This window comes from Schistocerca piceifrons, chromosome 2 (assembly GCF_021461385.2).
Source record: "Schistocerca piceifrons isolate TAMUIC-IGC-003096 chromosome 2, iqSchPice1.1, whole genome shotgun sequence".
Classification (NCBI taxonomy): domain Eukaryota; kingdom Metazoa; phylum Arthropoda; class Insecta; order Orthoptera; family Acrididae; genus Schistocerca; species Schistocerca piceifrons.
This window is the reverse complement of record NC_060139.1, coordinates 118,151,548-118,728,263: the sequence shown is the minus strand read 5'-3', so window position 1 is coordinate 118,728,263 and position 576,716 is coordinate 118,151,548. Positions and strand designations below refer to the sequence as shown.

Below are 576,716 nucleotides of genomic sequence, written 5' to 3'. Positions count from 1 at the left end.
TTTGGGTGCATAGATCCTAAGAAATCAGTACCCAGAACAACCACCTCTGGCCGTAATAACGGCGTTGATATGCCTGGGCATTGAGTCAAACAGAGCTTGGAAGGCGTGTACAGGCACGGCTGCCCATGCAGCTTCAACACGATATCACAGTTCATCAAGAGTAGTGACTGGCGTATTGTGACGAGCCAGTTGCTCGGTCATCATTGACCAGATGTTTCCAATTGGTGAGAGATCTGGAGAACGTGCTGGCCAGGGCAGCAGTCGAACATTTTCTGTATCCAGAAACGCCTGTACAGGACCTGCAACATGCGGTCGTGCATTATCCTGCTGAAATGTAGGGTTTCGCAGGGATTGAATGAAGGGTAGAGTCACGGGTCGTAACACATATGAAATGTAACGTCCACTGTTCAAAGTGTCGTCAATGCGAACAAGAGGTAACTGAGGCGTGTAACCAATGGCACCCCATCATCACGCTGGGTGATACGCCAGTACAGTGATGACGAATACACGCTTCCAATGTGCGTTCACCGCGATGCCGCCAAACACAGATTCGACCATCATGATGCTGTAAACAGAACCTGGATTCATACGAAAAAAATAACGTTTTGCCATTCGTGTACCCAGGTTCGTCGTTGAGTACACCATCGCAGGCGCTCCTGTCCGTGATGCAGCGTCAAGGGTAACCGGAGCCATGGTCTCCGAGCTGATAGTTATGCTGCTGCAAACGTCATCGAATAGTTCGCGCAGATGGTTGTCGTCTTGCAAACGTCCGCATCTGTTGACTGAGGGATCGAGACGTGGCTGCGCGATCCGTTACAGCCATGTGGATAAGATGCCTGTCATCTAGACCACTAGTGATACGAGGCCGTTAGGATCCAGCACGGCGTTCCGTATGACCCTCCAGAACCCACCGATTCCATATTCTGCTAACAGTCATTGGATCTCGACCAACGCGAGCAGCAATGTCGCGATACGATAAACCGCAATCGCGATAGGCCATAATCCGACCTTTATCAAAGTCGGAAACATGATGGTGCGCATTTCTCCTCCTTACACGAGGCATCACAACAACGTTTCAAAAATGGTTCAAATGGCTCTGAGCACTATGGGACTTAACTTCCGTGGTCATCAGTCCCCTAGAACTTAGAACTACTTAAACCTAACTAACCTAAGGACATCACACACATCCATGCCCGAGGCTGGATTCGAACCTGCGACCGTAGCGGTCACGCGGTTCCAGACTGAAGCGCCTTTAACCGCACGGCCACACCGGCCGGCCAAACAACGTTTCACCAGGGAACGCCGGTCAACTGCTGTTTGAGTATGAGAAATCGGTTGGAAACTTTCCTCATGTTAGCACGTTCTGGGTGTCGCCACCGGCGCATCCTTGTGTGAATGCTCTGAAAAGCTAATCATTTGCATATCACAGCATCTTCTTCCTGTCGGTTAAATTTCGCTTCTGTAGCACGTCATCTTCGTGGTGTAGCAATTTTAATGGCCAGTAGCATACTCACTTCAGTGTTGGCTGGTCTAAGACTTAAAAGGATCGAACATACGAGTACAACAACGTTACATGTACCAGTGTGTACCAACGTCTGTTGGAAACTTAGTTGGGCTATCTTGACCCACTCGAGTAATAAAAGTGGTGTTACGTCTTACGTGATTCCCCTGTATATGTAAATATCACATGTCTACCACACCCACTGTGCTAACCACAAGACCTCAGTCACAACCTCAAACTTAGCTTTTCGTTGGAAGTGTTTGTGCATTGTTCTAAATTAAGACCACATATATATATACAACAGCGTCATCAGTCTGATTGCTTTACTAATGAGATAATGTGATAAATATTTCACGTTAAGTATCATACATTTTTGCAAGTATTTTCAGTGGTATATTTGGACATTGTCTGCGAAATGCTCTGCGAATAGAGGTTGAAATATAGCACCCTACAAACTAGTTTCCTTTCGTTGTTTTGTGGGCGGTGTTATGGGCAAAAAGTTCGATAAACGTTGCAGCTATGTGCAAAATCTACTGCAAGGCAGTATTATTCTCGAAGTCTGGAAATTTTTACATGCGGTTGATTGCGCTGCCTCAAGACGTACTGGTGGTTCCAAGAGCAATGATCAATACTCAAGGATATCACAGGAACGATCGTTTGAAGTAAAAAGCTTCATATGGGCAGTTTCCCTACTCAGAATGGCTTCCGACATAGAACACATTTAACATACATTTTCATTTACTTTCTGTATTATTCAATACATTGTGAGTCCTACAATGTATGACAGCAAACACAACAATATGCGTTTTACACAGTACCTATTAAAAAATACCTCTTTTAGTACACTCATCTTTAAACATTTTTGCACACGTCACATTTCAACTTCCTTACAGTTCACAATAAGCATTTGTGTATCACAATATCAACATCAATGCATTTTTGCACTCGTGAGTTGGAATGAATTAAGGATGACTCATACTTTATAAAAGTATATAATTTTTTATAACACCCAAACATGTTTCACCGCAGTTGTGCATCCTGTGCGGGCTTTTTTCATTTATTTTTCTGAAAAGAAGAAAAAGAAGAAACTAGAAAACAAAAATAGCACATTGAGATGGCCACATTTGTGGTAAAACGACTATGGTGGCGATCTAGGGTATTAAAGAAAATAAGAATTGTGTACTTGCTAGAACGTGATCCATATTAATTCATTATAATTCTTTGCGAGGGCGGGAACTGGGCTCAAAGTTCCACCTGATACATGTGGTGTTGAACGCCTGAGTGCCTCTGTACGTCCCCTAATGAGGCAGTAGCATCCATGCTGAGACCAAGCAGTTCATCTCGCCTTTCTCACTTCGGGATTCTGCACATCAGACTTAATCTAACCCTACAAAAAAAACCTGATGGCTAAGGTTTGGCGATCTTGGTGACCTATTCATTGCACTAGCAGTGGTTAGAGTATCCGGTTCAGGTGTTCCCTCAATATAATGTCGAGGGGCTCCATCATGCTGCAAGTACGTTGCGTTCCACGTCTTCAAGGTGTTCAACAAACGAATTTTTCAAAAAATGGAAATCATTCTGTCACATCATTCGCTTTTCTCAAATGACTGGACTTATTAACACGTTACTGGTGATGCAGCACCAAACATTGATCGAAGAAACAAACTTGGAAATTGGTTTCCACTATAGCGTGTACATTTTCCTGCCGAATAAACAAATCGAATGTCTGTTCATCCGCCGACTCGATCCACTCCACCCTCAGGTGTCCACCTTCCTTTCCACGCCCAGCCTATTGCCGCACCTTTACCGTTGTGTCCCGCCCTCTCTCCATCTCCACATCCTCCGACTCCTTTCCCAATGCAACTCCCAGCAGCTACCCCTCCCAGATGATGAGCTTCACTCTGACATCTACCCCTCCTACCAATTCTAATCCCACCTCCACCCCTACTCCTCAAGGCTCCCTCTCCCCTCCCCTTTCCCTGAGTGGTTTCCTCCCCCCTACATGCCCCCTCCCTTTCACATTTCCCCCTTCTGTGTGTCTGTGCTCCCACCTGCCTTGTCTTCCTTCTTCATCTCCCACCTCACCAATGTCTTGCCTCTTGGTGCGCCCCCTGCCCCCTTTCTTCCTCTTCCTCTCATCCCCCTCTCCAGCCCCCCACCAAACCATCCACCCCTCTTTTTCCCTCAGTGGGTGCCAATCAGCGGTTTTTATTCTTCGTGTGTGCTCTGTTGTTTACAGTTGTTTTTGAAGTGCCTCTCATTCTGTGTGTTTTCTTATATGGTGGCCGACTTTTAACTTGTTTGACTCCAGTGTTGTAAGTGCCCCACGAATTGTCAGCTGTTTTCTTTTAACTCTATGTCGAGTTTTTAACTGTCCCCCAATGAATGTCTGCGTGTTGGTGTATATTTTAACTTCCTTTACTGTGTTTTTATATTCCCCTTTCTCGCCCTTTTTCTGTATGAGTTCCCTTTTTATATGTTTTGTAAAGCCACTTGGCTGAAGAGCGACGGACTGTGCTGCTGCCAGCCCTCCCCTGCCCATATGGGGCAGGGGCACGAAATTACAACAAATGTAAAAATTAACCTTATTGTCACTCTAAGGATGGCCTGACGATACGCGGCCGAAATATCACAGGAGCAAATTGTATTTGCGCAGTTGAATGCCTGAAATTTAATAGACAGTTCATTACACCACGAGAAGTTGAAATGAACATTACAGTACCAGTTCTGGCCTGGAAAACACCTTCCACATACAGAGTCTTAAACATCCACTGGCCTTCAAATACTCCTGATGGCTTGCATTGTTTGAAAAGAGGAGAAAACTTTAGGCACTCGAACCAGAGTGTACTCCTCCATTCAGCCATTGTTCTACTTGCTCGCTGTTTGGCACACTGAAGATGTACAGCTTCATGTGAAACTGCAAGCAACAGCCTTCTGCAAGACTCCAGACTCCTAACGTCTAGCGCTTCTGGTGATCACTGGAAAGACGTTGATACAGACCTGCATTCATTGCAACAGCCATTTCAGTCCAGTTGCAAACCAGTGGTCATTGGGAATGCGTGACACATTCTTCCCCATCCCCTGCAGGAACGGATCATCTTACGCCCATTGTTCGTACGCCATTCGTCACACGTTTCCCCATGTCAGTCCATTCCTTGTAGACGCATTGGGCATTTGGCACTGATACACCTACACCCACATGAATATTCCATGAACCAACTGGCGGTGTTTGGCGGAGGGCACATCTGGTACCACTACCTTACAACCTCATTCCCTTTCCAGTTGTGAATGGCTTGAGAGAAAAATTATTGTCCATGAGCCTCTATATTAGCTCTAATTTGTCACTGCACGATACATCTGAGGTAGGAAGCAAAAGGTCATCCGACTTCACCTGGAACTTACTCTCTCGCTATTTCAACAGCAAACTGCTACATGATGCTCAATGCCTCTTTTGTAGCGTCTGCCAAAGCCCTCCAGCCGACTAAATGACTCAGTGGCGAAATACGCAGCTCTTTGTTGGATGTTTTCTTATTATTTCTATCATTCCTAGCTAATGAGGGTCTTAGGATGATGAACAGCACTCTAGGATCGGTGGAACAAGTGTGCTGCAAGCCACTTGTTTCATGGATGACATACATTTCCTTCAGATTATTCCTGCCTTTCTGAGCCTGCAATCTGCTTTTCCTAAAAAATTTTTTATATGGTCATTCCACCTGAGGTCGCTCTGGATGGTTTTACAGTGAGTGTGGTACCCAGCAATATGTCATAAATGGGTTAGTTGTATACCATTCGATTTCTTGTTGCACGTATGCTGCAAGCATGACATTTATTTACGTTCAGGGACAACTGCTAGAGCCTGCGCCATTCATTAACCGTCTGCTGGTCCTTCTGCAAATCGGTACTCTTTTACAACGTTGCTACCTTCCTGTAGAGAACCGCATCATCTACGAATAGCCTTATGTAATTTCCGGCAAGAGCTCCTTTTACATCTGTCGATTTCGCTCCGTTAAGAGTGTCATGTTCAGCTCTCTCTGCTAGGAAGTCTTGAATACAGTCCCAAATCTAGTCCGATACTTGGTAAGCTCGTATTTTTTCCGATATACAGCAGAACGGGACCGTGTGAAGTGCTTTCCTGAAGACATCATGCTGAATCCACACCACTGTGGATCTCATGGAGGAAAAGAACGACCTTACTTTTGCAGGAGCTCTGTTTGCATAATCCATTTTAATTATTATAGAGGATAGTTTTGCTCTCTAAAATGTCATACTAAGTGATCATAAGATATGTTCCATCATTCTGCAACAGACTGAGGTCAGCAATATACATACATGTTATAAAACTGGATGTACCTGTGAATCTATTTATGTACATATGTAAGTATGTATGTATGTTCCACATGTCCTCCTAATTCATTGAACCGATTTCAGCCATACTTGGTACACAAATAACTTGCTGTATGGAAAGAATGGCTGTGGGGACAAGAATAATATACCTATGAAAGGGAAAGAGCAGGGGTGAGAGTGAAAAAGTTGTGTAGCTCGCGACACGAGTGACAGACTTGATTCATTCAGTGTTTGAGAATGAGAGAACTTACTGACTTCCAACAAACTTTATACATAAATTCAAGCTCTTACGAAACTTCTTCTCGGTGACGACCCTCATAAATAGACAACAGGAAAAAAAGGTTATCGCTTACTTATTTTCGCTGATCATACAGGAAAAACTATCGCCTACTACATTTTCGCTGATAATACAGTAAAACTGCAGCATCATTTGTGACTTCTAAATGTATTTTAGCTGCTACTATCTCTATTTGCCACAAATTTCGCAGACATTATCCGCATACGCCGATCAATGTACCTATAATATTACACCATTGAACAACACACAGGTCAGGATATATAACGTAATAAACACCTATATGCGTGAAACCTGCTGCGACATGATTGAAGTTTTAATTTATTACTATTTAACTACTTACAGTATTCACGACAAATTTTGTGGACAATATTCACCTATATTACTGAATGTACTTACAAAATTAGATCACTGTACAAGACATAGTTCTGGAGATGGAAGCAGGAGACAGGCAGAAAGTGCTTGGTGGAGAAGGTGGCAGAAGTGGCGAGGGGTGGTGGGAGGAGAATGATACGGACAGAGAGGAGTTTGGAGGAGATGGACAAAGAGAGGGGGATCGAGATGATGGGTTAATAAAAAGAAATGGAATAATTACACACTAGGGAAAAGTAGGGTACTCCGCTACCAGGTCAATAATTGTGCGATGTTTTTCTACAACCCTTCCTGCAAACGGAAATGACCGGCACTTTTCTCCAGTAACTAGATGCAATTCATTGCTTCAGAAACGTACGATAAACTGCTGCTAGAAGAGGAGCAAGTTTTTTCCGCATCGACTCTGTACGTTCTTGCAGGTATCTGATTTGGTGCTGATGCCTTTCCACTACTGCGCGATTGCAGTTGCTTTACAATTCCGCGATCACTTATATCAAAATCTTCCGTTTAGTTGCCGTAGGATGACTGAAAGGACGTGATGCATGACGATCTATCGCCCTGAAACAATTTCGGAAAGCTGAAGTCATTATTTCGGCCTTCTCCCTGTCGAATTCAGATTCTGCTCCAGTATGGTACCTGAGTGACTCAGCAAGTGACTTGGATCAGCTTACTGATTTTACGTAAGGCTAAAACGACTTAGGGGTTTTACTCTGATAGTCTGGGAAAATTTTGCATCCAAAGGCATTATGAAACCCTTCCCTCATTGCTCCCATTGCTACATAGCCAGATACTTAATTGGACGTTTTGCCTATGGGCCGGTCGAAACACGATAGCTTTTTGTGAGCCTGTGTCTCGCGTTCCATATCGACCCATCTCTGTGCACCGACTCCAGGCTGCAGCCCTCCAAGGCGACCGACCGCTGCCAGCCGAATACTTGTGCACTTAGCTAAGACACTCGCGCAGAAGCAACTTTGAAATAATGTACTGTTTTCCTGACCTGGAAGTGTGCTTATTGACGTTGCTAACTTTATTCGCTGGCGTTCTACGGAATAATTGCGGATATTGCACCTTAACTGAAACTCAAGTCATTTTTAAATTTGATAATCTTATGTTGGTTAGGTGCATAAATTCGTAGCGTTTTCTGTAAGTTCAGTTAGCACGACAGATATGCATAACAGAGACCTTAGTCAATAGGTTCAAATGGCTCTGAGCACCTTGGGACTTAACATAGACCTTAGTCATCAATAATATATTCTCCTTCATCATTTACAACAGTCTGCCAACGCTGGAGCAATTTGTCAATTTTGCTACTGCAGAAATCACGTGTTTTTGAGGTGAAGAACTCTTCGAGCGATTTTCGGAGAGCACTTTCAAAAAATGTTCAAATGTGTTAATTCCTAAAGAACCAAACTGCTTAGGTCATCGGTCTCTAGACTTATACACTAGTTAAACTAACTTAAAGTAACTTATGCTAAGAACTACACACACACCTATGCCAGAGGGGGACTCGAACTTCCGGCAGGAGGAGCCGCCAAGTCCGTGACGTGACGCCTCAAACCGAACGGCAAGCGCACTTTCATCCGGAAAGGAAGTTCCTCGTAGGCTGTTCGACAGATGGCAGAAGAGGTGAAAAATCCCAGGGCGCAAGATCGGGTGAATAGGTTGCGTGCGTGACGACTTCCCAGACCAACTTCTGCATAGTGTTTTTCGTCGGTCCAGCAGGATGCTGGCGTGCGTTACCGAGGAGTAGCAAAACTTCATAAAGTCGTGCTGGTCGTTGTACCCGAAATGCGTCTGCAAGACAATAAATGTCAACAATGATGATTACATCTGCGGGAAGCAATTCATAGTACACCACATCGTCACTGTTGCAGAAGATGAATAACATTACCTTTCGTGAATGCTCGCAGTCATTCTAGAAGAAGTTGCTCATTTCTTTCGCTCAGTCATTCCTTTCTTTCTGTTACGTAAGCAGTTAGTCATTATCAGTAACGATATAGGATATGAATATTCGGTATTGTTCACAAGCTCGTTGATGACGAGGAAGCAGAGATGTAGTTATGGCCATCCGCTGATTTTTGTGCTTTTGGCCTAAAGCATGCACACCCACACACCGGATTATTGAATCTTCAACACAGCATGCAAATGACGCACGAAGGTGGAATATCCGCAGTTCATTCAATTTCCCAATTCTCGAGTAACCTGATGTGGTTATTGAGGATTAATGCGTTTAAACGATCTTCATCAAACCCTTCCTGAACGTGGAGTGTCACTAATGTCATACCTATCATCCTAAAACGTCACCATACACGACGCAAATCTTTCTGGCTGCCTACATTGCTGTCACATCTCTGCTGAACTGGAACAGCAGAATATGTGAGAAATATTTCGATTTCTTCACTTGGCACTCCGCTTAATGGCGTCCACAACTCCTCTCCCTACCTCCTGGTGACAAAATCACAATGCGTAACCTCAGTACAGTCAGGTACAAATAAGAAATGACAATTGATGAATAAACCCATAGCAACCAAAGCCCAACACACAAAACAAAAACGTTCCGAAATTATGCACCAATCTGAGTTATAAAGCAAACCGTGCCCGAAAATCAGCAACCACTTGTAATTATTGCTGCATAAGCACTATATTTTCAAGGAAGTGGAATTAGCAACTACTTATTTCAGTGTGTCCCTAAACGGAAATATAACACTACAGTGTAACAATACATGTTACAGAAGTAGTTGCTGATAGGTGAGTCTCTTCCTCATTGTGTACAGTGGTGTACAGCAAATATCCTATGATTCTCTCTGACGACAGGTTATGCTCAATGCGACGAATCAACGAATTAATAAGTCATTTAATGTCCACAGGATGTGAGACCAGCCCCAGTACAGATACAGTAGGAACAATGCACAAGATGTAGATCATGGGGCCCTGCTATTGAGTTGATCACGGTTATTGGAAGTTGAGTAGTTATTCACTTCAGGTAAATGCTGCAACCAATCTCCACAGTTCGGGCCAATGTCGAAGAGAAACGTAATAAAAGAAATGACGTCATAACTCATAACATTCATCACACAAATCGTAACACAGTTGGGGTTGGGGCAGTATTGTGTTAAGAGATTAGACATAACTAAGAAATTACACAAAAATCCGCTTACAGTAGAAAAATATATGGAAAAATAGTCTCAGAACCATATAATAAAGCAACGCAAAATAGTATTGAGGAATAATCGACTAACGCTACACAAACTCTCATTTTTCCATGCAGAGCCTTATACTTTGTTTTTTCTCCCAACAGAGGTGCGGGGAAGACCGGACCGCAGCAGTAACATCTTGCAGCGAAAACAACGGGGCCCCAGTGCTGAACATCGTGAACATAAGTGTATCATCCCACGTTAGGGACGGAAAACACTGTAGAGAGCCAACAGCCATGAGCAATGATGAGAAACCTAAGGCATTACACGTTCAAATATTAGATCTCAAAAAACTATCAGCGAAAGTAAGTGAGTTCAGATCTATTGGTGATGAGCCTAAACTCAAGCACTTAAATACAGTTGCCGAGCAGATGAAGGGGCTCGAAACATACGATGTAAACTATCCAATCCCCGATTCAGATGACGAAAAATATAAAATAAATCCGACAACCACCCTCAAATTAACTGCTAAGCACTCAGAAAGATTGGTTGGACATGAATTTGCGCACAATAGTGCGCTCATAGGTGTGGGCGATGAACCTCAAAGAGTACACTTCAATGAAGAGCCCCAGCTGATGAAGGAGCTTGAATCAAAAAGTGGAACGATTGCAAGCCCCGATTTAACTGAGGAAGGCTATAAAATCAGTGAGATAAACAGCCTCCATGCTATTCAGAAACACGATGAAGAGTTCGATAGAAATCAACAAAGTGTGTGCCATAGTGCGCTCTTAGCTGTGGGTGATGTGCCTCCAAGCGTGCACTTGAATGATGTGCCCCAGCTGATGAAGGAGCTTGAATCAAAAAGTGGAACGATTGCAAGCCCCGATTTAACTGAGGAAGGCTATAAAATCAGTGAGATAAACAGCCTCCATGCTATTCAGAAACACGATGAAGAGTTCGATAGAAATCAACAAAGTGTGTGCCATAGTGCGCTCTTAGCTGTGGGTGATGTGCCTCCAAGCGTGCACTTGAATGATGTGCCCCAGCTGATGAAGGAGCTTGAATCAAAAAGTGGAACGATTGCAAGCCCCGATTTAACTGAGGAAGGCTATAAAATCAGTGAGATAAACAGCCTCCATGCTATTCAGAAACACGATGAAGAGTTCGATAGAAATCAACAAAGTGTGTGCCATAGTGCGCTCTTAGCTGTGGGTGATGTGCCTCCAAGCGTGCACTTGAATGATGTGCCCCAGCTGATGAAGGAGCTTGAATCAAAAAGTGGAACGATTGCAAGCCCCGATTTAACTGAGGAAGGCTATAAAATCAGTGAGATAAACAGCCTCCATGCTATTCAGAAACACGATGAAGAGTTCGATAGAAATCAACAAAGTGTGTGCCATAGTGCGCTCTTAGCTGTGGGTGATGTGCCTCCAAGCGTGCACTTGAATGATGTGCCCCAGCTGATGAAGGAGCTTGAATCAAAAAGTGGAACGATTGCAAGCCCCGATTTAACTGAGGAAGGCTATAAAATCAGTGAGATAAACAGCCTCCATGCTATTCAGAAACACGATGAAGAGTTCGATAGAAATCAACAAAGTGTGTGCCATAGTGCGCTCTTAGCTGTGGGTGATGTGCCTCCAAGCGTGCACTTGAATGATGTGCCCCAGCTGATGAAGGAGCTTGAATCAAAAAGTGGAACGATTGCAAGCCCCGATTTAACTGAGGAAGGCTATAAAATCAGTGAGATAAACAGCCTCCATGCTATTCAGAAACACGATGAAGAGTTCGATAGAAATCAACAAAGTGTGTGCCATAGTGCGCTCTTAGCTGTGGGTGATGTGCCTCCAAGCGTGCACTTGAATGATGTGCCCCAGCTGATGAAGGAGCTTGAATCAAAAAGTGGAACGATTGCAAGCCCCGATTTAACTGAGGAAGGCTATAAAATCAGTGAGATAAACAGCCTCCATGCTATTCAGAAACACGATGAAGAGTTCGATAGAAATCAACAAAGTGTGTGCCATAGTGCGCTCTTAGCTGTGGGTGATGTGCCTCCAAGCGTGCACTTGAATGATGTGCCCCAGCTGATGAAGGAGCTTGAATCAAAAAGTGGAACGATTGCAAGCCCCGATTTAACTGAGGAAGGCTATAAAATCAGTGAGATAAACAGCCTCCATGCTATTCAGAAACACGATGAAGAGTTCGATAGAAATCAACAAAGTGTGTGCCATAGTGCGCTCTTAGCTGTGGGTGATGTGCCTCCAAGCGTGCACTTGAATGATGTGCCCCAGCTGATGAAGGAGCTTGAATCAAAAAGTGGAACGATTGCAAGCCCCGATTTAACTGAGGAAGGCTATAAAATCAGTGAGATAAACAGCCTCCATGCTATTCAGAAACACGATGAAGAGTTCGATAGAAATCAACAAAGTGTGTGCCATAGTGCGCTCTTAGCTGTGGGTGATGTGCCTCCAAGCGTGCACTTGAATGATGTGCCCCAGCTGATGAAGGAGCTTGAATCAAAAAGTGGAACGATTGCAAGCCCCGATTTAACTGAGGAAGGCTATAAAATCAGTGAGATAAACAGCCTCCATGCTATTCAGAAACACGATGAAGAGTTCGATAGAAATCAACAAAGTGTGTGCCATAGTGCGCTCTTAGCTGTGGGTGATGTGCCTCCAAGCGTGCACTTGAATGATGTGCCCCAGCTGATGAAGGAGCTTGAATCAAAAAGTGGAACGATTGCAAGCCCCGATTTAACTGAGGAAGGCTATAAAATCAGTGAGATAAACAGCCTCCATGCTATTCAGAAACACGATGAAGAGTTCGATAGAAATCAACAAAGTGTGTGCCATAGTGCGCTCTTAGCTGTGGGTGATGTGCCTCCAAGCGTGCACTTGAATGATGTGCCCCAGCTGATGAAGGAGCTTGAATCAAAAAGTGGAACGATTGCAAGCCCCGATTTAACTGAGGAAGGCTATAAAATCAGTGAGATAAACAGCCTCCATGCTATTCAGAAACACGATGAAGAGTTCGATAGAAATCAAGAATTTTCGGATCACAGTGCACTCATAGCTGTGGGCGATGTGCCTCCAATCGTGCACTTGAATGAAGAGCCCCAGCTGATGAAGGAGCTTGAAATAAATGATGGGAAGTTTGCAAGACCCGATTCAGATGAGGAGAAGGAACAGATCACTGTGAGTCGATCCCTTGGTGATAATGTTGAGAGCCAATATTCAGAGGTCGAAACTGATCGAATAAGTAAGCTCCAAGCAAACAGTGAGAATCACATGTTGCATTCAAACCTGGTTGATGAACCAGTGGACAAGGTATCAGAATCTAGTGATGATCTTCAGAGTCTTATGTATCTGTGGGGTCGTGACCTGACTGGGCCCCCACCGTATCCTGCATTTCCAAGTAAGGCTGCCTGGACCATACCAGAAGCCGTTCAGAGGGAGGCAACTTTAAGGGGCTTTTGCATTACTGGGCCACCACCATTCGGCGCCTTCAGGTCACAAGTCCCTGGGGATGCCAGGTACATATCAAATGTCTCACAGAGTGATGCAATGTTGAGGGGCTGTCTTGTCACTGGACCCCCTCCCTTTCCGGCGTTTAGGACACGGGCTCCCAGGGACGTGCAACACTCCATACCTACTGAAGCTTCACTAAGAGGCTGTCTCATTACTGGACCTCCCCCGTTCCGAGCTTTTGGGTCCCGGTCCCCCACGACTTCACTACAGTCTTCGCAGCGAGAAGTGAAGCCAAGGGGACGTCGTGTTATTGGACCACCTCCGTTTCCGGGTTTCAAAGCACAGGCTGGCAAGGAGGTGCTCAATCCCATTAAATGCATAAAATCTGATAGGCTCTCATCTGCCTGGGCCGCAGACCGTTCCTGCTATTCGACATCCAGCAGTCAGGGGTGCCTCAGAGATGACCGCGACTCTGGCTAGTGTTCTACCAGCATGCTCCTCATCAATCTCAGTGTTCTCCAAATTATTGTATTACTCGCTGGCCATATGGCATTTATATTATTCAAAATTAAGGAGTTGATAATAAATTGAACTTTATATAAAATCCTCATGTTTATCTCCTTCATTTTGATATTTTTCTACTTTTTTATTCACTGGATATACGAGGTGCTCTACCCTGCTTAAATATTTATTTGTGTAGCTCACATATTGTCTTAGTATTTTACATTCACAAGTCACATTATCTTCGTTAAGTCCCCATAAAACACATTTTACATCAGGTTTCTATGTAATACGCAGCTTTAAAATGGAACAGATGCTGTAGATTTTCTAGAAATGATACCATGACTTAATATATTTTAAGTTCATTCATATGAGGGTGTTCTAAAAAGTAATCTCTTCGAATTTTTTCTGTAAAAGCTCCTAAAGCTCATAATACAGAAATGAAAAACCTTTCGTTTATTAATTAATTTTTCTCTTTGTTTTGGATTTTTTCTTTTTGGGTTTCTTGTTTTAATCAAGGTTCAGTCAGAGTTTGAGTTTTACATTCTTGGACATTATATTTTACCTACACATTATTTAAAACACATTGCTATTGTTAGTTAACGACATTATCTACATTCATTCAGTGACCCATTACGTTTTCTGGAGTCCGAATTACAGCTCTCCACGGAATCTTGTAATTTGCTCGGCAATAATGCTGCAAGCGATCATAGCTGGAATTTAAAAGGAAATACTACAATATCAATGGACCGAACGGAACCTGTTGGTGTTCAAATAGAGAATGCTCGATGAAAAGTGATTGTAAATAAAGCAGGACTTATTGTCATTCTACATCTTTATTCTTCATGTCTACATATTTGCAGCCCTCTGCCTGTAGAGGGCTCTGACTTGTAACGTGGCGAAGTGTAAAGTACCTACGTGATTGCGTGAATAAGCGTGTGCCTCAACCGCGTTTCGAATTCTAGTAATTCGCTCACACATGGAGCCTCCTCTCCTGAATGACAATGCCAAACCACACACGACGCTGTGATATCTCTCACAGTTCAGTGTTATCGATAATCCTCCATTCAGTCCCGACTTGGGCGCTTCCGATTTTCATATGTTTCCAAAACTTAAAAGTCCACCTTTCAAGACTTCACTCTGACAGTGGTGAAGCCGTGGGAGCAGAGATGATGTTGTGCTGCAAGAGGAGATGACGTTGTGACTCCGTCAGCAAAGTCAAACCTTCTACAGTGACGAAATCAAGAGCTTCTCACTGGAAGAAATCTGTTCTTCGCCCAGGTGACTGTATTTAAAAGTAAATACAGCGCTTAGATATGAAGAATAAATGTGCAGAATGTTGATAAAGTTTGTCTTCCACCTGTGGAAGGGAGCACTATCGTTCTTTCCTATGAGCTACAGGCTATCACCGTTTCAGCCACAGCTTAGTGTTACGCAGTTGATCTGTTTCGTTTTGCGATGGGGAGGGGAGATTTGACAGTTGTGTTCTTCTCTGATAATTCCGAATCAAAAAGAGAGGACAAAACGAAAAGGGAAGACAGGGACTGTACCTCTGGAACCCTGAGAATGCTAACTAGTACCGTTAAACGATCATTTTCGATAGGAAATCCATGACTATAGTTTCATACCTTTGGTCAACGTGTGTTGTCAAAGCTAAAGAATGGATAAGATATGGTGACAGGTCAGGATTCCACTAGAATTTGCAGTCACGTGCAAAGACGGTATCGATTGACCAGAAGTGACGATGAGGCGCCTCTTCAAGGTGACGCCAAAATCCCTTGACACTTGAAAATGTACTATTCACATACTAATGTAGGTAGAGGTTTGAAAATTGACAAAAGTGCCCGAAATGAAACAGGGATTCACTGAAAGCAGAAACAAGTGTATAAAATGGTCTACAGATGGCATTGGGCAGCAATATGTTAGTCGCGCCACGTGAGAATCGTGTATAAAATGAGGTGCAATGGAAAAGGGACACATGCGCACCAGCAAATGCTGTACAGTGCTGTTCGATTACAGGGATTGTCATGAATGACGGACGACGTGTTGCGCATATGTTATAAATAACATCGTCTTTGCTAAAAGTCAGTAGTTATGCTATTATTTTTGTACCATATGGTGCCCAAGCTGTTGGTCATTTTGTACACTTTTATATTTGTTTCAGTAAAACCCTGAAACATTTCAAGCATGTGAATCAATTTTTACCTCTCTGGCTACACTGTTCCGTGAAGTGTTGAATTTTCAAATGTTAACGTACTTTCGAGTCATGCTGTAAATATCTACTAATTAGTTCCCCCCCCCCCCCCCCCCCCGCCCCCTCACCCCTTTACACAGGAGTCACTGTGTATCTACGACCGGACGATTCGTCTGGCATGGCAGTAATTACGTTTAAAGCTCGTTATACGGAATTACGATTTAAATTTGGAGAAGAAAGTTATCAAATGGTTCAAATGGCTCTGAGCACTATGGGACTCAACATCTGTGGTCATCAGTCCCCTAGGAATTAGAACTACTTAGACCGAACTAACCTAAGAACATCACACACATCCATGCCCGAGGCAGGATTCGAACATGCGACCGTAGCAGTCACGCGGTTCAAGAAAGTTATCTAATTGAATACCTGCACTTTCATGTAACTTAACAATTCGAACAGCACATGCCAAGAAGTACTTCACGAAGCAGGAAAGTTATCTGCCCCATGTTTAACTGTCGTTTAGAGTTACATCTCGTGCCAATGAAGGCAATTACGAATCTGTCAGCTACAGCACAGCCTAGATCGCCTGACTCTAGCGCCAGTTCGACGCCAGCTGTGGACACTTGCTTGCCCCCAGCCTGCAGAACCAGTGCAACGTGGCCAGCCCGAGTGCAGTGGAGGTTTCCTCAATATACGACGATTAGCTGTCAGTATTTGAGTCCAGAGGCAGCCCAGCAAGAGCTACATTTTCTCTGTGATATTTTCGCACATTTCCGCATATAAAAATCTACAAAACATCCTATTCTCTGAAACATCAATACAGAAAGCCAGTATCAACAAAAATTAGTGTGCTGCATCCTCAGCCAAACAATCACGTTATGTTGCATTTTCTGCCACGTAACATCGTTATGAAACATGATTTGCGAAGCAACGCTGTTTTGTAGAAAACTTTGACTGGTAACGTCATTATGGAAGCAGCCACTGCGATACAAATTCGTCACGCACCATATATCTTCACTCTCTGCCATAAAATACCGTTACAAAGCACCCTTTGCCATGTAAGGAAGGTACAAAGTACCTTCTGTCACACAGCATTGGTAGGGAACACTCACTGACACGGAATATTATCACAAACCACCCTCCACGCGCAAAATCGTTAAGAATGAACCTCTACCACGCTACATGGCCACGAAGAACCGTCCACCACAAAAAGTCACGATGCACTCTGTGTCATGTAACATCGGTACAAAGCACTGTCTGCCATGCAGCATTTACACGAAGCACACTCTGCAACGCAAAGTGTTAGGAAGCAATCTCTTCCAAGTAACACTGGTACTGAGCTTCTACTATCACCTAACATCTTTACGAATTACCCATTGTCACATAACATCGTTACAATACATCTGGTACGCGACGTTGTCACGACGCACTCTCTGCCATTCAGTACTGCAATTTGATAATGAGGCCGGTATTACACTATCAAATTTCTTTGTCCAATATCTTTGTCAAAGATATTTGATAGTGTAATAGGGATCTTTGACAAATGTCGTCCAATATTTGATCAAATCTAGGCCGAGGCCGTATATTTGATCAAAGAAATCGCTTGTCTTCTGTTCACTGCAATGCGATATGTTACCACGCGGAGCGCTAGCATCGCTGCAGCGTTCTGTCGTCTGTAGTGTTTTTATAACCATTGCCGGTAAATACAATTGTTGTGTGCCGACAACTACAGAATTAATAGAGATGTCTGAAGCTTATGAGGCGCTTTACAACGTGAGGCACCCTGAATAAAAAATAGATTAAGAAGATTGAGACCTAACCTGACCTAACCTAACCTAACCTAACATAACATAACCCTCTCCTGTAGCAAGGAATCGGAGTGTTATAGTGAGCCTGTCTTCTGAAGATGTAGCAGTTCTTAAGTGAAAATTGTGCTTTGTGATATGAGGATACACTTCATTGAGCACATACAGAAATGTATGCTCATCCATTCTGAAGTAATTGATGTACGACTTGACGTCTTCCACTGTAAGCTCACGTAACAAGTTTTGTCGAATGCTTTTATCGTGTCGTCGTAAAACCCACGGCTTCACCCAGATTAGATTAGTTTTTCGTTCCATAGATCCGTGCTGAGGAGATCCTCGTGGATGTGGAACATGTCGATTTTTTTGAGCTGAAATAAAAATACTAATAGTATGAATAAATACATCATTTGTTTCTATTAAAAATTTCGCCAATGGAGTAGAAGGAGTTGGCAAGTAGTAAGTCTTTCAGGCTCCTTTTAAACTGATCTTTATTTCTAACTAAATTTTTTTATGTTTCCTGGCAAATTATTGAAGATGAGTGTTCCTGAGTAGTGGACCCCTTTTCGAACTAAAGTGTTTTTAAGTCCTTGTGCAGATCATTTTTGTTCCTGGTATTGTATGTATGAACTGAGTTGTTTGTTGGAAAAAGAGATATATTATTTACGACAAATTTTATTAAGAAGTAAATATACTGAGAGGCAGTAGTTAATCTGCGAGCCGGAAGTATAGTGAGACTCTGTCATTTGGGCCTACGAGAGTTATAGTTTTTTTTTTTTGTTTGTTTCTCATGCCTAGATAACTGTACAAACATATCGTTGCATGTATTGTAATAATCATTACATATAATGATCCACATGCAACAATATCTCTACGGAAGTATCTAGGCATGAAATACAAAACAAAAAAAGCTAACCTGCAAATCTCGTACGTCCAAACGACAGTCTCACTGTACTTCTGGCCCGCCAACAGTTTCATTTTCTTTCTTATTTTCCCCCAGTACCAATGCAAGAATCTGAAGTACCCAGTTCTTTGAAGAGGTATCTGCAGGAGGTCCGTGAATTTACTCCACAAATAATACGTATTGCACGCTTTTGGACCTTGAAAACTTTTGTTTGACTTCAAGATTTACCCCAAAATATTATCCCATATGACATTATGGAATGAAAGTATGCAAGCTTTTTCATTTTTATGTTGCCTATGTCTGCTAACACTCGAATTGCAAATACAGATTTGTTAAGGCGTTTCTGCAGTTCTGTGGTGTGCTCCTCCCAACTGAATTTATCATCAAGTTGTAATCCCAGGACTTTTAAGACTGTCAACCTCGTATGTATGGTTCCATTTTCTCCCCCCACTTCTTTTCCGCATGTGCACACAATGCAATTGGAGTACGTAGAACTGCTGCGGTTAATAACAAGTTGTTGTCAGCCATCTTGAACTTTGACGAAAAATTTGATGACAGTGAATACCCCTTGTAGCGCTACGTCAAAGATCTTTGTCAAATATATTGGACGGAATATTGGATCACATCTTTGATCAAATCTTTGACAAAGAAATTTGATAGTGTAATACCGGCCTTTTAAGGCAGAGATTTGCACGAATTTGTAGTGTAAACAAAAGTCACAAATCTAACATTAATCTAGGAACTTGCACGCTAGGCCTAGATTATAAAATGTCTACAATAATGCGAGAGGCAAAGTTTTGTAAAGTCGAGCCTGGCTCTGGAGAGCAAGTACGCAATGAGTGGGCAGACATGACATGGGGACTTACCTCAGATGAGACGGAAATACAATTGTATAGTCAAAAAATCTGAAGGCAAGTACGACTCTAAGTGGAAAAGGAAAAGAGACAAGTAGTGCGAGAGACTGGTAAAATCCAGCACAAGCCAAAATCCAGTTCAGACTGAATGAAATACATTAGTGTTTGTGAACTAATCGAAACAGTTACTTTAAACAGTGTGAAAAACTGTGAAGGTAAAACTGTGATATGGATAGTGAAGTGCTAGTATTGAACGTTCAACAGCGGTGAGGACGCCAAACGCCAATATTACGCACGAAAAACTGTGAATTTGCTTATAAATGTGAACTGTTAACGTGAAGTGAACCCACAGTCAATATTTTTGGGACAGACTGTAATTTCAGTAAGTACAACAATGCGAGATTGGAATGCGATGCGTGGACTGTTGCAAAGCAGCGACCGCAGAAACGGCGAATGTTTGTGCTAAGCTCGTATTGGGACACTCACCAGTGCCTGCGAGTGCGGCTAAAACATAAATAATTTTATCAAGACAAAAACTGACGTGTAATGGAAACAGTGGCGCATCAAAACTTCATTCACGGGAGAAGATCCATGTCATGTATTCTGCAAGACAGTGCTAGCTTGACACTCGGAAACTGGCGAAAACTTAACAACAACTGCCGCGCTAATAAATTCTTCTTTCCCACTAGCGTAACCATCTGCGGCGGGAAACAAATATTACGTTGGATGTGTGTATGTTTCATGTACTACGTCGGAGATGCGTAGCAGGGCTGACTCCTGCCAACAAGAGCGGGGGGCGGATATCATCCCACTCCGCCACGCCCGGCCCAGACAGAAGCGCATCGCCAACGGTGCAGCCGATCAGCTGATTCTGACGTTCCGCGACGGCGAGACACACGCTGGCGTCGAGCGGGCGTTGACCTCTCCGCAGCCGCCGCGAACGCCGAGCACCGAACACACCAACCGACGCCGTCGCGAGCCAAACGTCGCGGCGTAGATCATCAACGACACCGCAATCAATTGTTTTAATGACCTCATTTTTTGCATAGTGCAACAAAAATATTTGTATGCACATCCTGTACTCCAATTACATTCCAGAAACAATTAAGTGAAAGTGACCAAAGCAGTTAGTCTGTCGCGTCCGCCGAGGTTTTCCCCAGGTTTCCCTACGGCCGCGCCAAATGGGGAGCGAACAGTTGACACCCCTGGGACTTCAAATATTCCGGACTAACTCGTGGTTGTATACCTTGAACCTCATCTGTATTACACTTTGTGTGCAACGCACCTCAGTAATTACAACATACGATGTGACATATGTAAACTGTGAAAGAAAAATCTGCGTGTGGACACAGTGGACATGAAAGTGGAAATATTTATGTCAAAAAACACGAACATTTTTTATGACATAAACATTTCGGGGGGCAATATAGCGTCCCCAGTGCCATATTACGAAAAGACTTTAAATTATTTATAAAGAAGACATTCATAATTTGTAAGAGATTTTTTTTATCATGTAGCCGTAAAATAATAATTTCCCTGTGTAGGTTTAGATTGCAAAGAAATAATTTATGACAGAATGATCTAAAGAGACGACAAGATACGCTCTTTTGTTAATTTTTTAGTCGACTTCACTTCTTCGCTTGTCTTGAATGTTTCTAGAGGGACATCTTGCGAGTGCTGACAAATGTAAGCATATTTGTATGAGTTAAACATATAATATAACTATTTAATATTATTGTGCACTTTTAATTTGTAAGAGGTGATCCCGATTTCATGTCCGCCTTCCTTGAATTAACCTGCATTCAAGTAATTTACAGCTCAACAATCGCAGCGGCCGATGCAGCCAACGACGCCATTACGTGGCGATATTAACTTATGAAAAATTAGCGGAAGCGGAAAACTCGCCCGCTATTAGCATAATATTAATTTTTCTCCACAGCCGCACGAAGTTGCAGAAATACTTAGCTTTAAGATTCTTATTTTCAGTAGCATAGCCGAGACCCAGAGCCAGGACTCTTGACTACAATACAATGGTTAACGGAGGTAAGAAAATACTCTCGCGCGTGTGTGGGCCGCAATTGTAATTAATAACTAAAGATCTTTTGCTTTAACGTCAACTGACTAGCCGAGGAAATTTATATGAAAAGTTTATTACATTGTTCAACTTAAATATCATTTTTATGAAGGCCCACCACGTAAGTCGGCAACAATCAAAAAATAATAATAACAATAATTTCAAGATTTTAAACATGGCTGCAGCAGCAACTGTTAAAATTCTTCACAATAAAGGATGGCAGCCAAAAACAGTTGCAGCCTCAAACGTAGAGTAATTCATAATATTGGAGCACGAGAAGAACTCAGCACTAAGTCCGGTGTATACAAAATTACTTGTAACGACTGCCCAAACTATTACATAGGGCAGACAGGTAGACCCATTAAAGTTAGGTATAAAGAACACAGGTTAGGTAAAAATGGGGAAAACGTATATAATTCCACCTTTGCTGAACATCTATGGCTTTTACAGCACACGCCAAGTGAACTGGACGACGTAGAGCTGCTTCATGAAGCTGATAAAGGTGACAAACTAGACTTGCTCGAAGAATTAGAGATTTTCAAGCATCTGTCTCTAAAAGATGGTTTTGTTCTTAATGAACAGGTGCAGCTTCGAAACAAAAATTTTTTAGACAGTTTCAAACCCCTCATTGCCTTAATGTAATATAGTCTGGCTGACTAGGAGTTATTTTCTTGCTTGTTGATGCCGGTATAAAATGGAAATGTCGTGTGGCTAGGGCCTCCCGTCGGGTAGACCGTTCGCCTGGTGCAGGTCTTTCGATTTGACGCCACTTCGGCGACCTGCGCGTCGATGGGGATGAAATGATGATGATTAGGACAACACAACACCCAGTCCCTGAGCGGAGAAAATCTCCGACCCAGCCGGGAATCGAACCCGGGCCCTTAGGATTGACAGTCTGTCACGCTGACCACTCAGCTACCGGGGTGGACGTTGATGCCGGTGAAATGCGCTTTTCCTGTCTTGTTGGGATCTACATATTGTGATGTTTGTTAATTATGAATTTCAATGTGTATGTGTGGTTAAATGACTACTATGTTTTATTCATACAGACAGATGGTTTCGTTTTATTATAACATTTTGGTTGTTTCGCTAGTATGTATTTCACTGCCTACGTTACGCGAGACTCTCGCGCATTACAGTAGTGCCCTCTCTCGTTAGATGTTCCAAGCGCAAGCTTTATCCGTTTGACACTAGGACACAGGTAAATTTGGTTCTATATTTCTAGTTTACATAAATGTCTTTAATTGGCGTGATACGCTTTATTTATTAAGACAAAGTTTGAATTAACACAACCTTTAATAATTTTTGATGCGCTTATGTATGTATTTATGGATTGTAATATGCGCGAGTCTGGCACATGCAAGTGCCCTCTCTCGGCGAAACAATCTACCTTAGTGCCTTCACACTCGTGTCTCAACAGTTCATAGGCGAAGTAACATTGTTAAACTGTTCGCTTTGATCCTGTGCCCATTACATATGTTGTACAAATGGAGATGATATTTTAATTACTGACGACGCCTTTTGGCATAATTGTTTTATTATTCTCCAGTGCATGATGTAATTTTAGTAAGTACTAAAGATTGTGTGCCTGTATTACTTTAGCAATTTCACCGTTATTTAAGCTTCTGTTTCTCACTTTCGTTGATATGGCTTTTCTAATGAATGTGTCTTTCTATTCAGGAAGTTTTACTTCTGATGAAGGTATATTTATATGTAGCGAAACCTTGGTCAAGAATTTTAATAAAAAAAATTCTATCCTGCAACTGTTTTTGGCTGCCATCCTTTATTGTGAATAACAATAATAGTATATACATTAAATTACGACGACCGACGGACGCGAGATAATGTAAGTTGACTTATTGTTGTGGTCTAAATACATTATAATTTATCAAAAGTGTGTACTAGTGATGGGCTAAACTGCGATTTTCCGATATCAGTGATTTCTGTGAATGCTACTTTTCAGTATCTGTTATTCTTAACTGTGATTTGTCGCAGTTAAGGAACCTAAGTCGCGTATCCCTCCGCCACTGCTATCTCTGCTACTTCCGCGATTTCTGCGACTTCTGCGATTTCTGTGACTTCTGCTACTTCTGCGATTTCTGTGACTCCTGCGATTTCTGCGACGTACCACCGTATGAAAAAGTTACATCTGTCCACACAGAAAATTGGGGACTAGTGCAGCAGGGGATACAACACGTCGGCTTTGAACAATGACGTCACAAGTCGCCAGAGAGCATGTATTACAGAGATGAAAGAGCTGAGGAGAATGTTGAGAAACAAAGGAATGCGAGAGAGATAAACATTGATTTTGTCAAAAGCATAAGTGTTTTTTGACTTTAAAAAAAAAAAAATCTCACGAGATAGAATAAACTGATCCTACTTTATTAATCAATATCTTGTCAAAAGCCGAGAAGCGATTGTTCTTTATGTTCTAGCTCCCTTCAGTACGTAATAAGTGTTTTTTGATTTAAAAAAAAAAATCTTACGAGATAGAATAAGCTGATCCTACTTTATTAAGCAGCTCCCTTCAGTACCTAATAAGTGTTTTTTGGCTTTTAAAAAAAAATCTCACGAGATACAATAAACTGATCCTACTTTATTAAGCAATAGTGTTTTTTTGACTTTTTTTAAAAAAAAATCTCACGAGATGGAATAAACTGATCCTACTTTATTAAGCAATATCTTGTCAAAAGCGGAGAAGCGATTCTTCTTAGTGTTCTAGCTCCCTTCAGTACGTAATACGAGTTTTTTGGCTTTAAAAAAAAAAAAATTTCACGAGGTAGAATAAACTGATCCTACTTTATTAAGCAGCTCCCTTCAGTACCTAATAAGTGTTTCTTGGCTTTTTTAAAAAAAAAATTTCACCAGATAGAATAAACTGATCCTACTTTATTAAGCAATAGTGTTTTCTTGACTTTTTTTTAAAAAAATCTCACGAGATGGAATAAACTGATCCTACTTTATTAAGCAATATCTTGTCAAAAGCCGAGAAGCGATTCTTCTTAGTGTTCTAGCTCCCTTCAGTACGTAATACGAGTTTTTTGGCTTTTTAAAAAAAAAATTTCACGAGGTAGAATAAACTGATCCTACTTTATTAAGCAGCTCCCTTCAGTACCTAATAAGTGTTTTTTGGCTTTTAAAAAAAAAAATCTCACGAGATACAATAAACTGATCCTACTTTATTAAGCAATAGTGTTTTTTTGACTTTTTTTAAAAAAAATCTCACGAGATAGAATAAACTGATCCTACTTTATTAAGCAATATCTTGTCAAAAGCCGAGAAGCGATTCTTCTTAGTGTTCTAGCTCCCTTCAGTACGTAATAAGAGTTTTTTGGCTTTTTAAAAAAAAATCTCACGAGGTAGAATAAACTGATCCTACTTTGTTAAGCAGCTCCCTTCAGTACCTAATAAATGTTTTTTGGCTGTTTTAAAAAAAAAATCTCACGAGATAAAATAAACTGATCCTACTTTATTAAGCAATATCTTGAAACAAATAATTAGGTTAATTAAGTCACACGTTTAATGATGCACCCAATATCAAGCGATCGCTTTTAGATTTACATTCAATTATTTTATTCAATTATTTTAATGATAGTGCTTATTAGAACACAGAACTGCTTTATTATCTATGCCTCGAAGTGAACACATTACGATCTATGACTAAGGAATGACGTCATTGTTCAAAGCCGACGGGTTGTATCCCCTGCTGCACTAGACCCGAAAATTGCATCTCAACAAACCTGTCATTGGTAAGTATGTTTTACGTTTATTCTTCCGCTGGCTTTAATTTTGTATTAAAGAAACAACTGTGAAAATATTAATAGTGTAATTAATATGTAAGTAGCCGCACAGTACCGTAATAGTTCGTGTTTAGAAAATGAATTCTAACATATTGTTATGTTCATAGGTACCTGAACTACATTTCAATCACTCAGTAAAGTGATAATTAAAAATATCATTGTCAACAGATCTGAAGAAATTGCCAGTCTTTAGACCGTTTTCGTCAGACGAGAGGTTAGTTTCTAAGCGTTTTGATTGACTTAATTACGTCAGTGAGATCGTTCTTGCGAATGTGATATAGCAAATATTAGCAATCTACTCTGTCAATTATATTGCTAGTAATTAGTGACAGCAAAAATTGTTTAATAATCCTTGTGTTTTTGCAGACGCAGTTCTGACTGATTATTGGTTGCTGTACATGTCTATCCACATCAAGGCTGTTGAGAGAGACTCGTGAAGATTCAAGACAGCTCTTAGAGGACTTGCAGTTTAAAAGTGAAATAATTATGAAATAAGTGTGTGACTGATTAAAGTGTTTTATTGAAGTTGTTGTGCGATTTTAAAGGAATAATAAATGTTAAATACATTGAGTGAATAATAAAAATCTCATTTTCCACATGTTAAGCCGTCCTATACCCGTAATTTTCCGCCACTTATTTATTGGTAAACACTTGGAGAGTGACATGCCGCCCCCACCCCCTTACTCCACAATCTTGGTGTGACACTGACCTGTAACATATCCCGAAGTCTACAATATGCATTTTGAGGTTGTTGATATGAAAGTGGGAAGTACAGATCTTCCAGTTAAATCAGGAATAGCTTAAGTGCATTACTTGAAAGTCACACAGGAAAAGCTTACTTATGTAGGTGGTAGTAGTGTCGGCAAAAAGTTCTTGTGTGTGAAGTTGCCATGTAGAACACCAGGTGTAAAACTTTTCTCCCGAGTCTTGAACTGTGTCGGAACAAAAGTGAGGCATTCATATGACTGTTTTCATTTCTCTACACTTATACAGATGTCTGAGTTCTGCTGTGTTAACATTGCAAAGTCCTGTAGGCATGTGGAGTATTAACCAAAACTGTCATATTGGAAGCAGAATCAAACACATTTGTTACGTTACTTGATATTTTCAGGAGAAAAAGGCAATGTTGCTTCTTATTAATATAATACATTCAGAGTCACAGCAGTATTTGACCAACCATGCTGAATGTGCATGTCGTCATATAATATGAAGGGCTTATTTCAATAGTGGTACAAGTCCATTACCTACACTTTTCTGTCTATAATGCTTCTGAAATTAGTGATCCAAACAAACGTAAATAAAGGTTCATCTCTAGCAAGAAGCCATATGCTTGAATATTTCTGGTGTCTCAACTGCAGATTTTTCAGCACTCATTTAACTTTACGACTCTATATCTCAAAATTAACAAAAATGGACTTGTACCACTATTGAAATAAGCCCTTCATATGCACACACAGCGCATCGATCTCGTGAGACACAAGGCTCTCATAACGAAGTACGTACGTCGGTCAACAGATGACACTAGGCAAAGTATGTTAACTGCGCTTTTTAGTTGCTACTTGCGACTCTTAGTTGCGATTTGTCACAGAAATCGCAGTTTGACTCGGTAGCGAATAGCGTAGTATGAACTTTGCTCAACAGATGGCAGTGCTAACTGCGCTTTTTAGTTGCTACTTGCGACTCGTAGTTGCGACTTGTCACGGAAATCGCAGTTATACTCCATAGCGTACCGCAGAGATGGGCGTAGTACGAACTTTGACCCACAGATGGCACTGTTAACCGCGCTTTCTAGTTGCTACTTGCGACTCTTAGTTGCGACTTGTCACGGAAATCGCAGTTAGACTCCATAGCGTACCGCAGAGGTGGACGTAGTACGAACTTTGGCCAACAGATGCTACTGTTAACCGCGCTTTTTAGTTGCTACTTGCGACTCTTAGTTGCGACTTGTCACGGAAATCGCAGTTAGACTCCATTGCGTACCGCAGAGATGGACGTAGTACGAACTTCGGCCAACAGATGCCACTTTTAACCGCGCTTTTTAGTTGCTACTTGCGACTCTTAGTTGCGACTTGTCACTGAAATCGCAGAAAGCAGTGCTAAATTCGACCAATAGATGGCTCACGTCTTTGAATGTGAAATACTACTTGCGACTGCTAACTGTGACTGAAATCGCAGTTAGATTCTGTAAAGTTGCTACTGTGATATCTGTGACTTATCAGTCACTGCGATTTCTAACAGATACGCGATTTCCTGCCCACCACTAGTGTGTACTATTAACGTAAATTAGCTTGCCCATGTCATCTATAATATTTCTTTAAAGAAATTTCAGCGTTTTTAGCGGTGTTGCTGGGCTGTGCCGCGACCGAACGATTTGCAGCGGCGGCACATTTAAAAAAATTGTTCGGCTAAGAAAAATTAACCAAACCCGTAAATCGGGAGCAGATAAAAATTAGCAGTGAATTAAGAAAATGTTTTTTCTTTTACAGCGATCCTGAGACTGACGGAGTTATCTACTAGTTTCACATTTGTGCATTCATAGGCGGATAGTTAACGTTGGAATTTAACAATTTTGGTTCTTTCAAATAACTTAAATGTATAGTGAAGTGTGTTTTATCGATGATAATTAAACGTCGGCTTGACAATATTTAACCATTTTCTGCTAATAGAGACAGTCTTGTGTTCCATAGCTAACGCCGGGGAAGAATTCAGTAAATATTTAAAAAAAAAAAAAACCACTGCATTTAGAAAATGTGTGCCGAGGCCGAGTTATATAAAGGATTTAATTCTCAACTAAATATTCTTAATCAGTTAATATGAATTCACATAATTTTAAACGTACTTAATTCTGTGTAAATGAATTTTTATTACCACACGTAAATAAGAGGTCCTACAACAAAGTTCGTACGTACAGAAGGAAAGAAACATAAAATCAAAAATGCTATATTTTTTTTAAAAAAAAGGTAACTATTAATTAATTTTTTTTTAATTTCATTAAATTGGCGCCCAACGTGGGGCTCGAATATGCAGTGGCCTCAAAATACCCATGAGATAACTAGGGAATTATTGTAGTCGAACTTTGTTGGAGAACAACTAATATTTTTTCATGTATTGTATGTATTGCCTAACCAATATTGTGTGGTAATACCTGTATATGATTTTTTGCATGAGAACACTATATACCCAGAGGCAAGCTGAAGATGAGAGCTCATTATATCGAAAAATTAATTACCTACCACAATACCAGGGGGCAGCTGCAGCCAAGATAGATCACCAAAAGGTAAAGCTACAGTGTAGTTGTCCTGTGGGTAGTAAAGTAGCCTCAGTGCAGTGTTCTCGGATCATTAGTGGTGTGCTTAGTGTTAGTGTTTTTTTTAAATAACAGGACATTTGAGTAGTTAGTCATTGTAGTATATAATAAGTGTGTTTCAATAAATGACCATTTCTTGTGTGATTATGTCAGTGAAACCTGAGTGTTAGGATATTTAGTCCAGATTTTGTTTCTTTTGTTGACTATGGTTAGATTGCGTAGTCAGAAAGATATAAACATGGATAAAGAACAACAGTTAGGAAGCAGTGATATTGAGTTAGAAAGTGGGGCACAAAGTAATGTTAGTGGCGTAGTTCAGGAAGTACAATGTGAGAATCTGGGGGCAGAAGGGCAAGAAATGTTGCCACTGCCAGCCAGTGATTCAGTTGATAGTAGAAATACCGTGCAACCCACAAGCACTAGACATGGACCAGAGAGTGGTGAGGTGTCAGAAGTGTAGTCATTAAGGGTTATGTTTGAGCGCATGCTCAATTTCCAAGCTGAATTTGCACGTATGCAAGCAGAACATGATAGAGAATGTGATGCTAAACAAGCAGAGAGTGATCGACGCCAGCATGAGAGAGAGACTTGCAGTTAATGCAATCTTTGGAAGCTATGCAAAGTGAGATTGTTAGTTTGAGACAAAACTATGAAACCATACCCAAAGCGGTGCAAGAACTGAGCGAAAGAGTAGATAATATCCAAGTGGCTAACGCCAGTATCGTAGATGAAATTAGTGTACTGGCTAACAGGATGGAACAATTAGAAATTGACACAAATCAAGTAATTGAGCAGAAAATGTCAGAACAAGTGCACAAAATTGAAAACCAATTTATAAAAAAAAATAGACGAGAAGGTGCACGCCGCGATTGAAGCCAAAGACGTGGGCTCCAATGCGGAAGTGCAGGACCTAAAAAAGGCGGTGCACACTGACATTCCGCTGTGGCAGCGGAATGTCAACCGTCGTCTTGTGGAGCTGGCAAACAGCTTGCTGCATGGCGACGCGCAGGCGTGTGTCACGCCAGCCAGGTCCAACAATGATAGGCATATAAATACAGCAGTGAAAAATTGCGACTGCGAGACAGAACACACAACCAATGTTAGCGAAACAAACAAATGTCACTCCAAAATAGTGATTGAAGAAAGCCTGATTAAAAACCGACAGTTTCAGATCTTTACAACGGAGAAGAAATCTGTTCACCCTGTAGTATTTATTAACGGATTTAGAAACATTTTGCCTAGCATGGAGTCATACACAGAAAATACAGTTCGTTATGTCTTACATACAAGGAGATGCTGCATTATGGGCAACCGAAGCAGCTGACAGTTGTGACACATATGAGCAATTTGAAAAGGCATTCTTGGCCAAATATTGGTCAACATGTATTCAGGAGAGATTACGGAAAGAGGTATATAATCCAGAGCCGTATTCTCCACGATTAGGCAATTTGCGAAAATATTTTGAGAAATACATTAATAAGACCCGTTACTGGGATGAGCAGATTTCATCCCGGGATTTGATCAGACTTTTGAAATCCCACTTGCCAATACACGTAAAGGAAAAACTTATACACGTACCGGAGAACGACATGGAACATTTCTTGTCTGTTCTGGACTCAACTGACCTGATGCAGGAGGATGTTAAAGCAGCCTCTGAACAGGCTAGAAGTAACGGAAATGGTTACAGAAATGGTCGAAATAACACGCCTCCACCAAATAATGGAAACGGCGGAGGTAACAATAGGAGACAAGATTATGTACGAAACAGGAATAGAGGTAGAGACCGGAATGGCAATAGTCCACCGGTGAATAATGACCAGAAAAGGAGGTCTGATGACCGATATGAAACAGGCCCACCAAGCAATAGTAGATGGAAAAATGCCAGGAGGCCGTGGAACACTAATACCTATAACGATGCAAACCGAACTTGGCCACAGAACCAGAGGCCCAGTCCGGACCGGCAAAACAGTGAAAGATATGACAATAACCAATCGCCACCACAAAATGCGCCAATTGCGCAACCGTGGCGGCCGACGCAACATAACTTACACATAGTGGAGGTCAGCGACACAGAGCAGCCACACCCATCCACCAGTAATAATCCAACAAACTAGATTAAGCCGAGGTACGCTCTCCATTGTCGGCTGAGGTTTGGAGTGAGAGCAGCCCGACACAGAACAAAACATCGAGAATCTGTATCCTCAGGTATAATGATGGGGTACAGATGGGACATGAATTAATAACTGAACCACCCACTTGCATAAAGGAGCACAAAGACAAAATACAAGCGATAATTGAGATCAAAATTAACAATATTGATGTGCATGCAATCGTAGATACAGGTGCTACTGTCAGTGTCATGAGTATGGACTTATTCAGAGTACTGGGGAAAGAAAAGCGTATGCTGACTTTTCCTGTGAACAATTGCAGTTACTGGAGCCATCAGTGCACAGCGACAAATAATTAAAAATAAATAAATAATAATTAAACTCCAAGTGCGGGTAGAGATGTATATACGGGGAGAAGTCATAGCGTGCTCATTCCTGGTAGTAAGGGGTTTAAAGGTAGTCTGCATTTTGGGGGTAGATTTTTAGAGAGAAAGGGACGAAGTAATCGACCTTTCTTGGGGAAAATTAAGTTTGATGAACGCGGGTAGGAGTATAGAATTGTCCATGCTCAGATCTGAAGAGGTACCTGTGCCTAATTGTAATGCTATTAATATAAAATGTAGGAATCAGTGGATACTACATTTAGACAATCATTCTCTAGGCAAAATCTCTATTATCCAGACGTACAAGGTGATCAATTAAAAGCAAATGTGGACACACTTGTGAACAAAGTATCACAGTCCGAAAATCTGAACTCCATGCGACAGCAGGATTTGGTACAGTTATTATCTAACTATGCAGATGTATTTTCAGAACAAACAGGAATCGTTAAGGGGTATCAATACAATATCGAGGCGAAGTCTCACAAAACCTACTGTCGAGCCTCATTCTCCATTTCTTAGTCCAAGAAGGAAATAGTAGCTATCTCTTAGCAGATCCCCACTCAGGAAGAGTACGAGGACTGTATCCGCTTAAGGATGTGAAAATATTCCTACAGTAAATGACTAATAGTCCTATGTGTTATGTGTAAAAAAGGTACACCATTCTTTTGAAAATGAATGAACATTAATGATGTGTGATCTGTAGAGATAATGTACTAGTGTAGAAGTATTTAGTTATAAGAATATGATTGACTTTCTCTTTTGTTTATGAATATTTGTGTTGTGTCTTCTTTTAATTAGTGTTAGCTTAAACATGCTCTAAATGTCTGCACAGATAACCTGATTAATGCAATTATTTATAGTGTTAAATTGTGGCAGAGATCAGTCAGGAGGAATATTTTAGTAGTGATTAGTTTGTGTACTACATAATATTCTATATGTGTGTCAAACTTGAAATATTTCTTGGTTTTTATTTATATATATATATATATATATATATATATATATATATATATATATATATATATAATAGTGGGAAACATTCCACGTGGGAAAAATATATCTAAAAAGAAAGATGATGAAACTTACCAAACAAAAGCGCTGGCAGGTCGATAGACACACAAACAAACACAAACATACACACAAAATTCTAGCTTTCGCAACCAATGGTTGCCTCGTCAGGAAAGAGGGAAGGAGAAGGAAAGACAAAAGGATATGGGTTTTAAGGGAGAGGGTAAGGAGTCATTCCAATCCCGGGAGCGGAAAGACTTACCTTAGGGGGAAAAAAGGACAGGTATACACTCGCACACACACACATATCCATCCACACATACACAGACACAAGCAGACATTTGTAAAGGCCTTTACAAATGTCTGCTTGTGTCTGTGTATGTGTGGATGGATATGTGTGTGTGTGCGAGTGTATACCTGTCCTTTTTTCCCCCTAAGGTAAGTCTTTCCGCTCCCGGGATTGGAATGACTCCTTACCCTCTCCCTTAAAACCCATATCCTTTTGTCTTTCCTTCTCCTTCCCTCTTTCCTGACGAGGCAACCATTGGTTGCGAAAGCTAGAATTTTGTGTGTATGTTTGTGTTTGTTTGTGTGTCTATCGACCTGCCAGCGCTTTTGTTTGGTAAGTTTCATCATCTTTCTTTTTATATATATATATATATATATATATATATATATATATATATATATATATATATATATATATATATATATATATATATATATAAAAACAAAGATGAGGTGACTTACCGAACGAAAGCGCTGGCAGGTCGATAGACACACAAACAAACATAAACATACACACAAAATTCAAGCTTTCGCAACAAACTGTTGCCTCATCAGGAAAGAGAGAAGGAGAGGGAAAGACAAAAGGATGTGGGTTTTAAGGGAGAGGGTAAGGAGTCATTCCAATCCCGGGAGCGGAAAGACTTACCTTAGGGGGAAAAAAGGACGGGTATACACTCGCACACACACACATATCCATCCACACATATACAGACACAAGCAGACATATTGGAATATGAAAAGGAATATTTATTTTCACGGTTATAAGTTCAACTCCTATCTGTTCATCATTTCACTCGCTGCCGAGATCCTAGATCAAGAGGTTCAGTGCAGACCAGAATAATTAACGCCCTATCTGGAAGAGTGTCCCTGCATCAACATTGTGACACTCCAGACTAAACACAATGGAATTAATGTGAAGGTAATGACCCAGACTTGATAGGCACCTAGTGAACTTGATTTACTCATACAAAAAATATTGTGCATCATGTGTTTAAGAATTTATAGACAAATCAACAATTTGAATGTTTGTGGTGATTATTTGGTACCACATACTACTGCAACCAGCAGTACATAATGGAAATTATGTTTATTGACCTTTCGTGTAATGATACTCAAGATCTGCTGATACCGGTATCACTTAAAGTTAACCTATGGTTGTGCACACATTCATAAATTACCTTCAAAATTTTCTCAACTATTCTTTCCAATCAATTTTTCCAATTATTCAGGCACTTCTTAATCCATTTGCACATCCCTATTCAGTTCTCATACTGGTATTTTGTGAAACACAAATTTTCTCATCATTTTACAACTCTGGTGGACATGATGGCTTATGGGAGTTTAATAATTTGAGTACTGGACGCCAAACATCATTCAAATTGAAACCATCATACTAATTTATTAGGTTTTCTGACATCTTTATTTTGGCAGACCCCTTAATTGTGCTGCTCCTCAAACTAGGCATTTGCACCACAATACTGGTCACATTGTATTTCATTTCATGATTATCTTCAAGTCACTGCTCAGTAATGGTTGATTTGCTTGGTTGTTTAAGTACGGTATGTCATAGGGTTCTTTGCATCTCTCCTCGACTATTCTGGTAGTCTCTCCCAAGTAAGACAAATCACATTTGAATGGAATGCAGTACAAAACCCAGCAATCTCTCATAGAACAACACTTTATGAGAAAAGCCCTCACTATGCAGGCATAAAACTACTGAATTGCTTCCATCCTAATATCTCCAAATTGCCCATTACAAAACTAAAAATGAAATTAAAATTATGGTTCCTAAACAATCCTGTATATTCAATAGATGGGTTTCTAGATTTAGTACATTCGTATGATGGAAGACCATCTATCTAAAAATATATGTAATCTCAGATCTTTGACTGTGTCACAAACTGTCAATATTTGAATTTCAGATATGAATACTGTGTCACAAACAGTAGATTCCATAATCTAAGTATGTCAATAATAAATTTTTTTGTGTATAGTCCATTTATGTAACTCTGTCCTCTCAACTAAATTTAGAAAAAGTTGTGTAGATAAAAGTGCCAGCCAATAATATGTAACCCTAGTAAGTAAGGCTCTGACTTATCCTAATTGAGGGTGTGAAATATACTGGATGCCATGTTTCCATGGTCTACCAATCTTTCTGGACATTGGGCCAGTATAAGGTAAGTATGTGCTGTTTGGCTTCTCTTCATCAGTCTCAGTCTCAACCTCTTTCTCAGGCATACTGGATATTGCCTGCATCACTCATTCAATTTGATGATCTGTGGACCCATTCTTTTGGAAAATTATTTATAGGTACTCTAATTGTTTGGTGAGGCTCTCCTTGTCTGAATGTGGTCGACCAAGATCTGTAGCACCAAATTTCTTTGTGAAGGATGGTGGTGGCTCAAGGCATGGAGACAAGAGTTGGAAAATGATGAGAGAATCTGCATTTCACAGAATACCAGTGAGACCACTGAAAAACAAAAGAGTATCAAAAGGAACACTGGGCATCAGGAATCAAAATCAGCTATAAACAGCAGTGTGAGACCAACAATAGCTCACAGTCAGGTTGACCTCCAGGCAGTAAATAGATGGCACCTGAAGAAGACAGTGGGTTGGTCATCAAAATATTTTGAACAAAATGGAGGGAACAACTCAGGAGAACACCCGGAAGCTCATTACTGATGTATCAGTATGTTGCCTGACGTTTACATGAGGAAGTCCATTTCAAGCGATTCCTATTGAGTCAGTTTACTAAGACTGAAAAAGAACATTGCCTCACTTATTCTGTGATATTATTTGACAATTACACACACCCTGTTGTTTTATTATACATAGTGAACAGCTAGTTTCTACAAAGCACAGTTGACCCCCAGGAATGAAAGCCAAGCTGGAGAAATGTCCTTCATATACAGCATGAAAACTCAATTGTATTGTTGTCACATTCAAGACCACTGAAACTTATCATTTAGGGACATCTTCTCATATTATTTATAGCAGTATGATTCTGTCCTGAATCACTTAATGAGAGGGGAAAAAATCATATATTTTGCTGAAGAATGGCAGTGGAGCCAATTCTCTAGGCTATCAGTACAATTTTATATACAATATCAAAATTGTAAATTCTTTATTGGAATGTCTTGTATATGACAGTACTACCACAGTGACAGGGGCAACTAAAATTGTACTGGTGAAACATTTTTCAGATTTTGCAAAGATATATGCATTAAAAACTTAAAAAATAGTAAAAGCAGTCTCCTACCTCCAGGGAATAACTCTGTTATCTTTTTGTTTGTCTTGTTCTCTACCCACTTGTTGATTTTTACTCTAGATTTCTCTGTTTCATTGATAAAATCAACTTCTTCTGCTTCAGCAAAAAATTTTGCAGCAGATGCTCTGAACTCTTCTTTAATTGGAAAACTTGCTTGTGCATAAACCTTGTTGGCTACTTCAAGCACTATGTCATCAGAGCCCTATAAAGAACATCAATTGTCTATACAGCCACAATGAACTAACAAACAGATGAATAAAAAGAAATGAAGTAACTATATTGATTTTAACAAGTTTGAAATGTATCAAGGGCAGTGCTGTTTTAATTTAACTACAAATCGGCAGTAACTACATATAATAAATAAAAGGTATTTCACAGGAGAAGGAGTTTAAAGGAAATAAATGCAGGGAAGACAGGCAAAGATTTGTTTGAAATAATGGGCAACTTCATGACATAAAATCAAATTAACTGGGATCACTGTGTTGGTGTGTGTACTGCTGGTGTGCAATCTAGTTGAGGCATTACAGTGGTCTGTAAGCACTTATCTGTGGCAAAGCTCTTGATATTATGTGGGTCCATTGCATTATCCATAGAGAAGCACTTGCTTTGCAACATCTGAATGTTAATCTGAATCAAATACTACTAACTGTAAAAGGTGGTGAGCTTTACCAAAACTTGTATCCAGAAGCCTAGATTTTTTAGAACAAATGTGTCATGCAGGGGTGGCTTCTGAGGTAGTGCCACTGTGCCATGGCACAACTTGTATAAAAAAGAAACAAAGAGAAATCTATACAAACTGTACATAAAACATTGTTTCAGAGTATGTATTTTCTGATTTTATGTGGAACATTTTGCCACACGCTCTTTTGCGGTAGGTTTTTGAAGCTTGGAGCCAACTGCAGATTGGCACCATCTGTCCTCATAAGGGCTGTGTGAGAGGCTCAACCATTGGTTTCTACATGCTTCTTATGACAGAGGTAGTGCCACAGCTAGTCTGGCTTAAAGCTTCACGTTCTTTCTGCCAGAGAGCAGTAAAGTCCAGGACCGATCACGTTAGCATACATCAGGGCACAGATTTCTTGTAATCCAGTTTTACAGTCTTTATGCAAGATAATTATAATGCATTAATAAATGCTAATTAATGCTTAACTAAATTGAATACAGAAATAATGTAATTAAATATTGTTATAAATAGCTATATGTAATTTGAATATAATTATGCCCTTAGATTTTGAAACTAAGAGCCATTATTTCAATATTGGTTATATTTCACAACAGCAGGGCTATTGCTACAGAACAAAACAAACTAATGTATTCACCACCAATTGTGCATCTGTTTTCCAAACAAAGATGTAGTATTTCTGTTTATACGAATTAAGTTCATGTATTACAGTTCTGTACAAACACATTGTAGTTATTGTGAGGTCAGGTAACTGACCGTATACAGCTGTCTGCACAGTGTTATGTGTAAGGGAAAATTCAGCTGACTGTGAAAATAGCAAACATGAACAAAGTAAATGAGTTATTAAAAATGCCATTTACGGACAAGACTCACAGATAAAAAACACTTGGTAGGCCATTCCCGCATCTGAATCCGTAGGAGCAAACAAAAAATCGATGGATTTGTGGTTGTGAAGAAAGCAACACTCTTTTTTGTTTTCCTTGTGTGTTATTTGGAGGGATATGTTAATTGGTATAAGACCGGAATAACTGATATTGGCTTATATGGTCTAACATGAAAGTTCATGAAATGGCAAAGTGACACATGAATAATGTGCTTAGTCTTTCATTTCTAGACAAAACCAACATTCAGCAGAAATTAGATTCACAATATAGACAAACAATTGACAGCCACAACAAATGTGTAGAAAACAATAGATACATACTGAATTTAATTATAAACTGTACTCAGTTCTGTGGTGCTTTGGAACTGGCTCTCGGGGGCCATGATGAATCTGATGCCTCTCAAAATAAGGTGGTTTTTCGTGAGCTAATTCAGTTCAGTGCAGAACTGGATAAACATTTTCAAGTTCACCTCATTCAAGCATCAGTGTTCAAAGACATTTCTAAGTCTGTTCAGAAGGAACTACTGCAATGTACGTTGGAAAAGTATCATGATGAAGTTCATAAAGAAATAAAAGGTGCCGATTATGTTGCTATAATCACGGATGAAAGCACAGATGTGTCTTGAGAATTTCAATTGGTTATTGTTTTGCGTTATGTTGATGAGGGAAAACCTATTGCAAGATTTTTGAACTTTGTCAATCCAGAAAGTCAGCATGCTCATTCTATAGCTGAGAGTATTATGAAAGATATTGAACGATTAATTGGCGATGATCGAGCATAACTAATAGCTCAGAGTGACGATGGTGCAAATGATGTGAGAGGCAAGTCGAACAGGGTTCAGAAATTAAAGACAAATATCCAAATGCAAACTACATCCATTGTTATGCACTAGAGTTCAACCTTATGTCTACGGCAGCCTCTGTCAATCGCAAAGCCCACATAAGTTTTGTATGCCTTTCAGGTAATTCTTCTTTCTTTTCTAACTCACCACAGATATCAAAAGTGTCGCATAGCATTATTCTAAAAAGCTTGCCCCATGTTTGTGACGAGATGGAATTACCACTCGCAAGTATTAATATATGTTTTTGAAAACAGGGAAAAACCTTATTACTGTTATGGAATTCACTGAAACAAGCAAAACTAAAACAGAACTATCTTTTACTATTGTAAAAGCTGGTTCATACAAACAAAGACTGAAAGATAATGAATTCATTTTCTGGCTTTCATTTTTCTGTGATATAATGCCTCATGCAGATACACTTTTTAATCAGCTTCAGAAGAAGATAACTGAACCCACCACAGCAATGCAAGAGAACCAGAACATTGAAGTGGTAATGCTGCAAAATGTCAGAGATGACACTGACTTCATTGTTAATGAGATTAGTTTCAAAAATGATGAAACAATGTCTGCCAAGAAGCCATGGATTCTTCATGGGCATAAAAAAGAGATGCTTTGGAAGTGTGTGATGTCGTTCTTTCTTAAATAAAATTACATTTCCAATTCACTGGACACTTCATTGCAGCCAACTTATTTGATGTAAATCAGTTTGACAAATACATCACAGATTTTCCTGACAAATACCTTGAAATTAGAGACACATACATTTCTGGGAAAAAGAAAGTTGTAGGGTGAGCTTCAAGTCTTCTGCGCTAGGCCTGAGTTGAAAACAGTTGCATTTCTTTAGGTGATTCTAGAGAATGAACTTTGTGACACATTCGACGAGACAGTTAAAGCTTTGAAACTGCTAATCATGATGCCAATCTTGACATCAGAAACTGAGCGGTGCTTTTCAATGCTCAAGAGAATTAAAATGTCCCTACGAAACACCATGAATGAAGAATGACTGAGTGCTTTAGGGCTACTATCCTGTGAAAAGTCACTCGTGTGTAAAATTGAACATTTCAGTCTGAGATGACAGATTTATTTGCCAATGAGAAGGAGCAACAAATCAGTTTACAATATCATTCCTACTAATTATTTTGAAGCTGTCTTCCCGAACATGGAGTTGCTGCTTTTGGTGAGTACAATGCTTTTAGTTTTAAATGTTGGTAATTTGATTAAATTTTTTTCACAAAGTCCAGATTACAAATTCGACTAATTTATACATGCTCTATTATTTCTTGTACTGGCATTCATGTTGTAGCAGACACTTTTCTGGCAGTCAGCCACAAACATAAAACAAACATGGAGTTCTGGCTGTCGAGGACAGTGGAGTGGGGGACAAGCCACACCGCCCTCTCACAGGGCTGGCAGCCTACATCCGTTTTCTGCACTCCTGGGAACACAGAACCGATGTAATAATGTACATATGGATCACTAATTCCATCTGGTTTTGTGAATGTTTCATTCGAACCCTGTGACAGAGCAAGATTGGACTTCATTTCAAAATAAGGAAAGGAAATAGCAACCAAGCACAACTCAAAGCAAAGCAGAGAACATAAACCATTTGGAAACATCTAGAGCACAATTGTTAGCTTAAACAATTATACATTTAAAAAAAAACTGCTTATGACTGCCATGTTACAGTGGCTGAACACACCCAGTGAGGAGTGAAGAATTGTGCTGTTGATGTTGTTGTTGTGGTCTTCAGTCCTGAGACTGGTTTGCTGCAGCTCTCCATGCTACTCTATCCTGTGCAAGCTTCTTCATCTCTCAGTACCTATAGCAACCTACATGCTTCTGAATCTGCTTAATGTATTCATCTCTTGGTCTCCCTCTACAATTTTTACCCTACATGCTGCCCCCCAATACTAAATTGGTGATCCCTTGATGCCTCAGAACATGTCCTACCAACTGATCCCTTCTTCTAGTCAAGTTGTGCCACAAACTCCTCTTCTCCCCAATTCTATTCAATACATCCTCATTAGTTATGTGATCTACCCATCTAATCTTCAGCTTTCTTCTGTAGTGCTACATTTTGAAAGCTTCTATTCTCTTCCTGGCCAAACTATTTATCATCCATGTTTCACTTCCATACACGGCTACAATCCATACAAATACTTTCAGAAACGACTTCCTGACACTTAAATCTATACTTGATGTTAACAAATTTCTCTTCTTCAGAAATGCTTTCCTTGCCATTGCCAGTCTACATTTTATATCCTCTCTACTTCGACCATCATCAGTTATTTTGCTCCCCAAATAGCAAAACTCCTTTACTACTTTAAGTATCTCATTTCCTAATCTAATTCCCTCAGCATCACCCGACTTAATTCAATTACATTACATTGTCCTTGCTTTGCTTTTGTTGATGTTCATCTTATATCCTCTTCTTGAAGTCTACAATTGCTAGAAACGTAGGTTTGCCTTTTGTTAATCTTTCTTCTAAGATAAGTCATAGGGCCAGTATTGCCTCATGTGTTCCAATATTTCTATGGAATCCGAACTGGTCTTCTCTGAGGTTGGCTTCTACCAGTTTTTCCATTCGTCTGTAAGGAATTCACATTAGTATATTACAGCTGTGACTTATTAAACTGAGGGGACTGATGACAATAGATGTTAAGTCCCATAGTGCTCAGAGCCATTTGAACTTATTAAACTGATAGTTCATAATTTTCACATCTGTCAACACTTGCTTTCTTTGGGATTGGAATTATTATATTCTTTTTGAAGTCTGAGGGTATTTCGCCTGTCTCATACATCTTGCTCAACAGACAGTAGAGTTTTGTCATTGTCAGGACTAGCGCTCCCAAGGCTGTCAGTAGTTCTAATGGAATGTTGTCTACTCCCGGGGCATTGTTTTGACTCAGGTCTTTCAGTGCTCTGTCAAACTCTTCACACAGTATCATATCTCCCATTTCATCTTCATCTACATCCTCTTCCATTTCCATAATATTGTCCTCAAGTACATCACCCTTGTATAGACCATCTATATACTCCTTCCACCTTTCTGCTTTCCCTTCTTCGCTTAGGAATGGGTTTCCATCGGAGCTCTTGATATTCGTACAAGTGGTTCTCTTTTTTCCAAAGGTCTCTTTAATTTTCCTGTAGGCAGTATCTATCTTACCCGTAGTGAGATAAGCTTCTACATTCTTACATTTGTCCTCTAGCCATCCCTGCTTAGCTATTTTGCACTTCCTGTCGATCTCATTTTTGAGATGTTTGTATTCCTCTTGGCCTGCGTCACTTACTGCATTTTTATATTTTCTCCTTTCATCAATTAAATTCAATATTTCTTCTGTTACCCAATGGTTTCCATTAGCCCTCATCTTTTTGCCTACTTGATCCTCTGCTGCCTTCACTACATCATCCCTCAAAGCTACACTTTCTTCTTCTACTGTATTTCTTTCCCCCATTCCTGTCAATTGTTCCATTATGCTCACCCTGAAACTCTGTACTACCCCTGGTTTAGTCAGTTTATCCAAGTCCCATCACCTTAAATTCCCACCTTTTTGCAGTTTCTTAAGTTTTAATCTACAGTTCATAACCAATATATTGTGGTTAGAGTCCACATCTGCCCCTGGAAATGTCTTACAATTTAAAACCTGCTGTTGATATGTGTGCGCATGTGTGCATTTGTGGGTTGCAAGAGAGATTTTCGGAGTTAGTGGTATGTTTTATATTCCATGCAGACATGTGAAAAAGACAGCTAAAGCAACTTCTCTCCCTGTCTCTCTCTCTCTCTCTCTCTCTCTCTCTCTCTCTCTCTCTCTCTCTCTCCCGTATACAAACACTTGCTATCATGTTCTACAGGAATATATTGATTATACTGTGCATAAGAAGTGTGCTGTTGTAATAAGTGTTTATTTCTGTTTCTCTAAATGTTTTGTTTGATATAATACCTTGTGAAATATATGAATTATCAACAAAATTCTGTAATTTCTGTCATTTCATTCAGCTTATTGACAAAATTATGGCCTCCAAAAAGAAGCTTCTTCTTTGGTAGAGAAACATAACTGGCCGAGGAGAAGTGGACTACTTCCCATGTTTGTAGCATTTTATAAACAACAATTAGATAGGCTTTACTGTGGATATTTTTTTCTATAACTGAAGGACAACTATCTGAACTTCATGTTCATTTTGAAAAATAATTTCCTCATAATTGTGGTCGGTGTAGAAGCAGGTATGATGGCTTAAATAAATATGCTGAGGTTACACATATAGTGATAAGTACTTTAATAATCGGCTTGATACCGCTATACATCAACACACAATCAGTACAACTTAAATCTTTGCAATGAACTGAAGGTCAGTGCGCTATCGGCCACAAACCCAAAGAAGGCAGTTCAAATATAGGTCACTCGACCAATTGCATACCGCCACAGAGCTCCCACCCCCCACCCCAGAAGTGCAGAGTGCTTGTGGCATTATGCAGGGGAGAAGGCATGAGGGACACTGCACACAAGCGAAGATCTGGGAGCAGCAGGAGGTACATCTGGGTTTTTAGGCAGGGCCTGTGTGAGTCACTGCTGATGGGAAAGGGAAGGGGGAAGGAATGATGTAGTCCTTATGCCACACAGGTGGACATAATAACCAAACCGCTTGTCAGTGGGGTCGACCGTCACAATTGGTTGGAGGGAGGAGTGAGTGGGATGGTGACAGTTAGGAGGCCTTTACATTAATGAAAGAAGAGAGCACATTGATATCTGAACATGGAGGGAGTTGGAGATGTCTGATGATAGAAGTGGAAGAGGTGGTAGGGTCATCAGCTGAGCAGGGAGGAATGTGAAGGATGAAAATGAAATTGTCGCATACCTGTAGAGAGATGTCATCCAGGGCAAAATGGGACACATCTGTTTGGAGGGTAAAAGAGTAGGAGGGGAAGAGAGAAAGTGGGTGAGGGGTGAGGAAGGGGAACCCTCATCATCAGAGCTCAGGCTTGGGCAGGCTGGAGTTGGAGCCAGTGCCGAGCAGCCATTGGGTGGCAAGACATTGGTGTCGGCAGAGACTTCATGCAGTGATGTAGGCAGCTTGACAGGAGCAGGCTCATCCACAGTGCCATCTACAATGGCCCATGCTGGCTTAAGTCGGTGGACTGAAATGGTGAGAGGTCGGTTGTGTAGGAGGATGTCAAATGTGTTCATTGCATGCAATAACACTTTATGAGGGCCGGAATATGGGCACTGTAAAGCTGCACGCACTGAGTTGTTGCATAACATCACATAATCACACTTGTTTAGCTCCTTGTGAATAAACACATTGGAGCGGAGTGAAAACCGGGAAGCGGCACATGCTGTCAAGAAATATTGGAGCATACCTGCTCTACTAGGGAAAGGAGTTCAGTGTCTGCAAGTGGAGGTGAGTCCTTAATGAACTAAGCCAGAAGGACCAATGGTTTGCCACACAATATTTCAGCCAGGGAGGCCTTGAGGTCCTGCTTGAAGGACGTGCATGTACCCAGGAGAACCCAGGGTAATGCATCAGACCACAAGGAGTTGTGGCACATGAGAGGGCGGTTTTTAAGGCTCAACGCCACCACTCCATGAAGCCATTACTTTGAGGGTGGTATGCAGTATTCCAGAGTTGCACCACCCCTAAGAGTTTTCATAATTTGGAAAAAAGTATAGATTCAAACTGTCGGCCTTGATCTGTTGCAACATAGGATGGACAGCAGAAGTGAGAAATCCATGTGGCTATGAAGGAATGAGCAACAGAGTCTGGAGAAACGTCCACCATAGGGGTGGCCTCTACCCAATGGGTTGCCCTATCAATAATTGACAGGATGTATCCATAGTTTTGTGAGTGGGGCAGTGGACCAATCAAATCGAGGTGTACATCTCCTGGTACAAATCGAGGTGTACCTGGTGGTACATCAAACCTGCCAGTCAGGGGTTGCGTGTGCATACCAACTTGGATCATTGGCATGCAATACATGCTCATGTCCAGTCACGTCACTGAGCTTTAATTCCAGGCCACATGAAGCATTCAGTGATAAGCCTGGTAATGGCGTTGATGCCTGGGTGGGTGAGGTTGTGTATGGCATTGAAAATCTGTCATCTCGCAGATGATGGGGTGAGGGGCAGGGTGAACCAGTTGAGACATCACTCTTGTGGGATGCTTGCCATGGAGCATGCGAGGCTCGATCTTAAGAGTTGTGGAAATGTCCGTGAGTAATTTCACAATTCCTACATCATGATGCTGCACTAAAGTGAGTGCATCACAGTCAGTGACGCTATATATGGCAGAGATGCGGGAGAGACAATTGGCCACAATGTTGTCAGCTCCCCATACTTAGTGAAGGTTGTTTGTGTGTTGGGCAATAACATCCATGTGGCAAGACTGGTGGTGAGAGAGGGTCTGCAGGTGGGTTGCATAAAGTGTCTGCGAGGGGCAGTAGTCAGTGAGGACCATAATGTCTCTACCCTCAATGTCTTCACAGAAATAACACATAGCCTCCTACGCAGCAAGCAGCTCCCAGTTGAATGCTAAACATTTCTTCTGGGAGGGTGATAACTTTTTTGAGAAGAAACATAGGGGTTGTACTTCATCTCCTATGTGCTATTGCATGACAGCCCCAATCACAGAATCGCTGGGGTCTGTGGAGATGGAGATTTTGGCATTCATGACTGGATGAGCTAAAGTGACAGCTCGTGAGAGAGCCTGTTTCAAATATGCAAATGTGCACTTCATTTCCTCCGTCCACAGTACTTTGCGTGTGCCTGTTGGAGGTGGGCTTGACAGAGCATCTGTCAATGGTGTTCGTAGTGATGTACTGTTAAGAATGTGGCCTTGCTGTGCTGGTACTGCAAATGGCTGAAAGCAAGGGGAAACTACGGCCGTAATTTTTCCTGAGGGCATGCAGCTTTACTACATGGTTAAATGATGATGGCGTCCTCTTGGGTAAAATATTCCGGAGGTAAAATAGTCCCCCATTCGGATCTCTGGGTGGGGACTACTCAAGAGGATGTCATTATCAGGAGAAAGAAAACTGGTGTTCTACGGATCGGAGTGTGGAATGTCAGATCCCTTAATCGGACAGGTAGGTTAGAAAATTTAAAAAGGGAAATGGATAGGTAAAGGTTAGATATAGTGGGAATTAGTGAAGTTCGGTGGAAGGAAGAAAAAGACTTCTGGTCATGTGACTACAGGGTTATAAACACAAAATCAAATAGGGGTAACTCAAGAGTCAGTTTAATAATGAACAGGAAAATAGGAATGCGGGTAAGCTGCTACAAACAGCATAGTGAATGCACTATTGCGGCCAAGATAGATACAAAGCCCACGCCTACTACAGTAGTACAAGTTTATATGCCAACTAGCTCTGCAGATAACGAAGAAATTGAAGAAATGTATGATGAAATAAAAGAAATTATTCAGATTGTGAAGGGAGACGAAAATTTAATAGTCATGGGTGACTGGAATTTGGCAGTAGGAAAAGGGAGAGAAGGAAACGTAGTAGGTGAATATGGATTGGTGGTAAGAAATGAAAGAGGAAGCTGCATGGTAGAATTTTACACAGAGCACAACTTAATCATAGCTAACACTTGGTTCAAGAATCATGAAAGAAGGTTGTATACATGGAAGAAGCCTGGAGATAGTGACAGGTATCAGGTGGGAATTTAAGGAGATGGGACCTGGATAACCTGACTAAAACAGAGGTTGTACAGAGTTTCAGGGAGAGCATAAGGGAACAATTGACAGGAATTAGGGAAAGAAATACAGTAGAAGAAGAATGGGTAGCTTTGAGGGATGAAGTAGTGAAGGCAGCAGAGGATCAAGTGGGTAAAAAGACGAGGGCTAGTAGAATTCCTTGGGTGACAGAAGAAATACTGAATTCAACTGATGAAAGGATAAAATATAAAAATGCAGTAAATGAAGCAGGCAAAAAGGAATACAAATATCTCAAAAATGAGATTGACAAGAAGTTTAAAATGGCTAAGCAGGGAAAGGTAGAGGACAAAGTAACGATGCAGAGGCTTATCTCACTAGGGGTAAGATAGATACTGCCTACAGGAAAATTAAAGAGACCTTCAGAGAAAAGAGAACCACTTGTATGAATATCAAAAGCTCAGATGGAAATCCAGTTCTAAGCAAAGAAGGGAAAGCAGAAAGGTGGAAGGAGTATATAGAGCGTCTATACAAGGGTGATGTACTTGTGGACAATATTATGGAAATGGAAGAGGATGTAGATGAAGATGAAATGGCAGATATAATACTGTGTGAAGAGTTTGACAGAGCACTGAAAGACCTGAGTCAAAACAATGCCCCGGGAGTAGACAACATTCCATTAGAACTACTGAATAATTCCAATCCTAAAGAAAGCAGGTGTTGACAAATATGAAAATTACCAAACTATCAGTTTAATAAGTCACGGCTGCAAAATACTAATGTGGATTCTTTACAGACGAATGGAAAAACTAATAGAAGCCGACCTCGGGGAAGATCAGTTTGGATTCCATAGAAATGTTGGAACACGTGAGGCAATACTGATCCTACAACTTATCTTAGAAGCTAGATTAAGGAAAGGCAAACCTACTTTTATAGCATTTGTAGACTTAGAGAAGGCTTTTGACAATGTTGACTGGAATATGCTCTTTCAAATTCTGAAGGTGGCAGGGATAAAATACAGGGAGCGAAAGGCTATTTACAATTTGTACAGAAAACAGATGGCAGTTATAAGAGTCAAGGGGCATGAAAGGGAAGCAGTGGTTGGGAAGGGAGTGAGACAGGGTTGTAGTCTCTCTGTATATTGAGCAAGCAGTAAAGGAAACAAAACAAAAATTCGGAGTAGGTATTAAAATCCATGGAGAAGAAATAAAAACTTTGAGGTTCACCGATGACATTGTAATTCTGTCAGAGACAGCAAAGGACTTGGAAGAGCTCTTGAAAGGAGGGTATACAATGAGCATCAACAAAAGCAAAACGAGGATAATGGAATGTTGTCGAATTAAGTCGGGTGATGCTGAGGGAATTAGAGTAGGAAAGGAGACACGTAAAGTAGTAAAGGAATTTTGCTATTTGGGGGGCATAATAACTGATGATGGTCAAAGTAAAGAGGATATAAAATGTAGACTGGCAATGGCAAGGAAAGCGTTTCTGAAGAAGAGAAATTTGTTAACATCGATTATTGATTTAAGTGTCAGGAAGTCATTTCTGAAAGTATTTGTATGGAGTGTAGCCATGTATGGAAGTGATACATGGACGATAAATAGTTTAGACAAGAAGAGAATAGAAGCATTTGAAATGTGGTGTTACAGAAGAATGCTGAAGATTAGATGGGTTGATCACATAATTAATGAGGAAGTATTGAATAGGATTGGGGAGAAGAGAAGTTTGTGGCACAACTTGACTAGAAGAAGGGATCGGTTGGTAAGACATGTTCTGAGGCATCAAAGGATCACCAGTTTAGTATTGGAGGGCAGCGTGGAGGATAAAAATCATAGGGAGAGACCAAGAGATGAATACACTAAGCAGATTCAGAAGGATGTAGGTTGCAGTAGGTACTGGGAGATGAAGAAGCTTGAACACGATAGAGTAGCATGGAGAGCTGCATCAAACCAGTCTCAGGACTGAAGACCACAACAACGACAACAACAACATGCACAGCAAAATCGGAGGGCAAGAAGGAGGGAGTCCTAGAAGCATTGCCATGTCTGTGCTCCTTTCTGTAAGCCATATTGTATGTAGCGATACTTGGAAAGGCTAAAGGGTGTTGAGAATATTTGGTTTGTGGGGTGCTCAATTGCATGGTCATCAGTGCCTGTACAAAGTCCCAATTTTTTCAAAATCAAATTTTTGTTTGGAGGTCAATCTAACCACTGTCCTGAATGATGAGAATGATGAAGAAATGGTGAGGACAACACAAACACCCAGTCCTGGGCAGAGAAAATCCCCAACTCGGCCAGGAATTGAACCTAGGACCCTGTGATCCTGAGGTAGGAACGCTAGCCACTAGACCATGAGCTGTGGACACCGAAGGGCGTGATGATAGCATTTTTATGTATGTCATCAGGTTGCATCTGGATTTGATGATATGCTTTCTTGCAGTCTACCACACTGAAGGTCTTAGAATCACTCAGGTGTTGTGCAAAGTCCTGCATATGGGTAACTGCTTAATTATCCAAAATGGTTCTATTGTTTAGTCTATGGTAATTCCCCACAGAGCCTGAATGAATTGTCTTTTTTACGAGTGAGTCAAATTGGTGACAGCCAATCGCTGGATGAGGGGTGTACAATCCCTACCTCTCTACAGTTTCCAGGGACATTTCACGTACCCAGTGATAGGCATCGATTTCCTGCACCACCACTCGTTTTCTATCAATATGTCAGACAATACCCTTTGTCATCTACCTACTGACTGTAGTGATATGACTATCCCTCTCATATCTGCCTCTCGACTTGAACCCCCACCCTCTCGTGACAGTTCTCTTAGCTCTTTGACAGCCGAGTGTGTTCTGCTTACAGCTAAACTCACGAGTAAAACCTGTGACATAGTGGTTCAATGTCAACAGATTACCGACCTCCAAACTAATCAAGCCACGTTACAATGATTGATCGAGGGTACTACTCATGCCCTCGAACTCGCCAGATGTGAGATCTCCAGGATTTGCAGCACCAGCTTTTCAGCTTAACCAACTGCTGCCAACATTGACCACTGTGTGAGGGATGATATTAAGGTCAGTGTTCCTGCCTAACCTGGTGCACAGTGTGATCACCACTCCCAGTTGTGAAGTGTTTTGTCTGCCACCAATAGTGCATGTCATAAACTGAACATTACCAAAGGCCCCCCTGTTAGATATAAAGCTCGGAGACTGAACCCTCATATACTCAAGATCGCTAAGTCTATTACTCAGCCAGCACATATTGCCTCACCCATCGGCAGATACCTCTCTCTGCATGATGCTACTACTAACCAAAAGTTTTTGATTGAGAGCAGAACTGACACAAGCATCATTCCCCCATCCCTCGCACCTCTGAATCTGCAAATCTCACCAACATTACTACAGGCCGCAAATGTTTCAAACATCAATATGGTCTTTACTGCTCCACTCACATTAAAATTATTCACCTCTCTACAGTTTCCAGTGTCATTTCACGTACTCAGTGATAGGCATTGATTTCCTGCACCACCATGCATTTTCAATGAGTGAGGCTATATGTGCTGGCTGCTCATACTGTGGCGCCATGTATTTTTTGCGAGAGACGAGGCAGCAAATGCATCTTGTGTTGTGTGGCATCGCCGAACATGGTGTGAAACCACCATAATGGATAATGTGGATGTGGCTGGGAGGCCATAGTAGTAATGGAGGTTGCTGCTACGCTGTGCTGTGTGTCACTGAAGGCCGCCGGGGTGGGGGTGGGGGGCAGGCTCCAGCGCATGAGGTTCACGGTTTAGGTCACCAAATGGAAGCACTTTCACTGGCTGCTGGCTGCCGTGGATGAGTGAGTCCGATGCTGGGTGGTGGAGGGGGCGGTACTGCACTGACGTCACTCAACTGAGTGGGGGAAGCTGGAATATGAAATCAGGGTATCTTGAAAGCATGATCTGCCACCAAAAGTTTCTCGTTGAGTGAGATTGATGTGAGTGGCGGGAATTGTAGTTGTAATATTTCTGGGAGTTTCATTAACCAAATCAACCAAAGTGCTGTGTCTGGCATAAAGTCACATGTTGCAAGGGCACGTAGTTGATGCCACAGTGTGGAGGGAGTGAGGTCACCTAATTGTTCCTTGTGAATAATGTGGTGAATGATCTCGCCAGAAGATAATGACAAATGTTCACAGATATTCGTTTAGCATTTTTGTATTGAGGAGGGGGGTCAGGTGCACCAGAATGTCACTGGTTAAATCCAAATGGTCTTTTAAATGGCTGGTGAGGCACATGAATTTCGATTCCTCAGAGTGGACACTGGTAGCACGAGAAGTAGAGTCCACAAGTGCAAACCAGGTGTTTGGCTGGTCCTTCACAAAAGTAGGCAATTTTGGAAATTTGGTGTGGGACATCCAATAACACAGTGTCACTTAGGGGCTGACTGCATGTAACTATTTCTTTGGTAGTGGTAACACAGGGGAGAGGGGGGCATGGGGTCTCAGAAACTTGACCAAGCAGGCTAGGTTCCTGTTGCAGCCAGGGCATCGGGAAATGTTGCGGTGAGGTAGTAGCGTCTTCTATATCAATAATGCACTGCTCGGAATGGACGGTAGGCATGAGAGAGAGTTGCAATTTGGTTGGAAATGTGGCTGGTACACACTGCGCAGACTTGACCTCGGCCGAGGCAAGACGGCACGGGTCGGCGAACCCGTGTTGTACAAAATTGGAAACGTCCACACATGTACAAAGGCACAGTCTGACATAATATGGCGGTGGCCATGTAGGCCCTGTTAACCTGAGTCAAACCACTCACAGGCACAGTAGAAATGTGATGAAAGTTCAGGTTTGAAAGTTCTGGTTGCATAGCTGGAAGCTACGATGGCATCTGGTTCACTGCTAAGTAAGGTGCTTGAGTTGCAGTAGGCAAAGGTAGCTGCTGTTGGGTGTTGAAAGGCCACATGGCATAGCAACAAAAGATGACACAAAAATCATGAGAACAGTTCAGAACACTTGTCATCAGGGTCACTATTGTGGAAGTAGGTACAATGGCTTAAATGAATATGCTAAGATTCCACGTACAGAGATAAGTACTTTAATAATTGGCTTGATACCACTATACATCAACACATAATCAGTACAATTCAAATATTCACAATGAACTGAAAGTCCACATGCTATTGACCACAAACCCAAAGAAGGCAGTCCAAAGATAGGTCACTCAACCACCTTCATACCGTCACAGAGGTTTTGGTGAGTTCAAAATCTCTTTAGTAATTGCTCTCCTTCTGAGTTCAGTACAGTGGAAGAGGAAGACTTGATAGAACTTTCATCAGATTCTTCAGTAAGATGAAGTTTTCACCAGTTACATTGCCAACATTTTAGTATTCAGTAAGGAGTTTCTGGGCTTGAGCAAAAAAAGCATTGAAAGTATTAATTTCTTTTGCAAACTCCTATCTTTGTGACAGTAGATTCTCAGTGGTGGCTGCCATTAAAACAAAATACAGATCAAGACTCTGTGTGGAGAAGGAAATGAGAGTAGGTGTATCTCAAGATTTGACAAGTTGTGTGACAAAAGAAGAAAGCTCAAGTGCCGCATTGAGGTAAGCAGTATTTTATTTGTAAGTTATTTTCATTAATTATTTCAGTTTTTACAAGGTATCCTACAGGATAGCCATAGAATCAACAAAGTTGATCAGGGAAGTCACAACTTCAAAACCATGTGCACAGTGGATACTTTAAGACGCAGGTGACCAGGGAAGTCGGCAATACTTCAATAGAATCAACACTTACTCTCAGTTAGCACACAAGAACGTTCCTTTCCAAAGGAAAACACTGGCATATGATCTCAGTTTGATTCTTGTACTGGAAAGAAGGATGAAACAGATATTAGTGTCAGTGGTGTTGAGAAATAGTTGAAATCACTAAAACTGAACAAATCTCCAGGGCTCAATGGAATCCCTATAAGATATCATAATGAAATTGTGCCTGAGTTTGCCTTCCTTTCTCTTGTAAGCGCCTTGAACTAAAAACTGTGCCAAATAGTTGGAAGAAAGCACAGGTCACACTCTTCTACACAAAGGGTAGTACAAGTGCTCCACAAAACTTCCACGCAATATCCTCAATATCTATTTGTTGTAGACTATTAGAACATACACTCAGCTTCAACATAGTGAGGCATCTTGAACAGATTAACCTGATCAATACCAATCAGCATAGGTTCTGAAAACATTAAATATGATGTGAAACCCAACTTGCACTTTACTCACAAGAGATACTAAGAGCCATGGCCTAAGGCAGGCAGATAGATGTAGTATTTCTCAATTTCAGAAAATCATTTGACTCAGTACCGCAACTATGCTTATTATATGAGGTGTTGTTGTTGTTGTTGTTGATTTGGTCTTCAGTCCAGAGATTGATTTGATGTAGCTCTCCATGCTACTCTATTCTGTTCAAACCCCTTCATTTCTGAGTAGCTAGTGCAACCTACTTACTTCTGAATCTGCTTACTGTATTCATTTGTTGGTCTCCATGTATGAGTTTTGTCCTCCACGCATCCTTCTAATACTAAATTGGTGATCCCTTGGTGTCCCAGAACATGTCCTATTAACCAACCCTTCTTCTAGTCAAATTGTGCCACAAACTCCTCTTCTTGCCAATTCTGTTCAGTACCTCCTCATTAGTTACATGATCTACCCAGCTAATCTTCAGCATTTTTCTGCAGCACCACATTTCAAAGGCTTCTATGCTCTTCTTGTCTAAACTGTTTATTGTCCATGTTTCACTTCCATGCATGGCTTCATTCCATACAAATACTTTCAGAAAAGACTTCCTGACACTTAAATCTATACCCAATGCTAAAAATTTCTCTTCTTCAGGAATGCTTTCTTTGTCATTGGCAGTCTACATTTTATACACTCTCTACTTCAACCACCATCAGTTATTTTGCTGCCTAAATAGCAAAACTCATCTACTACTTTAATTGTCTCACTTCCTAATTTAATTCCCCCAGCAAGATGTCGTTTAATTCAACTACATTCCATTAGCCTCGTTTTGCTTTTGTGAATGTTCATCTTATATCATCATTTCAAGACACTGTCCATTCTGTTTAAATGCTCTTCCAAGTCCTTTGCTGTCTCTGACAGAATTATAACGCAATCAACAAACCTCAAGGTTTTTATTTCTTCTCCTTGGATTTTAATTCCTACTCCAAATTTTTCTTTTGTTTCCTTTACTGCTTGATCAGTATACAGATTGAATAATGTTGGGGATAGGCTACAATACTGTCTCACCCCCTTCTCAACCACTACTTCCATTTTGGGTCCCTCAACTCTTATAACTGCCATCTGGTTTCTATACAAATTGTAAATAGCCTTTCACTCCCTGTATTTAACCATCGTCACCTGCAGAATTTGAAAGAGAGTTTCCAGTCAACATTGTCAAAAGATTTCTCTAAGTCTACAAATGCTAGAAACATCGGTTTGCCTTTCCTTAACCTATCTTCTAAGATAAGTATTACATTTCTACAGAATCCAAAATGATCTTCCCCAAGGTCAGCTTCTATCAGTTTTTCCATTCGTCTGTAAAGAATTTGTGTTAGTATTTTGCAGTCGTGACTTATTAAACTTATAGTTCGGTTACTTTCAACCTGTCAGAACCTGCTTTCTTTGGAACTGGAATTATTATATTCTTCTTCTTGCCTGAGGATATTTCGCTTGTGTCATACATCTTGATCATCAGATGGAAGAGTTTTGTCATGGATAGCTCACCCTAGACTGTCAGTAGTTCCAACAGTATGTTGTCTACTCCCAGGGCCTTGTTTCAACTTAGGTCTTTCAGTGCTCTGTCAAATTCTACACACAGTATCATATCTTCCATATCAAATTCATCTACATTGTCTTCTATTTCCATAATATTGCCCTCAAGTACATTGCCCTTGTATAGACCCTTTATATACTTCTTCCACCTTTCTGCTTTCTCTTTTTTTGCTTAGGACTGGTTTTCCATCAGAGCGCTTGATTTTAATACAGGCAGTTCTCTTCTCTCCAAAGCTCTCTTTAATTTTCCTGTAGGCAGCATCTATCTTACCCCTAGTGATACATGCTTCCACATCCTTACATTTGTCCACTAGCCATTCCTGCTTAGCCATTTTGCGCTTCCTATCGATCTCATTTTTTAGACATTTTTATTCCCTATTGCCTACTTCGCTTACTGCATATTTATATTTTCTCCTTTGATCAATTAAGTTTAATATCTCATGTTTTAGCCAAGGATTTCTACTAGCTCTCGTCTTTTTACCTACTTGATCCTCTGCTGACTTCACTTTGTTCTTGTCAATAATACCCTAATGCTCCCTCTAAAACTCTCTGCAACCTCTGGTTCTTTCAGTTTATTCAGGTCCCATCTCCTTAAATGTGAGGTATTAACAAAAACTTTTGACTGGACTGAGGAATTCTTGGTACGGAGAATGCTGGAAGTAATTTCAGATGGCCCCAGGGAAGTGTTTGGGAGCCCTTCTGTTCATATTATATATTAATTACCTTGCAGACAATATTAATAGCAGCAACAGATTTTTTTTTGCAGATGTTTAGTTATTTATAATGAAGTATTATCTGAAAAAGCTTGTCTAATATTGTGTCAGATCTTATAAATATTTCAAAGAAGTGCAAAAATTGTCAACTTGCCTCAAATGTTCATACATGTAAAACTGTGCACTTCACAAATTGAAAAACATAGTATCCTATGACTATAATATTAATGAGTCACAGTTGGAATTCATTAACTTATACATATACCTGTGACAATTTATAGGGATATGAAATGGAACAATCACATAATCTCAGATGTAGACAAAGCAGATGGAAGACTTCAGTTCTTTGGTGCAATACTAGGGACATGCAATCATTCTACAAAGGAGACTGCATACAAAACACTCGTGCAACCTGTCCTTGAATATTACTCAACCTTGTGGAATCCTTTACAAAATAGGACACTGAAATAAAGAAGGGCAGCATGAATGGTCACAAGTTTGTCTGAGCTATGGGAGAGTGTTATAAAGATGTTAAAAAACTAAACTGGCATATGCTTGAAGATTTACACAAACTATTCCATGAAAACCTACTTGGAAAGTTTTAGAACCAACTTTAAGTGATGAATTTAAGAACACATCACAACCCCTTATATATCACTCCCACTGGGATCTCGAAGACGAGTTTAGACTGGTTACAGTTTGCACAGAGTCATTTAAGCATTTGTTCTTCATACGTTCCTTATGGGGAAAGAATGAAAAGAAGTCCTAGTAACTGGTACAATGGAATGTATCCTCTTATACTGCACTTCACTCTAGTTGGCATAGTACAGATGTTGATGTAGACATAGACCCACAAAGTGTCCCCATATCCACAGCGTTGCCCCAGTCTGTATGCAGTCTTTTGGTAGGCACCCAGGATGGACATCCACAGTGATAGAGGCCATGCATGTTGCAGTCATGTGCAAAGTAACCACCTAATATGCAACTTACTGCACCAATGCATTTAGCTATATCCAGAATGGCTGGCTGCGCCAACCAATGCCGCCATCTACATCACTGCCTCTGTCACATCCAGACACTGCACCAATGGTAGATATATCACTCTCCACCCATTTAGACATAGGTCAGATGCTGCCATCATACCCACACACACCAAGTGCCCTCATAACACCAGCGAAATCACAACTGGCCGCTTTGACCCTTGTGCGATTTGACCATGCTGGTAGAGATGTCACAGATGATGGCATTTACTCATTGCCAATAATCCACCAAGGCTGTCAGTGCAGACTCAGATGCCCTTGAACAGGTGAGCTGGATAGTACCATCAGGGAGTGCTGCATAGCTTCTCTTGTCGCCTAGACTGTGGTAGCGGCCCCTTATTAGTTAGAGGACCCGCATAACTGACACGCAAGATGGGCCGCCGACCTCCTTTCAGGAGTATGGAGAGAAAAATCACCAGCGGATATAAACACTAAGAGTCTTTCCAAATAAACTCAGAACTACTTTGCCAGACAGTATGTGACAGTGTTCCACCAGTTGGAACTCATATGATTCACATAGCACTCCGCTGTCTTGGCTTTATAAGCACGCAAGGACAGTCAGACCGGCAGTGTTTACGTGCTGTTGGGCAACAGCTCCGGCCAGTACTTACACCGGCCCTAGTATTGTATACACTCGCCATAGCATTGTAGTAGCACGTCATATTTTGTAATTGGTACAGTAGATTTTGTTGCATTGTCTTGTTTCCTTATCTGGTTTGCCACCCCAAGAGTTGTGGGGTTTTCTTGTTGCTCTTGAATTTAAAACTTAGTGTATGCCAAGAAGGCATTTTTCTTTAATTATAATAACCGCCAACCGCAGGACACTACAGTTACTGGCGATGAGGATAAAACTTTCATTTTCAGACATAATGGCCTCCTCCAAGGAACTTCTTCAGTCCTGGGTGAAAACTCTACAGCAGATTCAGGCAGCACTCACGTGTTCTGAACTTCGCCCTCACTCACCAGTGTTGCAAGATGTAACTCATACAGTTGATTCCATTGCAGGAGAATTGAATACTTTGCACGTGGCTCCAGCGATGTTTCCGGCTTTCGATAGGTCTGTTGAACCATGGTCAAATTATGTCAAATGGTTGGAACAACATTTACTGGCATATGGGATCCATGAGGAAAATCGAATTTGGGCTTTTTTTTTATCAACAGTTTGTCCACAGATGTATCGTTTCATTCAAAAACTGAGCCTTGGGCAGTCCCCTTGTGATCTCTCATTTACCCATATTAAGGGTTGCCTTTTTGAGTACTTTGATGCACAAATACATGTGACTTTTGTCCCTCAGACTTTCTGTTCTCGTCGGAGATCCCAAGGTCAGACATATCGGGAATGGATTATGACACTCCAGGGTCTCTACCGCGATTGTAAATTCTGGTGCGATAACGTTGCTTGTAAGCATTCTTATGCCTCTTTGTTGATTCCCACCTATGGTGATGTTTCACGCATCAGACGGGGGTCTTTGGGCTGATATTTCGAAGTTACAGGACCCATTCCTTGACACCAGTCTGCTGATCATTCATGCATTTGAACAGCCTCACCAGCTACAACCACCACGTCTTGATCCACCTGTTTTTGAGGCCCTCCAGTTGCCTAGTGCCAAGTGGGAGTCTCGTCAATATGCTGGCCTTTTCTGTGACAGGAAGTCTTTCACCCAGCTTCCAACCTGCCCGGACTGTTTCCGGACTCACCAACGGTCAGAGTGCCCCCATCAGCGAGCAGGTTGCACACCTCAGGGCCTGGAAGCCTCACATTCCATTGACAGCCAAGGATTCTCCATTATTACCCAGTCAGATGCCTGTTTTCTCCTTACGCTGGAGGTCTTGCATATTCTGGTGGTCTTCCAAATTGACACGGCATCATCCGTTTCTACTGTGGATGGTGCCACTTACCAACACATGGGCTTGCTGGCTTTATCCTCGTACACTCGCACCTTGTGCAGTTTCCATAATCGCTCTATATCAATCGATGGCGTTTCTCTCCACTCAAATCTCTTACAAGGGTCGTTCCTCCACCGCTCAGTTTTTGGTGGTCAGATCCCTTGGCGTTACTAACCTTCGGGACGTGGACATTTTTGGTTGTCTGGGTTTATCAGCGCAGGATGTGGTACAGGCGGTGTCGATTTCCTCATCGTATACCCTCCTTGCCCTGTTGCTCAGCAAATACGAAACTTTGGCCTCATCCTCCACATCAGGGGTGAAGGGTTTCACCGCACATGTTCAGTTTCTTCCCTCTGCTGTTCTTTGTTGTTTTTAAGGCCCGCCTGGTCTCCTTTCCTCTCCAACAGAGGCTCCAGGTGGAACTTCGCGGCTTACAGGACGAAGGCGTCCTTTCTCCCATAGTGCACAGTTGCTGGGCGACACCTATCGTGATAGTTGAGAAGCTGAACGGAGCTTTACGCATCTGTGGCGATTTTAAGGTCATGGTCAAGTCTCAGCCCATCATCGGTGCATATCCTGTCCCATCGGTGGATGACATACTCACACATCTTGCAGGCTCGACCGTTTCTGCCAAAAATTGATTTGCGCAATGCTTATTTGCAGTTGCTGTGGGATGAGGAATCACAGCAGATCCTAGTGATCAATACCCCCTGTGGCCCTTTCCAGTACAACCGCCTCCCGTTTGGCATTGCCAGTGCTCCTGCCATTTTCCAATGTTATTTGGAATGGGTCACAAGCCATGTGCCTGTGCGACCAATTATCTGGATGATGTCATTGTTGGTGGCTCGTCTGCACTAGACACCACGGAAAAGCTGGATTGGCTGTTTCAGGTTTTTTCTGAGGCTAACCTGCATTGCTGAAAGGAAAAGTGTGACTTTTCACGAGAGAGATCACTTAACTTGGGTTCACGATTGATTCCCATGGCTTACACACCTCTAAGGAATATGTCGAGGTGATTTAAAATCTCCCTCCTCCCACCAATGTGAAGCAACAGCATACCATACTTGGTCAAATCAACTATTATCACTGGTTTATACCCCACGCCGCCTAGATTTCGGCACCCCTGACAGGGTTATTGTGCAAGGGTGCACGTTGGGTTTGGGACAGGGTGTGTGAGCAGGCTTTCACATGTCTCAAGTCAGCTCTCCCTCGCCCTCCTTGTCTGGCCACTTACGATCCTTCCCTGCCCTTCATTATCTCCACTGATGCCTTGGACTACGGCCTGGGTGCGGTCCTCTTGCAAGTGGTCGACGGCGTTGAGAGGCTGGTGGCTTTTGCATCCAAAAAATTGACTGACACTCAAACTAAATACAGTCAAATTGAAAAGGAAGCTTTGGCACTGGTTTTCGCCCTGACAAAATTCTACAATTTCATGGATAGTCATCATTTCACTCTGCAGACCGACCACAAACCTTTTGTTTCTTTGTTTCACCTGGGAGCTGCAGTGTCCACTCAGACGGCGTGCCACCTTCAGCATTGAGTGCTCTTCCTGGTTACGTTCAACTTTGATATTATCTATCGCACCTCTGAATGGCATGCAAACACCGATTTTCTGCCTTGCCTGCCTGCTGGAGCAGACTGTGAGTTTGACGCCTCCCCCTTGGTTTGTTTCCATGTGTAACTGGATGTGGACGCAGCTCGGGATGCACTTCCATTGGATGGCGATGCGGTCTGGTGGGCCACCGCTCAGGATCGGACACCGAAAGCTCCCTGCTGCCAAATTTCTGCGGGTTTGCTGACCAGCAGTTGCAGCGTCCATGATGCAGAGGTCCAGCATTTTTGGGATCATTGGCACAGTCTCTTTTTCCGCAGTGGCGTCATCCTTTTGGATTATGACTCCGACATTCCATGGTTGGTCATAACGCATGTTTTGTGCCATTGTGTCTTAACCTCCTCCACGCTGGCCATTGGGGCATCATCTTCACTGAACAGCTGTCACTCCGACATCTTTATTGGTGCAGTTGGGATAAAGACATTGCCTCCCTCGTGTCATCCTTCACTATGTGCCAAACATCTCAGGCAGCACCCCTGCACCAGTGTTTTTCGTGGCTGGATGGAGCTGCTCCGTGAGAATGTCTCCATTTGGATTTCACAGGTCTGTTTCATGGTTCCCAGTGGTTCATACTGATCGACTGGGTCGAGATAGCCTTATGTCTCCCGCATGATGAGCAATACTTCTGCTGAGACTATCAAAATGCCTCTTTGCTGTCAAGGGTTCCCCAAAATGGTCCACAGTTTACTTCAAATGAGTTTAAGCAATTCTGTACTGCCAATGGAATTTCCCTCATCCAGCTGCCCTTTTTCACCCTATGTTAAATGGTCAGGCAGAACGTTTTGTGAGGATGATCAAGACCTGGCTCAATAAGCTGCTGAGATATCACTCACTGGAGGAGGCTGTGCTTCTCTTTTTGGCTACATATCGCACTGGCCTCCATGCCGGTAAAAGTCCAGTGAAGATATTTCATGGTCGACCTTTCCACTTTCCCTTATCTGTTCTGATTTCTGAGGCTTCTCAACCTCCCGCCCACACACCGGTGCACTCCTTTCGCATCAGGCAGGAGGTCTGGGTTCAAATCAACCACGGGCATGCTGGGCACCTGTGGTCATCACCTAGTTCTGAAGCCAGGTGATGGCATCTCTCCGGTGGACCAATGGTTTCGCCGCCAGCAGGCACATCAAACACCTCTGTCCACTTCCGTTGGACCACAACGCCCCGGGGGAGCTGCCAGTTCCTATCGCCACCTGCCCTGTGGCAGAATCTCCACCTCAGCCTCCACCTCAGACGCTGTCTCTGCCACCAGCCACCAGTGCTGCATCACGGCCTCCCACCCCTGCCAGCCACGAACCCATGGATGTTGATCAGGGCGCTCCTATTCGTACGGACATTTGTGGTGCTGTGAATTTTTTTTTTGTTTTTTCCAAGGGAAGAAATGTTGTAGTGGACCCTTATTAATTAGAGGGCCCGCATAACCAACATGCAAGATGGGCTGCCAACCTTCTTTCAGGAGTGTGGAGAGAAACATTGCCAGTGGGTATAACCAAAACACACTTTCCAAATAAACATGGAACTACTTCTCCACACAACATGTGACAGTGTTCCACCTATCAGAACTCATATGACTCATGTAGTATTCCGCTGACCCGGCTTTATAAGCATGCCAGGACAGTCAGACCGGCAATGTTTTACCTACTGTTGGCCAACAACTCCAGCCAGTACTTACACCAGCCCTAGCATTGTATACACTCTCCATAGCACTGTAGTAGCATGTTGTATTTTGTAATTGGTTGAGGAGATTTTGGTCAGTATTTCCTTCCATTGTCTTATTTCCTTATCTGGTATACCACCCCAAGAGTTGTGGGGTTTTCTTGGTGTGCTTGTGTTTAAAACTTAGTGTATGCCAAGAAGACGTTTTTCTTTAATTATAATAAAGTGTGTTCAAATTGACTGTTAGTTCTTTCCTGTCGACTGCAGAACACTACATAGACTTCAGAATGGACCCAGTAGACAGGTCACTGATCCTGATCACCACCCCCCATCACCTCAAATAAGGCATAAATGGAACACTTCTGTCCCTGCAGAGCTATTTCAATCATAAAGGGTGTAATATTGTAGGATATCAATACTGACAATCCATCAGAGCTCATGGAAGCAGCGTAACTATGTTGTGTGCCATTACATTAGACAATCTGCAGCCACCAGTCTCAAGGTAGGAACAAGGGCAACCATGGTATACATGAGCAAGTTTTTGTTATGATATAACATATTGCCAACACACTTCTGGTTGGATCTTCTCACTGCTATAGTCATTATATTTAGACACTGGGTATTAACTCTGTTTAATGGACTTATGTATGTGCTGCTTTTGGGACTTTGGCTTTGTATCAGACATTTCTCAGATGTGTACCAGATAGTGCCCACTGGCACCATATTAATCAATTCTCACGGTTGTAGCTTTACCTCCGTGTCTAATGCTGTACTCACAGTTCTTTATTAAATGTGAACTGTAGTTTATTCATCTCATACAGGGGCAGTGGTAAGGGGGGGGGGGGGGAGGGGGGCTACAGGCACCCCCCCCCCCTCTCCCAAGGAAGTATCATATTACACTGGATAAAATGACTTCAGAAATCAGCAAATACATTACTTCAACAGATTCAATATTTTTTTGTAATTATATAGCAATATAGGTTGCACAGTATTTCAAACACATTTTAACAAAATAATAAAAGGTAAATATCATTTAACTTAAAATAGGCATCTTATTATTTATTAATATACATTGGATGTAATGTCATCGACATATTAAAAAAAAAAAAAAAAAAAAAAAAAAAAAACAGAGACGAATGAGCATGATGAATTGGGCAGAAGACAGAAATAGCCAGCGAATTTTGTTACAGAATTTTTTTTTATATTCATGTCAAGTTCAAGATTTTACATTCATGTCAACTTCTGTATCCAGAAAATTAATGAAAACTTATTTGTTGTAAGTCGACCTTTTTATGATTTATTCAATTCATAAAATCCTCCATGTTTAAATAAGTTTTTTTTACCCTGAACTCCAAAACAGTTACCAAAAACTACTTTAAGTAACGCCAAATTTTACCAATTTGTTGGAGAGGAAACCAACTCTCCTTTTGTTAAGCGATATTCCATTTCCCAAACTACACACCCCCTCTATAATCTGCCACCCTCTTCACCGATTTCTAGAATTGCCCCAGATCTCATGCCATCCATTTGGTTTACATACTGAAGATTTGTCAGAAATTTACATTACAGTTAAAAATACTTTTGCACTAATACATAATAATAAAGCACTGAAATGATTTTTCTATGAACGATTATATATACTAATGAGGATATGTTACAAGCTGTATCTATCTCATATTACCAGTTAGTCCTGCACAAATTCATCCATTGAGTAATGGCATTTCCGTACCAATGTCTCATATAGCCTTCTTTTCAGTAGACCTAATTTTGTCATCGTTAACATGTTCCCTTTTAATTTATTATAGATTTTCATTCCTCTTTATTGAGGAGCATACAACTAGAGGTGGTGGGTAGTAAGCATAAAGATTTGTTTGTTCCTTGTGTCATATGTGTGAACAAAATGGTTTCACTCAAACAATTGCTGTCTGGTATACAAGAAGATTGTTATAACATATATTGGGATAGGTCCACACCATTGGGATAGGTCCACACCATGATAGCCAAGTTTCTCCAAAAAACACTACTATATCTGATAATAGATTCATAGGAACTTTTATTTGCTACTTGTTGTGATTCCATGTCAGCTACAGTTGATAATATTTGCAATGCAAATATAAACATCTGTATATCAGTTACCAATATAATGGAAGGAAACATTCCACGTGGGAAAAATTATATATAAAAACAAAGATGAGGTGACTTACCGAACAAAAGCGCTGGCAGGTCGATAGACACACAAACAAACACAAACATACACACAAAATTCAAGCTTTCGCAACAGACTGTTGCCTCATCAGGAAAGAGGGAAGGAGAGGGGAAGACGAAAGGAAGTGGGTTTTAAGGGAGAGGGTAAGGAGTCATTCCAATCCCGGGAGCGGAAAGACTTACCTTAGGGGGAAAAAAGGACAGGTATACACTCGCACACACGCACATATCCATCCACACATACAGACACAAGCTGCAATAACTTAAAATCATTACAACTGAACATCTTGCATCTCAAGAGAGCTGTTGTGTGCCACTTATACCATTTAGCCTTACACCAATGCTGGTGATTTACCAATTCCAGTTTAAACTTTTAATTCCACTTCATTTTCTGATGCATAAAAAAATAAAAAATCCTCCCAACAGAGAAAAAATGGCACCTCATTCTTGGAAAGCCAATCTTTACCGTTTTGTATGTGCTTTGTGGTGCTGCCATTGTCATTTCTGTTTATATATATATATATGTATATATATTAAGCCACTCTTCAACCAGTTTTCTATCTTCAATGTATTTACTTACATGGGAATGAGTCTTTCTATATGAGTAATTTAAAAACACAACAGATGATTCATACAAACCTGCAAACGATTTGTTAATTCTCTAAATCCATTCTCAATAGTCTCCTTATCAGATGGAAGACATAAGCTATCTGCAATCTCCTGAGCAGTGTTACCCTTTGCACCAAGATGTACAAGAGCTAAAATTACCTGCATGCTTTTTGGGGAGAAAAACAGGTTACCTCCGACTTCTGAGAGAATCTGTAACAAAAGTAGTAACATTGAAAGGATACTAAGCAGAAGTTACTTCAGTGTGTCAACAACATTTATCTACCACGAAGATAGATGTTCACAAAAATACAGTAGTAGTTTGATGGAAAGAAATTTGAAGTAGGCATCTAAGAATCCAGGACAATAGTCCTTTGGTGATACATCATTCAGCAAGGTTAAAGAACAAGTATTTGAGAATGACTGTAGGACAACTCTGTCTCCATTGTATACACATCAAGTAAGAAAGACTACAATATATTCAGAGGTGTCTGACAGTCAGTTCTATGCTACATTTATGTGTGGAATGTAAGGGGGAAGGTTGTATTACTCAAGAAATGTATCTTCTCCCACACAGATATGCCCATCAAACCAGATAATTAATATCTTGTTGTATTGGTTTTACTCAATACTTAGTTGTGATTTATCATTAAATTAGTAGTTGCCTCTTTTTTGAAGAGATGCAGTTATCAGAAAGTGAAATAGGAAAATATCAGTAATATAAACATTACTATGAATGATTCAATGGAATAACTTATGGCATCTACAGGAAACTGCAAATAAAGGTGAGTTTTTATCAATGTTGGACCTATATTTGTCTTTAAAACTCCATATAGCTGAAATGTTGGCTATCTTGGTGGATACTATATTGTAATTTTTGTCTTCTTCAGTGATGACAGGAATGATTTTACTAATTAATTTCATTTTAGTTCAATTGAGAAAGATGGAAAATGAATCATTAACCCTTACAGTACCAACGTACTTTTCACAATGAGTAGCAGCGAGGCAGCCAGGGAGGGTTGGGGCCAAAGGCTGGGTTCGTTGTTGCCATCACAAAAAGAACTTTAATTCAAATTTCTAATTTTTATTGACCATTATTAACAAAATATTGTATAAAGAGCTATTGATGTGTAATAAAGGTCAAGAAACTGTAAATTTCTTTTAGCACTCTCTAAAAAAATGTATTTAGTATTTTTCAAACAATGGAAACCACACAGCCTTCATCAGTAAAAAAGAGACACACACCACTCACCCACACGAGCAAGCACACCTCACCCACACGTGATCACCAACTCTAGCATCTCAGGCTGGAATGCAACTCCATGTGGGGGACGAAAGCAGCAATATGGATAGGACGGGGAAGGGGAAGGGATGGGGAGAGAAATGAACACTGTTTGGTGAAGTGTGCAACAGGTCAACAGGTGCAGCACCAGGAGGTTGTGGCACAGGGAGGTGGGGAAAAAAGGAGCAAAAAAGGAAAGTAGTGGGGAAAGACAGGCAGATATTAGCAGAAGACTGCAAATAAATAACATGGGAGATGAGAATGAGAAAAGAGGGGGTGGAAACTGTTGTGTGGAGGGTGTGGGGACAGTACGTTACTGTAGGCTGAGGCCAGGATAATTACGGGAGTGGAAAATGTGTTGTAAGAACAACTGCCATCTGCACAGTTCAGAAAACCTGGTGGTGGAGGGAAGGTTCGGAATGGCTCGGGTAATGAAGCAGCCATTGAAATGAAGTGTGTTTTGTTCAGCTGCATGTTGTGACACAGGGTAGTCTACTTTGCTCTTGGCCACAGTTTGGTGGTGGCTGTTCACCCTGGTAGACAGCTGGTTGGTAGTCATACCAATATAAAAAGCTGTGCAATGATTGCAGCAGAGCTGTTAAATGACATGGCTGCTTTTGCAGGTGGCCCGGCCCCTGATGGGCCTGGAATAGGAAATGCTGGATGAGTGGATTGGGCAGATTTTGCACCTGGGTCTTCCACAAGAATATGATCCTTGTGGCAAGGGGATTGTATCGGGAGTGGCATGGGGATGGACTAGGATGTTGTATAGGATGGGTGGACTATGGAACACGACTTTAGAAGGGGTGCGAAGTATCTCGGGTAGGATGCCCTCATTTAAGGGCATGATGATACGCAATCACAGCCCTGACAAGGGATGTGGCTCAGTTTTTCCAATCCAGGGTGGCACTGGGTGATGAATGGGACACTGCTTTGGGACTAGTCCTTGTAGATGGTGGGAGTGTTTGAGGGTGTGAGGGGAAATGGCATGGGATATCTGTTTATGGACTAGGTATGGGGAATAGGGTCTGTCTGCGAAAGCCTTGGTGAGATCATCAGCATACTGAGAAGGGAGTTTTTGACACTGCAGATACACCATCCCTGGATGTTCAGGCTCTGTAGGAGAGATTATTTTCTGTGAAAGGGATGACAGATGTCAAAATGCTAGTACTGTTGGTAGTTGGTGGGTTTCATGTGGACAGAAGTGCAGATGGAGCCATCAGCGAGGAGGTCAACATCTAGAAAGGCATCATGCTGGGTTGAGGAGGACCACGTGAAGTGGATGGCGGAGTTGGTGTTGAGGTTGTGAAGGAACGAAGATTGGGTGTCTTGGCACTGAGTCCAGATCAGGAATATATCATCAATGAACCTGAAACAAACTGGAAGTTTGGTGTTTTTGGAGGCTAGAAAGCTATCCTCTAGATGGCCCATAAAAAGGTTGACTTAGGAGGGTGCCATGTGGGTGCACATGACTGTGCCATGGATTTATTTATATACCTTCCCTTCAAATGAGAAGTAGTTATGGGTTATGGTAAAGTTAGTAAGATCTATGAGAAACGAAGTAGTGGGTTTGGAGTCTCAAGTATGTTGAGAAAGGTAGTGTTCAATAGTGGTAAGAGCATGGGCATTATGGATGCTGGTGTGTAGGAAGTTGGTGTCAACATTAAGGTAAAGGGATGTGGAGAATCATGAAGGAAGCGGTTGATGTTTGATGTGGAAGGCTAGATTACAGGTAATTGGTTGGAGGTGTTGGTCAATGAGGACCAAAATTCTTTGAGTGGGGGACACAATAACCAGCCACAATGGGGTGTCTAGTATTGTTGGGCTTGTGGATTTTGGGGAGCATGAAGAAGGCAGGTGCGCGATGTGTCATAGGGATGAGGATGGAAATTGATTCAGGGGAGATGTTCTGGGAAGGGACAGTGATTGGTGTTTGTATTGGACTTGTGGGATGGGTTCACTCTAGCAGAGCTTATAGTTGGAGGAGTCAGATAACTGGCAGAGGCCTTCTGCCAGGTTGTCACTATGATTCATATGATTCATAACAATAGTGGTGGAACCTTAGTCTGCAGGCAGGATGATAAGGTCAGGATTTGTTTTGAGTTTATGTATGGCTATTCTTTCTTCTGACGAAGGGACCTTCAGAAGGATGGTGACACTAAGTTGGAGGTAAGGAATTCCTGGAAGGTGACCAGCAGATGGTTAGGTAGGAGGGAGGGGGGGGGGGGGTAGAATCATGGTTGACAGTGATATGAACTGGAAGATGTAGGTTTCAAATACTGGGATTAGGGTGGTATTTGTTTGGAGGGATTGGTGGTAAAGAAGTGCTTCCACTACAGGGGTCAGGAAAAGGAGAGCAGGTCTTTGACAAGTCCAGCATAGTTAAATTTGGGTGTAGGACTAAAGGTGAGGCCTTTAGATAGGACTGAAACTTCTGTGCAGCTGAGGGTTTTGGTGGAAAGGTTAGCACCAGTGTTACAGGAATGTTTTGGCTCTGGATTTCTTGAAGAGTTGGTAGGGGGTTTGGGGGGCTGTGACAAGTTGAAAAGGTCAGCTAGGCAGGGTTTAGCTGCTGTGAGGGGTGGATGAGGAAAAATACTGTGGGTATGAAAACAGTTGGATAGTGGAGCCCCGAGATGTCAGTAGGATGTCATCAGGTTAGGTAACTTATGGAGGCAGTGTCTGGAATGCTCCTTCAGGTGCTGGAGAGCAAAGGATTCAATTTCAGAGATCTGATCTATGGAGTAGGGATTGCAGAGTAGTAGTATCTCATGGAGGGAGAAGAGGTCTATGGCATGGAGATGTGTTTTTGTAATACCATGTTTGCGAGGGCCAGGGATTGTCAGAATCTGAAAATTTGTAGGTAGTTGTGAAATTAACTGGTGCAGAAAGATGGAGTAAGGATCCATTGTGACATGAATGGTGTAAAGAAAATGGGAATGATGCAGAAATGGGCAAAATAGGTGTTGATGGTTGTGAGAGGAGCTGTATAACCAAAAAGACATGTAAAAATGAGTGAAAAATAATTAAAGACAAGCAGCAACATGAACAGATACGCAAAGATACACTAGACTCTCGCTAATCCAGCCCTCACTTGTCCAGCCTCTCAGTAATCCAGCGTACATCCAAAAACATACGCACAACGAATTATCATGTGCAACAATGATTAGCTAAACAATGTTTTATATACTGTATTTGAAATTGTAGCTTTCTTTACAGATCGGGATCATGTCTTCTAAAAGGAAACACGTTATGTTAGACCTCAAGCAGTAACTTGAAATTTTAGATAAATTGAATCGAGGTTTTTCGTAGAAAGCCATTGCTGCTGAGTTCATTGTTGGACGAGCAACTATTTATGACATCAAAAAGAAATAAGATGTTATTCGACATTACTCAACACAAATGGATAGTGAGTTGGGAAAACAGAAGATTATGCAAAAGAGTGAGAATGAAGAACTGGACATAGCTGTTTATGAAGAAGAGGACACAGGAGGAGAGAGCATGAAGATTTCTCACACTGCTGATGCTGAAGCGCTGAGGTCTTGCTGGAGTACATTATGCAACAACCAGATAAATGCAGTACCGATGTAATGCTTGTAAAGCGGTTGCATGAAATGCATGGCACCGTCGCATATCATCATTGCGACAGTTAAAAATTGAGGACATGTTTCATAGTAAGTGACACGACTGTATAATTATGTACAGTATACACTCTAGGACTAAGGTTTCTTTGAAAATTAAGGTATTTTTGGATTTAATAAAATATATCCATTATGTTTTAAAATTTTATCCTTCAGCTTAATAAAGTACAGTACACTATATCCCCTATGTTTCCAAAAATTAAATAAAAAATGAAATAAATGAATAAAATAAATTTCAGACACAATAATCCAGCACTTCCACTAATCCAGCACCCATGTGTGCCAGGAATGTCTGCATTAGCGAGAGTCTAGCATAGAAATACGTTAAAATGCATTAACCCATGTAAAAATACTCATAAATACCTTAAAAATGTACAGAAACGTGATGAGAAAGGATGATGACGTATGGGAGTGCGTGTGTGTTATGATAAATGAAGAGAAAGGGAGGGGATGGGTTAGATTGCGGTTCAGAAGTTCTTGTGGCATGGGCAGGTGCAGAAAATGGCCAGGTGCAGAAAACAAAACGCTAAAGTGCGTCAGGATGAGTGATGTAGTGGATCGATAGGAATGAAAACAATTATGACTGTTGGAGGAAAGAACCTGGGGCATTAGATGTGCATCAACAATGTGCGTGGTCACAAAATCTGTGTTTTGCACCAATGATCATTGATACAGTTTTGCTCAGAAGTAGATACCGTTTGGAAGGTGGTGAATAAACACAGAAAGAAGAGTCCTTCATTGCTTTTGACTGGTTTTCATGACAATACAACAAACATCTTCCCCTTCCTTCTTCAGCTTCCTTTTCAGCAAACTTCTGCTTGACATGCCATCCAAGAATACTTCCCATGGTTGAAACCATACATTTCTGGAGTTCTCTAATATTCATATTCATATATTCATGGTCATTTCTTCAATGTAAGGTTTCACGAGCTGTAGTTCCAATTCTGGAAGAAAAAGCCATTGCTTATTAGATTTTGTCTTATTCGTGTCTAGGAAGTTAAGTAGACACAATGGATAACCATTTAACACTGCTATGTCCACAAGAGTACAGAAAATTGATGGTGGCCACCTTCTTGTAGCCTCCTCAGTTGAAAATTTACTCGCCACTTGATTGATTATGCCAACACTGTCTTTCATCTCATTATAATATCAATTTATGACTGTTTTATTCTTAGTGTCAGTTGGTGAACCAATTGCAGTGCCATAATGTTGAGTCAGCAGCATCAGAAGATTTTTTTTTCATGGGGGAACAGTTGTGATTGGGGTATTTCCAGTACTAGAATCACTGAAAGCACATTTACTGGAATATAATTCTCATCTTGATGTGTTTCAGTTCTTGGGCTATGTGCTTCCTATTTGCTTGTAATGATTCCATGAGAGTTAGCTGGGGATTCCTCCACAAATCTTTGGCCAAATCAACTGAAGTGTAATATAATCTGTGGTGACACTGCACACTGTATTATATATAGGAACAACCAGGCATTTCACAACAGCTGCTCCTTAATTTGATTGTTGTGGCCTATCACTTATCTTCCCTGCATATGGCTCCAAGCTGAGAACATACGTCGTTTTAGAGTCTTTGAGCATTTGTATAAGTATACCATAAAGGTCTGTTCAAAAAATTCCAGAACATTTGTGACTTCATGCCAATGGTGTGTTGGAGCAAAATGTGGTTGGGATCCCTGCACACTCATATGTTTAATGCATAACTGCCAGAAGTTTCATTGTTGTATGCAGTTTAGTTATGGTTCATTTCTGTATTGAGCAGAACATTGTGTCACACAGTTCGTGAATTTCAAGATTGCAGTGTTTAAGAAACAATGCATCTGCATTAAATTTTGCATGAAACTGAAGAAAACCTTTACAGACACACACCAAATGATGCAGGAAGCCTATGGTGATGAGTGCTTAAGCCACACTTGTTGTTACAAATGATTCACACAGTTCAAAAATGGTCAGATAGAAGTTAAAGGTGACCCCCATTCAGGATGCCCTTCAATGTCTACTGATGACGCTCTTGTAAGAAATGTCAACAAAATTGTTTGTGCCAATCAAAGACTGATTTCCCAAGAGATTGCTGATGAATGTAACATTTTAGTTGGATCATGTCATGAAATCCTGATACACAGGTTTCAGGCGTTATCTGTTGCTGACAATGTCTCTGAGCCAGATGCAGTTGTCCACCCTGTTCCAGAGGAAGCTTCTTGGCCCACAAGGTCTCATTCACAGGGGGTGGGTTTGCTGGTAGTTGGGAGCTCCAACGTTAGGTGCGTAATGGGGCCCCTTAGGAACCTGGCTGCCAAGTAGGGGATGGAAGCCAGTGTGCACTCTGTGTGCGTTCCGGGGGGAGTCATTCTGGATGTGGAAAGGGTCCTTCCGGATGCCATGAAGAGTACAGGGTGCAGCCAACTGCAGGTGGTGGCTCATGTCGGTACCAATGACGTGTGTCACTTTGGACTGGAGCAGATTCTGTCTGGTTTCGGGTGGCTAACGGAAATAGTAAAGACTGCCAGTCTTGCTTCCGAGATTAAGGTGGAGCTCACCATCTGCAGCATCGTCGATAGAACTGACTGTGATCCTTTGGTGCAGAGCCGAATGGTGGGTCCAAATCAGAGGCTCAGGTGGTTCTGTGATGATGTAAGCTGCAGATTCCTTGACTTGCACCATTGGGTGGTGGGTTTCTGGGTCCTGCTTAATAGGTCAGGAGTCCACTACACACAGGTGGTGGCTACGCGGGTAGTGGGGGCTGTGTGGAAGGGACTGGGCGGTTTTTTAGGTTAGAGGGTCTCAGGGAACCACAGAAGGGGCATCCGTCAGAAAGTGGGCAGGTAAAACACAGTAAGGTAGTTGTAGAAACGATTGGTACTGTAGTTGTAAATTGTCATAGCTGTGTTGGGAAAGAACCAGAGCTCCAAGCCCCAATAGAAAGCACTGAAGCTCAAATAGTTGTAGGTATAGAGAGCTGGCTAAAGCCGGGAATAAGTTCAGCCGAAATTTTTTTCAAATGATCTAACAGTGTTCAGAAAGGGTAGATTAAATACAGTTGGTGGTGGAGTATCGAGGCCAACGAGACTTTCTCGTTGGCCTCGTGGAGTATTTATTGCTGTCAGAGGTAGTTTGCTTGTAGCAAAAATGAAGTAGAAAGTTCATGTGAAATAGTATGGGTAGAAGTTATAATTGACAATCGGACTAAACTATTAAACTGATCATTTTAACAACTCCCCGACTCTGAAGACATAGTAGCTGAACAGTTCAAAGAAAACTTGAGTCTCATTTCAGAAAAGTACCCCGCTCATACAATTATAGTCGATGGTGACTTCAATCTACACTCGATATGCTGGAAAAATTATACATTTAAAGTCAGTGGCAGGCATAAAACATCATCTGAAATTGTACCGAATGCTTTCTCAGAAAATTATTTTGAACAATTAGTTCATGAGCCCACTTGAAGCATAAATGGTTGCGAGAGCATACTTGACGTTTTAGCAACAAATAATCCTGGACAAATAGTGAGTGTTGTCACAAATATGGGGATTAGCGACCAGAAGGCAGTTGCTGCTAGGCTGAATACCGTAACACCTACAACCATCAAAAAGAAATGCAAAGTATATCTATTTAAAAAAGCTGATAAAAATGCTCTTAACACCTTTTTAAGAGACAGTCTTCACTCCTTCCGATCTGATCATGTAAGTGTAGAAAAGTTGTGGAATGTTTTCAAAGAGATAGTATCAACAGCAATTGAGAGATATATACCACTTAAATTAATAAGTGATGGTACTGATCCCCCGTGGTACACAAAATGGGTCAGATTGTTGTTGCAGAAGCAACAAAAAAAGCATGCAAAATTTAAAAAAACGCAAAATCTCCAAGATTGGCAAAGTTTTACAGAAGTTCAAAATATGTCGTGTACTTCAAGGTGAGATGCTTTTAATAATTTCCACAATGAAATTCTGTCTCAAAATCTGACAGAAAACCCAAAGAGATTCTGGTCATACATAAAGCACACCACTGGCAACCTTCACTGCATGATAACAACGGTGAAGTCACTGATGACAGTGCCACTACAGCAGATTTATTAAACACGATTTTCTGAAACTCCTTCACCAAAGAAGATGAAGTAAATATTCCTGAATTCCAATCAAGAACAACTGCCAAGATGAGAAACGTAGAAGTAGATATCCTCGTGTAATAAAGCAGCTAAAATCACTTAATAAAGGCAAGGCCTCTGGTCCAGATTGTATACCAGTCAGGTTCCTCTCAGAGTATGCTGATAAAATAGCTCCATATTTAGCAATTATATGCAACCACTCGCTCACAGAAAGATACGTACCTAAAGACTGGAAAATTGCTCAAGTCACACCAATACCCAAAAAGGGAAGTACGAGTAATCCGCTGAATTACAGGCCTATATCACTAACGTTGATTTGCCGTAGGGTTTTAGAACATATTTTGTATTCGAACATTATGAACTACCTCGAAGAAAATGATTTACTGACATATAGTCAGCACGGATTCAGAAAATATCGTTCTTGTGAAACACAACTAGCTCTTCATACTCATGAAGTAATAAGTTCTATCGACAGGGGATGTCAAATTGATTCCATATTTTTAGATTTCCAGAAGGCTTTCGACACCATTCCTCACAAGCGTCCTCTAATCAAACTGCGTGCCTATGGAGTATCGCCTCAGTTGTGCGACTGGATTCATGATTTCTTGTCAGAAAGTTCACAGTTCGTAGTAATAGATGGAAAGTCATTGAGTAAAACAAAGTAATGTCTGGCGTTCCCCAAGGAAGTGTTATAGGCTCTCTATTGTTCCTGATCTATATTAACGACATAGGAGACAATCTGAGTAGCCGTCTTAGATTGTTTCCAGATGATGCTAACATTTACCATCTTGTAAATTCATCAGATGATCAAAACGACTTGCAAAATAAGATATCCGTATGGTGCGAAAAGTGGCAATTGACCCCGAAATTCACATGAGTACTAAAAGAAATCAGCTAAATTTCGATTACGTGATAAATCACACAAATCTGATGGCTGTAAATTCAACTAAATACTTAGGGATTACAATTACAAATAACCTAAACTGGAATGATCACATAGATAATACTGTGGGTAGAACAAACCAAAGACTGCGATTCATTGGCAGAACACTTAGAAGGTGCAACAGGTCTACCAAAGAGACTGCTTACACTACACTTGTCCACCCTATTTTGGAGTACTGCTGTGCGGTGTGGGATCTGCATCAGGTGGGACTGACAGATGACATTGAAAAAGTACAATGAAGGGCATCTCGTTTTGTACTATCATGAAATAGAGGAGATAGTGACATAGACATGATACGTGGATTGGAGTGGTAATAATTAAAACAAAGGCATTTTCCTTTGCGAAGGGATCTTCTCATGAAATTTCAATCACCAATTTTCTCCTCCAAAACGAAATCATTCTGTTGGCACCCAACTACATAGGGAGAAATGATCATCACGATAAATTAAGACAAATCAGGGGTCACACAGAAAAATTTAAGTGTTCGTTTTTCCCGCGTGCCGCTTGAGAGTGGAACGGTAGAGAGACAGCACAAAGGTGGTTCACTGAACACTCTGTCAGGCACTTTATTGTGAATAGCAGAGTAATCAGGTAGATGTAGATGTTCGCTGTGCTCATTTTGCATCTCTTCATCATTACATCTTACTATTGTAGTAATCTGTTCCATTCATATAAACACTATAAACAAAATTGTTGGATCATAAACCAAGACTTACTGTGACTTACTGTCACCCTCCTTCCCCATAATTATAAGTAGCCCTATGTATGCCATGAATTAAAGTCTGTCTGTTTTGGGTAAATTCTGTCTCAATGCTTCTTCACTGGTATGCTTTAATATGATGTTAACAATTCCTGGAGAAAAAATCTTTTCAAATTATTCCCTTGTTGTTCTACTTTACCTACATTTCTCAGGTCTTCTCGCTCTTTCTCTATGTTTTGTGCTAATTGCTTTGTGATACAAGGAGGGTTGGACATAAAAGCTTTTCAGTGATTGTAAAATACTTATCACTGACATCACCAGCTGTGTCTTCATCTGCTGCAGGCCAGAGTTGTCTTCAGAGTCTGTTTGTACACCATCACTGTCCACATCCCCGTGCACAACACATTCCTCTTCAGTTTCTGTCACCACTTCATCTCTATCACCAAATTCAATTTCAGAATCTGTAGATTCTTCTAAAATGTCTGATACTTCTCTCACAGTAAAAGAACGATAGTACATTTTCAATCACAGTAGCCACATAGAAAAATTCAATGTTCAGAGGGTCTACATCACTGAAATGTTGTAATTTATGGAATAAGACATTCGTTGTCATGTCACATCTACCACTAAGGAGGTAGACTTTATGACAACTGTCATTAGACTTAAAATAACAGATTAAGTTTAGCTGACAAAATTTATATATTTTTTGGTACAGGAAATAATAAAAAACCATATATATTTTTGTCAGAATTTTAGAATATGAAATACCAATATAAATCACAATATTTACAAAAGGTGGGCACACAGTACACCCCCTTGGTACTGCAAGGGTTAACATACATAAGAGTAGGTATGCAAATAGGGAATTGAGCACAATAATGCTTGTTTTATTTTCTCCTTTCTGCACAAGTTTAAGATTTTTTAGATTTCAGTGCCAGTCATGTTTTGTCTTCATAGAGAGGCCTTGGTGGATAGGAATTATTTAATACTTACAAGATAAATTTTTGTCAATGAAGCACATTAAAAGGAAAAGCTATATCTTGATATCAGTGTTAATATTTCTAGGTTTCAGGGGTATTTCATGCACTAGTACCTGGGAAAGACATAACTCAGAATTCAGACTACTCTATCCTGGGTGATGCAATCCCACAAATTACCTACAACCAAGCAATGTGAACACATGTAAGATAAATGGCAGAGTCTTTTGAACAAATTAAGAACAGGAAGGGACCTCTTTCATTTTCTGACCATGCAAAGTCCAGATACTTACAGGATGACAATTACTGAACTATACAGAAAAACTATGGCATGCACACACTTTATTCAACATGTAAATCTCACTACATATATTCAGATTTAGGTTACGACATGTTCAACATGCTTGCCATTACTGACGATGATGTGGTGCAGACAAATAGTGAAATTCTACATGACCCACTGAAGTGTCAGAACATTGATGCTGTTGATGCCCTCCTGAATGGCTGTTTTCAGTTCAGAAATGATTTTTGGGATTATTGCTGTACACCTTGTCTTTAATATAGCCTCACAAACGGGAATCATATTTGTTCAGATCCAGAAAATATGATGGCAAATCGAAGCCCATGCCATTGGCCTGTGGGTACCTCAGAGCCAGAATGCGGTCCCCAAAGTGCTTCTCCAGTGCATCACTCTCCTACTTCAATGGGATCGAGCCCCATTTTGGATGAGCCACATCTTGTCAAAATCAGGGTGACTTTGGATAATGGCGATGAAATCATCTTCCAAAACCTTCACATACCATTCGGTAGTCACCTTGCCATCAAGTAATATTGCATCAATTATTCTGTGACTGGTCATTTCATAACACACAGTCACCCATTAAGGGTGAAGAGACTTCTTGATTGTGGAATGCGGATTCTCAGTCCCTCAAATTCGCCAAATTTTGCTTATTGATGAACCCACACAAATGAAACTTGGCTTCACTGCTAAACCAAATCATATTCATGCACTGATTCTCATCATTCCCTACAGACAATCATGCAGTTTAAATGTCTTAACGCAAACTGTTCAGAAGTTATGATGATTTTATTTTATATAGCTCAATGATTGTGACCCTGTTCATGGTATTATTTGCTTCATTTTTTAACTATACGTTATTGTGCTATATCCTCTCTTCCCATCTAAAACATACGAAACCATATCAAGTGAGCATCCGGCAATATTAAGCAAGAACAATTTGTGCTGCACTGGTTTAGCAAACCAATAAATATGCTGTGTCTTCCATTTCCATCCTCTTTTTAACCAACCAGGAAGACTGTTACATCAAAAACAAAGATAAATCTACTGGCAGTGCCTGTAAAGACTGGTAAACTGATTATGAAAATGAGACACAGCACAGAGCTTAATGAAGAAGTGTCCATCCAATACTTCTGTGCTCAACACTGATTAAGCTGACCTTCCATCTACATCTTGATTAATCTGTAACTCTGTTCTTCACATAATGCATAAAAGAGTACTGCCCTTATGAGAATTTTGTTCCCAGATTTTTGTAAGGAAAGTACAGTAAGTACAATGTTATTTTAAAAATGTTTCACTATTTCACAATAGCATATTTTAGTATTTCCAGGAAAATAGCTCAGTGTCAGTAGCTCATAAATTTGATGTCACCAAAATTTACACCTACATCTATATTTTGCAAGTCACTCCATGGTGTGTGGCAGAGGGTGCTTCAAATACCACTAACCATTACAATCCCTCCTACCTTAAACAAGTATCTTTCACTGTTCCATTTATGAATGGTGTGAGAGAAGAATAATTGTTAGTAGGTTTCTATATGAGCTCTAATTTCTCTGGTTTTTTGTGAAACATACACTGATAAGCCAAAACATTGTGACTGGTGCCCACTGTGACACTGGAAGTGGCTTGGTGGCTTTGCAGGCTTTTGAATCAGTAACAAAAGTATGTTAAGTGGAGTAGACACAGACAGGGGATTGCCCTAGGAAAGATACGGACCCCAAATGGGGAAATCCATTGAGATAAACAGCTCTGACAAGGGCAGGATATTATTATGTACAGCCTGTAAATGAGTATCTCAAAAACAGCAAAGCTTGTTGAATGTTAACATGCTGCTGTCGTGAGCCATCTACAGAAAGAGGTAGAAGGATAGTGAAATTACCACTAGGCACTAAATGGCTGGACATTCACGACTCTTCACAGAACATGGGGTTTGGAGTCTTGTCTGCTCTGTAGGGTAGGTACATGATGATCTGTGGCATCTGTGCCAAAAGATCACAATGACAATGCACGTACAAGTGTTTTGGAGCACACCGTTCATTGTACATTGTTGAACGTGGAGCTCTACAGCAGACCACCCCTACATGTTCACATTTTGACCCAACAACATTGTCAATTACAATTGAAGTTCAAATGGGACATCTGAATATGACTGCTGATCAATGGAAAAATGTCAGCTCTTCAGGTGAATCACATTTTTGCTGCACTAGGTTGAAGGTCATTTCACCATATGCCATCATCGAGACGAACAGTGGCTCGGAACACGCAGCGTACCACAGATGCTGGCTGGTGTGAGCAATATTATGCTGTGGGAGACATTCCCACATGCTTGCATGGGATCTGTGGTAGTAATTGAAGACATGCTGACATCTACGAACCACCTGTATCTCCTCATGCTTGTTGTCTTCCCTGACAGTGATATCATCTTTCAGCAGTCCATGTCTCGAAGCCAGAACCATGCTTCAAAGGTTTGAGGAGCATTACAGTGAACTCACGTCGATGTCTCAGCTACTAAACTCACCTGATGTAAAACTTATGGAATTCATATGGGTCACTATCTGGCACCATCTCTGCATACGCAAATCAGCAGCCCATTATTTATATGAATTACGTGACCTGTATGTAGACATCTAATGCCACATACCTCTACAAACCTACCAACAAACTGTTGGATCTCTGATACACAGAATCAGTGATTTATTTTGCTTCAATGATGGACAAACAAGCCATTAAGCATGGGGTCATAGTGTTTTGGCTCATCATTGTATATGGGAGGAAGTAATATGTTGCCCAACTCTTCTTGGTATTTCGACTCATGCAATTTCAACAGTAATCCTCTCCACGATGCAGATCACAGACTCTCAGTATCTACCTTTGGAATTTGTTGCGTTACTGCATTATGCTTTTTCATTTAGTAGATGATCGATTGGTGAAATGTGTTGCTCTCCACTGTGTCTTGTCAATATCTTCCATTAATCCAACCTGGTAAGTGTACCATAAGATGAGTAATACTCCAGAACTGGTACAGTGAGTGATTTGTAAGCTACTCCTTCTGAGGATGAGTTCTTTTCCTATAAGATTCTTCCAAAGAATCTCAGCATGGTAGCTTCTTTTCCTATGCTGCAGAATACATTTACAAGTGTTTTGGCATTATGCACATAGTAATCTTACATGTCTTTCACAGAAATTCCTTTTTTTATCATTTTCCAAACTTGTTTTCGTTTTCTTTTTTTTTCACTGTCTATTAGAGGGTTAATGATCTTGCTTTGGACTGTTGAAGGACTGTTTCAAGAAAATTTATGATGTAGTATGCAGTGTTTCCTTCCCTCAGTTTTATTGGATAAATTTTGTGGTGTGTGCAAAATTCTCTTTGTCCTTCATAATATTCTGATTCTACAACACAACAGTTAATCCCAATCTATTTTGTGGTTTTCTTGAGAAATGCTGAGTTCAGCAAGAATATTATTTATGAGCAAAGGAAAGTCAGAGTTCAGTGTTAGGTATTTCATCCATCAACATTGAACTTATCATTGATGGGACACTATCTTGGTTAAATATAGGACCTTTCCTCTTCCACCCCCCCCCCTTCCAATTCAATATACCTAGAGGTATTATATGAATTAAATATGTGTATCAAGGAACAGGAAGTATGGAGATGCAGTAGCCACCAGAAAGATTGCGTGAGGCGCACATCGGCACGGCGCGTCATGGACGGTAGTTGCCGCAAGTAGAGTCCCGTCCACCAGAGGGCACGCAAGAATTTGGCCGCGACCTCTGCCAGCGGAACAACAACAACAACAACAACTTGGGCAGCACGGGCCATCAGTTCACATCGGGCATGCCTATGAGACAGTTCCCGGTCTACTGTGAAGTGCGACGGAAAACGTGAACCGTGTTACTACACAATTGGTGACAAGTAGGGTCGTTCTTTCGCGTGTTGCGTCGTTCTTCCAGTTTCGCAGCTTATCCACGGCATGGAGGATTTAGTGCGGGTTTTGGTTGAGTAGCAGACGGAGCTCATGGCAACGCTGAAACAAGTGCTTCCCGCATTGCTCTCCACACCGTCTGCTCCAGTGCCATTCCCTCCTCCCTTTCTCCCGTATGACGAGACGGTGGAGGATTGGGACGCGTATGAACATCGCCTTCGGCAGCATTTCCAGGCGTTTCTTGTTGCCGATGTGGATGTCTGTCATGCTCTTTTCTTGCCTTGGATATCTTCCTCCCTGTATCAAGTTTTGCGGCAGCTAGCGCCATTGCAGGAACCCTTGTCCTTGTCTTTTGATGCATTGTCTTCATTACTGTCTTCATATTATTGCCGCTGCACGCATGTTGTAGCGGCTAGGGTCGAGTTCTATCAATGCAAGAAGCAGCCCCATCAGTCTTACTGGGCGTGGGCCACTACCCAGCACGGTCTTAGTCGCAAGTGTCATTTTGTCAAGGAGCAGTCGCGAGAGTCGTATGCCCACGTTATGGTACGCGACGTCATTGTTCGTTCGGCCCCTGATAGGGAGGTCCGGCAATGGGCCCTACAGTTGGAAGACCTTTCCCTTGAGGAAGTCCTGTCCATTGCTCAATCGTATGAAGTCTCTCATGCTGCAGGTCAACAATTGGAAGCGTGGTGCGACGTCGCGGCGGTTTAGGGCAGCGCGGCCGCGCCAACTGTGTCCCGGGTGGACGGTGTGTGAGCGGTACAATCCGGCCATTACGGCCACTCCTGCACGGCACATAAACAGAATTCCGGCCGCCAGCCCCTGTTACCGTCCTGTACGTCGTGCTATATACATCACGATTGGTCAGAGTGCCCCCAGCGTTGGGCCGTTTGTCAGAAATGTAATAAAAAAGGACACATTGCTAAAGTTTGCCGCTCGGCCTCAAAAGAATCGAAGGAAGCAGTTATAGAGGACATGGACATTGACATTCAGAAAGTTTCATCAGGCCAGGCTCTCGACACATCGGCACACGAACTCTTTATTGAGGTGTCGGTTTGGTCGCACCGATTACAACTGCAAGTAGATACGGGCGCGGCAGTTTCTTTGTTGAATGCAAAAACTTACTCCGACCTTGGGTCGCCTCTGTTGGTGCCAGTTTACTGGCGTCTACGCGGTTATGGTAAACAGTTCATTTCCCTACTGGGTCAATTCACGACCGACGTGACATACAAATCGGTCACTCGGCCTATTACTTTTATTGTTGTCAGTGATGCGAGCTCCGCTAACCTTTTTGACTTGGATGCCTTTCAAGCTTTCGGTTTTTCTATCACTGACACCATACAGTTGGTCTCCGAAGACGTTCCCTATCAATCATTAGAATCTTTGATCTCTGACTTTCTGGATATCTTTGAGGAGGGCCTGGGGCATGTTTCAGACTTTGAAGCTCCCTTAACGTTGAAGGCGTCAGCTCACCCGCATTTTCTACGTGTGAGGCAGATCCCCTTGGCTCTCCGCCCTCAGGTAAAAGAAGAGCTAGACTGGCTGACAGCCCTAGGGGTTGTTCTTCCCATTTTTTCTAGTGAGTGGGCTTCGCCCCTCATTATTGTCAGGAAGCCCTCGGGAAAATTATGTCTTTATGGCGATTTCAAGGCCACCATTAATTCCCAATTGGTGGTGGACACCTATCCTTTGCCTCATGCTGATGAATTGTTCTCCGCCATGGCGAGAGGCCAATATTTTTCGAAAATCGATCTGTTGGACGCTTATCATCAGATACCTCTTGATGAGGACTCCAAATGGCTGGCAGTTGTCAACATCCCATTTAAGCCAGATGGAAGTTGCAACAGTTCATAGGTATGATAAGCAAGCAGTGGTTAGGAATGGAGTGAGAGACTGTGTAGCCTATCTCTGGTATTATTCAATCTGTATTCTGAGCAAGCAGTTATAAAAAATTGGAAGAAGAATTAAAGTTCAGGGAGGTGAAATAAAAATTTTTATGTTTACCAACAACATAGTAAACCTTGAAGAGACAACAAAGACTTGGAACATCAGTTGAATGGAATGGGCAGTGTCCTGAATGGAGGATGTAAGATGAACATCACCAAACACAAAACAGTGGTAATGGAACGTAATCACATTAAATCAGGCAATGCCCAGGGAATTAGATTAGGAAATGAGACACTAAACGTAGTAAATGAGTTTTTCTATCTGAGTAGTAAACTAACTGACAGTGATCCATGTAGGGAAGATATAAAATGTAGAATGGCAACAGTAACGTAGGAATTGGTTCCTCATTGAATATAGTGGGTGGATACCATGGGTTTACTAGGCATGGAGGGTAAAAGAGATGGTTAAAGTACAGGAACAACATAAAGAAAAGACACCCAAATATAAAACAGTTCCTTTGTTGAAACATTAGCATGAACAATTATTGTAGAACTCACTTACAATGGTAAGCTGCCATGAAACCGTCTATGGACAAAAACTCTCAATTGAATCAGTCCAGTAATCCCTACCACTCATGAAGGTGTTATGAATACATATAAGGGGTTCCCACCATCCATGTGTGGTGGAATCAGGTTAAACAGCTTCTTAAGACAACATGAGAAACATCATTAATGATCCTGAATTACAGTAAACAAAGCTAACCTAACACAGTGATCAAGGAAATGTGCAAATACATATAAATGAACCTGGAGCTACTGTGAGTATTTCTGACCTAACATTGTGATCAAATCAAAATACAAAGTACAGACTTGAGGTACCACAAATGAAGCAAATCTAGTGACTAAAGCAAATAAAAAATACAAAAAAACAAACATGAAGTACTGAATGTGAAGCTAATCTAACACAGTTGGGGATTTCTGCAGTCTCTAATGGCAGCATTCATGGTACTGCACTGGTTTGTCTATAGTTCACAGAAAAGAGGTTGGATCTTGCTGCACTCACTAAAATTTAATAGGGTCCATAAAGCATATACGTATACTCAACACTCAGGACATGAGACCATAAGGTGGGTTCTAAAGAGTGGTATCAATCTTGCCTGATAATTCTCCATAGGCATTGCATGAGCCTGCAATTCTGTTCACCTCATAGGCACACAAAGCTGACTCACCATAGATGATTTCATGGGCCATATGCCTATCTTGTAGCGCTACAGCAAGTGATTAAGTTCTGATAATGAAATAACGAACATAAAATTAATACCAAAAGAACATTAAATCACTGCACTTGTGCACTCATCGTGTGGATAGCTGGTCGTCAACGCAGGATAAGATGTACAGTGACCTTGTGTCCACTGTGGTGTTGCAGGGATGCTGGGCGCAAGTGTGCTATGCAGTCGTGAAGCTGTTGTACGAAGGTTGGGGTGCAGGTGGTGGCCGACATTGGCTGCAGCTTGATGAAGTTACCTGGGATAGTCAGGAGCTGCCTATAGATGTCTTCAATGGTGGACAAGTTGGTTTTGTGAGCCACTCGCAAGTCCAGGGGATCTAGCAGGGTGGCATACCCAGTTACAGATTAAAAGGTAAGGGTAGCTTTTTGGGTCCTGTAGAATGTCTCCATCATGTGGTTAGTGGCTGTGTGGTAACTAGTTGTAAAATGGATGAGCGTACCACCAGTTCCTGTGAGTGTTTAAACAGGCAAGATGTGAATTGTCATCCTCAGTCTGTTGCCACATGGCAGGGGTATCCAAGCTGTGAGACCCAGGCCTTCAAGAAAGCCTTTGCCACTATTGTGTAAATTCAGTGTAAATTCTAGAAACACTCGGCCTTCAACCATCTTGAACACCCAATATTTTAGGTACAAGTGCAGGAAAGTGAGAATGTTTTTACCAATCCACCTTCTTCTATGTGCAGGTCAGAAGTTTGTTATTAGAAGACTGGAAGAAGGGCAAGTCACAGACAATGACGGGTGTTTGCTGCCAGCACCACAGAAGACGTGATGAAAACTCAGGGAATAATTATGTAGTATTCTTTGATGTGTTAGTGTCTGTGGTGATTGTAAAAAAGACTAATGAACAATTGAATATAGATTTCTATGCACATTCATGTATTGGACTCGCTTGAGACTAGAGACTTTTATTTTATTTTTTTCATGTCTTAGCTCTGCATGAGGCAGGATGCAGGTAATGTCCATAAATTATTGGATTTTCACTATGATATTGAACTTGTGGTTTATTGAGTCTGACATTTAAAGACATCAGTTGGCTTGTCAGAGTTTACTTACTTATCTGAAAAAGAGTAAATGTTGCTTTGTGTTGAGTGATGAAAATACACCAAGAATGAACTGAAATTGTTCCACGAGTACACAAATTATTTCAAGAATAGAGAAGTAGCTTAATAAATTCCTGTAATCCACTACAGTCTTTGGAGCAGAAGCATTTGGGAGATCGACGTAGCTGATTACCCAGAGAAGAGAATCGGCTGTACACAATATGTAAGTCAACTGCGAGAGACATGTGAGTCTTACACCTCAGTTCCACACTATCTCGTGTCATCTGAAAAATGTTAGACTGTGTCTGCCATGATGTCACACAATGGCGTGGCTCCAGCCACCAAGTCAACCTGTTGATGATGGTGAGTATGTATTGAAGGTCATTTGATGATGGAAAGGGGCCTGCAATGTCAACACAGTGGAACCTTGCATAGCAAACATAATTTGTTTCAGAAACTTACTCGTAGTGTGAAACACTCTTTAAGCAAAACAATTTATACCACATAAATTACTGTAAAATATGATAGTGTGATCCATGCAGAAAAATTACTAAAAGTTTTATCTTATTCGTGCCATTTATTCAAAGAAAATTATATATACAGCATTATGTACTTAATTATTCATGATACGTAACTAATTCTTTTTTACTAGAAAGATGTCTCTAGTCATTTGTTTCTGCTGATGCTTCAACACTTGGTGAAAATATGACACAGTGTTACCATCAAATAAATTTGTGGTGCCTGTAGCCACTGCTTTATTGGGGTGATGATTTTCAGTGTACAATGCATGTGATTCCCACACTTTCAGAATTTCTCTTATTGCACCAGAAGATTGCTGCTTTGCTGTTACCACCACCTCCTCCTCCTCCTCCTCCTCCTTCTCCTCTGAAGAACTCCTCTCCACAACTTCCTGCTGTGAAACACACTGCAACTCCATAAGCTCTTTGGTGGGCATTTCTGGGCTGTGATTTTCCACAAGCTCATTGATATCATAGATATCCATTTCTAGCATTTCTAGTCCCATGCTCTTGGCCAAAGATATAATCTCGTTGACTACAGGCCCCACAGTTACTGACTCAAATGCCTCAGAGTCACTTTCGACAATGCTCTCTGGCCAAAGCTTCTTTCAAGCAGAGGTGAGAGTTCTCTTGGTAACCCTTCCCCATGCCTTTTCAATCATCCTTAGGTAGGCAATTATGCTGATATGATATTTCCAAAACTGTCTGAGAGTGAGACTGGTAGCTTTAGTCAACTCAAAGCAATGCTGGAAGAGTGCTACAGTGTAGGGTGTCTTAAAGTTGGAAGTAATCTGCTGGTCCATAGGCTGGAGTACTGGAGTAATGGGGTGGTGTGGGGAGGCAGAATTTGGATCTCAATGAATTGAAATTATTCAAGGGGGTGGTCTTTTAGGCCTGGAGAATGGGCAGGAGCGTTGTCCATAACAAGCAAGACATGGACTGGCAGATTCATCTCAAGCAAATATGTTTTCACTGGAGGACTAAACACTTCATTTATCCAATCACAAAAAAGAACACGTGTCACCCAAGCCTTGTTGTTGGACCTCCACATCATATTTAACCTGCTCTTCTGGAGTTGACACTCCTTGAGGGCTCTTAGAGTTTCTGAATGGTAAACAAGCAGTGGTTTAATTTTCAAATCACCACTTGCACTGGGACTGAATAGGAATGTGAGATAGTCTGTCATTGGCTTGTGACTGGGCAATGCATTCTCCTCTGCTGTTAGAAAGATAAACTTTGGCGTTTTCTTCCAGAATAGACCTGTCTCGTCTCAATTAAAAACCTGTTATGGCAGGTAATGCTCAGAAATTACAAGCATCTTGAAGTTGCTGATGAAGTTCTCTGCTACCTTTGTGTCAGAGCTGGCTGCTTCACCATGCCTCACTATGCTGTGGATGCCAGTTCTTTTCTCAAACTTCTTGAGCCATCCACATCTTCCCTTAAACACTTCTTTCGCTGCTGATGATCCTAGTGTCTTCTTAACTAGGTCGGCAAAAATCATTCTTACCTTCTCACAAATGATGTTATCATTAATAGTGTCACCTTGTAATTGCTTTTTACTTATCCATATAAGGAGCAATATTTCCAGAAAACAAAACCATTGTTTAGAAACACTTGTACCGAGCGAGGTGGCGCAGTGGTTAGCACACTGGACTCGCATTCGGGAGGACGACAGTTCAATCCCGCGTCCGGCCATCCTGATTTAGGTTTTCCGTGATTTCCCTAAATCGCTCCAGGCAAATGCCGAGATGGTTCCGTTGAAAGGGCACAGCCGACTTCCTTCCCCGTCCTTCCCTAAACCGATGAGACTGATGACCTCGCAGTTTGGTCTCTTCCCTCAAAACAGCCCAGCCCAGAAACACTTGTAACTCCCTTTGAAGCATCTATCTTCTTAATCTTGTCCTTATGCTTGAGGATAGTGCAAGTAGTTGATGCAGACTGAGTATGTGTGCTAAATCAGCAACACTTGCACCATGTTCATGTTTTTCAGTGATTTTACATTTCATTTCTAAGGTCATTTTCTTGCAGCTTTATCTTTGGGCACATGTCTATGAAGGTTATTAAAATTTGCACACAAAAAAACACTGTGTGAACAAAAGCTTAGAAAAATGTATGATCACAAGCTGCACTAAGATGGTAGCAAAAAGATCACTAAACCCGGACTGCAGTACATACTAAAGACATTGTACATTACCACTGCCAACAATGAAAAGTGTTCATATTGTTGACTGTTTCCCCATCCACACAAGAACGTCTGGTAATATCAGACTAAATTGTCACCACTCGTTATGCGAAACATCACTCAGTAAGTGAGTCATTTTTTTACAATGTGTTTTGCTTGTTATGCAAATTGCACATTATCGGAGGTGCTCATTAAGTGAGGTTCCACCATATGCACATGGGAGAACTGACTGAAGTAGGAGGGAGAGGGGGTTGGGAGGAAAAAGTGATAGGGTTTGCAGGTGATGGCCTACCTTCAAGCACTGGTTCGGGAGGCACATGCCAGCACAGTTGGTGTAGTTCCATTGGATGCCACATCCAATGAAATGCTCCTGCATGGGCACCACAGATGCATGGATGCTGGGTTGTGACAGGTCATAGAGGTGTTAGAATGCTGTCTTGCTGGAGAATCACGGGGAAAGGGGGGGGGAGGGGGAGCAGCACAGAGGCACCCTACATGGATTTGCTTGGTTGGCCAGAAATCACGATAGCCATGCCAAACATCTAACTCCATACCGGGAATCGTGTGCAGCTGGAAGTTGAGGCTGGTGTTTGGGTTGCTGCACAGTGTTAGCAGTTCAGGATCCAGCTACCTGTGTGGTGTAAGGGGAAATGTGATTGAGGAGGGTAGCAACGGACATGAGCAGCTGAGGCTGTCTTTGATGATATTGTTGACATATGCCATGGGCAATATGTCAGTTGTGAACTGGTATATATGTTAATAGAACAGCCTAGGCGAAATCTGTGTGCCTTAATTTTGTCAACAAAGTATTATAATGGGATAGTGGTCAATGAACGCTGTGAATGAGTGTCCTTTTACTGAGAGGTGGAAGTACTTAATTGCCTTGTATACAGTGAAGAACTCAAAGTTATAAGTGGCCAATTTTGTTGTGGCTCAGAGAACTTCATGGAAAAGAATGCTAACAGCTGCCAGGAACCTTCAATGTGTTGTTGAAGGACGATGCCTAGGCAAACTGGCTGGTGCCAGTAATGACTGTGAGTGGGGCAGTCAAAAGCGAATGGGCCATGAAGGCAAAGTGCAAGAGGTCATGTACTGTTTGTTCAAAACTTTCTGTCATTGGCACAATCCAGGGAACGGGCCTGCTACCTATAGTGTGGTTGCCCTGGAATGCGACAGTGAGTGGTCCTTGCATGCTTGCAGCTTTCTTCAGGTGGTGCAGGAAAAATTTGCCATCCTGAGGAATCTGAAAAGTTCTTCAAAAGTTGCAGGACACAGGCTTGGACTTTCTTGTCCAGTGGGTAGGAACCCACAGATGATATCCTGAGTCCACGGAAGGCAATCTCCAGAACACCGAAGACATCCTTCTCCAGACTGGTGATGATTCCCACTTCTTGGGGGTGGACTAATACCTCCTGGTAGTTTTCGTGTCGCTCCACAGGACTGCATGAGTAGATGAGGATATCATCCACGTAGGCAAAATAGCTGAGGTACCATACATAACACTGTTGAAAAAGCGTTGTCAGGTCTGGGTGGTGTTATGGAGCCTGAAGGGCATAAACACATTTTCAAAAAGACTGAAGGGGTTGATTATTGGCGTCTTCTCCATATCTTTTGGGTAGACCATAATCTACTTAAATGCTTTTTCTCAGTCTACCTTGCTGAAGACAGTTGTGCCAGACAAAGGGCACTGGGTAGTGGTCAGGGACCATTCTGGCATTAAGTGCCTGAAAGAATTGCATGGGCACCAAGTGCCTTCTTTTCCTCAGATGAGGTGCAGAGTGGAGGACCTTGGGCTCTTCAAGGTGCAGAACACATAACAATGATTGCTGCCTTGATTTCAGTATGCAAAGCTCTTTGCTACTCCACAGGAAGTGACACGAGGTGGCAGAAAACCATGGGGGTAGGGACTGGCATCATTGAGATGTACGTGTTTCTCCTAAGGGACACTGCAAGTATGGGTGAAAGGAAATTCACCAAGGAGGTCAGCAAAGGGGCCAGAATATGACAGTTGCTTGATGGTGGTTTAGGTGACAGTTCAGGATCTACAGGGAATGGGCATAACGGGCAATGATGTTGGCACCAGGGATAGGATCCATAACATCATCCATGGTAAAGGTATCTGTGAAATCTCTTTCAAGGCCAAGGTCAACGGACCATGTTTGGGAGCAGTAGGTTGTGACTAGAGAACCTTTCATCACAGTGAGGAAGAGGGGGGAGAGGGCCAGCAGAGGGTAACAGTTTGCAAGAACGGATGTGGAGATCGAGGCTAGTGTGAAGCAGGTAGGCTGTTGGGGAGGAGGCGTTCCAATGATCATGCATGAGCAGGCAGGGAGAAATAGCAGAGCAATCAGGTTCACCTACAGCTGTCTGCTGTCAGTGTTGAGGACCACGTGCACAGTGCCTCACAGTTTGTAGTGTTGCTGTCAAAGCACTCATGATACTAGCAAAGATAACTGGTGCCCTGAACATTCTGATCACCACTAGCTGGTAGAGAGTTTGTGTGAAACGTGTCTGTGTATGCAGGAAGTCATAGGCACTGAAAGGCAGAGTCAGGCATGGGCACAGTGCTGGGTAGGAGGGAGCTTGATCATCATGCTAATCACGTGGGGCATGAGCTACACCTTGACTATAGATAGTTTGTGGGACATGGAGTGTGTGGTTGCTGATGTGGCTTGTATGTGTGGGAGACTGTGCAAAGGTACATCATGATTTTGCGTGGTGGTGGTGAGGGGGTTGAGGGAATCGAAGAACCTGTCTGCCACGATGACTACCACATCAACATTCATACATTCATGTGTAACTAATGCTGTGCAGTCTTCGACAGGCAGACGTCCAAGTCAATTCACAAGTAGCAGCATTTTGGGAATGATCATAGGCCCAGCAGGTGTACAGAAGAGGCGGAAGTGTTGTGAGAGCTGGATCTCAGCGCATTTACCTTGTTGATTGGAGTGTAAATTAACTAATCTTCTTCAACTTTTACAAGAGCTTGAAAACTATTTCTGCCGTCAGCCAGAAAGCAATGGAGAATGTACTGACCATAATTTCCAGACTGCAAGTCCACATTACTCAACATACTCACTGAAAGAAAATGTTTCTATTTGCTATTTAATCAGTGGGATCAGGAACTATGACTACAAATAAGAGTTTTGATTGTAACTGATTAATATATTCAGTAAAAGTTCATATGCACAAAATATAGTAATATTTATTCTGATAATGATAGCAATAATAATAATAATAAGAATAATAAGAATAATAATGTCCCTATCAGAAACAGCACTATTAACAGTTCAGAGGAGGCCTCTATAGGAAGTTCCAAGAAGTATTGTCTATCACCCTGACTTCTAATCATCAATTGCCTTAAAACTGGAAAATAATCTTGCCACTTGCCACACAGTTATGTCAACATTACAGGCAGCACACAAAAAGTTACTTCCATGAAATCTAAGCAATCCTCGTGAGTTCACTTCCTACTTCTACCAAAAACGCATATGCTAGCTGCCTGGCTATGATGTCATATGAGGTACAACACACACAGGCATTTGACTGACACAGGCAGATTGATATCCCCGAACAAAGTGTTTCTTCTTACTGCCTCTGTGGCTGTATTTACGAAGTGCATTCAAGTTCTAAGGCCTCCGATTTTTTTTCTCCGGACCGGAAATAGATAGAAACATGCGCATTGTTTTAAAATGAGGCTGCGTTCATTGTCAATACGTCCCAGAGATGGCAGCATCGTACGGCAGATGGAATTTTACCGCCAGCGGCGAGAATGAGAACTGTTTTAAATACTTAAAATGGCGAAGTTTTCCTTACTTGAACAGCGTGCAATCATTCATTTTCTGAATTTGCTTGGTGTGAAACCAATTGAAACTCATCGACAGTTGAAGGAGACATGTGGTGATGGAGTTATGGATGTGTCAAAAATGTGTTCGAAGGTGCGACAGTTTAATGAAGGCAGAACATCGTGTGACAACAAACCGAAACAACCTCGGGCTCGCACAAGCCGGTCTGACGACATGATCGAGAAAGTGGAGAGAATTGTTTTGGGGGATCGCTGAATGACTGTTGAATAGATCGCCTCCAGAGTTGGCATTTCTGTGGGTTCTGTGCACACAATCCTGCATGATGACCTGAAAATGCAAAAAGTGTCATCCAGGTGGGTGCCACGAATGCTGACGGACGACCACATGGCTGCCCATGTGGCATGTTGCCAAGCAATGTTGATGCGCAACGACAGCATGAATGGGACTTTCTTTTCATCAGTTGTGACAATGGATGAGACGTGGATGCCATTTTTCAATCGAGAAACAAAGCGCCAGTCAGCTCAATGGACACACACAGATTCACCGCCACCAAAAAACTTTCGGGTAACCGCCAGTGCTGAAAAAATGATGCTGTCCATGTTCTGGGACAGCGAGGGCATAATCCTTACCCATTGCATTCCAAAGGGCACTACGGTAACAGGTGCATCCTACGAAAATGTTTTGAAGAACAAATTCCTTCCTGCACTGCAACAAAAACGTCTGGGAACGGCTGCGCGTGTGCTGTTTCATCAAGACAACGCACCCGCACATCGAGCTAACGTTACGCAACAGTTTCTTCGTGATAACAACTTTGAAGTGATTCCTCATGCTCCCTACTAACCTGACCTGGCTCCTAGTGACTTTTGGCTTTTTCCAACAATGAAAGACACTCTCCGTGGCCACACATTCACGAGCCGTGCTGCTATTGCCTCAGCGATTTTCCAGTGGTCAAAACAGACTCCTAAAGAAGCCTTCGCCGCTGCCATGGAATCATGGCATCAGCATTGTGAAAGATGTGTACGTCTGCAGGGCGATTGCGTCGAGAAGTAACGCCAGTTTCATCGATTTTGGGTGAGTAGTTAATTAGAAAAAAAATCGGAGGCCTTAGATTGAATGCACCTCGAATATACGGGCACAGCGGACTGCCAAACATCTGCTATCAACCACTCTAGGCACAGGTAGCAGAATCTAAATGGCCCTTTTCTCAGACACATATTAATTAATAACTCTGTTGTTTAACAATTTACAATCTTCTTAGTTTTTATATTTTAAGTTAAGTTTGCCTTAGTTACTGAAAAAGTTTTAGCTTCCTGCATTCAAATTTTGCCGGCTAGAATTTTTAGAATGGAACTGGTAGTAGAACTTGAACTCTTAACTGCCACTTTTAGATTCCAAGTAATGATTGTTATTTACACTAAAGTCTTGAAACTTGATACAGCTGTATTATTCCATCAATGTAATTGAGTGCTATAATTAATACTTTCTGTGACAGATACAAATGATATTTTATCTATTATGAATAGCGACATTTTTGTTCCAGATTTGTTTTTTTTTTTTTTTTTGTAAAGACTTGAAAACTAATACAGATTGCTTCTTGGTGTCACCTAGTTAATGTTTTTATGTCAAACTGCAGCTACATATGAATTTTCATCTTTCTGAGTCTAAAGTTTAGTGCCACCAAATTTTCATAAAAACACCAATTTTGAACAAAATAGTGCTCAGATCAAGTTGAGACTAGTAACTTTTGATTGTGACATACATTTGCACATTACAAATAATTTTTAGCTTTCTAGCTTCATTATTTAACACCACTCATTTTTTTCCTAAAATAATATATTTAGTAAAACATATTCATTTGATCATTCTGAGACTTCACAATGTTAACATTAATATACTGCAGCATACACTGACAAAGTTTGAAAAAATTATTTCAATTTTTTAATTACACTCTTAGGTTATGGAGCAATCCTTTGTATGCTATGTACAGGCATTTAATGACGACATGGCACTGGTAGTAATGAACTGGGGTAAGTACTGGCTCACTCACTTTCCTCTGTATCTCTCACAATGATACAGCACTTGTTTCGCCACACCTTGATGAAAATAGTTCATGTGGGCACTGCATTTTATATGGGATCAACCAGCTATCAGCTGCTCTTTCAGGGTACCAAATCTGCTGGATGCCATGATGGTTTCACATGCCTCTGTGGTGACCAAAGGTTCAAACTGCACAGCTGGTTTGGCAAATGGTGTTGGGTTAATGATGATTAAGGAGCCTGCAAATATTGCCTCTATGGAACCCAACCACTGCCAGATGGTCATGGGAGTCTAAAAACATCAGGTGAAATGTGGCATGGGCTGTCTGCAGAGATGGGGGTGCACTGGAGCAGTGGCAGTCCCTATGAACTGCACCCAGTGGCTGAGGAATGTGTGAAACCTGACCATATGCATCTGTTAATCAGGGGAAGGTGGGTTTGGTTGATGCCTGGGACCGAAGCTGAAGGTAGTGGTAAGCCGGGAATGGACTTGCCCTGCAATATGATGTTTCATACACTCTGTTAACATTGGAATGATGGAGTAGTGTTCTGCACTGTGCATCGGACCCAGTGTGTCGAGTGCTAGCTGGATGGTGGGGGAACTTGACACAAGCAGCCTGCCATAGTGTGGAGCTTGGTCGAGGGAGAGAGTGGTTCATTTGGGGGTCAGCAGTGTTGGAATTGGTTTCTCATTGAACAAGACAGGTGGATACCATCAGTGTGCTAGGCTGGAGGATAAAACAGACAGGTAAAGCATGAGAAGAATATAACAAAAAAGATGTGAATTCAAAACAGTTCGTTTATTGGGATGTCAACATGCACAATTAATTGCAGAATGCATTGCAACAAAAATGTCTATGAACAAAAATTCTCAGTTGAGTCTATCTGGTAATCCTCACCGCTCCTGCAGGCGTTATGAATGCACACAAGGGGTGCCCACCATCCATGCACAGTGCAATCAGTTTACACAGTTCCTTAAGACAACATGAGAAACATTGTTAATGATCTTCAGGTATAGTGAAGAGAGCTAATCTGACACAGTGATGAAAAAAGTATGTAAATACAAATAAATGAATCTGGGGGTACTGTGAGTATTTCTAATCTAACATCATGATCAAAGCAAAATACAGAATAAAAATACACAAATTTGAGGTACCACAAGTAAAGCTAATAATCTAACACAGTGAGTAAAATACAAATAAATGAACTTGAGTTACCGCACATAAAGTCAATCTAACACAGTTGGGGATTTCAGTCTCTGAGGGCTATACTCATGGTACCACAATGGCTTGCATATAGTTCACAAAGATAGGTAAGATCTTACTGCATTCTCTATAATTTAATGGGCTCCACGAAGCAGATGATCCACACTCAATCACCCACTGCTGTTCAAAGTTATTTTCAAAGTGAATTTCAAAGGGACCCACCAGACACTAAAACAATTAATGCTTGGTATGACAAGTAATTAGCTGCTGAACTGTAAACAGATGGCCATTTCTGACAGAAAATGCACATTTGGTAAGATGATAGAGGAGATCAGAGAGACCAACTAATGAAACCCATCAAAGTCAGTTCACTGACCATCACAGGAACTAAGCATCCAATGCTCAACAATTCACTATGTATTGCATAAATGACTTTGTTTGCATGCTTACAATGTTCAAACTGTGCAACCAGTGAAGCAAAATCTCTTGCAACATTGCCATGAATTTGCTTTGGAGATGTTGGACCTGACTGTGCAAAACCCAGGTATCTACAGAATCTCATTTTCTCTGATGAAGCTATCTTTGACACATGTGGGAAGGTTTAATCAACCCAACATTTGCATCCAGTCCACTGTTTTCGGGAACTTGCCAGAGACAGCAGAAAGGTGAAACTGTCTTATGTGCTGATTGAAGACAATACAACTGGACTAGCCTTTTTCATCAAGCAACCAGTAAACCTTCAACAATTTACTGTCTGGCAGCTTTTCCCCTTCAGCCAAATGTGATTGTACACCAACGCACTGGAGTGTACATGTTTGTGGGTGTCTGGACTAACAATTTCCACAGAGATGGATACGATGGGATGGACCATCCAAGGGGCTACAACAGTCTCCAGACATAGTCCCTGTGAACTTCTTCTTGTGGGGTTTCAGGAAAGGCTTTGCATATGTATTGTCTGTGTGTGTTCTTGGTGATATCAACAGAAGAACTGTGGATCCAATAGCCTCTATCACCCCAGACATGCTTGTGCACACTTAGGTTGAGACAGAATATCATCTAGACATTTTACAAGTTATGAAAGGAGGCCGTGCAGAAGTGGATTAATTTTTTTGTACAAAACTTTTTGAGTTACTTTACATGATGTCACAAACTGTAGACCTAAATGTCTACATCTCATGGTTCCTTTTTTAAATAGGATCTGGAACTCAGGGTGGCTTCATGTGGAACCCCTGTACGTTTATTGATGACATAGAGATGTTTCTTAGCATTGAAATATATTGTATGGAGTAAGTGAATGGCAAACCATCAACAATACTAGTTAGAAAAACAAATGAAGGAAAGTATATTAATGACAATGGAGTTATTGGCCATAATTTTAGCAAGGATGTTGGATGGACTTGTCTGTTTCTTTATTAAGGAAAGAACATCAGGATTCATCAGAAGTTATTTTGAGAAATTGCTCAAAACAAAATAATGATGACCTGTTGGGATCAAAGTCCTATTGCAATGAATCATGCTGAATGTTGTGTTCTTGATGTTCTGCACATACTGTACAACACTAACAGCAGCAAGAAAGTCATTATAAAAACATGTAATCCTGTAAGGCAACATGTTTCCATCCAGCAAGTTTAAATGGATAACTAAAGCAGTGTTTTTACATTTTTAGCTGCTGTCTACATTATTTAATCTGATGAAAATTAGTCTCATACCAATAGGAAATAAGTCTTACTTAACAACATTAGGACTTTCTTTACACAGATATTAATGCCACAACTAAAATCATTCAAGTCTATAGTCACTTACTGACCTTATAAATACTGAAGGTAAACTTTTGGCTTCCTTGACATATTGTCCGGAGAGCATTTTCTATGCATTCAGTTGCCATGTTTGAGCACCTGCAACAGAAAAGATGGCTGATAAAAAAAACAGTTCTACAAATGACAAAGAGCTGGGAAACATTGCTTTGTGGTTTATTGTTTGGTGGAAGATGTACGCATGTAGTATCAGGGCACTCAATATTTTGAGCAGTAGTGTAGATATTTTCATTGCACTCAAAATGTGAAGAAGAAATGCTGATATTTTCCTTTCTGTAGTTAATGAAAAAGAGAGTATTATTGGCACCTTCTGTACCATGTACAGTCTGTGCTATCAATGAAAACTTCCAAAACTAGTACCATAGCATTTTTGTTAATTTTCCATCCCTCCTGAATTTAAATTGACCAAAAATGACAGGTGCTCTATGCCCATCATCTAAAAGTGTAACAAAAAGGTGCTTTTTTCCCTATGGAGATACTGTGTTTCTAAACAACAAAGGCACAAAATTTTTTATCGTAATGCAAACTGAAAGATTATGGGATTTTAATACACCAGAAACAGACAACTTTGGAGTTGATTCCACACAATTGTCTGACTCAACCAATATATGTTTTATGTTTTTCTCGTCAACAAGATTTTTCTATGTTTTTGAATTGAATGGATTCCCATTATTAGAAAGAATTGTCAGCTAAGCTTTTGAAATAGCTCGGAATGATCTTTCATATGATTTTCTTATTTGTTGCTTTCTTTAAAGGATGTCTTTAAAGGATGTAATAAACTTAGAAAATAAATCCACCATACCAAATATATATAGCTGTATGCCCCTTTTGCTTTGGGTAGTTGCCCAAACAAGTTAGTTCCTAGTAAATTCATCAGCTTTTTTGGGGTAACACCCTGTAAATATCCCTTACATGTTTGATTGAAGACTTTTACAAGCTAGCAGCTGTCACAAGTAGCTAAACACTTTCTGAATCTATTAGCAATGTTGTATGCATTTTCTTGTAACATTTGAATGTGCTTCAATGATGCGCAATGTCCAAAACTTTCATGTGTGTATTTTGTTAGAGTTTCAGTATGTTGTTCTGGCCAATGAACTTCCTCACCATTACCATCTGGACTATGTCTTCAAAACAAAATTGCCTTATATATTTAATAAAACTGCTGGCTTTTTCATATCCCTTCCTTCCTAAATAGCTTCTTACCAGGTTCCGGTTTTCATTATGATTCTAATTTCTTCAAAATTGGTTATAAATTTTTCTAATATCCTTTTCATCCTTTACACCATTTTTGTACATTATTTTGTAACTTCTCTCTACTTCTTCAATACCATTCTGATCTTCATACCCCCACTGGTAACCTAATTAAACATCTACAGTGACATTCTATTTTCCTTTCATGTGTTTCACAGTACAATAAAACTATCGCAAACAGGCCGCATACCTTGTAATTCTACTGTGGTATAATTTGCACTCTTGGATATAACATAGAGTTTTGTGATCAGTATAGACTATGATTTTGTTTCCAAGTAAATAACTGAAGGGTCCAGGATAAGAATGAGCTAAGTACAGTTTTATAAATTTTACGGGACATTAATATTCCTGTTCAAATCTTTTCTTGATCTTATAGCAACGTAACAATATACATTTATTTTACAAACTTACAAACCTTGAGTAATATTCTGTAAATATACACTGAAGCACCAAAGGAACTGTGTATTAAAATACAGAGGTATGTTAACAGGCAGAATACGGCGCTGTGGTCCGCAGTGCCTATGTAAAACACCAAGTGTCGGGTGCAGTTGTAAGATCAGTCACTGCTGTTACAATGGCAGGTTATCAAGATTTAAGTGAGTCTGAACATGGTGTTATAGTTGGTGCACGAGTGATGTGACACAGCATCTCTGAGGTACCAATGAAGTGCGGATTTTCCCATACATCCATTTCATGAGTGTACTATAAACATCAGGAAACAATGACATTGGGCTCTTGATGAATGGAAATATGTTGCCTGGTTGGGTGAGTCTCATTTCAAATTGTATTGAGTGGATGGACGTGTACATGTATGGAGATAATCTCATGAATCCATTGGCCCTGCATGTCAGCAGGGGACTGTTCAAGGTGGTGGAGGCTCTGTAATGGCGTGGGGTGTGTGTAGTTGGAGTGTTATGGGACTCCTAATATGTCTAGATACAACATATACAGAAACACCCTGTCTGATCACATGCATCCATTTATGTCCACTGTGAATTCTGATGGAATTGGACAATTCCAGCATGCCGATGTGACACCCCACATGCCATGTTGTGTTGTGGTACTTCTGCGTGCTCGTGGGTGCTGTATTCTCACTTAAGAGACTATATATTGATGTGTTCAATAGATATGGAACTTCGTACTGTTTTATATTTCATTTAGTACCTATCTGTAATCTATATAGAATGATATGTGGTACAAATTTGTTTAGCGTCCATGGCAATAGGTAGTGGGCTTACAGAGAACATCTTGTGTTAGATGTTAGGCACACTTAATGACTCATTGTAATTGCAAAGTGTGCAAAATCTTACATATAATACAACTTATATAAAAATACAGACAATTTAGATATAGCAATTTTTAATTCTTTTGAGCTTTATTGTGCTAGCTAAGTGGGAGCTGTCTCACAATAAATGGTAAGTCATATTATTTTATTTCTGAGATATTGACTTTGATGCTGCCTTTGGAAATGTCACGTCTCTAACTGCTACCATCTCTGGTTCTCTTCCTCATAGTGTGTGTTTTAAATAGCTCATGCCATTCTGCATTTTACGTATTATAGTGTAACAAAGCAATTTATTTTGTCAATTGTGTGTGTGTGTGATGGTACTTTAGGCATGATGGTACTTTACTGGGATGTTGATGCAGCTGACTACAGTTTTCATCATTTCTGAGAGCCACAGTTTCCCAAAATGTAGCTGCCCAGATAGAATAGACACTTCCTGTATTTAGACACTGCTACAACATAAACATTACATTTTCCAATGCATTTTAAAATATTTTGACATCATATATTTGATAAAGTAATTGATTTCAGTCTAACAGTATTTTTTCTTGTATCTAACCTCTGCTAGGTCCTAGATAATTGATGTAAATGGAAGCCAACAACAACAGATACAGCACTTTGGCAGCAGTGCAGGGCAGACAGAACACTCTACTGTAATGAGGTCAAAATCTAGTAGCTTTACCAAGAGATGTCATAAGATGACTTTCAGGATGCCTTTGATCAAGTGTGGTAGCGCAGTGGTTAGCACACTGGACTCACATTCAAGAGGACAATGATTCAAACCTGTGTCCAGCCATCCTGATTTAGGTTTTCCGTAATTTCCCTATGCTGCTTAAGGCAAATGCTGGGATGGTTCCTTCAAAAGTGCACAGCTGCTTTCCTTCCCCATCCTTCCCTAATCTTGAGTTTGTGCACCATCTCTAATGACCTCATTGTCAATGAGATGTTGAACACTAACTTCCACCTCCTCCAGGATGTCTTTGCACAAAGGAATGTTTTGTAAACCTGAAGTTGAACACTAGAGGAGCTGAGAGTGCTGATAGGCTCAGAAAACAACACCACATTTAGACACCAGTGTATCTGTGGTGGTGGATGGGAGGGGGAAATCATGTCATCCCCTGCTATAAAACCTCTGCATTCCTCAGGTTCATTCTCAAAGTAAGGCATACTTTATGCATCATGGATACCAGTAAAAGACCAGCTCTATTAGGTTGTAGGATGCTCTGATGAATCCAGCAAGTGTCTACAAGTTGCAGATATCTTGGAGTCCACTGCTACAAGTCCACAGCTGTCTTCCTGTGGAGAGAACTTCTGATTTTCCAAGCCACAATCCTTCTGATCACAACAATGAGGATGGTGGCCAGGCTGATTTTCTATGGATGAAGAAATGACCTGCCCACCTGCAAGCTGTTGAACTTGGGTGCTGAGTGCCTGTCTTGCCACTTTGGGCAATACAAGTACCACCTTAATGGGTGTATACTGGTACCATGTGTTACTGATAACTGCTCTACTTACATGCCATTTCGAAAATGTACTACAAGGGTATGCAGTATTCTGGAAGCAAGCTTAGGCCCAGTTTCCCTGATTGACAGCACCCAACAGACACCCACAGCTACACTGAGCTGTACAGATGCAAGACTGCCACACCTTCCTAAGGGGTATGGCACTGACCTCAGGTAATATCAGAGCCTGCACTTAGCACATTCCTTGCCGGGCACTGACATACCACCTCAAACTTTCAAGCAACATGGTCTCAGCATGGTTGCTATTAGGTGGCACTGAGAAGATGGTATGATCATATAAATTTTGCCAATTAATGATTGTTAACTGAATGATGTTTCATTGGCTCTTCAGCACTCTACAGCATCACTCACTCCCGCTCTTCACTCCACCTCAGCTCAGACAGTAACACTTGAGTCTTGGTGTCAAGAAGGTGTTATCCAGGTCCCATCTCCTTAAATTCCCACCTTTCTGCAGTTTCTTCAGTTTTAATCTACAGTTCATAACCAACAGATTGTGGTCAGAGCCCACATCTGCCCCTGGAAATGTCTTACAATTTAAAACCTGGTTCCTAAATCTCTGTCTTATCATTATGTAATCTATCTGCAGCCTTTCAGTATCTCCAGACTTCTTCCATGTACACAACCTTCTTTTATAATTCTTGAACCAAGTGTTAGCTAAAGTTATGCTCTGTGCAAAATTCTACCAGGCGGCTTCCTGTTTCATTCCTTACTCCCATTCCATATTCACCTACTACATTTCCTTCTCTTCCTTTTCCTACTATCGAATTCCAGTCACCCATGACTATTAAATTTTCATCTCCCTTCACTATCTGAATAATTTCTTTTATCTCATCATACATTTTATCAACCTCTTAGTCATCTGCGGAGCTAGTCGGCATATAAACTTGTACTACTGTGGTAGGCATGGGGCTTCGTATCTATCTTGGCCACAATAATGCATTCACTATGCTGCTTGTAGTAGCTTACCCACATTCCATTTTCCTGTTCATTATTAAACCTACTCCTGCATTACCCCTATTTGATTTTGTGTTTATAACCCTGTAGTCAGCTGACCAGAAGTCTTGTTCCTCCTGCAACTGAACTTCACTAATTCCCACTATATCTAACTTTAACCTACCCATTTCCCTTTTTAAATTTTCTAACCTACCTGCCCGATGAAGGGATCTGACATTCCACGCTCCGATCTGTAGAACACCAGTTTTCTTTCTCCTGATAACGACCCGGAGATCCGAATGGGGGACTGTTCTACCTCTGGAATGTTTTACCCAAGAGGACACCATCATCATTTAACCATACAGTAAATCTGCATGCCCTCGGGAAAAATTACGGCTGTAGTTTCCCCTTGCTTTCAGCCGCTCAGAGTACCAGCACAGCAAGGCCGTTTTGGTTAGTGTTACAAGGCCAGATCAGTCAATCATCCAGACTGTTGCCCCTGCAACTACTGAAAAGGCTGCTGCCCCTCTTCAGGAACCACACATTTGTCTGGCCTCTCAACAAATACCCCTCCATTGTGGTTGCACCTACGGTACGGCTATCTGAATCGCTGAAGCACGCAAGCCTCCCCACCAATGGCAAGGTCCATGGTTCATGGGGGTAGGGAAAAAAAGATTAATATCATTAACTATAACTAACTATAATTAACTATACAAAAAAATTAATATAGTTATTTTTGCTTATTGGTATTATTTTGGTATAAAGGGATACCACTTGTTGTCAAGTGTAGTTCAAAAAGGAGGTTATGGAATGATCAGAAACGCATTCACTAACTTCAAGTGAAGCCAATTAAGTTTTGAAAAATCAGGTAGCTGAGTTACTTCAGGATGAAACACAATGGAGCCAAGGTAGCAGAGAAATGAAAAGGGAACTAGAAGCATTACATGCAGCAACTGGGCTGATGCTAGCACAAGGAGGGTATAGCAAGACCCTAGTTAGCATACGTAGTCCATCTATTGATCCTATGGCAGCCACTCTCATTACATGTTTCTTTGGGAAAACATCCAAGGAGGCTTGTGGGCCTCAGCGATACAGATAGCTGTACTGTAGGTGCAACCACAACGGAGGGGTATCTGTTGAGAGGTCAGACAAATGTGTGGTTCCTGAAGAGAAACAGCAGACTTTTCAGTAGTTGCAGGGGAAATAGTCTGGATGACTGACTGATCTAGCCTTGTAACACTAACCAAAACGGCCTTGCTGTGCTGGTACTGCGAACGGCTGAAAGCAAGGGAAAACTGCAGCCGTAATTTTTTCTGAGGGCGTACAGCTTTACTGTATGGTTAAATGATGATGGCGTCCTCTTGGGTAAAATATTCCAGAGGTAAAATAGTCCCCCACTTGGATCTCTGGGTGGGGACTACTCAAGAGAATGTCGTTATCAGAAGAAAGAAAACTGGCGTTCTACGGATCGGAGTGTGGAATGTCAGATCCCTTAATTGGGCAGGTAGGTTAGAAAATTTAAAAAGGGAAATGGATAGGTTAAAGTTAGGTACAGTGGGAATTAATGAAGTTCGGTGGCAGGAGGAACAAGACTCCTGGTCAGGTGAATACAGCGTTATAAATACGAAATCAAATAGGGGTAATGCAGGAGTAGCTTTAATAATGAATAAAAAAATAGGAATGCAGGTAAGCTACTACAAACAGCATAGTGGATGCATTATTGTGGCCAAGATAGATACCAAGCCAATGCCTACTGCAGCAGTACAAGTTTATATGCTGACTAGCTCAGCAGATGACTAAGAGGTTGATAAAATGTATGATGAGACAAAAGAAATTATTCAGATAGTGAAGGGAGACGAAAATTTAATAGTCATGGGTGACTGGAATTCGATAGTAGAATTTTGCACAGAGCATAACTTTAGCTAACACTTGGTTATAGAATTATAAAAGAAGGTTGTATACATGGAAGACGCCTGGAGATACTGAAAGGTTTCAGATAGATTGTATAATGATAAGACAGAGATTTAGGAACCAGGTTTTAAATTGTAAGACATTTCCAGGGGCAGATGTGGGCTTTGACCACAGTCTATTGATTATGAACTGTAGACTAAAACTGAAGAAACCTGCAAAAAGGTGGGAATTTAAGGAGATGGGACCTGAATAAACTGACAGAACCCGAGGTTGTGGAGAGTTTCAGGGAAATAAGTACAGTAGAAGAAGAATGGGTAGCTTTGAGAGATGAAATAGTGAAGGCAGCGGAGGATCAAGTAGGTACAAAGACAAGGGCTAATAGAAATCCTTGAGTAACAGAAGAGATACTGAATTTAATTGATGAAAGGAGAAAAAACAAAAATGCAGTAAAGCAGGCAAAAGGGAATACAAACGTCTCAAAAATGAGATTGACAAGAAGTGCAAAATGGGTAAGCAGGGATGGCTAGAGCACAAATGTAAGGATCTAGAAGCGTATATCACTAGGGGTAAGATAGATACTGCCTACAGGAAAATTAAAGCGACCTTTGGAGAAAAGAGAGCCACTTGCATGAATATCAAGAGCTCAGATGGAAACCCAGCTCTAAGCAAAGAACAGAAAGCACAAAGGCGGAAGGAGTGCGTAGAAGGTCTATACAAGGGTGATGTGCTTGAGGACAATATCATGGAAATGGAAGAGGATGTAGATGAAGATGAAATGGGAGATATGATACTGAGCGAAGAGTTGACAGAGCACTGAAAGACCTAAGTCGAAACAAGGCCCCAGGAGTAGACAACATTCCATTAGAACTACTGACAACCTTGGGAGAGCCAGCTCTGACAAAACTCTACCATCTGGTGAGACCGGCGAAATACCCTCAGACTTCAAGAAGAATATTAACAATTTCAATCACAAAGAAAGCAGGTGTTGACAGATGTTAAAATTACCAAAATAGCGGTTTAATAAGCAATGGCTGCAAAATAATAACACAAATTCTTTACAGATGCATGGAAAAACTGGTAGAAGCTAACCTCGGGAAAGATCAGTTTGGATTCCGTAGAAATGTAGGAACACGTGAGGCAATACTGACCCTATTGCTTAGCTTAGAAAATAGATTAAGGAAAGGCAAACCTATGTTTCTAGCACTTGTAGACTTAGAGATAGCTTTTGACAATGCTGACTGGAATACTCTCTTTCAAATTCTGAAGGTGGCAGGGGTTAAATACTGGGAGCAAAAGGTTATTTACAATTTGTACAGAAATCAGATGGCAGTTATAAGAGTTAAGGGGCATGAAATAGAAGCAGTAGGTGGGAAGGGAGTGAGACAGGGTTGTAGCCTATCCCCAATGTTAATCAATCTGTATACGGAGCAAGCAGTAAAGGAAACAAAAGAAAAATTCGGAGTAGGAATTAAAATCCATGGAGGAGGAATAAAAGCTTTGAGGTTTGCTGATGACATTGTAATTCTCTCAGAGACAGTAAAGGACATGGAAGAGCAGCTGAATGGAATGGACAGTGTCTTGAAAGGAGGATATAAGACGAACATCAACAAAAGCAAAACGAGGATAATGGAATGTAGTCGAATTAAGTTGGGTGATGCTGAGGGAATTAGATTAGGAAATGAGACACTTAAAGTAGTAAAGGAGTTTTGTTATTTCGGGAGCAAAATAACTGATGATGGTCGAAGTAGAGAGGATATAAAATGTAGACTGGCAATGGCAAGGAAAGCGTTCTGGAAGAAGAGAAATTTGTTAACATTGAGTATAGATTTAAGTGTCAGGAAGTCTTTTCTGAAAGCATTTGTATGGAGTGTAGCCATGTAAGGAAATGAAATGTGGATGATAAATAGTTTAGACAAAAAGAGAATAGAAGCTTTATAAATGTGGTGCTACAGAAGAATGCTGAAGATTAGATGGGTAGATCACATAACTAATGAGGAAGTATTGAATAGGACTGGGGAGAAGAGAAGTTTGTGGCACATCTTGACTAGAAGAAGGGATCGGTTGGTAGGACATGTTCTGAGGCATCAAGGGATCACCAGTTTAGTATTGGAGGGCAGCATGGAGTGTAAAAATCGTAGAGGGAGACCAAGAGATGAATACACTAAGCAGATTCAGAAGGATGTAGGTTGTAGTAGGTACTGGGAGATGAAGAAGCTTGCACAGCGTAGAGTAGCATGGAGAGCTGCATCAAACCAGTCTCTGGACTGAAGACCACAACAACAACATCCAATTATGTGTAACCTTTTCTGGATGATGTTAATATAGCAGCTTGGTTAGTGAACTGGTCTAATGCAGTATGTCTTTCTATAGTTATGGTGAACAGGTGACGCTTATATGTATGTCACATACTGTGAAACCCTTACTGAAACACAAATATTTAGACAGCTGTCTGAAGTACTAACTCAATGCTTTCATAAGAAAAATAGTGCTAGAGTTTTCATAGAAAGGCACATAGGGTTAATGCAGAAACATAATAAGATCACAGAAGCATTCTCTGACAGGATACTCACACTGAACTCATAGCCTTACAAATTAACGCGCATGGCAGAGGTGGACATATTCCTCAGACAGGAAACAGAAAGTTGAGTGTTAGATGTATTTTTTGATGGGTATTTCAGTGGATATGTCATGAAGGATAAGAATGGAGATGAAGGTCTCTGCTATCAGAATTGCCATGCGTTTAGGAGAATAGATTTTGTGGCTTGGAAATGGAATAACTTGGGTGTTCTCTGTCATCAAATGCCACAGATGTGGACAAAGAGGCCACATGAAGAGACAATGTCTCCATCCACAGTGCTTTGAATGTGATGAGATTGGCCATAAGGTGCATGAGTGCATAAATAGTAAGCAGGAGAAGCGCAATAAGAAGCATTCATTATACGCAAATCGGAGCGCCTTGACCATCGGAGGTCATTCCCAGTATAGTGGTACACTGCAAGGATAAGTTCAGAGACAAATTGTTTCTTGATTGGTGTAGGAGGGAATAAGGAGCATAATTTCTTGGTGAACACGGGTGCACATCGGTCAGTTGTTAGTTCGGACCTCTTAGGTAGGAAGAGACTTCAGTCCTCACTATCTAGGTTACACGGAGTGGGCAACAATAAGTTAGACTCATTGAGGAGCAACGTTGCTCATCTTTAGCATTGGGACTCAAAGGTTTAAGGAGCCTAAGGATGTGCTGGCACACATCGGTGAGTGTGCAATTCTCAGACTCAGTTAATCATCACTTAATGATTGACCATTTGTGGCATACGACTGAACTTGATGGAACTTTGTTTTCATTAGAGGAGAAACCTGCTCCTGAAACAATGTCCCAAGATGTGCCTGTCACGAAGGAAGTACCAACTAGACTATGTACATGTACACTGAAAGTTAATTTGTGGGATAACATACCAGCAGGTACAAGAAAATTGTATGTACAGAGTTGCCAAGGAAATTATTGTGTATTATAGGACCATTGGCATGCAGAAAAAAATTAAATTAGTCACACTGTATGGTGCGCAGGAGCATAGTATGTGTTGCAGATATAGGTGGAGAATCTATATCTAAATTTAGACAATTTTGGCATGGATGAGGTGAGTCTGCTAAAGGGCCTAATATTCCCAGTTTGAATGTGTTGGAAGAAGATGATACAACAGGTCAGGTGATGACTGCAGCCACAAGCTTAACAGTTAACAGTTCTGCACCACATCAATCACAAAGAAAAAATAGAGAAGACTTGGAAGCTTTACTGCTTGGACTCACAGAGTTGTTCAATTCCAAGGATCTTTTACCAGTGACATCAATTACACACATAGGATACCAACAGGAAGCAATGCTCCAGTATATAAAAAACCATACTGATTTCCAAAGCAATTACAGCTGCTTGTGGAGAAATTCACTGACCAGCAGTTGACTGGCAGAATCACTAAGAATAGTGATACTCCATGGGGTGCAAATGTCATTGTGCCCAAAAATGCATCAGATGGTACCAGAAAATACAGGTTCTGTTGCAATTATCACTTCTTAAATGCAAAAACTGTCACCTATAGGGAAATATTGAAACAGGTAATCGATCAGGTGCCAAGAACGTTGATAGGGGATGGAGAGGTTGAATAAACAATGATGGAAAACTTCTGAAGATAGTGTTTGGAAGAGAAGATGAGAAAGATATTCGATATTCAAATAGCACACTTGGCCAGGTACAAGCAGTAGCAGACGTTACAAGGAGTAAGGTGGAATGGCAAACCACCCAACTGATGAAAGTGGAACTAACTACACTAAATAACACAAGAGTGGTACAGGACTTGTCAACAGATTTAATTTAAGGCAGTACGATAGAAGCACTAAGTATATTATAAATAAAGAACTTAAAAGGATACAGAAACAACAACAATAAATATATGGGTAGACAGTTGTAGCCAGAATGCTATGGATTTTGGCAGACTATACCCAAGATGCAAGACTGAAGGTAGTAACATTGCAGGAATCTGTTTTCCAAGCCATACATGGACAACTAAGTGCTACACTATTGCCACCACAGGAGTTCTTAGCAGAACTAAGAGAAGTGCAAAAGGATTTTACAACTGGGCTACAGTATATAGTGAACCCAACTGAGAACATCTTAGCATTATTTTTGCACATCTCAGTAGTTGGAGTGAGAACAGATGGAGTGTGAGTAGATGCGTCAATATGTTTTCCGGTAGTTGGCTAAAATGCTCTGTCAATGTTTTATTATGCACCCTCACACTGTAAAATGGAACATGGTAGGAAAATGGTAAAGATACACAAGTGAAGTGCTGACAATTTCAGAGAACAGAGAAAGATATGTGCTGATGCCCACAGATGAGTTACAGGATTACCAACAGGACAGTATTATGGTCTATTCAAATGGCATTGTCCAGAGTGACACTCACATATATGAGGTATGACTGGTCCTTGGAAAATCTGATGATACTGAATGTCAGATGGAAGTATGACCCCTTATCCACATTGGATATATTTGTTATACACTGCATAGATCATGATTTTGAGTTGCTGTAAGAAAGGAAAGTCACAGGGTATATCCAAAATGGAGTTAAAAATAGTAAAATATTAATAAATGAACAGTTTAAGTTATCACTAGAGCAATGTTTCACTTACCAGCAACAGTTACAGATACAATAGTAATCGAGTTGACACACTATTTTCTGCCTAGGCCAGGAAAGCCATTACAGATTCTGCCAGTCCAAAACCTAACATTCTTAAATGACACCCTAAACCCAGATATCCTTTGCTCTCTAGATAAACTAATAGCATCACACAAGGGGCAGAATTCCACAAAACACATGTTACAACACATGTTACAACACATCAAACAGTATTGTGAGAAGTGTTGTAATCAGATCACAAATACAAGTGTTTCAGCTACAAGTACTATATGGGTTCTGTTCACCATTAGTGTAATCTACGTTTGCTGTAAGAAATCTACATTCGCTATAAGAAACAAATTTATTTATTTATTATCATCCCAATGATCACTTTTGTGATATAGAATTTGTCAGGATACATTTTAATAACTACATAATATCTTTACAAAAAAATTTTCTATGCTGAATTCATATGAATCTGTCTTACATTTAGTGCAATATACAACTAATAAGTGTTTTTATATCATAACTTCTTTAAGCATGTGGTTCTTAATCTTCTTATGTGCTTGAAAGACATATGAATTGATGTAATTTCATTTGCCACATTAACTTTAACAAATATTCCTACACAGTTGCACATAGATATTCACTTATGCTGTAAAAACATTTGTCAAACATGTGGTTCTTTATTTCTAATACAGTTGAGCATAGAAATTCACTTACACTGTAATAACATTTGCCAACCATGTGATTCTTTACACCAGTTTTAAATTTATCCTCATTTTCCAGCTCTTTGATATGTTTTGGTAGCGCATTAAGAAGTTTTATGCCTTGATTACATACATGTTTCTGACTTCGGGTCATTGTTACAGCTTGTAAGTGGACATCTTTACATTGCCATGTATCGTAATATGGTAGTCTGTATTGGTTTTCATTTTGTCCTGATTTCTTTAGATCACAAACAGACCTTTCAGAATGTATAATGATGGAACTGTTAAAATTTTCAATGCTTTAAAAAGCCTACAATGTGTTTGAGGTGGGCACTGGCTCATTATCTGAACAGCACATTTTTGTAATTTGAAAATCTCATTTCGACACAATTTGTTTTTCCCATAGGACGCAATGGACTGAAAATAGCCAAAATATACTAATCTGGTACAGTCATTACTACAAACTCTTGAAATTATTCTAAGTACAAAACATGCTGAATTTAGTTTTAGTGTTATGCTCACCACATGGTCCTTCCAGTTTATCTTCTCATCAACGTGCATAGCCAGGAATTTTGCACACTGTACTTTTTCAAATTGCTTGCCCTCCATGGTGGGATTTAGGTCGTCATGTTCACTTATTTTTCCATATTGCACATAATTAGTTTTTTTTTTTTTTTTTTTTTTTTTTTTTTTGTGCATTCAGCGTTAGGTTGTTTACACTAAACCATTGTTGTATATCTTGTAGGACATGTTCCACAGTACTGTGCAATGACAGCTTCATGTCACAACACCCAAAATTATCTGTGCATGAGTATATTGCCAGGAAGTACTATGGAGTAGTTAGAGTGAATCATAGATATAAACATTAGGAAGTGGGAGTAACGAACTGATTAGGAATTAGTACAATATTAAAAGGGGTTTGAGATTTGTGAGATTGATTTTTATAACAATGATATTCCATGAAGGATGGATTAACAACTCCTCAAACTCATTCTCAGAGTGAGGACATTCCATCTGCATCAGAGATACCGATGGAAGATCGGCTCTATTACATTTCAGGATGCTCTGGTGACTTCAGTAAGTGCCTACTAGCTTCTGGCAACTTGGAGTCCACTGCTGCAAGTCCACAGCCTGATGGCATAGAGGGAAGTTCTGATCTGCAAGCTGCAGTCCAGTCGGTCGTATTGGTGACTGACTGAGTATGAGGGCTGGGCCAACCTTCTGTGGATGAAGAACTGACCTACTCTTCTGCAAGCTGTTCAGTTTGGGTGCTGGATGCCTATGTCGCTACTATTGGACAGTACAAGCATCACCTTACTGGCTGTATGTTGGGACCGCCACTCAGACTGTCCTTTGTGTTGCTGTTATGTCTTCCACCATCATGCCATCTCGACAACCGACTACAGCGTATGCAATATTTTGAGAATGAGCCTAAGCACAGTTTCGTTCATCGAGAGCAGGGGGGATTCCAATAGGTGTTCACAGCCACACTGGGCTGTGGAGATGCAAGATCACTGCACCCTCCTAAGGGATCTGGCACTGACCACACGCAATGCCAGAGCTCGCATTCAGCAAGTTCCTTGCCCAGCACTGATGTGTCATCTTGCACTTTCTAGCAGTGCGGATTCAGCACAGTTAGCGCTAGGCGGTTCGGGGAAGAAGAGAGACTGGTTGTGCTACTCTTATCAGTAAATGATTTTTAATTCAAACAGGTCGCCCAATGTGGCATTGAATGTAATAAGACCTGCACCAAGGCGGACGGTTCTGCCTCGTAAGGGGCCTCCCGGCCAATGGTGCCGAATGCTCATTTCCATTTTCAACTGAGTGTTATGTCATTACAGCTCTGGAACTCCACAGGATCACACAACCTGTTCTTCACTAGACCTACTGATAACAATATGACCCTGGCTCTGGCCATAAAAATAGATTTGGATAATCGTATACAAAACACATTCTATAAAGCTTTTTGAGCATTGTGCTACCAGAGTTCTGATTGAAAATTTCGTTGATATCCTCCAACTAACCCGTGTCATTTGTAATAATAGCAATAACTGGCAATCAGTACCTTCAATTATATTTTATCTAGTGAATAAAATTATGCATTATCTATGACCCTCCTCAAATGGTGCCTGAGAACAATTTAAATTCGGAAATATTTCATTCAAGGGTGTATGGTGTCTTGCATCAAGAGCAGGCATAATCTTTACATTCAGACTATCAATGTGCTTGCCTGCTTAGCGTAGTATTTAAGCTAACACGTTTTTTTTTCTGCAGTTATAAGCCTGGCCAGGTTAATTTTATGAAATCAAGACTCCTTAGGCCCACCCTTAAAAATATCAACTGTTATTAGGCATGGATAGTTAACATTGGAGTACATACTTTGGAAATTTGGGGACTATTTTGGTAACTATGTGTATAAGTGAAAACTGACATTACAACACGTGCACTTTCTTTACATTGCAGACGCCCTTTTGCAACATTTCAGAATATTGTGACAAGCATCACTGATGGGAGAATGGTTGGAAAGAATATTGTAGTTTTTGAGGAGCATCACGGATCTGAAAAATAATTAATTTAAGGCTCTGTTGCGTTTTAAACCAAAGGTCGTTCTTAGAAACGAACAATTATCGTTTTTACTGGTGCAGGCATCGTATTCCTCAGTGTAGCCATCTGTTGGCAACAATATGAACTCAAGGTACAACAAACAAACAATCCACTTTTTCTACAGCGCAGACCATCTCTTGGTGACAGTAAGAAGTCGTGATATAAAGACTGACCTAGCTGCAGTTTATACAGTGCAGCCATTTCCTGGTGACAGGAGTAACTGAGAAGTGAAAAAGGACTTGATTTTACACCATGTGATCAAAAATATACAGACACCCCCAAAAACTTACATCTTTCATATTAGGTGCATTGTGCTGCCACCTAATGCCAGGTACTCTATATCAGCGACCTCAGTAGTCATTAGACATCCTGAGAGCGCAGAATGGGGTGCTCCGCAGAACTCACGGATTTTGAACATGGTCAGGTGATTGGGTGTCACTTGTGACAGACGTCTGTACGCAAAATTCCAACATACCTAAACATCCCTAGGTCCACTGCTTCCGATGTGATGGTGAAGTGGAAACAGGAAGGGGACACGTACAGCTCAAGAGCGTACAGACTGACCTCGTCTGTTGACTAACAGTGACCACCGACAGTTGCAGAGGGTCGTAATGTGTAACAGGCAGACATCTATCCAGACCATCATGCATGAATTCCATACTGCATCAGGATCCAAAAAAATGGTTCAAATGGCTCTGAGCACTATGGGACTTAACATCTGAGGTCATCAATCCCCTAGAACTTAGAACTACTGAAACCTAACTAACCTAAAGATATCACACACATCCATGCCCGAGGCAGGATTCGAACCTGCGACCGTAGTGGTCGCTCGGTTCCAGACTGAAGCACCTAGAAGCGTGGTTCCAGACTGAAGCACCTAGAAGCACACGGCCACACCGGCCGGCCATCAGGATCCACTGCAAGTACTATTACAGTAAGGTAGGAGGTGAGAAAACTTGGATTTCATGGTCGAGTGGCTGCTCATAAGCCACACATCACGCCAGTAAATGCCAAACGAAGCCTCGGTTGGTATTATAGTGTAAACATTGGACAACTGAACAGTGGATAAATGGTGTGTTGAGTGACGAATCATAGTACACAACGTGGCGATCTGATGGCAGTGTGTGGGTATGGCAAGTGCCCATTGAATGTTATCTGCCAGCATGTGCAGTGCCAACAGTAAAATTCAGAGTGTTATGATGTGGTTGGATTTTCCTTGGAGGGGGCTTGCACCCCTTGTTGTTTTGCGTAGCACCATCACAGCACAGGCCTACACAGATGTTTTAAGCACCTTCTCGCTTCCCACTGTTGGTGATGGCGACTGCATCTTTCAACACGATCGAGCATCTGTTCATAATTCAAAGCCTGTGGCAGAGTGGTTACAAGACAATAAGATCCCTGTAATGGACTGGCCTGCACAGAGTCCTGATCTGAATCCTACAGAACACCTTTGGGATGTTTTGGAACCCCGACTTCGTGCCAGGCCTCACCGTCTGACATTGATCCCTCTCCACAGTGCTGCACTCTGTGAAGAATGGGCTACCATTCCACAAGAAACCTTCCAGCACCTGATTGAACATATGCCTGCAAGAGTGGAAGCTGTCAACAAGGCTAAGGGTAGGCCAACACCATATTAAATTCCAGCATTACCGATGGAGGGCGCCTCAAACTTGTAGTCATTTTCAGCCAAGTATCAGGGTACTTTTGATCATATAGAGTATTTCGCGTTTTTAGGGTTTGTGTGATATTATTTAGGTAAAACTCAAGTTCGACTGTTATGTATTCCTAATTCGTTATTTATATTTTATAAGCAACTGTTGGTTTTTAATTATTTGTAGTAAAATATGCTGCATGCTCATTCCAATATTCATTCGCCAATGATATGTAGCTTCAAATGAATGTTACCAATCTGACTGGTGAGCCAGTCCTTAAACGAATGTTTGGAAGTCAGTAATGCAAACATAGTTGCCAAAATTTTCAGTATGTGAAGCAATACATCCTTGTTATATGTATATTAAGCTGATGCATAAATTAGTAGTGTTTTTGTTCTGCATGTTGTCACTACAGTTTGTACGGGTTTATTTACCGTCGATAATTTTTAATTGTAGTTTACTGTTGCTATTTGCATTTACATTTTGTCATTTGGAGATAATGAGTGGAGCTTTGGACACTAGAAAATGAAGAGCTAAGTGGAGAAATCGGAACATTTCTGACTTTATTTGGTTTCAGTTCAATGGAGGCTTGACAGCAACAGAGGTAGCCAGAAACATTTGAGCCATGTGAGGGAATAACGCCATGGGACAGAACACGACAGGTAAATGGCTTTGATTTTCAAGAGGATCGTTTTGAAATTAGCAACTCACCACATTAAGGAAGATCATCAGGTTTGATGAAGATCGTTTAAATGCATTAATCCACAATGATCCGTGTCAGCAACTAGCAATTGTGATGAACTGTGATCATTCCACCACCATGCAACATTTGCGTGCAATGGGGAGGATTCAGATATGAAATACTCTCCTCCTTGTGTGCTATAATTTTCCACAATCTCAATTTCGGTATCTCAAACCATTTGTGAAATATGGCGAACATTGTGGATATTTCACTCTGGCTGTATCACTGGTGTGGCACGAACCCAAATGAGTGTGCTACATCAGATCAATTTTCTCCAGACTGGTGACAGATAGAGACCTCCAGCCAAGTCTAAAGAAAAATTCGATATATTAGCTAAATTTCATACTCTGCAACATATAATCTGCACCAAACACAAAACCGTAGTGACCCCCATTTTTCATTGCAAACTTTTTTGAATTTTGCGCAGTGTGCTATTTCCATGTAAATATCACAATAACTGTGGCCATTAACGAAATGATGGGCACATCACTATGAACCTGATGTATAAAGCTATAAGTAATGCAACAAGTAACACAAGGCATGTTCGGCAGAAGTCAAAGCCACTTGGCTCCCAGGATGCCTCGCCATCAGCTGTGTGCAACAGACAGTCCACGGATGACGTTACTCTTGAGTTCCAGTAACAGCCGACAGAGCACTTGTTTGTGTTGGTTTCATTTGCAGTTCAGAGCAGTTGCTCATAAATACACCACACCATGCTTGCAGCCAAATGCCGATCACAATCTTCAGTAGGCATCACATGTAATGCATATAAGCAAGTACACTTAAACCTTATGCACATGAGCCAAATCAACTTGCCTCACAGGTCTCAGCATAGTGGCCTTTTATATAAGCTTGATAGAAACACAAGTCAGTATCTTCTCATCAACTTGTGCTCTGAAACAAGCACAATGCCGAAAACAGCTGCCAGGCCACCAACTTCAGTATCTCTTCTACAGCTCCAGATGGCGATTCATACTCCTGTTAAGATGTATGGTACCATGACTTGCACTGTTAACTGAAGTCAGGGCACACCATTTATATGGACATTCATGGCAGCTGAAATCAACAAGCCACTGCTGAGTACCGATTTTCTTCGTCGCTTCCACCCTTATACCGAATTAATGGAGGGAATATTTCAAAACAGAGAAACTGCTAATTCCATTTATGGTGTTATACACAAACTATCAATTCCTGCTTTGACAATGTTGACAGATTCTCCTGCATCATGAACCACAGAACTTTAAGACTCATAGCGTTTGCTAACTAAGCAGCTGGCTACAATGGAGCAGATGTACATAGACATCAAAATGTGAAAAATTAGCAGATGAAAATTTGGTGTTACACAAACGTTTGCATGGCAAACTTAATGAAAGAGAATTTAAAGATTATTATAAGCAACTTTACTGGGTCCTCTGAACAAGATAAATAATATAAATATCTGGATAAAAAACTCACTCAGACCTTGTTGGAGTTGGATGCTGTGAACAATGGAGATAAGGAGGAAATAAAATGGTTACATGATGTGGCATTCTGTAAGATTCACAAATGTATTGCCCAGTTGGAATCATCAGTGAGTACACCTGCTCCCCCCAACCATGGGCTTAATGCAATGGGCAAGGAGTATGTACAAGTAAGTGACTATGACATCAGTGAATCTTTTTGCCCTTCCAGTGTTACTCGTATTTTGTCTAGTAATGTGGCATTAGGGACAGAATAAAAACTTCTGAATGGCCTCCAGTCTTCCAGAAAGAATGACGTCTAACTCCAGCTAAGTTACATGTTGTGTAAGCATCTGTTAAAAACTAAGAGTATCATGCGACCATCAGATAGAGCATGGAGATCACCCATCCACTTTGTGCTAAGAACGGCACATACACAATGTGCAGTGACTGTAAGGTACTGAATGCCGGAACGATACCAGACAGATATACAACCCCTAATATACAGGGATTTTGCTCACTCATTGGCTGGCTCTTCAATATTTAGTGTTATCAGCTGTGAAAAGTCATACTTCCAGATTCAAATGGCAATGAAAGACATTTCCAGAACTGACATCATCACTCCTTTCAGGTTATTTGAATTGTTATACACGCTGTGTGAATTAAAAAATGTTTCCCAAACTTGGTAGTGTTTTATCAAAAGGGCCTCTTAGTCACTTCCATTCTGTTTCCCATACTTAGGCAACATACTGTTTTTTTTTTTTTTCTTCATCCAACTGGATAAATTTGAAATAGTGACAAACAAGTACAAGTGTCAGCTCTGCAAGAAAGAGATTACATTCTTGGAATACATGGTGATGTGAGACAATCCCAAACTGACAAAAGAACACAGAATTCATCCAACAGTCACAATGCCGTACCACAATCCATGAACTCTGGATATTTATGGGAATGTAGGAAACACATTACTCATGCTGCATAAATTCAGGTAAAAATACTTGGAGTAAACAGTACCTGCTATGGACCTCCAAGATGCAGTTTGCACTTGACACTAACAACTACTGCCTTCAAACTGCCATCACTTTGGCACACCCAGTACTTTCAGCGCAATTCTTCATAATTGCGGATGCCAGTGAAATGGCAGTGGGTGCAGTTTTGCAAGAGACGGTAACAACACTAAATTTTGTTTCACGAAAACTGACTGAATCACAGCAACAGTAGTTAGCTTAAGACCAAAAAATTTGTCATTGTATGAATCTATTAAGTGTTTCTGGGAGTATTTTGAAGGACGTTGACTTATCGTATACTATGATCACCAACTTCTAGTACAAGCACTGTGCAACCCCAACAGGAACTGCACCCCTCACCACTTGCATTATCTAGATTACATCGGGCAGTTCAGTACTGACATTTACCACATCAACAGGGCAGACCATGTGGTCGGCGGCTATCTGTTGCACATTAGCACACTTTGTGTCTTGATAGATTTCACTGGACTGGTAAAGGAACAAAGGACAGATCGACAGAGATGGCACTCTTACATTGCATCTGTGGTGCAATACATCACAAGGCAAATTATGTCCACTGGTATCAGTAAAGTTTCACAGAGCTATTTTCCACAACCTACTTAACCCATCACACGCTGCTGCCTGCCCTACCGCAAAGTTGGTGTCAGAGGATTTTGTGCAATCTATTATGAAGGTCATTTGCAGAAAATGGACCTGGCTTGCCTCAACTTCCCACCACATGGAAAATTTGACCATCTGAAATGGAGACTACAAAACGTCCACTTGGATCCAGTGGGCCCACTGCCAGAGTTGCATGGTTTCTGCTACATACCACCAGCAACGGTAAAGTGGCTTACTGAGTGGAAGCAGTTCCACTGATGTACATGACAGCCAAATTGACTGCACTTGCCTTGCACACAACTCTGCGCCGGTATGTGTGTGAGGCTAATACCTCACAGATGACAGATGTTGAAACTAAAAAGCTTGGAAGAAAACCAGCTCAACCAGCAGACCTAGAAAGTGAACTAGTGGATTAGTTACAGTATATGGAGGCCAAATTCTATGGTTTTACTCACATGGATGTTCAAAAAATGGCCTACCATCTTGCAGTGAGGAATGGAATTGCAACAGACTTTAGAAATGAAATTGCTGGAAGGGCTTGGCTTGACCATTTTCTTCTACGTCAATTAGAAAGCCAACCGGAATGTAGTATGCTCGAGCAAATAGCTTTACCCATGAGAGAGTTAAGTCATTCTACAATTTGCTACAAGCCGAATACCAGAAACATAAATATCCAGAAGATTGTGTATGGAACGTCGACGAAACAGGCCTTAGTGTAGTTCAGACTAAGATACCGCAAGTAATTGCAAGCAGAGGTAAATGCTAAATTTGTTCTCTGACTGCTGCAGAGCTTGGGTCTCTAGTAAAGGTCATCTGTTCGATGAGTGCTGGAGGTTCTTATGTTTCCCCGATGTTCATATTCCCGAGAACGAATATGGCAGACATTCTTATGAAAGGTGCTCCTCCTGGGTCAATTGGAAGAGCCCACCCATCTGGTGGAAACATTTTGTTGAAAAAACAAAGCCAACAGGGACTTCATCTATTCTACACATCCTTGATGGTCACTTCTCCCATGTAAGGAATATCGATGTGATTGATGTGGCAAGTAAAAACTTCACCACCATTTTGTCACTGTCTTCACACACAACATGCAAACTGCAACCCCTGGATCATACTTTTATGGGTGCACTTAAGACTCACTACAGCGACAATACTCATCAGTGGATGCTCCATGAAAGCAAACCTGTTGGACCCTATGATATAGCGTCTCTCTTTGCAAAGGCCTACCTTCGGTGTACAACCAATATTAACATTAATGCAGTAAATAGGTTTAGGGTAACAGAAATTTATCCCTTGGAAAGAAATATATTTCAAGATGATGAATTCATCCCTTGAGAAGAAGTCCCAATTCCTGTGCCTGCTGACCAACCGAAATAACAGGAACACAAAAAGAGAGTTCAGACTGAAGAGGACCTTGATGCTATTGAAACTGATGTCCATGAGCCTATAAAAATTTCATTTAGTGTGTCTCCAAGGGATGTTTATCACATACCTTAGAAGATGAAAACATCGTCTTGTGGGCGAAAACTGTGTGTTGCTAGTCTTGTGACAGGATCTCCACATAAAAACAAATTAGAAGCTTACATAGAAGAGAAAAAAGCTGCAGCTAATATTTGTGGCCGTGGATGCAGACGAGGGAAATTAACAGCTATCGAAAGGAGCTTGACTTGTGATATATCACAGCCATATTGTTCTGGAACCCAAACCCAAACTCATAGTAGTGGGTGTGGTGCATCTGTTCGTGGAGGAGGCATTAGTAAGAATAGTCGACAGCTAAAGAAAATTTTGATTAACCAAGAAGGAATGGACAGTGATGACTCAGATTGTGTTGACGATGATGTCATGGGGCTCTCAACTGGTTCTGGGGATTCGCTATGTGACCTACCGGTTGGTGAATTCAAGCCAGATAAAGACAATGCTGTTTGCCTATTCTGTGATGGGAAGTTTCCAAATGATGGTCATGGTGAATTATGGGTGCAATGCCTAATGTGCTCTTTATGAGCTCACAACGAATGTGCGGGTGTGGGGAAAGAGGACTATGTTTGTGGCTTCTGTCGCTAGTACTGTGCTACTTTGTACTTCTATGGTTTTATATTTTGTAATAAATATGTATTTTAATTAAACAGCAAATCTTCATTTTTCTTGCAGAAAAAAATCCTTAAAATATACTGGGGGACCATATTACAAACACCATGGGGGCCATATTAACTGCACATCTCGTTCGCAGTCAAATTTATCATCTTTGGGAAACAAAATAGTAATAATAAATATATTCTGAAATTTTAAGGAATTTAATCAATATAAAGTCTTAGTTAACTGTCAGTAGAGTATAACTATATCAATTGTTGTTGTTGTTGTGGTCTTCAGTCCTGAGACTGGTTTGATGCAGCTCTCCATGCTACTCTATCCTGTGCAAGCTTCTTCATCTCCCAGTACTTACTGCAACCTACATCCTTCTGAATCTGCTTAGTGTATTGATCTCTTGGTCTCCCTCTATGATTTTTACCCTCCACGCTGCCCTCCAATGCTAAATTGGTGATCCCTTGATGCCTCAGAACATGTCCTACAAACCGATCCCTTCTCCTAGTCAAGTTGTGCCACAAACTTCTCATCTCCCCAATCCTATTCAGTACCTCCTCATTAGTTACATGATCTACCCACCTTATCTTCAGCATTCTTCTGTAGCACCACATTTCGAAAGCTTCTATTCTCTTCTTGTCCAAACTGGTTATTGTCCATGTTTCACTTCCATACATGGCTACACTCCATACAAATACCTTCAGAAACGACTTCCTGACACTTAAATCTACACTCGATGTTAACAAATTTCTCTTCTTCAGAAACGCTTTCCTTGCCATTGCCAGTCTACATTTTATATCCTCTCTACTTCGACCATCATCAGTTATTTTACTCCCTAAATAGCAAAACTCCTTTACTACTTTAAGTGTCTCATTTCCTAATCTAATCCCCTCAGCATCACCAGATTTAATTTGACTACATTCCATTATCCTCGTTTTGCTTTTGTTGATGTTCATCTTATATCCTCCTTTCAAGACACTGTCCATTCCGTTCAACTGCTCTTCCAAGTCCTTTGCTGTCTCTGACAGAATTACAATGTCATCAGCAAACCTCAAAGTTTTTACTTCTTCTCCATGAATTTTAATACCTACTCCGAATTTTTCTTTTGTTTCCTTTACTGCTTGCTCAATATACAGATTGAATAACATCGGGGAGAGGCTACAACCCTGTCTCACTCCTTTCCCAACCACTGCTTCCCTTTCATGCCCCTCGACTCTTATAACTGCCATCTGGTTTCTGTACAAATTGTAAATAGCCTTTCGCTCCCTGTATTTTACTCCTGCCACCTTCAGAATTTGAAAGAGAGTATTCCAGTTAACGTTGTCAAAAGCTTTCTCTAAGTCTACAAATGCTAGAAACGTAGGTTTGCCTTTTCTTAATCTTTCTTCTAAGATAAGTCGTAAGGTTAGTATTGCCTCACGTGTTCCAACATTTCTACGGAATCCAAACTGATCCTCCCCGAGGACCGCTTCTACCAGTTTTTCCATTTGTCTGTAAAGAATTCGCGTTAGTATTTTGCAGCTGTGACTTATTAAACTGATAGTTCTGTAATTTTCACATCTGTCAACACCTGCTTTCTTTGGGATTGGAATTATTCTTCTTGAAGTCTGTGGGTATTTCGCCTGTCTCATACATCTTGCTCACCAGATGGTAGAGTTTTGTCATGACTGGCTCTCCCAAGGCCATCAGTAGTTCTAATGGAATGTTGTCTACTCCCGGGGCCTTGTTTCGACTCAGGTCTTTCAGTGCTCTGTCAAACTCTTAACGCAGTATCATATCTCCCATTTCATCTTCATCTACATCCTCTTCCATTTCCATAATATTGTCCTCAAGTACATCGCCCTTGTATAGACCCTCGATATACTCCTTCCACCTTTCTGCCTTCCTTTCTTTGCTTAGAACTGGGTTGCCATCTGAGCTCTTGATATTCATACAAGTGGTTCTCTTCCCTCCAAAGGCCTCTTTAATTTTCCTGTAGGCAGTATCTATCTTAACCCTAGTGAGACAAGCCTTTACATCCTTACATTTGTACTCTAGCCATCCCTGCTTAGCCATTTTCCACTTCCTGTCAATCTCATTTTTGAGACGTTTGTATTCCTTTTTGCCTGCTTCATTTACTGCATTTTTATATTTTCTCCTTTCATCAATTAAATTCAATATTTCTTCTGTTACCCAAGGATTTCTACTAGCCCTCGGCTTTTTACCTACTTGATCCTCTGCTGCCTTCACTACTTCATCCCTCAGAGCTACCCATTCTTCTTCTACTGTATTTCTTTCCCCCATTCCTGTCAATTGTTCCCTCATGCTCTCCCTGAAACTCTCTACAACCTCTGGTTCTTTCAGTTTATCCAAGTCCCATCTCCTTAAATTCCCGCCTTTTTGCAGTTTCTTCAGTTTCAATCTGCAGTTCATAACCAATAGATTGTGGTCAGAATCTACATCTGCCCCTGGAAATGTCTTACAATTTAAAACCTGGTTCCTAAATCTCTGTCTTACCATTATGTAATCTATCTGATACCTTTTAGTATCTCCAGGATTCTTCCAGGTATACAACCTTCTTTCATGATTCTTGAACCAAGTGTTAGCTATGATTAAGTTATGCTCTGTGCAAAATTCTACAAGGCGGCTTCCTCTTTCATTTCTTCCCCCCAATCCATATTCACCTACTATGTTTCCTTCTCTCCCTTTTCCTACTGACGAACTCCAGTCACCCATGACTATTAAATTTTCGTCTCCCTTCACAATCTGAATAATTTCTTTTATCTCATCATACATTTCATCAATTTCCTCATCATCTGCAGAGCTAGTTGGCATATAAACTTGTACTACTGTAGTAGGCATGGGCTTTGTGTCTATCTTGGCCACAATAATGCGTTCACTATGCTGTTTGTAGTAGCTAACCCGCACTCCTTTTTTTTATTCATTATTAAACCTACTTCTGCATTACCCTTATTTGATTTTGTATTTATAACCCTGTAATCACCTGACCAAAAGTCTTGTTCCTCCTGCCACCGAACTTCACTAATTCCCACTATATCTAACTTTAACCTATCCATTTCCCTTTTGAAATTTTCTAACCTACCTGCCCGATTACGGGATCTGACATTCCACGCTCCGATCCGTAGAATGCCAGTTTTCTTTCTCCTGATAACGACGTCCTCTTGAGTAGTCCCCGCCCGAAGATCCGAATGGGGGACTATTTTACCTCCGGAATATTTTACCCAGGAGGACGCCATCATCACTTAATCATACAGTAAAGCTGTATGTCCTCGGGAAAAATTACAGCTGTAGTTTCCCCTTGCTTTCAGCCGTTCGCAGTACCAGCACAGCAAGGCCGTTTTGGTTATTGTTACAAGGCCAGGTCAGTCAATCATCCAGACTGTTGCCTCTGCAACTACTGAAAAGGCTGCTGCCCCTCTTCAGGAACCACATGTTTGTCTGGCCTCTCAACAGATACCCCTCCGTTGTGGTTGCACCTACGGTACGGCCATCTGTATCGCTGAGGCACGCAAGCCTCCCCACCCACGAATTAAGGTACTATTATTGTATTAGTGTGCAATATTTTATTGAAAAACAAACTAGGGGTCCATATTACCACCACTTCCTCTAATAAATCGGAGTTCGTGATTTAGTTACTGTAGCAGAAGTTCCGACTAACGTATTTTGTTACACCTAGTTTTCCCATAAAAAGGAGTAGCCCCTATACATTACCCACATTTATCATAACTTAACTCTGTTTTCAAGTTTGCCAACAACTATAATTAACCTCAAAACGTTTCAGGAAACTAGTAATTTTTACCACAAGTTTTCGTGTTGCCTTAATAGAAGTCTCGTATTTGCTTCAATTCATGTAGGGAATTAGCAAAGTTTTAGCTGGACAGATTGTAGTTGTTGTTGTTGTTGTGGTCTTCAGTCCTGAGACTGGTTTGATGCAGCTCTCCATGCTACTCTATCCTGTGCAAGCTTCTTCATCTCCCAGTGCTTACTGCAGCCTACATCCTTCTGAGTCTGCTTAGTGTATTCATCTCTTGGTCTCCCTCTACGATTTTTATCCTCCACGCTGCCCTCCAATGCTAAATTTGTGATCCCCTCATGCCTCAGAACATGTCCTACCAACTGGTCCCTTCTTCTTGTCAAGTTGTGCCACAAACTCCTCTTCTCCCCAGTTCTATTCAATACCTCTTCATTAGTTATGTGATCTACCCTTCTAATCTTCAGCATTCTTCTGTAGCACCACATTTCGAAAGCTTCTATTCTCTTCTTGTCCAAACTATTTATCGTCCATGTTTCACTTCCGTACATGGCTACACTCCATGCAAATACTTTCAGAAATGATGTCCTGACACTTAAATCTATACTCGATGTTAACAAATTTCTCTTCTTCAGAAACGCTTTCCTTGCCATTGCCAGTCTACATTTTATATCCTCTCTACTTTGACCAGCATCAGTTATTTTGCTCCCTAAATAGCAAAACTCATTTACTACTTTGAGTGTCTCATTTCCTAATCTAATTCCCTCAGCATCACCCGAGTTAATATTTGTTCACTGTCCTATAATACACTGCACCAACCAAAATGCTGCCCCACTGTGAATGCTGTTCTCAAACACGGGACGAGTTGGTTGTAAGCAGCCAGAAATCTCCCTGACTACGTCAAACGCTTGGTAGCTGCTGCGAACTGGTGTATCAGAAGAGCTCCCGAGTATCGTGAACCTGTGATACCACTACCAGAGGTATCTCAGTTACTATCCTCTCCTGTGGATCCTTTCTCCTTTGCAGAAACTATAGGATCTGTCATTACTCATCCACTTGACTGCAAGTGGTGGGTCAATGGTCAATCTAGGCGTCTAGTACAGGGTGGATGGGGACTAGAATGGGCTCAGTGTGTTGTACCGATAACTAAGAAGTTTGAGACGCTGTCTTTTATTGAAACAAACTGAGCCAGTAGGACTGACTTCACCTGTTTTTGGGAAACCTGCTTTGCCCAGTGTCAAGAGGAGGCAAACACAAAAGTGTAGGGGTCTATTAATCATTGGCGATTGAAACATATGGCGAATGATGGTACCCTCTAGCGAAATGGCAGCAAGGGACAGGAAAGGACACTAGGTGCATTCAGTGTGTATGTCTGGAGGCCTCATTCAGCACACTGAAGAGGCTATTCCAGAATTCACTGAGGGAACAGGGTGCAACCAACTGCAGATTGTTCCAGACGTTGGAACAATTGATGCTGAGGTCACACTTGGCCCATTTCAGCGTCTGGCAGAGACGGTTGAGAAGACCAGTCTTCTGCATGGAGTTTCAACGAAGCTAACAATATGCAGCATTGTACCCAAAACTGATCATGGCGATTTGGTTGTGAGTTGAGTGGAAGGAGTGGAGCAGAAGCTTCGAAGGTTTTGTGACAATCTAGACGGTGACTTCCTGAACTTGCACCATAGAGTTGAGAACTTTAGGGTTCTCCTAAATGAGTCAGGTGTACACTACACGTCAGAAGCCGCTACTCAGGTAGCTGACTGTGTGGGATTCACACAAGTGTATGTTTTTAGAATAGGGGACTCTCCATGCAATCCAGACTATTGCAGCTGTAGGAAACTCGGAAGTATCAGTGCTAGATCTACGGTAATGCCTCCCACAGATGAGAGACAATGGCAGCTGTAGGAAACCCGAAAGTGTCAGTGCTAGATCTATGGTAATGCCTCCCACAGGTGAGAGTATTCAAATCCTAATGGTTAACTGCTGAAGCATTCATAAAAAAGTGCCAGAATTTGAAGCACTCCTGAAAATCAGTGAAGCTCACATAATACTAGATACACAGTGAGATTTGTTGGGAAAATCTGTGTGTATATCAACAGGACAGGCAAATGGGAAATGGTGTGTTTTTCACAGCAGACAAGAAATGCAAACCCATTGAGGCAGAAATTGAAGCTGTGTGTGAGACTGTTTGGGCAAGACTCAGTAGCAGTGGTGGGCATAAAATGGTACTTGGCTCCTTGTATAGCCCACTGACTCATATCCTGATGTAACCAAAAGCTTAATGGAGAACCTCATTTTGCTTAACGTGAGTTCCTCTGTCATACTGTGATTATCAGTTGAGACTTCAAGTGTCCAACAAACAATTGAAAAAATTACAGTTTTGTTGATGGTGAATGTGACAAGTCATTCTGAAAAACTTTACTAAATGTCACATCTGAAAACTATCTAGAACAGATACTTAGGAAACTCATTCATGTGCAGAATATATTGGATCTAATGGCAACAAATAGACCTGATCTCTTTGACGATGTGCACATCGAAACTGGTATCAGTGACTAAGACCCAGTTGTGGCAACAATGATTACCAAAAACACAAAGGACAATCAAATCAAGCAGAAACATATACACATCCAGTAAACTTGATTAAAAACCAGCAGTGTCATATCTCAATGAGCAACTTGAAACTTTCAGCACAAGGCAGGAGCATATAGTGGAACTGTGGCTCAAGTTTAAAAAAGTTGTTGACCATGCACTGGAATGATATGTACCCACTAGAACAGTTCATAATGGAAGAAACGCTCCATAGTATACGGTCACTGTAAACAATCTTCTAAGGGAACAGAGATTACTGCATAATAGGTGCAAAACAAATCATAGGACTATAGATAGAGAAGAGCTGAATGAAACGTATTTAGCAATCAAGAGTGATGCCTTCAATGACTACCATAGCAGAATACTGTCAAATCATATTAGACAATCCCAAAGAAATCCTCGTCGTGTCTAAAGGCTGTTAGTGGCACCAAAGTCCCTAATGAATGAGACAGGAACTGAAACCGAGGGTAGCAAAGCAAAAGCTGAAACGTTTTTGACTCCATTTTCAAATGCTCCTTTACAAAGGAATACCCAAGACAATTGCCCGAATTTAATCCTCGTACCACGGAAAAGATAAATGAAATAAGTATTCAAATGGTTCAAATGGCTCTGAGCACTATGGGACTTAACATCTGTGGTCATCAGTCCCCTAGAACTTAGAACTACTTAAACCTAACTAACCTAAGGACATCACACACATCCATGCCCGAGGCAGGATTCGAACCTGCGACCGTAGCAGTCGCGCGGTTCTGGACTGAGCGCCTTAACCGCAAGACCACCGCAGCCGGCGAAATAAGTATTACTGTCAGTGGTGTTGAGAAATTGTTCAATTCAATTCAGTTCAATTTATTAGCGTCCTTGTACGAGGGCAGTTCAATAAGTAATGCAACACATTTTTTTTCTCGGCCAATTTTGGTTGAAAAAACCGGAAATTTCTTGTGGAATATTTTCAAACATTCCCGCTTCGTCTCGTATAGTTTCATTGACTTCCGACAGGTGGCAGCGCTGTACTTAGCTGTTAAAATGGCGTCTGTAATGGATGTGTGTTGCAAACAACGGGCAGTGATCGAGTTTCTTTTGGCGGAAAACCAGGGCATCTCAGACATTCATAGGCGCTTGCAGAATGTCTACGGTGATCTGGCAGTGGACAAAAGCATTGTTAGTCATTGGGCAAAGCGTGTGTCATCATCGCCGCAAGGTCAAGCAAGACTGTCTGATCTCCCGCGTGCGGGCCGGCCGTGCACAGCTGTGACTCCTGCAATGGCGGAGCGTGCGAACACACTCGTTCGAGATGATCGACGGATCACCATCAAACAACTCAGTGCTCAACTTGACATCTCTGTTGGTAGTGCTGTCACAATTGTTCACCAGTTGGGATATTCAAAGGTTTGTTCCCGCTGGGTCCCTCGTTGTCTAACCGAACACCATAAAGAGCAAAGGAGAACCATCTGTGCGGAATTGCTTGCTCGTCATGTGGTTGAGGGTGACAATTTCTTGTCAAAGATTGTTACAGGCGATGAAACATGGGTTCATCACTTCGAACCTGAAACAAAACGGCAATCAATGGAGTGGCGCCACACCCACTCCCCTACCAAGAAAAAGTTTAAAGCCATACCCTCAGCCGGTAAAGTCATGGTTACAGTCTTCTGGGATGCTGAAGGGGTTATTCTGTTCGATGTCCTTCCCCATGGTCAAACGATCAACTCTGAAGTGTATTGTGCTACTCTTCAGAAATTGAAGAAACGACTTCAGCGTGTTCGTAGGCACAAAAATCTGAACGAACTTCTCCTTCTTCATGACAACGCAAGACCTCACACAAGTCTTCGCACCCGAGAGGAGCTCACAAAACTTCAGTGGACTGTTCTTCCTCATGCACCCTACAGCCCCGATCTCGCACTGTCGGATTTCCATATGTTTGGCCCAATGAAGGACGCAATCTGTGGGAGGCACTACGCGGATGATGAAGAAGTTATTGATGCAGTACGACGTTGGCTCCGACATCGACCAGTGGAATGGTAACGTGCAGGCATACAGGCCCTCATTTCAAGGTGGCATAAGGCCGTAGCATTGAATGGAGATTATGTTGAAAAATAGTGTTGTGTAGCTAAAAGATTGGGGAATAACCTGGTGTATTTCAATGCTGAATAAAACAACCCCTGTTTCAGAAAAAAAATGTGTTGCATTACTTATTGAACTGCCCTCGTAGTACATCATCAAAATGACACAGGACTTGTCAATAAACATTACAATTTAAAATACATGTACATGAAAATTTATAATTGAATTTACTTGTCACTTAGACATTACAATTTTAATAGAACTATAAGAACATTAACATGAAAATATAACGTACAAGAAAAAACTAGTGATTCTCACATCAAATATTATTTCCATTCTTACGTTAACACTGTTTCACTCTTTCATAGAAACAGCAAGTATTTAAATGTGAGCAATTACACATATTTATTATGTCAGAGAAATATTAACTGTGCTTTTATTGTCAATGATTCATAAACTCTTCAATACTGTAAAAACTATTGCTCAATAACATGTTTTTTAATTATCTTTTAAATAGGTGCAGTTTTGGTATTATTTTCAGTTATTTGGGGAGAGCACTGTAGAGGATTTTGGGTTGGTATAGTACACTTTTGTGATGTTGTTGTTGTGGTCTTCAGTCCTGAGACTGGTTTGATGCAGCTCTCCATGCTACTCTATCTTGTATAAGCTTTTTCATCTCCCAGTACCTACTGCAACCTTCTTCTGAGTCTGCTTAGTGTATTCATCTCTTGGTCTCCCTCTACGATTTTTACCCTCCACGCTGCCCTCCAATACTAAATTGGTGATCCCTTGATGCCTCAGAACATGTCCTACCAACCGATCCCTTCTTCTGGTCAAGTTGTGCCACAAACTTCTCTTCTCCCCAATCCTATTCAATACTTCCTCATTAGTTATGTGATCTACCCATCTAATCTTCAGGATTCTTCTGTAGCACCACATTTCGAAAGCTTCTATTCTCTTTTTGTCCAAACTATTTATTGTCCATATTTCACTTCCATACATGGCTACACTCCATACGAATACTTTCAGAAACGACTTCCTGACACTTAAATCAATACTGGATGTTAACAAATTTCTCTTCTTCAGAAACGCTTTCCTTGCCATTGCCAGTCTACATTTTATATCCTCTCTACTTCGACCATCATCAGTTATTTTGCTCCCCAAATAGCAAAACTCCTTTACTACTTTAAGTGCCTCATTTCCTAATCTAATTCCCTCAGCATCACCCCACTTAATTAGACTACATTCCATTATCCTTGTTTTGCTTTTGTTGATGTTCATCTTATATCCTCCTTTCAAGACACTGTCCATTCCGTTCAACTGCTCTTCCAAGTCCTTTGCTGTCTCTGACAGAATTACAATGTCATCAGCGAACCTCAAAGTTTTTATTTCTTCTCCATGAATTTTAATACCTACTCCGAATTTTTCTTTTGTTTCCTTTACTGCTTGTTCAATTTACAGATTGAACAACATCGGGGAGAGGCTACAACCCTGTCTTACTCCCTTCCCAACCACTGCTTCCCTTTCATGTCCCTCGACTCTTATAACTGCCATCTGGTTTATGTACAAATTGTAAATAGCCTTTCACTCCCTGTATTTTACCCCTGCCACATTTAGAATTTGAAAGAGAGTATTCCAGTCAACATTGTCAAAAGCTTTCTCTAAGTCTACAAATGCTAGAAACGTAGGTTTCCCTTTCCTTAATCTTTCTTCTAAGATAAGGCATAAGGTCAGTATTGCCTCACGCGTTCCAGTGTTTCTACGGAATCCAAACTGATCTTCCCCGAGGTTGGCTTCTACTAGTTTTTCCATTCGTCTGTAAAGAATTCGTGTTAGTACTTTGCAGCTGTGACTTATTAAACTGATAGTTCGGTAATTATCACATCTGTCAACACCTGCTTTCTTTGGGATTGGAATTATTATATTCTTCTTGAAGTCTGAGGGTATTTCGCCTGTTTCATACATCTTGCTCACCAGATGGTAGAGTTTTGTCAGGACTGGCTCTCCCAAGGCCGTCAGTAGTTCCAATGGAATGTTATCTACTCCGGGGGCCTTGTTTCGACTCAGGTCTTTCAGTGCTCTGTCAAACTCTTCACGCAGTATCATATCTCCCATATCATCTTCATCTACATCCTCTTCCATTTCCAGAATATTGTCCTCAAGTACATCGCCCTTGTATAGACCCTCTATATACTCCTTCCACCTTTCTGCTTTCCCTTCTTTGCTTAGAACTGGGTTTCCATCTGAGCTCTTGATATTCATACAAGTCGTTCTCTTATCTCCAAAGGTGTCTTTAATTTTCCTGTAGGCAGTATCTATCTTACTCCTAGTGAGATAGGCCTCTACATCCTTACATTTGTCCTCTAGCCATCCCTGCTTAGCCATTTTGCACTTCCTGTCAATCTCATTTTTGAGACGTTTGTATTCCTTTTTGCCTGCTACATTTACTGCATTTTTATATTTTCTCCTTTCATCAATTAAATTCAATATTTCTTCTGTTACCCAAGGATTTCTACTAGCCCTTGTCTTTTTACCTACTTGATCCTCTGCTGCCTTCGCTACTTCATCCGTCAAAGCTACCCATTCTTCTTCTACTGTATTTCTTTCCCCCATTCCTGTCAATTGTTCCCTTATGCTCTCCGTGAAACTCTGTACAACCTCTGGTTCCTTCAGTTTATCCAGGTCCCATCTCCTTAAATTCCCACCTTTTTGCAGTGTCTTCAGTTTTAATCTACAGGTCATAACCAATAGATTGTGGTCAGAGTCCACATCTGCCCCTGGAAATGTCTTACAATTTAAAACCTGGTTCCTAAATCTCTGTCTTACCATTATATAATCTATCTGATACCTTTTAGTATCTCCAGGGTTCTTCCATGTATACAACCTTCTTTCATGACTCTTAAACCAAGCGTTAGTTATGATTATGTTGTGCTCTGTGCAAAATTCTACCAGGCGGCTTCCTCTTTCATTTCTTAGCCCCAATCCATATTCACCGACTATGTTTCCTTCTCTCCCTTTTCCTACACTCGAATACCAGTCACCCATGACTATTAAATTTTCGTCTCCCTTCACAATCTGAATAATTTCTTTTATTTCATCATACATTTCTTCAATTTCTTCGTCATCTGCAGAGCCAGTTGGCATATAAACTTGTACTACTGTAGTAGGTGTGGGCTTCGTATCTATCTTGGCCACAATAATGCGTTCACTATGCTGTTTGTAGTAGCTTACCCGCATTCCTATTTTCCTATTCATTATTAAACCTACTCCTGCATTACCCCTATTTGATTTTGTGTTTATAACCCTGTAGTCACCTGACCAGAAGTCTTGTTCCTCCTGCCACCGAACTTCACTAATTCCCACTATATCTAACTTCAACCTATCCACTTCCCTTTTTAAATTTTCTACCCTACCTGCCCGATGAAGGGATCTGACATTCCACACTCCGATCCGTAGAACGCCAGTTTTCTTTCTCCTGATAACGACATTCTCTTGAGTAGTCCCCGCCCGGGGATCCGAATGGGGGACTATTTTACCTCCGGAATATTTTACCCAAGAGGACGCCATCATCACTTAATCATACAGTAAAGCTGTATGTCCTCGGGAAAAATTACAGCTGTAGTTTCCCCTTGCTTTCAGCCGTTCGCAGTACCAGCACAGCAAGGCCGTTTTGGTTATTGTTACAAGGCCAGATCAGTCAATCATCCAGACTGTGGCCCTTGCAACTACTGTAAAGGCTGCTGCCCCTCTTCAGGAACCACACGTTTGTCTGGGCTCTCAACAGATACCCCTCCGTTGTGGTTGCACCTACGGTATGGCTATCTGTATCGCTGAGGCACGCAAGCCTCCCCACCAACGGCAACGTCCATGGTTCATGGGGGGGACTTTTGTGATACATATCTGTTTTATGAATTTCTCTGTGGAAATCATTCCTATTCCTTGTTTTGTAGTTGTGAAATTCTCTGTTTAATGTAGGAAATTCCTCATGTTCTTTTAAGAAACATATGCTTTCATATATGTATAAGGATGGTAGTGTCATGATTTTTAATTCTTTGAAAGCATGCCTACAAGAGTCTCTATATCCTATACCTGCCTTCTTGTAGTCTAAATGAATGTTTTGTTAGACTGTTGTTCCCCCAAAACTGTACACCGTATCTTAATAAACTGTGCATGAATGAGAAATAAACACATAACACTGTTTTAATATTACATGTGCTTTTATGCATTCTAAGTGTATAACATGTTTGACTTAATTTTTTGTTCAATGATATTACATGCTTTTTCCATCTTAAGTGTTCATCAAACCATACTCCCAAGAATTTAGTGTATGATGCTTGTTCAATCTTACACTTACCCAGTTCTACTATAAGGTTAGTTTTTATTTTATTTGTAATATGTCTGAAGTTGATCCACATTGTTTTTTGGCATTCACAATGAGTCTGTTTTCATTAAACCATCTGTCTGCTTCATCTGTTGCTAAGGTGACTTTTTCCTGTAAGTCAGCTTCACTAATTGCTTTAACAAACAAACTTGTACCGTCAGCAAAAAGTACTGCCTCTGCTTCAGATAGTTGACTTGGTAGGTCATTGATAAGTATTAAAAACAGTAATGGCCCTAATACAGATCCCTGGGGTACTTCGTACAAAACTCTCTCGAATCTTGATGAATATGTCCTATCTGCATGGCTTATCTCCAACTTCTGATACCTGTCCGACAGATATGATTCATACCATTTGTGGGCACCTCCACATATCCCATAGGCATATAACTTACGGTTGATGACATTAAAGGCCTTTGATAAGTCTTGTGGCGTAGAGCGCCATAAATATCGATATTTGTTCTGTGCGTAAGTGTGCTATCTTTGAGGAGAGGGCTTTGGGCAGGATGTTGGACGCTAACGGCAGTTAGCCTCCGGACTTGTATCTGTGTAGAAGCTAAGTGTGAACAAATCTGTATCTCAGTGAATTCTAGTTGTTTACCTACAACTATTCCCATATTCCCTCACTGGTGACCCCGTTTTTTGTGTAATACGTGTCCGAGTTACCGCCCGAAGGTTATTTACGCACCTACCGCATCGGGTTTCTCCGCGATCGCGAGGGCCTTTGTTCAGCTACAGACAATGGCCTTTCAGCACTCACCGCCGCCCAGATTTCAGCAACATCTCTCCAGCACTCCTGCCGTCGTGGTGGACATGCCTCAAGAATCTTCAGAATCCTTCAGCCAGAACATGCATTGGAATTCATCGAGTGCTGCCAGTTTCTTCCAACCGCCAACGGTCGTGGACTCTGGCTTTGTTAGCCTAGACCTTCCCACGTGTTCTCCACAGAGTGTTGGTCGGAACATTCCTACTCCTGTGTTGAACGCACAATTCAATACAGTTCATGGCGTCGAGCGAGGTTTTGCTACTTTGGAAAATCCGGTAGTAAATTCAAACTCGAATCAGTTCCTGCCACGCGTGTATCCTTCCGCGCCGGCTAGTCAACAGGTGTTCAGTGCTCGCCAAACAGCAAATATCACACCAAGTGTGCATCTTAGTGGACGTGTGTGGGATCTTTGTGTTGCTTCTAATCAAGTCAACAATTCTGTGCTGGACAGTAATTACTCCGACATCTACAACCAGCCCCACCACTCACGGTCGAGTGAATACTGTGTGCATAACGGACATTCACCGGCGTACTTAAGCGCTTGTGGCTTCTCTCTGAGCTACCGCGTCAATGAGAATGCACATTTTGACTACGATCCTCACACCGTTCGAGCGTCCGTCGCTTCTCAGCCCCCCCCCCCCCCCCTCCCTGGCGTCAAGTGAATTTCGGGATTACCGCATTACGGGACGCCAATAATTCGGACTCGCTATCTTCTGCATGCTCTACTTCCGTCCGAAGTAATAGGCGCACCTCCGCAGTGACTGCAGTGCTGAATCTGCCGAAATTACCAGACTTCAAACCCGCTCACCCGGAGTTCTGGTTTAACCTGGTTGAGCAAACATTCAATGTCTGTGCTTTGGACGATGACGCACGCTTCGCCTGCCTCATGAACCATCTTCACGACGGCGTCGATTTAATTTACGATTTCTTTGGTTCCATGCAGCTAGAACCCATAAAAATAAAATATACAGGCAATAAAATTAGCAGGCGTAACAACACTGTACGATGCAGTGTTATAAAAGATGGCAGAAGCACTGATATCTGTAAAAAAAATTTTTTAAGCATCCATGGTTTGCAGCAGAACAGAGGCACAGTAGAAAACACACAGTCCAAAATACGAACAGGGGCTATTATTCCACCAGAAGATAGAAGAGGCAAACACAAGAATAGACCACATGCTGACTCAGAGGAAGACGTGCAACTGGTCAAAAAACATATAGAAGGTATTCCAAAATACAAAAGTCACTACAGTAGAAAAGATATTGGTGAAAAATTCTATGTGTCGATGGAATATTCCATTCAAAGTTGCTACAACCATTATAAAGATGAATACCGGTACTGTCTTGATATCAAAGGAAAGCCTGTATCTTTTGATAAGTATCATCGCATTTTCATTCAAGATTTCAATATTTCATTCATACTGTCAAAATCAGATACTTGCCCAACATGTGATTCAAATGAAATTCAACTGTTGGAAGCAAAAAACGACCTGGAAAAATTAAGAGAAATTAATATACAGAAGGAGTAACATCTCAGAATAGCCCAGGCAGGTCAAGATAATATAAAAGTGGAAACAGAGAAGGAAGTTTTTGATAAAGACTTTCATTTTATAACTTTCGATCTACAACAGTCATTTTCCACTCCTAAACTCTCTACAGGTCCAGTGTTCTATAACAGGAAACTGTGGACATATAATTTCAGCATTCATCCCTGTAATTCATCACTAGGTCATTTCTTTGTTTGGGATGAAATGGTAGCATCAAGGGTTTCAGAGGAAATAGGCAGCTGCTTACTGAAGTATTTTGAAGATCAAAATAGACAAGGGAATAAGTTGATTACAATTTCAGACAACTGCCCTGGGCAAAACGAAATCTGGAACATTGTGTTTGTTTGGATGCTGCTTATAGCAAAAGGAAGATTTTCCACCATTGAGCACCACTTCCCACTTCCTGACAAGCGATCGAGATTTTCCTGTTGTGGAGCAATATGTTCGCTGATATGTGCAGTTTGTATATGTCTCTCAAGACTGAGTGGACATGTTGAAGAAGTGTGGCCAAAAGCGACCATTTTGAATTCATGTTATGTGATCAGAAGATTCTGTTTGCATCAGTGACATGAGATCTACATATAGTCATAAGGATGTCTCAGTACAAGGGCACAAGGTGTTATGCAAGATGCTGTACGGCTCGTCCTCGATGCAGATGACCCAGGACTCTTGTTCGTATCCAATACATTTCATGGGAAAGACTGGCAGAAAGTCATTTTGCACAAAGGAGGTCACCCTACCACCTTAGAAGGAACCAGTCTTCAAAAGAAGTATTCTGGGTCAGTTCCAATTGAAGAAACAAGACCTCATATCTGCACTGAACTGGATACCACCGATGTATAACAAATTCTACAAAGCAATAACAACTATGAAGACATCTACAAATGAGGATGAGTATGTAGATGCATCTACAGACGAAGGATGAGAGTTTTCAGCTGTCCTGTGTTTGTTGCAGGGAAACAATGGTATGCTACATAATATATTCGCCACAGCTAGGAAAAGGTAGACTTTTGTACATTATTAACACAAAGTATGTATTTTTTTTTCATTGATTTGTGTGCTTAAGATGTTGTACAGTGACTACCAGTTGCATAAATAATAAAATATTAATAACTTATGTATGAAATATTTTTTAAAAATTTTCCAGTTGACTATTTCCATTCATAGCTAATGTGGATTACCATTATATTTCCCCGTACCCTTCATTTGCGGAATCTGGAACAGTTTCCAAAGTTGCTTGCGACTGAGTACCACTAGTCGCTGCGGCTGCGTTATCGGTATCTGCAATGTGTTCTACTTCTGTGTTAGGCACAAGCTGAGCGACTGATTCCTTATCAGATGAATTATACATCGTTTTGGTACCATAGCTATATATATATCTGTACTGCAGCTCGTACTACATGTAAACAAATCACAGATGAAGTTGCGATCGTTCGTGAAATTCGATGTAGTAAAATATACTCTGAGGAAACAGAAGACTGATACGTGACTTTTTCAAGCGCAGTCAACGAAAATGTTCTGCTATCTTGTGATACATTCAAGTATGATATATTTACAAAAAAATCTACAAAACTAACTGAAAAATAAATTCTGAAAAAATGCATGCTACCTAGTGGGTGTCGCAAAAATGCAATTCTATCCAATATTTACGATCAACCAAAAGCGTAGTAGTGCTGTTGCTCTTTAAACCTTCCGTACTTTCTTTTGCTGGTCAATTTTCTTGGTAATCAGTTTAACGTTCCAAAAGTTCCTTTTTTTCAAAATTTTTAGGATAAATATTTGTGAATTTTGTGTACTGGTTTCGGTAATAATTTTCTTGTTTGTTACGTAACTGGTGTAACATGTAACAAACAATTGGTTATAGTCACAATAATGGATGGAAAAAACTACTTAAATATTTCAACCTAAGATTTGTACTAATTTTTTTTTTTGAAACAAAGGCCATGGCACTCGGTCGCCATTGTAACCGCCCTGTTAAAATTGTTGAAAGTCAGCTGCTGTCGTAATTTTGAAGTGAGAGTTAATATGATTGTCGCATAATAAATATTACGCGTGAAGCGCGTTGCCATACAGGCAAAGGTCAATTGTGGAATGAATATTAAAAGTAATGTTATTAAGAAATGCACCCGACTGACTACACAAAATAAGAGGGCATGGACATTCGCAGATGAATGATTCAAAATAAGAATTAATACTGTAAAGGAAATGGGCCATCATAAGTATAGTTACATTGATACACACTCAACTGTATGTGAATGTATGATCGAGATAGAGGCACGTACATTCTAAGTACTATCATTCCCTGTGGCCTGGGTAAATAGAATTGTGGTTAAAATGCATTTGGTCATCTGAGAAATAAAATAATCAGACTTTGTACTTCAATGAAAAGAAAGATTGCAGGCTCTGAATGTCGCGGCCAATTTGACCTAATTATTGAAACTGATCTTGGCAGCTATGAAGGGAAAGAGATGAACACACACACACACACACACACCTCTATTGTTGAGCAGCGCAGTCGTGAAGATCGCCACCTCCATCCAATTCTCCATATGAAATTAAAATAATAGTAATTGTGCAGCAATCACTGACATACTGTAACTGAGGCAGAATAAGGGGAACCAGTCTGCATTCACTGAGGCAGATGGGAAACCGTCATAAAAACCATCCACATACTGGCCAGCACACCGAACCTGAACACTAATCTGCCGGGCAGATTTGTGCAGGGGACCAGCACGCCTTACCACCCGGAAAGCAGTGCATTAGACCGCACAGCTAACCGGGCAGGCGACTGTAAATATTACATCAATTTAAGGAGGAATAACTTCACCCATAGAAATTTTAAGTAATGACCAAGCACATGTCTATATAAGGATGAAACATGCACAATTCTGTTCTTATGCTTGTAGTTTTTCTTAGAATTAAAACTTGGCCAGTACGTAATTTGCTCTGGGATTTCAGTATTCTCCACCGTGTGAGCACTAGTTTTGTTGTTTGAAATAGCCTTGGGATTATTTGATGATATGAATAGTAACTATTAGAATCAGTGATAGACTTAACAAGTGACATTCGTGAACATGCCACTGTAACTTGACAAAGTATTATCATCATTCTGTACGCCTTGTAGACAATTTGTTGAACTGCTGTAGGATAAATTACTTTGCATGCCAATTAATTCATGATTCTCATCCTTTTCATGGAATATGATTTAAAGTTATCCATCAAATGTGAGTACAAGGTGACCAGCATAAATATTTTTTCAATCTGTAATTACGCCTGGTCTTTAGTGACAGGAATCAAACGCTGTGAATAAATATGTGAAGTGATTCTGTGTAAACTTTCGGAAAGAGCCACTGGATGTAACTTTTTATTTATTAAGAGATACAGTCCTATCATGAACATTTTCAGCTAAAGGACCAGTGTTGCAGCTACCAAGAGGCAGCATTAATCTAAATAAATCTAGGTCCCCCTTGTATCTTATATCTGGTGCCCCATTTGAGAAACAATATCAGACTTGGTTCAGTGTTTGTTTGCGGACTCGTGAGTACTAACAAGGGAACCTCCCCATCGCACCCCCCTCAGATTTAGTTATAAGTTGGCGCAGTGGATAGGCCTTGAAAAACTGAACACGGATCAATCGAAAAAACAGGAAGAAGTTGTGTGGAACTATGAAAAAAAAGCAAAATATACAAACTGAGTAGTCCATGTGAAAGATAAGCAACATCACGGACAGTATGAGCTCAGGAGCACCGTGGTCCCGTGGTTAGCGTTAGCAGCTGTGGAACGACGGGTCCTTGGTTCAAGTCTTCCCTCCAGTGAATCTTTTATTTTCAGACAATCATCACCACACGTACTGTTTATCAACAAATGTAGGAAATAATCATACAAATGTTCGACAATCGTTCGATCCCTTAAGGAACTTTCCGATTCCTTAGAGTTCGGAAAATATTCATTGACCTTGTTATTGAAGTCGCGAGCTATATTTGCTGGATTCATATTGCCAACGGAATACATCTCACGTATTTAATGCACTCTCGCCCAAAGTAGCGAACAGTCAACTGCTATCCAGGGAGCCTCGTTAGCAGGAATACTCTCTCTTCCGTGCGCTGTAGTCGACTGACGTTGTGTGTTTCGATGTTTGTTTAGGTGTAGCGTCCCCATACAACGGCGCAGTTACCTCACATCGGACGGACAGACGGACGGACAGATAATAATTGTCTGAAAATAAAAAATTAAACCTTTCACACGAGGGAAGACTGGAACCAAGGACCTCTCGTTCCGCAGCTGCTCACGCTAACCACGGGATCACGGCGCTCCTGAGCTCACACCGTCCTTGATGTTGCCTATCTTGCGCATGGACTACTCAGTTTGTATATTTTGTTTATTTTTTCATAGTTCCACACAACTTCTTCCTGTTTTCTTGATTGATCTGTGTTCAGTTTTTCAAGGCATATCCACTGTGCCAACATATAACTAAATCTGAGGGGGTGCGATGGGGAGTTTCCCTTGTAAGATCAGCATGTAGAAGTGACTTTTAATGGGATGTGGAGCCAGTGGTGTTTACACATGATTCTTCAGACAAGTAAGGTGAAATGCCAAAACTGATATAACATTTATGAATAATCAGCTGCTGAGAACATAATGTAATGAAGTGACTTTTAGTGCAATGTTAGTGAAGTTTACGTTAATGACATATCATGTAAGGAACACTGTGCTAAGGTACTTTAGATGGAAATTTATAAAACATTCAAGTGACTGTTAGTGGAGCGTACATTTATGCATAGAAGAAGAACATAACTGACAAGGAAAACTCCTCATCGCGCCCCCCTCAGATTTTGTTGTAAGAGAGCCCAGTGGACAGCCCATCAAAAACTGAACACAAAACAAGCATGAAAACAGGAAGAAGTTGTACTGGACTGCGTGGAAGAAAAAAAAAAAAAAAAGCAAACAGTGAGCATTCCAAGACCAAAAAGCGCAATTTAGAGCAGACGTGAAGCGAATGGTGTCATGATTAAGAGGTTACTGTGTCAGACTGCAACTCAGGCAAGCTGTGTTCAAACCTCACTCATCAAATTCTTCCTTTTTGCCTGCTGTTTGCTTAGTTTATTCTGACCAGCTTTCTATTAGCAGCCAAAAGAAAGTGGCTTTCAAATGAAAACCACAAACGTTTGATGACAAAGTGACAAGTCAACCAAATCTTCCACTGGAAAGCATTTCTGGTGTGTCATACATGGCATTAGTGACATTGTGTCATATGGTGGGAATCTCTAATCGATGCACCTAATTTGTACAACTGGTAAGTGAGTGAGATATGCCTCTTTGACTGATGTAGGTGTTCGTATGAATGTGAATGTCATCACTGTCAAGGAAATGATTTATTTGTTGTTTTCATTTTTGTGGGACATCTATGTGTCATCTCAAGTGCTCTTACTATTTTTACCACATGACTCATATTCTGTAACCAATATTTAGCATCACAACTGCCAAGACTACAGATAAAGAGCAAACATTTCAATGACCGGATGGACAGTTCTTAACGTTGTGGGGAAAAAAAAGAGATTATTAGCTTGAGGGAGTTTTGAACACGGCTCACCGGCTTGGCAGTCCTGAGCCATGCCAATTTTTGAACAATACAGTTGCTGTTTCAGGTTGCTCCTCATTGCACTTCTTGTTTTTGGACCATTCACTGTTTGTGTTTCACTCTCTTTTTGCAGTTCAGTACACCTTCTTCCTGTTTCCATGCCTGACCTGTGTTCAGTTTTTGATGGACTACCCACTGGGCCATCTTTCCACAAAATCTGAAGGGGGTGGGATGTGGAGTTTCCCTTGTGAGAAAGACTGTTTACTTTCAACAAGAATTCATGCCTTAATTCCAGTATTGCAAGTAGTAATTATCTCTCATTACGAAAATTTCATGCCGATTCATACTCTTTGTGTTAGCTGTTGGGCTGCCTCCCAGCACGGTTATTCCAAAATCAACCAACAGAACTAAAACAACAGATACATTTGCCTTGAATGCCAAGGCTGGATAGAAGGGAATGTTTGACATGGAAAGGATACCTAATGTCATTGTTGTTTCTTAGTAGGCTGAATGTGGACGGAAGTGTGCAGCTGGCCTTTGGTGGGGATGAGGTCAACATCAAGGACAGTGGCATGGGATTCAGAATACGAAGATGTGAAATTTAATTGGGAGAATGTATTTAGAGATTCCAGGAATTTTAACAGGTCAGCCTCACAATGAGTCTATATAGCAAAGATGTCATCAATGGATCTAAACCAAACCAGGTGCTGAATGCCCCCTCCAAGTGACCCATGAAAAGGATGGCATAGGAAGGAACCATCCTGGTCCTCATTGCCATACCCCTGATCTGTTTGTATGTCTGCCTCTCAAAGGCGAAGTAGTTGTTGGTAAGTATAAAGTTGATTAGATCAGGAAGGATGTCATAGGTTTGGAATCAGGTGGGTGCTGACTGAGGAAACATTTAGCAGCAGACAGGCCACGTATGTGGGGGATGTTTGTATAGAGGGAGGTAGCATCAATGGTGAGAAGCAAGGTGTGTGGTGGGAGTGGGACTGGCATGGATTTCAGACAATCTGGGAAATGGTTGGTGTCTGATATAGGAGGAAAGTCTTTGTACTCTGTGTTTCAGTGTTGCCCAACAAAGGCAGATATACATTCAGTGGGTGCTTTGAAGCCAGCAACTATAGGCCAGCCAGGATGATTTAGTTTGTGCATCTTAGGAATAAGGTAAGTGGTGGGGGTGCGTGGTTTGTGTGGGGTAAGAAGTTCTATGGATGGAGGAGTTAGTCCTTGTGAGGGGTCTGGGTTTAAGGAGGGACTACAGTTCAGTCTGGATAACAGGGATGGGATCTCGATAGTAGATGCTGTATGTAGAGGTGTCAGACTGCTGGCGCAAACCTTCACAAACATATTCATGGTGGTCAAGTACCATAGTGTTATATCCTTTGTCTGCTAGGAGAATAATGCTAAAATAATCAAGATCTGTTCATGGTCAGAACTCTTTAAGGCACTACTCAATGTGAGCTTTGCTGTTGGAAATTGTGGTGTCACCGCCAGACACCACACTTGCTAGGTGGTAGCCTTTAAATCGGCCGCGGTCCATTAGTATTCGTCGGACCCATGTGTCGCCACTATCAGTGATTGCAGACCGAGTGCCGCCACACGGCAGGTCTAGTGAAGAGAGACTCCCTAGCACTTGCCCCAGTTGTACAGCCGACTTTGCTAGCGATGGTTCACTGTCTACATACACTCTCATTTGCAGAGGCGACAGTTTAGCATAGCCTTCAGCTACATCATTTGCTATGACCTAGCAAGGCGCCATATTCAGTTACTTCGAGTGTATTCAGAACAGATAATATTGTGAATCATGTAACATCAAGAGTGATGTTCATCATTAATGGATTAAAGTTAAGTATCAAACTAATTACGTCCGCTTTCTGAATTCTAATTCCTTGTCATGTTCCAGACCTCACTTCAGTATAGTTCTTCCCTCCTCACGCCAGCCTGCGTGAGCTAAAACGCGTGCCTTTCGGCCTCCACTAGTAACACGGTGTTGGCTCTTCTGCCAACACAACATTGGCAATGAGTGCGAAATGGTATACCTCCTTTCGTACAAAACGTACGGCAGGTCAGACTAATTGGGAGTGGGTTGCAACCTTGCAAGGCCTTACTAGGGATTGTGCTTTTGAGACTCAATAAGGACTCCTGTATTCAGATACTGTGGTACATTATGCAATTGCACAGAACGTTTCTGATGTTCATATTAAGGAACGGATTTTGAAACTGGGCAATCCCTCCCTTCAACAAGTGATGGACATATTGGATCGGCAGGACACACTTGACTTTGCTCAGGAATCATTTGAAACTTCGCCAGCCGTGTGTCAGGTTAACCGGCCCACCTGGCGAGCTGCACGGAGCAGTAAACAGCCCTCGTGCCCGTCCGCGCTGCTGCCGCCAGGCTTTTAGCCACGTGTGCCACGCAGGCAAGCAAATGCAGTGCTCAAATCATGCCCGCGGTGCACTACTAAACATTCGCGTGAGAACTGACTGTCACGCCAAGCTATTTGCTTTCACTGTACTAAAAAAGGACATGTTCTGAGCGTTTGCCAGAAAAAGCTCAGATCGGAAACTCCAAACCATTACAGGCTCTTTGCTTCGCGCTGGAATCGGAATCGAACCAAAGATACTCAGGCTCACGAAACTTCGCCCATGAAAATTCATGTCGTTCATTCCACTCTGCCCAGTGCCACTCTCTCTATCAGTGACTGTGTTCGTCCCACAAATAGTGTGCGCTGACATCGCCGGAAGTCCTGTCAAGTCGCAAGTGATTTTGTACCAGTGTCAGTTCACATTGCACGAGACAGTCGCTCTTGTCGTCAGCAGGACAATAAACTTTTTGTAGACTTGGACATTAACGGCAAACTGATACCAATCCAGCTCGATACCGGAGCTGCAGTTTCAGTGATCAATCAAGACACTTACAAACTGCTGGTACACTTCCATTTCGTGCCGCAAATGTTAACTTGAATAGCTATTCCGGTCAAGAGATCCCTGTGTTAGGACAGTGCAGCCTTCTTGCAACATACAAAGGACAAACAAAATTTGTGTCATTTTACGTCCTTCGTTCTTCTTCTGCAGTGAACTTGTTTGGTTTCTATTTATTTCAGTTGTTTAACTTGTCTATAGTAAATCAGGTCCTATCAGTGAACCAGACTGTGCCTTCAGACAGTGTTTCTCGTCTATGTGAAGAATTTGCAGGTATTTTTGCACCAGGCCTTGTTTGTGCTAAGAACTATAAAGCACATTTGGAACTGAAAGTAAATGCACAATCGAAATTTTTCAGAGCGCGCAGTGTTCCCCACACATTGTGTGATGAGGTTGCAAAAACATTACACGATTTGGAATCACAAGGTGTAATTGAACGTGTGCAGGCTTCTCTCTGGGCATCACCTTAGTAATTTTGCCAAAACCTTTGGGAAAATTGAAACTTTGTGTGGACTTCAAGGCAACAGTGGATCCACAACTAGTGATTGTAACTTTTCTTTTACCCCGCCCAGAAGATCTTTTCGACAAACTGTGCCCGGGCAAATATTTTTCGAAGTAGCAGATGCGTACTTGCAAATACCGGTGGACGAAGAATCCCAGCGCGTTTTGATGGTTAACACGCATCTTGGTTTGTATCAATTCAAACGACTGCCATTGGGGTGTGCATCCGCCCCTGCATTGTTTCAGCAATATCTTCAAACTGTTGTGCGTCGTTTCCTACTGCAGCAAACTATCTGGACGAAATTTTGATCTTCGGAAAGACGGAAGAAGAACATTTAGCCTATCTCAGAACATTATTTCAGGTCTTGTGACAAAATGGTCTTCGCTTACGGAAGGACAAATGTGTGATTTTTGCTCGTAACTTGCCATACCTGGGCCATGTACTCAATGCCCAAGGCATACATCCTAGTCCCACGCACCTCCGTGCCATACAAGACTCGACTTTGCTGCAGAATTTGAAGCAGCTACAGAGTGTGCTGGGAAAAATCAACTATTATCACAGATATGTGCCGCATGCCTCTTCCATTTCAGCTCCGCTTCATCGCTTACGCCGTAAAGGCGTTCCGTTCGTCTGGACGACGGAATGCAAACACGCCTTTTTCCGGTTGAAAATCGGCGTTGCTTTCCAATACTTGCCATACACCATTCGATTCCCGGAAGCCCCTTTCGATGATGGTGGATGCATTGGATTTCAGGATTGGTGCTGTGCTTGCGCACAAAGATGGTTCGCACGATCGCCCTATTGCCTTTGCGTCCAAATTGCTCTCATCTGCGCAAACAAATTATTCACAGATCGAGAAAGAAGCATTGGCTCTCGTATTTGGTGTTACAAAGTTTCATGGCGTCTTGTATGGTCGTCACTTTACCATAATCACAGACCACAAACCTTTGACACCGTTTTTCATCCGAAGAAGCCTGTACCTCCACGTACAGCACAGAAATTCATTCGCTGGTCTATTTTCCTCTCGCAGTACTGCTACGATATCTTGTGTTGGTCCACTGCTTAGCACAGAAACGCCGATGCGTTGTCCCGTTTGCTTGTTGCTGAGGATAGGGCATTTGATTCCTCCGAACTTGCTTGCATGTTCATTGATTCGGAAACCGATTACGTGCTCGAATCGTTTCCGATTGATTTTCGTCATGTAGCTACAGCCACAACTGCCAACCCTGTCCTTGCTACCGTTCTGCGTTTTGTTGCTACGCAATGGCCCTTGTCAAAGTCACAGAACAAGGACCCGTTGGTTCGCCGATTTTTTGCTCACAAAGAGAGACTTTTTGTTCGACGTTGTGTTTTGCTGTTGCGTTCTGATAATGATCAGTGCAGGGTTGTGGTCCCACGTTCGTTACACTACTCTGTCTTAAAGCTTCTCCACCAAGGACGTTGGGGTATAGTGAGAACGAAACAACTTGCTTGTCAGCACTGTACTTGGTTCGGAATCGATGCCGCGATTACGACTATGTGCTCTTCTTGCATGGTGTGTGCCAAACAACAATCAGCACCACTGTGGAAATTCTTTGCATGGCCAAAAGCCACTTTCCCTTGGCAATGCTTACACATTGATTTTGCTGGTCCATTCTGGGATGCTCGATGGTTGGTTGTGATAGATTCATTCAGTAATTTTCCTTTTGTTGTCCGGATGTCTTCCACGACATCATCTGCCACCATCCAAGCGTTATCTGCTATCTTTTGCGGTGAAGGTCTTCCACAGGCAATTGTTTCCGACAGTTGCCCGCAATTCATGTCAGCAGAATTTCAGTCATTCTGCAAGGTTAATGGTATTCAACATATGACGACCCTGTTGTTTTCGCCACAGTCAAATGGTGCCGTGGAACGATTGGTCAGGACTTTCAAGTTGAAAGAGTCGCATTCTCGTGAGGACGCGTTATTGCTCTTTTTGTCCTCATATCGCTCTCAGCCCCGAGATGGTCGCTAGCCGGCTGAGTTGCTCCATGGTCACCATCATCGAACCTTGATGTCTTTGCTACATCAGCCGCATACAGTTCCTGTGCAGCAGCAGACACCTGTTTTTGCCCCAGGCGACGTTGTCTACTACCGCCACTATCGAGGTTCACCGCATTGGCTCGAAAGGCTCATTCCTCGCTGCCTCGGATGTGCTCTGTATCTGGTTTTGGGGGCCTCTGGTGAAATGCGCCGGCATCTCAATCAGCTGCGTCTCTGTCATCGCACGGGATCTGCCGTTCGCCGTCTGCTTTCAGCAATGGTGCCGTCCGGTCAGCACTCCGGGGACCCATCTACTGGATCGCCTTAGCCCCAGGTGTTACCGACGCTGCCTTCCATTTTGCCCCATGGCGGCGTGCCGCTGCCGCCTGTTCTCCTGCTAGCGACGCCCGCAGTGGACGCGTCGCTGCAGCCGCCGGGTGCCTCCCTGGGTCATGCACCGCCGATCGCCTTCCATGACCAGTTGTCCTCCGACATGGAACTCTTGCCCGCTCCGAACCATATGTTGTCTTCGCCCGGCGGGTGCCCCGGCCCGATGGAGGTCAACCCTTTGGCCCCTCCTGTCTCTCTACGGGCGCATACACCGCAAGTTGGCGTGCACCCTGGAGTAGGTTTCAGGTGTTTCCTAGCTCCCCGCGGTCCAAATGGCAGGGTGCGGGTGGCACAGCCTCGCCTGTTGTTAGGCTCCCCACCTTGTCGCATACGTCAACATGGGGTCCTCCCGACGGCGGGTGGAGGCCTTATACCACAACCGTCCACTGATTTGTGGGGGTCTATCTAGCACTCGCCCCAGTTGTACAGCCAACTTTGCTAGTGATAGTTCACTGTCTACATACGCTCTCATTTGCAGAGACGACAGTATAGCATAGCCTTCAGCTACGTCATTTGCTACGACCTAGCAAGGCACCATATTCAGTTACTACAAATGTATTCTGAACAGATAATATTGTGAATCATGTACCGTCAAGAGCGATGTTCATAATTAATGGATTAAAGTTAAGTATCAAACTAATTATGTCCGCTTTCTGAATTCTAATTCCTTGTCGTGTTCCAGACCTCACGTCAGTATAGTTCTTCCCTCCTCACGCCAGCCTGCGTGAGCTAAAACGCGTGCCTTTCGGCCTCCACTAGTAACACGGTGTTGGCTCTTCTGCCAACACAACAGAAATGTTTTGAGATTGGGTTGCAAAGTGATATTTCCAGCTGATATTACAAGTGAAGGAAAATGGATCTTTCAGCAAAGCAGCATGATTAACTGTAGGTTTAGGGCTGGAAGTGAGACCCTTTGATAATATATATAATTCAGGAGGGGAGGGTGTTTTAGATGAGAGGTTGAGAGCACTGTACTGTTGTGACTGATTCGTGTGATTATGGTCTGGGAGGCATTGGCGAAGGTGGGGGAATGTTAAGAAGGTTGGCCAGATTCAGTTTGTAGCAGGGGAGTGGTGGCTGATGGGGTGGATACTTAGGGAGCTGCAGAGGGCCAGGAAGGGAAACATCACTGTTGAGGTAGTTTAGGAGAAGGTGGGATAGCTTTTTGAGGTGAAGTCTGGCATGTTCTTATAGTTTGAAGTTGACTTGACAGACAACAGCATCCGAGGAAACGTGAGGGGCTGATATAATTGCAGGATTTTGGAGAGAGGTCTGGTAGGGTAGAAATTGGCAGATGAAGCATATAGGTCACAGTTTAGCTGGGTAAGTGCAAGAGATTTCTGTACTTGAAATTGTAAAAGAGCCTGGTATAGAGTAGGATTACATCTAGAAATAGGGACTTTCAATGTTATGCCTCTGGGAGTAGCTCCAAGGGACAACCAGGTTTCAAGATACAGACATTGGACCCTGCCTTGAATAGTTTTGACCATGATCCCAACTTGATCCACCACCACTACCTCAAAATCTTGCTTACAGTCATTCCAAGAATTCCTCACATCCAGCACTGCTACGTAACCCTTCCTCAGATCCCTATAACACAACCCTAACATTTCCTCTGCAGGACTCTAGGCTCTGCATTCCTTAAAAGGTGATGACTCTATCATTATCCTCCCAGCAGATAAAGGATCTACCACTGTGATACTTGGCCAACAGGAGAATGTTTGTGAAGGTTTATGCCAGCAGTCTGACACCTCTACATTCAGCATCTGCCATCAAGATCCCGTCCCTGTGATTCAAACTGATCTGCAGTCCTCCCTTAAAACCTCAGACCCCTCATAAGGACTAACACCTCAGTCCATAGAAGTTCTTACCCTATCCAAACCATGCACCCCCACCTCTTACCTTCTTCCTAAAATGCACAAACTAAATCATCCTGACTGTCCTATACTTGCTGGCTTGAAAGCACCCACCAAACATATACTTGTATCTGTCTTAGCTGATCAACATCTGCAACCCAAGGTAGAAAGACATTGCTCCTATATTAAAAACACCAACCATTTCCTAGATCGTCTGGAATCTGTGCCCGCTCCACCCCCACCAAACACCCTGCTTGTCATCATTGATGCTGCCTGCCTTAATCAACTTTGTACTTACCACTAACTACTTCACCTCTAAGGGGCAGACATACAAACAGATCAGGGGTGTGGCAATGAGGACTAGGCTGGCTCCTTCCTATGCCAACCTTTTTGTGGGTCACTTGGAGAAGGCTTTCTTAGGATCCGTAAGCCTTCAGCCCCTGGTTACATTGATAACATCTTTGCCATATGGACTCATGGTGATTCTGACCTTTAAATCTGGAATCTCTAAATACATTCTACAAATTAAATTTCACATCGTTGTTTTGTCGACTCTATGCTGCTTTCTTTCATGTTGATCTCATCATCACCAAAGGCCAGCTGCACACTTCTGTCCATATGAAATCTACTAACCAACAGAAATACTTACATTCTGACATCCTTTCCATGTCAAACTTTCCCTCCCATACAGGCTTGGCATTCAAGGCAAACTTATTTGTTCACATGCAGACTCTTTATGGCAAGATACCACCATTCTCACTTCAGCCTTTACTGGACATAATTACAACCAGCCTAGTCCAAAAGCACACTTCCAGGGGAATCACTTCCAATCCTAGTACTGCTGATCCTTCCAAAAAACAGCTGTGCTCCTTTCAGATAACAGACCTCAGTTTACTTCAGAATGATTTTTGCAGTCCATAGGCCTTTACAAAATTAAACATATGAAATTATCTGTATGCTTTCATCAGAGCAATCTGAGCAAGACAGTCATGAAGGAAATCAACTGGCTGTGTCATAGCGATTTCAGTAAGAAACACACTGCTTGGGCTGATTTCATATGACAAATTCAGAACATCATTAATAATTTTAGTATTAATCTGCTGGTTGTACTCCATGTGAATTAATGTTTGTGAGAAAAGCTTCTAATGTAAATGGGGAGGAAATGGTTTTTCAGTGTAAAGTGAAATAGCACATGATCAAATTTAGGTTAGCCAAATAAATGATGCAAAGGAAACCAGAAGAAATAAAAAAGAGACATGACAACTATGTAAAACCTGTTAGTTACAAATCTGGTGATTTAGTACTGATAAAAACAAAGGAAAAATCCAGCAAAGTGAATGACAAAATTAATAAATTCTTACATGTATACCATAGTCATTTTAAAGTCATTAGAGTAGCTCATAATAGTGCCTGTGAATTGTTTATGTGAAATTGGGTTAGTTCTTTGGATTGAAAATGTAATTGATTGAAAACCTTATGTGATTCCTGTAAGACCTGTGACACTAAAGAAACTAACCAAAAATGAACTGAATAAGATTGGGTACATTAATTTTACTGATAGAACAAAAGAATTACTCAAGATTCATAATGTCATTTAGGTGAGGATTCACTACACTTTAGTGAACACACCAACTGGTGATTGATGCCTCATTAGCTGGTTGAGACCATTTTTCATTTTCTGATCCACTCATCTATATCTGTCCTTTAAAACTATTTGGAGTTACACCTTTCTTCATACACATGTGCTTCCTGACTGGATCCCACGTAATGCCTGACAAAGATCAGGTGGATGCTTGGGTCAAGTGCACCAAACAACACCTTATAATCAGGAGTTCACTTATTCACCTCTTTACACAAGTAAGGCCTAGAAAGAACTGGATGGCAGAACTGCACAAAGATAACGTTTAGCTTAGTTCAAAGATGATACTCAGATCAATACTGGTGTTGATCTCATCAGCACCACATAGCCCCCCCCCCACCCCCCCAGTACGGAGTACTCTTGAGAGCCTGGGGGGTGGGGGTGACTTTGGCATCGGCAGGGTGGACCACAGTCAGCTCGACAGCGTCATCGGCGAGCTGTGTCGATAGATGTCGTGAAGGAGGGTTCGGCCACCGACCCTGGAAGTTGTTGAAGTGCGCCAGGCGTCGTACTGGGCATGCTGGTTGTGTGGCGACAGGGAGGCTGGCAGTTTGTGGGTGGAATGGAGCGACGACGACAATGTCTCCGGTGGGCGTGGCGAACACACGAAGCATGTCCAGGTCGACATAGGGCGAGAGGGGAACACATTTCACCAGGTGGCAGGGAATGGCGGAGGTTGTGTCATGAGCACCGGATGAAAGGAAGCACATGATCAACAGTGTGTCATCGTGTAGTATTATGGAGATGTCGTGAATTATGTCTGGGGGAACAGGCACAAACACCTTGAGCGAGGGCACGTTCAAGATGTGGGAAACCTTGACAAGGCAAGACAGGCAAAGGGGGAGAGGTCGAAGGAACCGGCGAAGGTCCCGGCGGCAAGGGCGTGATCGTAGGTAAGCTCGACGTGGGGAGTATGGGGTCACTCGATGGAGTGTGTGAGACCGGAGTAGAGAGCGAGGTCGGAGGAGAGCTCAATGAATGGAGCTGCAGGTTACTCGATTGAGTGTGGAAGTCCGACCTGAAGGGAGTGGTCAGAGCATTGTGAGACATGACAGTGAGTGGTGTGGTCATGACCTGAAGGGGGGTGGAAGCAGGCTCGACATGAGCAGGCTTAAGTCTGTTGAGGGAGACTGTAACAGCTGAATCTTTTATCTGGATGTCATAGGTGTTGGCTGAGCGCCGGTATATGGCCGGTATATGGAGGTTGGAGGGGAGCACAGACAGTGTCATCTTGGAGCATGACATACTCGCAATTGTCCAAAGATTTCGGGATGTGAACCTTAGGGCGGGAATTGCTGGTGGGCGGAGGGATGTGGACGTTGATGAAGTGACGTCTGACACAGTCCACGAAGGAAGGTAAGTCAGACTGAGGGAGAGAAGTGGAAGGCCTCACAAGTTCGCTTGGGAGAACAATGTTCTGGCCGTATATGAACGTGGCTATTGTGCCTTTGAGGTCTTCCTAATAGATCACGTGAATCCCGAGTAGCACAAGGGGGAGGGCCTCCATCCAAAGAGAGTCATGGCATCGAAGAACTGCCTTGAAAGTGCGGTGCCAGCGATCAACTAGCTCATTACTTTGCGAGTGATATGCTGTGGGATGGTTGCGCCAGATGCCGCAAATGTTACAAATCTCGTTGAACAGGGCTGACTCAAATTGTCTTCCCTGGTCAATCGTGATGATAGCTGGACATCCGAAACGCGATACCCATGACTTGAAGAAAGCTTGAGCAACAGTTTCTGCTGTGATATTGGGGAGGGGGAGAGCCTCAAGTTGTTCAGTCGATAGGCGAGAGAACATATCGAAAGCCATTAGAGGGGGGGAGAGGGCTGACAATGTCAATATGAATATGCTGGAAACACCCAGGAGGGATCGTAAAGTTGCCGAGGGGGGGGGGGGGGGGGGGTGAAGTGTGCTTGTGTACTTTGCAGCATTGGCACATGACACAGGAGCGTGCCCATTGCTGGCAGTCCTTGTTGACATTTCTCCACACAAAGCGCTCCGCTATGAGGCGCGCGGACACACGAACACTGGGGTGGGCTAAATTATGCAGTGCGTTGAAGACAGCTCAATGGAGTGTGGTTGGGATGAGGGGGCGTAACGTGCCCATACTGTCATCACACCAGATCTCACCAGAAATGCCAGGGAAGGTGCTGCGGATGAAGTGTAGTGAAGAGGTAGAGTCTGAAATCAGGTTTTGTGTGTCCTCGTCGGCGGGTTGGAGGTTAGGCAGTTCAGAGAGGTCTAAGAGCAAATGAACGGCGTTGACTCATGAAAGGAAATCAGCAACTATATTGTCAGCACCCTTTATGTGTCTGACATCGGTGGTGAATGGAGATATGAAGTCCTTGTATCTGAAGCTGCGAGGAGGCAGGTCAGCTGGCGGGTTTGTAATGGTCACAGCCAGGAGTTTGTGGTCTGTTAAAACATAAAAAGGGCGTCCCTCAACGTCAGTCTTAAAATGCTTGATCGCTTCATAGAACATGAGCAACTCCCTGTCAAAGGCTGAATATTTCCGTTGTGCATTGGTGAGCTTGCGCGAGAAGAGCTGCAAAGGTGAAGTTTGACTGTCGACTGTCTGGCTAAGGACAGTGCCGATGGCAGTATCGCTAGCGTCTGTGGTGATGAAAAGCTGTGCATTGGGATGAGGATGCGCGATGGTGCAGGCCTCACCAAGAAGCTTTTTGAGGGCAGTGAAAGAGGCAGTCATAGGAGGGGTCCATGGAACGGGCCAAGATCCAGAAGTCTTGGTGCCTGCCAAGGTGTCCATCAGTGGAGCCTGAATCTTGGCAGCTTGAGGTAGATGTTTGCGATAATAATTAACCGTCCCCATAAAGCGCTGGAGCTCTTTGAATGACAAAGGTCTGGTTAGGTTTAGTATTGTATGTACTTTCTCAGGGGGTGGTGAAATGCCGTCGGCAGAGACCCAAAACCAAGAAAAGTGACAGCGAGTTGATGTACCCGCAATTTATCCTGGTTGGTCTCGATGCCTGCTGCCACGAGAGTATTCATAACACTTTGCACATGTCGAATGTTGTCCTCGACGGAGGAGCTGAAAACAAGACTGTCATCAAGATATGCAGAGCAGAATTTTAGTTCGAATAGCACTTTGTTGGTCTGGGTTGCATTTTTCAGACCGAAGGGCATATATCGAAACTGAAATAACCTGATTGGGGTGGTGATTGCTGTCTTCTCGATGTCTTCAGGTGCCATGGGGATCTGGTGGTAGGCCTGTTTGCAATCAATGACAGAGAACGTGGTCGCACCTGCGAGGGAGCTGGTAAAGTCGGCAATGTTGGGTATGGGGTTGTTGTTGTTGTGGTCTTCAGTTCTGAGACTGGTTTGATGCAGCTCTCCATGCTACTCTATCATGTGCAAGCTTCTTCATCTCCCAGTACCTACTGCAACCTACATCCTTCTGAATCTGTTTAGCTTAGTGTATTCATCTCTTGGTCTCCCTCTACGATTTTTACCCTCCACGCTGCCCTCCAATACTAAATTTGTGATCCCTTGATGCCTCAAAACATGTCCTACCAACCGATCCCTTCTTCTAGTCAAGTTGTGCCACAAACTTCTCTTCTCCCCAATCCTATTCAGTACCTCCTCATTAGTTACGTGATCTACCCACCTTATCTTCAGCATTCTTCTGTAGCACCACATTTCGAAAGCTTCTATTCTCTTCTTGTCCAAACTAGTTATCGTCCATGTTTCACTTCCATACATGGCTACACTCCATACAAATACTTTCAGAAATGACTTCCTGACACTTAAATCTATACTGGATGTTAACAAATTTCTCTTCTTCAGAAATGATTTCCTTGCCATTGCCAGTCTACATTTTATATCCTCTCTACTTCGACCATCATCAGTTATTTTACTCCCTAAATAGCAAAACTCCTTTACTACTTTAAGTGTCTCATTTCCTAATCTAATTCCCTCAGCATCACCCGATTTAATTTGACTACATTCCATTATCCTCGTTTTGCTTTTGTTGATGTTCATCTTATATCCTCCTTTCAAGACACTGTCCATTCCGTTCAACTGCTCTTCCAAGTCCTTTCCTGTCTCTGATAGAATTACAATGTCATCGGCAAACCTCAAAGTTTTTACTTCTTCTCCATGAATTTTAATACCTACTCCGAATTTTTCTTTTGTTTCCTTTACTGCTTGCTCAATATACAGATTGAATAACATCGGGGAGAGGCTACAACCCTGTCTCACTCCTTTCCCAACCACTGCTTCCCTTTCATGCCCCTCGACTCTTATAACTGCCATCTGGTTTCTGTACAAATTGTAAATAGCCTTCCGCTCCCTGTATTTTACCCCTGCCACCTTCAGAATTTGAAAGAGAGTATTCCAGTTAACATTGTCAAAAGCTTTCTCTAAGTCTACAAATACTAGAAACGTAGGTTTGCCTTTTCTTAATCTTTCTTCTAAGATAAGTCGTAGGGTCAGTATTGCCTCATGTGTATGGGGTAGGTGTCCATAATTTACTGGAGATCAGGGGGCCTGGCATGAGGCGAAGCTTGTGAACCATGCCGTTGGTGACGACCGAAATGTTTCTGGCGACACGGGCGGTTTGTTTACAATGTGAGGTGGGCGGGGCAGGCGGGGCATGGTCGTGGTGTTCGCAGACACTCGGCGGATCCGATGGAAGCCAAGGCGGTGAAGCGTCCCAGGAGTCAATGTGACAAAATGGCCGCTGACCCGAAGCAGTGGCATCGTGGTCGGGTGAGCTCAGTATAGCTCGTGAAGCGTTGGTGAGTCCATTGTCCGAGGGCACGGCCTGTAGCAGCACGGTCGCAGGCGAAACGCTTGGCACCAGTGCACTGTTTGTGTTGTCAGTGGCGGCGCACAGCAGTGCACAGGAGCCGAAGTAGCATTGTTTGAGGTGCTGTCCAAAAGGGGTGGGGTAGGAGCTGTCAGTTCGGAAACACGTGGCACTTATACAGGAAAAGTCACATGTCCAGTAAAACACAACTCATATTAGTAACAATTCAAATATTAGTTAACAATATTACTGTCAAGGATAATTTGCCAAGGATTATTTGTACAGTTTGTAATATTATTACCTGAAGAAACTATTTATACAATTTTGCAATTTATGCCACACAAAACTGACAAGAAAACATATAAAGTTTAACTGTAATTTGAGGAAAAAGATGTTTTGTAATAATGGTATATTATGTAAATCATTACTGGTATTGTATTCAAGTGACAAGGCAAAAGCCTCTTGGCTCTCAGTTTGCTCTCAGTCTTGCATGTGTTTTTGTAGTGCAGTCTTATACCACTATTTGTAATACACACTCTGTATCAGTTTAATTTGTGAAGTTCATCATTACATTCAAAAGACTGTCTTGACTTCTTCTTCCAGTATTCGTAACTGCCAATCACCATCTGAGATACATGGCCAGTTGAACCATAGCAACAGGTCTTGAAAATTGACAGTTATTATAAAAATGCAGATTTACACCCATTGTCAAAGCAGCATTATAGCAGTTAAGTGAGCTGCAGCAGTCGGTTTACAAACTCAACCGCAAGAGGTTTTCTTGTGCTTAACCAAAAGTCTCTTGGTGAGGACTATTGCTGCAATAAAAAGTATTTCAGTTAAACACTGGGAAATTTCTTAAAAAGCATATTTACTATAGTGTCATGGAAATTGAGGAGTGTTGTAACACAATACAGTGGTGGGATCCAAATTCAAAACCTTAACTTGAATAGTATGAAAACATTCAAAACATTCAATACTAGAGTTCTTTCACTGTGGTCTATATAGGACACAACATGACATGGAATAGTTGAGAGTACATGGGTTAGCGATATTGGAGCCCTGAACTGAGCCTGACATTAATTCCACTTACTGGTGTCAAATTCTCTCTATTTCCTTTCCTGTCAGCCTCTATTGGATAACTCTTGTTATTTCAACCCCAACAGTATTAGGTTTTGACACCTGAGGGAGTCTTTTGTTTTCCATCCTAAACTCAGCTCTTCAATGCTGCTGCATTACAGAACAGCGTTTTGAATCACCAAAGGATAAGGGAAGAAAACCATGAAGAAAACATAAGTGCATTCTGATGCCCTGCAGGATTAATGGTGCAGGAGTACCAAAGGCTAGGAGATATCAGAACTCCATAACTTGTGAGACAGGATGGGCTCCTGAGCTGTAGTGAAAGAAGCCAGCCAAGGGAAATGAAAATCTCAAAAACAAACCCACTGACAGCCAGGTCAGTGAGCTAGTAGAGAAGTTATTTCACTGCTCAGAGTATCAGTATTGCGCCTCAGAAAGGACTGACTATAAATATGACAACCAATGCTAGGAACAGGTTTAAGAGATGGAAAAAAACATATTCTGTAAATTGTAGTATGGGACATAAAATCCTTTAATAACAAAGATTACGAGCTTACTGAAGAACTAAAATATTATGGAATCTCAATATGTGTTCTCCAAGAGACAAAAAAGACAGGCAAAAGGTAGAAGGAATATGACCAGCACCTACTCATTTATAGCAGTGCTGAGAAGGAGACAAGAGGTACAGCAGGAGTAGGGATACTTATCCACAAAAAACACAAAGATCTTATTGAGAATTGCAAATAAGTCTTTGAGAGAATAGTTTTACTAAAACTGAAATGTGCTCATCACAAACTGAACATTATCTCCCTGTACAGCCCAGTGCATTGTAAACCTAGAACAGAAAGAGAGACTTTCTATCAGCAGTTACAAGAAGTTATCAATCTGATATCTTTAAATAAACTTCCAGTCATAATGGGGGATTTTAATGCTCCTATTGGAAATAGTGACATCCCTGGAGTTAAACAATGATTTAATGAAGACTATCTAAATGATAATGGTGAGATTATGATCAATGTATGCTCAAGTCATGAACTGAGAATAAATAATACTTGCTGTGAACTCACAGAGAAGTACAAACACACTTTTCAGAACACAAGAGGTCATAAATCTACAACAGATTACATTGTTACAAACAGAACATCCATCCTCAGTCAGAGCTAGATGTCAGGACTTTAAACTCTGCCAAAACAGAACACAACCCACTCATGGGAAAAGTGAGATTGCATATAGGAAGGAGCAAAACTGCTAAATAACCAACTTTAAAAGAAGAAAAAACTAATACAGAGTCACTACGGACTGAATCTACAAAAATTTTATATCAGAGACAATTAGCATAAAAAATAAAAGAGAAACCCATTAATGCAGTGGATAATGTAGATCAAGCTTGGGAAAAAATAAAGAAAGTATTGAAGCGGCAGCTCAAGAAACACCAGGTACAAGTGTTTTAGAGCAAGAGAGGAAAACAAACAGATTACCATGGTTTTGCAAAGAGGTTAAAGAAATGTGTAGAAACAAAGATGTAGCTATTTGAAATGTAAAACACTCAAAACACAAGGATCTTATGAAGATTACAAAAGAACTCATAAAGAGACAAAATCACTAGTGAATTGTTTTAAACAGAAACACCAGGGAACTTTTTCTAAAAGTTTTGAACATGACTTCTATTGGTTGCAGAAACAAATTTGGAGAATGATACAAAAGCAGAGGAAAGAATTAAATCAGATTTTGAAAATGAACAACATAAATGATAAATGATGGGTCAAATATTTAACAGATATGCATAAAGGTAAAAAAATCAACAGAACATGAAGAGATATCAGAGATCAGTATACAAGTAAATGGCGATGTGACCATTTCACATGCAGAGGTAGAAGAAGCCGTGAATTTATTAAAAAATGAGAAGTCTCCAGAGAAATACAGAATCCCCAATTAATTACTGAAGTATGGACGATATCCAGTAATTGAAAAATTAAACAAGTTTGTTAAAAATTGATTTGACTTAATCTGATTTGGTCCTGTTCATCACATATTGTACAAAGAGTGTACTAGTAATGTAGACAATAATACAAAATAACGTTAGAATTTTATATATCATACAAATACTTATTTCCTATTAACAATTTGTTGGGGACAATATTGCCATCTGCATTTTACTGGTATTACTTTAAGTGAATGCTTAAAATAGCAGATTGAATGGAAGTACTCATTTTTATCCCAATGCCACAAATAAATTAATAAATTTACATTTTGTCATTATGATTTAAATTAAAATACAACGTTTTTATATTCATTACATAAGTAAGTTCAAGTGCATACCTAATAGTGTAGAATAAACTGTAGCACACATTTTAACCTATGACATAAATAAAGTTACATTTTATCATTATAATTTATGTTAGGAATGCACAATTTCATCTTCATAACGTAAGTAAAGATTTCATTTTAAGGTTGGTTTTCTTCCTAAGTGGTTTCCTTTATTTTTACTCAACAGGGTGCCTTATTACTCTAGAAATTCATTCATTTTATAAAAAGTTTGTTCTCTTGGAAATGTTTTTAGTTTCCTTTTGAATACCTATATGTTATTAATTTCCTTTTATATTGATGGAAAGCTTGTTGTATACTTTTATTCCTGATTCAGTTACTCTCTAAGGACTTCTGTGAGACTTGCAGAGTCTCACTGGAATTTTTCCCCTGTCCTGTCTTATGCTTGTGAATGTCACAGTTTTTATGGAATAATTCCTTATTGCTGGCTACAATCATCATTAGTGAGTATATATATATTGATTTGTAACATGAATGTCCTGAGAGGCTTAAAGAGACCTCTGCAGGATGTTGTGTTAGAGACGCCGCATATTAACCTCACACCACATTGTTGTAATTTGGAGACTTTTCCAACTCCCATAGCATTTTTCCAGAATATAATACCATTGGAGACTGTAGACTGGAAATATGCAAGATATGACAAAAGTAATATTTCTCTGTCAACAAGGTGAGAAATAGTTCTTAGGGATGCTCTGCTAAGTTTTTTTGACCAGTTACTCAATTTATTCCCTCCATTTTAGCTGGCTGTCTATCTCGATCTGGATGCCTAGGAATTTTGCATGTGTGGTTTCATAAAGTCTTTGGTTGTTGGTCTCCTTTTCAGAAACATGAAGTTATTTACTGTCTGAAACTATATAATGTTAGTTTTCGAAAAACTTAGGGTTATGGTATTTGCTGTAAACCATTTGTGTACTTGGTTTATGACTGTCAGCTCTGTATCATACATTGAACAGTTGGGACCCTTGATCAGAATACTTGTATCATCTGCAAACATAACTATTTTTGCTCTATCATTCATTGTAATTTGTAGGTCATAAATATAGATCAGGAAAATCAGTCGTCCAAGGATCAAGCCCTGGACACCATATTTTACATTTCCCCAAGTAATACCACAACCCTTTTGGGATCCTGTATCCTCTTCCACTGTTATCCCTACTCCCCCGAAGAGAGCATATGAGTAATATCAATAATTTACACCAATTTAAACTGCTGCTTTGGTTTTGTCTTTTCTGGTTATCTGGATCCAAATACACTGAAGATTTTTGTTTTTTGCAGCAAATCAGTGATTTGCACTAAGTTAAGCTATAGTTTTGACATTGTTTACATTGGGCTTCACCAGTATGCAGAATAAAGGAAACATGTTGGATTAAAAGCTAACGTACCATCACAATTTGTACATTGTACAAACTTCAGGCACATGGTAGGAATAATTTTGGTATTGTAATTTTGGAGTAATTAACAATTAAAATTCTGATATTTCTAGTCATCACAAAACAGCTGTTTTTATGTTTTCAAGCTATAAAATTGCTTGTATCCCTAATAGAAATATGACATGATAATTTTTCAGTCAAAGCCAAATATGCTCATGTTCTAATTTTTGATATGAAAGACCCTTCCAACTACAGAGGGATAAAACTATTGAGTTCAGTTCTTAATCACCTAATAAAAATGATAGGAAATAAAGTAAAAAGTATTATAACCCTTGCAGAGGAGCAGTGTGGTTTTAAATGTGGTAGGTCAAGCACAGAGGCAGTTTACATTCTTAGACAAGTTGTAGAGAAGTCCACTGAATACAACAGCCCAGCTTATCTTTGTCTGATTGATTTACAGAAAGCTTTAGATGGGATTCGGTTAACAGATGTGGTTAATTCGCTCTACAATCAGTAGATTCCTTCCAACTCAATAAAAACAAATGAAGATATTTATACCCACAACCACATCCAGGAGAAATTGGTTCCAGGTTAGCTACTTGCTTAGCAGTTAGTAGTGGTACTAGCCAAGGTGGCTCTTTGAGCCCACTGCTTTTTAACACAGTCATGACGTGCTGATAAAGAAGGTATTGGCTGGTAGTGGTTATAAAATTGAGGCAAAGAAATAAAAATCATTTGGTATGCCGATGATGCAGTTTGCTGGCAAACAGTGAAGATGTTGTTGTTGTTGTGGTCTTCAGTCCTGAGACTGGTTTGATGCAGCTCTCCATGCTACTCTATCCTGTGCAAGCTATTTCATCTCCCAGTACCTACTGCAACCTACATCCTTCTGAATCTGCTTAGTGTATTCATCTCTTGGTCTCCCCCTACGATTTTTACCCTCCACGCTGCCCTCCAATACTAAATTGGTGATCCCTTGATGCCTCAAAACATGTCCTACCAACCGATCCCTTCTTCTGGTCAAGTTGTGCCACAAACTTCTCTTCTCCCCAATCCTATTCAATACTTCCTCATTAGTTATGTGATCTACCCATCTAATCTTCAGCATTCTTCTGTAGCACCACATTTCGAAAGCTTCTATTCTCTTCTTGTCCAAACTAGTTATCGTCCATGTTTCACTTCCATACATGGCTACACTCCATACGAATACTTTCAGAAATGACTTCCTGACACTTAAATCAATACTGGATGTTAACAAATTTCTCTTCTTCAGAAACGCTTTCCTTGCCATTGCCAGCCTACATTTAATATCCTCTCTACTTCGACCATCATCAGTTATTTTGCTCCCCAAATAGCAAAACTCCTTTACTACTTTAAGTGTCTCATTTCCTAATCTAATCCCCTCAGCATCACCAGATTTAATTTGACTACATTCCATTATCCTCGTTTTGCTTTTGTTGATGTTCATCTTATATCCTCCTTTCAAGACACTATCCATTCCATTCAACTGCTCTTCCAAGTCCTTTCCTGTCTCTGACAGAATTACAATGTCATCGGCGAACCTCAAAGTTTTTATTTCTTCTCCATGAATTTTAATACCTACTCCGAATTTTTCTTTTGCTTCCTTTACTGCTTGCTCAATATACAGATTGAACAACATCGGGGAGAGGCTACAACCCTGTCTTACTCCCTTCCCAACCACTGCTTCCCTTTCATGTCCCTCGACTCTTATAACTGCCATCTGGTTTCTGTACAAATTGTAAATAGCCTTTCGCTCCCTGTATTTTACCCCTGCCACCTTTAGAATTTCAAAGAGAGTATTCCAGTCAACATTGTCAAAAGCTTTCTCTAAGTCTACAAATGCTAGAAACGTAGGTTTGACTTTCCTTAATCTTTCTTCTAAGATAAGTCGTAAGGTCAGTATTGCCTCACGTGTTCCAGTGTTTCTACAGAATCCAAACTGATCTTCCCCGAGGTTAGCTTCTACTAGTTTTTCCATTCGTCTGTAAAGAATTTGTGTTAGTATTTTGCAGCTGTGACTTATTAAGCTGATAGTTTTGTAATTTTCACATCTGTCAACACCTGCTTTCTTTGGGATTGGAATTATTATATTCTTCTTGAAGTTTGAGGGTATATCGCCTGTTTCATACATCTTGCTCACCAGATGGTAGAGTTTTGTCAGGACTGGCTCTCCGACGGCCGTCAGTAGTTCCAATGGAATATTGTCTACTCCGGGGGCCTTGTTTCGACTCAGGTCTTTCAGTGCTCTGTCAAACTCTTCACGCAGTATCGTATCTCCCATTTCATCTTCATCTACATCCTCTTCCATTTCCATAATATTGTCCTCAAGAACATCGCCCTTGTATAGACCCTCTATATACTCCTTCCACCTTTCTGCTTTCCCTTCTTTACTTAGAACTGGGTTTCCATCTGAGCTCTTGATATTCATACAAGTCGTTCTCTTATCTCCAAAGGTCTCTTTAATTTTCCTGTAGGCGGTATCTATCTTACTCCTAGTGAGATAGGCCTCTACATCCTTACATTTGTCCTCTAGCCATCCCTGCTTAGCCATTTTGCACTTCCTGTCGATCTCATTTTTGAGACGTTTGAATTCCTTTTTGCCTGTTTCACTTACTGCATTTTTATATTTTCTCCTTTCATCAATTAAATTCAATATTTCTTCTGTTACCCAAGGATTTCTACTAGCCCTCGTCTTTTTACCTACTTGATCCTCTGCTGCCTTCAGTACTTCATCCCTCAAAGCTACCCATTCTTCTTCTACTGTATTTATTTCCCCCATTCCTGTCAATTGCTCCCTTATGCTCTCCCTGAATCTCTGTACAACCTCTGGTTCTTTTAGTTTATCCAGGTCCCATCTCCTTAAATTCCCACCTTTTTGCAGTTTCTTCAGTTTTAATCTACAGGTCATAACCAATAGATTGTGGTCAGAGTCCTCATCTGCCCCCGGAAATGTCTTACAATTTAAAACCTGGTTCCTAAATCTCTGTCTTACCATTATATAACCTATCTGATACCTTTTAGTATCTCCAGGGTTCTTCCATGTATACAACCTTCTTTCATGATTCTTAAATCAAGTGTTAGTTATGATTATGTCGTGCTCTTGGCAAAATTCTACCAGGCGGCTTCCTCTTTCATTTCTGTCCCCCAATTCATATTCACCTACTATGTTTCCTTCTCTCCCTTTTCCTACACTCGAATTCCAGTCACCCATGACTAATAAATTTTCGTCTCCCTTCACAATCTGAATAATTTCTTTTATTTCGTCATACATTTCTTCAATTTCTTCATCATCTGCAGAGCTAGTTGGCATATAAACTTGTACTACTGTAGTAGGTGTGGGCTTCGTATCTATCTTGGCCACAATAATGCGTTCACTATGCTGTTTGTAGTAGCTTACCCGCATTCCTATTTTCCTATTCATTATTAAACCTACTCCTGCATTACCCCTATTTGATTTTGTGTTTATAACCCTGTAGTCACCTGACCAGAAGTCTTGTTCCTCCTGCCACCGAACTTCACTAATTCCCATTATATCTAACTTCAACCTATCCATTTCCCTTTTTAAATTTTCTAACCTACCTGCCCGATTAAGGGATCTGACATTCCACGCTCCGATCCGTAGAACGCCAGTTTTCTTTCTCCTGATAACGACATCCTCTTGAGTAGTCCCCGCCCGGAGATCCGAATGGGGGACTATTTTACCTCCGGAATATTTTACCCAAGAGGACGCCATCATCATGTAATCATACAGTAAAGCTGCATGCCCTCGGGAAAAATTACGGCTGTAGTTTCCCCTTGCTTTCAGCTGTTCGCAGTACCAGCACAGCAAGGCCGTTTTGGTTAGTGTTACAAGACCAGATCAGTCAATCATCCAAACTGTTGCCCCTGCAACTACTGAAATGGCTGCTGCCCCTCTACAGGAACCACACGTTTGTCTGGCCTCTCAACAGATACCCCTCCGTTCTCCGTTGTGGTTGCACCTACGGTACGGCTATCTGTATCGCTGAGGCATGCAAGCTTCTCCACCAACGGCAAGGTCCATGGTTCATGGGGAGGGGGGGGGGCGGGGGGAGGGGGGGGGACAGTGAAGATAACCTGCAGAAACTTTTACATGTACAGGGATATTCAAAAGTAAGGAACAGATTTCAAACTTTTATTGCTACAAAAGACAGTAACACAATTCCAATGTCCCTGGAAAGACAACATTTCAAATTTTTATGCATTCAATGTGAGCAGCATGTGCTACACAACAATATCAAAATGGTGGCTCATTTCCTGCCGCACATGAAGCAGCTGGTCTCTCATTACCAAATTCACATCTTCAACAATGCGATGTCGCAGTCTTTCAAGGGTGTCAGGATAGGGGTGTTAAAAATGCGGTCTTCTACATAATTTCACAAATAAAAGTCACATGGTGTGCTCTGGAGACCTAGGAGGCCACTGGTGATGAAGTTTATCCCCTGCTCCTCCTCTTCCAATCCAACGTCCTGGAATGGTGTCATTCAGTAACGCAGGGCTGGCTCAGAAAAATTTCCTAAGCACAACTGCTCCTACCTGGTTGACACCATTCCAGGATGCTGGATTGGAAGAGGAGAAGCAGAAGATGAACTCATTCCCGGTGGCCTGCCAGGTCTTCAGACCTCACTCCTTGTGACTTTTATCTGTGGGGTTACATAAAAGACCATGTTTTTATCCTCCCTATGCCTGACACACTTAAAAGTCTGTGACACCACAAGCTGTGATTTGGATAATGAGAGACCAGCTGCTTCATGTGTGGCAGGAAATGTGCCATCATTTTGATATTTGTCATGTAACACATGGTGCTTACATTGAATGCATAAAAATTTCGTGTCCGGCCACCCTGATTTAGGTTTTCCGTGATTTCCCTGAATCGCTCCATGCAAATGCCGGGATGGTTCCTTTGAAAGGGCACAGCCGACTTCCTTTGCCATCCTTCCATACTCCGATGAGACCAATGACCTCACTGTTTGGTCTCTTCCCCCAAACAACCCTACCCAACCCAAAAAAATTTGAACTTGTCTCTTTCCAGGAATGTTGGCATTGTGTTTCTATCTTTTGTAGTTTGGAAGTAATAAAAGTCTGAAATCTTTCCCTACTTTTTGAATAGCCCTTTGTATTTAACATGGCAGCCAAGAACCTAAATATAGTCATATCCACTCAAAAAATCAAATGTATGACGACATCTGTGTAACCAATTACATGAAAATTGGAATTGGATGGAAAATATATTCAACAGGTAATGACATCGAAGTATCTTGGTATTGAGTTATCCAGCAGTGGAATTATCACAAAGGAAATTAGAGAACAAGTAATAAAAGCAAATAAAGTGTCAGGCTGTTTAAATGATACTGTTTGGAAAAACAAGCACACAGGAAAAGAGGCAAAAAAGCAAGAATATACGAAACAATAGCGAGACCAATTACTATGACGTACACAGCTGACACAAGGCCAGAAACATCATAAACATGAAGGTGTTTGGGAACCATGGAAATGAAAATTCTGCAAAGGATTATATGGTAGACACTGAAAGATAGAGAGAGAAGCAAAGGCGTTGGAAAAGGATGTAAAGTGGACTCCATTAATGAATGGGTACATAAGAGAAAGCATGAATGAAATGAACACATAGACAGGATGTACGGACAGAAGTTTGTGAAAATCATAAGAAGTAAATTACCAACTGGTAAAAGAAATATTGGGTGTCTAAAGCAAAATATGGTGTGACAACCTCAGGGTAGGCTATGGGATACTGAAAGAAATGGCCTTTAGCCTAGGAAGAAAGAGGGAAGAAGAAGTAGAAAAAGATACAAAACTGATTTTGTCACTGAATTTTCTGAATAAAATTTTCTGGAGTAAATCCTTCTCATATCTTTCCTGTTATTGAAATATTTTTCCATAACTAATGAATGGAATATTGAGCAGAACAAATATTTATCAGTGTAAGTAATAACACTTTTACATACACTGCATTTGTAAACACATTCATGAACTTGAAAAACCATTTTCTGCAGAAAACAACTTTCAGCTTACATGAAATTTACAAGAAAACTCTGTGAATCTTTTCCTTCTATGTGATGCAAGACATTGACTGTGGCAAAGACTGACTATGCCAAGTGCTCTTCACCGCTGGCAATATTTCATGGTCAACAGGTGTATGTCCCACCAAAAGCAATCACATCTTGCAGGCTGGTAGCATCATAATTTATCTGCAGTGCCATTACAAAAATTGTCTGCAGTTGCCTTACACATGACAACTATGTCAAGATAATTATGTTGGGACTAGTAATTTACTGTGCCATTCAAACTACAACTGTCTTAAATGACTTCATACTGTACTTTAACTTTCCAGCAAACAGAAACCTGTTTTTTAAATCAGTTATTCAGATTGTATTCATTGTCTTCCTTCAGTTTATACTTTTAGATTATCCATAGACTATCATAATCTTTCCTATAATGAATAAAATATCACTATCCAGTCTCAAATTGTCACTCTTAGTACACAGAGTTTACAAAAAATTGATGATGATCATTTTGAACATAAAACTATTGTTATTTTTGTCTAACTGAAATTTACATGGAAGAGCTATACCAACCTGTGTCAATTACAACCCCAGTAAGAATTTGAGGTGTTACAGAGACAGACTGTGTACTAACGTCTGCAGTTTTAAAAAAACTTGTTGCACATCTTGTATTGTAACTCATGCTATTATCCCCAATCCCATTCATCTCTCATTTCATTTCCAGCATCTGATAATGGTTGAATCAGTACTCCAAATGCTTACCTCATGATCTTACAGGGACCCATGTCACAGATACTGACAGCTACTGGTAGGGCCCAGAACTTCTGGATTGCTGCAAAAGCAAAAGTTGGAGTCTGTCAACATTAAAGAATTCATGGATAAGTTACGTCAGTACTATAAATGGCAAGTGCTTGAGCACCCTAGAGCTTTTGTATCTTTAATTGTATTCTAGGATTACATCAATCATATTTAAAGCAAGCAGCCATATTGTAAGGAATTATACCTTCTAATAATTCCACAAAGACCATACGGTCAGGCATAAAGAAAAAGAGGGAAGGTGTAGACATGAAAAACAGTGGGGACATAACTATCAAGAAAAATTGGAAGAAAATCAGGGATGTTAAAGAGGTCAGTAATATTGTCACAAAAGAAGCTGAGTAGCACCATGGTGTAGTGGTTACGATGCTAAACTGTTGCATGGAGGGTTGTGGGTTCAAAACTTACGCAGACTGCAAAATTTTAATTTCTATATTTGGTTCCAGTACATTCTAGAAGTATCCACAAAAGCCAAGAATCATTGTACTGGAATGTTCTGTAGCTGTATATGTACTGTACGTTTTCTGGCCAGAGGCAGTTTGCTCCACGCTCTTGTATGTGTGAATGCTGAATAAACCTTCGTTAAGTGAAGTTAGTGCTCATCATTCATCTAATTACACTTTCTTCTATGTGACATTACTCTGGTGGAAATGCTGGGTATCAGACATTATCGACAACACAGTGGCTCCCATCAGGCCACAACAGAGCCGCCGTTTATGTGGTGAGAAACCCAAGTTCCAGCCATATTCAACAGATCACAATCTATCAGATACACAAGAAGAAGAGGATGTTACGATGACAGCAACTGTGTGCCACCACACAAGACATACTTCCAGGTTCTCTGGTGATGATGGCCAAGATCCAAACAATTGGCTGAAGGTATATGAGTGTATAGCCAAATTTAACCAATGGGATGACACCGTGTGTTTGGCTAACATATTTTTCTACTTGGAGGCCACTGCCAAGCAATGGTATGAGAACAATGAGGAGAAGTTCACAAGCTGGGAAGTATTCCAGGCAGAAAAGCGTAAGTATTTCAGCAACACACAATGACAGAAGTGCAAAGCTGAAGATAAATTAAAGTGCAGGACACAGCATCCAGGAGAAACTACAGCATCATATATTCAAGACGTCTTGGAGCTGTGTAAAATAGTGGATCCTAGAATGAAGGAGGAAGATGAGATTGGACATATACCATACTAACCTGGATGCAAGTGAGTTTGTGATGGGCATATGTCTTGATTTATCCAAAGCTTTTGACGTCATTGACCATAATGCCCTACTGCAGAAGCTTGACCTATTAGGAATTAGAGGTATATCCAATGAGTGGCTCAGGACATACCTATGTGGTCGCAAAACGTAGTTGAAGTGCAATATATTAACCATAACAAAATCAGCTACTACTATTCAGGATGTGAAAATGTGAAATATGGTGTCCCTCAAGGATCAGTAAAAGGACCCATTCTGTTTCTCCTCTATGTCAGTGATATAATGTACAACAAGTAGTGCCAAACTACCCTCCAATTTGCAGACGATACAAGCTTCCTTATTAGTGGTAAAACAGAAGAAAAACTAAAAGACCCCACTATCCAAATAATGAACAGTGTAGAACAGTGTTTCAGCTATAACAAGTTAATTATAAACAAAGAAAAGACAGAAGCACTGAGCTCCTATAATCTAAATGGAAGACACCACCCAAACATGCAAATAGAACTAAGGGACAGAGTTCTTGAAAGTGTTGACAGCACAAACTTTCTGGGACTCTGGCTCCAGAACAACACAAAATGGGAGGTACACATTGAATATCTGCAAAGAAAACTAAGCAAAACCTGCTACATGATAAGGATCTTAAAAACTTGTTGCAGCAAAGCCAGCCTGTTGAATGTATACTAATCCTATGTGCATTCTGTAATTAAAAATGGCATAATCCTCTGGGGCAATGCAACAACAAATATTAAACTTTTCAGGATGCAAAAGAGGATATGAAGAATTATTGAAGGGGTGAACAATACGAAATCATGCAGACCCATATTCAAAAAACTGTCAGTTCTTCCTCTTCCTTGCATTTTTATCTATGAAACATCAGCTTTCATCAAACAATATATTGATAGACACCCATATGTCTTCTTAAAAAATGAAGATATACATGCATACAATTCCAGGCAAATATCTCACCTTCACATGAAACAGAGGAGAACATCATTGCACCAAAAAGGCACTCTACGTATTGAGATAAAAATTTACAATAATCTTCCTAACCATATTAAATCAGAAAGTAATTTCAGTAGTTTTAAGGCTGAACTAAAGGCATATCTAACTGAACATTGCTTTTACAGTCTGACAGAGTATCTAGAAAACATACAGCAAAAATAAAGATGCATTATGAATATTCTACTTTGTATGTTGCCTCTAATGTTTGTTGTATATGAGATTATTTGCTAAATTACTTCAATATCTAGTCCTTAGGAATGCAATACAAACCGTATTTTATCTTGTAAAGACCTAACCATGTCCAATATCCTTGTATACATTCTATACATGTAGGATTTGAAGGACTAAATAAATAAATAAATAAATGAAGGGTGTTGCTGAGGACATGTATCAAGCCCTTCTCCTGAAGGAGGTTTCTACAGCAGATGACTTCATAAAATGGTGCCAGTATATCGAGACAATGTATCAAAAGAGAATTAGATGGAAGAACTTTGAATGGCTTCCAAACATAGTATCGATGTCTGTGATGGAGGAAGCAACTGATTTCACAAGTGTTCTTCGTCAGATAGTGAGAGAGGAAGTTCAGAAGGCACTTGGTTTGCAGAGCGAGCAAAAAACCAAGACGCTTCAAGAGGTCATAAGGGAGGAAGTGGAACAGACATTGAACCCAATCTCTTGTCCTTCATTCCCTTTAAAATGGTGAAAAAGTTGAGACCCTGGCGGAGTTAGATTCCTACAATGCCGCATGAGGTACCTGTTTGGGCACCCAATAAGGCTGACATCTGGAAGGACCCAGGATAACCAACCAGTATGTTTCCACTGTGGATGACCGGGACAAGTGGTGCACTATTGTCGAGAAAGGTGGCGGATATGTGACGACATTCATGCTATAAGACAGCAGACCAATCTTAACCAATGCCAACTCCGTGACGACAAAGACGAACGAGAAGGTGTGGGTGCAGGACAATGTAGGTCACCATCATCACAAGCTGTCCACTGGAGAGGACGCTCCCCAACACACTGATCAAGGTCTCCATCACCATTTAGAAGCTGCAGCCAATCACCTAGCTGCCACAACCTGGAAAACTAAAGGTCGCAAACTTCCTTGGAGGTGAAGCCACTGATGAGAAATATTCTCTGTCATCAGTCACTACAAAAATGATGGAAACTACATTGATATCCTCATGGATGGCCAACCAGCCCAAGCTCTTGTGCACTCTGGAGCATCATATCCAGTCATTTAAGAGAAGTACTGTCATCAGTTGCAGAAAACCGTATTTGTCGACAACAAAACTTCTCTGATGAAGGTGGCAAACGGGAAGTATGTAAAACCTACAGGAAGGTGTACCATTCATGTGGGTATATGTGGCCATACACAGCCCTTAGAATTCCTTGTCTTACAAGAGTTAAGTGTGATAAAGTATGATAAAGTGGATGAAGCTCTTTTACTTTTGTTTATGCAGGAAAGAGAAAGGGGAACTCCTTTGCCTGGAGCACTGGTTCAGGAGAAGGTTGTTTACCTGAACAAGTTAATGAATGGTGATCAGTCTTTTAGTACGAGTATGGGTTGGATGGACAGATTCAAAAAATGTCATGGAATCTGGCAGATAACAATTACTGGAGAGCTTTCTTCTGACTGTGATGCAGTGAAGAAATACTTGGGTGAGTTTGAAAAAATGGTAAGAGAGAGAAAGTATTCTCCCCAACAAATTTATAACACTGATGAGACTGGCCTTAATTTTAGGGCATTGTGAACAAAAAGCCCGGCATCAAGAGCAGAAGACCGTGCTCCTGGTTTTAAAATGTGCAAAGATCGTGACTTTATTAGTGTACAGCAAGGCTGCTGGTAATCACAAGCAGCCTTTAATGCTGATGGGCAAATCTGCTAGGCCCAGAGCTTTTAAAAACTGCAACATGAAGTCCCTACCTGTATATTATCGCAACCAGGAAAAAGCATGGATGGATGGTAAGCTGTTCAAGGAATGGTTTCATGGCCAGCTTGCTCCCTCTGTTCAATGGTTTTCTTAAAATAAGTTGTCTCCCCATGCAATCCTTTTGATTGGTAATGCACCATCTCACCCCAGCACTGAGCAATTATGTGATAGAGAAATTGTGGCGAAGTTTTTGCTGCTGAATGTTATACCACTTCTACAGCTGATGGACCAGGATATACTGCAAACATTGAAAATGATTTACAGAAAACAATTTTTAACAATGCTAATCCAAGATGATAGCATTCCTTTAGTGGACAAAATAGACTAATGTGAGGAATGTTGTTTATTGGGCTGCTGAAGCATGGCAGAATATTTCAGAAAATACTCTGAGAAAATCGTGGAGAAAACTGTGGACCTCTCTTGAATTTCAGGGCAACCTAGTTGAAAATGAAGAGGAAAATCAACTACAAATGATACAGACAATCACTGTATGTGAAAAAGCTAGTGAAGGAGACGTAGATGAGTGGATGGCAGCGGTTGGGGTATGTGTGGAGAACCTTACTGCTGGTGCCACTCAGTGATGCAGCAGAAGCCCTTGACCTCTCACTACGTTATTTGGAGCAACAGTCAACTGCTACACCTGCTGATTTGACATTTATGAGACGATGGTGCAACTATGCATCTTATCACAGACTGTCTTCATTACGTTAAAAAACAATGACTGGCTTTTTGTCATCTAAAAAGTAGGGATAAAATGTCCATTGTATTTTAGTAAGTTTGACAGCTTTTCTTTCATTGTTATGCATTGTTTAAATCTAATGTTTTCTTGCCAATTTTTCTAATACAGGTTTACTGTACTGCGCAAATTAAAATAGTGTGTATGTACAGCAGTGAACTGCACAGTTTTCCATACTTAATCTAACATTTTTCATTTTCAGATTAACCGAACATTCGGAGAAGAGACTCTTGGTTTGAAAGGACAAGGCTGAATTTGGAGGTCATCATCATACTGACTTATCATTTTTGTTGCAAATCATCTGAATGTTTTGCCATGCATGAACCTGTGCATTTTGTGGTGCTATTGTGGACCATTTGATTTTTGTCAGACGTTTTATGAGGAGTTTATTAAGTATATGGGTTCATTGGGAGGGGGGTTAGAGTTCAAGTTGAAGAGTGGAAGAGAGCATGATGTTGTTCAGCTCTCAGTTTTTGAGGGCAGTAAGTTCTGGGGGGGATGGGAGGGGGGTAGATAGTGCAGATGTCAGTTTTAGGCAGTGCCAAACTGTACTAAATTGGTTCTAATTTCTTTGACAAGAGAGTATGTCTAAGAGGATTCTGACAGTTTTTTTTGTTGAAAGTGGCTGGGCTGTAGGCGGGACAAACATTTGCTAATTAACCACAATATTCAGATTATGTGGAGGGCTTTACTAATACTTCTCAGGGGCTGTAAAATCTGTTATTGGGAGGGGTAATATGAGATACTCTATTCTTTTGTTGGTTTAGTGCAGTATTTTATTTGCAATTTTTTTAACCTTTCAGTCTATTGGAATCGCATGCTTGGTTAGATCCATTGTTGTAATGGCTCTACTTTTCTTATGTTTTTAGTTGTTGTTTAGCATATGTAATATAATCAAAAATTTTTGATGCTGTGTTTTCTTAGTTTCCATTATTTTAATTTTGGTGTGCAAGAGACTTTTTTAAAGAAACCAACAAGAATTTCGAGATGCTATGCAATAGCGCTCATAATAAGAAGGAGACGACAGAGAAGTGGGAAGTCAAAACAATGACGACCAGTAGCAATGCTGTGTCACAGGTCATGGTAAACAGCCATGAGGAAACACCTGCGGATGATGCAGAGAAATAGGAATGAACTGCTGAGAAAAAGTGATGAGATGTCACCCAGTTCCCAAGCACGCATTACCAAAAGACCAACACACCTTTGATCTTGTTATCCATGATAATGAAAATGTGCAATGAGGGAGGAAATTGCCCAGAACTCCACACATGGGTACAAGGTGCACATCAGCACTTGTGGGAGTATGCTGATGAACTCATCTATAAATTATGACTGGAAAAGAAAAAAATCGATTGGGAGCGTCATGAAAACAGACAAAATTTTAAAAACTGGGCAAATGGAAAGAGGAAGTCAATAGAGAGACTGTAATAAAGTAATGCAGAAGATGGCAGTAAAAGTTGATCAGAGCAGTTTGGTGAAAAATGAAAGCACAAAAAGCGAAATAAATACATATAAGAAATGTAAGTGAAGGTTGGAAAGAAAATAGCTGTCAAATTTGCAAATAAATCCATGAAAGACTATTGGGAGAAGGTCCTGCAGTGTGGTGAAGTGTTAACAAATTCCTATATGCAAATTCATAAATAATAATGGACTGATCTACATGCATGTAAATCAGTACTAGAAAAGATGTAGAGGCAAGATGTTTGTTAATACAGGTGGTACAGATAAATAAACAAGAGGACTAGCACAAAAGATTGAAAACAGATTCCTTCTCTTCACATATGGTAAGTGCCTCCTACCCTGGGTTTCTGTGCAACTTTTCCAAACTATACCCTGTTTCCTAAATCTCACCAGTCCTTTTCCTTCATCCCTCTTCCTTACCTTTCAACAGTTCTGTCAGAAGAAGGAGCCACTCACACTGAAACCTTGAAAACTTAATACTTTTTATATGTGTGTTCTCATACTGCTGCTTGGTGAGTAACTTTTTATCTATCCAATTACTTTACTGTATGCATGGTTTTTCCATTGTTGTGTTAGATTTTAGTTTGCCCTTGCCCAAAACCCCCACTTTTCCAAGGTAGTCCCATTAGATTAAATATTTATTATTACGAATAATAGCCAGCCGGTGTGGCCGTGCGGTTCTAGCCGCTTCAGTCTGGAACCATGTGACTGCTGCGGTCGTAGGTTCGAATCCTGCCTTGGGCATGGATGTGTGTGGTGTCCTTAGGTTAGTTAGGTTTAAGTAGTTCTAAGTTCTAGGGGACTGATGACCACAGATGTTAAATCTCATAGTGCTCAGAGCCGATTTGAACCCTTTGCATTACGAATAATGTCGTGAGATTACAATGCGGAATACTGGGATTACAGTAGATGTCAGAGGCTGTCTGTGGCTGTTTTAGTTACTTGTGTAAGCTATGATTTTAATTTATTTCATGTATGGTATTTCCATTTCTTTTATGAAAATCGTATCTAGTTTGTGATATAATTCATGGTTCAGTAATTACTCACACAAACTATTGTAATTTGTAGTATGTATGTGTGTTAGCTTTTATTTCTATAGTATATTCATTTGTTTGTGAATAATTACTGTTGTTTTGAAAAAACTCAGTGTAACATTGTGTTGAAATTTTGTCTGTGTGTAGCATTTTTGGGTCAATTATGACATCACTGGTCAAACCTGACAAGTAGAATCATTTGCTGCAATTTATTAGATGCTCTGAATAACTGAATGTCATTAATATACGTTAATGATTTACTGCTCTATATTCATGAAGATGCAAAGCTAGTTCTATTTGCTGATGATACAAGTATATTAATCACACTCAACAAACAAGAATTAGCTGGGGAAATTGTGAATAATGTCTTTCAGAAAATTATTAAGTGAGTCTCTGCACATGGATTGTCATTCAATTTGGATAAAACTGTATATGCACTTCTGCACAAGAAATGGCACAACACCATTAATAAGCATGGACTCTGTAGCTAAGGCACAACATTCCAAATTTTTGGCTGTTACACCAATGAGAGACTGAATTGGAGAAACACATTGGTGATCTGCTGAAATGTCTGAGTCCAACTATGTATGCTATTAGCATTACTGCAAATTTTGGCAATAACCTTATAAATATATTAGCTTACTATGCCTATTTTAATTCACTGTTTTCAGTTAATTCATCATTAAGGAAACAAGTATTCATGGCACGTAATCAGAATAATAGCTGGAGGCCTGCCACGGTCATTTTGCAGGCAAGGAACTAGGGATATTCACAGTAACTTCACAATGTATATATTCACTTATTAAATTTGTTATTAATAACCCATCTCAATTCAAAAGCAATATCAATGTGCATAGCTGCAATACACTTGGAGAAAGGCTAATCTTAACTATTTTGGGTTAAATCTAACATTGGCACAGAAAGGGCTGAATTATGCTGCCACTAAAATCTTTCATCACTTATCAAATAGCATCAAAAGTCAGACAGACAGCCAACCAGCACTGAAAAACAAATTAAAAGAATTTCTGAATGACAACTCCTTCTGCTCAGTAGATGAATTTTGAGATATAAATTAGTAATCTTTTTATTAAACTGATAGTTTCCACTTCATTGTGAAGTGCTGTTTTCATGATATATGCAACAAGTATTAATCTAATCTAATTCATGACTTTCTTTAAACATTCCTGAAATTAAATAACAAAATTCACCTGGAAAAAAACAAAAAAAAACAAAAAAAAAAAAAACAGTATTGCTCACAGATGCATATGGTAGACTCTCAGATTATGCAACTGTAAACATACAAGTTACTTCCAGTGCAAATAGATTAATTAAGATTAAGTTACATTCATTTAATGAGTTCAACAATTAGTGAACACTTTACAAACTGTGTTTTAGCCAAAAAGAAAAACGATCATCACATAAAAGCTGGTAACAGAGCAGCATAGATTTTTTATCTGGATCTACCTTAGCCAAAACTTGCGTATTGTTTATTCACAGGGAAAACCACATTTGTGCCAGGGAAGGTCTGTAATTAATATTTTGCTGCTGATCATTATGGAAAGTTTATTTTATATGTTGTCAAATGAATTATTGTTTTATCATGCACCTATAATCAAGTGGGTGTAAGACATTTCCTGAGTGTTGCAGTGGGCTGGCTACAGCAACTCCGCACACCTACACCTGTCTCAACCAGTCACATGAAATGACTTTGTAAACATCTCTCAGCAATGCCTCAGTGTTGTCACAGCTCTACAGACGGCTATTATTTCCATCTACAGTCATATGCCCTTAGCAGTGCTGCTAGTTGTCAGGGATCTTCTTATGCTGACTTGACTATAGTGGAGCACTTATAATTAATACTAGATACCAGTAATAAGAAAGACACAATTTGTGCTGTACTGGAAAAGAGATTGAATTTCAGCATGATGACAAATCCTGGCTGAATAAAGACCATAAATAGGGGCAGTCATTTTTCAATCAGGAGTCAGTCTGATACTAGGAATCAGTGTACTGGGTCAAAAGCACTTCTATGTGTGATTCTGTGAATAAGTGGCCCCTGTCATCGTTTCCTGCATGACTATCTACTGTACAGTGCTCTTCTATTAAAAAAATGGTAATCTATTCTTGCATGCACAACTATATGGAAAATAGTGTATTTTAATGTGAGCAAGAAAATATAAATGTGAATATTATGTTAAAGCAAAGGAAACAGCAGAAAATACCTTACCTTGATTCTACATCCTGAACTCTTCCAATAAAAAGGATAGCTTTGTTAACAATACTTATGAGCAGAAACAGGAATGGATGATCAGCTTTGAACACAACAGGGCGAGGTATAGTTGTTCGCAGAGACGTTGCAACCATGTCAGCACCTAAAAAGGATGGTTTCTCATACATTTCTGATATCACTCTGTTTAAATCATCAAAATTTTGAAAAGAACTTCAGATAAGATTTATCTTTTATCACTAAACAATACAAAGTAAATATTAGAAGCCAAGAAATATAGTGTGGTATATAAGACATTGAAGTTATATTTGGCAGGAGGAGAGTTGAAATCACCATATTCCTACCCAATGTCGCACCCAGGAATTCTCATATGGGCGGTAAGGAGGAGGGGGGATCAAGTCATGAATGCTGCAAAAGAAGTAGGAGTCAAGACACAAAGCACAATTTCTTACAAAATATAACTTAAAACTACTGGAAAATTGAGTTTATTAATAATCAATACTATTAGTACTACAAATTTATAGTATGTTTCTTCTCTACAGTCTCTCAGCCACTATTGGAATCACTTCTTGTAAGTTGAAAAGCAATTCTGACAAATGAGGTCCTTAATGGATGAGTCAACTTTTTGAAAGCTTTTATTCAGTTATGAAGGTCAAGATTCCAAAAATTGCTCCCTGCAGCCATTCACCCTAGTAGGCCCTCATTTGTGTGTAATTGACCAAAATAAATAAATAAAATAAAAACAAATAAATAAATGATAAATGGAATTATACATGGTGTCCTGAGGTCCGAACTTCAGGTTCTGAAGTTTCTGGGTTGAGTTTCATCAGGTGTTTTAACGGTTTTTTTTTTTTTTTTTTTAAATTCTATATAATTTTTTATGTCTATTCCTTTGTAATATCATTTTAATTATCATATGAACTTTTTCATTTGTTCTCACTTTTTTCACTCAGAATTTAATTATACTTACCTATTACAGTATTTAAATATTTGAAATTCTGATTTATCATATAAAAAACAAAGACGGAATAATCTATTTGTATTGGAAATGCAAAGGTGTCAAAAAAACATTTTTCGTTGCAAGATGTGCATTCTTTGTGATGGTAATTGTCATACAAATGTTTAAAACATATCCTAAATTCCTGTTCCACTCCTGAAAAAATGATGCAGATGAAGATTTAAACAAAAGGAGGGATCATAAGTAAAATGAAATTCAGGAAAAATGAGGAACGGATGTAATGAACAAATGGATGAAAAAATAGCATGATAAAATGAAAAACATTAAATTGAAGTTAATACATAAAATTAATTAAAAATCACATGAACAAAGATTTGAAGGGGAAAAAGAAGGACAGGAAGAAAAAGGAGAGCAAATGAAGAAGGTCATATGACAAGTAAAATGATATGACAAAGGAATAGAAATAAAAATAATGATCAAAGTCATTTTGATTAAAATTTAAAAATAGAAAGAAATTTAAAACACCTCATCAGATTTGAACTCACCACCTTCTATACATGAAAGTCTACCCTATCATTTACGCCAGACAACCACTCTGCAAAATATGAATTATTTAGTGTTACTGAGCATCACACTAAATTCGGATGTTTTTTAGATGGTTTCACAAAGTCAACCCCACCACTGGAGACCACTCCTTGTGAGCATCAGAATCAAAACTAAAATGATGGCTGTTTGCTTTCCAGTATCTCACTAATCTTTTCCAAATTATCAAAACAAGCAAAAGTGTAATATTCATTGAGCTTCGTTTTCACTTTATATTTTTTATTTATCTGTTTGTTACAGCTTCACTTTCCAAGCTTTAAATTGTAAAATTCACATTAATAGTGATTTAGTTTTCCTTATTTTTCTGACTTCCATTGAATGAAAAAAGTCTTCTGTTTCTGAATATCAATGAACTTTTATTACAGATATGTGAGTCCAAGCATCCTGCTTGAGTAATAACTATCCTCATATTAACTAACAGCCTGTAGTGCCTTGCTTTGCTGTGTTGTATGTGACTGTTACAACGAGCAGTATAGTATCCCAGCCTCTCTATTTGATGTCAACATATAATGAAAGCATGTCTGCCAATGTTTTATTAACAAATTTTGTGAGGCCATTTGACTGTGGATGGTAGGCAACTGTCTTTTTGTGGATGATGTCGCAGCATGAAATTACATCAGATACTAGGCTTGACTGGACAATCTTTCCATGATCAGAGATTATCACACAGGGTGCTTCATTCCTTAAAATGATGTCTTTTACTATGAACTTTCCTTTTTCCTGAGATTCAGCAGTCATCACAGCTTTGGTGATAGTGTAGTGGGAGAGGTAGTCAGCGAGAACTATCATCTCAATTCTCCTTTGTCAGCTTTGCAATCCTCCCCAAGAGGTTGGTTCCAATTTGGTGGAATGGCACTTCTGCATGCAGATTCGGTACGAAATGCCCCAAGGGCAAATGTATCATGTTCTTCCATCATTGGCATTCCTTACTGTGGCTCACAGTGCCTAACAGATTGGTGGAGACCTAGCCACTGATACATAGTTGTTTCTACCTGGACTCTTCATGAATCTCAGGTGACTATATGTAGGGGCATTGTGAAATACTCCAGAATAACTGACGCTAAATAAGCTGGGATTGCAAGTAAACATTTCTATCCAATTGGATGGTAGTTCCTCATATACAATTCCAGTTTGGTCAGTTTTTCAAGGCACAGTGCTGGATGTCCCTCTGTTCAGCAGCAAAGTCATTTAGTGCATCAGTGACAGATCTCATCCACACTGCTTTGTTGCACCAAACTACTTCTTGAAAGATCCTTGTTTTTTTCATTCAATTTTGTATACAACTTTGACAGTGTACTCTTGAAGCCACAGTGCCCATTTTGCCAGTAATCCCAATGGGTCCTTCAGGCTAGTTGGCCAGCACAGACAAATGTGGTCTGTCACATCAGTGAATGATTTGTCAAATAAATTTGGTTAGAATTTTTGATAGACCAAATAACTGCAAAGCACTCATTCTCTATTGTAGAGTAGTACATCACAGACTTGGACAGTACTGTGGAAGCATATGTCATCACCTTTTCAGCAACTTCCTGAATTTGTACTATAACTGTGCCCCATAATTGCTAGTATCAGTATGAAATGCTATCTTGGCACTTTTCCATGCAGTGCTATAATTGGAGAAAATGTTATTGCCTCCTTAGGGACTGGGAAAGATTTTTCTTGCACATCATTCCAGGAATATTTGGGATCTCCTTGCAGTAGTTTCTGTAAGGAGCATTCCATGGTACAAAAATCTTTTATGAATTTCTGGTAGTGAGTGCACTTTCCAAGAAATCTTCTCACATCATGAGTGTGTCAAGATGTCAGAAAATCTGTGAGTGCTCTTATTTTCTTGAGATCAGAACAGACTCCATTGCCATTCATTAGGTGCCCATTAATTTTCTCCCTTTAGCAGTAAAGAGGCTCTTTTTCAAATTCAGGCAGAGGCCTGCTGTCTAAAAATGCTTCATCACTATTTTGAACCAAGCTTAGATTTTCATCAAAGCCCTTAGAAAAAGTGACAATGCCATCCAGATAGCAAATCACATCATTCATTTCAGGTGTCAAAGCAGGTGTTCCACCATACTTTCAAAGGTGGCTGGGACATTACATGCTGCAAACAACATAACTTTTAACTCACATAGGCAATAAGGCGTTATAAAGGCAATCTTTTCCCTATCAGCCCTGTCAGCCTCTATTTGCCAGAAGCTCACCTACATATCCATAGTTGAGAGATACTTTTCTCCTTTCAGGCAGTCTAGGGTATCATCAATGTATGGCAATTTTTTGTGACTTTGTTCAGGTGTTGGTAGTCAGCACAGAAACACTTGATAAGGACACAGGAGAAGAACAAGGTCTCTCTGGAGCTCAATGATGTCATCTTGCAGCATCTTCTCTGCTTCTTCTTGGAGTAGCCATTTTTCAGCAGGCAAAACCCTACAGGAGTGCTGGCCAACTGGTGGATGATCCACAGTGTTATATCATGTTTACCATGGGCCTCTAGGTCTGTCTTTTCCTCACTCTAGATTTATAAGTATCCAAATATTGTCACAGAAAGTTTAATGGTAACTGACTTTTTCCTTGGGTAGGACAGGTCCTCCTGACAATAGTAGCTTCCTCCCCTGCATTATCTGTAGTGGTAGAGGAACACAATTCTTCACTTATGGCACTATGCTTGTAATGGAACTCATCAAAGGCTCATTTTCCCTTAATATTGTCCTTCTCAATACACTCAAGTAAATGTACTACTCAATACATGGACTTCCTTCAGAGATCATAAAAATGTGCACTTGTTATTTATGATTAAATGAGTTGTAGAGTATTGTTTTACTTATGTACAAAAATAAAAACTTGTAAATTATTTCAAAATAAGAATCAAACCTCAAAATGCTGTGTTGAGTATGTTCTCTTCTAATTTTAAGGATGACTTCTTAAGTTGTAAAAATTACCATTATTATTATTATTATTATTTACATAATTTTTTATTTTAATTTGAGAAGCATCTGCAATGTAATTTTTATAAAATATTAACAACATATAACTTTTACCTTTGAATGTACAGATCAATACATAAATTTAAATATTATTGTGTTGCAAGCTGAACAACGCTGGTCACTTTTAGTCTATCTGTTCGTGGTTCAGAAGGTGGTAGTTGTCACTGACGGAAGTGTGAAAATGGATACTCATTCTTTTTTGTACTGCATAAATAGTGTTGTTAAATGTGCCTTGTCTGCTTGCATGAATTAAAAAGTGAACACAAACTTTTCCACTTTTTATTAGTAATGTTAATGCGTAACATGAAATGAATACAAAAACCTTCTGCACCATCTAGTAAAAGTTCATACCTCAAGATGACAGTGCCAATAATAATAATAATAAAGTACAGAAGCCACTGTAAATCGAGATAAGTTTAAATAATTATTTACAACTTTCTGATTGACAATCAGATTTACATTCTAAGCCATCACCTTTCATCTTCAGCTCTTTAAGCATTGAAGGACAGTGAGCCAACCCAATTCACAGGTAAATTGAGGTTTCAGACACTAAAAGACTGTGATTTTCGGTTGCCCTGAAAGGTGAATAGTGATTAAAATATGTGGGCATCAGTCAGGATGTTAATACTATGTGTATTAATACAATAAAATGTCACAAGAGCAAGAATATAATATTATTGGAATTGAAAGATGTATGAGTACATGAACAAAGGACATGTATCCTGCCAGATAACCAATTCACTGTTGAACTGAGGTTTTCAACAAACATTGTAATTTTATGATGTCATGGAAGGTGAACAGGGATTACATTGTGTGGGGACCAGCCAGGATGTTAATACTTTATGTGTTAATGTGATAAAATGTTGCAAGAGCAAAAATATAAATATTGTTGGAACTGAAAGAGGTACGAGTATATAAAAGAAGGACATATATCCTTTTGGCGGCACTGATGATGGCAGGATATGGATATGTGAAGTTAAGTACAAATTTTATATTATGCAGTGCTCTATTGCATTTTATTGTCACATGTGGCAGTAAAAGCTTAGGAAACTTGACAATAACTGAGCCCAAAATAGAAACAGTACTAGATAGACGGGGGTGATGTATGCTGCCCCTATGCGGACTGTTGCTTTTGTTCAAGGCAGCTGCATAATGGCTGGAACAGCTAGAGATAGCAGGCATGTGTGATTGAGGTATGTTTGCTTGTGTGGATGTGTGTGTGTGTGTGTGTGTGTGTGTTCCCTCTCCGAAGAAGGTGTTGGCTGAAAGTCCCAAAGCATAATTGTCTTCTTGTTGTGCCTGTCTGCATCTCAATGTGGCATCTTTAAGGTATGCACCAATCTATCTTTTTCATGATACTGTTGATAGTCCAACCTGGAATTGCCATTGTTTGAAGGAGCATGGCGATTTGGATCACATATTGTAAGAGAAATTTTGAGAAACTGTGAACATGCACTGGATACACCAAAGTTTGGGTGTTCAGAGTACTTCTCAATATTAATATGACATGTTAAGAACTATGTGTTGAAGTGTGCTACATGTTTACAGGGTCTTTGTGAGATTTAGGGGTAGTGCTGATATCAGGGGTAATATCATTAAAGATGGTACCTTGTATGACAAGATAACAATGATGGTGTTTTTGATGTTGACTCAGTTGACAATGGTTTAGAAGGTGAAAATGGTCAAGTTAGGGAACTTTATTCCGAACTGTGTAAGTCAAAACTATGTGCTTCTATTAGGAAATATGCTGAAAGTTCATAATAGATTTACTATGGATTTAATGCAATGAGAAAAATGCTAAGTACATCATATAGTTTTGAAGATAAAAATTCAGAGTGAAACTCATTCCCCCCCCCCCCCCCCCCCCCCCCTTAAAAAGGGATTTTTTGACGCAGTACATAGTCATAATGACTCATATATCAAGCATGTTTAGATGATACAAGTGCTGCTTAGTTACAAAATTACTGATGTCCTATGCTACAAATTTAAATTTAGTAAATACGTATTATTACATTTTTCATAGGGCACATTAGACTCAAACCACTAAAAGTTGTATTGAATTTATTGTCCTTTAATTTTATGGAAACCCTTTCAAGTTACCAAAATTACTATTATTATTATTGTTATTATTATTTATGTAATTTTTGAATTATAATTTGAAAATCATGTGCAGTGTAAATTTTATAAAATATTAATAACTTATAACTTTCATCTTTGAATGTAAAGGTCAATGCATAAATAGCTTTGTATGGCAAGTAGAGTGTCACTGGTCACTTTTATTCTAACTTCTTGGAAGTTAGGAAAGTAGCAGTTGTTGCTGATGAGGTGTTAAAGACAGATGCCACTTCTTCTTTGTACTGAATGTGCTGCATTGTTAATTGTAACTTTTTTGTGAATTAAAAGGTGAATATAAAGTTATGAAGCTTTTATTACTAATGTTAATAAACGAAATGAAACAATTTTAAAAAAATTCAGCAACATGTAGGAACAATTCATACCTCGAGATGGCTGTGGCAGTACTAAAAATGGGCATTGTAGATCTAAATAAGATTAAGTAATTATTTGAAAATTTATGATTGACATTCAGATTTGTGTTCTTGTGGTGATGCATTACTATGCATTTGTACCAACTACACACCCGCTCTAGCACACAATCTCGTGCTGTGACGTGTCACCCGGCAAGAATTGTGTCCTTCCAAGGATAAGAGATTTATCTGCTATGTGCCTTTTTGCTGCAACATGTTCAGTTTCCCTAAAGCATGCTACAGGAAGCATTCCCAACTCCTGGCACTTCCTGCACCAACACTGAGCTTTCCACATGATAAGTGCAGCGATTTAACATTCCTTTGGTGTTACGTTTATGTTCAAGTTATTTCATTATCAGAACATAATGGCTTTCCATAGTGCTTCCAGAGAGGTGCATAACCCGTGAAGACATCAGTGGTGAGTCAGTTTCATGTATCTATAAAGTGAACAGCATTACAGGCTCCTATGGAGGACTAGTAAGTGAGACTGATACCATATTTCACAGTAGCATTATTCAGCATCCACCTAGTGGTCTCATGTCCTGAACATGGAGTATCCACTTCATGAAGCCTATTTAAGTACAATGAGTGCAGCATGATCAGACATTCTTTTGTAAACTATACGCAAATCACTGCAGCGCCAGCCCTTTGGCTGTTAGGGACTAAAATCTCACTGTGTTAGCTTAGCTTCAGCTATGGTCTTCAAGTTCATTTATTTTTGTATTGTATTTTGTGATTTTATCACTGTGTTAGATTAATTCCACCCACAGTACCCCAAATTCCTTTTTGTATTTTCTATTTTGCTTTGACAACTGTATTAGATTAGATATGCTCACAATATCTCCAATTTCATTTATTTGTATCTGCATATTTCCTTGATCACTGTGTTAGATTAGCTCTATTTCTCATGCTCTCTTAAATAACTGTGTGAACTGATTCCTCCAAACACAGACAATGGACATCCCTAATGTGCATGTGTAATGCCTTCATGAGTTGTGGGGATTACTGGACTGACTGAATTGAGAATTTATTTCATAGACATTTTTGTGGCAACTTACATTGTAAATGGGTTTCACAATTAATTGTGTCTGTTAATGTTTGAATAAAGGAACTGCTTTGTATTCAGATGTCTTCTTACTGCATTGTTCCCATGCTTTACACATCCATTTACCCTCCATGCCTGGCAAACCCACGGTATCCGCTTCTCATGCTTAATGAGAAATGCGATTCCACATTGGTGACCCTAATCAAACAACTCCCTCCCCCCCCCTCCCCCTTCCTCCATAGGTCAAGCTCCATACCATTACTAGTGACCAGCCACACTGAGTGACTGTTGACGTCATGTACCCCACAATCTCACTATCGCTCACCGTACAGAGCCATGTGCATAGTGCAGCACACTACTCCACTGTTCCAGTGCTAACGCAGTGAGCAAAGTGTCATGTCACAGGATGAGCCTGGTCCTAACTTACCACTACCTATGGGTTTGGCCCATGCTAGTACCAAACACTCCTCACACACACAATCAGCAAGTGCATATGGTCAGGTTTCATGCCTTCCTCAGTCACTGTGCGCACCTCACATCATCCTGGAACATCCTGCTCCTCCCAACCCCCAGCCAGCCCATGCTGCCATCCACATGCCACCTTTTCACAACTGCTACTCTTGGTTGTGGTTTCCTTATGCAGAATCAATATCCACTGGTTGCTCAATCTCCAGTCACTACATGAAATTTGCACTAACAATTGCACAACACAAGCCTTTCACTGCCGCTGAGATGTGTGACATTATAACAAGCCCACCACAGTCTGGCAGGTTTGGTGCCCAAAAAGATGGGTTGATAGCATGACTGGCCAGCTCAGAAATGCACAAGAAGTGTGTTCTACCATTTTCATACCTTATCAAAAGATCTGTTCAATAACCCAAGTAAATTCTAGCCCTTAGTAAACCTTTTAAGTGGGTCTAGGGCTTCTATCTAGTCCATCATTGACTAGTCTGGTGTGACAGCTGAAGATAGCAAAACGAACACAGAAGTTTTAAATTCAGAGTTGAAGAAATTCATCATGCAGGAGACTCATGCAAACATACTGTCATTTGGCCACTGAACAGACACCCTTATGGATGACATAGTAATAAACATCCCTGGTGTAGAGAAACAACTGAAAGAGTTGAAAACAAATAAGTCAACAGATCTGGATGGAAACTCAATTCAGTTTTACAAAGAGTATTCTATGGCATTTGTCCCTTACGTATCTTGCATTTATCATGAATCTCTCACCAAACGTGAAGCCCCAAATGACTGGAAAAAGCTCAGGTGACTCCTGTATATAAGAAGGTAAAAGAGTGGAGCTGCAACATTACAGACCAATATCCCTAAAATCAGTTTGCAAGACAATCCTTAAACATATTGTCAGTTCGAATTTAATAAATTTTCTTGATGCTGAGAAGCCTATGCCCACAAACTAGTGTATTTTAGAAAGCATCACTCAGGCGAAACTCAGCTCACCATTTTCTCACATCATATACTGCAAACCATGGATGAAGGACAACAGGCAGATTCCACATTTCTAGATTTCTGGAAAGCTTTTGACATAATGCTCCCTTGCAGACTGTTAATGAAAGTATGAGCATATAGAATATGAGTCACCTAAGACTTATTAGCAATAGAATGCAAAATATTGTCCTTGACAGCGAGTGTTCGTCAGAGACAAGAGTATTGTCTGGAGCAACCCACAGACATTTGACAGAACTGCTGTTATTTTCTGTATACATAAATGATCTGGTAGACAGGGTGGGCAGCAATCTGTGGTTGTTTGCTGACAATACTGTGGTGTATGGGAAGGTATCAAAGTTGAGTAACTGTATAAGGATACAAGATGACAGACAAAATATCTAATTGATTTGTGAGCAGTAGCTAGCTCAAAAGATAAAAAAAAAATGTAAGTTAACACAGAAGAGCAGGAAAAACAAGCCTATAATGTTAATATACAGCATTAGTAGTGTCCTGATTGACACAATTACATCATTTAAATATCTAGGTGTAACACTGAAAAGTGATACGAAATGGAATGGGCTTTTGAGGATTGTTGTATGGAAGACAAATGGACGACTTCAATCTATTGGGAGAATTTTGGGAAAGTGTGATTTATCTGTACATATGACCGCATATAGGACAGTAGTGTGACCTATACATTAGTACTGATTGAGGGTTTGGTATCTGTACTAAGTTGGATTAAAGGAAGGTATTGAAGAAATTCAAATACAAGTGGCTAGATTTGTTAGCAGTAGGTTCAAATAAAACATAAGTGTTATGGGATGCTTCGTGAACTCAAATGGGAACCCCTGGTAGGAAGGCAACCTTCTTTTCAAGGAACACTATTAAGAAAATTTAGAGAAGTGACATTTGAAGCTGACTGTAGAACAATTCTATAAATTGGAATGGGAATCCCTGGAAGGAAGGCAGCATTCTTCTCAAGGAACACTATTAAGAAAATTTAGAGAACCGACATTTGAAGCTAACTGCAGAACAATTCTACTGCTGCCAACATATGTTTTGCATAAGGATCATGAAGATACCATACAACAAATTATGGCTCTTACAGATGTATGTAGACAGTCACTTGTCTCTCACACTTTTTGCAAGTGGAACAAATGAATAAATGAGTAGTAGTGGTACAAGATACACTCCCCCACACAAATTACAGTGGCTTGCAAAGTATTTATGTAGAAATAGATGTAGATGTGAGCACTATTTTCAGCAGAGGATTGCACTGAAATGTGGCCCTCGCTACTCCTGCATTTCCATGCATATGTTCAGCCTACAATCATTTCCAAAATGCTGATACAAACTGGCTCGCTCATCTGCCAGCTGTAGTTCACATGGCATTAGCCAAGCATGACTATAGGGACACTGATGCAGCAATCATTATTGAGGATAGTGTATTCAAGCACATAGACCTCCACACCATCACCGCCGTCACATAGCATCATGATGTCCCTTCACAGCCTCCCACACAAACAGCCCCCATTAGCACCCATGTCTGCCACATCCCAAGAACCCTCCACAGACACAGCGCAACTCATAATCCAAATGATTGATAATACGAACAAGCTCATCCTGACCATGGAGCATGTGCAACCCCTGTCCCTTTGCCATAACCATCCCTACCTTTTGATGCCAATAATGACTGGTGCATACTCCTGAGCAGGTGCATACCCCCTGACCAGCAGCTACTGGTGGCAGCAACCAGGACGTTCAGTGTACAGGTGACCTTTGCTGGCATCATCAGCTTTTTGGCAGTGACAGACAAACTATCAGGCACTGCGTGCATGGTTCCCGAACACCAGTGAAAATGGGAAGTAGACACACACAGGCATTGTGCCATTTCTCAGTGCCTGTTCATGCACAGTCTTCAGAATCCCTCCTTCCCAACAGCCCACCTGCTTGGCACCAGCTATGATCTGTTCATTTATTCCTCAAAATTTTACCCTCCTCTGAGCCCATTCACCCCTTCCCCCTCCTCCTCCTCCTCAACACTACCTACTGCTTTCAAACCCAGATCATCTATCTTGGCCTTCAGAAAGATTTTGCGTGGACCTTTACCATCGCTGGCATTATGGATCCCGTGCTTGGCTCTGACTTCATTGCGCACTATGGCCCCCCTGGCAAATTGTTTTATTGTCAATGGTGAGTCCCACCAGTCCATTTCTTGCGGGTCCTGCACTGCTACTCATATTACCGTCAAGCCACTGTCATATTTCCATCCCTCTGCTGCCTCCTCAATGAATTTCTTCTGCTCATCCACCCTTCCACCACACCCTCGGAGGTACAACCAACAATGACCATAATGACACCAGGAACCCCAGTTATCTGTCACCTCCTCTGGTTAAAAAACAAGGCATGCACACCAAAATCAAGGCAATGATCACTGCTGTTGTGCTCTGCCCATCAAAGAGCTCATGAGCCTCTGTCCTACACCTTGTCCCAAGAAAAGATAGCACTTGCTGCCCCAGTGATCAATGCCAGGGCGCTCCCTGACCACTGTCCAGTGCCCCTCTTGTGGAACTATCTTCAGCATTTGGTCTTTTTGGGAGTTATTATCAAGCTGGAGAAGTATGTCTTGGGTGTTCCAGAGTTCAACTTCCTTGGACTGAGAATATCATAGATGGGTTCCCCTCCACTGGATGAGAGGTCCTGACCATTGTCAAATTCCCATACCCCACAACTTTTCCTCAGGATGGAAATTTTTTCATGCATTACCTGAAGAGTGCTGTAAGCGTGCAAGCACCACTGTCTGCTACACACCAGGGCAATTGCACTAAAGGTAGCAGCCCTTTACCTGAATCACAAAAATGAGGTGAGTTTGTAACAAATGAAATGTGACATCTCACTTGCTGCCCTCCTAACCCACCCCCATTTGACTTCCCCACTCACAATCATTACCGATGCCAGCCAGTTTGCCCCAGGTCTCATCCTTCAACAACATGTTGAAGGCTCTTTGCAGCCACTGGCTAATTTTTCCACGAAGCTCTCTGTGCTGTAGTAGAGTTGAGCTGTGTATGACCATGAGCTGCTTGCTGTATACAAGATGGTGAAGTACTTCCACCACTCGGTGAATGGATGGCCCCTCCATGGACTTCACCAACCGTTACCTCCATATAACAGAGTTTTGTCGAAAGGAAGATACACAAATTTCCCCTAAGCAGTTCTGTCAGCAGGAATACATACATGTAGCACATTTCACAACTGACATAACGCAAATGGCTGGCTTTGGGAATATCACCACCAACTACCGCAGTGGTTCCTGTACCCTCATTGTCCTCCTAGACTTCACTGTCCTGGCCACTGCCCATGCAGCCACTCCCAAGCTGCTAAGACTATGCAATGATTCAAACACTGGCCTCAACCTCAAATTGCAAATCTCTCCTGGTACAGACTTACCCATCTGGTGTGACGTTTATGTGGGTTCCATCCACTCGGGTGACTCACTGGAGCACATCTACTGCTACTTTTCCCTCTGATTTCCACAAGGCAGCCCCTCATGCAGGAGCATTTTGTCTGGCCCAATATCCAGCAGGACTGCACCAACTAGGTGCACACCTGCCCCCTGTGCCAACACTCCAAGGTAGTCTGTCATGTGGATGCCCCTACAACTTTTTCCCCCCAGTGGATCATCATTTATCCCATATCTGTACTGACACTGGAGGTTCCTTTCCATTATCAAATGGCCACCAGTACATCCTCACCATCACTGACAGGGTTGAGAAGCTGTGCTGCTGGCAGACATAGAGTGACCAAGACTTTCAATGAAACCTGGGCCTCGTTTGCATTTTGAGAACCCTGTCATTTGATAATGGACTGTGGACAACAAGACACATCTTTTTTTTGTATCCTGCTGACTCATCTAATATAGGGTGCCTAGGAAGCTGTCTTCTTGGATCACTAGACAACAATTCAAGCAAATTGTATTAATGGAGTTTATTACAGTAAATTATATTGATGATACTTAACTTTATGTATTCACAAACATGTGTCGCTAGCAACTGACAACATGCAAATAATCAATGGCCTTCGGTATGTACAATTTCACTGTAAGCAAAACAGTACAGTTCATAAGTCACTGCTGTAGCATTTGTATGATGCCTGGTCTTCCAATCTGCCTGCAGATAGGCGGCAAGGTGGTTCTGTTCTCTTTGCATAGAGGACGCTCCTGTCTTGGTGTCATCCTAGAGAGCATGCTAATGGCTGATGTCATCTCACAGCCCTCTCTGCTCTTCTGTTCTTGATCATCATGCTTGCGGTTGTCATTACGCCAGAACACATCTTGCCTGTTTAAAACAATCACTGAAACTTGCTATACACATGTCCATTTCATGACTAATTACTGCCCTGACACTAACAGAATGCTGGAGAGATTCCACAGGAACCTAAAAGCTGCCCTTATATGTCCATCTGTAGCTTAGTCTGCTGCCTAGCCACTAGTTCTCCTAGGCTTGTGGACGGTCCACAAAACTCATTTGGGTGCATCTGCCACCATACTTGTGTGTGGACAGCCGCTCACTGTTCCAGGTGACTTCATTGAGCCGCAACCCCTGCAGCCTACCACCTGCATCCAAACCATCTGCATGACTGTATGGCATGCCTGCCCCTAGGGCCCCCACAATGCCATGGTGAATACAAGTACTTCATGCACTGAGAGCTCCACATGTGCATGCATGTCTAGCTCTGGGTGGATGCCAGTCAATCTTTTCTCTGCCCACAGTACTAAGGCCACACCTCATGCTTAAGCATGGGAAGAAGACCTTTCTTGTTTGTCTCTGCAATGCTGCAGCCACAGCATACATTGAGTGACTGAAGCTGGAGTAAATGCTCAAATGCCACAGCCCTTGCACACCAACAATAATAGAAATTGAGGTGACACCATGTGACAAAAAATGTTACACTGGCCGACATCACTGACATGATGGGAACCACTTGGGGCCCAACATGATAGGGTGCCCTGCCATTTACATGACTGCCTGCTCCGGCCACCCATGAAACCTGCCATCATGCCTCCACCACTGAACATTAATGATGTTTTTCCTGTTGTCTTAAATAGCTTGTAAACCGATTACACCACACAAGGAGAGTGGGCACCCATTACGTGTATTTGTAATGCCTTCATGAGTAATGGAAGTTACTGGACTGACTCAATTGAGAGTTTTTGTGTGTAGACTTTTTTGTGGCACACTTACCTTGTAAATGTATTCTGCAATTAATTGTGCCTGTTAACATTCCAGTAAACGAACTGCTTTGTATTCAGACTTCTTTTTGTTACATTGTTATGAGATGCCCACACCATGTGTTCTACACCAAGGCACCTGTTACCACACCTATGATATCAGCAAATGCCTCCGTCACAATGTGGGACTCAGTCTACCAGCAGGAGGCTGCAGCAGTTGGTACCTATGGCACTGGCAGAAGACAGCATGCGTGGGGTGCACTGTGCAGTGCCCTCTGTGCTTCATCTGTCTGAGCAACAGAAATTCACAATACTCTCCACCAGGCCCCTACACTACACCACACCATGTCTGAGTATGCCTGCCACCAATGGTGCATTACCCCCCCCCCCCCCCCAGGAGGTGGTGCAATACAGTGTTACCCCCATGCCTGGCTCACAACATGACAGCCAGAGGACACCACATTATCACATCTCCACTGTGGTCAGTTGACCTGGGATCACCGACACCGTGGCACTGCCTGTGGCAGTCTGCTGCCCTTTCTGTCTCGCATTGGTGTGTGTGGGGTTAACTGTGTGACTGTGTGGTAATGCAGTACTGCACATTTGTGCCCTCCACCCATATGGTCTAGCAGACAATCTAGCGCTATAGCAGACAATTCATTGCCCAGCAAAAGAATCTGGTCATAAACTGTATGCATCTCAGGACAGGAGTATTCTCTGGAATGTGCCTCTTTGCCACAGCACATGGGGTTTCCATAAAGCAGGCCACAGGAAGGTTCCCCACTTCCCATGTCGATGCTGATCTGTTCACACAATGAGTGCAGCCATTTAATGTTCCTTTGGTGTTATGTTTATTTTCAGTTACTTTATTATCAGAATTTAATGGCTTACTGTGGGGCTATCAGATAGGCACACAACCCATGAAGACATCAATGATGAGTCAGTTTGTAGCAGTTTGCCTACTTCTTTGTTTGTTGTCCTCGGTGTCGATGTACTGGCTACAAGAATAGTGAGTCAACGTGCAGTACTGTCTGCTGTAAATGATGTAGCCAACAGATGCACAGTTGCGTTTCACAGTCTTTTACTTTCACTTTTCACAACCCCTTAATATTATAAAGTTACACATGACCAGTGCACTATTGTTCTAACTTCCCATAAGCCTCATTTATAGTTAGCAGATGAACATCCACATATTGCCACAATAGGTTATGATTTACTTATAAACTATACAAAGGATAGGAGAAGAGTTTGGCTGCCCCAGGAAAGATGAAAAATGAGACAGACAGATGGGGTAAGCATTGTCGCCACATAATGAGTCCAACACAGAATGCTGAACCCTCTACTTGCTGTTTGCACAAGAAATTAGTCCCAAATATTACATCAATGCTGAGATTTTGAATCACCAACAAATTGTACTCCAACAGCTGTCCTGCCAATTCCACAGTTAATAGTACCTCTTGTTTCACGCTCTTTGATAGGTTACCAGTAGCACCAATAATTTTTATTCCAGAAACATGAATCACTACTACACCCTCAGTGTTCTTAATAGATACAAAAGATGCCTGTGACATGCCATTCAAATCACTACCACAGTTCAGTAAATACTTAATATGTATACCTTGTACACTTTCAGTTATTACAGGGTGCCACACTTCATTTTCACTTACCACATTGCCATCATTATCAATAAGAAATTCAAATACACCATTCTCATCACTACTGGATTCATCATTGCTGTCATCATTACACCCACAGTCAGAATCAGATCCACTTTCACTTTCTCTGTGCTTTAGATTTTGCACCTCTTCCACCTTTTTCTCCATTTCAGACAATTTTGAATCTACATTTTCAATTACTTTTTCCAGTTTTTCGTCTACCACTACTGCACACTTGGTTTTTACCTCAGTTTCTGAATCATTTTTAATGTGATCAACTTGGTTCTCAAGTCTAATTTTGTCTTCAGCACAAAATTTCCTGAGAGCTTTGACTTCATCTTTACACTGTTTTTCAGAAGCCACCACCCTCCTACTATAGTCATCACAAAACTTCTTTCTCTCTTCTACACATTTACTACTCATTAATTTCTCATTAGTATTCTGCTCTACTTTCTTTATCTTTTCAGGCTATCAATGTCAGTTTATATACTACTAATATCTACTTTCATACTACTGATGTTATTTTCCACCCTACTAATGCCTTCTTTTGTACTCAAATTACCCAGACTACTCATAATTTGCCTTAACATTGCTTCCACTTTTCCATTTGCCATAAACTTTCGCCCCGCTGATTCCCGCTACTAGATTCCTCCTCCTTAACCTTAACGATCTCACACACTTCAGTACTGTTTTTGTCCATTTCGCTCACATCACCACACAATGTATATGATGCTTTTATCATTCCATCTACAACAGGACTTTCGTTCCCATCATTCAAAGTTACATTCATGTCTGATTTATAACTACTATTGTGTACATAACCAGTCCCACTTAGGTCTTTCTGTTCATTTAACACCTTAACCTCTACAGCTTTGTCCTCAGTCACACTGTCTTGTTATTTAATACAAAACAGCTTTTGCTATGAGATTACTTTATTCTCATTTACTCTTATTCTGCTGCTCTGCTGCTGTGGTTGTCATCTGAGTCATCACCTGTACCGCTGCGGCAAGTTGTAAGTCTCTCAGCGAGGCATCTTGTTTATCTCCGGTCAGCTGTCTCCACCTGTGTGCTGACTGACTGCTCTGTACTCAGTGGCTGCTTCCATAGAACCCATTCACTGATTGGTTGCTGTTATACTGTGGCCATGAAACTCATGCGCTGATTGGCTGTAGCCCCACTGCACTGTAAACCGCTATCGGGTTCACTATTCAAAGTTTGCGAGTTCTAGTTTAATGTGGCTATGTAAAATATTCCTCACCTGGGGCACCACATGTAGCAGTTCACCTACTTCATTGTTTCTTTGTTAGTTGTCCTCGGTGTCAACGCACTGTCTAAAAAAATAGGGGGTGGATGTGCAGTACTGTCTACTATAAATGATGTAGCCGACAGATGGACAGTTGCGTTTCACAGTCTTTTACTTTCACTTTTCACAACCCCCCAATAATACACAGCTATATGCGGCCAGTGCACTATTGTTCTAACTTCACATAAGCCTCATCAATAGTTAGCAGGTGAACATCCACATACTGCTACAATTGTTTGCTATTGAACATCTACGAGCAGTAAAAACCTAATCACAAAGTTCACAGTTCTTGAAGAATAGAAAGGTACATATGGAGCAGACATGGTCATTGTTTTTACACATGGCCTAATTGATTAACACTTATTCCACAATTAATTTGAAACATTGCTGTTGCTCTAACCAATACAGGTTTCTTGTCTGAAACTCGACCGTGGACTGACTGTCTCATGACCAAAAATCGGGCCCTACAATAGTAGGTGCTGAAACTACAAATTGTTCAAAGTTTAATTTACAAAAATTACAATTAAAACTTAACACATTAAATTAACTGAATACACTCCTGGAAATGGAAAAAAGAACACATTGACACCGGTGTGTCAGACCCACCATACTTGCTCCGGACACTGCGAGAGGGCTGTACAAGCAATGATCACACGCACGGCACAGCGGACACACCAGGAACCGCGGTGTTGGCCGTCGAATGGCGCTAGCTGCGCAGCATTTGTGCACCGCCGCCGTCAGTGTCAGCCAGTTTGCCGTGGCATACGGAGCTCCATCGCCGTCTTTAACACTGGTAGCATGCCGCGACAGCGTGGACGTGAACCGTATGTGCAGTTGACGGACTTTGAGCGAGGGCGTATAGTGGGCATACGGGAGGCCGGGTGGACGTACCGCCGAATTGCTCAACACGTGGGGCGTGAGGTCTCCACAGTACATCGATGTTGTCGCCAGTGGTCGGCGGAAGGTGCACGTGCCCGTCGACCTGGGACCGGATCGCAGCGACGCACGGATGCACGCCAAGACCGTAGGATCCTACGCAGTGCCGTAGGGGACCGCACCGCCACTTCCCAGCAAATTAGGGACACTGTTGCTCCTGGGGTATCGTCGAGGACCATTCGCAACCGTCTCCATGAAGCTGGGCTACGGTCCCGCACACCGTTAGGCCGTCTTCCGCTCACGCCCCAACATCGTGCAGCCCGCCTCCAGTGGTGTCGCGACAGGCGTGAATGGAGGGACGAATGGAGACGTGTCGTCTTCAGCGATGTGAGTCGCTTCTGCCTTGGCGCCAATGATGGTCGTATGCGTGTTTGGTGCCGTGCAGGTGAGCGCCACAATCAGGACTGCATACGACCGAGGCACACAGGGCCAACACCTGGCATCATGGTGTGGGGAGCGATCTCCTACACTGGCCGTACACCACTGGTGATCGTCGAGGGGACGCTGAATAGTGCACGGTACATCCAAACCGTCATCGAACCCATCGTTCTACCATTCCTAGACCGGCAAGGGAACTTGCTGTTCCAACAGGAAAATGCACGTCCGCATGTATCCCGTGCCACCCAACGTGCTCTAGAAGGTGTAAGTCAACTACCCTGCCCAGCAAGATCTCCGGATCTGTCCCCCATTGAGCATGTTTGGGACTGGATGAAGCGTCGTCTCACGCGATCTGCACGTCCAGCACGAACGCTGGTCCAACTGAGACGCCAGGTGGAAATGGCATGGCAAGCCGTTCCACAGGACTACATCCAGCATCTCTACGATGTCTCCATGGGAGAATAGCAGCCTGCATTGCTGCGAAAGGTGGATATACACTGCACTAGTGCCGACATTGTGCATGCTCTGTTGCCTGTGTCTATGTGCCTGTGGTTCTATCAGTGCGATCATGTGATGTATCTGACCCCCGGAATGTGTCAATAAAGTTTCCCCTTCCTGGGACAATGAATTCACGGTGTTCTTATTTCAATTTCCAGGAGTGTACATTGAAAAATTGGTTCTTTTTAGCAGTTTCTTCTACCACAAGAGTTAGGCCGAATTATTCGTTTAAATGATGAAATTAACATACATCAATAGGCAAACAATACTTTTTACAAAACTGTTAATTACTTTGGAATTAATTAAGGACTGGCTTTGCTAACATGTTTCCGAATAGAGTCAAATAGATCCTTTAGTTATACTATTAGTTGTTCCTCCAAATGTTTATAATTAATAGAGAATTTATTGTTGTTTATACGTCAATAATAGAATTTAAGTTACATAAAAATAACTGATTTCATCCTATAATGAAAGTACTAATGAGGAATAGTCAAAATAAATTAGGAAATTAATTAAATACCTAAAACTAAGCACAAAATTAGATCTGGTGTTATATTCTTAAAAACTTAGGGCCAACCTTACTCTTTTATGAAAATGCAGGTTTATGCTAATGGTAATTAGTTAAAACTGAAAAAACAAATTTAAGCTCAGTACAGCTGATAGATTCACAAAACAGAACATAAAATTTACATTCCTAGCTTTCGGAACTTTGTTCCTTCATCAGGGAGGAGAGAGGGGAAAAAAGGGAAGAAGGGAAAGTGGATTCAGTTACTCACAACCCAGGTTATGAAGCGACAGGGAAAGGTAAACAGAGAGGGTAGCAAGGATGGAGGCATGGTTGTCAGAGGGAAGCCAAATATATTCTACTTTTAAGTAGTGTGCCAGCTTCAAACCAAAGAGGATACATACAGAAGTAAAGAGGTATATAGTATAAAGATAAACACAACTATGTAGGTTGAAAAGATGTGTGAATGGCTAAAGAGGAGAGGGGAAAAGGAGAAGACTGAAGAATAAATGGGAGTGAGGTTGGTTAACGTAGGTTCAGTCCAGGGGGATGGTGGGATGAAAGGATGTGTTGGAGAGTAAGTTCCCATCTCCGCAGTTCCGAGGGACTGGTGTTGGGTGGGAGAAGCCAAATGGCATGTACATTGTAGCAGGTTCCTAGGTCCCTAGAATTATGCTGGATGGCATGCTCTGCTACTGGGTATTGGACATCTCCTAGGCGGTCAGTTCGTCTGTGCCCGTTCATGCGCTCAGCCAGTTTAGTTGTCATCATACCGATGTAAAAGGCTGCGCAGTGCAGGCATGTCAGCTGATAAATGACATGTGTTGTTTCACATGTGGCCCTGCCCTGAATTGTGTATGTTTTACCAGTAGCGGGACTGGAGTAGGTGGTTGTGTGGGGATGCATGGGGCAGGTTTTGCAGCAGGGTCGGTTACAGGGATAGGAACCACTGGGTAGAGAAGGTGGTCTGGGAATATTGTAGGGTTTGACAAGGATGTTATGGAGGTTAGGGGGGTGACGAAAGGCAATCCTGGGTGATGTGGGGAGAATATTGTCAAGGGATGATCTCACTTCAGGGCTTGACTTGAGAAAGTCATATCCCTGGCGGAGTAATTTGTTGATGTATTCGAGGCCAGGATAATATTGGGTGACAAGGGGAATGCTTCTGTGTGGTCTGGGGGTAGGAACATTGTTGTTGGATGGGAAGGAATGTATTGCTTGGGAGATCTGTTTGTGGACGAGGTCTGCAGGATAGTTGCGGGAGAGGAAAGCACTGGTCAGGTTATTGGTGTAATTGTTGAGGGATTCATCACTGGAGCAGATACATTTGCCACGCATACCTAGGCTGTAGGGAAGGGAGCATTTGATGTGATGTGGAATGCTAGTTCTGCAAGGTTTGCAGGAGAACTTCTGCAAAGTTTGGAAGGTAGGATACGAGGTACTGGCAAAAGTAAAGCTGTAAAGACAGGGCGTGAGTTGTGCTTGGGTAGCTCAGTTGGTAGAGCACTTGCCCGCGAAAGGCAAAGGTCCCGAGTTCGAGTCTCAGTCCGGCACACAGTTTTAATCTGCCAGGAAGTTTCATATCAGCGCACACATGCTGCAGAGTGAAAATCTCATTCTGCAGTATCCATTGTTTGATACCATCTTTATACCTCATGCTGTCACTGACTCTCCTCAACCGAATGGTCACAACACACAGAAGTACACTACTGGCCATTAAAATTGCTACACCAAGAAGAAATGCAGATGATAAACAGGTATTCATTGGACAAATATATTACACTAGAACTGACATGTGATTACATTTTCAGAACAACCACCTCTGGCCATAATAACGGCCTTGATACACCTAGGCATTGAGTCAAACACAGCTTGGATGGTGTGTACAGGTACAGCTGCCCATGCAGCTTCAACACAATACCACAGTTCATCAAGAGTAGTGACTGGCGTATTGTGATGAGCCAGTTGCTCGGCCACAATTGACCAGATATTTTCAATTGGTGAGAGATCTGGAGAATGTTCTGGCCAGGGCAGCAGTCAAACATTTTCTGTATCCAGAAAGGCCCATACAGCACCTGCAACATCTGGTCGTCCATTATCCTGCTGAAATGTAGGGTTTCGTAGGGATCAAATGAAGGGTAGAGCCACGGGTCGTAACACATCTGAAATGTAATGTCCACTGTTCAAAGTGCCGTCAATGTGAACAAGAGGTGACCGAGACGTGTAATCAATGGCACCCCATACCATCACGCCGGGTGATACGCCAGTATGGCGATGATAAATACACGCTTCCAATGTGCGTTCACTGCGATGTCACCAAACATGGATACAACCATCATGATGTTGTAAACAGAACCTGGATTCAACCAAAAAAATGACGTATTGCCATTCGTACATCCAGGTTTGTCATTGAGTAAACCATAGCAGGTGCTCCTGTCTGTGATGAGCATCAAGGATAACCACAACCACAGTCTCCGAGCTGATGGTCCACACTGCTGCAAACGTCGTCGAACTGTTCGTGCAGATGGTTGTTGTCTTGCAAATGTCCCCATTTGTTGACCCAGGGATTGAGACGTGGCTGCATGATCCGTTACAGCCATTCGGATAAGATGCCTGTCATCTCAACTGCTAGTGATACGGTGCCGTTGGGATCCAGCACGGCGTTCCATGTTACCCTTCTGAACCCACCTATTCCATATTCTGCCAACAGTCACTGGATCTCGACCAACACAAGCAGCAATTTCACAATACTATAAACCACAATCACTATAGGCTACAATCGAACTTTTATCAAAGTTGGAAACGTGATGGTAAGCATTTCTCCTCCTTACACGAGGCATCACAACAACATTTCACCAGGCAACGCTGGTCAATTGCTGTTTGTGTATAAGAAACAGGGTTGGAAACTTTCCTCATGTCAGCACATTGTAGGTGTTGCCACCGGCGACAACCTTTTGTGAACGCTCTGAAAAGCTAATCATTTGCATACCACAGCATCTTCTTTCTGTCGGTTAAATTTTGTGTCTGTAGCACATCATCTTCATGGTGTAGCAATTTTAATGGCCAGTAGTGTATATGTAGAGATCCACATACCAGTTGCTGCTGCAGCTTCAGTGCCTTCCTCATTTACTTCTATGAAAGCTTTGTGCAAGATGTGGCTAACAACAAGGCCAGGTTGTGAGTCACTTATACCCGTGAGATCTGCTTTACATGGATCAAACATAGTCTTCATACCAAGCTGTAAGTTCAGAGCAAGAGCAACATTGTTAAAGCTAGGAAGCTGTAGTTTTCTATAACATTTCTAAAAAAACAGAAAAAAAGAAAATGATGGGCACAGAAACTAAATCAGTATTACTGTACTAGAATGACTGACATCCTTCATTAGAATTTATTTCATATTATGAACTAATTAATTAGTTAATAAACTCAACAAAAAGTTTGGGTAACATGGTGTGAAAGAACATAGTCTCATTGTAGTAATGATTACTGGAACTTAATTGATTAATTGACTAATTTTTATTTGATCCTAATTGATTAAATGTACAGAGTGTGCAATTATAACATAGGACAAGCCAATTTAATCTAATATTCTAAAATACTCTACATATTTTAGTTTAAAATATGGAACTGGTAATAATGATAGTAATGGTGCATACATTTTTCCCTCTATATTTAAGTTTTCAATTTGTTTACACACTCTTTCACTATGAAATACACATACTGATGATACATACAATATATTCAAGTTATTGCCTTACATAAATGCATGTAATAATGACATTCCTTATTCTTTACATAAATACTCCTCTACATTATAAAATTCTTTTTCCCATTTAATAATCCTTCAGCAGTTGACTCATACTGTCCTTTAGACCTGTAGGATGATGCTTTAGCAGTTGTACACTTGACTATTGAGGACCTTTCCCAGCAGCTCTCGGTCTGTGTGGTATACTTCTCAGCTGGCCTTTATTTCTCATCTTATATGAATTTATACAGTGCCGCACAGTTATGAAATATTATTCAGTATTTGTAAAAAGATGGAAATGTCAATACTTTTAGATTATGAAAGACAGTTCTGATGTTCAGTTTGTTTTTTATTCTAGATGGTCCCAAGAGACTTTTTCAGCAATTAGCCTATAACAATTATTTTTTAATGTTGCTTCTGGAATTTCTCCAAACATTAATTCAGTACTGTAAGTATGGGTCTAAAAGACCATGGATATTGTAGATAGAAGTTATTTGTTAGCATAATATGCAATTTACAGCAGACATTGTCTATAATTTGCCTCCACTGGAGATTATCATCAAATGTAATTCCAAAAAAATTTATAGAACTTACCTCTTCCCATCTTGTTTCATCTATGAATATATCGGTGTAATTTTCTCTGTTTGTGAACACCACGAACATCATTGTTTTAGATAGATAATTACATCATTATATATGAGCCACTGTGCTGTGTTATATGTCAACATAAATGTGCTTATTTTGGCCTATAAATTCCTTGTTTGACAGTCTTTTTGTTGTACCTATCTGTGACAGAGGATCTCCGCTATATGGTGAGTAGCAATGTATTCTTTTTGTAGTATTTCCATCAACTATAAGATATTTTGCTATGCTTAAGATAGTGGCTTTGGTAGATTTACTGTTTTGGAACCATGATGTGCCTTTTATGTGTTTGGTCTTTTATGTGTTTGGCAATGGCTATTAGACAATAGGAAACAATATGTAAATAGCAATCACATAACGAAAGAGTTCATGGGTGAACAGACAGGTTACCATGGAACTTGAACATTTGAGGTTGGTTTTCTAGAAAAACAGCTACACAGGGAAGCAAATCCAGAGTGCTCTGCATCCCACACTGACTGTACAACTGGAGGAAACAGGAAACCCGGCACGATGGGGGTATAGCATTTATTCCATTCAGTGGCACTTTATCTGGTAAGATAGGTCGAGTTCTTCTAAAACATCAAGCGAAGACTGTCTTCTGCTCACCAATTAAGACACAGGCACTGCTTGGTAATGTCAAGGATGATCCCAGACTATGGAAATCCAGAGTCTACCAGATCCCCTGCAAATGTGGCTTGACTTAAATAGGTCAAACAGTGCTTACTATTGATGATCATTGCCAACAACATCAATGGCACACCAGACTCCAGCAGCCTAACAAGTTGGCAGTTGCTGAACATTGGTTACATCCTTAGTAAGGGCTGCGAACTCAATTTGAATCTGATTAAAAGGAGAAAGAAGACATACCACCACGAACTGGCTTCGAGAACAGGCAGAGATACTATGAAGACAGTGTCGGCACATGCCCCTGGGTGCGAACCGTGAATGGAATGGATGATGGATGCTGCGCACCGGGGCACAGACTGCTGCAAATACCTGGAGGGGGGGGGGGGGGGGGGGTCGAGGAGATAAAAGCCCACAGCCGGCACCTCGGCAGTCAGTTCGTCAGCTCACCTGATGATGGCAACGTGGTCGCTTGCCGAAATATTGTGCCCATTGGACACTAACACCCAGATGTTTACCTGTGAACTCTTTCATCATGAAGTACGCTGGGAAAAATTGAATAATCACAGCAAACATCTAAATTACTGGAGATATTGGCATAATTGCTAACATGAGCTTGTTGGGAAGGATTTAGTAGTTCTTTCAAAATACTGAATTTAAGAATAAACATGTTGCCAGTATTCAAATACAGTTTATTGTGTGAAGTATTGTATTGTATTGTATTGGGATACATTGTTGCTAGAGGCCACTATTTTTGAGTTATTCAAGAAAAACATACAAAAGCGACCTTCAGACACACCAGGGACTTCCACACTCAGCCCCCACCAGTCAGGATTCTTGGTATGCTGTTCATGGCACAAATACACAAAAATTTCCAACTGCATGAATTATTTTCTGAATTCAGCCTTTCTTGGTCTTAATTGTCTGATTGTATTACACCACGGGCATAGTCAGCAACCTACAAATTTTAAAACAGACATTTGTGTAAATTTTACCACACAATTTTGTGAATTTTAACAGCAAATATAAAAAGTTATGTTGTTGTATTTGTCTGGCCTTCTGGTTCCAAAGTACTGTGTTGTAAGGATTAAGTTTGGATTGAACTGTCAACATAATTAGCTTTAGCAAAAGGTTTACAAAAGTCGGTTTTCTTCCATTATCCTCACGTTCATGCTAAATTAATAATACTAATGAAACAATCAACTATGCTTGTAGCACAATGGCAACATCAATTGAGACCAAAAATTGGTGAATATTAGAAAAATCTATAGAGACGAAAAATTGTCAGATATCAGAAATAGTTCACGCACTCGGAAATTTTTGAACAGTGGTAGGAGAGAGTGCCACAAACAATGTAATAGAAATCCTAACTCATGAGGGATGAGTGTGGGGATGGAGGTGTGTTTGAAGGTCACATTAGTATGTTTCTTTCTTTTCTTTTTTTCTTTTTTTTTTTTTTAATTATAGTCTCCAGGGAGAACGTCCAACTAATTTTTTATGTAGGACTAATAGTTTTCACAGAGCAAGGGAGAGAACATGAAAATCTTGTGCATGATGTCTGAAGGACAGATGTAACATTAGGGCTGTGTAAGATGACACTGCTAGGAGCAGCTCAGTCACCCTGTATAAAAGTGATTGAAAGCAAAATATAAAACAAATATTTTTATTTATAATGCTTATCCCAGATATAATTAGTTTACCAATCTGCACCTTTACATGCCCAACATAATCTTTGAGAATGTGCACAGACAGTGTTCCACATGGGAATAAGGGAACAATGGGTTCTTCTATACACATTCTGGAAAATCTGCTTCAGTCAAGAAAGTTATGTCAGAGAATCTGAAAACAGAATTTAGGGGGATTTTCATAAGATTTTAATTGCCACCTAGAAATGAAAGTCACATAATTAATTTTTTGTTAGTATGCATATACGTGTTTGCAGTCCTGGTGCAAACTGAATCTGCAACATGCCATTAGAGAAGCCAAAACAAAAAAAATAAATAAATAAATAAAAATATTGATGCAGTCCATTGATAAAGTGGAGTGTCATCTGATAATTTGTTTTCTGCATTTGACGGGGAATTCTGCAAGAATCCATGCAGAATTGTCGGAAATGTAAGGCAAAAATGCATCATGTCAAACAAATTAGAATGGCTACAAACCAAGTGGTAGAACATCTCTTTGTGAAAACCAAGTACTGCAAGAGAATTAGAGGCCCTGGTGCTCAAGAACAACATGTCACAATCAAGGTGACAGTGAAAAAAGTGAAAATGTCTTTGATCTATTTTCAACATCTTACACAATATTTTGAACATTACAAAGCTTGCTGTCCACTGGGTTTCACAACTGTTGACACATGTTCAGAGAGCCTGCTGGGCTGAGGAAGCAGTTGAAATATTGCATCTGTTTTAAGCCAATACAGCCTTCTTTAGCTGTGTGCATCACTATGACCCTGGAACAAAAGAGCAAAGCAACCAGTGGAAACACGTGGATTAACCTCCACCAAATAAGGTGAGGACTCAACTGTCATTGGACAAGGAACTTCCATAGTGTTGTGCTAACAGATTATGCTCACAAGAGACAAACTATCAAAGGAGCATGCAAATCTCCTGACAAGTTGAAGGGAGGATGTCAAGATGAACCATTGCTGGGAAGTGTCCAAGGTAGTGTTTTCACTCCACAACATCAGCCTAGGTCAGCCTAGGTCATTCTGCACAGTGCACAGGTACACATGCTGCTTCTTTAAGCTATCAAATCTTGGTTCATCTCTCATATTCACCTGATAAGGCACCAAGTCACTTTGCCTTTACCACTGAATAGCAAACATTTCCTGAATGACAGTGAGGTGATTTTTGAGGTGGAATTTTTACTGAATACCCGAAATACAAACATTAACAATCAAGGATCCCCCAGTCATCCAGGATTTGGAAAAAATGTGTTGCACTTAAGGGGAATATGCAGAGAAGGATTAAAACCCATAGCATATTGATTTTTCTGAAGGGATAATCAAAACTTTATGACCACTCCTTGTATGTATGCCATCCTAGTCAGCTTTGGTTCCATGCTAAGTCTAAGAATATTGGTAACAAAGCAGGAATCATTTGGAAAAGTCACTGAGGAAGTGGTTTCTGTTGCCTTCCTCTGACCTGGTATGAAGTAATAAGTGCATGCAAGTAATACCTAGATGATTGTAATCAGTGCTTGTGGAGTTTAGTGTTGTGTTTGCATTGCTATGAAAAAATAACAGTGTAGTATGGTTTATGAAGAGTTCGTTTTCAAGTAATCCAAGTTGTGTAAATAATCTTACAGAATGAAGTACACTGTCAGTTTAATGAGAGACAAGAAAATTACTGGATTCTCGCTCAAATAGATCTGATATAGTGAAATACATCTTGATGTAGTATACACTGTCTAGTTTAAATTCAGGTGAAGCAAAAGTTTAGCTGGCCAAGCTTGTTAGTAATGTTAACTATTACTTCCTTGACTGCATGATTTTTAAATGCATGATTGTCTCATGTCAGTGTCATCATCACAGACTATGGTTTCTATTTATCTGGACATAATCATAAGTATGTGAAACTGTGTTGCTGTGGACTAAGAGCAACATTAAGTATCTGTGTTGCTGCTGCTGTGGTCTGCAGTCCAAACACTGATTTGATGCAGCTCTCCATGCTACTGTATCCTGTGTGAGCCTCTTCATCTCCAAATAACTAATGCAAACTACATCCTTCTGAGTCTGCGTACTGTATTCATCTCTTGGTCTCCTTCTATGAGTTTTTGCCCCCCCCACCCCCCCCCCCCCACAGTTCCTTCCAAAACTAAATTGGTGATCCCTTGATGTCTCAGAATGTGTCCCTACCAACTGATCCATTCTTTTGATCAAGCTGTGCCCTAAATTTGTTATCTCCTGAATTCTATTCAGTGCCTCTTCATTAGTTACATGATCAACCAATTTAATCTCCAGCATTCTTCTGTAGCACCACATTTTGAAAGCTTCTATTCTCTTTTTGTCTAAACTTTATACTGTATATGTTTCACTTCCATACATGGCAACACTCCATACAAATACCTTCAGAAAAGACTTCTTAACATTTAAATCTATATGCAATGTTAACAAATCGTTCTTTTTCAGGAATGGTTTTCTTGCCATTGAAAGTCTACATTTTAGACCCTCTCTACCTCTGCCAACATCAGTTATTTTGCTGAGCAAACAGCAAAATTTATCTAACTACTTTAAGTGTCTCATTTCCTAATCTCATAGCATCCCCTCATTTAATTCAACTACATTAGATAATACTTGCTCTGCTTTTGTTAATGTTCATCTTATATTTTCCTTTCAAGACCGGTCCATTCTGCTGAACTGCCCTGCAATGTCCCTTTGCTGTCTCTGACAGAATTACTATGTCATCGGAAGACCTTAAAGTTTTTATTTCTTCTCCCTGAATTTTAATAACTACCCTAAATTTTTCTTTTGTTTCCCTTTACTGCTTCTTCAGTGTACAAATTGAACAACATCAGAGATATGCTACAATACTGTCTCTCTCCCTTCTCAACCACTGCTTCCTTTCCATACCCCTCGACTCTTATAACTACAATTTGGTTTCTGTATAAGTGGTAAGTAGCCTTTTACTCCGTCTGTTATACACCTGTTACCTTCAGAATTTTAGAGAGAGTATTCCAGTCCACATTGTCAAAAGTGTTCTCAAAGTCTACAAATGCTGAAAACATAGATTTGTCTTGCCTTAACCTATTTTCTAACATAGGTTGCAGGGTCAGTATTGCCTTGCACGTTTCTATGCATTTCTGGAATCCAAACTGGTCTTCCCTGAGGATGGCATACACCAGTTTTCCCATATTTCTGTAAAGAATTCATGTTAGGTATTTTGCAATGATGACTTATTAAGCTGACAATTCAATAATTTTCACACCTTTCAGCAACTGCTTTCTTTGAAATTGGAATTACTACATTCTTCTTGAAATATGAGGGTATTTCACCTGTCTCATTCATCTTGCACGCCAGAGGGAAGGAGTTTTGTCATAACTGGCTCTCCCAAAGCTGTCAGTAGTTCTGATGGAATATCGTCTACCCTTGTGCTTTGTTTTGACTCAGATACTTCAGAACTCTGTCAAATTCTTCTCACAGTATCATATCTCCCACCTCATTTCATCTATGTTCACTTCCGTTTCTATAATATTGCCTTCAAGTTCATCTCCCTTGTATAAATCCTCTATATACTGCTTCCACTATTGACCTTTTCATTCATTGTTTAGGACTGGTTTACCATCTAAGTTCTTGATATTCACACAGCTACTTCTCTTTTCCCCAAAGGTCTCTTTATTTTCCTGTAGGTGGTCTCTATCTTCCCCCTAGTGAAATGTGCCTCTAAAACCATACGTTTGTCAAGAAACTTCCTGACAGATTAAAACTGTGTGCCCGACGAAGACTCGAACTTGGGACCTTTGCCTTTCGCAGGCAAGTGCTCTACCATCTGAGCTAGAAAAGCATGACTCATGCCTGGTCCTCACAGCTTTACTTCTGCCAGTATCTCGTCTCCTATCTTCCAAACTTTACAGAAGCTCTCCTGCAAACCTTGCAGAACCAGCACTCCTTTCCTTCAGGAGTGCTAGTTCTGCAAGTGCCAGTCTGATGTATGGCTTCACCGTCAGTGGTTCAGTGTGAATGGTGTTGTTGATTTATTTATGCCATTTTCTACTATATCTTCAAATTTCACAACGTGTGTTTTGAAGGAACAAACTACCTGTATTAAGTTTTGCTTCAAGTTCCACAAAACTGCAGCTGAAACCCACCTAAAGCTAAGGGAGGTTTGGTGAGCAAAGTTTGAGCCAGCCAAGAACATTTGTGTAGATTAAGTGATTTAAAGATGGCTGAGAGTCTGTGGAGGATGACAAGTATTTGTACAAGCTGTCATCATGTACAGCTCTGGAAATGATTGTTAAAGTGTATGAAGTGTTCCAGAAGGACAGAAGACAGGAAATCCATGATGTTTGTGAAACCATTGGACTTTCATCTAGGGGATGTCAATGGATTATGGCTGATGAATTGTATGTGAGATGAAATGCAACTTTCAGATGTGCACTGAATTGTAAACAACAGTTGAAGGTAGCCCAGATGTTCTGTCCATAGTTATCCAGTCCATGGACTTTGGGCATATAGTTATTAACCTGCAACAAAACAACAAATTTCACAATGGGAGACTTCACTCTTTCCACAGCACCAGAAAAGCATGCCAAGTTTGCAGAAACAGCAAGTCTATGGTAGCTTTTTTATTTTAATTCATGGAATTATCCACAATGAATTTATTCCATGTGGTCAGAGAAATACATGGGAGTTCTACTGTAATGTTCTGAAGAGACTGCCGAATGTTAGATACAAACAGTCTGAGAGATGGGAGAACAAAGACTGGTTCTCTTCTTTTCTGCTACCCGCCCTCTCTCCCTTGCCCTCTGTCTAACCTCCTGACTGCACCTAGCTGTGTTACCCTCTCTCCACTTTGTTCCTGCATGCTCCCACTACCAGCACTCACCGTCCCCCATCCCATTCTGCCATCCCTCCCCCTCCACATCCCAGCGTCCTCCTAAGCCCACTTGGCTGCCTCTCTCATCATGTGCTGCTGCTCATAGTCTGGCTTCATCTGCCAGAGACTATGGTCATGTGTGTGTGTGTGTGTGTGTGTGTGTGTGTGTGTGTGTGTGTGTGTGTGTCTGTTGTCTATTTCTGGCAAAGGCCTTGTTGTCAGGAAGCTCTTTTTGTGACAGTCTTTTTCTGTGCCTATCTATGACTCAGCATCTCTGCTATATGGTGAGAAGCAACTATTCTTTACTAATATTGTTCCAAGATCTGACTAAAAAATTTATGCAGCTTCTTTCAGATAGTGCTTCCTTACACTTAAGTGCATCAACTTCAAAAAGTCTGAGGTTGCTATTAATGTTGTTCACAAGGTCATTAATATACAACATGAACAACAAGGGTTCCAACATAGATCCCTTGGACATCTGAAATTAATCCTACAGCTGATGATGACCCTCCATCCAAAATAACCTGCTGCATCCTCCCCACCATAAAATCCTCAATTCAGTCACAAATTTCACTTGGCACACAATATGGTCGTACTTTGCACAATAAGTGTAGATTTCACAGTGAGTTAAATACTGGAAATCAAGAAATACTACATCTACCTGACTGCCTTGATCCAAAGCCTTCATTATGTCATGTGACAAAAATTTTAGTTGGGTTCTGCATGACCTATATTTCCAGAATCCTAGGAGCCATAAGTTACCATTGATGAACTGGATATTGCCAGATTTACAATAATGTTGGTTTCAGCTGGTGTTCACTCTTAACAATTTATTACCAAAGTAGAGTAACAATGCCAAGTACTGTAGCTTGCTTTCTGTAAATCAAAGAACACAGTGATTAAGTGATGATAAACCACAAAATCATTTGAGTTTGCAGATTCCATGGACACCAGATGAACAGTGGTGTGAATGTGGTGGTATGGGAAAATGATAAATTATTTTTTCAAATATTGTATCCCCCGCATTTGGAGTCATTGGCTCATTCACGACAATCCCAATGATATTTAACCACTACTGTTGAACTAGTGATATGAAGGGAGTAACATGCAAAAATAATCAAACTGACTGAAATTAGTGCCAGATTCCAAATTTGTTAGTTTGCTAGGCCTTCTAGTCCTGATCATATTTCTCCTATAGAAATGAGGTTGTTTGGAAAATGGTGGCATTTTGTCTTAAGGGAAGTGTGTGTGTGTGTGTGTGTGTGTGTGTGTGTGTGTGTGTGTGTGAGAGAGAGAGAGAGAGAGAGAGAGAGAGAGAGAGAGAGAGAAGCAATACTGAAGTCAAATCCCTAGTTTCCAGACTTGCTAACCAATTCATGATGGTCACAATGACTTTCATATCACAGTTCAATGGAAAAAAATTCTGCTATATTCAAATTCAGACAACTGGGCAATTTCATTGAAGCAACAATCATAATACAGAAGGGAGATATTGAAACAGACTTTATAGTATGGATAGTACTCATTGTAATGAGTTACAGTTTTAGCTTTAAGAAATAATTATATTGATTATTGTGTGCTCTGCATCGCATGCAACAGATTATGAGGGCAGTCTATTAAGTACTGTGAGCTGATTCAAGATCACCATGTTCTCTACTAGGCAAGTTTACGTTGCTTACTCAAGAATGGATTCATCCAATAATTTATGTAGTCTTACAACTGGAGCAGAAACTAAAAATATTGTACATAATCAAGTTTTATGTTAAATTTAAGTTGCAATGAATTTGTAAAAGATTTTAACTATTTTAAAAACATGCAAATGAAGTAAGACAGATGTCATTCATTTTCCTATATAATATAATACTGGAATGAACAAATAACCATACAAATTTTGGTAATCACATCAGAGATGAATAAAACACTAAAGAAAAAAATGAAGAAGACTGATCACTGTGCAATGTAAAACTATTCAGATGGTGACAGTCTTGCTACAGAGCTCCTGAAGGTGTTCACTTTACAAAAGGTAATATTTTATTGCAGTGCAGTAACATTAAATGTTTATAACTGTAAACACAAAATTACTTTTCCTCCACAAGTAATATTTTTTAAATACCGGTAAATGGAAAATTTAATATGCAAATATTAAATCTTTATGTGAATGACTTTCACTTAGGAAAACAGAAAAACTAAAAGAAAAAAAATGCATTTTTACTCACTTTCTCCAAAGTATCTCTCAGGTCTATTTTCTGTTCCAGTTTGAATTTTGGTAAGTAGACCTCCACTTTAACTTCATACATTTTGTCCAGAATATCAGCTAGATTCAAAGATGCAAGCTTTGCTTCTAATTTCTTAAGACCATTATTCTTCTTTGGCAGGAGTATCACCATGCTCAACTGCCCCCCCTATAATAACAACAATAACAATAATAATAATGATAACAATAATAAGAATATTTATTATTGTAAATTCAATAGGAATTTTCAAAATAATTATGTAGAATAATCAGTTTTCCCATTTTTTGTTTTTGTCTCACAAATGGTCATCAAATCTAATGATTAGTAAGTCATGTCCATAGTAGTGAATATGTGCCTATGTAATTGAAGGAGAAGACTGCATAATCTATATAAAATCCTCCAGAAAATTTATTATTAAATAGAATCCATCACCGTTTAATTTTGTTCAATATTACTCTTATGACACTGTTATAAACAAAAGCAATGGAAAGGTTCTGTAGATTACAATTATTTGGTAATTATGTCCCTAAGTGGTCACTGTAACCAGTTTATCAGAAATTAAGATAAGTTTTTCAGTGTCCTAAAACAACAAAACTTGGTCTCAGTAACCTCATAGTAAATTTCCACACTATGCTAAAACCTCATTTATGTAGCCCTCATTAATATGAATTTTCAGTTTTCCTGGATTCACTTTTTGTTTCCTTTCTTTAACATATGTGTGGTATACATTTGGTAAGGTATGGTACATGTCCAGCTGTCTATTGACACCACATGTCAATAGAGATTGCCAGTGCCAAGCTTCCAGCCACCATTACTTCAGTGTGTGTGTTTACCACTGTAATATGCTGTTTCATTTATAATGAATCTGTTATATGGGGACTCCTGTTCAATAGTAAACTATGATACATATTCTGATTAACAAAAGCTATGATTAATTCCAACTGTGAATTCCAGAAACTTGAAAATCTGATGTTCAAAAAGGAAGCCTTTGGGATCAATATATTGCGTTTGTTTGAAATTGACACTTTTTCTTATTTTCTGCAATATTTTAGTGATCTGTTTTCATTTTTCACTTTTAAGATCATTCATTATTGCATAAATTTCATTTACTTCATTTGACTACAATTGACAGCTAATTCAGCATTTCACTTCTTTTGCTTCCAAAATTTTCATTCCAAGATTATGTCCAAAAATACATAATTATTCTGTATCTACAAATATCCTTTATATCTTACACATTTTCTTGATAAATTTTGACTCAGGCTTGCAGCAAAAATGTATCATTGGTTTTCAGCACTAAGGAGTCAAGATATCTTTGTTTAATTTAATAAATAGTAATCATGAAGGAGTAATGGAGGGAAAACTGTTGTAAGAAGTAAAGTGTTGAACTAATTTTTATGTAAAATAGATTGAAGTTTTACTTTGTTAACTGATAACTGTGATACTATAATCAAGTAGAATGTCAATTTTTATAAATTTGCATCATTGAAAAGGAATACAATATTATGAGTTATGAAACCAGTAATAATTGGAAACTGACTGCCTGTAAAACAACAGTTAATTGTTGGATATATTGAACTTGTAAATAAATGATGTTAATTTATTATCTACAAATCAATATCTTCTCTAAAACATCTACAAGTTGGGCCACTTGAAGAATTATATCCCAAAATATACCGAACAATGAGCTGAGCCACAAAGTTCATCAAATAATCCAGATGAGTGTTGGTACTAACTTCTAATTTACTGTACAACCAACACTGGAAATTTATTCTACAGTGTCATTTCCTAACATATACAGATAAACATATATATATCTGGTAGTTCATACAAAGAAAAAGTTACTGTTAAAATGAAACCATTCAATTAATTTTTCATTTATGGGAGAGTGGCAATGGAGTGTTGGGCAGTATTTTTTCTCTCCTCAAAATGATGTCTACAGATGATTTGCAGAACTGCAGTAGAGAAAAGAAAGCAAGAAATGAAATACACAAGGAAGCATTACTCGTTTGATATTCAGTCCAGTTCTGCAGGGAAAGGAGCTGAACTTAAACAGCAAGCTAACTGTTGTGGTTTCTAACTCTGCAGCCAGCCAAGGTTAGTTGGAAATATGGAAAGCTCACCAAGACATACACCAGGTTTCAATGATGGGTGAAAGTGTTTTGGGGGGATACACTGGTTGCAGAAAACTTAAAAAAAGAATTCTAACAAGTTATTTTCTCTAAAAACTTAACCCCATACTGTATTTATAATGCAGACAAATCTGAAGGTTTACTGGATACCGCCCTGTAAGGTGCTGGTGATTGTGCTGCTCTCAAATGTCACACAAGCTTGAAAGAAAAGTAATTTACACACTGCTTCAGTAAATAAACATGAATAGACTGTGGGAGTAACTACAGAGTTTAAGTACCAGAAAAGTGTTTCTTCTAAGTGCCAAAATAAAAGATTTTTATATTTCAGTACATTATTTTAGTTTCTGAATTTAGTAGAATATTCCCTGGTTTTTAGAAGCCCAATTTACATCTAGTCCCATCTAGTCTGGATAAACAGGGTTCTTGTGTATTTGTTTATTCATTCAGATTCCTTTCCAAGAAACTATGGAACTGCTGGAGCAGTGACCTGAATGATGAGTCTTTTCTGTAACTGTTCAACTGCATTGCATTTCTAGGATGGTGGCAGTACTGTGAACTGATCGGTATGCATCTAATGGATGTAACCCTATTATCTGTTCCTTAATGCTTCATTGTGATGGAATATGAAGATGTCAGGCAAAGAAATGAATCACAAAACACTACAATATTTTGACAAATCATTAATATAGTTGTTGAGTAACAGTGACACAGCTAGATGTATAAAGTGAACTGAGATCACTGAAAACCCTGGACTTCCATACATCAAACAGGAGAGCTTGGTCTTTGTTCAAAAAACTAGGTGGTGGCTCCTGATGAGATTGCACATGTGATGCTATTACCATCAACCAAGCTGTACCAAACAACATGTCCACTTCCAGAACTCCTCAAGTCTGAACACATACTACTGTGGCTAAGAAGAAATGAAAGGACTCAAAACAGCTTTGCAAATCTGAAACTGAACACTGAGCATTGAAGAAGTAATGACAGCCATAAAATAAAAGAAACCTGTGAAAGCCCTGGGCATTGATAGCATTCAAGCAGATTACCTTTTGCACTATGGCAGCATGTAATAAAGTGGGTGGCTGACTTCTTCACAAACATTTTGCAGTGGGCAACATACCACGTGAAACAAAATGAGCAAGAGTAATATCCAGACCGAAAGCAGGTAAAACAAATGATAAGCCAGACTGTTATCAACAAATAGTTTTACTTAGTATGGTATATAAACTCCTGGAAAGAATTGTGTACAAGAGAATATGAGCCACAAGATCTTTGAGAATATACTGATTGAACAAACAGGATTCAATTCTAGTTGCAACTGCACAGATCCAGTACTCTACCTATCAACTTTCACAGAAACTGGCATCCAGAATCAAGAGAAGTTGTCAGTTATATTCACTGAACTAACAGCTACGTATGATACTGTCTGGAAGCAAGGTGTCATACTGAAACTTCTACAACTCATTCCAAGCCTAAAAATTGACAATTTCATCAATGAAATGATCACTGTGCACTGCTTCCAACTACTAATGGGCAACAAGATGGGTTCACAGATGAAGCTAAATGATGGGCTGTCACAAGGATCTGCCCTGAGCCCTCTCCTGTTCAGTTTACACCTTTCAGATATGAGTAAAACCACATCTAGAAAGTTTGGATATGCTGATGACTGGGCACTCACAGTAATGTTACTGTGTCCATACTGACCAATGATTTATCAATTATTGCTAAATATTTCTATATACAGAAGTTGCAGCAAAGTGTACTTAAAAAAGTAACTCAACATTTCATCTGAACAACAAGTGGACCAACAAAGAGCTCATGGTCAACTTTGAAGAAAGGCTATTCATTCATAACAGAAATACCTAGGTATCATGCTTGGTAAAACAGTCAACTTCAAACACATCTATTAAGAACAGATGAAATCAAAACTTGAAACATCATTCTCCAGAAACTCCATGGTACATCATGAGGCTCCTACTTCACCTTTTGGATAGGTGTACCATGTTATAGAATATTGCTCCCCAGCTTGGATGAACAATATTTACACAAGACTTGTTGACATGCAGCACAACCATGACATGTGTTTTATAACTGATACAATCAAAACTACACCTACTTTCTGGCTACCCATACTTAGCTGACCACCACCTTGATCTCTATAGTGAAAAGTGTACTTGTAGAGGAGTACAAAAAGCTATAAAAATCCTCCCCTCCCTGTTCACACAGACATTTCAACCATCAGCAAAGGAAGGCTCTGCTTTCATCATTCACCCCTGGAAAGTGCAAGGATGTTAGCTGACAATGGCTTTAATGCTAATTACTTCTGCAGACACCCATGGTGGATTACTGCTATCACGGAACAACTTAAAATGCTGTATGAATATCTGGTGTCTTTGTCTTCAGACATATCTGAAAGAACAGACACCACATATAATCTGCAGCTATGGTGCATATTATGTAAACTGAAGGTGGAGGGGGAACCAAGGAAAGGACAAGAGAGGGAAGGAACTCATGATGTCAGCTGCATCAGGACTTTATGCATAGTCAGCGGTGCTGAGTGAAAATGTGTGCCAGACCGGGATTCATTAGCATTAACCACTGCACAACCAAGACACAGAGTTTATCATAACTGTGCGGATGATCTTGGTACAGCCCTTAGCCGATCCACATTCCCACCTAGTGCCACCTATCTGCAGTCTTTGTCCATATCCTTCACTCACTACTTTGCAATTCCACTGGAGGTTGGATGCGAAGGTGTTGGATTCATAGGCGCGATGAGTTCCATACTATTCTGTATATACTGACCAAGACATTAAACAAGTGAAAGCTAAGATCAACAGAAGAGCAAAAATTTGGGAACAAAGGACAAAACAGTTAATGGTTAACCAACAAACCACCCTCTGTACCAGTACTGATTTTATCTGTATTTCTTTAAAAAGCCAGATTTTGAACTGCAACCCTACACCAAACTTGCTGGACCATCATTTTGAAGACTATGTGTGAGTGTTAATAATCACAGCATAGGTAGCTACTCTAGAATTATAATGTACACATTTCTCACATTTTTTAGCCTTTGATGCACAGCTAACAGCTACCACATTATGATGCTTAATAAAATTCATAAAAACTTCCTCAGCAACATTTCGAAAATTATTAACAAGATAAATGCATAAACATCAGAGTGTTGCAACAGGCTGGTAGTATAAATCAAAAGTCTATCTTAGTTCAACATCTACTCCACTGGGTTCAGCACATGGTTTGTATGTTCAATCATTTCATTCTTAAAGCTATATACCAAATTGTGGTAGGTTCCAGTTTTGACTAAGAAGTAGTGAGGTGGTCTCAAAGCTATCTTATAGCAGTATAATGGAAAAGACAGGATGAAGTATCAACAATATGATAACAGTTCATATTGCTACTCGCCATATAGATCAGACAATGAGTCACAAAGAGGCACAACTAAAGGACAACTATACATTTTAGATTTAAGCAAAAAACCTTTCTTCTGAAGTAGAAAACACACACACACATTCACACAAGCACAACTCACACACACATGACCACTGTCTCTGGCTGCTGTGGCCAAACTGATTTGTAGCTGTGTCTGATGGGAGGAGCAAATCTGGTAGTGGGGTAGGAAAGAGATATGGGGCAGGCAGGAAGAGGACAGGATATAGCAGGGTGGGGTGGGGGAAAGTGTAATGATGGTTGTGGGAGTGTGCAAAAACACAATGGGGAAAGGGCAGGGCTGCTAGGTGGTGTCAGGAGGTTTGAAGGAAGGGAACAGAGTGAAAAAAAGGGAATTTATAATGGGACATCTTCCTCTAGCATTACCTTTCCTCAACAATTGTAGTCGATATCAATAATATTTTTCGAATTTTGGACTTGTTAGTATTATCTCAGCTATTTTTCTGAAAAATTTCTTATAATTTTGTACATAATATGTTATAATTCAAGCCAGAATTTATGAACAGGAATTATTATTTTGGATGTTATTATTGATAAATGAAAGTTCTGAATGTACAGTTAATTTTTTTTAGAAACATTTTAAATTATGAATTATTTGACACACGTAAAATTTCTATTATTAATTAAGCATTCTAGTACTGTTTATTATATTTATTTCTGCATTCATTTATGAAATAATAATCAAAACTAATAGAAATTTGTTTGCCAAGAAAAACTGTAAACCCTCTGGAATATTGTTATTACCACAGAGCAGGCGCGGCTCGTGGTTTCTATACGGGGGAAGGCTGTGGCATTTATTGATCAGAGCCAACATAGACCTCGGGTTACGCTACAGATTAGTCTGACGTAAACAACTAAGAATTCAGGGGAGGGGGTGGGCAGATCACGCTCTACCCATAATTTTACGTACTGTATCTTCTATAATCAGGTATTAAATATCATTAGAAGCTAACTTCGTGTTAAAATCTTTGGTTAGTGTTTTTATACGTCATTATTGCATTTTCTGACACTTTGCAGCAAATCATATGAAAAGACGCGTTTCGGAGAGATCTTTAATGCGGGTCTGGAAGCACCAAGTTCTTTCACTTTCATCCTATGGCCGTGTTCCAAGTTTTTACCTATTAATTTGCACACTGAATTCATATTGCGCTTGTTTCACACTCGCGGTATGTTGCAGGTATTCACCAGCAAGTAAAACTCACTAAAATCCTGCAAAATATACTCCGAAAAAGAAACTTGCTAATATCACACGGTATCAACAAAAGCAGTCAGCATCAGCAAGCAAGGAAGGTAAAGTAACGGGACAAATTTCGCGCGTTTTGTCCTCTAACCACTTATGAAACTCTCGCTAGATGGCAGTAATGGTACGTTGCTGTAGTGTAGTGCACTCTGGCGGGATATTTGCAAACTTATTCTAAATGTGGATAAAATAGCCAATAGCAGAAACAAAACAACTATGTAAAACATTATCAAAACAATAATACTAAATGTCGATTAATGACGCATCGAAGCGTAGTAGAGATATGCAGAGACAGAGATTGGATAGCGAAGTTTTGGCCACTCTACATTCCTTTATTACATAGATAGCGGAACGTGAAAAATATGTGGTGGTTGGTACGATACCCTTAGGCTGCAAGCTCTGAGTCTTCGGGTCGCCCATAAAGAGCAGTACTTTGTAGAAGCCACGCCCCCAAACCGCTACTACATGCAGCTTACGGACGTTTCAAGGCGCAGCCTAAACACTACTAACCATTCGGAAAACATCTATCGATACAAACAGTTCCAAAAATGTTGACCGTCGTTATTTTAATCGGAACGGGAAATATGCGAAATTCGTCCTGATAATTTAAATTATGTAATACGTTCTTGCGAAATTTACTTTAACATATATTTTGGGGCGGCTCCGCCTCAGAGCCTTTAATTACGAGCCGCGCCTGCCACAGAGTGAAGTAGCAGTAAGCATGCCTCAAATGTGATTGGATGTATTTTTGTATTTTGGGTAAACAATTTAATTTTGGCTTTGTTAGTGTGAAAAATGAAAAGACAGTCTGATACACTAAAATGTGACAAAATAAATGAATGTAAAAACAAAAATTCTGCAACAACAATGTTTAAAATTATTTAGAGCAATTTAACCATGAGGACCTGAAATGTGAGAGTTTCAGCTTCAAGAATCAGAGCCCTAGACACAAAGAACTGGAGCCAACTCTAGAAGAAAAGATAAGTAAACTAAAAGGTTTATTGTACTGTTACTCCCGTCATATCTTCAGAAAAGACTTTGCTTATTGTGGAACAACAGTGGCAACTAGGAAGAAGGTGGGGGTTAACAAATGTGGGTATCATCCTTGATTAATTGACTATTAATGAAATTTTATCTGTTGTAGAAAGTGCTCAATTTTGTTAATGACTGCTTTCATAGGTAGCCTTACCTTTACTGGGATAGGAGTTGCCTGGAATAGGTAGAGATGGTAGGGTGAACGGGACAGATCTCACATCTATGTCGACACCTGCACCCAACCCCTTACCATGTGGCTCATATCCCTGCAATAGACCTAGATGCAAGACCTGCCCCAAACATTCACCTACCACCACCTACTCCAGTCCTGTCAGACACAACTCCTATCCCATTACAGATATCATCCCACCATTACCTACTCCAGTCCTATCATAGGCATTTCCTATCCCATCAAAGGCAGGTATACTTGTGAAACCAGCCATATGACCTATAACCTACGCTACAATCACTGTGCTGCATCTTAGATGGACATCACAACTAACAAGCTGTCTGCCCACAAGAATGGCCACCAACAAACTGTGTCCAAGGGACAGCTGGACCACCCAGTTGCTGAACATGCTGCCAAACACAATGTGCTTCACTTGAATGACTGCTTCACAGCCTGTGTCATCTGATCCTTCCTACCAACACCAGCTTATCTGAATTGCACAGGTGGGAACTATTCTTGCAACATATCCAACATTCCTGTAAATGACTCCACCCCTCAAACTCTTCTCGCCTGTGTGTGTGTGTGTGTGGGGGGGGGGGGGGGTGAGAGTGTTAGAGATGGGTCATTCACAAACTGACGGGCCCAAAGGAACAGTTCACCCATATGAACAGAATGGGTGAGGAAGAAATTCTAAGGAACGGTCTTTCATAGTTAACTTCAGTGGAGGCTTTCTACTTATAGTTTCCGGGAATGGGAAATGGTCAGTCTCATTCCTGAATGGCATGTCGGCCAGTCTCATTCCAGCCTCAGTCTTGTTCCCACCTGTCTCAGTCTTGCTCGGCCGGACTTGTCCTTCTTCACGTGGCCATTCATCACAGTTCCACTGCCGTCTGCTCATAATTAGTTCAGTATCAAGTTGTTCATTTCATTCACTTCGCACAGCCATTCTAGATTTGTTTTAAACCTTTTTTGAACTCTGAATTTATAGTTCTTTTAGTATTCTATTCAGTGTCCATGACTGGTAATTAAAATGTATTTTATAATTACATAAATTACATAAAAATTATGTGGTATGTAATACATACATCTTTTCAGGCAACAAAACGGTGTATCAGCTTACTTCACTATTTCAATAAACAGCAGAAGAAATACTTGCAAAAAGACAAGGTTTTTTTTTTTTTTTTTGTTATTACACTTGCAGATGATGTTGGCAAGGCACACATGAGTTTCCATTTTCCATATTTTTTTGAATCAAGGTAAAAGGGCATGTTCATTGTTGTGGAAGGCAGACCAACTTACAACCGATCAAAGCCCGCGCTTCGCAATCGAGTGCATGGTGTCAGATTTTATAAAGAGAATATGATAACTCCTACAATATTATTTCAGTGGTACAGAGTGGCACACAAATTCACTTATATCTAACAACATTTATGTTTGTTAAAATTCTCGATTCAAAACTGCTGCAGAGATATTTTTGCTAAGATGGCAGCAGACAGATGATAGTCAGTTTGTCTATGTTATTCTTGATTTATTTTATATCAAGTTAATATATTTAGATAAAAGTCTCTTGTTCTCTATTCTTTAGCATTTAAAATTATGCTCAATGAAAATGTTTCTTATTTTTTATACCAGCTACTAGTAAACTCCGCTGTAAGTTACTAGCACTGATGATTGCACTCCTAATTGCAGAGCTGAAAATTGACACTTAAAAACATTAAGTAGATTGGATTACATTTGAAATAAATACAAATTCATGTCTAGACAATAGGGACTCTATTTTTCAAATAATAATTAACAATATAGTTACAGGTTTTCTCTTTGCAGACCTCACATGTCTCACGTCCGAACAGTTCATCCATTAGCACAGGAAGAACAACTGAACCACAATTATCACAGATGACAAAAAAGATTATAATTGTTGTTGTCCATGAATGTAGTTCTCTGATAACAGTTTTAATTCACACAGAAATTAAATTATTAGAGAAATAATGAAATAATTATTGTCAATTTTACACGATACAGTCTTTTTTATACGTAGTATCGATAATATTTGTTGATGTTTGTACACTTAGTTCATTTTAACATCTTGTGGCTAGAACATAGTGTCATGGATTTTATACAAGGATGAATGAGTTTGCCAGCTGTAGTGTGTGTGTGTGTGTGTGTGTGTGTGTGTGTGTGTGTGTGTATGCGTTTTTACTTCAGAAGAAGGCCTTTTTGCCGATATCTAAAATGTATAGTAATTTTTTCATTAAGCCTGTCTGTGACTCAGCATCTTCTCTACATGGTAAGTAGCAATCTGTCCTTTCATCATATTGTTGTTATAGCAGTATAACATATCCCTAAGATTCCCAACCTGAAGACTCATCCATCAAGCAGCAACTTACACTTCGAAGATAAAAGGACTGTTATCTAGCACAAAAGCATGCAGAATAAAGATGAGAGTACCTCAAGAACAAAACATAGAGATACAATGTGAAATGATAACATGTACTTAGTTTTAGAGACTTTTAGATGATCTGAAATGGAGATTTAAATTTCTTGGTATGATAATTAAAAGACTACAGCTCATTTACTAAGACATTAGCCTATTTGTGAAAAACTGGTATGAACCATACAGAAGTAGTGTTCAGACCTGCGAGGTCCATATAAGGCTGCACTGTAGCTAACATAAATAAAGGAAGGCAGCATGAATGGTTTCAGGATTGTTGGACTAGCTGGAGAGTGAAACATAAGTGCTGAAACATTTTATCTGGCAGGCACTTCAACAAATATACTTTGTTACTCAAAAAGATCTACGTTACAATGGGAAACATATGAATGATCTTAAGCCCTCTAGATATCTGTCCTGTATAGATAATAAAGATAAAAGAAGACAAATAACAGCACACAAAGAGGTATACAATATTTCTTACAACACTCCATCTGTAACTGGAATAAGAAGAATGGTAATGTACAGAAAAATGAAAAGTACCTTCCGTTTACTGTGAGCCATGGAGTATATATGTGTAAGACCTAAGTCTGACTAAGGAACCTCATGTAGATGTGATCATCTTAGAATTATTAAGATCCTATGACAAAATTATGCCATGTGTTACGCAAGCTACATGAGACAGATGAAATACCCTGAGACCTAAAGAAGACTGTAATAATTGCAATTCCAAAGAAGGCAATTTGAACCATCAATGTAGCAAGTCTTGTTTGCAAAATACTGACACAAATTATTTACAGAAAAATTGAAATACTTATAGAATCAAACCTCAGAAGAGATCATTTAGGGTTCTGGAGAAATGTAGGAACACGCAAGGCAATATTCATCCTAAAACGTATCTTAAGATAAGTTCAAGAAAATCAAACCTGTGTATATTGCAATTATCAATTTATTTACTGATTTTGACAATTTTGATTGGAATAGACCCTTTGCAATTCTGAAGGTAGCAGCGATAAACACATGGAGTGAAAGGTTGTCGTCAAAATGCACTGAAACCAGACTGCAGCAACAAGGGTCAAAGGACATTAAAGGGAAGCAGTATTTGAGAATGTGGTATGACAGCTGTGCAAACGTATCCTCAATTTTACTCAATATGTATTTTGCGCAAGCAGTAAGGAACAGTAAAGAGACATGTGGAAAAGGAAATGAAGTTCAGTGGTGGTAATGAACTTGTAAGAGCTGTTGAATTCAATGGACAGTCTCATAAAAAGAGGTTCTACAATGAGAATCAACAAAATTAAAACAAGGATAAAGGATTGTTGTCAAATTAAACAGGTGATGCTGAAGGAATAGGATTAGAAAATGAACATTAAAATTAGTAGATAGGTATTGCTATTTGAGCAGCAAAATAAGTGACAGTGGTCAAATCAGGGAGGATATGAAGCATTTTTGAAGAAAAGTATTTGTCAAAATCAAAGATAAATTTAACATTAAGAATTCTTTTATGAAGGCATTTGTCTGGAGTGGGGCCTTGCATGGGAGTTAAATATGTATGATAAGCAGTTCCAACAAACAGAGAATAGAAGCTTTAGAAATGTGATACTATAAAGAATACTGAAGACTGGTTAACAAATGAAGAGGTACTGAATTAAGTCAGATGGAACAGAACATTATGATATAATTTGACTAAATAAGCAATCGGTTGATAGGCCATACCCTGAGACATCAACGAAGGGTCAGTATTGTAACTGAGGAAATGTTGGGGGATAAAGTGAAACTGTGTCTTGGTTACAGTATGCAGGTTCAAATGAATTTAGTTCAGTAGTCATGTAAATATGAATAGTCTTGTACAGGATGGACTAGTACGGAGAGCAGTTTCTGAACTGAAGACCACAACAACAGCGTATACAGATGTTGATACATACATGCACAAAATATTTTCTTCATTTAATATGGCAGTAACATCAACAATAAGTAACAGACTTGACCACAGTACGCATACTGGCTTCATTTCTAGTACTATGCATACAAACAGGTGCCTTATGGGTTTGTGATGGATTCAGGGTGGTTTTCTCCAGAGAATACACCAACATATTGAGAATTATATTTTATTGCACATCATGGCAGAACAACACATACGGAACTGAACTTAAACATGGTGGGACGCAAAGAAGTCAGAGATGAAATACAATGCAAAGATGGTTTGATTATGCATCGATATTTCTGGTGACGAGTTTATCGGCTCCACATAGGATGGCATCAGGTGGAGTTGTGTGAGGTAGATGAGCGATAGTAAGCTCAAAGGAGTCCTCCGGTAGTGGTGTTGGAAGTCGTCGAGCTGCGAGGGTTGTCAAGTTGGCGTGGAAATCATGGAAGCGAGCTGGTCGTCGTACAGGCCATGTGTGTCAGGAGGAGGCGGGCCTGTACGGAGCAATCATGACAATGTCGGCTGAAGGTGTTGCGAATGCCCGGAGTGTTTCCAGGTTGACGTCAGGCGGCAGTGGGAAACACTTACTTAAATTGTATAGTATCACAGAATTATCACTGGGAACACTGAGAGATGAGAAACACACGATAAATAGCAAATCATCCCTGAGTATTATAGAAATTTCGTGGATGATGTCAGAGGGCACAGGGACTGTCACCTCGAGGGAGGGAGCGTGTGTTGACCAGGGAAGCGGGGGGAGAAATACCTCGACACAGTGAGGCAGGTGAGAGCGGAGACGTGCTCGACACAGAAGCGGTGAGCAGTTCGTGGTTGAGGGCTGTGAGCTTGATCGAGAGAGTGTGTTTGGTGGGGAGCTCGGCAACGAGTTTGATGAGGGGTTCTGAGATGCACACGATGGTGAGTGATCGCCTGAGGGAGGAAGCAAAGGTGGAGTGTCATGTGGTAGTAGGCGGAGTGGAGCGCTCGTGTCAGGTGATGGCGTAGATTTGGGCTCGGCATGAGCTGGTTTGAGTCTGTTCAGCGACAAAGTGATGGGGGAATTTTTTATCAGGATGTCACACGTGTTCGTGGATCATCAAAGCACACTATAGATAAGGGCCAGAGTATTGGGGGCTGGAGAGGTACTCGGACGTAATCGTCCTAGAGCATGACGAAATGACAGTCGGAAAGGAAAGTGGGCAGCAGGTTGGAGAAGTGAGATTTCACACGTTCAATGAACGAGGGTAGGGGTGAAAGTGAGTGACATGCAGGACAGACAATTTCTCTTGGGGGGACCAGGGTTAGTCAATATATGTATTCTGCAACTGTCCCTTTGATGTCTTTCTTGTAGGTTGCACGAGCACCAAGCAGTACAAGTGGCAGGGCCTCCATCCATAAGGAGTCATGGTAGCGGAGGACCGCCTTGAGGGTGCGGTGCCAGCACTCGACAAGGTCATTGCTTTGCGGATGGTAAGCAGTCGCGTGTATGCGTCGGATTCCGCAGATATGGCAAATGCCATTGAACAGGGCCGACTTGAACTGATGGCCCTGGCCAGTGGTAATGACTGCGGGACAATCGAAACGCGATACCCACGACTCAATGAAAGAATGAGCGACAATTTCTGTGGTAATGTTGGGAAGAGGGGCAGCTTCGACCCAACAAGTAGTATGATCAATGGTGGAAAGTATGTAGCGGAAACCATTGGAGGCAGGGAGACGACCCACAATGTCGATGTGCACGTCTGAAATCGCCCAGGGGGAATAGGGAAGGTGCCGAGAGGGGGAGAGGTGTGTTTGTGTACCTTGTTACATTGACACACAAGGTATTCGAGTGCCCACTGTTGCAAGTCTTTATTGACATTTCGCGTTTCGCCAAACGAAGTGCTCCGCGACTAGGCAGGCTGAAGCTCGAATGCCAGGGTGAGCCAAGTTGTGAAGAGCATTGAAAACAGCTCGATTGAGTGTGGCGGGGATAATAGGGCAGAGTATGCCCGTGCCATCACCGCACCAGACTGCACCGGAAATACTAGGAAAGGTGGTAAGGACAGGGTGTAGAGAAGAAGCTGGGTCGGAGATTAATTTCTGTGTATCTTCGTCAGAGGATTGGAGTTCAGGGAGAGCAGAAAGATCCAAAAGGGAAGATACAGCATTGACACAGGAAAGAAAATCAGCAACAATATTGTCGGCACCCTTTATGTGCCTGACATCGGTGGTGAATTGTGAAATGAAGTCAAAATAATGGAAGCGACTTTGGGGAAGGGTCAGCCGGAGGGTTCATTATAGCAGCTGCCAAGGGTTTGTGGTCAGTGAGAACATAGAATGAGCGCCCCTTGACTTCCGTTCGAAAATGTTTGACTGCCTCGTACACAGCCAGCAGTTCACGATTGAACGCGGAACATCTGTGTTGGGCGTTGTTGAGCTTTCGGGAGAAAAACTGCAGGGTCGAGGTCTGGCCGTCAACTGTCTGGCTGAGAACGACGCCGATGGCAAAGTCACTGCCGTCTGTTGTAATGAAACGTTGCGCATCGGGGTGCTGATGCGCGATTGTGCTGGCTTTGGCGAGGAGTTTCTTGAATTCCAAGAAAGAGTCTGTCATTTCTGGTGTCCACTGCAGAGGCCGGGTTCTGGAGGTGTTTTCTCCTGCCAAAGCATCAGTTAATGGGGCTTGGATTTCACCAGCTTGGGGTAGGTGTTTTTGATAGTAGTTCACGGTGCCAAGAAAATGCTGAAGTTCTTTGAATGAAGAAGGTCTTGGTAGATCTATGATGGTCTGTTCTTTCTCCGGTGGAGGTGAGATACCGTCAGCCGATACCCGGAACCCAAGGAAGGTGACAGCAGGCTGTTGCAGTTGTAGTTTGTCGGAGTTGGTTTTGATGCCTGCGTCTTTCAAGGTGACTGGAACGGTCTGCACATGATGTATATTGTCCTCGACAGAGGAGCTGAAGACAAATATGTCATCAAGGTAAGCAAAACAGAATATGAGGCTGAACAAAACCTCGTTAATAAAGCGTTGCCACGTCTGTGTGGCGTTTTTGAGTCCAAAAGGCATGCATCGGAATTGAAAGAGGCCTATGGGCATGGTAATTGCTGTTTTTTCAATATCCTCAGGGGCCATTGGAATTTTGTGGTAAGCCCATTTACAGTGGATGACAGAAAAAACAGATGTGCCCGACACTGTGCTGGTGAAGTTGGCAATGTTTGGTACAGGGTGGTTGTCCATTATAGTTCTTGCATTCAAGTGACGGTAATTCCCACACATGCACCAGGTCCCGTCTTTTTTGGATGTCATATGAATGGGAGTGGACCAGCAGCTGGTGGAGTGTTCGATGACACCAGCGTTTAAGAGCTCTGTGATTTGCTTTTTGAGATCACAAAGGCTCTCGGGGCAAAGTCTCCAGGGTTTACTAGAAATGCGAGGACCAAGCGTAAGGTGCAATCTGTGCATTGTTAGTAACCACAGCAATGTTGCCTGAGGCAAGGGAGGCTGTTTGTTTACTGCTCGCATTGTGCAAGTCAGTTGTAGCAGGATTACCGCGTTTGGTGCAGGTCGACTTTTCCGAAGGAAGCCGAGGTGGCGTGACAAGATGGCCGCCAGCATAAAGCGCAAACTCCGGAATCGTGAAAGTTTGGTTGGGTTTGTGAATCGTTAGTAGGCACAGCGGCTGTGGGTGCGGCCTTTGGCAGCACAGTCTCGGTCGAAACATGTAAATTGCATACAGGCGCGAGTGCACTGTCTGTGTAGTTCATCGAGTTCACATGGTGGCACACAGCAACAGCAGTTTCACAGTTTGCAAGACCGTCCACTGGGGGCAGGCTAGGCTGAAGCAAGGTGCAGTGCGCATGCGCAGTGGTACACAAGTCAGAGTCAACAACTGTCGAGTGAGGAGGGCGTGGTACTATGGGGCTGTCAGTACATGTGGTGACAGCAGTACGGGGGCCTAGTTTACACATGTCTGTGTACGACATTGTGGTGACAGCACAGTTGATAGAGGTTACGGATGAGGAGCACACGGAAGTAGGATTGTCTGTACAGTTGATGCACTTACTAACCTCGATTTGTCCTTGTTGAAGTGTTTTTAATTTCAAACTGCTTTTCGTGGATCCAGCGGGCGAGCTCGAAATTTTCGTTGCATAGGCGAGCGACCTGTTCTTGCTTGACAAAACACTTGTGTGTAATTTCTTGCAGCACAGTCGAAAGAGACAAGCATGTGTGTACTAGTTGAGCACGAACAGATTCAACCAGGGAGCGAGGGCTCGACGGAGCACAGGGAAAGTGAGTGTTTGTCAGGTGACGAAACACAGTGTTGCGCACTATGTCCGGGGAAAGTTTGTGGTGGCGCAAGAAATCAATGCCTATGATAGGTTCATCAATATCACATACTAGGAAAGTCCACTCGAGCTTGCAGTTCGGGGAGAGCGTAACAGAGTAAACTAACGCACTGCAGTTTAGTGGAGTTGACGGCTTGTAGTGACGTGTGGTGGGAACGAATATTCTCGGATGCTAGAGACGTAGGCAGTAGGGACACATGAGCACCCATGTCAATGAGGAACAGTTGTCCCAAAGACATGTCTTTGACGTATAAGCGTCCACAAATGTTAGGTCATTCACGAACTGAGTGAAGCGCTGGGAGGTGCCATCTTGTGCGCAGGAGGCGACACCGGAACCTACCTGCGACCAGCATTTGGGAAACAGCAAGGCGGTCTGCAGTTCCTTGCTGCATCACCAAAACGTGTGTGGAAGTAGCAGTAGGAGTAATGTGGATTTGCATGCTGCAGAGAGCCCGTAACCAAGGGGGAAGGACGAGGGTCCGTGTCTGCCGAAGAGTCAACTGCAGGAGGGGGCGAGGTCGTCGCCGGTGCCGGCGAGTGGTTACCAGTGGCCAAATTAACGCGGCGTTTGCAGCATGCAGGGAGAGGGTGAAGCTGTTGGCGGGAGGCGGGTTCAATTTGCCGGGTGTGAAGCTCGCGTTGTAGTGCAGAATGAGCTCGGTCAGTGGCGCGGATAAGTACATCAGTTGCTTGAGCTTCAGGGCAAGAGATGGCAGTTTGGACAGAAAGAGGAAGTTTCTTGATCCAGATTGACAAGAGTGTGTTATTGGGCACGGCCTGGTTGTTAACTAGGAGTCAGAGATGGCGCCACAGCTGTGAGGGAGTCAAGTCGCCGAGTTGTTCCTCATAGATGAGCTGCTGGACCCTCTTAGTCGACGTCCGTGTAACACATTCCAGTATCGTCCTCTTGTCTTGACAGAAGTGGATTGTCTACATGAGGAGGAAAGGTGACTAAATCATGAATCAAGTCAGCATGGTCGTGGAGATTGTTCATGAGACAAATATACCGTGAGTGGCCATCAAGTGAATAATATTGAAAGATCTGCTCGACCAAGGCGAACCAGAATTCGGGGTTCTCGATGGAGAACACAGGCAGTTTCGGTAGTTTCACGAGTGGTGGTGGCCTGGAAGCAGCCTGGGGGGAGAAGTGCGGAAGCAGATGTGAGGTTGAAAGCGTGGGCGGCAGTAGCATTTTCCAGCCTTCGCGGCGTGGTTGGGGCGCTCGATGGAGCTGTGAACTGGCCCTGCGGTAGAGTGAAGCTGGCACAGTGCGGTGGAGGACGATGTGTCACGTTGCAGAAGGCCGACGCGGATGAGGCACCGGTTTGTGCCGAAAACGAATGCAGAAGCTCGACAGGAGCTGGTGCAGATGTGACAGGAGAGATGTGTTTCATGGAAGGTGGTACGTCGCGGATGGTCGACGCGGAATAGGCACCTGGCTGTGCCGAAAACAGTTGCGGAAGCTCGACTGAGAAATAATTCATGAACTGTGGGCGCATGTTAACACACTGATAGCTTGATGAGAGAGCTGAGCCATAATCACCTGTGTGGCAGGGAGGCGGCGGAGGTGTGGGCTGAACCGAAGCACCGTGTGTATAGTGATGCCGAACATGGAGTGAGTGGTAAAAAGGGTCATTGTTCATAGTCACTCCACTCGAAATCACGTTCGGATAAGGTGAGAGCCATGGCACAGAGCACTGGGGTGTAATAGTAGAACATAGGGTGTTGTTATGCCCACTAGACCACTTGTTGTTAATGTCGCAGGCTGACATGCTGAAGTCAGAAGACACATATTGATGTGGGACAGAAGTAGCAGCAAGCATGGTGAAAAGCTGAGGTGAAAAGCCCATGAGCCTGGCAGGGCTGACCACGTGGCTGTAGTTAATGTGAGGTATCACGGAGTAGGGCGTTGAGAATTGTTGCTCCGGCAGTGGAAAGTTGTCCAATGAAGCATTAATGAAGTTCAACGTTGGTACCTTATCGCATCGAGAACCGTAAGTAGTGGTAGCACGGTTGGTGGAGGTAGGCACATGAGGTGGCGGGAACAAAGGCGTTTGGTAACCAGAGTCATGCATGTTCCTAACCTCACTTGTTACAGGCTCGAAAATATTGAGCGACATCAGGGGAGCCGTCGAAGGAGAAACACCGTGTTGCAATCCTGGCGGGTGTACATCGCCAGCAACATGGTGCATATTTGTCACAAAATCAGGCATTAAGTTTGGAGCCGAAGTCATTGTTTGAACACTGTTGTGGTACAACACACGAAACTAACCGGCACAGTCGTCGTGGGCACTGTCGGAAAGCAAAAACGAATAACGAAGGAACTCGGGGTCACCATTGTGGTGGATTCAGGGTGGTTTTATCCAGAGAATACACCAACATGTTGAGAACTATATTTTATTGCACATCATGGCAGAACAGCACATGCGGAACTGAACTTTAACATGGCAGGAAGCAAAGAAGTCAGAGATGAAATACAATGCAAAGATGGTTTGTATATGTATTGATATTTCTGGTGAGTTTATCAGCGCCATAGGTTTGTGTGTGAGTTGTCACCTTTCCTCAGTTTTGTCTAAGCAATTCATTGTCGTATAAAGTTATGTGTCTCTAATTTCATGCTACTGTTATTGAATGACAGAGAAGGTTTTTACCAACTCTGTAAATTTACTAGCAATACCTTGTAATTGAGCTTCAGAACTTGAGCTTCAAGATGTTTTGCCTCTGTATACATTAAGTTTTTCTTTAGTTTCATCATATCTACAGTTTTCTTCTTAGTTGCAGAAACATGGAAAGGCATGGGGGATGTGTCATCTTTCATGAATGGAATATCCCACAGGCCTTTAAAGTAAATTGCATTTACAAGCACCAGGCAAGTAATCTGGCTCAAAGAACCTGAAAGAAACAGACATAAGGAAGTTGCTAAAATGATATCAACAATTACTCTTTTCTTTTAATGGCAGCCTCCTAATTATATTTTCTATGTTATTGGCTGAGAGCATTGGAGAGGACATTACTTTTCACTTTGTGATGGTATGCAGACTACACATGTAGATGTAGAACACTTACTTCAGCCCATGATCACAAAATTGTTTAGTAGCTATGCCAACATCAACTCCCTGGTCACACTACCAATAACCTACAAGTACTGCTTGTCCAATGGCAGCTTCATAATATGCTAGGGGACAAAATTTCATTGAGGCTTTTATTAGAAGAGACTATTTGAAAAAACAACAAAAGTGAATACAAAAACACTCCATCAATGGATAAAGGTTGCGGCATGCAGAAAAACCAGCAAATAAACAGTGTAAACAACTGCAATGAAGTGTAAGTAAACATGCAAGGAGACTTAATATGTTTCAGTAAACTCAATCAACTGCTGTAATCAGTCACCATCATGAAATTCTTAAGAACAACCATTTAAATTGATTTAAGATGGGATGAGCACATATTATTAATAGCTATAGTTATTTGCAAGTTCCATAGACCACAATTCAGATCGCTCACTATAATGAGGAACAAGTCAGCTTACAATTCTAACACATTTTCTCAATAAAAGATAAATCTGTCTGTTGGTAAGGCCACTGCCAATTAGATATATGCCAGAAAAATCATAAAGAATTCAACAATGAAAACAATCAATTTTTAACAATATAATGTAATTGGATAGATAAAAAAACTACTCACCAAGTGGCGGCAGAACACATACATAAAAGAAGGTTATAATTAGGCAAGCCTTCGGAGCTACCTGGTGAATAGAATTTTTTATGTATCCAATTACATTATAAAGAACTGTACATAATTCATATACATAGGAATTTGTTTACAGTTGTCTGACTGGCTTTTGTGAGCTGCTATTCAGTTGAGAAACCTTAACAAGACAGATTATTAGAAAGGTACATACGACACAGAGAAGAGCTTCTGAACTCATTAACAGTTCATTCACTAGTGAGGAACCATTACTAATTTGGATTTAAAAAACAGATAGAGGAGATTCAGGGAAAAACTGTGCAAACTCATTATGGGGTTGTGTAGCAGATAAGCACACCTTTCAGGTAGGTAACATAGGTGTGTTCCAGCATAACCTCAGTATATCAAGATTAGATTTGGAATGATAGGCTGTGCATGGAAAGATTGGAAAAGCACATGATGCAATGTCATACTCTATGATACAGGGTGTTTCAAAAAGAATATATGAGTTGTGACCAAAAAGTAACGCAAATTTTTTAACTTCATGGGATTTACGCATCTGATTTTCAATTTATTTTTTTATCTTGTTAATACACATTTTCCTGACGTGTGTTTGCATTTTCAGCTGTTTTGAATATTTCATTTATTGCCGATGGTCAAAAAGGTTATACATGTTTTCAAATGCTTGGCAAATTTTAACTTCTGATAAAGATGGCTAAAAAAATTTGCATTAGAGTTTGCTTTAAAAAAAGAATAAACTGCAGCATCACATTCAAAATGTTGACTGTGGCTTTTCGCAAATCTGCTATGAGTAAGACAAGAGTTTATGAGTGGTATGGATATTTCAAAGAGTCCCGAGAAGACAATAAAGATAACAACCATCCTGAATGCCCTAGCACATCAATTACTGATGACAAAATGGAAGAGGTAATGAAAATGGCTCTGGAAAATCACCAAATCACCATGAGAGAGGTTACTGATGAAGTCAGCATATTCTTTGGCTTATGCCAAATTTCAAACAATTATTTTTGGATGTGTTAGCATTAAACACGTAACAGCAAAAAAGATTAGCTGCACTGCACAATTCCACACAGTACAAAAAGTATTGCTGTGAAAGCACCCAAAGTCTACCAAACATGGAAAACCTAACCCCAAATGGCAACTCTTATACACTGCCCCATTTGTAATTATGCAAGTTCCTCATCCAGGATCATACAGACTAGCTTACCCTATAAATAGAAAGGAAAGGGCCTTTATCCACACAAGGATCTAAAGGAATTTGTACGCTGAATGGGTCTGACAAAAGGTTAAACCAACTCATGAAGTTATTTTTCTTTAGTGAAAATATTTCAGTACAAATTATGAAAGATGTCCACTTACTTTATGAAAAGTTTCTCTCTTGTCATTTATATTTGTGTACATAGAAATAAGGTAAGTTATTGGTTATTGAAGGTTTTGTTCACTGAGAAAAGGATGTTGTGAAATGAGTAATAAGCTTAATTTAATCACCGTGATGCAAATTCACTACCAAAATACATACACCTTCCAACTAAAAAATTGGTAAATGCAGAAGGTACAAATAAATGATGTAGCATTATGACAAGAGGCAACACACAAGTGCAGTAGAAATTTGCATCGTAGGAGAGAGACCTTGGTGCATGCACAATGGCAAAACAAGTCCAATATGCTTCTTAACATGCCAGATGCTCAGCTAACATTAATATCTCTATGCCACATAGAATATACCCACAAGATTATGACTATAAATTGAGGTCTACAATAATTACTGACATCTATACTATAATAATAAAACTAAAAGGAAAAGAGAACTAAGAAAAGGAAATATTTACATGGATGGAAATAAAATGAACTAACTACAGAAAGCTATCTACACACCAGGTTACTATTTACAATATATACTCAAAAATCTACATTATGGCTATATCCAAAATAAACTAGGCTCTTTAGTATTGGAAATCTGTATATGCCATGAAAGAGTTAATAATTCTAGGGGTATGCTCATACTCTGAATAAGCTATGAGAGGGGATAATGATGCTGTGCCTCGCCTAGGAAGATACCTATCAATTTCATGTGCACACATTGTATGAATATGAAAGAGACAGAAACATATATACCCACTGTAGTACACAGAGGTGCATCCCACAGTAAAAAGTATTAAATTAAGTACACTTATGTAAAATCATTACAGGTACTTTTAACCAAATGACATTAATAAACTTGTATGACACAATGATATTAGAATTTTATCTATAGTGCCACAAATATTGAGTAAATAGTTTGTCACCAAATACAAAGAAGTGTTCACAGAGAATTTGCTCAATTATTATATGATGTGTTAACGACAGCTCTGAGCATGAGATGATAAATGCTTCTTTCCATTCCTTATAACAGCTCCCTGTAGATTTGTAGAGCACCTCCTGGTAGATTTGAGAAAGGTGTGGCTAAGGGTGGATATGTTTACTTGTGTTGGAAACGTGAGAGTGAAACTCTCGATTCCTATCATTAGCAATCTGGAATTACAAATGCTGAAGTTGAATGAGATGAGGGCAGTAGTTAATGCATATGATCAGATTGCATAAATGTATATTGTTTTTTCAGTCCTGATGTGTAACACATTTTGCTAATTATTCATGTAAACAAAGATTATATCGTGAGTTTAAAAGTTGAAAGGTGTGCTAGCTCATCATAAAAGTTGTAAATATAAATTATTTATTAATTATGAAAGTAAATATGAAATAACTTGCCATGGAAATGAAGCCACATGAATTTTGAAGGAGAATATGACTTCTTAAATGTTATTCACTTGTATTTAGACAATGTTATGCAAACATCAAAAACAATGTGACAAATTTATGTATAAACTTCTATGTATGTGAAATGTATTAGACTTCATTTGTCAGCTAATATCAAAATGACATTTATGTGTAGTTATAAGGAGCAATTTTACCTCATGTTTTAATTTCTTTATGCAAGTCATGAAAATTTTGCACATTTGTATAAAGACAGATAGGGGAATCTGTATATGAAAAAGGTGTTTAACATAAGTGAAATTAAAAGGGACTTCAAGAAAAACTGTCTGCATATAATATGTATAGTGTGTGTTGAATGAGGAATACACACTCATGCAATGTAGTGATCAAATTTGTGTGTGCCAAGTGACGAAAACATTCTAAGTGCACTTTGTAGTTGAATTTTATGTTGAACTTTACTATGAAGGAGTAATTAAAGCAAGTAATTTATAGGCTTACCTGGAAAATGGGGAGCTCTTGACATGATGCTGATGATACAGACTGGCCTTTTGAGCACTTAAATATGTGATGGACAACGTGGTTTACACTCCTGGAAATTGAAATAAGAACACCGTGAATTCATTGTCCCAGGAAGGGGAAACTTTATTGACACATTCCTGGGGTCAGATACATCACATGATCACACTGACAGAACCACAGGCACATAGACACAAGCAACAGAGCATGCACAATGTCGGCACTAGTACAGTGTATATCCACCTTTCGCAGCAATGCAGGCTGCTATTCTCCCATGGAGACGTTCGTAGAGATGCTGGATGTAGTCCTGTGGAACGGCTTGCCATGCCATTTCCACCTGGCGCCTCAGTTGGACCAGCGTTCGTGCTGGACGTGCAGACCGCGTGAGACGACGCTTCATCCAGTCCCAAACATGCTCAATGGGGGACAGATCCGGAGATCTTGCTGGCCAGGGTAGTTGACTTACACCTTCTAGAGCACGTTGGGTGGCACGGGATACATGCGGACGTGCATTGTCCTGTTGGAACAGCAAGTTCCCTTGCCGGTCTAGGAATGGTAGAACGATGGGTTCGATGACGGTTTGGATGTACCGTGCACTATTCAGTGTCCCCTCGATGATCACCAGTGGTGTACGGCCAGTGTAGGAGATCGCTCCCCACACCATGATGCCGGGTGTTGGCCCTGTGTGCCTCGGTCGTATGCAGTCCTGATTGTGGCGCTCACCTGCACGGCGCCAAACATGCATACGACCATCATTGGCACCAAGGCAGAAGTGACTCTCATCGCTGAAGACGACACGACTCCATTCGTCCCTCCATTCACGCCTGTCGCGACACCACTGGAGGCGGGCTGCACGATGTTGGGGCGTGAGCGGAAGACGGCCTAACGGTGTGCGGGACCGTAGCCCAGCTTCATGGAGACGGTTGCGAATGGTCCTCGCCGATACCCCAGGAGCAACAGTGTCCCTAATTTGCTGGGAAGTGGCGGTGCGGTCCCCTACGGCACTGCGTAGGATCCTACAGTCTTGGCGTGCATCCGTGCGTCGCTGCGGTCCGGTCCCTGGTCGACGGGCACGTGCACCTTCCGCCGACCACTGGCGACAACATCGATGTACTGTGGAGACCTCACGCCCTACGTGTTGAGCAATTCGGCGGTACGTCCACCCGGCCTCCCGCATGCCCACTATACGCCCTCGCTCAAAGTCCATCAACTGCACATACAGTTCACGTCCACGCTGTCGCGGCATGCTACCAGTGTTAAAGAGTGCGATGGAGCTCCGTATGCCACGGCAAACTGGCTGACACTGACGGCGGCGGTGCACAAATGCTGCGCAGCTAGCACCATTCGACGGCCAACACCGCGGTTCCTGGTGTGTCCGCTGTGCCGTGCGTGTGATCATTGCTTGTACAGCCCTCTCGCAGTGTCCGGAGCAAGTATGGTGGGTCTGACACACCGGTGTCAATGTGTTCTTTTTTCCATTTCCAGGAGTGTATATAAGAATGGTTGGAACTTTATGGCTTCTCCATCATGCTATTAAACTTTTTAACCAAATACACATCAGTGCACACCTATCCTATGGGGCGACCCTCTGAACACTATAATGACATGCAATTCATCGTCATCTACAAAGTTACAGACCTGAGGCTGAACTGTTTTCCATAGTTGCACTGATGGTACCACAAGGCATGCGCACAATGAGCAATCACTTAACATGTGGAGGTATGGCTGCAACACTTAATGTGTGGAGGTATGGCTGCACAAACTATGGGTGATGGTTACACCTCAATAATGGAGCAAGACGCAAACATACCATTTGTCGAGTCATGATCTCTCAGAAATGGAATGTTTAAAGTTTTATAAATTTCATGTAAATTAATTGTAATGTAAATAAAGCTGACACATGCAGGGATAAATAATATATAACCTTGGACACAAATAATGGATTTGATCTCCAGCCAGGTCAAAAAGTAGTTTAAGTGGTACTTCCATATGAAATTTTATTATTTGTGTTAAATATATTCGCAAAATGCACCACTGTCATCCATTAATCATGGAGAATGCCACTATACAGTATTAGGACAGTTGTGATAGATCTTATTTTGGTTTAGCCAAAAAGGATAAGTTGTTTAATAAGTTTTAGAACAAAGTAGGGAGCAAAGACGCAATATAAACAAGCCTACACCAAAAAGAGACATATACAAAAAATTCTAATGTTTCCCTAAGCCAACATCAAATATTTCATTCTTCAACTATTGCTCTCTTCATGTCACTGATTCTGGGTGGGCGTATTGCATGTATGTCAGACAATAATATATATTTGTGTAAAAGTTTTTACAGCATATCTTTTGGAAAGGAAGGCAGTTCCTTTCATTTCTAAATTGCTTCATTCTAAATATGATACCTGGATACACTGTAACCAGCAAACTTCAGAACATATGCTGACATTATTTATAATTGTGTTGTACGGCATTCTTGGTCAAGAAGCTGCATGCTGCATCTTTTTCTTAAAGAAGGAAGGGGTAAATAACACTGTTCAAAGGGGATTCACTATATCAATCACTTTAAACTGTTATTGTGGTTATCGAAGCAAGAGACTATGGAGGTGTGAACTTAGATAATATGAATTGATGCTGGTGAAAGTATCTGCCAGTCAAAAACATCAAAATAATCCACATTATTCACACCTCCTTACAGCACCAGTACTTAAACACCAGTATAGTTTAAGTTGTGAATACATGCTCTTTCACTAGATAAAGAGCAAGAGCGCAAAAGCTAGAGTAAATACTGTTTTCTGTTATGTGTGTCTACGCTATACACATTAGTTTGCTAGACTCTGAATAATGCATGATGCGCACTGTTGTTGTGCTTGTTTCAGTTATTGTCAATGATTGTTACATGGTCATACCCACACATTATGTCATAATCCAGTTCATGTATCTCTGCATTTTACTGTACATACTTCAAACTTGAAAATAAGCAAAAGTAATTAATAAAATCCTTACAACTGACTGACTAACAGAAGGATAAAAGCTGACTGGCTGATCATAGAAGTAGATTCTCTGCATGTACAAGACAATTCTCACAGAGCTTCCAAGAAAGTTACTATTAAACCCCACATACATATTTGAGATGGTAAAATTTCAGAAATATGGGTTTATCCACATGTCTATTGACAACCATTAATCTTGAACACTACCCAAAAAGCAAATAGGAAGATAACTATGTAACCTCCCTCACATATTATACAGTGACTTACGCAACTATTTGTAGCAATTCTTTGCTCACAAAGCAGAAGTGTGTCTATGCTGTGTCTAACACAGGAGTGAAGTGACTTGATAAGTGGATGATTCCAGAATGAGATTATCACTCTGCAGTGGATTGTGCACTGATATTATACTTCCTGTCAGATTAGAACTGTGTGCTGGACCAAGACTCAAATTTGGGGCCTTTGCCTTTCGCGGGCAATTGCTCTACCAAGAGAGCACTTGCCCACACAGAGTAAAGGTCCCGAGTTCGAGTCTCAGTCCAGCAGACAGTTGCAATCTGCCAGGAAGTTTCATGTGGATGATTGTCTCAGCTTATACTATGGTTTCATACTCTGATTTAAGCACTGTGTAAGATCCAGCACAGAAGAGTACTTCGTGGGAAAGGAAGGCACACCACTTCAACAAAAAGAGACATTCCTGGGAATATACCATTAGCTGTTTATCGACAGGTGACTCGAAATATCTCTTCTATGTTCCATCCCAAACACTTGTACACAACAAATGTCATTCTCCAGAGAACAATACCAGCAGGGTGGAACAACTATACCAGAGTTGAGACAATGTGAACTTGGCTGTGGAAGGTATAAGTTCCCCAAGACCAGTCAAACATGTAAGTTCCAGAATCCATGTTTTGTGTGAATTTATTTGATGAATGTATGAAGTGATCCCAAGGAGATGAGCACAAGTAACAAGTTCCTAACACTACATTTCACTGGTTTGAGACTGTGCAGTGAATCAACAAATGAAAGTAAGCTACAGAAAAGAAAGTGAGGGCAAGGAAACACTTTGCAAGAAAGCAGTTTGGTTGGAGCCTTGGAGCAGAAAACTTTGCACACACATTTCTGCTCTGTTGGAGTCTTTGGGGAGCCAAGATGTCTCAATAACTGCTGCAATTTTGAGATGGTAGCCTTGAAAATGTCTCTCATTGCCACCTGATCCACATTCTGCTGAGCAGGTCTTCCCATCTCCATGAAACAAGAAGCAAGGATGCAATCACACAAGGGATGTTATAATCATCACAGCTGAGTCAACTATACCAGACCTGACCACTACCAGCAAGGCAGTCTTAGATGACAATAACCCTCAGTTATTCATAACCTTTGTCCTGCTGTAGATGAAAACTTGTAATCACATATAATGTGTCTCTAGAAAAATCCTGCACTCCCAGGGGACACCAACTTGAAGTAGGCACCTTCAGTGGCGGCAGGAGGGGTTGTATGCTTCCTTGAAGTAGAGAGCTGTGCTGGTGGTAGCGTGGCTACTGGCAGGGTCACTGAAGTCGGATGGGTCTCGAATGAGGAGCCACACAAAGTGTATCCCACAACATAGGGCAGTGAGGGCTCCAGAGGCACAGTGAAGCCAGCTTCCCTAGGGAAGTAAACCTAATATAAATCCTGGTCCTCCAGGTTGAGGGTTGGGCACAAGGCTAACACCCTCTTCCTGTAAATGAAAGTCAAGTAACAAAAACCCAAAGAGCAGAAGCTGGATGGATTAATAGAGAATGACATGGCAAGGATGTCGGACAACAAATGATTAAAAAGTTGAAACCTGATCTTCGAACTGGTACTGCGAATGTTCAATCTTTATATAGTCCAGGCTCTCTAAAGAAGTTACTAGACCAACAGGGGAAGCTCAAGGAGAGCATTATTGCCATCCAAGAAATTTGATGAACAGGGAATGGGGTACTGGAAAAGAGAGAGGGCGCTATGTTCTATAGCTGTGATGATAACAGACATAAGTTTTGTATAGGTTTCCTTGTTCATAAAGATCTGAAATACTTGGTGATGAATTTTACACCCATTAATCCAAGGCTATCAGTAATTAGAATTAAAGGAAGATTCTTTAATTATAGTATAATTAATGGACATGCACCATCAGAAGAACCTATTGCCAGCCCATAAATGGAGCTCATAGTAAACATGGATCCACTAATGATAATGGAATAAGTTTGATCCTCTTCACAGCCTCCCAGAATATGATAGTCGGATCTGCCAGGTTTCCCTATAAGGAGATATACAAGTACACATGGAAGTCACCTGATGGTGGAACCATTAATCAAATAGATGATGTACTGATAGTCCAGAGGCATAAATCTAACTTGTCAGATATTCAAACCTTTCGTGGCCCTAATGTGGATTCAGATCATTTTCTTGTAATGGCCCAGATAAGAGCAAAGATATCAAATGCTCAGAAAGAAAGACATACTAGGAAAGAACACTACAATACTGCAGCACTGCAATTAACAGAAACTTATGAATCATACTGTCAGAAAGTTTTTCAGGCCTTAGAACAAGAACAAGGAAGAAAGCAAGACAGTAATGACACAGAACAAAAATGGCTGACTATAATAAGAGCCATAGGCATTTCACCTATGGAAACACTAGAGATGAAGAGAAAATCAATAAGGCCCACATGGTTTGATGAAGAGTGTAAGAGAGTGACTGAAGAAAGTCACAAACTGCACAAGAAGCTTGTTGGAGGATTATCGAGAGAAAAGGACGACCAAAAAGATGACACATCACAGAAAGAAAAGGGACTGAACTAAAGCTGAAATAGAATGTATGGAATTGTCCAAGAAGAAGAATGAAACAAGGATGTTCTTTATAAAAGTAAACAATGCTAGAAGAAAATTTGCTCCAATATCCAGCTTGGTTAGAGATGAGTAAGGAAACATAATAAGTGAGACTAAACATACTCTGGAAAGACGGTGAAGATACTTTAATGACCTGCTGAATCAAGAGACAGAGCAAACAGAGGCTATATTTGATGATTGTGAGCAAGGATTGGATGATGAACAACCACTGGATGGCCTAGGGTTACAGGACATTAAAAAAAGCTTTAAGGAAACTGAAGAATAATAAGGCCTCTGTCACTAATAGCATTCCTGCAGAATTGGTAAAATGTGGAGGAGCAACATTAGAGCAGTCTCTGTTTGAACTTATCACTTTCATATGGGAACAGGAAAGGATACCAGATGAGTGGAATGAAGGAATATTGTGCCCCATACATAAAAAGAGTGACTGAATGAAGTGTAGAAAACACTGTGGGATTACCCTCCTGAACCTGGGGTACAAGGTGTTATCTAATATTATTGTTGGTCAGCTACTCCCACAGGCGGATAAAGAAATTGGAATATACCAAAGTGGATTTCGATGAAGAAGGTCAACAATAGACCAGATTTTCAACCGGTGTCAAATTTTGGAGAAAACTGTTGAATATAGAATTGGAACACATCATCTCTTTATTGGCTTTAAGGCTGCATACAACAGCATCAATAGAAACTGGTTGTTTCATGCCTTACAGGAGATAGGGATACATGGAAAGCTCCTGAGAATGGTTAAAATGATGATGTCTGACATAAGAAGCTGCATTCAAGTTCGAGGAAATTACGCAGACCCCTGGAAATAAAAAATGGGCTACGTCAAAGAGGTGCATTAGTATGCTATTATTTAATGTAGCACTCAAGAAGGTGATTACGGAAGCAGGCCTACAGACAAGGGGCACGATCTTCTACAAGTCAGTGCAGATTTTAGTATATGCAGATGACCTAGAAATCATAGCATGGACAGTACCAGCACTGAAAGAAGCTCTTACAGCCTTACTTCAAGCAAGTAAGAAGATGGGTCTTATCATAAATGAAGATAAAATGAGATACATGACCTATGGGGAAGCATATCAGCCCAATATGCCATCAACTTTCCGTATAAATGGATACACATGATAGCTTTAAGTATGATAGTTCCACAGGCACTTGCTTTAATGACATCTCAACTGAAATTATGATTAGGCTGATATCAGCAAATAAGACATATTTCACCTCAAGGAATTTATTCCGGTCAAGACTCCTCAGCGACCCACAAAATTCAATATCAAAAAGCCTTGTTAGTCCAGTTCTCACTTATGCTTAGGAAACATGACCTTTGACAGAAACCAATGCAAGGCTTCTTGATGGATTTGAGAGGAAAGTTTTGAGAAGAATAATTGTCCCTGTGTATGACAGAGAACAATGGAGGAAAAGGTACAATGAAGAATTGTACACTATATATGCTAATGCTCCTGAAACAAAAATCATACAAGCAGAAAGGATAAGATGGGCAGGTCATGTGGCAAGAATGGAGGAATCTGAGATGATAAAGAAGATTCTCTTTAGTAATCCAGGAGGACAAAGAGGGAGAGACCTACAGAAGTTATGATGCACAAACTGGAGGAGGGTATCATGTGACCGTGGTGGATGTTGGTAGATTGTTGGAAAGGCCAAAGTTCATCCTGGACTGCAGCACCACAGAAGAAGAAGAAGAAGAAAAAGAAGAAGAAGAAAAAGAAGAAGAAGAAAAAGAAGAAGAATCCTGGCCAAACACCTTGTGAAGATTCCTCTATGAGGAGCCAGTTAATATTTGTTTTCCTGTTATACATTCAATTGTATGAAGTTTTTCCATAGGTTTTTCCTTAGTGGCAATGATTCAACACATGTACTTCCCGAAATTAATGCTTCATTGCCTGATATGCCATATCAGTTTCCAATCACCCCTCTTCCAAGATTGAATGCACAATGCAGCATGTATTAATTGTCTAGTAGTAATCCACCTGGTGCCCAGCTCATTCACATCTACATTTATACTCTGCAAACTACTGTGAAATGCATGGCAGAGGGCACTTCTCACTATATTACTTACTATGGCTACTTCCATGACCCATACACGTATGGAGTGCTATAAGAACAACAGCTGAAATGCCTCTTTACACACTGTAACATAATTGCTATAATCTTGTCTTTGCAATCCTTCTGAGACTGATACATAGGGAATTGTGTCATATTCCTAGACTCCTAAATTAAAGCTGGTTCCTGAAACTTTGTAAGTAAGCTTTTATGGAATATGGTAGTTTGCATCTATCTGCAAGTCTCTTCCAGTTGAAGCTGGTTCCTGAAACTTTGTAAGTAAGCTTTTATGGAATATGGTAGTTTGCATCTATCTGCAAGTCTCTTCCAGTTGAGCTTTTTCAGCATCTTCATGATATGCTCCACAGGAACAAGGATGAACATTTATGCTGCCTTTCTTTGTATATGTTCATTATCATCTGTTAGCCCTATTTTTTTTTATTGATACAAAGAACTTGAGTAGATTTATAGGACAAGTCCCTTAAGTATTTGGTACACAATTTACTGTGTAGACACTGCATTTTCCTAGTATTCGACCAATGAATTCAAATTTGTTGCCTGCTTTACGTACAACTGAGCCTATGTCATTGTTTTATTTTATATCCCCACAAATCCTTTTCCTAAGCTCTGGTTACGAGGGAGAATAGTGAGAGCAATCTGATAAATATATATGTAATCTCTAAAAACTGAGAAGATTTTGAAAGGAGAGAAACTGTGCATGGTTTGTTGGAGGTATCTGAAGTTATTATTAGGGGAGAAACACAAGATAGCCAATGATTAATTTTTTGGAACAGGGTAATGAGGTACAATGTTTAGCTGACAGTAGCAGTAATCTTTTTGCTGTTAGTCAGAAACCACTAAATGCTTTATCTGATAAGAAACTGTTTGTAATAATGACTGTTTCCTGTATTCAAACAATTGACACCACAGGAAAGGTGAAGAAATGAGAATGTACCAATGTTGTCTAAGAAACTGCTATTTTAGAAACAGATAGAAGAAGAGCAGATGTACCATCTCAGGCGAAAGAAACTGAGACCGGAGCAAAGGGATGGCATTCCAGTAACATTGCAGAAAAAAGGAAGACTTTGAACGGTATAATGAACATGAAGAGAAAGTGGGGGTGGAGCCAGAGGTATTAATGGCAAATCATAATGAAATAGAATTATAGGTAGAAAAGTTTCATAAATTACATATGGGCAGGGTGGGGAGAGCTTAATGACTTCAGGGGATGTTGCAGTATTTGCAGAGTTTGGTGATTGAAAATCAACAGGAACTCAAGTTATTGACAATACTACTTAAATTATCCTTTGTGTTGTCACTCTTCCTCTTTTTTTTCAGTCTGAACAACATGTATACTGAAGTGTCAAAGAAACTGGCACTCCTGCCTAATATCGCATAGGGCCCCACAAGCATGCAGAAGTGCCACTACATGACATGGCATGGACTCGACTAATATTAATCTTGCAGGGTTGTCCATAAGTCTGAAAGAGTACAAGGGGATGGAGATCTCTTCTGGAAGGCATATTGCAGGTCATCCCAGATTTGCTCAATAATGTTCATGTCTAGAGAGTTTGGTGACCAGCAGAAGAGTTTAAACTCAGAAGAGTATTCCTGGAGTGACTCTGTAGCAATTCCGGATGTGTGGGGTGTCACATTGCCCTGTTGGAATAACCCAAGTCCACTGGAGGGCACAATGGGCATGAATGGATGCAGGTGATCAGACAGGATGCTTACGTAAGTGTCACCTGTCAGAGTCATATCTAGATGTATCAGGGGCCATATTACACCAACTGCACATGCCCCACACCATTATAGAGCATCCATCAACTTGAACAGTCCCCTGCTGCCACACAAGATCCATGGATTCATAAGGCTGTCTCCATACCCATACATGTGCTTCCGCTCGATACAATTTGAAACGAGACTTGTCCAAGCAGGCACCATGTTTCCAGACATCAATAGTCCAATGGCAGTGTTGATGGGTCCAGGTGAGGCGTAAAGCTTTGTGTCATGCAGCCATTAAGGATACACGAGTGGGCCTTCGGCTCCGAAAGACCTTATTGATGATGTTTCGTTGAATGGTTCACATGCTGACAATTGTTGATGGCCCAACATTGAAATCTGCAACAATTTGTGGAAGAATTGCATTTCTGTCACACTGAATGATTCTCTTCAGTTGTTGTTGGTCCCATTCTTGTAGGGCCTTTTCTGGCCAGAGCGATGTTGGAGACTTGATGTTTCACTGGATTCCTGATATTCATAATGCCCTCATGAAATGGTCATACAGGAAAATCCCCACTTCATCACTACCTCAGAGATGCTGTGTCCCATCACTTGTGCACCGGCTATAACACCACATTCATACTCACTTAAATCTTGATAACCTGGCTTTGTAGCCGCAGTAAATGTTCTAACAATTGTACCAGACACTTGTTATCTGATATAGGCACTGCCAACTGCAGCACCATATTTTGCCTGTTTACATATCTCTATGGTTGAATACGCATGCCTATACCAGTTTCTTTGGTGCTTCATTGTATCATCTTTAACATTCTTTGAAATTTGGGGATATTGCCAAGAAAAGCAAAAACAGTGAGAAAGATATGGAATATATCTAGAGTGAGGAAAGATATTGATGACGAAGTAAGGGTACAAGAGATTATTTGATGCAGAGAGATGTATTGTTTTGTAATAAATATGCAGTGGTTTTAAGTAATGACATAAAGATTACTGAACGTGACTTTTAAAAGAAGTAGCGAGCATACATGATGTCATTGTGGACATAATGTGAGAGTATATGACGATGATGATTTGGAAGGGGTAATGAGGATTTCTAAAATAAAAGATGTAGTGGTGTAGAAACAAAGTATTTTGTACTTATGGTGATGAAAGTGAGATGATATTTGTAGAAAAAGGTTGTGATTTGAAGGATTTATATAGAAATGTAGAAAGGACATACAAAGGTTTATGTGACTTGTGATGGAATACATCTTTGCCAGCAGACTGGTTGGCACTAGGATTGGTACAGCAGGCGCTGAACTAAGCGCAACTATGAGAACATTAGACCAAGATACGCCCCCCCAGGCTACGAGCTGGTCACACCCTCTGGGCAGCATAAATATGGGCCACCACCAACGACCAGGCTGCTTCCATCTCTCACTCAGTCAATATCTCATTTTCACTACCTCAGTATGTTGCATCACCACTCAGTTCACATTGCCTCACAGGGTTATTTGGTAACCGTGATAGCGTTACAGAGATGTTTAGCAAACTCAAGTGGCAGACTCTGCAAGAGAGGCGCTCTGCATCGCGGTGTAGCTTGCTCGCCAGGTTTCGAGAGGGTGCATTTCTGGATGAGGTATCGAATATATTGCTTCCCCCTACTTATACCTCCCGAGGAGATCACGAATGTAAAATTAGAGAGATTCGAGCGCGCATGGAGGCTTTCAGGCAGTCGTTCTTCCCGCGAACCATACGCGACTGGAACAGAAAAGGGAGGTAATGACAGTGGCACGGAAAGTGCCCTCTGCCACACACCGTTGGGTGGCTTGTGGAGTATAAATGTAGATGTAGATGTAGATCACACTGTGCTCTAGTCTTCCACAGCAATAGTCATTGCCTCTCAGCTTAGCTACCTGTGAGGGAATGTTAGTTACTGTATACATTTGTGATATGGACATGGACAACATTCAAGAATTAATACATGACAGATCATTGCTGTTAAACACAAAACATCAGACTGGACAGTATTGATGTTAAATTCTCAACTGGTTCCTGTAATAAAGTGTATTTCAGCCACATGTGAATTTTCCATTGTAGTGGGAGGAAACCAGCCACCCACTTATCATACCACCCTCTCCTCATCCAGCCAGGAACCACAAAACATTACTCGAGGGCACAGCCACAACAAGTAGTGACAAGACTAACAAACAAGTTTTGTTTGCTTTTTAGGTGTTCTGGTTGCTGCAGGGAGCTGTTGTTGCAGTGATTCTATTTGCTAATTTGTTCTTGTTGTTGCTTGTATTACAGGGTGGGAGCTGCAGAACACTTTATTTATCTTTTCAGAGGCTTTTCATATTGCTTTTCCATTCGCCTTTTTCATATTTTGCTGTAATTTGTTAGCATTAGAATGGTTACCTTGCCCCTCCACCTCCTGCCCCTCACCTCAGCAGCATACTGTTTCTTCTCTAGAACTAAATTAGATTTTTCAGTTTCAGAATCAGCAAATCACCACATTGCTGTCTACTGTACAGCAATTGCTCTCTGCACAAGCTGTGTCGGCTGCCCAACTGACCAACCACTAGGTCCATCAAGTGCCACCAAACAACATTCCACCATTTCGGCACTTTGATGAAAGAGAAGAGTAATTCCACACCCACTGTCAAGTCCATTGAATTCAAGGTACTGTGAAATCTCATTATTTCCTGTCCATTGTGGGAACCCTTGAGTTTCACTTAATTCAAAAACTCTTCCCTTTGTCATCTCCCGATGCACTCTCCTATGATGAAATAGCAAGTGCTTTAAGACAGTATTACGAACAGCAGACAAGTCACAGCAGCCAGATTCCAGTTCTTTCACTTTAAGTAAAAGTCAGAACAGACATACTGTCAGTGATGCACTGACTTGCAGGGTCTCACTAGCAAGTGTAAATTCGAGTGGCAACTTTTATAATGACTTGATGATCTGTGATGTGATCACATACAATGTCCCTGATAGCAGAATCAGAGAACAGATTCTCATGTCCTCATATCCTTCATTCCATCAAGTGTTGTAAATATTAGAACAACTCAACTCCAGTAACATAGTTGCCGATAAATTTGATCAGGTCCCAAGTTGTCGAGCCAAGTTTCCTCTTACCCTTGACTGCCCCACTTAGCCACCACATAAACCATGCACACCGAGATGCAGACAGCCTAGTAAACAAGTAGCCAGGCCTGTAAATCTAGTGAAGTCTTGCCCTCACTGCTTTGTTCACCACAAGAAGCAAGATTATCAATTGCACACTGTGACATGTTACTCAAGTGGAAAGAAAGTCTATGTCCAGGCAGTTTACTTGCAATGGCAAAGAACGCCAATTCTGCCCCCTTTTGCAACAACATGTCTCATGCACATTCTGTAAATGCAATGTTTTCAAAACCGACTAGAGGTCCCAGCAATAATTCAAGTGAAGTCACTCCAGTGCAGTACAACGCCATTCCAGCAAACTATTTGAAGCACTAAAAGTTGCTGGCAGTCATGTTGACTTTTAATTGGACACAGGTGCTTCTGTAACTTTGCTTAATCATGTGACGTATGAACAGTTAGGCTCATCACACCTGACAAAATCTAGCATACACCTAACCACATATCAATCAAGAGACAGTGAAAATATTTTTGGCTTAGATTCATTTGACTTGTTTGGCATTAGCATCCAAGACAATGTACTTTCAATGTCTGGTTTTAATCCAAAAGACAGTGTTGCTAATTTGCTTAAGGAATTTCCCAAACTCTTTTCTGACAGACTTGGAAAAGCGACTAATTTTTTAGCGCCCATTAACCTGAAAGAATGCACAGCCTAAGTGTTTCTGGCCTTGATCCATTCCCATTGCTATAAGAAACAAAGTAGCCAGTGAATTAAAAGAATTGCAAGACAGTGGTGTGACTGCTACAGTAAAAGCTAGTCATGGGCAAGTCCATTGGTTTTGATGACCAAGCCTTCTCATTTGTGTTGACTTTAAAACTACTGTCTATCTACAGACAAAAAAATTGACACTTATCCATTGCCTCACACTGAGGAACTTATGGAAAGGCTTAGCGCAGGCCATTACTTTTCTAAGATAGATTCGCATGATGTTTATTTGTAAATAACATGAGATGAAGAATCACAGAAAGTGTTTGTCATTAATACACATTTAAGCCTGTTCAAGCGTATGTGTTTGCCTTTCGGCAGTGCCTCCACACCCACCATTTTTCATCATTACCTGGAACAGTTGACTGCAAAAGTACCATTCTGTTCGATCTACCTTCACAATATTGTCATCTCTGGTAGTACAGCAGAGGAACACATTGTCAATTTGCGAACTTTTTTTTGAGTGGTGACGGATGCAGCACTCAAGTGTCTTCTTGACAAGTGCAACTTTTTTCAAGCTTAACTACTGTACTTATGTCATGTGATAAATGGTCAGGTATCTCATTTGCATGCAATCTGTGCCCTGTCTAATCCTCAAAATGTGTCTGAACTTCTGTCAGTGCTAGGCAAGTTGACATACTACATTCATTTCATTCCAAATGCTTCACAGATAGTGACTCCATTGCATCGCTTGCATCAGAAAAATGTGCATTTCATTTGAACCAAAGATTGTCATGACATGTTTCAGAAACTCAAAAATGCCTTGCTCAGTGACAGATAAAAACTAACCTCCTCTTGAACAGGCCATGAAGGCCCAACAGTACTGACCAACTGCCATGTCATCCTCAGCCCAAGGCATCACTGGATGCGGATATGGAGGAGCACGCGGTCACCACACCGCTCTCCTGACCGTATGTCAGTTTCCAAGACCAGAGCCACTACTTCTCAATCAAGTAGCTCTTCAGTTTACCTCACAAGGGCTGAGTCCATCCCGCTTGCCAACCGTGCTCGGCACACCAGATGGTCACCCATCCAAGTGCTATCCCAGCCCGACAGAGCTTAATTTTGGTGATCTGACAGGAACCAGTGTTACCACGGCAGCAAGGTCATTGGCGCTCAGTGACAGATGTTTAGCATATTTTGATCCTGCCAAACTAGTGATTTTGCAAGTAGGTGCTTCCTCTTACAGAAGTGGCACTGTGCTTTTGCACAGAACTGATGCACAAGACAGACCTATTGCTATTGCCTCAAAGTTGCTAACTCAAACTCAGTGCAATAATTCACAGATTGGAAATTCTATCACTATCTGTTTGGTTGCAAGATCTATTTAGTCACAGATCACAAGCCTTTGAGGTCCTTGTTTCATCCATCAAAGCCAATTCCTACAAGTAGTGCTAAAAAATTGCAACATTTGGCTTTGCTTCCATCACAGTATCAATACGAAATAGACCTATGGCACAGCATGGCAATGCTGACACTTTTCCTCACTTTCCGATTGGCCCCAACTCTTGATTTATACTCCTCTGACACATCTTGTTGTCAGATCAATGTAGGGACTCTGAATTACTGCAATCTTTTCCATTGAATAACAGAAAAATTGCACAGGTCATGGAAGTGAACTCTGACCAGAAGATTATGTTGCATTACATTTCCACATTTTGGCCTTGCTCATTGCACAGTATTCAGAATTCAGTAATGTGCTGATACTTTGCTCGTCGGCATAAACTTTCAGTACAACAAGGTGTGATAGTAGTACAGTCTGACAGTGTACAATCATGTCATCTCACGGCACTGTACCTGGCAGGGCATGGATGCCCACAATGAACAGATGACATCACTGTGTCACATATGCACAGACAACCAATCAGCTCCACCACAGACATTAACAGCTTGTCCTAAGACTCAATCGCCATGGCAAAGAGTGCACATTGCCTTTGCAGGACCATTATGAAACACTCAGCTTGTTGTGGTAGACTCTTTTAGCAAGTTTCTATTTGCATTCCCTTTGGACTCTACCACATCACATAACATCATTCAAGTGTTGTCCTCAATTTTTCGCATTGAAGGATTGCCTGAAGTCATTGTTATGGACAATGTACCTCAGTACCTGTCACACAACTTTGAACAGTTTTGTGAACAATACGGCATTAGTCATCTAACAAGTGCTCTGTTTCACCCCCAGTCCAACAGAGAAGCAGAATGCTTTGTACAGACTTCTAAACAACAGATAACCAAGCTTGGCTCCTTCCACACATGGAACAGGCACTACAACTCTTTCTCACCTCCTACTGTTCCCACCCACGTTATGGTCCATCACCAGTGGAACCTCTGCATGGGTGCCACCATTGGATGCTGCTTCACTTGCTCCATCCACGCAGCATCCAGCGCTGATGATGGTCCCAGAAGTAATCTTGTTCTTTACACTTTTTTTGCCACCATCAGCACTGGGAGTGAGGCGAGATCCAGATACGCTTTGGCACATGTATCTAATTGCAGGTCCTGATGGTTTGCAGTGCCGTCACCAGAATCAAATCCACATTTTCCTGTGATTCTGTTACTTTTCTTCTCCCAGATTCATGGCCTCATAGGACCATGCAACCTTCGCAGCCATCTGCTGGTGCTGCCACAACACCTCAGAATGAGAAAATGGCTGTCACAACCTCGCCTCTGCCGTCACCACTCTCTGACATGATGGACCTGGACCCGCCATCACCGGCACCATCGACATTGCCATCATCACCCCAGGAGACGCCCTCAGTACTGGACATGTATCCTGAGCAGTGTTTTCGGGAGGACATTCCTCTGTTCTCGCAAGCCAGATGGTGGGATACAGCCAGGAGTATACCGTCCTCCACAACTACAGCTCCCAGCTCGTCTCTACATCCAGCTTCCTGCTCCCTCCACCGCCACCCCCCCCCCCCTGCCCCAAACTGTCATTCACATCTCCAGTACACAACAACAGTGTGGCATTTTTTTTTTTTTGGGGTGGGGGGGTGGGAGGGAGGGTAGAATGTGCTGGTGCACACTTTCACCAGCACCCTGGTCAGCACTAGGAAACATTGTATAGCAGGCACCGAGCTAAGTGTGCCTATGATGAGAGAAGACTAAGATACGCTCCCAGGCTACATGCTGATAACCCCCCGAACAGTGTGAATGTAGGCCGCTACCGATAACCAAGCTAACTCCATCTCTCAATCGGTCAATATCTCACTCTCAGTACCTCAGTGCATCACATTGGGACTCAGTTTGCATTGCACCTTCATATGTCACACTGTGCTCTAGTCTTCCACAGTGATAGTCATCACCCGTGAGGGAAGGCTAGTCATTGTATATAGTTACGATATGGACATGGACAAGATTCAAGAATTAATACATGTTAGTTGATTGCTGTTAACCACAGAACTTCAGATTGGACAACAGTGAAGTTAAGTATTCAATTGGTTCCTGTAATAAAGTGTATTTTAACCACGTGCGCATTTTGTGTTGTAGTGAGAGGAAACTGGCCACACACCTATCATACCACCCTCTCCTCATCCAGCCAGGAACCACAAAACATTACTGGAGGGCACAGCCACAACATAACTATCCAGAAGTTATGAGAAATTTAGAATGAAACAGAATGATGTGAAGATTTTTGTAAATTATACCTTTATTTTTCTATTAATATTGCTTTTTTGCCTTTGGTCAAAGTTTGTTTGAAAGACACTGTTGTTTATCTATCATAAATGTGACTGTCGGCCTATATAAAATTAAGAGAAGGAATGTGTAACAAATGGTAATACCTTACTTTTTTAAAGAATGATTTCTCCCAAATTATAAATTTTACAAAATTGAAAGTAAAATGTGAAGTAAATATCCTGAGTTAAATAAGTGCTTTCATTATCAGCCTAATTTTACCTAAATTAGATGATTTTCATTTTAGAAACAATATGCTCAAGTAACTTCAATTTTGTGACACTTGAAAGAACAAGTCTCTCTCTTAATTTGTTGCACTGAGGAAAGAAATAAAATATTTTAAAAAATTGCAATTAACAATGTAATGAAAAGGAATTTTATATGTGATATGTGATTTATTCATCTCATTACGTACAATTTTCAAATCATTTGATTTAATGTACAGGAGACATGTCAAGGTTTACAAAAGAAACTTTTTTCACTTTTTTAAGAGAAATACAAAAGTTTACATTATATTTTACAAGGTTTATGTATTAAAATATACCTTTCAAATAGATAGAGTACACACTTGTAGTCTTACATGAAACTCTGTTTACAGGACATACCTACACATGACAGAAGTCTGCACTATATTGGAAGTGATTGTGGAATGTCATGGAGACCAAGGAATTATGGTGCTGTAAAAATACAGTGAAAATTTCTTGTATAACAGGATGTTAAAAAAGTGCCAATTCTAAGGTAGGACTGGTTTTACGTGAGTATAATAAACATGCTCACCACAGAATAGTTACATTAAGTTTAGGGAGACTTTGAAGTGTTGTAATTTAAATGGTACAGATGCACACCATAGTGAGTAAATAAATAGAGAAAAATTTAATGACATTTTAAGACATCCAATACAGTCTCTAAAATTTTTTTGGAAATACATTGAAGTGTTTTAAAAATTATGTGAAAACTGTTAAATGTAAAAGTTATGAACACAAAATGATTTCTGTACTGATCTGGAAAACCATTTCCATCAAATAGTAGTCTTGAACAGATAAAAAATCCACTCACCAAGCGGCGGCAAGACACAGACATAAAAGAGGGTTGGTAATTAGGCAAGCTTCCAGAGCCAGTGGCTGCTTCTTCTGGCAGAAGTATTGAAGGAAAGGAAGAGGGGTGAAGGAAAAGAATTGGAGAGGTCTAGGAAATGGGGTACACTTCAAGAAAGCAGGTCAGGGGAGACCTACTGCATGGGATGAGAAGGAAAGACTGATTGTTGGGGACACAACTGAACGAGATTTGGAAACCTGAGAGCTCAAAGGTGGAAGACAGGGTAATATACAAGACAGAGATTACTGCTTAAATATCATGCACAGTTAATAAGAGAAAAAAGCTAACTGCATTTTATGTAACAGAAGTCAGAGGGCTCTGTGAAAACTAGACGGGTAAGACAATGAGAGATGTAGAAAACTAAAACGAGGTGAGGAGCAGAGTTGTTACAGCGAATAAATGCTGAGGTGGAAGAAATTAACGTAAATTAAAGCCAGGTGGGTGGAAACAACCAAGGACATGTTGTAGTGCTAGTTCCCACCTGCAGGGTTCTGAGAACCTGGTGTCTGGAAAAATAATCCAGATGGCACGTGTGGTGAAACAGGAGCCGAGGTCACGAATGTCATCTTGTAGAGCATACTCTACAACAAGATATTGCATGTTGCCTGACACACCCTCTGCCTATGCCCATTCAAGCTAATTGATAATTTGGTGGTAGTCATGCCGATGTAAAAGGCCAAACGATGTTTGCATAACAGCTGGTAATGACATGTCATTTCATAGGTGGCTCTCCCTTTGATAGTACGTATTTTGCTAGTTACAGGACTACTATAGTTGGTGGTAGGAGGGTGCATGGGGAAAGTCTTGCAGTGGGGACGGACAGAGGGGAAGGAGCCATAGTCTAGGGAGATGGGTGCAGAACAAGCATAGGGTCTGACAAGAATACTGCGGAGATTTGGAGAGTGACAAAAATCTATTCTATGTATGGAGGATAAGATTTCAGCTGGAATGGATCTCATTTCAGGGCACAATTTTAGGAAATCCTTGCCCTGTCAAGGTAGCTGATTAACACATTCAAGACCAGGATAATACTGAGTCACCAGTGGTGTGCTCCGAAGTTGTCTCTTGGAGGGATCAGCAGAACCAGGATAGAATGTGATGGCCCAGGAAATCTACTTTTGAACTACGTCGGTGGGGTAATTATGTGCAGTGAATGCTGAGTGTGAGAATGGTGGTGCATTGCTGTAAAGATTCTGCATCTGAACAAATATTTATTTATTTATTTAGATTTTCTTTGGGTGGAGCCATCGTAATAATGGGTTTTGCAAACGTCAGACTTAATACTATGGTTGTATTTACCTTTATAAAATACACTACATTTTGTAGCTGTTGCTTCTTATGTCTATTTTTTACATTTATCACATTACAGCTGTTACAATCACTATCTTAAAATTTGTTGAAAAAATATAACCATTTTTCTATTAGAAAAACTTTTAATTTTGTTTTAAAAACATTTCCCATGTACGTTCTTAGAGCATTTGGTAGCTTGTTATACCAAATCAAACCATTGATAAATGGACTTCTATCAGTCATTTTTAACGTTGTTCTGTTATGGAAATAGATACACTTTGTTCTAGTGTTGTGATCATGTACATCACTGCCCTCGATAGCTTCCTCTCATTGACTTATAAAAAATTCAACTATTTTGAAGATGTACAGAGAATATATTGTCAGATATTTGTGCTGCACAAACACCTCACGACATGAATCTCTATGTTCCATCCCATGTATATGTATTATTGCACTTTCCTGTAATAATAGTATTCTTTTAAATGTAGATTGGCTGCACAGCCCCATAGTTCAATTCCATAACTGATCGCATTCGGGAGGACGACGGTTCAATCCCGTCTCCAGCCATCCTGATTTAGGTTTTCCGTGATTTCCCTAAATCATTTCAGGCAAAATGCCGGGATGGTTGCTTTGAAAGGGCACAGCCGATTTCCTTCCTAATCCTTCCGTAACCCGAGCATGCGCTCCGTCTCTAATGACCTCGTTGTCGACGGGGCGTTAAACACTAACCACCACCACCACCATCCATAACTGAGAAAGGGGTAAAGTGTTCCATAATATACTAATTTCAGTGCTTGGCTAGGAACTATCTTTTTGAGCTGGCTGAGGAGATATATGGCACTACTGACTTTTCTGGATACGAAATTAACGTGGTATGTCCACCTCAAATTTTCATCAACATACACACCCAAGAATTTACAGTTACCATTTCCTGTTGCAGAGATATTACACACACTATTCATATTGTTGTGGTGAGAACTGCCTGTTTTAAATGTCAGTAGTTGACATTTGGTGACATTCACCTTGAGTCCCTGATCATTGAAGTATTTTGTTACTTCTGTTACACCACTAGTAGCAAGAGATTCTAGCTCATTAGATTCACTTCCATAGAATTCTATTAATGTGTGATCTGCATAGCTGCTGTCCGCCCCTGGTAGCTGAATGGTCAGCGCGACAGACTGTTAATCCTAAGGCCCGGGTTCGATTCCCGGCTGGGTCGGAGATTTTCTCCGCTCAGGGACTGGGTGTTGTGTTCTCCTAATCATCATCATTTCATCCCCATCGACCCGCAAGTTGCCAAAATGGCGACAAATTGAAAGACTTGCACCAGGCGAACGGTCTACCCGATGGGAGGCCCTAGTCACACGACATTATTATCTGCATAGCTTACAACAAGGGAGTTAATGGGTTGTGCAATGTCGTTAATATATATAAGGAGGAGAAAGAGTCCAAGGATTGAGCCCTGTGGTACACCTTGTAATACAGGTTCACTGGTGGACTGGGAGTTCATGATTTTATTATCTAATTTGTATGACAATGTAGTGCTTTGCTCAAGATTCAGCAGGTATGTTGTTAGAAGTTTCATGGCTTGATCCCCAATACTATAAGGTTTTAGCTTTTTAAGAAGTGCCCTATGGTTTACTGTATCAAATGCTCTTGTCAGGTCCAAAAATATACCTGCAGTCTGCATCTTCTGGTCCAACAGACAGTAAACTTCATGGATTAACTGTGTAACTGCTGTGGTTGTACTTAGCTCTTTTCTGAAGCCATGCTGCAGATTTACAAGAAGTTAAGTTTTGTGAAAAAGGCATTTAGCTGAGAAAGGATAATGCTTTCAAATATCGTACTAAAAGTGGGAATTAATGATATTGGTCTATAGTTGGAGACATCTTCCTTACTTCCCTTTTTAAACAGTGGTTTCACTACGCTCATTTTCAGAACCGTTGGATACATGTTTTCTCTAATGCGGCGGTTAATTAGGTGAGTAAGAAGTTTAGCGATTCCTTTTAAGCACACTTTAGTAATAGCACTGGATACGCCATCCCATCCAGATGAAAATTTTTTCCTTAGCATGTATATTGCCCTGTGAAACTCCTGCTCATTCACTTCCACAGATTCAAATTCAGCACGCTGTGTGAGATGGCATCGGGTCTCTACCTGCGAATCTATAATATGGGTTGATTGTTCATTAGAAATGTAGTAGTTATTAAAAATATTACATATAGTATCTGGCTTTTTACAATGTTACCTTCATGTCTTATGCTGAGTGGTTCCATGTTCATACTGTTGGGACCTTTTCAGTATTTGTCAATCAGCTTCCAAGATGCTTTGCTTATGTTGTCAAACTGTTCTATTGTTTTGCTGTTAATCTGCTTCCTTAGGTTAACAATTTCAGTTTTAAAAGTTTGCTTGGCCCTATTGTATTTTTCCTTGAAAACCAAAAATAGTAGTGGCTTTATAAAGCTGGTTTAGATCATGTACTTACTGCCTGAGCCTAATCAGACTGGGTGGGAGTTTTACTCTAGGATTACTTCCATTTTGACAGTGTTTAACTACCTTCAGGAATTCTCTGACTGGACAACTATATTCATAATGATGCAGTAGGTTTTAGTAGAATTCATTCCATTTCTCATTCGACCCTTTTACCTGGTATACAGAATCCCATTTCTCATTCGCTAGTTTGTCTTTAATATTTGAGGTATTCAACATTCGTTTCTGTAGCGCAATTTTTGTTATTTTGGGCACAATTGAATATATGTATTCCATCACCTGACAGAAATGGTCAGAATAAAGAAAATCTAAGTTACTGTAATTTACCTTACCTATAACATCTTTGTTGATTATAGCATAATCTATTCTGGTGGAACTTGTGTCTGTTACTCTGGTGTCAGAGTTCACCATATTTACAAGATGGTATGAGGTCAGTACATCAGTGAGTTTCAGGTTTACTATACTATTTGAGTTTGCATTTACGTGAAAGTCACCTAATATAGTAAGGTCATTAGAATTGGCCTGACAAACAACACTGCTAACTTTATCCATAAACAGCATTACATCAGCATATGATGGCCTATATACTCCAATCACTTTATGCTTTGGTAACTTAAGATCATTACTGTGGAATACAATATCTGTCACTTCAATTGATCCTTGTTTTATGTGGTGTTCAAGAAAGGAATTTTTTTTAGCTTCTATATCCTCATTAACATAAACTGCCACACCACCACCTTTATGGTTTTGCCCACAATAACTATTTGCTAGTATGTAACCTTCTAGTCTATAATATGTTATTTCACTGCATTTTAGCCCATGTTCTGTTATTACTAGTACATGTGGCAAGTGTTCCTCTATGAATATTTTTAGTATGTCTAGTTTAATTTTGAGATATTGCACATTTAAGTGCATTAACTTTAAGGGTGTTATCCCTTCTTATTTATTTACCATCTTGCATGAATCAAAATTGTTTGAGTTACACTTTTTATGACACTTTGCATACACTGTTTTTTTGTTTTAGAACTGTCCTGCAATGACCTGTCACTTTTTCAACAGCCTGCCTTTTCTTTGCTTGAACGGGACTCTGTCATATCCGAAATACATCCCTGAACACTATTATTATGGTCCTTTATTCTAAAAAAGTCTCGTGTTTGTAGCCCAGAGCAATTGGAGTTTCTCCACACTGTCTTTCTCGCACAGTTTGTTTATGTGGGAAACTAGCTTGGACTTCCCTTTCCTGTTTAAATGGAATCTGTGTTTTGTGTTCATCACGACTCATCTTACTTAAGTCTATCAAATTACATGGCTAAATTTATCACACAGTTTCTTTAGTTCAGAATTGTAGTGTCAAATCTCTTTGTTTACACTCGACCACAGTGGTAAATCATGTCACACTGGCACCTTTGTGATGACAATGTTCATTTGAAATAGTTTTGGTAATGTGTTACGGAAACACTGCAGGGCTGTCTTGCTTTCGTTTTTGTATACGTCATTGCTGCTGCCAATAATCACAATGTGAGCATCTTTGTTCAGCTGACTTGTTTCTGTTGTAATATTCTCCACCACTGTATTTAACATTGCACCAGGCTTGATTTTCGTGAAAACTGAATGCTTTGAATGCATACTTTCGTTAATGCGTTTGGACAGATCTTTTCCATGCCTGTCGGCATACAGAAGGAGCCCTCTGGTGCATCTTAAGGTTGACAAGTTCTTTTTTGGTTCTTTAGTGGGTGTTTTGTGATTACTTTCTGGTTCATTTATGTCTGTTGTGTTACCACAATCCGCTAATAGTGCTGAGAATTTGTTTGATAATGGTATCACTGGTGCTGTACTTACATGTAGTTCTTGTTTGTTTGTTTTTTTCGGCACACGCCACATTTTCTGCGGGGAATGACCATTAACAACGGTGTTGTCTTGAGTTAGACGATAATTCCGATCCACTGCTTTACATTTCGTTTCCAGCTCTTGATATTTTGTATTGACTGACACTAAATCATCTGTTAACACGCTTATTATTTTCTCTTTCGTCTTTAGCATGTTCGTTATTTCGCTTTCCATGGCACTTACAAAACACTGATGTATAATCATGTTTGTCTTTTATACTTTTCAAATTGACTTTGACACATTAATCGTGGTACCAATACTTGCAGTCAACACAGAGGATACCTCTTTTGACCTTCTTCACGCAAATTTTACGAACCTCACTATCACTTTTTAAAGAAACTGAGACAGCACTATACAAAAAATGTTCACTCGATGCCATCTTGCCTCGAATGCAAAAGCTGTATGGAAGGGAACGTTTAACATGGAAGGGATGGCTACTGTCAAAATGTAAGTACTCATGTTTGTTGGCAGGTTTAAAGTGGACAGAAGTGTGCAGCTGGCCTTTGATGAGGATGAGGTTAACATCAAGGAAAGTGGCATGGGATTTGGAATAGGACCATGCAATATTTAATTAGGAAAAGGTATTCAGAGATTCCAGGAATTCTGACATGTTAGCCTCATCATGAGTCCGTATTGTAAAAATGTTACGTATCTAAACGAAACCAAAGACTGAAGACTTATGGGCTCCAGGGAAGCCCACTCCAAGCAACCAAATTAAAGGTTGGCACAGGAATGAGGCATCCTGATTTCCACGGCTGTGCCCCTGATCTGTTTGTAGCAACCAACCTTACCAACAACTACTTCACTTTTGAGGGGAAGACTTACTAACTTTGTGTTCCATTGATGGATCCCACAGTATGTAGCCGTTATGATGTGTAACGTGTCAAGTCCACAAGAAATGCACATATGAAACAATTTTTTTAAATTTTTTGTCTATAAATATGTCTGCTTGTGTCTGTATGTGTGGATGGATATGTGCGTGTGTGCGAGTGTATACCTGTCCTTTTTTCCCCCTAAGGTAAGTCTTTCCGCTCCCGGGATTGGAATGACTCCTTACCCTCTCCCTTAAAACCCACTTCCTTTCGTCTTCCCCTCTCCTTCCCTCTTTCCTGATGAGGCAACAGTTTGTTGCGAAAGCTTGAATTTTGTGTGTGTGTTTGTGTTTGTTTGTGTGTCTATCGACCTGCCAGCGCTTTTGTTCGGTAAGTCACCTCATCTTTGTTTTTATATATAATTTTTTTTAATATATATATAAAAACAAAGATGATGTAACTTAACAAACGAATGCATTGGTATGTTGATAGACACACAAATAAACACAAACACACACAAATTAACACAAACACACACACAAAATTCAAGCTTTTGCAACCAACAGTTGCTTCATCAGGAAAGAGGGAAGGAGAGGGAAAGACGAAAGGATGTGGGTTTTAAGGGAGAGGGTAAGGAGTCATTCCAATGCCGGGAGTGGAAAGACTTACCTTAGGGGGAAAAAAGGACAGGTATACACTCGCGCACACACACACATATCCATCCACACATATGCAGACACAAGCAGACATTTGTAAAGGCAAAGAGTTTGGGCAGAGATGTCAGTCGAGGTGGAAATGCAGAGGCAAAGATGTTGTTGAATGACAGGTGAGGTATGAGTGGTGGCAACTTGAAATTAGTGGAGGGTGAGGCCTGGTGGGTAACGAGAAGAGAGTATATACTGAAGGGCAAGTTCCCATCTCCGGAGTTCTGATAGGTTGGTGTCAGTAGGAATTATCCAGATAATCCGGACGGTGTAACACTGTGCCAAGATGTGCTGGCCGTGCACCAAGGCATGTTTAGCCACAGGGTGATACTCATTACCAACAAATGCTGTCTGCCTGTGTCCATTCATGTGAATGGACAGTTTGTTGCTGGTCATTCCCACATAGGAAGCTTCACAGTGTAGACAGATCATTTGGTAAATCACGTGGGTGCTTTCACACTTGGCTCTGCCTTTGATCGTGTACACCTTCCGGGTTACAGGACTGGAGTAGGTGGTGGTGGGAGGTTGCATGGGACAGGTTTTACACTGGGGGTGGTTACAAGGGTAGGAGCCAGAGGGTAGGGAAGGTGGTTTGGGGATTTCATAGGGATGAACCAAAAGGTTACGAAGGTTAGGTGGATGGTGGAAAGACACTCTTGGTGGAGTGGGGAGGATTTCATGAAGGATGGATCTCATTTCAGGGCAGGATTTGAGGAAGTCGTATCCCTGCTGGAGAGCCACATTCAGTCTGATCCAGTACCGGAAAGTATCCTGTCACAAGTTGAGCACTTTTGTGGTTCTTCTGTGGGAGGTTCTGGGTTTGAGGGGATGAGGAAGTGGCTCTGATTATTTGCTTCTGTACCAGGTCAGGAGGGTAGTTGCGGGATGCGAAAGCTGTTTTCAGGTTGTTGGTGTAATGGTTCCGGAATTCAGGACTGGAGCAGATTCGCTTGCCACAAAGACCTAGGCTGTAGGGAAGGGACCGTTTGATATGGAATCACGTTGACCTCCATCTGTCCAATGGCCAGCTTCACACATCCGTCCACATCAAACCCACCAACAAGCAACAGTACCTCCATTATGACAGCTGCCACCCATTCCATATCAAACGGTCCCTTCCCTACAGCCTAGGTCTTCGTGGCAAATGAATCTGCTCCAGTCCTGAATCCCTGAACCATTACACCAACAACCTGAAAACAGCTTTCACATCCCGCAACTACCCTCCCGACCTGGTACAGATGCAAATAATCAGAGCCACTTCCTCATCCCCTCAAACCCAGAACCTCCCACAGTAGTAGCCCAAAAGTGCCCCACTTGTGACAGGATACTTTCTGGGACTGGATCAGACTCTGAGTGTGGTTCTCCAGCAGGGATACAACTTCCTCAAATCCTGCCCTGAAATGAGATCCATCCTTCATGAAATCCTCCCCACTCCATCAAGAGTGTCTTTCTGCCATCCACCTAACCTTCGGAAACTCTTGGTTCATCCCTATGAAATCCCCAAACCACTTTCCCTACCCTCTGGCTCCTACCCTTGTAACCACCCCCAGTGTAAAACCTGTCTCCCTCCCATGCACCCTGCCACCACCACCTACTCCAGTCCTGTAACCCGGAAGGTGTACACGATCAAAGGCAGAGCCACGTGTGAAAGCACTCACGTGATTTACCAACTGACCTGCCTACACTTTGAAGCCTTCTATGTGGGAATGACCAGCAATAAACTGTCCATTCGCATGAATGGACACAGGCAGACAGTGTTTGTTGGTAATGAGGATCACCCTGTGGCTAAACATGCCTTGGTGCACGGCCAGCACATCTTGGCACAGTGTTACACCGTTCGGATTATCTGGATAATTCCTACTGACACCAACCTATCAGAACTCCGGAGATGGGAACTTGCCCTTCAATATATCCTTTCTTCCCATTACCCACCAGGCCTCAACCTCTGCTAATTTCAAGTTGCCGCCGCTCATACCTCACCTGTCATTCAACAACATCTTTGCCTCTGCACTTCCGCCTCGACTGACATCTCTGCCCATACCCTTTGGCTTTACCTACGTCTGCTTGTGTCTGTATATGTGTGGATGGATATATGTGTGTGTGTGTGTGTGTGTGTGTGTGTGTGTGTGTGTGTGTGTATATATATACCTGTCCCTTTTTCCCCCTAAGGTAAGTCTTTCCGCTCCCGGGATTGGAATGACTCCTCACCCTCTCCCTTAAGACCCACATCCTTTCGTCTTTCCCTCTCCTTCCCTCTTTCCAGATGAAGCAACCGTTGGTAGCAAAAGCTTGAATTTTGTGTGTGTGTTTGTGTTTGTTAGTGTCTCTATCAACATACCAACACTTTCGTTTGGTAAGTTAGATCATCTTTGTTTTTAGATATATTTTTCCCACGTGGAATGTTTCCCTCTATGGGGTATTCAAGAAATCATATATGGTATAGAAGGAGTTGTCAAGGAGATATGATTTCAATTTATTTTTGAAGCCATTACTGTTGTCTGTCAGACACCTTATTTCATCTGGTAATTTGTCAAAAAATTTTATAGCAGCATATTTTACCCCTCTCTGTGCCAAAGATAGGTTGAGCAAAGGATAGTGTAAGTCTTTCTTTTTTCTGGTATTATAATCATGAATGTCACTGTTGTTTTTAAACTGGTCCATGTTGTTGAGAACTAATTTCATTAGTGAGTAGATGTATTGTGAGGCTGTTGCAAGAATTCCCAATCTTTTAAAAAGATGCCTACAAGATGTGAGTCTGTGAACCCCACACATTATCTAAGCACTTTCTTTTGAGCAGTATGACATCAGAGAGTGAAAGTATGCAAAGTATGTTAGCTTACTAATTTCTATATCCTCAAAATTGCAATTATTCTGATCACAAAAGTTGCTGAACCTAGCTGCTTTAGGAGATCCAAAATATGAATTTTCCAATTAAGATTCTCATCTATATGTACACCCAAAAACTTAGTATACTCTACCCTGTCTACTGACTTCTGTTGATGTGTTATATTTATTGATGGAACTGTACTTTTTCCAGCAGAAAATTGGATGTACTGTGTTTTTTCAAAGTTAAGAGCAAGCTCATTTTCAGAACACCAGTTAATGACTTTTCCAAAGACCTTATTTGTATCATTTTCAATTGGACTTTCTTTTACTGGATGAATAATGATGCTTGTACCATCATCAAACAGTGTCAGTTCAGCTTCCTGTTTCAGATAGGAAGGGAGATCGTTCACATATATCAAGAACAGAAGGGGACACATGATTGAACCCTGTGGAACACCTAATGTAATTTCACCCCAGTTAGATGAAGTGGCAAACTTATTTAAATCACTTGACCCATATAAGGAAACTTTATGCTTCCTGTTCTGTAGGTATGACTTAAACCACTCATATGCTATTCCATTTGTACCATAGAGTTGTAATTTCTGTAACATAATGTCATGGTTCACACAATCAAATGCTTTGGACAAGTCACAGAAAATTCCTATTGGTGACATTTTACTATTTAAAGACTGTTATGTGGACAGTGAAATTGCATATTGCTGCCTCAGTGGAACAGCATTTTTGAAATCCGAACTGTGATTTACTAAGTATCCCATTACTGTTGAGATGGCTAACCACTCTTGAGTACATTACTTTCTAGAAGATTTTTGAGAATGCTGTAAGCAAGGATACTGGCTGGTAATTATTGACATCTGTGGATTCCCCCCTTTTTGTAGAGAGACCTGACAATGGAATATTTTAACCTGTCTGGAAAAATACCCCGAGTCAGTGATGCATTACATATGTGACTCAAAACATCAGCTGTAATTGCTCCCCATTGCTTTAATAACTTGTTAGAGATGTCACCTACTCCAACAGAACATTTATTTTTCAAAGATTTAATATTTTTACTTATTTCACAAGAGGTTGTGAGGTGAAACTTAATCTGACTAATTTTTTTTCAAAACAGACTCTTCCATGTACTGCCTAGCTTTTTCTTTTGAACTGTTCTCACCAATTTTTTCTCCTACACATAAGAAATGTTTGTTAAATGCATTAGCTACTTGTGAACTGTTGGTTAGGATGGTCTTGTTCTCTTTAACAGTAATACTACATACCCCAGTGGTTACTTTTCCTGTCTCCTTTCTAACAACATTCCATATTGATTATTTTTTTTTATTTTTTTTTATTTTTTCTATAATTGTTAATTTACTCTCTAACATAAATATTTCTTGATTTTCTCACAACTTCTCTCAGCATGTTACAATAATTTTCGTAGTGTAAAACTACTCTGGATCTTTACTAGTTCTTGCTGTCTTGTACAGTTTTCTTTTTCTTTCTGAAGACACTTTAATACCTGTAGTATTCCAAGGTAAGTATAAAGTTGATTAAGGTGAGTAGGAAGGACATCATAGTTTTGGAATCAGGTGGGCACTGACTGAGGAAATGTGCAGCAGCAGCAGACCATGTACAAGGAGGATGTTGGTATAAAGGAAGTGGCATCAATGGTGACAAGCAAGGTGGGTGGTAGGAGTGGGTTGGGCAAGGATTTCAAACAATCTAGGAAATGGTTGGTATTTTTTATGTGGGAGGTGAGTCTTTGTACTATTTGTTGCAAGTGTTGATCAACTAAGGCAAATATGTTCGCCGGGAGCTTTGATGCTGGCAACTATAGGACGGCCAGTATGATTGGGTTTGCATATCTTAGGCAGAAGCTAAAAGGTGGGGTTGCATTGTTTGGTTGGGATGTGAAGTTCTATGGATTGAGGTGTAAGTCCTTGTGAGGGGCCTCAGGTTTTAAGAAGGGACTGCACAGATTACTTTTAATTACAGGGATGGGATATTGATCTTAGACACTGTATGTAGAGGTGTCAAGTAGCTGGCGTAGACCTTCACTGACACACTCCTTTCGGTCAAGTACTACAGTAGTAGATACTTTGTCTGCTGGGATGATAATGATGGAGTCATCAGCTTTTAGGGAATGTAGAGCCTGGAGTTCTGAACAGGAGGAAGGGTTGTAAAGCAATGCTGGACGTGAGGAATTCTTGGAAGGCTTGTAAGAGATGATTTTGAAGTAGTGGTGGTGGATCAAGCTGGGACTGTGGTCTGAACTGTTCAAGGCAAGGTTCAATATCAGATTTTCTGTTGGAAAGGTTTTGGGATCATGTTGCAAAGTGATAATTCCAATAGATATTATGTGTGAAGGAAAGCAGGTCACTCGCCATAGCTGAATGATCAAATGCAGGTTTAGGTCTAAAACTGAGACCCTTAGATAATTCACTACATGCGCCATCTGGATTCTTCCCCCAGACACTAGTTTATCAGAACTCACAGGTGGGAACTAGTGCTAGAACATGTCCTTGGTTCTTGCCACCCACCTGGCCTTAATTTACTTTAATGTCTTCTGCCTCAGCATTTCTTTATGGTAACTAACCTTTTTCTGATTCAATTTCAGTATTCTACATCTTTCATTGTCTTACCTGTCTATTTTTCACCACCCCCACTGCCACTTCTGTTACGTACAATGCACTTAGTTTATCACTCTTATTAACTTATGCATGATTTTTAAGCAGTAATCTCTGTCTTGCTTATTACCCTGTCTCCCACCTTTAAGCTATCAGGTTTCCAAATCTCATCCGATGCAGTCCCCAACAATCTGTCTTTCCTTCTCATCCCATGTGGTAGGTCACCCATGAACTGCAATTCTGGATAACATGCCCAAAATCTACCTCTTTTCCTAGAACTCTCCAGCCCTTCTCCTTCATCCCTCTCCCTTCCCCTTCAACCCTTCTGCTAGAAGAAGGAGCGACTGGCTCCAGAAGCTTGCCTAATTACAGCCCTCTTTTATGTGTGTGTTTTGGTGCCGCTTGGTGAGTAGATTTTGTATCTATAAAATTAAATTATTTTGTCAAAAATTGATTGTTTTAATTGTTATATTAGCCCATGTGGCCATCATTTCTTCTTATGTATCCCTCTTGTCAGTCTATGTTGTCATCTGCCTTGTTCAAATTGTCATCTGTTTTCTACCTGATGTTCTGATCCGTTCATTCATTTATCTGTATCACCAAGATTAGTCGACACTTTGCCCCTGCATCTTTTCTAATACTGATTTCTGTGTACATAGATGGGTCATTTTTATTTGCATATAACAAGTCCATTCTCATTTGCGATTATGCATACATAAATTTATGGCGTATTACACTGCATGGTCTTAACCCGATTGTATTTCGAAGATTTATTTCCAAATTTGACAGCTATTTTCTTTCCCACCCTCAATTTTTTTTTTTTTTTTTTTTTTTAATTCTTTCATGTTTTTGTGCGTTCGTTTTTGCCAAACCGCTCTGATCAAGATTTATTGCCATCTCTTAAGCCACTTAAATTGACAAGCTAAGTAGTCTACATTTTCTTCTATGACTTTCACTTTCTGTTTACCCAGTTTTGTAAAATGTTGTCCGTTTTCACAAATTTCTCAATCGATATTTTTTTTACTTTTTATTTTCCAATAATTTTTTTCATATCATATAGATCATCCATGCATTATTAACCATTGTTCTCACAATTTTCGTACGAATTTTTCTGATTCTTCTGAATTTTTTCCTTGTTTTTCTTCCATTTTTCTATCTTTTCCACCCTCTGCTTATTTATTTATTTTGCAACTCCCATGATTTCTAGCTCTCCAAACTGTCCTCTTTTGCTATGATGAATCCCATCTCATATTATACCCATTCTTTCCAAAAATAAGTGTTTGCACCATCAAAACTAAAGTCCCACCTTCTGTTTCTTGAGACCTGCTTGTCCCTTGGAGTTACTCCAAAGGCCTAACATTGAAAGTCCCTGTTTCTGGATGTAATCCTACGCTACACCAGCCTCTTTTACGGTTTAAAATACAGCAATCTCTTGCTCTTACATAGCTAATCTGTAACCTATATGCCTCATCTGCCAATTTCCACTCCACCACACTTTTCTCCTTCTATAAAAACCTACAGATATCTGTCCCTCCTGTTTCCTTCGATGGTATCAACCTCCAAGCCAACTTCAAACTACAACAATATGTCACATTTCATTTCAAAAAGCTATCCCACCTTATCCTAAACTACCTCAACAGTGGTGTTTCTCTTCTTACCCTCTGCAGCTCCCTAAACAGCCACACCATCAACCACCAAACCTCTCCTACAAACTGAGCTTCACCAACCTCCTTAATATCCTACAATATTCACCACTGCCTCCCAGACCAAGAATAACCCATATTCCCAAGAACCAGTCACAACAGTACAGTATTCTTAATCTCTCATCTAAAGCACTCTCCATTCCTGAGTTACTCATGTTATGTCAAGGGTCTCACTTTCAGCCCTAAACCAGCATTTGATATTGCTGCTTTGGTGAAGGACCTATCATCCTTGACACATAATATCAATTGGAATTATCACTTTGCAACCCAATCCCAAAACCTTTCCAATAGAAAACCTGACATTGAACCCTGACTTGAATAGTTCAGACCACAATCCCAGCTTGATGCACCACCACTACTGCAAAATCATCCCTTACAAGCCTTCCAACAACTCCTCACATATAGCATTGCTTCACAACCATTCCTCAGGCCCTTGGAACGTGATCCTAACCTGTCGTCTGCAGAGCTCCATGCTCTACGTTCCCCAAAAGTTGCCAACTCTACATTATCCCCCAAGAGACAAAAGATCTAGCACTGTAGTACCTGACTGAAATGAATATGTTAGCGAAGGTCTATGCCAGCTGCCTGACACTTCTACATACAGTCTGTGATCAAGATCACATTCCTGTGATTCAAACTGACTTTCAATCCCTCTCAACAACCTTGTACCTCTCACAAGGACTTACACCTCAATCCATAGGACTCCTCATCATAACCAAAGCATGCATCCCCTCCTTTTCCCTACTTCCTAAGTTCCATACATACAATCATCCTGGGTGTCCTATTGTTGCTGGTTCCAAAGCACCCACCAAAAGGGTATCTGCCTTACTTGATCAACACCCGCAACCCATAGTACAATGACTCCCCTTCTGGACTCAAGACACCAAACTTTTCCTAGATTGTCTGAAATCTGTGCCCACCCCACTGCCATCACACACCTTGCTCATCACCACTAATGCCACCTCCATTATACCAACATCCCCCACATACTTGGTCTGCCTTCCACTGAACATTTCCTCAGTCAGCACCCACCTGATTCCAAACATATGACATCCTTCCTACTCAACTTAATCAACTTTATACTTACAGACAACTACTTCATGTTTGAGGGGTAGACCTACAAATAGATCAGGGTATGGCCATGGGAACCAGGATGCATCCTTCCTATCCCAATCTTTTCATGGATTGCTTGGAGTCGGCTTTCCTGGAATCCATATGTTCAGCCCCTGGTTTCTTTTAGACACATTTATAACATCTTTACCATATGGACTCATGATGAGACTGTCCTGTCAAAATTCCTGGAATCTCTGAATTGCTTCTCCCAGTTAATTTTCACATGGTTCTATTCTGAATCCCATGCCACTTTCCTTGATGTTGATCTCATCCTCATCAAAGGCCAGCTACACACTTCTGTTCACATTAAACCTACCAACAAACAACAGTACTTACCTTTTGACAGTTGCCATCCTTCCAAATCAAATGTTCCCTCCCATACAGCCTTCACATTTGAGGCAAACTTGTATGTTAGGAGGCAGACTCTTTGCAACAATACACCAGCATTGTCACACTCTGCGTTCACTGCACTTAATTACCTTACTGGCCTACTACAAAATCAGATTTCCTGGGCCATCACATCCAATCCAGATACTGCTGATCCTTCTAAAAGACAACTTTGGAACACACCAATGGTGACTCAGTATTATCCTGGCCTTGAATGTGTTAATCAGCTACTTCGACAGGGCGATGTTTTCCTAAAATCATGCCCTGAAATGAGATCCATTCCGTCTCAAATCTTTCCCACCAAACCTCTAAACGTTTTTTGTCACCCTCCCAATCTCTGCAATATTCCTGTCAGACCCTACACACATTGTACACGCATGTCCCTACCCTATTGCTCCTACACCTGCGACGGTCCCTGCTGCAGGACTTGCCCAATGCACCCTCGTATCACTACATGCAGTAGCCCTGTAACTGGCAAAATGTATGCTATCAAAGGGAGAGGCACCTGTGAAATGACATGTCATATACCAGATGTTATGCAGACATTGCTCAGCCTTTCACATCAGCATGACTGCCATGGGCATTGGCATGACAATCATGACCTCAGTGCCTGTTTCACCACTTGTGCCATCTGGATTCTTCCCCCAGACACTAGGTTCTCAGTACTCTGCAATTGGGAACTAGTGCTACAACATGTCTTGGTTGTTGCCACCCACCTGGCCTTATTTTGCGTTAATTACTTCTATCTCAGCATTTCTTCACAGTAATGACTCTTTTATTCACTTCATATTAGCTTTCTACATCTTTCATTGTCCTTAGCATCAAGTTTTCACTGTCCCCCTCTCACTTCTGTTATATAAAATGCGCTTAGCTTTTCACTCTTGGTGTTTCACTCTCTTCATGTTTAAACAGTAACCTCTGTCTTTCATATTACCCTGTACTCCACCTTTAAGCTCTCAGGTTTCCAAACCTCATCCAATGCAGTCCCTAATAATCAGTCTTTCCTTCTCATCCCATTCTGTAAGTCTCTCCTGACCTGCGGTTCTGAGTACCTTTTCTGAAATCTACTCCTTTTTCTAGACCTATCCAGAGCTTTTCCTTCACGCCTCTTCCTTCCCCTTCAAGCCTTCTGCCTGAAGATGTGGACAGAAGTGTGTAGCTGGCCTTTGATGAGGATGAGTACAACATCAAGGAAAGTGGCATAGGATTTGGAATAGAACCATGTGAAGTTGAACTGGAAGGTATTTAGAGATTCCAGGAATTTTAACAGGTCAGCCTAATCATGAGTCCATACGGCAAAGATGTCATCAATGTATCTAAACCAAACCTGAGGCTGAAGGTAAATGGATCCCAGTGAAACCCCCTCGAAGTGATCCATGAAAAGGTTGGCATGTTAAGGAGCCATGCCTGTTCCCATAGCCATACACCTGATCTGTTTGGATGTCTGCCCCTCGAAATTGAAGTAGTTGTTGGTAAGTATAAAGTTGATTAAGGTGAGTAGGAAGGATGTCATAGGTTTGGAATCAGGTTGGCATTGACTGAGGAAATGTTCAGCAGCAGACAGACTACATACATGGTTGGTTGGTTGTTTCGGGGAAGGAGACCAGACAGCGAGGTCATCGGTCTCATCGGATTAGGGAAGGACGGGGAAGGAAGTCGGCCGTGCCCTTTGAAAGGAACCATCCCGGCATTTGCCTGGAGCGATTTAGGGAAATCATGGAAAACCTAAATCGGGATGGCCGGACGCGGGATTTACATACATGGGGGATGTTGGCATCAATGCTGACAAGCATGGTATGTGGTGGAAATGGGATGGGCACAGATTTCAGACGATATAGGTATGGTCGGTATCTTTAATACTGGAGGGACATCTTTGTACTATGGGTTGTAGGTGTAGATCCAAATAGAAATCATGTGGCTTCTTTGAAGCCAGCAGCTATAGGAAGGCCAGGATGATTAGGTTTGTGAATAGGACGGCCAGGATGATTAGGTTTGTGTATCTTAGGAAGAAGATAAAAGGTGGGAGTGCATGGTTTGGGTGGGGTAAGAAGTTCTGTGGGTTGAGAAGTTAATCCCTGTGAGGGGCCTGAGGTTTTTAGGAGGGACTGCAGGTTGGTTTGTCTGTTTTCTAGCTTTTGTGCTAGTATTCAAACCATTTATATATATATGCATCACCAAAATTAATCAAAAGTTGTGTAAATAATAATGGCAGGCAACAATATGTAACTCTAGTAAGTAAGGCTCTGACTTATCCAGAAGGCTGGAACAAAAAACTTTTTTGTGTAATAAGTTGATGTTGGATCAAAATAAATAAAAAAAAAAAGTTTTTCCCCCTAAATCGTTTCTAGTACTGGTTTTGGTGCATGTAGAGAGAGGGGCCGATTGTTATTTGTGAATGTGCATATAAGAAATCCACTGTTATTTACAAATTTGCCTACAGTTCACTACACTGCAGGGCATACCTCTGATCGTCTTTTGCCGATTTATTTTCAAATTTCACAGCTATTTTCTTTCCTACCCTCCACTTACCTGTTTATATGTAATTCTTTCACGATTTTGTCCGTTTTTTCTCCAAACTGCTCTGATCCATTTTTACTGCCATCTCCTACATTACTTTATTTGACAAGCAACATGGTTTACATTATCTCCTGTGACTTTCTCTTTCTTCTGGCCAGTTTTTTAAAATTTTGTCTACTTTCACATCTTCGCCTATTGGTTTTTTGCTGTCTTTCCAATAATTTCTTCAGATCGTACAGACCACTCTTTTGGTGAGACATTCTCGCCACTCATTGCCTCTTGTTAGCCACTGTCTGTTCTCACAATTTTTGTGCGAATTTTTTTGATTTAACCAAATTTTTTCCCTGGTTTTTTTCATTTTTTATCTTTTTCCACATCCTGCCTTTCGTTTTTGCCACCCCCACAATTTCTAACACTTGAAACCTCTTCTCCTACCATGAGGAATCCTATCACATATTACATCTGCTCTTTTCGAAGTCATGCTTTTGCACTATCAAAATTAAGGTCCCACATTCTGTTTCTTGAATCCTGCTTGTCCCTTGCTATTACTCCCACAACAACATAACAGACTTTACTTTAAAAAGCTCAACAGTGGTGTTTCCCTTCCTGTTCCTCTGGAGTTCCCCAAACAGCCACACCATCAACCATCATTCCTCTCCTACAAACCAAGCTTGGCCAACCCTAACACCCCAGAGCCTCCACCAGTGCCTCCCAGACAAACAATAACTCATAATCACAAGAACCAGTCAACAGTACAGTGTTCTCAACCTCTCATCTAAAGCACGATCTCCCCTTGAATTATCTGTATTATCCAAGGGTCTCACATTCAGTCTTAAATCTGCATTTAACCATGCTGCTTTGGCGAAGGACCTACTTTCCTTTACATGTAATTTCAACTGGAAATATCACTTTTCAGCCCAATACTAAAATCTCTCCAACAGCAAACTTGACACCGAACCCTGCATTGAACAGTTCAAGCCATGATCCCAATGTGATCCACAACCACTACCTCAAAATCATCCCTTACAAGCCTGCCAAGAATTCCTCACATACAGCATTGCTTCACCACCCTGTTTCAGGTCCCCACACCATGATCCTAACCAGGCTCTATGTCCACCAAAGGCTGATGGCTCCATCATTATCCTCCCGGCAGGCAAGGGATCTACCACTGTGGTAGGAGTATGTTACTGAAGGTCTACACCTACACAAGGACTTACACCTCAATCCATAGAACTTCTTACCCCACTCAAACCATGCACTCCCACCTTTTACTTTCTTCCTAAGATCCACAAACCCAGTCATCCTGGCTGTCCTGTAGTTCCTAGCTTCAAACCACCCATCGAATGTATATGTGCCTTAGCTGATCAACACCGGCAAGTACAAAGACTTCCCTTCTATACTAAAGACACCAACCATTTCCTATATCGTCTGAAATCCATGCCTGTCCCACTCTCACCACATACCTTGCTTGTCACCATTGATGCCATCTCCCTCTATACCAGCATCCCCCATGTACATTGTCTGTCTGTGCTGAACATTTCCTCAGTCAGTGCTGACCTGGTTCCAAACCTATGACATCCATCATACTCACCTTAATCAACTTTATGCTTACCATATATTGCTTCACCTTTGAGGGACAGACATACAAACAGATCAGGGGTACGGCCATGAGAATCAGGATGGCTCCTTAATATGCCAGTCTTTACAAGGGTCACTTAGAGGGGGCTTACCTGGGATCCATAAGCCTTTGGCCCCTGTGATTAACACACTGCGGACCAGGACAGTACTGACTCACAGGAGGTGTACTCCTGCACATTTTTTGGAGGGATAAGCAGTATCAGAATTGGATAGGATGGGCCTGGAAACCTGCTTTTGAAGCAGACTGAGGGAATAATTATGTACAGAGAGTGCCAAGTTGACAGCCATGGTATATTGCTATAAAGAGTCTGTATGTGAACAAATATGTTTGCCTTGAATGCCAAAGCTGTATGGGAGAGAAAGTTTGGCATGAAAAGGAAAGCTACTGTCACAACATAAGTCCTATTGTTTGTCTGTAGATATTCTGTTAACATAAGTGTGTAGCTGACTCTCAGTGAGAATGAGACCAAAATGAAGGAAAGTGGAATGTGGTTTGAAACACGACTACGTGAAATTTAATTTTTTAGGATGTATTTATAGATTCCAAAAATTTCAAGAGGTCAGCCTTACCATGAGTCCATATGTCATCAATGTATCTAAGGCAAACCAGGAGATGAAGGCTTGCAGATCTCAGGAAAGCTCCCTCCAAGTGACCCATAAAAAGGCTAGCATAGGAAGCATCCATTCTGATTCTGATGGTTGTACCCCTGATCTACCTGTATGTCTGCCCTCAAACAGAAAGTAGCTGTTGGTAAGTATAAAGTTGATTAAGTTGAGCAGGAAGGACATCATAGGTTTTTAATCTGGTGGGTGCTGGCTGAGGTAATGATCAGCAGCAGACTGACCATGTACATGGAGAATGTTAGTGTAGAGAAAGAAAGATGACTGGCTATGTTGGGTTTCAGCCAATCAGGAGATAGACATTTTGTGCCTGCTAGGATTAGGAGCAAGATTTGCTGCAACATATCAGTGTTCAAGTACAGATATAAATTATGACCATACAAATTCCATATCTCTTATTTGCAAACTGTGACTATATTTTGAACTACTAAAATTCTGCGTCACACACTGTGAAATTGTAACTGAGAACTTATGGTTTAAAGTGAACATCTGCAACATATTGTGCATGCATCTGGCCCTTAGAAAATCTGTGTGCATTGCCAAAATCAGGTCAGGCTAGAAACCTTCAACTAGTTTTCTAAGAGTGACTGTGCTATACATGCAAATGTCATATTCCAAACTGTATATGGTATAGACCTGGCACCATTAATTTATTCTTTAAAGTGACAGTATATCAGAGTTTCCAATCAACAACTTTTACTCATTTGGTAGTTATCCAGACCTGGAACTTGACATCATTTTGCCACCCTGTTGATGCATATAGTTGGATCAGTTTTTCTTACACCTTTCCTTGTTGAGAACATGATACATCATGCCAGGGTAAGCACGTGTCTACAAACAATTTTCCCAAATGTGAGTGAACATTTTCTCTGTGTGGCAACAAACCATGCTGCCACAACACCAGCGATGCTTTCTAAATCTGAGCTAATTTGTGGATGGAAGTATTTATGCCTCTAGGAATTCATTATATCTGAACTTAGAATATGCTTAAGAATTCTGCAGCAAAACCAACTTAATGGATATTGGCTTTTAATTCTGTGGGTCCATTGTTTTACTCTTATTATATACAGGAGATCCAGGTCAAAGGGGACAACTTCTTTTTATGGCAGACTCAGATTTTGATAAATTACTGTCATCTTCCTTAGTGTGTTGCTTGTGACAGTTAACATTTGGTTCACCTCTTTGTACCTTCTACCCTTATATACTTTATACAGTCTATCCCTATACACTATTTATCCAAGTGTGGTATTCAGTATATACAGTGATTGCATGTCATTGAGGTATCCAGATTGATCTCAGAGATGTATATCTATATGGATACTCTGCAAGTCGTACTTAAGTGCCTGGCAGAGGCTTCATAAAACCACCTTTGCAATAATTCTCTATTACTCCATGCTCTAACAGTGTGTGGAAAAACAAACATCTATATCTTTCCATGCGAGCTCTAATTTCCCTTATTTTATTATGATGATCATTTCTCCCTAAGTAGGTCGGCATCAACAAAATATTTTTGCATTCTGAGGAGAAAGTTTGTGATCAAAATTTCATGAGAAGATCCCGCAACAATGTGAAACATCATTGACTTATTGATGACCACCCCAAATCCTGTATCATGTCCATGACACACTCACACCCCTTTCTGAAAAATAGAAAATGAGCTATCCTTCTTTGAACTTTCTCGATGTACTCCATTAATCCTATCCGGTAAGGTTCTAACACAGTGTAGCATTACTCCAAAAATAGAACAAACAATTGCAGTGCACACTGTCTCTTTAGTAGATCTGTTGCATCTTCTACGTGTTCTGTCAATAAAATGCACCCTTTGGTTCACCATCCCCACAACATTTGTAAATATGATTCCTAGGTATTTAGTTAAATTTATGGCCTTCAAATGTGATTGATCTGTCATGTAACTGAAGTTTAATGGATTTTTTGTAGCACTCATGTGGATGATCTCACATTTTTCATTATTTGGGGTCACTTGCCAATTTTTCACCATACAGATATCTTCTCTAAATCATTTTGCAATTGGTTTTGATCTTCTGATGACTTTATTAGATGATAAACGATAGCATCATTTGCAAACAACCTAAGACAGCTGCTCAGATGTCTCCTTTAGGATTATGTAGGCAAGGAACAGCAGAGGGCCTACACCACTGCCTTGGGGAATGTCAGAAACTCTTCTATTTTTCTTGATGACTTTCCATCAATTACTTTGAACTGTGAACTCTTTGACAGAAAATTACAAATCCAATCACATAACTGAGATGGTATTCCATAAGCATGCAATTTGATTACAAGCTGTTTGTGAGGTACAGTGTCAAAAGCCTTTTGGAAATCTAGAAATATGGAATAAATTTGAAATCTCTTGTCGGTCACACCCAACACTACTTGCGAGTAAAGAGCCTGTGTTGGCTGTGTGTCAATAGACCATTCTCTTTGAGGTAATTTATAATGTTCAAACAGGATTTACACTTAAAAAACTGCTGCATATTGACATCAGTTATATGGGCTTGTAATTTAGTGGATTACTCATATTGTCTTTCTTCAATATTGGTGTGACCTGTGCAACTTTCCAGTCTTTGGGTATGGATCTTTTGTCGAGTGAGCCGGCCAGGGTGACCGAGCGGTTCCAGGCGCTACAGTCTGGAACTGCGCGACCGCTATGGTCACAGGTTCGAATCCTGCCTCGGGCATGGATGTGAGTGATGTCCTTAGGTTAGTTAGGTTTAAGTAATTCTAAGTTCTAGGGGACTGATGACCTCAGCAGTTAAGTCCCATAGTGCTCAGAGCCGTTTTTGTCAAGTGAGTGGTTGTATATGATTGTTAAATATAGAGCTATTGCATCAGCCTTCTCTGAAAGGAACCTAACTGGTATACAGTCTGAACCAGAAGACTTGCTTTTATGAAATGATTTAAGTTGTTTCACTGCTCTAAGGATATTTACTTCTAAGTTACTCATGATGGCAATTGTTCTTGATTCAAATTCCAGAATATTTACTTTATCTTCTTTGGTGAAGGAAATTCAGAGGGCTGTGTTTAGTAACTAAACTTTAACAGCACTGCCATAGTATTCCCATTGCTATCATGCAGAGAAGGCACTGACTGTGCCATGCTGCTAGCATACTTTATATACGACCCGAATCTCTTTCAATTTTCTGCCGTGTTTTGAGACAAAGTTTCACTCTGGAAACTGTATGAGCATTTTGAATTGAAGTCCACACTAAATTCCAAGCTTCTGTAAAAGATTGCCAATCTTGGAGATTTTGTATTTGTTTAAATTTTGCATGCTTCTCTCATTGTTTCTGCAACAATGATCAGACTTGCTTTGTATACCAAGGGGGACCAGCTCTATCATTTATGAATTTATTTGGTATAACTCTTTCAATTGCTGTTGATACTATCTCTCTGAATTCAAGCCACATCTGGTCTACACTTACATTGTCAATTTGGAAGGAGTGGTGATAGTCTCTCAGGGAGGCGTCAAGTAAATTTTCATCTACTTTTTTTAAAATAGATATATTTTTCATTTATTTCTGGAGGATTTTGGAATTACAGTGTTCAGTCCTGCTACAACAACCCTGTGTTCACTAATCCCTGTATTAACTCAGGGTTATTTGTTGCTAAGAGGTCTAGTGTGTTTTCCCAAACATTTAATATACAAGTGGGCTCCTGAACTAATTGCCTGAAATAATTTTTAGAGAATTCATTTAGCACAATTGTGGGTGATGTTTTGTGGATACCTCTGGATTTCAATACGCATTTTTGCCAACATATTGAGGGTAAATTGATTTAATCACCAACTATAATTGTATGAGTTGCAGATGTGTTTGAAATTAGACTCAAGTTTTCTTTGAATCTTTCAGTAACTGAGTCATCTGAGTTATTAGGTCATTAAAAGGATCCAGTTATTACTTTATTCTGATTGCCAAGAATGACCTCTGACCACATTAACTCACAGGAACTACCTACTTCAATTTCACTACAAGATAAACTCCTTTGAACAGCAACAACACCAACACCAACTGGATATATCCTATCCTTTCTGAACACCATCAGCTCCTCCGCAAAAATTTCAGCTGAAGTTATCTCTGGTTTTAAACGGCTTTCAGTGCCTATAATTATTTGAGAATGAGTGATCAGAACTTGGAGCTCTGGTACTTTCCCAACACAGGTATGACAATTTACAACTGTTACACCAATGGTTCCTAGATCTATATTCTTTCTATGTTCGACCAGCACCCTTTGAGACTGAAACCTTTTTAGTGTTTCCCCTAGAACCTCTAACCAAAAAACTGTCCAGTCCATGCCATACAGCACCTGCTAGCGATGTAGCTGCCTCCTGCATGTAATAGACTCCTGACCTATTTAGCAGAACCCAAAAACCCACCACCCTAAGGTGCAAGTTGAGGACTCTGCAGCCTACATGGTCTGAGCCTCTGATTCTAGCCCTCCACTCAGCTCTGTGCCAGAAGTAAACAGTCAGTCCTGTCAACTGTGCTGCAAATGGTTAGCTCTGCTTTCATCTTGCATGCAAGACTGGCAGCCTTTACCACTTCTGATAGCCACTCAAAACCAGAGAGAATCTCTTCTGATCCAAAACAACACACATCACTCTTACTGACATGAGTCACCACCTGTGCTCTTCATGGCATCTGGAATGATCCATACCATGTCTGGATTGACTCAAATGCTAAGCACACAGAGTGCACATTGGCTTTATTCCTCTCCTTTGCAGCCAGGTCCCTAAGAGGCACCATAACATACCTATCATTGGAGCTCCCAACTACCAATAATCTGACCCTCTGTGACTGGGCTGAGAGATTTCCTCTCAAACAACTCAAGCAACTTCATTTTGCTGAGGGACAATGCCAGACACAGACAGCACCTGGAGCCTGTTAGTCAGACTAGCCAGGGAGGCCTTACGCTTGGCCACACGGAAAGTGTTTCGCAGCCTGCCTTGCCCAGGAGTGATCTCCCACTCAGCCACAACAACCTCAAGGTGAGCAGCAACTGGGCTGGCCACCAGTGCGAGCCACTCGGCAGACTTGTGGGTTATGTTGGTTGTCTGTTGGATCCCCACTGTTGGCTCACAAGAGTGATGCCCATCCACTGCGGCCTGAGGCTGCGTAACCAAAGTCAACACAGCCTGGAGCTGATAGTAAAATGTCACCAATTTGGCTCAAATCCATACACTGCAAATGCAGTCTCTATCCATATTAAAGACCATGGAAAACTACACAGACAAACAAAGGACTATCAACACATACTGCAAAATCTACTGTAGACACTGATGAAAATGCAAGAACTTATATCTAATTTTAATAAATTAGATTAACATGCAGAGATTTAAAAACTAAAATACCTAAGCATACAGGTGAGAGTAAACAATTTACTCCTGTTTAGGAACTTGCGATATGTCACAAAAATATGTTTACTTTCTGACACATTCAAAACCATAAGAACTGTGTCCATTAAATATTAAATTAATGTAATTCGATAGATAAAAAATCTACTCACCAAGCGACAGCAGGAGAACACATATAAAAAAAAAGTTTTTATGTATGCAAGATTTTGCAGCCAGTGGCTCTTTCTCATAGATGCCACTGGCTCCAAAAACTTGCATACATAAAACCTTCTTTTATATGCTTGTTCTCCTGCTGCCACTTGGTGAGTAGATTTTTATGTCCAGTTACATTATATCCAGTTACATTATACTGTCAAAAATTGATTATTTTCAATGTTATAAATATTAAATTAACATGCAGAAATTCAAAAGCTAAACTACCACAACACACAAATAAATTTATATAATTCGCTCGTGGTCAGGAACTCAAAAAATGTCACAAAATCAGTTACTTCTCTGTTGCAGCTCTCTCTTGGAAAGCAGCTGCTGGTTAACTGATTGGACTACTGGCTATGAGCAAGTGCTAGCTTTCAAAATAAACAAATGAATGATTATCGACACGCACTACGAACTCTACTGTAGACACTGATGAAAACACAAGAACTGTGTCTAATAAATTTCGATTAACATTTGGAGATGCAAATGCTAAACTACCAAAGCACACTGGTGAGACTAAATAATTCACTCCAAATTAGGGACTTGTAACATGTCACAAAAATCAAATTACTTTCTGGCACAAGTAAAACTGCAAGATCTGTGTCTGTTAGGTATTAAACCAATAATGTAGGACAGGATAGATTGCTACTTACCATAAAGAAGACATGGCAAGTTGCAGACAGACAAAACTAAAATACACTTACATAAAGTTTCCAGCTACAGCCTTCATCAGTAAAAGAGAGACACACACACTAGTCAAACACACAAGCAAGCACACATCTACACACACAACTGCCAGCTCCAGCATCTCGGGCTGGAATGCAACTATCACATGGGATCCAAGCAGCAATGTGCAGGGAGCAGGGAAGGGGAAGGGATAGCAGTGTATGAGTAAGAAGAGAGCTGAAAACTGCCTGGCAGACTGTGCAGGAACTAGATTGCCAACAAGCACGGTCTCAGAAGGTTGTTGGTGGGGAAAAAAGGAGTAAAAAAGGAAAGGAGAGGGAAAAAGAGAGGTTAATGCATTGGCAGAGAACTGCAAAGTAATAGAATGGGAGATGAGAATGGGGAGGAACCTGTTGGGTGGAGGGTGTGGGTAAAGTGTGTTACAATAGGTCGAGGCTGAGATAATTACAGGATCGGAGAATGTGTTCACAACTCCCATCTGCACAGTTCAGAAAACTTGGTGGAGGAAAGAAGGATTCAGATGATTTGGGTGGTGAAGCAGCCTTTCAGATCAAGCATGTTGTGTTCATGTGTTCTAGGAGAATGTTTTATTCATGTTGTGTTCAGCTACTTGTTGTGCCACTTTGCTCTTGGTCACAGTTTGGTGGCGGCCATTCATCCTAGTGGACAGATGGTCAGTAGTCATACCAATATAAAAAGCTGTACAATGATTGCCGTATTGGTGGTAAATGCAATGGCTGCTTTCGCAGGTGGCACGGCCTCTGATGGGACAGAATAAATCTGTGACATGACTGGAATAGAAAGTTCTTGGCAGGGGGATTGGGCAGCTTTTGCACCTGGGTCTTCCACAGGAATATGATCTTTGTGGCAAGGGGTTTTGAATGGAAGTGGCATAGGGATGGACTAAGATGTTGCAGAGTTTGCATGCGCAACTGAACATCACTTTAGCAGGAGCAAGAATTATTTCGGGTAGGATGTCCCTCAATTCAGGGCATGACGATAGGTAATAAAAGCCATGGTGAAGGGTGTGGCTCAGTTTTTACAGTCCAAGGTGGTACTGGGTGATGAAGGGAACACTCCTTTGTGGATGGTTTTTTGAGGTGGTGGTAGGATAGAGGGTATGAGGGGAAATGGCATGGAAGATCTATTTGTGGACTAGGTCTGGGGATGAGTACCTGTCTGTGAAGGCCTAGATGAAACCATCAGCATATTAAGCAAGGGAGATTTTGTCTCGGCAGATATGCCATCCCTGGGTGGCCAAGGGATTTTTTTGTGTGAAAGGCATGACAGCTGTCAAAATGCAGGTACAGTCTTTGGTTGGTGGATTTAATGTGGGCAGAGGTGCAGATGGAGCCATCAGAGTGGAGGAGGTCAACATCTAGGAAGGTGGCATGCTGGGTTGAGGAGGACCACATGAAGCAGATGGGAGAAAAGGTGTTGAGGTTGTGAAGGAATGAGGATAGGGTGTCTTGGTCCTGAGTCCAGATCATGATGATATCATCAATGAGCCAGAACCAAACTCCAAGTTTCATGTTTTGGGAGGCTAGGAAGGTCTCTTCTAGATGGTCCATAGAAAGGTTAGCATCGAAGGGTGCCCTGTGGGTGCCCATGGCTGTGCCATGGATTTATTTATATACCTTCCCTACGAGAAGTAGTTGTGAGTTAGGATAAAGTTAAATAAGTTGTATGAAGAATGAAGTAGTGTGTTTGGAGTCTGAAAGCACTGGGAAGGTAGTGTTCAATAGCGGTAAGAGCATGGTGCATAGGGAGGTGGTGTCAATAATGACAAGTAGGGATCCAGGAGGTAATGGAATGGGAATGGTGGAGAGTTGGTGAAGGAAGTGGTTGGTGTCTTTGACATTGGAAGCTATATTATAGGCAATTAGTAGGAGGTGTTGGTGAATGAGGGCTGAAAATTCTTTCAGTAAAGGCACAATAACTTGTCACAGTGGGGCATACAAAACTGTTGGGTTTGTCAGTTTAAAGGAGCATGTGGAAGGAAAGTGTGCTAGGTATCATAGGGGTGAAGGCCGAAATGGATTCAAGAGAGATGTTCTGGGAAGGGCCAAGGATTGTAGTTTGCGTTGGGCTTCTGGGACGGGATCACTCTGGCAGAGTTTATAGATGGATGAGTCAGATAATTGGTGGAGGCCCTCTGCCAGACAGTCACTGCAATTCATAACAACAGTGGTGGAACCTTTGTCTGCAGGGAGGATCATTAGGTCAGGATTAATTTTAAGATTGTGTATGGCTGTTCTTTCTTCTACTAAAAGGTTGTTGTTCTGAGGAACAAACCTGGGGGAGGATGTTGAGGCTAAGTTGGAGGTAAGGAATTCCTAGAAGGTAGTTAGGTGGGAGGGGGGGGGGGGGGGAGAATCATGGTTGGATTGTAGTAAGAACTGGAAGATGTAGGGTTCAGTACTGGAATTAGGGTGATTTTCATTGGAGGGATTGGTGTCAAACAATCCATTGCAAGGATCAGGAGAAGAAAAGTAGATTTTTGGCAAGTCCAGCATGGTTAAATGTGGGTGTAAGGCTAAAAGAAATGCGTTTGGATAGGACTGAAACTTTTGTGGAGTTGATAATTTTGGTGGGAAGGTTAACAACAGCATTACAGGAATCCTCTGGCTCTAGATATGTTGGAGAGTTGGTAGGGAATTTTGTGGAATATGGCAGGGTGCAAAGGTCAGCTGTGCAGGATTTCATTGCAATGAGCAATGGACGAAGAGGAACACTGTAGGTATGGTAGCGGTTGGATAATCATTCCCCAAAGTAGCAGTAGGATGTCAGCACATTGGATAACTTATGGAGGTGGTGTCTGGAATGATCCTCATGTGCTGGAGGGCAGGGGATTCAATTTCAGAGATGTGATGTATAGATTAGGGGCTCCAGAGTAGTAGTATCTTGCAGAGGGAGCAGAGCTGGTTATGCGATGCCTGTGCAATGGATATGTGTTTTTGCAGTACCAGGTTTGTGAGGGTCAGGATTGCCAAAATCTTAAAAGGTGCAGGTCATTGTGAAGGGGGCGGGGGCTGAAAGCCAGAGAAAGGAATCTCTGTAGTTAGTCTGTTTTGGGGGATTCCATGGTTTAGGCAGCATTTGAGAAACAGGATGTGGGACTGGGTTTTTGCCAGGAAAGCGGTACTTTTCTGAACTGGTGCATAAAAGTCCATTGTGGCACGAATGGTGGCAAGGAGACAGGAATGAAGCAGAAAGGGGCAAAATAGGTGTTGATGGTTGTGATAGGAGCTGGATAAGAGAAAAGAAGTGTAAAAAAATATGTAAAGTCATGCAGAAACATGCACAGATACGCAAAAATACGCACAGATACTTAAAAATACGTGAAACCACTGAAAAATTCGCATAACTACATTAAAAACGTACAGAAACATGGGTGAAAAGGAACAATGAGGTATGGGAGTGTGTTGCATGTTGTGATAAGACAAGAGAGAGGGATGGGGGATGGGTTAGGTTGAGGATAAAAAATTCGTGTGGCATAGGCAGGTGTGGAAGACAAAACCTTAAAGTATGTCAGGATGAGGGATGAAGTGGGAACAGTATGAATAAATATAATTATAATTGTCAGAGGAAAGAATCTGGGGCATCAGATGCTGCGTCAACAATCTGCGTGTTTATGAAGTCTGTGTTGTGTGCAGACGATTATTGATACAGTATGGCTCAGAACTAGATGCAGTTTGGACAGTGGACAATTAACACAAGAAAGCAGAGAAAGAATGGACAGTGAGAAGAGTAATACTATAGAGAAGAATAACAAAAGGAAACCGCGTGACCGCTGCGGTCGCAGGTTCGAATCCTGCCTCGGGCATGGATGTGTGTGATGTCCTTAGGTTAGTTAGGTTTAAGTAGTTCTAAGTTCTAGGGGACTGATGACCTTAGAAGTTAAGTCCCATAGTGGTCAGAGCCATTTGAACCATTTGAACAAAAGGAAACATAACTGAGTTGTAGGATGGAAGAAAGCTGTTCACCAAAAATCAAGCAATGGAAACTCCAGTTAAAAATATCAGCAATGTAGGAAAAGCCAGATTGCTACTTACCATAAAGGAGACACATCAAGCTGCAGACAGGCACAATTAAAAGACACTTACATAAAGATTTCAGCCGTAGCCTTTGTAAGTCGAGACATACACCACTCACACAACCAAGCAAGCACACCTAATGCACACACAACCACCAACTACAGCATCTCTGGCCAGACTGCAACTATCACATGGGACACAAGCAGCAATCTGGAGTTTGTGTGTAAGGGGAAGGGATAGTAGTTTATGGGTGGGGAGACAGACGAAAACTGCCTGGTAGAGTGTGCATGGGCTAGACTGCCAACAGGCACCGCATCAGGAGTTGTGGATCAGGAAGGTGGGGGAAAAAGGAGCAAAAAAGGAGAGGAGCAGGAAAAGACAGGGTGATGCAGTGACAAAGGGCTACAAGTAAACAGGGTGGGAGATGAGTATGGGGAGGTGATGATAGGACAGAGGGGGTGGAAACTGTTGTGTGGAGAGTGTGTGGACAGTATGTTATCAAATGTTGAGGCCGGGTTATTACAGGAGTGGAGAATGTGTTGTAAGGTAACTCCCATCTGCACAGTTCAGAAAAGCTGATGGTGGAGGGAATGATCCAAATGGCTCAGGTAGCAAAGCAGCTATTGAAATCAAGTGTGCTGTATTTAGCTGCATGTTGTGCCACAGGGTAGCCTATTTTGCTCTAGGCCACTGTTTGTTGGTGGCTCAACTCCACAGAAGTTTTGTCCTATCCAAAGACCTCACCTTTAGCACTATACCAAAATTTAACCATGCTGGAATTGTCAAAGACCTACTCGCCTTCTCCCTGTCCCGGCAATGGAAGCACTTCTTTGACAACAATCCCTCCAACCAAACCACCCTAATTCCAACATTGAACCCTGCCTCTTCCAGTTTGCACCACCATCCAACTGTGATCCCCCCCTGCCCGCCTCTCCCACCGAACCGTCCAGTCCACTGGTCACTTTTCAAAAATTCCTTTCCGCCAACTTAGCCTCAACATCCTTGCCCAGGTGTCTTCCTCAGAACACCAACCTTTCAGCGGAAGAAAGAACAACCAAATACAAACTCAAAACAAATCCAGAATTGATCATTTTACCTGCAGAAAAAGATTCCACCACTGTTGTCAGAATCATAATGACTATCTGGCAGAAGGCTTCTGCCAATTACCTGACCTCTCTACCTATAAAGTTTTGCAGAGAAATCCCATTCAAGGAGTCCAACACAACTACAGTCCCTGGCCCTTCCCAGAACATCTCCCCTGAATCTATTTCCCTGCTCACCCTATGACGCCTTGCACATCTACCTTCCACATGCTCCCCAAGACCCACAAACCCAACAATCCTGCACTTGTGGCTGGTTATTGTGTCCCCACCGAATGAATTTCAGCCCTCATTGACCAACACCTACAACCAATTCCCCATAATCTAGCCTCTCACCAAATTCATATTATTGAATGAAAAAACTTTGTTTCACAAAGCATTTAGCATCTAGAACACTTTGGTCTATCAATTATTCATATGATTTTGAAATGCATCTCAAATGGTTTTTTAACATTCTAAGTTGATTTCTGAAGAAATCATAAGTTGATTTTTGAATGTATTCAGAGTGTACGTGATGTCTCTGACAGGTGAATTTCCATCACATCTAGAAATAAAATATTTCCCCACAGACAAAAGGGGTGAGAGGATATGAGCTGACCTGAATAAACCTGAACGGGTGAGCGCAAATTGCTGTTTGTTCATGTGGTTGATTAGGTGTGCAAATGATCAGAGTTGTTATAATTATTAGCAAAAGCCATAGCTTCAGACTACCAGACCGAAAGTAAATGACTAACAGGAATAACATCTAAGAAAGATTATACTCTCAGTGTGTCCAAGAAAATTAAATTTTGTCAGAGAAATTTTGTGATAACCCTACACAAGTTGTACAGTTCCTGATTAGCAGCCGCTTAATTTCTTTTCTGAGAATAGCATGGAAAATGTGTTGTATGAATACGTAGTAACACCTAACCAGAGAATAAATGCAGGATAACTGTACCACTGATTCTGGCAGGTTTAGGGAAGTTAATGAGAAAATAAGTTTTGACAATGGCAGGAATAGTTACAGAATTAGTGATGACAATATTGTTTGTTAGAATGAGGAAGGAGAAGAAACAGGGACATCACACAAATAATATGGAAAAATATGATGATAACAAATTTATATAGACATTTCGTAATACTACTTTTTGATCTCAAGCTCGAGAAACTGGAACATATGAATCAAATATGGAACTGTTTCATAACATCAAACTTTTTGCTTCTAGTAGGCCTAAGAGGCATTTGATATTGGTACTTCGTGAATAATATTCTTTTGTTGTTTATGTAAATAGAGTACGTAAAATGATTATTTGTGCCTAAACTATCTCGTTTTTGCAGCATATGCTATGATTACTGGAATATTAGAAAGAGTTATTTCATTTTATCTAGCACACAGATACAAAATAGATGTAATGAGATTGAGTAACCACACCAATCTTGGGAGCTATTTTTGTTAATAACTTTTCAGTATTAGACAATGATATTTTGATTTATCATGTAGCAAAACATTAGACAAACTTTGATGAGGTAATAGAGTCTTTCGCAGAAAGAAATACACACCATATGGAGCTGTAGCAAGGTTAGAAAGAGAAGAGTGCTGGGACCTAAGGACTGAAGAAGTTTTTTGCTGCCTTGCTTGTATTTTGTCTTTACTAGTTTTATGAATCCATTATTTAATTTTATCTCACACAAAAGAGGAAGCTTTATAGGCAATAGAGAGTGCAAATTTTCTGGAGGGTTCTTATTCTCCTCATCACAAATAATCCCACTCAGTATTGATCAACTGTCCTGAACATAGGATTGATGGTTTCCATTACAAAATATATGCATATAAATTCCACAGAGCAAAATATAGTAGCATGCGATAGAAGAATTCTGTGTGAAGATGAGTGGCACTGCAGTTTGGCATACTTAAGACCAAATAACATGCTTTATATTTCCTTGCCCACATGTGTTTTATATATCAAACTCTTTAGAAAGATGTGAGCTACAGAATGAACATATTTCTGAAAAATTGGTTTTTTAAATTTTTGATGTCCTGTCTCAAATGCTCAGGGCAGGGGAGGCACTATCCAGCTTTTGTCATGGTCCAGAAATATCATAGATCTGGGGCTGTTCTCGAGGCAAATCTGTGGCACAGCCATGGGTACCCACATGGCACTCTGCTATGCCAACCTTTTTATGGACCATCTAGAGGAGACCTTCCTAGCCCCCAAAACACCAAACCTCTAGTCTGGCTCAGGTTAATTAATGATATCTTCATGGTCTGGACTCAGGGCCAATACACCCCACCCTATCTCCGTTCCTTCACAATTTCAACAACTTCTCTCCCATTCACTTCATGTGGTTCTCCTCAACCCAGTGTGTGACTTTCCTAGATGTTGACCTCCTCTCTGATGGCTTCATCCACACCTCTGTCCACATTAAACCCACCAACTATCAACTGTACCTGCATTTTGACAGCTGGCATCCCTTTCACACAAATAAATCCCTCCCATAGAAAATGGCCAACTGGGGATGCATATCTGCAGTGTCAAAAATGCTCTTTCTCAGTATGCTGGGGGTCTCACCCAGCCTTCACAAATAGGCACTATTCTCCAGACCTAATCAACAAACAGATCTCTCACACCATTTTCCCTCATACCCTCAATCCTACCACCATCCTCAAGAACCTGCTACAAAGGAGTGTCCCCTTCATCACCCAGGGCCACCCCAGATTCGATCAACTGAGCCCCATCCTTCACCACGGCTTTAATTACCTATCATCATGCCCTGAAATGAGGGACATCCTACCCAAGATACTTCCCACCCCTCCTAAAGTAATGGTTCATTGCCCACCCAACCTCCACAACATCCTAGTCCATCCATATGCCACAAGGATCATATTCCTGTGGAAAACCCAGGTGCAAAACTGGCCCAATACACACACCCAGTCCTTTCTATTCCAGTCATGTAACAGGTTTATCCTGCCCCATCAGGGGCAGGGCCACCTGTGAAAGCAGCCATGTTGTTTACCACTGCTGCTGCAAACATTGCACTGCTTTTTATATTGGTATGACTACCAACCAGCTGCCCACCAGGATGAATGGTCACTGCCAAACTGTGGCAAGAGTAAAGTAGACCACCCTGTGGCACAACATACAGCTGAACACAGCATGCTTGATTTCAATGGCTGCATCCCTACCCAAGTCTTCTGGATCCTTCCCTCCACCATCAAGTTTTCTGAACTGCACAGATGGCAGTTAGGTTTACAACACATTCTCCACTTCTGTAATTATCCTGACCTCAGCCTACAGTAACATACTGTCCCCACACCATCCACCCAACAGTTCACACCCCATCTGTCCTATTATCTCCTCCCCATTGTCATCTTCCACTCTGTTTACATGCAGCCCTTTGCCAATGTATCCACCTGTCTTTTCCTGTTCCTCTTCTTTTTTGCTCCTTTTTCCCCCACCTTCCTGCCCCACAACCTTCTGACACTGTGCAGTCTAGTTCCTGCACACCAGACAGTGTTTGTCTCTTTCCCCACCCATACACAGCTATTGCTTCCCCTTCCTCGCCCCCTCCAGGTTACTGCTTGTATCCCACGTGATAGTTCCATTCCAGACTGATATGCTGGAGTTGGCGGTTGTGTGTGCTTAAGGTGTGCTTGCTTGTTTGTGGAATGGTGTGTGTCTCTCTTTCACTGATGAAGGCTGTGGTCAAAAGTTTTATGTAAGTCTCTTTTAATTGTGGCTGTCTGCAACTTCTTTACATTAAATAGCAATCTGCCATTTACTACATTGTTGATATTGCTACCTGAAGTTTCCATTGAAGTATTAAATTAAGAAGCAGGAATTCAGAAACTACACTACCAAAGCATACAAATGAAATTATATAATTCATTCCTACCAGGAACTTGTAAAATTGGTTACTTCCCTATTGCTGTTCTCTCTTGACTAGCATATGCTGGCAGTCTGACTGGACTACTGCCAATGATCAGGAGGTAGTTTTCAAAACAACAAGAGACCTGTAATGTAAGACTCTTTGCTCTGACCATGAGTTCCCTGTTTCCATCCCAAGACAGTAGTGTTCAATATGATCAAGAAATGTAGCCATTATGTGTTTGACAGCTATAACATGTACACACAACAACCAGTGCAGCACAGAGGTAACACAGAAAATTGATCCTATCATTACTATGTAGACATTTTATATAATTAGATGATAAATATCTACAGATTTAATATTTCATACCTGACACACGCATTATAAAATATAGAGATACACAATACATTAAATAACCTTAATTTCTGCTGTAATGTAGAAAAAATTTTCTTATTTTATAGACTTATATGTAAAATCTTAAATTTTTCCGCTATTTACACGTCCATCCACAGCATGGTCATCCGTTCTCCCAAATTTGAGACACAGTCTTTTTACATGATACTTTTGAGAGTTAAATGTTTCAAGTTCCTTTATGACACATGGCACTTTGTCCACTTCACTGTACATATAAATCTTTCTACATGTTTTATTTACACTTATATTTTTGTTATCATTGTTGCTACAGCTGCTTCATTGTCACTGATACCTGTTTCAATGTAGACATCCTCAAAGAGGTCAAGTTCATTTGTTGTTATTAGATCCAATATATGTCCTTCATAAGTGGGCTTCCAAATTATCTGTTCTATGTATTTTTCAGGGAAGGCATTTAATATTGTTCTCCGCGATGTTTTGTCATGACAAACACATATGAAACTGAAGCAACTGAAAATTTTCGCATAAACTAATTCTATATAAATAATTATATTAAAAATTAAAGTCTCAGTTTGTATTTAATTAAATCAGAATTGCAGCTATGAGCTATTTTGCAGACAAAGTGTAGGCTAAGATGTTACAAGTTATAACACTGTGTGAAACAAATCTAACAAAATTGCACTTCTAAACAAACAAGAGAGAAAAGAAAGCATGTGGAAAATCAATAAATAATAGAAAACAAAATGTGTACTGAGGAAGGGCCTGAGATGTGAAAATGTAGAGAAAACAAGAATTGTACTGTGACATTGAGAAATAATTAACAATTGTAAACCTACTTGGATTAATCAGTTTGGGATATCAAAATTGATCTCGAGCCTTGGTCTCTGTAATTAAAATGTTTTGAGTCATTATGCTCTTACAGCAGTCAACACAGGTAAAAATGTATCTATGTAACTATGAAGCAAACATTTAATAAGTAGTAGTGTTTATAAACAATTATAACAAAGTAATGAACCTCCAATAACATACTATGTGAAAACTAGAGCTCTTACAATCAAATATTGTTGGGCTTTATTATATAAAAATAACACTGGAAGCTTTAATAAGGATTTTACAACTTTTCAATTGCATATAATTTTATTGTAACTGACTTTAGTGTCATTATTTAGCAAATTACATGAAGCATTTAACTTACAATTTTTAAAGGTTCAAAGTGACCAGTATGAGTGATTTGGTAGGCATTCCACTTGAACTTGACGCCTGCCAAGTCCCCAGCAGTATGAAATTTCTTCAGCTGCAGCTCTGGGTCTTGTTCTGGCTCAAAAAGTAAACTGATATTAAGGATACCCTATTTTGATAAAAACTACAAATCAGGAGGTATTAGGTCCTGTGAATAACATGGCCACACAATAGGTCAGCTTGACCCATATGTCACTGGGATATCAAAGAATTGCTTAAGGAAGTGCAGTGGTGTGCTATCTTGTTAGAGGTATATATGGTGCTACTGATAATTTTTGCCAATTCATGGAATTAAAAAGTTTACTAACATGTTAAATTTGCCACAGATTTTCAGTGACCAGTTGACTCAAGACTAAAGATTTTGTTCTGATAAAATCATTATCTTCATCCAGCTAATGTAACAGGTCAGTAAAAATGTTTTCAAGTGTCATTTTAAGCATGTATTTTAGTTCTTCCTCCTTCGTAAATTTGTATAGGTTAAGATGAAGATAATGTCTCAGTATGGTCTCTCAGGTTTTCTTGGCATGATTCATTAATGGTGTGGTTCTGGGTTATCTGCCAAGTTATTGTTTCCATTCAAGTGGAATATTTTGATGACTGACCCAGCTGTTTTTCTCAGGCACTGAAAGCTTTGCTGTTACGTGTACTTGCTGGCTAGATTCCAGCCAGACTATGAGCTATTTTGTTGGTCTCATGCTGTTATGTACAGCTGAGTTCAATTCCCAATGCTCTTTTGTTTTTCACAGCTGTATTGATTCATATTACTTTTCCTTCTTTCCTTTCCTTATATACAAGGTGGAGAAAAATTGTGTCACAAAATTTAAACCCTGGATAGCTGATGTCAATAAGAACCAAATTACTAATGTTGTGTAGGTCGACAAAGCACAGTTTTTAAACTACGGAAACTTGGCACCACGAGCTCTGATTGGCTGCAGGATCACCCTGTTGCCTGATCCTCTGGACAATGCATGACTGTGAATACTTTGCCTGCCAGAGATGTTGATGTATCCAAGGCGGCCTGAATGCTCAGTGGTAGCGTGCCAGCCTTCTACTCTGGTGGTGAATCCGCCAGGGTCCTGACAGATCCATTGTAGTTTCATGATAAGATGTACTGGGAACAAACCCATCAACAGCTGTTAGTTTAAATACAGAAAGTCTTTTACAAACGATTTTGGCCCTGAAAAGGGCACTTCTTTTTTTTTTTTTTTTTTTTTTTACTTAAAGTAGGTGCTCTAACTGGTGACCCTCTGACATGACACAATCTTGGTGATGTCAAACGGTGTTTTGCCAAACTCTTTCAAGGATTCCTGGCATTGCCCTGATGTGATTGGCAGCACTGACAGCCATAGCATTACCCATCAACCGATGAACGGCAACAGGGCAATCCCACGGTCAATTGGAGCACGTGGGGCCAAGTTTGTGTAGTTTAAAAATAGTGCATTGTTGACCAACAAAACATTGATAATTTTGGTTCTTACTGGCATCACCTATCCAGGGTTAAATTTTTGTGACACGATTTATCTCCACCCTGTGTATATATATATATATATATAAGCTATATGTAAACTAAATGAGCTATAAAAAAGACACTGCCAAAATTAAATTCACAATTTATTTTGTGGCAAGGATAATGTTTTGATACATCATTAAATATCTGTATGAAACAAAGTAAGAAATAAGCTCTTCAATTTATTAATTCATGTATCTTCACCCTTTTTGTTTTGGGAAGTGGTAGCGTACGGGCTTATGCTTGGATCCATCATACTAGCATTGTTAAAAATATGTATTTTAACAGTTCATTAAAGGTATTACAAAAAGTTTTTAGAAAAAGAATATTTATTTGCATGGTTATTAGTTCAACTCCTATCTGCTCATCATTTCAGTCATCGCCGAGATCCGGCATCAAGAGGTTCAGTGCAGACAAGAATAATTAACACCCTTTCTGGAAGAGTGTTCCTGCATCAACATTGTGACCCTCAAGACTAAACACAATGGAATTAATGTGAAGGTAATGGCCCAGACTGGATAGGTACCTAGTGAACTTGGTTTACTCATACAAAAAATATTGTGCTTCATGTGCTTAAAACTTTATAGACAAATCGACAATTTGAATGGTTGTGGTGATTATTTGGTACCACATACTACTGCAACCAGCAGTATATAATGGAAATTATGTTTACTGACCTTGCATGTAATGGTACTCAAGGTCTGTTGATACCGTTATCACTTAATGTTAACCTATGGTTGTGCACAGATTCACAAATTACCTTCAAAATTTTCTTGACTATTCTATCCAATCAATTTTTCCAATTACTAAGGCACTTCTTAATCCATTTGCACATCCCTATTCAGAGCTCATACTGATATTCTGTGAAACACAAATTTTCTCAACATTTTACAACTCTGGTGGATGTGATGCCCTAAGGGAGTTTAATACACTCCTGGAAATGGAAAAAAGAACACACTGACACCGGTGTGTCAGACCCACCATACTTGCTCCGGACACTGCGAGAGGGCTGTACAAGCAATGATCACACGCACGGCACAGCGGACACACCAGGAACCGCGGTGTTGGCCGTCGAATGGCGCTAGCTGCGCAGCATTTGTGCACCGCCGCCGTCAGTGTCAGCCAGTTTGCCATGGCATACGGAGCTCCATCGCAGTCTTTAACACTGGTAGCATGCCGCGACAGCGTGGACGTGAACCGTATGTGCAGTTGACGGACTTTGAGCGAGGGCGTATAGTGGGCATGCGGGAGGCCGTGTGGACGTACCGCTGAATTGCTCAACACGTGGGGCGTGAGGTCTCCACAGCACATTGATGTTGTCACCAGTGGTCGGCGGAAGGTGCCCGTCGACCTGGGACCAGACCGCAGCGACGCATGGATGCACGCAAAGACCGTAGGATCCTACGCAGTGCCGTAGGGGACCGCACCGCCACTTCCCAGCAAATTAGGGACACTGTTGCTCCTGGGGTATCGGCGAGGACCATTCGCAACCGTCTCCATGAAGCTGGGCTACGGTCCCGCACACCTTTAGGCCATCTTCCGCTCACGCCCCAACATCGTGCAGCCCGCCTCCAGTGGTGTCGCGACAGGCGTGAGTGGAGGGACGAATGGAGACGTGTCGTCTTCAGCGATGAGAGTCGCTTCTGCCTTGGTGCCAATGATATTCGTATGCGTGTTTGGCGCCGTGTAGGTGAGCGCCACAATCAGGACTGCATACGACCGAGGCACACAGGGCCAACACCCGGCATCATGGTGTGGGGAGCGATCTCCTACACTGGCCGTACACCACTGGTGATCGTCGAGGGGACACTGAATAGTGCACGGTACATCCAAACCGTCATCGAACCCATCGTTCTACCATTCCTAGACCGGCAAAGAAACTTGCTGTTCCAACAGGACAATGCACGTCCGCATGTATCCCGTGCCACCCAACGTGCTCTAGAGGGTGTAAGTCAACTACCCTGGCCAGCAAGATCTCCGGATCTGTCCCCCATTGAGCATGTTTGGGACTGGATGAAGCGTTGTCTCACGCGGTCTGCACGTCCAGCACGAACGCTGGTCCAACTGAGGTGCCAGGTGGAAATGGCATGGCAAGCCGTTCCACAGGACTACATCCAGCATCTCTACGATCGTCTCCATGGGAGAATAGCAGCCTGCATTGCTGCGAAAGGTGGATATACACTGTACTAGTGCCGACATTGTGCATGCTCTGTTGCCTGTGTCTATGTGCCTGTGGTTCTGTCAGTGTGATCATGTGATGTATCTGACTCCAGGAATGTGTCAATAAAGTTTCCCCTTCCTGGGACAATGAATTCACGGTGTTCTTATTTCAATTTCCAGGAGTGTAGTTTGAGTACGGGACGCCAAATATCATTCAAATTGAAACCACCATCCTAGTTTATTAGGTTTTCTGACATCTTTATTGACAGACTTCTTAATTGTGTGTGCTGTCCTTAGGTTAGTTAGGTTTAACTAGTTCTAAGTTCTAAGGGACTAATGACCTCAGAAGTTGAATCCCATAGTGCTCAGAGCCATTTGAACCATTTGAACCTTAATTGTGCTGCCCCTGAAACTAGGCATTTGCACCACAATACTGATCACATTGATTTCATTTCATGATTATCTTCAAGTCACTGCTCAGCAATGGTTTAGTTGCTTGGTTGTTTTAGTAGAGTACGTCACAGAGTTCTTTGCATCTCTCCTCGACTATTCTGGTAGTCTCTCCCAAGTAAGACAAGCCACATTTGAATGGATATCAGTTCAAAACCCAGCAATCAGAGGCCTAGATCAACTTTGTAATGTTAAAAAATCCTTATAATCTTAATTGAGGGTGTGAAATACACTGGATACCATGTTTCCATGGTCTACCAATCTTTCTGGACATTGGGCCAGCATAAGGTAAGTATGTGCTGTTTGGCTTCTCTTCATCAGTCTCAGTCTCAACCTCTTTCTCAGGCATTCTGGATATTGCCTGCATCACTCATTCAATTTGATGATCTCTGTACCCATTCGTTTGGAACATTATTTATAGGTACTGTAATTGTTTGGTGAGGCTCTCCTTGTCTGAATGTGGTCGAGCTCTACAGACCAAGATCTGTAGCACCAAATTTCTTTGTGAAGGATGGTGATGGATCAAGGCATGGAGATAAGAGTTGGAAGATGCCAAGAGAATCTGCATTTCACAGAATATTAGTGAGACCTCTGAAAAACAAAAGAGTATCAAAGGAACACTGGGCATCAGGAATCAAACTCAACTATAAACAGCAGTGTGAGACCAACAATAGCTCACAGACAGGTTGGCCTCCAGGCAGTAAATACACGGCACCTGTAGAAGACAGTGGGTTGGTCATCAAAATATTTTGTACAAAAGGGAGAGAACAGCTCAGGAGAACACCCGGAAGCTCATTATTGATGTATCAGTATGTTGGCTGACATTTACAGGAGAAAGTCCATTTCAAGAGATGCATGTTGAGTCAGTTTACTAAGACTGAAAATGAACATTGCCTGACTTATTTTGTGACATTATTTGACAATTACATGCACCCTGTTGATTTATTAAACACAGTGAACAGATAGTTTCAACAAACTGCAAGTGACCCCCAGAAATGATAGCCAAGCTGGAGCAATGTCCTTCATATACAGCATGAAAACTCCATTGTATTGTTGTCACATTCAAGACCACTGAAACTTATCATTTAGGAACATCTTCTCGTTGTATTTATAGTGGTATGATTCTGTCCTGAATCACTTAATGAGAGGGGCAAAAATCATATATTTTGCTGAAGAATGGCAGTGGAACCAATTCTCTAGGCTATCAGTACACTTTTATATACAATATCAAAGTTGTAAATTCTTTATTGGGATGTCTTTTATATGACAGTACTACCACAGTGACAGGGGCAACTAAAATTGTACTGGTGAAACATTTCTCAGATTTTGCAAAGATATATGCATTACGAACTTAAAAAATAGTAAAAACAGTCTCCTACCTCCAGGGAACAACTCTGTTATCTTTTTGTTTGTCTTGTTCTCTACCCACTCATTGATTTTTACTCTAGATTTCTCTGTTTCATTGATAAAATCAACTTCTTCAGCTTCAGCGAAAAATTTTGCAGCAGATGCTCTGAACTCTTCTTTAATTGGAAAACTTGCTTGTGCATAAACCTTGTTGGCTACTTCAAGCACTGTGTCATCAGACCCCTATAAAGAACATCAATTGTCTATACAGCCACAATGAACTAACAAACAGATGAACAAAAAGAAATGAAGTAACTATATTGATTTTAGCAATTTTCAAATATATCAAAGGGAGCGCTGTTTTAATTTAATCACAAATAGGCAGTAACTATGTGTAATAAATAAAAGGTATTTCACAGGAGAAGGAGTTCAAAGTTCACAAACTTTGGGATTTAGCAGATAGCAAAATTAAAAATTGCAAGACAAATCTTGTTGGAACCAGATTTATTGCATACAAAAGGAAAAGGCATAACTAGGTGAGCTGTTAGGAATGCTAGAACTGATATCAAAACATGTGAGGAGCAAGGAAGAATGTCGAGCAAAGAGCATTGTAGAAGTTATTAAAATCCTTGATATTTAGGTTACTGGTTAACCATGTGTTCTGTAAAAAATACTCACAACAAATTTTTGAAATGGAATGTCATTTATAGAAATGTATACAAATACAGGTGATTCTACGTCTACATCTACGCTCTGCAAACCATTGTGAGGTGCAGGACAGAGTGTACGTCCCATTGTAACCCAGTTATTAGGGTTTCTTCCTGTTCCATTCACATACGGAGCACAGGAGGAATGATTGTTTCAATGTCTCTGTGGATACAGTAATTATTCTAATCTTATCCTCACAATTCCCATGCGAGCGAAACAAAGGGGGTTGTAGTATATTCCTAGAGTAATCATTTAAAGCCAGTACTTCCATGGGGTGTAATTGCATAGGCCTCTGCAGCCAGAGTCAGTCGACATAAAAGTTTTCTGGGTATGGTACTGCATCATAATGTATAAAACTACTGTTGCTCCAGAAAAACCAACATTTCGGCCACGGTTGCAGCGGCCTTCTTCTTGGTCTAATGGTCGACCCAGATGAATATCACTGCAATCGTGGCCAAAATGTTGGTTTTTTCCAGCAGCAGTAGTTTTGTACATTATGACACAGTACCATACCCAGAAAACTTTTATGTCGGCTTTCTTGGGATAGTTTACATCTGTCTTCAAGAGTCTGTCATTTTTGTTCTTTCTGTGTCTTTGTGATGCTCTCCCTATTATAACAGACAATTACTTGTAATAGCATGAATTCTTGTTTACTGTAGAACGGCTGAAGAATACTAAACATTAATGCAAGAAATACTGCTTAACAGATAGAGAGATTTGTTATATAAAATTTTCTTGATGAGCATTTTGTTTAAAGTGGTATTAGGTCGAGATTTTATCAGGGAAGTAATTGACAGGCAAATAGAGATCTTAGGAATCTGCAGATGATCTACTTATGTCAACTGCAGCCAGATTACAATGATGTTAAAGATGAAACGTCAAATGTAGTGTAATAATTTCATCACAATGTACTCACAACACGATCTGTGAGCATTTCTACTTCCTGCACTGTTGTGAGGGATTTCCTGATATATCATGTAAAAAAAAAAAAGAGAGAGAGAGAGAGAGAGAGAGAGAGAGAGAGAGAGAGAGAGAAAATATGTTTACTAAACAGCAATCTATTGCTTGAAGGACACTGTAACTATTATTTTATTACATTAGTGATTTTCTTCATTTATTTTCATTTCAGTCCTTACATATCAAGAACTACACTACTGGCCATTAAAATTGCTACACCAAGATGAAATGCAGATGATAAATGGGTATACATTGGACAAATGTATTAAACTAGAACTGACATATGATTACATTTTCACGCAATTTGGGTGCATAGATCCTGATAAATCAGTACCCAGAACAACCACCTCTGGCCATAATAACAGCCTTGATACGCCTTGCCATCAAGTGAAACAGAGCTAGGATGGCGTGTATACATACAGCTGCCCATGCAGCTTCAACATGATACCACAGTTCATCAAAAGTAGTGAGTGGCATATTGTGATGAGTCAGTTGCTTGGTCACCATTGACCAGACGTTTTCAATTGGTGAGAGATCTGGAGAATGTGCTGGCCAGGGCAGCAGTCGAACATTTTCTGTATCCAGAAAGGCCCATACAGCACTTGCAACATGCGGTCATTCATTATACTGCTGAAATCTAGGGTTTTGCAGGGATCAAATGAAGGGTAGAGTCAAGGGTCGTAACACATATGAAATGTAACGTCCACTGTTCAAAATGCCGTCAATGCAAACAAGAGGTGACCAAGACGTGTAACCAATGGCACCCCATACCATCATGCCAGGTGATACGCCAGTATGGCAATGACGAATACGTGTTTCTAATGTGCCTTCATGATGCTGTAAAGAGAACCTGGATTCATCCGAAAAAATTACATTTTGCCATTCGTACACCCAGGTTTGTTGTTAAGTACACCACCGCAGGTGCTCCTGTCTCTGATGCAGAGTCAAGGGAAACCGCAGCCATGGTCTCTGAGCTGATAGTCCACACTGCTGCAAACGTCATCGAACTGTTCATGCAGATGGTCATTGTCTTGCAAACGTACCCATTTGTTGACTCAGGGATCGAGGCGTGGCTGCACGATCCGTTACAGCCATGTGGATAAGATGCCTGTCATCTCAACTACTAGTGATACGAGGCCATTGGGATCCAGCACGGCGTTCCATATTACCCTCCTGAAACCACCGATTCCATATTCTGCTAACAGTCATTGGATCTCGACCAACGTGAGCAGCAATGTCGCGATACGATAAACCGCAATCGTGATAGGCTGCAATCCGACCTTCATCAAGGTCGAAAACGTGATGGTATGCACTTCTCCTCCCTACACGAGGCATCACAACAATGTTTCACCAGGCAACGCTGGTCAATTGCTGTTTGTGTATAAGAAACAGGGTTGGAAACTTTCCTCATGTCAGCACATTGTAGGTGTTGCCACCGGCGACAACCTTGTGTGCATGCTCTGAAAATTTAATCATTTGCATATCACAGCATCTTCTTCCTGTCAGTTAAATTTCGATTCTGTAGCACATCATCTTCATGGTGTAGCAATTTTAATGGCCAGTAGTGTATTTTGAAGAAAAAATCTGTTTCAGTGGCATTTGTGATTTCCAAGTTTGTCTATCATATGTACCAAAAGCCAGTATATTAGTGAGATAGGAAGACATTATACACAATCTGTGGGTCACCCCAAACAATCCAGTCTAAAATAATGGAGAAACAGAGGGTCTAGTGTAGCAATCATCAACCTGTGCACTGTTGCAATTTTGCATGCTGTGAATGACCACATGGACAATGTGGATTTGTTTTGTAGTTAATGGCAAGGAGGACAGTTGTGGGAAACTTCATTTCTAGTGTCTACCTTTATGGCTTTGGAGCAATTCCATTTAAGATGTTAGCCAGCCTACATAAGCAGTCATAACCTTGAAGCTCAACAAAGGCATCTTACACTTAGCAGCGATTTTTGTGTTTCCAACCTGTTTGTATTATATTGCGACATTTTTATACAGTTTATAAAAGGAATAAGCTATGGAAAAGTTTTAAAACTTCTCAAGTGGAAGCCAAAAGCAAGAACTTGCTGACAACAAGAAGTAAAATGATAATGAAGATAGGAAAATACAACAATATCTACTTAGATTTGGTTTCACATCCACTGTTGTGAACAACAAAGGGAGTTCATAGTGTATTTTGTGTTTGAAAGTACTTTCTGTTGAATGTATGTTAGCTAGCTAATTAAAGTGTCATTTAGAAAGTGTTCATTAGAATGACATGGTCAAACCAAGATACATTTTTTTTTCTACAGAATGAGTCAAATGAAAGAACAAAAATAATCATTTTCTAAGCAAGTGAAAATCTTGAATGAAGCACTTTTAATAACCTATTATGCAGCTTACTGAGTAGTAAAATGTAAGAAACCCTATATGGTTGCAGAAGAACTAATTCTACAATGTGCTAGTTGCATGGTGTTCATTATGTTTGGAGAGTCCATGGCAAAACACCTTTTTCCTAACCTTTCATCTGAAATTACAATTAGTCATCAAATTCAAGAATTAGGAGATGATCTTCATGAACAAATTATAGAAAAAATCAAAGAAGGCCGTTCTGCTTTGTAACTTGATGAAGCTGCATCAATAGAGGTGCTCATATACAAGGTGCATTCAAGTTCTAAGGCCTCCGATTTTTTTTCTCCGGACTGCAAAGAGATAGAAACATGCGCGTTGTTTTAAAATGAGGCCGCGTTCATTGTCAATACATCCCAGAGATGGCAGCACCGTACAGCAGATGGAATTTTACCACCAGTGGCGAGAATGAGAACTGTTTTAAATACTTAAAATGGCGACATTTTCCTTACTTGAACAGCGTGCAATCATTCGTTTTCTGAATTTGCGTGGTGTGAAACCAATTGAAATTCATCGACAGTTGAAGGAGACATGTCGTGATGGAGTTATGGATGTGTCAAAAGTGCATTCATGGGTGCAACAGTTTAATGAAGGCAGAACATCATGTGACAACAAACTGAAACAACCGCAGGCTCACACAAGCCGGTCTGACGACATGATCGAGAAAGTGGAGAGAATTGTTTTGGGGGATCGCCAAATGACTGTTGAACAGATCGCCTCCAGAGTTGGCATTTCTGTGGGTTCTGGCACACAGTCCTGCATGACGACCTGAAATTGCGAAAAGTGTCATCCAGGTGGGTGCCACGAATGCTGACAGACGACCACATGGCTGCCCGTGTGGTATGTTGCCAAGCAATGTTGACGCGCAACGACAGCATGAATGGGACTTTCTTTTCGTTGTTTGTGACAATGGATGAGACGTGGTTGCCATTTTTCAATCCAGAAACAAAGCGCCAGTCAACTCAATGGAAGCACACAGATTCACCGCCACCAAAAAAATTTCGGGTAACCGCCAGTGCTGAAAAAATGATGGTGTCCATGTTCTGGGACAGCGAGGGTGTAATCCTTACCCATTGCGTTGCAAAGGGCACTACAGTAACAGGTGCATCCTACGAAAATGTTTTGAAAAACAAATTCCTTCCTGCACTGCAACAAAAATGTCCGGGAAGGGCTGCGCGTGTGCTGTTTCACCAAGACAATGCACCCGCACATCGAGCTAACGTTACGCAACAGTTTCTTCGTGATAACTACTTTGAAGTGATTCCTCATGCTCCCTACTCACCTGACCTGGCTCCTAGTGACTTTTGGCTTTTTACAACAATGAAAGACACTCTCTGTGGCTGCACATTCACCAGCCGTGCTGCTATTGCCTCAGTGATTTTCCAGTGGTCAAAACAGACTCCTAAAAAAGCCTTCGTCACTGCCATGGAATCATGGCATCAGCATTGTGAAAAATGTGTACGTCTGCAGGGCGATTACGTCAAGAAGTAACGCCAGTTTCATCAATTTCGGGTGAGTAGTTAATTAGAAAAAAAATCGGAGGCCTTAGAATTTGAATGCACCTCGTAATTTTCTATGGGTGATTTGTTGATGAAAAAAGTAATTAAATGATGAAAGATCGTCTATTTTTCTATGGAAATAAATGCAGGGATGACAGGCAAGGATTTGTTTGAAATAATGGGCAACTTCATGAAATAAAACAGATTAACTGGGATCACTGTGTTGGTGTGTGTACTGCTGGTGTGCAATCCATGTTGAGTGGTCTGTAAGCACTTATCTGTGGAAAAGCTCTTGTTATTATGTGATTCCATTGCATTATCCATAGAGAAGCACTTGCTTTGCAACATCTGAGTGTTGATCTGAATCAAATACTATTAACTGTAAAATGTGGTGAGCTTTACCAAAACTTGTATCCAGAAGCCTAGATTTTTTGGAACAAATGTGTCATGCAGGGGCGGCACAACTTGGATAAGAAAGAAAGAAAGAGAAATCTATACAAACTGTACATAAAACATTGTTTCAGAGTATGTATTTTCTGATTTGAAGTGGCACATTTCGCCACGCGCTCTTTTGCAGTAGGTTTTTGAAGCTTGGAGCCAACTGCAGATTGGCACCATCTGCCCTCATAAGGGCTGTGTGAAAGGCTCAGCCATTGGTTTCTACATGCTTCTTATGACAGAGGTAGTGCCACAACTAGTCTGGCTTAAAGCTTCACGTTCTTTCTGCCAGAGAGCAGTAAAGTGCAGGACCTGTAGAAGCACGATCTGACATCTAGCGATCACATTAGCATACATCGGGGCACAGATTTCTTGTAATCCAGTTTTACAATCTTTATGCAAGATAGTGCTAATGCATTAATAAATGCTGGTTAATGTTTAATTAAATTGAATACAGAAATAATGCATTTAAATATTGTTATAAATAGCTATATGTAATTTGAATATAATTATGCCCTTAGATTTTGAAACTAAGAGCCATTATTTCAATATTGGTTATATTTCACAACAGCAGGGCTATTGCTACAGAACAAAACAAACTAACGCATTCACCACCAATTGAACATCTATTTTCCAAACAAAGGTGTAGTATTTCTGTTTATACTCATTATGTTCGTGTATTACAGTTCTGTACAAACACATTGTAGTTATTGCGAGGTCAGGTAACTGACTGTATACAGCTGTCTGCATAGTGTTATCTGTAAGGAAAAATTCAGCTGATTGTGAAAACAGAAAACATGAACAAAGTAAATGAGTTATTAAAAATGCCATTTAGGGACAAGACTCTCAGATAAAAAACACTGGGTAGGCCACTCCCGCATCGGAATCCGTAGCAGCAAACAAAAAATCGATGGATTTGTGGTTGTGAAGAAAGCAACACTGTTTTTTTGTTTTCCTTGTGTGTTATTTGGGGGAGATGTTAATTGGTATAAGACCGGAATAACTGATATTGGCTTATATGGTCTAACATGAAAGTTCATGAAATGCCAAGTGACACATGAATAATGTGCTTAGTCTTTCATCTCTAGACAAAACCAACATTCAGCATAAATTCACAATATAGACAAACAATTGACAGCCACAACAAATGTGTAGAAAAGAATAGATATATACTGAATTTAATTATAGACTGTATTCGGTTCTGTGGTGCTTTGGAACTGGCTCTCGGGGGCCATGATGAATCTGATGCCTCTCAAAATATGGTGGTTTTTCGTGAGCTAATTCAGTTCAGTGCAGAACTGGATAAACATTTTCAAGTTCACCTCATTCAAGCATCAGTGTTCAAAGACATTTCTAAGACTGTTCAGAAGGAACTACTGCAATGTACAATGGAAAAGTATCATGATGAAGTTCATAAAGAAATAAAAGGTGCCAATTATGTTGCTATAATCATGGATGAAATCACAGATGTGTCTTGAGAATTTCAATTGGTTATTGTTTTGCGTTATGTTGATGAGGGAAAACCTATTGCAAGATTTTGGAACTTTGTCAATCCAGAAAGTCAGCATGCTCATTCTATAGCTGAGAGTATTCTGAAAGATATTGAACAATTAATTGGCGATGATCAAGCATACCTAATAGCTCAGAGTGACAATGATGCAAATGTTGTGAGAGGCAAGTCGAACAGGGTTCAGAAATTAAAGACAAATATCCAATTGCAAACTACGTCCATTGTTATGCACTTCAGTTCAACCTTATGTCTATGGCAGCCTCTGTCAATCGCAACGCCCACATCTGTTTTGCATAGCTTTCAGGTAATTCTTCTTTCTTTTCTAACTCGCCACAGAAATCAAAAGTGTCTCAAAGCATTATTCTAAAAAGCTTGCCCCGTGTTTGTGGCGAGATGGAATTATCACTCACAAGTAGTAAAATATGTTTTTGAAAACAGGGAAAAACTTTATTACTGTTATGGAATTCACTGAAACAAGTGAGGGTATAGAACTATCTTCTACTGTTGTAAAAGCTGGTTCATACAAACAAAGACTGCAAGATAATGAATTCATTTTCTGGCTATCATTTTTCTGTAAGATAATGCCTCATGCAGATATACTTCTTAATCAGCTTCAGAAGAAGATAACCGAACCCACCACAGCAATGCAAGACAACCAGAACATTGAAGTAGTAATGCTGCAAAATGTCAGAGATGACATTGACTCCATTGTTAATGAGATTAGTTTCAAAAATGATGCTCATAAAAAAATAGATGCTTTGGAAGTGTGCAATGTCATCCTTTCTTAAATAAAATTACATTTCCAATTCACTGGACACCTCATTTCAGCCAACATATTTGATGTAAATCAGTTTGACAAATACATCACAGATTTTCCTGACAAATACCTTGAAATTAGAGACACATACATTTCTGGGAAAAAGAAAGTTGAAGGGTGAGCTTCAAGTCTTCTGTGCTAGACCTGAATTGAGAACAGTTGCATTTCTTTTGCTGATTGTAGAGAATTAACTTTGTGACACATTCGACAAGACTGTTAAAGCTTTGAAACTGCTAATCAAGACGCCAATCTCGACATCAGAAGCTGAGCGGTGCTTTTCAATGCTCAAGAGAATTAAAATGTTCCTACGAAACACCATAAAAGAAGAATGACTGAGTGCTTTAGGGCTGCTATCCTGTGAAAAGTCATTTGTGTGTAAAATTGAACATTTCAGTCTGAGATGGCAGATTTATTTGCCAGCGAGAAGGAGCAACAAATCGATTTACAATATCATTCCTACTAATTATTTTGAAGCTGTCTTCCCGAAATCATGGAGTTGCTGCTTTTGGTGAGTACAATGCTTTTAGTTTTAAATGTTGGTAATTTGATTAAATTTGCTTCACAAAATCCAGATTACACGTTCGACAAATTTATACATGCTCTGTTATTTCTTGTACTGACACTCATGTTGTAGCAGACACTTTTCTGGTAGTCAGCCACAAACATAAAACAAACATGGAGCTCTGATTGTTGTGGGGAGAAGAGTGGAGAGGGGGACAAGCCAAGCTTCCCTCTCACAGAGCTGGCAGCCTATGTCCATTTTCTTTGCTCCTGGTAAGGCAGAACCGATGTAATAATGTACATATGGATCACTGATTCCATCTGGTTTTGTCAGTGTCACATTCGAACCCTGTGACAGAGCAAGATTGCTCTTTATTTCAAAATAAGGAAAGGAAATAGCATCCAAGCAGAACTCAAAGCAAAGCAGAGCACATAAACCATTTGCTAACAGCTAGAGTGCAATTTTTAGCTGAGGTTGGTGGTGTCGTTACATGGTGGTTCAGGTTACATTGATATCTTAAACAATTATACATCAAAACACCCTCTGCTTATGACTGCCACTTTACAGTGACTGAACATATCCAGTGAGGAGTGAAGAATTGTGCTGTTGATGTTGTTGTTGTGGTCTTCAGTCCTGAGACTGGTTTGCTGCAGCTCTCTATGCTACGTTATGCTGTGCAAGCTTCTTCATCTCCCAGTACCTACTGCAACCTACGTCCTTCTGAATCTGCTTAGTGTATTCATCTCTTGGTCTCCCTCTACGATTTTTACCCTCCACACTGGCCTCCAATACAAAGTTGGTGATCCCTTGATGCCTCAGAACATGTCCTACCAACCGATCACTTCTTCTAGTCAAATTGTGCCACGAACTCCTCTTCTCCCCAATTCTATTCAATACCTCCCCATTAGTTATGTGATCTACCCAGCTAATCTTGAGCATTCTTCTGTAGCACCACATTTCAAAAGCTTCTATTCTCTTCCTGTCAAAACTTTTTATCGTCCATGTTTCACTTCCATACATGGCTACACTCCATACAAATACTTTTAGAAACGGCTTCCTCACACTTAAATCTTTTAAGTTTCCTTTAATTTACGTCTATGTTCACAAACTTTTTGTTAACAGTTATATCTGTACTCGATGTTAACAAATTTCTCTTCTTCAGAAATGCTTTCTTTGCCATTGCCAGTGTACATTTTATATCCTCTCTACTTCCCCCAGCAAGACGTCATTTAATTCAACTACATTCCATTAGCCTCGTTTTGCTCTTGTGGATGTTCATCTTATATCATCATTTCAAGACACTGTCCATTCTGTTTAACTGCTCTTTCAAGTCCTTTGCTGTCTCTGACAGAATTATAATTATAATGCAAATAACAAATCTTAAGGTTTTTATTTCTTCTACTTGGATTTTAATTCCTACTCCAAATTTTTCTTTTGTTTCCTTTACTGCTTCCTCAATAAACAGATTGAATAATGTTGGGTATAGGCAACAATACTGTCTCACTCCCTTCTCAACCACTGCTTCCATTTCAGGTCCCTCAACTCTTATAATTGCCATCTGGTTTCTATACAAATTGTAAATAGCCTTTCGCTCCCTGTATTTAACAACTGTCACCTGCAGAATTTGAGAGAGAGTTTCCAGTCAACATTGTCAAAAGCTTTCTCTAAGTTTACCAATGCTAGAAACATCAGTTCGCCTTTCCTTAACCTATCTTCTAAGATAAGTCATAGGGTCACTATTGCCTCGTGTGTTCTTACATTTCTACAGAATCCAAAATGGTCTTCCCCAAGGTCGGCTTCTATCAGTTTTTCCATTTGTCTGTAAAGAATTTGTGTTAGTATTTTGCAGTCATGACTTATTAAACTTAAAGTCTGGTTACTTTCAACCTGTCAGCACCTGCTTTAACTTATAGTTTGGTTACTTTCAACCTGTCAGTACCTGCTTTCTTTGGAATTGAAATTATTATATTCTTCTTCTTGTCTGAGGATATTTCGCTTGTGTCGTACATCTTGATCATCAAATGGAAGAGTTTTGTCACGACTAGCTCTCCCTCGACTGTCAGTAGTTCTAACAGAATGTTGTCTACTCCCAGGGCCTTGTTTCAACTTTGGTCTTTCAGTGCTCTGTCAAATTCTACACAAAGTATCATATCTTCCATATCATATTCATCTACAACGTCTCCATTTCCATAATATAGCCCTCAAGTACATTGCCCTTGTATAGACCCTTTATATACTTCTTCCACCTTTCTGCTTTCTCTTTTTTGCTTAGGACTGGTTTCCCATCAGAGCTCTTGATTTTCATACAGGCAGTTCTCTTTTCTCCAAATGTCTCTTTAATTTTCCCGTAGGCAGCATCTATCTTACCCCTAGTGATATATGCTTCTACGTCCTTACTTTTGTCCACTAGTCATTCCTGCTTAGTGATTTTGCACTTCCTGTCAATCTCATTTTTTAGAGATTTGTATTTCTTATTGCCTACTTCATTTACTGCATTTTTATATTTTCTCCTTTGACCAATTAAGTTCAATATCTCTTGTGTTAGCCAAAGATTTCTACTAGCTCTCATTTTTTTACCTACTTGATCCTCTGCTGACTTCACTTTGTTCTTGTCAATCATACGCTAATGCTCCCTCTAAAACTCTTTGCAACCTCTGGTTCTTTCAGTTTATTCAGGTCCCATCTCCTTAAATGTGAGGGATTAACAAAAAGTTTTGACTCGGCTGAGGAGTTTTTGGTACGGAGAATGCCAGAAGTAATTTTGGATGGCCCCAGGGAAGTGTTTGGGACCCTTGCTGTTCATGTTATATATTAATTATCTTGCAGACAATATTAATAGCACCAACAGATTTTTTGCAGATGATTTAGTTATCTATAATGAAGTATTATATGAAGAAGGTTGTAGAATATTGTGTCAGATCTGAAAAAGATTTCAAAGCAGTGCAAAAATTGTCAACTTGCCTTACATGTAAAACTGTGGACTTCACAAAATGAAAAACATAGTATCCTATGACTATAACATTAATGAGTCACAGTTGGAATTCATCAACTCATACATATACCTTAGTGTGACAATTAATAGGGATATGAAATGGAACAATCACACAATCTCAGATGTAGACAAAGCAGATGGAAGACTTCAGTTCTTTGGTGCAATACTAGGGACATGCAATCATTCTACAAAGGAAACTGCATACAAAACACTCGTGCAACCTGTCCTTGAATATTACTCAACCTTGTGGAATCCTTTACAAAATAGGACGCCGATACAAAGAAGGGCAGCATGAATGCTCACAAGTTTGTCTGAGCTATGGGAGAGTGTTATAAAGATGTTAAAAGAACTAAACTGGCGTATGCTTGAAGATTTACACAAACTATTCCATGAAAACCTACTTGGAAAGTTTTAGAACCAACTTTAAGTGATGAATTTAGGAACACATCACAACCCCTTAAATATCACTCCCACTGGGATCATGAAGACAAGTTTAGACTGGTTACAGTTTGCACAGAGTCATTCAAGCATTTGTTCTTCCTATGCTCCTTATGGGGAAGGAACGGAAAGAAGTCCTAGTAACTGGTACAATGGAATGCACCCTCTTATACTGCACTTCACTCTAGTTTGCATAGTACAGATGTTGATGTAGACGTAGATCCACAAAGAACCCCCATATCCACAGTGTTGCCCCAGTCTGTGTGCAGTCTTTTGGTAGGCACTCAGGTTGGACATCGACAGTGATAGAGGCCACGCATGTTGCAGTCATGTACAAAGTGACCACCAAATATGCAACTTTCTGGCACCAATGTATCCATCTCTATCCAGAATGGCTGCACCAACTAATGTTGCCATCTACACCACTGCCTCTGTCACATCCAGACATTGCACCAGTGGTAGATATATCACTCTCCACCCATTCAGACATAGCTCAGATGCTGCTATCATACCCAAATGCACTAAATGCCTTCGGGACACCAGGGAAATCACAACTGGCCACTTTGACCCTTGTGCGATTTGACTGTGCTGGTAAAGTATGTCACAGATGATGGCATGTACTCATTGTCAATAATCCATGGTGGCTGTCAGAGCAGACTCAGATGCCCTTGAAGAGGTGGGCTGGATAGTACCATCAGGGAGTGCTGCATAGCTTTTCTTGTCGCCTAGACTGTGGTAGCGGCCCCTTATTAGTTAGAGGACCCACACCACCGACACGCAAGATGGGCTGCCAACCTCCTTTCAGGAGTACGGAGAGAAAAATCACCAGCGCATATAAACACTAAGAGGCTTTCCAAATAAAAACAGAACTACTTTTCCAGACAATATGTGACAGTGTTCCACCAAACGGAACTCATATGACTCATGCACCACTCTGATGACCTGGCTTTATAAGCACGCACGGACAGTCAGACCAGCAGTATTTACGTGCTGTTGGGCAACAGCTCCAGCCATTACTTATGCCGGCCCTAGTATTGTATACAGTCCCTGTAGCATTGTAGTAGCATGTTGTATTTTGTAACTGGTATAGTACATTTTGTTCCATTGTCTTGTTTCCTTATCTGGCTTGCCACCCCAAGAATTGTGGGGTTTTCTTGTTGTTCTTGGATTTAAAACTCAATGTATGCCAAGAAGGAGTTTTCCTTTAATTATAATAAAGTGTGTTCAAATTGACTGTTAGTTCTTTCCTGCCAACCACAGGACACTACAGTTACTGGTGATGAGGATAAAACTTCCGTTTTCGAATGTAATGGCCTCCACCAAGGAACTTCTTTAGTAAGTGATGGAAACTCTATGGCAGATTCAGGCAGCGCTCACGTGTTCAGAATTTTGCCCTCACTCGCCAGCATTGCAAGAGGTAGGTCATAGAGTTGATTCCATTGCAGAAGCATTGAACACTTTGCACGTGGCTGCAGCGATGTTTCTGGCTTTCGATAGGTCTGTTGAACCACGGTCAAATTATGTCAAATGGTTGGAACAACATTTACTGGCACATGGGATCCACAATGAAAATCGAATTCAGGCTTTTTTTTATCAACAGTTTGTACACAGATGCACCGTTTAATTCAACAACTTAACCTTGAGCAGTCCTCTCATGATCTCTCATTTACCCATATTAAGGGTTACCTTTTTGAGTACTCTGATGCACAAATACACATCACTGTCACCCCTCAGACTTTCTGTTCTTGTTGAAGGTCCCAAGGTCAGACGTATCGGGAATGGATTATGAGGCTCCAGGGTCTCTCCCGTGATTGTTAATTCCGGTGCGCCAATGTTGCTTGCAATCATTCTTATGTCTCTTTGTTTATTCACAACATGGTGATGTTTCACACACCAGATGGGGGTCTCTGGGCTGATATTTTGAAGCTACAGGATCCGTCCCTCGACACCAGTCTGCTGATCATTCGTGCATTTGAACAGTCTCACCAGCTACAACCACCACGTCTTGATCCACCTGTTTTTGAGACTCACCAGTTGCTTAGTGCCAAGTGGGAGTCTTGTCAATCTGCTGGCCTTTTCTGTGAGAGGAAGTCTTTCACCTAGCTTCCATATCACAGTAGTGTGTCAGGCTTCACAGAAATATCATGTAGATGTCATGCTTCCTGCAGACACACGGGCTTGTCACAAATCATCACCTCAGGGCCTGGAAGCCTTGCATACCATTGACAGCCAAGTATTCTCCATTATTCCCCAGTCAGGTGCCTGTTTTCTCCTTACGCTGGAGGTTGTGCATATTCTGGTGGTCTTCCAAATTAACACGGCATCATCCGTTTCTACTGTGGATGGTGCCACTTACCAACACTTGGGCTTGCTGGTTTTATCCTCGTACACTCGTACCTTGTGCAGTTTCCATAATCACTGTATATCAATCGATGGCGTTTTTCTCCACTCAAATCTCTTACAACGGTCGTTCCTTCACCGCTCAGTTTTTGGTGGTCGGATACCTTGGCGCTACTAACCTTCTGGACGTGGACATTTTTGGTCATCTGGGTTTATCAGTGCAGGGTGTGGTACAGGCGGTGCCGTTTTCTTCATCAGATACCCTCCTTGCCCCGTTGCTCAGCAAATACAAAACTTGGGTCTCATCCTCCACACCAGGGGTGAAGGGTTTCACTGCACACGTTCAGTTTCTTCCCTCTGCTGTTCCTCATTGTTTTTAAGGCCCGCATGGTCCCCATTCCTCTCGAAGAAAGGCACCAGGTGGAACTTCGCCACTTACAAGATGAAGGCGTCCTTTCTCCCATAGTGCACAGTTGCTAGGCGATGCCTATCGTCATAGTTGAGAAGCTGAATGGTGCTTTACGCATCATGCGTGATTTTAACTTCACAGTCAAGTCTCAGTCCATCATTGATGCATATCCTGTCCCATCGGTGGATGACACGCTCACACGTCTTGCGGGCTCGACCGTTTTTGCCAAAATTGATTTGCACGATGCTTATTTGCAGTTGCTGTTGGATTAGGAATCGCAGCAGATCCTAGTGATCAATACCCCGTGTGGCCTTTTCCAGTGAAACCACCTTCCGTTTGGCATTGCCAGTGCTCCCGCCATTTTACAATGTTATTTGGAACACCTCAAAAGCCATGTGCCTGTGAGACCAATTATTTGGACGATGTCATCGTCGGTGGCTCATCTGCAGTGGACCTCGTGGACAAGCTGGATTGGCTGTTTCAGATTTTTTCTGAGGCTAACCTGCATTGCTGGAAAGTAAAGTTTGACTTTTTTGCACAAGAGGTCACTTACCTCGGGTTCACAATTGATTCCCATGGCCTACACACCTCTAAGGAATATGTCGAGGTGATTCAAAACCTCCCTCCTCCCTCCAATGTGAAGCGACAGCATACCATCCTTGGTCAAATCAACTATAATCGTTGGTTTATACCCCACGCTGCCTCAATTTTGGCACCCCTGACAGGGTTATTGTGCAAGGGTGCATGTTGGCTTTGGGAGAGGGTGTGTGAGCAGGCTTTCATATGTCTCAAATCAGTTCTCTCCCACCCTCCTTGTCTGACCACTTACGATCCTTCCCTGCCCCTCATCATCTCCAATGATGCCTCAGACTATGGCCTGGGTGCGGGCCTCCTGCAAGTGGTCGATGGCGTTGAGAGGCCCGTGGCCAAAAAATTGACTGACAGTCGAACCAAATACAGTCAAATTGAAAAGGAAGCTTTGGCGCTGGTTTTCGTCCTGACGAAATTCTAAAGTTTCGTGGATAGTCGTAATTTCACTCTGAAGACCAACCACAAACCTTTGGGTGCACCTGGGTGCTGCAGTGTCTACCCAGACAGCATGCCGCCTTCAGCGCTGGGCACTCTTCCTGGCTACGTTCGACTTTGATATTGTCTATCGTACCTCTGAACAGCACACAAACACCGATTTTTTGCCTTGCCTGCCTGCTAGGGGAGACCATGAGTCTGATGCCTCCCCCTTGGTTTGTTTCCATGTGGAATCAGATGTGGACCTAGCTCTAGATGCATTTCCATTGGATGCCGATGCAGTCTGGTGGGCCACTGCTCAGGATTGGACACTGCAAGCTCCCTGCTGCCAAATTGCTGCGGGTTTTCCAACCAGCAATTGTAGCACCCACGATTCAGAGTTCCAGCATTTTTGGGATCATTGGCACAGTCTCTTTTTCCATAGTAGCATCATCCCTTTGCATAGTGACTCTGACATTCCATGGGTGGTCATAATGAATCTGTTGTGCTGCTGTGTCCTTGACCTCCTCCACGCTGGCCACTGGGGCATCATCTTCACTGAACAGCTGCCACACTGACATCTTTATTGGGGCGGTTGGGACAAAGACAGCCTCCCTCATGTCATCCTGCACCATGTGCCAAACATGTCAGGCAGCACCCCCATTTATTTCAGTATTTTTTGTGGCTGGATGGAGCTGCTCCGTGAGAATGTCTCCATTTGGATTTCTCCACAGGTCCGTTTCATGGTTCCCCGTGGTTCATACTGATCAAGTCTGGGTCATGATACCCTTATGTCTCCCAATTGATGAACAATACTTCTGTTGAGACCATCAAAATTCTCCGGCGCCTCTTTACTGTCGTGGGACTCCCCAAAATGGTCCACAGTGTAAGCAATTCTGTACTGCCAATTAAATTTCCCTCATCCGGCCGTCCCTTTTCACCCAATGTCAAACAGTCAGGCAGAATGTTTTGTGGGAACATTCAAGGCCTGCCTCAATAAGCTGCTGATATATCACCTACTGGAGGAGGCCGTGCTTTCCTTTTTGGCTACATATGAGACCGCCCTCCATGCCGGTAAAAGTCCAGTGGAGATATTTCATGGTCGACCATTCCGCTCTCCCTTATCTGTTCTGGTTTTTGAGGCTTCTCACCCTCCTGCCCACACACCGGTGCACTCCTTTCATGTCAGGCAGGAGGTCTGGGTGCAAATCTTCTCTCATCCACGGACGCACTGAGCACCTGTGGTCATCACCAAGTTCTGCAGCCACATGATGGCATCTCTCCGGTGAGCCAATGGTTCCACCACCAGCTGGCATATCAACCACCTCTGCCCCCTTCCGGTGGACCACAACACCCCGGGGAGCTGTCAGTGCCTATCGCCACCTGTCCTGTGGTGGAATCTCCACTTCTGCCTCTGCCTCAGCCGCTGTCTCCGCTGCCAGCTGCTAGTGCTGCATCGCCACCTCCCACCCCTGCCAGCCACAAACCCATGGAGGTTGACCAGGACGCTCCTACTCCTATTGACATTTGTGGTGCTGTGCAAATTATTTTTTTGTGACTCATGTAGTACTACGCCAAATTGGCTTTATAAGCATGCCAGGACAGTCAGACCGGCAGTGTTTACCTACTGTTGGGCAACAGCTCCAGCCAGTACTTACACTGGCCCTAGCATTGTATACACTCCCCATAGAATTGTAGTAGCATGTTGTATTTTGTAATCGGTTGAGTAGATTTTGGCCAGTATTTTCTTCCATTGTCTTGTTTCCTTATGTGGTTTACCTCCCCAAGAGTTATGGGGATATTTTGGTGTGCTTGTGTTTAAAACTTAGTGTATGCCAAGAAGGCATTTTTCTTTAATTACAATAAAGTGTGTTCAAATTGACTGTTAGTTCTTCCCTGTCGACTGCAGGAGACTGCGTATACTTCACAATGGATCCAGTAGACAGATCACTGACCCCGATCACCACCCTCCATCACCTCAAATAAGGCATAAATGGAACACTTCTGTCCCTGCAGACCTATTTCAATAATAAAGGGTGTAATATTGTAGGATATCAATACTGACAATCCATCAGAGCTCATGGAAGCAGCGTAACTATGTTGTGTGCCATTACATTAGACAAGCTGCAGCCACCAGTCTCAAGGTAGGAACAAGGGCAACCATGGTATACATGAGCAAGTTTATGTTATGATATAACTTACTGCCAACACACTTCTGGTTGGATCTTCTCACTGCTATAGTCATTATATTTAGACACTGGGTATTAACTCTGTTTAATGGACTTATGTATGTGCTGCTTTTGGGACTTTGGCTTTGTATCAGACATTTCTCAGATGTGTACCAGATAGTGCCCACTGGCACCATATTAATCAATTCTCACGGTTGTAGCTTTACCTCCGTGTCTAATGCTGTACTCACAGTTCTTGTATTAAATGTGGACTGTAGTTTATTCATCTCATACAGGGGCAGTGGCAAGAGGGGGGGGGGGGGGGGGGAGTGGGGCTACAGGCACCCCACCCCCCCCTCACCCAAGGGAGTATCATATTACACTGGATAAAATGACTTCAGAAATCAGCAAATACATTACTTCAACAGATTCAATATTTTTTTGTAATTATATAGCAATATAGGTTGCACTGTATTTCAAACACATTTTAACAAAATAATAAAAGGTAAATATCATTTAACTTAAAATAGGCATCTTATTATTTATTAATATACATTGGATGTGATGTCATCGACTTATTCAAAAAAAGAAACAGAGACAAATGAGCACGATAAATTGGGCAGAAGATGGAAATAGCCAGTGAATTTTATTACAGAATTTTTTTTATATTCATGTCAAGTTCAAGATTTTACATTCATGTCATCTTCTGTATATAGAAAATTAATGGTGTAAGTTGACCTTTTTTATGGTTTATGCAATTTGTAAAATCTTCCGTGTTAAAATAAGTTTTTTGCCCTGAACTACAAAACAGTTACCAAAAACTACTTTAAGCAACACCAGATTTTACCAATTTGTCAGTGGAGGACCCCAACTCTCCTTTTGTTAAGCAGTATTCCATTTCTCAAACTCCACACCCCCTCCATAATTTGCCACCCCCATCACTGATTTCTAGAATCGCCCTTGATCTCATGCAATCCATTTGGTTTACATACTGAAGATTTGTCAGAAAGTTACATTACAATTAAAAATACTTTTACACTAATACATAATAATACAGCACTGAGATGATTTTTTCTATGAACAATAATATATATACTAATGAGGATATGTAACAAGTATATCTAGCTCATATTACCAGTTAGTCCTGCACAAATTCATCCATTGAGTAATGGCATTTCCGTACCAATGTCTCATATAGCCTTCTTTTCAGTAGACCTAATTTCATCATCATTAACATGTTCCCTTTTAATGTTTTATAGATTTTCATCCCTGTTTATTGAGGAGCATACAACTAGAGGTGGTGGGTGGTAAGCATAAAGATTTCTTTGTTTCTTGTGTCATCTGTGTGAACAAAATGGTTTCACTCAAACAATTGCTGTCTGGTATACAAGAAGATTGTTATAACATATATTGGGATAGGTCCACACCATGATAGCCAAGTTTCTCCAAGAAACACTACTATATCTGATAACAGATTCTTGTATTTGCTACTTGTTGTGATTCCATGTCAGCTGCAGTTGATAATATTTGCAATGCAAATATAAACATATGTGTATCAGTTACTGTACTCAAAATATTCTCTCCCGACAATGTTGTGGGGACTGAATGATTGAGTAAAGCCACAGTATTTGCAATAAGAAAATACCACAGCATGAGATAATGAAAAAAAGGTATGTATTTTTAGCCAAATAATTACTGGTGCTAAAGTACTGATTTTACTGGAACTTAACTGGAACCTCAGTTAATTTGAGTGCAGCTACCACAATAAAAAATAGCTTGCTTGTGACAGGGGATGTTGTGATATTGTGGCATGTGGATAAATTTCTGAGTTTATTGGGTACACTGTTAAAGAAACTGTACAGTAAGGGCAAATACTCTTACCAGAAACCTGTATCATCTCTACACCAGGATTCCTATGCTGCACTTGTTGCTGCTATAACATGCCCAGTGCTTCCACCCTCTACTGCTTACTACAGCCCCACCTCTGGTAAATCCTACAACACTGAAGTAAAATCAACATATACAATCACAAGTGTTGTTTACCAACTAATGTGTACTCACTGCATGGTTTCTTATATAGCAATAAGCAGTACTAAAGTCGCTTAGTGCATAAATAAACACACAAGAACTTTGTGAGTACAGCTATATGCTACATGGTTTTCAGCCTGCTGTTTTCAGCTTTCTGCTTCCCATGCAGTGTCTAATCTGGCTTTATTTTGTATTTAGTGTTCATGCTCCTCACCACCACTTGGAGGATAAGGAGGAGTTTGTCAGTTTCAGCTGAAAGGTGCTTGTCATGTGGATGCATTTGAGTATTCAGTCTGATGAGCCAAAGCAGATGTGTTGCCTTGCAAGTTAGTTTTGACATAAATTAGCGAAGTAAGAAACCAGAAAAAGAAATGTCAGGTACGGCCTTTCTGCCATACATTTCCAGAGTGATGAATAGAATTGGCCATATATTGCACAAACACGGCATAAAGACAATTTTCAAATTGACAAGGAAGATTAAAGAGTGTCTTAGATCAGCGGGACCCACTTGCAATGTCGGGAATATACCGCATACCATGCACATGTGGAAAAGTTTATGTTGGAATGTCTGGACGATCAGTCAACACCAGGGTCAAAGAACATAAGTGACATTGCAGGTTGTGGCAGGTGGAGAGATTGGCCATGGCAGAGCACACACTGAGACCGACTGCCCACGTAATAAAATTTTCCGACATGGAAGTTCTGGCTGGAGAGAAGCACTATCACACCCGCTTGTTCAGAGAAGCTGTAGAAATGCAAAATCACATGAATAGCTTCAACAAGAAAGAGGAAGGCCTTAAGGTAAATGGATCCTGGCTTCCCGTACTGCAGCAAACAACAGTCACAGGTAGCAAGAGGACAACCGCACCGAGAATGACCACGGAGAAGCCCTCGGACGTTGGTGCACCAGGTACATATAGTCTGCAGCTGCGAGCTCAGCTCCAGTTCACCACTGGCAATGGAGGATGAAGCTTTGACAATGCCAGCCACTTGTGCTGGTGAAATGTCAGTGAAATCATCAGATGAATGTCGGCCAAAGAACCCAAGACAGAAGCCAGTAGACAGTTTGTCAACAAGTGGCCACAAAAGCCTAAACAATTTTGTATTTGACACAACTGCTTCAACTTTTTATTTATAAGTATATGCAATGGAATGGATTTACGTTACCACAATTGTCTTTTTGTCTATTACTGTTAGTTTTATTATGGTCTTGCAGCTTAGAGATATTTAATTTTAACTTTCGTACACAACTAAAGATGGAACTGAGTCTCTGAAACCTGGTAGTGCAAAGACTTTAGTCAATAAATAACTGTACAACTACAGAGGTTGTTTTAATCATAAACATTACATGTAACAGGTGTGGATGTCCCACCAGAAAAGAATAATGTTACTTATATAATGGCTGCAGATGTTCTGTGTGACTTTATTTTGCAAAGTAAAACAAGAAAAGCATTGTTAAGAAGTATATGGAATCATTGGCTTTTACCTAGAAGCTGCAATAACTTAAAATCATTATAACTAAACGTCTTGCATTACAAGAGAGCTGTTGTGTGCAACTTATACCATTTAGCCTTACACCAATGCTGGTGATTTACCAATTGCAGTTTAAACTTTTAATTCCACTTCATTTTCTGATGCATAAAAAAATAAAAAATCCTTCCAACAGAGAAAAAATGGCACCTCATTCTTGGAAAGCCAATCATTACCGTTTTGTACGTGCTTTGTGGTGCAGCCATTGTCATTTCTGTATTTTTATATAAATTTTAAGCCACTCTTAACCAGTTTGCTATCTTCAATGTATTTACTTACATGAGAATGAGTCTTTCTATATGAGTAATATAAAAACACAACAGATGATTCATACAAACCTGCAAACGATTTGTTAATTCTCTAAATCCATTCTCAATAGTCTCCTTATCAGATGGAAGACATAAGCCATCTGCAATCTCCTGAGCAGTGTTACCCTTTGCACCAAGATGTACAAGAGCTAAAATTACCTGCATGCTTGTTGGGGAGAAAAACAGGTTACCTTTGACTTCTGAGAGAATCTGTAACAAAAGTAGGATACTAAGCAGAAGTTACTTCAGTGTGTCAACAACATTTATCTGCCACAAAGAGAGACATTCACAAAAATACAGTAGTAGTCTGATGGAAAGAAATTTGAAGTAGGCATCTAAGAATCCAGGACAATAGTCCTTTGGTGACACACCATTCAGCAAGGTTAAAGAACAAGTATTTGAGAATGACTGTAGGACAACTCTGTCTCCATTGTAGAAACATCATGTAAGAAAGACTACAATATATTCAGAGGTGTCTGACAGTCAATTATATGCTACATTCATGTGTGGAATGTAAGGGGAAGAAGGTAGTATTACTCATGAAATGTATCTTCTCCCATACAGATATGCCCATCAAACCAGAGAATTAATATCTTGTTGTATTGGTTTTACTCAGTACTTAGTTGTGATTTATCATTAAATTAGTAGTTGCCTCTTTTTTGAAGAGATGCCGTTATCAGAAATTGAAATAGGAAAATATCATTAATATAAACATTAAAACGAATGATTCAGTGGAATAACTTACAGCATCTACAGGAAACTGCAAATGAAGGTGCGTTTTTATCAATGTTGGACCTATATTTGTCTTTAAAACTCCATATAGCTGAAATTTTGATTATATTGGTGGATACTATATTGTAATTTTTGTCTTCTTCAGTCATGACAGGAATGATTTTACTAAATACTTTCATTTTAGTTCAACTGAGACACATGGAAAATGAATCATTAACCCTTACAGTACCAATGTACTTTTCACAATGAGCAGCAGCGAGGCAGCCATGGAGGGTGGGGGCCAAAGGCTGGGTTCGTTGTTGCCATAAAAAAAAAAAAATAATAATAATAATTCAAATTTCTAAATTTTATTGATCATTATTAACAAAATATTGTATAAAGATCTACTGATGTGTAATAAAGGTCAAGAAACTGTAAATTTCTTTTAGCACTCTCTACAAAAATGTGTTTAGTATTTTTCAAACAATGGAAACTCCGGGTACAAATATCAGTGATATGGCAAAAGACAGGTTGCTACTTACTGTAAAGAAGACACATCAAGTTGCAGACAGGCACAATTAAAAGATGCATATACTCGTAGCTTTTGCACACAGCCTTCATCAGTAAAAGAGAGACACACACCATTCACCCACAAGAGCAAGCACACCTCACCCACACATGATCACCAACTCTAGCATCTCAGGCTGGAATGCAACTCCATGTGGGGGACGAAAGCAGCAATATGGATAGGACGGGGAAGGGGAAGGGATGGGGAGAGAAATGAACACTGTTTGGTGAAGTGTGCAACAGGTCACCAGGTGCAGCATCAGGAGGTTGTGCACAGGGAGGTGGGGAAAAAAGGAGCAAAACAGGAAAGTAGTGGGGAAAGACAGGCAGATGCATTAGCAGAAGACTGCAAATAAATAGCATGGGAGATGAGAATGAGAATAGGGGGGGGGGTGGAAACTGTTGTCTGGAGGGTGTGGGGACAGTACGTTACCGTAGGTTGAGGTCAGGATAATTACGGGAGTGGAAAATGTGTTGTAAGAACAGCTGCCATCTGCACAGTTCAGAAAAGCTGGTGGTGGAGGGAAGGCTCGGAATGGCTCGGGTAATGAAGCAGCCATTGAAAGCAAGTGTGTTTTGTTCTGCTGCATGTTGTGACACAGGGTGGTCTACTTTGCTCTTGGCCACAGTTTGGCGGTGGCTGTTCACCCTGGTAGACAGCTGGTTGGTAGTCATACCAATATAAAAAGCTGTGCAATGATTGCAGCAGATCTGTTAAATGACATGGCTGCTTTTGCAGGTGGCCCGGCCCCTGATGGGCCTGGAATAGGAAATGCTGGATGAGTGGATTGGGCAGATTTTGCACCTAGGTCTTCCACAAGAATATTATCCTTGTGGCAAGGGGGATGTATCGGGAGTGGAATGGGGATGGACTAGGATGTTGTATAGGATGGGTGGACAATGGAACACCACTTTAGAAGGGGTGGGAAGTATCTTGTGTAGGATGCCCTCATTTAAGGGCATGATGATAGGCAATCAAAGCCCTGACAAAGGATGTGGCTCAGTTTTTCCAATCCAGGGTGGCACTGGGTGAGGAAGGGGACACTGCTTTGGGACTGGTTCTTGTAGGTGCTGGGACTGTTTGAGGGTGTGAGGGGAAATGGCATGGGATATCTGTTTGTGAACTAGGTCTGGGGAATAGTGCCTGTCTGTGAAAGCCTTGGTGAGATCATCAGCACACTGAGAAGGGAGTTTTTGACACTGCAGATACACCATTCCTGGATGTTCAGGTTCTGTAGGAGGGATTATTTTGTGTGAAAGGGATGACAGCTGCCAAAATGCAAGTACTGTTGGTAGTTGGTGGGTTTCATGTAGACAGAAGTGCAGATGGAGCCATCAGTGAGGAGGTCAACATCTAGGAAGGCGTCATGCTGGGTTGAGGCGGACCATGTGAAGTGGATGGGGGAGTTGGTGTTGAGGTTGTGAAGGAACGAAGATTGGGTGTCTTGGCACTGAGTCCAGATCAGGAAGATGTCATCAACGAACCTGAACCAAACTGGAAGTTTGGTGTTTTTGGAGGCTAGAAAGGTATCCTCTAGATGGCCCATAAAAAGGTTGACTTAGGAGGGTGCCATGTGGGTGCACATGACTGTGCCATGGATTTATTTATATACCTTCCCTTCAAATGAGAAGAAGTTATGGGTTATGGTAAAGTTAGTAAGATCTATGAGAAATGAAGTAGTGGGTTTGGAGTCTGAAGGATGTTGGGAATGGTAATGTTCAATAGTGGTAAGAGCATGGGCATTATGAATGCTGGTGTGTAGGAAGTTGGCGTCAACATTGAGGTAAAGGGATGGGGATGGTGGAGAGTCATGAAGTAAGCGGTTGGTGTCTGAAGTGGAAGGCTAGATTACAGGGAATTGGTTGGAGGTGTTGGTCAATGAGGACCAAAATTCTTTGAGTAGGGGGCACAATAACCAGCCACAATGGGGTGTCTAGGATTGTTGGGTTTGTCGATTTTGGGGAGCATGAAGAAGGCAGGTGTGTGATGTGTCATAGGGATGAGGATGGAAATTGATTCAGGGGAGATGTTCTGGGAAGGGACAGTGATTGGTGTTTATATTGGACTTGTGGGATGGGTTCACTCTAGCAGAGTTTATAGGTGGAGGATTCAGATAACTGGCAGAGGCCTTCTGCCAGGTAGTCACTATGATTCATAACAATAGTGGTGGAACCTTAGTCTGCAGGCAGGATGATAAGGTCAGGATTTGTTTTGAGGCTATGTATGGCTATTCTTTCTTCTGATGAAGGGACCTCCAGAAGGATGGTGACACTAAGTTGGAGGTAAGGAATTCCTGGAAGGTGACCAGCAGGTGGTTAGGTAGGAGTGGGGGGGGGGGGGGGGAGGATCATGGTTGGACAGTGATACAAACTGGAAGATGCAGGTTTCAAATACTGCAATTAGGGTGGTTTCTTGTTTGGAGGGATTGGTGGTAAAGAAGTGCTTCCACTACAGGGGTCAGGAAAAGGAGAGCAGGTCTTTGACAAATTCAGCATAGTTAAATTTGGGTGTAGGACTAAAGGTGAGGCCTTTAGATAGGACTGAAACTTAATGTGCAGCTGAGGGTTTTGGTGGAAAGGTTAGCACCACTGTTACAGGAATGTTTTGGCTCTGGATTTCTTGAAGAGTTGGTAGGGGGTTTGGGGGGATGTGACAAGTTGAAAAGGTCAGCTAGGTAGGGTTTAGCTGCTATGAGGGGTGGATGAGAAAAAAATTCTGTGGGTATGATAATGGTCAGATAGTGGAGCTCCAAGATGGCAGTGGGATGTCATCAGGTTAGGTAACTTATGGAGGAACTGTCTGGAATGCTCCTCCAGTTGCTGGAGAGCACAGGATTCAATTTCAGAGATCTGATGTATGGACTAGGGATTGCAGAGTAGTAGTATCTCGTAGAGGGAGAAGAGGTGGTTCTGGCATTTTATGGCATGGAGATGTGTTTTTGTAATACCATGTTTGTGAGGGCCAGGGATTGGCAGAATCTGAAAATTTGTAGGTCGTTGTGAAATGAACTGGTGCAGAAAGATGGAGTAAGGATCCATTGTGGCATGAATGGTGTAAAGAAAATGGGAATGATGCAGAAATTGGCAAAATAGGTGTTGATGGTTGTGAGAGGAGCTGTATAACCAAAAAGACATGTAAAAATGAGTGAAAAATACGTAAATGCAAGCAGCAACATGAACAGATACGCAAAGATACACTAGACTCTCACTAATCCAGCCCTCACTGGTCCAGCCTCTCAGTAATCCAACGTACATCCAAAAACATATGCACAACAAATTATCATGCACAACAATGCTTAGTTAAACAATGTTTTATATACTGTATTTGAAATTGTAGCTTTCTTTACAGATCGGGATCATGTCTTCTAAAAGGAAACACGTTACGCAAGACCTCAAGCAGTAACTTGAAATTTTAGATAAATTAAATCAAGGTTCTTCACAGAAAGCCATTGCTGCTGAGTTCATTGTTGGACGAGCAACTATTTATGACATCAAAAAGAAAGACGGTGTTATTCACCATTACTCAACACAAATGGATAGTGAGTTGGGAAAACAGGAAATTATGCAAAAGAGTGAGAATGTAGAACTGGACGTAGCTGTTTATGAAGAAGAGGACACAGGAGGAGAGAGCATGAAGATTTCTCACACTGCTGTTGCTGAAGTGCTGAAGTCTTCCTGGAGTACATCATGCAACAACCAGATAAATGCAGTACCAATGTACTGCTTATAAAGCAGCTGCATGATAATGCATGGCACCATCTCATTATCATCATTGTGACAGTTAAAAATTGGGGACATGTTTCATAGTAAGTGATACGACTGTATAATTATGTACAGTATACACTCTAGGACTAAGTTTTCTTTGAAAATTAATGTATTTTTGGATCTAATAAAGTATATCCTCTGTGTTTTAAAATTGTATCCTTCAGTTTAAACAGTACAGTACACTATATCCCCTATGTTTCCAAAAATTAAATAAAAATGAAATAAATGAATAAAATAAATTTCAGACACTCAGTAATCCAGCACTTTCACTAATCCAGCACCCATATGTGCCAGGAATGTCCGCATTAGCGAGAGTCTAGCGTAGAAATACGTTAAAATGCATTAACCCATGTAAAAATACTCATAAATATGTTAAAAACGTACAGAAACGTGATGAGAAGGGACGATGAGGAATGGGAGTGCGTGTGTGTTATGATAAGCGAAGAGAAAGGGAGGGGATGGGTTAGATTGAGGTTCAGAAGTTCTTGTGGCATGGGCAGGTCGAGAAAATGGGCAGGTGCAGAAAACAAAACGCTAAAGTACGTCAGGATGAGTGATGTAGTAGATCGATAGGAATGAATACAATCATGACTGTTGGTGGATAGAATCTGGGGCATTTGATGTGCATCAACAATGTGCGTGGTCACAAAGTCTGTGTTGGGCATCAATGATCATTGATACAGTTTTGTTCAGAAGTAGATACCGTTTGGAAGGTGGTGAATAAACACAGAAAGAAGAGTCCTTCGTTGCTTTTGACTGGTTTTCATGCCAATACAACAGACATCTTCCCCTTCCTTCTTCAGCTTCCTTTGCAGCAAACTTCTGCTTGACATGCCATCTGAGAATACTTCCCATGGTTGAAACCATGCATTTCTGGAGTTCTCTAATATTCATATTCATATATTCATAGTCCTTTCTTCAATGTAAGGTTTCAAGAGCTGTAGTTCCAATTCTTGAAGAAAAAGCCATTGCTTATTAGATTTTGTCTTATTCGTGTCTGGGAAGTTTAGTAGACACAATGGATAACCATTTAACACTGCTATGTCCACAAGACTACAGAAAATTGATTGTGGCCACCTTCTTGTAGCATCCTCAGTCGAAAATTTAGTCGCCACTTGATTGATTGTGCCAACACTGCCTTTCGTCTCATTATAATATAAATTTATGACTGTTTTATTCTTAGTGTCAGTTGGTGAAACAATTGCAGTGCCATAATGTTGAGTCAGCAGCATCAGAAGGTTTTTTTTCCATGGGGGAACAGTTGTGATTGGGGTATTTCCAGTACTAGAATCACTGAAAGCACATTTACTGGAATATAATTCTCATCTTGATGTGTTTCAGTTCTTGGGCTATGTGCTTCCTACTTGCTTGTAATGATTCCATGAGAGCTAGCTTGTGATTCCTCCACAAATCTTTGGCCAAATCAACTGAAGTGTAATAATATCTGTGGTGACACTGCACACTGTATTATATATAGGAACAACCAGGCATTTGATAACAGCTGCTGCTGAATTTGATTGTTTTGGCCTATCATTTATCTTCCCTGCATATGGCTCCAAGCTGAGAACATATTTCGTTTTAGAGTCTTTGAGCATTTGTATAAGTATACTACAAAGGTCTGTTCAAAAAATTCCAGAACATTTGTACTTTCATGCCAATAGTGTGTTGGAGCAAAACATGGTTGGGATCCCTGCTTACTCATGTGTTTAATGCATAACTGCCAGCAGAAGTTTCATTGTTGTACGTAGTTTAGTTATGGTTCATTGCTGTATTGAGCAGAACATTGTGTCACACAGTTTGCGAATTTCAAGATTGCAATGTTTAAGGAACAATGCAACTGCATTAAATTTTGCATGAAACTGAAGAAAACCTTTACAGACACACACCAAATGATGCAGGAAGCCCATGGTGATGAGTGCTTAAGCCACACTTGTTGTTAGAAATGATTCACACAGTTCAAAAATGGCAAGATAGAAGTTAAAGGTGACCCCCATTCAGGATGCCCTTCAATGTCTACTAATGACGCTCTTGTCAGAAATGTCAACAAAATCATGTGTGCCAATGAAAGACTGATTTCCCAAGAGATTGCTGATGAATGTAACATTTTAGTTGGATCATGTCATGAAATCCTGATACAGCACCTTGGAATGCATCATGTTTCCACCAAGCTCATTCCATGCCTCATGAATCAAGACCAGAAAGGCCTTCACCTCGCAGTCTGTGAAGAGCTTTTGGACTTTGTAAATGGGAATGAGATGTTCCTTAAGAGAACCATAACTGGTGATGAAACATGAATCTACAGTTATGATGCTGAGACCACAGTTCAGGCTTCACAATGCATTGGGAAAGACTCTCCAAGACCAAGAGAGCTGATCAGGTCAGGTCAAATGTCAAAGTTATGCTGGTAGTTTTCTTTGACATTGAATGCTTAGTTCATCATGAACTCATGCCACAGGGACAAGCTGTTACTTGTGGTATAATCAGGACATTCTGTGATGCCTGCGAGAAAATATGAAAAGGAACCAGCCTGAAATGTGGCAAAACAATTCATGGCTCTTGCATCATGATAATGCACCTGCACATTCATCTTTGTTGGTGCGTGGCAATTGCACAAAAAACGAAATCACTGTGCTCCTTCATCCTCTGTACTCTCCAGACATGGCCCCTGTGGACTTTTTTTTATTTCCAGAGTTGAAAAACTTGTTGAAAGGACAAAAATTTGCAACGATAGTCATGATAACAGAAAATTCACAGATGGCACTTTGCGCGATCCAGCAAGAGGTATACCAAGACTGCTTCTGGGAGTGAAATGGCATTGGGAGTGGTGTATCAACTGTGGAGGAGAGTATGTCAAAGGGTAACATGAACAATAAGTAAAATATGGCGTAGAAAAATTTTGTGGACAAACTCGCACTTCCCATGTTTTGCCTCATGAAGACCTTGGAGGGACACCTGACAAGGTATGATCACAACATTTCATTAATAACAGTGTGTATCCCAGGAGAATTATAACTTGGCAGTAATTCACTCATTTTATCAAATACTTCTCATATTGCAGCAAACTTGTCAGTTAAACTGTCAGTGAGAGTGCATCGCTAGTTCCTGCTACTACTAAGGCGAGTGCACCGTTCGCTTTTTACATATTTTTATGAGCTTCAAAAAGGAGGAGTGCAGTAATGGACAGGAACTGTAATCATTATGTACAGATGCGAGCTGAGCTGGTGACCCTTCACTCACAGCTTCAGGCTGCGTTGGCTTCCGTCACACAGCTTGAGGCTGCTGCCAGGGGGCGTCACTGTGGGGGATGGGATGCGGGGATGCAAGAGATGTCGAGCACATCCCACGTGTCCTCCGATCAGTCCACTGCTGTGACCTCCCCAGGTACTGCCTGCACTGAGGTTGACCCCTCACCCATTGTCGAGTGGGAGATCATTCCAAAGTCTGGCAGGCAGCGAATAACTTTCCGTTGGGCCGATCGTAGGGCCTCCCCGGTTCGTTTGACAAACAGGTTTCAGGCGTTATCCGTTGCTGACAATGTCTCTGAGCTGGATGCAGTTGTTCACCCTGTTCCAGAGGAAGCTTCTTAGCCCACAAGGTCTCGGCATTCACAGGGGGTGGGTTTGCTGGTAGTTGGGAGCTCCAACGTTAGGCGCATAATGGGGCCCCTTAGGAACCTGGCTGCCAAGCAGGGGATGGAAGCCAGTGTGCACTCTGTGTGCATTCTGGGGGGAGTCATTCCGGATGTGGAAAGGGTGCTTCCAGATGCCATGAATAGTACAGGGTGCAGCCAACTGCAGGTGGTGGCTCATGTCGGTAGCAATGACGTGTGTTGCTTTGGATTGGAGCAGATTCTGTCTGGTTTCAGGCGGCTAGCGGAAATAGTAAAGACTGCCAGTCTTGCTTCTGAGATTAAGGCGGAGCTCACCATCTGCAACATCATCGATAGATCCGACTGTGGTCCTTTGGCACAGAGCCGAGTCGAGGGTCTGAATCAGAGGCTCAGGTGGTTCTGTGACCATGTAGGCACTTGCGCCATTGGGTGGTGGGTTTCTGGGTTCCGCTTAATAGGTCAGGAGTCCACTACACACAGGGGATGGCTACACGGGTAGCGAGGGCTGTGTGGAAGATACTGGGCGATTTTTTAGGTTAGAGTGTCTCAGGGAACCACAGAAGGGGCATCCGTCAGAAAGTGGGCAGGTGAAACACAGTAAGGTAGTTGTAGAAACGATTGGTATTTTAGTTGTAAATTGTCGTAGCTGTGTTGGGAAAGAACCAGAGCTCCAAGGCCTAATAGAAAGCACTGAAGCTCAAATAGTTGTAGGTACAGAGAGCTGGCTAAAGCCAGAAATAAGTTCAGCAGAAATTTTTTTCAAACAATCTGACAGTGTTCAGAAAGGCTAGATTAAATACAGTTGGTGGTGGAGTATTTATTGCTGTCAGAGGTAGTTTCCCTTGTAGCGAAAATGAAGTAGAAAGTTCATGTGAAATAGTATCAGTAGAGGTTATTCCTGACAATCAGACTAAACTATTAAATGGATCATTTTAACAACTCCCCGACTCTGAAGACATAGTAGCTGAACAGTTCAAAGAAAACGAGTCTCATTTCAGATAAGTACCTCGCTCATATAATTATAGCCGGTGGTGACTTCAATCTACACTCGACATGCTGGAGAAATTATGCATTTAAAGTCAGTGGCAGGCATAAAACATCACCCGAAATTGTACTGAATGCTTTCTCAGAAAATTATTTTGAACAACTAGTTCATGAGCCCACTCGAAGCATAAATGGTTGCAAAAGCATACTTGACCTTTTAGCAACAAATAATCCTGGACAAATAGTGAGTGTTGTGACGAATATGGGGATTAGTGACCAGAAGGCAGTTGCTGCTAGGCTGAATACCATAACACCTACGACCATCAAAAAGAAATGCAAAGTATATCTATTTAAAAAAGCTGATAAAAATGCTTGTAACGCCTTTTTAAGAGACAATCTTCACTCCTTCTGATCTGATCATGTAAGTGTAGAAAAGTTGTGGAACGTTTTCAAAGAGATAGTATCAACAGCAATTGAGAGATATATACCACATAAATTAATAAATGGGGGTACTGATCCCACATGGTACACAAAATGGGTCAGATCGTTGTTGCAGAAGCAACGAAAATAGCATGCCAAATTTAAAAAAACGCAAAATCTCCAAGATTGGCAAAGTTTTACAGAAGTTCAAAATATGTCGTGTACTTCAATGTGAGATGCTTTTAATAATTTCCACAATGAAATTCTGTCTCAAAATCTGACAGAAAACCCAAAGAGATTCTGGTCATACATATAGCACACCACTGGCAACCTCCACTGCATGATAACAACAGTGAAGTCACTGATGACAGTGCCACTACAGCAGAGTTATTAAACACGGTTTTCCAAAACTCCTTCACCAAAGAAGATGAAGTAAATATTCCTGAATTCCAATCAAGAACAACTGCCAAGATGAGAAACATAGAAGTAGATATCCTTGGTGTAACAAAGCAGCTTAAATCACTTAATGAAGGCAAGGCCTCTGGTCCAGATTGTATACCAGTCAGGTCCCTCTCAGAGTATGCTGACAAAATAGCTCCATATTTAGCAATTATGTACAACCACTCACTCACAGAAAGATATGTACCTAAAGACTGGAAAATTGCTCAAGTCACACCAGTACCCAAAAAGGGAAGTAGGAGTAATCCGCTGAATTACAGGCCTATATCACTAACATCGATTTGCAGTAGGATTTTAGAACATATTTTGTATTCAAACATTATGAAGCACCTCGAAGAAAATGATTTATTGACATATAGTCAGCCAGGATTCAGAAAATATCGTTCTAGTGAAACACAACTAGCTCTTTATACTCATGAACTAATAAGTGCTATTGACATCGGATGTCAAATTGATTCCATATTTTTAGATTTCCAGAAGGCTTTTGACACCATTCCTCACAAGTGTCCTCTAATCAAACTGCGTGCCTATGGAGTATCACCTCAGTTGTGCAACTGGATTTGTGGTTTCCTGTCAGAAAGTTCACAGTTTGTAGTAATAGATGGAAAGTCATTGAGTAAAACAGAAGTAATGTCCGGCGTTCCCCAAGGATGTGTTATAGGCCCTCCATTGTTCCTGATGAACCCATGAACCATGGACCTTGCGTTGGTGGGGAGGCTTGCATGCTTCAAGGATACAGATAGCCATACCGTAGGTCCGTAGGTGCAACAACAACAGAGGGGTATCTGTTGAGAGGCCAGACAAATGTGAGGTTCCTGAAGAGGGGCAGCAGCCTTTTCAGTAGTTGCAGGGCAACAGTCTGGATGATTGACTGATCTGGCCTTGTAACACTAACCACAACAGCCTTGCTGTGCTGGTACTGCAAACGGCTGAAAGCAAGGGGAAACTACAGCCATAATTTTTCCCAAGGGCATGCAGCTTTACTGTATGGTTAAATGACGATGGCATCCTCTTGGGTAAAATATTCCGGAGATAAAATAGTCCCCCATTCGGATCTCCGGGTGGGGACTGCTCAAGAGGACATCATTATCAGGAGAAAGAAAACTGGTGTTCTACGGATCGGAACGTGGAATGTCAGATCCCTTAATCCAGCAGGTAGGTTAGAAAATTTAAAAAGGGAAATGGATAGGTTAAAGTTAGATATAGTGGGAATTAGTGAAGTTCGATGGCAGGAGGAACAAGACTTTTGGTCAGGTGAATACCGGGTTATAAATACAAAATCAAATAGGGGTAATGCAGGAGTAGGTTTAATAATGAATAAAAAAATAAGAGTGCGGGTAAGCTACTGCAAACAGCATAGTGAACGTATTATTGTGGCCAAGATAGACATGAAGCCCACACCTACAACAGCAGTACAAGTTTATATGGGAACTAGCTCTGCAGATGACGAAGAAATTGAAGAAAAGTATGATGAGATAAAAGAAATTATTCAGGTAGTGAAGGGAGACGAAAATGTAATATTCATGGGTGACGAATTCGAGAGTAGGAAAAGGGAGAGAAGGAAACATAGCAGGTGAATATGGATTGGGGGTAAGAAATGAAACAGGAAGCCATCTGATAGAATTTTGCACAGAGCATAAATTAATCATAGCTAACACTTGGTTCAAGAATCATAAAAGGAAGTTGTATACATGGAAGAATCCTGGAGATACTAAAAGGTATAAGATAGATTATATAATAGTAAGAGACAGATTTAGGAACCAGGTTTTAAATTGTAAGACATTTCCAGGGGCAGATGTGGACTCTGACCACAATCTATTGGCTATGAACTGTAGATTAAAACTGAAGAAACCGCAAAAAGGTGGGAATTTAAGGAGATGGGACCTGGATAAACTGACTAAACCAGAGGTTGTACAGAGTTTCAGGGAGAGCATAAGGGAACAATTGACAGGAATCGGGGAAAGAAATACAGTAGAAGAAGAATGGGTAGATCTGAGGGATGAAGTAGTGAAGGCAGCAGAGGATCAAGTAGGTAAAAAGATGAGGGCTAGTAGAAATCCTTGTGTAACAGAAGAAATATTGAATTTAATTGAGGAAAGAAGAAAATATAAAAATGCAGTAAATGGAGCACGCAAAAAGGAATACAAACGTCTCAAAAATGAAATCGACAGGAAGTGCAAAATGGCTAAGCAGGCATGGCTAGAGGAAAAATGTAAGGATGTAGAGGCTTGTCTCACTAGGGATAAGATAGATACTGCCTATAGGAAAATTAAAGAGAATTTTGGAGAAAAGAGAGCCAATTGTATGAATATCAAGAGCTCAGATGGAAACCCAGTTCTAAGCAAAGAAGGGAAAGCAGAAAGGTGGAAGGAGTATATAGGAGGTCTATACAAGGGTGATGTACGTGAGGACAATATTATGGAAATGGAAGAGGCTGTAGATGAAGATGAAATGGGAGATACGATACTGTGTGAAGAGTTTGACAGAGCACTGAAAGACCTGAGTCGAAACAAGGCCCCGGGAGTAGACAACATTCCATTAGAACTACTGACGGCCTTGGGAGAGCCAGTCCAGACAAAACTCTACCATCTGGTGAGCAAGATGTACAAGACAGGTGAAATACCCTTAGACTTCAAGAAGAATATAATAATTCCAATCCCAAAGAAAGCAGGTGTTGACACATGTGAAAATCACCGCACTATCAGTTTAATAAGTCACAGCTGCAAAATACTAATGCGAATTCTTTACAGATGAATGGAAAAACTGGTAGAAGCTGACCTCGAGGAAGATCAGTTTGGATTCCGCAGAAATGTTGGAACACGTGAGGCAATACTGACCCTACGACATAACTTAGAAGAAAGATTAAGGAAAGGCAAACCTACGTTTCTAGCATTTGTAGACTTACAGAAAGCTTATGACAATGTTGACTGGAATACTCTCTTTCAAATTCTTGGCAGGGGTAAAATACAGGGAGCGAAAGGCTATTTACAATTTGTATAGAAACCAAATGGCAGTTATAAGAGTCGAGGGGCATGAAAGGGAAGCAGTGGTTGGGAAGGGAGTGAGACAGGGTTGTAGCCTCCCCCCGATGTTATTCAATCTGTATATTGAGCAAGCAGTGAAGGAAACAAAAGAAAAATTCAGAGTGGGTATTAAAATCCATGGAGAAGAAATAAAAACTTTGAGGTTCGCCAATGACACTGTAATTCTGTCAGAGACAGCAAAGGACTTAGAAGAGCAGTTGAACGGAATGGATAGTGTCTTGAAAGGAGGATATAAGATGAACATCAACAAAAGCAAAACGAGGATAATGGAATGTAGTCGAATTAAGTTGGGTGATGCTGAGGGAATTAGATTAGGAAATGAGACCCTTAAAGTAGTAAAGAAGTTTTGCTATTTGGGGAGCAAAATAACTGATGATGGTCGAAGTAGAGAGGATATAAAATGTAGACTGGCAATGGCAAGGAAAGCGTTTCTGACGAAGAGAAATTTGTTAACATCGAGTATAGATTTAAGTGTCAGGAAGTCGTTTCTGAAAGTATTTGTATGGAGTGTAGCCATGTAAGGAAGTGAAACATGGACGATAAATAGTTTAGACAAGAAGAGAATAGAAGCTTTCTAAATGTGGTGCTACAGAAGAATGCCGAAGATTAGGTGGGTAGGTCACATAACTAATGAGGAGGTGTTGAATAGGGTTGGAGAGCAGAGAAGTTTGTGGCACAACTTGACTAGAAGAAGGGATCGGTAGGTAGGACATGTTCTGAGGCATCAAGGGATCATAAATTTAGCATTGGAGGGCAGCATGGAGGGTAAAAATCGTAGAGGGAGATCAAGAGATGAATACACTAAGCAGATTCAGAAGGATATAGGTTGCAGTAGGTACTGGGAGATGAAGGAGCTTGCACAGGATAGAGTAGCATGGAGAGCTGCATCAAACCAGTCTGAGAACTGAAGACCACAACAACAACAACAACATTGTTCCTGATCTATATTAACGACATAGGAGACAACTGAGTAGCTGTCTTAGATTGTTTGCAGATGATTCTGTCATTTACCATCTTGTAACAGATGATCAAATCGACTTGCAAAATAAGATATCTGTATGTTGTGAAAAGTGGCAATTGACCCTGAAATTCACATGCGTACTAAAAGAAATCAGCTAAATTTCAACTACATGATAAGTCACACAAATCTGTGGGCTGTAAATTCAACTAAATACTTAGGGATTACAATTACAAATAACCTAAATTGGAACAATCACATAGATAATATTGTGGGTAGAGCAAACCAAAGACTGCGATTAATTGGCGGAACACTTATAAGGTGCAACAGGTCTACCAAAGAGACTGCTTACACTATGCTTGTCCGCCCTATTTTGGAGTACTGCTGTGCGGTGTGGGATCTGCATCAGGTGGGACTGACGGATGACATCAAAAAAGTAGAACGAAGGGCAGCTTGTTTTGTATTATCATGAAATAGGGGAGATAGTGTCACAGACATGATACGTGGTTTGGAGTGGTAATAGTTAAAACAAAGGCTTTTTCCGTTGCGATGGGATCTTCTCATGAAATTTCAATCACCAATTTTCTCCTCCGATTACGAAAACATTCTGTTGGCACCCAACTACATAGTGAGAAATGATCATCACGATAAAGTAAGACAGATCAGGGCTCGCATGGAAAAATTTAAGTGCTCGTTTTTCCCGTGTGCCACTCAAGAGTGGAATAGTGAGAGACACCATGAAGGTGGTTCACTGAACCCTCTGCTAGGCACTTTATTGTGAATAGCAGAGTAATCAGGTAGATGTAGATGTAGATGTTCGCTGTGCTCATTTTGCATCTCTTCATCATTAAATCTTACTATTGTAGTAATCTGACAGAATCTAATTCCATTCATATAAACACTATAAACAAAACTTCCTAAATTGTTGGATCATATACCAAGAATACGTGACTTATTGTCACCCTCCTTCCCCACAATTATAAGTAGCCCTATGCATGCCATGAATTAAAGTCAGTCTGCTTTGGGTAAATTCTGCCTCAATGCTTCTTCACTGGTACACTTTAATATGATGTTAACAATTTCTGGAGAAAAAAATCTTTTCAAATTATTCCCTTGTTGTCCTACTTTACCTTCATTTCTCAGGTCTTCTCGCTCTTTCTCTATGTTTTGTGCTAATTGCTTTGTGATACAAGGAGGGTTGGACATAAAAGCTTTTCAGTGATTGTAAAATACTTATCACTGACGTCACCAGCTGTGTCTTCATCTGCTGCAGGCCAGAGTTGTCTTCAGAGTCCGTTTGTACACCATCACTGTCCACATCCCCGTGCACAACACATTCCTCTTCAGTTTCTGTCACCACTTCATCTCTATCACCAAATTCAATTTCGGAATCTGTAGATTCTTCTAAAATGTCTGATACTTCTCTCACAGTAAAAGAACGATAGTACATTTTCAATCACAGTAGCCACATAGAAAAATTCAATGTTCAGAGGGTCTACACCACTGAAATGTTGTAATTTATGTAATAAGACATTCATTGTCATGTCACATCTAGCACTAAGAAGGTAGACTTAATGACAACTGCCATTAGACTTAAAATAACAGATTAAGTTTAGCTGATAAAATTTATATATTTTTTTGGTACAGGAAATAATAAAAAGCCATATATATTTTTGTCAGAATGTTAGAATATGAAATACCAATGTAAATTACAATGTTTACAAAAGGTGGGCACACAGTACACCCCCTTGGTACTGCAAGGGTTAACATACATAAGAGTAGGTATGCAAATAGGGAATTGAGCAGATTAATGCTTGTTTTATTTTCTTCTTTCTGCACAAGTTTAAGATTTTTTTTTAGATTTCAGTGCCAGTCATGTTTTGTCTTCATAGAGAGGCCTTGGTGGATAGGAATTATTTAATACTTACAAGATAAATTTTTGTCAATGAAGCACATTAAAAGGAGAAGCTATATCTTGATATCAGTGTTAATATTTCTAGGTTTCAGGGGTATTTCATGCACTAGTACCAGGGAAAGACATAACTCAGAATTCAGACTACTCTATCCTGGGTGATGCAACCCCATAGATTACCTACAACCAAGCAATATGAACACATGTAAGATAAATGGCAGAGTCTTTTGAACAAATTAAGAATAGGAAGGGACCTCTTTCATTTTGTGACCATGCAAAGTCCAGATACTTACACAATGAAATTATTGAACTATGTGGGAAAAAAATGTAAATCAGTTACAAACTATGGCATACACACACTTTATTCAACATGTAAATCTCGCTACAGATATTCAGATTTAGGTTATGACATGTTCAACATGCCTGCCATTACTGACGATGATGTGGTGCAGACAAATAGTGAAATTCTAGAAGACCCACTGAAGAGTCAGAACATTGATGCTGCTGATGACCTCCTGAATGGCTGTTTTCAGCTCAGAAATGATTTAGGGGTTATTGCTGTACACCTTGTCTTTAATATAGCCCCACAAACAGGAGTCATATGTGTTCAGATCCAGAAAACAGCAAAGCTTGTTGAATGTTAACATGCTACTGTTGTGAGCCATCTACAGAAAGAGGTAGAAGGATAGTGAAACTACCACTAAGCACTAAATGGCTGGACATCCACAACTCTTCACAGAACATGGGGTTTGGAGTCTTGTCTGCTCTGTAAAGTAGGTACATGATGATCTGTGGCATCTCTGCCAGAAAATCACAATGACGATGCACATACAAGTGTTTTGGAGCACACCATTCAATGTACATTGTTGAACATGGAGCTCTGCAGCAGACCACCCCTACATGTTCACATTTTGATCCAACAACATTGTCAATTACAATTGCAGTTCACATGGGACATCTGAATATGACAGTTGATTGATGGAAAAATGTCAGCTCTTCAGGTGAATCACATTTTTGCTACACTAGGTTGAAGGTCATTTCTCCAAATGCCATAATCGAGGTAAACAGTGGCTCGGAACATGCAGCATACCACAGATGCTGGCTGGTGGGAGCAATATTATGCTGTGGGAGACATTCCCACATGCTTGCATGGGATCCGTGGTAGTAATTGAAGACATGCTGACATCTACGAACCACCTGTATCCCCTCATGCTTGTTGTCTTCCCTGACAGTGAAATCATCTTTCAGCAGTCCATGTCTTGAAGCCAGAACCATGCTGCAAAGGTTTGAGGAGCATTACAGTGAACTCATGTCGACGTTCAGCTACTAAACTCACCTGATGTAAAACTTATGAAATTCATATGGGTCACTATCTGGCACCATCTCTGCATACGCAAATCAGCAGCCCATTATTTATATGAATTACGTGACCTGTATGTAGACATCTAATGCCACATACCTCTACAAACCTACCAACAAACTGTTGGATCTCTAATACACAGAATCAGTGATGTATTTTGCTTCAATGATGGACAAACAAGCCATTAAGCATGGAGTCATAATGTTTTGGCTCATCATTGTACATGGGAGGAAGTAATATGTTGCCCAACTCTTCTTGGTATTTCAACTCATGCAATTTCAACCTCTACATGATGCAGATCACAGACTCTCAGTATCTACCTTTGGAATTTGTTGCATTACTGCATTATGCTTTTTCATTTACTAGATGATCGATTGGTGAAATGTGCTGCTCTCCACTGTGTCTTGTCAATATCTTCCATGAATCCAACCTGGTAAGTGTACCAAAAGATGAGTAATACTCCAGAACTGGTACAGTGAGTGTTTTGTAAGCTACTCCTTCTAAGGATGAGTTATTTTCCTATAAGATTCTTCCAAATAATCTCAGCTTGGTAGCTTCTTTTCCTACACTGCAGAAGACATTTACAAGTGTTTTGGCATTATGCACATAGTAATCTTACATGTCTTTCACAGAAATTCCTTTTTTTATCATTTTCCAAAGTTGTTTTCTTTTTCTTTTTTTCACAGTCTATTAGAGCGTTAATGTTCTTGCTTTGGACTGTTGAAGGACTGTTTCAAGAAACTTTATGATGTAGTATGCAGTGTTTCCTTCCCTCAGTTTTATTGGATAAATTTAGTGGTGTGTGCAAAATTCTCTTTGTCCTTCATAATATTCTGATTCTACAACACAACAGTTAATCCCAATCTATTTTGTGGTTTTCTTGAGAAAAGCTGAATTCAGCAAGAATATTATTTATGAACAAAGGAAAGTCAGAGTTCAGTGTTAGGTATTTCATCCATCAACATTGAACTCATCACTGATGGGACACTATCTCGGTTAAATATAGGACCTTTCCTCTTCCACCCCCCCTCCCCTCCACCGCAATTCAATATACCTAGAAGTATTATATGAATTAATTATATGAATTAAATATGTGTATCAAGGAACAGGAGGTATGGAGATGAGAGAGGGGAGCATTTCAGTATTAAATGTGGGTAATAGTTTTAAAGAGCAGCAGTACAAGCATAACAGTATGCTTATTAATGCTAGTAATAGTAGTAGACACAGTAAGAGGAGTTGGAGAAGAAAATAGTTTACATTGCATCAAGGTCTCAATCATGTGACTAGATGGAAGTGGGTGATTCTGACAACATTTTTGTAATAAACAGAATGTAATCTACTACTAAGAATTATGCAGACACTCAATACATCCTTGTAATTCACTCTCAAATGATTGTAATCTAATCTATAACTATAATGGCTATTTTGCTGCAATAAATCATTTATAAATTAACAGAAACTAGTGACACAATTCAAAATGAATAGCATAGAACAAATTATTCTAAAATTCTGCTCGGTAGTATACCTTTATCTCCCCATTCATGTGGCACTGACTCTGCTCCCTGACATTTATCTTATGTGTAACAGTATTGATTGGTGATAGTGCAAGATGTATTAGACAGGTGAAAATACCCTCAGATTTCAGGCAGAATGTAATAATTCCAGTTCCAAAGAAATGGTGCTGACAAGTGTGAACATTACAGAACAATTAGTTTAATAAGTCATAATTGCAAAATACTGACATGAATGATTCACAGAAGAATGTAAAAACTGGCAGGTGCTGACCTCAGGGAAGTTCAGTTTCAATCCCAGAGAAATACTGGAGCATGTGAGGCAATTGGCCCTTGAACTTATCTTACAAGATAGGTTAAAGAAAGGCAAACCTACACTTATAGCATTTGTATACTTACACAAATATTTTGAGAACGTTCACTGGAAGCACTCTCTGAAATTATGAAGGTAGCTGGCAGAGTGAAAAAGTTATCTACAGAAGCCAGACAGCAGTTTCAACAGTTCAAAGATATGATAAGCAAGCAGTGGTTAAGAATGGAGTGAGAGACTGTGTAGCCTATCTCTGGTGATATTCAATCTGTATTCTGAGCAAGCAGTTATAAAAAATTGGGTGAGGAATTAAAGTTCAGGCAGGAGAAATAAAAATTTTTATGTTTACCAACAACATTGTAAATCTTGAAGAGACAACAATGACTTGGAACAGCAGTTGAATGGAATGGGCAGTGTCCTGAGTGGAGGATGTAAGATGAACATCATCAAACACAAAACAGTGGTAATGGAATGTAATCACATTAAATCAGGCAATGCCCAGGGAATTAGATTAGGAAATGAAACACTAAAAGTAGTAAATGAGTTTTTCTATTTGGGTAGTAAAGTAACTGACAATGATCCAAGTAGGGAAGATATAAAATGTAGAATGGCAACAGTAACTTAGGAATTGGTTCCTCACTGAATATAGTGGGTGGATACCATGGGTTTACTAGGCATGGAGGGTAAAAGAGATGGTTAAAGTACAGGAACAACATAACAAAAAGACACCCAAATATAAAACAGTTCCTTTGTTGAAACATTAGCAGGCACAGTTATTGTAGAACATACTTACAATGGTAAGCTGCCATGAAACCGTCTATAGACAAAAACTCTCAATTGAGTTGAGTCGGTCCAGTAATCCCTACCACTCATGAAGGTGTTATGAATACATACAAGGGGCGCCCACCATCTGTGTGTGGTGGAATCAGGTTAAACAGTTACTTAAGACAACATGAGAAACATCATTAATGAGCCTGAGTCACAGTAAACAGAGCTAACCTAACACAATGGTCAAGGAAATATGCAAATACAAATAAATGAACCTGGAGGTAAAATGAGTATTTCTGATCTAACACTGTGATCAAAGCAAAATACAAAGTACAGACTTGAGGTACCACAAATGAAGCAAATCTAGTGACTAAAGCAAATAAAAAATACAAAAAAACAAACATGAAGTACTGAATGTGAAGTTAATCTAACACAGTTGGGGATTTCTGCAGTCTCTAATGGCAGCATTCATGGTACTGCAGTGGTTCACAGTAAAGAAGTTGGATCATGCTGCACTTACTAAAATTTAATAGGGTCCATGAAGCATATACTCAACACTCAGGACATGAGACCACAAGGTGGGTTCTAAAGAGTGGTATCAATCTTGACCGATAATCCTCCATAGGCACTGCATGAGCCTGCAATTCTGATCACTGCATAGGCACATAAAGCTGACTCACCATAGATGATTTCACGGGTCATGTGCCTATTATGTAGCACTACAGCAAGTCATTAAGTTCTGATAATGAAATAACGAACATAAAATTAGTACCAAAAGAACATTAAATCGCTGCACTTACGCACTCATCGTGTGGATAGCTGGGTGTCAACACAGGATAAGATGTACGGTGACCTTGTGTCCACTATGGTGTTGTAGGGATGCTGGGCACAAGTGTGCTATGCAGTCGTGAAGCTGTTGTACGAAGGCTGGGGTGCAGGTGGTGGCCGGCAGGGGCTGCAGCTTGATGAAGTTACCTGGGATAGTCAGCAGCTGCCTATAGATGTCTTCAATGGTGGACAAGTTGGTTTTGTGAGCCATGGGATCTAGCCGGGTGGCAGAACCAGTTACAGATTAACAGGTAAGGGTAGCTTTTTGAGTCTTGTAGAATGTCTCCACCATATGGTTAGTGGCTATGTGGTAACTAGTTGTAAAATGGATGAGCATACCACAAGTTCCTGTGAGTGTTTAAACAGGCAAGATGTGAATTGTCATCCACAGTCTGTTGCCACATGGCAGGGGTATCCGAGCTGTGAGACCCAGGCCTTCAAGAAAGCCTTTGCCACTGTTGTAGTGCCTCAAGAATTTCGGAGTAAATTCTAGAAACTCTTGGCCTTCAACCATCTCTAACACCCGATATTTTAGGTACGAGTGCGGGAGAGTGAGAATGTTTCTACCTATCCACCTTTTTCTATGTGCAGTTCGGAAGTTTCTTATTAGAAGACTGTAAGAAGGGCGAGTCACTGATGATGACAGTGTTTGCCGCCAGCACCACAGAAGACATGATGAAATCTCAGGGAATAATTATGTAGTATTCTTTGATGTGTTAGTGTCTGTGGTAATTGTAAAAAAGACTAATGAACAACTGAATATATATTTCTATGCACATTAATGTATTGGACTCGCTTGGCACTAGAGACTTATTTTTGTTTCACGTCTTAGCTCTGCAAGAGTCAGGACGCATGTGATGTCCATAAATTTTTGTATTGTTACTATGACATTGAACTTGTGGTTTATCAAGTCTGATGTTTAAAGACATCAGTTGGCTTGTCAGAGTTTATGTACTTATGTGAAACAGAGTAAATGTTGCTTTGTGTTGAGAGGTGAAAATATACCAAGAATAAACTGAAAGTGTTCCAAGAGTACACAAATTATTTCAAGAATAGAGAAGTAGCTTAATAAATTCCTATAATCCGCTATAGTCTTCGGAGAAGAAGCTTTTGGAAGATCAACATAGCTGATTACCCAGAGAAGAGAATCAGCTGCACGTAATACATAAGTCAACTGCGAGAGCTGTGTGAGTCTTGCACCTCAGTACCACACTGTCTCGTATCGTCCAAAAAATGTTAGGCTGTGTCTGCCATGATGTCAGACAATTGCATGGCTCCAGCCACCAAGTCAACCTGTTGATGATAGTGAGTATGTACGGAAGGTCATTTGATGATGGAAATGGGCCTGCAATGTCAACACAGCGGAACCTTGCGGAATTCTTACAACTGCTTCACAGTACATTTATTCAGTAATGAAATTTTTTTCTCAATAACATGGACCAGTTTAAAATCATGATTACAATACTAGGAAAAAGAAAGACCTACACTATCCTTTACTTAATGTATCTTTGGCACAGAAAGGGGTAAAATATGCTGCTATAAAACTTTTTGATAAATTACCAGATGAAATAAAATGTCTGACAGACAGCAGTAATAGTTTCAAAAACAAATTGAAATCATACCTCCATGACAACTCCTTTCATACCATAGATGAATTCTTGAATATGAGTAAATAAATCTGGAGATATAATATATGCATTTTGTGCCATTTAAGGGAATGGGATAGATAATAGAAATATTTAAGTATAAGGCTATAATGAAAAAAAAAAATACTTGTTTCCTGTGTGCATTTCTTGTACATTTGACACGTTCCACATAATGACGGTTTTTCCATGCTATTGATCAACGGAACACATAACTAACTAACTATTTAACCTTCTCTTCTGGAGTTGACACTCCTTGAGGGCTCTTGGAGCTTCTGAATAGTAAACAAGCAGTGGTTTAATTTTTGAATCACCTCTTGCACTGGCACTGAACAGCAGTGCAGTGTGAGATGGTCTTTCATTGGCTTATGACTGGGCAATGCATTCTCCTCTGCTGTTAGAAAGATAAACTTTTAGTTTTCTTCCAGAATAGACCTGTATCGTCTCAATTAAAAACCTGTTATGGCAGGTAACGATCAAAATCTCAAGCATCTTGAAGTTGCTGATGAAGTTCTCTGCTACCTTTGTGTCAGAGCTGGCTGCTTCACCATATCTCACAATGCTGTGGATGCCAGTTTTTCTCTCAAACTTCTTGAACCATCCAAATCTTCCCTTAAACACTTCTTTGGCTGCTGATGATCCTAGTGTCTTCTTAACTAGATCAGCAAAAATCATTTTCACCTTCTCACAAATTATGTTATCATTAATAGTGTCAACTTCTAATTGCTTTTTATTAATCCATATAAGAAGTAACCTTTCCAGAAAATGAAACCATTGTTTAGATACTCTTGTAACTCCCTTTGAAGCATCTATCTTCTTAATCTTGTCCTCATTCTTGAGGATATGCAAGCAGTTGATGCAGACTGACTGTATGTGTGTGCTAAATCAGCAATGCTCACACCATGTTCATGGTTTTCGATGATTTTATGTTTCATTTCTAAGGTCATTTTCTTGCTCTTGTTGTCATTTTCTTACAGCTTTATCTTTGGGGACACTTCTATGAAGGTTATTAAAATTTGCACACAAAAAAACACTGTGTGAACAAAAGTTTAGAAAAATGTGTGGTGACAAGCTGCACTAAGAGGGTAGCAAAAATATCACTAAACCCAGACTGCAGTATATACTAAAGACATTGTACGTTACCACTGGCGACAATGAAAGGTGTTCAAATTGTTGAATGTTTCCCTGATCACGCAAGAACAGGTGGTGATGTCAGACTAAATCGTCACCACTTGTTATGTGAAACATCGCTCATTAAGTGAGTATTTTTCTACAATGTGTTTTGCTCATTATGCAAATTCTACATTATGGGAGGTGCTCATTAAGTGAGGTTCCACTGTATATACATGGGAGAACAATGATTGACTGAAGTACGAGGGAGAGAGGGTTGGGGGGAGGGAGGAAAAAGTGTTAGGGGTCTGGAGGTGATGGCCTACCTTCAAGCACTGGCTTGGGAGCCACATGTCAGCTCAGTTGGTGCAGTTCCATTGGATACCACATCTGATGAAATGCTCCTGCATGGGCACCACAGATGCTGCATGGACGCTGGGTTGTGACAGTTCATGGAGGTGTTAGAGTTCTGTCTTGCAGAAATCATGGGGAAAGGGAGAAGGAGCAGGACAGATGAATCCTGCACCCCCCGCCCCATCCAGAGAGTTTCCTAGGTGGTCAGAAATTGCACGATAGTCATGCCAAACATCTAAGTCCATACTGGGAATCGTGCACAGCTGGAAGTTGAGGCTGGTGTTTGGGTCGCTGTGCAGTGTTAGCAGTTCAGGATCAGCTATCTGTGTGGTGTCAGGGCCAACGAGAGTAGCGAGGGCACATGAGCAGCTGAGGCTGTCTTTGATGATATTGTTGACATCTGCCATGTGCAATATGTCAGTTGTGAACTGTACTATATATACTAAAATGTAAACTTTCATGGCCGGAAATATCATGTCCATTATAATTATCTGGGCTGATATGCCGTGGTCGGTTGATGAATTCTGTGGTGATTCCCAACGTTTCATCTCCGACTGCGGGAGACATCTTCAAGGGGGTCCGTAGCTTGATGGAAGGTCCAACACACACACTGGCTCGCTACTGACTGCCGCTAAATTCCGTGTCTGTGCGCCCCCGCGCCGCGGCGTGACATCACGTGTTTTGAAAACGTCAGTGCAATTGGCCGCTGTCCGTCGCCGTCGATCGCCGTTGCCATCACCCAGTAGTGGACGGGTGGTACACATCTTCTTTAACACCGGCATCCATATACCGTTTAATTTGACGCCCTCCTCCTTTCGGTTGAAATTATTTGGGTGTTTAGCGATTTTGATTGCCTCCCTGTAGAGCCTTTCGTAGTATCCGCTCGTGGCCGCTAGTACTTGTGTCTCCTCGAAACGAATATTGTGGTTCCCTGGCTGGAAAGCATGCTCCGAAACAGCTGATCATTCCGTTTCTCCTCTTCTACAATTTCCCTTGTGCTCTTCCAAACGTTTAGAAACAGTTCTTTTGGTGGTACCCACATAAACATCACCACAGCTGCATGGGATCCTATACACTCCAGATTTTTCCAATGGTTTGTGAGCGTCCTTGGCAGGCCTAAGGTATTCCTGTATCTTCCTGGTGGGCTTGTAAATTATGGTAATATTCTGCTTCGTCAAGATCCTCCCTATTCTTTCCGTTACATTTTTAACAAACGGCAGGAAAACCTTAGATTTTGCAGTAGCCTGTACGTCAGTATGATTTCTGCATGGCTGCCTCAACGCACGTTTTATTTCGGCGGACGAATATCCGTTCTTCATTAGTGCATTGTGGAAATGTTCCATCTCAGCATCGAGCAACTCAGATTCACAAATATTTCTAGCTCTGTCCGCTAACGTCTTGATAACACCCCGCTTCTGTAGTGGGTGGTGGCTCGAATCCCGGTGCAAATAATGGTCCGTGTGCGTGGGTTTGCGGTACACTGAGTGGCCCAAACTACCATTTTCGTTTCTAAACACAAGCACATTGAGGAAATGTAGTTTTCCGTCTACCTCCTCCTCCATTGTAAACTGAATTCATGAGTTTATACTGTTCAGATGTTCGTGGAACCGGCTTAGTTCCTCCCTACCATGTCTCCACAACACAAACGTGTCATCCACGTATCGGAACCATACATTTGGTTTCTTGCTGGCAGTACCTAAGGCCTGTTCTTCGAATTTCTCCATAAAGAAGTTAGCAATTACGGGACTTAGGGGGCTTCCCATAGCCACGCCATCCGTTTGCTCATAAAACTGTTCATTCCACTTGAAGTATGTGGTCGTCAAACAACACTTAAACAGCTCTAAAATATCGGCAGGAAAAATTCGATCCAGCTGTTCCAATACATCATTAAGTGGAACCATGGTAAACAGCGATACCACATCGAAGCTGACCAATATGTCCTCCGGCTGGACCACTATGACATTCAATCTGCTGATGAAATGTGTCGAATTCTTTATATACGAGTCCGAAAAATTGATAGACTACTGCATGATATCATGGGGAAAGGTATGTTGACGACGTCTAGTAGACAGAAGAAGAAGTTTGATAATTTGCTACCTAATCAGACTGTTCGGCATTTAGATGTTTCCCGGACCGTTATCAATTTGTCCGAACATTTGTTATCTGACGATGAGACATCTGTGCTTGCCAAGGGAGGAAATTTTGCTGTTAGTCCGCGTTTTGTGCCCATGGAAGAAATTATAGCCAATGTAGAAGCAGGAATTCGCAGTGTACATTCTGTAACAGCTGAAGAAATCCGTATAGAAACAGTGAGAATATTAGCCAATGCAAAACCGCCGAAAAGTAATATAACTGTGGGTGAGAGAAGAGCTTTAAAACTCCTGAATGATGATGATAGTATTTTGGTACTCCCAGCTGACAAAGGAAGCGCAACGGTGGTTATGGATGTGGCTGACTATCAGAGAAAAATTACGGATCTACTGGATCCACAAGCATATAGGAAGCTGAATAAGGACCCCACTAACAACGTTCTCAGAACTGTGTCGCGGTTAATAAAAAAGTCCTCCATTGAAGAGAGTGTGCAGAAAGGTCTCTGCAGTTCGGTCATGCTACCACCGAGGCTTTATGGATTGCCCAAAGTTCATAAAGAAAATGTTCCGTTAAGATCGATACTAAGTGCCATTGGTTCGCCCACCTACTCGTTAGCCAAGTTTTTGACTACGCTGTTAAAACCACATGTGGGCCGTTCGGACTCGTATATAAAGAATTCGACACATTTCATCAGCAGATTGAATGGCATAGTGGTCCAGCCGGAGGACATATTGGTCAGCTTCGATGTGGTATCGCTGTTTACCATGGTTCCACTTAATGATGTATTGGAACAGCTGGATCGAATTTTTCCTGCCGATATTTTAGAGCTGTTTAAGTGTTGTTTGACGACCACATACTTCAAGTGGAATGAACAGTTTTATGAGCAAACGGATGGCGTGGCTATGGGAAGCCCCCTAAGTCCCGTAATTGCTAACTTCTTTATGGAGAAATTCGAAGAACAGGCCTTAGGTACTGCCAGCAAAAAACCAAATGTATGGTTCCGATACGTGGATGACACGTTTGTGTTGTGGAGACATGGTAGTGAGAATCTAAGCCGGTTCCACGAACATCTGAACAGTATAAACTCAAGAATTCAGTTTACAATGGAGGAGAAGGTAGACGGAAAACTACATTTCCTCGATGTGCTTGTGTTTAGAAACGAAAACGGTAGTTTGGGCCACTCAGTGTACCGCAAACCCATGCACACGGACCATTATTTGCACCGGGATTCGAACCACCACCCACAACAGAAGCGGGGTGTTATCAAGACGTTAGTGGACAGAGCTAGAAATATTTGTGAACCTGAGTTGCTCGACGCTGAGATGGAACATCTCCACAATGCACTAACGAAGAATGGATATTCGTCCGCCGAAATAAAACGTGCGTTGAGGCAGCCATGCAGAAATCATACTGACGTACAGGCTACTGCAAAATCTAAGGTTTTCCTGCCATTTGTTATAATGTAACGGAAACAATAGGTAGGATCTTGACGAAGCGGAATATTACCATAATTTACAAGCCCACCAGGAAGATACAGGAATACCTTAGGCTTGCCAAGGACGCTCGCAAACCATTGGAAAAATCTGGAGTGTATAGGATCCCATGCAGCTGTGGTGATGTTTATGTGGGTACCACCAAAAGAACTGTTTCTAAACGTTGGAAGAGCACAAGGGAAATTGTAGAAAAGGAGAAACGGAACGATCAGCTGTTGCGGAGCATGCTTTCCAGCCAGGGAACCACAATATTCGTTTCGAGGAGACGCAAGTACTAGTGACCACGAGCGGATACTACGAAAGGCTCTACAGGAAGGCAATCAAAATCGCTAAACACCCAAATAATTTCAACCGAAAGGAGGAGGGCGTCAAATTAAACGGTATATGGATGCCGGTGTTAAAGAAGATGTGTACCACCCGTCCACTACTGGGTGATGGCAACGGCGATCGACGGCGACGGACAGCGGCCAATTGCACTGACGTTTTCAAAACACGTGATGTCACGCTGCGGCGCGGGGGCACGCGGACACGGAATTTAGCGGCAGTCAGTAGCGAGCCAGTGTGTGTGTTGGACCTTCCATCAAGCTACGGACCCCCTTGAAGATGTCTCCCGCAGTCGGAGACAAAACGTTGGGAATCACCACAGAATTCATCAACCGACCACGGTATAACAGCCCGGATAATTATAATGGACATGTACTATATATGTTGACAGAACAGCCTAGGTGAAATCTGTGTGCCTTACTTTTGTCAACACAGTATCGTAATGGGATAGAGGTCAATGAACTCTATGGACGAGTGTCCTTCCACTGAGGGGTGGAAGTACTTAATTGCCTTGTATACACTGAGGAAATCTAAGTTATAAGTGGCCAATTTTGTTGTGGCTCAGAGAACTTCATGGAAAAGAATGCTAACAGCTGCCAGGAACAATTAAATGTGTTGTTGAACGACGATGCCTGGGGCACACTGGCTGGTGCCAGTAATGACTGTGAGTGGGGCGGTCGAAAGGGAATGGGTCAGGAAGGCAAAGTGCAAGAGGTCACGTACTGTTTGTTCGAAACTTTCTGTCATTGACACCTTCCAGGCAATAGGCCTGCTACCTATAGAGTGGTTGCCCTGGAATGCAGCAGTGAGTGGTGCTTGCATGCTTGCAGCTTTCTTCAGATGGTGCAGGAAAAATTTGCCATCCTGAGGAATCTGCAAAGTTCTTTAAAAGTTGCAGGTCATGGGCTTGGAGTTTCTTGTCCAGTGGGTAGGAACCCACAGACGATATGCTGTGTCCAAGGAAGTCAATCTCCAGAACACTGAAGACATGCTTCTCCAGACTGGTGATGATTCCCACTTCTTGAGGGTGGGCAAATACCTCCTGGAGGTTTTGGTGCTGCTCCATGAGATTGCATGAGTAGATGAGGATATCATCCAGGTACACAAAATAACCGAGGTACCATACAGGGCACTGTTGAAAAAGCGTTGTCAGGCCTGGGTGGTGTTATGGAGCCTGAAGGGGATAAACTCATTTTCAAAAAGTCTGAAGGGATTGATTATTGGCGTCTTCTCCATATCTTCTGGGTAGACCAGACTCTAATTAAGTGCTTTTTCTCAGTCTACCTTGCTGAAGACAGTTGTGCCAGACAAAGGGCACTGGGTAGTGGTCAGGGACCATTCTGGCATTAAGGGCCTGAAAGAATTGCATGGGCACCAAGTGCATTCTTTTCCTCAGATGAAGTGCACAGCCCTTGAGCTCATCAAGGTGCAGAACACACAAAAATGATTGCTGCTTTGATTTCAGTCTGCAAAGCTCTTTGCTAATCCACGGGAAGTGACAGGAGGTGGCAGAAAACCATGGGGGTAGGGGCTGGTGTCATTGAGATGTAGGTGTTTCTCCTATGGGGCACTGCAAGGTTGTGTGAAAGGAAATTCACCAAGTAGGTCAGCAAAGAGGCCAGAATATGACAGTTGCTTGATGGTGAAAGAGGTGACAGTACAGGATCTACAAGGAATGGGCACAATGGGCAATGAAGTTGGCACCAGTGATAGGATCGATAACATCATCCATGGTAAAGGCATCTGTGAAATCTCAGCCAAGGCCAAGGTCAACGGATCATGTATGGGAGCAGTAGGTTGTGACTAGAGAACCTTTCATCACAGTGAGGAAGAGGGAGGAGTGGGCCAGCAGAGGGTAACAGTTTGCAAGAACAGATGTGGAGATTGAGGCTAGTGTGAAGCAGGTAGGCTGTTGGGGAGGAGGGGTTCCAATGATCATGCATGAGCAGGCAGTGAGAAATAGCAGAGCAATCAGGTGCACCTACAGCTGTCTGCTGTCAGTGTTGAGGACCATGTGCACAGTACCTCACAGTTTGTAGTGTTGCTGTCAAAGCACTCATGATACTAGCAAAGACAACTGGCACCCTGAACGTTCTGATCACTACTAGCTGGTTGAGAGTTTGTGTGAAACGTGTCTGTGTATGCAGGAAGTCATAGGCACTGAAAGGCAGAGACAGGCATGGGCACAGTGCAGGGTATGAGGGAGCTTGATCATCATGCTAATCATGTGGGGCATGAGCTACACCTTGACCATGGATAAGTTTGTGGGACATGGAGTGTGTGGTTGCTGATGTGGCTTGTATATGTGGGAGACTGTGCAAAGGAACATCACGATTTTGCGTGGTGGTGGAGAGGGGGTTGAGGGAATTGAAGAACCTGTCTGCCATGATGACTACCATGTCAACATTCATACATTCATGTGTAACTAATGCTGTGCAGTCTTTGACAGGCAGAAATCCAAGTCAATTCACAAGTAGCAGCATGTTGGGAATGATCATAGGCCCAGCAGGTGTACAGGACAGGTGGAAGTGTTGTGAGAGCTGGATCTCAGCGCATTTACCTTGTTGAGTGGAGTGTAAATTAACTAATCTCCTTGACCTTTTACAAGAGCTTGAAAACTATTTCTGCCGTCAGCCAGAAAGCAATGGAGAATGTACTGACCATAATTTCCAGACTGCAAGTCCACATTACTCTTCATACTCACTGAAAGAAAATGTTTCTATTTGCTATTTAATCAGTGGGATCAGGAACTATGACTACAAATAAGAGTTTTGATTGTAACTGATTAATATATTCAGTAAAAGTTCACACGCACAAAATATAATAATATTTATTCTGATAATGATAGCAATAATAATAATAAGAATAATAATAATAATGTCCCTACTAGAAACAGCACTATAAACAGTTCATAGGAGGCCTCTATAGGAAGCTCCAAGAAATATTGTCTATCACCCTGACTTCTAATCATCAATTGCCTTAAAACTGGAAAATAATCTTGCCACTTGCCACACTGTTGTGTCAACATTACAGGCAGCATACAAAAAGTTACTTCCATGAAATCTAAGCAATCCAGGACAGTGTACAATCCTCATGAGTTCACTTCCTACTTATATCAAAAACGCATTTGCTAGCTGCCTGTCTGTGACGTCATATGAGGTACAACAGACACAGGCATTTGACTGACACATGCAGATTGATATCCCAGAGCAAAGTCTTTCTTCTTACTGCCTCTGGGGCTGTATTTATATATGGGCACAGCGGACTGCCAAATATCTGCTATCAACCACTCTAGGCACAGGTAGCAGCATCTAAATGGCCCTTTTCTCAGACACATATTAATAACTCTGTTGTTTAACAATTTACAATCTTCTTAGTATTTATATAATTTAAGTTAAGTTTGCTTTAGTTACTGAAACAGTTTTAGCTTCCTGCATTCAAATTTTGCCAGCTAGAATTTTTAGAATGGAACTGATAATAGTACATGAACTCTTAACTGCCACTTTAAGATTCCATGTAATGATTGTTATCTACACTAAAGTCTTGAAACTTGGTACAGCTGTATTATTTCATCAATGTAATTGAGTGCTATAATTAATACTTTCTGTGACAAATACAAATGATATTCTATCTATTATGAATAGTGACATTTTTGTTCCAGATTTGTTTTTTTTAGTAAAGACTTGAAAACTAATACAGATAGCTTCTTGGTGTAACCTAGTTAATGTTTTTATGTCAAACTGCAGCTACTTATGAATTTTCATCTTTCTGAGTCTAAAATTTAGTGCCTCCAAATTTTCATAAAAACACCAATTTTGAACAAAACAGTGCTCAGATCAAGTTGAGACTAGTAACTTTTGATTGTGACATATATTTGCACATTACGAATAATTTTTAGCTTTCTAGCTTCATTATTTAACACTTCTTATTTTTTTCCTAAAATAATATATTTAGTAAAACATATTCATTTGATCATTCTGAGACTTCACAATGTTAACATTAATATACTGCAGCATACACTGACAAAGTTTGGAAAAATTATTTCAATTTTTTACTTACACCCTTAGGTTATGGAGCAATCCTTTGTATGCTATGTACAGGCATTTAATGATGACATGGCACTGGTAGTAGTGAACTGGGGTAAGTACTGGCTCACTCACTTTCCTCTGCATCTCTCACAATGATACAGCACTTATTTCGCTATACCCTGATGAAAATAGTTCACGTGGGTACTGCATTTTTTATGGGATCAACCAGCTATCAGCTGCTCTTTCCGGGTACCAAATCAGCTAGATGCCATGATGGTGTCACATGCCTCTGTGGTGACCAAAGGTTCAAACTGCACAGCTGATTTGGCAAATGGTGTTGAGTTGATGATGATTGAGGAGCCTCCAAATATTGCCTCTATGGAAGCGAACCACTGCCAGAAGGTCATGGGAGTCTAAAGATATCAGGTGGATTGTGGTGTGGGCTGTCTGCGGAGATGGAGGTGCACTGGAGCAGTGGCAGTCCCTGTGAGCTGCACCCAGTGGCTGAGGAATGTGTGAAACCTGACCATATGCATCTGTTAATCAGGGGAAGGTGGGTTTGGTTGATGCCTGGGACTGAAGCTGAAGGTAGCAGTAAGCTGGGAATGGACTTGCCCTGGAATATGATGTTTCATACACTGTGTTAACACTGGAATGACAGAGTAGTGTGCTGAATTGTGCATGGAACCAAGTGTGTCGAGTGCCAGCTGGGTGGTGGGGGAACTTGATATCAGCAGCCATTCAATGCAGCCTAGTGCGGAGCTTGGTCAAGAGAGGGGGTGGTTCATTTGGGGGTCAGCAGTGTCGGAATTAGTTTCTCAATGAACAAGACAGGTGGATACCATCAGTTTGCTAGGCTTGAGGATAAAACAGACAGGTAAAGTATGAGAAGAATATAACAAAAATGATGTGAATTCAAAACAGTTCGTTTATTGGGACGTCAACATGCACAATTAATTGCAGAATGCATTGACACAAAAATGTCTATGAACGAAAATTCTCAGTTGAGTCTATCTGGTAATCCTCACCACTCCTGAAGGCATTACGAATGCACACAAGGGGTGCCCACCATCCATGCGCAGTGGAATCAGTTTACACAATTCTTTAAGACAACACGAGAAACATTGTTAATGATCATCAGGTATAGTAAAGAGTGCAAATCTGACACAGTGATGAAAAAAATATGCAAATACAAATAAATGAACCTGGGGGTACTGTGAGTATTTCTAATCAAACATCATGATCAAAGGAAAATACAGAATAAAAATAAATAAACTTGAGGTACCATAAGTAAAGCTAATCTAACATAGTGAGTAAAGTAAATACAAAATACAAATAAATGAACTTGAGTTACCGGACATAAAGTTAATCTAACACAGTTGGGGATTTCAGTCTCTAAGGGCTACACTCATGGTACCACAATGGTTTGCATATAGTTCACAAAGATAGATCAGATCTTACTGCATTCCCTATAATTTAATGGGCTCCACGAAGCAGATGCTCCACACTCAGGACATAAGACTGAAGGGGAGGTACTGAATAATGTTGCGCTGAAGTATGGTATCAATCTCACCTGCTAGGCATCATGGGAGCCTGCAGTAATTTCCGCTATGTAGACACACAAAACCGACTATCTGCTGATAAAATATTAGAAGGAGACCAAGATTTAAATACAGTAAGCAGATTCAAACAGATGTAGAGTGCATTTATTTTTTGGAGATGAAGAGGCTTGCAAAGGGTACAGTATTGTGGAGAGCTCCATCAAATCAGCCTTCAGGCTGAAGACCACATAACAGCCAAAAAAACATGTGTTCTACCTGATGTCCCTTGTTGTATGGGTGTCCATGTGACATTTTCCTGAATTCCAAAAGCAATTACAAAAATCTATGAGACACAGATACCTGCAGTTGGTGGCATCATGTAAAGCAACTCAAAACTTTTTGCATAGATTTGTTTCTAAATGATGTCTTTTGATTCCTTTCAGATACTAAACAATTACCACAAACAACTATACCTCAACAGAGTCCACTGCATGTATGGTAAATGGAAAAGAAATCACCCATTGCTGTTCAAAGTTCTTTTCAAAGTGAATTTCAAAGGGACCCACCAGACACTAAGACAATTAATGCTTGGTATGACAAGTAATTAGCTGCTGAAGCGTAAACAGACAGTCATTTCTGACAGAAAATACACATTTGATAAGATGATAGAGGAGATCATAAAGACCAACCAATGAAACCCATCAAAGTCAGTTCATTGACCATCACAGGAACTAAGCGTCCAATGCTCAACAATCCACTATGTACTGCATAAATGACTTTGTTTGCATGCTTAAAATGTTCAAATTGTGCAATCAGTGAAGAAAAATCTCTTGCAACATTGCCATGAATTTGCTTTGGAGATGTTGGACCTGACTGCGCAAAACCCAGGTATCTATGGAATCTCATTTTCTCTGATGATGCTATCTTCGACACATGTGGGAAGTTTTAATCAACCCAACATTTGCATCCAGTCCACTGTTTTCGGGAACCTGCCAGAGACAGCAGAAAGGTGAAACTATCTTATTTGCTGATTGAAGACAATATAACTGGACTAGCCTTTTTCATCAAGCAACCAGTAAACCTTCAACAATTTACTGTCTGGCAGCTTTTCTTCTTCAGCCAAATGTGATTGTACACCAACACACTGGAGTTTATATGTTTGTGGGTGTCTGGACCAACAATTTCCACAGAGATGGATATGATGTGATGGACCAACCAAGGGGCTACAAAAGTCTCCATAGTCCCTGTGAACTTCTTCTTGTGGGGTTTCAGGAAAGGCTTTGCATATGTCTTGTCTGTATGTGACCTTGGTGATATCTACAGAAGAACTGTGGATGCAATAGCCTCCATCACTCCAGACATGCTTGTGCACACTTGGGTTGAGACAGAATATTGTCTAAACATTTTACAAGTTATGAAAGGAGGCCATGCAGAAGTGGATTAATTTTTTTCGTACAAAACTTTTTGAGTTACTTTACATGATGTTATAAACTGTAGACCTAAATGTCTACATCTCATGGTTCCTTTTTTAAATCTGATCTGGAACTCAGGAAGGCTTCATGTGGAACCTCTGTATGTTTACTGATGACACAGAGATGTTTCTTAGCATTGAAATACATTGTATGGAGTAAATGAATGGCAAACCATCAACAATGCTAGTTAGAAAAACAAATGAAGGAAAGTATATTAATGACAATGGAGTTATTAGCTATAATTTTAGCAAAGATGTTAAATGGACATGTCTGTTTCTTTATTTAGGAAAGAACATCAGGATTCACCAGAAGTTATTTTGAGAAATTGCTCAAAACTAAACAAGGATGACCTGTTGGGATCAAAGCCCTATTGCAATGAATCTTGCTGAATATTGTGTTCTTGATGTTCTGCAAATACTGTACAACACTAACAGCTGAAAGTAAGTCATTATAAAAACATGTAATCCTGTAAGATAACATGTTTCCACCCAACAAGTTTAAATGGATAACTAAAGCAGTTTTTTTTATATTTTTTAGCTGCTGTCTCCATTATTTAATCTGATGAAAATTTGTCTCATACCAACAGGAAATAAGTTTTACTTAACAACATTAGGACTTTCTTTACACAGATATTAATGCCACAACTAAAATCATTCAAGTCTATAGTCACTTACTGACCTTATAAATACTGAAGGTAAACTTTTGGTTTCCTTGACATATTGTTTGGAGAGCTTTTTCTATGCTTTCAGTTGCCATGTTTGAGCACCTGCAACAGAAAAGATGGCTGATAAAAAAAACAGTTCTACATATGACAAAGAACTGGACAACATTGCTTTGTGGTTTATTGTTTGGTGGAAGATGTACGCATGTAGTATCAGGGCACTCAATATTTTGAGCAGTAGTGTAGATATTGTCATCACGCTCAAAATGTGAAGAAGTAATACTGATATTTTCCTTTCTGTAGTTAATGAAAAAGGGAGTATTATTGGCACCTTCTGTACCATGTGCAGTCTGTGCTAACAATGAAAACTTCCAAAAATAGCTAGTTAATTTTCCATCCCTCCTAAATTTAAGTTGACCAAAAATGACAGGTATTCTATGCCCATCATCTAAAAGTGTAACAAAAAGGTGCTTTTTTCCTATGGAGATACTGCGTTTCTAAATAACAAAGGCACAAAATTTTCTTACCCAATCTGATTTTTTTATCGTAATGCAAACTGAAAGATTATGGGATTTTAATATGCCAGAAGTTTTCTAACCGGCATGAAACAGTCAACTTTGGAGTTGATTCCAAACAATAGTCTGACTCAACCAATATATCTTTTATGTTTTTCTCATCGACAAGATTTTTCTATGTTTTTAAATTGAATGGACTCCCATTATTAGAAAGAATTGTCAGCTAAGCTTTTGAAATAGTTCTGAATGATCTTTCATATGATTTTCTTATTTGTTGCTTTCTTTAAAGGATGTCTTTAAAGGATGTTATGAACTTAGAAAATAAATCCACCATTCCAAATATATGTATCTGTATGCCCCTTTTGCTTTGGGTAGTTGCCCAAACAAGTTAATGCCTACTAAATTCATCAGCCTTTTTGGAGTAACACCCTGTAAATATCCCTTACATGTTTGATTGAAGACTTTTACAAGCTGGCAGCTGTCACAAGTAGCTAAGCACTTTCTGAATCTCTTAGCAATGTTGTATGCATTTTCTTGAAACTATTGAATGTGCTTCAATGATGCACAATGTCCAAAACTTTCATGTGTGTATTTTATTAGAGTTTCAGTATATTGTTCTGGCCCATTAATTACCTCACCATTACCATCTGGACTATGTCTTCAAAACAAAATTGCCTTATATATTTAATAAAACTGCTGGATTTTTCATATCCCTTCCATCCTAAATAGCTTTTTACCAGTTTCCGATTTTCATTATGATTCTGATTTCTTCAAAATTGGTCATAAATTTTTCTAATATCCTTTTCATCCTTTACACAATTTTTGTACATTATTTTGTAACTTCTCTCTACTTCTTCAATACCATTCTGATCTTCATACCCCCACTGGTAACCTAATTAAACATCTACAATAACATTCTATTTTCCTTTCATGTTTTTCACAGGGCAATAAAACTATTGCAAACAGGCCGCACACCTTGTAATTCTACTGTGGTATAATTTGCACTCTTGGATATTACATAGAGCTTTGTGACCAGTATAGACAATGATTTTGTTTCCAAGTAAATAACTGAAGGGTCCAGGATAAGAATGAGCTAAGTACAAATTTATAAATTTTACAGAACATTAATATTCCTGTTTAAATCTTTTCTTGATATTATAGCTATGTAACAATATACATTTATTTTACAAAATTACAAACCTTGAGTAATATTCTGTACATATACACTGAAGCACCAAAGAAACTGTGTATTAAAATACAGAGGTATGTTAACAGGCAGAATATGGCACTGTGGTCCCCAGTGCCTATGTAAGACAACAAGTGTCTGGTGCAGTTGTAAGATCAGTCACTGCTGTTACAATGGCCGGTTAACAAGATTTAAGTGAAATTGAATGTGGTGTCATAGTTGGTGCACGAGTGATGTGACACAGCATCTCCGAGGTACCAATGAAGTGGGATTTTCCCATATGATCATTTCATGAGTGTACCATAAACATCAGGAAACACTGACATTGGGCTCTTGATGAATGGAAATATGTTGCCTGGTTGGGTGAGTCGCATTTCAAATTGTATTGAGAGGCTGGATGTGTACATGTATGGAGACAACCTCATGAATCCATGGGCCCTGCATGCCATCAGGGGACTGTTCAAGGTGGTGGAGGCTGTGTAATGGTGTGGGGTGTGTGTAGTTGGAGTGTTATGGAACTCCTGATATGTCTAGATACAACATATATGTTAACACCCTGTGTGATCACCTGCATCCATTTATGTCCACTGTGCATTCCGATGGAATTGGACAATTCCAGCAGGCCAATGTGACACCCCACATGCCATGTTGTGTTGTGGTACTTCTGCATGCTCGTGGGTGCTGTATTCTCACTTAAGAGACTATATATTGATGTGATCCATAGATATAGAACTTTGTACTGTTTTATATTTCATTTAGTACCTATCTTTACTTTATATAGAATAACATCAACTTGATATGTGGTACAACATCTGTTTAGTGTCCATGGCAATGGGGAGTGGGCTTACAAAGAACATCTTGTGTTAGATGTTAGGCACATTTAATGACTCATTGTACTTGCAAAGTGTGCAAAATATTACATATAATACAACTTATATAAAAATACAGACAGTTTAGATATAGCAATTTTTAATTCTTTTGAGCTTTATTGTGCTAGCTAAGTGGGAGATGTCTCACAAGAAATGGTAAGTCATTTTATTTTATTTCTGAGGTATTGACTTTGATGCTGCCTTTGGAAATGTCACATCTCTAACTGTTACCATCTCTGGTTCTCTTTCTCATAGTGTGTGTTTTAAACAGCTCACATCATTCTGCATTTTAAGTGTTATAGTGTAACAAAGCAACTTATTTTGTCAATTTTGTGTGTGTGTGTGTGTGTGTGTGTGTGTGTGTGTGTGATGGTACTTTAGGCATGATGGTACTTTACTGTATTCAACTCGCATGTATCACTGCTACCTCGGTAGACATACACTATAATACGAACTCAACAAGAAAAAATTGACTACCTTCCTTATTCCGCATGTCCTTATTCTGCATGAACATAGAGATACAGAAAACAGAGCCATAGTTTCCCAAAATGTAGCTGCCCAGATAGAATAGACACTTCCTGTATTCAGACACTGTTACAACATAAACATTACATTTCCCAATGCACTTTAAAATATTTTGACATCATAGATTTGGTAAAGCAATTGGTTTCAGTCTAACTGTATTTTTTCTTGTATGTAACCTCTGCTAGGTTCTAGACAATTGAAGTAAATGTCACACTGTTCACATTGTTGACATGTTTTACAGAGTTTTTAGAATATTGTGACATCATAGTGTTGCACAGTAGAATAGTAAGTAAGTGCAGGAATAAAATTTTGTTAGAAACTATGTGAGACATCGCAAAGTGAGGCGAGTCTACCAGCTACACAATGGTGTTGTAACCGAATGTCAATGCAAGAGGCCAAAAGTACAAACAAGCTGGAAGCTCATTTCATCAGACTTTGTTAAATGGAAGCCAACAACAACAGATGCAGCACTTTGACAGCAGCGCAGGGCAGACAGAACACTCTACTGTAATGAGGTTAAATGTAGTAGCTTCACCAAGAGATGTCATAAGACGCCTTTCTGGATGCCTTTGATCAAGTGTGGTAGCACAGTGGTTAGCACACTGGACTCGCATTCAGGACAACGGTTCAAACCTGTGTCCAGTCATCCTGATTTACGTTTTCTGTCGTTTCCCTAAACTGCTTAAGGGAAATGCTGGGATGGTTCCTTCAAAAGTGCACAGCTACTTTCCTTCCCCATCCTTCCCTAATCTTGAGTTTGTGCACCATCTCTAATGACCTCATTGTCGATGAGATGTTAAACACTAACTTCCACCTCCTCCAGGATGTCTTTGCACAAAGGAATGTTTTGTAAACCTGAAGTTGAACACTAGAGGAGCTGAGAGTGCTGATAGGCTCAGAAAACAACACCACATTTAGACACCAGTGTATCTGTGGTGGTGGATGGGAGGGGGAAATCATGTCATCACTTGCTATAAAACCTCTGCATTCCTCAGGTTCATTCTCAAAGTGAGGCATTCCTTATGCATAATGGATACCAGTAAAAGACCAGCTCTATTATTTTGTAGGATGCCCTGATGAATCCAGCAAGTTTCTACAAGTTGCAGACACCTTGGAGTCCACTGCTACAAGTCCACAGCTGTCTTCCTGTGGAGAGAACGTCTTATTTGCCAAGCCGCAATCCTTCCTATCACAACAATGAGGATGGTGGCCAGGCTGATTTTCTATGGATGAATAAATGACCTGCCCACCTGCAGGCTGTTCAACTTGGGTGTTGAGTGCCTGTGATGCCACTACTGGGGCAATACAAGTACCACCTTATTGGGTGTATACTGGTACCATATGTTACTGATAAGTGCTCTACTTTCATGCCATCTCGACAATGGACTGCAAGGGTATGCAGCATTCTGGAAGCAAGCTTAGGCCCAGTTTCTCTCATTGACAGCACCCAACAGACACCCACAGCTGCGCTGAGCTGTATAGATGCAAGACTGCCACACCTTCCTAAGGGGTATGGCACTGACCTCAGGTAATATCAGCACTTAGCAAGTTCCTTGCCGGGCACTGACATACTACCTTAAGCTTTCAAGCAACATGGTCTCAGCATGGTTGCTATTAGGTGGCACTGAGAAGATGGTATGAACATGTAACTTTTGCCACTAAATGACCGAGCGAGGTGGCGCAGTGGTTAGACACTGGACTCGCATTCGGGAGGACGACAGTTCAATCCCACGTCTGGCCATCCTGATTTAGGTTTTCCGTGATTTCCCTAAATCACTCCAGCCAAATGCCGGGATGGTTCCTTTCAAAGGGCACGGCCGACTTCCTTCCCTGTCCTTCCCTAATCCGATGAGACCAATGACCTCACTGTCTGGTCTCCTTCCCCAAAAAACCAACCAACCAACCAATAAATGATTGTTAACTGAATGATGTTTCATTAGCTCTCCAGCATCGCTCACCTCCGCTCTTCACTCTTGAGTCAAGGTGTCAAGAAAGGGAGCTGACACTTAACATTAACATCAGCAGTGTTTCTGCCACACTACATTCATGTCACAGAGTGGCTCTTACATGCTGCCTGGTGCTGGGAGAAATTACAGTCCTACACGTTGGGCACCTGAGGTACTGACATCAGCTGTCACTGCCATCGATGAGCCACACTTGTAAATGAGCAGCCATCAGCACTTGTCATCATGCGGTGCATTGGGTAAACCAGTTTTTGTTGGCCTTTTTTCTTTTTCTTTTGTTTTGGGGCCATGCTGAGTTGGAAGGATCTGCATAGTAACTTGAAAGTGGCATTGTATAGACCACAAGTACCTGCAGACTTATCACAGTTCACAGATAACTGTAGGGAAGAGTATTTACAACTGACTCCATGGCAATCTTGTAATTTATCAGGGCATGAGTTACCATGTACTAAGGCAGTGTCAGTAAAATGTGGAATTGTAGAGATCTGGCTATGAAGCATGGTGGTGCAGGTAGTCTCTGTGGGCCATGATACAGAAAAAAGATTAATATAGTTATTTTTGCTTATTGGTATTGTGTTGGTATAAAGGGATCCCACTTGTTGTCAAGTGTAGTTCAAAAAGGAGGTTATGGAGTGACCAGAAACGCATTCAGTAATTCCAAGTGAAGCCACTGAAGTTTCGAAAAATCAGGTAGCTGAATTAATTCAGGATGAAACACAGTGGAGCCAGGCTAGCAGAGAAATGAAAAAGGAACTAGAAGCATTACATGCAGCAACTGGGCTGATGCTAGCACAAGGAGGCTATAGCAAGACCCTAGTTAGCATACGTAGTCCATCTATTGATCCTATGGCAGCCACTCTCATTACATGTTTTTTTGGGAAAACGCCCAGGAAGGCTTGCGTGCCTCAGCGATGCAGATAGCCATACCGTAGGTGCAACCACAATGGAAGAGTATCTGTTGAGAGATCAGACAAATGTGTGGTTCCTGAAGAGGAGCAGCAGCCTTTTCAGTAGTTGCAGGCGAAACAGTCTGGATGACTCACTGATCTGGCCTTGTAACACTAACCAAACCGGCCTTGCTGTGCTGGTACTCCGAATGGCTGAAAGCAAGGGGAAACTACAGCGTTAATTTTACCCTATGGCATGCAGCTTTACTGTACGGTTAAATGATGATGGCATCCTCTTGGGTAAAATATTCTGGAGGTAAAATAGTCCCCCATTCAGATCTCCGGGCGGGGACTACTCAGGAGGGCATTCTACGGGTCAGAGCGTGGAATGTCAGATCCCTTAATTGGGCAGGTAGGTTAGAAAATTTAAAAAGGGAAATGGATAGGTTAAAGTTAGATATAGTGAGAATTAGTTAAGTTCGGTGGCAGGAGGAACAAGACTTCTGGTTAGGTGAATACCGGGTTATAAATACAAAATCAAATAGGGGTAATGCAAGAGTAGGTTTAATAATGAATCAAAAAAAATAGGAATGCGGGTAAGCTACTACAAACAGCATAGTGAATGCATTATTATGGCCAAGATACATACAAAGCCCATGCCTACTACAGTAGTACAATTTTATATGCCAACTAGCTCCACAGATGACGCTGAGATTGATAAAATGTATGATGAGATAAAAGAAATTATTCAGATAGTGAAGGGAGATGAAAATTTAATAGTCAAGGGTGACTGGAATTTGATAGTAGGAAAAGGAAGAGAAGGAAACATAGTAGGTGAATATGGAATGGGAGTAAGGAATGAAACAGGAAGCCGCCTGGTAGAATTTTGCACAGAGCATAACTTTAGCTAACACTTGCTTCAAGAATTATAAAAGAAGGTTGTATACATGGAAGAGATACTGAAAGGTTTCAGATAGATTATATAATGAAAAGACAGAGATTTAGGAAACAGGTTTTAAATTGTAAGACATTTCCAGGGGCAGATGTGGACTCTGACCACAATGTATTGGTTATGAACTGTGGATTAAAACTGAAGAAACTGCAAAAAGGTGGGAATTTAAGGAGATGGGACCTGGATAAACTGACAGAACCAGAGGTTGTAGAGAGTTTCAAGGAGAGCACTAGGGAACGATTGACAAGAATGGGGGAAAGAAGTACAGTAGAAAAAGAATAGGTAGCTTTGAGAGATGAAATAGTGAAGGCAGCGGAGGATCAAGTAGGTAAAATGACAAGGGCTAATAGAAATCCTTAGGTAACAGAAGAGATACTGAATTTAATTGATGAAAGGAGAAAATACAAAAATGCGGTAAAGCAGGCGAAAGGAATACAAATGTCTCAAAAATAAGATCGACAGGAAGTGCAAAATGGCTAAGCAGGGATAGTTAGAGGACAAATGTAAGAATGTAGAGGCGTATATCACTAGGGGTAAGATAGATACTACCTACAAGAAAATTAAAGAGACGTTTGGAGAACAGAAAACCACTTGCATGAATATCAAGAGCTCAGCTGGAGACTCAGTTCTAAGCAAAGAAGGGAAAGCACAAAGGTGGAAGGAATATGTAGAGGGTCTATACAAGGGTGATGTTCTTGAGGACAATATTATGGAAATGGAAGAGGATGTAGATGAAGATGAAATGGGAGATATGATACTGCACGAAGAGTTTGACAGAGCACTGAAAGACCTAAGTTGAAACAAGGCCCCGGGAGTAGACAACATTCCATTAGAACTACTAATACCCTTGGGAGAGCCTGCCCTGATATAACTCTACCATCAGGTGAGCAAGATGTATGAGACAGGCAAAATACCCTCAGACTTCAAGAAGAATATAATAATTCCAGTCCCAAAGAAAGCAGGTGTTGACAGATGTGAAACTTACCAAACTATCATTATAATAGAGGGAAACATTCCACGTAGGAAAAATATATCTAAAAACAAAGATGATGTGACTTACCAAATGAAAGTGCTGGCAGGTCGACAGACACACAAACAAACACAAACATACACACAAAATTCAAGCTTTCGCAACAAACTGTTGCCTCATCAGGAAAGAGGGAAGGAGAGGGAAAGACGAAAGGATGTGGGTTTTAAGGGAGAGGGTAAGGAGTCATTCCAATCCCGGGAGCGGAAAGACTTACCTTAGGGGGAAAAAAGGACGGGTGTACACTCGCACACACACACATATCCATCCACACATATACAGACACAAGCAGACATATTTAAAGACAAAGAGTTTCGGCAGAGATGTCAGTCGAGGCAGAAGTGCAGAGGCAAAGATGTTGTTGAATGACAGGTGAGGTATGAGTGGCGGCAACTTGATATTAGCGGAGATTGAGGCCCGGTGGATAACGGGAAGAGAGGATATATTGAAGAGCAAGTTCCCATCTCCGGAGTTCAGATAGGTTGGTGTTAGTGGGAAGTATCCAGATAACCCGGACGGTGTAACACTGCACCAAGATGTGCTGGCCGTGAACCAAGGCATGTTTAGCCACAGGGTGATCCTCATTACCAACAAACACTGTCTGCCTGTGTCCATTCATGCGAATGGACAGTTTGTTGCTGGTCATTCCCACATAGAATGCATCACAGTGTAGGCAGGTCAGTTGGTAGATCACGTGCGTGCTTTCACACGTGGCTCTGCCTTTGATCGTGTACACCTTCCGGGTTACAGGACTGGAGTAGGTGGTGGTGGGAGGGTGCATGGGACATGTTTTACACCGGGGGCGGTTACAAGGGTAGGATCCAGAGGGTAGGGAAGGTGGTTTGGGGATTTCATAGGGATGAACTAAGAGGTTACGAAGGTTAGGTGGACGGCGGAAAGACACTCTTGGTGGAGTGGGGAGGATTTCATGAAGGATGGATCTCATTTCAGGGCAGGATTTGAGGAAGTTTTATCCCTGCTGGAGAGCCACATTCAGAATCTGATCCAGTCCCGGAAAGTATCCTGTCACAAGTGGGGCACTTTTGTGGTTCTTCTGTGGGAGGTTCTGGGTTTGAGAAGATGAGGAAGTGGCTCTGGTTATTTGCTTCTGTACCAGGTCGGGAGGGTAGTTGCGGGATGCGAAAGCTGTTGTCAGGTTGTTGGTCTAATGCTTCAGGGATTCCGGACCGGAGCAGATTCGTTTGCCATGAAGACCTAGGCTGTAGGGAAGGGATCGTTTGATGTGGAATGGGTGGCAGCTGTCGTAATGGTGGTACTGTTGCTTGTTGGTGGGTTTGATGTGGACGGATGTGTGAAGCTGGCCATTGGACAGGTGGAGGTCAACATCAAGGAAAGTGGCATGGGATCTGGAGTAGGACCAGGTGAATCTGATGGAACCAAAGGAGTTGAGGTTGGAGAGGAAATTCTGGAGTTCTTCTTCACTGTGAGTCCAGATCATGAAGATGTCATCAATAAATCTGTACCAAACTTTGGGTTGGCAGGCCTGGGTAACCAAAAAGGCTTCCTCTAAGCGACCCATGAATAGGTTGGCGTACGAAGGGGCCATCCTGGTACCCATGGCTGTTCCCTTTAATTGTTGGTATGTCTGGTCTTCAAAAGTGAAGAAGTTGTGGGTCAGGATGAAGCTGGCTAAGGTAATGAGGAAAGAGGTTTTAGGTAGGGTGGCAGGTGATCGGCGTGAAAGGAAGTGCTCCATCGCAGCGAGGCCCTGGACGTGCGGGATATTTGTGTATAAGGAAGTGGCATCAATGGTTACAAGGATGGTTTCTGGGGGTAATGGATTGGGTAAGGATTCCAGGCGTTCGAGAAAGTGGTTGGTGTCTTTGATGAAGGATGGGAGACTGCATGTAATGGGTTGAAGGTGTTGATCTACGTAGGGAGAGATACGTTATGTGGGGGCTTGGTAACCAGCTACAATGGGGCGGCCGGGATGATTGGGTTTGTGAATTTTAGGAAGAAGGTAGAAGGTAGGGGTGCGGGGTGTCGGTGGGGTCAGGAGGTTGATGGAGTCAGGTGAAAGGTTTTGTAGGGGGCCTAAGGTTCTGAGGATTCCTTGAAGCTCCGCCTGGACATCAGGAATGGGATTACCTTGGCAAACTTTGTATGTGGTGTTGTCTGAAAGCTGATGCAGTCCCTCAGCCACATACTCCCGATGATCAAGTACCACGGTCTTGGAACCCTTGTCCGCCGGAAGAATGACGATGGACCGGTCGGCCTTCAGATCACGGATAGCCTGGGCTTCAGCAGTGGTGATGTTGGGAGTAGGATTAAGGTTTTTTAAGAAGGATTGAGAGGCAAGGCTGGAAGTCAGAAATTCCTGGAAGGTTTGGAGAGGGTGAGTTTGAGGAAGAGGAGGTGGGTCCCACTGTGACGGAGGACGGAACTGTTCCAGGAAGGGTTCAATTTGGATAGTGTCTTGGGGAGTTGGATCATTAGGGGTAGGATTAGGATCATTTTTCTTCGTGGCAAAGTGATACTTCCAGCAGAGAGTATGAGTGTAGGACAGTAAATCTTTGACGAGGGCTGTTTGGTTGAATCTGGGAGTGGGGCTGAAGGTGAGGCCTTTGGATAGGACAGAGGTTTCGGATTGGGAGAGAGGTTTGGAGGAAAGTTTAACTACTGAATTAGGGTGTTGTGGTACCAGCTTGTGTTGACTGGAATTTTGAGGTTTGGAGGGAGTGGAGCTGGAAGTGGGAGATTGAGTAGATGGGAGAGACTGGGTTTGTGTGCAATGAGAGGTGGTTGAGATTTGCTGCAAAGGTTGTGAAGGGTGAGTGAGTTGCCTTTCTGGAGGTGGGAAACCAGGAGATTGGATAGTTTTTTGAGGTGGAGGGTGGCATGCTGTTCTAATTTGTGTAGGAGGATGCTCTGAATAGCCGGTGTGGATGTGGGGCCGGAAAGATTGAGGACTTTTGTTAAGGATAGGAGTTGACGGGTAACCCGTCCTTTTTTCCCCCTAAGGTAAGTCTTTCCGCTCCCGGGATTGGAATGACTCCTTACCCTCTCCCTTAAAACCCACATCCTTTCGTCTTTCCCTCTCCTTCCCTCTTTCCTGATGAGGCAACAGTTTGTTGTGAAAGCTTGAATTTTGTGTGTATGTTTGTGTTTGTTTGTGTGTCTGTCGACCTGCCAGCACTTTCATTTGGTAAGTCACATCATCTTTGTTTTTAGATATATTTTACCAAACTATCAGTTTAATAAGCCACGGCTGCAAAATACTAACATGAATTCCTTACAGATGAGTGGAAAAACTGGTAGAACCCGACCACGGGGAAGATCAGTTTGGATTCCGTAGAAATATTGGAACACGTGAGGCAATACTGACCCTACGACTTACTTAGAAAATAGATTAAGGCAAACCAACATTTCTAGCATTTGTAGACTTAGAGAAATCTTTTGACAATGCTGACTGGAATACTCTCTTTCAAATTCTGAAGGTGGCGGGGGTAAAATATTGGGAGCAAAAGGCTATTTACAATTTGTACAGAAACCAGATGGTAGTTATAAAGAGTCGAGGGGCATGAAAGGGAAGCAGTGGTTGGGAAAGGAGTGAGACAGAGTTGTAGCCTATCCCCAATGTTATTCAATCTGTATATTGAGCAAGCAGTGAAGGAAACAAAAGGAAAATTCGGAGTGGGTATTAAAATCCATGGAGAAGAAATAAAAACTTTGAGGTTCGCCGACTACATTGTAATTCTGTCAGAGAGAGCAAAGGACCTCGAAGAGCTGCTGAACGGAATGGACAGTATCTTGAAAGGAGGATGTAAGATGAACATCAACAAAAGCAAAACGAGGATAATGGAATGTAGTCGAATTAAATCGGGTGATGCTGAGGGTATTAGATTAGGAAATGAGACGCTTATAGTAGTGAAGGAGTTTTGCTATTTGGTGAGCAAAATAATTGATGATGGTCGAAGGAGAGAGGATATAAAATGTAGACTGGCAATGGCAATGAAATCGTTTCTGAAGAAGAGAAATTTGTTAACGTCGAGTATAGATTTAATTGTCAGGAGGTCTTTTCTGAAAGTATTTGTATGGAGTGTAACCACGTATGGAAGTGAAATGTAGACGATAAATAGTTTAGACATAAAGAGAATAGAAGCTTTCGAAATGTGGTGCTACAGACGAATGCTGAAGATTACATGGGTAAATCACATAACCAATGAGGAGGTATTGAATAGAATTGGGGAGAAGAGGAGTTTGTGGCACAACTTGACTAGAAGAAGGGATCGGTTGGTAGGACATATTTGAGGCATCAAGGGATCACCAATTTAGTGATGGGGGGCAGCGCGGAGGGTAAAAATCGTAGAGGGAGACCAAGAGATGAATACAGTAAACAGATTCAGAAGGATGTAGGTTGCAGTAGGTACTGGGAGATGAAGAAGCTTGAACAGGATAGAGTAGCATAGAGAGCTGCATCAAACCAGTCTCTGGACTGAAGGCGACAACAACATTTTTCATGTAATAACCATACTACCACAAATTTAAAATAACTTGAAAAATTTGTCGACAGGCCTTTTATACCTGTCATTGTAGCGCAATGCACAAACTTTCGATACAACTTGACAAGGGTAATGGAATGCAGTGTAGCCTTGTATGAAAGCGAAACCTGCGAACCTGTGCATACAAGAGATAAATGGAAGTTTCGAAACTCGATAATTACATGGATAGACAGAGTAACTAATGAAAAGGTGCAGCATCAAATTGGGAAGAAAAGGATTTTCTTACAAAATTAGCCGAAACGAAGGGGATAGGCTGATAAATCGCGTGCTGAGGCGTCAACATATAGTAATTTTAGTGATGGAGAAAAGTGTGGAGGGTGAAAATTGTAGGTGAAGTCCAAGGCTGGACAACAGGAAATAGTGGATGCTGGCTGCAGTAGTTATCCGTATATAAAGAGGCTTGCACAAGATAAACTGGCATATAGAGTTACATCAAACCAGTTTTCGAACTGAAGGCATCAACAACACGACTGGTGAGAAACGTGGTCAATCTGTTTCCGCCTTGTAACTGGTAGTCAAGCGATATGTTTTTTTTTGTTAAGTTTTTATGCTCTTATGGTGTTCAGTGAACTCTAATGAAGTCCTCACTTTTGCTAATGATAATGGAACGGACGTTCTGACATGTGCTTCACTGCTTCTTCTGTTGGAAATTCTATTTCTTCTGTGATGCCTTTGCGCTGAGAAGTGAGTTCGTTTTGGCAGAACTCAGATGTCAATGGTTGTTCTACATTAATTTTATTTGGTTAACTGTTTGCTACGTACACGGTAAACAAACAACGCTTTGATTTTACGCTTGTTTCTCGTTTTTGTTTGTTTTTAATTAATGCTGTCGTTCAGATAATCTTGGTTGTGTTGCGGTTTCTTATCTATCATTCTATAGCACAGCCTACTGCTACATCTCAGTCGTTTTCCGCTATTGATTTGTTACATCATTCAGTTCACAAATAAAATCCTATCTCATATTGTGCTTCAGCTACATCATATTTCACGGATGTTAGTGGATTTTTAAGCGTCCTTTCCTACCTAGCTAGGAACAAACTCACGTTGAACACATAGGTACAGCTTCCTCTGCTTTCGTTCGTTAAATACGCAAGCACCTTGAATCGTTGTTGTGGCTGTTAGATTGATCAAATGGTTCAAATGGCTCTCAGTGCTATGAGACTTAACATCTGAGGCCATCAGTCCCCTAGAATTTAGAATTACTTAAAACTAACTAGCCTAAGGACAGCACACACATCCATGCCCAAGGCAGGATTCGAACCTGCGACCGTAGCGGCTGTTAGATTGATCCCACACTAAAGATCCTACCTGGACTTACGCCAAAATTTTGCTTTCTCCCAGATAATTATAGCGAATACTGAAGCCGTACTACAACCTGGTGCTGCAACACATGCCCACAGCTCGCCATTATGTCTCATAATGGCGTCACCAGCTTCGTATCAGGTGAAGGTTGTTGTAAGAATACGGAATCAGGCGATATTACACCTTCTGCTGGGAAGTTTGGTTTATTAGGCGTCAGTAATTTCCCGGAAAGTTATCGCGTAGCGTAATCGTCGTAATTTTGAATAGGGCATTCTCGAGCGCTTTCGACGGTGAGCAGTAATGCTTCGGCAGTATCGCGAGTCACGTATGGCTGCTTCTGCCCGTTATATCTGCATCTGCATTAATACTCTACAAGTCGCCTTACGGGATGTGGAGGAGCGTACTTTGTGTACAAGTGTCACTTCCCCCTTTTCCTGTTCCAGTCGCGAAAGGTTTGCGGGAAGAAAGCCGTCTAGTGTGGACTCGAACCTGTCTAATTTTATGTTTATAGTTTTTTCGCGAGATATGCATAGGAGGAAGCAACTTACTGGCTCACTCTTCTATAGCTGAGTCGGCGTAAGCTGATCCTTGAAGCTGCAGTGGGCTGAGCATGGTAGCTTCGCAACCCTAACTCAACCCATAACATAATGCAATTGTGTAAACCCATTTTGACTCAGTTCTAAATAAGCATGAATATGTACTAAACAGGCTTCATCTACGCAAAAAATCAATAGTGCATTGTGCGGACTTTAACATTGATTTTCTTGAAACCAGGAATAGAATAAAACTATTGCTCAACCTCACAGATACTTTCAACTTAAAACAAACCATAACAATCCCAACAAGAATCACAAGAACTACTGCTACTGCCTTGGATCAGATATTTGTGAATATAAATTGTGCTGCAAAATGTAAAAATGTATAAGTACAAGCCTTAGTGATCATGAAGCTCAAGTTGTCGCCATCTAAAGCCACTTACTGCCCAACCAGAACTATAAAAGAACCGTAACAGCGAGACAGTTTAAGGCACGCAATATAGAAATATTCAACTCACTGTCATCAGGAGAAAGGTGTGAAGAAGTTTTGCAAATAGATGACACCAATAAAAAGTTTGAGAAATTATCTAGCATCTTCATTGATTACTTTGAAATTGCATTCCGTCTCAAAACACAAGTAAGAGGCACAACTAAAAAAGCAAAGCTATAGATAACAACAGGAATCAAAATATGAAGTGCAGGGCTAAAGAGAATTACTCAAATACAGGAAAACAACAACATACCCCCTCTTCTAAACAGTTACATACAGGAATGCATTCAAAACTACAGAAGAGTGATATAAAAGGCAAAAAAAAAAAGGCCAATGATAAGATCAAAACAGTATCAGCCAAGCAGTATGGAAAGTCATAAAGAAGGAAGCAAATAAAGTGTCCCATAGAATCGAATATATCACTCTTAACCATGAGAACAAGGGTATAACTGATCCCCAACACATCACAAATATTTTTAAATGTTACTTTGACTGTTAAATTATTTGTGATCTGTGCAGTGACAAAACAGATACTAGAAAGAAACAGAAAAACAAAGTGCACTCATGTTTCTCTTCAATCTACATTGACTAACGACCCGAGATGAAATCGTCAGTGCTGCATCAGCCCATAGAAAAATGTCATCAGGGATTGATGGTAGTCCTGATTACATCATAAAGCCATGTGTTAAAAACATTTCACTTCCTTTTGCCGATATAGTAAATTCATCTTACAGGCACATTTCCAGACAGTTTAAAAATTGCTAAAGTGGTCCCTATCCATAAGAAAGGAGACAAAACAAATATAGAAAACTATAGACCAGTTTCATTATTATCAGGCTTTAGTAAAATCATAGAAAAAGTAATGTATAATAGGTTAATGAAATTCTTAGAGAAAAACAAAATTCTCACTGATGCTCAGCATGGATTCAGGAAAAAGTAATTAACAACCAGTGCAATCTATGATTTTATAGAAAATGCCCAGCGAGCAATAGACAAAAAACAAAGAGCCACTGACCTTTTTTAAGACTTAAGTAAAGCCTTTGACATACTGGACCACAACATACTGTTGGAAAAGCTCCAAGTACATGCCATTAGAGGCACTGCACTAAAATGGTTCACTTGGTACTTGACGAACAGGAAACAAAAAATACAAATGGCTAAAAATGGTTCAAATGGCTCTGAGCACTATGGGACTTAACAGCTGAGGTCATCAGTCCGCTAGAACTTAGAACTTCTTAAGCCTAACTAACCTAAGGACACCACACACATCCATGCCCGAGGCAGGATTCGAACCTGTGACTGTAGTGGTCGCGCGGTTCCAGACTGAAGCGCCTAGAACTGCTCAGCCACTCCGGCCGGCCCAAAAAATACACATAAAACTTGAACTAAAGGAAAACATTAGGACATGCTTCTCAGATGCAGAACTTCTAAATAAAGAAGTCCCTCAAGGGTCCATTCTTTGGCCAATTCTCTTTCTCCTGTGTATAAATGATCTTGACCAGAATATTGAGTCACAAACAAACACTTTTCTTTGCAGACAACACAAGCATCCTAATTACAGAAAATACACCAAGTCAGCTCCAAACAGCTGTTAATAAGACTATAGAACAACTAAACAGATGGTTTAAGGGGAATAAACTTATGATAAACACAGAAAAACAACATTCCTAAATTTCTGTTTAAAAGGTGATGCATGCTGCAACAGTCTTTAGGGTTATGGCTTCAAAATAACTTCAAATGGCATACACATATAAACAAAATTAATGGAACACTAAAGAAAATATGTTACAGTCTGCGTTTAGTCTCTGTCAAGCCTAATTACAGCACTGTCCGAATTGCCTACTTTGCCCAGTTCCAGAATTATATTCTGAGGTAATACACCACCTAGTTCAGTCATCGTCTTAACTCAAAGCAGAACTCTAAGAGTAATGCAACATGCTCGACAAACAGATTCTTGCAAACCCGTCTTTCAAAAGTCGTCAATTCTCCCTCTTCTCTGAAGGTATATAGGCCTACTAGAAATCTTTAAATATATTAGAAAGAATTTAAAAGATGTAAATGAAAATTTGAATGTCCTTGAACATGATACAAGGCAAAAGAAAAAGTTTCATGTGCAGTCAATAAGGACATCAGCCTATAAAACCTCCACAGTAAACAGCGCTATACAAATTTACAGCCTATAAAACCTCCACAGTAAACAGCGCTATACAAATTTACAATAATCTTCCGTTTAAAGTAAAAGACATATCTTCATTCTTATTTTTTTGTAAAACCCTAAGGGCATTCTTATTGGATCATTGCTTCTATTCAGTAGCATAATTTCTGGATCATTTAAGATACAAAACACTTGAAACAAGACAGTGCAGCTACTGCAAGAACCTAAAACAAAGTTTACAAAAGTCTGACAGATGGCGCTGGACAGCAAAACGTCAGTGGCTGCGCATGACAATCGTGTATAAAAGGAGCTGTAATGAGAGAGAGATCAATCCACACCTTCCATCTCCTTCATCAGGGCAATTTCCAACGCCTCCCCCTCCCGGATGACGAACTTCGCCGTGACATCTACCCTTCCTTCCAACTGTAACCTGGCCTTGTTCCCTCCCCCCTCCCCAGGGCCCCCTTTTTCCTCTTCCCTCCTTCTCCCAGAGCGGATTTTCCTCCATCCCCCCCTCCCCTGAGACCCTGCACCCCATACTTGCCACTTTCCTTCCCACATCCCTCCCTACCTGGCCCTCTTCAGCGTGCTCCCCGCTCATCTCCCCCATCTCTTCCCCTCCCTCCCTTCTTCATGTCTCCCTCATCTCCTTGCGCCTGGCAGATCCTCTGTATTGATCATCATCAGTGTGCCACATCAGTGTTGTGTTTAGTGCTGTTTCTCCTGTGCGTCAAGAGGTGTGATTTTAATTGTGTGCTGCCCTGAGGTTCGCCGTCAGTGTTACGTTATGTGTATGTGCTACGCCATCCGCCGATACCTTTATGCTCCAGTCATACTGTGCCTTGTGTTCTTTTAATTGCCGCAGTGTGTGGCTTTTTGTGTGTGCTACTTTTAAACAGTTTTTAATCTCCATTTTACAGTCACTCCGTTTTTTGTCTATTGCCTTCCATGATGTTCCCCCTTTTTTATATCTATGTTCACCTTATTCTCTTCTTTGCTGTTTTTAAATGTCTTCTCTTGTTTTGTTCTATGTCTTTCGGCTGAAGAGCAGCGCATATGCTGCTGCCAGCCCGCCCCAATGGGGAATTGAAATACAATAAAGAAAAAAAAAAAAAGAGAGATCAGATGCGCCAGCAGTCGCAACATGTTGACGTTACCTGAAAAGATGCTTTTAGTGAAGCTGTAATATCAGAATGGGGAATGTGCTAGTTCAGCGTTACGATCCTATCGCCATAGGAAGGGGATTCGAACGGGTGAAGGTCCGTTGACAAATGCAGCTGTGGCGAGAATGATTTCGAAGCCACTGGTTATTTAGACGATGGACCTCGTAGTGGCCGACCGAGCACAAGGCGTAATGCTGCTGAGACAGTTCAGGAAGAAATGGAATCTGTAGCGGGTTCGTCTATGCACAGGGAAATGAGCGCTCGTGCAGTCGCACGTCGCACCGGCATTCCGTACACTACTGTTTGGTTGGCACTGAGGCGTACCCTCCGATGCTATCCGTACAAAATCCATCGGCATAATGAACTGTTACCTGGCGATTTAGTGAAGCGGAGGGCATTTGCGGTGTGGGCGTTTCAAAAGATGGCGGGAGATGACGATTGGTTGAGTTACGTGTTGTGGACCGACGAAGCTCATTTCACGCTCCGAGGGTCTGTCAACGCCCACAACTGCAGAATTTGGGCTACCGAAAATCATAGAACTGTCGTGGAAACTCCGTTGCACGACGAGAAAGTCACGGTATGGGTTGGATTTACCACATCTACCGTTATCGGGTCTTTTTCTTCGAGGAAATGCGTGATTCTTGTTTTGTAACTGCTACCGTGACGGGTGAGAGGTACGCCGATATGTTACAGAATCGCATCTCCCCAGCCTGGGTGATAAACACCTGCTGGAACGTACGATGTTTATGCAGGATAGCGCTCCACCCCGTATTGCTAGACGTGTGAAGGATCTCTTGCGCGCGTCGTTTGTTGATGATCGTGTGCTCAGCCGCCACTTTCGTCATGCTTGGCCTCCCAGGTCCCCAGACCTCAGTCCGTACGATTATTGGCTTTGGGGTTACCTGAAGTCGCAAGTGTATCGTGATCGACCAATATCTCTAGGGATGCTGAAAGACAACATCCGACGCCAATGCCTCACCATAACTCCGGACATGCTTTACAATGCTGTTCACAACATTATTCCTCGACTACCGCTATTGTTGAGGAATGATGGTGGACATATTGAGCATTTCCTGTAAAGAACATCATCTTTGATTTCTCTTATTTTGTTATGCTAATTATTGCTATTCTGATCAGATGAAGCGCCATCTGTCGGACATTTTTTGAACTTTTGTATTTTTTGGTTCTAATAGAACCCCATGTCATTCCAAGCATGTGTGTCAATTTGTACCTCTCTATCTACATTATTCCGTGATTTATTCAGTTTTCGAATTTATACTGACTTTTTGATCACCCAGTATATATATATATATATATATATATATATATATATATATATATATATATATATGTGTGTGTGTGTGTGTGTGTGTGTGTGTGTGTGTATGTATGTATGTGTGTCTGTTCTGTATCCCACACTCTAGAAAGATTTATAGGATGAGTCAATAAATCAATTTATTCCACGCAGTGTTGCTTGTCTGTTAGCAATGACAACACCACGCAAACGCCGCTGCATTGGCTCGTAAGTCAATTGCGTTGTCCTTAGTGAGAGGTAATGACTGAAATGTGGTATTCTCGGCTTACCCTTGACACTGTGGATCTTGAAATACTGAGTTCCTTAACGATTTCCGAAATGGAAAGTCCCATGCGTCTAGCTCCAACTACCATTCCGCGTCCAGTGTCCGTTAGTTGTCGTCATGCGGCCTGAATCACGTCGCAGACCTTTTCACGTGAGTCACCTGAGTGAAAATGACAGCTCCGCCAATGCACTGCCATTTTACACCTTGTGTATGTGCTATTACCGCCAAATGTACATGTGCATATCGCTGTCCAGTGACTTACGTCACCTCACTGAAGAGGGCTAATGTTTTCGCATGAAGCCGTTTGCCCTTCGCAGTTGGAACCTGGAAACAGCGCTGGAAACTGTCAGTGATCTTCTTACGTCGTATCAACTATAGGAACGTTGCTGTCGAAACTTTAACATCAACAAAAACTGCTAGTCTTCGAGAGAAGGAAGTTAGGGAAAAGAATTTGGCCCAAAGAGGGGCACCCAGTCACAGTAATGGGAGATACTAAAAAGCCAGGAACTGGCAGACCTATACTCGCAAGCTGATATTCTCGGAAGGATGAAGACATGTGATTAGGATGGAAGGGGAAAGACTACTGCAAGTAGCATTCTGAGGATCTGAGGAAGGCAGAAGGGGGCGAGGAAGGCCATGGACAAGATGGAAGGATGATATGAATGGGGATATGGAGGCGATGGGCTAGAGAAAAGAAGAATGGATCACAAAAGGCAGAGACAGAAATGATTGGCAGAGGAATGTACAGAACATATATGGTCTCCCAGGCCAAAGAAACAGCTAAGAAGAAGAAGGAGAACCCTATCTGGTATGGATCACAGACTGCCAAGCAATAAAAAAATCGTTCAAATGGCTCTGAGCACTATGGGACTTAACAGCTGTGGTCATCAGTCCCCTAGAACTTAGAACTACTTAAACCTAACTAACCTAAGGACATCACACACATCCATGCCCGAGGCAGGATTCGAACCTGCGACCGTAGCAGTTGCGCTGTTCCGGACTGAGCGCCTAGAACCGCGAGACCACCGCGGCCGGCTGCCAAGCAATATTCAAGTATTGGTCGAACGAGGGTCTTGTAGGCTACCTCCTCCGCCGATGGACTAATTTCCTGAGGATTGTTCCAATGAATCTCAGTCAGGCATCTGCCATACCTACGATTAATTTCATGAGGTTTTTTCGTTTCAAATCGTTCCGTATACGTACTCCTAGACATTTTATGGAAGTAACTACTTCCAGTAATTGTTGTGCAATCGTGTTATCATACAATATGTGTCATTCTGGCTACGACCACGCAATACATTACATTTGTTGATGTTGGGGTTCAAATGCCACTCCCAGGACCAATCGTCGATCTTCTACAAGTCTTCCAGCATTTCGCTACAATTTTTCTAGCGTTATGATTTCTCTTTATACAAGAGTATCATCGGCAAAAAGCCTCATAGAACATCCGATGTTATCTGCTAGGTCATTTATGCATATTGTCAAAAGTACAGGTTCTATAACACTCCCTTGGATGACGCCAGAAATTACTCTTACGTCTGAGACTTCTCACTACTGAAAATGACATGCTGTGTTCTGTTTGCTATAAACTCTTCAACCCAATCACGTAGCTAGTCTGATATTCTCTACGCTTGTATTTTGTTCATTATTCGGGACAGTGGAACTGTAGCGAACGTCTTCCGAAAGTCAAGCGACACGATATCTACTTGAGGACGTGATCTACTTCTCTCTGGGTCTTGTGGACGAACAGAGCGAGCTGGGTTTAACAAGATCGTTGAGTTTGGAACACTTGTTGATTCCTAGAAGATTTTCGGTCTGCACAAATCTCATTGTCATAATATGCAGGCATATAACGTGTTCCAGCATTCCATAACAGACTGATACCAGAAATATAAGCCTACAGTTTTATGCGCCTCTTCGACGACCCTTCTTGAAATTGGGAACGATACGATCATTTTTCCAATCATTAGGACTGCTTCGCTCCTGCTGCTAGAAGTGTAGTAAGTTCTTTCGTCAACTCTGTGTAGAATCGAACTAGTATCCCGTCGGGTCCTTTGAAAAATCCTCTATTGAGCGATTTTAGTTGCTTTTCTATCCATCGGTCACTTATTTCGATAGCTGTCATTCTGCCGTTCGTGCGACGATTTAAAGGAGGAACTACAGTGCAATCTTCCTCTGTGAAATAGTTTTCTGTGTTAGGCTCAATGCCATTGTGGTCAAAAGTGTCTGGATAGATACCTTTGATTCGCTTACTGGTATGCATATGATCAAAACTGCTTAGGATTACCTGTCAAGTCGGTAGATCCAATTTTTCTTTCTTATTCATTGAATGCTTCACGCGTTGCTCTGTTTACACTAATTCTGGCTTCTCTTGGTTTTTGTTTATCTGTCAGGCATTGGCAATGTTTATATTTACAGTGCAGTCCTCTTTGCTTTTGTAGCAGCTTTCTCACAGGGTTGTCGAGCCAGGGTGGGTCTTTTCCATCCATTAAAATTTTAAAATCTTAAACATGGCTGCGAAACAGCAACTGTGTAAAAATATATCCTTCAGAAGTAGTGGTCTTATTATGTCAGATGATGGGACAATAGATTAGATGGAGCCGAGCAGTTCTTGTCATAAATGAAATTGATGAAACAAGAACTATTGCAAGCCATGACTTTAGGTAGCGCCAGATTACATATATCGTACATCAGAATGACTACTCATTAGTAAATGCCCACACGTAGAGGCCCTTGTCAACATAAAATTGTAAAAGCGTCACAGGATAAAGTATTTGCATAAGCTACATGTACCTTACGCCAGAGACTAAGGCTATACCCAGGTGATTCCTCGGATAGTAATATTAGGAACAGATACCTGAACAGTAAACTGATCCCTTAAAAGTGCAGCACCGTCAATCTGGAGCGCTGCAGATAGTGTAGGACTGATGCCAGAAGATCATGTGATTCTCCACTGCTCAGGTAAGGCATGACAGTCAGATGGTGTGCATGTGCCACTCAGTTGTACAGAATCAGAGCGGTAATGTAGCCCAACGTAGATATGACACAATTGGAGACAAAAACTATTGGGTCGTATGAATAAGAAAAAGAATGTTCTTCAGAAAAGATTCTCAGACCAAAAGAGCATTCTCTAAGAAAATTCTCGAGCATTAAAGCATATTCTCTGACCACATAGTTCTTTCTCACTTCCTCCTCTACTTCCGCTGTGTGTTTTGTTCACGTGTGTGTGCTAAAACGGATGATTAGCAATTAGCCAGTTTGAAATGTTACAGGCTAAACAGTTTGAGCGCTTATTTACTGCAGTATCTGATAAATAGTTTCACCACATCCTTGAAACAATTTTTGGTAAAAGTAAAATTATCACCTCGAATTTCAGTACATTTCAAGAAAAATTAAAATGCTAAGGAATCACAAAAAACATATAAAACATATGAATTGGGCATATTTATACAAGGGCAACGGCCTTGCCGCAGTGGCTACACCGGTTCCCGTGAGATCACCGAAGTTAAACTCTGCCGGGATTGGTCGGCACCTGGATGGGTGACCATCCAGGCCGCCACGCGCTGTTGCCATTTTTCGGGGTGCTCTCAGCCTCGTGATGCCAATTGAGGAGCTACTCGACCGACTAGTAGCGGCTTCGGTCAAGCATACCATCATAACGACCGGGAGAGCGGTGTGCTGGCCTCACGCCCCTCCTATCCGCATCCTCCACTGAGGATGACACGGCTGTTGGATGGTAGCCGGTAGGCCACTCGTGGCCTGCAGACGGAGTGCTTTTTTAAAATATCTATACAAAGTTTAGGTAATAACCCTGTTACGTCTTCCACAGACGGCCCCTGCCATGCAGACTACACTCAAGACACCCCTGCGTACCATATAACATACACAAGCACTTGCAGGCACAACCAAGAGGAAAACAGTTCTTCGAAATAAACAGAACTTGCTAGAGACTAATGCAAACCTTTTTCTGCAGAGGTCGCCTCACAGACACAGGGAAGTTGGAGTACTCTGCCGACCTCCACTGGCTTTATAAGGCCACTGAAGAATACTCAGTATTGTAGAACACTCAGTATAATGTCGTTTATTGAAACTGAACTACACTTCTCGAATAATCACTATGTACACACGAAGAAAACAAATAACATGTAGACGACTATTCATCAAGAGCATCGGTGAGGTCCGTCGGAGCTGGTCCTAGCTCGGTGAGGAACTGGCTGTACTGCTGCTGCGCTGGCCTCATAAAGCCGCCAGAGGTCGGTAGAGTACTCCAACTTCCCTGTGTATGTGAGGCGACCTCTGCAGAAAAAGGTTTGCATCAGTCTCTAGCAAGTTCTGTTTATTTTGAAGAACTGTTTTCCTCTTGGTTGCGCCAGCAAGTGCTTGTGTATCTTATATGGTACGCAGGGATGTCTTGAGTGTAGTCTGCCTGGCAGGGGCCGTCTGTGGCAGACGTAACAAACTCCCCACACAACACTACTCACATTACATGAACAATGTCTCGACTTCTGTTTCAATATGCATGGGCCGCCTTTGGTGACCTGCATGCCTGATTGATGCAATGGTCGGTCGGTGGCGGGGGGGGGGGGGGGGGGGTGGGGGGGGGGGGGAAGCGGGAGGGAGGTCGCTCAGAGCGCTGTATGGGAAATGCTGAGCGCTGGAAGGGAAGTGCCGTTCTAAACTGAAGCCAACACATACATTTTTGGTAAATATTAAGCGGGGCCCCTCCCATGCCCACATTTGCATGGTGACCATTCAGAAAGATCAGTCACCTCTTGTTTGTTTAATAGCTAAAATGCAGCAATATATTTTCGCCTGTTCGTTAATCATTTATAAATGTCAGAGAAGAGTCACGACTGGGGAATTTTGAGTAAAACCTACAGATATCATTTGTTGCCGTGTCAAAATTTGCTTATTTTGCCAAAATTCAGCGGAGTTTCCACAGGCTCACCTTACTAGCGTGTTGTGCAGACGCATTTTTGACAGAATTCTGAAACAGTGGTTTATTAAGTGAGGAAGTAAGGAAAAGTAAGGTCAGTAGCTTACGGAAAAGCACTTCCTACTTACAAAATAAGCGTGTGATGACCTCACATATGTTCTTCCAAAACCCATAACATTTCTCTTTTCGCCAGCTCTCCATGGCCCTTAAAAATTATATTCTTTCATCAGAAAAGTCTGTAGTTACTGGAATAACACAGTAAATAATGAAGTTTTGCATAACAACCATACGGAAAAATACTCTCCTCTTTGTGTGCTATCATTTACCGAAATCTCATTTCGATATCTTAAACCGTTTTTGAAATATTTCTCTGTGACTTTATCGCTGGCACGCTGCAGTCGCAAATGACTGCGTTATGTCAGATTAATTTTCTCGAAATTGGTGGTAGATAGAGATCACGACCCAAGTCTAAAGAAAGATTCAGTATGTTAGCTAAATTTCATATGCAGCAACATATTACGTAATACGCTCCAGACTCAAAATCATAGCGACCTGTAATTTTCATTACAAACTTTTTCGAATTTCGTGCCGTTCTTACTTCCACGTAAATGTCCCAATAACTACGACCATTAACGAAATGAGGGCACAGCATAATGAACCTGACATGTAAAGCTACAAGTAAAGCAAATATGAAATTTTTTATACCGAATAGTTCCTACATAATCGCTTGAGGAAGACTGCAGGGCGTGCCCGTCGATTCTGTCATCGCAGACCGACCGAAAGGTGGCGAACGCTTGTCGGACTCCCCTTCTGAACAAACAAATGAACTCGCCCAGCTCTTGGGGCGACAACTGGTCACTGAGCATCCAACACTGTCTCCTGCGCGACCTATACTTAGGTTCACGGGCTGCCTAGTCACGACGCAACAGCAATGCTTCTAGCGCACAAAATCAAAACTATAGCGTCCATAATCTTAAAATGTATGGGTTAACACGCCGATATGAATGACATCCCTTTCCCGTAATGCCACGCCGACAAATTCTGCCTCAAAACACGTGTGTTGAAGAGTACATTCATTGAATGTTCGCCCAGTATTGCGTTCACCCCGGATGTGGCCCGCGGGCCGCGGTTTGCCCACGCATGTGTCTAACCACGTACACGTATGTTTGCTGCTTCATCTTCTCCCACTACTGGAAAATTACTGCCGTCATTATGTGCCTCAAAATCCTCAAACCGTGTCTGTTTTGTGCCTTCGTGGAAAACAGACAGGCTATGATTACTAGGGGTTTTCTGGGTAGATCATATTTTATTTTTCAGAACTGGGAAGTGCCTTTCCACATGTCCAAGCACTGTTCGATTATCACTTTTTCCATAGAGTGAAGTCTGTTGCACGCCCTCTCATCAGATATTTGTGGATTCTGGAATGGTGTGATTAAGCATGAAGCAACGCTATACCCTTCATCATCAAATTAAAGCATTACACTGGGTGTCTGTTAGTATCTGTCATACATCATAGTTTCTCCATATCCTTCTATGTACAGGACCATGCCATGAAGCACTGTCGGCCGCTGTGACCGAGCGGTTCTTGGCGTTCCAGTCCGGAACAACGCTCCTGCTACGGTCGCAGGCTCGAATCCTGCTTCGGGCATGGATGTGTGTGATGTCCTTAGGTTAGTTAGGTTTAAGTAGTTCTAAGTCTAGGGGACTGATGACCTCAGATGTTAAGTCCCATAGTGCTTAGAGCCATCTGAACCATGAAGCACTGATAGTAGTAAACGTTTCACTATAACCACACATCGCCTGCACATTTGCACTAGGAAAGTCCTTTCAGTTAATGTATTCGTTTCCATGTACAGGAGGTTTCATGACAGGTATGTGCATGCACTCATGGGCTCCCACCACACACGGAAGCTGATACCTCGATGGCCACTTAACTTTTATTGTTTCTAGTTTTACATTTCTGGGAAATCTGATCCACATAGATGTTTTTGGTAACAGGATGAACATGTGAGAATGTCGGTGACATAGTTGTCTGGTGTGTACCTATGTACATCAATCTGAAAATGTGGGTCTGTTAAACAGACCAAAAATCTTCTATATCTTTGCTAGATTTGGAAGGGTGCGCCCACTTCTTTCATAAGTAGGGGGAAGGAAGTGATTTACCAGCCAAATAATGGTTTCATTGTTAAACCAGTGTAAACTTCTACAGTTGCTCTCCTCAGTATTTCTTTCCTAGCAACATAAATTCTATCACTTTTTCTAAAAAAGTGAAATGACACCCTAGACCATCACTCATGGTTGTCAGGCCATATGGCAGGAGACACGTTGGTACCCCACTGCTGCCCGGGGCATCTCGAGACACGTCTTCGCTGGATGGAATGGATAATACGAGTAATAGTGACTCAGAACTACACTAATTATGGTTATCAATCACGTGGTATTCAAATAGACAAAAACCATGATTTAGACTCATCTCTTTAACTGCTATATACAAAGTAATTATTACTGTGGATATATACAGATATACTCAAGGATAGACGTATTGGCGTACCTTTCAACCGCGTTTTATAGACATATATACGAAGTAAGCCATTACAGTAAAGCAATTCGTTTTGCTTTGCTGTTTTGGATGTACAGCGTTCTTTAATTCAGCTATGTAGGTCAAGTGCTAAATGCGATACAATGTTCTTCGTTCCTTACTCTATAATTTTTTCTTAGATGAGTGTCCCCAATTGAATATCGCATCTCCAGGCAAAGGTCCTGTTTGTTAGCTCAAGTTAGTTTTTCAGATTTTGTTTCCAATACATCTTTTGCAAATGCGGCCCCACCCGGATGTCCCAACTTGCCCATGAGTGTCACAATCGCTACGCAAAGTATACACCTCTAACGGCGCAAGGAAGTACGACACCATACTGTTCATATTGACTGCGTCAATAATCAAAATCGACAGGTTGCTTCGTAAGCTACTCTTCACCGAGAAATACACATGGAAATCTATTTTCTAAATGTAATGCTCAAAAGCATACAGAATGCACTAAAGGAAGATTCGGGTTAATATTCCGTTCACGACGTGGTCATTGCCCGTTGCCTTTTCAAAGAGACCATCTCAGCATTCACCTTCGGTGGTTTAGGGAATTCACGCAAAATCTAAACCCGGATGGCCAGACATGGTTTTCAAAACAGAAAAAATTTACGAAAAGAGTATTGTACCTTAAAACACTTTTCAGACTTTTGGCTCTAGACGACCCTGTGATAGAAGTTTAATCTACACTGCCTGAAAAAAAAGTGATTGAACCTCGAAAGACGACATCGAGAGACATGGAGAGAAGTCTTCCGAAGTAAGAGTAATTTCAGGTGTGTCGCAGGGAAGTGTCGTAGGACCGTTGCTATTCACAATATACATAAATGACCTTGTGGACGACATCGGAACATCACTGAGGCTTTTTGCGGGCGATGCTGTAGTACATCGAGAAGTTGTAACAATGGATAATTGTACAGAAATGCAGGAGGATCTGCAGCGAATTGACGAATGGTGCAAGGAATGGCAATTGAATCTGAATCTCAATGTAGACAAGTGTAATGTGCTGCGAATACATAGAAAGAAAGATCCCTAGCGTGGAGGAATCTAAATAGTCCGCAAATGCCGATATGCACTCGCTCTACGTCCAGATTCGCAACTAACGGCACACGACAATTTCAAAAGTGGAAGCAGTTAATTCAATAAACTATCTGGGCGTACGCATTAGGAGTGATTTAAAATGGAATGATCATATAAAGTTGATCGTCGGTAAAGCAGATGCCAGACTGAGATTCACTGGAATAATCCTAAGGAAATGCAATCCGAAAACAAAGGTAGTAGGTTACAGTACGCTTGTTCGCCCACTGCTTGAATACTGCTCAGCAGTGTGGGATACGTACCAGATAGGGTTGATTGAAGAGATAGAGAAGATCCAACGGAGAGCAGCGCGCTTCGTTACAGGATCGTTTAGTAATCGCGAAAGCGTTGCGGAGATGATAGATAAACTCCAGTGGAAGACTGCAGGAGAGACGCTCAGTAGCTCAGTACGGGCTTTTGTTGAAATTTCGATAACATAACTTCACCGAGGAGTCAAGCAGTATATTGCTCCCTCCTACGTATATCTCGCGAAGAGACCATGAGGATAAAATCAGGGAAATTAGAGCCCACACAGAGACATACCGACAATCCTTCTTTCCACGAACAATACGAGATTGCAATAGAAGGGAGAACCGATAGAGGTACTCAAGGTACTCTCCGCCACACACCGTCAGGTGGCTTGCGGAGTAACGATGTAGATGTAGATGTAAATGACGGCGTATGCCACCTGAGGGATAGCAGATGTACTGATAATGATTTCAACTCGTCCACCAACAGATAGCGTAGAAGTATAGCTACCAGAGCGACCTCTGTGTCCATCGTTTAGTAGGGAACGTTCATAGCCGGAAGGCTCAGCATGGTATTACGTGCCCACAGACAATCATGCCACAGGTACGTACATGTTCTTCCTACAGCCAACAGAGCGAGTTTGCAAGGGGTCAAAATTGTGACTTCCTAATGGCGGGATTGTCCTTTCTGAGAATTTGCACACAAATTGGACGTCCTGGTCGGCTGTGCAACGATGCTGGTATCAGTGGTCACTGCGAACACCCTCACACCCGCAGATGAAGTTCTGGACGTCCACGCAGCACAGACGCCCGACAGGATCGTCGTATTGTAAGGCGAGCAGTGGCAGGTGGTACAGCTACTACAGCACAGATAAGAGGGCTCGTGAGCCCAGACGTGTCAACACAAGCTTTTGGGAACCGGTTGCTAGCAAAAGTGATACAGGCATGGACATCTCTGGTCCATCTTCCACTCACGAGTCGGCTGTTGCCGTCAGAACGAACGAACGAGGTGGGCTCCATCAGGGACCCCCTGACTGCTAAGTAGGCTGTGTCTTGGTAAGCTGTACCTACTTTGCCTCCTTGTCTTCGGTGGTTTGTGAGGTTCATAATTATTTTCTTGCACTTCGTGCCCTCATGTTTCCCTCTGCAGCTTTTCTTTTTTCTTTGCTGTGAGCAGTGCAGACAACTTGGCAGCCTGTGACAGTCCGGACTCACTGCCCCCGGCGCGCATGGCGTAGGGAGCGCTTTACTGCGACAGCTGCCGGGCAGCCACTGGCATAGCTGTCAGCACTGCATCCGCAACTCTCTGCAGCGTTTCGGCCAGGTGCGAGACCTTTTTCGATTTCTGCAGAGAATGTGGAGACGACCACAGACAGCTCTCCTTCTTGCACAGTGGTTGCTGTGCCGTGGCTGGGTGCTGCTGGATTGCGGGTGGCAGCTGACGTGTTGCCACTCCTGCCGCCTCCCGACGACGTGGCATCTTCCTTGCGCGTTTTCCCCTTCGGTGGAGGGGGAAGGGCGTTGACGCGCAAATCTTCTGGTGTGCCCTCTCGAACAAGTTTTATGGCGCAGTGCATCGTCTTCTGTTGCCCTCTTCAGTGGGGGCAGTGGGGGCAATATCGGTTCCCGGCGTCTACCTCGTGTTTGCTGCTGCTGCTGCTTTCATCTCGAAGCTGCAGCTTCGTTAGGTTGAAGGGTTAGCAGGTCTAGCTGCTTTTCCTTCTTCTTTCTCTGGTTGATTTTCAGTTCATCGCATCTTGGCTTATTTCTTCTGGTTTGACACTCTTCCTTTTCCTTCCTCTTGCTGCCTGAGCAACGTTGCTACTCTCGTAGCAAGCGCGGCCATCTCGTTGTCACTCGCCAGTGAATCTGGTTTCCCAGATTCCTGATGAGAGGATTCGTAGATCTTCTCGTGTCAGCATAGAAGAGTCTCGCCGACTGCTTGAAGCGGACCTTCAGCAAGGCCAAACTACGCAAGAGATGTAGTGCCAGTCTCAGGCACTGGAAACTGCTGATATGAGTCTCGGCGGTATTCCCCCACACCACGGCGGCATATTCCAGCACGGGCCTGATAAGTGCCAGATACAGCGTCTTTCCGCAGTGTGGAGACAGTGTGGTAGTGGGATTGAGGAAGGGGTAGATGAGGCGCATTCGGCCAAGCGCCTTACCCCGTATTTCGGTGATGTGAGTCTCCCAAGTAAGGCGCCGATCCAGTGTGATGCCCAGGTAGCGGCCGGTGTTCGACTATGGGATGGGGCCTACTATGATGAGGGTTAGTGGCAGAGCTTCAGGTATACGTTTCCTCGTGAAGATCGCAGCCTGGCTCTTCGCTTCACTGAACTTGAGCTGCCACTTGGTGGCTCAAGCTTCGAGCTCGTTTCAGGCTATTTGTAGTCTCCCTCGCATCAGATGTGGGTTGATCCTCTTGGTGTACAGGGCTGATGATCGCGATGTCTAGGCGGCCTCTCTTAGGGTAGTGTGTAGAGTCGTATGGCCCCAGAACCATCGCGTCATTATCTGTGGTCGCCTTAAGAAGCCTCCTGCCGCTGGTTGTGGTGACCCTGGAGTTCCACACCGGGTGCTTGGCGTTGAAGTCGCCGCCGATAAAGATGTTGCCACGCATTGCCAATAGCGTCTCAAACTACACTTCTGGTACGTGGCGATGAAGGTCATTTGACCCACTGAGGTGCTGACTGTGACACCAGTTGCTTCTAGTTGCGTTGTAAGTAGGCTGTTTATGTTTTCTTATTGGCAACGTTACGTAGCGCTCTGTATGAAAATCACTGGCTGTGCTGTGTGCAGTCTGTGGTTAGTTTGCATTGTTGTCTACCATTGTAGTATTGGGCAGCGGCAGCTGGATGTTAACAGCGCGTAGCGTTGCGCAGTTGGAGGTGAGCCGCCAGCAGTGATAGATGTGGGGAGAGAGATGGCGGAGTTTTGAAATTTGTAAGACTGTCATGAACTGCTATATATAATATGACTATTAAGGTAAATACAGTGTTTGTTCTCTATTAAAATCTTTCATTTGCTAACTATGCCTATCAGTAGTTAGTGCCTTCTGTAGTTAGAATCTTTTATTTAGCTGGCAGTAGTGGCGCTCGCCGTATTGCAGTAGTTCGAGTAACGAAGATTTTTGTGAGGTAAGTGATTTGTGAAACGTATAGGTTAATATTAGACAGGGCCATTATTTTGTAGGGATTATTGAAAGGCAGATTGCGTTGCGCTAAAAAATATTGTGTGTCAGTTAAAGCACAGTCTTGTATAATTCTTCAAAAAGGGGACGTTTCAGCGTCAGCTGTGGTAGCTGGATTTGCTGGTGTCACAGCGTTCTTCTTACATAGGTCGCAGTTCGCCGCATGCTGTTGGTCTATCGTACTATAGCACCTATAGTTAGGTGCCCTCGCCTTTACGCCATGTCTCAGACACGAGGCACATATCCAAAGCCTCATCGCGTAGAAACTGCCTTATGCTGTTTTCGTTCCATACGCAGACGGTGAGACCTATGATGTGATTAGGCATCACGGGTGTTGTTGGCTTGTCTTGTGATGTTGGCCCGGTTGGCTGCAATCAGTGCAGAAACGATCATCTGCGGTAGTTGGAGTAGCAGCTGTTTGAACTCCCGCAGCATGTCTCGTAGTTCTGCGGCCTCGGTGGTTACAGTGGTCGGTGGTGGTGGGTGGCCGTCGGTGGGGGGAGGGGGTGGCGCTGTGACGGCCTCCCTCCTCCGCGCCCACGTATCCTGCCGGCCATGCCACGCTTCTTCTGCTCCTCTCGTGGTGGTCGGGGAACGCCTTCCGCTGCGCGGCTAGGCCGCTCCGCCTGCCGCGCCTGCTCTGCGTGTTGCTGAGCCGGCCTCGCAGGCGTTTCCCATGCGGCGGCTGCTGCGGTCGCCGCTGGTGCTGCAATAGCATAGTTTCTTCCCAGCTGAACCCTCCTCGCTGGTGCCTGCCTGCCTTTTGCGGCTGCTTTTTTGAAGGCCTTGCATCCGCGGAAGCTGGCGACGTGTTCTTCATTGCAGTTGCAGCACGTGGGTGTCTTCTTGTCGGGAACAGACATTCCCGGCTCAGGTGCTCCCCAGCACACTTTACGCAGCGCGGGGACATTTTGCAGTATTTCGCCGGGTGGTCAATTCCCTGGCAGTTGAAGCATTGAAGCGGGCCTCTCCGCCTCCTCGGTTTTTCAACTGTGACCCCGCTGACACTTCCCACTCTCGTGTTTACGCTACGCAAATTCACTGAGCTTCGTACTCCGTGTAACACCTCGGTTCAATTTACAGTGATAAAAGCTATAGAAAGAATAATTTAAAATTGAGAATAGAATTTTTAGAGGGGAAAATAGTGTAGAATCAGAGTTCGGTAATTGCAGATCAATATTATAGTATATCAGCATGTAGTTTAAAGTCTAAGTACAGCAAAGCCACGGAAGCTCCGTCATGGAGAAGGCAGTGACGTTAAACTCTTGTGATGAAAAACCTATAAAAAGGCCTGATCGTCATTATTGTCGCCTTTTTTCCTTGATTGTTTCGTTAAAGGGCGGGGAAACCGTGTCAGTCAGCGAGACAATAATTAGATTGGACTTTATCGTGTTAAGATTCACGATAAACTGTTAGAATATTACGGAGATTAAAAGGAATGAAGTGTACGACGTCTGACTGTTGGTAGCAACGGAGTATTAACGGGATTTTAGGGCTTTAGTGCTAGATTGGAACTTTACGGACATATAGACGACAGAAACTCAAATTATCTGCTGATACGAGTGAATTCAGAGGTACCGGTACTCAGATATTAACGTGTGGACTTTTGAAAGTGTCGTGTGCCGTTAGTTGCGAATCTGGACGTAGAGCGCGTGCGTATCGGCAATTGCGGACTATTTAGATTCCTCCACGCTAGGAAACTTTTAAATAGACCATCATCCATCACCATCTTAATCCTTGAATATAGAGTGAAAGTGAAATACAAGAGTGTTGTACTTATTTGACTTACCTAGTACTAATCAGTGAAGGTTTTACGGAAGCAAAGCTATTCAGCAGTAAGTCAGCACCATCTAGCGGAAAGCGTAGACATTAACTAGCACGCTAATTGAAGTGAACGTTTACGTGTTTTACGGAATGCTTAATATGAACTTTTGTGACTGTTTAACGTCCCCACTCCCTCCGAAAGGTGGCGTAGGCTATCTTAATCATAAAAGGGGAGAGTTTTAGCAGGGCAAATTACTAAATAAAAGCGATATTTACAAGACTCGCAGTAAATGCAAAACACAAGGCCCGCACCTCATTGGAGAGTCGTCGCTGTCACATCGGGAAGTAAAACCGGAAAACCTACCGACGATACGTATCTACGAGCAGACGTCGACGTGGAATACCTAAAAATGGAAGCACAAGAGAGTTGGGGATGTTCCGCCTCCATGATTTCTACCTCAGCATTTATGGCCGTCCTATCCACCTCACTCCTACTCTCAAATACCTTGGCCTCACACTCGACCGCCACCTCATCTGGACTCCCCATCTCCTTACCATCCACCACAAAGCTCACAACCGCCTCCGCCTCCTGAAACTCCTGTCCGGCCGGACGTGGGGTCTGCATCCTTCCACCATCCTTCACACCTACAAATCCTTGATCCGCCCATCCTCAGTTCTGCCAGCGTAGCTTGGATTTCCGCCCATCCCCGGTTCTATAAAGCCCTCCAAATCCTCGAACGCCATGCACTCTGTCTCTCCTACCGCATCCGCCTTCCATCCCCCACGTGCATCCTCTACGACCTCATCCCCTTCCCCCACCTTCTCCTTTTCCTTGAACACATCCGCACACTATATATTGTCCGCCGCCTAGATCCCCCTCACCCCCTGGTGTCTCCCTTCCTCTCCACCCCCAACTAGTTGCCACGCCTTTACCGTTGTGTCCCACCCTCTCTCCATTTCCACAGCCTCCACCTCCTCTCCCAATGCAACTTCCACCATCTACCCCTCCCAGATGGTGAGCTCCGCCCTGACATCTACCCTTCCTACCAACTCTAACCCCATCTTCCTGCCTCCTCCTCAGGGCTCCCTCTCCTCCCCCTCCCTCCTCCTGAGCGGCTTCCCCCTCCTTCTCTTGTGCCCCCTTTCAGTGTCTCTGCATTCCCTCCTGCCTTGTCTTGCCTCTTCATCTCCCACCCCACGTGTCTCCTTCCTCTTAGTGTACCCGCTGACGCCCCTACTCTCTTCATCCCGCCGGAATGGACCTGTGAGCTATTTCCTTTTTTTTTTTTTTTTTTTTTTTAGGATGATGGCACTCCAATAAACCGAAGTCCACCACAGAGTCTATGTAATCATCCCATTTCATATCCCTACGACTTACTGATGTTATAGTCATAAGATACTAAATTTCTTCATTTTGTGACGTGCACCTCCTTAGTTGTGCAAGAAAAATTTAGTTTACATCCTACAAAAGTAATTGGTCCTCCAAGTAATTGTTGTTGTCCTGTTGGCTTCGGAGTAATATCAAACGTGTCAACATTCTTGTAGACAGGCATTCTCATCCTCCTTGTGTATCTTCTGCGACGGTGAGGCATGGTTGTGTATTGCGTGCTGCTGCCTCGTGAACAATCTGCAATGCAGTGGCCTCGCTACACAGCTGCCGAGCCCTGCGAGTGCTGATATGACGTCACACTTCCTGCCGATAAGCGATAACGCAACCGGAAGTATTTTTACTCAGCGGATCGCGCTTAGTTAAAACTCAGCGCGATCCTGCGCGGCATTCGCCTCAGCGACTAAGTCCGTTTCAAGGTCACCTGCCTTGCGCAACAGACTGTAGCGTAGCCAACACAGCCATCGCACTTCGAAATGTTATCAAGATCTGACCAAATATTTACGCAGCTTCTTTCAAATATTATTTCATTAAGATAACTGCGTCATCTGTAAAAAGTCTGGGGTTACTACTAATATTGTCCGTTAGCTCATTAACGTACGACATGAACAGCAAGGGCCCGACACACTTCCCTGGAGCACACCCGAAGTTACTTCTACGCCTGACAATGACTCTCCAACCAAGATAACATGCTGTGTCCTCCCTCCCAAAAAGTTCTCAGTCCAGTCACAACTTTCACTTGATATTACATACGGCCGAACTTTGACAATGAGCGTAGGTGTGGTACTGAATCAAATCCTTTTTGGAAATCAAGAAATACTAGATCCAAAGCTTTCTGTGTGTCATGTGAGGAAAGCGCGATTTAGGTTTCACATGATCAAAGTTTTCGGAATCCTTGCTGGTTGGCATGGAGGAGGTCATCCTGCACAACATACCTCATTATTTTTGAGCTGAAGATATGTTCCAAGATCCTTAACAAATCATCTCAAAGATACTGGACGGTAGTTTTGTGAAACCTCCCTGTAGGTGGGTGTTGTCTGAGCTTTCTTCCAACTACTGGGCACCGTTTCTTGTTCGAGGGATGTACGAGAGATTATAGTTACAGGAGAGGCTAACTCAGCAGCAAATTCTATATAGAATCTGACATGGATTCTATCAGGCCCTGGAACTTTGTTCAGTTTTAACGATGTCAGTTGTTTCTCAAAACCACTGGCACTAATAATTACTTCACTCATCTTTTCAGTGGTATAAGGATAAAATTGGGACAATTTTCCTGGGTTTTCCTTTGTAAAGGAACATTTGAAAACAAAGTTAAGGGTTTGAGTTTTTTTCTTTCCTAATGTCAGTTTCAGTTCCTGTCTCATTCGCTACTTTGCTGAAACTAACAGCCTTTATATACGATCAGGATTTCTTTGGGTTTGGTGAAAGATCATTTGACAGTATTCTGCTACGGTGGCCACTGAAGGCTTCACACATTTCCCTCTTGAAGCCAAAAGGGTTTCATTCAATATCTCTCCATCTAAAGTCCAATGCTTTGTTTTACACCAACTGTGAAGTAATCTCTGTTTCTTTAGAAGTTTCTTTACTGTAGCTGTATACCATGGAGGTTCCCTACCATTATGAACTGCTCCACTGGGAACATGTCTATCCAGTGAACATCAATTACTCTTTTGCATTTGAGCCATAGTTTCTCTACATGCCCCTGTCCTGTACGGAAATTTCAAGTTCCTTGTTGGGATATTAGCTGCCTTTCGTAATCAATTTTGACGTGGATATCCTCAAAACGGTCAGGTCAATTTGTTTCCATTAGATCCAATATATTTCCATCGTGAGTGGGATCCCGAACTATCTGTTCTAGGTGGTTTTCAGAGTAGGCGTTTCGTAATGTTTCTCAGAATGACTTGTTACGCCCACCACTAACAAAACTGTAATTTTCCTAATTGAGTGTTGGATGATTAAATTATTTATCGATGATTACAGTATGATCATGGAACTTACGTACAAATGAACTGAGGTTTTCTCTAAAGTTTTCGGTTACATCAGTAGATGAGTCTGGTGGGCAATAGAAGGAACCAATTACCATTTTATGCCCATCCTTGATACAGAGTATAGCCCAAACAACCTCACGTGCAGCATAAATTTCTATCTCGGTGGCTTTGAGTTTCCTGTCTCCATCGACCACTTACATTTCCCATTAGCCTATCCTTTCGATATACACTTTAATTTTCCCCAAAAATCTCATTGCTATCAATTTCAGGTTTCTTCTGCTGCTGTTCAGGAGCACTTCGAACTCTAGCAATTTGTTGCAAATGCTTCGGCAGTTAACCACTAGGACTTTAATATACTCATCTTTAGCAAGCATTTCTTTCAATCCTACACACATACTTTTCGCTCTCCTACAGCTGTCATTATCCGGATTGGATGGAGGGTCGCCTAATCTACGAAGCTCCTGATTGTACCCCACACACAATCAGTTACCTGGGTAGCAGCCTCTGATGTGTGCACTATCGCCCTCGTTCAGATTTTATGTGCAAAACCAGTCTCCCCTAAGTAACTGCCCGCATCTCGTGGTCGTGCGGTAGCGTTCTCGCTTCCCACGCCCGGGTTCCCGGGTTCGATTCCCGGCGGGGTCAGGGATTTTCTCTGCCTCGTGATGGCTGGGTGTTGTGTGATGTCCTTAGGTTAGTTAGGTTTAAGTAGTTCTAAGTTCTAGGGGACTGATGACCATAGATGTTAAGTCCCATAGTGCTCAGAGCCAACCTAAGTAACTCCGGAATGGATCGAGACTGATGGTTCAAATCCCGTCCACCGGTGTATCGAACCTTCTTCTCAGATAACGTTTAACCGTTTGAAAAAGAAATTCCTATGTTTGGATTTTACGTGCAAAAAAACACGTTTTCTGGGAAGTTTTTGAAGCATGCAACTTCTGTACTTTTAAACTTGTACGAATCGGATCAAACTTTACACGAAGGTAGTTAAATGCACAAAGTAAAATAATAATAACAAAAAAAAATCCTTTAATATTTAGCCGTTGTTGAGATACGATGGCTTAAATTTGTGAATGCAGCATATAAAATTTGTTCTTGAGTGATCTGAAGGCGTGGAAACGGTTTAAAGTGAATTAAATAATTAAAAATGCACACTTTCGCAATAAAACTGGAAACTCGGTTCCAAAAATCTAGGTTAATTCGGATTTTACGTGCAAAAAACACATTTATTGTGATTTTTCTTACGTGCTTCACTTCCATGTTTCAAACTTGGGCGAATCGGTTCAAATTTTGTAAGAAGATGCACAAAAACATGTAATTAATGGGATCCTGTTGTTTTGTGAAACTTTACCCGTTGCCACGATATAGTAGTCTAAACATGCACATAAAATGCACGTAAAATTCGGTGTTCGTCAGTCTGGGGCGACGTGGTTACGTTCGTCCATTACCTGCACCTACTTGCACTCGTTGCAGCAGATCGCTGGTAGCAAAGACGAGCAGAAACCTACCGTACTGCTACGACTTAACTATTCTAAGAACCGGGAAAAGGTCTTAATTTTGAATGAAAGGTGGAAATACTGGCAAAAGTCGGTATATTCTGAACCTTGAGATGTAAAAGGTTCACTACCAAGCCCGTACTATTCTTAGCACAACAATCATGCACAAACCCTGTCATTCACTTTAGCAAGTTCATGGTAACGTATTTCCTGAAATCTGAACAGCTGCTAAGCATGGATTGTTCTAAAATGAAAATGCTCGCCACGCTATTAATTTTATCGGTGTCTAATGCACTCAAGTTTTTAGTCACCGATCTGCTCAATATGCCACGCGGAATTACTGTCTTTCCTCAAACACAAAACTAATTTAAAAAATCCGGAATTTCTAAGAAAACACACAGGAACAAATATGCCTTCACTTTAAAACAATTTTGAAACACGTAGCACAACTAAAACTGGCAAATTATAACTTTCTTCTGAGCTCATACCACACACGACCATACCATTGAAAGGCTGGGCTCCAACTCCTTAGACTGCTGAAAGCATTCTACACTATGTAATCAAAAGTATCCGGACACATGGCCGAAAATGACTTACAAGATTGTGGCGCCCTCCATTGGAAATGCTCGAATTCAGTATGGTGTTGGCCCACCCTTAGCCTTGATGACAGCTTCCACTCTCGCGGGCATACGTTCAATCTGGTGCTGGAAGGTTTCTTGGGGAATTTCAGCCCATCCTTCACAGAGCGCTGCACTAAGGAGAGGTGTCGATATCGGTCGGTGAGGCCTGGCATGAAGTCAGCGTTCCAAAACGTCCCAAAGGTATTCTATAGGATTCAGGTCAGGGCTCTGTGCAGGGTAGTCCATTACAGGGATGTTATTGTGGTGTAACCACTCCGCCACAGGCCGTGCGTTATGAACAGGTGCTCTAACATGTTGAAAGATGCAATCGCCATCCCCGACTTGTTCTTCAACAGTGGGAAGGAAGAAAGTACTTAAAACATCAATGTAGACCTGTGCTGTGATGGTGCCACGCAAAACAAAAAGGGATGCAAGCCCCCTCCATGAAAAACACGACCACACCATAACACTGCTGCCTCCGAATTTTACTGTTGGCACTGCACATGCTGGCAGATGACGTTTACCGGGCATTTGCCATATCCACACCCTGCCATCAGATCGCCACATTGTGTACTGTGATTCGTCACTCCACACAACGTTTTTCCATTATTCAATCGTCCAATGTTTACGCTCCTTACAGCAAGCGAGGCGTCATTTGGCATTACCGGCGTGATGTTGGATTATGAGCAGCCGCTCGACCATGAAATCCAAGCTTTCTCACCTCCCGCCTATCTGTCATAGTACTTGCAGTGGATCCTGATGCAGTTTGGAATTCCTGTGTGATGGTCTGGATAGATGTCTGCCTATTACACATTACGACCCTCTTCAACTGTCGGCGGTCTCTGTCAGTCAACTGACGAAGTCGGCCTGTACGCTTTGGTGCTGTACGTGTCCCTTCACGTTTCCACTTCACTATCACGTAGGAAACAATGGATCTAGAGATGTTTAGGAGTGTGGAAATCTCGCATACAGACGTATGACACAAGTGACACCCAATCACTTGACCACGTTCGAAATCCGTGAGTTCCGCGGAGCGCTCCATTCTGCTCTCTCACGATGTCTAATGACTACTGAGGTCGTTGATGTGGAGTACCTGGCAGTAGGTGGCAGCACAATGCACCTAACATGAAATACGTATGTTTTTGGGGATGTCCGGATACTTTTGATCACATAGTGTATATCTCCCAGAGAAAAGACGCACGAAGAATACTCCGTTCTGATTGGCCAGTTTTTTTTAAGGCCAATAGAAAAACATTATTCTCCCTCGTTAGGCCTAGTCCGCGCTTTTCATGGCTAACCAATCAACAAATAACACACTTTCGAACTGCACCTTTTCTCTAATTAAATATTTAACATTCCGACATTTTGTTTATACTTTACGTTATTAACTATTTTCATTTGCACTCGACATAGCTTTCCATTTACCATAAACTTAATTAACATATTATGATACAAAATTCCCCGTCATCTGCATTCACATTGTCTTAAAACTTTCTCACACTAGTCCGTAGAGCGTTCATCAGTAGAACAATGATCTATATATTTGCTTTAGACCACATTCACGCATTATTCATACTACTAAAAGCATATACAAAACTGTACAAACATAAACAAAAAAAGCCTTCAAGAAATAAACAGAACAATCCACAAAAACATATCTTGACCTGTTTCTGGAATGTCTCTGTGTACTACGGGACTCTTGTGGTCAAAATTCTTAACTACATCATAGTTCTTTCTGCTTAGTCCTGTCCGCTACTGCCCTCTAGCAGACGAAAATTAAAACTACCGTACGTACTCAACTGAACCCGCTTCAGACCATCTGTCACTGTCACTGTCACAGTCATTTTCCCGACCATACTTTGCAGACAGGAGCGATGTAAGGCGCCACGCCTGAAGTCGCATGTGCTTAGACGGTTTAAAGTGATACAGATGATAAGAAAAAAGTTCTTACGATAATTATCAGAAGCGTTTGCAAAAATCTTTCATCTTTGGGGTTACGTGCAGAAACCCACGCGTTTGCACATGAAACTATTTCGTAGAAATGTATTGAATTTTGACATAATTAAAAAAACTGGTCATTACAGTTAATTATCGTTTCGTAGTTTATCCGTTAAAGATTTTATTCACCATTGGCTTAAAATCATCGTAAAATATTTGGGTGTGCAAAATAACGCATGCGCTAGACCCCAATTATGCCTAGCATTTAAAGCTTTACTATGGCCACGTAGAAAATTAAACTAACCCGAGAACTGTTATAAAAATAAGTTAAAAAAAAAGTTTACCTTATTTCTAACCAACGGAAAATGTTTTACTGCGTTTTATTTAAAAACTTACATGCTATCTTGTAGAAATATTTTGGGAAAAAACAAGTTAAGTTTGTCATTTTCTGTACAAGACTGAAACGTTGATACAATTTTGTAGTGCATACACTGTTTTGTAGTTCACACTAGTACGTAATTCGGGTTAGTTGTTCCAACGTTTCGGCCCACAATTATTCACGTGAGGCTTTCTAGCGGACGTTTCTTAATTATCAGCTTTTATTATTCCATACTTTAAAAAACAATGACAAGAATTTTAAGATAAAAGATAATAACTGATGTATGCTTTACAAAAGTTTATTATTTGTTGCGCGAATCGTTCGGCTTCCGACATAGCAAGCTTTCAAGTAAGGTTATACATGTAACATGGTCGCATCGTAAGTTTACCTACGTAATATAAACTATTTACATAAATTATTGTCATAAACTTCGCCAAGTATTTAATATTTCGTTCGATGTTGTATTTATGTTTGCTGTTCTTTTATGCACTGTATTTAGTATCTGTGCTTATTTTTTTTATGTTTGCATATACATTCTCATGCGTATATGAATACAATGGGTGTAACAATAAACGCAAATTTTAAAAATAAAAAATTTAAAAAAATAATGAAAATGAAAAATACGAAAAATTTAAAAGGTAAATGGAACAGAAAACCTTTCGCAGGCACGTGACCTTGACCTGATAGTGAGGCTTCTGTGCTCCACGGATACCGTAGGTTGCACTGGATAGGTTCAACCGTACTAGGTAGGTAGCCAGAGAGGTGCCAGATCAACAATGCCAGACTCCAACAACATGATTCGAAACCAATAAACAAAATTATACCGTATCAATCATCGCCTGAGTCAACAAAAATCTACATCGGTAGCCAAGGTATGGCGGCATAATGTCAGAATTGCGTAACAGTAAAAGTTGGAAGCCAAAATGAAAAACGCTTATATCAAAACACAAAAAAGGCGAGTATGTCCTTGGCAGAGTTAGGAATGTAATAAAAGGGAACTAGCTTCACTACTTACATGGCAGATCCAAAGAAATTAAAATCAAATCATCTTGACAAATTCGTGTTTATTTTATGAGTTAATCATACTTACCCAATGCAGTAAACTCTCCTAGCTGCAAAGTGTTGGCATACCTGCATTTTGCAAATTACTGGCTGAAGTCCCTGACCCTATGCTAAAAACCCAGAAGATTCGCCAGCCATAGATAACATTGCATGGCAGAAGAGCTTACATGTACAAGTTAAACAAGTTTTTCCGGGGGGTGGGGGGTGGAGGTAAAATATCTGGGGATCAATTTGTTACTGGGGAACGCTAGAACAAGTTCTTTTACATCGGGGCGCCAGAAGGGGGGGGGGGGGGGGGCGGGGTTGATTTTTTCCCCGTGGCGACCAGCGACCATTTCTCCCCCAAACCCAAACCCTGTTACAAGAATGGTAAAGGTGTAAGAACGAACAGATACAAATTTATGTGCTTCTAGATAGTGGGATGCGTCTATACTAGAAAGTATCCTAGAGTGGGGGGTGCCATCCCAGGAGTGGGGTTGAATGCATCCTAAACAATAATGACATGTTGTATCCTATAATGCAAGACATGACAAATTCCATGTTGGACGACACGATAGTATGTGTCATGTTATACGACATGATATCACGTATGTCATGATGCAGTGTACTACAAGATGTGGGTTCTCATACTAACAAGTAAAAAAGCTCGTATATGTCAAAATGTTGTGATTTAAATGTATTTGAAGCTGCCAGATAAGTCGAGAAGCTACTTCCCCCCAACTCTGACCAGGACGTATTCGCCTTTTTTGTACTATGAAAGGAGTATTTTTCATTCTAGTTTTATTATTATTAACAGATTTTTTAAAAAATAAAGTTCTGGGTACTGGTATTATTATTATTTTCAACAACCAATTGGAATGTAACAATGTCAAAAACTGTACGAAAATATATGTCAGAAGTTTTTTGAACTATTTTAATGTCAGGTCGTATTGACCTGAACAGTACATTTGCGTAGTAACGTGAACAAATCTGCAGGATTTAAAGAGTTCCTCGAAAATCGGCTTACAACTGCATAAAACTATTCTGCTGCGTAATTTTGTAGTAGTTGTTCGGAAAACTCAGCTGCTACAAATAATCCGGCCTTAAGCATCGACATACCATATAAGAATAGTGACTTCATTATGCGTACAACTGCATATAAAACCCGAAAGTAGAAACTGCGTAGTGTGCACCTACCTGTGTATTCGACGCTGCCACAGAGATGCTTCTAGACGGCAGGCGCCAGAACGTCTACTGCGATACGCGCAAACTCCAGCCACCGAGCCTGCGATGACGTCATGCCCCTACGGCGAGCTACTTTTCCTTCTGTGCGCCGTGAACGGAGCTTTTCTCCCTTTGTTCTTTAGGAAAATTGTGTCGCAAAGCAGATCGAGAGTACTGGCTTCCAAAGTGATGCAGTAACTATACTGTAGGATGCTGTCACTTCAGAGGGGAATTTTCATAAACTAATTATTTCGCCAGCTGATAGTTCAGTAAAATGCCAAGAGGTATTTTTCCTGAGATTGACAAGTAGAACGGAACATAGATCGTGAGATAGATTCGAACCACGAGTTTCTTTTTTCAATTGAGACAGGAGGGAATTGAGCCACACTTCTCGCCCCAGGAACAATTAACATGCGTGAACAACGCACCTACAAACGATTAAATTGTACTATTTTTAAAAGTTCGTGGTATCTAGTACGGTATTAAACGTGGAGCTGACAAGTCCAATACATAACACAGAGACCGCTTCCGTCGTCGAATGGTCTGCGTCACTGCTTGTGCTGTGGAAGGACCGTCATAGTGTCGCCTCATTTATTTATTTATTTTTAAGGAGGGGATCCGGTACGGGGTTCACTCAGACACTGTGAGGCGAAATGAGGAGCTACTTGAACAAAAGCAGCTGCATCGTAAGAAATCATCTACTGTCAATAAGTGCTGGAGGGAAAGGCGACACGGTCCAAGGCGCTGCAGTCATGGACTGTGCGGCTGGTCCCGGCGAAGGTTCGAGTCCTCCCTCGGGCATGGGTGTGTGTGTTTGTCCTCAGGATAATTTAGGTTAAGTAGTGTGTAAGCTTAGGGACTGATGACCTTAGCAGTTAAGTCCCATAAGATTTCACGCACATTTAAACGAACATTTGGAAAGGCGATATGCTGATCGCACGTCATATGATCATAGGTCTCTTCCTGTACTGGCTACTGCGTGAGACGTGTATACGTTTACTTAACTGACATGTAATTTTAAAACGATGACAGAGGATATCGGGTCACATGCGTTTTGCATGTGACTGAGTCTCCTATGCAAAACCTTCCTGGCTGTTCGCCCTTCCCGCCTCTGCCCCCCCCCCCCCCCCCCCCCACTCCGTCACCCTCCCAAAACTACCTTCCTGCAATTTTTCTAAAAAGATTTAGGAAATTTTATAATATGTAGCGGAAGAGAGCCATACTGTAGGTGCAACCACAACGAATGTGTGTCTCTCAAGAGGGTTGACTCACCAGTGGTTCCTGAAGGGGGCAGCCAGCAGTCTTTTCAGCAGTTGCAGGGGTAAAAGTCTGCATGATTGACTGATCTGGCCTTGTAATATTAGCCAATACCGCCTTGCTGCGCTGGTACTAAGAACTACTAAAACGTAGGGCAAACTACAGCTGTGATATTTTTCTCCTGAGGACATACTGCCATACTGTATGGTTAAATCATGAGGCCATCCACTCAGGTAAAGTATTCTAGAGGTAAAGTAGTCCTCCATTTGGATCTCTGAACGAGACCTATTCAAGTTGGTGTCGGCATCAAGAAAGATACAACTGGTAGTCTACGAAAGGAGCGTGAAATGTTAGCTCTCTCAACCGGGTAGATAGGTTAGAGAATTTAAAAAGGGAAATGAATAGGCTGAAATCAGAAATAGTGGGAATTAGGGAAGTCCAGTAGCAGGAAGAACATGAGTTCTTGTCAGGTCTGTGCAAGGTTACCAACGCAAAATCAGCTAGTGGTAATGCTGAAGTAAGTCTAGTAATGAATAAGAAAAAAGAAATGTAGTTAAACTACTACGAGCAGCATAATGAATACATTATCGTAGCCAAAATAGAAATAAGCCAGCAGCCACCGCGGTACTGTAAATTTATATGGTTAAGAGCTCCGCAGATTATGAAGACATTGACAGAATGTGTGACGAAATAAAGGGAATTATTCAGATAGTTAAAGGAGAGGAAAATTTAACTGTGGTAGGTAATTCGGTAGTAGGAAAAAGACTAAATGGAAAAATGCGAGCGACGTTCAATAATAATTATTATTTACATTTTATGGCCTTCATTGGACCACTCTAGCCAACTTTATACAAAGAATTTTTCAGTTTCCTGTCAGCCCAGTACTTCTTCATTCTCTCTGATCTCATCCTTCTTTCTTCATCGGAAATCACCCTTCCCGTTGTCTGTTTATTGATTTTCGTTTGCAGTCTGGTTTGTTTGTCTGTGAGTTTCCCGATTTTGTTAGTTTTGTTTCTTAGGTCTTCCAATGTAATCTGTAGCTCATCCATATCTTCCTTGATTTCTGTAATTCACTTAATGTTGCACTTACTATTCCACAACTTTTCTATTATTCCCTCGATGATCCTGTTCTCTGTTGTTCTGATTATATGTCCAAAAAATGAAATGCGTTTCTTCCTGATTGTACTCATTACCGGTTCTATTTCCTTGTAGACTGTTTCATTTGCAGCTACACTCCAGTGTCCATCTTTCTGGTACTATTTGTTGATGCATGTTCTGATGATTCTTCTCTCTATTTTGAACATTTTGACTATTTGTGAAATTTAGTTGTTTTCAAGATGGTTTCACTTGGGTATGTTATTTCTGGTTGAGTGGCTGTTTTGTAGTGTTTTAATTTTGTTGCTATTTTTTTAATGGTTCAAATGGCTCTGAGCACTATGGGACTTAACTTCTGAGGTCATCAGTCCCCTAGAACTTAGAACTACTTAAACCTAACTAACCTAAGGACATCAGACACATCCATGCCCGAGGCAGGACTCGAACCTGCGACCATAGCGGTCGCGCGGTTCCAGACTGAAGCGCTTGATGCTATTGACAAGCTCTTTTTGTTGTAGGTGTTCTTGGTGATATATTGAGCTCTAGTCAATTTGTTTACTCTGTTATACCATGCTGGCTTTTCATTCAGGTTATATGTTATGATTTATCCCAGATATTTAAATTTATCTACAATTCAATAATTCTGCGACATATTTTTTTTCTCGACCAATTCCGGTTGAACACCTGCGGAGTTTGTTGTGAGATATCGTGAAATATTCCCGCTTACGTCCATATAGATTCAATTACGATAGGTGCGGCGCTGTACGTAGCCTTCAAAATGGTGTCTGTATCGGAGGTGCATTCCAAGCAGAGAACTGCCGTTGAGTTTCTTTTGGCAGAAAACCAGAGCATAGTAGATATTCACAGGCGCTTGCAGGATGTTTACACAGATCTCGCAGTCAATAAAAGGACAATGAGTTGTTGGACGAGGCATCTGTCATCATTGCAACGAGGTCGCGCAAACCTGTTCGATCTCCCGGGTACCAGCCGACTGCACACAGCTGTGGCTCCTGCAGTGTTGGAACATGTGGACACTCTCGTTCGAGGTGATCGACAAATCACTATCAAACACCTCGCTGATCACTGGACGCCTCTGTTGGTATTGCTGACACACTTTTTTGACACATTCGTCCACCAGTTGATGTACCCAAACATGTGTGGCCGCTGAGTTCCCTGCAGCCCAACAGAAGAGCAACAAAGGACCCCATCTCTGTGGAATTGCTTGCGTGTTACGCGGCTTACGGTGACAATTTTTGGTCGAACATAGTCACAGACGATGAAACATGGGTTCATCACCTCGAACGGGAAAACACTACTGGCCATTAAAATTGCTACACCAAGAAAAAAATGCAGATGATAAACGGATATTCATTGGACAAATATATTGTGCTAGAACTGACATGTGATTATATTTTCACGCAATTTGGGTGTATAGATCCTGAGAAATCAGTACCCAGAATAACCACCTCTGGCCGTAATAACGGCCTTGATACGCCTGGGCATGGAGTGAAACAGAGCTTGGATGGCGTGTACAGGTACAGCTGCCCACGCAGCGTCAACACGATACCACAGTTCATCAAGAGTAGTGACTGGCGCATTGTGACGAGCCAGTTGCTCGGCCACCATTGACCAGACGTTTTCAGTTGGTGATAGATCTGGAGAATGTGCTGATCAGGGCAGCAGTCGAACATTTTCTGTATCCAGAAAGGCCCGTACAGGACCTGCAACATGTGGTCGTGCATTATCCTGCTGAAATGTAGGGTTTCTCAGGGATTGAATGAAGGGTAGAGCCACGGGTCGTAACACATCTTAAATGTATCGTCCACTGTTCAGAGTGCCGTCAGTGCGAACAAGAGCTGACGAAGACGTGTAACCAATGGCATCCCATATCATCACGCCGGGTGATACGCCAGTATGGCGATGACGAATACACGCTTCCAATGAGCGTTCACTGTGATGTCGCCAAACACGGATGCGACCATGATGATGCTGTAAACAGCACCCGGATCCATCCGAAAAAATGACGTTTTACCGTTCGTGCAACCAGGATCGTCGTTGAGTACACCATTGCAGGCGCTCCTGCCTGTGATGCAGCGTCAAGGGTAACCACAGCGATGGTCTCCGAGCTGATAGTCCATGGTGCTGCAGACGTCGGCGAACTGTTCGTGCAGACGGTTGTTGTCTTGCAAACGTCCCCATCTGTTGACTCAGGGATCGAGACGTGGCTGACGATCCGTTAAAGCCACGCGGATAAGATGCCTGTCATCTAGACTGCTAGTGATACGAGGTCTTTGGGATCCAGCACGGCGTTCCATATTACCCTCCTGAACCCACCGATTCATATTCTGCTAACAGTCATTGGATCTCGACCAACGCGAGCAGCAATGTCGCGATACGATAAACCGCAATCGCGATAGGCTACAATTCGACCTTTATCAAAGTCGGAAACGTGTCGGTACCCATTTCTCCTCCTTACACGAGGCATCACAACAACGTTTCACCAGGCAAAGCCAGTCAACTGCTGTTTGTGTATGAGGAATCGGTTGGAAACTTTCCTCATGTTAGCACGTTGTAGGTGTCGCCACCGGCGCCAACCTTGTGTGAATGCTCTGAAACGCTAATCATTTGCGTATCACAGCATCTTCTTCCTGTCGGTTAAATTTCGCGTCTGTAGCACGTCATCGTCGTGGTGTAGCAATTTTAATGGCCAGTAGCGTAAAACTGCTAGCCACGGAGTGAAGCGACACCATCTCTCCTCCCAATAAAAGTTCAAAGTTGAATCCTCAGCTGACAAAGTCACGGGGACGGTCTTCTGGGACCCTGAAGAGTTTGTTCTGTTTGATGTCCTCCCTCACAGTGCAACGATTAACTTGGAAACAGAAGAAACAACTTCAGCGTGTTCATCGTCACAAAAATGCAAACGAACTTCTCCTTCACCATGAAACGAAAGGCTTCACACAAGTCTACACACCCAAGAGGAGATCACAAAACTTTATTGGACTGTTGTTCTTCAACCACCCTACAGCCCGGAACTTGCATCTGCCGATTTCCATCTGTTTGGTCAAACGAAGGATGCACTCCGCTGCAGTAAGGGATAATGGGGAAGTTATCATGCAGCAGGACGTTGGCTCCCACTCCGACCAGCAGAGTGGTGTAATGCGAGCATATACGTCCTCCCAGTGAGGTGGCGTAAGCCATCAGACTGAACAGAGAGTAAGTTGAAATACAGGGTTTTGTAGCCAGAAGAGTTTGAAATAATACGGTGTATTGGAATCCCGAATAAAACCAACCCATTTTCAGAAAAAATGTGTTGCATTACTTACTGAACACCCTCGAGGTAAGAGAACATGAACTGGGTGGAAGGAATGGAAGTAAAAGCCACTTGGCAGAGTTTTTCATAGAACCTAATTGAATCATAGCCGATGCTAGGTATAAGATTCATGTAAGAAGGTTGTGTGCCTCTAAGAGACCTAGGAAACTGGAAGGTTTCAGCTTCTACATCTACATCTACATTTATACTCCGCAAGCCACCCTACGGTGTGTGGCGGAGGGCACTTTACGTGCCACTGTCATTACCTCCCTTTCCTGTTCCAGTCGCGTATGGTTCGCGGGAAGAACGACTGTCTGAAAGCCTCCGTGCGCGCTCTAATCTCTCTAATTTTACATTCGTGATCTCCTCGGGAGGTATAAGTAGGGGGAAGCAATATATTCGATACCTCATCCAGAAACGCACCCTCTCGAAACCTGGCGAGCAAGCTACACCGCGATGCAGTGCGCCTCTCTTGCAGAGTCTGCCACTTGAGTTCATTAAACATCTCCGTAACGCTATCACGGTTACCAAATAACCCTGTGACGAAACGCGCCGCTCTTCTTTGGATCTTCTCTATCTCCTCCGTCAAACCGATCTGGTATGGATCCCACACTGATGAGCAATACTCAAGTATAGGTCGAACGAGTGTTTTGTAAGCCACCTCCTTTGTTGATGGACTACATTTTCTAAGCACTCTCCCAATGAATCTCAACCCGGTACCCGCCTTACCAACAATTAATTTTATATGATCATTCCACTTCAAATCGTTCCGCACGCATACTCCCAGATATTTTACAGAAGTAACTGCTACCAGTGTTTGTTCCGCTATCATATAATCATACAATAAAGGATCCTTCTTTCTATGTATTCGCAATACATTACATTTGTCTATGTTAAGGGTCAGTTGCCACTCCCTGCACCAACTGCCTATCCGCTGCAGATCTTCCTGCATTTCGCTGCAATTTTCTAATGCTGCAACTTCTCTGTATACTACAGCATCATCCGCGAAAAGCCGCATGGAACTTCCGACACTATCTACTAGGTCATTTATATATATTGTGAAAAGCAATGGTCCCATAACACTCCCCTGTGGCACGCCAGAGGTTACTTTAACGTCTGTAGACGTCTCTCCATTGATAACAACATGCTGTGTTCTGTTTGCTAAAAACTCTTCAATCCAGCCACACAGCTGGTCTGATATTCCGTAGGCTCTTACTTTGTTTATCAGGCGACAGTGCGGAACTGTATCGAACGCCTTCCGGAAGTCAAGAAAAATAGCATCTACCTGGGAGCCTGTATCTAATATTTTCTGGGTCTCATGAACAAATAAAGCGAGTTGGGTCTCACACGATCGCTGTTTCCGGAATCCATGTTGATTCCTACATAGTAGATTCTGGGTTTCCAAAAACGACATGATACTCGAGCAAAAAACATGTTCTAAAATTCTACAACAGATCGACGTCAGAGATATAGGTCTATAGTTTTGCGCATCTGCTCGACGACCATTGAGTGTGTAATGGTGAGATAGAAATATCGAAACCAGGTATTAAAGTGCCAGACATTTCTAGGAGAAGATTTGGACTCTGGCCACAATTTATTGGTTTGAACTGCGGACTAAAACCGAAGAAATTGTAAAAATGGTAGGAAATTAAAGAGATAGCATAAAAATTGTAGCAGCCAGCGGTTATTGAGAATTTCAGTGAGAGCATTAGGCAACATCTGATTGAAACAGGGGAAAGGAATATAACAGGACACGAGTGAGTAGCTTTGAAAGATAAAATCGTGAAGGCAACAGAGCATCACATCGGTAAAAAGACAAGGCCTGGCTTACCCACGACTGAACCTATGTGATCATTCCATTTCAAATCCCTACAAAGTGTTACACTCAGGTATTTGTACCAGTTGGCGAGTTCCCACTTCACTCCTTTCGGGTTTTGTACTCTCACTTTGGTTCCTGTATCAGTTGTACACGACCTTTTGGTCCATATATTTGATCCTTACTACCTTTAAAATTACAAAGAGTGCAGTCCAGTCCACATTGTCAAAAGCTTTGTCTACATCTACAGATGTTATAAACGTAGGTTGCTTTTCTTTGACCTATCTTGTAGGAATTAGTACGTGTACAAGCTGATTTCGTGAAACAAAATCACGCACTGAATCTACAAACTTCTCTTCCTGCAGGCAAACTGAATTGCATATTGTTGGATGCAACTGTGAGGTATGAAGTGGTCAACCATGAAAGAATTCATTTATCAGAGGACAATGCAGCACTTAAAACTTCAATACAGACAGCTTGATACTACAATGCAAACAGCAACAGCACCACGCACTTTAGCATCAACAGTACAATTGTACAATACAGCAGCCACATCCCAGCACACAGTGCCCAGAGTAATATTCTGGGCTGTCACTGCAATATTCAATGTGTGCATGTACCCCCAAAGGGGTGTGACACCCATACCAAACCATTGCTAAATAGACAGGACTCATAGCGAGGAATCAGACATTTATTTATTTATTTATTTATTGTTCCGTGGGACCACATTTAGGAGAAGTCTCCATGGTCATGGAACAAGTCAATACATGAAATTATAACACGATTGTAGAAACAGATAAAATGAAATATAAGAAACATATTCAGGCGACAAGTCGTTAGTTTAAATAAAGAAAATCAAGAATGTAACACTGGAATTTGCTTAATTTTTTAGCTCTTCCAGGAGCTCCTCGACAGAATAGAAGGAGTGAGCCATGAGGAAACTCTTCAGTTTAGACTTAAAAGCGTTTGGGCTACTGCTAAGATTTTTGAATTCTTGTGGTAGCTTATTGAAAATGGATGCAGCAGAATACTGCACTCCTTTCTGCACAAGAGTCAAGGAAGTGCATTCCACATGCAGATTTGATTTCTGCCTAGTATTAACTGAGTGAAAGCTGCTAACTCTTGGGAATAAGCTAATATTGCTAACAACAAACGACATTAAAGAAAATACATACTGTGAGGGCAATGTCAAAATTCCCAGACTATTGAATAGGGGTCGACAAGAGGTTTTCGAACTTACACCATACATAGCTCGAACAGCCCGTTTTTGAGCCAAAAATACCCTTTTTGAATCAGAAGAATTACCCCAAAAAATAATACCATATGACATAAGCGTATGAAAATATGCGAAGTATACTACTTTTCGTGTTGAAATGTCACTTATTTCAGATACTGTTCTAATGGTAAATAAAGCGGCATTTAGTTTCTGAACAAGATCCTGAACATGGGCTTTCCACAACAGCTTACTATCTATCCGTACGCCTAGGAACTTGAACTGTTCCGTCTCGCTTATAACATGCCCATTCTGTCTGATTAAAATGTCAGTTCTTGTTGAATTGTGGGTTAGAAACTGTAAAAACTGAGTCTTACTGTGATTTAGCATCAAATTATTTTCCACAAGCCACGAACTTATATCATGAACTACATTATTTGATAATGTTTCAATATTACACACAAGATCCTTCACTACCAAGGTGGTGTCATCAGCAAACAGAAATATTTTTGAATCACCTGTAATACTAGAAGGCATATCATTTACATAAATAAGGAACAGCAGTGGCCCCAGCACCGACCCTTGGGGAACGCCCCATTTAACAGTGCCCCATTGGGACTGAACATCATTACCACTCTCAATATTGCGGAGGATTACCTTCTGCTTTCTGTTCTTAAAGTAGGAGGCGAACCAATTGCAAGCTACTCCCCTTACTCCATAATGTTCCAACTTCTGCAGTAATATTTTGTGGTCAACACAGTCAAAAGCCTTCGTTAAATCAAAGAAAACACCTAACGTTCGCAACCTTTTATTTAATCCGTCCAAAACCTCACAGAGAAAAGAGACTATAGCATTTTCAGTTGTTAAGCCATTTCTAAAACCAAACTGTACATTTGACAGCAAATTATGTGAATTTAAATGCTGCAGTAACCTTGTATATACAACCCTCTCGATAACTTTAGCAAACACCGATGGCGTAGAAATAGGTCTATAATTGTCAACATTATCCCTGTCTCCCTTTTTATAAAGTGGCTTCACTACCGAGTACTTTAATCGGTCAGGAAACCGACCACTCCTAAAGGAAAAGTTACAGATATGGCTAAGTACTGAGCTAACATACGTGGAACAATACTTCAGTATTCTGCTAGATACCCCGTCATATCCATGAGAGTTCTTGGTCTTTAGTGATTTAATTATTAACTCAATCTCCCTCTTGTCAGTATCATGGAGGAGCATTTCAGGTAACAGTCTCGGAACACTTTTTTCTAAGAGCGCTATATGATTCCCTGTTGGGACTAGGTTTCTATTTAGTTCACCTGCTATATTCAGAAAGTGATTATTAAGTACTGTACATATTTGCGACTTATCAGTAACATGGACATCCCCACTACGCACTGATTCTATATTCTCGACCTGTCTCTGCAGACCAGCCACTTCCTTTACGACTGACCATATGGTTTTAATTTTATCCTGAGACTTAGCTATTCTATCTGCATACCACATACTTTTTGCCTTCCTAATAACTTTTTTAAGCACCTTACAATACTGTTTGTAATGGGCTGCTGCATTTAGATTTTGACTGTTTCTAACGTTTTGATATAATTGCCACTTTGTTCTACAAGATATTCTTATCCCTTTAGTCAGCCACCCAAGCTGCCTGTTTGTGCTAGTACCCTGTTTTGAACGTTCTAACGGAACGCAACTTTCAAAGAGCACGAGAAAAGTCTTGAGGAAAGCATTATATTTATCGTCTACTGTATCAGCACTATAAACATCTTGCCACTCTTGTTCCTTGATAAGGTTTACAAAAGTCTGTACAGCAACTGGATCAGCTTTCCTAAAAAGTTGGTAACTATATTTAACATGTGGTGCAGCACAAAAATCTTTTAGACTTAAAATTTGTGCATCATGATCTGAAAGGCCATTCACCTTTTTGCTAACAGAATGCCCTTCTAATAATGACGAATGAACAAAAATATTGTCTATGGTTGTTCTACTGTTCCCTTGCACTCTCGTTGGAAAGAATACGGTTTGCATAAGATTATATGAATTAAGGAGGTCTACCAGCATCCTTTTCCTTGCACAATCACTTATACAATTAATATTGAAGTCACCACATATAACTAACTTTTTGTATTTCCTGTAAAGTGAACCAAGAACCTCCTCTAGCTTTAGCAAAAATGTTGTGAAATCGGAGTCTGGGGATCTATAAATAACAACAGTAAGAAGTTTAGCTCCACTAAATTTAACCACACCTGCACAACATTCAAACACCTTTTCAGTGCAGTACTTTGAAACATCAATTGACTCAAATGGGATACCGTTTTTCACATACATGGCTACTCCCCCACACCGCAAAGAGCTCCTAGAAAAGCTGCCAGCCAACCTGTATCCTGGTAAAGGAAGCCTCTGAATTATCTCCTTATTTAAGAAGTGTTCAGATATACCAATAATTTCAGAGTCAACATCTATAAGCAGTTCACTAACTTTATCTCTAATACCTTGTATATTTTGATGAAATATACTAATTCCCTCATTAATCGGATACCCAAGCTTTGTAGAAAGTGGTTTCTTTGTTAGAGAGAATTCCCTTAAGCAGGAATACCTATCAGCTGACTTCAATCTAAAAAAGGTACAGCTCTAACACCCACAACTACCGGAATTTTCCCATGAGTGATCCCACCACCCCCACCTATGCTGTCACCTATAAGTTTTGCCAACCTCCCCTTCCCATACCTGTTGAGGTACAGGCCATGTCTAGTGAAACCCGTCCTACTGATAGACTCCACCGACACCACTGAAATGTGACTCATGACTTCTGTCATCAGCGCACCCCCAAGTCTCATGTTATTACGCCTGACGGCTGTATTAAGATGAGGCCGATCGTGACGCTGAAACAGTCCCACGAAATGCACGTTCGTGTTGCCAGTCTGAGTGGCTATCTTTTCCAGGTCACCATCTATGTCATACTCCCCATCCCTATCAATACTATTACCAGCCCCACCCACAATCACTACCTGATCCTCTTTAGTAAAATCCCTACATAACCCCCCTATGTTAAAAGTCACCTGAGCCAATCCTGCATTAGGCTTCACAATGCTGGTGACCTGGTACTCACTCCCCAAAACTTCCTGCAACTGCTGGCCTACACCTCTACCATGAGAACTACCTAACAGCAGAACCTTCTTCTTTCTCTTAGACTTTGCAACTGTCCTAGCCACCGTAACTGCTGAGGTCTGCTGCATACTTCCTACATCTAGAGCTACAAGAGATTCCTCTCCACTAGACTCTGACAGTTGGTCATATCTATTACAAACACCAATAGTAAAACTATCTGAAAATCTCCTTCTCCTAGCAGATCTCTTGCCAACAGCCAGCCCCCATTCCCCAACCCCCTTCTCCCTCCTCATCCTATCTAGCTCCTCCTGTGCATTTTTCAACTGCACCTGAAGGGCACAGATCTTACCCTCCTGCTCCTCTATCAACTTACTCTTGCTACATAACCTGCAGTTGCAGGAGAGGATCTCACCAGAATGCCCACTGGCTTCCCCACTGCATTCCCCCCAGTGAAAATACTTCGAACAAGTCTCACACCGCAATCCACTACTCACGAACCTACGGCAAAGCCCACACTTCTCACTCATGCATGATACCATGCATCAAATACTCAGCACAAGTGGACCATTGGTGCATTTTAAAATGCAGTGTCTAGTGGAAAATAGCTTGCATGCAGCTAAGACTGTGACAGATGAGCTACTGTATGTGGGACTAGTGCATCCATTAGGCAGTTCGTGAGCCTCAGTCCACTTCACTGCACCACCTCAAACAACAAACATCACCTCCAACTGCATCCACACCCATTTCCTCTTTTATGGGTCTATGGAATGAATAATTAATCTAATCTAATCTAATTTAGTCTAATCTATGTCTGGACAATGAACAGCGATCCTTTTATGCCTGTCCTCAGTATCCACTGGAGTAGTTAGATGATTACATTTTGGATTCAGTGAAGGCAAGATTCGTGACTGATACATTTAACCATGGCGAGAGCGTTACAAACCTCATAGAAAGTTTGAAGTGGGACACACTTGCAGATAGAAGATGCGCTAAATGGAAGGGGCTGCTCACTAAATTCCAAAATCCGATCTTCGTCAAGGTATGTGCAGTTATTAAGTTCTGTATTGGGAAGAAGAGATTAGTTGTTGTTAGTATTACAGGACTTATTCTTGCAGAATTTCTCTTCAGCTCTTTACAGAAACTGGCAACCCCGCCAGGATGTATTCAAATATGCATACATTCTGATTTTGAATTTTAACTACAACTAGGAAGAACAAAAGTTCTACTTGTATGTAATAGGTACCAACCTATAAGAATTTTACATTCGTAAACTGGACATGAGTTAACACTAAGGAGGTAACACTTTTTTTAAATTTTTTGTGAGTGAGAGCTTTAAAGTTTAACAGCCTTACACTGCCATGAATAATCTAAATTTTAAGCATCAAGAAATTATTATTAAATGACATGCTTTAATTAAAATTTATCACTGTACTGTGTGGAGAGAAATCTTTAGCTCATTTAGGTATTCAGCTCATATGTTACCTAATGTGTAGATTAAGTTTGTACAAGTATCTGAGAAGAGAACTGTAAATTCCTTGGTGAGAAGACATCACATGAGGCTCTGCGACTGGGCACAACTAGCCACATCACACCTGTATGGGAGAACAACTCGGGGAAGCCAGAACCCAAGGGAGATTATTGAGTATTGCAGGGATATGGTAGTTATCAGTTATATTGGGTAGGTTTGCAATTTTGCAAAGTAGTGGATCTCAGGTTGAGGAAATCTATAATACTGTGTAGTAATAACCAAAGGAATATACAGGGTGTTACAAAAAGATACGGCCAAACTTTCAGGAAACATTCCTCACACACAAATAAAGAAAATATGTTATGTGGACATGTGTCCGGAAACGCTTAATTTCCATGTTAGAGCTCATTTTAGTTTCGTCAGTATGTACTGTACTTCCAATGTGATCAAATTGTAAATTTTCACAATCAACATGTGTGGGCTGACGAGAAATGCACGCAATTGTGCATTCACGTCATCAACACACATTTTCTGTAAACGTTTGGGCAGGCATTGTTGGTGATGTCTTTGGGCCCCATGTTCTTCCACCTACGCTCAATGGAGCACGTTATCATGATTTCATACGGGATACTCTACCTGTGCTGCTAGAACACGTGCCTTTACAAGTATGACACAACATGTGGTTCATGCACAATGGAGCTCCTGCACATTTCAGTCAAAGTGTTCGTACGCTTCGCAACAACAGATTCGGTGACCGGTGGATTGGTAGAGGCGGACCAATTCCACGGCCTCCACGCTCTCCTGACCTCAACCCTCTTCTTTCATTTATGGGGGCATTTGAAAGCTCTTGTCTACGCAACCCCGGTACCAAATGTAGAGACTCTTCGTGTTCTTATTGTGGACGGCTGTGATACAAACGCCATTCTCCAGGGCTGCATCAGCGCATCAGGGATTCCATGCGACGGAGGGTGGATGCATGTATCCTCGCTAATGGAGGGCATTTTGAACATTTCCTGTAACAAAGTGTTTGAAGTTACGCTGGTACGTTCTGTTGCTGTGTGTTTCCATTCCATGATTAATGTGATTTGAAGAGAAGTAATAAAATGAGCTCTAACATGGAAAGTAAGCGTTTCCGGACACATGTCCACGTAACATATTTTCTTTCTTTGTGTGTGAGGAATTTTTCCTGAAAGTTTGGCCGTACCTTTTTGGAACACCCTGTATACAGATTAAACTAGAAAGATGGGTGAAGAATTAAAAGCTTTTATGGAACAGATTATAGCTGGACAGGAGGTTTTAAAAACTGAACTCAATGCTGTAGAATAGGATTTAAAGAAGGGTAATCAAGAGTCAAATACAAAACCAAGAAATCGTCTGGAGGAGGTGAAAAGGGATAGAGAGGCAATACAGTCTTAACTTAGTAGGAAATATAAAGAGGTTAACTATAAGATATTACCAGTAGAAAATTCATTATGGGAACAGGAGACATTTCCTGGTGAAATTGAAAAGGTGAAAGACTCCCAGGAAAAGTCTTTCACTCTTTTATTGATTGATTTCAACGATTCAGATGAGGGAAAAAGAGACATATTCAAACCCCAACTAAGGAACTCAAAAGATATTGAAGTATCGAATAGATAAAACCCAAAGGCAGGCAATAGACAAGATTATGCAAGCTGCCTTTCCTTTCAGTGAAGCTAGTATCTCAGGAAAGAAAACTGATTTGAATTGTGAACATGGTTTAAGGAGTGAAAGTTGTATAACTACAGTTCCGTGAAGTAAGAAAGACCATCGTTCTCATGAAAGTAGTGGAAATAATTCATCAGAGGTCCACTGGTCATTGAGCAACGATGTGCCATGGGCAGAGATCAAGGAAGAACATAGTAGACGGGATTTAGTAGAAGATTTAATGCTAGGAATAAAAAAACATTGCGAATCACTTGCCTCAGATTAAATCCAAGGAGGCTGTTCATCCTGTTATTTTTTTAAAGTCGTTTCAAGGAGCTCTACCTTCGCCCTGTGATACCACCAAGAGTATAATACACCACTGGCCATTAAAATTGCCTACATCAAGAAGAAATGCAGATGATAAAAGGGTATTCATTGGACAAATATATTAGACTAGAAGTGACATGTTATTACATTTTCACGCAATTTGGGTGCATAGATCCGGAGAAATCAGTACCCAGAACAACCACCTCTGGCCGTAATAACGGCCTTGATACGCCTGGGCATTGAGTCAAACAGAGCTTGGATGGCGTGTGCAGGTACAGCTGCCCATGCAGCTTCAACACGATACCACAGTTCATCAAGAGTAGTGACTGGCGTATTGTGACGAGCCAGTTGCTCGGCCACCATTGACCAGACGTTTTCAATTGGTGAGATATCTGGACAATGTGCTGGCCAGGGCAGCAGTCGAACATTTTCTGTATCCAGAAAGACCCGAACAGGACCTGCAACATGTGGTCGTGCATTATCCTGCTGAAATGTAGGTTTCACAGGGACCGAATGAAGGGTAGAGTCACGGGTCATAACACGTCTGAAATGTAACGTCCGCTGTTCAAAGTGCCGTCAATGCGAACAAGAAGTGACCGAGACGTGTAACCAATGGCACCCCATACCATCACGCCGGGTGATACGCCAGTATGGCGATGACAAATACACACTTCCAATGTGCGTTCACTGCGATGTCGCCAAACGCGGATGCGACCATCATGATGCTGCAAAATAGAACCTGGATTCATCCGAAAAAATGACATTTTGCCATTCGTGCAACCAGGTTCATCGTTGAGTACACCATCGCAGACGCTGTCTGTGATGCAGCGTCAAGGGTAACCACAGCGATGGTCTCCGAGCTGATAGTCCATGGTGCTGCAGACGTCGGCGAACTGTTCGTGCAGATGGTTGTTGTCTTGCAAACGTCCCCATCTGTTGACTCAGGGATCGAGACGTGGCTGACGATCCGTTATAGCCACGCGGATAAGATGCCTGTCATCTAGACTGCTAGTGATACGAGGTCTTTGGGATCCAGCACGGCGTTCCATATTACCCTCCAGAACCCACCGATTCATATTCTGCTAACAGTCATTGGATCTCGACCAAAGCGAGCAGCAATGTGGCGATACGATAAACCGCAATCGCGATAGGCTACAATCCGACCTTTATCAAAGTTGGAAACGTGATGGTACGAATTTCTCCTCCTTACACGAGGCACAACAACATTTCATCAGGCAACGCCGATCAACTGCTGTTTGTGTATGACAAATCGGTTGGAAACTTTCCTCATGTCACCACGTTGTAGGTGTCGCCACCGGCGCCAACCTTGTGTGAATGGTCTGAAAAGCTAATCATTTGCATATCACAGCAACTTCTTTATGTCGGTTAAATTTCGTTTCTGTAGCACGCCGTCTTCGTGGTGTAGCAATTTTAATGGCCAGTAGTGTATAAGTCATTTGGAAGAGGACACTTTACTGTGGGCCATGTTGAATTTGAATATATTTTCCACTGTTGAAGACCTGGTCTGATCTGAAAACATCATGAGATTATTTGGTCCTCAGAGTCTAACCGCCCTGTTAAACTTGTTAGAAGCTTAGTCAGCCGGTCTCGTACTTTTGAAATCAGAGTTCGTATGATTGTCGCATAGTAACTACTTCGCGCGAAGTGCCGTTGCCACACAGGCAAAGGTCAGTTGTGGAAAATAAGCCACTGAATATTAAGGAGTACACCCGACTGGCTACAAAAAATAAGAGGGCACGTACATTCGCGAGTGAGTGGTTCAAAATATGAATTAATACTGTAAGGGAAATGGGCCATAAGTGTAGTTACGTCGGTACACACTCAGTCGAATGCGAACGTACGACCGTACTATCATTCCCCGTGGCCTGGGTAAAAAAAATTCTTGTTTTTCATCTAAGAAATGAAATAATCGGATTTCGTACCTTCATGAATTGAAAGATTGCAGTTTCTGAATATCGCGGCAAGTATGACCTATATATTGAAACTGACATTGGCGGCCACGAAGGGAAAGACATGAACACATTCACGAACCTCTATTGTTGAGCAGCGCCATCGTGAAGATCGTTGACTCCATGTAAATTCTCCATATAAAATTAAAATAATAATAATCTTCCAGAGTTATAGGAGCTGGGATCCACGGTATCGTAAATGAGAAAGTCGCTTTGTTTCAGCAGTTGCTTTCATTATTTGGCACAATTTCAATGCTAATTACACAGCATGTCTTATCACCAGGACATGAGAACAACGAAAGGGTAACTATACTAAAATTAATAAACGAATAACGCAAAGCTTCTTTTGTCAGTCAGTGTTAAATGCTTTTCAAGTGAATCTTTGGTGTGAGAGTCGAACAATTATCTACACATTTATCAATAAGAAAAAATCATTGAGTTCGTTTATATCGCTCCCTTGGGCAAATCGTCCTATGAAATGTCAAATCCGGGAATGAGCCCAGTCACTTTACACACTCAGTTCTATCGCTCCTTTACACACGTACTTTAACTGCATTGTTCGTGTCTTTTAAGGGATTTCTCATCACGACTTTGCTCACATAGTTCTGGTGCCGGCCCTGGCACTTTGCAACGAAAACAAAACGTATACTTTAGGATACACAAAATATACATTAACTTACATACTACAAACAAAAATTACTGCATCGGCCTTTACATCAAAGACATGAATGTTACATTACATTTTATACAAGTCCATAGTTCAATTCTTTATGACCGGTTAGTAGCGTTATTGTTCCTGTGTACAAATAACATTTTCAGTAGCACGTTGACAACAAAATTACTTTTCACAAATCTTTTCTATGATTCTAGAATTACATTTTTCCTGAAACTAAAGTTACACAAGAACGTCGTATATTTCGGCGTGTCGATCCAGGCTGCAGGGTTAGCAAGGGTATCTGGAGTGGCAAGTGTGATAAATCCTTCCTTATAATTGGTTATGCTTTCCACTGCTTCCCTCTCTTATACCAGGATCTATTTGATAACGCCCCTGTATATCTCCCTTCTGGGTTTTATAGTTGTCTCCTCATGGGCAAGGTAAATATGTAACAATAAAATTCACAGAGATTAGTACTTAGTCTACACTAACATATACAGAAATATAGGTGCTGTTCTGCCTTAAGTTCAATGAACATTGGTGTCATTTTTATTTTGTGACGTGGGACACAAATCATAAGCTATAGTGGGTCAGGAAATTGTGTCTCTACATATCTTTACACTATGGTGAGTGTCCATTTAAAGGTAGATTTTGCTTTCCATTCAAATTGTCCTCCTGCAACACGCCGTCAGTCAAAAATGCATCAGTTACAAGTAACCGCACACGCAACAATTAGTCTAAGTCCAGTAGCTGTGCACCCACCGCCGTGTAGAGATGTCGCTCGTGCCGGTCAATACATCTTTATGAAATGTTTTTGTGCAGTGTTCGCACCATTTAAGAAGTTACTGCGCCTGCTTCAACTCGTCCTACATCTTGGCTTTGAGAAGGGACCACAGGGCATCTCCTGCGTTCACTGCACAAACGTAAAGTACTGCACTTTATTGTTTAGCTCGCCAACGGCACACTGTTGTAGTGCCAAACACCCGTAGCGTAGCAGGCTTCTTCGATCCACCAAGTCTCATTTATTTCGAAGTAGAAGGCTCATGGTAAAAACTTCTCTCTTGCCTCTATGCATAAAGCTCACATGTCACTGAATAAATCGCTGTCACTGAATAACTTACTGTCATTGGGTAACTATACACTGTCCCGTTCAGTTTTACCGTTCAGACAAAACTTTAGCTAGTTTTTAGTAGTTTGCGCTCACGTTCGTGATTTGCTCCTGTATTCTCTTTCAAAACTTTATCTGTGTACAAATTTCTCAAAATATTTCATTACACAAGTTGGTAGGTGAATGTGTTATCAGAAAATATGTGCCTCTGGTACTACAGTTCGCGATCACGATACTATCTTACACCTCACAGGGCATAAGAAAACACGTTTTCGAGAACAACAGTACTTCCCTAACTTAGGGTTGCGCTACAAATGCACTTATACATCGAAACGGCTATACAAAAAATGAATGCACCATAAGTGCTTATAGAAATGTCTCCAAATGAGGCAAAATCTGTACATTAACTACCAGCGAGTTACTGTGGGAGGGGAGGGGGGAATTTCATCTTTACATCACCCAACATTGTAACAATGCATGGTACACACATCAAAAACAAGTTCAAAATGGTTCAAATGGCTCTGAGCAGTATGGGACTTAACATCTATGGTCATCAGTCCCCTAGAACTTAGAACTACTTAAACCTAACTAACCTAAGGACAGTACACAACACCCAGCCATCACGAGGCAGAGAAAATCCCTGACCCCGCCGGGAATCGAACCCGGGAACCCGGGCGTGGGAAGCGAGAACGCTACCGCACGACCACGAGATGTGGGCTCAAAAACAAGTAGAATGAAATAAAAACACATATATAAACAAAATCAATATACTTGAATTCACACATAAATAGAAAGTTAAAATGTCAGGTAATACAAACAACAGATTGATTATGAAGCTTGGCTGCTGTATGCTATACTGCTTCCTAAGTCTGTGTTTGTACATGTTTTCATGTTCGTGTGCTCATCATTGTATCACTGGTACGTGTACAGTTTTTTTTTCAGTTGTACGTGACCTTAGTCACTCCTTACTTTACTTCTTCCACAAAATATCTTCAACTTAGATTGGATAAAATATTATAAACGTAAAAGAAAGTCAGTGTATGTATTCCGCTAAAGTCAACACAGATTCTTAATATTTTCATGTCGGAGAAAACACAACACAGACTATTAAAAATCTCTGGTGGTACTGAGTGTCAAGTAGTGTACATTTTAGTGGTCTTGGTAATATTTTGTAAAGTTGATCGTAAATCGTAAAGACATTTAGTGTAACTCAGTTGCTCTTCATCGCCGGTTGAAGCCTTGTAGCATCTCGATGAACGCCACCTGTAAAGAATTATGTTTTTTTTTCGGCCTTACCTGATTTCTCTGCCTCTCAGTTTCCTGTAACTTACATCATACATATTTCTTTTTTTTTATTATAACAGATGGTGTTACGTTTGCCTCCGACAACGTTTACAAATCGTACCTCTACAGTGTATTTGCACTCTAACGTGTGGATAAAGTTGAAAAATATTTGTGTTTCAGCAAGATCAGACTTGTGTTTTTATTCATAGATGCACTTAGATTAGGTTGTCATGCGTATGGCATATACCACACTAAACTTGCATTAGCAGCCAGAAATCATTTCATCATCGCAGCATACAAAAAAAGATTAATATCGTTTTTTCGATGTATTCGTAGATAATGCCTAGTGGTGTGGATATGTCAAATAAAAAATATTCTCTCTGCAACATGAGATGTGCTCACGTGACCACATACTTATAGCAGTACCGCTACCTTAGGGAGTCCAATATTTTCTGTAACTAACCCTGTACCTTACAATCTTGATGCACAAGTGGCATAAAAGAAAACTTACAGCTACTTTGTTCCGAGGTCTGTGCTAATTGTTCGCTCCAGAATCCTTCGTACATAAACTTAAAACTAAAATACAACTGTGATCATAAACTATTCAGTCAAACCTTCCAAGTACACCCTTTGCTACCATTGCTAGCCATCAATTAATGTGTATGTCCTAGCTTGCTTGTTTATTGTGTCCACAGTCACTGACAAATGTAAACGAAGGTACTGAAATGTTCTGATTCACATAACTGCATAAAATATACTCACACCAAAAAGAGTTTTGCATCACCTCGGTTCCGAGAGTTCCAGAACCTGTACAGAAAATTGGAACGGAGATCAACATAAACATCATTTCCGCCCTTTTTATTGCTCATGAAAACCACACACTGCATGTTGTACCACCATACAGCGAGACCTTCAGAAGTGGTGGTCCTGATTGCTGTACACACTGGTACCTTTAATACCCAGTAGCACTTCTTCTTGCATTGATGCATGAATGTATTCGTCGTGGCATTCTGTCCACAAGTTCATCAAGGCACTGTTGGTCCAGTTTGTCCCACTCCTCGATGACGATTTGGCGTAGATCCCTCAGAGTGGTTGGTGGGTCACGTTGTCCATAAACAGCCCTTTTCAATCTATTCCAGGCATGTTCGATAGGGATCATGTCTGACGTGCATGCTGGCCGCTCTAGTTGACCGATGTGGTTATCCTGAAGCAAGATATTCACAAGATGTGCACAATGGGGGCACGAATTGTCGTCCATGAATACGAATGCCTCGCCAATATGCTGCCGATATGGTTGCTTTATTGGTCAGAGGATGGCATTCACGTACTGTACAGCCGTTACGTCGCCTTCCATGATCACCTGTGGTGTATGTCGGCCCACATAATGCCACCCCAAAACAGCAGGGAACCACCACCTTGCTGCACTCGCTGGACAGTGTGTCTAAGGCGTTCAGCCTGACCAGGTTGCCTCCAAACACGTCTCCGACTGTTGTCTGGTTGAAGGCACATGAAACACTCATCGGTGAAGACAACGTGATGCCAATCCTGAGCGATCCATTCGGCATTTTGTTGGGCCCATCTGTACCGCACTGCATGGTGTCGTGGTTGGAAAGATGGAGCTTGCCATGGACGTCGGGAGTGAAGTTGCGTATCATGCAGCCTATTGCTCACAGTTTGAGTCATAACACGACGTCCTGTGAGTGCACAAAAAGCATTATTCAACATGGTGGCGCTGCTGTCAGGGTTCCTCCTAGCCATAATCCATATGTAGCGGTCATCCTCTGCAGTAGTAGCCCTTGGGCGGCCTGAGCGAGGCATGTCATCGACAGTTCCTGTCTCTCTGTATCTCCTTCTTGTCCGAACAACATCGCTTTGGTTCACTCCAAGACACCAGGACACTTCCCTTGTCGAGAGACCATCCTGGGCACAAAGCAACAATGCGGACTCGATCGAACAGTGGTATTGACCGTCTAGGCATGGTTGAACTACATACAACACGAGCCGTGTTCCTCCTTCTTGGTGGAATGACCGGAACTGATCGGCTGTCGAACCCCCTCCGTATAATAGGCTCTGCTCATGCATTGTTGTTTACATCTTTGGTCAGGTTTAGCAACATCTCTGAACAGTCAAAGGGTCTGTGTCTGTGATACAATATCCACAGTCAACGTCTAACTAAAGGAGTTCTGGGAACCGGGGTGATGCAAACCTGTTTTTGATGTGTGTACTTCCTTTACCCTAATCGAACACTTTCTTTTTACTTATTTCACTTGTATGCTTAAATAGATGGAAATGTGATACTTAAACATGGTAGAATTTCCTCAAGTCTCTGTGTGCATAGAGTCCTTTGATTTTACCAATGTGAGGATACGGAAGTAAATAACATCCATCATACGGTATATGTACAATAATGTATGGACCAGTATATGTTATTTGCTACTTATTTGACTAACAGAGAAGGTTTCACATGGGTCTTAAGTAATACGTTTTCTTTAACGACAAATCTGGTAACAGCGTGTAGCGGTTTGTCGAAGTGTTTCTTAAGGCACTGAGCTTGTCCCATAACAGAGATCAATACCTGTCTTACCTTTTTTCATCTTGATACCTTAGCAAATTACTACCATGGTAGCATGGATCACCCCCACCGCTGTCCATGGCCAACATTGGGGAGCATTATGAGGCCAAGTTTAGTTTAATGACCCATTATTACTGTTTGTAGGTGTTTCGTTTGTCACTTCTATAATATTCACTCCCGACGTATTGTTCCTCTGTTGGGCATTCCGATCATGATTCTGCTCTGAGTTTATAGGCTAATGCTACTTTTCGCTTGGGAATTATAGGATTGATTACTGACCGGGTGCTGCCACTGCACGTTTCGTGGGTCAGCCGTATTGTTGTTTCTAAATTGAGGCTGAAAATTACTGTAAACGTTACCCCCACTGATTCTCGTTACCGTTTCTATTCCAGTTTCGTTTTCGGGTACCGGAGTAGCCAGAGTAGTTTCTGTCACAATTGTTTCTTTTCCTTTTATAACCTGGGTTAAAATTTTGGTTATAGTTATCACTAAAATTGCCTCTCGAACTCGGGCCTGGCATATGCACTGCTGCGGCGGAAGCGAAAAAAGCCGGTCGCGACTCAACCGCGCACGCTACATTGTTAACGCCGTACTACAGCTGGCGCTGTGGAGGCTGGCTACCAGCATTGCTACATAAATTATTTTGGTCTGTGTGGCTCTGTCTTGCATCATCATTAGCTAAGTCAATTGATTCGAAGACAGAAAATACTCCAAATTGCTTTCGGGTACTCGTACTAGCTTTTCCCGAATATTAAACGGTAGTTTATCTTTCAGAATGCGTAGGATGTCAGTGTGTGACACTGGTTCATTCCAGAACCTTGCCTTGTTTATATATTTCTCAACATACTTTTACAATGATCCAAATTTTGGATTATATTGTTCAGGGTTGAACAGGGATTTTCTTAGTATCTCTTGAACGCCATGTGAGCAGTACTTTGAGAGAAACGCGTTTTCGAACTGTTCTGACATTAAGGAAAGGTAAACCTGCGTTTGTAGCATTTGTAGACTTAGAGAAAGCTTTTGACAATGTTGACTGGAATACTCTTTCAAATTCTGTAGGTGACAGGGGTAAAACACAGGGAGCGAAAGGTTATTTACAATTTGTACAGAAATCAGATGGCAGTTATAAGAGTCGAGGGACATGAAAGGGAAGCAGTGGTTGGGAAGGTAGTGAGACAGGGTTGTAGCCTCTCCCTGATACTATTCAATCTGTATATTGAGCAAGCAGTAAGGAAACAAAAGAAAAATTCGGAGTAGGTACTAAAATCCATGGAGAAGAAATAAAAACTTTGAGGTTCGCCGATGACATTGTAATTCTGTCAGAGACAGCAAAGGACCTGGAAGAGCAGTTGAACAGAATGGACAGTGTCTTGAAAGGAGGGTATAAGATGAACATCAACAAAAGCAAAACGAGGATAATGGAATGTAGTGGAATTAAGTCGGGTTATGCGGAGGGAATTAGATTAGGAAATGAGACACTTAAAGTAGTAAAGGAGTTTTGCTATTTGGGGAGCAAAATAACTGATGATGGTTGAAGTAGAGAGGATATAAAACGTAGACTGGCAATGGCAAGGAAAGCATTTCTGAAGAAGAGAAATTTGTTAACATCGAGTATAGGAAGTCGTTTCTGAAAGTATTTGTATGGAGTGTAGCCATGTATGGAAGTGAAACATGGACGATAAATAGTTTAGACATGAAGAGGATATAAGCTTTCGAAATGTGGTGCTACAGAAGAATGCTGAAGATTAGATGGATAGATCACATAACTAATGAGAAAGTATTGAATAGAATTGGGGAGAAGAGGAGTTTGTGGCACAACTTGACTAGAAGAAGGGATCAGTTCGTAGGACATGTTCTGAGGCATCAAGGGATCACCAATTTAGTACTGGAGGGCAGCGTGGGGGGTAAAAATCGTAGAGGGAGACCAAGAGATGAATACACTAAGCTAAACAGATTCAGAAGGATGTAGGTTGCAGTAGGTACTATGAGATGAAGAAGCTTGCACAGGATAGAGTAGCACGGAGAGCTGCATCAAACCAGTCTCAGGACTGAAGACCACAACAACAACAACTAATGTCTGACAAGTTTCTGACATTTCCATCGCCCATAACGCTCCATCGCCTTGGATGTAACCCGTAACATACTGTATCTTTTGCTGTTCCAACCACGTTTTAGGCAATACGTTTTTGAATGACTTTATAAAAATTACCAGATGCACAGGCTTCTTTTCAGGGATAAATACTTGAAATTGCCGATGTTTTATAAGACTCTCTTCTAATAAGACTGATGACAAAGTGGATTCAGCTATCTGCTGTTTCTTTCTTTCATGATGGTGTCATTGGTTACCGTACATCTCATAATTTGGTGATCACACATGTACATTCAGGGTAGGATAGTCACTACTTGCACTATTGCTCTTACCTATGGGTACGCTGTCAAGCTCTTCTTCTGTGTCTTGGTGTCGTTCTTTCATTTTACTACGTTTCCTGTTGAGTTGCTTGAGTATTTCATTCTGCCAGCCTGGTATGTCCTGTATCAAAGTTTTCTGTATCTGGCACATGTCAGTTTGCAGTTCAACTACAGATGTGTTTTGTGTAGTGTATACTTGCTCCATTGTGTTACTTATCGCTTTTTGTAACTCTGTTTCTAGAGTACGGTTTATGCGTGTGCATTTTTTATTATAGAAAGGCCTGAAATTGCTGTTTTCGCTGTTTTGTCATGTCCTCAACTTGATTTACAGCTTCCTGCATTTTTGTGTTGAGCTCTGTATGCTGTAGATTGACAGCATTGACATTTTCAGTTAACTTAGGTATCTGATCTGGCACATCCTTAACTGTGGTTTTCAAATTAGCAATAGCCTGATTCATGGAATTTAAATCTTCACGTACCGGTACCCTTCTATTTCTTGATCTGTTGCCTCTCTTTTTAGGTGCGTCTGTAGTGTTGTCAGATTATTGTGCATATCAGTAAGGTTTTTTTACATCACTGTCTAGCTTGTTCATTTGAGTGATTACATTCCCTATCTGTGTTGTGACATTGTCTACCTATGTAGTGACATTGTTTATCTGTGCTGTTACATTTCCAATCTGTGTATTCATTTGGACTGTTACATTCCCTATCTGAGTATTAATTTGGGCTGTTACCTGAGTCGCAAATTGTGACATCACCTCTATCTGCATTACTCTAAACATCTGCTGGTGAGAAACAATGGTAACCCACACATTCAAAATGGAGGCGCTAGCAGTAGATTGTAGTGAGGGAAGCTGTGATATTTTTGTAATTTTAAGTTAATTGTGTGATGACTCCAGTGATTCTGACTGTTTTAATGATGACATGAATGATCCAGGTCTCAATTTAAACGAGGAGATGGAAGATTCTACTCATATTAATTCCACTGCAAATCAAGTAAGTTTTGTTTTCCATTTCATATTGTTATTTGCTGGTTACCATTATATTTGTGCTAGCTAGTTAGGCTACTATTTTATTTCCATATTCAACTTTTTTATAAGATCTTGATTTGAAGATAGTCAACAGGTCTTTTAATGCAACTACATTGTCCTCTGTAAATCACAGGATGTTTACAAAAAGAAATATTCTCGTGTTTGTGGGTTACCATGTTATTCATCTTATCGTTGATGAGGTTACCATTTTATTGGTTAACAGCACTTTTTTTAATATTACACTACCCATGCAAAAATATTTTTTTTAATAGAATGAAGAGGATCACAACAGAACTGACCCTAGGATTAAAGATGTCACAATGAAAACACCGAGAAAAAGAAAAAAGCTAAAAGCTAGTGAACAAACAACAACAGAAGAAACTTGCAAGGAATAGTGGATCTGAATATACTACAAAAGAAGGTACAGTGATGCAGGCGAAAAATTTTGTTGAAATTTCCTGTACATGTTCTATTAAGTGTTTTGAACGGATTGGGGAGAAGCTTATACAGAGTATAAACAAGTCTTTCTATAACATTGGGGACTTCGATAGAGAAAATACTTATTTCTTTGGTTCCATGCAGCTAGAACCCATAAAAATAAAATATACAGGCAATAAAATTAGCAGGCGTAACAACACTGTACGATGCAGTGTTATAAAAGATGGCAGAAGCACTGATATCTGTAAATTTTTTTTAAGCATCCATGGTTTGCAGCACAACAGAGGCACAGTAGAAAACACACAGTCCAAAATGCGAACAGGGGCTATTATTCCACCAGAAGATAGAAGAGGCAAGCACAAGAATAGACCACATGCCGACTCAGAGGAAGACGTGCGACTGGTCAAAAAACATATAGAAGGTAATCCAAAATACAAAAGTCACTACAGTAGAAAAGATAATGGTGAAAAATTCTATGTGTCGATGGAATATTCCATGCAAAGTTGCTACAACCATTATAAGGATGAATACCGGTACTGTCCTGATATCAAAGCAAAGCCTGTATCTTTTGATAAGTATCATCGCATTTTCATTCAAGATTTCAATATTTCATTCAAGCTGTCAAAATCAGACACTTGCCCAACATGTGATTCAAATGAAATTCAACTGTTGGAAGCAAAAAACGACCTGGAAAAATTAAGAGAAATTAATATACAGAAGGAGTAACATCTCAGAATAGCCCAGGCAGGTCAAGATAATATAAAAGTGCAAACAGAGAAGGAAGTTTTTGATAAAGACTTTCATTTTATAACTTTCGATCTACAACAGGCATTTTCCACTCCTAAACTCTCTACAGGTCCAGTGTTCTATAAGAGGAAACTGTGGACATATAACTACAGCATTCATCCATGTAATTCGTCACCCGGTCATTTCTTTGTTTGGGATGAAATGGTAGCATCAAGGGTTTCAGAGGAAATATGCAGCTGCTTACTGAAGTATTTTGAAGATCAAAATATACAAGGGAATAAGTTGATTGCAATTTCAGACAACTGCTCTGGGCAAAACGAAATCTGGAACATTGTGTTTGTTTGGATGCTGCTTATAGCAAAAGGAAGATTTTCCACCATTGAGCACCACTTCCCACTTCCTGGACATTCCATGTGCCAAGCGATCGAGATTTTCCTGTTGTGGAGCAATATGTTCGCTGACGTGCAGTTTGTATATGTCTCTCAAGACTGAGTGGACATGTTGAAGAAGTGTGGCCAAAAGCGACCATTTTGAATTCATGTTATGTGATCAGAAGATTCTGTATCCATCGGTGACATGAGATCTACATTTAGTCATAAGGATGTCTCAGTAGAAGGGCACAAGGTGTTATGCGAGATGCTGTACGGCTCGTCCTCGATGCAGATGACCCAGGACTCTTGTTCGTATCAAATACATTTCATGGGAAAGACTGGCAGAAAGTCATTTTACACAAAGGAGGTCACCCTACCACCTTAGAAGGAACCAGTCTTCAAAAGAAGTATTCTGTGTCAGTTCCAATTGAAGAAACAAGACCTCATATCTGCACTGAACTGGATACCACCCATTTATAACAAATTCTACAAAGCAATAACAACTATGAAGACATCTACAAATGAGGATGAGTATGTAGATGCATCTGCAAACGAAGGGTGAGAGTTTTCAGCTGTGCTGTGTTTGTTGCAGGGAAACAATGATATGCTACATAATATGTTCGCCACAGCTAGGAAAACTCAAAGTTTTTATTTTTGTCATTGATTTGTGTGCTTAAGATGTTGTACAGTGACTACCAGTTGCATAAATAATAAAATATTAATAACTTATGTATGAAATACTTTTTTAAACTTTTCCAGTTGACTATCTCCATTCATAGCTAATGTGGATTACCATTATATTTCCCCGTACCCTTCATTTGCGGAATCTGGAACAGTTTCCAAAGTTGCTTGCGACTGAGTACGACTACTCGCTGCGGGTGCGTTATCGGTATCTGCAATGTGTTCTACTTCTATGTTAGGCACAAGCTGAGCAACTGATTCCTTATCAGATGAATTACACATCGTTTTGGTTTGTGATCATAATTTCACCATAGCTGTATATATCCGTATTGTGGCTCGTACTACACGTAAACAAATCACAGATGAAGTTGCGTTCGTTCGTGAAATTCAATGTAGTAAAATATACTCTGAGGAAACAGAAGACTGATACGAAACTTTTTCAAGTGCAGTCAATGAAAATGTTCTGCTGTCTTGTGATACATTCAAGTATGATATATTTACAAAAAAATCTACAAACCTAACTGAAAAATAAATTCTGAAAAAATGCATGCTACCTAGTGGGTGTCGCAAAAACGCAATTCTATCCAATATTTACGATCAACCAAAAGCGTAGTAGTGCTGTTGCTCTTTAAACCTTCCGTACTTTCTTTTGCTGGTCAATTTTCTTGGTGCTCAGTTTAGCGTTCCAAATGTTCCTTTTTTTCCAAATTTTTGGGATAAATATTTGTGAAATTTATGTACTGGTTTCGGTAATAATTTTCTTGTTTGTTACGTAACTGGTGTAACATGTAACAGAAACAATTGGTTATAGTCACAATAATGGATGGAAAAAAACTACTTAAATATTTCAACTTAAGAGTTGTACTAATTTTTTTTCTGAAACAAAGGCCATGGCACTCGGTCGCCATTGTAACTGCCCTGTTAAAATTGTTGAAAGTCAGCTGCTGTCGTAATTTTGAAGTGAGAGTTAATATCATTGTCGCATAATAAATATTACGTGTGAAGCGCGTTGCCATACAGGCAAAGGTCAATTGTGGAAACTAAGCCACTGAATATTAAAAGTAATGTTATGAAGAAATACACCCGACTGACTACACAAAATAAGAGGGCACGGACATTCGCAGGTGAATGATTCAAAATAAGAATTAATACTGTAAAGGAAATAGGCCATCATAAGTATAGTTACATTGATACACACTCAACTGTATGGGAATGTATGACCGTGATAGAGGCACGTACATTCTAAGTACTATCATTCCCCGTGGCCTTGGTAAAATGAATTGTGGTTAAAATGCATTTGGTCATCTGAGAAAGAAAATAATCAGACTTTGTACTTCAATGAAAAGAAAGACTGCAGGTTCTGAATGTCGCGGCCAATTTGACCTAAATATTGAAACTGACATTGGCAGCTATGAAGGGAAAGAGATGAACACACGCACATACCTCTATTGAGCAGTGCTGTCGTGAAGATCGCCACCTCCATCTAATTCTCCATATGAAATTAAAATAATAGTAATTGTGCAGCAATCACTGACATACTGTAACTGAGGCAGAATAAGGGGAACCAGTCTGCATTCACAGAGGCAGATGGGAAACCGTCCACATACTGGCCAGCACACCGAACTTCAACACTAATCTGCCGGGCAGATTTGTGCAGGGGACCAGCACGCCTTTCCCACCCGCAAAGCAGTGCGTTAGACCGCACAGCTAACTGGGCAGGCGACAGTAAATATTACATCCATTTAAGGAGGAATAACTTCACCTATAGAAATTTTAAGTAATGACCAAGCACATGTCTGTATAAGGATGAAACATGCACAATTCTGTTCTTATGCTTATAGTTTTTCTTGAAATTAAAACTTAGCCAGTACGTAATTTGCTCTGGGGTTTCAGTATTCTCCACTGTGTGAGCACTAGTTTTGTTGTTTGAAATAGCCTTGGGATTATTTGAGGATATGAATAGTAACTATTAGAATCAGTGATAGACTTAACAAGTAACATTCGTGAACATGCCACTGTAACTTGGCAAAGTATTATCATCATTCTGTATGCCTTGTAGACAATTTGTTGAACTGCTGTAGGATAAATTACTTTGCATGCCAATTAATTCATGATTCTCGTCCTTTTCATGGAATATAATTTAAAGTTATCCATCAAATGTGAGTAAAAGGTGACCAGCATAAATATTTTTTCAATCTGTACTTATGCCTGGTCTTTAGTGACAGGAATCAAACGCTGTGAATAAATATGTGAAGTGATTCAGTGTAAACTTTCGAAAAGAGCCACTGGACTTAACTTTTTATTTATTAAGAGATACAGTCCTATCATGAACATTTTCAGCTAAAGGACCAGTGTTGCAGCTACGAAGAGGCAGCATTAATCTAAATAAATTTAGGTCCCCCTTGTATCTTATATCTGGTGCCCCATTTGAGAAACAATATCAGACTTGGTTCAGTGTTTGTTTGCGGACTCGTGAGTACTAACAAGGGAACCTCCCCATCGCACCCCACTCAGATTTAGTTATAAGTTGGCACAGTGGATAGACCTTGAAAAACTGAACACTGATCAATCGAAAAAACAGGAAGAAGTTGTGTGGAACTATGAAAAAAAAAGCAAAATATACAAACTGAGTAGTCCATGTGAAAGATAAGCAACATCAAGGACAGTATGAGCTCAGCAGCACCGTGGTCCCGTGGTTAGCATTAGCAGCTGTGGAACGACAGTTCCTTGGTTCAAGTCTTCCCTCGAGTGAATAGTTTAATCTTTTATTTTCAGACAATCATCACCACACATACTGTTTATCAACAAATGTAGGAAATAATCATACAAATGTTCGACAATTGTTCGATCCCTTAAGGAACTTTCCGATTCCTTAGAGTTCGGAAAATATTCATTGACCTTGTTATTGAAGTCGCGAGCTATATTTGCTGGATTCATATTGCCAACGGAATACATCTCACGTATTTAATGCACTCTCGCCCAAAGTAGCGAACAGTCAACTGCTATCCAGGGAGCCTCGTTAGCAGGAATACTCTCTCTTCCGTGCGCTGTAGTCGACTGACGTTATGTGTTTCGATGTTTGTTTAGGTACAACGGCGCAGTTACCTCACATCGGACGGACAGACGGACGGACAGATAATAATTGTCTGAAAATAAAAAATTAAACCTTTCACACGAGGGAAGACTGGAACCAAGGACCTCTCGTTCCGCAGCTGGTGTTCAGTTTTTCAAGGCATATCCACTGTGCCAACATATAACTAAATCTGAGGGGGTGCGATGGGGAGGTTCCCTTGTAAGATCAGCAGGTACAAGTGACTTTTAATGGGATGTGGAGCCAGTGGTGTTTACACATGATTCTTCAGACAAGTAAGGTGAAATGCCAAAACTGATATAACATTTATGAATAATCGGCTGCTGAGAACATAATGTAATGAAGTGACTTTTAGTGCAATGTTAGTGAAGTTTACGTTAATGACATATCATGTAAGGAACACTGTGCTAAGGTACTTTAGATGGAAATTTATAGAACATTCAAGTGACTGTTAGTGGAGCGTACATTTATGCATAGAAGAAGAACATAACTGACAAGGAAAACTCCTCATCGCGCCCCCCTCAGATTTTGTTGTAAGGGAGCCCAGTGGACAGCCCATCAAAAACTGAACACAAAACAAGCATGAAAACAGGAAGAAGTTGTACTGGACTGCGTGGAAGATAAAAAAAAAAAAGCAAACAGTGAGCATTCTAAGACCAAAAAGCGCAATTTAGAGCAGACGTGAAGCGAATGGTGTCATGATTAAGAGGTTACTGTGTCAGACTGCAACTCAGGCAAGCTGTGTTCAAACCTCACTCATCAAATTCTTCCTTTTTGCCTGCTGTTTGCTTAGTTTATTCTGACCAGCTTTCTATTAGCAGCCAAAAGAAAGTGGCTTTCAAATGGAAACCACAAACGTTTGATGACAAAGTGACAAGTCAACCAAATCTTCCACTGGAAAGCATGTCTGGTGTGTCATACATGGCATTAGTGACATTGTGTCATATGGTGGGAATCTCTAATCGATGCACCTAATTTGTACAACTGGTAAGTGAGTGAGATATGCCTCTTTGACTGATGTAGGTGTTCGTATGAATGTGAATGTCATCACTGTCAAGGAAATGATAAAAACATAATAGCTTGTCACATAAGCTGCAACCAATGAGTGCAAAAGTTTCACAATTACACAGTTTCTCTGTGCTCTGTAAAAAACATATGTGTATAACATTTTTGAAGTTGCATTCCATTTTGAAAGTTTTGACTCTTGAATTCCTTTGTTGTAACACAGTTCACACCCGTTTATTTGTTGTTTTCATTTTTGTGGGACATCTATGTGTCATCTCAAGTGCTCTTACTATTTTTACCACATGACTCATATTCTGTAACCAATATTTAGCATGACAACTGCCAAGACTACAGATAAAGAGCAAACATTTCAATGACCGGATGGACAGATCTTAACGTTGTGGGGAAAAAAAAGAGATTATTAGCTTGAGGGAGTTTTGAACACGGCTCACCTGCTTGGCAGTCCTGAGCCATGCCAATTTTTGAACAATACAGTTGCTGTTTCAGGTTGCTCCTCATTGCACTTCTTGTTTTTGGACCATTCACTGTTTGTGTTTCACTCTCTTTTTGCAGTTCAGTACACCTTCTTCCTGTTTTCATGCCTGACCTGTGTTCAGTTTTTGATGGACTACCCACTGGGCCATCTTTCCACAAAATCTGAAGGGGGTGGGATGTGGAGTTTCCCTTGTGAGAAAGACTGTTTACTTTCAACAAGAATTCATGCCATAATTCCAGTATTGCAAGTAGTAATTATCTCTCATTACGAAAATTTCATGCCGATTCATACTCTTTGTGTTAGCTGTTGGGCTGTCTCCAGCACAGTTATTCCAAAATCAACCAACAGAACTAAAACAACAGACACATTTGCCTTGAATGCCAAGGCTGTATAGATGGGAATGTTTGACATGGAAAGGATACCTAATGTCAAAATGTAAGTACTGTCGTTTCTTAGTAAGCTGAATGCGGACGGAAGTGTGCAGCTGTCCTTTGGTGGGGATGAGGTCAACATCAAGGACAGTGGCATGGGATTCAGGATACGGAGATGTGAAATTTAATTGGGAGAATGTATTTAGAGATTCCAGGAATTTTAACAGATCAGCCTCACAATGAGTTTATATGGCAAAGATGTCATCAATGGATGTAAACCAAACCAGGGGCTGAAGGCTTATGGAAAGCCCCCTCCAAGTGACCCATGAAAAGGATGGCATAGGAAGGAACCATCCTGGTCTTCATTGCCATACCCCTGATCTGTTTGTATGTCTGCCTCTCAAAGGCGAAGTAGTTGTTGGTAAGTATAAAGTTGATTAGGTCAGGAAGGATGTCATAGGTTTGGAATCAGGTGGGTGCTGACTGAGGAAACATTTAGCAGCAGACAGGCCACGTATGTGGGGGATGTTTGTATAGAGGGAGGTAGCATCAATGGTGAGAAGCAAGGTGTGTGGTGGGAGTGGGACTGGCATGGATTTCAGACAATCTGGGAAATGGTTGGTGTCTGATATAGGAGGAAAGTCTTTGTACTCTGTGTTTCAGTGTTGCCCAACAAAGGCAGATATACATTCAGTGGGTGCTTTGTAGCCAGCAACTATAGGCCAGCCAGGATGATTTAGTTTGTGCATCTTAGGAATAAGGTAAGTGGTGAGGGTGCGTGGTTTGTGTGGGGTAAGAAGTTCTATGGATGGAGGAGTTAGTCCTTGTGAGGGGTCTGGGTTTAAGGAGGGACTACAGTTCAGTCTGGATAACAGGGGTGGGATCTCGATAGTAGATGCTGTATGTAGAGGTGTCAGACTGCTGGCGCAAACCTTCACAAACATATTCATGGTGGTCAAGTACCATAGTGTTATATCCTTTGTCTGCTAGGAGAATAATGCTAAAATAATCAAGATCTGTTCATGGTCAGATCTCTTTAAGGCACTACTCAATATGAGCTTTGCTGTTGGAAATTGTGGTGTCACCGCCAGACACCACACTTGCTAGGTGGTAGCCTTTAAATCGGCCGCGGTCCATTAGTATTCGTCGGACCCATGTGTCGCCACTATCAGTGATTGCAGACCGAGTGCCGCCACACGGCAGGTCTAGTGAAGAGAGACTCCCTAGCACTTGCCCCAGTTGTACAGCCGACTTTGCTAGCGATGGTTCACTGTCTACATACACTCTCATTTGCAGAGACGACAGTTTAGCATAGCCTTCAGCTACGTCATTTGCTATGACCTAGCAAGGCGCCATATTCAGTTACTTCGAGTGTATTCAGAACAGATAATATTGTGAATCATGTAACATCAAGAGTGATGTTCATCATTAATGGATTAAAGTTAAGTATCAAACTAATTACGTCCGCTTTCTGAATTCTAATTCCTCGTCATGTTCCAGACCTCACTTCAGTATAGTTCTTCCCTCCTCACGCCAGCCTGCGTGAGCTAAAACGCGTGCCTTTCGGCCTCCACTAGTAACACGGTGTTGGCTCTTCTGCCAACACAACATTGGCGATGAGTGCGAAATGGTATACCTCCTTTCGTACAAAACGTACGGCAGGTCAGACTAATTGGGAGTGGGTTGCAACCTTGCAAGGCCTTACTAGGGATTGTGCTTTTGAGACTCAATAAGGACTCCTGTATTCAGATACTGTGGTACATTATGCAATTGCACAGAACGTTTCTGATGTTCATATTAAGGAACAGATTTTGAAACTGGGCAATCCCTCCCTTCAACAAGTGATGGACATATTGGATCGGCAGGACACACTTGACTTTGCTCAGGAATCATTTGAAACTTCGCCAGCCGTGTGTCAGGTTAACCGGCCCACCTGGCGAGCTGCACGGAGCAGTAAACAGCCCTCGTGCCCGGCCGCGCCCCTACCGCCAGGCTCTCAGCCACGTGCGCCGCGCCGGCAAGCAAATGCAGTGCTCAAATCATGCCCGCGGTGCACTACTAAACATTCGCGTGAGAACTGTCTGTCACGCCAAGCTATTTGCTTTCACTGTACTAAAAAAGGACATGTTCTGAGCGTTTGCCAGAAAAAGCTCAGATCGGAAACTCCAAACCACTCCAGGCTCTTTGCTTCGCGCTGGAATCGGAATCGAACCAAAGATACTCAGGCTCACGAAACTTCGCCCATGAAAATTCATGTCGTTCATTCCACTCTGCCCAGTGCCACTCTCTCTATCAGTGACTGTGTTCGTCCCACAAATAGTGTGCGCTGACATCGCCGGAAGTCCTGTCAAGTCGCAAGTGATTTTGTACCAGTGTCAGTTCACATTGCACGAGACAGTCGCTCTTGTCGTCAGCAGGACAATAAACTTTTTGTAGACTTGGACATTAACGGCAAACTGATACCAATCCAGCTCGATACCGGAGCTGCAGTTTCAGTGATCAATCAAGACACTTACAAACTGCTGGTACACTTCCATTTCGTGCCGCAAATGTTAACTTGAATAGCTATTCCGGTCAAGAGATCCCTGTGTTAGGACAGTGCAGCCTTCTTGCAACATACAAAGGACAAACAAAATTTGTGTCATTTTACGTCCTTCGTTCTTCTTCTGCAGTGAACTTGTTTGGTTTCTATTTATTTCAGTTGTTTAACTTGTCTATAGTAAATCAGGTCCTATCAGTGAACCAGACTGTGCCTTCAGACAGTGTTTCTCGTCTATGTGAAGAATTTGCAGATATTTTTGCACCAGGCCTTGTTTGTGCTAAGAACTATAAAGCACATTTGGAACTGAAAGTAAACGCACAATCGAAATTTTTCAGAGCGCGCAGTGTTCCCCACACATTGTGTGATGAGGTTGCAAAAACATTACACGATTTGGAATCACAAGGTGTAATTGAACGTGTGCAGGCTTCTCTCTGGGCATCACCCTTAGTAATTTTGCCAAAACCTTTGGGAAAATTGAGACTTTGTGTGGACTTCAAGGCAACAGTGGATCCACAACTAGTGATTGCAACTTTCCCTTTACCCCGCCCGGAAGATCTTTTCGACAAACTGTGCCCGGGCAAATATTTTTCGAAGTAGCAGATGCGTACTTGCAAATACCGGTGGATGAAGAATCCCAGCGCGTTTTGGTGGTTAACACGCATCTTGGTTTGTATCAATGAAACGACTGCCATTGGGGTGTGCGTCCACCCCTGAACTGTTTCAGCAATATCTACAAACTGTTGTGCGTCGGTTCCTACTGCAGCAAACTATCTGGACGATATTGTGATCTTCAGAAAGACGGAAGAATAACATTTAGCCTATCTCAGAACATTATTTCAGGTCTTGCGATAAAATGGTCTTCGCTTACAGAAGGACAAATGTGTGCTTTTTGCTTGTAACTTGCCATACCTGGGCCGTGTACTCAATGCTCAAGGCATACATCCCAGTCCCACGCACCTCCGTGACATACAAGACTCGCCTTCGCCACAGAATTTGAAGCAGCTACAGAGTGTGCTGGTAAAAATCAACTATTATCACAGATATGTGCCGCATGTCTCTTCCATTTCAGCTCCGCTTCATCGCTTACGCCGTAAAGGTGTTCCGTTCGTCTGGACGACGGAATGCAAACACGCCTTTTGCCAGTTGAAAATCAGCGTTGCTTTCCAATACTTGCCTTACGCCATTCGATTCCCAGAAGCCGCTTTCGTTGATGGTGGATGCATTGGATTTCGGGATTGGTGCTGTGCTTGCGCACAAAGATGGTTCGCATGATCGCCCTATTGCCTTTGCGTCCAAATTGCTCTCATCTGCGCAAAGAAATTATTCACAGATCGAGAAAGAAGCATTGGCTCTCGTATTTGCTGTTACAAAGTTTCATGACGTCTTGTATGGTCGGTCGTCACTTTACCATAATCACAGACCACTAACCTTTGACATCGCTTTTTCATCCGAACAAGCCTGTACCTCCACGTACAGTGCAGAAATTCATTCGCTGGTCTATTTTCCTCTCACAGTACCGCTATGATATCTTGTATTGGTCCACTGCTTAGCACAGAAACGCCGATGCGTTGTCCCGTTTGTTTGTTGCTGAGGATAGGGCATTTGATTCCTCCGAACTTGCTTGCATGTTCATTGATTTGGAAATGGATGACGTGGTCGAATCGTTTCCGATTCATTTTCGTCATGTAGCTACAGCCACAACTGCCGACCCTGTCCTTGCTACCATTCTGCGTTTTGTTGCTACGCAATGGCCCTTGTCAAAGTCACGGAACAAGGACCCATTGGTTCGCCGATTTTTTGCTCACAAAGAGAGACTTTTTGTTCAATGTGGTGTTTTGCTGTTGCGTTCTGATGATGATCAGTCCAGGGTCGTGGTCCGACGTTCGTTTCAGTACTCTGTCTTAAAGCTTCTCCACCAAGGACATTGGGGTACAGTGGGAAGAAACAACTTGCTCGTCAGCACTGTACTTGGTTCGGAATCGATGCTGCGATTACGACTATGTGCTCTTCTTGCATGGTGTGTGCCGAACAACAATCAGCACCACCGCGGAAATTCTTTGCATGGCCAAAAGCCACTTTCCCTTGGCAATGCTTACACATTGATTTTGCTGGTCCACTATGTGCTCTTCTTGCATGGTGTGTGCCGAACTACAATCAGCACCACCGCGGAAATTCTTTGCATGGCCAAAGGCCACTTTCCATTGGCAATGCTTACACATCGATTTTGCTGGTCCATTCCGGGATGCTCGATGGTTGGTTGTGATAGATTCATTCAGTAATTTTCCTTTTGTTGTCCGGATGTCTTCCACGACATCATCTGCCACCATCCAAGCGTTATCTGCTATCTTTTGCATTGAAGGTCTTCCACAGGCAATTGTTTCCGACAATGGCCCACAATTCATGTCCGCAGAATTCCAGTCATTCTAAAAGGTTAATGGTATTCAACATATGACGTCCCCGCCGTTTTCGCCAAAGTCAAACGGTGCCATGGAATGATTGGTCAGGACTTTCAAGTCACAGATGTTGAAGTTGAAAGTGTCGCATTCTCGGGAGGATGCGTTATTGCTCTTTTTGTCCTCATATCGCTCTCAGCCTCGAGATGGTCGCTCGCCGGCTGAGTTGCTCCATGGTCACCATCATCGAACCTTGATGTCTTTACTACATCAGCCGCATCCAGTTCCTATGCAGCAGCAGACACCGCTTTTGCCCCAGGCGACATTGTCTACTACCGCCAGTATTGAGGTTCACGGCATTGGCTCAAAGGGCGCATTCTTCGCTGCCTCGGATGTGCTCTGTATCTGGTTTTGGGGGCCTCTGGTGAAGTGCGCCGGCATCTCAATCAGCTGCGCCTCTGTCATCGCACAGGATCTGCCGTTCGCCGTCTGCTTTCAGTGACGGTGCCATCCGGTCAGCACCCCGGGGACCCATCTACTGGATCGCCTCAGCCCCAGGTGTTACCGACGCTGCCTTCCATTTTGCCCAATGGCGACGCGCTGCAGCCGCCGCCTGTTCTCCTGCCGGCGACGCCCGCAGTGGACGCGTCACTGCAGCCGCCGGGCGCCTCCCTGGGTCATGCGCCGCCGATCGCTTCCCGTGACCAGTTGTCCTCCGACATGGAACTCTTGCCCGCTCCGGACCATATGTCGTCTTCGCCCATCGGGTGCCCCGGCCCGATGGAGGTTGACTCTTTAGCCCCTCCTGTCTCTCTACGGGCGCATACACCGCAAGTTGGCGTGCACCCTGGAGTATGTTTTCAGGTGTTTCCTAGCTCCCCGCAGTCCAAATGGCAGGGTGCGGGCTGCACAGCCTCGCCTGTTGTTAGGCTCCCCACCTCGTCGCATACATCAGCATGGGGTCCTCCCGACGGCGGGTGGAGACCTTATACCACAACTGTCTGCAGATTTGCAGGGGTCTGTTAGTATATGTCGGACCCGTGTGTCGCTACTATCAGTGATTGCAGGCCGAGTGCCACCACATGGCAGGTCTAGTCTAGAGAGACTCCCTAGCACTCGCCCCAGTTGTACAGCCGACTTTGCTAGTGATGGTTCACTGTCTACATACACTCTCATTTGCAGAGACAACAGTATAGCATAGCCTTCAGCTACATCATTTGCTACAACCTAGCAAGGCACCATATTCAGTTACTACGAATGTATTCTGAACAGATAACATTGTGAATCATGTACTGTCAAGAGCGATGTTCATAATTAATGGATTAAAGTTAAGTATCAAACTAATTATGTCCGCTTTCTGAATTCTAATTCCTTGTCATGTTCCAGACCTCACGTCAGTATAGTTCTTCCCTCCTCATGCCAGCCTGCGTGAGCTAAAACGCATGCCTTTCGGCCTCCACTAGTAACACGGTGTTGGCTCTTCTGCCAACACAACAGAAATATTTTGAGATCGGATTGCAAAGTGATATTTCTAGCTGACATTACAAGTGAAGGAAAATGGATCTTTCAGCAAAGCAGCATGATTAACTGTAGGTTTAGGGCTGGAAGTGAGACCCTTTGATAATATATATAATTCAGGAGGGGAGAGTGTTTTAGATGAGAGGTTGAGAGCACTGTACTGTTGTGACTGATTCTTGTGTTTATGGTCTGGGAGGCATTGGCGAAGGTTGGGGAATGCTAAGAAGGTTGGCCAGGTTCAGTTTGTAGGAGGGGAGTGGTGGTTGATGGGGTGGATATTTAGGGAGCTGCAGAGGGCCAGGAAGGGAAACATCACTGTTGAGGTAGTTTAGGAGAAGGTGGGATAGCTTTTTGAGGTGAAGTCTGGCATGTTCTTATAGTTTGAATTTGACTTGGCAGACAACAGCATCCGAGGAAATGTGAGGGGCAGATATAATTGCAGGATTTTGGAGAGAGGTCTGGTAGAGTAGAAATTGGCAGATGAAGCATATAGGTCACAGTTTAGCTGGGTAAGTGCAAGAGATTTCTGTACTTGAAATTGTAAAAGAGCCTGGTACAGAGTAGGATTACATCTAGAAATAGGGACTTTCAATGTTATGCCTCTGGGAGTAGCTCCAAGGAACAACCAGGTTTCAAGAAACAGACATTGGACCCTGCCGTGAATAGTTTTGACCATGATCTCAACTTGATCCACCACCACTACCTCAAAATCTTGCCTTACAATCATTCCAAGAATTCCTCACATCCAGCACTGCTACGCAACCCTTCCTCAGGTCCCTACAACACAGCCCTAACATGTCCTCTGCAGGACTCTAGGCTCTGCATTCCTTAAAAGGTGATGACTCCATCATAATCCTCCCAGCAGATAAAGGATCTACCACTGTGATAGTTGGCCAACAGGAGTGTTTGTGAAGGTCTATGCCAGCAGTCTGACACCTCTACATTCAGCATCTACCATCAAGATCCCGTCACTGTGATTCAAACTGACCTGCAGTCCTCCCTTAGAACCTCAGACCCCTCATAAGGACTAACACCTCAGTCCATAGAAGTTCTTACCCTATCCAAACCATGCACCCCCACCTCTTACCTTCTTCCTAAAATGCACAAACTAAATCATCCTGACTGTCCTATACCTGCTGGCTTCAAAGCACCCACCAAACATATACTTGTATCTGTCTTAGCTGATCAACATCTGCAACCCAAGATAGAAAGACATTGCTCCTGTATTAAAAACACCAACCATTTCCTAGATCGTCTGGAATCTGTGCCCGCTCCACCCCCACCAAACACCCTGCTTGTCATCATTGATGCCGCCTGCCTTAATCAACTTTATACTTATCACTAACTACTACACCTCTGAGGGGCAGACATACAAACAGATCAGGGGTATGGCAATGAGGACTAGGCTGGCTCCTTCCTATGCCAACCTTTTTGTGGGTCACTTGGAGAAGGCTTTCTTAGGATCCATAAGCCTTCAGCCCCTGGTTACGTTGATAACATCTTTGCCATACGGACTCTTGGTGATTCTGACCTTTAAATCTGGAATCTCTAAATACATTCTACAAATTAAATTTCACATCGTTGTTTTGTCGACTCTATGCTGCTTTCCTTCATGTTGATCTCATCATCACCAAAGGCCAGCTGCACACTTCTGTCCACATTAAATCTACTAACCAACAGCAATACTTACGTTCTGACAGTTAGCATCCTTTCCATGTCAAACTTTCCCTCCCATACGGCCTTGGCATTCAAGGCAAACGTATTTGTTCACATGCAGACTCTTTATGGCAAGATACCACCATTCTCACTTCAGCCTTTACTGGACATAATTACAACCAGCCTAGTCCAAAAGCACACTTCCAGGGGTATCACTTCCAATCCTAGTACTGCTGATCCTTCCAAAAAACAGCTGTGCTTCTTTCAGATAACAGACCTCAGTTTACTTCAGAATGATTTTTGCAGTCCATAGGCCTTTACAAAATTAAACATATGAAATTATCTGTATGCTTTCATCAGGGAAATCTGAGCAAGACAGTCATGAAGGAAATCAACTGGCTATGTCATAGCGATTGCAGTAAGAAACACTCTGCTTGGGCTGATTACATATGCCAATTTCAGAACATCATTAATAATTTTAGTATTAATCTGCTGGTTGTACTCCATGTGAATTAATGTTTGTGAGAAAAGCTTCTAATGTAAATGGGGAAGAAATGGTTTTTCAGTGTAAAGTGAAATAGCACATGATCAAATTTAGGTTAGCCAAATAAATGATGCAAAAGAAACCAGAAGAAATAAAAAAAGAGACATGACAACAATGTAAAACCTGTTAGTTACAAATCTGGTGATTTAGTACTGATAAAAACAAAGGAAAAATCTAGCAAAGTGAATGACAAAATTAATAAATTCTTACATGTATACCATAGTCATTTTAAAGTCATTAGAGTAGCTCATAATAGTGCCTATGAATTGTTTATGTGAAATCGGGTTAGTTCTTTGGATTGAAAATGTAATTGATTGAAAACCTTATGTGATTCCTGTAAGACCTGTGACACTAAAGAAACTAACCAAAAATGAACTGAATAAGATTGGGTACATTAATTTTACTGATAGAACAAAAGAATTACTCAAGATTCACAATGTCATTTAGGTGAGGATTCACTACTCTTTAGTGAACACACCAACTGGTGATTGATGCCTCATTAGCTGGTTGAGATCAGTTTTCATTTTCTGATCCACTCATCTATGTTTGTCCTTTAAAACTAATTGGAGTTACACCTTTCTTCATACACATGTGCTTCCTGACTGGATCCCATGTAATGCCTGACAAGGATGAGGTGGATGCTTGGGTCAGTTACACCAAACAACATCTTATAATCAGGAGTTCATTTATTCACCTCTTTACACAAGTAAGGCCTAGAAAGAACTGGATGGCAGAACTGCACAAAGATAACGTTTAGCTTAGTTCGAAGACGATACTCAGATCGATACTGGTGTCGATCTCATCAGCACACCATAGGCCCCCCCCTCCCCCCACCCCAGTACGGAGTACTCTTGAGAGGCGGGGGGCGGAGGTGACTATGGCATCGGCAGGGGTGGACCGCAGTCAGCTCTACAGTGTCGTCGGCGAGCTGTGTCGATAGATGTCGTGAAGGAGGGTTCGGCCACCGACCCTGGAAGTTGTTGAAGTGCGCCGGGCGTCGTACTGGGCATGCTGGTTGTGCGGCGACAGGGAGGCTGGCAGTTTGTGGGTGGAATGAGCGACGACGACGATGTCTCCGGTGGGCGTGGCAAACACACGAAGCATGTCCAGGTCGACATAGGGCGAGAGGGGAACACATTTCACCAGGTGGCAGGGAATGGCGGAGGTTGTGTCATGAGCACTGGATGAAGGGAAACACATGATCAACAGTGTGTCATCGTGTAGTATCATGGAGATGTCATGGATTATGTCCAGGGGAACAGGCACAAACACCTCGAGCAAAGGCACGTTCAAGATGGGGGGTGTGTGGGAAATCTCGACAAGGAAAGACAGGCGAAGGGGGAGAGGTCGAAGGAACCGGCGAAGGTCCCGGCGGCAAGGGCGTGATCGTAGGTAACGTCGACGTGGGGAGCATGGGGTCACTTGATGGAGTGTGTGAGACCGGTGTAGGGAGCGAGGTCGGAGGAGAGCTCAACGAATGGAGCTGCAGGTAACTCGATTGAGTGTGGAAGTCCGACCTGAAGGGAGTGGTCGGAGCATCATGAGACATGACAGTGAGTGGTGTGGTCATGACCTGAAGGGGGGTAGAAGCAGGCTCGACATGAGCAGGCTTAAGTCTGTTGAGGGAGACTGTAACAGCTGAATCTTTTATCTGGATGTCATAGGTGTTGGCTGAGCGCCGGTATATGGCCGGTATATGGAGGTTGGAGGGGAGCACAGACAGTGTCATCTTGGAGCATGACATACTCACAATTGTCCAGAGATTTCGGGATGTGAACCTTAGGGCGGGAATTTCTGGTGGGCAGAGGGATGTGCAGGTTGATGAAGTGATGTCTGACACAGTCCATGAAGGAAGTTAAGTCAGAATGAGGGAGAGAAGTGGAAGGGCTCACAAGTTCGCCAGGGAGAACAATGGCTGGTTCAAATGGCTCTGAGCACTATGGGACTCAACTTCTGAGGTCATTAGTCCCCTAGAACTTAGAACTAGTTAAACCTAACTAACCTAAGGACATCACAAACATCCATGCCCGAGGCAGGATTCGAACCTGCGACCGCAGTGGTCTTGCGGTTCCAGACTGCAGCGCCTTTAACCGCACGGCCACTTCGGCCGGCTGGAGAACAATGTTCTGGCCGTATATGAACGTGGCTATTGTGCCTTTGAGGTCTTCCTAATAGATCACATGAATCCCGAGTAGCACAAGGGGGAGGGCCTCCATCCAAAGAGAATCGTGGCATCGAAGAGCCACCTTGAAAGTGCGGTACCAGCGATCAACTTGCTCATTACTTTGCGGGTGATATGCTGTGGGATGGTTGCGCCAGATGCCGCAAATGTTACAAATCTTGTTCAACAGGGCTGACTCAAATTGTCTGCCCTGGTCAGTCGTGATGATAGCTGGACATCCGAAATGTGATACCCATGACTCGAAGAAAGCTCGAGCAACAGTTTCTGCCGTGATATTGGGGGGGAGACAGCCTCGACCCAGCGATAGACGAGAGAACATAACGAAAGCTATTAGACGGGGGGAGAGGGCCGACAATGTCAATATGAATATGCTGGAAACGCCCAGGAGGGATCGTAAAGGTGCCGAGGGGGGGGTGAAGTGTGCTTGTGTACTTTGCAGCATTGGCACATGACACAGGAGTGTGCCCATTGCTGCCAATCCTTGTTGACATTTCTCCACACAAAGCGCTCTGCTATGAGGCAGGCAGACACACGAACACCAGGGTGGGCTAAATTATGCAGTGTGTTGAAGACAGTTCGATGGAGTGCGGTTGGGATGAGGGGGGCGTAACGTGCCCATACTGTCATCGCACCAGTTCTCACCAGAAACGCCAGGGAAGGTGCTGCGAATGAAGTGTAGTGAAGAGGTAGAGTCTGAAATCAGGTGTGTCCTCGTCAGCGGGTTGGAGGTTAGGCAGTTCAGAGAGGTCTAAGAGCGAATGAACGGCATTGACTCATGAAAGGAAATCAGCAACTATATTGTCAACACCCTTTGTGTGTCTGACATCAGTGTTGAACGGAGATATGAAGTCCTTGTATCTGAAGCTGCGAGGAGGCGGGTCAGCTGGCGGGTTTGTAATGGTCACAGCCAGGAGTTTGTGGTCTGTTAAAACATAAAAAGGGCATCCCTCAACGTCAGTCTTAAAATGCTTGATCGCTTCATAGACCACGAGCAACTCCCTGTCAAAGGCTGAATATTTCCGTTGAGCATTAGTGAGCTTGCGCGAGAAGAACTGCAGAGGCGAAGTTTGACTGTCGACTGTCTGGCTAAGGACAGTGCCGATGGCAGTATCGCTCATGTCTGTGGTGATGAAAAGCTACGCATTGGGATGAGGATGCGCGATGGTGCAGGCCTCCCCAAGAAGCTTTTTGAGGGCAGTGAAAGAGGCAGACATAGCAGGGGTCCATGGAACGGGCCAAGATCCAGAAGTCTTGGTGCCTGCCAAGGTGTCCATCAGTGGAGCCTGAATCTCCGCAGCTTGAGGTAGATGTCAGCAATAATAATTAACTGTCCCCAGAAAGCACCGGAGCTCTTTGAATGACGAAGGTCTGGTTAGGTTTAGTATTGTTTGTACTTTCTCAGGGGGCGGTGAAATGCCGTCGGCAGATACCCAAAACCAAGAAAAGTGCAGCGGGTTGATGTAGCTGCAATTTGTCCTGGTTGATCTCAATGCCTGCTGCCACGAGAGTATTCATAACAGTTTGCACATGTCGAATGTTGTCCTTGACAGAGGAGCTGAAAACAAGACTGTCATCAAGATACGCAAAGCAGAATTTTAGTTCGAATAGCACTTTGTTGATGAAGCGTTGCCAGGTCTGGGTTGCATTTTTCAGACCGAAGGGCATAAATCTAAACTGAAATTACCCAATCGGGGTGGTGATTGCTGTCTTCTCGATGTCTTCAGGTGCCATGGGGATCTGGTGGTAGGCGCGTTTGCAATCAATGACAGAGAATGTGGTCACACCTGCGAGGGAGCTGGTAAAGTCGGCAATGTTGGGTACGGGGTAGGTATCCATAATTTACTGGAGATCAGGGGGCCTGGCGTGAGGCGAAGCTTGTGAACCGTGCCATTGGTGACGACCGAAATGTTTCCGGCGACACGGGTGGTTTGTTTACAATGTGTGGCGGGTGGGACAGGCGGGGCATGGTCGTGGTGTTCGCAGCCACTCAGTGGATCCGACGGTAGCCAAGGCGGCGAAGCATGCCAGGAGTCAACGTGACAAGATGGCCGCTGGCCCGAAGCAGTGGCACCGTGGTCGGGTGAGCTCAATATAGCTCGTGAAGCGTTACTGAGTCCATTGTCCGAGGGCGTGGCCTGTAGCAGCACGGTCGCGGGCGAAACGCTTGGCTCCAGTGCACTGTTTGTGTTGTCAGTGGCAGTCGCACGGCAGCGCGCAGGAGCCGAAGTAGCATAGTTTGAGGTGCTGTCCACTAGGGGTGGGGTAGGAGCTGTCAGTTCGGAAACACGTGGCACTCGTCGCGCATGCACACTTGTGTCCGGCCAAGTGTCAAATGCTGCCGTGTTAGGAGGACTCTCTGTCCATGTGTTCATTTTTGTACTGTCTGTATATTGGTGTCAGCAATAAACATGCTATCATCGCTAAGTGTTATACTTCACTGATGACCCTGTTTTTGTATTTGGACTTGGGAGTGATCAGAACATGGCATTGTAAGATGGTGACACTGGGAACTTCAAAACATCTTCATTTCTGTGGCTGCAATTAAGCAATGTAAAAGCTATTGCCTACATTGTCTAACCTGTTCACCTTTGGACAATGTAAAATTATAATGTTTGTTGCAAACCTAACTTTAACAGTGAATGGGTTTGGATCACCATTCTTCAGCCTTTTAAAGAGCTGAAGCAAAAGGTGATGGATTAGAACTTGAATCTACATTTCAGTCATAAAGTTGGAAATAATTATTTGACTTTATCTACTTTCACGATGTCCATTACGTCTTCTTCAAAATATCAGCACAGTCATCCTGAGGTATGGATTATTCCTATGTAGAGCAAAAGGTTATAGTCTATTAATATTAATGATGAAAAATGCAGAAGTCTATATTCACAATTTATCACATTTATTGCACATTTACAAAACATGTAATTCAAGCAAGCAGTCACATTAACAATATGTCATGTGCAATACAAAAGCTGCCTGCCATCTTTAACATCTTGACAACAAATTCAAACTCTTGACCCACCAAAAAGGTAGAATAAAGTTACCATAAATGCCCATCTCAAACTGCAAAGTGATTTAAATTTAAATATCGATCTCTACATCCAAAGGTAAAGGTTATATGTCATCAATATTTTATAAAATTTACATTACACATATTTTCAAATTATAATCGAAAAATTACATAGGTAATAATAATAACAATAATAAAAATAAATTTCATAATTTCTTAAATTTTTCTCAAAGTCAAAGGAAAAGAAGTTCAATATAACTTTTAGAGGTTCAATTCTTATTTTGAAATAACTTTTTATTACATGTTTTTATGTTGGTACTTGTGCAAAACAATACTTTACAACTTTTTCACCAAAAAAATTTATGATTTTCAAAGGACAGCTGTGTACCAAGTACTATGTTTATTTGAGTGTATTGAGAAGTACAATACATATAGAAGATGAGCCATTGACCTGTTTCTTTACAGCAGCTTCCCAAGAATTTTATAAGCATGAAATGTGAACAAAATTCTGATATAAACATAATGGAACTGACAAATGTTTGATTTTGGTGAATATTAAGAAAATAATTTTTTGAAAAATAATTCCTTAAACCAAAGTACACTTAACATGTGTAAGTGTTGTGGCTACAGTGAAATTTAGCTCATAAAAATTACGTAAATTCTGAACTAATTATGTTTTCAAGAAATGCCTTTAGCAACCTAATAACTGTACCAACGAAGAGTTGCAATACAATGTAGACAAAAGATTTATTTTCATTATCTCTATTATCCCAACATATGTTTTTATGTCCAACAATACTAGATGTAATCAATATATTTCACATGGTTATCAGATTCACAGCAAGTACATTATTAATTTTTAGCATATTTTCTGATACAAATATATACTCTTTAACACGAATAAACATGACACACCACAATTCAGAATACAGTTCCCTAACCCTGAGCCCCATCTACGAACTTCCAGTATGCTGGAATAGCTATGGATCAGAAACATCTGTTAATCAGTGCAACGAAAAACCAGTGCAAAGTTGCAAATTTCACCTTTTCTTATTCATGCAGTGACTAGTTTCTGGCCGGGACCCATTTTCAGGTCATTGTCACATAGTCAAAAATGGAATTTCCAAAAATGTAAAAACCATGTCCAAAATGATTGGTTTTTCATTGACCTGAGCCTCATCATCTACATCATCATCATCAACAACAACAACATCAACATTATTATCTCATCATCAAAAGCATCATCATTATTGAATTATCCCTCATATCAGCATCTCAACTTTGAATGATGACCCTCAAAATGTATAGACCACTTCAGCACATAATTCTCAACTGATCATCTTGACATTGCAGAAGTATTCTGAACGTAGTATATCTACACTCAACCTATGATCAATCCACTACATGTTCACAGTTTCTTAAAATCTTACATATTTTGTCTAAAACAACACACTCTTCTCTAGACAACAACTTTCTTAAAGAAAGATGTTACTGGAATAATAGACAGTAAAACTTGCTCAAAACAGAATCGCATGGGACTAAAGTAATCTTCCAAATTAGACTGGTTTCCAGATTATACAGAACTCGCTAGCCTATCATAAACAAAAGTGTATATTTGTAATTATGCAAAAATTATGTACCTTCACTCTTCCACAGTAGATGTACATTTACTGTATATGGCACAATGGAACACTAGATTATTACGCAAACTAATAAATAATATGGCATTTACTTATTTCTCCTCTAACTTCTTTTATTGTTGTGTGTAATAGGCTTACATATTATTCCCATGATTATTTGCTTTACATTTCACTTTGTTCAACACATATTTACTGTAAAATCTTTTTTCCTGCACAATTTTTTGCACTATACAACAATTCCAACACCTTGGGAGATCTGTGTGTGCTGCAAATTGCATAACATTGTTTATGCATGCAACACCTTCTTCAGATATATTAATTATTCTAGGGACATCATTTTGCTGCTCTCTTTCTTCCTGATCATCTTTTGTGTTGCAGAATTATATTAAAGCTGTGGCTGAAGTAAAAGTGGAGTGAGTTGATAGAAAGTCATCTATCCCACTACATGAAATGTTTCACTCTTTAATTAATTCAGCAATTGCTGCAGCATTTTCTTGAGCTTTAATGGCCAGGGAAGTGTCTTGTTCTTGACCTCCAAACCCTGCTTCATTAAAGCACTTGGTAACAGTTTCAGGCTTTATTTACCTTACTGCCAAGCCAATCCAGTTAACTGCATCCGGGTCAGAAACTGCCTGTGCACGACTAAGTGCACTTTCGCCTTCTTCATCACTAAGAACAACAGACTGCATCAGTAATCACCTTTAATGGGTCTTGAATGTGTAAATAATCCCCTGGTCCATGGGTTGTATGAAACTGGTTGAATCTGGCAGGAAACAAGCCAATTTCAGGTTTGATAACTTGTCTTTTGGGTGGCAGATTGCATTGTCCAGGAAAAGGAGTACTTTTTTTCATTTTCGCTTTGAAAAAGGCCAACTATTCTTCCATAAAACTACACACATCATCCATGCCTTTTTATTGCTTCGCCATGTGACTGGAAACTTACCTATATCTATATTTATGAAACAATGTGGTTTTGCTACCAATTCAATCATCAGTGTCTCTCCATTTCACCTAACATGTTTTCACACAGCAGTTTTCCATTATTATTGATGCACGCAGACACACCCTGGAACATCGTCATGCACCTATGTCACAGTGAGTGTTCCATTAAACAGTGGTTTTACCCAGCAAAGTCAACCATTCCAAAGAAATGCTCCACCTGTATTATTTTCTGCCAGTTTCGGTTAACTAGTAGCACTTTGAGTGATAACATGGTGTCAATACTTTTTTAAGTGATAACATGATGTCAAATAAAATTACTTGTTGGAGCACTTAAAAAGTGAGAAAGACAAATTATATGAAATAATGTTTTGCTTCAAATACAGTAAAATATAAATTTATGATACTTTAAGAAGCAATAATACGATACTTGATGAATGGATGAAAGGGAATGGGCTAATGAAAAGAATAACAATGAAGACAGCAAATGAGGAAATTAATGAGATAGTGTGGGAATGGTTAGTAAGTGTGCTGGCAAAAAACTTACCTTTGACATTTTTCTGCCGGTGCACTTTTCTCCTCAAACTCAAGAGATTTTGAAAGCAGCAAGCAAAATAACAGTTCTGTTTCATTGGCACTGAACACATCTTTCAGGTTGTAATTCACAATTAGGTTGTACGATATTGTCTTATATTCTGTCGCTACACTTTCCTGCACATCCTTAGCTTCCCACTCACTTGACTCAACACATTGTTGTGCCTAGGCATGAAACTGTCCATGCATCCTGTGGATGCCTAAAACTCTATATTTCCAAACTCTTTAGTGACTCTCAAAGCTTACTCTGCCATACGGGTACGAAGGTAAGTTTTTTGCCCATGCACTTAATAATCATTCCCACACTATCTCGTTAATTTCTTCATTTCCTGTCTTCTCTGACATTCTTTTCATTTGCCCATTCCCTTTCATCCATTCATCAAGTATGTTATCCTATTTTCTTAAAGTATCTTAAATTTGTGTTTTACTGTATTTGAAATGCAACATTATTTCATGCAGTTTGTTTTTCTCACTTGTCTTAATTACATTAATCCTTTTGTTAAGTGCTGGCAGCAAATACGTTTCGTTCGACATCACGCTATCACTTAAAAAAATATTTATATCATGTTATCATTCAAAGTGCTACTAGTTGCCTGAAACTGGCAGAAAATAATGCAGGTGGTGCATTTCTTTGGAATGCTTGACCTTACATAGTAAAACCATTCTTTAATGGAACACCCGCCTCTTTCACTATGACAATTGCTGGAGAGTGTTTGTAGGTCCATGACAATGTTCCATGGTGTGTCTGCATTTGATGTACCTACACTGTGCATTGTTCCACAGAGTGACATGGTTTGATGGCCCCACGTGCAGTGTCGCACTGCACCAAACCTCTTTTGTCAGTTTTGTACTGATTAACAGCAATGTCAGGGCTGTGTAGTCTTTGTGTTAAAAGCAGTGTTCTTGTACTGTCATGAATAATTAACGTACATTCTAATACATTAGTACTGTAGTAGCACTTATCTGCATTATACAATGGATTATTAATTAAGTCTTAAAATTTGCATTCTGTTTCCACATTAGGCACTTTCTGCTTTATTCAAAAGATCACCCTATGAAAGTATATTGAGTGCATAATGAAATGCTTCTACAGTTTGGCCAGATTTCCAAATTATACACATTCCACTTTGATCAAGTTTTACTGTAACAATAATTGTTAGTATATATATATAATTTCTGCTTTAAGTTCATGGTTCAAAATTCTAATCAATGCTCATGCTTTCTCCCAGCAATTCAAAAGCTGACTGTAAATCTAAAATGTGACAATAATATCTAACAATTCTGATTTATCCTTCAGTAATTTATTTCCAAACAGATACAAAATTTTTTCAAATATGGTGCAACAGTTCCCAGAATACCTTCAAAATCATACATAATACAAAAAATTCATCTACATAAGATTTCTATGAAAACAAAGGATTTCTGAACAACCTTTCAGACTAGATGAATAGTTTGATGACAAAAATCCAATATGTAACACAAATATCCATTCAAACAATGGAAAATTCAGGATGGAATAATGACAATGTTATGAAAGGGATAGACTGCTACCCACCATATAGCAGAGATTTGTTGGGATCAGACTGCGAGCAATCTGGGTGGTGGGGTACGAAGGAGGCTTGGGTGCGGAGGGGGACGGAGAACACTGGGTATGGGTGAGAGATGGTAAGGACAAGGTGGAGGGAGAGTGGGGTAACAAAACTAGGTGCAGTCGAGAGGTTAGACGGCAAGGGGGGGGGAGATAAACAAACTGGGTTAGTACTTGGTACTTGTGGAGTAGAAGGCTGTGGTGTGGGAACAGAAAGGAGATAGGTGGGTAAGGACAATGACTAATGAAGGTTGAGGCCAGGATGGTTATGGGAATGTAGGATATATTGCAGGGAGAGTTTCCACCTGCACAATTCAGAAAAGCTGGCGTTGGTAGGAAGAATCCATGTGGCATAGGCTGTGAAGCAGTCATCAAAGTGAAAAACACTGTGTAGGGCAGTGTATTCAGCAACTGGGTGGTCCAGCTGTTTCTTGCCCACAGTTTGTCATTGGCCATTCATGGAAACAGACAGTGAGTTGGTTGTCATGCCCACATAGAACAAAGGTTTGAGGTGAGCAGTTAAAGGTTAATTACAATTGTATTTGTCAGTGTCCAAAAGCAAAGCAGGTAATCTATCATTAAAATTATATAATAACTGGTATGCAGGTGACTAGTAAACCACAACAGGTTGGGAAAATGATAAAAATAATGATACAAGAGAAAAGCTCACATTTAGTTCTTGAATAGTGTTATGATGAGAGGGGGAACTCTTACTAGTAAAACATACATTGGATGCCATTTTCTGAAAAATACGAAATTACTTCTCCTTTAGCTCATTATGCGCTGTGTGCACTATTACTTGTACAGTCGTGTTGCACTAGTTTCTTTGATGTGTAGTTAGTTAGTTAGTTAGTTGTCAGAGTAATGAATAAAAGATCAACAGTGAGTTAGTTAGTTAGTTGTCAGAGTAATGAATAAAAGATCAACAGTGGATCACAGACATGTGAAGACAGGAATCAAAAATGAACCAAATGAAACAGACAGAACTATAACAAGTCACATGTGCTTGTACTTAATATAGATAACAAAATTTCTTTCACTTTTTTTGAGATTTTTATTATGAAAACAAGAACTTCAGTCAATTTTATTCACAATAAAACTAAAAATTCATGTAAAAATGGTGGTATCCTTTCTTACAAATTTGCCACTTTTCTTGTTACCAAACACTTCAAGTATAACATAAGTGAAGAATTAGTAGTTGACAACCACTAAAGCAAATGACATTGTCTGAGCACACCATCAATAAAAATTGCAGAAAACGTTACTGTGAAACTTAAAATGTGACTGAGTGGGTGATGGATCCAGAACCACATGATACCAAATGAACCCTAAATTTCAATACCAATATTATGTACAACATCAACCATAAATTATGAAACCAATGTCATGAACAGCACTTGCTAGGTGTGAACTTTGTTTATCTGTGAATCTGTAACAGTATCAACTTTAATCCACTTATATTTCATATTTAAGTAGGTTAGGTGTCACACAGCTCATTTAATTATGTAATTAGTTGTTTTTAAAATAACCTAATTATTGTCAACATTTCAACATTCTTGGTTTTTGACTGTGATAATCTTATACAGCAAAAGTCACATGTCCAGTAAAACACAACTCATATTAGTAACAATTCAAATATTAGTTAACAATATTACTGTCAAGGATAATTTGTCAAAGATTATTTGTACAGTTTGTAATATTATTACCTGAAGAAACTCTTTATACAATTTTGCAATTTATGCCACACAGAACTGACAATAAAACATATAAAGTTTAACTGTAATTTGAGGAAAAAGATGTTTTGTAATAATGGTATATTATGTAAACCATTACTGGTATTGTATTCAAGTGACAAGGCAAAAGCAATTTGGCTCTCAGTTTGCTCTGTCTTGCATGTGTTTTTGTAGTGCAGTCTTATACCAGTATTTGTAATACACATTCTGTATCAGTTTGATTTGCAAAGTTCATCATTACATTCAAAAGACTGTCTTGACTTCTTCTTTCAGTATTTGTAACTGCCAATCACCATCTGAGATACATGACCAGTTGAAGCATAGCAACAGGTCTTCAAAATTGACAGTTATTATAAAAATGCAGATTTACATCCATTGTCAAAGCAGCATTATAGCAGTTAAGTGAGCTGCAGCAGTCAGTTTACAAACTCAGCTGCAAGAGGTTTTTCTTGTGCTTAACCAAAAGTCTCTTGGTGAGGACTATTGCTGCAATAAAAAGTATTTCAATTAAATACTGGGAAATTTATTAAAAAGCATATTTACTATAGTGTCATGGAAATTGAGGAGTGTTGTAACACAATACAGTGGTGGGATCCAAATTCAAAACCTTAACTTGAATTGTATGAAAACATTCAATATTAGAGTTCTTTCACTGTGGTCTATATAGGACACAACATGACATGGAATAGTTGAGAGTACATGGGTTAGTGATATTGGGGCCCTGAACTGAGCCTGACTTTAATTCCACTTACTGGTGTCAAATTCTCTCTATTTCCTTTCCTGTCAGCCTCTATTGGATAACTCTTGTTATTTCAACCCCAACAGTATTAGGTTTTGACACCTGAGGAAGTATTTTGTTTTCCATCCTAAACTCAGCTCTTCAAAGCTGCTGCATTACAGAACAGGGTTTTGAATCACCAAAGGATAAGGGAAGAAAACCATGAAGAAAACATAAGTGCATTCTGCTGCCCTGCAGGATTAATGGTGCAGAAGTACCAAAGGATAGGAGATATCAGAACTCCATAACTGGTGGGATAGGTTGGGCTCCTGAGCTGTAGTGAAAGAAGCCAGCCTAGGGAAATGAAAATCTCAAAAACAAACCCACTGACAGCCAGGTCAGTGACCTAGTAGAGAAGTTATTTCACTGCTCAGAGTATCAGTATTGTGCCTCAGAAAGGACTGACTATAAATATGACAACCAATGCTAGGAACAGGTTTAAAAGATGGAAAAAAACATATTCTGTGAATTGTAGTATGGGACATAAAATCCTTTAATAACAAAGATTACAAGCTTACAGAAGAACTAAAACATTATGGAATCTCAATATGTGTTCTCCAAGAGACAAAAAAAGACAGGCAAAGGGTAGAAGGAATATGACCAGCACCTACTCATTTATAGCAGCGCTGAGAAGGAGACAAGAGGTACAGCAGGAGTAGGGATACTTATTCACAAAAAACACAAAGATCTTATTGAGAATTGCAAATAAGTATTTGAGAGAATAGTTGTACTAAAACTGAAATGTGCTCATCACAAACTGAACATTATCTCCCTGTACAGCGCAGTGCATTGTAAATCTAGAACGGAAAGAGAGACTTTCTATGAGCAGTTACAAGAAGTTATCAATCTGATACCTTTAAATGAACTTCCAGTCATAATGGGGGATTTTAATGCTCCTATTGGAAATAGTGACATCCCTGGAGTTAAACAATGATTTAATGAAGACTATCTAAATGATAATGGTGAGTTTATGAACAATGTATGCTCAAGTCATGAACTGAGAATAAATAATACTTGCTGTGAACTCACAGAGAAGTACAAACACACTTTTCAGAACATGAGAGGTCATAAATCTACAACAGATTACATTGTTACAAACAGTAACATCCATCCTCAGTCAGAGCTAGATGTCAGGACTTTAAACTCTGCCAAACTAGGGAGTGAACACAACCCACTCATGGGAAAAGTGAGATTGCATACAGGAAGGAGCAAAACTGCTAAATAACCAACTTTAAAAGAAGAAAATAATAATACAGAGTCACTACGGAATGAATCTACAAAAATTTTATATCAGAGACAATTATCATAAAAAATAAAAGAGAAACCCATTAATGCAGTGGATAATGTAGATCAAGCTTGGGAAAAAGTAAAGAAAGTATTGAAGTGGCAGCTCAAGAAACACCAGGTACAAGTGTTTTAGAGCAAGAGAGGAAAACAAACAGATTACCATGGTTTTGCAAAGAGGTTAAAGAAATGTGTAGAAACAGAGATTTGCCTATTTGAAATGTAAAACACTCAAAACACAAGGGTCTTATGAAGATTACAAAAGAACTCATAAAGAGACAAAATCACTAGTGAATTGTTTTAAACAGAAACACCGGTTTTGAAAATGAACAACATAAATGAAAAATGATGGGTCAAATATTTAACAGATATGCATAAAGGTAAAAAAATCAACAGAACATGAAGAGATATCAGAGATCAGTATACAAGTAAATGACGATGTGACCGTTTCACATGCAGAGGTAGAAGAAGCCGTGAATTTATTAAAAAATGAGAAGTCTCCAGGAAAGACAGAATCCCCAATTAATTACTGAAATATGGATGATATCCAGTAATTGAACAATTAACCAAGTTGGTTAAAAATTGATTTCACTTAATCTGATTTTTTTATTTGGTCCTGTTCATCACATATTGTACAAAGAGTGTACTAGTAATGTTGGACAAGTGAAGTAAAATAATACAAAATAACGTGAGAATTTTATATATCATACAATTACTTATTTCCTATTAACAATTTGTTGGGGACAATATTGCCATCTGCATTTTACTGGCATTAGTTTAAGTGAATGCTTAAAATAGCAGAATCAATTGAAGTACAAATTTTTATCCCAATGCCACAAATAAATTAATAAATTTACATTTTGTTATTATGATTTAAATTAAAATAAAAAGTTTTGATACTCATTACATAAGTAAGTTCAAGTGCATACCTAATAGTATAGAATAAACTGTAGTACACATTTTAACCTATGACATAAATAAAGTTACATTTTATCATTATAATTTATGTTAGGAATGCACAATTTCATCTTCATAACATAAGTAAAGATTTCATTTTAAGGTTGGTTTTTTTCCTAAGTGGTTTCCTTTATTTTTACTCAACAGGGTGCCTTATTACTCTAGAAATTCATCCATTTTATAAAAGGTTTGTTCTCTTGGGAATGTTTTTAGTTTCCTTTTGAATACCTATATGTTATTAATTTCCTTTTATATTGATGGAAAGCTTGTTGTGTACTTTTATTCCTAATTCAGTTACTCTCTATGGACTTCTGTGAGACTTGCAGAGTCTCACTGGAATTTTTCCCCTGTCCTGTCTTATGCTTGTGAATGTCACAGTTTTTATGGAATAATTCCTTATTGCTGGCTACAGTCATCATTAGTAAGTATATATATTGATTTGTAACAATAAATGTCCTGAGAGTCTTAAAGAGACCTCTGCAGGATGTTGTGTTAGAGACGCCGCATATTAACCTCACACCTCATTGTTGTAATTTGAAGACTTTTCCAACTCCTGTAGCATTTTTCCAGAATATAATACCATTGGAGACTATAGAATGGAAATATGCAAGGTATGACAAAAGCAATATTTCTCTATCAACAAGGTGAGAAATAGTTCTTAGGGATGCTCTGCTAAGTTTTTTTGACCAGTTACTCAATTTATTCCCTCTATTTTAGCTGGCTGTCTATCTCGATCTGGATGCCTAGGAATTTTGCGTGTGTGGTTTCTTTGGTTGTTGGTCTCCTTTTCAGAAACATGAAGTTATTTACTGTCTGAAACTATATAATGTTAGTTTTTGAAAAATTTAGGGTTATGGTATTTGCTGTAAACCATTTGTGTACTTGGTTTGTGACTGTCAGCTCTGTATCACACATTGAACAGTTGGGACCCTTGATCAGAATACTCGCATCATCTGCAAACATAACTATTTTTGCTCTATCATTCATTGTAATTTGTAGGTCATTAATGTAGATCAGGAAAATCAGTCGTCCAAGGATCAAGCCCTGAACACCATATTTTACATTTCCCCAAGCAATACCACAACCTTTTTGGGATCCTGTATCCTCTTCCACTGTTATCCCTACTCCCCCAAAGAGAGCATATGTGTAATATCAATAATTTACACCAATTTAAACTGCTGCTTTGGTTTTGTCTTTTCTGGTTATCTGGATCCAAATACACTGAAGATTTTTGTTTTTTGCAGCAAATTAGTGATTTGCACTAATTTAAGCTATAGTTTTGACATTGTTTACATTGGGCTTCACCAGTATTCAGAATAAAGGAAACATGTTGGATTAAAAGCTAAAGTACCATCACAATTTGTACATTATACAAACTTCAGGCACATGGTAGGAATAATTTTGCTATTGTAATTTTGGAGTAATTAACCATTAAAATTCTGATATTTCTAGTCATCACAAGACAGCTGTTTTTATGTTTTCAAGCTATAAAATTGCTTGTATCCCTAATAGAAATATGACATGATAATTTTTCAGTCAAAGCCAAATATGCTCATGTTCTAATTGTTGTTAGTTAACAAAACTGTAATTATGACTATATAGAAATGTAAAATTTTAGTTGCACAAAATTTAATTAATTGAATCTAGGCCTTTTATTCAATAAAACTAATCTCTCTGTTCGCCTGAAAATGATAGGGTGATCATTCTTTAAGTATGTAAAATGAACTATGCAAATTAACAAAATGTATTGTTGAAATAATTAAACATTTTTATTTTTATTTACATTTTTTTGCGTGGTGTCATCAATATGATGGTTTTTGTAAACATCAAGTACAGTTACAAACATATAATACCCTTAGATCTTAGCCTTACAGGTAACAATTCTTGTTAAAATGCATTACATCTTAGACATATTAATACAGCCAGTTATTTTTTATACATTATTTTACAGCTCTTTTACTTAAGCATTTAAAATTCATTGAGTGACTAAAGTCACTTTTCAGTTAACAATGTCATTTATGGTCTTAATAGATACAGATTCTTTCCTGTCTATGTATGAAATTATTCACTTTTACTTCATATAAATTTCTATGTAATTTGGGAGGATGTACATAAAAACTTTAATTGTATAATTCTAAAAGTTTAATAAGTAACAATGACAGTAATTGCTTAAAATCATATAAATAGAGGCAATTTGTACACCGCCAGAGGTCAGTCTGAAGTCAATCTTGCATCAGTCATGAGATAGTGTTAAGTCAATATAAAACTCTTCATGAAGAAGAAATACTGGAAATTTTTTTAACTATTGCATGATTCCCATGTGGTGATGCAGTAACATCAAGATGAACCTACGGCAGCATTAAGGAGCAGCACCCTGGATTATACAAGATACATATTATTTATTTGATGGAGGATGTACATAATATGATATGGTATTCTGTTTTTCTTGTATTACGCAAGGATACATATCCCAAACTTCACCACAAAAAAACATTTACACCATGTCATATTACACCCAGTCTGAGTTTATTGTTATGCCTGCCTCCAAAAAGATAACTCTTTGCTTCCTATTGTGTAGATAAGATTCTAGCCATGTCAAAGGTTTGTCTTTGATGCCATAATGTGGAAACATTTTTAGTAATGTGTTATTATCTACACAGTTGAAAGCCTTGGCAAGATCACAAAAGATCCCTATGGGACACCTTCTGAAATTTAATTCACCTAGATTTTCATCTGTTAGGCTAAATATAGCTCTCTCTGTGGAGAATCCCTTACATAAGTGAAACTGTGTAGATGTCAGTAAGCTATTTTGTGTCATATGGCCATAAATCCTATCATAAACTACTCTCTCAAACACCTTTGAGAACACCGGCAGCAAAGAGATGGGCCAATAATTGGATAGTACATTCCTTGCCCCACTTTTGTGGATGGGCATCACAATCGCTTGTCTCAATTTACCCAGAAATGTCTCCGTTTTCATTGACTGGTTACATACTAGCATAATTTGTAACTGATTAAGTCTGCAAATGATTTTAAAATCCTATTTGATATTCCATCATGTCCAGAAGATCCAGAGCTTTCAAGCAATTTTATGATTTTTTCAACTTCTTAAGGAACTGTACTTTTGAAATGAAGTGCTACATTTGGATTGATTTGCATGTGATTTAGCAGCTCTATAGTCTTTGTGGGAAATTGTTTATTATGGTTCCATGTTCTTTCAGTTACAGTGAGAAAAAAAGATTAACATCAGAGGTTGCAACTTTTTGATTCTTCTTGTCTGAACCACTACCAGAGGACTGTGGAGCCCTGTTTTTTCAGATTTTATGTTCCTGTTTGTCTCATTTTTGATGATGTTCCACATGATTTTCAGTTAACTGTTTGACTTGCTAATTTTTTCTGACTAACACAGCTGTTTGGCCTTCCTGATTACATACAGGGTGTTTCACTAAATGTGTTTGCCTCTGTAAGTTACTAAGTAATAGGCAACGGAAATATTTATTGTGGTAGGTCACTATAAGAAACGTTACACTGTCTGCGGAGCTATAACATAGTTTATTGTGTTATTATGCGAAGAGTTACAGCATAAAGACACAATTTTTAAAATGAAACAATAGTTGTTTGTACCATGCACTGGAATCAGTAACACCAGATGTGTATACATCAAATTAAATTACATTCCTACCACTTTTAGTTTGGGAGCTACAACCCTTCAAAGTTTCAGGGGCAAATACCTCACATGCTGTGCATAACGCAATGTGACTTCTAAATGTGGTGCAGCCAAGTTGTAACATCGCTGGTGTCACGGAGTGAGAAGCTTCCTCGATGCGCTTTTAGACTGCCAACAGTTGCCGCACTCAGCCGTATACCTGACAGTTCGAGCCACACAAACAAATGGGGGCTCAATATACCACAGTTACTGACATCAGATGAAGATGGCTTACACGAACATCGAGTACGTTAACATGTTGCTGATACTTGGCTAGTGCCGACACGATGCCACTGAAGCAGCCATGGTGTACACAGCGAGATATCCTAGACGAAGAGTTCCGGCAGCCATTACGTTCTTACGTGGTAAACAACAACTTCGGGAAACTGGCAGCTTGGTAATGCACCACATTAACAGATGAAGAACTGCAAGAAGTAAGGACACAGAGGTGTTTGTTTTAGCTGCAGTACACCACGATCCTCACGTCAGCTTACGAGCCATTGCTGCAGTCGCTGGTGTCTGTCTCACATCTGTGTGGCGTATAGTACATGGCCACAGGTTTCACCCGTACCGCCTGTCACTGACCCAGGAGCTGCATGGGAACGATTTCTGTGTGAGAGTTACATTCTGTGAATGAGCCATGCATAATTTCATGCTGGAGTCTTTACAAGGTGTTATGTTCTCTGATGAGTCCACGTTCACAAATTATGGTGCAATGAATCACCATAACATGCACTGCTGGGACGCAGACAATCCTCGGTGGGTACTACCTCTCGACCATCAAAGTAGGTGGTCTATTAATGTATGGTGTGGAATCCTTGGGGATGAAATCATTGGTCCACACTATGTCCCAGGTACACTGACAGGTGAGTTATATCGCGCATTTATGGTTCAAATGGCTCTGAGCACTATGGGACTCAACATCTTAGGTCATAAGTCCTCTAGAACTTAGAACTACTTAAACCTAACTAACCTAAGGTCATCACACACACCCATGCCCGAGGCAGGATTCGAACCTGCGACCGTAGCAGTCCCGCGGTTCCGGACTGCAGTGCCAGAACCGCTAGACCACCGCGGCCGGCCGCGCATTTATAGTCGACAGTTTGGGTGATCTCTTTGAACATATGTATCTACACACGAGAGTCTATATGTGGATTCAGCATGATAGAAAGTGCATTGCATTGTGCATTCAGTAACATGGACACACATTTGAACATCTCATTTAAATCAGCTTCCCACCACCAGAACATCCATCACCCACCACACAGCCACATATTATGTGCAGCATGTGGTATCTGCACATGAAACTTTCAAGGGTTGTAGCTCCCAAACTAAAAGCAATAGGAATGTAATTTAAATTGATGTATGTCTATGGCCAGTATTATCAATGTCCAGAACATTCACATTTGTAAACTGGCTGCATATTTTGAGAGTTGTTAATTTGCAGTGCTGCTATCTTTGTTCACACATGACCAGGGCAGTAAATCATATCAGTGCAGAATGTTCACATATATATACCCTTTGGGCATCCCAGATAACTCAAGCACTCCTTTAGTTTTTGGCAGTCTACTGAAGTTTCATTCTGGTACATGTCATATGAGCCACCAAATAATACAACATGATCCTTTGATAACAACTTACTGTTATCATCCGAATGAACTTACTTTGTTACTTGAGACAGGGGTGCCTCAGGCTTAACCTGTTGCTTTCACTGCTGCTGCCACTTCATTTACGCAAGAAGTGATCCATTGCCCATGGCTGTAACAAGAATCACAACCTTCTTGTTGACAGTCATGGGCAAGGGATCACAAGCTTTGTCAGGTGATTAGAGCCCGAATCATATTGGCAGTTGTTTTCAGGAGTGTTAGAATAACATTCCAAACAAATGGAAAACTAGCACTACAATTTTCATGCACAAAATAAGGGGATATGAAAGACCCTTGCAACTACAGAGAGATAAAACTATTGAGTTCAGTTCTTAATCACCTAATAAAAATGATAGGAAATAAAGTAAAAAGCATTATAACCCTTGCAGAGGAGCAGTGTGGTTTTAAATGTGGTAGGTCAAGCACAGAGGCAGTTTTCATTCTTAGACAAGTTGTAGAGAAGTCCATTGAATACAACAGCCCAGCTTATCTTTGTCTGATTGATTTACAAAAGGCTTTTGATGGGATTCGGTTAACAGATGCGGTTAATTTGCTCTACAATCAGTAGATTCCTTCCAACTCAATAAAAACAAATGAAGATATTTATTCCCACAACCACATCCAGGAAAATTTGGTTCCAGGTTAGCTACTTGCTTAGCAGTTAGTAGTGGTACTAGCCAAGGTGGCTCTTTGGGCCCACTGCTTTTTAACACAGTCATGACGTGCTGATAAAGAAGGTATTGGCTGGTAGTGGTTATAAAATTGAGGCAAAGAAATAAAAATCATTTGTTATGCTGATGATGCAGTTTGCTGGCAAACAGTGAAGATAACCTGCAGAAACTTTTACATGTACAGGGATATTCAAAAGTAAGGAACAGATTTCAAACTTTTATTGCTACAAAAGACAGTAACACAATTCCAATGTCCCTGGAAAGACAACATTTCAAATTTTTATGCATTCAATGTGAGCAGCATGTGTTACACAACAATATCAAAATGGTGGCTCATTTCCAGTATGCTGGATTGGAAGAGGAGAAGCAGAAGATGAACTCATTCCCGGTGGCCTACCAGGTCTCCAGACCTCACTCCTTGTGACTTTTATCTGTGGAGTTCCATAAAAGACCATGTTTCTATCCTCCCTATGCCTGACACACTCAAACGTCTGTGACATCACATTGTTGAAGCTGTGAATTGGATAATGAGAGACCAGCTGCTTCGTGTGTGGCAGGAAATGCGCCATCATTTTGATATTTGTCATGTAACACATGGTGCTCACATTGAATGCATAAAAATTTCGTGTCCGGCCACCCTGATTTAGGTTTTCCATGATTTCCCTGAATCACTCCATGCAAATGCCGGGATGGTTTCTTTGAAAGGGCACAGCCGACTTCCTTCGCCATCCTTCCATACTCTGATGAGACCAATGACCTCACTGTTTGGTCTCTTCCCCCAAACAACCCTACCCAACCCATAAAAATTTGAACTTGTCTCTTTCCAGAAATGTTCGCATTGTGTTTCTATCTTTTGTAGTTTGGAAGTAATATAGGTCTGAAATCTGTCCCTACTTTTTGAATAGCCCTTTGTATTTAAAATGGCAGCCAAGAACCTAAATACAGTTATATCCACTCAAAAAATCAAATGTATGACGACATCTGTAAAACCAATTACATGAAAATTGGAATAGGATGGAAAATATATTCAACAGGTAATGACATCTAAGTATCTTGGTATTGAGTTATCCAGCAGTGGAAATATCACAAAGGAAATTAGAGAACAAGTAATAAAAGCAAATAAAGTGTCAGGCTGTATAAATGATACTGTTTGGAAAAACAAGCACATAGGAAAAGAGGCAAAAAAGCAAGAATATACGAAACAATAGCGAGACCAATTACTATGACATACATAGCTGACACAAGGCCAGAAACATCATAAACAAGAAGGTGTTTAGGAACCATGGAAATGAAAATTCTGCAAAGGATTACATGGTAGACACTGAAAGATAGAGAGAGAAGCGAAGGCATTGGAAAAAGATGTAAAGTGGACTCCATTAATGAGTGGGTACATAAGAGAAAGCATGAATGAAATGAACACATAGACAGGATGTACGGACAGAAGTTTGTGAAAATCATAAGAAGTAAATTACCAACTGGTAAAAGAAATATTGGGTGTCCAAAGCAAAATATGGTGTGACAACCTCACGGTAGACAATGGGATACTACAAGAAATAGCCTTTAGCCTAGGAAGAAAGAGGGAAGAAGAAGTAGAAAAAGATACAAAACTGATTTTGTAACTGAATTTTCTGAATAAAATTTTCTGGAGTAAATCCTTCTCATATCTTTCCTGTCATTGAAATATTTTTCCATAACTAATGAATGGAATATTGAGCAGAACAAATATTTATCAGTGTAAGTAATAACACTTTTACATACACTGCATTTGTAAACACATTCATGAACTTGAAAAACCATTTTCTGCAGAAAACAACTTTCAGCTTGCATGAAATTTACAAGAAAACTCTGATGAATCTTTTCCTTCAATGTGATGCAAGACATTGACTATGGTGAAGACTGACTATGCCAAGTGCTCTTCACCGCTGGCAATATTTCCTTGTCAACAGGTGTATGTCCCACCAAAAGAAATCACATCTTGCAGGCTGGTAGCATCAAAATTTATCTGCAGTGCCATTGCAAAGATTGTCTGCAGTTGCCTTACACATGACAACTCTGTCGAGATCATTATGTTGGGACTAGTAATTTACTGTGTCATTTAAACTACAACTGTCTTAAATGACTTCATACTGTACTTTAACTTTCCAGCGAACAGAAACCTGTTTTTTAAATGAGTTGTTCAGATTGTATTCATTCTCTTCCTTCAGTTCCTACTTTTAGATTATCCATAGACTGTCATAATCTTTCCTATAATGAATAAAATATCAGTATCCAGTCTCGAATTGGCACTCTTAGTACTCAGAGTTTACAAAAAATTGATGATGATAATTTTGAACATAAAACTATTGTTATTTTTGCCTAACTGAATTTTACATGGAAGAGCTATACCAACCTGTGTCAATTACAACACCAGTAAGAATTTGAGGTTTTACAGAGACAGACAGTGCACTAGCGTCTGCAGTTTTAAAAAAACTTGTTATGGATCTTGTATTGTAACTCATGCTATTATCCCCAATCCCATTCATCTCTTATTTCATTTCCAGCATCTGATAGTGGTTGAATCAGTACTCCAAATGCTTACCTCATGATCTTACAGGGACCCATGTCACAGATGCTGACAGCTACTGGTAGGGCCCAGACCTTCTGGATTGCTGCAAAAGCAAAAGTTGGAGTCTGTCAACATTAAAGAATTTATGGATAAGTTAGGTCAGTACTATAAATGGCAAGTGCTTGAGCACCCTAGAGCTTTTATATCTTTAATTGCATTCTAGGACTACATCAATCATATTTAAAGCAAGCAGCCATATTGTAAGGAAATATACCTTCTAATAATTCCACAAAGACCATACGGTCAGGCATAAAAAAAAGGAGGGAAGGTGTAGACATGAAAAACAGTGGGGACATAACTATCAAGAAAAATAGGAAGAAAATCAGGGATGTTAAAAAGGTCAGTAATATTATCACAGCAGAAGCTGAGTAGCACCATGATGTAGTGGTTATGATGCTAAACTGTTGCATGGAGGGTTGTGAGTTCAAAACTTATGCGGACTGCAAAATTTTAATTTCTATATTTGGTTCCAGTACATTCAAGAAGTATCCACAAATGCCAAGAATCATTGTACTGGAATGTTCTGTACTGTATGTGTTCTGGCCGGAGGCAGTTCACTCTGCGCTCTTGTATGTGTGAATGCTGAATAAACCTTCGTTAAGTGAAGTTAGTGCTCATCATTCATCTAATTAAGCTTTCTTCTATGTGACATTATTCTGGCGGAAATGCTGGGTATCGGAACTTCTGATAGCATACATTATTGACAACACAGTGGCTCCCATCAGGCCACAACAGAGCCGCAGTTTATGTGGTGAGAAACCCAAGTTCCAGCCATATTCAACAGATCACAATCTATCGGATACATAAGAAGAAGAGGATGTTATGATGACAGCAACTGTGTGCCACCGCACAAGACATACTTCCAGGTTCTATGGTGATGATGGCCAAGATCCAAACAATTGGCTGAAAGTATATGAGTGTATAGCCAAATTTAACCAATGGGATGACACCGTGTGTTTGGCTAACATATTTTTCTACTTGGAGGCCACTGCCAAGCAATGGTATGAGAACAATGAGGAGAAGTTCACAAGCTGGGAAGTATTCCAGGCAGAAAAGCGTAAGTATTTCAGCAACACACAATGACAGAAGTGCAAAGCTGAAGATAAATTAAAGTGCAGGGCACAGCATCCAGGAGAAACTACAGCATCATATATTCAAGACGTCTTGGAGCTGTGTAAAATAGTGGATCCTAGAATGAAGGAGGAAGATGAGGTTGCACATATACTATACTAACCTGGATGCAAGTGAGTTTGTGATGGGCATATGTTTTGATTTATCCAAAGCTTTTGACGTCATTGACCATAATGCCCTACTGCAGAAGCTTGACCTATTAGGAATTAGAGGTATATCCAATGAGTGGCTCAGGACATACCTATGTGGTCGCAAAACGTGGTTGAAGTGCAATATACTAACCATAACAAATCAGCTACTACTATTCAGGATGTTAAAATGTGAAATGTGGTGTCCCTCAAGGATCAGTAAACGGACCCATTCTGTTTCTCCTCTATGTCAGTGATCTTAGGTACAACAAGTAGTGCCAAACTACCCTCCAATTTGCAGATGATACAAGCTTCCTTATTAGTGGTAAAACAGAAGAAGAACTAAAAGACTCTGCTATCCAAATAATGAAGAGTGTAGAACAGTGGTTCAGCTGTAACAAGTTAATTATAAACAAAGAAAAGACAGAAGCACTGAGCTCCTATAATCTAAATGGAAGACACCACCCAAACATGCAAATAGAACTAAGGGACAGAGTTCTTGAAAGTGTTGACAGCACAAAATTTCTGGGACTCTGGCTCCAGAACAACACAAAATGGGAGGTACACATTGAATATTTGCAAAGAAAACTAAGCAAAACCTGCTACATGATAAGGATCTTAAAAACTTGTTGCAGCAAAGCCAGCCTGTTGAATGTATACTAATCCTATGTGCATTCTGAAATTAAAAATGGCATAATCCTCTGCGGCAATGCAACAACCAATATTAAACTTTTCAGGATGCAAAAGAGGATATTAAGAATTATTGAAGGGGTGAACAATACGAAATCATGCAGACCCATATTCAAAAAACTGTCAGTTCTTCCTCTTCCTTGCACTTTTATCTATGAAGCATCAGCTTTCATCAAATAATATATTGATAGACACCCAGATATCTTCTTAAAAAAGGAAGATATACATGCATACAATACCAGGCAAATATCTCACCTTCACATGAAACAGAGGGGAACATCATTGCACCAAAAAGGCACTCTACGTATTGAGATAAAAATTTACAATAATCTGCCTAAGCATATTAAATCAGAAAGTAATTTCAGTAGTTTTAAGGCTAAAGTAAAGGCATATTTAATTGATCATTGCTTTTACAGTCTGACAGAGTACCTAGAAAACATACAGCAAAAATAAAGATGCATTATGAATATTTTACTTTGTATGTTGCCTCTTATGTTTGTTGTATATGAGATTATTTGTTAAATTACTTCAATATCTAGTCCTTAGGAATGCAATACAAACTGTATTTTATCTTGTAAAGACCTAACCATGTCCAATATCCTTGTATACATTCTATACATGTAGGATTTGAAGGACTAAATAAATAAATAAATAAATGAAGGGTGTTGCTGAGGACATGTATCAAGCCCTACTCCTGAAGGAGGTTTCTACAGCAGACGACTTCATAAAATGGTGGCAGTATATCGAGACAATGCATCTCAAAAAAGAATTAGATGCTAGAACTTTGAATGGCTTCCAAACATAGTATCGATGTCTGATTTCACAAGTGTTCTTCGTCAGATAGTGAGAGAGGAAGTTCAGAAGGCACTTGGATTGCACAGCGAGCAAAAAACCAAGACGCTTCAAGAGGTCATAAGGGAGGAAGTGGAACAGACATTGAACCCAATCTCTTGTCCTTCATTTCCCTTTGAAATGGTGAAAAAGTTGAGACCCTGGCGGAGTTAGATTCCTACAATGCCGCATGAAGTACCTGTTTGGGCACCAAATAAGGCTGACGTCTGGAAGGACCCAGGATATCCAACCAGTATGTTTCCACTGTGGATGACCGGAACATGTGGTGCACTATTGTTGAGAAAGGTGGCGGATATGTGACGACATCCATGCTATAAGACAGCAGACCAATCTTAACCAATGCCAACTCCGGGATGACAAAGACGAATGAGAAGGTGTGGGTGCAGGACAATGTAGGTCACCATCATCGCAAGCTGTCCACTGGAGAGGACGCTCCCCAACATGCTGATCAAGGTCTACATCACCATTTAGAAGCTGCAGCCAATCACCTAGCTGCCACAACCTGGAAAACTAAAGGTTGCGAACTTCCTTGGAGGTGAGGCCACTGAAGAGAAATATCCTCTGTCATCAGTCACTACAAAAATGATAGGAAACTACATTGATATCCTCATGGATGGCCAACCAGCCCAAGCTCTTGTGCACTCTGGAGCATCATATTCAGTCATTTAAGAGAAGTACTGTCATCAGTTGCAGAAAACCGTATTTGTCGACAACAAAACTTCTCTGATGAAGGTGGCAAATGGGAACTATGTAAAACCTACAGGAAGGTGTACCATTCATGTGGGTATATGTGGCCATACACAGCCCTTAGAATTCATCGTCTTACAAGAGTTTAGTATGATAAAGGATGATAAAGTGGATGAAGCTCTTTTACTTTTGTTTATGCAGGAAAGAGAAAGGGGAACTCCTTTGACTGGAGCACTGGTTCAGGAGAAGGCTGTTTACCTGAACAAGTTAATGAATGGTGATCAGTCTTTTAGTACGAGTATGGGTTGGATGGACAGATTCAAAAAATGTCATGGAATCTGGCAGATAACAATTACTGGAGAGCTTTCTTCTGACTGTGATGCAGTGAAGAAATACTTGGGTGAGTTTGAAAAAATGGTAAGAGAGGGAAAGTATTCTCCCCAACAAATTTATAACACTGATGAGACTGGCCTTAATTTTAGGGCATTGCGAACAAAAAGCCTGGCATCAAAAGCAGAAGACCGTGCTCCTGATTTTAAAATGTGCAGAGATTGTGACTTTATTAGTGTACAGCAAGGCTGCTGGTAATCACAAGCTGCCTTTAATGCTGATGGGCAAATCTGCTAGGCCCAGAGCTTTTAAAAACTGCAACATGAAGTCCCTACCTGTATATTATTGCAACCAGAAAAAAGCATGGATGGATGGTAAGCTGTTCAAGGAATGGTTTCATGGCCAGCTTGCTCCCTCTGTTCAATGGTTTTCTTAAAACAATTTGTCTCCTCATGCAATCCTTTTGATTGGTAATGCACCATCTCACCCCATCACTGAGGAATTATGTGATAGAGAAACTGTGGCAAAGTTTTTGCCGCTGAATGTTATACCACTTCTACAGCTGATGGGCCAGGATATACGGCAAACATTGAAACTGATTTACAGAAAACAATTTTTAACAATGCTGATTAAGATGATAGCATTCATTTAGTGGACAAAATAAAAAAGACCAATGTGAGGGATGTTGTTTATTGGGCTCCTGGGGCGTGGCAGAATATTTCAGAAAATACTCTGAGAAAATCATGGAGAAAAATGTGGACCTCTCTTGAATTTCAGGACAACCTAGTTGAAAATTAAGAGGAAAATCAACTACAAATGATACAGACAATCACTGGATGTGAAGAAGCTAGTGAAGGAGACATAGATGAGTGGATGGCAGCAGATGGAGCATGTGTGGAGAACCTTACTGGTGGTGCCACTCAGTGATGTAGCAGAAGCCCTTGACCTCTCACTACGTTATTTGGAGCAACAGCCAACTGCTACACCTGCTGATATGACATTTATGAGACGATGGTGCAACTATGTATCTTATCATACACTGTCTTCATTACGTTAAAAAACAATGACTAGCTTTTTGTCATCTAAAAAGTAGGGATAAAATGTCCATTGTATTTTAGTAAGTTTGACAGCTTTTCTTTCATCATTATGCATTGTTTAAATCTAATGTATTCTTGCCAATTTTTCTAATACACATGTTTACTGTACTGTGTATATTAAAATAGTGTGTATGTACAGCAGTTAACTGCACAGTTTTCCATACTTAATCTAACATTTTTCATGTTCAGATTAACCGAACGTTCGGAGAAGAGACTTGGTTTGAAAGGACAGGGCTGAATTTGGAGGTCATTATCATACTGACTTATCATTTTTGTTGCAAATCATCTGAATGTTTTGCCATGCATGAAACTGGGCATTCTTTTGGTGCTGTTGTGGACCATTTGATTTTTGTCAGAAGTTTTATGAGGAGTTTATTAAGTATATGGGTTCATTGAGGGGGGGGGGGGGGGGGGGTTAGAGTTCACGTTGAAGAGTGGAAGAGAGCATGATGTTGTTCAACTTTCAGTTTTTGAGGGCAGTAAGTTCTGGGGGGGGGGGGGGAGGGGGGATGGGAGGGGGGAGATAGTGCAGATGTCATTTTTAGGCAGTGCCAAACTGTACTAAATTGGTTCTAATTTCTTTGACAAGAGAGTATGTCTAAGAGGATTCTGACAGGTTTTTTTGTTGAAAGTGGCTGGGCTGTAGGCGGGACAAATATTTGCTAATTAACCACAATATTCAGATCATGAGCAGGGCTTTACTAATACTTCTCAGGGGCTGTAAAATCTGTTGTTGGGAGGGGTAATATGAGATACTCTGTTCTTTTGTTGGTTTAGTGAAGTATTTTATCTGTAATTTTTTTAACCTTTCAGTCATTTGAAATCACATGCTTGGTAAGATCCATTGTTGTAATGACTCTACTTTTCTTATGTTTTTAGTTGTTGTTTTGCATATGTAATATAATCAAAAATTTTTGATGTTGTGTTTTCATAGTTTCCATTATTTTAATTTTGGTGTGCAAGAGAGTTTTTTAAAGAAACCAACAAGAATTTTGGAGATGCTACACAATAGTGCTCATAATAATAAGGAGACGACAGGGAAGTGGGAAGTCAAAACAATGATGACCAGTAGCAATGCTGTGTCACAGGTCATGGTAAACAGCCATGAGGAAACACCTGCGGATGATGCAGAGAAATAGGAATGAACTGCTGAGAAAAAGTGATGAGATGTCACCCAGTTCCCAAGCATGCATGACCAAAAGACCAACACACATTTGATCTTGTTATCCATGATAATGAAAAGGTGCAATGAGGGAGGAAATTGCCCAGAACTCCACACATGGGTACAAGGTGCACATCAGCACTTGTGGGAGTACGCTGATGAACCCATCTATAAATTATGACTGGAAAAGAAAAAAATCGATTGGGAGCATCATGAAAACAGACAAAATTTTAAAAACTGGGCAGATGGAAAGAGGAAGTCAGTATAGAGACTGTAATAAAGTAATGCAGAAGATGGCAGTAAAAGTTGATCAGAGCAGTTTGATGAAAAATGAAAGCACAAAAAGCGAAAGAAATACATATAAGGAATGTAAGTGAAGGTTGGAAAGAAAATAGCTGTCAAATTTGCAAATAAATCCATGAAAGACTATTGGGAGAAGGTCCTGCAGTTTGGTGAAGTGTTAACAAATTGCTATATGCAAATTCATAAATAATAATGGACCGATCTACATTCATGTAAATCAGTACTAGAAAAGATGTAGAGGCAAGATGTTTGTTAATACAGGTGGTACAGATAAATAAACAAGAGGACTAGCACAAAAGGTTGAAAACAGATTCCTTCTCTTCACATATGGTAAGTGCTTCCTACCCTGGGTTTCTGTGCAACTTTTCCAAACTATACCCTGTTTCCTAAATCTCACCAGTCCTTTTCCTTCATCCCTCTTCCTTACCCTTCAACAGTTCTGTCAGAAGAAGGAGCCACTCACACTGAAACCTTGAAAACTTTAATACTTTTTATATGTGTGTTCTCGTGCTGCTGCTTGGTGAGTAACTTTTTATCTACCCAATTATTTTACTGTATGCATGGTTTTTCCATTGTTGTGTTAGATTTTAGTTTGCCCTTGCCGAAAACCCCCACTTTTCCAAGATGGTCCCATTAGATTAAATATTTATTATTACGAATAATAGCCGGCCGGTGTGGTGGTTCTAGGCGCTTCAGTCTGGAACCACGTGACCGCTACAGTCACAGGTTCGAATCCTGCCTCGGGCATGGATGTGTGTGGTGTCCTTAGGTTAGTTAGGTTTAAGTAGTTCTAAGTTCTAGGGGACTGATTAACACAGATGTTAGATGCCATAGTGCTCAGAGCCATTTGAACCATTTGAATTACGAATAATGTCATGAGATTACAATGCGGAATACTGGGATTACAGTAGATGTCTGTTTTAGTTACTTGTGTAAGCTATGATTTTAATTTATTTCGTGTATGGTATTTCCATTTCTTTTCTAGTTGCATTTCATATCTAGTTTGTGATTTAATTCATGGTTCAGTAATTACTCACACAAACTATTATAATTTGTAGTATGTATGTGTGTTAGCTTTTATTTCTATAGTATATTCATTTGTTTGTGAATAATTATTGTTGTTTTGAAAACTCAGTGTAAAATTGTGTTGAAATTTTGTCTGTGTGTAGCATTTTTGGGTCAATTATGACGTCACTGGTCAAACCTGACAATTAGAATCATATGCTAGAATTTATTAGATGCTCTGAATAACTGAATGTCATTAATATACATTAATGATTTGCTGCTCTATATTCATGAAGATGCAAAGCTAGTTCTATTTCCTGATGATACAAGTACACTCCTGGAAATTGAAATAAGAACACCATGAATTCATTGTCCCAGGAAGGGGAAACTTTATTGACACATTCCTGGGGTCAGATACATCACATGATCACACTGACAGAACCACAGGCACATAGACACAGGCAACAGAGCATGCACAATGTCGGCACTAGTACAGTGTATATCCACCTTTCGCAGCAATGCAGGCTGCTATTCTCTCATGGAGACGATCGTAGAGATGCTGGATGTAGTCCTGTGGAACGGCTTGCCATGCCATTTCCACCTGGCGCCTCAGTTGGACCAGCGTTCGTGCAGGACGTGCAGACAGCGTGAGACGACGCTTCATCCAGTCCCAAACATGCTCAATGGGGGACAGATCCGGAGATCTTGCTGGCCAGGGTAGTTGACCTACACCTTCTAGAGCACGTTGGGTGGCACGGGATACATGCGGACGTGCATTGTCCTGTTGAAACAGCAAGTTCCCTTGCCGGTCTAGGAATGGTAGAACGATGGGTTCGATGACGGTTTGGATTTACCGTGCACTATTCAGTGTCCCCTCGATGATCACCAGTGGTGTACAGCCAGTGTAGGAGATCGCTCCCCACACCGTGATGCCGGGTGTTGGCCCTGTGTGCCTCGGCCGTATGCAGTCCTGATTGTGGCGCTCACTGCACGGCGCCAAACACGCATACGACCATCATTGGCACCAAGGCAGAAGCGACTCTCATCGCTGAAGACGACACGTCTCCATTCGTCCCACCATTCACGCCTGTCGCGACACCACTGGAGGCGGGCTGCACGATGTTGGGGCGTGAGCGGAAGACGGCCTAACGGTGTGCGGGACCGTAGCCCAGTTTCATGGAGACGGTTGCGAATGGTCCTCGCCGATACCCCAGGAGCAACAGTGTCCCTAATTTCCTGGGAAGTGGCAGTGCGGTCCCATACGGCACTGCGTAGGATCCTACGGTCTTGGCGTGCATCCGTGCGTCGCTGCGGTCCGGTCCCAGGTCGACGGGCACGTGCACCTTCCGCCGACCACTGGCGACAACATCGATGTACTGTGGAGACCTCACGCCCCACGTGTTGAGCAATTCGGCGGTATGTCCACCCGGCCTCCCGCATGCCCACTATACGCCCTCGCTCAAAGTCCGTCACTGCACATACGGTTCACGTCCACGCTGTCGCGGCATGCTACCAGTGTTAAAGACTGCGATGGAGCTCCATATGCCACGGCAAACTGGCTGACACTGACGGCGGCAGTGCACAAATGCTGCACAGCTAGCGCCATTCGACGGCCAACACCGCGGTTCCTGGTGTGTCCACTGTGCCGTGCGTGTGATCATTGCTTGTACAGCCCTCTCGCAGTGTCCGGAGCAAGTATGGTGGGTCTGACACACCGGTGTCAATGTGTTCTTTTTTCCATTTCCAGGAGTGTATATTAATCACACTCAACAAACAAGAATTAGCTGAGGAAATTGTGAATAATGTCTTCCAGAAAATTATTAAGTGAGTCTCTGCACATGGATTGTCATTCAATTTGGATAAAACACTGTATATACACTTCTGTACAAGCAATGGCACAACACCATTAATAAGCATGGAGTCTGTAGCTAAGGCAAAACATTCCAAATTTTTGGGTGTTACACCAATGGGAGACTGAATTGGAGAAACACATTGGTGATCTGCTGAAATGTCTGAGTCCAACTATGTATGCTATTAGCATTACTGCAAATTTTGGCAATAACCTTGTAAATATATTAGCTTACTATGCCTATTTTAATTCACTGTTTTCAGGTAATTCATCATCAAGGAAACAAGTATTCATGGCACGTAATCAGAATAATAGCTGGAGGGCTGCCATGGTCATCTTGCAGGCATCTATTTAAGGAACTAGGGATATTCACAATAACTTCACAATGTATATATTCGCTTATTAAATTTGTTATTAATAACCCATCTCAATTCAAAATCAATATCAATGTGCATAGCTGCAATACACTTGGAGAAAGGCTAATCTTAACTATTTTGGGTTAAATCTAACATTGGCACAGAAAGGGGTGAATTATGCTGCCACAAAAATCTTTCATCACTTATCAAGTAGCATCAAAAGTCAGACAGATGGCCAACCAGCACTGAAAAACAAGAAAAAAAAAAAAAGAATTTCTGAATGACAACTCCTTCTGGTCAATAGATGAATTTTGAGATATAAATTAGTAATCTTTTTATTACATTGATACTTTCCACTTCATTGTGAAGTGCTGTTTTCATGATATATGCAACAAGTATTAATCTAATCTAATATCATGAATTTCTTTAAACATTCCTGAAATTAAATAAAAAATTCACCTGAAAAAAAAAAGAAGACAAACAGTATTGCTCACAGTTGCATATGGTAGGCTCTCAGATACAAGTTACTTCCAGTGCAAATAGATTAATTAAGATTAAGTTACATTCATTTAATGAACTCAACAATTAGTGAACACTTTACATACTGTGTTTTAGCCAAAAAGAAAAACGATCATCACATAAAAGCCGGCAACAGAGCAGCATAGATTTTTTTATCTGGATCTACCTTAGCCACACCTTGTGTATTGTTTATTCACAGGGAAGTCCACATTTGTGCCAGGGAAGGTCTGTAATTAATATTTTGCTGCTGATCATTGTGGAAAGTTTATTTTATATGTTGTCAAATGAATTATTGTTTTATCATGCACGTATAATCAAGTGGGTGTAAGAAGTTTCCTGATAATTGCAGTGGTCTGGCTACAGCAACTCCGCACACCTACACCTGTCTCAACCAGTCACATGACATGACTTTGTAAACATCTCTATGGCAATGCCTCAGTGTTGTCACAGCTCTACAGATGACTATTATTTTCATCTACAGTCATATGCCCTTAGCAGTTAGAGACTGTTAATAGTGCTGCTAGTAGTTAGGGATCTTCTTATGCTGACTTGACTATAGTGGAGCAATTATAATTAATACTAGATACCAGTAATAAGAAAGATACAATTTGTGCTGTACTGGAAAAGAGAATGAATTTCAGCATGATGAATAAAGACCATAAATAGGGGCAGTCATTTTTCAATCAGGAGTCAGTCTGATACTAGCAATCAGTGTACTAGGTCAAAAGCACTTCTATGTGTGATTCTGTGAATAAGTGGCCCCTGTCATCCTTTCCTACATGCCCACATGGCTTTCTACTGTACAGTGCTCTTCTGTTAAAAAAAATGGTAATCTATTCTTCCATGCACAACTATATGGAAAATAGTGTATTTTAATGTGAGCAAGAAAATATAAATGTGAATATTATGTTAAAGCAAAGGAAACAGCACAAAATGCCTTACCTTGATTCTACATCCTGAACTCTTCCAATAAAAAGGATAGCTTTGTTAACAACACTTATGAGCAGAAACAGGAATGGATGATCAGCTTTGAACACAACAGGACGAGGTATAGTTGTTCGCAGAGACAGTAGAACAATTTCAGCACCTAAAAAGGATGGTTTCTCATACATTTCTGATATCACTCTGATTAAATCATCACAATTTTGAAAAGAACTTCAGATAAGATTTATCTTTTATCATTAAACAATACAAAGTATATATTAGAAGGCAAGAAATGTAGTGTGGTATATACGACATTGAAGTTATATTTGGCAGGAGGAGAGTTGAAATCACCATATACCTATCCAATGTCGCACCCAGGAATTCTCATATGGGCGGTAAGGAGGAGTTGGAATCAAGTCATGAATGCTGCGAAAGAAGTAGGAGTCAGGACACAAAGCACAATTTCTTACAAAATATAACTTAAAACTACTGGAAAATTGAGTTTATTAATAATCAATACTATTAGTGCTACAACTTTATAATATGTTTCTTCTCTACAGTCTCTCAGCCACTGTTGGAATCACTTCTTGTAAGTTGAAAAGCAATTCTGACAAATCAGGTCCTTAATGGATGAGTCAACTTTTCGAAACCTTTTATTCAGTTATGTAGGTCAAGATCCCAAATATTTCTCCCTGCAGCCATTCACCCTGGTGGGCCCTCATTTGTGTGTAATTGACCAAAATAAATAAATAAAATAAAATAAAAACAAATAAATAAATGGAGTTATACATGGTGTCCTGAGGTCCGACCTTCAGGTTCTGAAGTTTCTGGGTTGAGTTTCATCAGGTGTTTTAACGTGGTGTATTTTTTTTTAATTCTGTATCGAAACGACTATGATCATTGCTTTTATTCAGTTTAAAGATTCAAATATAATTTTTTTATGTCTATTCCTTTGTAATATCATTTTAATTATCATATGAACTTTTTCATTTGTTCTCATTTTTTACTTATATCTTTCTTTTTCCACTCAGAATTTAATTATACTTATCTATTCCAGTATTTAAATATTTGAAATTCTGATTTTTCGTTTAAAAAACAAAGACGAAATAATCTATTTGTATTGGAAATGCAAAGGTGTCAAAAATACATTTTTCATAGCAAGATGTGCATTTTTTGTGATGGTAATTGTAATACAAATGTTTAAAATATATCCTAAATTCCTGTTCCACTCCTGAAAAAATGATGCAGATGGAGATTTAAACAAAAGGGGGGATCATAAGTAAAATGAAATTCAGGAAAAATGAGGAACGGAAGTAATGAACACATGGATGAAAAAATAGCATGATAAAATGAAAAACATTAAATTGGAATTAATACATAAAGTTAATTAATAATCACATGAACAAAGATTTGAAGGGGAAAATGAATGACAGGAAGAAATATGAGAGCAAATGAAGAAGGTGATATGACAAGGAAAATGATATGACAAAGGAATAGAAATAAAAATAATGATCAAAGTCATTTTGATTAAAATTTAAAAATAGAAGGAAATTTAAAGCACCTCATCAGATTTGAACTCACCACCTTCTATACATGAAAGTCTACCCTATCATTTACACCAGACAACCACTCTGCAAAATATGAATTATGTAGTGTTACTGAGCATCACGCTAAATTCCGATGTTTTTTTAGATGTTTTCACAAAGTCGACCCCATCACTGGAGACCTCTCCTTGTGAGCATCAGAACCAAAACTAAAATGGTGGCTGTTCGCTTTCCAGTATCTCACTACTCTTTTCCAAATTATCAAAACAAGCAAAAGTGTAATATTCATTGAGCTTCATTTTCACTTTATCTTTTTTATTTATCTGTTTGCTACAGCTTCACTTTCCAAGCTTTAAATTGTAAAATTCGCATTAATAGTGATTTAGTTTTCCTTATTTTTCTGACTTTCATTGAATAAAAAAATTCTTCTGTTTCTGAATATCAATGAACTTTTATTACAGATATGTGAGTACAAGCATCCTGCTTGAGTAATAACTAACCTCATATTAACTAACATCCTGTAGTGCCTTGCTTTGCTGTGTTGTGTGTGACTGTTACAGCTAGCGGTATAGTATCCCAGCCTCTCTATTTGATGTCAACATATAATGAAAGCACTTCTGCCAATGTTTTATTAACAAATTTTGTGAGGCCATTTGACTGTGGATGGTAGGCAACTGTCTTTTTGTGGGTGATGTCGCAGCATGAAATTACATCTGATACCAGGCTTGACTGGACAATCTTTCCTTGATCAGAGATTATCACACAGGGTTCTTCATTCCTTAAAATGATGTCTTCTACTATGAACTTTCCTTTTTCCTGCGATTCAGCAGTCATCACAACTTTGGTGATAGTGTAGTGGGAGAGGTAGTCAGTGAGAACTGTCATCTCAATTCTCATTTGTCAGCTTTGCAACCCTCCCCAAGAGGTTGATTCCAATTTGGTGGAATGGCACTTCTGCATGCAGATTTGGTACGAAATGCGCCAAGGGCAAATGCATCATGTTCTTCCATCACTGGCATTCCTTACTGTGGCTCACAGTGCCTAACAGATTGGTGGAGAGCTAGCCACTGATACATGGTTGTTTCTACCTGGACTCTTCATGAATCTCAGGTGACTTGATGTAGTGGCATTGTGAAATACTCCAGAATAACTGGCACTAAATAAGCTGGGATTGCAAGTAAACATTTCTATCCAACTGGATGGTAGTTCCTCATATACAATTCCAGTTTGGTCAGTTTTTCAAGGCACAGTACTGGATGTCCCTCTGTTTAGCAGCAAAATCATTTAGTGCATCAGTGACAGATCTCATCCACACTGCTGTGTTCCACCAAACTACTTCTTCAAAGATCCTTGTTTTTTTCATTCAATATTGTATACAACTTTGACAGTGTACTCTTGAAGCCACAGTGCCCATTTTGCCAGTAATCCCAATGGGTCCTTCAGGCTAGTTGGCCAGCACAGACAAATGTGATCTGTCGCAACAGTGAATGATTTGTCAAATAAATTTGGTTAGAATTTTTGATAGGCCAAATAACTGCAGAGAACTCATTCTCTATTGTAGAGTAGTACATCACAGACTTGGACAGTGCTGTGGAAGCATATGTCATCACCTTTTCAGCAACTTCCTGAATTTGTACTACAACTGTGCCCCATAATTGCTAGTATCAGTATGAAATTCTATCTTGGCACTTTTTCATGCAGTTCTATAATTGGAGAAAATGTTATTGCCTGCTTAGAGACTGGGAAAGATATTTCTTGCACCTCATTCCAGGAATATTTGGGATCTCCTTGCAGTAGTTGTTGTAAGGAACACTCCATAGTACAAAAATCTTCATGAATTTCTGGTAGTGAGAGCACTTTCCAAGAAATCTTCTCACATCATGAGTGTGTCAAGATGTCAGAAAATCTGTGAGTGCTATTATTTTCTTGAGATCAGAACAGACTCCATTGCCATTCATTAGGTGCCCATTAATTTTTTCCCTTTAGCAGTAAAGAGGCTCTTTTTCATATTCAGGCAGAGGCCTGCTGTCTAAAAATGCTTCATCACTATTTTGAACCAAGTTTAGATTTTCATCAAAGCCCTTAGAAAAAGTTACAATGCCATCCAAATAGCAAATCACATCATTCATTTCAGGTGTCAAAGCAGGTGTTCCACCATACTTTAAAAGGTGGCTGGGGCATTACATGCTGCAAACAAAATAACTTTTAACTCACATAGGCAATCAGGTATTATAAAGGCAATCTTTTCCCTATCAGCCCTGTCAGCCTCTATTTTCCAGAAGCCCATCTACATACCCATAGTTGAGAGATACTTTTCTCCTTTCAGGCAGTCTAGGGTATCATCAATGTATGGCAATGTTTTTGTAATTTTGTTCAGGTGTTGGTAGGCAACACAGAAACACTCTATAAGGACACAGGAGAAGAACAAGGTCTCTCTGGAGCTCAATGATGTCATCTTGCAGCATCTTCTCTGCTTCTTCTAGGAGTAGCCATTTTTCAGCAGGCAAAACCCTACAGGAGTACTGGCCAACTGGTGGATGATCCACAGTGTTATATCATGTTTTCCATGGGCCTCTAGGTCTGTCTTTTCCTCACTCTGGATTTATAAGTATCCAAATATTGGCACTGAAAGGTTAATAGTAAATGACATTTTTCCTTGCGTAGGTCAGGTCCTTCTGACAATAGTAGCTTCCTTCTCTGCATTATCTGTAGTGGTAGTAGAACACAATTCTTCACTGACGGCTTTATGCTTGTAATGGAACTGATCAAAGGCTCATTTTCCCTTAATATTGTCCTCCTCAATACACTCAAATAAATGTACTACTCAATACAAGGACTTCCTTCAGAGATAATAAAAATGTTCACTTTTTATTTATGATTAAATGAGTTGTAGAGTATTGTTTTACTTATGTACAAACATAAAAACTTGTAAATTATTTCAAATTAAGAAACAAACTTCAAAATGCTGTGTTAAATATGTTCTCTTCTAATTTTGAGGACGACTTCTTTAGTTATAAAAATTACCATTATTATTATTATTATTATTATTTAAATAATTTTTTGTTTTAATTTGAAAAGCATCTTCAATGTAATTTTTATAAAATATTAACAACATATATCTTTTACCTTTGAATGTACAGATCAATACATAAATTTAAATATTATTGTGTTGCAAGCTGAAAACGCTGGTCACTTTTAGTCTATCTGTTCGTGGTTCAGAAGGTGGTAGTTGTCACTGGTGAAGCATAAAAATGGATACGCATTCTTTTTTTGTACTGCATAAATAGTGTTGTTAAATGTGCCTTGTCTGCTTGCATGAATTAAAAAGTGAACACAAACTTTTCCACTTTTTATTAGTAATGTTAATACACAAGTTCATACCTCAAGATGACAGTGCCAATAATAATAAGAAGAAAGTACAGCGGCCACTGTAAATCAAGATTAGTTTAAATATTTATTTACAACTTTCTGATTGACATTCATATTTACATTCTAATCCATCACCTTTCATCTTCAGCTCTTTAAGCAGTTGAAGGACAATGAGCCAACCCAATTCACAGTTGAAGTGAGTTTTCAGACACTAAAAGACTTTGATTTTAGGTTGTCCTGAAAGGTGAATAGTGATTAAAATATGTAGGCATCAGTCAGGATGTTAATACTATGTGTATTAATACAATAAAATGTCACAAGAGCAAAAATATAATACTATTGGAATTGAAAGATGTATGAGTATATGAACAAAGGACATGTATCCTGCCAGATAACCAATTCACTGTTGAATTGAGGTTTTCAACAAACATTGTAATTTTATGATGTCATGGAAAGTAAACAGGGATTACATTGTGTGGGGAGCGGCCAGGATGTTAATGCTTCATGTATTAATGTGATAAAATGTTGCAAGAGTAAAAATATAAATATTGCTGGAACTGAAAGAGGTACGAGTATATAAAAGGACATGTATCATTTTGACGGCACTGATGATGGCAGGATATGGATATGTGAAGTTAAGTACAAATTTTATATTATGCAGTGCTCTATTGCATTTTATTGTCACATGTGACAGTAAAAGTTTAGGAAACTTGACAATAACTGAGCCCAAAATAGAAACAATACTAGATAGACGGGGGTGATGTATCATTTTGGGGAAATGCTGTGTTATTCACTCTGCACCTCTAACCAATTTTTGTTTTTGTTTTTATTTATTTATCCATCCATACACAATAAATATCATATGTATGAATGATAGTTTCAACCTTGAGCAGACATTTTTGTTATTTTAATAAGTAAGTGTTTGTTTTGGATCCCATACTGTGTGGAAAATTTTGTTTCTTTTGTACATATCATGAGAGTGAACATGGATGCAGTGTATCTGCAAGGCAGGGGTGATAAGAACCTGGATTCCTGCACAAGGAGATACTTGCTTATCATGAAAGTGTTTCCATAAAAACATTGTCGCACCTTGGAGATTTGCTATGGACTATGAAATCTCACCATGCAATAGAATGGTCATAGAAAGACTTGTCAGTGGGGACTCATAGAAGACAGAACTAAATAACAAAGGCTTATGTGTATTGTGAGCTTTTTTGAAGCTTTGCTATAGTAAAATCTAACACGGGATATAACAATGGAGATGAAATACATGCAAGATAGAGGAGCAGCATGTGAACTGATTTTGTAGTGACTGGTGGCCAAGATTTCCAGCTGGTATGGACTTGGCATCTTTGAGAACAGAGTCTGCCATCTCAAGATAGAGTAACACAGTCCAGTCAAACAGTTAATAGAGATAAGTTATGACAACCACAAAAACTTGTCGTCTACCTACTCCAACTCCATATGACACCTGAACAATGGTAGGCATGTTGCATTCCAACGGGGGTGAAGATTTAGCAGACAAGGGAGAATTAGAGAAAACCATTAAAGAAGAAAAAAAATTATTGGACCCATAGAATAGAGGAATGATGTTTGTTTTTTTTTTTTTTTTTTTTTTTTTACAAATCTTGAACAGTCTATGGACAAGAAAGTATCAAGTCTTGAACAGTCTATGGAAATACATGAATGCTATCTGGGTGGCTGTACCAAAATTTAGTGACATTTCAGATGACTTTCAAGCTCATCACTTCTGGTGAAGTCAGAATATGATGAAAATGACACTCATCAAAGTGTTGTGGAATTTTGATGCAGCCACCTGGATGAAAGCCCAAGAAGATTTCATCAGTATATGGAAATGCTGTTGAGTGGCATTTGTAATCTTGGGGAGACGACAGAAGGTATTCAGACTAGAACACTATCACTAAAAACAACTGTGAGTAATGTGGAATCTAATGTGGCAGTGAAATTAAATGATTAATAGAAAAATTAACAGCAGGCAGGAATAATGACTGAGAGAGCACCCTGAAAGTAAAAATGTGACTGAACTAGAACCTGTTTTAGTTGTTGAAACTAACCCTGTAATTAATTTTGAATGCTTTCTTGTATTTGATGCAACTAGTAGACAGGAATTTGTAATTAATTCATTTAATGAAGTGAAAGATGTTATGTTTTGAGTGAGATGTCAATACTAATGGAAAGGTTAACTGTTTTCTTGTTTTTCAAGACAATTTTTTAGCTGAATAAAGAGCAAAGGAGGTATCTGAGTCATCAGTAACAAATGATTATTCAACATCCTGTACAGAAAATTGTTTAACATCTAAATTTTGAGAAAATGATTATGTGTGGGAACTAATTTGTAATCAAATGTTGACTGAATGGTGGGAAAAGTAGCAGAAAATTTTGTGTGAGTACAGCAGAACCTCAATTAACAGTCACTTTTGGGGATGGGGAGTGGTCAGAGTGCTAAGAAGGTCAGATAATCACAGGAGAATGAACAAAGTCATTTACAGAGTTCAAAATTATGTAACACATCAAAATTAAGAAAATATGTATACTTCTAATAAAGAAAAAGGAAAACAGATAATTTTAGACACCGAAAATCTATTTTAAAAAGTTTAAAAGGGATTTCTAGCTATTTCTTTAAATTTGACCTTGTGGCTGCATCATTCCACTTCTTTCCCAAGAATATGTGCAGAGATGTAACTGTTGACTGTTATTTCAAATATTTGAGAGCAGTCTTGAACCCATCCTTTGCTGCAGAGTGGCTCAATCTTTTCATCTTCTTCCTTTTATTCATCATCTGGCTCCTCTTAGTTAACACTATAATATTGCAAAACCAGATTGATGGTTTGATCATCTTGAAATTCTTCATTAGTGACAACCTTCTGCTAGCTATTCCTCTACACCAGCAGTTTGGATATCATTCTGAAGTGTTTGCAAATCAGCCACTAAATCTGCAGTTCTGACTTATTAGTTTCTGGAAGTTCATGCTCTTGGTTTAGGCTAGGACAAATCTTTTCCCATGATTTTTGTAGAATAGTTTCCTTAAGTTCTTCCCAAGATTGACCACCTGTGCAAATTGCATCTTTTATTTTGTGACTTTTCATTGCTTAAAAATAGGATCACAAGACTCTTCTGTTTTCTCTAACAAAGCACTGACATATTTCCTTCTGTAATGTCATTTTAACCAGTCAATAACATGCTGGTTCACTGGTTGGATTATTGAAGTCATGTGGGATGGGCTGGGGAAGGGCTAAAACATAGTTTTTGTGTCATCTTGTTGAAGTTCAGACTCAGAGGGGTTGCTTGGGGTGTTGTCTAACAATACAACGGCATGGAGTGATAGATTTTTTTTATCCTAAATTCTTTTTAACAGTAGGAAAAAATGCGCCAAAAAGCCAGGCTTTAAACAAATTACCATCCATCCAAGGACTTATTTGAATTGCGTAATAAACAGGAAGTGCTGGCATGTTTATGTTTTTGAAGGAGTGTGACTCAGAGCATTGGACCTGTTGTGACAGGAGTAAAACTGATTGATAATGCTGACATGATTTTCAGCATGGGTCAGATAATCCAAAGAGTTGGTTAATCGAAGATCGGATAATTGAGGTTCTACTGTAGTTCAAAAACAATTCGCAGGAACACTGTGTTATTATAGCAAATGATGTTGACTCGCGTGGAGTGTTCGTATGATTTGTCAGTTATGCTGAAGGAAAGAATCACTACAAGATCTGAAAGGAAAGTTATGTTTGTCTTTGCTCAAGAAGTATACAATTTTTCCAGTAAGCTTAAAAGAAAAAATGAATGCAGGGTGTAAAACCAACATTATGTCTGAATATGGAAAATTTATGGGTAGGATTGTACTTCTCTTTGTCACTGAAATGGTGAACTGAAAATTGTATCTAATTTGGTCTCCTTGACAAAAGTTTGACAACACATAACATTTTAAGCGGTTTATGCTTCCGTAATAGAAAAACTTATTTATGTCCATGGTTGAGTGATGAGAAATTTTCTTGCTTTGAAAGAGAACATATCTTTTATTAACAGTCAGTTAACAGATGTTCATCCAAGTTGTTGTTTTCTTTGGTGTACAATACTTTGACCCAGCCATCTTCCCCAAAACTCACAGCACCAGAAAGGAGATGGCTGGGTCAGTTACCAAAATATTGTGCATAAAAAGCAATAACTCAGCAGAAGACTAGAAAGCATACTATTAATCTTCATCAATCATGCCAAGAAAACCTGAGAGCTCATATATTTGTATTTTAGTGTTTCTTGGGTTAGTATTGTGCTGTTTTGATAAACCTTGGATGTATTTGAGAAACATTCTAATGTTTTAAAATGTGTTTTGAATGTTACAGTTTCTGACAAGAAGACAAGTCACTTAGCGTATTTTTGGTTTCTGTGCTACCTATTTAAATGAAAATGTTTCTATGTGATTTTGGACACAGCTGCAGAACTGTTGTACTAAATTTGTGAAAATTTTGAATCTGTTTGGAAATATTTATTGAACAATAGATCAGACTGATTGAATATTAAAATCAAATTGGAGATTTAGTCAATATATGAGCTATTATGAGTAAGTTTGAACAATGATAAAAATTTGAACTGGGAACATAACACAAGAATTTCATGTGTGCCAACAATTTTTTTGTATATTATTCCAATAACATTTTTCTTGAAAAAGTTGTTGTCTAAGGCTGTAGCATAGTGTATGAACAATATTATGAAAAGGATAGTTTGCTATGCACCATAAAGATGACATATTGAGTTGCAGACAGGTATGGTAGAAAGACTGTAATGCACTGAGCTTTTAACCAGACCCCTCTTTAGAAAGGAAACACACACATTCAATGCAATCAAGCACACCTCACACTCCCATGACCACTATCTCCAACCACTCCAGCCTAAATGCTACTGGATGAAACAGAAGCAACAATCCAGAATGGGAAGTAATAGCAGGGCACAAGTGGGAGGACAGAAGTGAGTGCTGACTGACAGAGGATGCAGGGCCTAGACATAGACAAGAGAAGGCTGCCAGGCATAGTGTAAGGTTCTGCCACTCATCCAACCTCCACAACAGGGACCAACCCCAGGTGCAAGACCTGCCCAATCTGCCCACCAAGTACTTCCTATTCCAGTCCTTCCATAGGCTTATCCCACCCCATCAGAGGCCAGGCCCCCTGTGGAAGCAGCCATGTCATATCAGCTCTGCTGCAATCACCGCACAGCTTTTATATTGGTGATGACCAACCAGCTGTCCACCAGGATAAATGCCCACCACCAAACTGTGGCCAAGACCAAAGTGGGCCACCCTGTGGCACAACTCTGAGCTGAACATTACAAGTGTGATTTCAATGGTTGCTTCACAATCTGGGCCATCTGGATCCTCAGCTCCACCACCAGCTTTCCTGTACTACACAGATAGGAGTTATTCTCAACCTACAGTAAACTACTGTCCTCACAACCTCCACACATCAATTTTCACCCCCTCTGTCCTATCACCTACTCCCAATTCATATCCCCTTGCTCTCATTGTGCACTAATTGTTGCCAACACATTCACCAGTCTTTTCCCCTTATCTGCTCCCCCCACTTTTCCACTTCTCTCCTCACCTTCTATCCCTCCCCATTTCCTGCCCGTATGCAAACTGTTGCTTTTGTTCAAGGCAGTTGCATACTGGCTGGAACAGCTAGAGATAGCAGTCATGTGTGATTGAGGTGTGTTTGCTTGTGTGAATGTGTTTGTGTTCCCTCTCCGAAGAAGGTGTTGGCTGAAAGTCCGATGCATAATTGTCTTCTTGTTGTGCCTGTCTGCATCTCAATGTGGCATCTTTAAGGTATGTAGCTATCTATCTCTTTCATGATATTATTGATAGTCCAACCTGGAATTGCCATTGTTTGAAGGAGCATATTGATTTGGATCACATATTGTAAGAGAAACTTTGAGAAACTGTGAACATGCACTGGCTACACCAAAGTTTTGGTGTTCAGAGTACTTCTCAATATTAATACGTCAAGTCGAGAGCTATTTGTTGAAATGTGCTACATATTTACAGGGTCTTTGTGAGATTTAGGCGTAGTGCTGATATCAGGGGTAATATCATAAAGATGGTACCTTGTATGACAAGATAACAATGATGGTGTTTTTGATGTTGACTCAGTTGACAATGGTGTAGAAGGTGAAAATGGTCATAGTTAGGGAACTTTATTCTGAACTGTGTAAGTCAAAATTATGTGCCTCTTTTAGGAAATATGCTGAAAGTTCATAATACATTTACTGTGGATTTAATACCATGAGAAAAATGCTAACTACATCAAATAGTTTTGAAGATAAAAATTCAGAGTAAAACTCCTTTCCTCTGCTCCTGGCCCCCCCCCCCCCCCCCCTTAAACAGGGATTTTTTGACACAGTACATGGAAATAATGACTCATAAATCAAGCATGTTTGGATGATACAAGTGCTGATTAGTTACAAAAATACTGGTGTCCTATGCTACAAATTTAAATTTAATAAATACATATTATTATACTTTTCATATGGCACATGAGATTCAAACCACTAAAAGTTGTATTGAATTTATTGTCCTTTAATTTTATGGAAAACCTTTCAAGTTACCAAAATTACTATTATTATTATTGTTATTATTATTTATGTAATTTTTGAATTATAATTTGAAAATCATGTGCAATGTAAATTTTATACAATATTAATAACTTATAGCTTTCACCTTTGAATGTAAAGGTCAATACATAATTAGCTTTTGTATGGCAAATTGAGTGTCGCTGGTCACTTTAATTCTAACTTTTTGGAATTTTAGAAAGTAGCAGTTGTTGCTGATGAGGTGTAAAAAACAGATGCCATTTCTTTTTTGTACTGAATGTGATGCATTGTTAAATGAGCCTTTTCTGTGAATTAAAAAGTGAATATAAAGTTATGAAGCTTTTATTACTAATGTCAATACAAAAAATCAAACAATTTTAAAAAATTCAGCACCATGTAGGAACAATTCATACCTTGAGATGGCTGTGGCAGTACTAAAAATGGGCATTGTAGATCTAAATAAGATTAAGTAATTATTTGAAAATTTATGATTGACATTCAGATTTATGTTCTTGTGGTGATGCATTACTATGCATTTGTGCCAACTACACACCCACTCTAGCACACAATCTCGTGCTGTGACGTGTCACCCAGCAAGAATTGTGTCCTTCCAAGGATAAGAGATTTATCTGCTATGTGCCCTTTTGCCACAACATGTGCAGTTTCCCTAAAGCATGCTACAGGAAGCATTCCCAACTCCTGGAACTTCCTGTGCTAACACCGAGCTGCCCACATGATAAGTGCAGCGATTTAACATTCCTTTGGTGTTAAGTTTATGTTCAAGTTATTTCATTATCAGAACTTAATGGCTTTCCATAGTGCTTCCAGAGAGGTGCATAACCCCTGAAGACATCAATGGTGAGTCAGTTTCATGTATCTATAAAGTGAACAGCATTACAGGCTCCTATGGAGGACTAGTAGGTGAGACTGATACCATATTTCACAGTAGCATTATTCAGCATCCACCTAGTGGTCTCATGTCCTGAACATGGAGTATCCACTTCATGGAGCCTATTTAAGTATAATGAGTGCAGCAAACTATACACAAATCACTGCAGCACCACCCCTTTGGCTGTTAGGGACTAAAATCCCACTGTGTTAGCTTAGCTTCAGCTATGGTCTTCAAATTCATTTATTTTTGTATTGTATTTTGTGCTTTTATCACTATGTTAGATTAATTTCACCCACAGTATCCCAAATTCCTTTTTTGTATTTTCTATTTTGCTTTGATAACTGTATTATATTAGATATACTCACAATATCTCCAAGTTCATTTATTTGTATCTGCGTATTTCCTTGATCTCTGAGTTAGATTAGCTCTATTTACAATGCTTTAAGAACATTAGCGATGTTTCTCATGCTCTCTTAAATAACTCTGTAAACTGATTCCTCCAAACACAGACAATGGACATCCCTAGTGTGCATGTGTAATGCCTTCATGAGTTGTGGGGATTACTGGACTGACTGAATTGAGAATTTCTTTCATAGACATTTTTGGGGCAACTTACATTGTAAATGGGTTTCACAATTAATTGTGTCTGTTAATGTTTGAATAAAGGAACTGCTTTGTATTCAGATGTATTCTTACTGCATTGTTCCCATGCTTTACACATCCATTTACCCTCCATGCCTGGCAAACCCATGGTATCCGCCTCTCATACTTAATGAGAAATGCAATTCCACATTGGTGACCCTAATCAAACAACTCCCTCCCCCCCCCCCCTCCCCCTTCCTCCATAGGTCAAGCTCCATACCATGACTAGTGACCAGCCACACTGAGTCACTGTTGACATCATGTACCCCATAATCTCACTATCGCTCACCATCCAGGGCCATGTGCATAGTGCAGCACACTACTCCACTGTTCCAGTGCTAATGCAGTGAGCAAAGTGTCATGTCACAGGATGAGCCTAGTCCTAACTTACCACTACCTTTGGGTTTGGCCCATGCTAGATCCAAACACGCCTCACACACACAATCAACAAGTGCTTATGGTCAGGTTTCACGCCTTCCTCAGCCACTGTGCGCACCTCGCATCACCCTGGAACACCCTGCTCCTCCCAACCCCCAGCCAGCCCATGCTGCCACCCACATGCCACCTTTTCACAGCTGCTACCCTTGGTTGTGGTTTCCTTATGCAGAAGCAATATTCACTGGTTGCTCAATCACCAGTCACTGCATGAAATTTGCTCCAACAATTGCACAACTCAAGCCTTTCACTGCCGCTGAGATGCGTGACGTTATAACAAGCCCACCACAGAATGGCAGGTTTGGTGCCCAAAAAGATGGGTTGATAGCATGACTGGCCAGCTCAGAAATGCACAACAAGTGTGTTCTACCATTTTCATACATTATCAAAAGATCTGTTAAATAACCCAAGTAAATTCTGGCCCTTAGTAAACCTTCTAAGTGGGTCTAAGGCTTCCATCTAGTCCATCATTGACCAGTCTGGTGTGGCAGCTGAAGACAGCAAAACGAACTCAGAAGTTTTAAATTTAGAGTTGAAGAAATTGATCACGCAGGAGACTCATACAAACATACTGTCATTTGGCCATTGAACAGACACCCTTATGGATGACATAGTAATAAGCATCCCTGGTGTAGAGAAATAACTGAAAGAGTTGAAAACAAATAAGTCACCAGATCTGGATGGGAACTCAGTTCAGTTTTACAAAGAGTATTCTATGGCATTTGTCCCTTATTTAGCTTACATTTATCATGAATCTCTCATCAAACGTGAAGCCCCAAATGACTGGAAAAAGCTCAGGTGACCCCTGTATATAAGAAGGTAAAAGAATGGAGCTGCAAAATTATAGACCAATATCCCTAACATCAGTTTGCAAGACAATCCTTAAACATATTGTCAGTTCAAATTAAATAAATTTTCTTGATGCTGAGAAGCTTATGCCCACAAATCAGCGTGGTTTAGAAAGCATCACTCAGGCGAAACTCAGCTCACCATTTTCTCGCATGATATACTGCAAACCATGGATGAAGGACAACAGGCAGATTCCACATTTCTAGATTTCTGGAAAGCTTTTGACTTAATGCCCCCTTGCAGACTGTTAATGAAAGTATGAGCATATAGAATACGAGTCACCTAAGACTTATTAGTAATAGAACGCAAAACATTGTCCTTAACAGTGAGTGTTCGTCAGAGACAAGAGTATTGTCTGGAGCAACCCACAGACATTTGACAGAACTGCTGTTATTTTCTGTAGACATAAATGATCTGGTAGAGAGAGTGGGCAGCAATCTGTGGTTGTTTGCTGACAATACCGTGGTGTATGGGAAGGTATCAAAGTTGAGTAACTGTATAAGGTTACAAGATGACAGACAAAATATCTAATTGATTTGATGAACAGTAGCTAGCTCAAAAGATAAAAAAAATATAAGTTAACACAGGAGATCAGGAAAAACAAGCCTGTAATGTTAATATACAGCAGCAGTAGTGTCCTACTTGACACAATTACACCATTTAAATATCTGGGTGTAACACTGAAAAGTGGTATGAAATGGAATGGGCTTTTGAGGATTGTTGTATGGAAGGCAAATGGACGACTTCAATCTATTGGGAGAATTTTGGGAAAGTGTGATTTATCTGTACATATGACTGCATATAGGACAACAGTGTGACCTATACATTAGTACTGATTGAGGGTTTGGTATCTGTACCAAGTTGGATTAAAGGAAAATATTGAAGAAATTCAAATGCAAGTAGCTAGATTTGTTAGCAGTAGGTTCAAATAAAATGTAAGTGTGATAGGATGTTTCGTGAACTCAAATGGGAACCCCTGGTAGGAAGGCAACCTTCCTTTCAAGGAGCACTATTAAGAAAATTTAGAGAACCGACATTTGAAGCTAACTGCAGAACAATTCTACTGCTGCCAACATATGTTTTGCATAAGGATCATGAAGATACCATACAACAAATTATGGCTCTTACAGATGTATGTAGACAGTCACTTGTCTCTCACACTTTTTGCAAGTGGAACAAATGAATAAATGAGTAGTAGTGGTACAAGATACACTCCCCCACACAAATTATAGTGCCTTGCAAAGTATTTATGTAGAAATAGATGTAGATGTGAGCACTATTTTCAGCAGAGGATTGCACTGAAATGTGGCCCTCACTACTCCTGCATTTCCATGCATATGCTCAGCCTACAATCATTTCCAAAATGCTGATACAAACTGGCTCACACATCTGCCAGCTGTAGTTCACATGGCATTAGCCAAGCATGACTATAGGGACACTGATGCAGCAATCATTATTGAGGATAGTGTATTCAAGCACATAGACCTCCACACCATCACCGCCGTCACATAGCATCATGATGTCCCTTCACAGCCTCCCACACAAACAGCCCCCATTAGCACCCATGTCTGCCACATCCCAAGAACCCTCCACAGACACAGCACAACTCATAATCCAAATGATTGGTAATATGAACAAGCTCATCCCGACCATGGAGCATGTGCAACCCCTGTCCCTTTGCCATAACCATCCCTACCTTTTGATGCCTATAACGACTGGTGCATACTCCTGAGCAGGTGCATACCCCCTGACCAGCAGCTACTGGTGGCAGCAACCAGGACGTTCAGTGTACAGGTGACCTTTGCTGGCATCATCAGCTTTTTGGCAGTGACAGACAACCTATCAGGCACTGCGTGCATGGTTCCCGACCAACAATGAAAATGGGAAGTAGACACACACAGGCATTGTGCCATTTCTCAGTGCCTGTTCATGCACAGTCTTCAGAATCCCTCCTTCCCAACAGCCCACCTGCTTGGCACCAGCTATGATCTGTTCATTTATTCCTCGAAATTTTACCCTCCTCTGGGCCCATTCACCCCTCACCCCTCCTCCTCCTCCTCAACACTACCTACTGCTTTCAAACCCAGATCATCTATCTTGGCCTTCAGCAAGATTTTGCATGGACCTTTACAATGGCTGGCATTATGGATCCCGTGCTTGGTTCTGACTTCATTGCGCACTATGGCCCCCTCTTTGACCTGGCAAATTGTTTTATTGTCAATGGCGAGTCCCACCAATCCATTTCTTGCAGGTCCTGCACTGCTACTCATATTACCGTCAAGCCACTGTCATATTTCCATCCCTCTGCTACCTCCTCAATGAATTTCTTCTGCTCATCCACCCTTCCACCACACCCTCGGAGGTACAACCAACAATGACCATAATGACACCAGGAACCCCAGTTATCTGTCACCTCCTCTGGTTAAAAAACAAGGCATGCACACCAAAATCAAGGCAACGATCACTGCTGTTGTGCTCTGCCCATAAAAGAGCTCATGAGCCTCTGTCCTACACCTTATCCCAAGAAAAGATAGCACTTGCTGCCCCAGTGCTCAATGCCAGGGCGCTCGCTGACCACTGTCCAGTGCCCCTCTTGTGGAACTATCTTCAGCATTTGGTCTTTTTGGGATTGTATTTGTGCCATTTGGGCTCTGCAACACCACCCAGACCTGGCAGCGCTTTCTCATCAATGTTGCTGATGGCACTTTGGGTTATTTTGCTTACCTGGATGGTACCCTCATTTACTTATGTGATCTCACTGCCTATGCCTCCAGGAGGTAGTTTTCTGCCTCCAAAATGCAAGAGTTATTATCAAGCTGGAGAAGCATGTCTTGGGTGTTCCAGAGTTCACCTTCCTTGGACTGAGAATATCATAGATGGGTTCCCCTCCACTGGATGAGAGGTCCTGACCATTGTCAAATTCCCATACCCCACAACTTTTCCTCAGTATGGAAATTTTTTCATGCATTACCTGAAGAGTGCTGTAAGCGTGCAAGCACCACTGTCTGCTACACACCAGGGCAATTGCACTAAAGGTAGCAGCCCTTTACCTGAATAACAAAAATGAGGTGAGTTTGTACCAAATGAAATGTGACATCTCACTTGCTGCCCTCCTAACCCACCCCCATTTGACTTCCCCACTCACGATCATTACCGATGCCAGCCAGTTTGCCCCAGGTCTCATCCTTCAACAACATGTTGAAGGCTCTTTGCAGCCACCGGCTAATTTTTCCACAAAGCTCTCTGTGCCGTAGCAGAGTTGAGCTGTGTATGACCATGAGCTGCTTGCTGTATACAAGATGGTGAAGTACTTCCACCACTCGGTGAATGGATGGCCCCTTCATGGATTTCACCAACCGCTACCTCCATATAACAGGGTTTTGTTGAAAGGAAGATACACAGATTTCCCCTAAGCAGTTCTGTCAGCAGGAATACATACATGTAGCACATTTCACAACTGACATAATGCAAATGGCTGGCTTTGGGAATATCACCACCAACTACCTCAGCGCTTCCTGTACCCTCATTGTCCCCCTAGACTTCACTGTCCTGGCCACTGCCCATGCAGCCACTCCCAAGCTGCTAAGACTATGCAATGATTCAAACACTGGACTCAACCTCAAATTGCAAATCTCTCCTGGTACGGACTTACCCATCTGGTGTGACGTTTATGTGGGTTCCATCCACTCGGGTGACTCACTGGAGCACATCTACTGCTACTTTTCCCTCTGATTTCCACAAGGCGGCATTCAGAAACCTTCATGGCCTGTCCCACATTGGTGGCCACGCATCTGCAGCCCTCATGCAGGAGCATTTTGTCTGGCACAATATCCAGCAGGACTGCACCAACTAGGTGCACACCTGCCCCCTGTGCCAACGCTCCAAGGTAGTCTGTCATGTGGATGCCCCTACAACTTTTTCCCCCCAGTGGATCATCATTTATCCCATATCTGTACTGACACTGGAGGTTCCTTTCCATTATCAAATGGCCACCAGTACATCCTCACCATCACTGACAGGGTTGAGAAGCTGTGCTGCTGGCAGACATAGAGTGACCAAGAAACCTGGGCCTCGTTTGCATTTTGAGAACCCTGTCATTTGACAATGGACTGTGGACAGCAAGACACATCTTTTTTTTGTATCCTGCTGACTCATCTAATATAGGGTGCCTAGGAAGCTGTCTTCTTGGATCACTAGACAACAATTCAAGCAAATTGTATTAATGGAGTTTATTACAGTAAATTATATTGATGATACTTAACTTAATGTATTCACAAACATGTGTCGCTAGCAACTGACAACATGCAAATAATCAATGTCCTTCGGTATGTACAATTTCACTGTAAGCAAAACAGTACAGTTCATAAGTCACTGCTGTAGCATTTGTATGATGGCTGGTCTTCCAATCTGCCTGCAGATAGGCGGCATGGTGGTTCTATTCTCTTTGCATAGAGGATGCTCCTGTCTTGTTGTCATCCTAGAGAGCATGCTAATGGCTGATGTCATCTCACAGCCCTCTCTGCTCTTCTGCTCTTGATCATCATGCTGGCGGTTGTCAATACGCCGGAACACATCTTGCCTGTTTAAAGCATTCACTGGAACTTGCAGTACACATGTCCATTTCATGACTAATTACTGCCCTGACACTAACAGAATGCTGGAGAGATTCCACAGGAACCTAAAAGCTGCCCTTACATGTCCATCTGTAACTTAGTCTGCTGCCTAGCCACTAGTTCTCCTAGGCTTGTGGACGGTCCACAAAACTCATTTGGGTGCATCTGCCACCATACTTGTGTGTGGGCAGCCGCTCACTGTTCCAGGTGACTTCATTGGGCCACAACCCCTGCAGCCTACCACCTGCATCCAAACCATCTGCATGACTGTATGACATGCCTGCCCCTAGGGCCCCCATAATGCCATGGTGAATACAAGTACTTCATGCATTGAGAGCTCCACATGTGCATGCATGTCTAGCTCTGGGTGGATGCCAGTCAATCTTTTCTCTGCCCACAGTACTAAGGCCACACCTCATGCTTAAGCATGGGAAGAAGACCTTTCTTGTTTGTCTCTGCAGTGCTGCTGCCACAGCATACACCGAGCGACTGAAGCTGGAGTAAATGCTCAAACGCCCCAGCCCTTGCACACCAACAATAATAGAAATTGAGGTGACACCAAGTGACAAAAAATGTTACACTGGCCGACATCACTGACATGATGGGAACCACTTGGGGCCCAACATGATAGGGTGCCCTGCCATTTACATGACTGCCTGCTCCGGCCACCCACGAAACCTGCCACCACGCCTCCACCACTGAACATTAATGATGTTTTTCCTGTTGTCTTAAATAGCTTGTAAACTGATTACACCACACAAGGAGAGTGGGCACCCATTACGTGTATTTGTAATGCCTTCATGAGTAATGGAAGTTACTGGATTGACTCAATTGAGAGTTTTTGTGTGTAGACATTTTTGTGACACACTTACCTTGAAAATGTATTCTGCAATTAATTGTGCCTGTTAACATTCCAGTAAACGAATTGCTTTGTATTCAGACTTCTTTTTGTTACATTGTCGTGAGATGCCCACACCATGTGTTCTACACCAAGGCACCTGCTACCACACCTATGATATCAGCAAATGCCTCTGTCACAATGTGGGACTCTGTCTACCAGCAGGAGGCTGCAGCAGTTAGCACCTATGGCACTGGCAGAAGACAGCATGCGTGGGGTGCACTGTGCAGTGCCCTCTGTGCTTCATCTGTCTGAGCAACAGAAATTCACAATACTCTCCACCAGGCCCCTCCACCAATGGTGCATGCCCCCCCCCCCCCCCCCCCTCTCCGGGGAAGTGGTGTGACACGGTGTTACCCCCATGCCTGGCTCACAACATGACAGCCAGAGGTCGCCACATTATCACACCTCCACTGTTGTCAGTTGATCTGGGATCGCCGACACCGTGACACTGCTGCCCTTTCTGTCTCGCATTGGTGTGTGGGGGGTTAACTGTGTCTGTGTGGTAATGCAGTACTGCACATTTGTGCCCTCCACCCATATGGTCTAGTAGACAATCTTGCGCTATAGCAGACAATTCATTGCCCAGCAAAAGAATCTGGTCATAAACTGTATGCATCTCAGGACAGGAGTATTCTCTGGAATGTGCCTCTTTGCCACAGCACATGGGGTTTCCATAAAGCAGGCCACAGGAAGATTCCCCACTTCCCATGTCGATGCTGATCTGTTCACACAATGAGTGCAGCCATTTAATCTTCCTTTGGTGTTATGTTTATTTTCAGTTACTTTATTATCAGAATTTAATGGCTTACTGTGGGGCTATCAGATAGGCACACAACCCATGAAGACATCAATGATGAGTCAGTTTGTAGCAGTTTGCCTACTTCTTTCTTTGTTGTCCTCAGTGTCGATGTACTGGCTAAAAGAATAGGGAGTCGACGTGCAGTACTGTCTGCTGTAAATGATGTAGCCGACAGATGCACAGTTGCGTTTCACAGTCTTTTACTTTCACTTTTCACAACCCCTTAATACTATACAGTTACACATGACCAGTGCACTATTGTTCTAACTTCCCATAAGCCTCATTAATAGTTAGCAGATGAACATCCACATACTGCCACAATAGGTTCTGATTTACTTATAAACTATACATAGGATAGGAGAAGAGTTTGGCTGCCCCAGGAAAGATGAAAAATGAGACAGACAGATGGGGTAAGCATTGTCGCCACATAATGAATCCAACACAGAATGCTGAACCCTCTACTTGCTATTTGCACAAGGAATTAGTCCCAAATATTACATCAATGCTGAGATTTTGAATCACCAACAAATTGTACTCCAACAGCTGTCTCGCCAATTCCACAGTTAATAGTACCTCTTGTTTCACGCTCTTTGATAGGTTACCAGTAGCACCAATAATTTTTATTCCAGAAACATGAATCACTACTATACCCTCAGTGTTCTTAATAGATTCAAAAGATGCCTGTGACATGCCATTCAAATCACTACCACAGTTCAGTAAATACTCAACATGTATACCTTGTACACTTTCAGTTATTACAGGGTGCCACACTTCATTTTCACTTACCACGTTGCCATCATTATCAATAAGAAATTCAAATACACCATTCTCATCACTACTGGATTCATCACTGCTGTCATCATTACACCCACAGTCAGAATCAGATCCACTTTCACTTTCTCTGTGCTTTAGATTTTGTACTTTTTCCGCCTTTTTCTCCATTTCAGACAATTTTGAATCTACATTTTCAATTAATTTTTCCAGTTTTTCCTCTACCACTACTGCACACTTGGTTTTTACCTCAGTTTCTGAATCATTTTTAATGTGATCAACTTGGTTCTCAAGTTTAACTTTGTTTTTAGCATAAAATTTCCTGGGAGCTTTGACTTCATCTGTACACTGTTTTTCAGAAGCCACCACCCTCCTACTATAGTCATCACAAAACTTCTTTCTCTCTTCTACACATTTACTACTCATTAATATTAATTTCTCATTAGTATTCTGCTCTACTTTCTTTATCTTTTCAGGCTATCAGTGTCAGTTTTTATACTACTAATATCTACTTTCATACTACTGATGTTATTTTCCACCCTACTAATGCCTTCTTTTGTACTCAAATTACTCAGACTACTCATAATTTGCCTTAACATCGCTTCCACTTTTCCATTTGCCATAAACTTTCGCCCCGCTGATTTCCGCTACTAGATTCCTCCTCCTTAACCTTAACGATCTCACACGCTTCAGTACTGTTTTTGTCCATTTCGCTCACATCAGCACACAATGTATATGATGCTTTTATCATTCCATCTACAACAGGACTTTCGTTCCCATCATTCAAAGTTACATTCATGTCTGATTTATAACTACTATTGTGTACATAACCAGTCCCACTTAGGTCTTTCTGTTCATTTAACACCTTAACCTCTACAGCTTTGTCCTCAGTCACACTGTCTTCTTATTTAATACAAAACAGCTTTTGCTATGAGATTACTTTATTCTCATTTATTCTGCTGCTCTGCTGCTGTGGTTGTCATCTGAATCATCACCTGTACCGCTGCGGCAAGTTGTAAGTCTCTCAGCGAGGTATCGTGTTTATCTCCGGTCAGCTGTCTCCACCTGTGTGCTGACTGACTGCCCTGTACTCAGTGGCTGCTTCCATAGAACCCATTCACTGATTGGTTGCTGTTATACTGTGGCCATGAAACTCATGCGCTGATTGGCTGTAGCCCCACTGCACTGTAAACTGCTGTCGGGTTCACTATTCAAAGTTTGTGAGTTCTAGTTTAATGTGGCTATGTAAAATATTCCTCACCTGGGGCACCACATGTAGCAGTTCACCTACTTCATTGTTTCTTTGTTAGTTGTCCTCGGTGTCAATGCACTGTCTAAAAAAATAGGGGGTGGATGTGCAGTACTGTCTACTATAAATGATGTAGCCGACAGATTGACAGTTGCGTTTCACAGTCTTTTACTTTCACTTTTCACAACCCACAATAATACACAGCTATATGTGGCCAGTGCACTATTGTTCTAACTTCACATAAGCCTCATTAATAGTTAGCAGGTGAATATCCACATACTGCTACAATTGTTTGCTACTGAACATCTACGAGCAGTAAAAACCTAATCACAAAGTTCACAGTTCTTGAAGAATAGAAAGGTACGTATGGAGCAGACATGGTCACTGTTTTTACACATGGCCTAATTGATTAACACTTATTCCACAATTAATTTGAAACATTGTTGTTGCTCTAACCAATACAGGTTTCTTGTCTGAAACTCGACCATGGACTGACTGTCTCATGACCAAAAATCGGGCCCTACAATAGTAGGTGCTGAAATTACAAATTGTTCAAAGTTTAATTTACAAAAATTACAATTAAAACTTAACACATTAAATTAACTGAATATACTGAAAAATTGGTTCTTTTTAACAGTTTCTTGTACCACAAGAGTTAGGCTGAATTATTCATTTAAATGATGAAATTAACATACATCAATAGGCAAACAATACTTTTTACAAAACTGTTAATTGCTTTGGAATTAATTAAGGACTGGCTTTGCTAACATGTTTCCAAATAGAGTCAAATAGATCCTTTAGTTATACTATTAGTTGTTCCTCAAAATGTTTATAATTAATACAGAATTTATTGTTGTTTATACGTCAATAATAGAATTTAAGTTACATAAAAATAACTGGTTTCACCCTATATTGAAAGTACTAATGAGGAATAGTGAAAATAAATTAGGAAATTAATTACATACCCAAAACTAAGCACAAAATTAGATCTGGTGTTATATTCTAAAAACTTAGGGCCAACCTTACTCTTTTATGAAAATGCAGGTTTATGTTAATGGTAATTAGTTAAAACTGAAAAAACAAATTTAAGCTCAGTACAGCTGATAGATTCACAAAACAGAACATAAAATTTACATTCCTAGCTTTTGGAACTTTGTTCCTTCATCAGGGAGGAGAGAGGGGAAAAAAGGGAAGAAGGGAAAGTGGATTCAGTTACTCACAACCCAGGTTATGAAGCAACAGGGAAAGGTAAACAGAGAGGGTAGCAAGGATGGAGGCATGGTTGTCAGAGGGAAGCCAAAGATATTCTACTTTTAAGTAGTGTGCCAGCTTCAAACCAAAGAGGATACACACAGAAGTAAAGAGGTATATAGTATAAAGATAAACACAACTATGTAGGATGAAAAGATGTGTGAATGGCTAAAGAGGAAAGGGGAAAAGGAGAAGACTGAAGAATAAATGGGAGTGAGGTTGGTTAATGTAGATTCAGTCCAGGGGGATGGTGGGATGAAAGGATGTGTTGGAGTGCAAGTTCCCATCTCCGCAGTTCCGAGGGACTGGTGTTGGGCCGGAGAAGCCAAATGGCACATACGTTGAAGCAGGTTCCTAGGTCCCTAGAATTATGCTGGATGGCATGCTCTGCTACTGGGTATTGGACATCTCCTAGGCGGACAGTTTGTCTGTGCCCGTTCATGCGCTCAGCCAGTTTAGTTGTCATCATACTGATGTAAAAGGCTGTGCAGTGCAGGCATGTCAGCTGATAAATGACATGTGTTGTTTCACATGTGGCCCTGCCCTGAATTGTGTATGTTTTACCAGTAGCGGGACTGGAGTAGGTGGTTGTGGGGGGATGCATGGGGCAGGTTTTGCAGCAGGGTCGGTTACAGGGGTAGGAACCGCTGGGTAGAGAAGGTGGTCTGGGAATATTGTAGGGTTTGACAAGGATGTTACGGAGGTTAGGGGGGTGACAAAAGGCAATCCTGGGTGATGTGGGGAGAATATTGTCAAGGGATGATCTCATTTCAGGGCTTGACTTGAGAAAGTCATATCCCTGGCAGAGTAATTTGTTGATGTATTCAAGGCCAGGATAATATTGGGTGACAAGGGGAATGCTTCTGTGTGGTCTGGCGGTGGGAACATTGTTGTTGGATGGGAAGGAATGTATTGCTCGGGAGATATGTTTGTGGACGAGGTCTGCAGGATAGTTGCGGGAGAGGAAAGCACTGGTCAGGTTATTGGTGTAATTGTTGAGGGATTCATCACTGGATCAGATACATTTGCCACGCATACCTAGGCCGTAGGGAAGGGAGCATTTGATGTGATGTGGAATGCTAGTTCTGCAAGGTTCGCAGGAGAACTTCTGCAAAGTTTGGAAGGTAGGAGACGAGGTACTGGCAAAAGTAAAGCTGTGCTTGGGTAGCTCAGTTGGTAGAGCACTTGCCCGCGAAAGGCAAAGGTCCCCAGTTCGAGTCTCAGTCCAGCACACAGTTTTAATCTGCCAGGAAGTTTCATATCAGCGCACACATGCTGCAGAGTGAAAATCTCATTCTGCAGTATCCATTATTTGATACCATCTTTATACCGCATGCTGTCACTGACCCTCCTCAACCGAATGGTCACAACACACAAAAGTACACCACTGGCCATTAAAATTGCTACACCAAGAAGAAATGCAGATGATAAACAGGTATTCATTGGACAAATATATTACACTAGAACTGACATGTGACTACATATTCACGCAATTTGGGTGCATAGATCCTGAGAAATCAGTACCCGGAACAACCACCTCTGGCCGTATTAACGGCCTTGATACACCTAGGCATTGAGTCAAACACAGCTTGGATGGCGTGTACAGGTACAGCTGCCCATGCAGCTTCAACACAATACCACAGTTCATCAAGAGTAGTGACTGGCATATTGTGATGAGCCAGTTGCTCGGCCACAATTGACCAGATATTTTCAATTGGTGAGAGATCTGGAGAATGTTCTGGCCAGGGCAGCAGTCGAACATTTTCTGTATCCAGAAAGGCCCATACAGCACTTGCAACACCTGGTCGTCCATTATCCTGCTGAAATGTAGGGTTTCGTAGGGATCAAATGAAGGGTAGAGCCACGGGTCGTAACACATCTGAAATGTAATGTCCACTGTTCAAAGTGCCGTCAATGTGAACAAGAGGTGACCGAGACGTGTAATCAATGGCACCCCATACCATCACGCCGGGTGATACGCCAGTATGGCGATGATGAATACACGCTTCCAATGTGCGTTCACTGCGATGTCACCAAACACGGATACAACCATCATGATGCTGTAAACAGAACCTGGATTCAACCAAAAAAATGACGTATTGCCATTCGTGCGTCCAGGTTTGTCATTGAGTACACCATAGCAGGCGCCCCTGTCTGTGATGAGCATCAAGGATAACCGCAACCACGGTCTCCGACCTGATAGTCCATGCTGCTGCAAACATCGACGAACTGTTCATGCAGATGGTTGTTGTCTTGCAAATGTCCCCATCTGTTGAGCCAGGGATTGAGACGTGGCTGCACGATCTGTTACAGCCATGTGGATAAGATGCCTGTCATCTCAACTGCTAGTGATACGGTGCTGTTGGGATCCAGCACGGTGTTCCATGTTACCCTCCTGAACCCACCTATTCCATATTCTGCCAACAGTCACTGGATCTCGACCAACACAAGCAGCAATTTCACAATACTATAAACCGCAATCACTATAGGCTACAATCCAACTTTTATCAAAGTTGGAAACGTGATGGTAAGCATTTCTCCTCCTTACATGAGGCATCACAACAAAATTTCACCAGGCAACGCTGGTCAATTGCTGTTTGTGTATAAGAAACAGGGTTGGAAACTTTCCTCATGTCAGCACGTTGTAGGTGTTGCCACCGGCGACTACCTTTTGTGAATGCTCTGAAAAGCTAATCATTTGCATACCATAGCATCTTCTTTCTGTCGGTTAAATTTTGTGTCTGTAGCACATCATCTTCATGGTGTAGCAATTTTAATGGCCAGTAGTGTATATGTAGAGATCCACATACCAGTTGCTGCTGCAGCTTCAGTGCCTTCCTCATTTACTTCTATGAAAGCTTTGTGCAAGATGCGGCTAACAACAAGGCCAGGTTGTGAGTCACTTATACCAGTGAGATCTGCTTTACATGGATCAAACATAGCCTTCATACCAAGCTGTAAGTTCAGAGCAAGAGCAACATTGTTAAAGCTAGGAAGCTCTAGTTTTCTATAACATTTCTAAAAAAACAGAAAAAAAGAAAATGATGGGCACATAAACTAAATCAGTACTACTGTACTAGAATGACTGACATCCTTCATTAGAATTTATTTCATATTATGAACTAATTAATTAGTTAATAAACTCAACAAAAAGTTTGGGTAACATGGTGTGAAAGAACATATTCTCATTGTAGTAATGATTACTGGAACTTAATTGATTAATTGACTAATTTTTATTTGATCCTAATTGATTAAATGTACAGAGTGTGCAATTATAACATAGGACAAGCCAATTTAATCTAATATTCTAAAATACACTACATATTTTAGTTTAAAACATGGAACTGGTAATAATGATAGTAATGGTGCATACATTTTTCCCTCCATATTTAAGTTTTCAATTTGTTTACACACTCTTTCACTATGAAATACACATACTGATGATACATACAATATATTCAAGTTATTGCCTTACATAAATGCATGTAATAATGACATTCCTTATTCTTTACATAAATACTCCTCTACATTACAAAATTCTTTTTCCCATTTAATAATCCTTTAGCAGTTGACTCATACTGTCCTTTAGACCTGTAGGAAGATGCTTTAGCAGTTGTACACTTGACTATTGAGGACCTTTCCCAGCAGCTCTCGGTCTGTGTGGTATACTTCTCAGCTGGCCTTTATTTCTCATCTTATATGAATTTATATAGTGCCGCAGAGTTATGAAATATTATTCAGTATTTGTAAAAAGATGGAAATATCAATACTTTTAGATTATGAAAGACAGTTCTGATGTTCAGTTTGTTTTTTATTCTAGATGGTCCCAAGGGACTTTTTCAGCAATTAGCCTATAACAATTATTTTTTTATGTTGCTGCTGGAATTTCTCCAAACATTAATTCAGTACTGTAAGTATGGGTCTAAAAGACCATGGATATTGTAGATAGAAGTTATTTGTTAGCATAATATGCAATTTACTTCATAATAAATATAATAGTGCTTAATTTACAGCAGACATTGTCTATAATTTGCCTCCACTGGAGATTATCATCAAATGTAATTCCAAAAAAATTTATAGAACTTACCTCTTCCCATCTCGTTTCATCTATGAATATATCTATATAATTTTCTCTGTTTGTGAACACCATGAACATCATTTTTTAGACCGATAATTACATCATTCTATATGAGCCACTGTGCTGTGTTATATGTCAACATAAATGTGCTTATTTTGGCCTATAAATTCCTTGTTTGACAGTCTTTTTGTTGTGCCTATCTGTGACTGAGAATCTCCGCTATATGGTGAGTAGCAATGTATTCTTTCTGTAGTATTTCCATCAACTATAAGATATTTTGCTAGGCTTAAGATAGTGGCTTTGGTAGATTTACTTTTTTGGAACCATGAAGTGCCTTTTATGTGTTTGGTCTTTTATGTGTTTGGCAATGGCTATTAGACAAAAGGAAACAATATGTAAATAGCAATCACATAACGAAAGAGTTCATGGGTGAACAGACAGGTTACCATGGAACTTGAACATTTGAGGTTGGTTTTCTAGAAAAACAGCTACACAGGGAAGCAAATCCAGAGTGCTCTGCGTCCCACACTGACTGTACAACTGGAGGAAACAGGAAACCCAGCACGATGGGGATATAGCATTTATTCCATTCTGTGGCACTTTATCTGGTAAGATAGGTCGAGTTCTTCTAAAACATCAAGCGAAGACTATCTTCTGCTCACCAATTAAGACACAGGCGCTGCTTGGTAATGTCAAGGATGATCCCAGACTATGGAAATCCAGAGTCTACCAGATCCCCTGTAAATGTGGCTTGACTTAAATAGGTCAAACAGTGCTTACTATTGATGATCATTGCCAACAACATCAATGGCACACCAGACTCCAGCAGCCTAACAAGTTGGCAGTTGCTGAACATTGCATCTCATAATTACACAGAATGAACTATAACCAGATGAAGGTTCTGACACAGATGTCCAAATACTATGGGAACCACTGATCAATTTTTGAGATATTGGTTACATCCTTAGTAAGGGCTGCAAACTCAATTTGAATCCGATTAAAAGGAGAAAGAAGACATACCACCATGAACTGGCTTCGTGAACAGTCAGAGATACCATGAAGACAGTGCCAGAACATGCCCCTGGGTGCGAACCGTGAATGGAATGGATGCTGGATGCTGCGCACCGGGGCACAGACTGCTGCGAATACCTGGAAGGGGGGGGGGGGGGGGGTCGAGGAGATAAAAGCCCACAGCCGGCACCTCGGCGGTCAGTTCGTCAGCTCACCTGATGATGGCAACGTGGTCGCTTGCCGAAATATTGTCCCCATTGGACACTAACACCCAGATGTTTACCCGTGAACTCTTTCATCATGAAGTATGCTGGGAAAAATTGAATAATCACAGCAAACATCTAAATTACTGGAAATATTGGCATAATTGCTAACATGAGCTTGTTGGGAAGGATTTAGTAGTTCTTTCAAAATACTGAATTTAAGAATAAACATGTTGCCAGTATTCAAATACAGTTTACTGTGTGAAGTATTGTATTATATTGTATTGGGATACATTGTTGCTAGAGGCCACTATTTTTGAGTTATTCAAGAAAAACATACAAAAGTGACCTTCAAACACACTGGGGACTTCCACACTCAGCCCCCACCAGTCAGGATTCTTGGTATGCTGTTCATGGCACAAATATACAAAAATTTCCAACTGCATGAATTATTTTCTGAATTCAACCTTTCTTGGTCTTAATTGTCTGGTTGTATTACATCACGGGCATAGTCAGCAACCTACAAATTTTAAAACAGACATTTGTGTAAATTTTACCACACAATTTTGTGAATTTTAACAGCAAATACAAAAAGTTATGTTGTTGTATTTGTCAGGCCTTCTGGTTCCAAAGTACTGTGTTGTAAGGATTATGTTTGGATCGAACTGTCAACTTAATTAGCTTTAGCAAAAGGTTTACAAAAGTCGGTTTTCTTCCATTATCCTCACGTTCATGCTAAATTAATAATATTAATGAAACAATCAACTATGCTTGTAGCATAATGGCTACATCAATTGAGACCAAAAATTGGTGAATATTAGAAAAATCCATAGAGATGAAAAATTGTCAGATATCAGAAATAGTTCACGCACTCGGAAATTTTTGAACAGTGGTAGGACAATGTAATAGAAATCCTGACTCATGAGGGATGAGTGTGGGGATGGATGTGTGTTTGAAGGTCACATTAGTATGTTTCTTTCCCTTTTTTTTTTTTTTTTTTTTTTTTTTTTTTTTTTTTTTTTTTTTAATAACTCAAAAATTGTGGTCTCCAGGGAGAACGTCCAACTCATTTTTTATGTAGGACTAATAGTTTTCACAGAGCAAGGGAGAGAACGTGAAAATCTTGTGCATGATGTCTGAAGAACAGATGTAACATTAGGGCTGTGTAAGATGACACTGCTAGGAGCAGCTCAGTCACCCTGTATAAAAGTGATTGAAAGCAAAATATAAAACAAATATTTTTATTTATAATGCTTATCCCAGGTATAATTAGTTTACCAATCTGCACCTCTACATGCCAAACATAAGCTTTGAGAATGTGCACAGTGTTCCACATGAGAATAAGGGAACAATGGGTTCTTCTACACACATTCTGGAAAATCTGCTTCAGTCAAGAAAGTTATGTCAGAGAATTTGAAAACAGAATTTAGGGGGATACTCATAAGATTTTAATTGCCACCTAGAAATGAAAGTCACATAATTAATTTTTTGTTAGTATGCATATACGTGTTTACGGTCCTGGTGCAAACTGAATCTGCAACATGCCATTAGAGAAGCCAAAACAAAATAAATAAATAAATAAAAATATTGATGCAGTCCATTGATAAATTGGAGTGTCACCTGATAATTTGTTTTCTGCATTTGAAGGGGAATTCTGCAAGAATCCATGTAGAATTGTCGGAAATGTAAGGCAAAAATGTATCACGTCAAACAAATTAGAATGGCTACAAACCAAGTGGTAGAACATCTCTTTGTGAAAACCAAGTACTGCAAGAGAATTAGAGGCCCTGGTGCTCAAGAACAACATGTCACAATCAAGGTGACAGTGAAAAAAGTGAAAATGTCTTTGATCTATTTTCAACATCTTACACAATATTTTGAACATTACAAAGCTTGCTGTCCACTGGGTTTCACAACTGTTGACACCTGTTCAGAGAGCCTGTTGGACTGAGGATGCAGTTGAAATATTGCATCTGTTTTAAGCCAATACAGCCTTCTTTAGCTAAATAATCACCGAAGACAAGTGCTGTGTGCATCACTATGACCCTGGAACAAAGGAGCAAAGCAACCAGTGGAAACACATGGATTAACCTCCACCTAATAAGGTGAGGACTCAACTGTCATTGGACAAGGAACTTCCATAGTGTTGTGCTAACAGATTATGCTCACAAGAGACAAATAATCAAAGGAGCATGCAAATTTCCTGACAAGATGAAGGGAGGATGTCAAGATGAACCATTGCTGGGAACTGTCCAAGGTAGTGTTTTCGCTCCACAACATCAGCCTAGGTCAGCCTAGGTCATTCTGCACAGAGCACAGGTACACATGCTGCTTCTTTAAGCTATCAAATCTTGGTTCATCTCTCATATTCACCTGATAAGGCACCAAGTCACTTTGCCTTTACCACTGAATAGCAAACATTTCCTGAATGACAGTGAGGTACACATGCTGCTTCTTTAAGCTATCAAATCTTGGTTCATCTCTCATATTCACCTGATAAGGCACCAAGTCACTTTGCCTTTACCACTGAATAGCAAACATTTCCTGAATGACAGTGAGGTGATTTTTGAGGTGGAATTTTTACTGAATACCCGAAATACAAACATTAACAATCAAGGATCCCCCAGTCATCCAGGGTTTGGAAAAAATGTGTTGCACTTAAGGGGAATATGCAGAGAAGGATTAAAACCCATAGCATATTGATTTTTCTGAAGGGATAATCAAAACTTTATGACCACTCCTTGTATGTATGCCATCCTAGTCAGCTTTGGTTCCATGCTAAGTCTAAGAATATTGGTAACAAAGCAGGAATCATTTGGAAAAGTCACTGAGGAAGTGGTTTCTGTTGCCTTCCTCTGACCTGGTATGAAGTAATAAGTGCAATACCTAGATGATTGTAATCAGTGTTTGTGGGGTTTAGTGTTGTGTTTGCATTGCTATGAAAAAATAACAGTGTCAGCAGCTATAGTATGGTTTATGAAGAGTTCATTTTCAAGTAATCCAAGTTGTGTAAATAATCTTACAGAATGAAGTACACTGTCAGTTTAATGAAAGACAAGAAAATTACTGGATTTTCGCTCAAATAAATCTGATATAGTGAAATACATCTTGATGTAGTATACACTGTCTAGTTTAAATTCAGGTGAAGCAAAAGTTTAGCTGGCCAAGCTTGTTAGTAATGTTAACTATTACTTCCTTGACTGCATGATTTTAAATGCATGATTGTCTCATGTCAGTGTCATCATCACAGACTATGGTTTCTATTTATCTGGACATAATCATAAGTATGTGAAACTGTGTTGCTGTGGACTAAGAGCAATATTAAGTATCTGTGTTGCTGCTGCTGTGGTCTGCAGTCCAAACACTGATTTGATGCAGCTCTCCATGTTACTGTATCCTGTGTGAGCCTCTTCATCTCCAAATAACTAATGCAAACTACATCCTTCTGAGTCTGCGTACTGTATTCATCTCTTGGTCTCCTTCTATGAGTTTTGCCCCCCCCCCCCCCCCCCCCCCCACAGTTCCTTCCAAAACTAAATTGGTGATCCCTTGATGTCTCAGAATGTGTCCTACCAACTGATCCATTCTTTTGATCAAGCTGTGCCCTAAATTTGTTATCTCCTGAATTCTATTCAGTGCCTCTTCATTAGTTACATGATCAACCAATTTAATCTCCAGCATTCTTCTGTAGCACCACATTTTGAAAGCTTCTATTCTCTTTTTGTCTAAACTTTATACTGTATATGTTTCACTTCCATACATGGCAACACTCCATACAAATACCTTCAGAAAAGACTTCTTAACATTTAAATCTATATGCAATGTTAACAAATCGTTCTTTTTCAGAAATGGTTTCCTTGCCATTGAAAGTCTACATTTTAGATCCTCTCTACCTCTGCCAACATCAGTTATTTTGCTGAGCAAACAGCAAAATTTATCTACTACTTTAAGTGTCTCATTTCCTAATCTCATAGCTTCCCCTCATTTAATTCAACTACATTAGATAATACTTGCTCTGCTTTTGTTAATGTTCATCTTATATTTTCCTTTCAAGACAGGTCCATTCTGTTGAACTGCCCTGCAATGTCCTTTGCTGTCTCTGACAGAATTACTATGTCATCAGAAGACCTTAAAGTTTTTATTTCTTCTCCCTGAATTTTAATAACTACCCTAAATTTTTCTTTTGTTTCCTTTACTGCTTCTTCAGTGTACAGATTGAACAACATCAGAGATATGCTACAGTACTGTCTCTCTCCCTTCTCAACCACTGCTTCCTTTCCATACCCCTCGACTCTTATAACTACAATTTGGTTTCTGTATAAGTGGTAAGTAGCCTTTTACTCACTCTGTTATACACCTGTTACCTTCAGAATTTTAGAGAGAGTATTCCAGTCCACATTGTCAAAAGTGTTCTCAAAGTCTACAAATGCTGAAAACATAGATTTGTCTTGCCTTAACCTATTTTCTAACATAGGTTGCAGGGTCAGTATTGCCTTGCATGTTTCTATACATTTCTGGAATCCAAACTGGTCTTCCCTGAGGATGGCATACACCAGTTTTCCCATACTTCTGTAAAGAATTCATGTTAGTATTTTGCAATGATGACTTATTAAGCTGACAATTCAATAATTTTCACACCTTTCAGCAACTGCTTTCTTTGAAATTGGAATTACTACATTCTTCTGAAAATATGAGGGTATTTCACCTGTCTCATTCATCTTGCACACCAGAGGGAAGAGTTTTGTCATAACTGGCTCTGCCAAAGCTGTCAGTAGTTCTGATGGAATATCGTCTACCCTTGTGCTTTGTTTTGACTCAGATATTTCAGAACTCTGTCAAATTCTTCCCACAGTATCATATGTCCCACCTCATTTCATCTATGTTCACTTCCCTTTCTATAATATTGCCTTCAAGTTCGTCTCCCTTGTATAAATCCTCTATATACTCCTTCCACTATTGACCTTTTCATTCATTGTTTAGGACTGGTTTACCATCTAAGTTCTTGATATTCATGCAGCTGCTTCTCTGTTCCCCAAAGGTCTCTTTAATTTTCCTGTAGGTGGTCTCTATCTTCCCCCTAGTGAAATGTGCCTCTAAAACCATACGTTTGTCAAGAAACTTCCTCGCAGATTAAAACTGTGTGCCCGACAAAGACTCGAACTCGGGACCTTTGCCTTTCGCGGGCAAGTGCTCTACCATCTGAGCTAGTGAAGCATGACTCATGCCTGGTCCTCACAGCTTTACTTCTGCCAGTATCTCGTCTCCTACCTTCCAAACTTTACAGAAGCTCTCCTGCGAACCTTGCAGAACCAGCACTCCTTTCTTTCAGGAGTGCTAGTTCTGCAAGTGCCAGTCTGATGTATGGCTTCACCGTCAGTGGTTCAGTGTGAATGGTGTTGTTGATTTATTTATGCCATTTTCTACTATATCTTCAAATTTCACAATGTGTGTTTTGAAGGAACAAACTACCTGTATTAAGTTTTGCTTCAAGTTCCACAAAACTGCAGCTGAAACCCACCTAAAGCTAAGGGAGGTTTTGGTGAGCAAAGTTTGAGCCAGCCAAGAACATTTGTGTAGATTAAGTGATTTAAAGATGGCTGGGAGTCTGTGGAGGATGACAAGTATTTGTCAAGCTGTCATCATGTACAACTCTGGAAATGATTGTTAAAGTGTATGAAGTGTTCCAGAAGCACAGAAGACAGGAAATCCGTGATGTTTGTGAAACCATTGGACTTTCATCTAGGGGATGTCAACGAATTATGGCTGATGAATTGTATGTGAGATGAAATGCAACTTTCAGATGTGCACTAAATTGTAAACAACAGTTGAAGGTAGCCCAGATGTTCTGTCCATAGTTATCCAGTCCATGGACTTTGGGTATATAGTTATTAACCTGCAACAAAACAACAGATTTCACAATGGGAGACACCACTCTTTCCACAGCACCAGAAAAGCATGCCAAGTTTGCAGAAACAGCAAGTATATGGTAGCTTTTTTATTTTAATTCATGGAATTATCCACAATGAATTTATTCCATGTGGTCAGAGAAATACATGGGAGTTCTACTGTAATGTTCTGAAGAGACTGCCAAATGTTAGATACAAACAGTCTGAGAGATGGGAGAACAAAGACTGGTTCTCTTCTTTTCTGCTACCCGCCCTCTCTCCCTTGCCCTCCGTCTAACCTCCTGACTGCACCTAGCTGCGTTACCCTCTCTCCACCTTGTTCCTGCATGCTCCCACTACCAGCACTCACCGTCCCCCATCCCACTCTGCCATCCCTCCCCCTCCACATCCCAGTGTCCTCCTAATCCCACTTGGCTGCCTCTCTCACCATGTGCTGCTGCTCATAGTCTGGCTTCATCTGCCAGAGACTATGGTCATGTGTGTGTGTGTGTGTGTGTGTGTGTGTGTGTGTGTGTGTGTGTGTGTATGTGTGTGTGTATGTTTGTGTGTGTGTCTGTTGTCTATTTCTGGCAAAGGCCTTGTTGTCAGGAAGCTCTTTTTGTGACAGTCTTTTTCTATGCCTATCTACGACTCAGCATCTCTGCTATATGGTGAGAAGCAACTATCCTTTACTAATATTGTTCCAAGATCTGACTAAAAATTTATGCAGCTTCTTTCAGATAGTGCTTCCTTACACTTAAGTGCATCAACTTCAAAAAGTCTGAGGTCTCTATTAATGTTGTTCACAGGGTCATTAATATACAACATGAACAACAAGGGTTCCAACATAGATCCCTTGGACATCTGAAATTAATCCTACACCTGATGATGACTCTCCATCCAAGATAACCTGCTGCATCCTCCCCACCATAAAATCCTCAATTCAGTCACAAATTTCACTTGGTACACAATATGGTCATACTTTGCACAATAAGTGTAGATTTCATAGTGAGTTAAATACTGGAAATCAAGAAATACTACATCTACCTGACTGCCTTGATCCAAAGCTTTCATTATGTCATGTGACAAAAATTTTAGTTGGGTTCTGCATGACCTATATTTCCAGAATCCTAGGAGCCGTAAGTTACCATTGATGAACTGGATATTGCCAGATTTACAATAATGTTGGTTTCAGCTGGTGTTCACTCTTAACAATTTATTATCAAAGTAGAGTAACAACGCCAAGTACTGTAATTTGCTTTCTGTAAATCAAAGAACACAGTGATTAAGTGATGATAAACCACAAAATCATTTGAGTTTGCAGATTCCATGGACACCAGATGAACAGTGGTGTGAATGTGGTGGTATGGGAAAATAATAAATTATTTTTTAAATATTGTATCCCCTGCATTTGGAGTCATTGGCTCATTCATGACAATCCCAATGATATTTAACCACTACTGTTGAACTAGTGATATGAAGGGAGTAACATGCAAAAATAATCAAACTGACTGAAATTAGTGCCAGATTCCAAATTTGTTAGTTTGCTAGGCCTTCTAGTCCTGATCACATTTCTCCTATAGAAATGAGGTTGTTTGGAAAAGGGTGGCATTTTGTCTTAAGGGAAGTGTGTGTGTGTGTGTGTGTGTGTGTGTGTGTGTGTGTGTGTGTGAGAGAGAGAGAGAGAGAGAGAGAGAGAGAGAGAGAAGCAATACTGGAGTCAAATCCCTAGTTTCCAGACTTGCTAACCAATTCATGATGGTCACAATGACTTTCATATCACAGTTCAATGGAAAAAAATTCTGCTATATTCAAATTCAGGCAACTGGGCAATTTCATTGAAGCAACAATCATAATACAGAAGGGAGATATTGAAACAGACTTTATAGTATGGATAGTACTCATTGTAATGAGTTACAGTTTTAGCTTTAAGAAATAATTATACTGATTATTGTGTGCTCTGCATCACATGCAACAGATTATGAGGGCAGTCTATTAAGTACTGTGAGCTGATTCAAGATCACCATGTTCTCTACTGGGCAAGTTTACGTTGCTTACTCAAGAATGGATTCATCCAATAATTTACGTATTCTTACAACTGGAGCAGAAACCAAAAATATTGTACATAATCAAGTTTTATGTTACATTTTAGTTGCAATGAATTTGTAAAAGATTTTAACTATTTTAAAAACATGTAAATGAAGTAAAACAGATGTCGTTCATTTTCCTATATAATATAATACTGGAATGAATAAATAACCATACAAATTTTGGTAATCACATCAGAGATGAATAAAACACTAAAGAAAAAAATGAAGAAGACTGATCACTGTGCAATGTAAAACTATTCAGATGGTGACAGTCTTCCTACAGAGCTCCTGAAGGTGTTCACTTTACAAAAGGTAATATTTTATTGCAGTGCAGTAACATTAAATGTTTATAACTGTAAACACAAAATTACTTTTCCTCCACAAGTAATATTTTTTAAATACCGGTAAATGGAAAATTTAATATGCAAATATCAAATCTTTATGTGAATGACTTTCACTTAGGAAAACAGAAAAAACTAAAAGAAAAAAATGCATTTTTACTCACTTTCTCCAAAGTATCTCTCAGGTCTATTTTGTGTTCCAGTTTGAATTTTGGTAAGTAGACCTCCACTTTAACTTCATACATTTCGTCCAGAATATCAGCTAGATTCAAAGATGCAAGCTTTGCTTCTAATTTCTTAAGACCATTATTCTTCTTTGGCAAGAGTATTACCATGCTCAACTGCCCCCCCTATAATAACAACAATAACAATAATAATAATGATAACAATAATAAGAATACTTATCATTGTAAATTCAATAGGAATTTTCAAAATAATTGTGTAGAATAATCAGTTTTCCCATTTTTTGTTTTTGTCTCACAAATGGTCATCAAATCTAATGATTAGTAAGTCACGTCCATAGCAGTGAATATGTGCCTATGTAATTGAAGGAGAAGACTGCATAACCTATATAAGATCCTCCAGACTATTTATTATTAAATAGAATCCACCACCATTTAATTTTGTTCAATATTACTCTTATGACACTGTTATAAACAAAAGCAACGGAAAGGTTCTGTAGATTACAATTATTTGGTAATTATGTCCCTAAGTGGTCACTGTAACCAGTTTATCAGAAATTAAGATAAGTTTTTCAGTGTCCTAAAACAACAAAACTTGGTCTCAGTAACCTCATAGTAAATTTCCACATTATGCTAAAACCTCATTTATGCAGCCCTCATTAATAAGAATTTTCAGTTTTCCTGGATTCACTTTTTGTTTCCTTTCTTTAACATATGTGTGGTATACATTTGGTAAGGTATGGTACATGTACAGCTGTCTATTGGCACCACATGTCAATAGAGATTGCCGGTGCCATGCTTCCAGCCACCATTACTTCAGTGTGTGTGTTTACCACTGTAATACGCTGTTTCATTTATAATGAATCTGTTATATGGGGACTCCTGTTCAATAGTAAACTATGATACATATTCTGATTAACAAAAGCTATGATTAATTCCAACTGTGAATTCCAGAAACTTGAAAATCTGATGTTCAAAAAGGAAGCCTTTGGGATCAATATATTGCGTTTGTTTGAAATTGACACTTTTTCTTATTTTCTGCAATATTTTAGTGATCTGTTTTCATTTTTCACTTTTAAGATAATTCATTATTGCATAAATTTCATTTACTTCATTTGACTATAATTGACAGCTAATTCAGCATTTCACTTCTTTTGCTTCCAAAATTTCCATTCCAAGATTATGTCCAAAAATAGATAATTATTCTGTATCTACAAATATCCTTTATATCTTACACATTTTCTTGATAAATTTTAACTCAGGCTTACAGCAAAAATGTATCATTGGTTTTCAGCACTAAGGAGTCGAGATATCTTTGTTTAATTTTATAAATAGTAATCATGAGGGAGTAATGGAGGGAAAACTGTTGTAAGAAGTAAAGTGTTGAACGAATTTTTATGTAAAATAGGTTGAAGTTTTACTTTGTTAACTGATAACTGTGATACTATAATCAAGTAGAATGTCAATTTTTATAAATTTGCATCATTGAAAAGGAATACAATATTATGAGTTATGAAACCAGTAATAACTGGAAACTGACTGCCTGTAAAACAACAGTTAATTGTTGGATATATTGAACTTGTAAATAAATGATGTTAATTTATTATCTACAAATCAATATCTTCTCTAAAACATCTACAATCTGGGCCACTTGAAGAATTATACCCAAAAATATACTGAACAATGAGCTGAGCCACGAATTTCATCAAATAATCCAGATGAGTGTTGGTACTAACTTCTAGTTTACTGAACAACCAACACTGGAACTTTTATTCTACAGTGTCATTTCCTAACATATACTGATAAACATATATATCTCTGGTAGTTCATACAAAGAAAAGTTACTGTTAAAATGAAACCGTTCAATTAATTTTTCATTTATGGGAGAGTGGCAATGGAGTGTTAGGCAGTATTTTTCTTTCCTCAAAATGATGTCTACAGATGATTTGCAGAACTGCAGTAGAGTAAAGAAAGCAAGAAATGAAATACCCAAGGAAGCATTACTCATTTGATATTCAGTCCAGTTCTGCAGGGAAAGGTGCTGAACTTAAACAGCAAGCTAACTGTTGTGGTTTCTAACTCTGCAGCCAGCCAAGGTTAGTTGGAAATACAGATAGCTCACCAAGACATACACCAGGTTTCAATGATGGGTGAAAGTGTTTTGGGGGGATACACGGGTTGCAGAAAACTTAAAAAAAGAATTGTAACAAGTTATTTTCTCTAAAAACTTAATCCCATAATGTATTTATAATGCAGACAAATCTGAAGGTTTACTGGATACCACCCTGTAAGGTGCTGGTGATCGTGCTGCTCTCAAATGTCACACAAGCTTGAAAGAAAAGTAATTTACACACTGCTTCAGTAAATAAACATGAATAGACTGTGGGAGTAACTACAGAGTTTAAGTACCAGAAAAGTGTTTCTTCTAAGTGCCAAAATAAAAGATTCTTATATTTCAGTACATTATTTTAGTTTCTGCATTTAGTAGAATATTTCCTGGTTTTTAGGAGCCCAATTTACATCTAGTCCCATCTAGTCTGGATAAACAGGGTTCTTGTGTATTTGTTTATTCATTCAGATTCCTTTCCAAGAAACTGTGGAACTGCTGGAGCAGTGACCTGAATGATGAGTCTTTTCTGTAACTGTTCAACTGCATTGCATTTCTAGGATGGTGGCAGTACTGTGAACTGATCAGTATGCATCTAATGGATGTAACCCTACTATCTGTTGCTTAATGCTTCATTGTGATGGAATATGAAGATGTCATCAAAGAAATGAATCACAAGCACAACAATATTTTGACAAATCATTAATTTAGTTGTTGAGTAACAGTGACAAAGCTAGATGTATAAAGTTAACTGAGATCACTGAAACCCTGGACTTCCATACATCAAACAGGAGAGCTTGATCTTTGTTCAAAAAACTAGGTGGTGGCTCCTGATGAGATTGCACATGTGATGCTGTTACCATCAACCAAGCTGTAGCAAACAACATGTCCACTTCCAGAACTCCTCAAGTCTGAACACATACTACTGTGGCTATTAAAGAAATAAAAGGACTCAAAACAGCTTTGCAAATCTGAAACTGAACACTGAGCATTGAAGAAGTAATGACAGCCATAAAATAAAAGAAACCTGTGAAAGCCCTGGGCATTTATAGCATTCTAGCAGATTACCTTTTGCACTATGGCAAGCATGTAATATGGGTGGCTGACTTTTTCACAAATATTTTGCACTGGGCAACATACCACGTGAAACAAAATGAGCAAGAGTAATATCTAGACTGAAAGCAGGTAAAACAAATGATAAGCCAGACTGTTATCAACAAATAGTTTTACTTAGTATGGTATATAAACTCTTGGAAAGAATTGTGTACAAGAGAATATGAGCCACAAGATCTTTGAGAATATACTGATTGAACAAACAGGATTCAATTCTATCTGCAACTGCACAGATCCGGTAGTCTGCCTAACAACTTTCACAGAAACTGGCATCCAGAATCAAGAGAAGTTGTCACTTATATTCACTGAACTGACAGCTACGTATGATACTGTCTGGAAGCAAGGTGTCAGACTGAAACTTCTACAACTCATTCCAAGCCAAAAAATTGACAATTTCATCAATGAAATGATCACTGTGCAATGTTTCCAAATACTAATGGGCAACAAGATGAGTTCACAGATGAAGCTAAATGATGGGCTGCGACAAGAATCTGCCCTGAGCCCTCTCCTGTTCAGTTTACACATTTCAGATATGACTAAAACCACATCTAGAAAGTTTGGATATGCTGATGACTGGGCACTCACAGTAATGTTACTGTGTCCATACTGACCAATGATTTATCAATTATTGCTAAATATTTCTATATACAGAAGTTGCATCCAAGTGTACTTAAGAAAATAACTCAACATTTCACCTGAACAACAAGTGGACCAACAAAGAGCTCATGGTCAATTTTGAAGAAAGGTTATTCTTTCATAACAGAAATAGCTAGGTATCATGCTTGGTAAAACAATCAACTACAAACACATCTATTAAGAACAGCTGAAATCAAAACTTGAAACATCATTCTCCAGAAACTCCATGGTACATCATGAGGCTCCTACTTCACCTTTTGGATTGGTCTACTATGTTACAGAATATTGCTCCTCAGCTTGGATGAACAATATTTACACAAGACTTGTTGACATGCAGCACAACCAGGACATGTGTTTCATAACTGATACAATCAAAGCTACACCTACTTTCTGGCTACCCATACTTAGCTAACCACCACCTTGATCTCTGTAGTGAAAAGTGCACTTGTAGAGGAGTACAAAAAGCTACAAAAATCCTCCCCTCCCTGTTAACACAGACATTTCAACCATCAGCAAAGGAAGGCTTTGCTGCCATCATTCACCCCTGGAAACTGCAAGGATGTTAGCTGATAATGGCTTTAATACTAATTACTTCTGCAGACACCCATGGTGAATTACTGCTATCACGGAACAACTTAAAATGCTGTATGAATGTGTGGTGTCTTTTTCTTCGGACATATCTGAAAGAACAGACACCACATATAATCTGCAGCTATGGTGCATATTATGTAAACTGAAGGTGGAGGGGGAACCAAGGAAAGGACAAGAGATGGAAGGAACTCATGATGTCAACTACATCAGGACTTTATGCATAGTCAGCGATGCTGAGTGAAAATGTGTGCCAGACTGAGATTCATTTGCATTAACCACTGCACAACCAATACACAGAGTTTATCACAACTGTGCAGATGATCTTGGTACAGCCCTTGGCTGATCCACATTCCCACCTAGTGCCACCTATCTGCAGTCTTTGTCCATATCCTCCATTCACTACTTTGCAATTCCACTGGAGGTTGGATGCGAAGGTGTTGGATTCATAGGTGCAATGAGTTCCCTACTATTCTGTATATACTGACCAAGACATTAAACAAGTGGAAGCCAAGATTAACAGAAGAGCAAAATTTTGGGAACAAAGGACAAAACAGTTAAAGGTTAACCAACAAACCACCCTCAGTACCAGTACTGATTTTTTCCTTGTTTCTTTAAAAAGCCAGATTTTGAACTGCAACCCTACACCAAACTTGCTGGATCATCATTTTGAAGACTATGTGTGAGTGTTAATAATCACAGCATAGGTAGCTACTCTAGAATTATAATGTACACATTTCTCACATTTTTAGCCTTTGATGCACAGCTAACAGCTACCACATCATGATGCTTAATAAAATTCATAAAAACTTCCTCAGCAACATTTTGAAAATTATTAACAAGATAAATGCATAAACATCAGAGTGTTGCAACAGGCTGGTAGTAAAATCAAAAGTCTATCTTAGTTCAACATCTGCTCCAATGGGTTCAGCACATGGTTTGTATGTTCAGTCATTTCATTCTTAAAGCTATGAACGAAATTGTGGTAGGTCCCAGTTTTGACTAAGAAGAAGTAGTGAGATGGTCTCAAAGCTATCATATAGCAGTATAATGGAAAAGACAGGATGAAATATCAACAATATGACAACAGTTAATATTGCTACTCACCATATAGGTCAGACAATGAGTCACAAACAGGCATAACTAAAAGACAACTATACATTTTAGATTTCAGCAAAAAACCCTCCTTCTGAAGTAGAAAACACACACATATTCACACAAGCACAACTCACACACACATGACCACTGTCTCTGGCTGCTATGGACAAACTACTTTGTAGCTGTGTCTGATGGGAGGAGCAAATTTGGTAGTGAAATCTGGTAGTGGCGTAGGACAGAGATACGGGGCAGGCAGGAAGGGGACAGGATATAGCAGGGTGGGGTGGGGGAAAGTGTAATGATAGTTGTGGGAGTGTGCAGAAACACAATGGGGAAAGGACAGGGCTGCTAGGTGGTGCCAGGAGGTTTGAAGGAAGGGAACAGAGTGAAAAAAGGAGGGAATTTGTGATGGGACATCTTCCTCCAGCATTACCTTTCCTCAACAATTGTAGTCAATATCACAATATCAATAATATTTTTCGAATTTTGGACTGGTTAGTATTATCTCAGCTGTTTTTCTGAAAAATTTCTTATAATTTTGTACATAATTTGTTATAATTCAAGCCAGAATCTATGAATAGGAATTATTATTTTGGATGTTATAATTGATAAATAAAAGTTCTGAATGTACAGTTAATTTTTTTAGAAACATCTTAAATTATGAATTATTTGGCACACTTAAAATTTCTATTATTAATTAAGCAATGTAGTACTTTTTATTATGTTTATTCCTGCATTCATTTATGAAATAAAAATCCAAACTAATAGAAATTTGTTTGTCAAGAAAAACTGTAAACCCTTTGGAATACTGTTATTACCACAGAGTGAAGTAGCTGTAAGCATGCCTCAAATTTGATTGGATGTATTTTTGTATTTTGGGCAAACAATGTAATTTTGGGTTCGTTAGTGTGAAAAATCAAAAGACAGTGTGATGCACTAAAATGTGACAAAATAAATGAATGTAAAAACAAAAATTCTGCAACAACAATGTTTAAAATTATTTAGATCAATTTAACCATGAGGACCTGAAATGTGAGAATTTCAGGTTCAAGAATCAGACCCCTAGACACAAAGAACTGGAGCCAACTCTAGAAGAAAAGACAAGTAAACTAAAAGGTTTATTGTACTCTTACTCCTGTCATATCTTCAGAAAAGACTTTGCTTATTGTGGAACAACAGTGGCAACTAGGAAGAAGGTGGGGGATCACAAATGTGGGCGACATCCGTGATTAATTGACAATTAATGAAATGTTATCTGTTGTAGAAGGTGCTCTATTTTGTTAATGACTGCTTTCATAGGTAGCCATACCTTTACTGGGATAGGAGATGCCTGGAATAGGTAGAGAGGGTAGGGTGAACGGGACAGATCTCGCATCTATGTCCACACCTGCACCCAACCCCTTACCATGTGGCTCATATTCCTGCAATAGACCTAGATGCAAGCTCTGCCCCAAACATTCACCTACCACCACCTACTCCAGTCCTGTCAGACACATCTCCTATCCCATTAAAGATATCCTCCCACCATTACCTACTCCAGTCCTATCATAGGCATTTCCTATCCCATCAAAGGCAGAGGTACTTGTGAAACCAGTCATATGACCTACAAGCTATGCTACAATCACTGTGCTGCATCCTAGATGGGCATCACAACTAACAAGCTGTCTGTCCACAAGAATGGCCACCAACAAACTATGTCCAAGGGACAGCTCGACCACCCAGTTGCTGAACATGCTGCCAAACACAATGTGCTTCACTTGAATGACTGCTTCACAGCCTGTGTCATGTGATTCTTCCTACCAACACCAGCTTATCTGAATTGCACAGGTGGGAACTATTCTTGCAACATATCCAACATTCCTGTAATGACTCCACCCCTCAACCTCTTCTCGCCTATGTGTGTGTGTGTGTGTGTGTGTGTGTGTGTGTGTGTGTGTGTGTGTGTGTTAGAGATGGGTCATTCACAAACTGATGGGTCCAAAGGAACAGTTCACCTAGACGAACAGAATGAGTGAGGAACAAATTCTAAGGAACGGTCTTTCATAGTTAACTTCAGTTGAGGCTTTCTACTTATAGTTCCCAGGAATGGGAAATGGTCCGTCTCATTCCTGCAGTGGCATGTTGGCCGGTCTTGTTCCAGCCTCGGTCCCATTCCTGTCTGTCTCAGTCTGTGGCGTCATATTTATAGTTCCCGGGAATGGAAAATGGTCAGTCTCATTCCTGTACAGCAGTCTCATTCCAGCCTTGGTCCCATTCCAACCTGTCTCGGTCTCGCTCGGCCGGACTCGTCCTTCTTCACATGGCCACCAATCACAGTTCCACTGCTGTCTGCTCATAGTTAGTTCAGTATCAAGTTGTTGTTTCTTTCATTCACTTTGCACAGCCATTCTAGATTTGTTTTAAACCTTTTTTGAACTCTGAATTTCTGGTTCTTTTAGTATTCTATTCAGTGTCCATGACTGGTAATTAAAATGTATTTTATAATTACATAAAATACATAAAAATTATGTGGTATGCCTTTTCAGGCAACAAAATGGTGTATGAGCTTACTTCACTATTTCAATAAACAGCAGAAGAAATACTTGCAAAAAGACAAACTTTTTTTGTTATCACACTTGCAAAGGATGTTGGCAAGGCACACATGAGTTTCCATTTTTCATATTTTTTTGTATCAAGGTAAAAGAACTCCGCTGTAAGTTACTAGCACTAATGGCTGCACTCCTAATTGTGGAGCTGAAAATTGACACTTAAAAACATTAATTAGATTGGATTACAATTGAAATAAATACAAATCCACGTCTAGACAACAGGGACTCTATTTTTCAAATAATAATTAACAATATAGCTACAGGTTTTCTCTTTGCAGACCTCACATGTCTCACGCCAGAACAGTTATTCCATTAGCACAGGAAGAACAACTGAACCACAATTATCACAGAAAACAAAAAAAGATTATAATTGTTGCTGTCCATGAATGTAGTTCTCTGATAACAGTTTTAATTCACACAGAAATTAAATTATTACAGAAATAATGAAATAATTATTGTCAATTTTACACGATACAGTCTTTTTTATACGTAGTATCGATAATATTTGTTGATGTTTGTACACTTAGTTCATTTTAACATATTGTGGCTAGAACATAGTGTCATGGATTTTACACAAGGATGAATGAGTTTGCCAGCTGTAGTGCGTGCGTGTGTGTGTGTGTGTGTGTGTGTGTGTGTGTGTGTGTGTTTTACTTCAGAAGAAGGCTATTTGCCGATATCTAAAATGTATAGCAATTTTTTCATGTAGCCTGTCTGCGACTCAGCATCTTCTCTACATGGTGAGTAGCAATCTGTCCTTTCATCATATTGTTGTTATAGCAGTATAACATACCCCTAAGATTCCCAACCTGAAGAATCATCCATCAAGCAGCAACTTACACTTCAAAGATAAAAGGACTGTTATCTAGCACAAAAGCATGCAGAATAAAGATGATAGTACCTCAAGAACAAAACATAGAGATACAATGTGAAATGATCACATGTACGTAGTTTTAGAGACTTTTAGATGATCTAAATTGGAGATTTAAATTTCTTGGTATGATAATTAAAAGACTACAGCTGATTTACTAAGACATTAGCCTATTTGTGAAAAACTGGCATGAACCATACAGAAGTTGTGTTCAGATCTGTGGGGTCCATATAAGGCTGTACAGTAGCTAACATAAACAAAGGAAGGCAGCACGAATGGTTTCAGTATTGTTTGACTAGCTGGAGAGTGAAAGATAAATGCTGAAACATCTTATCTGGCAGGCACTTCAACAAAGATACTTTGTTACTCAAAAAGACCTATGTTACAATGGGAAACGTATGAATGATCTTAAGTCCCCTAGGTATCAGTCCTGTATAGATCATAAAGATAAAAGAAGACAAATAACAGCTCACACAGAGGTATACAATCTTTCTTACAACACTCCATCTGTAACTGGAATAAGAAGAATGGTAATGTACAGAAAAATGAAAAGTACCTTCCGTTTACTGTGAGCCATGGAGTATATATGTGTAAGACCTAAGTCTGACTAAGGAACCTCATGTAGATGTGATCATCTTAGAATTATTAAGATCCTATGACAAAATTATCCCAAGTGTTATGCAAGCTACATGAGACAGATAAAATACCCTGAAACCTAAAGAAGGCTGTAATAATTGCAATTCCAAAGAAGGCAATTTGAACCGTCAATGTAGCAAGTCTTGTTTGCAAAATACTGACACAAATTATTTACAGAAAAATTGAAATACTTACAGAATCCAACCTCAGAGTTGATCATTTAGGGTTCTGGAGAAATGTAGGAACACACAAGGCGATATTGATCCTACAACTTATCTTAAGATAAGTTCAAGAAAATCAAACCTGTGTGTATTGCAATTATTGATTTATTTAATGATTTTGACAATTTTGATTGGAATAGACCCTTTGCAATTCTGAAGGTAGCAGGGATAAACACATGGAGTGAAAGGTTGTCGACAGAATGCACTGAAATCAGACTGCAGCAACAAGGGTCAAAGGACATGAAAGTGAAGCAGTATTTGAGAATGTGGTATGACAACTGTGCAAACTTATCCTCGATTTTACTCAATATGTATTTTGGGCAAGCAGTAAGGAACAGTAAAGAGACATGTGGAAAAGGAAATGAAGTTCAGGGATGGTAATGAACTTGTAAGAGCTGTTGAATTGAATGAACAGTGTCATAAAAAGAGGTTCTACAATGAAAATCAACAAAATTAAAACAAGGATAAAGGATTGTTGTCGAATTAAACAGGTGATGCTGAAGGAATTGGATTAGAAAATGAACACTAAAATTAGTAGATAGGTATTGCTATTTGAGCACCAAAATAAGTGACAGTGGTCAAATCAGGGAGGATATGAAGCATTTTTGAAAAAAAGTATTTGTCAAAATCAAAGATAGATTTAACATTAAGAAGTCTTTTATGAAGGCATTTGTCTGGAGTGGAGCCTTGAGTGGAAGTTAAATATGGATGATAAGCAGTTCCAACAAACAGAGAATAGAAGCTTTAGAAATGTGATACTATAAAGAATTCTGAAGACTGATTAAAAAATGAAGAGGTACTGAATTAAGTCAGATGGAACAGAACATTATGATATAATTTGACTAAATAAGCGATCAGTTGATGGGACATATCCTGAGACATCAACGAAGGGTCAGTATCATAACTGAGGAAGTGTTGGGGGATAAAGTGAAACGGTGTCTTGGTTACAGTATGCAGGTTCAAATGAATTTAGTTGTGGTAGTCATTTAAATATGAATAACCTTGTACAGGATAGACTAGTGCGGAGTGCAGTTTCTGGACTGCAGACCACAACAACAACAGCATATATAGATGTTGATACATACATGCACAAAATATTTTCTTGATTTAATATGGTAGTAACATCAACAATATGTAACAGACTTGACCATAGTGCTCATACTGGCTTCATTTCTAGTACTAAGCATACAAACAGGTGCCTTATGGTGTATTCTCCAGAGAATACACCAACATGTTGAGCATTATATTTTATTGCACATGATGGCAGAACAACACATACAGAACTGAACTTAAACATGGTGGCTCACAAAGAAATCAGCGATGAAATACAATGCAAAGATGGTTTGCTTATGCAGCGATATTTCTGGGGACAAGTTTATCGGCTCCACATAGGATGGCATCAGGAGAAGTTGTGAGGTAGATGAATGATAGTAAGCTCAAAGGAGTCCTCCAGTAGTGGTGTTGGAAGTTGTTGAGCTGCAAGGGTTGGCCAGTTGACGTGGAAATCATGGAAGCGAGCCGGTCGTCGTACAGGCCATGTGTCTCAAGTGGGGGGACAAAAACCTCAACACGGTGAGACAGGCGAGAGCGGGGACGTGCTCGACACAGGTAGCGGTGAGCAGTTTTTGGTTGAGGGCTGTGAGCTTGATTGAGAGAGTGTGTTTGGTGGGGAGCTTGGCATCGAGCTTGACGAGGAGTTCTGAGATGCACACGACGGTGAGTTATCGCTCGAGGGAGGGGGCAAAGATGGAGCGTCATGTGATAGTAGGCGGAGTGGAACGCTCGTGTCAGGTGATAGTGTAGATTCGGGTGCGGCATGAGCTGGTTTGAGTCTGTTCAGCAACAAAGTGATGGGGGAATTTTTTATCAGGATGTCACACGTGTTTGTGGATCATCAAAGCACATGATAGATAAGGGCCAGAGTGTGGGGGCTGGAGAGGTACTCGGATGGAGTCATCCCAGAGCATGACAAAATTACGGAGGTGGGTGAGCGGATGGCGGGCTGGGGTGGGGGGGGAATCAGCAGCACACGTTCAATGAACGAGGGTACGGGTGAAAGTGAGTGACAGGCAGGACAGACGATTTTTCCTGGGAGGACCAGGGTTTGTCCACATATGTATTTTGCAACTGTCCCTTTGATGTCTTCCTTGTAGGTTGCATGAGCACCAAGCAGTACAAGTGGCAGGGACTCCATCCATAAGGAGTTGTGGTACCGGAGGACTGCCATGAAGGTGCGGTGCCAGCACTCGACGAGGTCGTTGCTTTTCGAATGGTAAGCAGTCGTGTGTATGTGTCGGATTCCGCAGATATGGCAAATGCCATTGAACAGGGCCGACTTGAACTGACGGCTGTGGCCAATGGTAATGCCTGCGGGACAACCGAAATGTGATACCCACGACTGAATGAAAGAATGAGCGACAGTTTCTGTGGTAATGTTGGGAAGAGGGGCGGCTTCAACCCAACGAGTAGTACGATCAATGGTGGAAAGTATGTAACGGAAACCATTGGAGGCGGGAAGAGGGCCCACAATGTCGATGTGCACATTCTGAAATCCTCCAGGGGGAATAGGGAAGTTGCCGAGAGGGGGAGAGGTGTGTTTGTGTACCTTGTACCGAGGTGGCGATGTGTCCCAGGAGTCAGCACGACAAGATGGCTGCGCAAACTCCGGAATCGTGAAAGTTTGGTTGGGTTCGTGAAATGTTAGTAGGCACAGCAGCTGTGGGTGCGGCCTTTGGCAGCAGGGTCTCGGTCAAAACATGTGAATTGCATTCAGGCGCGAATGCACTGTCTGTGCAGTTCATTGAGTTCACACGGTGGCACACAGGAGTAGCAGTTTCACAGTTTGCAAGATCATCCACTGGGGACAGGCCAGGTTGAAGTGAGGCGCGGCGCGCATGCGCACTGGTACACAAGTCAGAGTCAACAACTGTGGCAGGAAGAGGGCGTGGCGCTATGGGGCTGTCAGTACATGTGGTGATAGCAGTACAGGGGCCTAGTTTACACATGTCTGTGTATGACATTGCGCTGACAGCACCATTGATAGAGGTTACGAAAGAGGAGCACATGGAAGTAGGATTGTCTGTACAGTCAATGCACTTACTAACCTCGATTTGTCCTTGTTGAAGTGTTTTTAATTTCAAACTGCTTTTGTGGATCCAGTGGGCGAGCTCGAAATTTTCGTTGCGTAGGCGAGCGACCTGTTCTTGCTCGACAAGACACTTGTGTGTAATTTCTTGCAGCACAGTCGAAAGAGACGAGCACGTGTGTACTAGTTGAGCACGAACAGATACATCCAGGGAGCAAGGGCTCAACGGAGCACAGGGAAAGTGAGTGTTTGTCGGGTGATGAAACACAGTGTTGCACACTATGTCTGGGGAAAGTTTGTGGTGGCGCAAGAAATCAGTGCCTATGACAGGTTCGTCAATATCACAGACTAGGAAAGTCCACTCGAGCTCGCAGTTCGGAGAGAGCATAACAGGGTGGGATGTCAAACCGATGCACTGCAGTTTAGTGGAGTTGACGGCTTGTAGTGACGTGTGATGGGAACGAATGTTCTCGGATGCTAGAGACGTAGGCAGTAGGGACACATCAGCACCCATGTCAACGAGGAACAGTTGTCCTGAAGACATGTCTTTGACGTATAAGCATCCACAAATGTTCGGTCGTTCATGCACCGAGTGAAGCACTGGGAGGTGCCTGTCTTGTGCGCAAGAGGCGGCACCGGAACCTACTTGCGACCAGCGTTTGGGAAACAGCAAGGCGGTCTGCAGTTCCTTGCAGCATCACCAAAACGTGTGTGGAAGTAGCAGTAGGGGTAATGTGGAAGTGCATCCTGCAGAGACCCTGTAGCCGAGGGGGAAGGACGAGGGTCCGTGCCTGCTGAAGAGTTGACTGCGGGAGGGGGCGAGGCTGTCGGCGATGCCGGCGAGTGGTTATCGGTGGCCAAATTAACACAGCGTCTGCGGCGTGCAGGGGGAGGGTGAAGCTGTTGGTGGGAGGTGGGTTCAATTTGCCAGGTGTGAAGCTCGCATTGTAGTGCAGAATGAGCTCGGTCAGCGGCGCGGATAAGTACGTCAGTTGCTTGAGCTTTGAGGCAAGAGATGGCAGTTCGGACAGATAGAGGAAGCTTCTTAATCCAGATTGACAAGAGCATGTTATTGGGCATGGCCTGGTTGTTAACGAGAAGTCAGAGACAGCGCCACAGCTTTGATGGAGTCGAGTCGCCGAGTTTTTCCTTGTAGATGAGCTGCTGGACCTTCTCAGTCGACGTCTGTGTAACATGTTCCAGTGTCGTCCTCTTAACAGAAGTGGATTGTCTACCTGAGGAGGTGTGATGACTAAATCATGAATCAAGTCAGCATGGTCGTGGAGATTGTTCATGAGACAAATACACCGTGAGTGGCCATCAAGTGAATAATATTTAAAGATCTGCACGACTAAGGTGAACCAGAATTCGGGGTTCTCAATGGAGAACACAGGCAGTTTTGGTAGTTTCACGAGTGGTGGCAGCCTGGAAGCAGACTGGGGGGAGAAGTGCGGAAGCAGATGTGAGGTCGAAAGCATGGGCGGCAGTAGCATTCTCGAGCCTTCACGGCGCGGTCGGGGAGCTCGATGGCGCTGTTAACTGACCCTGCGGTAGAGTGAAGGTGGCACATTGTGGTGGAGGATGATGTGTCATGTCGCAGAAGGCCAACATGGATGAGGCACCGGTTTGTGCCGAAAACGAATACAGAAGCTCGACAGGAGCCGGCGCAGATGTGACAGGAGAGATGTGTTTCACTCCATTCGAAATCACGTTCGGATAAGGTGAGAGCCGTGGCACAGAGCACTGGGCTGTAGTAGTTATGTTGTTATGCCCACTAGACCACTTGTTGTTCATGTCGCAGGCTGATATGCCGAAGTCGGAAGACACATATTGATGTGGGACAGAAGTAGCAGCAAGCGTGGTAGGAAGCTGAGGTGAAAGGCCCATGAGCCTGGCAGGGCCGACCACGTGGCTGTAGTTAATGTGGGGTTGCACGGAGTAGGGTGTCGAGAATTGTTGCTCCGGCAGTGGGAAGTTGTCCAATGAAACATTAATGGAGTTCAACGTTGGTACCGCATTGCATTGAGAGCCGTAAGTAGTGGTGGCACGGTTGGTGGAGGTAGGCACATGAGGTGGCAGGAACAAAGGCATGTGGTAACCAGATTCATGCGTGTTCCTAACCTCACTTGTTGTTACAGGCTCAAAAATATTGAGCAACACCGGGGGAGCCGCCGAAGGGTAAACACCGTGTTGCAATCCTGGTGGGTGTACATCGTCAGCAACATGGTGCATATTTGTCACAAAATTGGGTGTCAGGTGTGGAGCCAAAGTCATTGTTTGAACACAGTTGTGGTACAACACACTGGCGAGGTCGTCGTGGGGACTGTCGGAAAGCAAAAACGAATAACGAAGAAATTCGGGCTCACCATTGTGGTGGATTCAGGGTGGTTTTCTCCAGAGAATACACCAACATGTTGAGAACTATATTTTATTGCACATCATGGCAGAACAACACATACGGAACTGAACTTTAACATGGCAGCAAACAAAGAAGTCAGAGATGAAATACAAAGCAAAGATGGTTTGTTTATGTATCGATATTTCTGGTGACGAGTTTATCGGTGCCATAGGTTTGTGTGTGAGTTGTCACCTTTCCTCATTTTTTTCTAAGCAATTCATTGTTGTATAAAGTTATGTGTCTCTAATTTCATGCTACTGTTATTGAATGGCAGAGAAGGTTTTTACCAACTCAGTAAATTTATTAGCAATACCTTGTAATTGAGCTTCAAAACTTGAGCTTGAAGTTGTTTTGCCTCTGTATACATAAAGTTTTTCTTTAGTTTCATCATATCTACAGTTTTCTTCTGAGTTGCAGAAACATGGAAAGGCATGGGGGATGTGTCATCTTTCTTGAATGGGATATTCCACAGGCCTTTAAAGTAAATTGCATTTACAAGCACCAGGCAAGTCAACTGGCTCAAAGAACCTGCAAGAAACAGACATAAGAAATTTGCTAAAATGATATCAACAATTACTCCTTTCTTTTAGTGGCAGCCTCCTAGTTATATGTTATATGTTATTGGCTGAGAGCATTGGAGAGGACATTGCTTTTCACTTCACGATGGTGCGCAGACTACACGTGAAGATGTAGAACATTTACTTCAGCCCATGATCACAAAATTGTTTAGTAACTATGCCAACATCAACTCCCTGGTCACACTACCAATAAAATACAAGTACTGCTTGTCCAATAGCTGCATCATAATATGTTAGGGGACAAAATTTCATTGAGGCTTTTATTAGAGGAGACTATATGAAAAAACAACAAAAGTGAATACAAAAACACTCCGTCAATGGATAAAGGTTGCGGCATGCATAAAAACCAGCAAATAAATAGTGTAAACAACTGCAATGAAGGGTAAGTAGACATGTAAGGAGACTTAATATGTTTCAGTAAAATCAATCAACTGCTGTAATCAGTCACCATCATGAAATTCTTAAGAACAACCATCTAAATTGATTTAAGATGGGATGAACACATATTATTAATAGCTATACTTATTTGCAAGTTCCATAGACCAGAATTCAGATTGCTCACTATAATGAGGAACAAGTCAGCTTACAATTCTAACACATTTTCTCAATGAAAGATAAATCTGTCTGTTGGTAAGGCCACTGCCAATTAGAGATATGCCAGAAAAGTCATAAAGAATTGTGCAATGAAAACAATCAATTTTTAACAATATAATGTAATTGTATAGATAAAAAAACTACTAACCAAGTGGTGGCAGAACACATACATAAAAGAAAGTTAAAATTAGACAAACTTTTGGAACTACTTGGTAAATATAATTTATAATGTATCCAATTACATTATAAAGAACTGTACATAATTAATATACATAGGAATTTGTTTACAGTTGTCTGACTGGCTTTTGTGAGCTGCTATTCAGTTGAGAAACCTTAACAAGACAGATTATTAGAAAGGTACATACGACACAGAAAAGAGCTTCTGAACTCATTAACAGTTCATTCACTAATGAGGAACCATTACTAATTTGGATTTAAAAAACAGATAGAGAAGATTCAGGGAAAAACTGTGCAAACTCATTATGGGATTGTGTAGCAGGTAAGCACACATTTCAGGTAGGTAACATAGGTGTGTTCCAGCATAACCTCAGTATACCAAGATTAGATTTGGAATGACAGACTGTGCATGGAAAGATTGGAAAAGCACATGATGCAATGTCATACTCTATGATACAGGGTGTTTCAAAAAGAATATATGAGTTGTGACCAAAAAGCAATGCAAATTTTTTAACTTCATGGGATTTACACATCTGATTTTCAATTTATTTTTTTATCTTGTTAATAGACATTTTCCTGACATGTGTTTGTATTTTAAGCTGTTTTGAATATTTAGTTTATTGTTGATGGTCAAAAAGGTTATACATGTTTTCAAATGTGTGGCAAATTTTAACTTCTGATAAAGATGGCTCAAAAAATTTGCATTAGAGTTTACTTTAAAAAAAAGAATAACCTGCAGTACCACATTCAAAATGTTGACTGTGGCTTTTGGCAAATCTGCTATGAGTAAGACAAGAGTTTATGAGTGGTATGAATATTTCAAAGAGGCCCGAGAAGGCAGTGAAGATAACAACCATCATGAATGCCCTAGCACATCAATTACTGATGACAATATGGAAGAGGTAATGAAAATGGCTCTGGAAAATCACCAAATCACCACGAGAGAGGTTACAGATGATGTCAGCATATTCTTTGGCTTATGCCAAATTTCAAACAATTATTTTTGGATGTGTTGGCATTAAACACGTAACAGCAAAAAAGATTAGCTGCACTGCACAATTCCACACAGTACAAGAAGTATTGCTGTGAAAGCGCCCAAAGTGTACCAAACATGGAAAACTTAACCCCAAATGGCAACTCTTATACACCGCCCCATTTGTAATTATGCAAGTTCCTCATCCAGGATCATATAGAGTAGCTTACCCTATAAATAGAAAGGAAAGGGCCTTTATCCAGGCAAGGATCTAAAGTAATTTCTATGCTGAATGGGTTTGACAAAAGGTTAAACCAACTCATGAAGTTATTTTTCTTTAGTGAAAATATTTCAGTACAAATTATGAAAGATGTCCACTTACTTTTATGAAAAGTTTCTCTCTTCTCATTTATATTTGTGTACATAGAAATAAGGTAAGTTATTGGTTATTGAAGGTTTTGTTCACTGAGAAAAGGATGTTGTGAAATGAGTAATAAGCTGAATTTAATCACCGTGATGCAAATTCACTACCAAAATACATACACCTTCCAACCAAAAAATTGGTAAATGCAGAGGGGACAAATAAATGATGTAGCATTATGACAAGAGGCAACACACAAGTGCAGTAGAAATTTGCATCATAGGAGAGAGACCTTGGTGCATGCATGATGGCATAACAAGCTCAATATGCTTCTTAACATGCCAGATGCTCAGCTAACATTAGTATCTCTACACCACATAGAATATACCCACAAGATTATGAATATAAATTGATGTCTAAAATAATTACTGACATCTATACTATAATAATAAAACTAAAAGGAAAAGAAAACTAAAAAAGGAAATATTTACATGGATGGAAATAAAATGAACTAACTACAGAAAGCTATCTACACACCAGGTTAATATTTACAATATATACTCAGAAATCTACATTATGGCTATATCCAAAATAAACTAAGCTCTTTGTTATTGGAAATCTGTATATGTCATGAAAGAGTTAATAATTCTAGGGGTATGCTCATACTCTGAATAAGCTATGAGAGGAGATAACGATGCTGTGCCTCGCCTAGGAAGATACCTATCAGTTTCATGTACACACATTGTATGAATATGGAAGAGACAGAAACATATATACACATTGTAGTACACAGATGTGCGTCCCACAGTGGAAAGTATTAAATTAAGTACACTTATGTAAAATCATTACAGGTACTTTTAAGCAAATAACATTAATAAACTTGTATGACACAATGATATTAGAATTTTATCTATAGTGCCACAAATATTGAGTAAATAGTTTGTCACCAAACGCAAAGAAGTGTTCACAGAGAATTTGCTCAGTTATTGTATGATGTGTTAACGACAGCTTTGAGCATGAGATGATAAATGCTTCTTTCCATTGCTTATAACAACTCCCCGTAGATTTGTAGAGCAACTCCTGGTAGATTTGAGAAAGGTGTGGCTAAAGGGTAGATATGTTTACTTGAGTTGGAAACGTGACATTCTCGGTTCCTATCATTAGCAATCTGGAATTACAAACACTGAAGTTAAGTGAGATGAGGGCAGTAGTTCATGCATATGATCAGATTGCATAAATGTATATTGTTTTTTCAGTCCTGATGTGTAACACGTTTTGCTAATTATTCATGTAAACAAAAATTATATCATGAGTTTAAAAGTTAAAAGGAATTCTAGCTTATCATAAAAGTTGTAAATATAAATTATTTATTAATTATGAGAGTAAATATGAAATAACTTGTCATGGAAATGGAGCCTCATGAATTTTGAAGGAGAATATGACTTCTTAAGTATTATTCACTTGTATTTAGACATTGTTATGCAAATATCAAAAACAATTTGACAAATTTATGTATAAACTTGTATGTATGTGAAATGTATTAGACTTCATTTGTCAGCTAATATCAAAATGACATTTATGTGTAGTTATAAGGAGTAAATTTACCTCATGTTTTAATTTATTTATGCAAGTCTGAAAATTTTACACATTTGTACAAAGACAGATAGGGGAACCTGTATATGAAAAAGGTGTTTAACATAAGTGAAATTAAAAGGGACTTCAAGAAAAACTGTCTGCATATTGTATTTATAATGCGTGTTGAATGAGGAATACATACTCATGCAATGAAGTGATCAAATATGTGTGTGCCAAGTGACAAAAACATTCTAAGTGCCCTTTGTAGTTGCATTAGATGTTGAACTTTACTATAAAGGAGTAATTAAAGCAAGTAATTTATAGGCTTACCTGGAAAATGGTGAGCTCTTTACATGATGCTGATGATACAGACTGGCCTTTTGAATACTTAAATATGTGATGGACAACGTGGTTTATATAAGAATGGTTGGAACTTTATGGCTTCTCCATCATGGTATTAAACTTTTTAACCAACTACACATCAGTGTACACCTATCCTATAGAGTGACCCTCTGAACACTATAATGACATGCAATTCATCGTCGTCTACAAAGTTACAGACCTGAGGCTGAACTGTTTTCCATAGTTGCACTGATGGCACCACAAAGCATGTGCACAATGAGCAATCACTTAACGTGTGGAGGTATGGCTGCAACACTTAACGTGTGGAGGTATGGCTGCACAAACTATGGGTGATGGTTACACCTCAATAATGGGGCAAAACACAAACATACCATTTGTCGAGTCATGATCTCTCAGAAACTGTATGTTTAAAGTTATAAATTTCATGTAAATTAATTGTAATATAAATAAAGCTGACACATGCAGGGGATAAATAATATATTACCTTAGCCACAAATAAATGGATTTGATCTCAAGCCAGGTCAAAACGTAGTTTAAGTGGTACTTCCATATGAAATTTTATTATTTGTGTTAAATATATTCGTAAAATGCACCACTGTCATCCATTAATCATGGAGAAAGCCACTACACAGTATTAGGACAGTTGTGATAGATCTTATTTTGGTTTAGCCAAAAAGGATAACTTGTTTAATAAGTATTAGAACACTGTAGGGAGCAAAGGCACAATATAAACAATCCTACACCAAAAAAAGACATGTACAAAAATAAAAATGAATGTATATGATATTCTAATGTTTCCTTAAGCCAATATCAAATATTTCATTCTTCAACTATTGCTCTCTTCCTGTCACTGTTTCTGGGTGGGTGTATTGCATGTATGTCAGACAATAATATATATTTGTGTAAAAGTTTTTACAGCATATCTTTTGGAAAGGAAAGCAGTTCCTTTCATTTCTAAATTGCTTCATTCTGAATATGATACCTGGATACACTGTAACCAGCAAACTTCAGAACATATGCTGACATTATTTATAATTGTGTTGTACTGCATTCTTGGTCAAGAAGCTGGATGCTGTACCTATTTCTTAAAGAAAGGAGAGGTAAATAACACTGTTCAAAGGAGAGTTACTATATAAATCACTTTAGACTGTTACTGTGGTAATCGAAGCAAGAGACTGTGGAGGTGTGAACTCAGATATATGAATTGCTGCTGGTGAAAGTATCTGCCAGTCAAAAACATCAAAATAATCCACATTATTCACACCTCCTTACAGCACCAGTACTTAACCACCAGTATAGTTTGTGTTGTGAATACATGCACTTTCACTAGATAAAGAGCAAGGGCTCAAAAGCTTGTGTAAATACTGTTTTCGTGTAAATACGGTTTTCTGTTATGTGTTTCTATGCTATACACATTAGTTCGCTAGACTCTGAATAATGCATGATGTGCACTGTTGTTGTGCTCATTTCAGTTATTGTCAATGACTGTTACATAGTCATACCCACACATTATGTCACAATCGATAGTATATCAGTTCATGTATCTCTGCATTTTACTGTACATACTTCGAACTTGAAAATAAGCAAAAGTAATTAATAAAATCCTTACAACTGACTGACTAACAGAAGGATAAAAGCTGACTGGCTGATCATAGAAGGAGATTTTCTGCCTGTACAAGAGTATTCTCACAGAGCTGCCAAGAAAGTTACTATTAAATCACACATACATATTGGTGATGGTAAAATTTCAGAAATTTGGGTTTATCCATATGTCTATTGACAACCATTCATCTTGAACACTACCCAAAAAGCAAGCAGGAAGATAACTATGTAACCTCCATCACACATTATACAGTGGCTTATGCAACTGTTTGTAGCAATTCTTTGCTCACAAAGCAGAAGTGTGTCTATGTTGTGTGTAACACAGGAGTGAAGGGACTTGATATATGGATGATTCCAGAATGAGATTTTCACTCTGCAGTGGACTGTGCACTGATATTATACCTCCTGGCACATTAGAACTGTGTGCCGGACCAAGACTCAAACTTGGGACCTTTGCCTTTCGCGGGCAAGTGCTCTAGCAAGAGAGCAGTTGCCCACACAAGGTAAAGGTCGCGAGTTTGAGTCCCAGTCCAGTACACAGTTGTAATCTGCCAGGAAGCTTCATGTGGATGATTGTCTCACCTTATACTATGGTTTCATACTCTGATTTAAGCACTGTTTAAGATCCAGCACAGAAGAGTACTTTGTGGTTAAGGAAGGCACACCACTTCAACAAGAAGAGACATTCCTGGGGACACACCATTAACTGTTTATCGAAAGGTGACTCAAAATATCTCTTCTAAGTTCCATCCTAAACACTTGTACACAGCAAATGTCATTCTCCAGAGAACAATACCAACACGGTGGAACAACTATACCAGACTTGTGAGTCAATGCGAACTTGGCTGTGGAAGATATAAGTTCCCCAAGACCAGTCAAACATGTAAGTTCCAGAATCCATGTTTTTGTGTGACTTTATTTGATGAATGTATGAAGTGATCCCAAGGAGATGAGCACAAGTAACAAGTTCCTAACACTACATTTCACTGGTTTGAGACTGTGCAGTGAATCAACAAATGAAAGTAGGCTACAGAAAAGAAAGTGAGGGCAAGGAAACACTTTGCAAGAAAGCAGTTTTGTTGGAGCCTTGGAGGAGAAAACTTGGCACACACATTTCTGCTCTGTTGGAGTCTTTGGGGAGCCAAGATGTCTCAATAACTGCTGCAAGTTTGAGATGGTAGCCTTGAAAACGTCTCTCATTGCCACCTGGTCCACATTCTGCTGAGCAGGTCTTCCCATCTCCATGAAACAAGAAGCAAGGATGCACTCACACAAGGGATGTTATAATCATCACAGCTGAGTCGGCAATACCAGACCTGACCACTACCAGAAAGGTAGTCTTAGATGAGAATAACCCTCTGTTATTCATAACCTTTGTCCTGCTGTAGATGAAAGCTTGTAATCACATATAATGTGTCTCTAGAAAAATCCTGCACTCCCAGGGGACACCGCCTTGAAGTAGGCACCTTCAGTGGTGGCAGGAGTGCTTGCATGCTTCCTTGAAATAGAGAGTTGTGCTGGTGGTAGCGTGGCTAATGGCAGGGTCACTGAAGTCGGATGGGTCTCGACTGAGGAGGCACACAGAGTGTATCCCACAACATAGGGCAGTGAGGGCTCCAGAGGCATAGTGAAGCCAGCTTCCCTAGGGAAGTAAACCTAATATAAATCCTGGTCCTCCAGGTTGAGGGTTGGGCTCGAGGCCAACACCCTCTTCCTGTAAATGAAAGTCAAGTAACAAAAACCCAGAGAGCAGAAGCTGGATGGATTAATAGAGAATGACATGGCAAGGATGTCGGACAACAAATGATTAAAAAGTTGAAACCTGATCTTCAAACTGGTATCGCAAATGTTCAATCTTTATATAGTCCAGGCTCTCTAAAGAAGTTATTAGACCAACAGGGGAAGCTCAAGGAGAGCATTATTGCCATCCAAGAAATTTGATGGACAGGGAATGGGGTACTGGAAAAGAGAGAGGGCGCTATGTTCTATAGCTGTGATGATAACAGACATGAGTTTGGTGCAGGTTTCCTTGTTCATAAAGATCTGAAATACTTGGTGATGAATTTTACACCCATTAATCCAAGGCTATCAGTAATTAGAATTAAAGGAAGATTCTTTAATTATAGTATAATTAATGGACATGCACCATCAGAAGAACCTATTGCCAGCCCATAAATGGAGCTCATAGTAAACATGGATCCACTAATGATAATGGAATAAGTTTGATCCTCTTCACAGCCTCCCAGAATATGATAGTGGGATCTGCCAGGTTTCCCTATAAGGAGATATACAAGTACACGTGGAAGTCACCTGATGGTGGAACCATTAATCAAATAGATGATGTACTGATAGTCCAGAGGCATAAATCTAACTTGTCAGATATTCAAACCTTTCATGGCCCTCATGTGGATTCAGACCATTTTCTTGTAATGGCCCAGATAAGAGCAAGGATATCAAATGCTCAGAAAGAAAGACATACTAGGAATGAACACTACAATACTGCAGCACTGCAATTAACAGAAACTTATGAATCATACTGTCAGAAAGTTTTTCAGGCCTTAGAACAAGAACAAGGAAGAAAGCAAGACAGTAATGACACAGAACAAAAATGGCTGACTGTAATAAGAGCTGTAGGCATTTCACCTATGGAAACACTAGAGATGGAGAGAAAATCAATAAGGCCCACATGGTTTGATGAAGAGTGTAAGAGAGTGACTGAAGAAACTCACAAACTGCACTAGAAGCTTGTTGGAGGATTATCGAGAGAAAAGGAGGACCAAAAAGATGACACATCACAGAAAGAAAAGGGACTGAACTAAGGCTGAAACAGAATGTATGGAATTGTCCAAGAAGAAGAATGAAACAAGGATGTTCTTTATAAAAGTAAACAATGCTAGAAGAAAATTTGCTCCAATAACCAGCTTGGTTAGAAATGAGTAAGGAAACATGATAAGTGAGACTAAACATACTCTGGAAAGATGGTGAAGATACTTTAATGACCTGCTGAATCAAGAGACAGAGCAAACAGAGGCTATATTTGATGATTGTGAGGAAGGATTGGATGATGAACAACCACTGGATGGCCTAGGGTTACAGGACATTAAAAAAAGCTTTAAGGAAACTGAAGAATAATAAGGCCTCCGTCACTAATAGCATTCCTGCAGAATTGGTAAAATGTGGAGGAGCAACATTAGAGCAGTCTCTGTTTGAACTTATCACTTTCATATGGGAACAGGAAAGGATACCAGATGAGTGGAATGAAGGAATATTATGCCCCATACATAAAAAGGGTGACTGAATGGAGTGTAGAAAACACTGTGGGATTACCCTCCTGAACCTGGGGTACAAGGTGTTATCTAATATTATTGTTGGTCAGCTACTCCCACAGGCGGATAAAGAAATTGGAATATACCAAAGTGGATTTCGATGAGGAAGGTCAACAATAGACCAGATTTTCAACCGGTGTCAAATTTTGGAGAAAACTGTTGAATGTAGAATTGGAACACATCATCTCTTTATTGGCTTTAAGGCTGCATACAACAGCATCAATAGAAACTGGTTGTTTCATGCCTTACAGGAGATAGGGATACATGGAAAGCTCCTGAGAATGGTTAAAATGATGATGTCTGACATAAGAAGCTGCGTTCACGTACGAGGAAATTACGCAGACCCCTGGAAATAAAAAATGGGCTATGTCAAAGAGGTGCATTAGTGTGCTATTATTTAATGTAGCACTCAAGAAGGTGATTACGGAAGCAGGCCTACAGACAAGGGGCACGATCTTCTACAAGTCAGTGCAGATTTTAGCATATGCAGATGACCTAGACATCATAGCATTTACAGTACCAGCACTGAAAGAAGCTTTTACAGCCTTACTTCAAGCAAGTAAGAAGATGGGTCTTATCATAAATGAAGATAAAATGAGATACATGACCTGTGGGAAAGCATATCAACCCAAGATGCCATCAACTTTCCGTATGAATGGATACACATGATAGCTTTAAGTATGATAGTTCCACAGGCACTTGCTTTAATGACATCTCAACTGAAATTATGATTAGGCTGATATCAGCAAATAAGACATATTTCACCTCAAGGAATTTATTCAGGTTAAGACTCCTCAGCCACCCACAAAATTCAATATTAAAAAACCTCGTTAGTCCAGTTCTCACTTATGCTTAGGAAACATGACCTTTGACAGAAACCAATGCAAGGCTTCTTGATGGATTTGAGAGGAAAGTTTTGAGAAGAATAATTGTCCCTGTGTATGACAGAGAACAATAGAGGAAAAGGTACAATGAAGAATTGTACACTATATATGCTAATGCTCCTGAAACAAAAATCATACAAGCAAAAAGGATAAGATGGGCAGGTCATGTGGCAAGAATGGAGGAGTCTGAGATGATAAAGAAGATTCTCTTTAGTAATCCAGGAGGACGAAGAGGGAGAGACCTACAGAAGTTATGATGCACAAACTGGAGGGTATCATGTGACCGTGGTGGATGTTGGAAGATTGTTGGAAAGGCCAAACTTCATCCTGGACTGCAGCACCACGGAAGAAGAAGAAGAAGAAGAAAAAGAAGAAGAATCCTGGCCAAACACCTTGTGAAGATTCCTCTACGAGGAGCCAGTTAATATTTGTCTTCCTGTTATGCATTCAATTGTATGAAGTTTTTCCATAGGTTTTTGCTTAGTGGCAATGATTCAACACATGTATTTCCCGAAATTAATGCTTCATTGCCTGATACGCCATATCAGTTTCCAATCACCCCTCTTCCAAGATTGAATGCACAATGCAGCATGTATTAATTGTCTGGTAGTAATCCACCTGATGCCCAGCTCATTCACATCTACATTTATACTCTGCAAACTACTCTAAAATGCATGGCAGAGGGCACTTCTCACTATATTACTTACTATGGCTACTTCCATGACCCATACATGTATGGAGTGCTATAAGAACAACAGCTTAAATGCCTCTTTACACACTGTAACATAATTGCTATAATCTTGTCTTTGCAATCCTTCTGAGACTGATACATAGGGAATTGTGTCATATTCCTAGACTCCTAAATTAAAGCTGGTTCCTGAAACTTTGTAAGCAAGCTTTTATGGAGTATGGTAGTTTGCATCTATCTGCAAGTCTCTTCCAGTTGAGCTTTTTCAGCATCTTCATGATATGCTCCACAGGAACAAGGATGAACATTTATGCTGCCTTTCTTTGTATATGTTCATTATCATCTGTTAGCCCTATTTTTTTAATTGATACAAAGAACTTGAGTAGATTTATAGGATGAGTCCCTTAAGTATTTGATACACAATTTACTGTGTAGACACTGCATTTTCTAGTATTTGACCAATGAATTCAAATTTGTGGCCTGCTTTACATACAACTGAGCCTATGTCATTGTTTTATTTTATATCCCCACAAATCCTTTTCCTAGGCTCTAGTTATGAGGGAGAGTAGTGAGAGCAATCTGATAAATATATATGTAATCTCTAAAAACTGAGAATATTTTGAAAGGAGAGAAATTGTGCATGGTTTGTTGGAGGAATCTGAAGTTATTAATAGGGGAGAAACACCAGACAGCCAATGATTAATTTTTTGGAACAAGGTAATGAGGTACAATGTTTAGCTGACAGTAGCAGTAATCTTTTTGCTGTTAGTCAGAAACCACTAAATGCTTTATCTGATAAGAAACTGTTTGTAATAATGACTGTTTCCTGTATTCAAACAATTGACACCACAGGTAAGTTGAAGAAATGAGAATGTACCAATGTTGTCTAAGAAACTGTTATTTTAGAAACAGATAGAAGAAGAGCAGATGTACCATCTCAGGGGAAAGAAACTGAGACCGGAGCAAAGGGATGGCATTTCAGTAACATTGCAGAAAAAAGGAAGACTTTGAATGGTATAATGAACATGAAGAGAAAGTGGGGGTGGAGCCAGAGGTATTAATGGCAAACCAGAATGAAATAGAATTATAGGTAGAAAAGTTACATAAATTACATAGGGGCAGGATGGGGAGAGCTTAATGACTTCAGGGGATGTTGCAGTATTTGCAGAGTTAGGTGATTGAAAATCAACAGGAACTCAAGTTATTGACAATACTACTTAAATTATCCTTTGTGTTGTCCCTCTTCCTCTTTTTTTTCAGTCTGAACAACATGTATACTGAAGTGTCAAAGAAACTGGCACTCCTGCCTAATATCGCATAGGGCCCCACAAGCATGCAGAAGTGCCACTACATGACATGGCATGGACTCGACTAATATGAATCTTGCAGGGTTGTCCATAAGTCTGAAAGAGTACAAGGGGATGGAGATCTCTTCTGGAAGGCATATTGCAGGTCATCCCAGATTTGCTCAATAATGTTCATGTCTAGAGAGTTTGGTGACCAGCAGAAGAGTTTAAACTCAGAAGAGTATTCCTGGAGTGACTCTGTAGCAATTCTGGATGTGTGGGGTGTCACATTGCCCTGTTGGAATTACCCAAGTCCACTGGAGGGCACAATGGGCATGAATGGATGCATGTGATCAGACAGGATGCTTATATAAGTGTCACCTGTCAGAGTCATATCTAGACGTATCAGGGGCCATATTACACCAACTGCACATGCCCCACACCATTATAGAGCATCCATCAATTTGAACAGTCCCCTGCTGCCACACAAGATCCATGGATTCATAAGGCAGTCTCCATACCCATACATGTGCTTCTGCTCGATACAATTTGAAACGAGACTTGTACAAGCAGGCACCATGTTTCCAGTCATCAACAGTCCATTGGCAGTGTTGATGGGTCCAGGTGAGGTGTAAAGCTTTGTGTCATGCAGCCATTAAGGATACACGAGTGGGCCTTTGGCTCCGAAAGCACATACTGATGATGTTTCGTTGAATGGTTCACATGCTGACAATCGCTGATGGCCCAGCATTGAAATCTGCAGCAATTTGTGGAAGAATTGCACTTCTGTCACACTGAATGATTGTCTTCAGTCGTTGTTGGTCCCATTCTTGTAGGGCCTTTTCTGGCCAGAGCGATGTTGGAGACTTGATGTTTCACTGAATTCCTGATATTCATAGTACCCTCATGAAATGGTCATACAGGAAAATCCCCACTTCATCACTACCTCAGAGATGCTGTGTCCCATCACTTGTGCACCGGCTATAACACCACATTCATACTCACTTAAATCTTGATAACCTGGCTTTGTAGCAGCAGTAACTGTTCTAACAATTGTACCAGACACTTGTTATCTGACATAGGCACTGCCAACTGCAGCACCATATTCTGCCTGTTTACATATCTCTATGGTTGAATACGCATGCCTATACCAGTTCCTTTGGTGCTTCAGTGTATCATCTTTAACATTCTTTGAAATTTGGGGATATTGCCAAGAAAAGCAAAAACAGTGAGAAAGATATGGAATATATCTAGAGTGAGGAAAGATATTGATGATGAAGTAAGGGTACAAGAGATTATTTGATGCAGAGAGATGTATTGTTTTGTAATAAATATGCAGTGGTTTTAAGTAATGACATAAAGATTACTGAACGTGACTTTTAAAAGAAGTAGCGAGCATACATGATGTCATTGTGGACATAATGTGAGAGTATATGACGATGATGATTTGGAAGGGGTAATGAGGATTTCTAAAATAAAAGATGTAGTGGTGTAGAAACAAAGTATTTTGTATTTATGGTGATGAAAGTGAGATGATATTTGTAGAAAAAGGTTGTGATTTGAAGGATTTATATAGAAATGTAGAAAGGACATACAAAGGTTTATGTGACTTGTGATGGAATACATCTTTGCCAGCAGACTGGTTGGCACTAGGAAACATTGGTACAGCAGGCGCTGAACTAAGCGCAACTATGAGAACATTAGACCAAGATACGCCCCTCCAGGCTATGAGCTGGTCACACCCTCTGGGCAGCATACATATGGGCCACCACCAACGACCAGGCTGCTTCCATCTCTCACTCTGTTGATCTCTCATTCTCACTACCTCAGTATGTTGCATCACCACTCAGTTCACATTGCACCTCACAGGGTTATTTGGTAACCGTGATAGCGTTATGGAGATGTTTAGCAAACTCTAGTGGCAGACTCTGCAAGAGAGGCACTCTGCATCGCAGTGTAGCTTGCTCGCCACATTTCAAGAGGTTGCATTTCTGGATGAGGTATCGAATATATTGCTTCCCCCTACTTATACCTCCCGAGGAGATCACGAATGTAAAATTAGAGAGATTCGAGCGCGCACGGAGGCTTTCAGACAGTCGTTCTTCCCGCAAACCATACGCGACTGGAACAGAAAAGGGAAGTAATGACAGTGGCACGTAAAGTGCCCTCCGCCACACACCGTTGGGTGGCTTGCAGAGTATAAATGTAGATGTAGATGTAGATCACACTGTGCTCTAGTCTTCCACAGCAATAGTCATCGCCTCTCAGCTTAGCTACCTGTGAGGGAATGTTAGTTACTGTATACATTTGTGATATGGACATGGACAACATTCAAGAATTAATACATGACAGATCATTGCTGTTAAACACAAAACTTCAGACTGGACAATATTGAAGTCAAATACTCAACTGGTTCCTGTAATAAAGTGCATTTCAGCCACATGTGAATTTTCCATTGTAGTGGGAGGAAACCAGCCACCCACTTATCATACCACCCTCTCCTCATCCAGCCAGGAACCACAAAACATTACTCGAGGGCACTGTGACAATAAGTAGCGACAAGACTAACAAACAAATTTTGTTTGCTTTTTAGGTGTTCTGGTTGCTGCAGGGAGCTGTTGTTGCAGTGATTCTATTTGCTAATTTGTTCTTGTTGTTGCATGTATTACAGGGGGGGGGGGGGGGGGGGGGGAAGCTGCAGAACACTCTGTTTATCTTTTCAGAGGCTTTTCATATTGTTTTTCCATTCATCTTTTCATATTTTGCTGTAATTTGTTAGCATTAGAATGGCTACCCTGCCCCTCCACCTCCTGCCCCTCACCACATCCACAGACTGTTTCTTTTCTAGAACTAAATTAGATTTTTCTGTTTCAGAATCAGCAAATCACCACATTTCTGTCTACTGTACAGCAATTGCTCTCTGCACAAGCTGTGTCGCCTGCCCAACTGACCAACCACTAGGTCCATCAAGTGCCACCAAACAACATTCCACCATTTCGGCACTTTGATGAAAGAGAATAGTAGTTCCACACCCACTGTCAAGTCCATTGAATACAAGGTACTGTGAAATCTCATTATTTCCTGTCCATTGTGGGAACCCTTGTGTTTCACTTCGTTCAAAAACTCTTCCCTTTGTCATCTCCCAATGCACTCTCCTATGATGAAGTAGTAAGTGCTTTAAGACAGTATTACGAACAGCAGACAAGTCACAGCAGCCAGATTCCAGTTCTTTCACTTTAAGTAAAAGTCAGAACAGACATACTGTCAGTGATATACTGACTTGCAGGGTCTCACTAGCAAGTGTAAATTCGAGTGGCATCTTTTATAATGACTTGATGATCTGTGAGGTGATCACATACAATGTCCCTGATAGCAGAACCAGAGAACAGATTCTCAAGTCCTCATATCCTTCACTCCATCAAGTGTTGCAAATATTAGAACAACCCAATTCCAGCAACATAGTTGACGATAAATTTGATCAGGTCCCAAGTTGTCGAGCCGAGTTTCCTCTTACTCTTGACTGCCCCACTTAGCCACCACATAGAGGATGCACACCAACATGCAGACAGCCTAGTAAACAAGTAGCCGGGCTTGTAAATCTGTTGAAGTCTTGCCCTCACTGCTTTGTTCACCACAAGAAGCAAGATTACCAATTGCACACCGTGACATGTTACTCAAGTGGAAAGAAAGACTATGTCCAGGCAGTTTGCTTGCAATGGCAAAGAATGCCAATTCTGCCCCCTCTTGCAACAACATGTCTCATGCACATTCTGTGAATGCAATGTTTTCAAAACCGACTGGAGGTTCCAGCAATAATTCAAGTAAAGTCACTCCAGTGCAGTACAATGCCATTCCAGCAAACTATTTGTAGCACTAAAAGTTGCTGGCAGTCATGTTGACTTTCAATTGGACACAGGTGCTTCTGTAACTTTGCTGAATCATGTGACGTATGAACAGTTAGGCCCATCGCACCTGACAAAATCTAGCATACACCTAACCACATACAATGGACAGGAAATTCCAGTACTTGGGAAGTGTAGTTTGCCAGCCACTTACAAATCTCACTCTAGGCCAGTGAAATTTACTGTGTTGCAACCAAGAGACAGTGAAAATATTTTTGGCTTAGATTCGTTTGACTTGTTTGGCATTAGCATCCAAGACAATGTACTTTCAGTGTCTGGTTTTAATCCAAAAGACAGTGTTGCTAATTTGCTTAAGGAATTTCCCAAACTCTTTTCTGATGGACTTGGAAAAGCTACTAATTTTTAGCGCCCATTAACATGAAAGACAATACACAGCCTAAGTGTTTCTGGCCTCAAACCATTCCCATTGCTTTAAGAGACAAAGTAGCCAGTGAATTAAAAGAATTGCAAGACAGTGGTGTGACTGCTACAGTAAAAGCTAGTTATTTGTGTTAACTTCAAAACTACTGTCTATCTACAGACAAAAAAATTGACACTTATCCATTGCCTCACACTGAGGAACTTATGGAAAGGCTTAGCACAGGCCATTACTTTTCTAAGATAGATTTGCATGATGTTTATTTGCAAATAACACGAGATGAAGAATCACAGAAAGTGTTTGTCATTAATACACGTTTAAGCCTGTTCAAGCATATGTATTTGCCTTTTGGCAGTACCTCCACACCCTCCATTTTTCATCATTACTTGGAACAGCTGACTGCAAAAGTGCCATTCTGTTTGATCTACCTTGACAATATTGTCATCTCAGGTTGTACAGCAGAAGAACACATCGTCAATTTGCGTACTTTTTTTGAGTGGTGACAGATGCAGCACTCAAGTGTCGTATTGAAAAGTGTAACTTTTTTCAAGCTGAACTACTGTACTTATGTCATGTGATAAATGGTCAGGTATCTCATTTGCATGCAATCTGTGCCCTGTCTAATCCTCAAAATGTGTCTGAACTTCTGTCAGTGCTAGGCAAGTTGACATACTACATTCATTTCATTCCAAATGCTTCACAGATCATGGCTGCATTGCATCGCTTGCATCGGAAAAACGTGTATTTCATCTGGACCAAAGATTGTCATGACATGTTTGCTCAGTGACAGATAAAAACTAACTTCCTCCTGAACAGGCCATGAAGGCCCAACAGTACCGACCAACTGCCATGTCATCCTCAGCCCAAGGCATCACTGGATGCGGATAGGGAGGAGCATGCGGTCACCACACTGCTCCCCTGACCGTATGTCAGTTTCCAAGACCGGAGCCACCACTTCTCAATCAAGTAGCTCCTCAGTTTACCTCACAAGGGCTGAGTCCATCCCGCTTGCCAACAGTGCTCGGCAGACCAGATGGTCACCCATCCAAGTGCTATCCCAGCCCGACAGAGCTTAATTTTGGTGATCTGACAGGAACCAGTGTTACCACTGCATTAAGGTCATTGGCGCTCAGTGACAGATGTTTAGCTTATTTTGATCCTGCCAAATTAGTGATTTTGCAAGTAGGTGCTTCTTCTTACAGAACTGGCACTGTGCTTTTGCACAGAACTGATGTACAAGACAGACCTATTGCTTTTGCCTCAAAGTTGCTAACTCAAACTCAGTGCAATTATTCACAAATTGGAAATTCCATCACTATCTGTTTGGTTGCAAGATCTATTTAGTCACAGATCACAAGCCTTTGTGGTCCTTGTTTCATCCATCAAAGCCAGTTCCTACAAGTAGTGCTAAAAAATTGCAACATTGGGCTTTGCTTTCATCACAGTATCAGTACGAAATAGACCTATGGCACAGCATGGCAATGCTGACACTTTTCCTCACTTTCCGATCGGCCCCGACTCTTGATTTATGCTCCTCTGACACATCTTGTTGCCAGATCAATGTGCGGGACTCTGAATTGCTGCAATCTTTTCCATTGAATAACAGAAAAATTGCACAGATCACAGAAGCAGACTCTGATCAGAAGATTCTGTTGCATTACATTTGCACATCTTGGCCTTGCTCATTGCACAGTATTCTGAACTCAGTAATGTGCTGATACTTTGCTTGTCGGCATAAACTTTCAGTACAACAAGGTGTGATATTAGTACAGTCTGACAGTGTACAATCATGTCATCTCACCGGCACTGTACTTGGCAGGGCATGGATGCCAACAATGAACAGATGACATCACTGTCACATATGCACAGACAACCAATCAGCTCCACCACAGACATTAACAGCTTGTCCTAAGACTCAATCGCCATGGAAAGGAGTGCACATTGCCTTTGCAGGACCATTATGAAACACTCAGCTTGTTGTGGTAGACTCTTTTAGCAAGTTTCTATTTGCATTCCCTTTGGACTCTACCACATCACATAACATCATTCAAGTGTTGTCCTCAATTTTTCGCATTGTAGGATTGCCTGAAGTCAATGTTATGGACAATGTACCTCAGTACCTGTCACACAATTTTGAACAGTTTTGTGAATGATACGGCATTAGTCATCTAACAAGTCCTCTGTTTTACCCCCAGTCCAACAGAGAAGCAGAACGCTTTGTACAGACTTCTAAACAACAGATAACCAAGCTTTGCTCCTTCCACACATGGAACAGGCACTGCAAGTCTTTCTCACCTCCTACTGTTCCCACTCACATTATGGTCCATCACCAGTGGAACCTCTGCATGGGTGCCACCATTGGATGCTGCTTTACTTGCTCCACCCACGCAGCATGCAGGTCCGATGATGGTCCAGAAGTAATCTAGTTCTTTACACAGTTTTTGCCACCATCAGCACTGGGAGTGAGGCGAGATCCAGATATGCTTACGCACATGTATCTAATTGCAGGTCCTGATGGTTTGCAGTGCTGTCACCAGAATCAAATCCACATTTTCCTGTGATTCTGCTACTTTTCTTCCCCCAGATTCATGGCCTCACGGGACCATGCAACCTTCACAGCCATCTGCTGGTGCTGCCACAGTACCACAGAATGAGAAAATGGCCATCGCAACCTCGCTTCTGCCGTCACCACTTTCTGACATGACGGACCTGGACCCACCATCACCATCACCATCGACATTGCCATCATCACCCCAGGAGATGCCCTCAGTACTGGACATGTATCCTGAGCAGTGTTTTCGGGAGGACATTCCTCTGTTCTCGCAAGCCAGATGGTGGGATACAGCCAGGAGTATACCGTCCTCCACAACTACAGCTCCCAGCTCGTCTCTACATCCAGCTTCCTGCTCCCCCCCCCCCCCCCCCCCCCCATCCCAAACTGTCATTCACATCTCCAGTACACAACAACAGTGTGGCATTTTCTTTTTTTTTGGGGGGGGGGGGGGAGGAGGAGGGTAGAACGTGCTGGTGTACACTTTCACCAGCACCCTGGTCCGCACTAGGAAACATTGTATAGCAGGCACCGAGCTAAGTGTGCCTATGATGAGAGAAGACTAAGATACGCTCCCAGGCTACATGCTGATAACCCCCTGAACAGTGTGAATATAGGCCGCTACCAATAACCAAGCTAACTCCATCTCTCAATCGGTCGATATCTCACTCTCAGTACCTCAGTGCATCACATCGGGACTCAGTTTGCATTGCACCTTAATATGTCACACTGTGCTCTAGTCTTCCACAGTGATAGTCATCACCTGTGAGGGAAGGCTAGTCATTGTATATAGTTATGATATGGACATGGACAAGATTCAAGAATTAATACATGTTAGTTGATTGCTGTTAACCACAGAACTTCAGATTGGGCAACAGTGAAGTTAAGTATTCAATTGGTTCCTGTAATAAAGTGTATTTTAACCACGTGTGCATTTTATGTTATAGTGAGAGGAAAATGGCCACACACTTATCATACCACACTCTCCTCATCCAGCCAGCAACCATAAAACATTACTGGAGGGCACAGCACAACATAACTATCCAGAAGTTATGAGAAATTTAGAATGAAACAGAATGATGTGAAGATTTTTGTAAATTATACCTTTATTTTTCTATTAATATTGCTTTTTTGCCTTTGGTCAAAGTTTTTTTGAAAGACACTGTTGTTTGTCTATCATAAATGTGACTGTAAGCCTATATAAAATTAAGAGAAGGAATGTGTAAAAAATGGTAATACCTTACATTTATAAAAGACTGATTTCTCCCAAATTATAAATTTTACAAAATTGAAAGTAAAATGTGAAGTAAATATCCTGAGTTAAATAAGTGCTGTCATTAGCAACCTAATTTTACCTAAATTAGATGATTTTCATTTTAGAAACAATATGCCCACGTAATTTCAATTTTGTGACACTTGAAAGAACAAGTCTCTCTTAATTTGCTTCACTGAGGAAAGAAATAAAATATTTTTAAAAATTGCAATTAACAATGTAATGAAAAGGAATTTTATATGTGATATGTGATTAATTCATCTCATTACATACAATTTTCAAATCATTTGATTTAATGTACAGGAGACATGTCAAGGTTTAAAACTGAAACTTTTTTCACTTTTTTAAGAGAAATACAAAAGTTTACATTATATTTTACAAGGTTTATGTATTAAAATATACCTTTCAGATAGATAGAGTACACACTATGTTTACAGGACATACCTACACATGACAGAAGTCTGCACTATACTGGAAGTGATTGTGGAATGTCATGGAGACCAAGGAATTATGGTGCTGTAAAAATACAGTGAAAATTTCTTGTATAACAGGATGTTAAAAAACTGCCAATTCTAAGGTAGGACTGGTTTTATGTGAGTATAATAAACATGCTCCCCACAGAATAGTTACATTAAGTTTAGGGAGACTTCGAAGTGTAGTAATTTAAATGGTACAGATGCACACCATAGTGAGTAAATAAATAGAGAAAAATTTAATGACATTTTAAGACATCCAATACAGTGTCTAAAAATTTTTTGGAAATACATTGAAGTGTTTTAAAAATGATGTGAAAACTGTTAAATGTAAAAGTTTTGAACACAAAATGATTTCTGTACTGATCTGGAAAACCATTTCCATTAAATAGTAGTCTTGAACAGATAAAAAATCTACTCACCAAGCGGCGGCAAGACACAGACATAAAAGAGGGTTAGTAATTAGACAAGCTTCCAGAGCCAGTGGCTGCTTCTTCTGGCAGAAGTATTGAAGGAAAGGATGAGGGGTGAAGGAGAAGAAATGGAGAGGTCTAGGAAATGGGGTACACTTCAAGAAAGCAGGTCAGGGGAGACCTACTGCTTGGGATGAGAAGGAAAGACTGATTGTTGGGGACACAATTGAACAAGATTTGGAAACCAGAGAGTTCAAAGGTGGATGACAGGGTAATATACAAGACAGAGATTACAGCTTAAACATCATGCACGGTTAATAAGAGTGAAAAGCTAACTGCATTGTACGTAACAGAAGTCAGAGGGGTCTGTGAAAATTAGATGGGTAAGACAATGAGAGATGTAGAAAACTAAAATGAAGTGAGGAGCAGAGTTGTTACAGTGAATAAATGCTGAGATGGAAGAAATTAACGTAAATTAAAGCCAGGTGGGTGGCAACAACCAAGGACATGTTGTAGTGCTAGTTCCCACCTGCAGGGTTCTGAGAACCTGGTGTCTGGAAAAATAATCCAGATGGCACGTGGTGAAACAGGAGCCGAGGTCACGAATGTCATCTTGTAGAGCATACTCTACAACAAGATATTGCATGTTGCCTGTACACACCCTTTCCCTATGCCCATTCAAGCTAATTGATAATTTGGTGGTAGTCATGCCGATGTAAAAGGCCAACCGATGTTTGCATAACAGCTGGTAATGACATGTCGTTTCACAGGTGGCTCTCCCTTTGATAGTACGTATTTTGCCAGTTACAGGGCTACTATAGTTAGTGGTAGGAGGGTGCATAGGGAAAGTCTTGCAGTGGGGACGGACACAGGGGAAGGAGCCATAGTCTATGGAGATGGGTGCAGAATAAGCATAGGGTCTGGCAAGAATACTGCGGAGATTGGTAGAGTGACAAAAATCTATTCTTGGTTTGGAGAGTAAGATTTCAGCTGGAATGGATCTCATTTCAGGGCACAATTTTAAGAAATCCTTGCCCTGTCAAAGTAACTGATTAACACATTCAAGACCAGGATTACACTGAGTCACCAGTGGTGTGCTCCAAAGTTGTCTCTTGGAGGGATCAGCAGAACCAGGATAGAATGTGATGGCCCAGGAAATTTACTTTTGAACTACGCCAGTGGGGTGATTATGTGCAGTAAACGCTGAGTGTGAGAATGGTGGTGTATTGCTGTAAAGATTCTGCATCTGAACAAATATTTATTTATTTATTTAGATTTTCTTTGCATGGAGCCATCGTAGTGATGGGGTTTACAAATGTCAGACTTAATACTATGGTTATATTTACCTTTATAAAATACACTATATTTTGAAGCTGTTGCTTCTTATGTCTGTTTTTTACATTTATCATCTTACAGCTGTTACAATCACTATCTTAAAATTCATTGAAAGAATATAAACATTTTTCTATTAGAAAAGATTTTAATTTTGTTTTAAAAACATTTCCCATGTACGTTCTTAGAGCGTTTGGTAGCTTGTTATACCAAATCAAACCATTGATCATTTTTAACGTTGTTCTCTTATGGAAATAGTTATACTTTGTTCTAATGTTGTGATCATGCACATCACTGCCCTTAATATCTTCTGTTTGTTGACTTATAAAAAATACAACTATTTTGAAGATGTACAGAGAATATATTGTCAGATATTTGTGCTGCACAAACACTTCACGACATGAATCTCTATGTTCCATCCCATGTATATGTCTTATTGCACTTTTCTGTAGTAGTAGTATTCTTTTTATATGTACATTGGCTGCACAGCCCTACAGTTCAATTCCATAATTGAGAAAGGGGTAAAGTGTTCCATAATATACTAATTTCAGTGCTTGGCTAGGAACTATCTTTTCGAGCTGGCTGAGGAGATATATGGCACTACTGACTTTACTGCATACTAAATAAATGCGGTATGTCCATCGCAAATTTTCATCTACATACACACCCAAGAATTTACAGTTACCATTTTCTGTTGCAGAGATATTACACACACTATTCATATTGTTGTGGTGAGAACTGCCTGTTTTAAATGTCAGTAGTTGACATTTGGTGACATTCACCTTGAGTCCCTGATCATTGAAGTATTTTGTTACTTCTGTTACACCACTAGTAGCAAGAGATACTAGTTCATTAGATTCACTTCCATAGAATAATATTAACGTGTCATCTGCATAGCTTACGACATGGGAGTTAATGAGTTGTGCAATGTCACTAATATATATAAGGAGGAGAAAGGGTCCAAGGATTGAGCCCTGTGGTACACCTTGTAATACAGGATCACTGGTGGACTGGAAGTTCATGATTTTATTATCTAATTTGTATGACTATTTAGTGCTTTGCTTAAGATTCAGCAGGTATGTTGTTAGAAGTTTCATGGCTTGATCCCCAATACTATAAGGTTTTAGCTTTTTAAGAAGTGCCCTATGGTTTACTATATCAAATGCTCTTGTCAGGTCCAAAAATGTACCTGCAGTCTGCATCTTCTGGTACAACAGACAGTATACTTCATGGATGAACTGTGTAACTGCTGTGGTTGTACTTAGCTCTTTTCTGAAGCCATGCTGCAGATTTACAAGCAGTTTATGTTTTGTGAAACAGGCACTTAGCTGAGAAAGGATAATGCTTTCAAATATCGTACTAAAAGTGGGAATTAATGATATTGGTCTATAGTTGGAGACATCTTCCTTGCTTCCCTTTTTAAACACTGGTTTCACTACACTCATTTTTAGAACCGTTGGATACATGTTTTCTTTAATGCGGCAGTTAATTAGATGAGTAAGAAGTTTAGCGATTTCTTTTAAACACACTTTAGTAATAGCACTGGATATGCCATCCCATCTACATCTACATCTACATCTACATGACTATTCTGCAATTCACATTTAAGTGCTTGGCAGATGGGTTCGCAGTCATACTATCTCTCTACCATTCCACTCCCGAACAGCATGCGGGAAAAACGAACACCTAAACCTTTCTGTTCGAGCTCAGATTTCTCTTATTTTATTTTGATGACCATTCCTACCTATGTAGGTTGGGCTCAACAAAATATTTTCGCATTCGGAAGAGAAAGTTGGTGACTAAAATTTCGTAAATAGATCTCGCCGCGACGAAAAACGTCTTTGCTGTAATGACTTCCATCCCAATTTGCATATCATATCTGCCACACTCTCTCCCCTACTACGTGATAATACAAAATGAGCTACCCTTTTTTGCATCCTTTTGATGTCCTCCGTCAATCCCACCTGGTAAGGATTCCACACCGCGCAGTAATATTCTAACAGAGGACGAACGAGTGTAGTGTAAGCTGTCTCTTTAGTGGACTTGTTGCATCTTCTAAGTGTCCTGCCTATGAAACACAACCTTTGGCTCGCCTTCCCCACAATCCTATCTATGTGGTCTTTCCAACTGAAGTTGTTCGTAATTTTAACACCCAGGTACTTAGCTGAATTGACAGCCTTGAGAATTGTACTATTTATCGAGTAATCGAATTCCAACGGATTTCTTTTGGAACTCATGTGGATCACCTCACACTTTTCGTTATTTAGCGTCAACTGCCACCTGCCACACCGTACAGCAATCTTTTCTAAATCGCTTTGCAACTGATACTGGTCTTAGGATGACCTTACTAGACGGCAAATTACAGCATCATCTGCGAACAACCTAAGAGAACTGCTCAGATTGTCACCCAGGTCATTTATATACGAGGTGTGGCTAGAAAAAAACCGGACTAGTACTGGTGAAACAATAAAACGATTGCAATAAGGCTGAAAGTCGTGTGGCTTGTCACGTGACTCTCGCTCCGCCTACTGCTCGAGTTTCATCTGCCTCCTGCACTCAGTCTGCCTGTGGCGTCTGTTTTAATTAGTTGACATTTTGTCTGTGCGTCGGAAAATGTTGAGTGTACAGAAGGAACAGCGTGTTAACATCAAATTTTGTTTCAAACTAGGAAAATCGGCAAGTGAAATGTTTGTAATGTTACAACAAGTGTATGGTGATGATTGTTTATCGCGAACACAAGTGTTTGAGTGGTTTAAACGATTTAAAGATGGCCGCGAAGACACCAGTGATGACACTCGCACTGGCAGACCATTGTCAGCAAAAACTGATGCAAACATTGAAGAAATCGGTAAACTTGTTCGACAAGATCGCCGTTTAACAATCAGAGCAGTGTCTGAGTTAACAGGAGTTGACAAGGAAAGTGTTAGGCAGATTCTTCATGAAGTTTTAACATGAACAAAGTGTGTTCAAAAGTGGAACGCCGAAGAATGATTTGTTCTGACATCCTGGAAAACATTGAAAGTGATCCCACCTTCTTACAAAATGTTATTACTTGCGATGAATTGTGGTTTTTTACTTATGATCCCGAAACTAAATGCCAATCGATGCATTGGAAAACTCCTGGTTCTCCACGACAAAAAAAAGCACGAATGTCAAAATCAAAATTCAAGGCAATGATGATTGTTTTTTTTTTTTTGACATCAAAGGGATTGCGCACATTGATTGGGTACCAGAGGGACAAACAGTGAATCAGCATTACTACATTAGCGTCCTGGCTACCCTACGTGAACGAGTACGGAGAAAACAGAACGATTTGTGGAGAAAAAAGTCATGGATCCTTCACCAAGACAATGCCCCAGCTCACAGTGCGTTGTCAGTGAAGACGTTTTTGGCAAAACACAACATTCCCATCTTAGATCATCCACCCTACTCACCTGATTTGGCCCCCTGTGACTTTTCTCTTTTCCCTAAAGTCAAGTCAGCTTTGAAAGGAACTAGATTTGAGACTGTTGAAGCAGTAAAAGAAAAAGCGATGGAAGTAATGTATGGACTTACCGAAAATGATCTGCAGCATTGCTATGAACACTGGAAAATTCGTATGGAGCGATGTAGAGACCGAGGAGGAGAGTACATTGAAGGAGATAACATGAAATTGTAAATAATTGTAAATAAATGTTTTTTCCAGCACAGTCCAGTTTTTTTCTAGCCGCACCTCGTAGATCAGGAGCAGCAGAGGTCCCAGGACGCTTCCCTGGGGAACACCTGATATCACTTCAGTTTTACTCGATGTTTTGCCGTCTATTACTACAAACTGCGACCTTCCTGACAGGAAATCACGAATCCAGTCGCACAACTGAGAAGATACCCCATAGGCCCGCAGCTTGATTAGAAGTCGCTTGTGAGGAACGGTGTCAAAAGCTTTCCAGAAATCTAGAAATATGGAATCAACTTGAGATCCCCTGTCGATCCAGATGAAATTTTTTTCTTCAGCATGTATATTGCCCTGTGAAACTCCTGCTCATTCACTTCCACAGATTAAAATTCAGCACACTGTGTGAGATGGCATCGGGTCTCTACCTGCGAATCTATAATATGGGTTGATTGTTCATTAGAAATGAAGTAGTTATTAAAAATATTACATATAGTATCTGGGTTTTTTACAATGTTACCATCATGTCTTATGCTGAGTGGTTCCATGTTCATATTGTTGGGACCTTTTCAGTATTTGTCAATCAGCTTCCAAGATGCTTTTCTTATGTTGTCAAACTGTTCTATTGTTTTGCTGTTAATCTGCTTCCTTAGGTTAACAATTTCAGTTTTAAAAGTTTGCTTGGCCCTATTGTATTTTTCCTTGAAAACAAAAAGTAGTAGTGGCTTTATAAAGCTGGTTTAGATCATGTGCTTACTGCCTGAGCCTAATCAGATTGGGTGGGAGTTTTAGTCTAGGATTACTTCCATTTTGACAGTGTTAAACTACCTTCAGGATTTCTCTGACTGAACAACTATATTCATAATGATGCAGTCGGTTTTAGTAGAATTCATTCCATTTCTCATCCAACCCTTTTACCTGGTACACAGAATCCCATTTCTCATTTGCTAGTTTGTCTTTAAGAGCGTTAATATTTGAGGTATTCATCATTCGTTTCCGTAGCACAATTTTTGTTATTTTAGGCACAATTGAATATATGTATTCTATCACCTGACAGAAGTGGTCAGAATAAAGAAAATCTAAGATACTGTAATCTACCTTACCTATAACATCTTTGTTGATTATAGCATAATCTATTCTAGTGGAACTTGTGTCTGTTACTCTGGTGTCAGAGTTCACCATATTTACAAGATTGAATGAGGTCAGTACATCGTGAGTTTCAGGTTTACTATACTATTTGAGTTTGCATTTACATTAAAGTCACCTAATATAGTAAGGTCATTAGAACCGGCCTGACCAACAACACTGCTAAGTTTATCCATAAATGGCATTACATCAGCATATGATCACTTTATGCTTTGGTAACTTAAGATCATTATTGCGGAGTACAATACCTGTCATTTCAATTGATCCTTGTTTTATGTGGTGTTCAAGAAAGGAAATTTTTTTTAGCTTCTATATCCTCATTAACATAAACTGCCACACCACCACATTTATGGTTTTGCCCACAATAACTATTTACTAGTATGTAACCTTCTAATCTAGAATATGTTATTTCACTGCGTTTTAGCCCATGTTCTGTTATTACTAGTACATGTGGCAAGTGTTCCTCTATGAATATTTGTAGTATGTCTAGTTTGTTTCTGAAATATTAACTTCTTATTTATTTACCATCTTGCATGAATCAAAATTATGTGAGTTACACTTTTTATAGCACTTTGCACACACTGTTTTTTTTTTGTTTTTTTTGTTTTGTTTTTAGGACTGTCCTGCAATGACCTATCAACTATTCCACAGCCTGCCTTTTCTTTGCTTGAACAGGACTCTGTCATATCCGAAATACATCCCTGAACACGATTATTATGGTCCTTTATTCTAAAAAAGTCTCGTGTTTGAGGCCCAAAGCAATTGGAGTTTCTCCCCACTCTCTTTCTCGCACAGTTTGTTTATGTGGGAAACTAGTTTGGCCTTCCCTTTCCTGTTTAAATGGAATCTGTGTTTTGTGTGTTCATCATGACTCATCTTACTTAAGTCTATCAAATTACATGGCTAAATTTATCACACAGTTTCTTTAGCTCAGAATTGTAGTGTCGAATCTCTTTGTTTACACACAACCACAGTGGTAAATCATGTCGCACTGGCACGCCTGTAATGACAATGTTCGTTTGAAATAGTTTTGGTAATATGTTACGGAAACACTGCAAGGCTGTCTTGCTTTCGTTTTTGTATATGTCGTTGCAGCTACCAATAATCACAACGTGAGTGTCTTTGTTCAGTTGACTTGTTTCTGTTGTAATATTCTCCACCACTGTATTTAACATTGAACCAGGCTTGATTATTGTGAAAACTGAATGCTTTGAACGCATACTTTTGCGAATATGTTTGGATAGATCTTTTCCATGACTGTCGGCATACAGAAGGAGCCCTTTGGTGCATCTTAAGGTTGACAAGTTCTTTTTTGGTTCTTTAGTGGGTGTTTTGTGATTACTTTCTGGCTCGTTTATGTCTGTTGTGTTACCACAATCCACCACTAGTGCTGAGAATTTGTTTGATAATGGTATCACTGGGGCTGACTTACATGTAGTCCTTGTTGTTTGTTTTCTTTTGCACACACCACATTTTCTGTGCGGAATGACCATAAACAATGGCGTTGTCTTGAGTTAGATGATAATTTCGATCCACTGCTTTATATTTCGTTTCCAGCTCATGATATTTTGTATTGATTGACACTAAATCATCTGTTAACATGCTTATTATTTTTTCTTTCATCTTTAGCGTGTTCGTTATTTTGTTTTCTGCGGCACTTATGAAGCACTGATGGATAATCATGTTTGTCTTTTATATATTTCAAATTGACTTTGACACATTTATTGTGGTACCAATACTTGCAGTCAACACAGAGGATACCTCTTTTGACCTTCTTCACGCAAATTTTACAAACCTCATTATCGCTTTTTAAAGAAACTGAGACAGCACTACACAAAAAATGTTCACTCAGTGCCATCTTGCTTCAAATGAAAAAGCTGTATGGAAGGGAACGTTTGACATGGAAGGGATGGTAACTGTCAAAATGTAAGTACTAATGTTTGTTGGCAGGTTTAAAGTGGACAGAAGTGTGCAGCTGGCCTTTGATGAGGATGAGATTAACATCCAGGAAAGTGGCATGGGATTTGGAATAGGACCATGCAATATTTAATTAGGAAAAGGTATTCAGAGATTCCTGGAATTCTGACATATGGTAAAAATGTTATGTATCTAAATGAAACCAGAAACTGAAGACTTATGGGCTCCAGGAAAGCCCACTCCAAGCAACCCAATTAAAGGTTGGCATAGGAAAGAGGCATCCTGATTTCCACAGCTATACCCCTGATCTGTTTGTAGCAACCAAACAACCAACCAACCTTACCAACAACTACTTCACTTTTGAGGGGCAGACTTACAAACTTTGTGTTCCATTGATCAATCCCAAAATATGTAGCTGTTATGATGTAGAACGTGTCAAGTTCACAAGAAATGCACATATGAAACAATTTTTTTAATATAAAAACAAAGATTCTGTAACTCACCAAACGAAAGCATTGGTACGTTCCCTCTATATATATATATATATATATATATATATATATATATATATAGATGGAAACATTCCACGTGGGAAAAATATATCTAAAAACAAAGATGATGAGACTTACCAAACAAAAGCGCTGGCAGGTCGATAGACATACAAACAAACACAAACATACACACAAAATTCTAGCTTTCACAACCAATGGTTGCTTCATCAGGAAAGAGGGAAGGAGAGGGAAAGATGAAAGGATGTGGCTTTCAAGGGAGAGGGTAAGGAGTCATTCCAATCTCGGGAGCGGATTTTTTTGTGTATGTTTGTGTTTGTTTGTGTGTCTATCGACCTGCCAGCGCTTTTGTTTGGTAAGTCTCATCATCTTTATATATATATATATATATATATATATATATATATATATATATATATATATATAAAAACAAAGATGATGTGACTTACCAAACGAAAGTGGTGGCACGTCGATAGACACACAAACAAACACAAACATACACACAAAATTCAAGCTTTTGCAACAAACTGTTGCCTCATCAGGAAAGAGGGAAGGAGAGGGAAAGACGAAAGGATATGGGTTTTAAGGGAGAGGGTAAGGAGTCATTCCAATCCCAGGATCGGAAAGACTTACCTTAGGGGGACAAAAGGACGGGTATACACTCGCACACACACACATATCCATCCACACATATACAGCAATATATATATGTGTGGATGGATATGTGTGTGTGTGCGAGTGTATACCCGTCCTTTTGTCCCCCTAAGGTAAGTCTTTCCGCTCCCGGGATTGGAATGACTCCTTACCCTCTCCCTTAAAACCCATATTCTTTCGTCTTTCCCTCTCCTTCCCTCTTTCCTGACGAGGCAACCGTTGGTTGCAAAAGCTAGAATTTTGTGTGTATGTTTGTGTGTCTATCGACGTGCCAGCACTTTCGTTTGGTAAGTCACATCATCTTTGTTTTTTAAATATATATATATATATATATATATGTGTGTGTGTGTGTGTGTGTGTGTGTGGCCGGCCGGTGTGGCCCTGCGGTTCTAGGCACTTCAGTCTGGAACCGCATGACCGCTACGGTTGCAGGTTCGAATCCTGCCTGAGGCATGGATGTGTGTGATGTCCTTAGGTTAGTTAGGTTTAAGTAGTTCTAAGTTCTAAGGGACTGATGACCTCAGATGTTAAGTCACATAGTGCTAAGAGCCATTTGAGCCATTTTGTGTGTGTGTGTGTGTGTGTGTGTGTGTGTGTGTGTGGATGGATATGGGAGTGGGTGCGAGTGTATACCTGCCCTTTCTTCCCCCTAAAGTAAGTCTTTCTGCTCCCGGGAATGGAATGACTCCTTACCCTCTCCCTTAAACCCACATCCTTTTGTCTTTCCCTCTCCTTCCCTCTATCCTGATGAAGCAACCGTTGGTTATGAAAGCTTGAATTTTGTGTGTGTGTTTGTGTTTGTTTGTGTGTCTATCAACATACCAACACTTTCGTTTGGTAAGTTACATCATCGTTGCTTCATCAGGAAGGACGGAAGGAGAGGGAAAGATGAAAGGATATGGGTTTTATGGGAGATGGTAAGGAGTCATTCCAATCCTGGGAGCGGAAAGACTTACCCTAGGGGGAGAAAGGGACTGGTATACACTCGCCATACGCACACACACACACACACACACACACACACACACACACACACACACACACACACATATCCATCCGCACATATACAGACACAAGCAGACATATGTAAAGGCAAAGAGTTTCGGCAGAGATGTCAGTTGAGGTGGAAGTACAGAGGCAAAGATGTTGTTGAATGACAGGTGAGGTATGAGTGGCGGCAACTTGAAATTAATGGAGGTTGAGACCTGGTGGGTAACGGGAAGAGAGGATATACTGAAGGGCAAGTTCCCATCTCCGGAGTTCTGATAGGTTGGTGTTAGTGGGAAGTATCCAGATAACCCGCACAGTGTAAGACTGTGCCAAGATGTGCTGGCTGTGCACCAAGGCATGTTTAGCCACAGGGTGATCCTCATTACCAACAAACACTGTCTGCCTGTGTCTGTTCATGCGAATGGACAGTTTGTTGCTGGTCATTCCCACAAAGAAGGCTTCACAGTGTAGGCAGGTCAGTTGGTAAATCACGTGGGTGCTTTCACATGTGGCTCTGCCTTTGATCGTGTACACCTTCTCAGTTAGAGTACTGGAGTAGGTGGTGGTGGGAGGGTGCATGGGACAGGTTTTACACCGGGGGTGGTTACAGGGGTAGGAGCCAGAGGGTAGGGAAGGTGGTTTGGGGATTTCATAGGGATGAACCAAGAGGTTATGAAGGTTAGGTGGATGGTGGAATGACACTCTTGGTGGAGTGGGGAGGATTTCATGAAGGATGGATATCATTGGATCTCATTTCAGGGCAGGATTTGAGGAAGTCATATCCCTGCTGGATAGCCACATTCAGAGTCTGATCCAGTCTCAAGTGGGGCCCTTTTGGGGTTCTTCTGTGGGAGGTTCTGGGTTTGAGGGGATGAGGAAGTGGCTCTGATTATTTGCTTCTGTACCACGTTGGGATGGTTGTTGCGGGTTGCGAAAGCTGTTTTCAGGTTGTTGGTTTAATGGTTCAGGGATTCAGGACTGGAGCAGATTCATTTGCCACAAAGACCTAGACTGTAGGGAAGGGCCCGTTTGATATGAAATCACGTTGACCTTCATCTGGCCAATGGCCAGGTTCACACATCCGTCCACATCAAACCCACCAACAAGCAACAGTACCTCCATTATGACAGCTGCCACCCATTCCATATCAAACGGTCCCTTCCCTACAGCCTAGGTCTTCATGGCAAACGAATCTGCTCCAGTCCTGAATCCCTGAACCATTAAACCAACAACCTCAAAACAGCTTTCGCAACCCACAAGTACCATCCCGACCTGGTACAGAAGCAAATAATCAGAGCCACTTCCTCATCCCTTGATTTCCTTACAACTTCTCTCAGCATGTTACAATAATTTTCATAGTGCAAAACTACTCTGGATCTTTACTAGTTCTTGCTGTCTTGTACAGTTTTCTTTTTCTTTCTGAAGACACTTTAATACCTGTAGTATTCCAAGGTAAGTATAAAGTTGATTAAGGTGAGTAGGAAGGATGTCATAGTTTTGGAATCAGGTGGGCACTGACTGAGGAAATGTGCAGCAGCAGCAGACCATGTACAAGGAGGATGTTGGTATAAAGGAAGTGGCATCAATGGTGACAAGCAAGGTGGGTGGTAGGAGTGGGTTGGGCAAGGATTTCAAACAATCTAGGAAATGGTTGGTATTTTTTATGTAGGAGGTGAGTCTTTGTACTATTTGTTGCAGGTGTTGATCAACTAAGGCAAATATGTTCGCTGGGAGCTTTGATGCCGGCAACTATAGGATGGCCAGTATGATTGGGTTTGCGTATCTTAGGCAGAAGCTAAAAGGTGGGGTTGCATTGTTTGGTTGGGATGTGAAGTTCCATGGATTGAGGTGTAAGTCCTTGTGAGGGGCCTGAGGTTTTAAGAAGGGACTGCACAGATTACTTTTAATTACAGGGATGGGATATTGATCTTAGACACTGTATGTAGAGGTGTCAAGTAGCTGGCATAGACCTTCACTAACACACTCCTTTTGGTCAAGTACTACAGTAGTAGATACTTTGTCTGCTGAGAGGTTAATGGTGGAGTCATCAGCTTTTAGGGAATGTAGAGCCTGGAGTTCTGAACAGGAGGAAGGGTTGTGAAGCAATGTTGGATGTGAGGAATTCTTGGAAGGCTTGTAAGAGATTATTTTGAGGTAGTGGTGGTGGATCAAGCTGGGACTGTGGTCTGAACTGTTCAAGGCAAGGTTCAATATCAGATTTTCTGTTGGAAAGGTTTTGGGATCACGTTGCAAGGTGATAATTCCAACAGATATTATGTGTGAAGGAAAGCAGGTCACTCGCCATAGCTGATTGATCAAATGCAGGTTTAGGTCTAAAACTGAGACCCTTAGATAATTCACTACATGCGCCATCTGGATTCTTCCCCCAGACACTAGTTTATCAGAACTCGCAGGTGGGAACTAGTGCTAGAACATGTCCTTGGTTCTTGCCACCCACCTGGCCTTAATTTACTTTAATGTCTTCTGCCTCAGCATTTCTTTATGGTAACTAACCTTTTTCTCATTCCATTTCAGTAATCTACATCTTTCATTGTCTTACCTGTCTATTTTTCACCACCCCCACTGCCACTTCTGTTACATACAATGCACTTAGTTTTTCACTCTTATTAACTTATGCAAGATTTTTAATCAGTAATCTCTGTCTTGCTTATTACCCTGTCTCCCACCTTTAAGCTCTCAGGTTTCCAAATCTCATCCGATGCAGTCCCCAACAATCTGTCTTTCCTTCTCATCCCATGTGGTAGGTCTCCCATGAACTGCGATTCTGGATAACGTGCCCAAAATCTACCTCTTTTCCTTGAACTCTCCAGCCCTTCTCCTTCATCCCTCTCCCTTCCCCTTCAACCCATCTGCTAGAAGAAGGAGCGACTGGCTCCAGAAGCTTGCCTAATTACAGTCCTCTTTTATGTGTGTGTTTTGCTGCCGCTTGTTGAGTAGATTTTGTATCTATAAAATTAAATTATTTTGTCAAAAATTGATTGTTTTCATTGTTATATTAGCCCATGTGGCCATCATTTCTTCTTATGTAACTCTCTTGTCTGTCTTTGTTGTCATCTGCCTTGTTCAAATTGTCATCTGTTTTCTACCTGATGTGCTGATCCGTTCGTTCATTTATCTCTGTCACCAAGATTATTCGACACTTTGCCCCTGCATCTTTTCTAATACTGATTTCTGTGTACATAGATGAGTCATTTTTATTTGCATATAACAAGTCCATTGTTATTTGCGATTATGCATACAAAAATTTATGGTGTATTACACTGCATGGCCTTCCCCCGATTGTATTTCGATTTATTCGCAAATTTGACAGCTATTTTCTTTCCCACCCTCCATTTTTTTTTTTTTTTTTTTTTTTTTTGTTGATATGTAATTCTTTCACGTTTTTGTGCGTTTGTTTTTTGCCAAACCACTCTGATCGAGATTTATTGCCATCTCTTAAGCCACTTAAATTGACAAGCTAAGTAGTCTACATTTTCTTCTATGACTTTCGCTTTCTGTTTACCCAGTTTTGAAAAATGTTGTCTGTTTTCACAAATTTCCCAATCGATACTGTTTTTTCCTTTTTTCTTTTCCAATCTCTCTCTTTTTTTTTTTTTTTTTTTTTTTTTGTATCATACACATCACCCATGCATTATTAACCATTGTTCTCACAATTTTTGTATGAATTTTTCTGATTCTTCCGAATTTTTTGCTTGTTTTTCTTCCATTTTTCTATCTTTTCCATCGTCCGCTTATTTATTAATTTTGCAACTCCCATGATTTCTAACTCTCCAAACTGTCCTCTCTTGCTATGATGAATCCCATCTCATATTATACCCAATCTTTCCAAAAATAAGCGTTTGCACCATCAAAACTAAAGTCCCACATTCTGTTTCTTGAGACCTGCTTGTCCCTTGAAGTTACTCCAAAAGCCTAACATTGAAAATCCCTGTTTCTGGATGTAATCCTATGCTACAAAAGCCTCTTTTATGGTTTAAAATACAGCAATCTCTTGCTCTTACATGGCTAATCTGTAACCTATATGCCTCATCTGCCAATTTCCACTCCACCACACTTTTCTCCTTCTATAAAAACCTGCAGCTATCTGCCCTTCATGTTTCCTTCAATGGTATCAACCTCCAAGCCAACTTCAAACTACAACAATATGTCACATTTCATTTCAAAAAACTATCCCACCTTCTCCTAAACTACCTGTGCAGTGGTGTTTCACTTCTTACCCTCTGCAGCTTAAGGGAGCTGCAGAGGGTAAGAAGCCGCACCATCAACCCCCAAACCTCTCCTACAAATTGAGCTTCACCAACCTCCTTAATATCCCACAGCACTCACCACTGCCTCCCAGACCAAGAATAACCCATAATCCCAAAAACCAGTCACAACAGTACAGTATTCTTAATCTCTCATCTAAAGCACTCTCCATTCCTCAATTACTTGTGTTATGTCAAGGGTCTCACTTTCAGCCCTAAACCAGTGTTTGATCATGCTGCTTTGGTGAAGGACGTATTAGCCTTGACACATAATATCAATTGGAATTATCACTTTGCAACCCAATCCCAAAACCTTTCCAATAGAAAACCTGACATTGAACCCTGACTTGAGCAGTTCAGACCACAATCCCAGCTTGATGCACCACCACTACCTCAAAATCATCCCTTACAAGCCCTCCAACAATTCCTCACATACAGCATTGCTTCACAACCATTCCTCAGGTCCTTGGAACGTGATCCTAACCTATCGTCTGCAGAACTCCGGGCTCTACATTCCCTAAAAGTTGCCGACTCTACATTATCCCCCCATGAGACAAAGGATCTACCACTGTAGTACCTGACTGAAAGGAGTATGTTAGCGAAGGTCTATGCCAGCTGCCTGACACCTCTACAAACAGTCTGCAATCAAGATCACATTCCTGTGATTCAAACTGACTTGCAATCCCTCTTAAAAACCTCAGGCCTCTCACAAGGGCTTACACCTCAATCCATAGAACACCTCATCATACCCAAAGCATGCATCCCCTCCTTTTCCGTACGTCCTAAGTTCCATAAATACAATCATCCTAGGTGTTCTATTGTTGCTGGTTTCAAAGCATCCACCAAAAGTATATCTGCCTCACTTGATCAACACCTGCAACCCATAGTACAATGACTCCCCTTCTGGACTCAAGATACCAACCTTTTCCTAGATTGTCTGAAATCTGTGCCCACCCCACTGCCACCACACACCTTGCTCATCACCACTGATGCCACCTCCATTACACCAACATCCCCCACATACTTGGTCTGCCTGCCACTGAACATTTCTTCAGTCAGCACCCACCTGATTCCAAACATATGACATCCTTCCTACTCAACTTAATCAACTTTATACTTACAGACAACTAGTTCATGTTTGAGGGGTAGACGTACAAATAGATCAGGATACGGCCATGGGAACCAGGATGCCTCCTTCCTATGCCAACCTTTTCATGGATTGCTTGGAGTGGGCTTTCCTGGAATCCATATGTTCAGCCCCTGGTTTCATTTAGATACATTTATAACATCTTTACCATATGGACTCATGATGAGACTGGCCTGTAAAAAATCCTGGAATCTCTGAATCGCTTCTCCTAGTTAATTTTCACATGGTTCTATTCTGAATCCCATGCCACTTTCCTTGATGTTGATCTCATCCTCATCAAAGGCCAGCTACACACTTCTGTTCACATTAAACCTACCAACAAACAACGGTACTTACCTTTTGACAGTTGCCATCCTTCCAAATCAAATGTTCCCTCCCATACAGACTTCGCATTTGAGGCAAACTTGTTTGTTATGAGGCAGACTCTTTGCAACAATACACCAGCATTGTCACACTCTGCGTTCACTGCACTTAATTACCTTACTGGCCTACAACAAAATCAGATTTCCTGGGCCATCACATCCAATCCAGATACTGCTGATCCTTCCAAAAGACAACTTTGGAACACACCAATGGTGACTCAGTATTATCCTGGCCTCGAATGTGTTAATCAACTACTTTGACAGGGCGATGTTTTCCTAAAATCATGCCCTGAAATGAGATCCATTCCATCTGAAATCTTTCCCACCAAACCTCGAGAAGTTTTTCATCACCCTCCCAATCTCTGCAATATTCCTGTCAGACCCTATGCACATTGTACACCCATGTCCCTACCCCATGGCTCCTACACCTGCGACAGTCCGTGCTGCAGGACTTGCCCAGTGCACCCTCCTATCACTACATGCAGTAGCCCTGTAACTAGCAAAATATATGCTATCAAAGGGAGAGGCACCTGTGAAATGATATATCATATACCAGCTGTTATGCAGACATTGCTCAGCCTTTCACATCAGCATGATTACCACCAAATTATCAGTTAGGATGAATGGGCATTGGCATGACAGTCATGACCTCAGTGCCTGTTTCACCACATGTGCCATGTGGATTCTTCCCCCAGACACTAGGTTCTCAGAACTCCACAGTTGGGAACTAGTGCTACAACATGTCTTGGTTGTCGCCACCCACCTGGCCTTATTTTACGTTAATTACTTCTATCTCAACATTTCTTCACAGTAATGACTCTTTTCTTCACTCCATATTAGCTTTCTACATCTTTTATTGTCTTTAGCATCCATTTTTCACTGTCCCCCTCTCACTTCTGTTACATAAAATGCACTTAGCTTTTCACTCTCTTCATGTTTAAACAGTAACCTCTGTCTTTCATATTATCCTATATTCCACCTTTAGGCTCTCAGGTTTCCAAACCTCATCTGATGCAGTCCCCAATAATAAATCTTTTCTTCTAATCCCATGCTGTAAGTTTCTCCTGACCTGCAGTTCTGGATAACTTTTCCGAAATCTACTCCTTTTTCTAGACCTATCCAGAGCTTTTCCTTCACGCCTCTTCCTTCCCCTTCAAGCCTTCTGCCTGAAGATGTGGACAGAAGTGTGTAGCTGGCCTTTGATGAGGATGAGTTCAACATCAAGGAAAGTGGCATAGGATTTGGAATAGAACCATGTGAAGTTGAACTGGAAGGTATTTAGAGATTCCAGGAATTTTAACAGGTCAGCCTAATCATGAGTCCATACGGCAAAGATGTCATCAATGTATCTAAACCAAACGTGACGCTGAAGGTATATGGATCCCAGTAAAATCCCCTCCAAGTGATCCATGAAAAGGTTGGCATATTATGGAGCCATACCTGTTCCCATAGCCATACACCTGATCTGTTTGTATGTCTGCCCCTCGAAAGTGAAGTAGTTGTTGGTAAGTATAAAGTTGATTAAGGTGAGTAGGAAGGATGTCATAGGTTTGGAATCAGGTTGGCATTGACTGAGGAAATGTTCAGCTGCAGACAGACCACATACATGGGGGATGTTGGCATCAATGCTGACAAGCATGGTATGTGGTGGAAGTGGGATGGGCGCAGATTTCAGACAAAATAGGTATGGTTGGTATCTTTAATATAGGAGGGACATCTTTGTACTATGGATTGCAGGTGTAGATCCAAATAGAAATCATGTGGCTTCTTTGAAGCCAGAAGCTATAGGAAGGCCAGGATGATTAGGTTTGTGTATAGGACGGCCAGGATGATTAGGTTTGTGTATCTTAGGAAGAAGATAAAAGGTGGGAGTGCGTGGTTTGGGTGGGGTAAGAAGTTCTGTGGGTTGAGATGTTAATCCCTGTGAGGGGCCTGAGGTTTTTGGGAGGGACTGCAGGTCGGTTTGTCTGTTTTCTAACTTTTGTGCTAGTATTCGAACCATTTATATATACACAGCACCAAAATCAATCAAGAGTTGTGTAAATAATAATGGCAGGCAACAATATGTAACTCTAGTAAGTAGGATCTGACTTATCCAGAAGGCTGGAACAAAAAACTTTTTTGTGTAATAAGTTGATGTTGGATCAAAATAAATAAAAAAAAGTTTTTGCCCCTAAATCTTTTCTAGTACTGGTTTTGGTGCATGTAGAGAGAGGGGCAGATCGTTATTTGTGAATGTGCATATAAGAATTCCACTGTTATTTACAAATTTGCCTACAGTTCACTACACTGCAGGGCATCCCTCCGATCATCTTTTGCCGATTTATTTTCAAATTTGACAGCTATTTCCTTTCCTACCCTCCACTTACCTGTTTATATGTAATTCTTTCATGATTTTGTGCGTTTTTTTCTCCAAACTGCTCTGATCCATTTTTACTGCCATCTCCTACATTACTTTATTTGACAAGCAACATAGTTTACATTATCTCATGCGACTTTCTCTTTCTTCTGGCCAGTTTTTTAAAATTTTGTCTACTTTTGCATCTTTGCCTATCATTTTTTTGCTGTCTTTCCAATAATTTGTTCAGATCATACAGACCACTCTCGTGGTGAGACATTCTCGCCACTCATTGCCCCTTGTTAGCCACTGTCTGTTCTCACGATTTTTGTGGGAATTTTTCTGATTTATCCGAATTTTTTCCCTGTTTTTTTTCATTTTTTATCTTTTTCCACATCCTGCCTTTCGTTTTTGCCACCCCCACAATTTCTAACACTTCAGACCTCTTCTCCTCCCATGAGGAATCCTATCACATACTACATCTGCTCTTTTCGAAATCATACTTTTGCACTATCAAAATTAAGGTCCCACATTCTCTTTCTTGAATCCTGCTTGTCCCTTGGGGTTACTCCCACAACAACATGACAGACTTTACCTTAAAAAGCTCAACAGTGGTGTTTCCTTCCTGTTCCTCTGGAGTTCCCCAATCAGCCACACCATCAACCATCATTCCTCTCCTACAAACCAAGCTTGGCCAACCCTAACACCCCAGAGCTTCCACCAGTGCCTCCCAGACCAACAATAACTCATAATCACAAGAACCAGTCACAACAGTACAGTGTACTCAACCTCTCATCCAAAGCAGGCTCTCCCCTTAAATTATCTGTATTATTCGAGGGTCACACTTTCAGCGTTAAATCTGCATTTAACCATGCTGCTTTAGTGAAGGACCTACTTTCCTTTACATGTAATTTCAACTGGAAATATCACTTTTCAGCCCAATACTAAAATCTCTCCAACAGCAAACTTGACACTGAACCCTGCATTGAACAGTTCAGGCTACGATCCCAATGTGACCCACAACCACTACCTCAAAATCATCCCTTACAAGCCTGCCAAGAATTTCTCACATACATCATTGCTTTACCACCCTGTTTCAGGTCCCTACACCATGACCCTAACCAGCCTCTATGTCCACAAAAGGTTGATGGCTCCATCGTTATCCTCCCGGCAGACAAGGGATCTACCACTGTGGTACTTGACCAACAGGAGTATGTTACTGAAGGTCTACACCTACACAAGGACTTACATCTCAATCCATAGAACTTCTTACCCCACTCAAACCACGCACCCCCACCTTTTACCTTCTTCCTAAGATCCACAAACCCAGTCATCCTGGCCGTCCTGTAGTTCCTAGCTTCAAACCACCCACTGAATGTATATCTGCCTTAGCTGATCAACACCCGCAAGTACAAAGACTTCCCTCCTATACTAAAGACACCAACCATTTCCTATATCATCTGAAATCCATGCCTGTCCCACTCTCACCACATATCTTGCTTGTCGCCATTGATGCCATCTCCCTCTATACAAGCATCTGCCATGTACATTGTCTGTCTGCTGCTGAACATTTCCTCAGTCAATGCTGACCAGGTTCCAAACCTATGACATCCATCATACTCACCTTAATCAACTTTATACTTACCATATATTGCTTCACCTTTGAGGGGCAGACATACAAACAGATCAGGGGTACGGCCATGAGAATCACGATGGCTCCTTAATATGCCAATCTTTTCAAGGGTCACTTAGAGGGGGCTTACCTGGTCTCCATAAGCCTTCAGCCCCTGTGATTAACACACTGCGGACCAGGACAGTACTGACTCACAAGAGGTGTACTCCTGCACATTTTTTGGAGGGATCAGCAGCATCAGAATTGGATAGGACGGGCCTGGAAACCTGCTTTTGAAGCAGGCTGATGGAATAATTATGTACAGAGGGTGCTGAGTTGACAGCCATGGTATATTGCTATAAAGAGTCTGTATGTGAACAAATATGTTTACCTTGAATGCCAAATCTGTATGGGAGAGAAAGTTTGGCATGAAAAGGACAACTACTGTTACAACGTAAGTCCTATTGTTTGTCTGTAGATTTACTGTTAACATAAGTGTGTAGCTGACTCTCAGTGAGAATGAGACCAAAATGAAGGAAAGTGGAATGTGGTTTGAAACACAACTATGTGAAATTTAATTTTTTAGGATGTATTTATAGATTCCAAAAATTTCAAGAGGTCATCATTACCATGAGTTCATATGGCAAGGCTCTCATCAATGTATCTAAGGCAAACCAGGAGATGAAGGCTTACAGATCTCAGGAAAGCTCCCTCCAAGTGACCCATAAAAAGGCTGGCACAGGAAGCATCCATTCTGATTCTGATGGTTGTACCTCTGATCCACCTGTATGTCTGCCCTCAAACAGAAAGTAGCTGTTGGTAAGTATACAGTTGGTTAAGTTGAGCAGGAAGGACATTATAGGTTTTTAATCTGGTGGGTGTTGGCTGAGGTAACGGTCAGTAGCAGACAGACCATGTACATGGAGAATGTTAGTGTAGAGGAAGAAAGATGACTGGCTATGTTGGGTTTCAGCCAATCAGAAGATAGACATTTTGTGCCTGCTAAGATTAGGAGCAAGATTTGGGGTATGAGTATGAGTATCAAGGAGTAAATGCTTAGCTGTGGTGATGGTATGGCTTGTTGCACTGAACTCCATAAAATTGTAATAATTTTGAGTAATTGTGAAAATTACAGACTGCAACATATCAGAAAGTGTTCAAGTACAGACATAAATTATGACTATACAAATTCCATACCTCTTATTTGCAAACTTGTGACTATATTTTGAACTACTAAAATTCTGCATCACACACTGTGAAATTGTAACTGAGAACTTATGGTTTAAAGTGAACATCTGCAACCTATTGTGCATGCATCTGGCCCTTAGAAAATCTGTGTGCATTGCCAAAATCAGGTCAGGCTGGAAACCTTCAACTAGCTTTTTAAGAGTGACTGTGCTATACATGCAATGTCATATTCCAAACTGTATATGGTATGGACCTGGCACCATCAATTTATTCTTAAAGTGACAGTATATCAGAGTTTCCAATCAACAACTTTTACTCATTTGGTAGTTATCCAGACCTGGAACTTGACATCATTTTGCCACCCTGTTGATGCATATAGTTGGATCAGTTTTTCTTACACCTTTCCTTGTTGAGAACATGATACATCATGCCAGGGTAAGCATGTGTCTACAAACAATTTTCCCAAATGTGAGTGAACATTTTCTCTGTGTGGCAACAAACCATGCTGCCACAACACCAGCGATGCTTTCTAAATCTGAGCTAATTTGTGGATGGAAGTATTTATGCCTCTAGGAATTCATTATATCTGAACTTAGAATATGCTTAAGAATTCTGCAGCAAAACCAACTTAATGGATATTGGCTTTTAATTCTGTGGGTCCATTGTTTTACTCTTATTATATACAGGAGATCCAGGACAAAGGAGACAACCTCTTTTTATAGCAGACTCAGATTTTGATAAATTACTGTCATCTTCCTTAGTGTGTTGCTTGTGACAGTTAACATTTGGTTCACCTCTTTGTATCTTCTACCCTTATATACTTTATACAGTCTATCCTTATACACTATTTATCCAAGTGTGGTATTCAGTATATACAGTGATTGCATGTCATTGAGGTATCCAGATTGATCTATAAGGATACTCTGCAAGTCATACTTAAGTGCCTGGCAGAAGCTTCACAAAACCACCTTTGCAATAGTTCTCTCATGCTCTAACAGTGTATGGAAAAAACAAAAATCTATATCTTTCCATGCGAGCTCTAATTTCCCTTATTTTATTATGATGATCATTTCTCCCTAAGTAGGTCGGCATCAACAAAATATTTTTGCATTCTGAGGAGAAAGTTTGTGATCAAAAATTCATGAGAAGATCCCGCCACAATGTGAAACATCATTGACATATTGATGACCACCCCAAATCCTGTATCATGTCCATGACACACTCTCACCCCTTTCTGAAAAATACAAAATGAGCTATCCTTCCTTGAACTTTCTCGATGCACTCCATTAAACCTATCCAGTAAGGTTCTAACACAGTGTAGCATTACTCCAAAAATAGAACAAACAATGGCAGTGTACACTGTCTCTTTAGTAGATCTGTTGCATCTTCTAAGTGTTCTGTCAAAAAATCCACCCTTTGGTTCACCATCCCCACAACATTTGTAAGTATGATTCCTAGGTATTTAGTTAAATTTATGGCCTTCAAATGTGATTGATCTGTCATGTAACTGAAGTTTAATGGATTTTTTGTAGCACTCATGTGGATGATCTCACATTTTTCATTATTTAGGGTCACTTGCCAATTTTTCACCATACAGATATCTTCTCTAAATCATTTTGCAATTGGTTTTGATCTTCTGATGGCTTTATTAGATGATAAATGATAGCATCATTTGCAAACAACCTAAGACAGCTGCTCAGATGTCTCCTTTAGGATTATGTATGCAAGGAACAGCAGAGGGCCTACACCACTGCCTTGGGGAATGTCAGAAACACTTCTGTTTTTCTTGATGACTTTCCATCAATTACTTTGAACTGTGAGCTCTTTGACAGGAAATTACAAATTCAATCACATAACTGAGATGATATTCCATAAGCATGCAATTTGATTACAAGCTGTTTGTGAGGTTCGGTGTCAAAAGCCTTCTGGAAATCTAGAAATATGGAATCAATTTGAAATCTCTTGTCGGTCACACTCAACACTACTTGTGAGTAAAGAGCTCATTGTGATTCACAGGAATGATGTTTTCTAAGCCTGTGTTGGCTGTGTGTTAATAGACCATTCTCTTTGAGGTAATTTATAATGTTCAAACACAATATACACTAAAAAAAACCTGCTGCATATTGACATCAGTTATATGGGTTTGTAATTTAGTGGATTATTCATATTGTCATTCTTCAATATTGGTGTGACCTGTGCAACTTTCCAGTCTTTGGGTACGGATCTTTTGTCAAGTGAGCTAGCCGTGGTGGCCAAGCAGTTCTAGGTGCTACAGTCTACGGTCGCAGGTTCGAATCCTGCATCGGGCATGGATGTGTGTGATGTCCTTAGGTTAGTTAGGTTTAAGTAGTTCTAAGTTCTAGGGGACTGATGACCTCAGCAGTTAAGTCCCATACTGCTCAGAGCCATTTTTGTCGAGTGAGTGGTTGTATATGATTGTTAAGTATGGAGCTATTGCATCAGCCTACTCTGAAAGGAACCTAACTGGTATACAGTCTGAACCAGAAGATTTGCTTTTATTAAGTGATTTAAGTTGTTTCACTACTCTAAGGATATCTACTTCTAAGTTACTCATGATGGCAATTGTTCTTGATTCAAATTCCAGAATATTTATTTTATCTTCTTTGGCGAAGGAAATTCGGAAGGCTGTGTTTAGTAACTATACTTTAACAGCACTGCCATAGTATTCCCATTGTTATCATGCAGAGAAGGCACTGACTGTGCCATGCCGCTAGCATACTTTATATACGACCCGAATCTTTTTCAATTTTTTGCCAGGTTTTGAGACAAAGTTTCACTCTGGAAACTGTTTGAGCATTTTGCATTGAAGTCCACACTAAATTCCAAGCTTCTGTAAAAGATTGTCAATCTTGGAGATTTTGCATCTGTTTAAATTTGGAATGCTTTTCTCATTGTTTCTGCAACAATGATCTGACTTGCTTTGTATACCAAGGGGGACCAGCTCTATCATTTATTAATTTATTTGGTATAACTCTTTCAATTGCTGTTGATACTATCTCTCTGAATTCAAGCCACATCTCGTCTACACTTACATTGTTAATTTGGAAGGAGTGGTGATAGTCTCTCAGGGAGGCATCAAGTGAATTTTCATCTACTTTTTTTTAAATAGATATATTTTTCATTTATTTCTGGAGGATTTGGGAATTACAGTGTTCAGTCTTGCTACAACAACCCTGTGTTCACTTATCCCTGTATTAACTCAGGGTTATTTGTTGCTAAGAGGTCTAGTGTGTTTTCCCAACCATTTAATATACAAGTGGGCTCGTGAACTAATTGCCTGAAATAATTTTTAGAGAATTCATTTAGCACAATTGTGGGTGATGTTTTGTGGATACCTCTGGATTTCAATGCACATTTTTGCCAACATATTGAGGGTAAATTGATTTAATCATCAACTATAATTGTATGAGTTGCAGATGTGTTTGAAATTAGACGCAAGTTTTCTTTGAATCTTTCAGCGACTGAGTCATCTGAGTTATTAGGTCATTAAAACGATCCAATTATTACTTTATTCTGGTTGCCAAGAATGACCTCTGGCCACATTAACTCACAGGAACTACCTACTTCAGTTTCACTACAAGATAAACTCCTTTGAACAGCAACAACACCAACACCAACTGCATATATCCTATCCTTTCTGAATGCCATCAGCTCCTCCGCAAAAATTTCAGCTGAACTTATCTCTGGTTTTAATCAGCTTTCAGTGCCTATAATGATTTAAGAATGAGTGATCAGAACTTGGAGCTCTGGTACATTCCCAACACAGGTATGACAATTTACAACTGTTACACCAATGGTTCCTAGATCTATATTCTTTCTATGTTCGACCAGCACCCTTTGAGACTGAAACCTTTTTAGTGGTTCCCCTAGAACCTCTAACCAAAAACACTGCCCAGTCCAAGCCATACAGCACCTGCTAGCAATGTAGCTGTCTCCTGCATGTAATAGACTCCTGCCTATTTAGCAGAACTGAAAAACCCACCACCCTAAGGCGCAAGTTGAGGACTCTGCAGCCTACATGGTCTGAGCCTCTGATTCTGGCCCTCCACTCGGCTCTGTGCCAGAAGTAAACAGTCAGTCCTGTCAACTATGCTGCAAATGGTGAGCTCTGCTTTCATCTTGCAAGCAAGACTGGCAGCCTTTACCACTTCTGATAGCCACTCAAAATCAGAGAGAATCTCTTCTGATCCAAAGCAACACACATCACTCCTGCTGACATGAGTCACTGCCTGCAGCCGGCTGCACCCTGTGCTCTTCATGGCATCTGGAATGATCCATACCATGTCTGGATTGACTCAAATGCTAAGCACACAGAGTGCACATTGGCTTTATTCACCTCCTTGGTAGTCATGTCCCTAAGGGGCACCATAACAAGCCTATCACTGGAGCTCCCAAGTACCAATAATCCCACCCTCTGTGACTGGGCTGAGAGGTTTCCTCTGAAACAACTCAAGCAACTGCATCTTGCTGAGGGACAATGCCAGACACAGACAGCACCTAGAACCTGTTTGTCAGACTAGCCAGGGAGGCCTTATGTTTGGCCACACAGGAAGTCTTTCACAGCCTGCTTTGCCCAGGAGTGATCTCCCACTCAGCCACAGGTGAGGGGTCAACTTCAAGGTGAGCAGCAACTGGGCTGGCCACCAGTGCGAGCCACTTGGCAGATTTGTGGGTCATGTTGGATGTCTGTTGGATCCCCACTGTTGACCAACAAGAGTGATGCCCATCCACTGCAGCCTGAGGCTGTGTAACCAAAGACAACACAGCCTGGAGCTGATAGTGAAATGTCACCAATTTGGCTGAATTCCATACACAGGAATCGCAGTCTCTATCCATATTAAAGACCATGGAAAACTAGGCTACACAGACAAACAAAGGACTATCGACACATAATGTGAAATCTACTGTAGACACTAACGAAAATGCAAGAACTTATATCTAATTTTAATAAATTATATTAACATGCAGAGATTTAAAAAGTAAACTACCTAAGCATACAGGTGAGAGTAATAAACAATTTACTCCTGATTAGGAACTTGCGATATGTCACAAAAATATGTTTACTTTCTGACACATTCAAAACCATAAGAACTGTGTCCATTAAATATTAAATTAATGTAATTCGATAGATAAAAAATCTACTCACCAAGCAACAGCAGGAGACCACATATAAAAAAAAGGTTTTATGTATGCAAGATTTTGCAGCCAGTGGCTCTTTCTCATAGATGCCACTGGCTCCAAAAACTTGCATACATAAAACCTTCTTTTATATGCTTGTTCTCCTGCTGCCACTTGGTGTGTAGATTTTTATGTCCAGTTACATTATACTGTCAAAAAATTGATTGTTTTCATTGTTATAAATATTAAATTAACATGCAGAAATTCAAAAGCTAAAATACCACAACACACAAATAAATCAATATAATTCGCTCATGGTCAGGAACTTGTAAAATGTCACAAAATTAGTGACTTCTCTGTTGCAGCTCTTTCTTGGAAAGCAGCTGCTGGTTAACTGATTGGACTACTGCCTATGAGCAGGTGCTAGCTTTCAAAATAAATGAAAGAATGATTATCGACACACACTACGAACTCTACTGTAGACAAGGATGAAAACACAATAACTGTGTATAATAAATTTGATTAACATTTAGAGATGCAAATGCTAACTACCAAAGCACACTGGTGAGACTAAATAATTCACTCTCAATTAGGGACTTGTAACATGTCACAAAAATCAGTTTACTTTCTGACACATGTAAAACTGAAAGATCTGTGTCTGTTAGGTATTAAATTAATAATGTAGGACAAGATAGATTGCTACTTACCCCACAAAGAAGACACGGCAAATTGCAGACAGACCAAACTAAAAGACACTTACATAAAGTTTTTGGCTACAGCCTTCATCAGTAAAAGAGAGACATGCACACCCCAGTCACACACACAAGCAAGCACACATCTACACAGACAACTGCCAGCTCCAGCATCTTGGGCTGGAATGCAACTATCACATGGGATGCAAGCAGCAATCTGGAGGGAGCAGGGAAGGGGAAGGGATAGCAGTGTATGAGTAAGGAGAGAGCTGAAAACTGTCTGGCAGACTGTGCAGGGACTAGATTGCCAACAAGCACAGTGTCAGAAGGTTGTTGGTTAGGGAGGTGGGGAAAAAAGGAGCAAAAAAGGAGAGAAAAAGGAAAAGAGAGGTTGATGCATTGGCAGAGGACTGCAAATTAATAGAATGGGGGATGAGAATGGGGAGGAGATGATAGAATGGAGAAGGTGGAACCTGTTGGGTGGAGGGTGTGGGTAAAGTGTGCTACAATAGGTCGAGGCTGAGATAATTACAGGACAGGAGAATGTGTTCACAACTCCCATCTGCACAGTTCAGAAACTTGGTGGAGGAAAGAAGGATCCAGATGATTTGGGTGGAGAAGCAGCCTTTCAAATCAAGCATGTTATGTTCATGTGTCCTCGGAGAATGTTTTATTCATGTTGTGTTCAGCTGCTTGTTGTGCCACTTTGCTCTTGTTCACAGTTTGGTGGCGGCCATACATCCTAGTGGACAGATGGTCGGTAGTCATACCAATATAAAAAGCTGTACAATGATTGCCACATTGGTGGTATATGCAATGGCTGCTTTCGCAGGTGGCCCGGCCTCTGATGGGACAGAATAAACCTGTGACATGGCTGGAATAGAAAGTTCTGGGCAGGTGGATTGGGCAGCTTTTGCACCTGGGTCTTCCACAGGAATATGATCCTTGTGGCAAGGGGTTTTGAATGGAAGTGGCATAGGGATGGACTAGGATGTTGCAGAGTTTGCATGTGTGACTGAACATCACTTTAGCAGGCGTGGGAAATATTCTGGGTAGGATGCCCCTCAATTCAGGGCATGACGATAGGTAATTAAAGCCATGGTGAAGGGTGTGGCTCAGTTTTTACAGTCCAAGGTGGTACTGGGTGATGAAGGGAACACTTCTTTGTGGATGGTTTTTGGAGGTGGTGGTAGGATAGAGGGTGTGAGGGGAAATGGCATGGAAGATCTATTTGTGGACTACGTCTGGGAATGAGTACCTGTCTGTGAAGGCCTTGATGAGACCATCAGCATATTAAGCAAGGGAGTTTTTGACACGGCAGATATGCTGTCCCTGGATGGCCAGGATATAAGGAAGGGATTTTTTTTTTGTGTGTGTGAAAGGCATGAGAGCTGTCAAAATGCAGGTACAGTCTTTGGTTTGTGGATTTTGTGCGGACAGAGGTGCAGTTGGAGCCATCAGAGTGGAGGAGGTCAACATCTAGGAAGGTGGCATGCTGGGTTTGTTGAGGAGGTCCACATGAAGCAGATGGGAGAGAAGGTGATGAGGTTGTGAAGGAATGAGGATAGGGTGTTTTGGCCCTAAGTCCAGATCATGATGACATCATCAATGAGCCTGAACCAAACTGCAAGTTTCATGTTTTGGGAGGCTAGGAAGGTCTCTTCTACATGGTCCATAAAAAGGTTAGCATAGGAGGGTGCCCTGTGGGTGGCCTTGGCTGTGCCATGGATTTATTTATATACCTTCCCTATGAGAAGTAGTTGTGAGTTAGGATAAAGTTAATAAGTTGTATGAAGAATGAAGCAGTGGGTCTGGAGTCTGAAGGCACTGGGAGATAGTGTTCAATAGCAGTAAGAGCATGGGCATGAGGGGTGTTGGTGCATAGGGAGGTGGCGTCAATAATGACAAGTAGGGATCCAGGAGGTAATGGGGTGGGAATGGTGGAGAGTTGGGAAGGAAGTGGTTGGTGTCTTTGACATTGGAGGCTATTTTATGGGCAATTAGTAGGAGGTGTTGGTCAATGAGGGCAGAAATTCTTTCAGTGAAGGCACAATAACTCATCACAATGGGGCATACAAAACTGTTGGGTTTGTCAGTTTTGAGGAGCATGTAGAATGTAAGTGTGCTAGATATCATAGGGGTGAAGAGGGAAATGAATTCAAGAGAGATGTTCTGGGAAGAGCCAAGGATTGTAGTTTGTGTTGGGCTTTTGGGATGGGATCACTCTGGCAGAGTTTATAGATGGAGGAGTCAAGTAATTGGCGGAGGCACTCTGCCAGGTAGTCACTGCAATTCATAACAACAGTGGTGGAACCTTTGTCTGCACGTAGGATCATTAGGTCAGGATTAATTTTAAGATTGTGTATGGCTGTTCTTTCTTCTACTGAAAGGTTGTTGTTCTGAGGAACAAACCTGGGGGAGGATGGTGAGGCTAAGTTGGAGGTAAGGAATTCCTAGAAGGTAGTTAGGTGGGAGGGGGGGAGAATCATGGTTGGATTGTAGTAAGAACTGGAAGAGGTAAGGTTGAATACTGGAATTGGGGTGGTTTTGGTTGGAGGGATTGGTGTCAAACAATCCATTGCAGGGATCAAGAGAAGAAAAGTAGATCTTTGGCAAGTCCAGCATGGTTAAACGTGGGTGTAAGGCTAAAAGAAAGGTGTTTGGATAGGACTGAAACTTTTGTGGAGATGATGATTTTGGCGGGAAGGTTAACAATAGCGTTACAGGAATGCTCTGGTTCTGGATTTGTTGGGGAGTTGGTAGGGAATTTTGTGGAATGTGGCAGGTTGCAAAGGTCAGCTGTGCAGGATTTCATTGCAATGAGCAATTGATGAAGAGGAACACTGTGGGTATGGTAGTGATTGGATAATCATTCCCCAAAGTAGGAGTAGGATGTCAGCACATTGGATAACTTATGGAGGTGCTGTCTGGAATGATCCTCAAGTGCTGGAGAGCAAGGGATTCAATTTCAGAGATTTGATGTATAGAGTATGGGTTGCAGAGTAGTAGTATCTTGCAGAGGGAGCAGAGCTGGTTATGCCTGTGCAATGGATATGTGTTTTTGCAGTACCAGGTTTGTGAGGGCCAGAATTGCCAGAATATGAAAAGGTGTAGGTCATTGTGAAAGGGGGAGGAGGGGGGGGGGGGGGTGAAACCCAGAGAAAGGAATCTTTATAGTTAGCCTGTTTTGGAGGATTCCATGGTTTAGGCAGTATTTGAGAAACAGGATGTGGGGCTGGGTTTTTGCCAGGAAAGCGGTACTTTTCTGAGCTGGTGCATAAAAGTTCATTGTGGCAGGAATGGTGGCAAGGAGACGGGAATGAAGCAGAAGGGTCAAAATAGGTACTGATGGTTGTGAGAGGAGCTGGATAAGAGAAAAGAAGTGTAAAAAATATGTAAAGTCACACACAGATATGCAAAAATATGCACAGATACTTAAAAATATGTGAAACCACCTAAAAATATGCACAACTACATTAAAAACGTACAGGAACATGGGTGAAAAGGAACAATTAGGTATGGGAGTGTGTTGCATGTTGTGATAAGTGAAGAGAGAGGGATGGGGGATGGGTTAGATTGAGGATCAAAAATTCGTGTGGTGTAGGCAGGTGTGGAAAACAAAACCTTAAAGTATGTCAGGATTAGGGATGAAGTGGGATCAGTATGAATAAATATAATTATAATTGTCAAAAGAAAGAATCTGGGGCATTAGATGCTGTGTCAACAATCTGTGTGTTTATGAAGTCTGTGTTGTGCACAGACGATTATTGATACAGTGTGTCTCAGAACTAGATGCAGTTTGGAGAGACGACAATAAACATAAAAAAGAAGAGAAAGAATGGATCGTGAGAAGAGTAATACTATAGAGAAGAATGACAAAAGAAAACATAACAGAGTTGTAGGATGGAAGAAAGCTGTTCACCAAAAATCAAGCAATGGAAACTCCAGGTAGGAATATCAGAAATGTGGGAAAAGCCAGATTATTACTTACCACATCGAGCTGCAGACAGGCACAATTAAAAGACACTTACATAAAGCTTTCAACCGTAGCCTTTGTAAGTCGAGACATACACCATTCACACAACCAAGCAAGCATACCTCAAGCACACACGACCACCAACTACAGCATCTCGGGCTGGAATGCAACTATCACATGGGAAACAAGCAGCAATCTGGAGTTGGTGGGTAAGGGGAAGGGATAGTAGTTTATGGGTGGGGAGACAGACAAAAACTGCCTGGTAGAGTGTGCATGGAAAGACTGCCAACATGCACAGCATCAGGAGTTGTGGATCAGGAAGTTGGGGAAAAAAGGAGCAAAAAAGGAGAGGAGCAGGAAAAGACAGGGTGATGCAGTCGCAAAGGGCTACAAGTAAACAGGGTGGGAGATGAGAATGGGGAGGTGATGATGGGACAGAGGGGGTGGAAACCGTTGTGTGGAGAGAGTGTGGACAGTATGTTACCAAATGTTGAGGCCGGGATAATTACAGGAGTGGAGAATGTGTTGTAAGGTAACTCCCATCTGCACAGTGCATAAAAGCTGATGGTGGAGGGAATGATCCAGACGGCTCAGGTAGCAAAGCAGCTATTGAAATCAAGTGTGCTGTATTTAGCTGCATGTTGTGCCACAGGGTAGCCTATTTTGCTCTAGGCCACCGTTTGTTGGTGGCTCAACTCCACAGAAGTTTTGTCCTATCCAAAGACCTCACCTTTAGCACTATACCAAAATTTAACCATGCTGGAATTGTCAAACACCTACTCTCCTTCTCCCTGTCCCGGCAATGGAAGCACTTCTTT

At 40.8% G+C, this 576,716-nt stretch overlaps 2 protein-coding genes across 2 annotated transcripts; both read right to left on the bottom strand.

The window, feature by feature from the left end:
* Window positions 1-152,749: 152,749 nt before the first annotated feature.
* On the bottom strand, window positions 152,750-394,039 carry LOC124777683 (serpin B6-like). The gene is made up of 10 exons (XM_047253160.1): window positions 393,993-394,039; window positions 350,494-350,581; window positions 314,583-314,762; window positions 292,539-292,749; window positions 226,985-227,199; window positions 207,559-207,744; window positions 196,889-197,033; window positions 173,742-173,886; window positions 164,085-164,154; window positions 152,750-153,306 (listed from the first exon to the last, which is right to left on the bottom strand). The coding sequence occupies exons 2-9, from the start codon at window positions 350,569-350,571 to the stop codon at window positions 164,109-164,111; spliced, it is 1,206 nt and encodes a 401-aa protein (XP_047109116.1). The 5' UTR covers window positions 350,572-350,581; window positions 393,993-394,039; the 3' UTR covers window positions 152,750-153,306; window positions 164,085-164,108.
* A 53,887-nt stretch (window positions 394,040-447,926) lies between these two features.
* LOC124777227 (leukocyte elastase inhibitor-like) lies at window positions 447,927-524,118 on the bottom strand. Its single transcript, XM_047252552.1, has 6 exons — window positions 523,898-524,118; window positions 508,226-508,411; window positions 497,264-497,408; window positions 470,554-470,698; window positions 459,476-459,545; window positions 447,927-448,341 (listed from the first exon to the last, which is right to left on the bottom strand). Exons 1-5 carry the CDS (start codon window positions 524,015-524,017, stop codon window positions 459,500-459,502), a joined length of 642 nt encoding a protein of 213 aa, XP_047108508.1. The 5' UTR covers window positions 524,018-524,118; the 3' UTR covers window positions 447,927-448,341; window positions 459,476-459,499.
* Between the last annotated feature and the right edge of the window lie 52,598 nt (window positions 524,119-576,716).

What these genes read in the sequence shown, in the direction of transcription:
- LOC124777683 (XM_047253160.1), bottom strand. Translation starts at nt 350,571, where the DNA reads ATGGCAACTGAAAGCATAGAAAAAGCTCTCCAAACAATATGTCAAGGA. An exon ending in AACAGAGTTGTTCCCTGGAG is followed by an intron (nt 227,200 to 292,538) that starts GTAGGAGACTGT and finishes TGTTTCTTTCAG; the next exon opens with GTTCTTTGAGCCAGATTACT. An exon ending in TTCTGAAGCTCAATTACAAG is followed by an intron (nt 207,745 to 226,984) that starts GTATTGCTAGTA and finishes TTGTTATTATAG; the next exon opens with GGGGGGCAGTTGAGCATGGT.
- LOC124777227 (XM_047252552.1), bottom strand. Translation starts at nt 524,017, where the DNA reads ATGCCTTTCCATGTTTCTGCAACTCAGAAGAAAACTGTAGATATGATG. An exon ending in TGAGAGATACTTTGGAGAAA is followed by an intron (nt 497,409 to 508,225) that starts GTGAGTAAAAAT and finishes CTGAACTTACAG; the next exon opens with CTTGGTATGAAGGCTATGTT. An exon ending in TGAAGCTGCAGCAGCAACTG is followed by an intron (nt 470,699 to 497,263) that starts GTATGTGGATCT and finishes CATCCTTTTTAG; the next exon opens with GTGCTGAAATTGTTCTACTG.